The sequence below is a fragment of the Oryx dammah genome, unplaced genomic scaffold (assembly GCF_014754425.2).
Source record: "Oryx dammah isolate SB20612 unplaced genomic scaffold, SCBI_Odam_1.1 HiC_scaffold_28, whole genome shotgun sequence".
Taxonomy (NCBI): domain Eukaryota; kingdom Metazoa; phylum Chordata; class Mammalia; order Artiodactyla; family Bovidae; genus Oryx; species Oryx dammah.
Genome location: NW_024070212.1, coordinates 15531271 through 16099089, shown reverse-complemented (window position 1 = coordinate 16099089; position 567819 = coordinate 15531271). Strand labels below are relative to the sequence as shown.

Genomic DNA, 567819 nt, shown 5'->3' with positions numbered 1-567819 from the left:
GAGGCATTGCATTTTATTTATTTATTGCATTTTAACTGTATTTCATTTTAATTACAATTTAAATAGCCACATGTGACTAGTGGCTCTCATGGTGTTATGTGGCTAGTGGCTATCATAACACAGCTCTGGAATTCTTAGGGCAAGCCCTATGTGGTCAGACACCATGTGGAGTGGGTGGGACTCTGAACTGGGAGGCTTTCAGGACTAAAGGAAGGTAGGGGAGCATCTTTCTAGCCCCACGGCCCCCAGTCTCCTGCTCCCAACTCTTGTATCTCTCGTCTCCCTTCTCCTACCCAGCCCTGAAGATCCACTTATCTTCTGAAACCAAGGCTGTCCTGGAGGAGTTTGGTGGTTTCGAGCTGGAGCTTCGAGGGGATGTAGAAATGAAGGTAGAAAAGAAAGTCCCTGCCCTCACGACCCCTTGAGGTCCCTGCAGGGCTCACCTTCCCCCAGGCCCCTTCTCAAGCAACCATCCCCATTCCCATAATTTGGGAAAGTGGATGTATCACTCCCCACCCCAATGTCCTCTTTTTTCCTCCAGGGCAAAGGCAAAGTTCGGACCTACTGGCTCCTGGGGGAGCGAGGGAGTAGCACCCGAGGCTGATGTGGGTCCCCTCCCGGCCTTCCACTCCCCCCCTTCCCTGGGCTGGAGATGACAGAGAGATGCCAGCATCAGCCCGTCCACAGCAACCCCACATTGCCAAAGGAGTGGCTTGAATAGCTCAAATGTGCTGACCCCAGTGGAGACACCAGATACTACCTCTGAAAGAGGACTGGTATGGGGAGAACTTGGAGCCCACAGGACGGGACCAAAGCTCACAGTCGTGCCCAGGGAACACGCACGCACACACACACGTAGGCACACACACTCACTGTCTGCCCTCTCCCAGGCCAGGCCAGGTTGGGATGTGGATTCCTGAGTCCTCCTGCCCCTCCCTGTGCCCACTGTGACTATTATGGGAGAGGTGGGAGAGCCCCCTGAGTGGGAATAGAAGGGACCAAAGATGAATCTAGGCTGGGGGAAGCCCACATCTGGGCCGAGCCCACATGGGCCACAAACACCCCGAATCTCCCAGGACCCGACACAAGACGTTCAGCACACAGGGGAGAAAGGGAAGTACGGAGGGCTGTGGGCTTGCATGCCTTGCTTCTCCTGTGAGTGGAGACCATTAAAATCTTTATTCCAGTGACGGTGTCTTTTCTCGAGCCAGGGTTGCCAGGAAACACAACCATATTCTCTACTCTCAGCTTTATATAAGACGTTTCTCAAGCTGGCAATTTAATATGTGAGAAAGTTCCCTTCATCTTTGAGGAACCAGTGTAACAGCCTATGAGTGACCCCAGCAGTGCTGACTCTGTTGGTCTCAGGATCTGTTTACACCCTTAAGAACTACTGAGGGCCCCAAAGAGCTTTTATGTGGGTTATATCTATGGATATATTCTGTATTAGAAATTAAAACAAGTCTTTATTAACTCATTTAAAATAACTTTAATAAACCCATCACATTAATTTTTTACTGCTTTATCAAAGATATTTTGAGAGAAACTGGCTTTTTTTTTTTTTTTGAAGATTACAATGACTGCCTTGATTTATGCTAAGACACCAGCCTTATCAGTGCACATAACAACACAGTCAATAAAGTAAATAAAAAACTTCCCTGGAAATCCAGTGGTTAAGACTCCATGCTCTTGATGCAGGGGCACAGGTTTCATCCCTGGTCAGGGAACTAAGATTCTGTGTGCTGCTCAGTGCAGCCAAAAAAGGTAAAATAATATATAATTAGTAGGATTATGGGGAAAAAAACTTTTTTTTTTGGCAATGCTGCACAGTTTGCAGGATCCTACTTCCTCGACTAGGGATTGAACCCAAGCCACAGCAGTGAAAACACCAAGTCCTAACCACTGCACTGTCAGAGAATTCCCATGAAAATCTTTTTGACCTCATCCATCCCCTGAAATGGAGAAGGAAATGGCAACCCATTCCAGTATTCTTGCCTGGAGAATTCCATGGACAGAAGAGCCAAGCAGGCTACAGTCCATGGGGTTGCAAAGAGTTGGACATGACTGAACTGACTGTCTGAGCAACATCCCCGAAAGGATCTTGGGGACTCACAGAATCTGTGGACTACACTTTGAGACCTCTATTTGCTCTATTACCCAATGGCCAGCATACAGTAGGAATATAATGAGTGCAGACTGAATGGGCAGTCCTGGCACCTGCCCCAGGAAGTCTGGGAGCCAAGAAGGAGGGTGGGGTGGGAACATAGGGATCCCCTTTTACCTCAGTTGAAATGTGGGAACCTTTTACCTCAGTTGAAATATGGGAATTGTCTACCTGCCCATCCAGTCCCCTGACAGTGTAGGCAAATGTGAGTGATAGTTTACAACTCTCAGTGGGGCTAAGGGCCCTCCTTTCCCTGCTCCGGCCACCCACCCCACCCCCTTCCTGAGCAGGCAGGCAGGAATGTGAATGCGGGGGAGAGGTGGCTGCAGTTTCACCTCCCCCATGGGGAAAGAAAGTGCCAGACATTTCTTCAGTACCATCCATCAAGTGCAGACAGGCCCCTCCTCCGACCTCGGCAAGCCTCTTCCTGGAGGCCACGCCCAGCGGCACTGGAGGTCAGGATGGTCCAGGGAGAGCTTGGAGGTCTGCTTTGGGGCCAGCGCTCCTTGATACACAAGTCGCTGAAGAAAGGATAAATTGTCCTCCCTTTGTCTAATGAGTCTTCTAGATATCCTGTGCTCCCTGCCCACCCTTTTTGGCCTCAGTCAGATTTGACTTATTGGGAGAGGGACCTAACACAGTCAAGTCCTCACCCTCCACAGCTGGGGACAAATAGCTCTGGGAAGGCCTAACACAGAAGGGTGGTTGCCTTGGTAACAGGCAGCACATCCAACTTCCTGATGGGCCCTCGTGGCCATGTTGACTCCCAAACCCCCATTCCACCTCCCCCAGGGTAGTGACAGTCCCAGAAGAGAGAGGAAACGCTAAAGAGAACTGTGGGCCTAAGAAGTCAGATGAGGGTGGAGGTTGGGATATCCAGGAGGGGAGACTTTGGGGAGGGGAGACTGCAAGAGATGAGGTGGGGAAGGAAGCGGGGAGCTGATAGACTGAGGAGCCCCAGTCAGACAATTGTAGGAAATTGCCGGTCAGATCCTTCCGGGGCAGCCTGGCTCCGCTGCGGGCACTCGGAGGGGAGGGGGCTGGGGGAGTGGGTGTGAAGACAGGCCAAGGGAGTCGATGACTTCAGTAGCTCGAGAACTTTCACTGGAACTGAGGAGATTTCCTTCCGCAGTTAGGCCCCCGAAGCCAGGAAGGACTGGGAAAGCCATTATGAGGGGAGGTGGGGGGCGGGTAGGCCGGTAGGGTCTGAGGGGAGCAGTAGCGCCCCCCGCCTGCTAGCAGGGGAGACGGATTTGCGCCGGGACCTCCGCCCACGTGGGAGGGGCTGTCTAGCCTCGCTTGAGTTTCGCCGGCTGTCCTGCAGAGTAGGTCTGGGAGGGTGGGACGCAACAGGGTTTCCCTGGAGTATGATAAGAATAATAACAACAGTCATCATTGGCATTCGATTGTGCCTTGCAGTTGACCAAGGCTTTCACATACATTAGCTCATCAGCCCACGTGACAACCCTGGAAGGGGAGGGAGTGCAGCTGTGGGTAGGAGGGCCCACTGTAGACAGTGTGCAGAGGGAACCGGCGGTGCCAGAGCCTGGGACCCGAAAAAAAAAAAAGCTGACAGAAAAAGACAAATATCTTCACACACCACGCCCCCCTCCATCCTCTTCTCTAGGTCGAAGAGCTTGGGTAGTTTATTTATTCTAGCAGTACGTTTAGTGATGATGTTTTTAAAATGATCCCCTGGAGAAGGAAATGGCAACCCACTCCAGTATTCTTGCCTGGAGAATCCCATGGACGGAGGAGGTTGGTGGGCTACAGTCCATGGGTCGCAAAGAGTCTGACACGACTGAGCGACTTCCCATACCTTTCAGGACTGATCCATGGAATCTAATCAGCAGCAGAGGCCAGTTTTGCAGCCTGAAAGTAATTTTTTTCTTTTTAATTGCAAGAGTTGTAAAAATACAAAAATAAACTAATCAACCATTAAAAAAATAACTAATGCTGTTCAGGGAAGATTCCAGGCGAGGTGTTTATCATCAAGATGCTGATAAATTTGGATGCTGATGAGGAGGATAAGGCCTTAGAAGAGAGATGGTGTGGGGCAGGAACCCACTTAACTGTAGTGCTAACTGCAGGTGTAGTGAGGGGATAAAACCTTACCCACCCAGTTCCCTATCATAGATTTCACCCGTGAGTGAGTGGTCAGGCTGGTTGCCCTGTAAGAATCTTTCCATAGCGAAGATTCCATAATCAGATGCATCTGAAAATCACTATGACACCTCTTCTGGACTTAATGCATCCCACTGTTTCTATCTGCCTTAGGCTTTCAAATGTGGATAGCACATGGCATACATTGACTATTGATAATGTCCTGTGATCAGGTCAGCTTATCTTATCTCAACCCACCAAACTCCCAGCAGGCCAAGACCAGGCCATCATACAATATAGAACTCAGGATTCAGAACTGGAGCAACCTCAAACCTCTAGTAAGTGAGAGGCATTATGATGCTGATTAAGAGACTAATTCTGGATTCAAATTTCAGCTCCACCTAAAATATATATTTTGGCCTCACTGTGCGGCATGTGGGATCTTAGTTCCCCCACCATGGATTGAACCTGTGCCCCCTGCAAAGGAAGGGTGGAATCTTAACCATGGGACCTCAAGGGACAGCCCTCTGCCACCTATAATCCAAGTAGCTTTGGGCAAACTTCTCAATTTCTCTAAGCTTCAATTTTCTGCTCTAACGTGGTGGTTGTTGTTCAGTCGCCAAATCACGTCCGACTCTTTGTGACTCCAAGCATGCCAGGCTTCCCTGTTCCTCACCATCTTCCGGAGTTTACCCAAGTTCATATCCATTGAATTGGTGATGCCATCCAATCACCTTATCCTCTCTCGCTCTAACATGGGAATAAAGACCCACCCCATAGGGTTGCCTGGAGGATTATGTTTTTTCCCATCATATCCTTAAAACACTGAAGGGCAGGTAATAGGAACTCATTAAGTTTGCTGCTATTATTAAAAGTCTATATTATGCAAACTATAATGCTAAATGTAAGGAATTACTGATACCCAGGAACAGTTGTAAGTGAAATGCAACATGATTAGACCCCCTCAATGAGAGGTAAGATCTAAAAATCTTAGAAGAAAAGCTACAGGTTATGCATTTCAACCACTTATCTGAGACTGAAATCCTTTTAGAAACGTCTGTGTATCTTTCGTGTTCTACTGGAAAACTTTCAGGGACTTGGAACTAAGACCATTCTATTTTTGAACAGCTGTGATTAGAATATTCTCCCTGATATAAGAAGATGGAGATATTTCAATCATAGAATTCCTTTTGAGGAAATAATTTGTGTTTACAGACAAGGAAGCACGCCCATGCTCCTTCAACTGCCTTCTAAGGAAGGCGCATCTTGTTGGATGAAGGGTCCTTTGTTTTTCGGAGCCTCTAGCTGAGTTTTTATATAAATTGTGAGCTCAGGATGAGCTTGTCTAATAAATCCACTTATGTGACAGTTGAGAGAAGAAGCAAGGATAGAGATATTCCAGTAGCTGAATGGTGACTTTGGAGACCAGATATATCTAATAGAGACTTAAAAAAAAAAAAAAAAGAGGTAGTGATTGAAGGTTCCTGGTGGTCCAGTGGTTAGGGCTTGGCACTTTCACCTTCAGAACATAGTTCAATCCCCGGTTGGGGAACTAGGGTCCCACAAGCACTGCCAAAATCAAAAAACAACAACAACAACAAAAAACTTGTGACTTTATTGTTTTCTAAAAATGACACACTTCTCTAAAGAGGTACACAGAAGAAATTAAAACTTGGCCATTGAATAGTTATTGGTAACATTTGATGAACATCATTCCAGTGTGAATTATAAATTGTTTGATGTTGGATATGTAATATAAATTCCCTTTATGTTTATGGAAAGGCCAATCTACCTCTTACCTCTTCCACTGGCCCTAGCACTGAGGTTTATAGCTCTGTAAAAGTCTCCTCTCTCTTCCAAGGACAACCTGCCTCCCTAATCCTAACCCCCTTCCTCACCCTCCATCCTCCCTATTGGAGTCTCAGCAATATAACATCACTAGTTTCTTTAGAGATTTCTCTAAAATCTGACTCTAAACTCTGTACCATTCTGGGTGAGCTCCTATGTGTTCACCCTGGTTCATCAATGTCCCTTTGACAGCCTACCTCCCTGTCTGGAGCAGAATCACTCAGGTGAAGTCTAAAGAGTGCAGAGAGCAGGAAATTATCACCTCCTAGCATCTGTCACATGATGGGCTATTATGGGACTTGTGGCCACACATATCCCTCTCTCCCCTGACCTCCACAGTTTTTCTGATGTTGCTACTGTTCATCAAGTCTCTCCCTCCTTGTTCTTTGTGCAATTTCAAAATAAAAAATACCTATTTTACTAAAGATTTCATATAGATGATGAGGAGGAGAAGGGTTATGTCACTGAGAGCCCAATCAATTCAGTTCAGTTCAATTGTTCAGTCATGTCCAACTCTTTGTGACCCCATGGACTGCAGTAACCCAGGCTTCCCTGTCCATTACCAACTCCCAGAGCATGCTCAAACCCATGTCCATTGAGTCAGTGATGCCATCCAACCATCTCACCCTCTGTTGTCCCCTTCTTCTCTTGCCTTCAATCTTTCCCAGCATCAGGGTCTTTTCCAATGAGTTAGTTCTTTGCATCAGGTGACCAAAATACTGGAGCTTCAGCTTCATCGTCAGCCTTTCCAATGAGTATTCAGGACTGATTTCCCTTAATATTGACTGGTTTGATCTCTTTGCAGTCCAAGGGACTCTCAAGAGTCTTCTCCAACACCATAGTTCAAAAGCATCAGTTCTTCAGCGCTCAGCTTTCTTTATGGTCCAGCTCTCACATTCATACATGACTACTGGAAAAACCATAGCTTTGACTAGATGGACCTTTGTTGGCAAAGTAATATCTCTGCTTTTTATTATGCTATCTAGGCTGGTCATAGCTTTTCTTCCAAGGAGCAAGTATCTTAATTTCATGGCTGCAGTCACCATCTGCAGTGATTTTGAAGCCCAAGAAAATAGTCTCTCACTGTTTCCATTGTTTCCCCATCTGTTGACCATGAAGTGATGGAACTGGATGCCATGATCTTAGTTTTTTAAATGTTGAGTTTTAAGCCAGCTTTTTCACTCTCCTCTTTCACTTTCGTCAAGAGGTTCTTTAGTTCCTCTTTGCTTTCTGCCGTAAGGGTGGGGTCATATCTGAGGTCATTGGTATTTCCCCTGGCAACCTTGATTCCAGCTTGTGCTCATCCAGCCCAGCATTCCATGTGATGTACTCTGCATACAGGTTAAATAAGCAGGGTGACAATATATAGCCTTGATGTACTCGTTTCCCAATTTGGAATCAGTCCATGTTCCATGTCTAGTTCTAACTGTTGCTTCCTGACCTGCAAACATTTCTCAGGAGGCAGGTAAAGTAGTCTGGTGTTCCCATCTCTTGAAGAATTTTCCACAGTTTGTTGTGATCTACACAGTCAAAGGCTTTAGCATAATCAATGAAGCAGATGTTTTTCTGAAATTCTCTTGCTTTTTCTATGATCAAACGGATGTTGATCTCTTATTCCTCTGCCTTTCCTAAATCCAGCTTGGACATCTGAAAGTTCTCGGTTCATGTACTGTTGAAGTCTGGCTTGGAGGATTTTGAGCATTACTTTGCTAGCATGTGAGATGAGTGCAATTATGCAGTAGTTTGAATATTCTTTGGCATTGCCTTTCTTTGGGATTGGAATGAAAACTGACCTTTTCCAGTCCTTTGGGCACTGCTGAGTTTTCCAAATTTGCTGGCACATTGAGTGCCCCACTTTAACAGCATCATCTTTTAGGATTTGAAATAACTCAGCTGGAATTCCATCACCTCCACTAGCTTTCTCTGTAAAGATGCTTCCTAAGGCCCACTTGACTTTGCACTCCAGGCTGTCTGGCTCTAGGTGAGTGATCACACCATCACGGTTATCTGGGTCATGAAGATCTTTGTTGTATAGTTCTTCTGTGTATTCTTGCCACCTCTTCTTAATATTTTCTGCTTCTGTTAGGTCCATACCATTTCTATCTTTTATTGTGTCCATCTTTGCATGAAATGTTCCCTTGGTATCTCTAATTTTCTTGAAGAGGCCTCTGCTGCTGCTGCTAAGTTGCTTCAGTCGTGTCTGACTCTGTGCAACCCCATATATGGCACCCCACCAGCCTCCCCCTTCACTGGGATTCTCCAGGCAAGAACACTGGAGTGGGTTGCTATTTCCTTCTCCAATGCGTGAAAGTGAAAAGTGAAAGTGAAGACGCTCAGTCATGTCTGACTCTTAGTGACCCCATGAACCACAGCCTACCAGGCTCCTCCATCCTTGGAATTGTCCAGGCAAGAGTACTAGAGTAGGTTGCCATTGCCTTCTCTGAAGAGATCCCTAGTCTTTCCCATTCTATTGTTTTCCTCTATTTCTTTGCATTGATCATTAAGGAAGGCTTTCTTATCTCTCCTTGCTATTCTTTGGAACTCTGCATTTAGATGTATATATCTTTCCTCTTCTCCTTTGCCTTTTGCTTCTTTTCCTTTCTCAGCTATTTGTCAGGCCTCCTCAGACAACCATTTTGCCTTTTTGCATTTCTTTTTCTTTAGGATGGTCTTAATCCCTGCCTCCTCTACAGTGTTACAAACTTCCATCCATAGTTCTTCAGGCACTCTATCAGACCTAATCCCTTGAATCTATTTGTCACTTCCACCGTACAATTGCAAGGGATTTGATTTAGCTCATACCTGAATGACCTAATGGTGTTTCCTACTTTCTTCAATTCAAGTCTGAATTTTGCAATAGGGAGCTCATGATCCGAGCCACAGTCAGCTCCTGGTCTTGTTTTTGCTGACTGTACAGAGCTTATCCATCTTCAGCTGCAAAGAATATAATCAGTCCGATTTCAGTATTGACTATCTGGTGATGTCCATGTGTAGAGTCAGCTCTTGTGTTGTTGGGAGAGGGTGTTTGCTATGACCAGTGCATTCCCTTGGCAAAACTCTGTTAGCTTTTGCCCTGCTTCATTTTTTATTCCAAGGCCAAATTTGCCTGTTACTCCAGATATCTCCTGACTTCCTACTTTTGCATTCCAGTCCCCTATGATGAAAAAGTCATCTTTTTTGGTGTTAGTTCTAGAAGGTCTTGTAGGTCTTCAAAGAACTGTTCAACTTCAGCTTCTTTTACATTAGTGGTTGGGCATAGACTTGGATTACTGTGATATTGAATGGTTTGCCTTGGAAACGAACAGAGATCATTCTGTCGTTTTTGAGATTGCACCCAAGTACTACATTTCGGACTCTTGTTGACAGTGAAGGCTACTCCATTTCTTCTAAGGGACTCTTGCCCATAGTAGTAGATATAATAGTCATCTGAATTAAGTTCACCCATCCAGTCCATTTTAGTTCACTGATTCCTAAAATGTCAATGTTCACTCTTGCCATCTCCTGTTCGACCACTTCTAATTTACCTTGATTTAAGGACCTAACATTCCAGGTTCCTGTGCAATATTATTGTTTATAGCATTGGACTTTACTTCCATCACCAGTCACATCCACAACTGAGTATCATTTTTGCTTTGGCTCAGCCTCTTTGTTCTTTCTGGAGGTATTTCTCCACTCTTCTCCAGTAGCATATCGGACATCTACTGACCTGGGGAGTTCATCTTTCAGTGTCCTATCTTTTTGCCTTTTCATACTGTTCATGGGGTTCTCAGGGCAAGAATACTGAGGTGGTTTGCCATTCCCTTCTCTGGTGGACCACTTTTTGTGGAATTATCCACCATGACCTGTCTGTCTTGGGTGGCCCTACCTGGCATGGCTATGGCTCATAGTTTCACTGAGTTAGACAAGGCTGTCAGCCATGTGACAGCACAATATTCCTACCTAAAAACTCATTAGACAGGCTTACTGTCTCCTCAGATTCCCTCCCCAGCCAGCCACCAGCCAGGATGGATCCAGGTTTTGTGGGTCTGGAAGCTTATACAATTTGGTGGATCCTCTTTAAGAAAGACAATACAAAATTAGGGATGAAATATTTAATTAGAATGTGAAGATAAAGTTACAAATCAAAAATTTTACAAATTTTAAATTTCCAAAAGCTGACAAACATACAAACATACCGAAATCTAGAAAAATAGCTATCTTTTTTTCTCTTCCTTTTATTATTCATTTATTTGGCTTCATTGAATCTTAGTTGCATCCTACGGGATCTTCTGTTGTGGCACACACACATGCGCTCTCTAGTTCTGGTGCCCAGGCGCGGTAGTTACAGGGTTTAGTTACAGGTTTAGTTACAGGGCACAGGTTTAGTTGCTCCGCAGGATGTGGGATCTTAGTTCCCCGACCAGGGAGCAAACCACCATCCCCTGAATTGCAAGGTGGATTCTTAACCACAGGACACCCAGGGAAGTCCGTCCATTATTGTTAATTACAAGACATTGACTATGATTCCCTGTGCCACACCATAGAACCGTGTTATTTCACATATAGTAGCTTGTATCTGCTAACCCACACTCCTAACTTATCCCTCCCTCACTCCCTTTTCCCTTTGGTAACCGTAAGTTTGTTTTCTATGTCTGTGAGTCTGTTTCTGTTTCATAGATATGTTCATTTGTGTCATATTTTAGATTCCACATATATACAATATCATATGATATTCGTCTTTTTCTGATTTAGTTCACTTAGTGTATGTTAGATACCTGAATATATTCCTGACGGGAGAGAACTTCTGTCTTGACTAGTTACCAATGAAAGTTGAATTCTCCCTTTACAGTTTTATATATCTGATGATTGGGAGGATTTTCCATAGACTGTTTTCTGGCTCTGTATATTTCAAATCTTGTTTCTCCTCTGCTAACCATGTGCTTCCAGTGCTCAGCATAAAGGATATGGTCACATGCTGTGTTTATACAGCCTCTGGCCCTGTTCCTGTCATCATGTGGGAGGAGCCTGCTTAGACCATGGTAGACTCCTCCTGAAAGCGATTCCTACACGGAAATGACTCTTAATAACTGTGTATGAAAGTGACTGCAAACTATGTCAATATATACAACTGAACTCCAATAAAATGTAGTGCCAACTCAACCTCACCTTAGCCAGATCATCAAAATGCCTATCTATGGCCACTTTCATACTATACAACAGAAGGGGAAGCTTGTAGAGAGGCCAGAGTGAAAGAGTGGTCTTAGCAAATTATAGTTAAAATATCTCCCTTTTGCAAATTTTACAAACACATGTGAGCACATTGCTAGACCCTATTCCAGGGCCTTGGAAGCAATCAGTGAAAGTGAGTAGCTCCGAAGCCTAAGATCCATGTGGACTCTCCCTCTTTGGGCTTCCCTGGTGGTCTAGTGGTTTGGAATCTGCCTGCCAATGCAAGAGACATGGGTTTGATCTCTGATCCAGGAAGATCCCATATGTTTCAGAGCTGTGTACCAAAACTACTGAGCTCGTGTGCCTAGAGCCCATGCTCTGCAACAAGAGAAGCCACTGCAATGCACCACAACGAAGGCCCAGCACAGCCAAATAAATAAATAAATCTAAATAAAAAAGTCTCCCTCTATATCCAGCCTATATCACCTTCCCTACCTCACCTCTGGAGAAAGAAATGGCAACCCACTCCAGTGTTCTTGCCTGGAGAATTCCATGGACAGAGGAGCCAGAGGAGTATGGCAGGCTACCGTCTATTCGGTCACAAAGAGTCAAACTCGACTAAGCAACTAACATACACTCACACATCACCTCTAAAATTTGCCAGGATCCAGTTCCCAGGGGATCACAGAGCCTCTCCACTTCCTAACTGAGATACAATCGACATATTAGCTTCAGGTATAAAACATAAGGATTCAGTATTTGTATACATTGCAAAATAATCACCACAGTAAGTCTAGTTAACATCCATCACCATACAGAGTCACAGTTTTTTTTTTCTTGTGAGAACTTTTAAGATCTACTCTCTCAGCAACTTTCAGATAGACAATACAGTGCAATTTACTATAGTCACCCTGCTATGCATTACATACCCATTACTTATTTATTTTATAACTGTAAGTTTGTACCTTTTGGCCATTTTGCCACTCCACTCCCCCCTCTGGCAACTACCAGTTTGTTCTGTGTATCTATGAGTTAAATTTTTGTAATTATTATTGTTTGTTTTAGAGTTCACATATAAGTGAGATTGTACAGTATTTGTCTTTCTCTGATTTATTTAACTTAGCATAATGTCCTGAAGGTCCATCCATGTTGTCTTTTCTTGTTTTTTGGGGGGCAGCACTGGGTCTTCACTGCTGCATGCAGGCTTTCTCTAGTTGCGGAGGGCAGGCTTATTGTGGTGACTTCTCTTGTTGCAGAGCAGGGGCTCTAGCTGCATGGGCTTCAGCAGTTGCAACACAGAGGCTCATTAGTTGTGGCTCTCGGGCCCTAGAGCATGCAGGGTTTAGTCATTGTGGTCACAGGCTTAGTTGCTCCACACCATGTGGAACCTTCCCAGACTAGGGATCAAGCCTGTGTCCCCTGCATTGATAGGTGGATTCTTATCCACTCTGCCACCAGGGAAGTCCCATGTTGTCTTAAATGGCAAGATTACATTCTTTTTCGTGGCCAAATAATATTCCATTAAATATACATACCACATTTTCTTTATCCATTACACTAACAGAAACTTGGGTTGTTTCCATATCTTGGCAATTTTAAATAGTGCTGCAGTACACATATGTCTTTTCAACTTAATGTTTCCATTTCCTTCATCTCAATATCCAGAAGCAGAGTTGCTAGTGCATACGGTTGTTGTTGTTGTTGTTTAGTCATTAAGTTGTGCCCAACTTTTTGCAACCCCATGGACTGTATATAGCTTGCCAGCCTCCTCTGTCCATGGGATTTCCCAGGCAAGAATACTGGAGTGTGTTGCCATTTCTTTCTCCGGGGGATTTTCCCAACCCAGGGATTGAATTTGCATTTCCTGCACTGGCAGGTGGATTCTTTACCACTGAGTCACCAGGGAAGCCCCTTATAGCCTCTTTTAAGTTAAACTAGTTGAATTTTAAAGTCAGCAATTACACAGTTGAAAAACAAATGTGTATATAAAGATACACTGTGAAAAATTTCTCTTGCATCTGCCCCATTGTCATCTATATCCATGTAAATATAAGTAACCACCTTTATTAACATTTTTTTGTTCTTACCACGTTTCTTTATGTGAGCATGAGTACACACAAGTATGTATTATGTTTTCCCTTTCTTACACAAATGGTAGCATCTTGCTCAGCTCACTTAATAACATATCTTTGAACTCTTTACATCCAACTTGGAAATAGTTTCCTTTTTAAAATTTAATTAGTTTTAAATTGAAGGATAATTGCTTTACAATATTTTGTTGGTTTCTGCCATATATCAACATGAATCAGCCATAGGTATACATATGTCCTCTCCCTCTTGAACCTCCTTCCCACCTCCCACCCCATCCCATCTGGAAATAGCTTCTTTATTCTTTTTGAGCTGCATAGTATTATTTTTTGTGTTTATGTCATAATCTATTAACCTAGTTGGTAAGCATTGACAAGTTTTCAATATTTTGCTCTTTTTTTAAGTCTATTTTGTTTATTTACTTACTTTGGCTGCACTGGGTCTTTGTGGCTGTGTGCCGGCTTTCTCTGGTTGTGGCAATCGGGGGCTACTCGCTAACTGCAGTGCACAGGCTTCTCACCGCAGAGGCTTCTCTTGTTGTGGAGCACCAGCTCTAGAGCATGCAGGCTCCAGTAGCTGTAGTGCACGGGCTCAGTTAGTTGCCCTGTGGCATGTGGAATCTTCCCAGACCAGGGATCAAACTCGTGATCCCTGCATTGACAGGGAGATTCTTAACCACCGGACCACCCTGGCAGTCCAATATTTTGCTGTTTTATGCAATGTCATAATGTTTAATTTGATTCATCTACCAAATGTGTACTCTCATATCTTTGTCATGTTTATCTGCAAGATAAACTCCTAGAAGTGAGATTCCTGAGTCAAAGAGTGTATATGTTTGTAGCTGTTATATCTATTTCAAATTGTCCCCATATAAAGGTTACCAACATGTACATCCAACAATCAAACATGAGTATGCCTAATTCCCTAAAACTTTGACAACTGTTTTCCAAATTTGGGATTTTTGCCAACCTGACAGAGGACAGACTTTGCCAACAAAGGTCCGTCTAGTCAAGGCTATGGTTTCTCCTGTGGTCATGTATGGATGTGAGAATTGGACTATGAAGAAAGCTGAGCGCCGAAGAATTGATGTTTTTGAACTGTGGTGTTGGAGAAGACTCTTGAGAGTCCCCTGGACTGCAAGGAGATCCAACCAGTCCATCCTAAAGGAGATCAGCCCTGGGTGTTCATTGGAAGGACTGATGCTGAAGCTGAAACTCCAGTACTTTGGCCACCTCATGTGAAGAGTTGACTCATTGGAAAAGACCCTGATGCTGGGAGGGATTGGGGGCAGGAGGAGAAGGGGACGACAGAGGATGAGATGGCTGGATGGCATCACCGACTCGATGGACATGAGTTTGAGTGAACTCCGGGAGTTGGTGATGGACAAGGAGGCCTGGCGTGCTGCAATTCATGGGGTCGCAATGAGTCAGACATGACTGAGCGACTGAACTGAACTGACAGGTGAAAAGTGGTGTCTCAATTTTGTTTCATATGCTCCATTAAAAAAAATTGAGGTAAAGCATATATACATAGTAAAATATGCAGTTCAATAAATTTTTACATACGTATGCTATCACCCAGGCTTCCCAGGTGGCTCAGTGATTAAAAAAAAAAAAAAACTTGCCTGTCAATGCAGGAGACGTGATCCGTGGATTAGATCCCTGGATTGGGAAGATCCCCTGGAGGAGAGTGTGGCAACCCACTCCAGTATTCTTGCCTGGATAATCCCATGGACAGAAGAGCCTGGCAGGCTAAGGTCCACAGGGTTGCAAAGAGTCAGTCATGACTGAAGTGACTTAACACATATGCATACAGCTGCATGCTATCACCCAAATAAACCATGTAACCATCACCCAAATAAAGATCTGACTGCTCCTGGTATCTCAGAAGTCTCCTTCATTTCCCTTCCCAACCAATACCTCCTCCAACCCTCGCTTCCTCAGAGTTAGTCATTACTCTTATTTCTACTGGCATAGATAACTAAGTATTCTTGAACTTCATATACATGAAATGGCACAATATATACTTAGAAAGTCTAGATTCTTTCTTATTTTTTGTAGGACTTTATAAAAGGCAATTTAAGGTCCCACCAAAACTGAGGGCCAGGTACAGAGATTTTCCACATACCCTTTGCCCCCACATATGCATAGCCTCCTCCATTATCCACATCCCCCACCAGATCGGTACACTTGTTACAACCAATGAACCTACACTGACACATTATTATCATCCAGACTCACTAGTTTACCTCAAGGTTTACCTTGAAGTGAGGTGAAGTCGCTCAGTCGTGTCTGACTCTTTTCAACCCCGTGGACTATAACCTACTAGGCTTCTCGGTCCATAGGATTCTCCAGGCAAGAATACTGGAGTGGATTGCCATTTCCTTCTCCAGGGGATCTTCCCGACCCAGGGATCGAACCCGGGTCTCCCGCACTGGAGGCAGACTCTTTAACCTCTGAGCCACCAATTAGTCTTTTTAGTGTTTACCTTGGTATTGTACATTCTACAGGTTTGGACAAATGTATAATGACACGTATCCATCATTATCATATCATACAGAGTATTTTCACTGCCCTAAAAATCCTCTGTGCTCTCCTCATTCATCCTTCCACCCATCATCCACCCCCCTGGAAACCAGATCTTTTTGCTTTCCACACAGTTTTGCCTTTTCTGGAATGTCATAAATTTGGAATCATACAGTATATAGCCTTTTTCAGATTGACTTCTCTCACTAAGTAATGTGCATTGAGGGTTCTTCCATGTTTTTTCATGGTTTAATGCATCATTTCTTTTTGGTGCTGGGTTGGGAGTCTTTCAATCAACATTATGTCTGTGAAATGCATCCACTGTTGTGAGAGTTTGTTCTTTTTTACCACTATATATTATTCCATTGTATTAATATATCTATAATTATTTATCCTTTCTATTATTTTTCTTTTTTTAAATTGAAGTATGAGCTTCCCTGATAGCTCAGTTGGTAAAGAATCCGCCTGCAATGCAGGAGACCCTGGTTTGATTCCTGGATCAGGAAGACTCCCTGCAGAAGGGATAGGCTACCCACTCCAGTATTTCTGGGCTTCCCTTGTGGCTATGCTGGTAAAGAATCTGCCTGCAATGCAGGAGACCTGGGTTTGATCCCTGGGTGAGGAAGGTCCCCTGGAGAGGGGAAAAGCTACGCACACCAGTATTCTGGCCTGGAGAATTCCGTGGACTGTTTACTTCAACTAATAGAAGTATAGTTGTTTCACGATGTTGTGTCAGTTTAAAGTATGCTGTGCTGTTCTTGGTCACTCAATCATGTCCAACTATTTATGATCCCATGGACTGTAGCCCACTATCCATGGGATTCTCTAGGTAAGAATACTGGAGTGGGTTGCCATGCCCTCCTACAGGGGATCTTTCCCACCCAGGAATTGAACCCAGGTCTGCCACATTGTAGGTGATTCTTTACCAGCTGAGCTACCAGGGAAGCCCCAGTTTAAAGCATATATAAATATAGAGATATATAGAGATATTCCTTTTTACAGCCTTTTTATTATTGATGGACTTTCGGATTGTTTCTAGTTTTTTAAAGAAGACTATTTTTTTAAGAGTAGTTTTTGGTTCACAATTGTTTCTGGTTGTTTTACTGTAGTAAACAGTGCTACTATGAAAATTCTTATACATGCCGTTTTGTGGACACATGCAGTAATTTCTCATGGTCGTAAATTAGAGTGGAATTAATATGTCCTGGGATGGGCAATTGTTTAACTTTGGTAGATACTATTCAACAGTTTACTAAAGCAGTTAGTCTAATTTCCACACTATCCAGCAGTGTATGATAGTTCTAATCACTTGACATCCTCACCAACACTTGGTATTGTCAGTCTTAATTCTCATAAGTGTTTAGTGGTATCTCATAAGCTCCTTTTTGAAACTTTAAAAATCTGAAGTAATTTTTAATTAGAGAAATGTTGCAAGAAGGATACAAAGAACTTTTATACACCCTTCAACTAGATTTACCAATTAACATTTTACTACATTTTCTTTATCATTCTCTCTCCCTATCTATATATGCTGTATATCTATAACATAAAGGGTTAGGATTATATATATGTATAAATATACATACTAATATATTGTTTTTATGTATGTATAAAATATATATATGACATTTCTTACTATTAATTATTGGTTGAAGTCAGGAAATTTACTGCTATCTAGTCTATAAGCATGTATTCAAATTTTTCCAATTTCCAATTGTCCCAATAATGCATATTATAGAAAACATTTTTCTTCAGTCCAGGATCCAGACCGGGATCACACATTATGTACAGTTCTTGTGTCTCCATGGTATTTTTTTTTTTAATCCATGATATTTTTTTATCTAGAAGAGTTCTTCAGTCTTAGATCTAAGAAGCTTAACATTTTGGACAGACCAGTTATGTTGTAGAATGTCCCTCAATTTGGGTTTCTCATATTCTTGCTTAAATCCTTGTTACAGTGATTTTTGTCAAAGGTTATTTTTTCATTGTGGTTTTTAAAGATTATATTTTTACTGTGGTAACATATATGTAACACAAAATTTATTATTTTAACCATTTTTAAGTGTATAAGTCAGCAGCATTAATTACGACATTATATAACCATCACCATTATTCCCCAAATGTTTTCATCACCTCAAAAAGAGAATCTATAACCATAAAGAATAACTCCCTATTCCCACCTCCCTTATTCCTGGCAACCTCTAATCTACTTTCTACTTTTATGAATTGGTCTATTCTAGATATTTCATATACGTGGAATCATGTAACAGTTACTCTTTCCTATCTGGATTATTTCACGTAGCATATTGTTTTTAAGGTTCATCCATCTTATAACATACATTTGATTTGTATTTCCCTTATTACTAATGACACTGACCAACTGTACATGTGCTTATATTTATATATCTTCTTTAGGAAAATATCTGTTTGAGTCTTCTGCCCATTTTCTAATTGGGTTTTTTGTTGTTGTTTTTGAGTTTTAGGAGTTCATTATGTATTCTGGATATTAAACCTCACATGATTTGCAAATATTTTCTCCCTTTCTATGTGTTATCTTTTAACTTTCTTGATAATATCCTTTGGTGTACAAAGCTTTAAATTTTAGTGATATCTAGTTTATTTCTTTTTCCTTTTGTTGTTCATGCTTTTGGCATCATATCTCAGAATCAATCCATTTTGAAATCCAGTGTCAGGAAGCTTTTGTCCTATGTTTTCTCCTAAGAGAGTTATAGTTTTAGCTCTTCTGTTTAGATTGTAGGTACATTTTGAGATAATTTTTGTAAATGGTGTGAAGTCGGGGTCCAATTTCATTCTTTTGCCTGTGGAAATCCAGTTGTCTCATCATTGTCTGCTGAAGAGACTGTTCTTTCCCCATTGTATGAACTTGGCACCCTTGTCAAAAATTGACTAGCTATTGGGACTTCCCTAGTGGTACAGTAGATAAGAATCCACCTGCCAATGCAGGGACACGGGTTCAATCCCTGGTCTGGGAAGATGCCACACACCTTGGAGCAAAAACCCACGCGCCACAACTACTGAGCCCATGCTCTAGAGCCGATGAGCCACAGCTGCCGAAGTCCGTGTGTCCTAGAGCCTGTGCTCTGCAACAAGGGAGCCACTGCAGAGAGAAACCTGCGCGCCGTAACTAGGGAGCAGCCCCAGCTCTCCACAGCTGGAGAAAGCCTGCTCCCAGCAACGGAGACCCAGCACAACCAAAAACACTGTTTTAATCGACTAGCTATAAATCTATTATTTTATTTCTGGACTCTCTATTCTATTCTCTTGATCTATATGTCTATCTTCATGCCAGCACAACACTGTTTTTATTACTATAGCTTACTGTAGTCATTTTAAAAATGGGAAGTGTGAGTCCTTGACTTTGTTCTTTTTTTTTCTCTCAAGATTATTTTGGCTATTCATAGTCCCTTGCAATTCCATGTGAGTTTGTAGATTGACTTTTCCATTTCTACCAAAAAAATAAAAATCTTTGGAATTTTTATTGAGATTACATCAAATCTGTAGGTCAGTTGTAGTACTTCAGTACTGTCTTCTTACCCACGGACATAGGATAGCCTCCATTTGTTTAGATCTTCTTTAATTTCTTTTAGCAATAATTTGTAGTTTCCAGTGTGCAAGTCTTTTACTCCCTTGTTTACATTTATTCCTAGGTATTTTGTTCTTTTGAAGATATTATAAATGGAATTGCTGCTTTTCTTTTTTCTGGCACACCATGTGGCTTGCAGGACCCGGCAGTGAAAGCTCGGAGTCCTAACGCTGAACAGCCAGGGAATTCTTGGAATTGCCTTTTTAAATTCCCTTCCAGATTATTCACTGCTGTTATACAGAAACACACCTGGGGCTTTTTGTGTTGATCTTGTACCCTACAAGTTCACTGAATTCATTTATTAGTTCTACTGTCTTTCTTGTGGATTCTTTGGGGGTTTCTCTATATGGGGTTATGGATTTCATTTATGCATAGATATAATATTATTTTTTCCTTTTCAATTTGGGTATCTTTTGTTTCTTTTTCTTTTCTAATTGCTGTGGCTAGAATTTCCAGTATCACTTTGTAATTTTAATTAATATTGTCCTAATGACTTGATATTAACAAACTTGTTGTGTGTTTTTAACCATTTGGATGTCCTTCTTTGTGAAATGCCAGCTAACATCTTTTATCCACTTTTCAAATGAGAGTTTCCTGTGTTTTATATATCTCTATCTACCTACCTACCTATTAAGATCATCTTGTGATGACAGTTTTTATCAGGTATGTGCATTACAAATATTTTCTCCCAGTTCATGGCTTGTCTTTTATCCTTTTAATGGTGCCTTTTAACGGACAGTTCTTAATTTTTTTAAATTTTATTATTTATTTTTGGCTGCGCTGGCTCTTTGTTGGCGCGAGTGAGCTTTCTCTAGGTGCGAAGAGCGGAGGCTTCCACAGCTGTGGCCCATGCACTTGAGCGTGGGCTCAGTAGTTTGGTGCACAGGTTTAGTTGCACCAAGTTGCACCATGTTGTGTTGGCCTGCAGTTGGACCAAGAAAGTCCAACAGATCTTAATTTTAATTAAGTCCAGTTCATCCATCCTTCCATTATGATTTTTCTATCTATTAAGAAATCTTTGCAGACTCCCAGGTGGTCCAGTGGTTAAGAAGCCACCTGCCAATACAAGGGATACAGGTTCAATCCCTCGTCTGGGAAGGTTCCACATGCCTTGGGACAACTAAGTCCACATGATGAAACTCACTCTCCACGACTAGAGAAAGCCCACACACAGCAGTGAAGACCCAGCCAAAAAGAAATAAATACTTTAAAAAAGAAATCTTTGCCTATCTCACTTCACTAATTTTTTAATATTAATTTCAGGAACTCACATTTATCCCTGTTTTAAATCCTTTCTAGCCTAGGCCTGAGCATACAAGTAAGCACACTTTCCATTATTAAATAACTTCATGTTCTGTTAGTTCAATCTCTGACCTCATTAATAACATTTTCAGTGCTATATGGTGATCGGGTCTATTAGCTACTAGTCTCAGCTTTGTGTTTTTATAAATTTTATAAGTATGCCTTTTTAGTCTTTACCCAAACCCTGTAATTTTTCATCCTCTCTGAGGTAGGGAGATTCCTTTATTGTCAAACCCAAAAGTCTCTTGGGATTATTAGGCACTGATTTGTTTTTTTCTTTGATGGAGGAACTTTCTGCAGCACTGTCTTTTCATTTTAATTTTTTCTTGATTCTAGGGCCTTATTATTTGATTCTTATTAATGGTAACTATAGCTTCCCCTGCCAAGGGAGGAAAAAAAAAAACCACTTTGCTATTTTTAACCTCAATTGCCTTCAACAGTGGGTGGATTTTGACAAATGGAAGGTCCTTCCTTCTGGAAATCAGCTAGGTGGGGGCAGTATCAGGGAAGAGCTCAATTTCTCCACAAGAGAGGAGGGGAATATTATGAGGTTGTTAGATGGAATGAAGTTAATTTCCATGTTTTGATTTGGGAGAAAAAAATGGTCAGGATAGAAATACTAATTGAGCAAGAAGAAAGAAATCGTAAAACAATTTTATTTTTGTTAAAAAAAAATGAAAACAACCAAAGAATTGTGGATATGTGTTTATGTATTTTTAAAAGTAGAGAAAGATATACAACACATTAGTAACACTGATCACTCAAGAGAAGTGAGACTGGATGGGGTGAAAGGGAAAAAAGAGGGTTCCTCCTACTTTGCATTGTTATGAGTTTTTATTACAGATTTTTAAATTATAATAATTTAAAAAATAAGTCTTGGGAAACTATATTGATTAGGTAGGGTGAGTCACGTAATTTCTACTAAGGATTTGGGAAATTCAGGTTTCTGAGAGGGTAGTATGATTAGAGAAGTGGCATGATGTTGAATGGGCTTGAATCCACTGTAATCCCTAAGGATACACTATATATATGTGTATATACACACACACACACATACATAGGCCAGAGAAGAACAAATTCCAGAAACATTTCTAATAAAAGCCTTTACTGACTGAATTATGGGAGGGAAAACAACGTCAAAAACAAGCTTCCACACTGGATTGCTAGGGGCAAATGCTGACACGAACACAGATAAAGCAGGACAATACAGAGCTTCCAGAAGCCTTTCTAATAATGAATCAGTGCACGATTCTAATGAGCGGTGTGCAAAAGTAGGTCCATGCTTTTATTTTTCCTCAGTGTCTGGCTGATAACTGCAGTTGCATGGACGCTTCCCATAGCTTGTGTGATAGATACTCTTAGCTCCGGGAGCTCCACACCATCCAATGGCATTTGCTCTGACACTGCTTAAGGGTTAGGGTTCTGCTCCTTGGCCCTGCTATGTCAATTCACAACTAGGATTCGGGTTTCTCAAAGCCACCTAGGGACGAACAGTGCCCCGGTTCCAATACCACCCCAGCTTCTGAACGAGGGAGGAGAGGGTGGGACTCAGCGCCGCGCACGCGCGTCAACCCACGCAGGCGCAGCCTCTCTCCTTCCTGATCTCCCACACCCACCTCCGGGAAGTCGTTCCGTCCCGCCCTCCGAGAGCAGAAGAGGAATATGATTGGAGACTCTGGCTGTCCATCAGACTGGTTTCTCTTCTGCTCTATACCATTGGCAGCCGGGGTGAAGGCCTGCGGGCCAACGTCGGCCTACTCCTTCGAGACTGAGAGCCACCGCGGAAGCCGCTATTGGCGGAGGCCAGGGACCGCGACTGCTCACTTCCGGCGCAGGCCTCCACGATTCCTCCCCCTCCCCCGCGGTCGCTCTTGGCCTTCCCACCCCCCGCCCTTCCACCATGGCCGCCTCTGTGTGGTGTAGGGAGAAGCTGGTCGTCCGTGTCCTCCTATAGCGCTTACTGCCTCACCCTCACCCCCTGGGGGCCGGAACCAAAGGAACCTCGCTCCCCAATCCTTGGGGCATCAGCCAGGAGGGATTCCTACCCCCTACTTCATGGCAGGACTCCTTCCCCCCCCCACCTCCTGAGGTAGAAACTTAAGGTTTTCCCAGCTTCTCTTAGGATCAGAAGCCAGAAAGGGCGCCTTTTCCATTTCTTCAGGGACAGAAGCCTCTCCTACACTTGCGTAGGGGCTTAGACCCTTTGCCCTGCATACTTAGGAGCTAACGGCGTTTCCTCAGCACTGCCAGTCCAGAGGCACGACCTAGAGGCCCGCCTGCCTTCGCCTCCTGCACAGGAGCGCCCTTTCGGAGAGGAGGGACGAGCGCAGAGGCCAGGGACCCTCTCCTCCCCTCCCCTTGTCCCTCTTGCCCCCAGTCCTTGTCAGTCCTAGATTCCCCGTCTCTAGGACTTCCTACCCATCCACTCCCGGGCCTTTTCCCGTCTCCCGGCTGTAGCCATGGAGTTACAGAAGGGAAAGGGGGCAGCAGCAGCTGCTGCTTCGGGAGCAGCGGGAGGTGGAGGAGGAGCGGGAGCAGGAGCCCCAGGAGGGGGGAGGCTGCTACTTTCAACCAGTTTGGATGCCAAGGATGAGTTAGAGGAGGTAGGTGTGGGGGGTGGGGAAGGGAGTTAAGAAATGGGGTTGAGGAGGGATACTGGAGCGGATACGGGGTGGGGGTGGGGGAGGAGGCCTTAAAGTTTTTTCTAAGACAACACAAACACTGCTCCTGACTTCCTGCTCCTAAAGGAAGAAGTGTGGGCCAACTTCCTGGACAGGTTGTCATAGCAACAGCAGCCACTACTGTGAAATGGGGGGGGGGGCGTGTTGATGAGGAAGGGATATAGCATCCAGATCTACTGGATTTATTTTTGACATTGCTTTCACATATAGGCCACAGCTGTAATTAATATTTAACCCTGTTTCAGTCGGGTCATAGATTGAGTAATGTATGTGTGTGTAGGTGTTTTGGGGGGTTGGTTTGATAGGAGCTTGCACTAGACCTTGGAGCCTCCTCTTAGATAGCATTGACTTCATTTAGACCCTCAATTGCCGGTGATGTTAACTGGGCATTTAGAATGAGTGAAGACCTAAGGAAAAGTTAGTTGTATTTTGTTATGAGTGAATGGGACCTAGGGGCCTGTCCACAACCAGATGACACACACACAAGGGAGAGAACATACCGATGCTGAGAAAGAGGGTAGGGTGAGGCGATGCCTTGGGCCCGAATAGGGATTTTAGACTACTGAATAATTGACCCCCCAGTTGTTCCTCTTGCCCTGTCCCTGACAATCCAGAGTTGATCATTTATCCCTTTCCTGTGACCGTAAAGCGTCTGTCTGCAATGCAGGAGACCTGGGTTCGATCCCTGGGTTGGGAAAATCCCCTGGAGAAGGAAATGGCAGCCCACTCCAGTATTCCTGCGTGGAAAATCCCATGGACAGCAGAGCCTGGTAGGCTGCTGTCCATGGGGTCTCAGAGTCAGACACGACTGAGCGACTTCACTTCATACATGAAGAGACATCCTTAGGCATATGAGACTGAGAAGTGTGACATGATTGCTGGATTGTTTGTAAGACCTGATACATTCAACTCAGTGGTTATCCAGGGACGGGACGAGTAAATTATTAGGCCCTGTTTCTTCACGGGCAATTTCCCTGCTTCTGACTTTGTCACGGCTCTTGATCAAATGTTAGAGGGTGGTCAAGCAGATAGGTGGAATTCATACTATAAGTTTGAAGGAATGTAGGTTCAGATCCAGGAGGGCAGAACACATGCAGAAATGAGCTTTGTGAATCAAGAAGCACCTGGACAGCAACCTTGTGGGTTATCCATCAGATATGTCTGTTCACAGACACGCTTCCATCATGCCTCTCCCTTGTAATTCTGTATGAGATGAATCAGAGTTTGTCTTCTGTTGTTATCAGCTAACGTAAATCCAATTAGGAACATAAATAATGCTTCTATTTTTTGAGTGCTACCTGTTGCACTAACAAGGCAGATAACAATGCTAAAAGTAATGTATTCCCGAAACAAATACAAATGACTTTGCCAGGATTGCCTGGCATTTTAAATTATCTACATGTTTAGAAATGGCCACTGTCATTGTCAAAGTATTTATTGAGCCCTGGGTTCTAGCACTAGACCTCTAGAATTGTAGCAAGAAAATCATTGATTACCTTTAATCGCTGCACCAGTTGGGTGGAGGGGAAAAGACCCCAAGGGTAGTGAAACCCTTGTTTAATTCTCACCCTGATTGCCGGAAGGGTCATCCTGTTCTAATTTGTACCACAGCATCCTATCCCCTGAGGAGTGACATGTTTGCTAGCAAGTGAAATAATATGGCAAAAGGGGATCTCATAAGAGACGAAGCATTTATTTTCTTGCTCTTTTGGACTGTCTGAGAGTGAACTTTCAGCTGTTTCCAGAGAGAAGGGGGAGGGAGGGTCTCCTTTTTTTCTTGATATCCTTTGTGCTGTCGATGTTTCTCAGCTTGTCTTGGCCTTCCTCCTTTCCTTCTATGCCCTTTGTCCTTTGCATCTGAATTTTCCAATATGCCTTGCCAGTTTCTAACCTCGAGTGTGGCTCCCACTAGATCAGAGTGACTAAGGTTAAGACTTACTGGCTTCTTCCTCTGGGTCTCATCACGCATCTCCACATTCAGAACCTAGTATTGACTGATCTCTGGTTGTTCTGGCTTGGTTGTTTCCAGCATAGTCCCACCTATTGCCCAGGAACACAGTAGGGAGACCCAAGGCCAGCCTTCCAGAGCTTATCATCTAAAGACTGAGTTAAGGCCAGCCTTCCAGAACTTATCATTTAAAGACTGAGTTAACACTCACAAAGAAAGGTAAAAACAAAAACCCAGTGAGGGTTGTGAAGAGACCGGCGTCAGCTGGACGTGATGAGGAAAGGCCCCTCGAGGCCTGGAGTGTGAAGGGCTGGTGAGGAACATCACAGGCAGGGGCTGTGACCCTTCTACCCAAGGGACCATTTGTCGTATCCTTTCTTCTCTTTGGCCCTGTTCTTTTCTTTGAATGGGGAATTCTTGCCCATCCCCGTCCAGATTTGAGGAATGAGATAAAAATAGTGCCAAAGATTGGAGGCATTTAGAACACATAGCTCCTAATCTCACAAGGCTTCAAAGCTCCTGGTCACTCCTCTTTGGAGAAGGACCCTGTCCACTTTGAAGCAAGGCTAAAGGCAGGAGCTATGGCTCAAACAAGTTGGAACTTCCTCTTAAGCTCTGGACAGGTCTTAGTTTTGCATTTGGTTAGAGGTATGTCCCTTCCAGATTTTCTCTCAGGCGCATCTAGTCTGTGAAGATTCTCCAGGGAATGGGCTTTGAGTCATTTCTGACTTTTTTCCTCTTAAATCCTCATTTCACTTACAAGTGACTCTCGGTTGTAGAATACTTGGAACCCAGTTTGTTCAGTTAACTCTTTACTAATGTGAGTCCTTGGGGATTTTGTCGGTCAGATCATATCTTTTCCTTAAGCCTTTGAATTTTAGTCTCCGAAGGCCATTGACTTCCCATAAGGGGACAGTACTTAAGTATTTAGTATTGTTATTGTTTAGTCGCTAAGTCATGTCCAACTCTTTGTGACCCCATAGACTAAACCACTCCAGTGTTCTTGCCTGGAGAATCCCAGGGACGGCTGAGCCTGGTGGGCTGCCGTCTATGGGGTGGCACAGAGTCGGACATGACTGAAGCGACTTAGCAGCAGCAGCAGACTATACCCCTGTTCATGGAATTTCCCAGGCAAGAATAGTGGAGTGGGTTGCCATGTCCTTCTCCAGGGGATCTTCCCAACCCAGGGATCGAACCTGAGTCTCCTGCTTGGCAGGCGGATTCTTTACCATGAACAACCTGGGAAGCCATTAAATAATATATTTTTTGGCAAACTGTATGTTACCTGGAGGAAGGAGGAGACACTGAGAGGTTAGAGCAATCCTCAGACTTTAGTCTCCAGCTTCAGGTATATACTTGCAAACTAGAAGGCCTCCCTGCTTTCCACCCGCTCTCCCTCTACTACTGTCATGGAAACCATGGTAAGGTAGTCTTAGTACTAGAAACATTATCTTAGAAGCTCCTAGAGTGGTAAATATTTACTCAGCTCTCTGAGGTGCTGTCGTGAAAGGCTTACTCTGAATAGCAGTTGTTGGCAACTGCACGTGTGGTTCCGTCTTTACCAAGGGCCTCGGTTGTCTGAGGGGAAGAAGGGGTACTACTACTTGATTGTAGCGATCTGGCTTCCTACAGCCCTCTGAGCTGTGGTCCTCCAGTCACTCTGAATGATTTGTAATTAGTTCGCTCATCTCTGTTTGGGAAAGTAATTTCTGTAGTTCAAGAAAAGCAGTATCCTTTATATATTTCTATTGCCTGGGAAGAACCGACCCTCATATTTCTTTCCTCATTGCTTTTATTCACCCATCCAAATTCTGGACTCTGCCATTTTCTACATCCTTAGTTAGGCCTCCCTGTTGCAAGATGCCAGTTTTCTTTCTTGACTCGGCAGTGACCCATAGAAATGACTCAGACCTCTGAATGGAGCTTAGATACCGAGGAGGGGCCTAGAGAAACGGTTCAGTCCAAGGTCTCTGTGTTACATCACAGGGAGAAACTAGGCCAGCCCTCCAGCTTTTCTCCAGGATCTTGGTGCAGGGTCCATTTGTCAGGCCTTCTCCCCTTTCCTGTACTCTTTCCTCTTCTCTCACAGAAGGCAAAAGTATGAGAGGAAGCTTTTCAGCCTGGTTAGGGATTGTGGTGTCCTGTGTGGTGTTGGAGAAGACTCTTGAGAGTCCCTTGGGCTGCAAGAAGATCAGCCCTGGGATTTCTTTGGAAGGAATGATGCTAAAGCTGAAACTCCAGTACTTTGGCCACCTCATGTGAAGAGTTGACTCATTGGAAAAGACTCTGATGCTGGGAGGGATAGGGGTAGGAGGAAAAGGGGACAACAGAGGATGAGATGGCTGGATGGCATCACCGACTCGATGGACGTGAGTCTGAGTGAACTCTGGGAGATGGTGATGGACAGGGAGGCCTGGCATGCTGTGATTCATGGGGTCAGAAAGTCTGACACGACTGAACTGCGTAGGGCTCAGTTTTCAGGAGTCTCTGAGGACATGCCATTAAAAGTAGTGGCAGGGAGCATTGAAGGGTGGTCTGGTCCTCATGGATTCAGTTGTGTGATCGCTGAGCTTCTTCACAGATGGAATAGAGTCTGATTCAACTGATCTATATGCTAGGTGCTTTCACATATGTTAACCTTGTTTAATCCTCAAAGCAACTTTATGTGGGCTCTGTCTCTAATTTTTTAGGTAAGAAAACCAGAGTATTATAAGTAAAAGGTTAAGTAAGTTTTGGTAATTTAGGTAACTCACCTAAGATTAGCCCAAGGCTTCAAGTGGTGGGGGGATTCTCCTGGTCCTTGCTTGTCCATTGGCTCCACAGCCAGCTGCTCTTTTGACTTCTCTTGCATCTCTGTTGATTCAGCAGAGATTTCTTCCTTCTTATCACAAGTGATGTCTAGGATTTTGTGATGCTGTGTTGCCTGCTCACCATCTTCCTCCACTCTGAAACTGCTTATTAACCTAGGCCGGGTAAGCAGGGCCTCCCAGAGTGCCCAGCAAGAACAGCCTGGATTTAGCAACTGGAGGAACTGATAACTGTCTTAGATGAAGAAGGAGAAGACTTAAAAAGAAAAAATACAACCTGAGGTTATTTTCTTCCCTCCCTTTATCGTATAGGAGCTGGACTAGGTAATGATGGATCTCAGAGTTTGTGGGAGAGGTGGGTTGTGAGATTTACAGCTCAGCTTTTCATGTGATCTCACAGCTCCTTTTCACAAGTACACAGGTGCTGTTGATTAAGGCTAAGCACTCTGATGTGACCTAATTTGGAGGATAGTCAGACCTGATGTTGGACAGTGACGTTGTCAAACCTGAGCAGCTTTGAGCCTAATTTAGGTTGAATTTTTTTGGCTCTGGAAGCTCCTTGCCTTAATACTCAGTTCTTCTCTGCTCTTTGGTACGGATGGTAGACAACTTCAGGAAGATGGTCAAAGGAGAAGGATGATGGTCTAGGTGAAACATGATGGTCTTTCATTCCTAGACCTCTTCCCTTTGTCCTTATTTGTCAGTAGTTCTCAATAAGATGTTTTAAAAGACTTAGGAAGTAGTTTAGGTAGTTAGGAAGAGGCTCACTGACTAATATGAGATACACTTTGTCAATATTTTCTTTATCCTTAGTATTCAATGCTTTGAAACAGGATCTGTGACTTAAAATCTCCTTAGAATATTGAGCACATATCGTGTTATAGAGTTTTCCTTTATAATTAAGAATGGTCCTTGGTGCATGCTGGTGCTAAGTTGCTTCAGTCGTGTCCAACTCTTCGTGACCTCTCTGGACTGTAACCTGCCAGGCTCCTCTATCCATGGGATTCTCCAGCCAAGAATACTGGAGGGGTTTGCCATGCCTTCCTCCAGGGGATCTTCCCGATCTGACCCAGGGATCAAACCCTTCTTTTTTAAAAATAAATTTTTTTTAATTGGAGGCTAATTACTTTACAATATTGTAGTGATTTTTGCCATACATTGACATGAATCAGCTATGGGTGTACATGTGTCCCCCATCCTGAAACCCCCCTCCCACCTCCCTCACCATCCCATCCCTCAGGGTAGTCCCAGTGCACCGGGCCTGAACCCTGTCTCATGCATAGAACCTGGACTGGCGATCTGTTTCACATATGGTAATATACATCTTTCAATTCTATTCTCTCAAATCACCCCACCCTCGCCTTCTCCCACAGAGTCCAAAGTCTGTTCTTTGCATCTTTGTCTCTTTTGCTGTCTCGCATATAGGGTCATCGTTGCCATCTTTCTAAATTCCATATATATGCATTGATATGCTGTATTGGCGTTTTTCTTTCTGACTTACTTCTCTCTGTATAATAAGGCCCCAGTTTCATCCACCTCATTAGAACTAATGCAAGTGCATTCTTTTTAATAGCTGAGTAATATTCCATTGTGTAAATGTACCACAACTTTCTTATCCATTCATCTGCCGATGGACGTCTAGGTTGCTTCCATGTCCTGGCTATTGTAAACGGTGCTGCGATGAACACTGGGGTACATGTGTCTCTTTCAGTTCTGGTTTCCTCGTGAGCCCTTCTGCTTTACGTCTTCTGCATTGGCAAGCGGGTTCTTCACCACTAGCCCCGCCTGGATTTTATTGCCGTGCTCCTCACCTTTGTTTCACTGGAGACCCTGGGAGCTTTAGTTTGGCCTTTTGTTCTCCACTAGTTCTTTTCTTTCTTATGCTCACCTTTTTTTTTTAAGTTTATTTTTTACGTTTTTGGAGGGACATTTCAACCATGAAAAAGTAGGGAGAGTAGTGTAACCTACCTGGAACAATCACTCTGCTTCAGTACTTACCAGTACATGGCGGTCTTGTATCTCCCTTTAGTCTCCTCAGGATTATTTTGAGGCAGACCCAAGGTATATCATTTCATCTGTAGGTATTTCATATATATGTCTGTGAGAGATGGACTTTTTTCTTTTTAACATAACCACAATAGCATGCCTAAAATATTATTAATTCCTCAATGTAATAAAATACTCATTGTTCAAATCGACTGTTTCATAAATCCCTTTTTTTTTTTAAGATTTTTTTTTTTCCCCCTTAAGTCATGTGCTTTACTGGGTTTCTTTTTTGTGGGGAGCTGTGTGGCATGGCTTGTGGGATCTTAGTTCCTGGACCAAGGCTTGTACCTAGGCCCACAAGCATCAAAGCAGAGACTCCCAGCCACTAGACCACCAGGGAATTCCCATAAATTCTTTTTATAAGTGGTTTTTTTCAGATCAGTAATCAAACAAGGAACACACATTTGTTGCATTCAGTTGACATGTCCCTTTAATTTCTTAATAACTGTTTTAAAATAATTTCAAACTTATAGAAAAACTGTTAAGACCTAGAACTTTCATACTCTTCTTCTGGACTCACCAGTTAACATTTGCTGCATTTGCTTTTCATTTTGTATACATATTATTTTAACCTTTTGAGAATCAGCTGCAGCTGCATGCCACTTAAGATTTAAATACTTCCAGGGTATTTCCTAAGAACAAGATTCTCAGTTACATAATCCCTGTTTTATTATCTAAACTGGAACATTTAACATCAGTATGTTAATATTACTTACAGTACATATTCACATTTTACCAGTTGTCCCAATAATGTCCATTATAGCAGCCCAGAATCACACACTGAATTTAGGTGTACTATCTCTTTTATTCTTAGTCCTGTCTCTGTCCTTCACCTTAAACACTTTAACAGGCCAGGTATTTTATAGGATCTCTCAATTTGGGTTGTCTGAAATTTCAGCTGTCAGTTTGTGTTGTTACTTGGGATACTAACTCTGATTGCTTGGTTAGGATGTTATCCTCCAGAATTCCCTTCAGTTATTTTCTCTTTGATTAATAAGTATTTTGAGCCTATGTGACTATATACTTTTGTGAAAGTTTCACCTCTAGTTTTAGCGTTAATGATATTTCCCTGAATCAGTTATTTCTTCCGTCAGTCCTTCTGTGTTTTTAGTTGGCATTCCACTATAAGGAAGAGCTTTCCCTTCTTTGTCATGTATGTATGTTATCTATCAGCATGGATTCGTGGGTCCTTATTCTGTTCAAGGAGTTGTCATTTTAAGTCTTTTTTTTTTTTTGGCCTGCCACATGGATTGTGGGATCTTAGTTCTCCAACCAGGGATCAAACTCAGGCCCTGGTAGTAAAAGCGCCAAGTCCTAACCCGTGGACGCCAGAGAATTCACTTAAGCCTCGTCTAGTACATGAGGTTCCCCTCCCCTGCTTTGCCCCTTGTAATTTAAATGTTAAAGCAACCAGGAAGCCTGTCATGGCTTACACTTTCTGGATTTTGCTGATGATACCCCCATGGTGACTTGACTTGTAAACTGGTAGTTAGGTCTGGAGATGTGTTGTTGTTCAGTCGCTCAGTTGTGTCTGACTCTTTATGATCCCATGGACTGCTGTACGCCAGGCTACCCTGTCCTTCAATATCTCCCGGAGTTTGCACAGACTCACATCCATTGAGTCAGTGATGCCATCCAACCATCTCATCCTCTGTCACCCCTTCTCCCTTTGCCCTCAGTCTTCTCAGCATCAGGGTCTTTTCCAGTGAGTCGGCTCTACACATCAGATGGCCAAAGTATTGGAGCTTCAGCTTCAGCATCAGCCATTCCAATAAATATTCAGGGTTGATTTCCTTTAGGATTGACTGGTTTTATCTCCTTGCTGTCCAAGGGACTCTCAAGAATCTTCTCCAACACCACAGTTCAAAAGCATCAATTCTTCGGCGCTCAGCCATCTTTATGGTCCAACTCTATCTAACATCTGTACATGATTACTGGAAAAACCATAGCTTTGACTATATAGACCTTTGTCAGTAAAGTGATGTCTCTGCTTTTTAATACACTGTCTAGGTTTGTTACAGCTTTCCTTCCAAAGAGCAAGCATCTTTTTAATTTTATGGCTGCAGTCACTGGCCACAACAATTTTGGAGCCCAAGGGAAGGAAATCTGTCTCTGCTTCCACTTTTTCCCCTTCTGTTTGCCATAAAGTAATGGGACCAGAAGCCAGGATCTTGCTTTTTATCATGTTGAGTTTCAAGCAAGCTTTTCATACTCCTTTCACCCTCATTAAGAGGCTCTTTAGTTCCTCTTCACTTTCTGCCATTAGAGTGGTATTATCTGCATATCAGAGGTTGTTGATACTTCTCCTGGCAGTCTTGATTCCACTTGGTGATTCATCCAGCCCAGCATTTCACATAATGTGCTCTGTACCGAAGTTAAATAAGCAGAGTGACAGTATGCACCCTTGTCGTACTCCTTTCACAATTTTGAACCAATCAATTCTTCCCTGTCCAGTTCTAACTTGCTTCTTGACCTCATAAGTTTCTGAGGAGACAGGTAAGGTGGTCTGCTATGCCCATCTCTTGAAGAATTTTCCAGTTTATTGTGATCCACACAGTCAAAGGCTTTAGCATAGTCGGTGAAGCAGAAGTAGGTGTTTTTCTGGAATTCCTTTGCTGTTAATGGATCATTCCATTGCTATGATCCAATGGATGTTGGCAATTTGATCTCTGGTTCCTTTGCCTTTTCTAAATCCAGCTTGTATATCTGAAAGTTCTTGGTTCACGTACTGTTGAAGCCTAGCTTGGAGAATTTTGAGTGTTACCTTGCTGGCCTCTGAAATGAGTGCAGTTGTGCTGTAGTTTGAACATTCTTTGGCATTGCCCTTCCTCTGGATTGGAATGGAAATTGACCTTTTCCAGTCCTGTGGCCGCTGCTGAGTTTTCCAGATTTGCTGGCATATTAACAGCGTCATCTTTTAAGATTTGAAATAGCTCAGCTGGAATTCCATCACCTCCATAGCTTTGTTTGTAGTAATGCTTCCTAAAGCCCACTTGACTTCACACTCCAAGATATCTGGCTCTAGATGAATGATCACACCATTGTGGTTATCCTGGTCATTCAGGCATTTTTTGTATAGTTCTTCTATGTGTTCTTGTCACTTTTTCTTAATCTTTTCTGCTTCTGTTAGGTCCTTACTGTTTCTGCCCTTTTTCATGCCCATCATTGCATGAAATGTTCCCTTGATAGCTCCAGTTTTCTTGAAGAGATCTCTGGTCTTTCCCATTCTATTGTCCTGTTCTGTTTCTTTGCATTGTTCATTGAAGAAGATCTTCTTGTCTCTCCTTGCTATTCTCTGGAACTCTGCATTCAGTTGGGTATATCTTTCCCCTTTTCCCTTGCCTTTTGCTTCTCTTTTCTCAGCTATTTGTAAAGCCTCCTCAGACAACCACTTTTGCCTTCTTGAATTTCTTTTTCTTTGGGATGATTTTGATTACTGCCTCCTGTACAATGTTACGAACCTCTGTCCTTAGTTCTTTAGGCGCTGTTTATCGGATCTAATCCCAATGAATAAATCCATTCATCACCTCCACTGTATAATCATAAGGGATTTGATTTAGGTCATACCTGAATGGCCTAGTGGTTTTCTCTGCTTTGGAGATGTGACGTGATTTAAATTTTTAAAAAGCTTTTTTAGGACCAGAAACATGTCATAGGTGATGGTATGAAAGCTTCTAAATTTTTTTCTCACCCCTTCACAGAGATTGGAAAGATGTATGAGCATTGTGACATCGATGACTGCTGGTGTCTCCGAGAGAGAGGCCAATGATGCCCTCAATGCCTATGTGAGTATAATACTCTCTCTGAACCCATTTCTGCTGCTTTGAAAGCTTTCAGACATGATCAGAAAGATGGAAAGACTTCAGTGTTTAGGAGCTAGGGTTTGAAGCTAATGTCTTGGTTTCCTGAACCAGGCTTCCCAACTCCTCTCTGTCTTTCCTAATCTGGGAGTCCCATCTCATGGAGCCTTGAAAGTGAAGTCGCTCAGTCGTGTCCGACTCTGCGACACCATGGACTGTAGCCTACAAGGTTCCTCCATCCATGGAATTTTCCAGGCAAGAGTACTGGAGTGGGTTGCCTTAGGCATCATTAAATAACAACTTTAAAAAATAACTTACAGTTCTCTGGTGGCTAATTTTCTTTATAAATCATCCTCACATATTTGATCTTTTACATTTCTGAGGTTGAAGGATTTAAAGTAATATATGGAAAGGACTTAGAGTAGTTTCTGGCACACAGTGATGTTCAATAAATATTTATTGTTAATAATTGTTCTTATTATGTCTTCACCTTACCGATACCAGGGGTTCAGTGATTTGCCCAAAGTCTTGAGTATGTTTCTTTGCGGCTCCCTCTCTACTGAAGGGTGTTAAGGTGTGGAGTAGGATTTCCCCCCCATTTCAAACACTTTATTTCCTGCATCCGGCCTTCATCAAGCCTTGGAGAAAGCAGTATGGGTCCACCCTTTCTCTCCACCTCTCTCCTAAAACAGATGTCCATCACTTTTAGCTGATGAGCCTCCTTTGCAGGCTACTCAAGAATCCCAAGTTTTCTGGGAGCAACTGTGCTTAAGAACTTTTCTCTTGAGTGGCAACTAGTTTTTTCTTTCCTCTTATCCCAGGTATGCAAAGGCCCCCCACAACATGAGGAAATCTGCCTGGGCCTCTTCACCCTTGTCCTTACCGAACCAGCCCAAGCCCAGAAGGTAAGAAGACTCCCTACTCTGGCCCCATATTCCCTTCTCAGATACGATCTGAGAGAATGGTGGAACTTTTGGCTTAACTGGTTTAGTATCAGACCCTTGGACCAGGGCTGGATCATCTTGTTCTCCAAATATAGTTACAACTCCCTTTTCACTCAGTAAATGGGTCACTTTCTTACTAAAGTCCTTTCTCTTCAGATCCTGAAGCTAAAAGACAAGAAAATGTAGTTGTGAGAGTGAAAAGGGATTTGAAGAGTTTTAAATTGTAGATTTTTGAGTCAGGGCTAAAAGAGTTGGTATTTAATCCAGAGACTGTGCTGGGTCTTTGTTGCTGCCCACAGGCTTTCTCTAGTTGCAGACAATGGGGGCTACCTTCTAGGTGTGGCACACAGGCTTAGTTGCCCGGAGACATGTGGAATCTTCCTGGACCAAGGATTGAACCTATATTCCCTGCATTGGCAGGCAGATTTTTCACCCCTGGACCACCAGGGAAGTCCTAGAAAGCTTAATATTAGGTGATGCCATAATAATGTAGTGATTAAGAGAAGACTGGAATACATTGGAGTCAGACTTCCTGAGGAATACTATATGTAAACTAGTCTGGAGTTCTTCACAAATGAAGAGTCTTTTTTATGTATTGATACTAATAGAATGGTTTAAGAGAGATCCTTCCTTGAGGTGAAGGACTGAGCAGGATGTTCTCTTTGGACTCCATTCTTTCTGTAATAAAGTAGCAAAATCCTGTTTTTTGCCTCTCTGGATTTCCGCTTTCTGTGTCCTTGAGTCTTGCATGATGGTTTGGAGACACTTGTTGTATCTGGCATTAACTGCGTGACACTAACAAAGAAGAGCTTGGTGTGGGAGAATTCAGTTTTCTCCTTGCTCCCTCCTTGAACAAAGGGAGTGTGAAAGGAAACAATCATGCTGTGTCCAGCATTGTGTTCAGCTCTATCCAGACATTTAATCTTCTCAGAAAGCCCATGTGAAACTGGTGTCTTTGTTCCCTTGCCCCAAACTGCTCTCAGTGCACCTGTAAGAAACCTGGAGGTTGTCTGTTCAAGGAGAACCAAGGGAGCAGCTTTCTCAGGGACAAGGACAGGAAGCCCATGGTCCCCTGGCTTAGCTGCTTGTGGTCATGGCAAAACTGGGGTGAGGGTAGGTGGTAAGGGCAGCAAGTACTGACAAGTCCCTGGTTTCCCAGGCCATTTCTGGGCTGGGACACTGTTGAGTTAAGTTGGTGTTTCATTTTCATAGCAAATTGATCATTGAGAACCTTAAAGACAAATGAATGTCTCCAGTTTGGTGGTGTTAATCAGTAATGTGATCCACCCCAGCCTCACTGTTTAAAAGAAAGTGTTGACAAAGATGGGGGTGAAGGGTTGGGGTTAAGGTTTAGTTTTCTCTCATGTGAGTTTTTACACATGCAATTAAAACCTTATTTAGTCACCTCAGTGCAGATTCATCTAACCTGCTGGTTTTATTTGTATTTCAGATGAGATCTGAATCAGCTAGGGTAAATCAGTAAATCTCAGTGAAGAGGGCGGGGCCCCGTGGTATTTCTACCTCTTTGCCTGACCAGTCAGTGAGAGGTCATAGGGCTATGCATTATAAATGCTTATGATGTCATGAATTCGGCCATCCAGACGTGACAAGGCACTAGAGCACCTTGTCTTCTTTTTGCCCCATGAGCGTGGCCCAGGCCCTCACCTTGGGTCTCGTAGTTGGTTGACATGATTGGTTGCATCAGAGTTATTTTCACAGGCTGCAGGTTTCCAAGCACATCCCCTACCTAGGAGCCTCTTCAGACAAAGCGGGTGGAGACTGGGAATTAGGGGAATACAGTTTTAGGCAAATGAGGAACTATCAGGTATGACTCATTCAGAGGCCTTGAGCCATATCAGAGAATGGTGGAAGAATCTGCCCCATCTCCTAGTACTTTATCCTTCTTCCTAAAAGGGTGATTGTCTTAGAGAATACTCTGTCCTGCAGAAGTTGTGGGTGGGTGTAACTGATAACTGATCCCAATGCATTGTTTTAGGCTTCAGTTTAAACCAAGGGGAGTGTTTCCTAAGGGTTTACTTGGAGTTAATTCTGTCTCTGGAACAGAAACTTAGTTAAGGAAAGAGCTGTCAGGTGTTGGCGGAGAGTGGAATATACGTCGGGTGGATTTTGTTCCAGTTCTACCTTCCTAACTTGCAGCCGTGTGTTTATATTCTCTGGGTTTATTTCCTATTTGATGTCCAAACTGAATCGCTGGGAGCAGGCCGGGCTGGGGGACTGCACTGTGGTGGGAGGCTAAGTTGAAGGCTTTAACTTCTGCTCCAGTTCTATTAGGGGATATAGGTGATAGGAAAGGATTTAACATCAATGTCAAGGTCCTTCATCACCAAAGATACAACACCAGGTCCTGGCAGTTCTTGGTCCAGGTGCTTCTCTCGGCAGATAGCTCTAGAAAGAAAGTTGAGGGCTGTGAGGGCCGAGGCTGGAACATCACTGTTCCCGGCACAGGACAGGTATCCTACCTCAGCACCGTCCTGTCACCTTTCCTTTCTTTTGGGACCCTCTGTTTCCCGCTGAGTTTTTCCACCCATCTACTTATCTTCCAAGCCAGTCAGCGCACTGGCACAGAGTTTGGAGAGGCAACTGGCAGCATCAAGAATATGATATGATGTGATCCTCCTGGTGCCCAGCTGCATACATTACCAGCAGTTGTGGTTAATAAGCTCCCAGATGGAGCATGGAATTAGGCAGCCAGAACCTACTTGCTTCATCTGACCCTGCGTCTCCTGAGGGGCTGTCCTTCCCTGTCAGGGTCTCTTCTGCATTTCTGGGATTTCTGCTCTCCTTTGAACAGAAGGAAACAGCTCCTCTCTTACTAGTTGTGCCTCTGTCTTTGGCCTGACATGGGTCTCCCTTCTGCCTCTGCATCCCTCATCCTCTGCCCATTCTGTGACTCACTCCTCTAGGGAAGGCTCCAGGGGCTGAACCACATTTACTGACAAGTTGGCAGTAGTTCACTGGCTTCTATTACCTCTTATTCCCTTGCTTGTACTTTTGATCTCCCAGCCCTCCCTCTGGCAGATGGAGTCAGAGGATAATCACATTCTCCTTGGAGTATGAAAAGTTTATGGCACATGGGGGAATCTCTTAAGTATTTGTATTTTCATCGGAATGCTTGTTTTGACTTAAGGATAATAGAAGAAGTGGAAGTAGGATAGCTAATCTCTTAGGAGTCCCTAGACACACCAAGTCCAGGGAGCAGCTGGTCTTGAGGATTACTTCTCTCTTTCTCCTTTTTAAAAAAAATGTTTATATATATTTTTTAATTTTTTGGCCATGCCACACAGCATGTAGGATCTTAGTTCCCAGACCAGGGATCGAACCTGCACCCCCTGCATTAGAAGCTCCAAGTCTGAACCACGGGATGGACTGCCAGGGAAGTCCCGGAGTACTTCTCTTTTGAACACTTAGGATGAACGAGTTTAGGAATGTAGTAGTCTCAAAGCCACTGTAAACTCTTAACCTCCGTCCCCAGCAGCCTCTTTTCCTTTTAGTTATTTCTGATGATAGTGTCGGGATGATTAAGAGCTTGGAATCTAGAGTTGGACTGCTAGGATTTGAATCTTCCTCTTATCTCAAATGTAACCTGGCGCAAGTTACTTTAACCTCTCTGTGCCTGTTTTCCTCATCTATAAAAATAGAGATGATAGTAAATAGGGTGACTTTGTGATTCAGATGCAGTAAATAGAATATAAAGTTTTCGCACAATGCCAATGCACGTTCCCTGTTATAATTGCTATTATTATTGATGCTGTCCTTGCCACTGGCCATCCGAGGTTGTGAGATACTGCCTATCTATAATTTTGCCCTTTGTGCTGATAGCATAGAACCCAGCAGGCTGAGGAGGTTGCTAATGAGGTCCCCTAAGGTAGTCCTCCAGGAGTCTGGTCTCTTTAGAGAGACAGAGTGAGAGAAACAGGAGCTCTCAGAGGAAATTGGCATGCATTCCCTTACCTCCCCCAGAGTTAGATGTGCTATAGGACCCCTCCTTCTTCAGTGCTTGGCAGAAGCAAAGGGCAGCCTGGAGAAAAAAAGAAAGATGTTTCATTAAGGAAGTTCGGTTTGGATCTGCCCTTTCTTTCCGGGATCCTGGTCCATGGATCCTCTTTCCTTAATACTCCTAGCCCTTTGTTTCATCTGGCTGTGTCAATACAAGTCTAAAAATCCCTTTGAGATCCTTTCTGGCCTGTTCAACCAAACCCATTCTGCAGTGACCTTTTACTGGCAGATGAAAAGCAGATGGCCTCCACCTGGTTTTGCTCAGCTGGTGGCTTCAAACAGTGACGCTTCCTAAGGAGGGAGGTAAGGGGACAGGGAGCCTTTCTTAGCAGGCTTTTCTGTCTTACTAGAATAACTCAGTTCCTTTCCCCCACCTTGAATGACAGAGCAAGGGATAGATTTGGGATGGTGGAGCCTATGGAAGGTTTGTGGAAAGTCTTTCCAGAGTGGAAAGTCTTGTGTTTTGGTCATTGAATGGTAAGCACGCCTTCTAGAGCAGAAAATTTTTCACTGCCACTTGTATCCCATTGGTAGTATTTACATTGGAGAGGCTAGGGGGCAGGGGGCCCCCTATGAGTGGGGTCAGGAGCCTATCCTAGCTTGCTGGCTGCTCACAAACCTCACTTCTTACAGTGTTACCGGGACTTGGCTCTGGTGAGTCGTGACGGCATGAATATTGTTCTGAATAAAATCAACCAGATACTCATGGAGAAGTACTTGAAGTTGCAAGATACCTGCCGTACTCAGGTAAGGCCGGAAAGAAAAGAGAGATCCAGCTCAGAGACGTAACAAGAGAGTGGATCCTCTCCTGACGGGAAGGGAAGGAGGAGTCAGGGGTAACACACCCCTGTCTTTGTACACCTCACTTATAAAATGACTGGATTAGACCCTTTCTCAAATGTATAGGCCCTTCTCTTCATACATCTTTTTCTCTCTCCTTTAGTTGGTGTGGTTGGTACGGGAACTAGTGAAGAGTGGGGTTCTGGGAGCCGATGGTGTTTGCATGACATTCATGAAGCAGATTGCCGGTGAGTTGGATGGCAAGAGCATAAAGAAGAAGTATGCAGTATGCCTAAGTCCAGGCTGTGGAGGATGATTGAGTCCCTAAGGGACTTGATTCCTGGATTGTTTATATTCTTTCCTTTTGACCCAGGCATCTTCTGGCCACATATGTTCCACAAAGAAATTGAAAAATTACAGGGGGCCTTTTGAAGAGATAAGTCTTGCCTCATTTTCCTTCCTGCCAAACTTGAGGCCTGATATAGAACATTTAGCCTGTTGTTGGCCTATTGTAACCAATCCTCACTCTGGGGTTTCATGGCCTATCGGATCAGGAAGAATCTGGAAGGAATGGGGGAGAAGTAAGGGTAAAATAATTGGTTCTCATCTCACTGTACTTTCAGAGCCCCCGACATCTTCTCTGGCTCCACCTCAATGTCCTAAACACTTAGGGCCAGTTTGAGGGACAAACTGTGTCACAGAACAGACCCTGACATTTAGGCTTCGTTATCTTCTTGGCATCAGAGACATCTGTCTGAACCGCTGATTATCCAAGAGTCCTGCCCCTGCTACTTCTGTTCCAAGATTACATGTGTTTGATCGAAAATGAGCCTGTCTCTCTACCTCACCGTTGCCCCCTGGTTCTTTGCTTCCTCTTCAGGATTTTATGTAACAGTGATGCTCCTGTCGTGATGTGTATAGACCTTCATCTCCGTGATGTGTGACTCTGTAAATTGAATTTTTACATTAGGACCTGGGGCAAGGCATAGCATTGTGCTGGCTATTTTTATCCATTCTCCTGGCACTTTTGTCCCTGTTTGGCGCTCCTAGTCCCCACTTCTGATCCTATGATTTTGATCTGGCATTACTGCTTGTTTAATTCTGCCCCAGGAAGTTTCATAGCAAGCACTTGAGACTGTGATACCTGGAGACCAAAACCCCTTGTTCTTGAGCTGAACACAGGATTTGGGACATCCAGTGGCTGGACTGCAGCTGTTGCTTGCCTCCTGCACTTGTCAGGCCCTATTGGAGATGTCATCTGTTCTTTCCAGCTGTGGGCTTTTCATATCTTCTTCCCGGACATTGCCTTTTAGGGGTCAAAGTAATCCCACTCCAACCGCCTGTCTGTGGGAAGTAGCAGCTCTGATTTCTGGAAAAACCCCAAACTTTCCCTTCCTGTCTCTCTGGAGGCGAAGAGGGAAATTTTAAAGCCTGACAAAACAAAGACAGTTTTTTCAGCCCTCAGAACATCAGTGATGGGATAACAGTTAGGGATGGAGCAGTAAGAGGGAGAAGGAGTGTGCTGGCTGAGCTGAGTCACTTATCAGAGCCATTCTGACTCTCTGTTTTCTCCCCCTTTGATCAGGTGGGGATGTTACAGCAAAAAACATCTGGTTGGCAGAGAGTGTTCTGGATATCCTGATGGAGCAGAGGTAGAGTCTGTCGTGAAGGGGGGGCAAGAGCTGGATGCGGCCACACTGGGTGTGGGTGTGGGACGAAAGGGTGTATGAGGAGCTGTTAGTGGCCCGAGAGCACCGTAGGTTAGCGGGGTTGAGGGTGGGGAGGGAGCGGCCATGTACTGGTGGCAAGAGAAGGAATTAATGCCATGCTGTGGCCCAGGGATGAAGGAGTGGGAAAGAAGGTTTTTACTAAAATATCTTGGAGCCCAGGAAAAACTCATTTCATCTGATAAGGGTTTATTTTTGATCCAGACCTCCATGGAATGTTTATCTTTGGCGGGAGGTAAGGGAGAATGAACTCAGCAGAGTGGGGCCAGCCAACCACCCAGGCCTGGCAGGTACCCCTGTTCTCCCTTCCAAGACTGTCCATCCTACCCATGCCCTCCTCTTGTTGAAGTGGCACAGGGGTTGGTGAGAATGAGGAGGTCACTGACGCCAGTGGTACGGAGGGCATGAGACCAGCTGATTCTTTCCCTTCTCCATCAGAGTAAAGGGCCAGAAAATGTGAGGGCTGTTCCATATTTGAACTTGTTTGGGCGTGAGGCCTACCTCTCGGTCCTGTGGCCTTACTCTTGCCGTGGCGTGATTTCAGAGTCTGTTTCTGGGAGAGGACACTGCAGTAGTCACATGATTGAGACGGCTGATGAGTCTCTGTATGTCCAGTGGTTTAGAAGAATGGACCTCAGCCCTTCTTCACACTTGTGAAAGAGATGGCTGTGTTCTGTGTGCTGCGGAACTGGGGCGCTGTGCCAGCCCTGCCAGGCAGTGCCCCCTAGTGCCCCGGGCCTGGATGTGCAGCTGCAGGCACAGCTGGCAGCAACCCTCCATCACTGGCGCAGCACACGGCATGTGAGCTCCTAGCAGTTTCTTACCAGACCTCTGTCTGAAGTCACTGGGCCTTCCTAACATCCTGGGTCAGAGGGTTTCACTTTGATCTTTCTCTTCATTACCCCATCCCACATCTCAGATACATTTATCATCTCCACTAGCAATCTTCCTAAGAAGTGGTTTTTCTAATTTTGTTCCTGGTGCCAGATACCTTCTATTCCCATATCTTAAAGCAGAATTTTTCTCATTTGGGCAGTCAGAGCACAGTCTTACTGTACAGGTGTCAGATAACTGCCCTGCCTTTTCTCCTGCCCTCCAAAAAACTCACATCTTTTAGTGCACAGTTTAAAACTGTCCTCTTTCACACCTTCTTTCCCACTCCTTCCCAGGTCTTTGTAGGGGTGTGGAATTAAAAGGTAACAGGTGGGGGAGGGGGACCCACTCCAGTGGCCTTGGCTGCTGCTTTTACTCTGTGAAAGGAGAAGGCCAGAGTCTCTTAATTAGGTGGCTTGAGGCCCCCTTTTCCGGAATCAGGATGTTGCCTGGTTGGATTAATTAAACTCCCTATCTTCTTCCTCTGGTTCCCTGTCTTCCAGCAGGGGTGCTAAAACCCTTGCAAACTGCTTGCTTAGAGGAGACAGCTCCCCAGTTTTGGTGATTTGAGCCAGCGTTGGAGTCTTTGAATCTCCCCATAGTTTCTTAGTACTCCTCTTTAAGCAACAGGGAATGCAATTCTTCCGCTACCCCCTTTTCTCCAGGGAATGTCTAAAACTCCTGGGAAAATAGGCTTTGCCATCCAAAATCATGTTCTTCTCTTCAGATTATGATTTAAGACAGGTGACTCATTGACTGGGAGTGGGATCAGTGGCCAGAGAACAAATCAGGGAAACATTTGTGACGTGGTGGGCTGGTAATGACAGGCATACCCAGTGTGTTCTGAAATCTCCACGGTCCTGAAAGGGTCTTGATAGTCCCCAGAGGTCCTTGGGCTGCACTTTAAGAACTGCAGACTGAGGGACACTTGCACTTTCATTCCTAGTCTGAGTCAGGCAGAAGCTCTGGCTTTTCTCTGTCCCTTGTACCTCTTTCAGGGCTTAGCACATGGTAGGCACTAAGGCAATGGCACCCCACTCCAGTACTCTTGCCTGGAAAATCCCATGGATGGAGGAGCCTGGTAGGCTGCAGTCCATGGGGTTGCTAGGAGTTGGACACGACTGAGCAACTTCACTTTTACTTTTCACTTTCATGCATTGGAGAAGGAAATGGCAACCCACTCCAGTGTTCTTGCCTGGAGAATCCCAGGGACGGGGGAGCCTGGTGGGCTGCCGTCTCTGGGGTCGCACAGTCGGACACGATTGAGACGACTTAGCAGCAGCAGCAGCAGGCACTCCATTATGTTTGAATGACTGAGTCAACAAACTTATTTTATTAGAAGTTAAGTACTTATGTGGTAGAGATTGCTTTCATTTAGCACTTATCTTTATTGGACACCTGGTAGAGTGAGAGGAAATTGTCCCCACCTTAGCCGGTTAATAGTCCAAGATAGATAACGACAGCACGAGTGAGCGATTAAGGAACCAGAAACTGACTCCCATGCTAGTCGTCAGACATTTCTGAGGCACTGGAGCCAAGCGTGGGGTGCATTGGGTGGGTCTAGATGGAGCACAGGTGTCCATGTCTTCCGCGTCTTCCCCCCTTGCAGGGAGTGGGTCCTGAAGAGCAGCATCCTCATCGCCATGGCTGTTTACACATACCTCCGCCTCATCGTCGACCACCACGGGACAGCCCAGCTCCAGGCCCTGAGGCAGAAGGAGGTGGACTTCTGCGTCTCACTGCTTCGGGAGCGGGTGAGGACAAAAAGCCCGTAGGAAAGTGAGACCCAGAAAGGGCCACCTCTTGTCAGGTCTCTGGTGACCTGGGGCCAGAGATGTGGTGGAGATATGGCTGTGGTTCAAGGCCTGTTGGTTTTTCATCACTGTGAGACAGATGAGGATAGCAGGGTGGAGAAATCAGTGTGGAGGAGCCCTAGTTCCTATGATAGCAGAAGATGAGCTGGTTGGATGGCATCACTGATTGAATGGACACGCACTTGGGTGAACTGTGGGAAATGGTGAGGGACAGGAAGGCCTGGTTTGTTGCAGTCCGTGGAGTCGCAAAGAGCTGGAGACGACTTAGGGATTAACGACAACAAAACCACAGTTACTGGAGTGCTGTTGGTGACGCTGGCATCCCGGGGCTTCCCTGGTCAGCTTTGTGGGCGCTGTCACACAGCACCTCACAGACAGAAGCTGTCTTGTGTTTCCACTGTTGCGTTATCCCCGCCCACCCCCTGCCTGCTGGGGTAACTGCCATGGTCAGGTGGGATAGTGAGTTGTCTGCTGTCAGATCTCCCAGGAGAGACAGCTCCTAGAGTTAAAGCTGTCTAATGCAGTAGTCACTAGCCACGTGTCACGATATAAGCTAAAATTAATTGATATTAGGGACTTCCCTGGCAGTCCAGTGGTTTGGACTCTGTGCTCCTGGTGCAGGAGTCATGGGTTCAATCCCTGGTTGGGGAACTTGGGCCGCACATGCTGCACAGTGTGGCCAGGAAAAAAAAATAAACACACACATTACAATTAGATAAAAATTATAAATTCAGTTCCTTAGTTGACAGTGGCACCCCACTCCAGTACTCTTGCCTGGAAAATCCCATGGATGGAGGAGCCTGGTAGGGCGCAGTCCATGGGTTGCTAAGAGTTAGACACGACTGAGCGACTTCACTTTTACTTTTCACTTTCATGCTTTGGAGAAGGAAATGGCAGCCCACTCCAGTGTTCTTGCCTGGAGAATCCCAGGGACGGTGGGCTGCCGTCTGTGGGGTCACACAGAGTCAGACACGACTGAAGTGACTTAGCAGCAGCAGCAGTTGAATTAGACACGTTTCAAGCGCTCATTTGCCACATGTGGCAAATGGGTATCCTTTTGGATAGCACAACTAGAGGTCATGTCATTACCACAGAAAGTTCTTTTGGACCAAGCAAGTTCTGGGGTAAGGTGTCTGGGGCTTAACGTACCAGCTCTAGCCTTTTGAAATGTTTGTGTCCCTTGTCCTGGACTGAAACCATTCTGGGAGGAAGGGGCCACAGATTAACGTGGCGGCAGCAGGGCTTCAGCAGTTTTCAGTAACCTCTTCTCCTCGACTTCGGCCCCAACTTCAGCTCTCTTCCCCTTGAACAGCTTGGAGCCAATCCTTTGGTTCCAGAAAAAATTGTGTAATCCATTCGACCCCTTTCCTCCCCTCCCTGGAACATACTGCTCCTTCCTCCCTGCAGCAGGTAGACAGTTCTTGTTTTTATTCTCTTTCCCGTCTCCCACCACCCACCCCATCTAGTTCATGGAATGTTTGATGATTGGCCGAGACCTTGTCAGACTGCTTCAGAATGTTGCCAGGATACCAGAATTTGAACTGCTTTGGAAAGATATTATCCATAACCCTCAGGCCTTGAGTCCTCAGTTCACAGGTAAGTAAGGGTTGGGGCATACTGTCCTTGAGAGGTCAATCGAGAGGGCAGACGTGGTGGATAGGAGAGGCTTTGGCAGTCAGGTTTAAGAAGCTTGGGACTGGGCAAGCTCTCCCGGAGACAGCTGGATGTGGGAACGGCAGGAGTACACAGAACCATTCATGTTCCCAGACAGTCCCTATGTGGCAGGCTCTAGCTGTCTGTCATTTAAGAAAAAGTGAGATAGAGAACTGTGATCCTCCTCCTCCTCCTGTCCCACCAATTCTTGGGCTCAAGAGGTGAGCCGATGACCAGTTTCCAGCTTCACTGAATGTCAGGAGTGTCAGAGGTCAGCTTGTGAGACTGACTCAGCAGAGGCACTGGAATTTGTCCTGTAAGCGAAGACTCCTCCCCAGGAACCGTGATGCCTCTGAATTCCAAGGATCCAGCTTAGCCAAAATCCTCTGTGGGGGAGGGCGTGTGTCTATGTGCCGCCCCCAACGAGGCCCTTCTCATCTCCCTTTTGCCTTCCCAGGATCCTTAAGGTCTAAACAATGACTGTACAGCTTTGTTCCCAACCTGTCCCAACACGTAGATGTGTGTGATATGTGCACATGTGCCCATGTAACATGAGTGTAACAGTCTAGGACTGGGAAGTCAGGAGAGAGGAGAAGCAAGCTCTGGTTCTACGTTACATTGTACTGTTCTTTTATGAAAACATGTACTGAGTTGTTTTAAGTGCCTGCTTTGTGCTAGGCTCGTGTATGTTAACTCATTTAATACTCAGAACTCCCCTGTAAGATGGATATTTTACTTTCCATATTTACAGATAAAGAAAATGAGGTTCAAGGAGATTAAGTAATTTGCCCAAGGCCACACAGCTAGTAAGTGTCAGAGGCAGGATTTGGATCTAGGTTTGTCTGACTCCACAGCTCGTGCTTATGCCACAACACCACACTGGTCCCAGGACCCAGTGGTGGGACCATCAGGAGCAGAAAGGGAGGCTAGGGTGTCCCAAAATTTTCCCTAACTTTTCCTCATGTTGCCAACTGGAATATGTGAGTAGGGGACTGTGGACGGCCAGTAGAAGAAAAGAACGAATACATCTGGGTCCTGGGGATGCTAGTTGGATGGAGCAGATCATTCGGATGCTGGTTAGAGCCCCTCTTGCTCGTGTCTTGGAATGTGCCCAAGAGCAAGACCACTGGCCATCGGAGCCTGGCCCAGGTGGCCCACTGCCTTCTGCTCCTTCTGGTCATCAGTCTTCTCTTTCCTCTTTCCTTCCATACTTGATTCAGGCATCCTACAGCTTCTTCAGTCAAGAACATCTCGAAAATTCCTAGCGTGTCGTCTAACCCCAGACATGGAGACTAAGCTCCTCTTCATGACATCCCGGGTAAGCTAACCCACTTCAGCAGGAAGGGAAGCTGCAGGTGCTAGCTGGACTTCTGCCTTCAGCCTGCAGATGTCTGGTGGAGGGCCGGTCAAGTGTGTGACTGGGCATAGAGCTAAGGATTGGGGATACAGTGTTGAGAAAGATGTAAGAGTTCCAGTTCTTACAAAGCTTTCAGTCTGTCTAAAGCAGTCATTAAACCAATACTTGTATACAAATAATGTAATTTACCATTGTGAAATGTGCTGTAAAAGAGTAGAGTGAGAGTGTTCATTCTGTGAAACTCATGGTTCCTCTGGGTGCACCATGACCTCCCAGGAAGAGAGCTACGGCCTTTTGGTTTCCAAACGTGGCTGAGTTATGACAGCATTGCTTGAGGAGTGTGTTAAAATACACCTTCCCGGACCTTACTCTCCCAGAGAATCTGACTGTGGCATCTGTATTTTTAACCCACTTTCCAGGCAGCAGCTTCTGTGCAGCTAGTCTGGCGTTAAGGAGCCACTGCTCTAGCCAGCTTTCAGTTTCCCAAGTCATCCAGGAGAACTGTCTAGATCTGGGCTGTCCCAGGTGGTAGCCACTAGCCACATGTTGCAATTTAAATTAGTTACAATTAAATAAAATTTAAAGTCCAATACCTCAGTTTGAGCAGCTATGTTTTAGGAGCTCAATAGGCACCACCATTGCTGAATGTTCTGTTGGACTATGTTGATTTAGTTTTAGTTTTTTTTTTTTAAACCTTTCTTGTCTCTATTTTGGTTGAATTGGGAATAGAAGAGGAAATCTAGATCTTCTCTTTAGGAAGGGTTGCTATTTGTACCCACTTAGACTCCACTTAGGGGAAGGACTTGGCTGGAAGAAGGTTTGGAGAATCTCTGTGTTTTAGATAATGATCCTGTTAGGTCATTCAGCCTAGGAAAGTTTTCAGTCAGTGCTGATAGACAGCATTCTTTTTAAATCGAGGAAGAGTTAAATCAGGATGTCTTCCCAAAGGCAGAGAGACTTGAGAGACAATAGGAATTAATGACTAAGTCGTGGGAAGAAATTGAGGTCTAGGTCAAACCTAGAGTTGAATGGTGCTCATTTCCCTCTGTCCAGAGATCCTACCCTCTCTTCCTAGCTCTTCTTTCTAACGTTTCCTTCCCCCAAGGTGCGGTTTGGTCAACAAAAGCGATACCAGGATTGGTTCCAGCGCCAGTACCTGTCAACCCCAGACAGTCAGTCTCTGCGCTGTGACCTCATTCGCTACATCTGTGGAGTTGTCCACCCTTCCAATGAAGTGCTGAGTTCAGATATCTTGCCCCGATGGGCCATCATTGGCTGGCTGCTGACCACGTGCACGGTGAGGGGCTGGGCAAGGGCCAGAGGCTACAGGGTGGTGACCCTCTCTCCCTCGTGTCCCATACCTCCATGCTTCCTCCTAACTCTCTGGGCCACCTGACTCCAAAGGGCCCCTTTTCATTCTCTTCCTCCTGAGTATCTCAGCCTTTGCCCTGCCTCCCTTCATATCTCCAGAAGTTTACTCACACTTTTCATTTCCCATGTGAGTTTAGGGTTGAACAGTTTCATCTGAACCTTGACTGCCAGTCTCCAAGCCTGGGTTTCTCAGGCATCCCTGTCTTTCCTGTTAGCTTCCAGAAACCACGTATGATTATTCCCCTGAAGTGTTCCTGACTCACATTCAGGTCTTGTGTTCCTTACACCCTTACCTCCGGGCCTTTTGGCGTCCACTCTGGATACTTCCCTTCTCCCAACAGGGTGAATCCACAGCAGAGCCATGTCCCTCCCAGCGTTTCCTCTCTGTGCCTGGGGTGGGAAACTGTTCTCTGGCATCTCGCTGCCCTCTGACCTCTCCTGACAGGGTTCCCCCTCCCCTGTCTGACTGGGTCCTTGGAATGTGCTGATTCAGATAGAACAGCAAGCTATGCCTAAGGGTCTTCCCTTCAGGAATGTGCCTGGGGAGCTCAACACAGGCAGCTGAGGGGCTAGTCTGAGTGTCTTAGCTCGGGGGTGATCAGGGGACCCCCAGGCCCAGATGTTCTCCTTGTGGGATCAAGAACCCAGACCGATCCCCAGCCCCTTGGTTGGTGAGACCTTATACACAGGTTTGGGTGCTTCACCCCCGGGGTGGTTCCACCCTGACTCACTAGGAACTTAATTTCGTGGATGGAGCAGTTATGTGGGCCCTAGAATCTGCCTTGGGCTTCTGCAGGGAAGGGAGCTGGTTGATGAAATTAGCCTCTTTTTTTCTCCTTGTTTTTTTTTTCCAGTCAAACGTTGCTGCCTCTAATGCCAAGCTGGCTTTGTTTTATGACTGGCTGTTCTTTAGCCCAGACAAGGATAGCATTATGAACATAGGTATGTGACCAAGCCCAGGCAGCTCCACTCCCCAGCCCCCAGCGCTGCTGCCTCATCTCTGTGGTGGTGGCCGTGAATGTCAGGGCAGCGTGGTGGTGGAGGCAGCTTATCTGCAGCAGTTCCGTTGTTCCTCACCCGTGCTCCCTTGACCTAGAAGGAAAATTGCTTTGATGAGGCTGAGCGACCATTCCACCCCCTTCACCCCATAGCCTGACGTTCGGGCTTTGAGTGGGGAGGGCCAGGCAGAGGAAAAGCCTGTGCTATCTCCTGCCACCTCCCTCCTCCAAGCTGAATGCTGGGACAGGAAGGGAGGTGAGGGCTGTGAGCTGCTGTGGTGGAGTGTCTGCTTTTGGGTCTGCTCAGCAGAACTGGAGGGGGTGGGGAAGACATAGCTTTCCCTGGAGCCATTTGTATATATTGATAGCTTATTTTATGGGGAGTCTCTGATGTGGGGGGACCCTTTAATTCCACACTCTCCAGAACCAGCCATCCTGGTCATGCATCACTCCATGAAGCCCCACCCAGCCATCACTGCCACACTCCTGGACTTCATGTGCCGTGTAAGTGCCACAGCCCTGTTTTCTCCCCATGTCTGCCCAGCAGAGTTAAATGAGTGTCGTTCTAACCTTGGCAGTCAGTGAATAGGTCTTCCCAGTGCCCCTTGACTGTGGGAGCAGAACTGGGTCCTGGTCATGGGTCCTTGTCCCAAGTTGGTGAGGCTTCTCTCCCACATTCCCCCTGTCTCCAGTTGGATCTTCCCATGTTTCCATGGGGTTTCTTAGCCTCAGGGATAATGACGTCAGGTAAAATCCCATCTCCTGGAGGAACACCCAGGTTGAGTAAGAGTTTCCCATTTGAACAGTGCAGGACAATCAGGAATTCCAGTCCTTTCTGCAGCCATACCTCTCAGTGTTTCCCGAATGGAACCAGAGCTGCTTTTTAGATCTAGTTCAGCAGAACAGTCTGGATGGAAGGCCCTGCCCTGTGCTCATTTTCTGCTCCTCTTCCCTTCCAGATCATTCCCAACTTCTATCCCCCGCTGGAGGGCCACGTGCGGCAGGGTGTCTTTTCCTCCCTCAATCACATTGTGGAGAAACGGGTTCTGGCGTAAGCATTTCATGTGTCTGTGGGGCAGGGAAACCGATCTTTTCTCCTTTCGCTTGGTCAGCGTGGCCAGATACTGCTTTCCCACTGCCGACCCTTTCCCTTGAGACGTATAGAACATACTGGCTCTCCCGTGGGCTGCTAGGCATACGTCCTCTTGCCTCTTAGAGGAACTTCTCTCTTGCAGAGGGATTCAGATGCCTTCCCTGGCCCCCAGTGACCCTCCCCAGGGAGTATTGCCCAGTTGTACCGTCGGGCTTAGACTTGTTTATTGTTTAGTTCCACATAGCGTTAGAAGTGAGGAGCTCTGATATTGACCTTCATTCATGTTCCCCATTAGGCATTTGGCTCCCCTCTTTGACAACCCTAAATTGGATAAGGAGCTGCGGGCAATGCTAAGGGAGAAGTTTCCTGAGTTCTGCAGCTCGCCCAGCCCACCTGTGGAAGGTATAGACCCGCCCAGGCCATCCCCGATTTCAGAAGAGGGAGGGAGACATCCAGGGTGCTTGGACTAGAACCCTGGTCTAGGGGGTCACGCACTCCACCTCTGTGACTCTGTCCAGTTCAGTTTCTCTTGCCCAGTCTTTCCTTTATTCATTTTTATGTTGTCTTCCTTATGTTGTCGCCCTTTATGATGTCTTCTCCGTCTTACCTGCTTTTCACTGACATCCCTTGCTCTTTTAACTCCTCTTTTTTTTTTACTGACCTCTCCTCAGTAGGTGGAAGGCTTTCATGGAATGTATGTTTATCTCACTTTAGCTTTGTCCATCTTCTTTCTTCCCAGCCCCAGGCCCTGTCCTCTGATGAGAGGTTGTCATGTTGGGTCTTAAATCTTGCTTCCAATTCCAGGCAGCTCCCCTTCCTTTTTTGTTTTGGGGTAAGGGCTTAAGCTAGGCAGAGCTTTCCAACTTGGTTCTAAGTTAAAGAGCACTTGGGACTGTGCCTGATCTTATCTCCTGGCTGATCCTCAGCTGAGCATAGAGGCGTCAGGGTCTGTGCTGCTCTCATTGCTGGGAAAATCTCCCCCAAAAGCCCTGGACGGTGGAGGGCAAGATGCCTGTCCTTTCAGGGTCCATGTTCCGTTTAGGCCATGAGCTCCTTATCCTCCCGCTTACCCTTTTGTCTCCCCTTCCCAAGAGCATGGGACACAGGAGGCCATCAAATGTCTTGTCTTTCTTTACTTCCAAGTCAAAATTGAGGAGCCAGTTTCCATGGAGATGGACAACCACATGTCAGACAAGGATGAGAGTTGCTATGACAACGCAGAGGCAGCCTTCAGTGATGATGAGGAGGATCTTAACAGCAAAGGTAGTCCAGGGCTGTGTCAGTCCTAGGAGGGCTAGCTGGCAGAAGCAGATTCTCTGCCCTCTCTGTGCCTCTGAGTTAGTTTTGTTATCAGTGTTCCTGGGTGAGACTCCAGAACTTGACACTGAAGCAGGAGGGAAAAAAGGACAAGTGGTCCCTGCCTTTTCTTGCTTCCTGAGGCTAGAACACGCCACACTCAGGGAAGTGCTTCAGGCACTCAGTAGCTCTGAGTGAATGGTGCATACCCAGCTCGGGTCAGGGGGCCCAGACTGTTCAGGGGGCTCTCTGTGCTTCTCATGTCTGGGCCGAGTAACTCCTTTCCTAAATCACTCCCTTCAGGGAAGAAGAGAGAGTTTCGCTTCCACCCGATCAAGGAGACAGTGGTGGAGGAACCAGTTGATATTACCCCTTATCTTGACCAGCTAGATGAGTCCCTGAGGGACAAAGTGCTCCAGCTCCAGAAGGGGAGGTGGGTGCCGGCCCTGGGTGTCTGCCTGGTATTTGGTGGGTGGCAGACTGGTAGGTTTGGAAGGGTTCTGGTGGGGGTGTGTGGAGAGGTGACTGAAGCTGCACAGGAGATGCCTTCTACAATTTAGGTTGCGGGGTCTGGGCTGGGAGGGGGCAGCCTTGTTTCACAGCATGCCAGGTCCTCATTCCAAGGTTCTGAGTAGAAGAACCTCCGGAACCGAAGCAGTACTGTGGGGATCCCCGTCTCCTTGGCCTCTGCCCAGGGGCCCCCTCACCACAGCCCGGATTCCCACAGAGTTCCTGTGTTTTGTCTGTGTGCACGCGAGTGTGCTTGTGCACACATTCCGGGTGTGTGTCCCTCACTCTGCTCTCCTCCGTGTCCCTGAGATCTCCTCTCCCTTCTGCTCTGTAGTGACACAGAGGCCCAGTGTGAGGTCATGCAGGAAATCGTGGACCAGGTCCTGGAGGTGAGGAGGAAGCAGCCCAGCCAGCCCAGCCCAGCCCAGAGCCCCCCAGGCAGCTGACTCCCAGCTTCCCCTCCTCCGGATGGGTCCCTTCTGCTTGGGGCGGGGGCCTGCTGATCCTGGAGCTGGAAGCAGATGAGCTCAGAGGCTCTGGGTAGTGGGGACAGTGAGGCTGGGTCTGGGTAGTGACAGTCTCTCCTCTTCTCACCACCCAGGAAGACTTTGACTCGGAGCAGCTGTCTGTCCTCGCTTCCTGCCTACAGGAGCTCTTCAAGGGCCACTTCCGAGGGGAGGTGCTGCCCGAGGAGATCACTGAGGAGTAAGGCTCATCTTTCCGGGCCCTTCCCACCCCCACCCCCACCCCCACCCCCACCCCAGCCTCATGAAGCTAGAGGTACACTCTTAAGGCCTGAGTCTAAAGAGGCACCCTGCTCGGGGCTTGAGGAAAATCATCTCCTCATTTGTTTTTCTTCTCACATGTACTGATGCACTTAACCGAGGGTTTATTTTGCCTGTTGAACACTGAGCTTCCTGGGTCAGTGGACTCGCAACCCTCCCTGCATGTCCTGCCCTGCTGCTGCACCCAGCAGCCCCAAATCTTTGCTGCTTCAGGTGGGATTGGACCCTTGCCTAGGACTCCCTGAAGGGCAGGAGTCTCACTTACAGTGACAACAACCAGACTGCTTCCATGTTAGGCCCCTGATTTCTCTGTGAGCCAGCCTCTGGGGCAGCAGGAAGTTCCATGCTCGTTAAGAAAGGAGCAGGCTGGCATCTGGCCTCAAGCTGGTCCTCCATACTAGCTGGCTGTAGCTCACCTTTCCTCCCCTATCCTACATGGACTCTCATATATCACCTTCGTCTTGTAGGTCCCTGGAGGAGTCTGTGGGGAAGCCTCTCTACCTAATATTTAGGTAAGCCTCTCTATCTGATGTTTAGGTCTCGCTGTAGGAGATGCTGCCCTCTCCACCGTCCCTGTCAGCACGCTTATGCTTCTATCCTGGGGTAATGAGGCTGCTTCTCCAGAAAGGAGGGGTATGCAGTGGGCTCAGGCAGCCATGCCCTCCAGCAGTGCCACAGGAGAGTCTGCCCCAGGTGAAGCTTTCCTCTGTGCTTCCGTCTCCCACTCCAGGAACCTGTGCCAGATGCAAGAAGACAACAGCAGCTTCTCTCTGCTTCTGGACCTTCTCTCTGAGCTATATCAAAAGCAGCCCAAGATTGGCTACCACCTGCTCTACTACCTAAGGGCCAGGTGGGTGTGGTCCCGTGTAAGGTGTCAGGAAGCATCCTGGAGAGTGTCTCTCCCCTCATACCTGACGCCCCAGCCCCCTTGGTTGTCATCACTCTGTGTGTGTTGGGGGTGTGTGTGTGTGTGTGTAACAGTTTTAAAGTTCAGTGGTCTTAGTATATTCATAAAGACACTTAACTGTTGCTACTGTCTAATTTAGAATGTTTCCATCACCCCAAAAAGAAGCCCCGTCCCTGTTGGCAGCCACTGTCCCATTCTCCCTCTCACCCAGCCCGTGTGACGCTGATCTGCTTTCTGCCTCTTCAGGTTTACTTATTCTGGATAGTTCATATAAATGGAGTCATACAGTGTCTGATTTTTCATGACTGACTGTTTTCACTTAGCCCAGTGTTTTCAGGGTTTATTCCGCTGTAGTGTGTGTATCTGTACTTCATTCTTTCTTATGACCAAATAATCCAGTTTATGGACATCACCACGATTTATGTACCCATTCACCTGCTGATGGTCATTTGGGTCGTTTCCACCTTTTTGTCTGTTGTGACTAGAGCCGCTGTGAACACTCACGTTCAGATTTTTGCACGGACAGATGTTTCCAGTTTTCCCGAGTATATCCCTAGAAGTAGCATTGCTGCATCCAGCGGTAGCTGTTTTTACATCTGTGAGAATTGCCAGACTGCTCTCCAAAGTGACGGGAGCACTTTGTTTCCACCAGCATCGTGTGAGAGTGCTGATTTCTCCACGTGCTCCCCAACAGTTGTTGGCTTTCGAGTACAGCCAGCCTCATGGGCGTGAAGTGGCATCTCATCCTTGCTTTGATTTGCGTCTCTCTGACGGCGAATGATGCTGAGCATTTTTCCATGTGCTTATTGGTCGTTTGCATTTTCTTTGGGAGAAAACTGTTTCAATCTCTATTTTGCAATTGAGTGTTTATCTTTTTCTTGTGGATTTTTAAGAGTTCTTCAGATATTCTGTGTAGATGTTTTCTTATCAAATATATGGTTTGTAAACATTTTTTTCCTGTTCTGTAGGTTTTCTGTTCACTTTCCTGATGGTATCTTTTCAAACACAAAAGTTTTAAATGTTGATCAAGTCCTGTTTTTTTTTGTTTTTTCTTTTGTCATTTGTGATTTACTCCTGTAAGAGTTATATAATTTCAATTCTTTAGTCCTGTGACCCATTTTGAGTTAAGTTTTTTGCATATGGTGTGAGGTAGGTATCTGTGGAGAAGGCGATGGCACTCCACTCCAGTACTCTTGCCTGGAGAATCCCATGGATGGAGGAGCCTGGTAGGCTGCAGTCCATGGGGTCTTGAAGAGTCAGACACGACTGAGCGACTTCACTTTCACTTTTCATGCATTGGAGAAGGAAATGGCAACCCACTCCAGTGTCCTTGCCTGGAGAATCCCAGGGACGGGGGAGCCTGGTGGGCTGCCGTCTATGGGGTCGCACAGAGTCGGACACGACGGAAGTGACTTAGCAGCAGCAGGTATCTGTAGATATTATTGCCCTCGTTGCTTGGAGCCCAAAGAACAAGAGAGAAAGCTTTCTCTAACCTGATATGAGCCCTCTCTCTTTTCATGTTCTTTACTCTTACCAGGTAGTAACTTCACTGACTGTGGTTTGAGCCCTGTCTGGAACATGGGGGAAAGCTGGGGAGAAAGAGGAGTGTCTCCTGATTTCCATAGTCACCAAGTCTCTGGGGAAGGCCAGGGAGGGCCATGAGACACATGAGCCCAGGGCATCCAGGGCAACAAAGGGATTCTAGAGTCGGGGTCTACTTAGGGCTTGTTTGAAGCCGGGGTCAGGCTGCTGGCTGAGGCCCGCCTGGTCTTGCAGCAAAGCCGCCGCCGGGAAGATGAACCTGTACGAGTCATTTGCCCAGGCCACCCAGCTGGGCGACCTGCACACCTGCTTAATGATGGACATGAAGGCCTGCCAGGAGGATGATGTGCGCCTGCTCTGCCACCTCACACCCTCCATCTACACAGAGGTCAGCACCTCCATCTGTGTCCCTGGGACGGCACGGCAGTGCCGGTGGGCTCGGGAGACCACATCATCTCGTTGCACACAGCCCTCACCCTCCTCTCCCCTTCGCTGCTGGCCTCAGTAGGCCCCTTCTCCCACACCACAGCCATCCCCTCCTGCCTCTTTCCATCAAGTTGAAAGATGTCTAAAACCCACAGAATTCTTGTCCTGTGAGCTGGGTCTGGCCTGTCCACTTGTCCCCTCTGCTTTGGCCAGGACAGACAGGGCTCACAACCAGATCCCTGTTCACATATTCAAGCGCTCTGGCCGTCTGATGGCCCTTCCAGTTCTCTCTGATTTTTTTCAAGACCAGGGCCTCTGTAGTGGAGACTCAGCTCTCATTTCCCTTGTTTACTAACAAGTCTCTAGGAATTGGGACATAGGAGGAGATAACAGCTCTTTTTCCTCCGCTTGGTGAGAGTTCCCAGGAACAGGGAAATCAGGGCGCAGGGTGTGGGCATCACAAGAGAAAGTGTGATGCCAGCCAAACACCCGAGGGAGGAAGGGCGCTCATGCCCAGCACCCCTCCCCTCTCCAGAAGGGGCCCTGGGCACCCCACACCCCACACCCTCCCCAAACGCACACTGTCTGTACCTTCTTTGGCAGGGTTCAGCACACACTGGATTTCTTTGCTGCCAGAGATGCAAATGCTAATTCTGTTGTCGCTTCACGCAGAACTAACATCATGTCCAGTCCCATTCAGCTATTGCTTTGTCTCTAGGTGGCTCCCCATTCCTTTCCTTACACACTCGTACTGTGGACGCACACATTTAAAACCTTGGGTTCTTTAAGGATTAAATTCCCAGCCTCAGCTACTGGATCTTTGTTTAGAGATTTATGTCAAGACCCCACATCTGGCCATCCCAGCACATGCCCTGAGCGTGTAGGGAGTGGGGATGGGCTGTGAGGGAAAGCTGAGGGGTACCCTTTGGACTCCTGCCCTTCTTTCCCTCTTTTCCTCCAGTTTCCAGATGAGACCTTGCGGAGTGGGGAGCTGCTCAACATGATCGTGGCTGTTATTGACTCGGCACAGGTGAACACAGAGCTGTCATCCCAAGAGGCCTGGGGACACGGGGCCCTGCCCCCACCTCCTGTCTGCAGAGAGGGAGTCCTGCTCACAGGCACCCTGCTCCTGGCAGCCGCCGTGTGTACCTTCAGCCCCAGGGGCTGGGAAGGAATGTGGAGCCCCAGGGCGGCAGGCTGGGTATAGGCCAGTCCTGCTTGGAGTTCCCCTTATGCTTGGGGCATGCTTTGGGGGCACTCCTGTTCTTCAGGGAAACCCAGGGGACTGTTTTTCAGCTCTCTGTTGGTCTTCCTCTTGGCTCAGAACAAAAATGGTCAGACCACTTCTAGTTGAGCTTTCACGCATACGTCCCTACGAGGCTGTAGCTTGGCTTGTGATCCCTTCTCAGTCCTAAACTGGGGTCCCATTTCTGCTCCGCCCCACAAGAGCCCTCCTACCTGTGCTTCTCTCCTCCCCACACCTGTAATCCAGCTTCCCATGGCCCTTCCCCCCTCAGCACAGGCTGGGATGGATCAGGGGCCCAGGCTACATCCAAGCAGAGAAGTTGCCTCTTCTTACTCTGCCATCAGGACATAAGGGTTGGCTTTTTGTAACAGTTTTTGCTCCGAACAGGGGGGTCTGGTTCCCACTGAAGCCAGTTGCTCCTTTGCCAGTCCCCTCAGTCCTTCAGAGTCCTGGGGTCCATCGTGTGCCTTTTCCTTCCCATTCCTTTATGACTTGGGTTTCACTTCCTCTGATTTTTTTCCTGAATGAGCTCTTCTGCTGCTCCTTCCATACTAGCTTCCTGGCCTCTTCTAAAACCAATGGTTTCTGCCTTCTTTGTCATCCCCTTTAGCTTCAGGAGCTGGTCTGCCACGTGATGATGGGGAACCTGGTCATGTTTCGAAAAGACTCAGTCCTCAATATACTCAGTAAGTGTGCCAACAAGCCCTGAGGTTCCCTGGGAGATGAGAGCGGTGGCAGCCCTGTGTACTTGTTCAGTTTCTCAGTTGTGTCCAGCTCTGCAACCTGATGAACTGCAGCATGCCAAGCTTCCTTGTCCTTCACTGTCTCCCAGAGGTTGTTGTGTACTTTCTAGTAACAGGAAAGCTGGCTCTGCGGCTGAGAATGAGGCAGAAGGTCCTTCCAGCCTGCCATGGGCCTTTGGCAGTATCTGTTTGGATCTGTATTTTGACTCTATAAATAAAGTTCCTTGACCTTCCAGCCTCAGGGTGATGAGAATACAGAAAGTACATGAAGGCTTTGGAAGTGTGCTTTGCAAAGGGAAAGGGAAAGTACCTATGGTCTTAGGATCGCTGTTCCCACCCCTGTAACACCCTTTTGTGAGGTGCCGATAGTCAGTGGGTTGGCCTTCTATGTGTGTGTGTGACAGAATATGAATACGCGTGTCTCTTCTCTACTCAGTCCAGAGCTTGGACTGGGAAACCTTTGAGCAGTACTGTGCCTGGCAGCTCTTCCTGGCCCACAACATCCCCCTGGAGACCATCATCCCCATCCTGCAGCACCTCAAGTACAAGGGTGAGTAGGGTTGTGGGTGGGAAATGTCACTGGGGAGGAGAGGACACTCCTGGGCTTGGGCCTCCGGGCTTCTTTTTAGGTCAGCCCAGATCCACAGCTCCCCTTCCCACCAGAGTGCTAGGTGCGGAAAGGCAGGCCCGCATCAGTCACTTCTGCTCCTTAGGCGTGTCCTGCAGGCCCCTCTGAGCCAGGTGCTGAACTGGGCTCAGGTGGAGTGGGACTGGGGGTCGCTCTTCCTGGTTTCTTGTTGAAGATTATCTTTACTCCCGCTAGTAGCTGCGGTTGGGGGATGGGAGGGATGTCAGTTTCTTTCCGGAGTTTTGCGTCCCTCTGAGCAGCCTCTGCCCTCCCCCATAGAGCACCCAGAGGCCCTGTCCTGTCTGCTGCTTCAGCTCCGAAGAGAGAAGTGAGTTCTGCCCCCGCCCTGGGGGCTCTTTGGTCCCCACTCTGCACACACGGAGAGGTGCTGTCACAAAAGGGCTCTTGTCCTGCCCCTTCGCTGCCTGCCGTGCTTTTCCTGTTGTTGACATCTGCTTATTCCGCCCTTCCCCCAGAGTGATTTACAAATAAGCAGGTCCCCTGGGATCTGGGCTTCCTCTGGACTTTACCCCCCTGCCCACCAGGAGCTGCCCTCAGAGGTGGGGACCGGACATCCCTGCTTCCTGCTGCTGCAGCAGTTCTCATCCCCGTGGCTCCTGCTCCCCTCCCCCTCGCCCCTGAGGCCACCATGAGGCCAGTCCCAGAGGAGGGAGGGCCAGAGTGGAGGAGCCACACACCGTCCCTTCCCTCACCCTGCAGCACAGGCAGCTGAACAGGGGTGGGGCGTAGAGGGAGACTGGGCAGAGGCCCCTCCCTCTGCCACAGGCACTGTTCCAAAACCCCAGGTGACTGGGGCAGCAGCTGTGAACCTTTTCCTTCCCACCTTCTCGCTCTCCTTCCACCTTTTCTCCTCTCTCGGCTGAGAGACTGGAAGTGGCACAGAGCTTCCTACAGGAAGTGGCAAAGTTGGAGGGCTGCATGTCCCTTCCTTGGGCTCGACACCAGAGTGGCCCACTGCTCCAGCTAGGCAGGGCACAGGCAGCATTCACCCCCACAGATGTGTCCTTTTGCCTCCCCGGCCCACTTCTTCACTGTTCTGGGCAGTGTGGGGAGATTTAGTGGGGCTCCTTCCCAGCACACACATGCACCTCTGCTGCCACAGAAACTGGAAAGTCTTGCTTCTTGTCTCCTGGCTTCCACAGAGGATGAAACCAGACAGTCCTTGGCCCAAAGAGAAGAGGGAGAAGGATGTGAGAGTAGAAAGTTACCGCAAGTTTGGGGTGGGACGGGTGGGGAGGCCAGGGTTTTGGGGAAAAGTCCATGAGAGAGCGCCAGGGGTTTCTGTGGTCAGCTGTGTGAGCCGGGGGCCCCTGCCCGCACCCCTCTCTTCCCCCCAGGCCCAGCGAGGAGATGGTGAAGATGGTGCTGAGCCGGCCCTGCCACCCTGACGACCAGTTCACCACCAGCATCCTGAGGCACTGGTGCATGAAGCATGACGAGCTGCTGGCTGAGCATATCAAGTCCCTGCTCATCAAGAACAACAGCCTCCCGCGCAAGAGGCAGAGGTGGGACCCTCCGCACCCCACAGGCCGGCAGTAGGGCGGTCCAGTTTGGTCCCGGCCTGGCTTGCGGGCGACACCTAGTGGTGTGAAGCAGCCTGGCATGCAGGACCACTGTGGCCCCTTCGCCTCTTTTCCTTGTGCCCTGCCTTTGATTCCTGTTCTCAGCGCACCTCCGTTACCCTGCCCGGCCCCTCCCAGTCCTGCCCTCCCTTTCTCTGTAGGGGCTGCCTCTGTCCTAAGGAGGAACCCCAGTGGAGGGGCTGTCCGTGCTTCTGGAGCCCACACCCCAAGCTCAGACTCACTCTCCTGACTTCCCTGCAGCCTGAGGAGTTCCAGCAGCAAGCTGGCCCAGCTGACCCTGGAGCAGATCTTGGAGCACCTGGACAGTCTGCGTCTCAACCTGACCAACACCAAGCAGAGCTGTACGCTCCCCGCCCTCTCCTGCGTGCCTGGCGCTGCCCGACTCAGACCATCTGTGCATCCGGGTGGGCCAGCTCTCAGAAACCTCACTGCTCCCCTTCCCTGCTCTCCTTTCTCCCTCTAGTTTTCAGCCAGACCCCAATTCTGCAGGCTCTGCAGCACGTCCAGGCGAGCTGTGACGAAGCTCACAAGATGAAGTGAGGCTCCTTGCACTTGCGGCCTTGAGAAGGAGTGGGAGAGGGCTTGGGTGAGGGTGGCCTTTTGGGGACACAGACTTAGTCTCCGGCAGGACCAGGTGCTTGAAAACAAATAAGACCCTGGCGCGAGGGCAGAGACAAGGGTGGGAGGATGGCCCTGCGGCCAGGACGCCCACCCTCCGAGCGGTCCTTCTCCCTCTCAGGTTCAGCGATCTCTTCTCTCTGGCGGAGGAATATGAGGACTCTTCCACCAAGCCACCCAAGAGCCGGCGAAAAGCTGCTCTGTCCAGCCCCCGAAGTCGAAAGAATGCCACCCAGCCGCCCAACGCTGAGGAGGAGTCTGGCTCCAGCAGTGCCTCGGTGAGACCCCTGGCCGGGCATGCCACGCACGGGATGCAGGGAGAGGCCGGGTGCGGGCGGACCTGGGCCTGGCTGCTGCCCCTGCTAGTGACTCTTCCTCCTCTCTCCCAGGAAGAAGAAGACACAAAACCGAAGCCCACCAAACGGAAACGGAAAGGGTCCTCTGCTGTGGGATCTGACAGTGACTGAGGCCCTGTTCCCCGTCCACCCCAAGTTGGACTGCCCTCCCCTCCTTGGTGAATCAGAGGTTAACAGAGGCTGGGGAGATCGTAGGGGAAGCAGCCTGTCCCCATCCCAGAGCTCACCCGGGGAGAAGGACGAGCTGCCTCCTGGAGCTCAGCCCTCACGAGAAGCTGCCATGCAGCCCCAGCCCCACCCCCTCCTCTCTGGGGCCCGCAGCCCCGGCAGTGCTGCTCCCCCTGATACTCGGGCTCCCACTGAAGCCAGAGGCTGTGCGAAGCCTGGACTGTGGAGGAAGTCCTCACCCCCTCCCCCAGCCTCCCCAAAAGCTATTTCAATAGAGGAGAGAAATGACCGAGGGGCAGCTGGCCACAGAGGCTAGGATGAGAGTAAAAACTGTGTGCGCACGCCCTTCCCCGCTCCCCTTTCGGGTCTTGATCTGCTCTGAACAGGCATTTTATAGTTGTCCTCTGTACATCGGTGTGAAATGAGCATTTAATCTGTGATGTGCTCACATCGCCTTTTACTCTCTGAGGGCCAGATGCCACAGGTGTTCAGAAAGGAATCTGAGAGGGAGGCCACAGCCCCACCCGGGGTGCCCTGGAGGCTTGTGCTGACCCGAAGTTGGCACCTCGACCCGAAGTTGGCACCTCACGCAGGGCCAGAGCCCTGGGAGCCCCAGAGACATGTTCCACAGAGTTGTCAAATGGCCCCATTTCCTTGGATCTGTCTTGTCTTTTTCTTTTTTTGGCAGAGATAATCGCATTTTAAAAGTTGTTTTTAAATGACAATAAAACAAGCCAGAACCTCTTCTGTGCCAGAGTTGCTGCCCGCACTTACCCTGTGCATGTACCAGTGGTCTTGATTTAATTGGCACCCTTCTTCCCCTTCTGTCTCCCTGCCTGCCCCCTTCTTGTCCAGAGCAGGAGGGAGTTGGCTTTAACCCCCACATCCTTCTTATTGCTGCTGGCTCTGCAGGCCAGGCGCTGACCTGTCCAGGCAGAAATCGATGCTGTATCGTCTCCCAGAAGCCTGTCTGTGCTTATCCATCTCTCATGAAACTAGAGGCTTCCAGAACCAGAATGCTAGTGTTACATTGGTGGTGTAGTGGTGAGCATAGCTGCCTTCTAGAAGCTAGTGTGTCATACTCTAATGCTTACCAGCTATTGCAGGACCACCTGCTTGGGCTGGGGTTGCTAACGTGTGCCTGGTGTAGAGAGTTCAGATACCTGAGAGAAGGAACCCTCTTCCTGTCTAGCCACTTGCCCATCCGTGGTACCATCAGAAGAGCTCCTTGGCTCTGCTTTTGTTCCTCTGCTGTCCTGGGAGCTTGAGTGGCAGGCTGAAGAGAAAGGAATGAAGTTTGGGCTGACTGCAGACAGCTCCTCCTGTTCAGCCGGCAAATTTGTCTTTTACAGAATCCAGGTTTCCCCATCCCTCAAAGCTGCTGCTCCTTCCTTTGAAAGCTTAAATTGCCAGAGGCCTCTTTTCCTTCCCCTCTCGTTCCCGTTTCCTCTGCCCCAATTAAAACCAGGATGGAAAGCATTCGCTGGCTAGCCCCAATTATTGTCCCTTTGCCCAAAGGGAGGGGCCACCGCCTCCGTGGCCCCTCCAGAAATCTGGCTGGCTGGGCCCCCACCCATCTCCTGGGGTTGCTACCGCTGGCGGCTGGAGGGAGGGCATGGGTCTGGCCTCTGGCCGACGTGCCATGCCGCAACTTGCGGCACCATGTGGGCAGGAGGCCGAGTCCTTCAGTCTCCTGGGGGAGTAGTGCCACCCTCCCGTCATCCGGTGACAATGAGAGGAAAAGGGGAACGATGGACTTGGTTCTTAGTGCCCTGGCGCTCTGACCGGGGGTCCAAAGTCCAGCCAGACGTCTAGACTGTCCTAGAGAAAACCTTGAAACAGACCCGACCCTGGGATTTAGAGAAGGCTTGAGCGCCGCCCAGGAGCTGGTAGGGTGCGGGCCGCGAGGTCCGGGAGGGAGCGCGCCTGGGGCGGAGCATAGTTCTGGGAAGGGCCAGGCTGCGGGGCCGCCCCCCACTAGCACTCCTCCTGGGCCTCCGCTCTTTGCCGGTGGGGAGGGGGGCTGGGTGGGAAGGGGCTTATGCCAGAGCGCGCGCTCCCGGGTAGGAGAGATCTGAGCGCGAGACCAGCGGCCCCGGTTTGTCGGAAGGGAGTACCGGGCCTGTCTGCGAGCTGCTGAGGCCAGACCGCGCCGAGCGGAGGAAGCGGGCACCATGGCCTCTCTCCTGTTGCTACCCCTGCTGCTGCTGCTGCCGCTGCTGCTGCTGCCGCTGCGCCTGTGGTCGCAGTTGCGCTGGCTCGCGGCAGACTTGGCCTTCACGATGCGCGCCCTACGCTGCAAACGGGCCCTTCGAGCGCGCGCTCTGGCCGCGGCTGCCGCCGACCCAGAAGGTCCTGAGGGGGGCTGCAGCCTGGCCTGGCGCCTCGCGCAGCTGGCCCGGCAGCGCCCGGCGCACACCTTTCTCATTCACGGCGCGCAGCGCTTTAGCTACGCGGAGGCCGAGCGCCACAGCAACCGGGCTGCGCGCGCCTTTTTGCGCGCGCGAGGCTGGGACGGGGGACTCGGCGACGGCGGCACGGGGGGCGCCGGGGAAGGCGAGCGGGCGGCGCACTGCGCGAGAGACCGGGCGGCCGGAAGCGGCGCGGCGCGGGCCGTGCGGGAAGGGGATGGCGCGGCCCCTCTGGCACCTGGGGCCACCGTGGCGCTGCTGCTCCCCGCCTGCCCAGAGTTTCTGTGGCTCTGGTTCGGGCTGGCCAAGGCCGGCCTGCGCACGGCCTTTGTGCCCACCGCTCTGCGCCGGGGTCCCCTACAGCACTGCCTCCGCAGCTGCGGCGCCCGCGCGCTCGTGCTGGCGCCAGGTAAGGACCGAGCGCCGGACAGGCGGGGGCGGGGCCAGCCACGGAAAGGGGCGTGCCGAGGGCCGAGCCGGAGTGGGCTGGGGAGGAGGCCGCACTCTCTCCAAGGGGTTCGGAAGCGGCGCGGAAAAGAGTTCTCCGGGCTTGTGACGGGCAGGCTGCTGGGCCTCTCTCTGGTTTCCCAAAGATTTCCCAAGACTTGGGCTCCAGGTCCCAGGCCCATGATGGGACGTCGGTTCTGTCCTCTTCAGCCTTCCTTACTCGGGAACTGTGCGAGTAGGGGGTGGGGGCACAAATGGGGTAAAGTGTGGGGAGTCTTCCGGGTCGGGTAGAACTGCGGGGCTGTGCTTTCCCTCCCCGTCCAGAATTCTTGGAGTCCCTGGAGCCTGACCTGCCGGCCCTGAGAGGCATGGGGCTTCACCTGTGGGCTGTGGGCTCTGATACCCGTCCTGCTGGAATCAGCGATTTTCTGGCCGAGGCCTCAGCTGAAGTGGATGGGCCAGTGCCTGGGTACCTGTCTGCCCCCCAGAACATGACGGACACGTGCCTGTATATCTTCACCTCCGGCACCACGGGTGAGGATATTCACCTCCCAGAATCTAAAGCCAAGGAAGGCAGGGGCCTGGGAACAGGAACTATGACCTCCTCAGTTCCTAGGCCCCTCCTCCACAGCCCCCAGAGAGAAGGGCGATCCCAGGGGCCAGTATCCCCTACCTCAGCAGTCCTCCCACGCCTCTTCATTTCTCCACTTCCCTGAACGTCCCTCATTTCTGGGACATCCCGGCCTGCCTTCTCAGTTTCAGCCTTGCCTCTGCCTCTTGCTGTGGGAAACCCAGCAGGGGCAAAGAGGGAGACAAGGCTTGGGTTCAGACCCTTCCCTGATCTCCCCAACTCCCACCCCCAGGCCTCCCCAAGGCTGCTCGGATCAGTCACCTGAAGGTCCTGCAATGCCAGGGATTCTACCAGCTGTGCGGTGCCCACCAGGAGGACGTGATCTACCTCGCCCTCCCACTGTACCACATGTCCGGCTCCCTGCTGGGCATTGTGGGATGCTTGGGCATTGGTCAGTCTCCCCCACCACAACCCCTCATTCAGCCCTCTGGCAAGTGTTTATGCCAGCAAACATCTAAGTACCTACTGTGGTATGCTCACCTGCGGATACTTCCTGAGCCCTTCAGGGTAGAGAATGGAGAGGAAGGAGGCTGGGTCTCCTCTCCAGGAGCTCCTGGTTCAATGGAGAAGCATCACCTGCACAGAACTACAGGCTGAGCAACCAGGGGGGCATGCAGTTCACGGAACTCCAGGCTCCAAAGGCCAGGGGATGGGAGGGCTGTGGAGCCCAGGAAGGGGCAAATGGAGAAGAGGGTTGGGACCTGGGGGCAGGGTTCAGAGAGTGGACTGCGTGAGGATGAAAGTGGGGACAGGGCGCTAACCTCCCTAAATTACAGGTGGAAATGGACGAGGGCCTGTGGCAAGTATGAATGTCACAACCTGGTGTTTCAGGGAATTACACTATAGTGAAGACTAGTGTCTGGGAAGAAGGGAGTCAGGAACCCACGCCCCCTCCAGCTATAAGCTCGCCTCCTTCCTTCCTCCTCTCCCCCCCCGATCCTGGCAGGGGCCACAGTGGTGCTGAAGTCCAAGTTCTCAGCCGGCCAGTTCTGGGAGGACTGCCAGCAGCACAGCGTGACGGTGTTCCAGTACATCGGGGAGTTGTGCCGGTACCTCGTCAACCAGCCCCCGGTGCGTGGGCGCAGGTCCTGGGCAGAGCCACGGCTGCAGGGAGGTGGGCAGTTGGCAGGGGGCACTGAGACCGTTGTCTGAGAGTCAGAGAGAGGAAGCAAAAAGAAGAAAATGGAAGGGGGAGAAGGAGCCTGGGCGGTCGGACCTGGATGCTTAGGGCTCCTGAAGGAGGTCACAGTGAAGGGCGTCGAGGAGAATGGGAAACAGGGCTCCAGCCCGGGGAGCTGGCCGGCATCTGGAGGCTGAAGCTCCTGCTGCTCTCCCCACCTGTCTCAGAACAAGGCAGAACGTGGACATAAGGTCCGGCTGGTGGTGGGAAGTGGGCTGCGGCCAGACACCTGGGAGCGCTTTGTGCGGCGCTTCGGGCCCCTGCAGGTGCTGGAGACGTACGGGCTGACTGAGGGCAATGTGGCCACTTTCAACTACACTGGACAGCAGGGTGCTGTGGGGCGCGCCTCCTGGCTCTACAAGGTGAGTTGCAGGAGGAAGCCAGGAAATCTGGGGGACAGTGGGGGGGTTAGTGGGGAGGGGCTCATGCACCGGAAGTGACCCAGTCCCTGGGTCTCCCTTCCCCCAGCATGTCTTCCCCTTCTCTTTGATTCGCTATGATGTCGCCACAGGGGAGCCAGTTCGGGACACCCGGGGGCACTGTGTGGCCACGTCTCCAGGTGTGTGTCCAGGTGGGGTGGGCGGGGGTGGCGTACGTGGAGAGTGGCGTGGGAGGTGGCCACCCCTGACCCTGGTGGCTCTGCCAGGTGAGCCAGGCCTGCTGGTGGCCCCTGTGAGCCAGCAGTCGCCATTCCTGGGCTACGCTGGGGGGCCAGAGCTGGCCCGGGGAAAGCTGCTGAAGCACGTCTTCCGGCCTGGAGATGTTTTCTTCAACACCGGGGACCTGTTAGTCTGCGACAACCAGGGCTTTCTTCGCTTCCATGATCGTACCGGAGATACTTTCAGGTACCTGCCCCTCACTTTCTGGTTCTTCTCCTGGGCATCTGAATCTCGGACCCAAACCCTCTAAACCTCTACTGTGCACCAACCCAGCTTCTCACCTAATCTCTCCTCTCCAGCCTCCAACTTCTTCCCCGAGACCATCTGGCACCTCGCCCTCATCCCAGCTTCTTTGTCTCCCCACCAAGCTCAGGAGGTCCTGCCCCCTGACTCCCAGTTTCCCATCTCTGGCAGGTGGAAGGGGGAGAATGTGGCCACCACTGAGGTGGCCGAGGCCTTGGAGGCCCTGGACTTTCTTCAGGAGGTGAACGTCTACGGAGTCACTGTGCCAGGTGCCCAGGCAGTGGGGAGGGGCACCAGGCCCACCATGCAGAAGTAGTGTTACGTCGGGTACAGGGAGCAGAGGGCCTCGTTGGGGTCAGCTCCCATGGTTGACCCTGCCCCCCACACCCACCAGGGCATGAAGGCCGGGCTGGGATGGCAGCCCTGGCTCTCCGACCCCCCCACTCTTTGGACCTTGTGCAGCTCTATGCCCATGTTTCTGAGAACTTGCCACCTTATGCCTGGCCTCGATTCCTAAGGCTCCAGGTAAGCAGCCACCCCTGCTCTGACCCTTTACCTCACCCTGTATATCTGCAGCAGTCACTGGCTCCCAAACCCCACCAGAGGACCCCCACGTAACATACTCTGTGAAGAGAAAAAGCAGTTCCTGCCCAGACGCGTGCTTTTCACCCCCTTCGTCCTTCAGGCCTGGCCCCTTCCCTTCCCCGTCACCCCCTCCTCTAAACCTGGGCCTCATCTCCTCTTTCCCCAGACCTACCCCTCCACAAAACTCAGGCGGTTCCCCCGAACCACTGGGGCAGAATTCCCCTTCCTTCAGCCTCCTCTGACCTCCCCTTCCCCAGGAGTCCCTGGCCACCACAGAGACCTTCAAGCAGCAGAAGGTTCGGATGGCAAAAGAGGGCTTTGACCCAAGCGCGCTGTCCGACCCGCTCTACATTCTGGACCAGGCCAGGGGCGCCTACCTGCCGCTCACGCCTGCCCGGTACAGCGCCCTCCTGGCCGGGGACCTTCGCATCTGAGCGCCCCCACGCCAGCGTACCCGACAAGGGGGCCCTGTGGGCTGGGGAACTGCTGATAGGGATCTTTTCTATACCAGATTTGTAATCTTTATTTTGTAATAAACATGACCAGAGCTCCTCTGGCTGTCTTTCTGCTCTACAGTATCCGCTTTCCCGTCTGTTTGTGGAACTGCTTTTCTCACTGACATTTTCTCCCGGTCAGAGCCGCAGGCGCTCCTGCCTGGACTCTGGGCCTGAGCTCAGTGTCTGGACCTCAGTATTTTTCCTCTCGGATGACCCCGGGTGATCCTTGTCCCTGGAAAACCCCTGATGACTGATGTCTGTGCTGTGGGTATTCTGTCCCAGTTTTACTCCCTGAGCGTGGGGCCCCCACTGCTTCCTCTGGGGAGCTCGAGGTCCCAAGGGGTTCGCTCAAATAGCCTAAGTGGACAGAGGTTTGGAAACAGTGCCCCCTGCGGGCAGCCAAACATCTCCACAAACTCACCTGTGGTTGGGGCCTGGGGAAGGGTCTTAAATGGGCAAAAAACAGAGGCTTCATTTTGGGGGAAACGACCCTTCAGACACCCCTCACCCCTCAAAACTGGCTTTGTTATCCATTCCCTGAGGGGGAGGGGTGCGGCCTCTCAGTGCAACTCAGATGTTCCGAATCTTACCCACAGTTAGTCCTGTATTCCCAGAAGTAGCAGTGCAGTTTCTGGGGAGAGTTTGCCTGAAAGCCCTCCTGGGAGCAGGGCTTCAAACACATGTATGCTTGTGGTGGCAGAGGGATGGGGAAATCAAAAGAAAAGGGCCTCTCCTTAGCCCCTGAATGAGGTGTCAAAAAGGCTAATCATCAGGGAGTTCCCTGGTGGTTAGGATTCACGCTTTCACTACTGGGGCCTGGGTTCAGCTCCTAGTTGGGGAACTGATATCTCGCAAGTTGCATTGCATCACCAAAACTTTAAATAAATAAAACTGATTCAAAATAGCTTTAAAAAAGTTAATCACCTTAAAAGCTTGAAATGATGAAATTGCTGCTTATCATAGATCTAAACTCCCCTTCTGTTTTAAGCTGTGGTTCCACAAAAAATTCTATACTTTCTTTTGGATTATCTTTCCCCCTCCAAACCCTCTTCCCAATGTGAGAGGTCAAGGGATACACCCCATCACCTATCCTGGGTCCTTATGGACCCTCACCCTCCTATTCCAAAACATACGCCTTGTCCCACCCTCCACCAACAAACCCAGTTCAGATCACCAACAGACTAGACAGACCAGAGGTGCACCCAATCCTTGTCTCATTTGGTTGAAACCTGTACTGCACGGTATGGTGGCCACCAGCCAGTGTTTAGTGAGTGCTTGACATGTGGCTGGTCTGCAACGAGATGTGTGAACTACACACCAGGTTGCAAAGACTTAGGACCCAAAATAAAGGCAAAAAAAATATTAATAACTGTTCTATATTGCTACATGTCAAAATATTGGGTTAAAATATATCAAATGCATTCCACTTGTTTATTTTTACTTTCATAAAGGGGGTTTCCCTTTTGTAAAGGTGGCTTAGCAGTAAAGAATCTGCCTGCCAATGCAGGAGACATAGGTTTGATCCTTGGTATGGGAAGATCCCCTGGAGAAGAATACCCACTCCAGTATTCTTGCCTGGAGTATCCTATGGACAGAGGAGCCTGGCAGGTACAGTCCATGGGATCTCAAAGAGTCAGGCAAGACTTAGCAACTAAACAACAACAAAAAGAAGGCTACTAGAAAATGTAGAATTACAGACCAGCCACGTTATATCTCCACCAAATAGAGCTGGCCTAAATCCTGTCCCCACGCCTCCCTCTGCAGACCCACAAATACTAAATGAATACATCAGCTGTCCCTGTATGATGCCTGCCTTCGAGCTGCTGCACTTTGGAGAGGACAGCCAGCGGAAGGGCTTCTGTTCCAATGGGCTGAGCCAGGTGGCTGAGGTTGGCATGCTGTCCTCCAGACAGAATCGCAGCTCTCTGAACCAGCTTTGTTGCAGAGGCTATATAACCTCTGAAATTGAGACAGTGGAAGAAGGCACACTCTGGATCCAAAAGAATTAGGTTTTCCATTTACCACAATCAAATATAAAATAAACTTCAAAAGAATTAAGTTTTCCTACCAAAAAAGTCCAAAGGAATAAAATAAAATGGAATTATGAGAAATTTGCTGAGATAGGTTGCTCCTCATGGCCCTTGTCCCTGATACGATGGGCGTTGGAAAGGGAGGGTGGTGGAATCAGAGAACTGTCTAACCTCATCTTCCGTTAGAGCAAGGTTCTCAGCTCTGTGTCAGTGAATTCCCAGGGGCTGCTTAGGCCACGAGTCCTCGACAAATACAGGAACCAGTAAAGGGGCACCAGCCTTGGCAAACTATGCTCTTTCACAGCCAGAGGCTAAGAATGGTTTTTTTTTTTTTTTTTTTTTTTTAGATGTCTGAAGAAAGCAAAAGAATATTTCATGACATATATGGGATTCAGACTTCAGAGTCCACGCGTAGTTTTAATGAAACAGGCCGCTTGCATTCCTTTACATACTATCTATGGCTGCTTCTTTGCTACAAAGAGTAGTTTTGACAGAGACCATATGGCCTGAAAAGCATAAAATATTTACTATGTGGCCCTTGACAGAAAGACTGCCCTGTTCTAGGGCCTCGTCCCTTCCCCGCCGCTGGGCAGCAGTTTTCCCGCGCGCAAGGACAGGGAGTGTCAGGGGGACGGCCCGGCGACGCTTGGCTCCCAGTAGGGCTTGGCAAAAAGCATCCGGGATGCGGCGCCGCCTGAGTCGATTATGTGGGGAAAGGCAGTAACACGCCAGGTCCTGCTCATTGCCGAGCGCCCACGCGCCAGCAAGCTCCAAGGAGCAGCCACGCACACCCGCGGAAACCGAACCTGGGGGGCCAGCGCTGCCACCCACATCCTTGAGCGAGGGAGGCGGGGCAAGCTGGGAGTGGGCGGGGTCACCCCACACGGGCGGGGCGAGCCCCTCCCCTCCGTCCAACAGAGAAAGGCGCCTGCGCACTGCTGCCCCGTCCCCGGGTGTGTGTAAGGGCTGTGAGTGTGTGTGTGTGCGTGTGTGTTCAGTCGTGTCCTTGTCACCGCACGGACTGTAGCCCGCCAGGCTTCTGTGTCCATGGAATTCTCCAGGCAGAATACTGGAGTGAGTTACCGTTTCCTCCTCCAGGGGATCTTCCCAACCCAGAGATCAAGCCCACGTTTCCTGCATTGGCAGGCAGACTTACTACCACTGGGAATTACCTGGGAAGCCTGCAGCTCTGGCTAAAATTAAGAGACAAGTGGGGAAACGGGGTCAAAGTAACGGAAGTTTTCTTCTTTGGGCCTGTAGGGAACAAATGTTGGAAGAAAATTGTTTTTGTTTTTAAATTGAGATGTAATCCAATTCACCCTTTTCAAAAGTTCCGTGTTTCTAGTATATTCATAGATTTGTGCAGCCATAGCCACTACCTAACTTAGAACATTTTCATCCCCCTCAAGGAAGTCCCTACCTATTAGCATTCTTCCTGTCACTCCTGCTTCTGGCAGCCACCGATCTGCATTGTCTCTATGGATTTATTTGTTCTGAACATTGCATATAAATGGGGTCATATGTGTGACATTTTGTGTACCAGTGGCTTTCACCTCGTGTAACATTTTTGAGGTAGATTCATCTCTGTTGTGGCAGGTATCAGTACTTCGTTCCTTCGTATGGCCAAATAATCATTCTGTTGGATGTATATGCCACAATCTGTTTATCCATTCATCAGTTGATAGAATTTGGGCTGTTTCTACTTTTTTACTATTTGAAAAATATTGCCATAAACATTTATGTACAAGTATTTGTGTGGACATAATATTTTCAACTCTTTGGGGTGTATATCTAGAAATGGAATTGCTGGGTGTTAGAGAAACTCTGTGTTTAACTTTGAGAGGAACTGCCACACTGTTCCACAGTGGCTGCACCATTTTACAGCCCCAGCAGCAAGGTATGAGGGTTTCAGTTTCTCTACATTTTCACTAGCACTTGTTGTTGTCTTTTGACTATTGCAATTATAGTGGGGGTGATAGGTATCTTATTGTGGTTTTGATTTGCTGTTCCCTGATGGCTAATAACACTGAACATTTTTTCATGTGCATATTGGCCATTTGAATATTTTCTTCGGAGAAATGTCTACCCAGATTATCTCTTGCTTTTTAATTGAGTTTTTTGCCTTTTTATTGATGAGTTGTGAGATTTCTTTGTTTTGTTAGGGTTTTTATTTTTTAAATTTTTTAAATATATATTCTGGACTCAAGTTCCCTTGTTTTTTTCACTTCCTTGATAGTGTCCTTTAAAACATAAAGATTTTAAATTTTGATGAAGTACACTTTGTCTATTTTTTGATGAAGTACAGTTTGTCTGTTCTTTTAAAATACAGGGAGAATATGGCAGAGTTAGTTTTTCCCCAAGGACAAATAAAGATATGAAGATATATTGCATTTCATTTGATAGTATACATTTTAATAGTAAAATTGGCATTATTTGAAACTTTTATGGCTATTAATATACTATTATTTAATAATAGTATTATCTATTATTTAATTATTATTAACTATTATTATACTATTATTTAATGTAAAATAATAAACATTAGGAATCACTGTTTTCAGAGCAAGAGAAAAAGAGATATAAGTATAAAATAAGTGAAGTAAAAATCTCATAAGGTCACTCAAAAAGCCTAGAAGCAACAGACTATTTGACAACAGTGAGATGTGCTGGTGCACACGTCCTTGGAGGAAAGGTCGGTTCCAGGTCAACAGGAGATACTCAGGATGAGACTTGGGGCATCTTGTGCTGGAAAGCAGAGATATCAAAAAACGGGGGAACAGCAAAAAGCACACAATGCTCCCAGCATTCCCGTCGCCTAAGACAGGGCAATCTAAACTGGGGAAAAGATTAATGAAGGCACTCGAAACATTGAACAGACAAAATGTAGCCATTCAGAGTGATACTGAAAGGAGGCTAAGAGGGTAAAGGGCTAGAGGGTTAGAGAAACAGGTGGGGTAGAGCACCAACACCTTACTCTGAATACTGGCCATTAAAGGAAAGAATTTAGTCCTTTAATTTGCATTTATCCTTTAATAAGCATTTGTCCCTCCTTTACTGTAAGAATTGTATTTCAGGGTTACCAAATTCTCCTAGTTGATGAGGGAAAGTTCTTTGCAAAAGACTTCCAATTAATGAGTGAGAAAAAAATGATAGAATTGGAAAATTACCATTTTGCAACCACTAATAAATTTGAGACAGGAAATTATCATCAATGGATAAAACTATCAGATGAAAGCCTGAAAGGGAATTTTACGAGGGATCGGTCAGGTCATCGCCACCTGAAGCCACCAGTCGACCTTAGAATCACTAAAAGTAGAGCCCCACTCGCGAGGCATTTCTTGCCTCCTGAAGAGACGCAGTGTCGGCACACGCACTGCCTGTAAGCCTTTCTTTCTTAAGAGCAGAGCGTGAAGCTAATGAAGTCTCTAGGGAAACATCCGTTTACAGAGGAACATATTTAATAACACCAAATAAATCAAACAGATCCAGAATGCAGGTACTTCTACTGGAAAATTTATCCAGTATCTTCAATAGCTCAATGATATATGAGAGAGGTATGGTGGAGGAAGGGGGTGGACAAGTCTCGCTTCAATTAGATCCTTAAGATATAACCAAATGTAGTATAGAATATGGACCTTGTTCTGAGTGGTCCAAAGAGTAAAAAGACATTTTTTAAAAACAATCAGGGAAATTTGATTATGAACTAGTTACTAGGTGGTATTAAGAAATTATTGTCACTATGATAGGGAAGAAACTTTGTATTATTCTGAGTGTATGTGCTAAGTTGCTTCAGTTGTGTCCAATTCTTTGCAACCCTATCTCTGGACTGTAGCCCACCAGGCTCCTCTGTCTATGGGATACTCCAGGCAAGAATACTGGAGTGGGTTGCCATTTCCTTCTCCAGGAGATCTTCCTGACGCGGGGATCAAACCCAGATCTCCTGGGGCTCCTGCATTGCAGGCAGATTTTTTACCACTGAGCCACAGGGGAAGCCCCTAGTATTATTCTATTACAAGTTAATTACTAAAGGGATTTGCCTATCAGTTTAGATTATGCATATTGGCCCATCTCTGGGACTCCTGCCTCCCAGGGAATGAGGATTAAGCTAAAATACCTTTGATGAGTTCACAAAAACCCAGCCTCACCAGGCCACCTGGGAATGGTTGCAAGAAGGAAGAAGTTAACACATCCTGGAACCAGGACTTCAGCCCCTCCCCTTTTAGTATAAAAGAAGCCTGCATCCTAGCTTGGGGAAGGTGGTTTCTTGGGAAGTTAGCCTGCTGTCTTCTTGTCTGCTGGCTTTCTGAATAAAGTCGCCATTCCTTGCCGCAACAACCCATCTGTTGATTGGCTGGCCTGTCATTCGGAGAGCAGTATGAGCTTAGACTCTGAAACAAATTTTGATGAAACCATCAAGGACCCTTGCTGCTCATGGCCCTCTGACTTGGTTGGGGAATTTTGGAGTAAGTCCCGAGCAGCTGCCAGGACCTCTTGTCCTGAGGATCTTCCCTTGAAGTTCCCCAAAATGGCACTGGCTACTCCGGCACTTGGTAGTGGGAGCAAAGAGTCAAGATCTGGGAGTTGGCAGGCTCAGCGCAGTTGGGTAAATCGCTCTGGTGTGTACAGTTGATGGGCTCACAACAGTTGGGTAAGCCACTCTGGTGTGTAGAGTTAGAACTTGAAATTTGGTCACTTCTCTTGAGGTTTTTCCTGTGGGATAAGCCAGTTTGCTTTGTACTTGAGTGGAGTACCCAGTTAGAGGAAATAATTGCGAGATACTTTACCTAATTTGTGAACTGGTCGGTTTGTTTCTTTGTAGGCTAGCATGTATGTGCCCCTTACATTTCATTTGTCTTGTATTTCTGTCTTTAAAAATTGGGATATTTTAACTATCCCTAAAAAAAGCCCTCTGGGGCACATTTTGGATAAGCGATCTGTTGACAGCCATGAAGCTGACTGAGAGGCAGACGATGTTGTGTTGTAACAATGTGTAGCCACAGTACCTGTGATGACCCCCACCAGGGGTTTAGGCAGGGTTGCCTTGGGACTCTGTACACTTTGCTGTGGTGGTGTTCAGTCCGACTCTTTGTGACCACATAGACTGCAGCACGCCAGGCTTCCCTGTCCTTCACTATCTCTTTGCTCAAGTTCATGTCCATTGAGTCAGGTGGTGCCATCCAACCATCTCATCCTCTGTCGTCCCCTTCTCCTCCTGTCTTCAATCTTTCCCAGCATCAGGGTCTCTTCTAATGACTTGGCTCTTTGCATCAGCCATTGCGAGCTTCAGTTTCAGCATCAGTCCTTCCAACGAATATTCAGGGTTGATTTCCTTTAGGATGGACTGGTTGGATCTCCTTGCCGTCCAAGGAACTCTCAAGAGTCTTCTCCAGCACCACAGTTCAAAAGCATCAGTTCTTCGGCGCTCAGCCTTCTTTATAGTCCAGCTCTCACATCCCTACGTGACCACTGGAAAAGCCAGAGCTTTGTGGTGCTACATTATTTCTGGTCTCCTGTTTTGATGGTCTGGATCCAACAACTCTCCAAAGAGTCACATTCCATGGGGTTTTAGTTGATGGTTCTTATGACATGTCAAACCCCAAGACCAAACTTGAGAGTAAATTCAGAGTTTTCTGTTCTTTGGTTTTTTATTCCATTTGGTTTTGGTACCATGTCTCCACTTAGACTGTCAGTGGAGGAAAGGACATTCCCAGAGAGAAGAGAAAGGTTTCACTTGGTTCCTAAAATCACCAGAAGCCCCACCCCAGAACCCAGCCTGGTTGGTGGATGCTGAGGCAAAAGGCACCCTTCTGATTGATAGAGACGGTCAGTTACTATTTAATGTTTTATGGTGGCCTTTGAATGAGTCAAACACAATTTAGCAACTAAACAACAAAACAATAGCATAGCTGTCCTGTGAAGAAGTGGGGAAGAAGGATGAAATCCTCTATGCGCAAGCATTTGTGCTGTGACATCAGGGTGAGAAAAAGTCAGACAGTGTCACTTTATGGTAAAAGAAGCCCAAGGAAGTCTATCATACAGGAAGGAAAGAGAAGGGAGAAGGGTGAGGACAGATTGCTCCAACCTGGGGCCAAGCTGGCTGTCCCAGCAGCTCCAGCTGTTATGCCAATTTGTCCACTCCTTCCTTCACCTCCCATTCCTACTCAGCTTCAATTCCCAACCCGGGGCTCAGGAAGTGGTCCGACTAGGTCCCACTCCTTATAGGGATCAATTAGAAAATCCCTGAGGCACAGGGACTGGTGTGGTATCACCATCCAAGACCCAACAAGGCACTCAGTTTGGGCCAGGAGTCACTCCTGGGGCAGGGCAGTTTCCCTTACACAGTTATTGAGGGGACCTAGATGCAAGTGCCGAAGAACTGATGCGTTTGAACTGTGGTGCTGGAGAAGACTCTTGAGAGTTCCTTGGACTGCAAGGAGATCAGCCCCAGGATTTCTTTGGAAGGACTGATGCTAAAGCTGAAACTCCAGTACTTTGGCCACCTCATGCGAAGAGTTGACTCATTGGAAAAGACTCTGATGCTGGGAGGGATTGGGGGCAGGAGGAGAAGGGGACGACAGAGGATGAGATGGCTGGATGGCATCACCGACTCGATGGACATGAGTTTGGGTGAACTCTGGGAGTTGGTGATGGACAGGGAGGCCTGGCGTGCTGTGATTCATGGGGTCGCAAAGAGTCAGGCACGACTGAGCGACTGAACTGATAGACTGATGCAGATCCTGAAGCCTCTGAATATAACAGAATAGTAAAATTGACCTTTTCTGGGCAAAACACCTCATATAGTTTGGGGCAAAAATTAGATGGTGTATTTGGGATGAACCCTTCTCAATTGGTAGCAACAACAGGGAACGATGACAAAAGAAAGAAGATGCAAAATGTTAACACCGCTTTTCTGACCATCGCATTGGATTCCTAAAGGTGAGTAACCCAAAGAGACATAATGCCACTGGGGAAGGAACGATATGCTTCCTGTAAGGAGGAAGGATATTAGAAAAAGATTGCCCTAGGCTAAAACATAAGAAAAACAATAAGAAGACAGGAGCCTCTCGTATTATTAGGGAATCATTGACCAAAACCACATGCCTTGGTCAGGCATGATGATAACAGCTTGCATGAGTTGTCTCACAACAGGAGGTCCCAATCAGGAACACAGTGCTGCCCCCCAAATACTAACATGGGGAAAATTCTAGAGGGGCCAAAAGGAGGGAGGAGATGCTACTCCATAATATTGTCCTGCCAATGTCCCCGGACTTTTCTTGCTGGAATCCATCTTAGGTGAGAGGTACGAGCCCCACCAGGAGGGGCCCTGAGTCAGGCCAAATATGGGCCAAGCAAGATGACTGGCCAGAGACAACCCAGAAAGTTAACCCCATCCCCATGAAGCCTGAGGCTTCAAGCCACGTGGCAGAGCAGCCCTCCTGGCTCTCCCTACCCTGCTGCTCTCCACCTGGGGGTCCCTTCCCAATGAAGTCTCGTGCTTTGCCAGCGCCTATGTCATCTCAAACAACTTCTGAGTGTTAGACAAGAACCCACTCTTACACCCTGGAAGGGGTCCCCTTCCAGCAGCAGCGTGGTAGAAAGGGAGGAACACAATGATTTAACAAAGAAGCCCAGGGGCTCCCTTGGACTTGAGGCACCCAACTCCAATTTCCCCACAGGAGCTCCAGGTAAGATGGGCAGTGGGAGATGAGCAAAGACTTTCTGGTAAACACATCATAGTGCATCAAAGTCTGGTTAACCCCGAGATGGCACCGAAAAGCTCTCGATCCACCCCAGGCGTGGAGTCTCTGGCGAGGTACAAAATCATTGGTTCTTACAACTCTAGAATGCCAAGTAGAGCACCTCTCCTTGATGTCCCTCACCATGTGGGACAGCTGACCAAGCAGCAAAGGAAGGCCATTAGCGAGCCGCGATAGCATCCCTCCTCCCACCGACTGTGTCATCAAAATGCCAGCCAGTGCATTCAGAAAAGGACAAAGAGAGGACCAGAGAGCGGGGTTTCGCGCTGACCACACCGCACCCGGCTGCAAATGTAGGGCCCAGGGAACAGCTGTGATCCCTCAGGCGCTCTTGGACACTGCGGCAGCCCATTTGCAGTGGTACCCATCACGTGAGACAGACCCCTACAGCGGAGTCAGAAGTATACAGTGGGGCCTAGCCTACAAAAGGCCACCCAGCGATCTCTCAGAACTGCACCCTTTGTGCTAAAAATAACCCGAAGACTGCTGCTAGACCTCGCCAGGTGAGGACTCAACACAGCGACCTGTCATACTGGGGACTGGAAAATGGACTTTAATGCCTCGAGCTGCAGGAAACTTCAGGTGATACCTGCCAATGTTTAGACACGTTCTCAGGATCGGCGGAAGCATATCCCATCTGGGCAAAATAAACAAACAAATAAAAGGCCTCCAGGCTTCCCTGGAGAATCTGCCTGCTAATGCAAGAGGCACAGTTTCAATCCCTGAACTGGGAAGATCCCATGTGCTGTGGAGCAACTAAGCCAGCTGAGCGCTGCTAGAGAGACTGCGTGCCACGGTGAGACGCTGCATGCCGCGACGAAAAGCTGACGGCCCAGAAAACATATCCATAGAAGAAGGCACTTCTTTCTGGGTCTTCGCTGCTGCTCAGACTTTGCTCCAGTTGCGGCAAGCGGCGGTTACTCTCTGGTTGTGCTGTGTAGGCTTCTCACTGCCGCGGCTTCTCTTGTTGAGGAACACGGGCTCTGGGGCACGGGCTTCAGCAGTCGTGGTTCCCCAGCTCTAGGGCAAGGGCTCAGTAGCTGTGGTACTTGGGCTTAGTTGCCCCACAGCATGTGGGCTCTTCCAGGACCAAGGATCAAACCCGAGGCCCCAAAATTGGCAGGCAGACTCTTTGCCACCAAGCCATCTGGGAAGCCTTAGGTTCAAATAGTTGTATATAAAAGAGGAAAGACGATCACCAGGCTCCTCTGTCCTTGGGATTTTCCAGGCAAGAATACTGGAGTGGATTGCCATTTCCTTCTCCAAAGACGATTGTACTACTGACTAAAAGACTAAAGAATATTCCCTATCCAGTAATGACCCATTCCTTTCCATAATCACCTCTTCTTAGGCACAGTCCAGTAGGCCTAGAGCAATCTTCATCCCTTTCACAGGGGACTGTGGAACGGATCATTGACACTGGGGAATTATAGGAAAAGACTTGTATTCCAAGTCAGTCACTAAAGGCATGTTGCCTATAAACTTAAGTTACACCTAATGGGAACCTTGCCTCCCAGATGATGAGCATTAAGGTAAAATACCTTTGTTTAGCTCACTTTTCCACCTGGGAATGACTGGCTGGAAGAAGTTAGGGTATCGCCTCGAGTGGATGGCTGGAACCAGGACTTTACTCCCTACCCTTTCAGTATAAAACAAGCCGGAACTCTAACGAGGAAGGTGGTTCTTTGGGATGCTAGCCTGCCACCTTGTCAGCTTCTGGTGGCTTCTAAATGAAGTCACTACTCCTTGTCGCAACAACTCATCAGCTTCTCACTGAACAGATCAATCAGAGCTTGGACTTGGTAGCATTATTTTTGTTAGATATGATGATGACCTTGTGGCTACGGAAATTCTTGCATTTTTAAAAAGATACACAACAAGTATACAGGAGTGGAATGAGATGATGTCCAGGCTTTATTTGAAAATGCTTCAGCAAAGAAAGGGAAGACTGAGGGAAGATGAGCCCAGCAGGGGAAACAGAGAGCCGGAAGGGCCAGTGACTGGCAAAGGCCAAGGCGAGGAGGGAGCTGGTGGGGAGCGGAGACACTGCCTGGGACCGTGTCCTGTGGAGCCCGAACTTCGAGAGAAACATCCCGGGAGGGGGGGACAGTACCTCTGATGGAATGTGAGGAGCCAGGTCGGAGAGGGACTGGTCGGGGCAGGGCGATGTCAGGGCTCGTGTGCACAGGTGGTGGGCTGGAGCCACCTCAACCCGCTTTCTGCCTGGCTCTGCTCATGGACCGTCTATCCGGTGTTCACGAAAGGGAGAGACGGATGCTGCTCAGAGTCGAGGGAGGTCTGGGCATGACTTTGCAAGGCTGGCTGGCTCTCCTTTCATCTTCCCCTTACCCCGTGTTGACAGGGAGTGCCACCTGTTCTGGCTTTGGGCACCCAGAGGGGATCATGCAAAGCTCCTGCCCTGGTGGAACTCACGCTCAGGTTGGGGAGATGCCTGGGAAGCCCGAACTGCGGAGTCAGTGGGAGACAGTGTCGGTGATAGAATGGACAGGGATCTTGAAAAGTTTTCTATCTGCTGCATCAAATGACCCCAAGTCATGGCTTCCAACACCACCGAGTTACCCTCTTAGGCTCTGTAGTCGGGAGTTCAGACACGGGCCCCACGGGCTAGGAGCCAGATGTTCTCAGGGAGGCTTCAGAGGAGACTCCATTCCTGCCTTTTCCAGTTTCTAGAGGTCATCCGCATTCTTTGGCTATCTGATCCCTTTTCTCCAACAACAGCTCGGCCCCCTCTCCCCTCACATGACCCTGACCTTTCCCCCTGACCTTTCCTGACTGACTCCTGCCAGCCTCTTCTACTGCTAAGGACCCTTGTGACTGCGTGTACCCACAGGCTCATCATCCAGGGTTGTCTCCTTCTTTAAAAGTCAGATGACTGGCCATGCAGTGTAGCCAAAAAAAAAGGGGGGGGCCATTTGGACCTTTATTCCTGGGACAGCACCTCCTAACCTGGGGCTCGAGGTGTACGCAAATGTAAGTTTCCTTGGAGGTTGGGGAAAGCTTTCACCAAATCTCAAAAGGGTCTTGGCACCAATAGAAAGTTAACTCCTATCTTGAGGGTTATAAAAAGAAGTGCTTGGAATGTCACTTTGGAAAACAGCTTGACAGTTCCTCAAAACGCAGAGTTACCGTATGACACAGAAATGCCATTTCTAGGTATGGACCTGAGAGGCCTGAAAACACGTCTCTACACAAACTGCACATGAACGTTCATAGCAGCGTTATTCATGATTCCCAGAAAGTGGAAATAGCACAAATGTCCGTCATCTAGTGAATAGCCATACAATGGAAGAGCGTTCAGCCACAAAAAGGAGTGAAGTACTAACACGTGTCTACAACGTGAATGAACCTTGAAAACATCACGCTAAGTGGAATGAGCCATGCACACACACAAACATATGTAGTATGAGCCCACTTATAAGAGGTATCCTGAATAGCAAAGACAGAAGGTAGAGTGGTTGCCTGCAGGGGAGGCATGGGAGAGAGAGGTGGATGGGAGTGAATGTTAATGGGTACAATGTTTCTTTTGGAAGTGATGAAAATGTTCTAAAATATATTGTGGTGATGGTTGTGCAACTCTGTAAGATATACTAAAAGTATTGATTCATATTGAATATACTAAAAGTGTTGATCATGTTGTACATACCAAGATGGATGAACTTTAGGCTCTGTAAATTCTCTCAAACTGCTCTCTTATCTTTATGGTTTTAATGTGTATTATTTATCTGGCTGTGCTGGGTCTTGGTCAGTTGCGGCATGCAAACTTCTATCTGTGGCCTGTGAGATCTAGTTCCCCTAGAGAGGCACGGAGCCTGGTCCTCCTGCCTTGGAAGCACGGAGTCTTAGCCACTGGACCACCAGGGAAGTCCCCAAACTGTTTTTAGAAAGGAGGAGGAGTGGCACTGGGCCCTTAAAGTGCAAAGCCTTTGATCATCGCAGTCCTGACAAGCAGGTCTTCCTCTTCCTCCCACATTACAGGTGGGGTATCTCAGGGCTGAGGGATACCAGCCCAAGGCGAGATGGCGGGTTAAGGACAGAGCTTGTGCTTGATCCCAGGTCTTCCGTACTGATGATGGTTCTTTGTCTTGCGGGCCACGTTGGTGAATTCGGAGGTGACAAGGTAGATGCAGGAGACAGGAGACATCTTGATAGTAGGTACTGGAGTGAGGTCTTGACAGCAGGAAAACCAGATAGAGGGGCCCAGCCAGACACTGCAAACACTGATCTGGGCCACACAGTCCTAAGCCCTGGCCCCACTGAATCCTCCCAGTCATGGGGGGAGGTGGTTTCCATCACATACACCCCCATTTTTATCAATGAAACAGGTTCAAGAGGGAAAGTGAAAGTGTTAGTCACTCAGTCCTATCCGACTGTTTGCGACCCCAGGCTCCTCTGTCCATGGGGTTCCTCCGGCAAGAATACTGGAGTGGATAGCTATTCTCTTCTCCAGGGGATTCCCCAACCCAGGGGTCTCCTGCGTGCAGGCAGATTCTTTACCATCTGAGCCACCAGGTAAAGCTTCCTACAAAGGATACAACTTATCAGTCACTTGAACCACATCTTCTTGACACCTCAGGGCCTGTGATCCCATCCAGGCTGTGCTGACTCAGTAGGCCACTCTGGAGAAAGAGTGAGAACCTGAATTGGAGGCTTCAAGAGAGAGAGATGCAGGGCTGGTGAGGAAGGCCCAGCGGGGAAGCTGCAGACTGTCTTCCCACAGTCTCTTTTAGGGGTAGCTCAGGCTCAATCACCCACTCTGGACTGCTGGTCTCGGAGGAGGAGGTTGAGCCGGTAGAGGCAGTGTTGGGTGAGTTGATCCTGAAAATGCTTTTGCATGAGGTGGGGAGCCAGGGAGGGGGCTGAACATGTCAGAGAGAAGACCAGGGATGGGAGCTTCTGCTGAAGAGATGAGGGGCACAGGCTGAGCTGGGTAAAGCCAAGGAGGAAGAGTAAGGAGAAGGGGACTCAGTCTGGGGCCAGCCTGGCTGGAGCTTCTGGGACCAGAATCCTGGCTGCTTGTGGATTCCCCACTCTTGCTTTTTCTCATCATCGTTTCTCACAGACAACCTCCTTCCCCCTCCCCATACGTCCTCTCATCTTTCCAGAAACTTTGCTTTTGGAGGGCAGAGGATGCAGTTTAGGCGAAGGGGGTCCTACAGAAATAGTTAAGTCTGAAAATTCGGGCCTTCTCCTCTGGTGAAAAGGCATCCCCCTCCCCCTTTTTGCCTGTTTAGACGGTCAGTACGGCAAGAGGAGAGGGCCCAGGTTGCTTTCTCTCTTTCAGATTGGGCAGTGGAGGCTGGGTCCTCACCCCCGCCTGCCAGTGCCTCCCGTCCCCGGGGCCCCAGTCCATTGTCCCAACAAGTGGGGAGAGATCAGCTCTGGAAAGTGACGCTGTGAGCGGTGAGGGGCTGCTGCGGCCTTGACTGAACTATGGGATGTCTCCTTACAGGCCCAGCTCAGCACCTGGGACAGCGACTCCTCTGGGAGGGTGGGGACTCTGCACCCCTCCCCAGGACGCCTGTGTCAGACTCCAGGCCTCCCAGTTCTGGCCCAGGATCCCCAGAGTTGGGCTTAGGGGAAACAGATGCCTCCCCCCACCACTCGAACTTCACTCATTCAATCAGTGTTTGGGAAGGAGTAGGAGGTAGGTCTGAGGCTGGGAAAGGGACAGGTTTGACCCCAAATTTGCCCTCCTCTCATTGGCCTCCACCCCATCCCCTGTGCCTGTTCCAACTGTCTTAGTGTCTGGGTCCTGGCTCTGGGAGGAGGGGACACTGGGGATGGGGGTGGGGAGGGGGCTCAGGCTGAAAGCAGAGAGAGACCCGGCTCCAGGGAAGACAGCAGCCTCCAACCTTTACCTCAGACTTCAGGCCTCTGCACCCTGAGCCCCTATACTGAGCTCCCTCAAGTGCATGCGTGGCGAATGCCCACAGCCCAGGGGACCCCAGGCTGAAGGCAGATCAGAGCTGCCTGGGGAACAACCCAGGACTGAGAGAGCCAAACCTGGGGTACATGGGGCCAGGGCTGCTGCTGCTGCTGCTGCTCCAAGGCTGGGGTGAGGGTCGGGGCCTGCGGGACACGGAGGGAGAAGGAAGAGGAGGGCAGTGGGGGAGGGGGGGAAGGCCGCTAGGTGAGAGAGGCGGGTGGGAGGATAAGGCGGAGGACATTGGGATGGGAGAGCCAGGGGCAAAATGGGGCAGGGAGGTGGGGGACAGCAAGGTGGTGAGAGTGGAGAGCAGGGAGGGAAGTGGGAAGGACGGCACGCACCTGCAGGAAAGAGCTCGGGGGAGGGAGGGTCTGCGAAAGCTGACCCTGCAGGCAGCCGGGCAGATGGGCCAGTAGGGGAGAGGGGGATGACGCCATTGGCCCCTGGGGAGCACAGTGCCCATGCCTGGGCCCCTGACCCCGCCACTGTGCCCGCCCTGCCCCCTCCCTGTTGCCAGGGTCCAGCTGAAAGAGGCCACCGATTGCAGCGGCCCAGCCGGAGAGTGGCGGCCGTGCTCCTTGGACTGGACTGCCAGGCGCTCCTCGTGTGCTTCCCCGAGGTGCCCCAAAGTCAAGTCCTGCCTCCCCACCCCTCACCCAGGCCAAGAGGGGCTCAAAACTGAGGGGAGGCGGTGGGCTACAGGAGGCTGGTGTGCCCAGGCCTCGCTGGCTGTCCCCACAGGTCCCATTGCAGGCTCTGAGCTGGCCTTGGTGCGGGAACGCCTGCTGGTGCTGCCCTGCCAGGCGGAGGGTGAGCCGCCTATGTCCATTTCCTGGCAGTGGGATAGACTGGCCCTGACCAATGCCAGCAGCACCACCCTGATGCCCAACGGCTCCCTGCATCTGGCCGCCCTGCCCTCTCACTGGAGCCTCCCCTCCCATGCCCACGAGTCCCACTGTGTGGCCTAGAACTGCCTGGTGCTGGTGGGCCCAGATGCAACTGGCAAATAAGTGACTGGGCTGCTCCTGTGAGGGTCGGGGGGGACGAGAGTGCACAGGGGTACCCACAGATGGCACCTACAGGGTACAGAATTGCCCAGGGTGGGCTAGGCAGTGTCGACTTGGCCATTAGACAACAGCATGCACCGTGCCTAGGCTGAGGGCCCTTTCAGGGGATCACAAACATGTTTTAACTATGATTTCTTTAAAACCAGAAGAAAAAATGAATAACGAATATATAATAGTGAGTTGTTATTTGATAGTTCTGGATTATATCTGTGTTGATACCAATGCAAATGTAAAACATGACTTTAAATGTCACGAAGGTAAAGTGCTCATGGCCTCTGGAGATGCGAGACTGCAGGGCTGCAAGAAGGCAGTCAGTGGGGAGCGGCAACCGTGGGCACAGAGGGGAGGCTGGGGCTCTGGGACGAGTCGCTGGTGGTGGAGGTGGGGGCCAGCTCTCTGGGTGCTCAGGTGCTTCCTGTGTCCCAGGCCTGTCATGCTTCTATCAACATCCAGAGTCTGTCAAGGAGGAGCCAGGTGGAGTCACCTGCTTCCAGCGCATGACCCGGGGAGTGCCTGAGCCTTCCAGTTCCTGGGAACACAAGGGCGTGGCCTTGAGTACCGCTGACCACAGGTGAGCATAGTAAGGAGTGTGGCGGGGTGACAGGCTGCGGGCCACTGCCCAGCCACGGACCCCTGCTGGCATCCTCCGCATCACTAGCATGAGCCAAGCTGACCCGGGCACATATGGCTGCGTGGCTCACAGTGTGGCCAGTTCTCGCCACAGCCAGGATGCTCGGCTGATGCTGAAAGGTAAGCGAGGACTGGGGGATCAGAGCGGCCACTGGCAGAGGAGGATGTGGGAGCTGGCGCCACACGGAGTGGGTCTGGCTGACGTAGTTGCATGTGGTACAGAAACTCTGAGCCCTGGCTACATATAAGGACTGTGCTGGGTGTGGGAATACAGACGTAAGCAGGTGGAAGAGGCTCAGCCCATCACCAGCTTCCCAGAGCTGGCAACTGAGTGGAGAGGGAAGTGCTGTGGGAACCCAGGGCAGAGGCCTCTAACCCAGCCTTGGGCTATGGGCAAAGCTATACCAAGCTGAGAGCAGAAGGGTGAGTGGAAAGGCAGGCCAAGGTCAGGAAGATGGAGAGGGTGGCATTGCTTCCTGTAAAAGCACAAGGGTTAGAATAGTGCAGCTCATGCAGGCAGTTCCACGTTGCTGGACCAGAGAATGGGGAGAACTCAAGGAAACAGAAAATCGATGTAGGAAAGGGAGGTGAGGCCCATCATGAGAAGGGGTCTGGACTTGATCCAGAGCATGGGAGCCCTTTGGATGGGTTTAGGGGCTCCTGTGACCCAGCTGGGGTGGATGCTGGGGGACATTTGTGTTTGTGGATGGTGTGCTCAGATGTATGTGCATGTGTGTGTGTGCACACGCACACACACATGTGCGTTTCCTCCTTTGGGTGAAAACAGCCTTTTACCTGAAACTCCAAAAATGACCCGAAATACAGGCCACGTGGGGTGGGAGAGTTTTGTGCCCAAAATGAGGGTTGCAGCAGAAACTATGAAGAGATGGTACCTAGCGGGAAACAGGTAAGACTCGTGCCACAGCCTGAAGCCAAGATGCCACTGGAGTGTGAGGGGAAAGCATGCCTGAATTATCCACTAGGGGGCCCCCGCAGTACAGATAACAAGTGAACACTGGGCAAGCATCAAGGCAAAATTCTACCAAAAGATGCTTAATTTTTAAACTGAAAACCGAAAGAGGAAGGGGACATCTGGGGTGTCTCTCATCTGGAGCTGACTTAGAAACTGAAAGCACAGAGCGGGGATCAGGGGCTCCTTCCTGAGAGCAGAGGGAAGCTGGGGTGAGGCTCCTGCGGCTTTCCACTTCCCGTTCCCATCGACCATCCCGGGCATGAGGGCAGGGCAGGATGCCCGGCTTCCATGATGATCAGTGCTCCTGGCCAAGTGACTGGGCAGGCACAGGTCCTCCATCCTGCTGGCCGCAGAGGCAGGGGACTGAATGGCCAGAGAGCTTAGGCAGATGACAAGCAGGTGCTTGTTGGGCGCAGATCAGCCAGTGACTGAGCTACATGGCAGCCTACATTTCACAGAGGCAGCTGGGATCAGTGTAGACGTTTCCCCAGGGACAGGAGACAGGATCTGCGTACCGAGGCCCCAGCCATCCACCCCTAGAGCGCTTCCCTGGGGCAGGCGTTACCCTGGGCAGGCACCAGGGACATGGGTTTCCCGGACTTTGAAGGAGCGCACAGTGCCCGGAGGGAATGCTTTCAGCAGTGCTTCCAAGACCCAGGATTGCGTTCCACTTCTGCCAGGCCCTCTGGGGCTGAACAAGTCACTTGCCCTCTCTGACACTCAGTTTTCTCATCTGTGAACTTGGAGAAGTAAAAGCGCTGGCCTCACAGGCTTGTAGTGAGGATTAAAGGGGCCGGCGCATGGGGGCTCACAGTATAAAGCCTGGCATGTGGAGGCGTTCAGCCAGGGATGGATGTCATATGGACCAGCTCTGCCCACTAGACAGTCTGACCAGGTGGAACATGGCCTCCTCGGCCACCGCCAGGACATTTCAAGACAGTCCACAGCTGGAGCTAGAGCTTTGGGAGGCAAACTGAGGAGGGCTTGGTCCAAAGTAGACCCTCAATATACGGTGGTGGGCCAAGTGGAGAATGAGTGAAATACTGTGCTAGACCTTGAGCCAGGTTTAAAGGTGGGTAAGACTTTACACCAGTCCTTGAGGAGCTTTTTTGCAATCATGTTTGTCTGTGCTGGGTTTCGTTGCTGCATGGGTTCTTCTCCAGTGGTGGCGAGCAGGGGCTGATCTCGAGTGCAGTGCACGGGCTTCTCGTGGTGGAGGGCTCTCTTGCTGTGGAGCAGGCTCTAGAGTACTCAGGTTTCAATAGTTTTGGCATGTGGGCTCAGGAGTTGCAGCTCCTGGGCTCTAGGGCACAGGCTCAGTGGTCATGGAGCATGGGCTTAGTTGCTCTGCAGCATGTGGGATCTTCCTGGACCAGGGGTCAAACCCAAGTCCCCCACATTGGGAGGTGGGTTCTCTGCCGGCTGAGTCTCTGGGGTATGTGTGTGTGTGTGTGTTTGTATGTGGGAGCTCCGTCAGGTCTGACTCTTTGCAACCCCATGGGCTATAGCCTGCCAGGCTCCTCTGTCCATGGAATTTTCCAGGCAAGAATATTGGAGTGGGTTGCCATTTCCTACTCCAGGGGATCTTCCTGACCCAGGGATCAAACCCACATTTTTTGCATCAGGCAGATTTTTTACCACTAGCATCACCAGGGAAGCCCAGAAACTTTGAGAGATGTAACTTTGTGAGAAGTTTTTTTTCTTTTTGTCTTGCTATGGCTTGTGGGCTCCTAGTTCCCCAACCAGGGATCAAATTCAGGGCCCCTTGCAGTGGTAGCACAGAATTCTAACCAAAGGATTGCCAAGGAATTCCTAAATTTTTAATAAAGGACATTTATGAAAAGGTTAAATAAATATGTGTTACAAAATCTCATAAAATAAAAAGTGGCAAAACAAGAATGGGAGTGACGGGATGAAGGAAGACAAAGGCCTGGTCTCTTGCTGTTCACAGCTGTACTCCCAGTGTGGGAACAACACCTCACACAAGGCAGCCCCCCAGTGATGACTCACTGATTCACTTGATAAGATGGGATAGGGCGCCCGAAAATGAAGATGCTGTTAGACCCAAAGAGCAGTATATTTCAGAAAACTTTTGCATCCCTTTTGAGCAGCTGAGACATGCTCACTTGGCAGGGGGCCCTGGCTCTCTTTCTAAGGGAAGGGTCTCCTGGCAGTTTTGTGGTTGACTTAGGGAAGGGGACTATGTCCCTACCTGGTCTACCTGGTCAGTTCACGTTCTGACACTGTTGCAGGCCTTCCAGGGGCACTCTGTGGTGGCGGGGGCCCTGCTTACACCCTTTCCTCTCTCCATCCCTCCAGTTTAACTTGGGGCCTGCTTAGTATACCAAAGCTGCTTAGCTCTGATGCAGGCCGACCTCAGAGGTACTGCAGATTTGGTGCCAGACTACAGTGACTATCACAATAAAGTGAGTCACGTGAATTGTTTGGCTTCCCAGTTCATATCAAAATCATGTTTATACTGTATCCTATTAAATACCATTATGTATAAAACAACGTACATACCTCATATAAAAAAGTTGATTGCTAAAATTGCTAACCATCATCTGATAATGCAGGGTTGCCACAAGTTTTTGATTTGTCTAAAAAACAAAAGAACCACCGCAGTATCTGTGAAGCGCAATAAAATGAAGTATACTTCTATTTGTGGGATTCCCTAGTAAAGAACTCACCTGCCATGCAGGAGCCTCAGGAAGACATGGGTTCGATCCCTGGGTCACGAAGGTCCCCTGGAGGAAGGAACAGCAACCCACTGCAGTACTCTTGCCTGGAGAATCCTATGGACAGAGGAGCCTGGCAGGTATGGTCCATAGGGTTGCAAAAAGTTGAACATGGCTGAAGTGACAGTGTGCACGCATACACACAGACACACACACACTTCTATTTACTGCCATAGGCCCTTGGGCAAGTAATTTTCTTTATATGTAAATCAGGAGTAAAACAGCAACACCTCTGGGGTCTGGTCACTTGAGGATTAGAAGGGGCCTCTGGGAGCAGAAGTGTGTCTTGGATTCAAGGGGAGACTTCTGTTTCCTGATCCCTCAATTTTCTGTTTCCCCCTCTCTGTGGGATCCCCACAGCTGCTGCACGAGCCAGAGATCCTGTCTCGGGCTCAGAACCCAAGCGTGCAGTGCTGGAATGCATTGCCACAGGCCACCCAAGGCCATTGGTCTCCTGGAGCCGCCTGGGTGTGTAGCAGTCCTGCCCTGTCCCGCTTCCCGGAGTCCCCAGCACTTTGCACCTTCCCAGCTCTGACCAGTTGTCTCCCTGCAGGTGGCTGCTCCATCAGTGTAGAGGGCATCCAAGTCCTGGGCCCTGGGAACCTTGTGATCTCCGAAGTGTTGGTCCAACACTCGAGCGCCTGTGTCTGTGCGGTCAATTGGCCCGGAACTGAGTTCCGACGATGGCACAGGGCATCCTGCTTGTACAGGGTGAGCCCCAAGGGCCAGCTAGGGAGGGTCCTGGGCCACCCCACCCGTCACGGGAACCTGGATGAGGAGAGGAGCAGCAGGAGGGTGAGAGGCCAGGCCTCACAGCACCTCCCACCTGCCATCACCTGCCTGGCTCCCTCCGAGTTTGTCCAGTGGCCACAGTCCTTGTCCAAGCCTCCAGGCAGCAGCACCATCTTCATCTGTGTAGCCCAGGGTGTCCCTGAGTCCTGGCTGGTCTCGCTGAAGAATGGGAAGGGGTTGAGTCCTAGGGATAACATTCGGCTGACCTACAACAACAGGTACTCAAGGTGCCCCTGGTTCCACCCCCTCCACCCTGCCTGAGTGCCGAGGTCCCCTCACCTGCCCCAAGCATCTGCCCCCGCCTATATACAACACTCTCTTCCTACATCTACTGTCCACAACCCTTGCAGCTAACTCCGCCCCCAGCAGGCTCTGCCCAGCCTGCTCCACACCAGCGACACCCGCACACGGGTGGTGTGTCCTGCTTCTGCGCTGGTCCAAGGGTCTCGCCACTCCACCAGGGCAGGGGACTCGGAGGAAAGGAGCCCCAGTGGCTGCATTTGCTTTTCCCTGGTGCGGATATCCGCAGAGGACGAGGCCATCTACCAATGCATGGCAGAGAATGGTGCGGGCTCTAACCAGGCCAGTGCCTGCCTGGCTGTCAGGGTATCCAGAGCTATCCCCCGTTCCCATGGGCCCGCAGGTGATGGCTTGCTCCACCTCTGCCATTTGAGTGTTCTGGGGGCCACTGCCCTCCAGCTGAGGACACATCATCAGCTTTGTGTTGCACGTCTGGCCGGTGGGAGGTGGGTGTGGGTGGATGGACAGGAGTCCCTTACTCTTAGTGATGCCCAGACCTGCCTGGACCTCTGGTACTTCCTTTTGCTCTTTAGCCCCCTTCTTATCCTCAGCCTTTCTCATCCTGGCTCCTGCAGCCCCTCTCCCTTCTCTCCTTGGAGACCTAGCTGGGGCTCTGTGCCCACTTTGTGGTGGTGGGGTATGTTTATAGTAAGGCAGAGGGATGCTGGTTGCCAAGTTTCTCTGCTTCTCAAAGCCAGCTGGTCCAGAGCTCCAAGAGGCTGTGGGTAAAGGCAGCTTTTGAGCACGTCTTCTCCAACCTGGAGCCCGCCACGGTCTATTCCATCCATGTGCAGGCCTACTCAGCAGAGGGTGCCAGCCAGGACTCGGCCTCCATCCACGCTTCCACCATGGGCAGCAGTGAGCGACAGCTTCTCCAGGCCTGTAGAGCCCTGGCCTCGGGCAAACAGAGCTGCCAACCAGCTCATCTCGTTTCCTCTGCAGCCCCTGCTGCCCTTGGTTTCTCCACCAAAGCGCTCAATGTCACCTCTGTGCAGGCCTCGTGGGAGCTGCCACTCCAACTGGGGTCTATCCAAGGCTTCAAACTCTTTCACCGTGAGCTGCTTGCTGCCCGTTTTGAAGGGCCCCTGCTTCTGGCTAGCACTGTGAGTTCCTTTCTCTACACAGGTCTGGGTGAGGCCCTGAACCGTCTTGTGCCCCTTCTCAGTGAGGTCTTGCCCCAGGCACTGAGTATCCTAGTCCGGACAGTCTGTTCCCGTCACAATCTCCTGCCCCTTGCAGAGCCAGCCACCCTCTTTGAGATCAAGCTCCAGGCCTTCAGTGGCAATGGGGATGGTAAGCGCAGTTCCCATATTGTCTCTCAGCAAATGTGCCCCTGGACATCCCTGGGGAGTGGGATCCAGTAGCAGGGTAGCAGGCCTGGGGTCCAAGCAGGCCCTTACCCTAGGACCTATGGTCGTCGATCTTCGACGAGGAGGAGGGGCTGAGCTTTGCCTCCATCTTGGTCCTCTGACAGATGGTACATCCACAGAGTCCAAGGCTGGATGCTCCTGCAGCCAGGATGAGAGCAGCTCGCTGCCTGGGGTTGTGGTGGGCATACACGTGGGCCTGGCTGCCCTCATCATCTGCCTCCTCTGTCTCCTCCTGGGCTGGAGACATAGGTAAGGGCCAGGATGGCTAATGTGGAGAACTGTTAGGAAAACAGTCTGCACTATGGCAGCATAGGTCCAAAGAGTGGGGAAGGGCTTTTATCCATGACTATGCTGTGGAAAATTCTAAAAGAGATGGGAATACCAGACCACCTAACCTGCCTCTTGAGAAATCTGTATGCAGGTCAGGAAGCAACAGTTAAACTGGACATGGAACAACAGACTGGTTCCAAATAGGAAAAGGAGTACGTCAAGGCTGTATATTGTCACCCTGCTTATTTAACTTCTATGCAGAGTACATCATGAGAAACGCTGGACTGGAAGAAGCACAAGCTGGAATCAAGATTGCCGGGAGAAATATCAATAACCTCAGATATGCAGATGATACCACCCTTATGGCAGAAAGTGAAGAGGAGCTAAAAAGCCTCTTGATGAAAGTGAAAGAGGAGAGTGAAAAAGTTGGCTTAACGCCCAACATTCAGAAAACAAAGATCATGGCTTCTGGTCCCATCACTTCATGGGAAATAGATGGGGAAACAGTGTCAGACTTTATTTTGGGGGGCTCCAAAATCACTGCAGATGGTGATTGCAGCCATGAAATTGAAAGACGCTTACTCCTTGGAAGAAAAGTTATGACCAATCTAGATAGCATATTCAAAAGCAGAGACATTACTTTGCCAACAAAGGGCTTAGTCAAGGCTATGGTTTTTCCAGTGGTCATGTATGGATGTGAGAGTTGGACTGTGAAGAAAGCTGAGCGCCAAAGAATTGATGCTTTTGAACTGTGGTGTTAGAGAAGACTCCTGAGAGTCCCTTGGACTGCAAGGAGATCCAACCAGTCCATTCTAATGGAGATCAACCCTGGGATTTCTTTGGAGGGAATGATGCTAAAGCTGAAGCTCCAGTACTTTGGCCACCTCATGCGAAGAGTTGACTCATTGGAAAAGACCCTGATGCTAGGAGGGATTGGGGGCAGGAGGAGAAGGGGATGACAGAGGATGAGATGGCTGGATGGCATCACGGACTCTACGGACGTGAGTCTGAGTGAACTCCGGGAGTTGGTGATGGACAGGGAGGCCTGGCGTGCTGCGATTCATGGGGTCGCAACGAGTCGGACACGACTGAGCGACTGAACTGAACTGATACTGTTTTACAAATGAGGAGACTGAGACAGTGAGGGAGGCCCAGCTCTTCTCAGAGTTGTGTGCTACTAGGAGTGGGAAGAGGCCTGGTGGCTGCGTGAAACAGGGCAGAGAGCACTGGGGCTCCCAAGGCAAAGGACAGGCGGCAGAAGCGGGCCAGAGCCGCACGCCTGCTCATCTGTGCACAAGGAAGGGTCTGGCTCCTCCTGTCTCTGGGGAGCACAGAACAGGATGAAAGGCTGGGGCGGATGGATGCTAAGCCAGAGGGAAGTCCAGACAGGCCACGGTGCTCATCCTCTCCATCCGGGCAGCCTCTCCTGCAGACAGGAGTCACAGTGCTGAGCAGGGCCTCCGACAGCCTGGGATGGAGCTGGGGGCTGCAGAAGTCAGCTTCAAGTGGAGGGAAGCTCGGGGGGGGAAGACTGAACTCAAGACATGGGTGAGGGGGATTCTGGTGAGAGGGACTAGGGAAGAAAAAGTGGTGTGCTTGAGGCCCTGCGTCTGGGGCCTGACCACCGCCCCTTTCCCCTCTGGTGACCAAGGAGCAGCCGCCCTTAGCCTAGGGCCCTCCAAGCTGGCTCCCTCCCAGATGTCACTGACTGCAGCCCTACCTAAGAACCTACTTCACCTTTCCCTGCCAGCCTGGAGTCAGGAAGGAACCAAAGGCCCCTCAGGCCCCTCCATGGACAGGGGCAAGCCTGACCGTAGGAAGAGAAAAGAGGACATGATGTCCTCTTCTCCATTCTCCTCAAGAAAGGGGGGAATCTGTGTCCTCCCCAACACACCAGGTAACTTAAAACTAAACCATGCTCAGGTGGGAGTTCTCTCCGTTAATCCCCACTCATAACCCCACTGGACATATCCTCATGATCCAAATATGAACTCCCCCAAGGTAGACAGCTCTCAGGGTTCCCCCCGCAGTGGGGAAGCAGGGCAAGGGGCGCATGCTCCAACCTGAACCTCCTGTCTGTCCTGTGCCCAAGCTGGAGTATGACCCAGGGACAGGCATCCCACGTGTCCTGGTGCTTTAAAAAGGCAGGTGGGCAAAGGGGCTCCGAGCTCCCTGCCACTTTGTTCCGACACCAGAAGCATCTGCAACATCTAAGCTCACGTGCACCGCTTCTCTCAGTAACCAAATGCCCCTCTCCACCTTTCCAGATCCAAAGCGTTGGCCTCTTCTCAGGAGGCACCCCTCATCATTTTTCTGTTTTTGAAAGGAGCTATTAGTTTGCACTGTGGTTTTGGTGGCCTTGAATCCCTTGTAGAATGAGCACAGAGGCTGTGAAGCACCCTACACATCTATTCCCCTCCGTTCTAGGTGTGCAAAGAGCACGTCTTTCCCACTCTGCCCCTGCTGACCTGTGGCAGTGCTGGCCCCTGGCCCTCCTTGTCCAGCCCTACCATGCCCTAAAACCAAAGCCCCAGGCTCTCCCTCGGTCTGCTGGTCTTGGTGGGATCCCAATCACTGTCTCCCCCGTGCTCTTGTAGAATGACGTTAGTACCAACGACCAGACTCCAGCAAGGCTGGGCCTTGCCCCTCCCCAGCCGCCCAAGGAGCAGAAGCAGCTTTGACTAAACAGTGTGGCAGAGGACCAAGAGGTTAAGAACAGCCCCAAACAGCTCCCTGAGGAAATGCCATCCTCTCCTCTGGGTGGGCCAGGTCTAAATGCCTTGCTGGAACTAAACCAAGATGGAAAAAATTAGTTAGGATCTGATTAATGTTCTGGATTGAAAGGAGACCTTCAGGCGGTGGAGCTGAGTGACGTGGAAGGACAGGGCAGCTGCATCTTCCAGGGGATGCTGCACTCCGACTAAGGAAGTACGTATCATGCAGCTTGCTAAGAACAGTGCGGGCCGTTTTAAGGCTCCCCCTGGAGAGACCCGCATGCTACGAAGAACTGTTACTGGAGACTAGAGCAGCGTAACGAGGAGGGCCAAGGACAACTAGGGTACACCTCTCCTTAGGACAGGATGCAGGTCCAGCCTCTGGGTTAAATGCAGCCTCCTTCGGGATACCTTTAGACCTTAAGTCATCAGGTAATTAAAGTGGGATCAGCGGCTTCCAGAACATGGATCTACATATAAGTGAGGGGAACAAGAATACACAAATGGTTAAGGGCTTTAAACCCTCACAACTGAAGAAAGGACACAAACTGTAAAGGTACCCCACTGACTTCAGGGAGTATAAATCATAGCCAATCTCCAAATCGCCCCTAAAATTTCTCCCACCAAACTGCCATCCCCACCCTCCACCATGACTAAAGCACAAGCCACAGGAAAGTTTAGAAACCATTCCTTTCTTTATTAAACATAGCTTGCAAGTGATAAATATTACAAAGTTTTTTTTTCTTTTAATCCTTTCTCCAAAAATTAGCTTATTATTTGAATCTGTCACCGCTGAAATGCTCAGCAGCATCTGAAACAGATGGGAGTGTATTTGCCTTTTTGAAAACCAGTTTCTATTGGTCTTAGTTTTTTCATTTTAATTCCCAAACACAATGCAGAAAATCAGAATGAGTTTTTTTTTTTTTTTTAAAAAAAAGGAAACTTAAAAGAGTTGTGCAAAAGGGTCTTGTTCCCCTCCCACCCACCCCATTCAGAGAAGGCCATTCCCCATCCCACCTCCCTGCTCCCCACCCCCCACCACCAATCTATCCTTCCACCTTCACCAGGGCTTCACCCACCATCCTATATCCTCTCCAGGCTTTACCAGCCAAGAACCTACAGTGGGAGTACTCAGCCCAGGCTGTGGGGAAATTGGGCCCCTGAAGGAAATAGCTGTTGAGAGAGCTGCCTTTAATGGGGTTCAGATGAGATCTGAGGGAAGGAGACAAGATGTGGACTATATCTGAGCTCTCCAACCAAGAAATGGGGGAAAGATCTGCATTCTGTAGCTCACAAAGGGTGTGAGTGACCACCAACCTGGAGTATTCACTGGTCACCCACCCTTGAGGGCAGGTGCTTGTGAGGTGGGGCTTGGGGCCTGGTTCCTGCCCTTGGGTAACGAGAGGCATGAGGGCAAAGATGTCCCAGATCTACCTGAAGCTCTAACCGTCACTCTGCTGCCTTTCCTAAACCAGGAGCAGCAGCAGGGGCCTGGCGGCCCTCCCAGGGCACCATCACACATATGCCCACCTCAGCACTAGCCACTCTGGTTTCCTCCCCTCAAGTAGTTTTGTTTTCAGCTGGGGAAGAAAGCTTTACAAACTTGGTGGCTAGAGGATCTCCCCTGCCTGCCATCACTTCACAAATAAAACTGAGACCCCGAAAATTAGCTCTATCAAAGGTCACATAACAAGTCAGCAGGAAAGCTCGAGACTAAACCCCAGGTCTCCAGACTGTGCCACCATCCCACCTCCTTTGTGCTGTGGTTCTCTTTACTCTCCACAGTCTGGACTAGGAGTCTTAGCTTTTGCAATAACCCAGCCTCACCCCAATTTGCAAAGCCTAAAACTGTGCACAGATGGATATGGTTCTCCCCTAAGGGAGACTTTCTTAGGATGACTTGTTTAAATTATTTCTATCATCCCCTGACAATCCACCCTCAAAGGCCCATGAAACTAGGTTCTTTTTTTGGGGTGGGGAAATCCCTTGCATAAGAAAGCTTGACACTGAATTTTGTTATATAGGTATATTGTATATATGCTGATGCAATCAGAGAAAAAAAACAGTGCAAATACAATTACAATTCATAATAATACTTGGTTTCAATGCCCCCGGGAACTGCCCCATTCCTCGGCTACCTCCCAACCCCCAGCACTTCCCCACAGTCTCAACCTAATGCTGGGGGGCAGGGAGGGTGGGCAGGTTAGGGTAGGGAGTGGGCTCTGCCAAGGCAGTGCTGGTGACCCGGAGGGACTACTCCAGGGTGGGGAGGCAAGGCACAAATTAGGGGTGGGTGGTGGGGGAGGTGGCATCTCTAAGGAGGGATGGGGTTGGAGCAGCTGCCAGTCTCAGTGTGCTGGGCCCGGCCCACTCCCCTCCCCACCCTCCACAGCCCTGCCTCCCTACCCCCTCCCCTTCCCCAGAAACCCTTTTGCACGGATCATACACAAACGGGCACATTACAAAATGACATAACACAGTTTCACAATATCCATGGCTAGGGCTTTTTTTTCTCTTTTTCAGTTTTTTTTTTTTTCTACACAATGTACAATTCCTTTTAAATGGATCAAGAAATAGCTTATATACACGAATGAGTCCTTGTTATAACATCTCGGCAGCAAATATCATAAGCTAATGAAGGTCTTGTTGGAGGGGAAGGGAGCCTAGGACTGGGGTGGGGGTAGGGGGTGTGGAGAGAAGGTTATGCCTTCTGGAGAAGTGGGGAGAAAAGGGAGAGGTTAGGGAAAAGGAACAAAAGTAAAATATCAAGAAGCATCTTTACAAAGCAGTTCTATAGCTAATTCCTTTTAAAGGGGAAAGGAAAGGTAACCAAAGCAGGAAAACATTTATCTCTGTGTCTTAAAAAAAAATTGTCTACCATACATACATCCAAAAAATGTGGAAAAAATACTTATTCCAGGGATGAAAGAAGTCCAGATGCTGTGGTCAAATGACAAAAAGAAAAAGAAAAAGAAAAAAAAAAAAAGACAAATAAGGACCTCTGTCCCTCAGTTTTTACCAAAGCCTTACTGCTCATTCACCCGTATCAGGCTTAGCGAGAGTAAGCCACTGTCCATAAACTACTACTTTTAAAGCCTCTGATGATGGAGGAAGCCAGGCAAAACTGGTGGGATCCTCACTCTAGTATCACCCTGAGCTTCAGGGCTCCAGGGGTGAAGGATAACTCTGTACAGAGGGTCTTTCTCCCTATATTTAGGGCATGAGGTTTAGTGTCTATGGGGCCCAAGGCCTGGGGATGGACAGCAACAATAGACTTGGAGGGACACAAGGCAATCAGTGATGAAAAAGGAGAGAAATGAGGAAGACAAGAGGATGGGGGAGAGGGAGGAAAAGGGAGGAGGTGGAAGGCTAATACTTTACCATGATTAGAGGAACCTCACCCCCATCACTAATCCCTGGGAAGGGTATGAAAATGGGGATAAGAGAGGGTAAGAAATCAAACCTCAGCGATTGAGCAAAGGGTCACGGAGCTATACTAGTCAACAAGCAGCCTCTATGTAACTGACCCTGAGGGGATAAAAACAGGGAAGACTCCACCCTCTTCCCTATCGCCTCAGCACCTTGGCAGGCACGTGACTACAGGCTTTCCTTCCCCATCATCCCCTATCTCTACACATCTTACTTCCAAACCCCATTCAAAGGTGGCCTGGCTCCCAGGGAAGGGATTCAGCTCAGGGCAGGGACAGCCCCCAGCCAGACGGTATTGCACATTCTCTGTTCCTTACTTTTAATCTCAACTGACAAACTTGGGCACCTCGTACCTCTGAGCACCTCTGAGCTGGGGGAGGGGAGACGTAACAGAAATGGCACTTCATCATGGGGGGGGAGGCTAGACAGACATGCCACAAGGCAAGATGACTTGCAGGGAAAATATTTTTTAAAAAGCTTCCAATTTCGTGGAAGAGAGAAAAGCAAAACCGAACGATTTATCCAGTGCTTTCAAAGCACAGAGGGCAAAGGAAAGATGTAAGAATATATCTTTATATATATATATATAATTTTAAAATAATCCCAGACCCAGTTCCACTAACCCCCCTCCCTCTCCCACCACTTAGTCAGGGGTTCCACATTCCCCAGAAAAATACTCGAAACAACCCCATCACTACCTGTTACTAGCGTCTAGCTTCCAGATCATTTCACCACTGGGGAGCCCAGACACAGGCTGCATCTCTGCTCCTTTATTAAGTGCTCAATGAATTGGGGGAAAGGGAGGAAAGAAAAAAAGCCAGGAAGGCCCGTAGGGCCAGTATAATCACCCACAGTGGCTCTGGAGTATGGGGAGTAGAGGCCAGTGTGGGGGGAACTGAGCCTGATTCCAGCTCCTCCTATCCCCTCCCCAAACTTTATGGGGAGGATGTGCAGTTTGTGTGTGTGTTAATTTTAAAAGTGCCTTCTTACTTTAAAAAATTATTTAATTTTAAAAAATAAAAATGGGGGAACCTCTCCAGGTGGCTTTCAAGGGCAAAATGTTACACTCCTCTTCACACTTATCTGCTGAGAGTATCCCTTCCTCAAACTCTGACAGCTTTTATTAGAGCTGGAGAGGCAGGTGGACATCCACTATGAAGTGAGCAGAAGCCCCTACCTTTAATGGGCTTCCCTTACCTCAAAAACAGCCTGGCCCTTTCCCCCATCCCCCAAGGTGTGGGCAAATGGGATGCTCATCTCCCCAATCCCCAGAACAGCAACATTGCACAATTCAATTCATTCTCTACATTAGTAGCACTTAAGAAAAGAATAAAAACAAACAAGAAAGCAAAATTTATAGAATTCTGGGGAGAAAAAAGACAACTACTACTTTTATAGCACAGGTCCAGGATTGGTTTTGACATGAACTGTTCAGCTGTGAGCGGTCAGCTCTGCAGTTAGCGCAGCAGGGCCAGGTAGGGCTCCAACCTGATTAGGTGCCCTCACCCTCACCTCCTGGCACTCAGAAGGTAGAGACAAATGGAAAGTCGCAACTGTTGGGAGGGAAACCCCTCTTTCTTTCTTCCTCTATTTCCTCCCTTTGACATTTCACTCACTCATGCCCATCCAACTTCCAGGACACCCAGCAAAGTCAGGCTGGGAGCAGCCACTCTATATTACAGATGGGGCTGTGGTTACTGAGGGCAGATTAGGATTTTTTAAAAAAGAAAAGAAAGGAGATGGGGATGGGGGAGAACTTTACAAAAAAATAAGATGAAATAATCTGGGGCTAGTTGGCCTGGAATCGTCTTCGCGTCTCCACCGGGGTCAGGAGGCCAATCTCATTAGCCCAGCATCCAGACGGCTAGGGCGTGGTCTCAGTCCTCCTTGGCTCAACTTATGTTCACTGTCATGCCCCTTTCTCTCTCTTCTTATGGGTCACTTTGAGAGTGTTTATGTTTTAAAGCTTCTCCTTCCAGGCTCTTTCCCCTCCTTCTTAGAGCCCAACTTCAATACTCAACACTGCCTTCTGAACTGTCCAGCTCAGAGACACCCCACAACTGGTGTGCTATCCTCCTTGTTTGATGCCACCACCTCCCCCAAACCCTGGGTTAAGTGCATTAAAAACTTTTGCCCCTAACACTCCCAGTCATGTCCTACTTGGCAGCTGGGGACCCTACTGCAATGCTCCTATCACTTAACTGAATGTCATTTGTGTTTACAAAAAAGAAAAAAGACAAAAGAAAAGAGAAAAAAAAAACTGGGTGAAAATAAAAAGGTTTAACCGTCCACTGAACAAAGGGAGGACACACAACATCATTAAAAATGATAATAATAATTAAAGCATAAAAACAAACTTTAGAAACACACATCAAAGGGCTTAGATTTCTCCCCAGGACCTCATTCTGACCTCTATCAGAGGCAGAGATCCACCTCGCTATTAAAACTGAAGAGAGAAAGTGGCAGAACAGATCGCAGCAGTGTAAAATAAAGAGGAGGTGGCGGGGCAGGGCGTGTGTTTTCTTGTTGATTCCTACTTTTTGTCTTCTGTTTTTCTGTTTTGTTTTCCGTGTATGGTAGGCACCAGTACAGGCACTGCATGCGACGGAAGTTGGGGACAATGGGAGAGGAGAGGGGTAAAGGATTCAAGGTTGGGGCAGTATAAGTGGAACAGGCGTTATTTCTGTCCACTGATGGACTGCGATATAGACCGGGGAGGGATCATGTCTAAAAGGTATTCCCGCTGTCGGTCTGCCAGACTGGGGGCTTTGTGTCCTCCGATACCAGTGTTCAAGTATGCAATGTTGACACCTAGACCCAGGAGACAAAAGCGGAGGGCAGGTATTAAAAGAGGAAATGATACCTTCTTCCGCAATACCCAGAGGCTGCAGTCTTGGAGATGCAGAGGGAACATTAGAAGTTGTCTACATCAGTCCAGACTCAGTTAAGCTTTATTTCAGTATCAATTTACCCACCCTGGTCCCAAGCTTTAGGCAGAGGCCTTACCCAAACTTCAAACCTACCAGACTAATCAACATGGTCTTGATGGTATAGAACAGTCAAAGAAAATGGTGGTGAGAGGAAAATAATCAAGACAAAGAGAGGGGAATTATTGAATCAGCTTTGGTTTGGGGGCTGCTGACTTTGAAGAAACTTCCCTAGGTCACTCAACCAGGATCAGGACAGTTAATCCTGCTATTCTGGCCAAAAGAGATAAATAACCACATGCCCACCAAAAGGGCACACTAGAGAGGACTATGTCATTTTCACCACCAAAACCTTAGTGTACTGTGCCTGGCATGTAATATGGATTTAGCAAACATTTGACGAATAACAAGAGTGAAGGGAGGAGAGCCTAAAGAAAGAGCAGAAAACAAGACAGAACAATCACCCAAAGGAACTGCTAAAGAACTGCAAACTAGCTAGTCAATTCCCGAGAAAAGTTCTCAGATCAGCCCTTCTTACCTGGCATACCAAGGAGGCCCCCCGGCACAGACAGCTGGGGTGCCTGTGCAAAGTTGGAAAGCATGGAACGGGCAGATGTGGGTATACCACGCTGGAGGCTGCTTTGGGGCTGCGGAGCCTGCAATGATGAGGAGACGAGCAATCATAACTTTGCCATAATGGAAGGTGTTAAGGGGGTGCAAAGAATAGGAGTACAGAAGAGCAATATGATTTTCCACAGAACAAAGGATGAACTGGAATAAATGACTGACAAAACCTCAAGAGAAATCCTCACCTGCCGAAGCGTATGATGTCTCATTATGGTCTCTTGTTTACTGACACTGGACACAGCTGGAGCCGTAGTGGGGGAGAGGGCTGCCTGCTGCTGTAATCGCTGTTCAATTTCCTGTTGGGAGTCATCAGGTAAGTTGGGCAGGACAGCACCCAATTTCCTAACCAAAAACCTAGAGGTCTTCTTATCTCTAACGCTGCCAGCTAGTTGGAGGGATATGGAAAAGGCAAAAGAGTCTGGTGGGGTAGCTGCACTAGGATCTCTGGGTACAGCAACCTCAATGCTTCAACGCTTAAGGAGTCCCTCTCTCCAGGAAAGCTGGCTCTCAGAAGCTGGCTGGAGATCTAGGTGGTGGTGATGAGCTGACTAATGTAATTAATTAAAGCCAATGAGTTACTGAAGTTTTATTTTTGACTCCTGTCTACCCATTTTCCAGAAGACCCATGATGCTACCCAGAGGGGTCTGATGGGTGGTGGGGCAGAAAATAATCTGAGCTTCCCAATACCTCTTCCCTGCTCCAAGATATTCTCATTCTTTTAATACTATATGAAGAATTCACACACACTAGCAATCACTAATCTTCACTGGGCTACTTTATAATTTACTCTTCCCTTTGTCATTTCTTTGTCAAATATGGACTGCAGATAATTACTTCTCTAAAAGGAAGTTCTAGTACAAATATAAATCCTTTTCACCAAAATCCATTTGTTTGAGGAAATGAAGTCAATAATAGAGGAATTTCCTCAGTGCTATCAGGGAAAGGCAAGATTCTCAGCCTTTTGTCCCTTTCCCTTAACCTCAGACATCATGTGTCATTAAACTCTTACTCAATCAGTAGTCACATGGAAATGGGAGAGGCAGAATGGTAAGAAGGGTATAAAGGGAACTCAGGCCTCTAGGTTCAAGGAACTTCGCTTCAGAAACCTAGATCACCTGGACTGTAATGTTCACACAGACAACCCCTCTAAACCAGAAAGAACTGCCTTTTGGTAAGCTCCATCCTGGACAGGTGGCTGGTGAGAAGGCAGAATTCTTACCTGTTCCTGCTGTAGGGCTTTAACAAAAGCGTTTTTCAGCCGGTTGGTGTGTTCTGCCTTTAGAGCCTTCTTCTGGTTGGAGGTCATACACTGTTCACATAGAATCTTACCATTCTTCTCCTGCTTCCAGTGAGGGGTGAAGTCTGTGCGGCACTGGGCACAAACAAAGGGTTCGACCCGCAGAAGAGAGGCACAGCTTTTCCCTAGATGCCAACAAAAAGAATAATCAGTGGTTTCACATTTCCTCTCCATCTCCTGTTTCTCTTCATCAAATGAATCTTTTTCCAGGAGTTTACTCTGCTGAATTAAAAAAGTGACTCTGAAATTTATAAAATATTTACATTTCATTTGATTACAAAGTATCACTTAAGGGAATTAGATAGTACCATCAGTTCATGGGGTTGTAAGGAGTTGGACACGACTGAGTGACTGAACTGAACTAACTGATCCCTATTTTCAAATGAGGAAACTAAGTCTAAGAAACACAGCTCCAAATGACAAAACTGGGATGATAAAAACTCAAGTTTTCTGATTTCCTATTATGCAATATTGAAAAGAAAATGTGTGTCAGAGTCAAAGCTCTAGCCCACACACTGCAAACAGAGAGCAACCCCTGCTTGCTGCCACTAGACACAATCCCTATGCAGCAATGAAGACCCAGTGTGGCCAAAAATAAATAATTTTTTAAAAGAGCTAAATGATATGCTGAAAAAAAAACCAGACAAGCTATATAAAATACACAATAAAAATATTAGGCCTACGACATACAGACACACAAAAAGCTTTTTGATATGCTGTTTCTAAACAGCCTCTGAATAAAGGATGGGAGTGGTTTGGTAAAAGTCAGAGAGAAGTTATTTAATATTACACAGTACCATGTGATACTCTGTCCATATTAATCAGGTTTGGCAACTTACTGCTTAGATAAAAAGACTGGCCAACAAACAGCCTTACCTTGGCTGTCGATGACACTCTGTACGACTTCCTCCAAGCCTACCATGTAGATGAACTCGCTATTGGCTGCACTAGGCAGGAAGTGAAGCAAGGGAGCAGGTGGTTTAGGGGGTGGAATCTCCAAGAGTGTCTTTTCCAGCTGTTTGCGAAGAGCCAATTTGGCTGCAGCCTGTGAGTTGGCAGCATCTGTCATGGCGCTGGGGCTAGGGAGTGGTGAGGACACTCTGTTCACGGTCCCTGGCTGGATATGGGAGGCAAGATTCATATAGATGGCAGAGGATGTTGTGCGCTGACAGGGAACAGAAGAACTTGACTGCTGAAACAGATTGGGTGTAGGGGTCAGTGATGATATGTGGGAGAAAGCACCAATTTTTACTTTTTGTGGCAGAGAACATTATCTGATCCTAGTCAGCTTCCCCCAAACTCAGAAAATGACATGAGGTGTCCAACTTCTCCACTGAAAAAGGATTTTGGCACACAGGAAAGGAGAATGACAGTGGCTATGAACTAAAACTGCAAAGATTCAGGATTCTTTGTCCTACATCCTTTATGCTTCTTATTCCTTAGCTCCCTCTAGCTTTCTTCTAGACATGTTTTAGCTTATTGTTGCTCATAACCCTTCTTCTCTACTACTATATTGACGTGGGCTTCCCGGGGGCTCAGGGGTCAAGAATCCGCCTGCCAGTGTAGGAGATGGAGGAGACTTGGGTCTGACCCCGGGGCCGGGAAGACCCCCTGGAGGAGGAGATGGCAACCCACTCCAGTATTCTTGCCTGGGAAACTCCATGGACAGAGGAGCCTGGGGGGCTACCGTCCATGGGGTTGCAGAGAGTCAGACACAACTTAGTGACTAAGCATGCACATGCTATATTCATACAATTCCTCATGGTTTAACTTTTGGGACCACTATCAACCCACCAAAATTTCCTTTGTTGTCCTAGTCCAAAAACTTAAAATCTATGACCTTTTCAACAGGGAAAGCAAATAAAAGGTTTTTCTGTTTCCATATTAGGGCTCCCTCTTACCGGTTGGTAATTGATGGTGGGATTCATATTGGGTGTTGTGGTGCGTACAAGGCCAGGCTTAGGTGGGCCCCGCTGACCCTGTAGCTGGGCTGGGTTTGGCGCAATCACACGTTGAGACATTAACATGTGTGGGAGGGTGGTATTGGTCGCTGAACGGATGACACTGTGACCCTGAAGTGTGAAAAGATACAGTCATAGGTGGCAAAATGCCTCACAAGTGCCAAACAGAAAACACTGTCTATAATATGTATCTAAGTAGAAACATAGTCAGACTTGGTAATTCTGTCTAATGATCTATGGGATAAATCTGCCATCACTGTAAAACTTGATTAGTACTTAGGAATTCCCTGGCTTTTTGGTATAAACTATCTTAACCCTCTATGGAAACGGGCTAAGAAGTAGAAAGACTACAGTAGAAAGATCAGTTACTCATCCTTCTACTGCAGATTGAATCATGCCATTAAGGACCAACAGGACTATCGATAATAATGACATGTCTATCAAGGCCAGGTTCTTTCTGTGATCTTCACAAAAGCCCCGGAACCAAGATAGGATAACAGAGTTCCCTGAAACTAAGATCACATTATGGGTAACATACCTGTAATGTCCTCAAATTCTGTTCAACCCCTTGGGCCCCAGGCCGAGAGGGAAGCTTGGACAGGCCTTGCTGTCCCACATGGGCAGGAGATGGCTGAACAATAGATGCTGCATTCTGTACAACTGGAGTCTGGGAGAGAGGAGAAAATGAGACAGTGGAAAAGGCTAGTAATCAGAGGTAGAAATTTGTACACTTCTAGACTTTCAAAACTCCTTGTCAGTCTGAAGCTCCTGTTGACCAGAAGGGAAATGAAAAAACAGAACCACAGTTTTCTTGATTAAGGCCCCAAATAAAAAAATAACACTATTCCTAGAGACTAAAACCCAGGGGACCAGAGAAGAATGAGGTACCCCGCTGAATCTAGCTGGAGTAACCCTTTCTGTTTTTCTTTGCTTTCTGCTAGTCCTTTGTCTCTTGGGCACAGTACCTTCTGGACCACGTTCTCTTTCTGTAGCTGACTCTGTCTCAGTTTCTTTAACAGCACCAGTCGGGCTTCTTCCAATCGCAGCTCATCTCTCAGCTGCTTGATGAGTTGCTGCCGTTCTTCAATGCCTTTCCCCTGAGGAAACATGGAGACTATCAGCTACAGCAGCAGTTACTCAGAGTCCATTCCTGCAAGATGATCTATTGTTTTAGGTTGAAAACCTTTATCTTCCACAAGAAGCACAGGTGCAATGGAATTGTTACCTTTGTGCTCCTAGCACATAGTCTGGCACAGTGCCTGGTATTCGTTAGGTATTCAAAAATAGCTTAGAGAATGAAAGAAGAGATCATATATAAATGCTAACCAGATTCCTGGCAGAAGAATGGCCAAAGGGATATATTGCTTTCCTTGAAAATAATGTTCCTTAATCTTTTAAACCCGTGTTTCCTCCAGAAATACATAAAAACTTAGGAATTCCTCCATGTTCGGAGACCCAGGATACAGTATAGAAGGTATTTCTAGCTAAGAATTGAGTTTACATGATCTGAATTATGAAGTTTTCATTTTCCAAAGATAAACTACACTTTTTCAAACTTTCTTCTCCACTTGTAGTTATTTAGATCCAAAAAGTAAACACTAAAAAAAAAAAAAAAAAACAGAAATGGGACTCTCAGGGAATTAAAAAGAATAGTAGAAGCAAGAAATGATGAAAGGAATCTCTTTTTTTTTACCTTAAACATCTCTAGGTTGGCTGCTTTGAGTCTTTCTTCCATTCGGGAGCTAGAACGGGGGCTGGAAGCCTCATTATCAGACAAAACAATGATGTCTGGGGAGGGAGTTAGTCTTCCTCGGTCTGGTTCACTGGACAAGAAAAGGAAAAATTAAGGTATTTCCAACAAAGTTCATAGAAAAGTTAAGAAAACTTTTCTACACTGAACAAAGAAATCCAAGGAAACTTAAGTCTGTTCTGATTCACCAAGGGAAGACAGAGACATCCAAATCAAAGGATAAAGAAGAAACCAAAATGGAAGTGTTGACAAAACCACAGCAAAAGAACTTTTCCCATCTAAATTCCTTATAGAGGATCCAGACACAAAGACACTGAATAGCTTCAGGAATGAAAGTAAGAGATAAGTGTTTTTATCATACCAATTTTAATAAAAATTTCAAGTGCTTTCCTTATATCTCAGTCTCCTTTTGGCTTGTCTTGAGGTTCAAGAAGGAAATGGTTAGCCTGACAGGGGAAGAAAGGCAAAGGCAGTAGAGCCTACTTGTCCACCCCAGGTACAAAGGACATGTTGCTAAGGGGGCATTATATCAGTATGATGATACTGATAAGAACATGATCCTGGCTATCTGAAGATTTACAAGAAAGGAGGTTATGTGGCAACTCCAGTGAAGTATATCCTGTCACGGGTTTAGGCCAAAAGAAGGTACTGTTGTCAGTGGCTTGAGAGAATGGACAGTGCTAAGTATGATGTCTACAGCCTTCTAGAGGATTGAAACTCCACAATTAAATGCATGGGTCTTGTACCTACCTGCAAGTTCTACTTACCATCTTCCTTCAGAAAAAAAACTGTCTAGAAATGACTCTGAAATCTAAACCTTTCACACTGGCTATGCCCTATGGCCAATTCTAGTTATTAGACAACTCTAGTTTTGATCTTTCTGGGGCTAGTCTTAAAAGCATCTTGTCCCTCTAAAATAAAAAAATGGCACTCACTTTTTAACACCAAGATAACAAGAATCCTGCAAATTCTAACTGCCTGAGGTTCCCAAGTCAATGACCATATCCTATAATTCTCTCTTGATTTCTTAACTCAGATATCTTCACCGACTACTTTTTCGAAATCTACAGTATGGTCAGGAGTATGTAGGTCTAAAACAATGTATTCTTAGGTCTTACTTAAACTTGTAACTCAAACCTTTTATAACTACAGATCTTTAGTCCTGAGAACCTCTTGACCATTTCTCAGGGGTTCTTGTCTCAGATGCCATTGGGACTTGGATGCCTTTTGAACAAGGCACCTTGGATGGTTGGGATAGGCATTCAATTCCTCAACAGGGTAAAACTGAGGTTAATAAAATAGGCAAGCTTAGCTGAGGAAATAAATTAGGAAGACAGTGATAATAATAACTATCTTGGGGATTTAACCACTGGTCACAGACACAAGCTGAAAATGTAGGGTTACAGAAAAAACAAGTCACTAAAGGGAGAAAAGAACATTTTATACTCTAACCTCCAGTTCCTGGAGTAATGGTCAGGCCTAAACATACTGCATTTTTATTTATCGTTTCTATATTCCTTCATGCCCCACCCCCATCCCTAACATAAGTAAACAACTTTGAGGTCTGGTAGATTTCTTTCTTCTACATGATTCCCCAGTGTTTACATCAACAGTCAGAAGCTCTTTCCATCCTGGCCTGGCTGGATACATACCTCACAAATTATTTCTAACCTAAGGAATTCTTCCTTGCTCAAATGAGTGGCACCTATTACTTAAGGACTATCCAGCAACAGAACAAGGAGAGACATTACAGTATGGAGATTTTGGAATTGAGCGACACTTATCAGGAAGCTGTATCTGAGAAAACCCTAAATGATATTTTATTCCCAAATATAACTGACTCATATTACATGGATAGCACAGGTTAAGGAAAAGCCCAAGTCAAGTTTCATTTCTCAATTTTTTTTTTTTTTTTTTACTTTTGACCTGGAACTCTGGCTTTTTATTAAACTTTTCTGGGGATAGAAGTTATTTTGCTACTTTCCCAAACATACATATGATTTACAATACTTGTTCTTCCTAAGTATGCTGCTGCTGCTAAGTCGCTTCAGTCATGTCCGACTCTGTGCGACCCCACAAACGGCAGCCTACCAGGCTCCCCCGTCCCTGGGATTCTCCAGCCAACAACAATGGAGTGGGTTGCCATTTCCTTCTCCAATGCATAAAAGTGAAAAGTGAAAGTGAAGTCGCTCAGTTGTGTCCAACTCTTTGCAACCCCATGGACTGTAGCCTACCAGGCTCCTCCGTCCGTGGGATTTTCCAGGCAAGAGTACTAGAGTGGGGTGCCATCGCCTTCTCCATCTTAAGTATGAAACCCTACCAATTAGATATTATTGAAAGCCAGACGTGCTGCTGCTATCACTTTGTAACTCAGACTGGCAGATTCCCAGAAACTATAAAATTCCTAATCTTTATCCAGGTAATAAAAACAAAACCAGAACTGCCATGTCTCGATAGCATTCCAAAACCTAAGCAGTGCTGGTTTCCTGCATATCTTATTTCATGGATACCATAACTTGCACAACTGATGGCAAAAAAAAAAAAGATATTTAGGCAATTATGATATGGCTATAATTTCAAGAGCCCTTCCTTCTTTCTGCCTTTCAAGTCCCTCCTCCTTTTATTCACATCAAAGAAACCATTGTTCTCCATGCTGAGCAATCTATCAATCTTATTTCTTCTTACAAAAAGCTTGAGGCTAAGTGGAAATAGCTGTCAGTGTATCTAGTCTGGTGAAAGGGAAGAAGAGCGACAGGGTAGACAGGGCCTATTTTTTTCATGCAGAATGGGTTTACATCAAGCCTCTTTTCCTAGAGAACATTAACAACAGTTCCTAGTTTCCGAAGAATCAAGTTTCAAAAGTTCAATCCTCTAATAAAATTAAATGCAAATGAGTTTTCAGGGTACTCTTTCAACAGAATTTATCTCTGATATAGTACAATTCCAACACCACTGAGATCTTACCAAAATGTGTAACAATGTTTTTATGAAAAATACATTTTCAGTTCCAAATTTGGATGTAAGGAATCCACCTAACATTTCTCCTCTTCATTGACCCCAGTGAAGGAGGATTAGTCATTTGCTCCAGAAGGTTAAGGGTGATTACGGGGCAAGTAGATTGCTCAGGTGCATTATCTCATTCATCCACTTTTCTTTTTTTCCTAAAAAGGTCTAAGGATTAGTCTATAATACTCTGCTGATACTACATATTGCTCCAAAAAATTTTTCTCTTCTTCCACAACCTCAACAGAACTTTTCTGACGTTTCTTAAGGGTTTTTAATGCTGTTTACCAAGAATATTGTTCCCCTATTGGATGTGATTTAAAAAAAAATAACTCTGGGACAATACTAAAAGTTAACAAGAAAAGGTAGAGAAAGAAACCTAAGTAAGATTATAACCATTCCTTTTTTCTTCTTTCTTGTTATGTGTATGTGAGAGAGAGAGCACAAGCCTGAGTGTACTTGTGTAAGTGACTGTGAATGTGTGTGCATGTTTGGGGTTTGGGGAATGTGGCACAAATGAAGTAAAAAATGCAATGATTAGCACATGAAGAAGACAGAACACACAAGAAAAGAGAGGCCCATACTCTCTGAGGTAATAAAAGTTGGGTATCCATAATAAACAGATCCCCAAACTCCTGGGGTGATCTGAAGAAATGACTGTTTTTGCCTCCTAAAATGGCCTAAAATTAGACTGAAAGTATACGAACTCACTTCTAGTTGGGGTACCAACTCTTCCTGCCTCCTTGATCCAGCAATGGCTACTTTATCTTAAGGATAATAATTTTTAGAGGCACTTATCTTTATTTGGAAATAAGAGGAATTCATGGTCAAGCTAGATGGCACAGATACACCTTCATTCAAGAAGCTTTAGGAAGAAAAACCCCTTCCTCTCATTGGAATTCATTGCTTTTTCATAGGCTTAGTTTATGAGAAGACCTTAACTATGGAGGCAGTTGAATCAAGCCATACCTCCGTCTGGCACTCATATCTACAGGTTCATCATTGATGTTTTCTTTGCCTGGCCTTCCAGCAGTCCTGTTGTCTCCATGAGGCCTGAGATTCCCATTAAGCTTCTCTTCATAGCCCTTGACTCCACTGCCATCTTGTTTAGTGGGTAACTCATGTGGCACCTCAAGATTTGCCAAATCCTTTCGTTTGAGCAGTGCCAACATTTTCAGACGTTCCATGGCCTCATGCCCTTCCATTTTGAGTCGTTTAGCCAGGACATCATCTCGCTCATCAGCTGGGTCCAAGCTCCGCTTCAACAGATTCAGGCGAAGAGCATCCTCTGTCATCCTATCCATCCTAGGGAAAGAAACATTCGAGTGCAATCAGAATAAAGTCCCTTAAACAGTCCACAAGGAAAGAAGAATCACAGGCATATAAATGGAAGGTCAAAGTTAACTGGGCTAACGTTCTACCTTAAAACTTCCTAGATGATCTGTATTAAAGGAGGTATCATCTCAAGCTCAGCAGTGAAAGTAAACCTCCAAATGCCTTCCAGTCATAGAGGTTCTTACTGTGCAGATGTCTGAAACCAAAGACCATACTCACAGAGATAATCCATTAAGAACCTACATCTCTCAAAAAAGTAAACATCCTTTTGTGACTGGCCTTTTGTATATGCACGCTCAAAGTCAGATGCTTTGGTTTTAACTCTCATGCTAAATTCCTCTCCTAGAAAAGACTCTTTTATGAATGGGAGGTTCCTCAGGTCACCTATGCATATCTTTAACTGGCCTATCTTACTGATAGAGAAATATGAGAAAGATTAATTAGACAAAGGGCATCTCACAGGAATCCTCAGTTGTCTGGATATAGCAAGGGTCAGAGGGAATCAATTCTAAACAGATTCAGTATCTTAAGATACTTTGTTCAGCAAAGAATTCAGGCACATAGGAAGATAAAAGGTACTATGTTCTTTACTCTCACAGCAAAATTACAGGCAAGCTAATTATCATTTTTCCTTCTCATTTTGATTTGCTACACTAACAAAATCTAGCTGCAAAATTTCTCCAGCACTTGCAAATCCAGGGTTACCTTGCTGGTAGGAAACAGCAATGTGTCACTGGAAAGAAAATCTTTTGAGGCCTCAAAACACAGGTTCTAACTGCTGTTGACTTTTACAGGTCGGATATTTGACAAGTGACTTTACCTTCCCAAATCTCAACTTTCATCTGTAAGAGTGGGTACTCAGAAAAGCGTTCAGTAAAATTTAATTTCTATGCCCTCAGGATATAATTTTCACACATAAGATATAAGATTCAAGCTTGATAATTCACAGACTCAAGTAGTAGGACAGAGCAGATTACCAGTGTTAATTGGTGCTCTTACAAAGAAAAGTATGTATGTGCTTGCAGCATCTTCCTTCCTGTAGTGCAGAGTAAAATATAACTCTTCTAATAAGGAAAAAGAGTAACCAACAAAAGAATTTCCAACAAAAGGAGAACAGAGAGAAGTCAGAACTCAGACCTCTGAATTTTCAAGTAATGTTTCTTAACTCTTTTTCAAAGAACAGCCTTGTTGAGATATAATTCACATTTCATACAGTTCACCTATTTAAAGTGTATAATTAAGTAGTTTTTAGTATACCCACAGAGTTGTGCAATGATCACCGTAATCAGTATTAGAATATTTTCATTATCTCCTCCTTAAAAAAAAAAACCCATACCCATTAGCAGTCACTCTCTTCCCCCTTTACCTCTATACCTCACTAATTGAATTTATCTCTAAATTTGCCTATTTTGGACTTTTATATAAATGTAATTATACAATATGTAGTCTAATTGACTTCTTTCACTGACCATTATGTTTTTAAGGTTCATTCATGTAGCACATTTCATTGCTTCATATTTTTTATGGTCTAATGATATTTCATTGTATGGATATATATTTTGTTTATTCATTTATCAATTGATAGACATTTGGGTCTTTCCTCCATGTTTTAATTTTCTCGGCCGCCCTGTGTGGCATGCAGGATCCTAATTCCCTGACCAGAGATAGAACTCATGCCCCCCATGGTGGAAGCACTGTCTTAACCACTGGCTCACTAGGGAAGTCCCCTACTTTTTACTATTATGAATACTGTTATGAACTTCTGCACACACGTTTCTGTACCGACATGTCTTCAATTCTCTTGAATGTATACCAACAAGTAGAATTGCTGGGTCCTATGGTAACTCTCTTTTTAACATTTTGAAGAACTGTTAGGCTGTTTCTCCAAAGTGGCTGCACCATTTCACATTACCACCAGCAGAGTACAAGGGCTCCAATTTCTCCATATCCTCTTAATTTTCTTTAAACAGCTTCAGATATGAAACATATTATAGCATATAGAAACACACTCATTAGCTGCAGGTTCCCCAAAGATTTATTTTGACATGTGTTATTTCTGAAGTGGTTTACCTCTTCAGAAAAATACCCCCAGATGGACTGACTGGAAAGTTGAATGAACACCAAAAAGTTAAGCCCTAATTCCACAGTAACAAAGTCCTGAGTAACTTGATCAACACCTCATAGTGAGAGTATGATTGAGAATACCATGAGGAATTGCAAAAGGTAAAAAATCAACTAATTATATACCTAGGTGAAAAAAGTATTTCAGAAAAGTACACAGCAAAATATACGAATGTGTGTTAATACAGTATACTGTTTTGAGATTAATTATATTTATGAGCACTGAGGGAATGACAAAATGACAAAATTCAACAACCTGGTGCTGGTTGGAAATTGGGATGCCATCATTAGCTTGGCTTCTTCAACTGATGGTTATACAAGTAACTAAATCAGTTCAAATAATTTCCCCCTTGTTATAATGATATAAATGGGTACACTGCAAGTTGTGAGAAACCAGAACCAGATATTTGAATGTCTGAGGTAAGCAATCTTTCCCAACAGATGGCTTGACAACTCTGATTAAATTTTCCTTGCCCACTCTTGACTTTACTGACCCAACTTTATGTACTCACAGCCATACCTGCCTCAAAATCCGATGAGATATGGATGACTCTTTAAAACAACCAGACTAAATGAAGTCAGCCAGATAGAGAAGGACAAGTATTTTACGGTTCCACTTATATGAGTTACGTAAGGCATATTCCCCCTGGAGGAGGGGCATGGCAAACCACTCCAGTATTCTTCCCTGGAGAATCCCATGGATAAGAGGAACCTGGTGGGCTACAGCCCATAGGGTCGAGAAGAGTCAGACATGACTGAAGTGACTTGGCAAGGCATATTCATGGAGATAAAGCAGAGTAGAGTCTATCAGTGACTTGGGGTGGAGAGAAGGTAGTGAGGAGTTACTATTTAATGGGAACAGTGTCTCTGGGATGAAGAAAAAGTTCTTAAATGGACAGTAGTGATGGCTGCACAACACTGTGAAAATAATAAAAACTGAATTCAACATTTAAAAATGGTTAAGGACTTCCCTGAGGTCCAGAGGCTAAGACTCTGTGCTTGCAATGCAGGGGGCTCAGGTCTGATCCCTGGTCAGGGAACTAGATCCCACATGCCACTACTAACACCTGGTGCAGTCAAATAAATAAATTAAATAGATAAAAATAAATATTTTTAAAAAAAGGGTAAAAACAGTAAATTTTATGTTATGTACAGCTTGCCACAACAAGGAAAAAAATCCAATTTAGTAGAAACAGATTAAAAAAGGCCACAAATGATATTTTCAGGGTGATGAAAATGTTCCAAAGCTAGATTGTAGTTATAGCCACAGAACTCTGTACATTTATTTTTTAAAAATTGCTGAATCATACACTTATACGCCAATAAAGCTGTAAAAATAATATTCAATGTAAGCTGAGTTAGTGCTAAGTTGCTTCAGTTGTGTTCTACTCTTTGCAACCCCATGGACTGTAGCCCACCAGGCTCCTTTGTCCATGGGATTCTCCAGGCATGAATAATGGAGTGGGTTGCCATTTCCTGTTCCAATGTTAAGCTGGTCACACATAAATTCCTCTCCAAAAAGAAAAACAAAAATTCTGTAAAATGAAATGTTGTATGTTGTCTTTTAACACCTAATCAAACTTTTCTGCTTTTTCCAGGCTTCAAATAATAACCATATTTCTTAAGTACCTACTTAAAAGCCAAACATGTTACTAAACACTTTATCATGCTTCCTTATTTAAATCTCCTCAGCAAGTTACTAAGTGGTATTATCTCTACTTTAGAGGTGAAAAAGTGTCAAATCAAGTATCCTAAGACTGCAAAGCTTTAGACAGTGAATCTAGAATTACAATGCATGTCTAGCTCACTTCAAAAATCTACTATAGGGCTTCCCTGGTGGCTCAATGGTAAAGAATCTGCCTGCCAATGCAGGAGACATGGGTTTGATCCCTGGTCTGGGAAGATCCCACATGCCACGGGCACTGCAACTAGAGTGTAGCCCCTGCTCTCCACAACTAGAGAAAAGCCCACAGAGCAACAAAGACCTGGCACAGCCAAATACAAATAAGTAAAACTGAAAACAAAATCATCCACACTAAAAAATCCTAAAAAAAAAAAATCTATTATATATTTTACAGCTACTCCTCCCCACCCTGTCAAAAAAAAATCTATTATACAGTACATCTCCCTGCTCAGAGCAAAATAATCTTAAGAAGCGGTGTTGTGGACTCATGCATTTGCACATGCATCCAACCCATCCATCCCCCCAGACATTAAATATATACAATGTGCCAAGTTCTGGGTTAGGTACTAGAAGTAAAGGTGAAAAAAAGACCAGGTTACTGTCCTTAACAACTGCATTCTGACAGGAGACAAGATGTGTATGTAACTAAAGTACTTAGATGTTATAAGAACTCATTATCTCTGCCTTTGCTATATCCTGCTTTTTCTTCCTCATACTGAATTCAATTCATTCAGAGGCAAAAGCTAGAAGCCTGGAAATCATCCTTAACTTTTCCAGACTCTTAAATCTAAGTCACAAAGTTCTATCAATTCTATTACCTTCCTCTCAATGAGAAAATTTAGCCATTCCCTTGTATAAGGGCTGTTCCCAACTCAGGGACTGAACCTGGGTCTGCTGCACTGCAGGCGGATTCTTTACCTTCTGAGCCACCAGGGAAGCCCCAAATGAGAAAATAGGTAGTGCTGGCATGTTGCTACTGGCAGCCGTCTTGGTCATGAGGGAAGGCAGTTTGCAGATAAAGCAGATGCTGTGCACTGTAGAACATTGAGAGGAGAGCTAATTACATAGCTGTGCCACCAAAGCAAACTACTCTGAAGCTAGTCCTGTTACACAGACCAATAAATTCCTTTAATGTTTAAGCCAGTATGAACTGGATTTTCTGATGGACAGGGAGGCCTGGCGTGCTGTGATTCACGGGGTCGCAAAAAGTCGGACAAGACTGAGTGACTGAACTGAACTGAAAACCAAAAATATCCAAATGGATAGATAGCTCTGTCAGAAATGCTGAAATGAAATCAAGGTGGAGATATCCAATAAACAAGTGAATATATGATACACAAACAAGAGCACCAGAGTTCAGGCCAGAGCTGGAGATAAATATTTGAACAGATAAAGAAGATAGCTGAAATAATGTATGGGGATGAATGAAACCGAATATATAGTCGGAGGAAGAGCCAAGGATAGAGCCTTGGGCAATACCTACATTTAAGGATTGGTTGGTCAGAGGAAACTAAGAGAGCTAAGGGAAAACCAGGAAAGCATGACACGTCAACAAATTAAAGGAGAGTACCTTTGTGCAACAATTACAGCAGAAAAACGTCCAGCTTTAAATTCATTGCTAACTGTTGCAAAAACCTAAGAATGGCCAGATGGTGAGACAGCTTTAGAGTGGTGCTTGTCAGGTTTTCAACTCACTGTTACCCCCAAATCAAAACGCAGGTCTGCAGTGAAGACTTTTAGAAGATCCCGAGATGGAAGAGGATGGAGGGATAGAAGTGAGCAAAACGAATTAATATCTACTGAGTCAACTGCTATTTAGTAGGCAATATATAAGGCCCTGTATATGTATTCCCTCATTTAATCACATTAAAGTTATTTTTAGTGAACTAAATATTATAGATTGGGCTTCCCTGATAGCTCAGTTGGTAAAGAACCCACCCGCAATGCAGGAGACCTCGGTTCAATTCCTGGGTCAGGAAGATCCCCTGGAGAAGGGATATGGAGGAGGAAATGGCAACCCACTCCAGTATTCTTGCCTAGGGAATCCCATGGACAGAGGAGGCTAGCAGACTAGAGTCTATGGGGTCAGGAAGAGTCAGACATGACCGCAGTGACTTAGCATGCATGCAAACATTATAGATACAGTTGAAGCACCCTGTGTAACTTTCCCACCAAACCATTCTACCCTCCCTTCCTTCCATCCTCAGAAAGCCATTGTAATGGATGTTATCATTCTATAACATATATGAAAGAAAGTGAAAGTGAAGTCGCTCAGTCGTATCCCGACTCTTCCGAGACCCCATGGACTGCAGACTACCAGGCTTCTCAGTCCATGGGATTTTCCAGGCAAGAGTACTGGAGTGGGCTGCCATTTCCTTCTCCAGGGGATCTTCTTGACCCAGGAATCAAACCCGGGTCTCCCGCACTGTAGGCAGACGCTTTACCCTCTGAGACACCAGGGAAAATATATAGTATACTTTGTATATTTTATTTGTTTAGGATCTTAGTTCCCTCAGGAGGAATCAAATCCAGGTCCTCTTAAGTGGAAGGGTGGGGTCCTAACCACTGGACCACCAGGGAATTCCTTAGTTTGTGTAATTTTAAAAGTAGCTCTTATATGTATCCTTTTTCATTTTTGCCTTTTAATGCTTAATTTTTTAATATTTAAAATTTATCCAAGTAAATATAGGAAGCTCTAGTTCATTTAACTGCTGTGTAGAATTCCACAGCAAAAAATATTTGATTTAGTAATCCTCCTCCAGTTCAGCATTTAGGCATCAATTTGTTGATGTTAAAACCAATGCTGTGATTTCCACTTCTAGTCAAGATGGTGTAACACAGGCTGGATATGCCTGCTCACCTGAAACAAAAAACCTCTATAAAAAACACCTGAAACAAAGTCTTCAAGACACTAGACATGAGGCTACCAAGGACAGTGATCCCAGAGGCACAGGAAACAAATGAAATAAGCTCTATAACTCACTTGTTTACTGCCATAGGAGCATTTCTAGGACACGATGCAGGGATGGGAAATGAGAAGAGCCAGGCAGACTCTCGAGTTGAAGAGATGGAGATGAGGGTGTAAGAGTATAGTGAGACAAAGACAGCTACATTTCAAAAAGGACAAAGTACCACGGAAGTTAAGAGCTGCAGAAAGATGGCGATCATAAAAAAGACAGGTGAAATACTGGGCATGTAGAGAGGGTAGAATCTTCACACACTGCTGAAAGGAATGTAAAATGATACAGTCACTTTGGGAAATGGCTTGGCAGTTCCTCACAAAGTTAAACATAGAGTTACCATATAACACAGCAATTCCACTGCTAGGAGAACCAAAAACATTATCTCTACACAAAAATCTGTACACGAGTGCTCACAGCAGCATTATTCATAATAGCTGAAAAGTGGAAACAACCCAAACGTCCATTAACTGATGAACAGATAAACAAAATGCGGTATATTCATACAATGATATACAGTCATTGTATAAACACTGTATAATAGCCATAAAAAGGAATGAAGTGCTGATACGTGTTACAACATAGATGAACCCTGAAAACACTATCCTAAGTAAAGGATGCCATATCTATGCCAACACTATCCTAAGTAAAGACCCTATATTGTATGATTCCATGTACATTTCGAAAAGGCAGATCTATGGAAACAAAGTAGCCAGTGGTTGCCTAGAGCTGAGGAGAGGGGCAAAATAGAGAATGACTGCTAAGGGGTAGGCGTGTTCTGTTTGGAGTGATGAAAATGTTCTAATCTTAGACTGTGGTAACATTTGCACAACTCTGACTATACCAAAACCATTGAACTGTATATAAATGGGTGAATCTTATGGTATGTGAAATATATCTCAATAAAGATGTCTAAAAATACAAGGGATGATAATAAGAGCAGATTCGATTATTAAAGGAAAAAAAAAGACTAGCGAACCAGAAGACAGCAATAAAAACTACTGAAAATTAAACAAAGAGAAAAAATTAAAAAAATAAAAGTCTCAGGGGACTAGAGGACAACTTGAAGCAGCCAGGTATACAGATAACTGGAGTCTCTCAAAGACTGGAGAGAGATGAAGCGCATAGAAAAAAAAAAAAAATGAAGAAATAATGGCAAATGAATAAATGATGAAAACTATAGGTCTACAAATCCAAGAACCTCAACAAACCCCAAACATGAGAAACATGGGGGGAAAAAAAAAACCCACACCAAGGGACATCATAATCAAATTGCTCAAAACTACTATAGACAGACTTCCCTGGTCAGTGGTTAAGAATTTGCCAATGCAGAGGACACAGGTTCAATTCCTGTTCCAGGAAGATTCCACATACCTTGGGGCAACTAAACCCCCGCATGGCAACAACTAAAACCTGCACAATTAGCGTCTACACGCTGCAATAAGAGAAGCCACAACGAGAAGCCTGCGCACAGAAACGAAGACCCAGTGTAGCCAAAAAACAAAAAGAAAGAACTACTACAAAATCTTGAAAGCAGCCAAAGTGAGAGGGGGAAAAGATATGTTTACATGTAAAGACAAGGATAACATCAGATTTCTTGATGGAAACAATGCAAAAGAGAACACAGCAACATCTTTAAAATACTGAAAGAAAAAGTATCTGACAATCTAAAACACCATACCTGTCAAAAAGTATCTTTTAAAAACAAAGATGAGATAAAGACTTTTTCAGTCTTTTAAAATTTCCTTTATCAATCTTCTCCTTTACAATCTGTATTTATTTGTATCATAAAAGTTCCACTAGGACTTCCCTGGTCATCCAGCAGTAAAGAATCCATCTGCCAATGCAGGGGACATGGGTTCGATCCCTGGTCTAGGGATACTCCACATGCCTTGGGGCAACTAATCCTGTGTGCCACAATTACCAAGTGCCAGCTCTGGAGCCTGCAAACTGCAAACTACTGAGCCTATACACCACAACTAATGAACCCAGGCACTCTAGAGCCTGTGCTCCACAACAAGAGAAGTCACCGCAGTGAGAAGCCCTCACACTGCAACCACAGGGTAGCCCAAGCTCACAGCAAATAGAGAAAGCCCTCGTGTAGCAACAAAGACCCAGTGCAGCCAAAAGTAAGTAAATGCAATTTTTCTTAAAAGTTCTTTTAATTATAGCCTCAAAGCTTATTTTGTCTGAAAACTATATACATAGTTCAGTTATACATAAAATAGGTAAGCAACAAGGATTTACTGTGCAGTACAGGAATTATATTCAATATCATATAAAAAACTATAAAGGAAAATAATCCGAATTACTTTGCATTACATCTGAAACAGTGTTATGAATCAATTATACTTCAATTTTTAGAAAAAGTATTATTAACTACAGTCACCATGCTATATGTCACATCTCCATGACTTATTTTATAATTGGAAGTTTGTAGCTTTTGATCCCCTCCCCTCATTTTTTGTTTCATTCCTCCCACCCCACCGGGCAACCATCAATCTGTCCTCCGCACCCAAGAGTTGGTGTTTTTGTTTTGTTTAGATTCAACATATCAGTGAGATTATACAGTATTTGTCTGTTTCTCTCTGACTTACTTCACTTAGCATAATGCCCGCAAGGTCCATCCATGTTGTCACAAATGGCAAGATTTCCTTTTTACGGCTAATAATTCCATTTTGTGTGTGTGTGTATACATACACATACAACATTTTGTTTACCTATTCATACACTGATGGACACTCAGGTTGCTTTCAAATTAGTATTTTTGTTTCCTTTAGATAAATACCCAGAAGTGGAACTGCTGGATGATACCGTAGCTCTAGTTTCAATTTTTTTTTAAGGAAACTCCATACTGTTTTTCAAAATGACTGCACCAATTTACCACCAACAGTGCACGGGATTCCCATTTCCCATCCTCACCAATATTAATTTCTTGTCTTTTTGATAACAGCCATTATAACAAGTGTGAGATAACATCTCACTGTGGTTTTGTTATTTCCCTGATGATTAGTGATGCTGAACACCTTCTCACATACCTGTTGCCATCTCGATGCCTTTTTCATTTTTGGCCTTGAGGGATCTCAGTTCCCCAGTCAGGGACTGAGCTCATGCCACAGCAGTCAAAGCCTGGAATTCTAACCACTAGGCCGCCCGGGAATTGCACGTTTGCCTTCATGATCATTTCCTCTTGCTCTCCTACACTAGTATCTGTTCATATTCTTAGTTCTAACTCTATGCATGCCCTTGGGTCCAATTGTGTGCCCTTCCTCTATCTGCACTCACTCCCTACCCTACATAATCTCATATATTCCTATAGCTTAAAAAAACACCTATATGCTAATTCTCAAATTTATATTCCTAGACCTTATCCCTCCTCTAAAAATTCTTTTATATATATTCAACTGCCTAAATGATATCTTCATTTGGGTGTCTAACAGGCATTTTATGAACTTATGTCCAAAACTGAATTCATGAAAACTCTCAGGATAAAAACTTTGTCTTCCCCTAGTGTTCCCCTCCTCAGTGAATGACACCACCATTTAACCAACTGCTCATATGAAACTCTATGCAGGCCTTCTTTGTTCCTCTCACACCCTACACGCATTCCATCTGTAAATTCTGTAAGCACTCCTTTTTAGATATATTTCAAATGCAACCCCTTATCACCACTTTCATGTTATTATTCTAGTCCAAGCTATTGTCATCTCCTGCTCAGACTATTGCAATTTTTAAAACTCTGCTTCTGCCCTTCTCAGCCTATGTTCCATAGAGAAATCAGAGTGCTCTTTCTAAAATTTAAGTGGTATCATATCTTTGCTCAAAATGCTTTAATGGCATCTGTGGTGGTTTACAAACACTGTCTCCCCAAATTCTTTGAAAGTCCTCACACCAAGAGGTGGTGGTGATGGGGATCTATGTTCCCTTCTCTTGAATCTAGGTGGGTTCATGACTGTTTCCATCTGTAGAATATAGCAGAAGTGATGCTGGGTGACTTCTGCCACTGGGTCAAAAAGCAATGCAGGTTTTGTCTTATTCTCTGGAATGCTGAAGTCTGGAGATCTGAGCTGCTTTCTGAGAAGTACAGCTTCCCTGAGGCTGCCATGGTGTGAAGAAGCAGAGCCTCAGGGAGAGGTCACATGTAGACACTTCAGTTGGCAGGTCTACTCTTCAAGTCATCTTAGCCCAGGCACCAGACATGTAAGTCAATGAGCCTTCAGGTGATTCCTGCCCCCAACTAATACCTCGTCCCCACTTTTGCAGCTTTTCAGCCGCAGCCCCAGACACTGTAAAGCGGAAACAAGCCATCAGGGCTGTGCCGAATTTGAATGAATTCCTGACCCACAAAATCCAAAAGCATAATAAAACAAGTCTTAGGTTACCAAGTTTAGGGTAACTAATTTGTTATATATACAGCAATAGTAACCAGAAGAGCACTGCAACTCTTTATCATAGCCTATAAGGCCCTACATAACTTGGCCCACTATCTTCTGACTTTACATCTTCAAATACCCTCCCATTGCTCCCTTTCCAGTCTGTTTAGTCTCCCTGTTCTCTCCTGTTAGCCATGTGGCTTGCTCCCTTATTTGCTTCATATCTCAGAAAGATTTTCCCTAATACATGTACTAGGAAAAACAACAACAAAAACAATTATCACCTTTCGTCATTACTCTGTAACCCCTTAAAAAGTTTTATTCTCCTTCTTGGAAATTATGACTACCTGGCATATTAGGCTTATATATGTTAGTCTGTTTCCCACCCACTAAAATATAAGCTCCATGGAACAGTTTTTTCTTCCTATTTTATTCAGTGCCTGGCCCATAGTATGTACTAGATAAATACCTGCTGAATAGAAGACCACAATCTTCACTTCTTAAGATATTCTAGTTAGTTCTTTTTTTTCAAATCTGTCTCTTTCACAGCATTTTTTCTTTTCTTCTCAAATCTCTGTATTTAATAGTTTATATACATTTATTTAATATAGTCAGTGGCTCTATTATCTGAAGTTTTCAGTTCCTGCTGCTGCCTGTTGTATCTGTGACTTTTGTTCATCATAAATGAATTGTTTTCTTGTGCTTTTTGTTATTTTTTAAAGAGCAGCCTGTCTTCACTAGGACTTTATCTGTAAGAATCCTGTATGGTTTGGACTGTGGACCTGTTCCTACAGAGTAGTTTTCATGTGCTTCTGCCAGCTACTGCAAGGATATATAAAGTGTTCTGAATAATTTTTTGTATTTATTTCTCAGCTTAGCGATCTCAGACAAAAATAATTTAAACTCATATGAGTTTGGTTCATACTTAAATTTTCAGGGGAGATTTCCACCCACCTCTAGTCAAAGACTAGGCTGAGACAGAAAATTTTTGTTTCCTTGAACTAGGGGATGGAATTTGTTATGGTCACCTCCTTTCCCTGAACATGCGCCTTTAAGAAACCTGGCTTTCATACGGGATTCTCACCTCTACTTCTGTTCTGTACAGGCCTAAAATGTTGTCTCTTGGACCCCTCATGAGCATTAAGACCAAGTCTTTTAGGGACTTCCCTGGTGGTCCAGTGGTTCAGACTCCACGCTTCCACTGTAGGGGGCCGGGGTTCAATCCCTGGTTGGGGAACTAAGATCCTGCATGCCGCACAGCGCGGCTGGAAAAAAAAAAAAAAGCAAGTCTTTCAGTTACTGAAACTAGAAAAGCGCCCCAGAATTGCCACAGCATTAAGTCACATACACACTGCTCATTTTTAGTTCCCTTTTATTTTTGTGGTCCCTGAGAATTTTCCTTACTTCTTTCAGTTCAGGTTATGTGTTAAAAAAAAAAAAAAAAAAAAGTTTATTCTACCCAGCATCACTAGGTGGTATTTTGTAATGAAATTGCAAACAGTTTTAGTAACATGGTGTGCCGTATTCTGGAGTCAAAAATGATGGTCTGAAAATTTTAAATTTATTTTCATAATAACTAGGCTCAGAGCAGAAAGGCTTCCCAGCTTATAATAAACAAAACAAGACCAAAGACTACTAACTGCAAAGAGAAAAATACAGCTTTACCAACAGAGAGATCTTGCTGTCACCTTAACCCAAGCATCTAAACTGGCAGTGTAAACAGTGAAACAATCAGATATTATGTGCCTCTTAATTTGATGCAGTATGAAGACACAGCATCTCCCATGAAGTATTTTTCCAAAAACATATAAACATTATATTGAAGTCCAGTTTACAGGACATACAAAGAATCAGAGAACAAGCTACATGATACCATACAGAAACAATCTGACAAATCGTAGAACATGCTGCAAATCAGCTAGTCCGGTTTCTTCAAAAGCTAACATTAAAAATGTGGAGGAGAGGGCTGCAAACTATTCTAGATTAAGAGACACTTAAGAGACATACCGAATACAAGGTATGATATTTGATTAGATCTTAGTTTAAAAAGAAAATTTACAAAAGATATTCTAAGGAACAACTGGGGAAACTCCAAGTAGACTGGGCATTAGATAGTATTAGGGAATTACTATTAATCTTGTTAGGTGTGATAACGGTACTATGGTTGAACAGAAAATTGTCCTTGTTTGGAGAAGCAACTATATTAGTTTTCTATGGCTGTTACAGTAAATTACCACAAACTAAGTGACTTAAACTTCACCAGGCTTCCCTGGTGGCTCAGACAGTAAAGCGTTTGTCTACAATGCAGGAGACCCGGGTTCGAGCCCTAGTTTGGGAAGATCCCCTGGAGAAGGGAATGGCAATCCACTCCAGGACTATTGACTGGAAAATCCCATGGACAGAGGAGCCTGGTAGGCTACAGACAGTCAGACACAACTGAGCGACTTCACTTTCACTTTCAAGTGACTTAAACAGTAAATTAATTTTTTGAAATATTTATTTATTTACTTGTCTGTGTTGGGTCTTAGTTGCAGTACACTAAGGGATCTTCGTTGTCTCATGCCGGATCCTTCATTATGGTGTACAGACTCTCTAGTTACGGCATGCAGGTTCAACAGTTGTGGTGCATGGGCTCAGCTGCTCTGTGACACGTGGGATCTTAAGTTACCAGACCAGGGATGGAACCTGCGTCCCCTGCATAGCAAGGCAGATTCTCAATCACTGGATCACCAGGAAGTCCCTGAACAGTACAAATTTATTATCCTACAGTCTGGAAGTCAAAAGTATAAAATGGGTCTCACTGTACCAAATTCAGGTCATCAGCAAGGCTTCTTACATTCCTCCTGGAATTTCTAGAGCAGTATCTATTTTCTTGCCTTTTCTAGCTGACCACCTGCTTTTCTTGGCTCTTGGCCACTTCTCCATCTTCAAAGCCATCAATGTTGGGCCCACTCCTCATGTTGCCATAATTCTGACTTTCTTTTGCCTAAAATTTTCCATTTTTAAGAACCTTTGTGATTACACTGAGCCCACCCGGATAATCCAGAATAATATCCATATTTTAAGATGAGCTTATTAACAACCTTAATTCCATCTGCTGTCTTGACTCCCCTTTGGCAAGAAACTGAAATTCAATCATTCTGGGGATGAGGATGTGGACACCTTGGGGGAGGGGGCATTATTCTAACACTGTAATCTTCAGTATCAGGTGGGCCAAAATGTTCGTTCAGGTTCTTCTTACATCTTACGGAAATATCAATAAAAACTTTTTGGCCAACCCAATATTTAGAGGTAAAGTCTAAAACTTACTTTGAAATGATTCAGCAAAAATATGCATGTTACCTATCAATAAAGCAAATATGGCAAAACATTCACTGTTGACTCAAGATAGTAGTTATAGGACTTCCCTGGTGGTCCAGGGGTTAAGAATCCACCTTGCAATGTAGGGGGACCTAGGTTTGATCCCTTGTCTGGGAATTAAGACCCCCATATGCAGGAGAGCAACTAAGCCCATGCACCACAACTAGAAAGCCCATGTGCCACAACTGCTGTAGCTCGTGCACTGCAACTAGAAAGTCCAAGTGCCACAACAAAAGATCCCACGTGCAACTAACACCGGCGCAGCCAAAAACAGACAGACACATCAGACGAGAAATTTGGACTCCTCACTTCTTGCTTGTATATTTAAAAAAGAATAAACAGTATGTTTTATCAGTTCTGTTCATTTACTCAGTCATGTCCTACTCTTTGCGACTCCATGGACTGCAACATGCCAGGCCTCCCTATCACCAGCTCCCAAAGCTTGCTCAAACTCATGTCCATCGAGTCGGTGATGCCATCCAACTATCTTTTCCTCTGTCGTCCCCTTCTCCTCCTGCCTTCAATCTTTCCCAGCATCAGGGTCTTTTTCAATAATTCAGTTCCTCACATCAGGTGGCCAAAGTATTGGAGCTTCAGCTTCAGCACTGTCCTTCCAGTGAATATTCAGGACTGATTTCCTTTAGAATTGAATGGTTTAATCTCCTTGCAGTCCAAGGAATTCTCAAGAGTCTTCTCCAACACCACAGTTGAAAAGCATCAATTCTTCAACACTCAACCTTCCTTATGGTCCAACTCTCACATCCATAAATGACTACTGGAAAAACAATAGCTTTGACTAGAGGGACCTTTGTTGGCAAAGCAATGTTTCTGCTTTTGAATGTGCTGTCTATGTTGGTCAAAGCTTTTCTTCCAAGGAGCAAGCATCTTTTAATTTCATGGCTGTAGTCACCATCCACAGTGATTTTGGAGCCCAAGAAAATAAAGTTTGTCACTATTTCCATTGTTTCCCCATCTATTTGCCATTAAGTGATGGGGCCAGATGCCATGGTCTCAGTTTTTTGAATGCTGAGTTTTAAGCCAGCTTTTTTACTCTCCTCTTTAACTTTCATCAAGAGGCTCTTCAGTTCCTCTTCGCTTTCAGCCATAAGGGTGGTGTCATCTGCCTACCTGAGGTCACTGATATTTCTCCTGGCAATCTTGATCCCAGCTTGTGCTTCATCCAGCCTGGCATTTATCTGCTTTGTAACTTTTTATAAATAGAACTTAAAAATATATACATAGCTCTGGCTTGCCTTGTCTTTGTGTTCTTTCTTAGAACAAAGATTCCCTTTTCAACTGTACGCACTTAATAAAACGTTGCATATTAATAAAATATGTAAAGACTAGTCATCAAGCCTACTATATTCATCTGTTCAGGTTCAAAAGTGGAGTGGTAAAAAGGAAGAAAAGAGCAATATAGGGAGAGCTCAGACTACAGAATGCTATGGCGTTCAGAATGTGGCATCCTAGTAAACAAGTCCTCATGAAAATTATAAACAGAAAGTGCAGAAACTATCATTTGTTCTTACATTTTAAAGGACTGCAAATCCTGGTTTGCTTTCTACCACTGGGAGACATCGGCCACAGGTCTACCAAGACCTTTTCACCTGCAGATAATGTGTAGCTGTATTGAATCACTCAGTCATGTCTGACTCTTTGTGACCCCATGGACTGTAGCCTGCCAGGCTCCTCTGTCCATGGGATTTTCCAGGCAAGAATACTTGAGTGGGTTGCCATGCTCTCCTCCAGGGGGTCTTCCCAACCCAGGGATCAAACTCAGATCGCCCACACTGCAGGTGGATTCTTCAGGTCTGAGCCTCCAGAGAAGCCCAGATAATATGTTAAATATCTCCAAGTGAGACAATCCAACAACACAGAAAAAAAGTTGAGGAAATGAAAACCTCCAACTCAATGAAGGGATCAAGTGAAGATTCTCTTCAAATCAAACTGTTCTGAAGCATCTAGTATGTACACAGTAGTAAGAAATACAAGCAATTCAAGGATTAATTCAAGGATCATACAGTAATTGAGAAATCTGGAGATGTGTTTACCCTCAGAGAAAAAGTGACCTAGTAATAAGAGTGTTAAAATGTAGATGACTTCAAGGATAGACTCTAGGTTTCAGACTAGATAGCTGGTTTCTTCCCCCTTCTTGCAAGATTCTTCTTGCTTCTGCCACACAAGTTACACAAATGTGAGGAGGAATCCTTTCCTCTATCAACCTTATTCTTTCTCTTTATTCTGTATTTACAATAGATATCATTTTTTAAATTAAGTTAGAAACTCTGAAGTCATGTGAGATGACTCCTTCCTACTTCACTCCTTCAAACAAGTAATTTTTTTCACAGATTCTAATATACATATTTTTTCTCTATTTTAACCTCTGGTATCAGGGTGTATCTTATAACCAACAGCATTTGACAAGTGACAGTATTTCTTCTTTCTTATTGGTTTATAAACTATTGATACATCTTAAAATCAATGGCATCTTCACATCTGCAGCAACGTGGATGGACCTAGAGCTTCTCGTACTAAGTCAGACAGAAAAACACAAATACCGTATGATATCACTTGTATGTCGATTCTAATGAATGGCACAAGTGAACTTCTTTACAAAACAGCAAGACTCCCAGACACAGAAAACAGACATGGTTAACAAAGGGGAAGGGGGCAAGGGAGGGATAGATTAGGAGCTTGGGATTAGCAGATACAAACTATTATATATAAAATAGATAAAGAAGTTACTATTGTATAGCACAGGGAATTATATTCAGTATCCTGTAATAAACTATAATGGAATAGAATATGAAAAAAATGCATTTTTATGTATAACTGAATCACTCTGCTGTATACCAGAATCACAAGAATGTAACTCATCTACACTTCAATTTAAAACCAAATATCAACAGTACCTTAGAGTCCATGAAATACAGTATTTATGAAGTGCCTAACATTTATTAGTAGTATTTTTCTAGGCATCGAGGATACGACACTGAACAAAGTCTCTATCCTCGTGGACTTCAATCCAGTGGAGGGGAAAAACAATAAACAACAACATGAATAGGTAAAGTAGAGATAAGATCCCTGAAAAAAGTTAAGCATGAAAAGGGGATGGAGTGCCAGATGGGAGGAAGAGACTATTCTTAAAAGCAGAATTGGGAAAGTCCTATCTAAAAAGGTAACATTTGCGCTAAATCCTAAGTTAAGTGAAGAAGTGAGCTCTGCATATATCTGGAAGAGAATATAACAGGTAGAGAAAAAAGCAAGAATGCTGCTTGAGACAGAATGGTGCTTAGCATATGGTAGAAACAGTAAAAAGGTAACGATGAAGTGCCATCTCCAAGGAGAGTGGCAGGACATGAGGCAGGAGAAGTAATCCAAGGGCCAAACCAAGGACATATCTTGAAAAAAGAGCCAACAGAAATGCTGGTGTACTGGATGAGAAGGATGAGAAAAAGCAGTAGTCAAGCATTACTCCAACACTGTTATCTCCACAATGAATGATGATGCTTTTTATGAAAATGGTGAATAACAATACGTTTGGAGGAAAAATGAAAAAGTAGTTCTAACATGTTAAGTCTGAAATGCCTATTAGACACAAGTCTAGAGTTAAGATGTTTGGCTGAAGATACAAATTCAGGAGTGATAAACATACAGACAGAATTTAAAGTCATGGGGTAGACAAAATCATTTAAGAAGCGAATGCAGGGACTTCCCTGGTGGTCCAGTGGTTAAAACTCCACGGTCCCAGTGCAAGGGGACAGGGTGCAATTCCTAATCAAGGAACTACGTTTCAAATGCCAGACCGGTGCAGCCAAATGAATAAACAAAAAAACAAAAAGGAGAAGAAGAAGAAGTGAATGCAAAGAAGAGAGAAAGTATCAGGGCTGAACTCTGGGGGTACTCCAATATTTATAATTGAACAGAGTATCTAGCAACTAAGATTGAGGAGTGGTCTGTGAGGCAGGAAGAAAACCAGGAGAACATGGTGTCCTAGAAGCCAAGTGCCTTTTCCCCTACAAATCTAAATCTCTCTAAAAGATCTAAACATCTCTGGAGTCTCTTCACTCTTTCCAACTTTCCTGCCATCCCTTAATTCAGAATATCATCTTTTCTCTCCTAATCTATAGCAAATATTTTAAAAGATCTTATGGTCTCAGTACCTAAGTCCCGCGCCCCCAGCTTTCATTTTCCATATAGCCAGTAAAGTGATCTTTAGGGGGAAAAAAAAAAAAAAGAATTCAGTCTCATTATCCCACCTTTAATATCAAAGACTCCCCATTATCGACAACACTAGCACACAGGTCCCTACATCATCTTGTCCCAATTTACCTTCGCAACCTTATCATCTGCCACTCCTGCTCTTAAGTATTTCACGAGCTAGGCACAACTACATATTCTTTCATTCTTCCGAGCTCTTCTGTATGCTACTTTCTTTCCCTAGTAAATCCTCCAACTCTTACTTTAAGACTACACAGATATTTCTTTTATTAATAGGGTGACAATATGTCTTGGTTGCACAGGACAGTCCCAATTTACACCTGGTGTACCCTCCTGATGGTAACAATGATCCTTTCACCTTTAATAGTGTCATTCTGGAGGGTAAATTAGGTGGTTGTCCGATCTATGAAAACTCCCCTGTTTCCCTAGGCAGTTTTTTCTCCCATTCTGTTCTCAAACCATTTTTGAACATGTCAGTACCTGTCTCATTACTGAATTACTTGTCCTTTTCCCTTTAAAAACTGTGAGCTCCCAGGGGGTCTGGAACCTTATGTATTACTCATTTTCTTATCTCTTGCACCTAATCTGTTCATAAAACACAGTCAAAAATGTCTGGTTTCAAGGAACTCTATCTCCTGTAAATACTCAGAAGAGAAGGTAGTCAGAGGAGAGAAAGAGTATGGTGTTGGGCAGCAAGTCTGAAACTGGGAGCCAGTCGGAAGAAGGGGTACTCTGTTCCAGGATTAACAGCAAAGGATAGATACAAGGAGAGGACAAGAAACTTCAACTCAAAAGAGGGCCTGCCACCAAAATGTTTTCAATCTATTAGAGAAATATGTTATACTTTCAAAAATTCTTATTTCAGGTATTACAAACATTCCAAAGTTACATGTTTAAAAAAATATTAAAAAGCTACTAGAGTTCAGAAAAAGCCTGCACAAGTCTAGGAAAATGTTTGTGAAGCTGGAATTTAATCAGCTCAGGATACTGCCATCCTTATGGGGCAAAGATATAACTGAACAGTAAGCTCCTTTTCATATCTCTATTTCTCTAGTTGCAAACAAAGTTCCTATACAATATTAATATGTTTAATAAATGCTTCTGATGATTAATATAACTTACATTATTAGTTCAGTCTGCAATGTACTCTTACACACATTACGTTTTATATGAGGACAACATCTCTGTAAGACAGGCATAGTAGTAAAACTGTCTCAATTTTATAGATGAAGAAATCAGGCTTCCTGGGATTTGTAGAAGAGACTAGGTTTCTAGCTTGCCAGTTTCAACACAAACTCATCTTCACTTTCTGAAGAGCAATGCTATTCAAACTGTGGTCCACAGACTGGTGCTGGTCCATGAACTGTTTATTACCACTCTGCAACAAGATAAGCATAGAAATTCAGAGTAAGCATTTAGAAATTTTTATTTTTATTTGACAGAGTAATTTTATGCCTGTTGAATCTAACAATAAAAAATACTGGGCTTGAATTTGGATATCTCTTTTCCAGTAATTCATCTCATTATATTTACAAAAGTATTGGTCTATGCTATCTATATTAGAAAACCAAACAAAAAGTTGGTCCTTCATCACAGATGGTTTGGAGAAGTATCACTATAAAGGGCAATGTAGATCAATATGTCATTCATGGATGGAACCCAATAACTTTAACTTTGTCATTTTCCTTTTACTTTATATCCATGTTTTGCTAAGTATCATTTTAGACCCTGTATCAGAATTACTTTAGATATGTGTTTAAAATAAATCCTCCCAAGCCCATTTCAAAGTAATGAACTGGAATTTCTCAGTGAGGAGCCAAGAAATCTACATTTTATCATGTTTTCCTGGTGGTTATTAGGCACTCCATATAGTTTAAGAATTATTGTTCTAAACTTTCATAATAGAAACAGGCAAGTAAGTAACCTAGGGAATATATAATTAAATAAAGGAATAGAATGGGAAATTCTTGAAGAGATGGTAATACCTGTCTCTTGAGAAACCTGTATGCAGGTCAAGAAGCAACAGGTAGAACTGGACATGGAACAGTGGACTCGTTCAAAACTGGGAAAGAAGTATGTCAAGGCTGTATATTGTCACCTTGCTTATTTAACTATATGCAGAGTACATACATCATGTGAAATGCTGGGCTGGACAAATTGCAAGCTGTAACAAAGATTGCTGGGAAAAATATCAATAACCTCAGATATGCAGATGACACTACCCCAACGGCAGAAAGCAAAGAGGAACTAAAGAGCCTCTTAATGAAGGTGAAAGAGGAGCGTGAAACAGCTGGCTTAAAACTCAACATTCAAAAAACTAATATCATGGCATCTGGTCCCATCACTTCATGGCAAACAGATGGGGAAAAATGGCAACAGTGACAGACTTTATCTTTTGGGGTTTCCAAAATCATTGGGGATGATGACTGCTGCCACGCAATTAAAAGATACTTGCTCCTTGGAAGAAAAGCTATGACAAATCTAGACAGTGTATTCAAAAGCAGAGACATCACTTTGCTGGCAAAGGTCTGTATACTTGATGCTATGGTTTTTCCAGTAGTCATGTACGGATGTGAGAGTTGGACCATAATAAGGAAGGTTGAGTGCTAAAGAACTGATGCTTTCAGACTGTGGTGCTGGAGAAGACTCTATTTAGAGTCCCTTGGACAGCAAAGAGAGCAAACCAGCAAGGAAATCAACCCTTAATATTCACTGGAAGGACTGATGCTGAAGCTTAAGCTCCAATACTTTGGCCATTTTATGCGAAGAACCGACTCCTTGCAAAAGACCCTGATGCTTGCAAAGATTGAAGGCAGGAAGAGAAGGGGGTGACAGAGGATGAGATGGCTGGATGGCATCCTCGACTCAATGGACATGAATTTGAGCAAACTCCAGGAGATAGTGAAGAACAGGGAAGCCTGGTATGCTGTGCAGTCCATGGGGTTGCAAAGAGTCAGACACAACTAAGCAACTGAACAACAAGGAGTTAACCACGTTTTTCCAGTCTCCTTCAGAACTTATCTATTACATTCCATTCTTCTTTGAGCAAAGTAGAGAAAATGTAGGCTTTCTTTACGAATGTTATACTTAAAACAATATTTAAATAATAGTTAAAAGAAGAAAACCAAAAAAAAAAAAAATTCCGTTTTATTCAAGGGCACCAATAACAACAGGTGGTAGGAGAGAGGAGTTTTAAATTAAATGGTTGTGACTTTTCACACTATTCTGAAAAACATGATCTCTTAGCTACATTTCATACACATTACTCAGGAGAGCCTTTTCTCAGATAAATGGTTTTTTCAAGTGATATATTCACCACACAAATTTGAAAACAGTTGGGGGAAGTGCACTTCAATAGGAAGCAAAGTAACATGGTGTGTATCAGGGACAAAGGAGCAGGGGAAATAGAAAGGTGAATAACATTTGAGTGAGGCTAAATATTAAAACTGTGGGCCAAGAACCATAGAAACAAGACTTCATTTAACTCTCAAAACACTCCTATGAATTCCATATTATCTCCAGCCTATGAATGAAGTAATTGAGACTTAGGCTAAATATACCTGTCAAGTCATATAATACATAGGAGCGTGTGCGCATGCTCAATCGTGTCTGACTCTGCGACCCCATGGACCATAGCCCGCCAGGCTCCTCTGTCCAAGGAATTTTCCAGGCAAGAATACTGGAGTGGGTTGCCATTTCCTCCTTCAGGGAATCTTCCTGACCCACAGACTGAACCTGCATCTCCTGCATTAGCAGGTGGATTCTTTACCACTGAGCCACCTGGGAAGACCCTACAAATATATAGGCGAGCCATGATTAAAACCTATCACCACACCAAGGAAGTGGGTTTTCAACTCTCATGTCAAATTTTTTTTAATTGATGGTGGTCACCTGTAACATTCTATCAGTAAAGACTTATTCAATTACTGTCTGCCATAGGTGAGTGTGAGTGATAGTCGCTCAGTTGTGTCCAACTCTCTGCAATCCATGGAATTCTCCAGGCAAGAATACTGGGGTGGGTTGTCATTTCCTTCTCCAGGGGATCTTCCCAACCCAGGAACTGAACATGGGTCTCCTGCATTGCAGGCAGATTCTTTACCATCTGAGACACCAGGAAAGCCTACTAGTAAGAAACATTTCTAAGTATAAAGACAGGTCAACTTAAAAAGTATCAGCAGATACATGCTTGACTTTATAATATACAGACGATACATTAGAATATATAATGAATCCATACACCTTTTCCAAAGGAATACATGAGACAGAAGCAGCAATAAATTATAAGTGACAATCATCAATCAGATGAAATAATTTAGATGAAGCTTCTCTCTCTCTCGAAGAGATGGGGACTAGCCAAGTGGTCAGGATGGAACTACAATGTGCTTTTAACTTTGTATGAAGAATAAAATTCAGTTCCATGTTGCTGAACATAGTTCTGTTTTTGCCAAATAAATCTTCTACTTCAATTACTGTCCAAATGCTTTATTAAAACTCCGCCATAGGTACAACATATGAGAACAGCAGTGCACACACACAAGTTATTTACCATATACACACTCCCATAATCAGAGTAGTAAAACCAGAGATATTTTAATTCAGTGGCCTGTGAGGGTAACCACTTTTTTGCACTTTGAGGAAATAAGAGCTGGGGGGTGGTCATGAAAGGGCAATGGCAGTGATCTGTAAGCCCTAGGAGAGTCTCACAAATGTTTCTGGCTTCACAAAAATTTCTCCAGAATATCCCTCAAGGATATTTACAGCTCTGTATACTAAATTAGTCATAACAGAGAAGGGAGAATGTTATAAGTAGTAACCTAGCCAGATATTTATTCCACAAAAAGTAAGTCTAACAAATTTCTCTTAATGAAAATTCTTGTACTTTAAAGGGGCAAACATAACCACACAATTAATTCTACCTCAATGGGGCTTCAGAGATTAATAGGCTCATGCCTACTACTTGCAAATGTGAGCTGAATGAACTGCAATTTGACTTCCACCAAACCGGAAATTGTATTTCTAGGTCCTGCCAAAGATCACAGAGCAATGGTTCTGTACTGCACATCTCCAAACTACCCTGATGCACACCAGATAGCCAAGCTCCTTCCAAGCTATCTAATGCTTCCTACAGCCAATCATTTCCAGAAACTAACTCGACACTTTCCTAGGATGGAAGCTCTCTACCTCAGTTTCCTAAAGGAACTTAAACATATACAAACCAAACTGCAAAACAAATTCCTCAAACAGGGGTAAAACCCCTAAGGAAAGACAAAATGGCTATAGAGTATGTTAGATGCGACAAAGAGTGAAGCTATCTTCTAATGTACCATTTTATTGGATCATCTTAGACACTTCCATACAATCCTGGAGATAACAATCTCTGGTATTCATCATTTGATGGAATAGAAAAGGTTGTGGATGAGGGCTTAAGAAGAGTATGCATCAATGTGAATATCTAAGCCCTATTAACTATTTCTTTTTCTTTAAATATTTATTTTTATTCATTTGTCTGCAGCGGGTCTTAGTTGACCAGGGATTTAACCCAGGCCCCCTGCATTGGGAGCGTAGATTCTAAGCCACTGGACCACCAGGGTAGTCCCCTCTATTAACTATTTCTCATTAAAAGGAGGTTTAGAAAACAGGGAACCAAGAGAGACCACCTGATCTCAGCATAGGACACAGAACACAGCATAGCTTATACTACAGTGTGTCTACAATATATCTAGCAACATTATCAATCATAGGTTAGAAATTAATGTGACCCAACTATAGTGTTCATTTGGGTTTTTCCAGGGACTGTCACAAATATCATTAAAGCTGTTACAAAGCCCCAAGCCTGCAAAGAAAGAAGCTGAGATCCAAAGAAACCATAATTCACTTTTATCAACTTTCTGCTGAGTCAAGACTTACCCTCCAAATGAAAGATGCAAAAATCACATATATGACACAATCATAATCTGTCCTGGGTTTCCCTAGTGGCTCAGTGGTAAAGAATCCACCTGCCAATGCAGGAGACACAGGTTTGATCCCCGGTTCAGGAAGATCCACATGCGTAAGCCCGTGTGCCACAACTATTATTAAGCCTGTGTTCTAGAGCATGGGAACAGCAACTTCTGAACCTGTGTGATGCAACTACTTAAACTCGTGTGTCCCTGAGCCTGTGTTCTGCAACAAGACAAGCCAATGCAATAAGAAACCTGTATTCATTGGGTCGTACTTAAATTGATCTACACTGAAACCAAAGGCACATTAACCCTTTCACCTAAATCTTGATTTATCTTTCTGATACAGCATGTATTTGCTTATTTTTGCTTTTCTCCTTCCTCCATTAACTTATAAACACCATGGAGTGAGGGATCTGTCTACTTTATTCACTGCTATTATCCTCAGTTTTGAGATAACTTCCCGGAATGTAAAAGACAAAACTAAACAAAACCACTCAATGATTATCTGTTAAATGAATAACTGGACCCTTCATTTGCATGATGCTTTGGTAGGGGAAGAGGGAGCAGATGAAACTGAGCAAACGGTATACAGTTCTAACTTAAGCAAAACTGATTCATTTCTACTATTTCAGGATTATTCAGCCTTCTTTCTAGTTGGAAGACTTCTGATGATTATTCTCTGTATAAACATCTTCCCATTTCTAGAGCAAGAAGCCTCAACCCCTGTACAATATCCCACCCACCCTCATTCTAGGTAATCAGTTCAGTTTTGGCTTTGCATTTTTCATTTTCATTCACCTCCTTGGGTCATATTAGACAAAGTTATGGATCAGATACACATATATGGGTAATCAACACCAGGGCACCAAGAGCTCCTAAAGTTATTTTTGTGACTATGATTTTAGAATGGGAAAATATCAACACAGGGCATCTTCAATAAAGAAGAACCTTAAGACCCTTACGGGCTTCCCTTATGGTTCAGCTGGTAAAGAATACGCCTGCAATGCGGGAGACCTGGGTTCGATCCCTGGGTTGGGAAGATCCTCTGGAGAAGGGAAAGGCTACCCACTCCAGTACTCTGGCCTGGAGAATTCCATAGACTATATAGTCCATAGGGTCACAAAGAGTCAGACATGACTGGGTGACTTTCACTTTCACTTTATGACCCTTACAGCAGGAAAGAACAGCTTCTCAGCTGGCTGTTTCAACTTACTTTCTATTAAATCTGATAAGCCTTCTTGAATATAATACTTTCCACTATGACTTACTACCTGGCCCCCTCTACTCTGCCCACCTAACCAAGTTACTCTGCCCCAACCTTCCAAAAGACAGCCTCACTTTTACATATGTATATACTACTCTCCTAGTCCTTCCCCTGACACACTTCTAAGTATAAATTCCTGTTCTCTATCTGATAAAACATATTCCTGAGTTAATTAGTCCTATCCAAGTACTTATTCCTCCAGTGTCTTGACACTGTGGCTCACTGCCCATCAACATTGATTCCTCCTCCTCCTTCCACAGTAATGGAAATACTGGTGACCCTAGATGTTCGGCTTACTACATACATTTCCTAGGTTCCATTGGTGATTGTTAGGCTAAATTCTTGCCAATGGAATACAGAGAAAGTATTATGTGCTACTTTCAGCCTAGTAACTATAAAAAGTAGGCAAACTCGTTCATGTTTTTTCCCATTCCTATTGGCTGCCACATAGTTTCAAGCCTGCAGACAAGGACAATACCCTAGAAATTGATCCTCCTGCTAGTGGTATCAACATTTCTTGGGAATTTGTTGGATATACAAACTCTCGAGCCCCATTCCATATCCATGAATCAGAAATTCTGATGACAGGGACTAGGAACTTTCTTTTATGCTTTAACAAGTCTTCCAGGTAACTCTGATGCACACTACAGTATGAGAATCATTGTTCTAGAGATCAACAGGTAAATCAGTATAAAAGAACCTGAGTTCCTGAATCACCACAGGACCCAATCACTTTGGGCAATTACAAAGTGTTTTACAAAGTGTAATTACAAAATTACAATTTGTTTCAAATTGTAAAAAATACTTTCTATTTTCTTTGAGGTATTGCATTTTTATCTTTGTTGCAACCGTTAGGCATATTCTCCCAGTTTTTTAAACTTTTTGGTCTCAGGATCCCTTTAAGAGGACACTCCTAGGGACTTCCCCGGTAGTCCAGTGGCTATGACTTCCTGCTCCCAATGCCTGGGTTTGACCCCTGGTCAGGGAACTAGATCCCACATGCCATAACTAAAAGAGTCTGCATGTTGCAACTAAAGGCCCCATATGTCACAATGAAGATCCAAGATCCTGTTGCAACAACTAAGCCCTGGCGCAGCCAAATAAATTAATATATATAAAAAAGGACACTCTTAAAAATTAAAACTCCAAAGAGAGTTTGCTTGTAGGCTATAATATCAATAGTTACCATATTAGAAATTGAAACAGAATTTTTAAAGTTATCAATTCATTAAAAAATAAGCCCACATTCCACATTAATATTAATATATCCTTTATTACAAAATAACTATTTCTCCCAAAAAAGAACAATTTAGTGATACTAGTGGCATTATTATACAATTTTGTAAATCTTGTTAATGTCTGGCTTAAAAGACAGCTGGATTCCCATAGCTGTTGCTGCATTCAATCTGCTGTGATATATTGTTTTAGCTGAAGTATATGGAGAAAAACATCTGGTCTTAAACAGATACATAGTTAGAAAAGGAAGGGTATTTTTTTTTAAAGTCTTTAATGAATTCATTATTTAAAAAACTTTTTTAGCTCTGAAATGATTTTATTTATTTTTTTTTAATTAATTTATTTATTTTTAATTTTTACTTTACAATTCTGTATTGGTTTTGGCATAGATTGACATGAAATGATTTTAAACTTAGAGAAAAGTTGCAACAATAGTTTTGGGAAGTCCTATACACTCTTCATTCTGTTCTCCCTAATGTTCATATCTTTAAAAAAATTATTATTAAAATGAAATATTTATAAATTAAATTTTAATTAAAGTATAACTGAAGTGCCAACATCTTTTATAACCACAGTATAACATTCTGAAACCAGGAAATGAACAGTGTTAATACAATACTATTAACTACTCTACAGGCCTTATGCAAATTTCATCAGTTTTCCTACTCATAGCCTTTTCAGATCCAAGATACAATCCACAATCCCACATAGTATTTAGTTGTCATGTCTCTTTGGTCTCCTCCAACCTGTGACAGTTCACTAGTATTTTTTTCTTAAATAATGTTTATTTGTCTCCATCAGGGTCTTAGTTGCAGCACATGGGATCTTTGTTGCGTCATGTGGGATCTTCCACTGTGGTCTATGGACTCTGTTGTGGCACACAGGCTCTCTAGCTGAGGCATGAGGGCTTAGTTGCTCCAAGCCACGTGGGATCTTAGTTTCCTGGCCAGGGATCAAACCCACATCCCCTGCATTACAAGGTGGATTCTTAACCACTGGACCAGGGAAGTCCTTTATTAGTCTTTCTTTACTTTCAAATTTTTGAAGAGCACTAGCCAGTTCTTTTGTAAAATGTCTTTCACTTTGGATTTGTGTGATGTTTTCACATGATTACACTGAGGCTATGCATTTTTGGCAATGTCACAAAAGTGATGGTGTGCCCTTTTCAGTATATCAGGAAATATGTGATGTTGATATATTGAACTATGGGTGTTGCTAACTTTAATCACTTGACTGAGGTGGTGTCTGCCAGGCCTCTCCACTGAAAAGTTATTATGGGAGATACCAGGGGGTTCCATTAAATTCCATTTTGCATCAAATTTCCACCCACTAATTTTAATATCTATAGATAATACTTGCCTGCAACAATTATTAGTACTTGCCAGATGTTTCAAAAATTCTTATATGTTAATCTGAATTTTTACTGTAATAAATAGCTGTCCTCATTTCCCCATTTATTCAAGTATTTATTTACCACAATATGGACTGTGGACATTTATCTTATTCCATGGTTTATAATCCATTATCTTTATTTATTTTATTCTTCAAATTGTCCCCAGATTTAGTCACTGGCAGTTCCTTCATGTTGGCTCCCCATTTTTTTTTTTTTTAAAGCATTTCATTACTTTCTGGTACCACATGATGTTTCAGACTCATGTGAATTTTTTCTCTTCCTTAGTCATTTCTCCAAGGAGTTCTGGTTCCTTTTATTTCAGACTGGCATCTAGAAACCAAGAACTGATGTCAAATGTGTTCACTGCTATGGTGAACAAGGAAATACACACACGCACACAGAAACACACATCTGTATGTGCATAAGTATGTATACAGATTAAAACTCATATGAGTTCACACTGATGTGTGTGTGTTAGTCACTCAGTTGTGTCTGACTCTTTGGGACGCCATGGACTGTAGCCAAACAGGCTCCTCTGTCCAGGGAATTCTCCAGGCAAGAAAACTGGAGTGGGTTGCCATTCCCTTCTCCAGGGGATATTCCTGACCCAGGGGTCGAACCCGGGTCTCCTGCATGGCAGATTCTTTACTGTCTGAGCCACCTCATATTGATGAGGGATACTCTAGTACTCTCTTTTAATTGGTCAGAATTGTGGATATGTTCATTTTTGATAGAGTCAAAGCTCAATACACATGGGCAAAGGACTTGAATAGAGATATATCTAAAAGATACACTAATGATCAAAAAGCACATGAAAAGATGCTCAACATCATCAGTCATTAGAGAAATGAAAACCAAGACCACAATGAGATACCAATTCATACCTACTAGAATGACTATTGGAGAAAGAACGGCCACCCACTCCAGCACTCTTGCCTGGAGAATTTCATGGACAGAGGAGCCTGGCCAGCTACAGTCCATGGAGTCGCAAAGAGTTGGACACTACTGAGCAACTAACATTACATTACATTTGGATGACTATAATCAGAAAATTGAAAGTAAATGTTGATATTGTGTCTTGAAGACACAATAAACTTATTATGGGCTAAAAAAAAAAAAGAAAGAAAGTAAATGTTGGTGAGAATGTGGAGAAAGTGTAATCCTAGTATACTGCTAGCAGGAATATAAAGTGGGATATCTGTTTTGGAAAATGGTTTAGCAGTTCCTCAAAAAGTTAGGATTATCAAAAACAGAATTACATTTGTCCCAGGAATTCCATTCACAGGTAAAGAACTGAAAACAGGTATTCAAACAAAAACTAGTACAAAATGTTCACAACAACATTATTCACAATAGCTAAAAAGGTGGAAATAATCCCAATTGTGAACTGACAAATGGATAAGCAAAATGTGGTATATTTCCAGTGGATATTATTCAGGCATAAAAAGGAATAAAGTACTGATACATGCTACAACATGGATGAATCTCAAAAACATTATACTAATACTAATGGGAAGCAAATGCTTAATGGGCACAAGTTTCCTTTTGGAGTGATGAAATGTTCTGGAATTTGACTTAGGTAGTGGTTGCAAAACTGTGAATGCACTAAACACCACCAAATTATACAACTTAAAATAGTTAATTCAGTTAAGTGAATTTTACTTCAATTAAAAAAAAAAAATCAACCAGTTTCTAAAGGTTAGCTGCAAAGTGAAATCTGAAATTTTATAAATAAACTTTTCATACTGTTATTTTAAAATCCACTGTCTTATACTCTCTGAATGGATCTTTTATCCAACCAGCGTATTTTTACATCATACATTGATCATCTGAAAAATTGTGGTCCACTAGAGATCATTCTGGTCATCTAGAGGTAAATTTCAAATGCCAATACAGTTCATTATTTTATATATATATATATTTTTTAAATCACATTTGTCCATACCACAACCACTCTCATCAGAAAAGTATTTAAGTCCTAGAAGCTGTCAAACTCATGGTTTAATTTTTACTTGAATTTTATCATGAGGCACAAATACAGTTAGGTGCTTTCCTTGAAAAATTTCAAGAATATGTCTGCCAAAAACCTAAATCTAAAGATCATAGTTCACAGATTATTCTTTTCTTTTTTTTAAAACTTTTTTAGGCCATGCCATGTGGTATGGGGAATCTTAATTCCCCAAGCAGAGATTGAACCCGTGCCTCCTGCATTGGGAGACGCTTTCACCACTGGACTACTAGGGAAGTTCTGGATCAATTAACAAGTAAAAACAACGTTCTATGAAGAAAGCAGCTAGGTAGCCTGCAACCTGATTTCACTATTCCTTGAGATAAACACTGTACCTCAATATGTAGCAAAAGTGCTTTATAAGGATTTCTCACTTTATCACACAAAATATTTGAAACCCATGTTCTGAAAAGTCATGATTAAATAAAATTTATTTTTATTGCTTCAAGAACATTCTTAAGTGAAACAAGATTTTGTTTTTTTTAAATCGGCAAATTTAAACTGCATGGCAATGAAGAATGACTACTAGAGTACTGTGTTGATTCATCATACTAAGGCATCAGAGCAGTTTTACTCACCACTGCTTCTGGATCATCAGTGCAAATGTCAACAAAGGGAAAAAGGCAAAATAATGCCTCTGTATTACTGTGAAATAGCTTTCATCACGAGACTCCCTGTAAGGGTCTCAGGGATCTTCAGGAGTCTGTAGACCACACTTTGAAAACTCTTGGCCTACTCTAACTAACCCATTACTTTAATAGGTAACCTATCAATTCATACTATTTTTCAGGTTTAATGCAAACTCCTTGGCAGCAAATCTCTCTTCTTTCTTTGTACTTCCCTTATTACCCACTACTATGAAATGCCCTGACAGACCATGAAAGTACTGTTATTGCTTAATCAACTCCAAATGGTACTTTCCTTCACCTAACTCATATCAACTACGTCAATGGACCTCTTCCCACTATTCCCCCACACTATAAAATCTAATTTCTAAAAACCTAAGATGATTAATTCTTCTAGCTTATTTTAATTACTTCCCTTTTGATTTCCAGAACTTGCTTTCTGGCTCACTTTTCTAGGAAAAAAACAAAAACAACAGACTCTTGATCTAGAAGTCTGCAAACTTTTTCTGTAAAGGGCCAGATAATAAATATTTTAGACTCTGTGGGCTAACTTCTCAACTCTGCTGCTGTAAGCAAAAGTGTGTAACTGTGTTCTAATAAAACCTGATTTATAAAAACAGGCAGTAGCTGTAGTTTCTGACTGACTCCTGATCTAGGCTCTTCCAACATATAGGTTAATCAACCCAGTGTAACACAAAAGATGCCAAAAGTTTAAAAAAGAGATCGTTATTTGCTAAGCACTGTGCTAAGTGCTTTACAATGCATTCTCTCATTTAAATCCTTTAAAGGAGGGCTCTAATAATTTAAGTAATTCTCCTTTTACACAAGAGAAAACAAAAACAGGGAAGTAACTTTTCAAGGTCTTAGTCTGTAAATAGCTAAGCCTTAGTCTGTAAATAGCTAAGACCTATGTTTGAGGTCTCTCTTACTGCAAGGCCCACGTTTCGAATCATCAAACTATGCTATCTTTCCAAACTGTTAAGACAGTAATTCTAAATGAAAGCAGACACACCATCACTGTTTACCTGTTGAGTTTAGTACACAAGCCTTGGCTCACATCCTTGAATGAAGAGCCTATATGACCTTGTCTTAGATGATACACTGTTAGGTCTAACAATATACACCAAAGACCATAAAGACTCCTATGTTTAAATGTGACAGATTAGGATGTCCTGCCTAAAAAAAAAAAACTAACGAATAGGAGGTAAGCAGCCCTCTCCCACTGTCATCTTATAATAAATCAGCCCAAATATATTATTTTATACTAATATATTTTATAAAAATATATTATAAAGAATTATAGTAAATCAGTTTAAAAGTTCTGATACATACCAAAGAGAGGCTGACAGACATTAAAAAAGTTAGAATGAAAGAGACAAGAGGTGGTCAAAAGGCATATTTTACACACTCTTCAAAACTACTCTTCAGTCACTCCTAAATAGTAACTAGGGCCTATGGGAATTAAGAAAAAAAATCTGTCCATTAATAGAATCTGTTAACTTATGTCTCACTGATTATATAACTATCTTAACCATAACATTATCCTTACTAATCTGCTTCCCAGTACAAAGAGAAAAGTTACAAGTTAAAGATTGCAAAAAGATAATCTATGAAACCTATCAGTCTAATAAGCAAGCATCACATAGAATTAAAACAATGTTATATTTACACACCTGTAAAATGGCTGGTTCCCATGGAGAGGATTACAAAATAATAGTGTAAGAGGATAATATCAACTCAAAAACACAATTATTACCTCTAAGAACTAGGGAATCACACAACTCTGAATGAATCTTTATCTAGCCTCTATGTTTGAGCTTCCCTGGTGGCTCAGACGGTAAAGCGTCTACCTGCAATGTGGAAGACCTGGGTTCAATTCCTGGGTCGGGAAGATCCCCTGTAGAAGGAAACAGCAACCTACCCCAGTACTCTTGCCCGGAAAATCCCATGGATGGAAGAGCCTGGTAGGCTACAGCCCATGGGGTCGCAAAGAGTTGGACATGATTGAGCGACTTCACTTTCACATGTTTGAGCTAGGCTGGTCTCTGTTGCTATTTTGTCTTCTAGTATTCAACTAACAGCAGAGGTGGGGGGGTGGGGGAGAGACTCTCTCTTAATTCAAAATAGACATCTGGAAGAGTAGACTTCAACTACTTGGGATGGGGAAATAACTGAGGGCAGACTAGGGAATAAGCAGGCCAGCCACTCTGCTAAGTTCCAACCAGCAACCCTCAAAGTACAACTTCATATGCACCTCCTAACACTTGCACCAAAACTTACAAATCAAAGAGAAAAATATACACAGTATACTAAAATATTGTTGCTTGTGAAAACTTGGCAAGAACACAAATTCATGGGCTATAATACAAAGAATCAAAAAGACTCCAAACTGTCTTGTGGTCCAGAGGTTAAGAATCCACCTGCCAATGCAGGGGACATGGATTCGATCCCTGGTCCAGGAAGATTTCCCATGCCACAGTGCAACTAAACCCGTGGGCTGCAACTAATGAAGCCCGCACACTCTAGAGCCTGAGCTCCATAAGAAGAGAAGTCACTGAAATGAGAAGCCCACAAACTTCAACTAGAGAGCAGCCCCCGCTTGCTGCAACTAGAGAAAGCCCATGCGCAGCAACAATGACGCAGCACAGCCAGAAATAAATAAAGTTAATTTTAAAAAAGACTGAATTAAGCAATTTCCTCTAGACTGCAACAAGATAGACCTTATTGTAGGATGTCGTGTCCAACTCTTTGCGACCCTAAGGACTGTAGCCCCCTAGGCTTTTCTGTACATGGGATTCTCCAGATAAGATTACTGGATACTGGAAGAGGGTTCCCATGCCCTCCTCCAGAAGATCTTCCCCACTCAGGGATTGAATCGCGTCTCCTGCATGGCAGGAGGATTCTTTATCCACTGACCCACCTGGGGAGCCCCTATTCCAGGATAAACTAGTTCAAAAGTTCTCTCACTCCAAACTCTCCTTATCTACTTACTGCACATCAGCACTATCATTCCAAATAGTCAGGCAGGAGCAAAAATAAACTTACATAAAATGACTGGCTGGACCAGGTCTTGACTGCAGCATGCGGAATCTAGTTCCCTGACCGGTGACAGAACCCAGGCCCGCTGCATTGCTAGTGTGGAGCCTGGCTAGCCACTGGACACCACGGAAGTCCCAGAATGACATTCTTTTATTCACTAATATACTTTATTTCACATTTCCATTTAACACAAGAACTTTTCATATGTATGTAACACATCTAAGAAAAACATAAAGAGAAATTAATAAAAAAGGCACCGTGGTAAACTGGTGGTAAATTGAAATACAATTCCTAAATGAGCTCTTAATGACCAATGAAAGATACAATCATGCCAACTGAATTCCAAAACTGTAACACTTGCAATATCTGGAAGCTTAGATCTTTCTTTTTCCCTTTCAAGAACTATTTGACCTTCTCTTTGAACAACCCTAACTGCAGCAGATGGCAGGGGGAGACTACTGCATTTTTATAATATACTAAATAAAACAACAACAAGAAATGAAGAAAATATGGGGGGTGGATTCAAAGGAAAAGCTAATATATAATTTGCTCTGTGACAAGGCCTTTTGCTTCTCCTTAACAGCACCTCCCCCCACCCCATACTCCTGAATGATTTGAAACAGTTTGGAAAAAAGTATCTAACAAATTACAGCTGTTAAATTCAGGAGGCATTTCTCTTCCAGTCATCCCTATTCCTCAAACACACACACCTGCATTGGGACAAGAAGAAGAGTCAGAAAAAACTGCTTCAAGTCCCGAAAGAGTTACACTTCACTAGAACATGGTCACTACCACCTGGACAGAGAAGCTCTCATTGTGCCACAACAAAAGTATCTTTAAAAAAAAATAAGGATGGCTAGGGAAAAAGTGTGTATTTATATCAAAAGGGTATTTTTCTTGCTCTAAGCCTTCCCTTTTCCTGGTCCATTAGCCCAAATAAGCAGAGATGACGCAGACTTCCTTATATAATAGTCTGTGATTTCCTAGACTGCAGGCCTTTCCCTTTGTGTTCTGTATACACTTACACACGCGAGCGCGCGCACATTCTCACTGCTTTGCAGCCCTTGGCATGATGCCAGCACTCAGTCAGCTGGTCGACTCCATTCACAGAGCAGGGTTGGAGCTGACATGGAAAAGGGGGGGTGGTGGGTGGGTAGTGAGGGTAAGGGGGAGCTAGAACCATCACTGCTATAGACAAAAGAAATTTTAAAATAGAAAAAGACCTTAACATAACATTCCTCTCACAGCTTCAGCTCAAAGAAAACTAGAATCCAGAAACCATTACAAAAAGCAAAAAGATGAAGCAGAGGGGTTGAGAATCAAAATCGAAAGGGGGTTTGTATGAGAACAATTATTCCGCAATAATTTTCTTAAAGCAATGGTATTTATTATTTCAATTCCATCAGAAACCTCAGCATATCACCTTCTACATGTAGTGAGGAAAGGGTTGTGAAGAATTCAGTTTCTGCTTTTAGAAAAAGAAAGAAGGGGGCCGGGGCAAGACAGTTAAATGTACTTACAGGTATACATTTTTCTGCTCCCTCCTCTAGCTGCCAGGAAAGCTGGAGACAAGAAAGGGGGGGAAACAGAAAAAGGAGGGAAAAAAGGAATAAGAGATGGGTTTAGGTTTTTGTTTTGTTTTGGGGGGAGGGGGGAGAGGTTCCCTTTCTCTCTTCTATCGTAAGAGAAGCTCTTTCTATAGCACAGGGGCGGCCCCATACATGCCAGCCCCCTTGAGAGACCTGCACAAACCCGGTTTCCAAGCGGGCACTGCCCTGCCAATCACATGGCGTACTGTTATATTAAACAAAAGAAACAGGGGGATGCTTACTTTTACCCATGATGCCTAGCGGGGGCAGGAGCGGGGGGAGAAAAACCAGTTGTAGCCGGTTTGTAACCTCAGGACATGGATTATCTCTTAATTTTTAAAAGTCATTTGTGGTACAAAAGTCAGTCAGTCTCCCCACCCTAACTATCACCCCCATTATTCTGGCCTAGTGCCAAACTTTGCCTTCATTCATGAGAGCTAGTTTCCTCTCAAATCATGATGCTTTAACTGTTTAGTTTCCAAAGCCAACATCCAAGACAGGAAATTAAAGCATCAACACCAAAACATACCCCAAATTACAAAAAACAAAGAAATATTGCCAACGAAGCTCCTTTTCTTTATCCCTTATTGCTAGTGCTAGGGAAAAGACACTGATAAGACTGTAGATGTACTCACTAAAGATTTGTTTCCTGAAGTTGTCTCACAGGTATTTACCCCTATCAATTAACACCACTCAGGACAGCTGAATTCACATTTAACAAAAATCATATAGCAAGGTTTCACAGTGAAGTAGTCATAACAGTATACACAAACTATAAAAAACGGCTTAAGTCCTTGTATTGTATATTTTACAACAGTTTCTCCTAATGAACATTTCTTTTCCTGTTTTAGAACAAATCTCTCCAATCACTTTATAAGGAGTTTTTATTTCCCAAAAGTACTGATTAGGGGTCAGAAAGTGGTAGGGAAGAAATCCAAGCAAACCAAGGAAGAGCTAAGGCAGTGATAATTGTTTTGGAGATCTATTGGCTGAAGGACATTTACTCTAGGATCTTTGTTTCAGGAAATAAATTCTTTATAAACAGTTAACAAGGAATAATGGGAGCAGGGGAGTGATTTTCTTACTTTTCAACTGATATCTATCACCCAAGTACCTGCCTCACTTGGGTCTCTGAAACTCAAATCATAACTGTGCTTATTCCATCAGAATCTCTCACAAACCTTTGCTTTGTCCAAATATTAAAGCTTCTAAAGTCTAGAGAATATAGAGAAAAATAATCAACACTCTACTCAAAGATATTAATTTGTAAATAAAAGTATTCCTGAACAACTTAATATTACCTTCAATTTTCAGAAAAGGAATACTGACTGAGCTAAACCTGAAGTAGGAAATATTGACCACTGGTATAAGGCATTTAATAATCTACAAACTATAAAGGAAAACCCTACATCTAAATCAAGCTAAGCTTCGAGTGGTTGACGCTGTACCATCTCAGTCACAGTAAGTTGTACTTAAATAGGAGTCCATCAGAGGTCTCCAGATCTAAACACTATTATTTTAGGAGATAAAGGAAAATATGATGTCTGTGATAAATAGGGCAACGAATATAATCAATTTTCCTCTTACTCAACACATTTCCACCAGAGACCAACTCTGTATTGCAAACTGAAGTTCACTAGCTCCATGTTTAATCAGGGTAGGAAAGACTGTCTATCTTTTAACAATCACTCAGAGAGCATGCCCATTTAAGCCCACACATTTGATTGCATTTAAACACTGGTCAATTTTTATCAGTCTTTAAGATAATATAAAAGGCTTAAGATACAGTTAAGCTGTCAGGAGTGATTACCACTGCTGCTGTGCTGTGCTGAGTCCTGTCTGGCTGGCTCTTTGTGACTCCATTAGCAAAGAATTAACTCTCCAACATTATACAGGCTAAGACAGTATACTATGCTTACTACAATGCCTGCCTTTATAATAAACTGATTAGTGGTCCAGAGATACCAGAGATGCTCAAACCAACAGGTATTTTTCCTCAAGATCCTCAAAAGTTAAGAACTATATGGTTAAAAAAAAAAAAGAACTACATGGTAGCAACTTCCCTGGTGGACCAGTGGCTAACACTCAGCTCAGTCGCTCAGTCCTGGCTAACACTCAGCTCAGTCACTCAGTCGCTCAGTCGTGTCCAACTCTTTGCGACCCCATGGACTACAGCACGGCAGGCCTCCCTGTCCATCACCAATTCCTGGAGCTTACTTAAACTCATGCCCATCAAGTCGGTGATGCCATCCAACCATCTCATCCTCTGTCGTCCCCTTCTCCTCCCACCTTCAATCTTTCCCCATGAACCCCATGAACAGTATGAAAAGGCTAACACTCTGTGCTCCCAATTCGGGGTGGGGGGTTGGGGGGGATTGGAGGGGGTGGTGCAAGTTCGATCCCTGGTCAGGGAACTTGGTCTCCCATGCCACAATTAACAGCGTGCATGCCACAACTAAAGATCCTTCATGCTGCAACGAAGACTGAAGACTCCACATCCCACAACAAAGATTTAAAACTGGACATACCCAAATAAATATATATATTAAAAAAAAAACTACACGGTAGCTAGTGACTCTGCTCTTTTCAACTAAATCATCATCCAAAACCAAAAGTATTTAATTGTATGAGCTGAAAATTGTAAACTTAGCAATACTGCTTGGCAAATGTTATTTAAGTTGTGATGCTCTGAAGAATATAAAATTCTTTAAGAAAAAGAAAAGATTTAACATTCACTGAGCATTTAATACACTGAATATTTAGTTAATCCACACAATAAACCAGCAAAGTGAGATCCTTTTCCTGTTTTATAGATATGGAAACTAACTTGGTAAAATTAATAAATTTGAATGAAGTCACTCTTTCAGCTAACTCATTCAGTAGATGCTGGCTCCAATGCCCACACTTGGTCCACTATAGCATGATGACTTGGCTATTTCTTGGCCAAAACTCAAGAGCCCAGTTCACTGCGCTTGCTGTGCCAATCTCCATTCTAAGTCTCCATTTATTTAATCCATTCCCTGCACTAAAGGAAGTATCATCAAATACAACTGAAGTAACAAACTCTTTTATAAGCACATATAATTTCTACTCCTAGATTTCATGCAAGACTTCTTGAGAAAGGCTAATAAGCATATACAATCTAGATATGTGAAAGACATCTGATAGATAAATGTCTGAGAGGGTCAAATCATAAAGGGTAATCATTATGAGGAAAGAGGTGATTATCTTTCCAGACTCAGGAAACAGGATTCAAATTAATAATAACTAAAAGTCTGCTTGAAGGTACTCCTAAAATACAAAAATGAACTTCATAGAACCAATATCAGCAACAGATCTAAAAAAACCACACAGTTATCCTGTCTTTGCACTTCACGAATTTTATAAGTAATTTGCTAAATTTTTTGTGCCAGTTTTTAATATATGTCTTTGAGCTCAGAGAACAAGTGGATTAAAGTAGGAACCACTGCTAAAGTTAAAAAATAAAATTTAAAAAACTTTAAAATCTTAACCTATATCTAAGATTATTTTATATAAAATTCACAAGTTATTTATTGGTAACAAAAAGCGAAGCTAAAGTATCCAGCTGTTAGTCCTCTCCTGCAAACTCTGTATAGTTCCATTTCCAGTGAGTCTATTCTATTTGGAAAAATCAGCTCATGACATTTCAAGATCACTATTACAACAACAAACAGATCAAAGAACAAGAGAACCCTATGCATATGATCAATAAGCTCCCATTTTTTAAATTAAGTGTAGAAGAGTTCAACTAATCAAAAGTTAGTTTTGAAGATAGGACTTCTCCACATATTTAGAAATAATACAGCATGCAATCAACAGTACTACAAAGAAAACGATTTTGCTATCCCAAGCTTGATGCACAAATTGGGAATTAATCCCAAAATAATGTACTGAGTCTAAGAACAGATGATTTGCGCCCAGTAGGTAAAACAGAATAATGCCTATTTTAATGGGGGGAAAAAAAATCAGTCTTCAATATTTGGGAGTTACAAATTAGTGACTGATTGATACTGAAGTATCTACCCCTAATTGGGAGAATGTATTTATTAAAAACTTGGCTAAAGTTGAATAAAAACTAAGTACACTGCCTTATAAAGTAGAATATGGACTGGGTCTGACATGGGAACAAAAGGAAATAAGAACAAGGCTTCCTGTTCTGAGATAGGAGTATTGTCTGCTTCCCTCACCCACCCCCGCCGCAAAGTAATATTCCTCAACGTGTTCACTCCTGGACTTATAGGAAATAAAATTATTGTAGAGGGAATTCCCTGGTTGGTTAGGCCTTGGCACTTTCACTGCCAGGGCCTGAATTTAATTCCTGGTCAGGGAACTAAGATCCCACAAACCATGGTGCAGCCAAAAAAAAAGTTTGAGAGACTTTTTTTTTTTTTTTAAGAAGAAAGGCCAAAAGCCTTCTATTGTTCAAGTATTAAAAATAATTTTAAAATTACTGCTATACCCTACTCTCAATGACTTAATCACTATATGCATGCTTATCACTCCATTGGGTCTGACTTTTTACGACCCCAGGGACTGCAGCCCATATGGACAGAGAAGTCCAGGCTCCCCTGTTCATGGAATTTTTCAGGCAAGAATACTGGAGTGGGTTGCCATTTCCTCCTTCAGGGGATCTTCCCAACCCAAGAATCGAACTGGCACCTCCAATGCAGGCAAATTCTTTACCGCTGAGCCACTGTGGAAGCCCTTTTAAATCACCATATAAAAGAAGTAAATTATATCAACCATTTCACCTCTCATGAGACATAAAATGTTCCTAAGCCAGTCTTTTCTATGAGGGTGGTTTAGTTTCCCAAGGGCACTAGGGAATTTCACTATCTATCCAGAGGAAAAAGAAACAGGAAAATCACCTAGAGCATTAAGTATTTAACGCTTACAAAAGAATGTTTTGGAACCTTCTCTTTCAAAAGACAAAGCAGGGATCTACAAAGTAACTACATTCTCGAATCCCTAACTTATTCTAATCCTTCTATCAGCAGCATGCTAGTGATTCCTAGTGACCATGCCTAATACCATCTCAATCCTTAATACTTGACTGCTATTTTCATTCTCTCCTATTTGTTCCTTCCCTGTATCTTTGTTGGGGCACCAAGTTCTTTTCAGACAAATCACTAATGTTCATACATATGAAAATTCAACTAAAGGGACCTCCCTGGTAGTCTAATGGTTAAAATTCCACTGCCGGGGCATGGGTTTGATCCCTGGTCAGGGAAATAAGATTCAGCATGTCACATGGCATGGCCAAAAAAATAAAAAACAAACCAAAATTCAACCCAAACATCCTAATGTGCTAACACCTGTCATCAGCTAAGTGCCGCTGAGGAAAGAGAGGAAAGTCGCCTTTTAGTAGTCAAATCAACATTTTGTCATAGATTTTCTAAGTACTTGGATTCTTTTTCATCTGGCTTTTTCCTGTTACTAGATATCCACTAGTGTCTCTAGCTTTCAATGGGTAAAGCTAGTCTATGAACAATTTTGCTTAGAGTTTCAGATATTTTAACTCTACATTAAGTTTCTCATATTCCATTTCTGTTGCAAAGACTGCTCTTAACTTTATCACTAAGTCACAAACAATGCCCACATATGTGTATGTAGCGCTTCCCTGGTGGCTCAGATGGGCCTGCAATGCGGGAGACCTGGGTTCGATCCCTGGGTTGGGAAGATCCCCTGAAGGGAAGAGCTACCCACTCCAGTATTCTGGCCTGGAGAAGTCCATGGGGTCACAAACAATCGGACAAGACTGAGCAACTTTCACTCACTCACTCACACATGTATATGTACATATACACAACACACACTGAGCTACATTCTGTATGCTCATGTTCTAGTCAATCTCTGACTTTAAGGAGTCTCCAACCAGGAACAATCTAAGGTAAAATAAATTATTGCAGCTACACAATGACTTCCATAAACTTTCAAAATCTATCGTACACTTTAATAATTACCACACTGAATTCCTATGCTCAACAGACTATACTAGAAAACTAGATCTAACTATCCATTTAATTATCAGAGATGGAGAAATCACTTTGGAATCTAGCCTACTGTCCTGGTTGGGCAAGTTCAGAATTCACTTCAATCTGTGACAATCTTGGTACACTTATGAGGCATCAAAATACTAGAATTTCAGGACAACCATCTTGTATTACACTAACCAGAAAAATGGAAGCCAATATAAAAGGAAAGATCTTGAAAGAAAAAAGTGGTAAATGTGTGACTGTCAAATTTAAAATAAACTTTCCTTTTATTAAATTTTATGTTATATGTGTCATGTGTGTTAGTCGCTCAGTCGTGTCTGACTCTTTGCGACCCCACAGACTGTCGCCCTCCAGGCTTCTCTGTCCATGCAATTCTCCAGGCAAGAATACTGGAGTGGATTGCCATTCCCTTCTCCAGAGGAACGTCCCAACACAGGGATCGAACTCTGGTCTCCTGCATCACAGGCAGATTCTTTACCGTTTGAGCTTCAGAGAAGTCTGTTTTATTAAATTTTAAGTATCTTCAAAATATGTTCTCTGTATTTTCAACACTAAAATTAACCACCTCAGTATTACTGGCACTTGGGGCCAGATACTTCTTCATTGTAGGCCCCTGTCCTGTGCACTGCAGGATGCTTACTCTGGCCTCTACAGAGTAGATCCCAGTTTTGAGAAGAAAATGTTCCCATACAGAGCCAAACGTCCTGTAGAGGGCAAAATCCTTCCTAGTTAAGAGCCATTACATTAGAGCGAACACCATCAACATGATTTTACCCTCAAGGAGGTCTGTGGCTATTATTACCAACAATCTTAACCTTGCAATTTAACATAAATACTGACAAAGGAAATAAGAAAAGTTAAGAATTCTATCAAATACCTTTAGGAGAAGGGAAGGATAACTAGGAGGGAGCATGACAAAGGCTCCTGGGTAGAGATAATCTTCTGTATCTCTTATTTAGGTGGTCATCTTATAAAACATATTCTGTATATATACTGTATCTCAGGTTAAAAAACAAAACCAAAAAACACAACAACGTTTACCTAAAACACAACAAAACAAAACTGATAGGCAAGAAGCATGATAGTGTTTCCTTGCTTCAGTGCTACTAGAAATCATGTACAAAGGGTATAGAACCTAGACATTTGAGGTGCAGGGAAAGGAGTCCCTAAATATTTGATGATGCAATGATTTATTCTTGATTTTAAGATATCTGCTGCTGCTGCGTCACTTCAGTTATGTCCGACTCCATGTGACCCCACAGACGGCAGCCCACTAGGCTCCCCCTTCCCCGGGATTCTCCAAGCAAGAACACAGTATTCAAATCCTTCCTTTGGCCACACAGCTCCAATTACTCATTTTTTTTTTTAACCTATAAAGCTTTCTAAGATTGATAATCATATCTGGGATTAGGGTCATATATATCTTTCACTGAGACTTTCATACCTTTGACTCTGGAAGTTAAGAATGGCTCTTCAAAAACTCCTCTAACAAGAAAAATCTCTACATAGTACTAAAAACCTGCATGAGATCAAGTATGAAACAGAATGGCTCCTAATAGCAAGACAATTGCCTATCCCCAAGCAAAAACCCCACTCAAACAAGAACTGGATTCTCTACTCCAACAAGTAGGGCAGATAAAGGGGATAATCTGAAACAAAAAGGAAAGTAGGAGGGATCATAAAAACTAAACAGCTTCTGAGCCTGAGAGTGGATGAGAAAATTTTCAGATCAAGAAAGCAATTCCTAGTACTGACTAAAATACTAACTACAGTTTAAAAGATCTTTCTATATTCTATTTGTACATCCATAAATTTAAGAGAAAAAAATGTCATCAGACTAGATATTTAATGCTTCATTGCTTTTCACAATCCAAGACAATTGTATTACGATCCCTGTTTGAAGGGTCTCTTAGAAAAGAAAAATTCATTAACCAAATATCTCCAGTTAATTAAAAAATACCGTAGTTATGACTTTGAAAACTAAAATAATATATATAGCTTAAAACACTTTTTAAAAGGAAGAAAAGATGAAGAGCACTCAGATCATCTGATTTTGCCCTTTCTGTTTCTTCTAATACAATGAGAGCAGAATAGTTTTACATAACGCCAGGAGAATGCGATGAAACAGTTTGCTCAAATACGATTACTTGATTTTCAGTGCTAAATGTCTCAGACTATCCAATTGAGTACAAAGGAAACATTAGTGTTTCCCAGGGAAATACTGTGAACTACATAAGTGATTGTGGTGGTGGTTTAGTTGCTCAGCTGTGTTCTGACTCTTTGCAACCCTGTGGACTGTAGCTCGCCAGGCTCCTCTGTCCATGGGATTTCCCAGGCAAGAAAATGGGAGTGGGTTGCCATTTCTTCCTCCAGAGGATCTTCCTGACACAGGGATCAAACCCACATCTGCTTGTCACGCAAACTCTTTACCACTGAGCCACTGGGGCAACCCCAAATAAGTCATTCAGTTCAGTTCAGTCGCTCAGTCGTGTCCAACTCTTTGCGACCCCATGAATCACAGCACGCCAGGCCTCCCTGTCCATCACCAACTCCCAGAGTTCACTCAGACTCACATCCATCGAGTCAGTGATGCCATCCAACCATCTCATCCTCCGTCGTCCCCTTCTCCTCCTGCCCCCAATCCCTCCCAGCATCAGGGTCTTTTCCAATGAGTCAACTCTTCGCATGAGGTGGCCAAAGTACTGGAGTTTCAGCTTTAGCATCATTCCTTCCAAAGAAATCCCAGGGCTGATCTCCTTCAGAATGGACTGGTTGGATCTCCCTGCAGTCCAAGGGACTCTCAAGAGTCTTCTCCAACACCACAGTTCAAAAGCATCAATTCTTCGGCGCTCAGCCTTCTTCACAGTCCAACTCTCACATCCATACATGACCACTGGAAAAACCATAGCCTTGACTAGATGGACCTTAGTCGGCAAAGTAATGTCTCTGCTTTTGAATATACTATCTAGGTTGGTCATAACTTTTCTTCCAAGGAGTAAGCGTCTTTTAATTTCATGGCTGCAGTCACCATCTGCAGTGATTTTGGAGCCCCAAAAAATAAAGTCTGACACTGCTTCCACTGTTTCCCCATCCATTTCCCATGAAGTGATGGGACCGGATGCCATGATCTTCATTTTCTGAATGTTGAGGTTTAAGCCAACTTTTTCACTCTCCTCTTTCACTTTCATCAAGAGGCTTTTTAGTTCCTCTTCACTTTCTGCCGTAAGGGTGGTGTCATCTGCATATCTGAGGTTATTGATATTTCTCCCGGCAATCTTGATTCCAACTTGTGTTTCTTCCAGTCCAGCGTTTCTCATGATGTACTTTGCTCCAAATAATCAAAATTGTATCATGTTGCTTTGAAGTGAAAGCATCTGCACAGGAAAAGTTTCTTCTATAGGCACCCAGTACTATGTCTTTAAAAAACACCAACTATGTTGTAATGGATTCAAATCACTACTTCTGCTCTGTACATTAAGGTCCCCAAACTAAATACTTGGCCAAAGTTTAATACACCTAAAAGTAAAAAGGATTACCAAAAAAGATGCCCCTACTTCAGTAACTTTCTATGTCTGCATACTCAAACACCACATTCCTTTAAAATGCTGCTGCTTGAGACTTCCCTGGTGGTACAATAGATAAGAATCTACCTCCCTGGTCCAGGAAGACTCCACATGCCTCAAGGAGCAACTAAAGCCCATGTACCACAACTACTGAGCCCGCATGCCACAACTACTGAATCCTCTCTGCCTAGAGCTTGCTCTCCGCAACAAGAGAAGCCACCACAATGAGAAGCCTGTGTACTTCAATGAAGAGTAGCCCCCACTCACAAACAGAGAAAGCCTGCATACAGCAAGGAAGACCCAGAACAACCAAAAAATAAATAATTTTAAAAAAAGAATCAGACACATTCAAACTTAAAAAAAAAAAGGCTGCTGCTCTGCTGAAAATCGTTGGAAATAAGAAACAATAAACCACCAAAACACCAATCCCAAATCACAGAGCTATTAGTATTTTCTGTCAAATACGGAGAAGGAAATGGCAACTCATTCCAGTATTCTTGCCTGGGAAATCCTATGGATAGAGGAGGTGGTCACAATAGAGTCAGACAGGACTTAGTGACTAAACAACAACGAAGGATTCCCTCCACCAACAACCTGGGCATCTATATCAGATTTAGACTTATTCAACAAGATGAAATTCTATTGGGCAATCACTTTTAAACTTCCATGAAAGTCAGTATCTCTCTGACTTTTGATTAAAATGTTCTTTTAAAAAACACAATCTGGGAAAAACTATGTCCAACATACTACAAGTATTCACCAAATAGCTTCTCATCTGCTCAGTTAAATCACCATTATTCTAGGACCAGAATTCATTTATACTACAGATTAGCCTTCTTCTGTAGAGGCTCAGATAAATATTTTAGGCTTTGAGAGTCTTGTCTTTGTTGTGACAACTACCTTTGATATTATAGCAGTGTGAAAGCAATCACTGACAATATATAAAGAATGAGTGTGGTTATCTCCAATTAAATTATTTATGAATGCTAAAATCAGAATTTTGTATAATTTTCACATGAAACTGAAATATCCTAGAATATCCTTCTTTCGATTTGTTTGACTGCACTGGTCTTCGCCACTGCTCTTCTTAGCCACAGCAAATGGGGCTTCTCTTGCTGCAGGGCACCGGCTCTGGGACTCTAGGGCTTCGGCAGTTGTGGCGCACAGGCTCAGCTGCCCCATGGCATGTAGAATCTTCTGTGACCAGGGATTGAACATGCTGTCCCCTGCTTCGGCAGGAGGATTCTTAACCACTGGACCACCAGGGAAGTCCCTTCTTTTCATTTTTTTCCAATCATTTAAAACTATAAGAAGCAATCATAATTCTTAGCTCATGGGCTGGACAAAACACAAGCAACAAGCAGAATTTGGCCTACTAGCCCTTCGTCTGGTAACTTCTGATCTGTAACCTCTCATGTGACTATTAAACATTTCAACTGTACCAAAAAGTATAGAGAATAATATTTATCAACTATTTTAAGAGATATAATACTATAAATAAAACTGAAGCTCTCTGAGTAACTATTCCAATCCTATTTTTCTCTTCCTTTCCCCAAAGTAATCACCACAATGAGTTTGGTTTATCACTGACCTTTTTTTTTTTTAGTACTTTTGCTTTAAGTGTGCAGCTATATCTATATAAAAAATATTGCATCATTTTTCAAGTTTAAGTTTTATGGTATTATATACATATGTATACCACTTTGCAACTTAACTTTTCCTTTAAAAGTATCTCTGATATTAGCCCAGTTAATACGGGTAACCAGTCTACTCATCTTAGCTGGTGCGAGTCATGCTCGGTCCCCCAGCCTGTCTCCTCCTCTGTGACCCATGACCTGCGGCCCGTCGGGCTCCCCTGCCCACAGACTTCTCCAGGCAAGAACACGCAAGTGGGCTGCCAGTTCCTCCTCCAGGGCAACTTCCCAGCCCAGGGCTCGAACCTGCGTCTCCTGCACTGGCAGGCAGATTCTTTACCACTGAGCCACCTGGGAAGCTGTAACATGTGGGATCTACTTCCTTGACCAGGGATCAAACCTGGGCCCCTGACTGGGAGTGCAGAGTCTTAGCCAGGGAACCAACAGGAAAGTCCTTGACATTTATCCAAGTTGACACATGTAACTAGTTAGTTTATTCATCTTAAATGGTACAAAGAATGCCAACTATGAGGTATCACAATATAGTTATCTACTTCCTGTTCACTCAGCAAATTAATTACATATTATATGGCAGGTACTGTTTTAGGTGCAAGAGCTATAATAGTGAATAAGGCAAAATTCTCCTCTCTACGGAGTTTACTCTAATGCACACTAACACTTTCTCTTTATTGATATTATTTCCAAGTGAAGTCTCAAAAGTGGCTCTAGCCTGATTTTATCCAAAATACAGAAGTGAAGAAAAAGTGATCAATTTTAGTAAATGGAAGAGAGATCCTCTCTCTTTCACAAAAATATTTCTTATAAAGCTAAGAGATAAAAGAAAATTTTAAAAATAAATTTTGCCCCAAATATAAAAACTGTTAAGCTTTCAACATTTTAATATTAGAGACCCATTCATGGTTGTCTTCATTTAGACTTCACTATAAACAGGTAGTACTGATGATAAGACATCTGGAGATCCATTTCTTTTCCTCTTCATTTCTAAAAACCAGAGTGAAGCAATAAGGAAGACAAAGATCAGCAGTGAATCTAAATCTTTGATCAGTCAACAGAAGAAAATATCACAGTAATCCAAAACTTAATAGAACAGATATTAATAGGCCCAGAAGACAATTACTCAGTCCTTGGAAATAAAATGACAGATTTCCTGAGTAGAAATGAAGCAAGATTTCACCATCACCAGTATTAATGGAAACAGTCTCCAATGCTCTTTCCACTTCAAAGGAGATGGTAACTTTGAATGCATCTGGAGAATCCCATGGACACAGGAGCCTGGCAGGCTATAGTCCATAGGGTCGCAAAGAGTCAATCTGAAGCAACTCAGCATGCATGCCATTGAATTAATCAGATCTCCTGTCACCCGCTTAAGGATGTGCATGAACACCAGTCTGTTTCATTTTACTCCTGCCTGTAGGCCCTGAATGTGGGGTATTGGTACCAGCAAAGGTAACACCCTACTCTGGGCAAGTGAAGGCCTACTAATAAGTTCCAAGTTCATTAAACAAAATTTAAATCTAATGAATAAAACAAATCACCTTAACTCTAAAAACAGTGAAATGGGAATGAGGAAGAAGACAAATAACTTACCAATGAGCAGGAAAACTAGTTAGAAAGGAAATCTGAGTTGTATAAAGCATTTGGTCTTATTTGCCTTAACATCCCCGTTCCCTGAAAACAGTGATTTAGCAGTGTTTGGCTCTCTGCCTCTGCCCACTGGGAGTTTAATAGGGACTCCAGTAAGGAGTTTCCATGAAAGCAGTCAACTGGGAACTATACATGTTCATTCTCATTGAGGTTGTCCTGATCTTAAAAGATCATGGTGACAAATCAACTTACCAAAGTTTTAAAAAGGTTTAGACTAACAGTTTTTCTTTTTTTTTTAATGTTTGGCTGTGCTGGGTCTTTGCTGCAGCATATGGGCTGTGGTGTGTGGGCTTCTCATTGCAGTGAAGCTTCTCTTGTTGCAGAGCACAGCTTCAGTAGTTAATGCATGTGAGCTTCGCAGTTGCAGCTCGAGGGTGCTAGAATACCGGCTCAGCAGTTGCCCTGTGGCATATGGAATCTCAGTCTGAGGACCAGGGATCGAATTCCCTGAGGACCAGGGTCTTTTGCATTGGCAGGCAGATTCTTAACCACTGGACTCGAAGGGAAGTCCCATGTTTGACAACTGATTGGTTTGAAGGCCATTTCGAACAAGTAAAATTTTCTGTTAAACTGTGTACTCCTCTTCCCAACAACTGGCTACAGTTAGACGGCCAATAATCGAATCCAGAGATATATGCTTTTAAGAAAAGAAATGCTAACAAGATACAGAGGCACTTGAAGACAGTACTCATCACTATCCAACCACACTGCTTCCCTCAAATTTAGATTTAAACTGAGCTGTTTTAAAACTTTCACAGTCTGCTGGTATGAATGTAAACTAGTACAAATTACAGGAGGATAATTTAATATCTGACAAAATTTTCAATGTGCATGCCCTTTGGTCCAATAATTGTATTTCTAGAAATTTTACCTACAGATACACTAAAATGTATGTAAGATGTTTCACTGGAACCCTGGTTATGACAATACACTCACACACTAGAAACATCCTAAATATTCCTCAGTGGGGATAGACTGGGTACAAACTAAAGTATATCCATACAATGAGATACTGTACAATCACCAAAACAATGATAAACATGTACGTAATACACACATACACATAGTATGGTATAATGCTAAACAATCTGAGCCAAACAGTCAAAACTTCCTGATTCTGTATCCCAGCTCTTTTATTAGGTCTGTGACCTTAGGGAAATCACTTAACCTCTTTGTGCCTCAGTTTTTTTATTGTAAAAATGGAGGTACTGTGAGGATTAAACAAGTTAATGTGAAGTGCTTAAAACAGTATTTGCACATAAAAAAGCCCGGTAATGTTAGTTATTATTAAAAAACTTATCCAAGGTAATTCCCTGGTGGTCCAGCGATTAGGACTTGGCGTTTTCACTGCCATGAGCCTTAGTTCAATCCCTGACTTGGGAACTAAGATGCAGCAAGCCACAAGACGTGGCCAAAAACAAAAGAGACATACCTAAGGTGATATGGGCAAGCAATTACAATGGCTAAAACTAAAACAACTCAAGTTAGGACAGATACAGATAGATGGAATAAAGAGAGGTTTTTGAAAGTAGAATTTTCAGGATTTGGTAAGCTTAAATCACACTCTGAACCAAATTGTAAAAGATGTTGATATGTTGTTTCCTAATATGTTGGTTACTTAATTTATAAACACACTGTATCTAATGTTGTAGTTATTTTAATAAATGTCTTCTCTTCTGGACTATGTATCTTCTTGAGGACTAAAGTTTTATAATTAATCTTTACTTGCTATACAACACTTATGTGTATGTCTTTTACATGGTAGATATACAATAAATACCTAATACCTATGAATGTTCATATGAATATATGAATACCCAGGCTTTTTCAGTTCCCCACAACCAGCAGATTTAAGTGGTTACAAAGTGAACAGAGTGCTGACACATGGGTAAAGAGATCCAAGTTTTCTCTTTTATCAGTCATTTTTTCTAGACCAAACTAGTCGAGGATAGAGAAAAACCACCTGGGGTCTATATACTCTAGGAACTAGAAAAATAACCCTGTATCACTTATTGGAGACTTGGGTTTTCTGATATAATTTGAGACTTAAGACTACAGATGAAAAAACAAAACAGACTTTATAAACTAGGTAATCAGCACTAAGTTTAATAACATAGCAGTACTCAAATTATGTTTATTCAATGCTGACTAAGAGAATAACAGCAATAAAAGTTATTAAAGAGCAAGACTTGTAGACAATAGGAAAGGTACATAGCCATAAACTTGAATATTCTTTCCCAACAAAGTTTTGATATCCATGAAAAGATTTTCACCCTCAAAATTTTCATTTAAAGAATAAGCAAATTCTCTATATATAGATTTGAAAAGAATCTCCTGTATTAAATGAAAAAAAGATGTAGACAGCTATCTTTTGTGTAAAAAGAAAAACTAAAAAGAAATTCACATATGCTTACATATACATAGAAAATTCTGAAATGACAGAAAAGGAATAACGATGATGTTTAAAACTAGGCAGGTGAGAAGTGATGAGAAACTTCTCATTGTGTGTCTTGATTTTTTTTTTTTTTAACTTGAGGACTTCTGTGGTGGTCCAATGGTTAAGAATCCACTTGCCAGTTCATGGGACACGGTTCTATCCCCAGGCTGGAAAAATCCCACATGCTGAGGGGCAATTAAGCACATGTGCCACAACTACTGAGCCCACACCCTAGAGCTGGTGAACTGCAACTACTGAAGCCCAGCCCAAGTGCCCTGGAGAACATGCGCCACAAAAAGAAAAGCCACCGCTGGACTTTGCTGGTAGCAGAGTAGATAGGAAGCCGCCTGCCAATGCAGGGGACATGGATTTGATCCGTGGTCCAGGAAGATGCCACAAGCCGCAGGCAACTAAAGCCATATACCACGACTACTGCAGCCTGTGTGCCCTAGAGGCTGTGCTCTGCCACGAGAGAAACCACCACAATGAGAAATCTGTTCACCTCAATAAAGAATAGCCCCTGCTCACCACAACTAGAGAAAGCCCACATGCAGCAACAAAGATCCAGTGCAGCCAAAAATAAATAAAATAAATTCGAACCAAACTTTTAACAATAAATAAAATGCTCCAACCACAGCAATTCATTTATAAGAGCAAAAGTTATCCAGAGTAACCCTGCTTCTAATACTGTAAAGAAAAATATGTGATCCAAGGAGCTGGGTGAAATTAAAATTTTCTATGACAAGGACCAGCTGCCATATTATAGTAACAGGATCCCAATCAGTTTAGTTTTACATTGTTTGGCCCAATATAAAAAAGGGATATGAAAAGAAAAACACAACCTAAAACTCATATGTCATCTCAAGGGACCCCAAATAGCCAAAACAATCTTGAAAATGAAGACGAGTCAGAGGACTTACACTTACTGACTTCAAAATTTATTACAAAGCCCCAGTTACTGAAACAGTGTGGTATGAGCATACAGACAGACATACAAAGCAATGGAACAGAATACAGACTCCAAAAATAAACCTTTGCACATATGATCAAATGATTATCAACAAAGATCAAGACCATTCAGTGGAGACACAACTGTCTTTTCAACAAATGGTGCTGGAAAAACTGGATATCCACATTCCAAAGAATAAAACTGGACCCTTACCTTGGAGCATATACAAAAATTAACTCAAAATGGATCGCAGACCTAAAAATAAGAACTAAAATTGAAAAACTCTTAGAAGGAAACACAGGAGGAAAGAGCTTCATGACAGAGTTGATAACGATTTCTTAAATATGACACCAAAAACAGCAAATAGTAAACTGGATCTCATCAAAATTTTGTGCACCAAAGGACGTTATCAACTGAGTAAAAAATAACTCACAAAATGGAAGAAAGTATTTGCAAATCATATACCTGATTAAGGATTAATATCCAGTAAAAAGAACTCCTATCACTCAATGACAACAAAACAACCCAATTTAAAAATGAGTACATTGCTGGTGGGAATGAATAGTCACAAAAGAAAAGAGACAGTTCTTGCTATTGTTCAGCTGCTAAGTCGTATGCAAGACTCTGCAACTGCGTGGACTGCAGCATGCCAGGCTCCTCTGTCCTCCACTGTCTCCTGGAGTTCGTTAAAATTCATGTCCACTGAGTCAGTGATGCTCTCTAATCATCTCACCCTCTGCTGCCTCCTCTTCCTTTTGCCTTCAATCTCTCCCAGCATCAAGGTCTTAGGGAATACTATTCAGCCTTAAAAAGGAATGAAATTCTGCACATGCTACAACATAGATGAACCTTGACGGTATTATGCTAAAATTAAATAAGCTGGACACAAAAGGACAAATATTTTATGATTCTACTTATATGAAGACCCTAGAGTACTCAAATTTATAGATAAAGAAAGTAGAATGGAGGTTGCCAGGTGCTAAGCTAAGGAATGATGGGCAATTATTTTTTTAATAGGTACAGAGTTACTATCCGCCGGGCACAGAGAAGTGAAGTTAAGGTCTAACAACTAGTTAAGTGGCAAAGTAGAAATGTGAACCCAAAACTTTCTAACTGTAGAACTATACTTTTTAAAATGACCAAAAGTTATTCCAGTGTAACCACAGAAGGAGATTTCAACTAATTATGTAAAAACACCCCAAGATTAGCACCAATACCAGACTACTTTCTCATATCCAGATACCACAATTATACTTATACACAACACTGAGAATAGTTGACTTGGAAAGATTAAAAAGAGAGAGAGCACAAAGCTTTTCTAGACAACCAGCAAAAACTAATGTGCAGTCTAGGCAACATACAGATGTGGTAAGCAGCCCCCATAACAAAATTAAAATGATTACTCCAGTAAAGCAACTATACTCCAATAATAATGAACTTTAAAAAACGATCACTTCCAAAGGCTTCTTCAGCTAATTCTTAAAGCTACAGAATAATAAGTGAAAATCTCACTGTTCTCCTCTAATACCTCTTTGTACCATAAAAGTGCCCCTTATACAGTACTTTTCACACTCTTAAAACCCAACTGAATCTAGAAGACAGCACAGAAGTGACATAACTACAGACACTGTCGTTTTGCTTTTTTAAAAATATTTACTTATTGGGGACTTGCCTGGTGGTTCAGTGGCTAAGACTCAAGGCTCCCAAGGCCGGGGGCCCGGGTTCGATCCCTGGTCAGGAAACTAGATTCCACATGCTGCAACTAAAGATCCAAAATGCTGTAACTAAGACTTGGTGCAGCCAAATTTATTTATTTATTTGGCTCCACTGGGTCTTAGCTGCGGCAAACGGGATCATCAATCTTCATGGCAACATGCAGATTCTTTAGCTGCAGCATATGAAATCTAGTTCCCTGACCAAGGACTGAACCTGGGCCCCCCTGCCCTGCGAGCATGGACTCTTAGCCACTGGACCACCAAGGAAGTCCCTCTAGTGTACTGTATTTCACTCCTTTCCTGTGAATATTATCAGGTATTCAGTCAGCCAGACTAAAGGTTTAATTTGGAAATAGAAACCGCTCAGATTCCAACCTTGGTTATATTCTTCTTGGACACCTACCACTCTGTCTTTGACAAAACTGGGAACCTACGATTTAATTCCAGAAATACATCAAGGCTTTGGTAGCATCAGTGAAACAATCAGGACTTCCCTAGCGGTCCATCTGCCAATCAGTGCAGGAGACATGGGTTAAATCCCTGGTCAGGGAAGATTCCACATGTCGCAGGGCAACTAAGCCTGTTTGCCGCAACTACTAAGCTCATGCACAGCAACTACTGAACTAACTCTGCGTGCCCTGGAGCCTGTGCTCTGCAACAAGAGAAGCCACAGCAACGAGAAGCCCATGCACCACAACTAGAGAGCTGCCCATGCTCGCCACAACTAGAGAAAGCCTGTGCACAGTAACAAAGACCCAGCGCAGCCAAAAATAATAATTAAATAAATACTTTTAAAAATGCAACAATCAAAACAGTTCATAACAAGTGGTACCCCTTTATGTACAGTAATTCATTAGATCTCGAATTTTTACACCACTATTTAAGCTAGAGACATCTTATTCCTTTGGACCCTCCAGGTTTTTCAAAGCTGCACTTGCTATTTTTAGGATGTTTCTGTCTGGGACTTCACTGTGGGTCCAGTAGTTAAGAGTCCACCTGCCAATGCAGGGGACACAGGTTAGATCCCTGGTCTGGGAAGACTCCGTGTTCTGTGGAGCAACTAAGCCTGTGAACCACAACTACTGAAACCCAGATGCCTAGAGGCCATGCTCCACAACAAGAGTAGCTGCCACTCGCTGCAACTAGAGAAAGACCCAGCACAGTCATAAATAAATGAATAATAAAAAGATGTTTCTGTTCAAGTAAATACAGCTGTAAAAAGATCCTTTTCCAGTCACCCATATTCCTTGAAAGTTTTCAGTGCAATGTTAATGAATTATACAGAATTCAACTGTGAAATAGCTTTCCATGCACAAAGTGAAGAGTTAAAAATGCAGGCTAATGAAAACTTAAGACTGAATCTTAGCGCAATAAGAGACCCATATTCTAGTTTCCATTTACATGGCAGAAAATAATCTGGGTTTCAAATATTCTAAGAAAATAAAACTTTCAAATTCACAATGCACTCAGGTAAAGACTTCAGTGAGCATTCTTTACTAAGTGAATTATAAAATGAGAAAAGAACAGCATTAGAGTAACACAATTTATTCATGGACAGTACTACATGGGAAGAGTATCATGCTATTCACACCAAATTTCCACAGAAATCTAATATAGGGTCTTCCAGGCACACTGTCCCGGGCAGTTGCAATAAATATGACCAACTCCTTCACTCTCTTTGATAGCAACACATCAATCCAGCCAAATATATATTTAAAAGTGGTTAGAAGCTGTCCCTCCCTCCAAAATATGTTATTCTATTGAGGAAATATTTTCAACATCTTTCACTGGTAGTTCAACCTATTTAGTGGTGAACACCATTCAGGTAACCTTTATGCTTTTAAACAACAGAATACAAATCCCCCAAAGTTTTAATTTCAAGACCAGTATGACTGAAAAAAATAAAAGCTATTGTTCCTTCTTGCCTCTGATGCCCATGTCTGTCTGCATGTATCACAGAAGAGAAAGAACAGTGGGCTTTACAGATCTCTTAGTGTGAAACTACCATCCTTACAGAAAGGAAGAGCTTCTTGCTCCTGGCTCAAGGGATTCTGCTCACACACAAAGCTGAAACCTTACTCTCCTGTTTCCTAGCATGCAAGATGAAAGAAGGTGGAGGCAGCAGCTCAGTTAGAGTTATCCTCCTGGGAACTCATTGAAGGTAAGAGCCAAGTTGGATGAGCTGTGCCATTTGCCTTTGAAGATTTCATGGGGGAAAAAACTACAGCCTCCAAACCAGTGAAGTTTCTAAAAAACCATCTAGCATCACACAAAAGCAGTTAATTCCCTCATTCAAGAGTGACAACTCTTTTTAAAAAAAAAAATCAACCCACAGAAGAACTACAAGAAAGCAGATTATCAAGGTGCAGTACTATCTTCTCAAAGAGATGCTCTTCATGGTCAAATAATTTCCAGAAGCTTTGCATCCTTTAGTCATTCTTCTACCACTTCTAATATAAATGTATATTTAGACATGCAAGGCTTTGGGATCTTATGTTGTAAAGAAATCTGCCTTAACTTAACCCAGAATTTTTCAAAACCCTAATTTGATCATGTAACTTTTTTCATATAAGATCTACTAGGAAAACTATCATTTTCTTGTTTGGTTTGTTTTTGCAAAGGCAAAACAAAACTCTAAGAGAAGCGTTAAGAGAACAGTAAGATAACTTTTGGAGTCAGGCAAAATTGTTCAAATACTGGATTCACCACTTTTATTAATTTTTGAGATTTCAGCAAAACGACAACCTTCCTGAAAACTTGAATTTTCTCATCTGTAAAATTATAATACCTCCCTCACAGAGTTACTGTTAGAATTAAAATAGCATAAAGCCTTACACAAAGAAAGTACTCAACAAATGAAATTATATTTACATTTAAAAAATTCCCTTCAAGTTTCAGAAGTTGCAAAAATGCATTAAAAAAAGAAACTGAAGAAAAAATTACAGAATCCATGACTGAGGTACTCCTTGAGAAGAGTAATTTCCAGGACTTTACAACCTCTTTAACCCACTGGACTACTGAGAAAGCCTTTAAACTTGCCCTATTTAAGACAATATATAGGAACACGTCACACCTACTAATGAAAAAGGACATGAACAAAACACAAGTTATAGAAGAGTTATTTATGGTTTCAATGATAAAATGAAAGAGCCTACATCAATATAAACATGAAAAAATGAGTTGTGAGAAAAGCTCAGCTTGTGTCAGCACATAATAACTAACAACTATATACAGTGCTCTACAGTTTATAAAACATTTTTACATGTGTAATCTCATGTGACTGACAAAGAGACATAGTGAATAGATAAAACAGCTACTGATTATTTCTAATTTGAGAAAACTATGGCTTGGGAGACTTCAAGTGACTCAACCAAGGTCACACAGATAAATGGAATGAAGACACCAACTGGGTTCTTCTGTGCCCAGAATATAACAAATGGGGCATCTTCTAAATGTATGCAGCATTTTCTTAATCCATAGAATTATCCATTATTTTAAAACATTTTATAGGTGACAGACACCATGCTAGGCACTGGAGAAACAATAGTAAAAAGACATGGTATCTCTTTATTTCAGAATGTTGTCAGACCACTGGGGGGAGATATGCAATATATACAAATTAGAATGAGATCAAAGAGAAAGTATATCTAAGTCTCTTTGGGCAAGTCAAGGAAGGGTTCCCAGAGAGAGTAGCATTTGAGATGAAATTTGGAAGCTCATCTGCTAACTAAAAGAACTGTATTTGCTCATGTATAAACTGTGAAGGGAGAAAAGTAAAGCTGGAGAGAAAAGACAAAGGTCAAGATTTATAAAGGGCCCTTGATATCATGCAGAGTACCTTTAAATGATTGGAAACTACTGAATACTTCTGAGAAGGGGAAACCGAATAATCAGATCTCCATTAGACTATTTTGAAGAGAGTATGACTGATGGTTTAAAAGGGAGCAAGACTAAAAACAGAGAGAACTACAAGAGATCATGGCAATATTCCAAATAAAAGTTGTTGTAGTCCTGAACAGCAGCAATGGAAATACAGAAAAAAGGTATAGATTCAGAAATATTTGGAAAGTAACGGTTAAGAGAGAGAGAACTGACAATAATGCTCACATCTCTAGCTTCGATGACTCAATGAATCACAAAAGGCGAGTAGGTAGCAATGGAATACAGAGATGGCTACATCTATCATACAGTGGACAGCTGGAAACAAGAGAGCTGGAGTTTAGGAGATGTGATAATATATGTGAATATATATGAAGATTTTTTTCCATAATCAAGTGTTATTTACCATTTCAATGGGAAGGCAATCATTCTATCATCATTATTTGTATAATGAATGCTTCAAAATTCAAAAACATTTTAAGATCCTGTATCATGCTTACCACATTTCATAGCTTTGTTATAAACAAACAGATTTAAAAAGTTATTATTATTCCTATTTGATTAAGAAATAGTTATTGAGGGACTTCCCTGGTAGCCCAGTGGCTAAGACTTCATGCTCCCCAATCCAAGGTGCTCAGGTTCAATCCTTGGTCAGGGAACTAGATCCCACATGCGGCAACTAAGACTGAGGATCCCCTGTGCTGCAACCAAGACCCAGCACAGCCAAATAAATATTTTTTTTAAAAGAAATAGTTACTGAGTATTAACTATATGCCAAATACTGTACTAGGCATTAAACAAAACATCAAAATAAATGCAAGTCTTCACAGACTTTACCTCATACCAGGGGAGTCAATAAGCAATAAATGTAACAATTAAGTATGTCAGAAAGCTGTACACTGAAAAACAGAGAAGGATTAGGAGTGAGGGGTGGAAGTTGAAGGTGCAATTTTAAATATAGGTAGGATAAAATCTCACTCAAAAGGTGACAAGGTGACACTTAAACAAAGATTCGACTGAAGAAAGTAAGAAAATTAGTCATTTGTATTATCTCTGTGGGAAAAACAGATATTTCCCACTAGAAGGAGTAACTAGTGCAAAGGTCCTGAGACAAAGAGTGTGACTGATGTATTAAGGAACAAGCCAATGTGGCTGGGATGGCATGAGCAAAAGAGATGACAGGAGATCAAAAAAGAAAAGGGACTGACGTGACTGAACAGCAGCAGCAGAGAAGGACAGAGCATCTAATACCTTAGAGCCCACTGTAAAACCTGGCTTTTACTGTGCAAGAAATAGGAATTCAAAAATTAGGAGGCTTGGGAATTCCCTGGTGGTCTGGTTAGCTTCCCAGGTGACACCAGAGGTAAAGTACCTTCCTGCCAATGCAGGAGACATAAGAGATGTGGGTTCAATTCCTGGGTCGGGAAGATCCTCTGGAATAGGAAATGGCAACCCAGTCCAATATTCTTGCCTGGAAAATTCCACGGACAGAGGAGCCCATGAAGTCGCAAAGAGTCGGACATGACTGAGTATCAACCTTCCTTCCTGGTGGTTAGCACTCCACATTTTCACTGCTGAGGGCCTGGGTTCTATCCCTGGTTCAGGAACCAAAATCTCACAAGCCTTGCAGCAAAAAAAAAAAACAACAAAACAAACCCCAACTAGAAGGCTTACCCAAAATCATATACCTAAAAAATGGCAAAGCTAGGATTTGACCCAGGATTTCTAGACTCTCTACTTGTGTTCTGCTATTCCAGCTTGCCACTTATTAGTCCACAACTTCCCTCCTGGGAAGTCTGAATTTAAATACTCTCAAAAAACTAACTTTATAAATAAATACCTTCTAGGTTAGAGATGCACAGCCTCTCCAATTAACACATCTAATCCCCCACAGCCACAATGAGAATTCACTAATCTTAAAGTATAATCTAAATCCTAATATTCCAGCCTATATTTGAGGAGATTACAAATTCCAGCTTCCTCCCAAAATGAGACTAGATCAAGAAAGCTTTATCAGGAGACTTACAACATGACTTTCAGATTCAAGTAAAGATAATCTGAATTGCTTTTAAAAATGTAAACTAGCCAGATGTGAAAACAAATAAAATAATGGCTTGTGAATGTCAAAGTATTGTCATGTTCCTTAATAGCTCACTGCTAGTATTAATGACAATCAAGTTCACACACAGTCGAAGCTTCTGCAATTATGACGACTCTTTGAGGTCTGGGATTCACCATTTCATACCTCAAAAGTAACAAAATACTTGTCCTCATTCATCTGTTGCTTTTGGTACTACAACCCCAAACTGTTGATAGTCTCTTGCCAATTGATGGCACCTTCAAGCAAAGACCAGAGGATTTTGAGGGAGACACCAAACATTACTGAGATACTATCCATGCTGGTTAGGCTCATAATGACCCTAGGTCACTCCTTTCCTACTGAATATACTTCATATATCCATAAAAGAGAAGGTAAAAGATGAAACACGAAGGGGGAGCAATTCTACTGTCCAGAGGCTTTCATTACTACTATGCAAATACAGGAGGCTCTCTGCTTCATGAACTCTAGAGCCACCAAACCCCCAACCAGTACCTACAGAAAAAGTATCACAGGAATTACTGAGGACAAAACAAACAAAATGGCTAATATTTTTCCCCTCCAAAGTCAGTCCTTTTCAAAAGAAACTGAAATTCCTTCTATCTCCTTTCCCAGGCTTAGCCAATACAGAAGTGCAACTTTGTGTGGCACTGCCTGATAGGCTGGATCTTCCTGAGCAAAGAGGTGGACAGCTTTATGCCAGGACTAGATTTATAGTCCATCTGACTGACTGGGTTTTCTTTTTCTTCTTCTTTCCCTCTAAACTGTATCAGAGCATGCCTGGCTATTGTGCCTTAATATATAATGATGCAGGGCTTTAAGTACCGCAAAGGGTCCGGAGAAGAAAGTCCTTGAGTTCCAGTTATGGCTGAAATCACGACCTCTCTAGCAATCATTTTACTTGACCAAAGCTGGTTTGGCTTTTCTCAATGAACTAAATAAGCATTCAGAGTTCAGGGACTGCTTGTCAGCAAGACGGTTCTAAGGGGTTGCTTGTCCCAGTGAGGTGGCTAACAAAGAATACGCTCCAGTGCAGAAACCAGGATGTCACAGCTGCTATTCCCCTAAATGCGCACCTCCAGCTTGATGGGTGGAGGAGGCAAGGCAGGAACAATCAGTGAAATTGAAACAGGAGGCCTGGTTTACATAGGACATATAAAACAATGCTTAAAGCAAGAATGAATCCCCCCTCCTAAAAAAAAGAAACAAAAAGATTAAAAAAAAAAAGAACCCCAGCAGTTAGGATACTATTATTGACACATTGACTCTTTTTCTTCCACACTGCTGTTTTCTAACAAAACCCAACCTGGAGGTTTGGCCAGGCCTAGCCAGAAAAACAAAAAAGTTGAGTACAGTTTGTGGTGGGGGTGGGGGGGCAGTAAGGAGAGAAGTTTATCCAAAAAAGGGGAGGGGGACAGCACACAGGCTTTGAATGTACTTTAAGACTGAGATTAAGAACAAAATTCTCACATTTCCTTCCCCCACCACCCTGTGGTATTATGCTTAACACAGCAGTAAAAGTTACTGTCATAACTAAGATCTGAAGTGCTGATCAGGGAACCTGGTTAACGTTGTTCCTAGACAAGTGTTTGAATGCAGCCTCTATTCAGACCCTATTGGGACTGCCTCTAAACAGGAAGTTAACAGACATCACACATAGTCAGGGAAGGCAAACCACAGTGTCATAAAGATGGATGCGGCTGTCAGCTACAAATCACACTCACCTCCTTGAAAGTGTTCTCAAGTAAGGAACAGGCAGGACACAAGTTCCTAAGCCTCACCTCTTCTCAAACTGGGTCACTCAGGCTAAAGATCCAGCCTTCTGATTCCTGCTGATTATTACTCACCTACTTCATTCCTTACCATGGTGACTATCACTGCCACTAGACTAAAATACTATATTCTTCTTAAAAGGGAACACAGTACTACCAGATACATACTCCCATTAACTCCTTATTTATACAGCCTATCTGCTTAAAAAGCCCAAGGAAAGACCATCCTTGACCCAGTCCAGTCCAAAGAATTTCCAGAGAAAATATCAGTCACCAAATAACCAGCACCATTTCCAACAGGTGTGGACCTTCCCTCAAAGTATACTCAGCTCCTGCATAGCACCACCTTTAGCAGCTCCAACAGTACCTCTTTCCCAACCAAGGACCAGCAGAAATGCCTCTCTAGGACAATTCTCTACCAGGACTGCTCCAAGCACCAAAAGTATGAATCCAAGTGGTTATCTCAAGAAAGAGTTTAAGTCAGTGTATCAAAGAAGGAGCAATAAAGTTAGCACTAAACTTCCAAACAGGATAATCTTCAACATATAGACGACAACATACAGACACCATGCTGATGCAAGAAAACAAAAGTCATTTGTATGGGGAGGGGGGCTGGAAGCTGGAGGACACAGAGGAGAGATTTCTTTTCACTTTGGGTCACATTCAAGCACTGTCTACTCAAAAAAGAAACATTTTGAGAGGGGAAAAAACATTTTAAAAACTCAAAAGCATTAGCTCTTTTCTGGACACAGATCTGTTAAACCTGCTTTTACTCCAGCTGCTGCAAGTTCAAATCTCTCTGCTGTAATCTAGCCTGAAAGCATTGCTCTTTTCCTTTGCTGAAATACACTACCTTAAGTATCTCCCAGCTCTCCTCACCTACACAAAAGCCCTCTAAATAACTATTTCTCAGAAATGAGAAAACTGTTCTCAGAGGGCTACCCAATTCTCCAGGTGACAGTGGAAGAAAAAAAGGTTGATGGCAAGCTCAGTTAGCATCTACATGCCACCCAGCCACCATCAAAGCCTCCATCTCCACTTCAGTGCCAGCCCTACGAACTAATAACATCATGTGTTTGGAGGGAAGTTGATGCTGGGGAAGAATCCAAAAAGGCTACCATACCTTTATGAAGGGGGAAAGGTGCCCTGGGCAGGCAAATGGCACCCAAACCTCTGCACTAACAGGAGCAGCTATCGCCTCCGTGTAATTGAAAGCGGAGAGGCCAAAAGTAGTCTAAGTCCGGATCTGCTTTAGGAAAGGGTAAGTTCTAGTTCCCTCGGCCCTCAGGCACTGACTGAACTGGGATACAGATCCAGAGGGACCCAGAAGCCCAGCCGAAGAAAGGGACGGTTTAGTCACTACAGAAGACAAGTATCCACACAGGCTTAGACAATTCCCTTCTACGGGAGGGCGAAGGAACGGTGAACGATGAAATAAAGGGGTAAGGTTCTGCGCTCCTGATCCCTCTGCCTATATAAAGATAATCATCCCATGTTTCCCTCACCCTTAAGGGTCCCCTATTTGTCCCAACCGCCGGCAAAGAGAAGACTGAGAGTAGGGAGCGGCCCCCGCACCCTGAGGGCACCACTGGGGGTGGAGAGAGTTAAGGGGGGCGCGCTAGAGAGGAAAGGAGGGGAGCATGGCGGGCATGAGGCAGTGAGTTAAAGCGGGGAAGGCGGGGGAAACGGGGCGCGAGGGAGGGGAGAAAGAGTAAAAGGAGAAGAAATGAAGGGACACGAGCTGGGGGCGCGCGAGGCCGAAGTGAAAGACCGGGGCGCGCGCGCGGAGCGGGGGAGGGGGGAGGGGATGAGGTGAAGGGGGAGCGCGAGGCGGGGGCGCGCGGTGCCGGGGTGGGGGAGGGGGACGCAAGGCGGGGGCGCGCGGGCGGGCGTCGGCTCGCGGGCGCTTCCCCTCCCCCCGCCCCTCCACCTTTCCCTTCCCCCACCTCCGCCACCACCGCCTCCTCCCAGCCTCCCTCCCTTCCTCGCTCCTCACCGCCCCCGGGCGGGCGGGCGGCCAGGCTGGCCTAGGCCAAAGCTCCTCACCTGGCGGTGGCGGTGTAACTCCCGGCTAGCTCGCCTCCTCAGGCGGCGGCGGCGGCGTCGAAAAAGGAAGAGGCGACGGCACAGTAGGTTCCGGACCCCGCTGACGGGACCGGGGGCGGGGGTGGGGGAGGGGGGCGGGCCGGACCCGGGCGGGCGGGCGGAGCAGACACTGCGGTACAGACGGGGGCAGCGGCGGCGGCGGCGGCTGCACCGGCGGCGGCGGCACCACACAAACAAGGACGCTGATTGGGCAGCTGCCAAGCACCTCGGCTCCGCCTTCCCCACACGCCACGACGCCCATTGGGCGACCTGAGCCGGCCTCCCCGCCCTTCTCTTCTCGGCCATACCAATAGGAGACGGGCTATCGGGGCTACACCCCACCCTTGACGAGTGAGTGGCTGAGGAAGTGATGATTGGCGTACGTAAGACCCAATCCTAAAAGGAGGAGGGGGATGGTCTAGCGGGGGCGCGTTAATGGGTACCTCGGCCAGTCCCAGACACATCCGGGTCTTCAGCAGCCCATTAAGTGTCGGGGGTCAAAAAATCGCTTCAGGCTGCAACTTTACCTTAGAGACGTTTTGGTCCCCAGGCAGCCGCCGTACCCCAGTATCCCCAAACCGGGATTCCCCTTTGGCCTGCTCTCATTCTTCCAATTCTAAAGATGGAGACTGGCGAACGGCGGTGGGGTCTGCGTTGGGTGGTGTTTCATCGCGACAGAATCCAGGAATTTCACGATAGCAATAGCTTGAGGCGCTCGGGCCTTGCAGTCTGTTTGGGGCGTGGCCTGTCTCCGTCTGCCAAAGGCCTTGAGCTTCCTGGTCTTCATTGTACCCCAGCACGGTCCTGTCGTGACTGAACCACAACTGGGGGAAAAAAAGACAGCTAGCCAAATTGCTGAGAAATTACGCCGCGCAGAGCGCTCGCAGCTCCTTCTCTCCGGATCTCTGGTCTGATCAGGTTCACAGTGAGGGAAACAGCCTCCCACTCCACCGACTACACCTAATCAACTCAAGGCCCAACTCCTGCTAGCCTCCCTACTTCCCCAAAGCAGTTAGGAGCGCCTGAACCCAGCGTTTTTCGAACACGTACTATAAGTATTGTTCTTGAGCATCTGAGGTACCAAGTAATAGCTAACGTTTTGGGCAGAGACTGAGGCACTGTGCTGTATGTGCATTCTTATTTTTTTAAGAGCTTTCCATGGATTATTTATTCCTTGTAACTCAGTGAGGTAGATACTGTTAGTCCCATTATACAGATTAAGGAAATGAGCTACAAATCAAATGATTTGCCCAGAGTTACATATAAGTGGTAGAGCTGAAATTTGAAGCCAGTAGATCCAGAAAGGGGTTCAGAGAGGCTGAGGTTCAGAGAGGCTAAGGAGCTTGCAAAGTTCAGGCAGCTAATTAATGACTAATGGCTCAAACTCAGAAATAACTGGCTCCAGAAGCACTAGAATGTGTTTTTCAAGTCATTTAGAGTCACGCTGTGCAATGGAAATGAAACTAATGAAGGACATGGGCACAAAAAGACAGGTGGACCCTGAACAGACACACAAAAATGTACAAAAGCAGGTAAAGCACGTTCTTTTTCATTGTGGTAGTGTCCAGGTAAGAATATAGTCTCTGGAATCTGACTGCCTGGGTTTGGATCTCTCACCAGTTGTGTGATTTGGGTGCAAGTTACTTAACGTCTATTCTCTACGCCCTAGTTTCCCTATCTTTAAAATGGGAATGATTGATGAGTACCTAGTTTATAGGGTAATTGTGAGGATTATTATAAAATAGTACATTTTAAATGCTCAGGACAGTGCCAAGGACTTAGTAAATGCTCCATAAACATAATAGTAACTATTGTGAGAGTTTTCCTCACTTTTCCAACAATTTCACCCTCTTAGTTCAAAATTCAGTTTTGGTCGTTATTCCATCTGTAGTACCTGCCTTATACTACATTGAAAATTATTTCACCACTCTCCCACTCATTTTGATACCTACAATGGTTCGGTTATTTCACACATGATAGAGGACCTGTTATGTGATTAGACATTCTTCTTTGTGCTGGGCATAGAGCAGTACATGGGACGCAGTCACTGCCCTCGTGGAAAGTACTGGCCCTTTTCCCTAACCTGTTGCTTCGTCCATTATCAGTTCAGTCCTTTCTGTGCTGTCTGAAGGGCCATTCTTCAGGGGCTGTGATGATACAAGAGAAACACAGTGGTGGAAGATATAAGACTGAGAAAGATACTAGTGAGGCCCGAGAAAATACCTTTCAACAAAATTAAAATCAGGCCGTGGTGGGGCAACTTTCAATCTAGAGTGATCAATCTCCAAGAAAGACAAGTAAGCAAGGCCGCTGAGTAGCGGGCATGTCCTTTGTCCTATGCAGGCTCTACCTGTTCGTTTTCTTTTTGGAGCTAATGTTTATTGAGTGTGCTTAGCACTTTATCTAGATTTCAAAATTAGTCTTTAATCAACCCCTCCCCAGTTTGCAGATGAGGAAAAACTGAGGCACAAGCAGTTAAGTAACTTGTCTGATGTAATAAAATTAGCAAGTGCCAGAGACAAGATTTAACTAAAATTTGTCATACTGAAGCCTACACACTCTAAAGTGAGGGAAGAGAAATTGGGACCAGGTAATTTGGATATATCCTTCCCCTCATTCAGTTCCCCAAGGCCACAGGTCAGAGATGTCAGATGCTATGGTGAGTACTTGGCTGTTGGAATTCCGAGATACCCTTGTGGTTCAAGAATTCTGTAATTCCACCCATCTGACTATAGGCCTCTTGAGGAAGCCCCAAACTGAGCAGTGTAGGCTGGGAGGCACTCTAGATCAGGAAGACTGCATGCTCTAGTAAGGTAGGGACTGAGCCCTGAAATTCTCTCTGTAATTCCAGACAGTTCAGTGCATGGCTGGGCATGCTACGCTCACCAGAAACTTATGCTTTCAGGAAGGCAGTTGTTCTCTTGCAGGTTGTTAGGGATAATACAGGGAAAGTTTGACCCTAGGTAGTGAGATCTAATCAGAACCTGGGGCGATATGAAGGTTCCCCTTTGAAGAAGTCATCTTCTAGTAGTCTCTGACAAAAACAGATGGCATTTCCTAAGCCCATCCTCCTTTCCTTTGCAGCTCCTTTAGGACAGTGCTCCAGACAGGATGGGAAAGCATCCTCCGGCCTGAGGGTCCCAGAATTCAGTAGTACTGCTGGCTTCATCCACTGATATCCACCCCCAGGAACTTGCACTAGAGGCTCATGTAAGTTATTTCCTCCACTGACACTCCTTCCCCAAGGCATTTTTGTTTTGCTGGTTAATTCCCTTTGGTAATTGATTTTGCAGCTCTGTTAGGAGTTGTTTCCTGTGTTTATTTCATTATATAGGAAAAAAGGGAGAACTCCAAGTGGGGCCAAAAGGATTAGAAAAGTAGTGCCTCGCTGCCTGATGCCCACATGTAGTGAGCTCCTTAATCCTTGCTCTTGTACTCCTAGTGCTGTCCCCAGGCTGAGACCCTGGTTGGAAGAGTACCGCCTGCAGTTAGAGCAGCTCCCAGGATGTGTGAGCGTGGCCAACACCAGTGACTGGGGAGAGGGTTGTCATCCCTGTGGAGGTACTGGAGAAGTTGGGAGGGGGGATATGGGGGAGAGGAAAGAAGGCAGAGATGAGCTCAGGGCCCCCAGAGAATGGAGCCTTTGTGTGGGGTACAGATGAGGGACAAGGAGGTGATTGTGTGGGAGGGCTGGAAGTACCACACAGACTGGCACCACCATAGCCAGCACCGGATTCACCCCTCTCCTGCTCTGAGACTCCCTGTGCCCCAAGGGACCAGCACCAGACCTGGTCAGGGAAAGTAGTGTGTGCCCAAAGGCAGCAAGGGATGAAAAGGTGGAGAGAAGGATGTGCAGCCAGGAGAAAAACAGCGGTATCCCCCACCTTTATCCCAGAGAACAGGAGGCAGAAGAAAAAAGACAGAAGCAGCTTTTACTATATTTACATACAACAAAACTTCACAAGGAACAATCCTTATTGCACAGTCAGGGCCTTGGGTGTGTGAGGCATTCCCCAAGATGGAGTGGACAAGAAGGATTAGGACTAGAGGGGCACCAATTTTTCCTAAGGGGAGCTTGGGACCCCTCTAGCTTCTAACTCCTGACTTTCAAGGAGCTACAAACCCACTGGACCATGGAGCCCCATTTCCCTTCTCTCTCTTACTGTCCATAAGAACCTCCTAAGCAAAGGGGCTGTGGCTCCAGAATAAATAACTTAAAATACAAATACTAAGGTAGAAAGGCATAGAGAGCCTTGGGCTCCTTCGGCAATTCTAGGCGAAAGGGACCATCTCTGGTGGGAAATGACATCCCTCCCTCCCGTTCAGGGCAAAGGCTCAGTAGATGTGTATCTTTTCAGTTGTTTTTTAAAACAAAAACTTATAAAATGGCCAGGGCAGTGGGTACCCTGGAGGGGAGTTCCTGGTATAGGATGGGGTGGAACAGGGATGTGCCAGCTACCCCCAGGCCTCCTCCGACATCAGCATGAGCATAGAGGGCAGGCTGGAGGTGGGAGATTGTGACTTTCGGTAACAGTGGGTCCCAGTGGCCCCACTCAGAGCCTACGGCTGGGCGTGCTTCCTAGCCTATTCCCAACTCCTCTAGGAAAGAAACAGAGAAGCAGGTTCTCTCTAGAATCCTTCCTCCCTCACCTCCTCAGCCCAGACTGGAGAAGGAAGCTTAAGGGTCCCTAGCATTCCAGAGGCGCTCCGAAACATTTCCGGCAATCAATGGCCTTTGGGGTAGGCATCTGTGCCCGCCGCTGCCTCAGCTCCTCCTTGCCCATGCTGCTGGCCAGCTTGTTAAAGGCGGATTTGTACTTCTTGTCGAAGGCCACTAGGGAAGAGGGTGGAGGTAGGTCAGTATGTTAGGTCAATCCCCAGCCTCCCACACCTGGCCCTAGATCTAAACCCCTCAGCCCGCTGCCTCTTCCCTCACCTATATCCATGTGGTCCTTGCCCAGAGCAGCCAATGTCAGGAATAAGATCTCACGGTAGATGCCCCTGGAGTGGAGTCAAAAGGGTGTAAGTGAGCTGAGGCGGGAAGGAGCCCGCGACAGACCCAGGGCCTCTCAGATGGGAAAATGATACCTTTGCAGGTGCAGGCCAGCGGGAGGAGGCCCTAGAGCTTCTAGCATGAGCCCTATAGCCTTGTGCACCTCGTTGAGACCGACATGGCGCAGCACCGACTCCAGCAACGCCAGGCTGAGGGACGCAGGCACTGGACCTGGCCATACCACCCGCTGTGGGATCTGGCCTGGGTGGAAGAAAAGAAGGTAACCAAGATTATTGAGCCCTCTAAGCACGGGACCTACTCCTTCCCATTCTGGGCCAAATATGAGACTCACTGTGGACCCTCCAGAGTACATAGAGAGGTGGGCAGCTATCGGGATCAGGGGTCAGGACATCCCACAGCAGCCGCACCTGCACGGATGCTGGATCAGGCATTATCCAAGGAGCTGGGGCCTGCAGAGGGCCAAGATAAAGGAGACAGGCTCATGGCGTGGGAGGCAGAGGACGGGAAATGGACAGGTGCTATTCCAAGGGACAGGGGCATTACAGGGCACAGCTAAAGAGAAGAGAGAACCTCTTGTTCCCATGGGAATACAAGTTCTCTGAGAGCAAGGACTTTGTTTTGTAATCTGCTACATCACTAGTGCCTAAAACTCTGCCTGGAACCTAAAAAGTGCCCAATAAATATTGGTGCAATGAATAGAGTGATGAATAGACGAACATTAATGAATTAGTACTGGGGTAACAGGCACTACACTAGGTGCCTAACAACGGCCCAGAGAGGGGCCAGTTATGCCATCTTACAGATGAGAAAACTGAAGCTCAGAGAAGTGAAGTGAAATGGCCAGGAGTCAATCAGGTATAAGCGACTCCAAACCTGTGCTCTGCCTATAGCACCAAGGACACAGGGGACTGAGGAACAGAGCTAGGAGACGAAGGGGCAGGGCCTGTGTCTGCGCACCGACCTGGGGGGGCGGGGGCCCATTACAGGAGGCCAGCACCAAGCACGGCAGAATGCTGGGCAGGCGCAGCCGCTGGAAATACCACAGAAGGTTCCAGAAGATGATGGGGTGAGCAGCAGGCAACTCAGGCAATGCTAGCACCTCACTGCCCTCGTTCTCGACCAGTGACTCCAGCTCCTTCCGCAGCACGAGGGGGCTGAGATACGCCCACGCCCCACTCTCAACACGCCGGGAGGCACTCTGTCAGGCACAAAGCCGGGGGGCAGGAGAGGGCATATACCACAGCCCCATCCTCAGAGCCCTGCTTCCCACTGAGCCACCACGTCCGGCAGCTTCTGGGACACCCCTTGCCCTCTGTACCCATCTCTCCTCAGCATCACTGGGGCTACCCACAGGGCAACACACACACACACACACTCAGCTGGGCTCTGGCCCAGCCCTTACCCCCATGTGCCCGTTGCAGAGCTGTGGCTCATCCAGGGCTAGGCAAAGCCTGCGGTCACTGAGCACAGGGCCTGGGCCCCCGGGGACAGGAGCGTCGCTGCTGCCACTGGCACCAGCAGGGGCAGGCTTGGGGCTGGGGGCACTGCAAGGAGATGGCGGGAAGGTCAGCCCTCAGGCCTCTGCCGCCCTGCCGCACCCGCAGCCCCTGCCCGTCTTTGGGCACCTGGGTCGGGAATCAAGGGTCTGGACGCTGAGCAGGGGCACAAAGGGGCAGGCGCAGAACGGACAGGTGGTGTTGAGGTTGGAGTCGTCAGGCGCCCAGCCAGCCATGATCTCCTCATCATACACCAGGGAGTCACAGGCACGGCACAGCGAGCAGCTAGACAGCAGAATCTGCGGGCGAAAGGCCCCAGGAAGCAGGCCCCTTTTGGCCTCAGGGCTCAGGAGCCCCTGCTCCTTACCCAGGCTCGAACCTCCACAGCCCAGCCCCGAACCTCCGCAGCCCAGCCCAGCCTCCTCCCTCCTCCCTCCTCCAGCCTCCCGCCAGCCCCTGCCTCTGACAGGGTGCCTTGGGTGTGGTATATATGTGAGCTCCAGCAGTCTGTGTGGGAGGGGTTATCCTCACTTCCAGGGAAGGTGGCTGGAAGGATCCAGGGGTGTCACTGAGGCGCTCTGAGGAACGGCGAAGGCTCACACTGCTGAGAGAAGATTCTGAGAGGTCCCACTCACTGCCCAGAGAGGCTGAGCTCTGCCATTATGAGAGAAAGCACAGTCAGCCAACCCCATGCTGCTCTTTATCCAGGAAGCTGGCTCAGCCACCCTTCAAGGCCCACTTCTGGGCACTGCAAGTTCGCAGCCCCTCCCCAGGCCTCCAAGTGCTGAAGTGTCTGGAGCCTGCCCTTAGTGGTTACCTCGGATGCAGTGGATCCAGGGCGCTCCCGGGGGCGCAGAAGGCTGTCCATGGGGCTGCGACGGGCTGAGGGAGGCAGGTCAGGGGGCAGCTCAGACGGGGGGGCACGAGAGGTGGGGGAGCGGCGAGAAGGAGTGAGTAGCTGTTGGAGGCGGGCACCCAGCCCTCTTCGGGGGGTACTGGCCTCATCCTGACGCCCACCAGCCTTGGGCACCCGCCCACTTGGCCTTTCCAGGGTTTCAGTGGACTGGGTGCTCAGGGCTGAGCCTGAGTCCCCTGGGCTGCCTCCAGGTGCCGAGTCTTCCCCGGTCAGGCTCAGGTCTGAGAGGCTTCCATCATGCCAGGGTATGGGTGATCCCCGGGGTTCCAGGACCCCCAGGGCCTGTATCACTGCAAGGCGGAAAAGAATCAGGAAAGATGGAGTCCAGGCCCTCCTTGGGACCTGAGTAAACACAATTCCTGGCTATGCAATCTGGCACCACAGCTCCCACCATGATGACAGTCTGGGCAAGATTCCCCCAGAGCCTACAGTACCTGCCACAGAGCACCACCCCTCCACCTGGCAAGTGGTTAGGGAAGCTGATGGGCCAAGGGGTGGGGTGTGGGATGAGGGCACTCACTGTGGGCCACACCAGCTTCCACGGTGGGCTGTGCCCCTCGGGCACTACCCAGGCTGCCGCTCTTCACCAGGCGTCCCATAGGTGAGGCGGGGTCCCGCAGGCTTCGCCCAGCCCAGGTAGTCTGGCGCTGAAGGGGGCGGGTAGGGGAGGGGCGCTCCAAATAGGGCTCTGCAGAAGGCAGGGAGGGGTCAAAAGACAGCCAGCTGGAAACCTGGCCCCCAGCTCCAAAACAGAGCTCCTCACAGGGACCTGGGTCTGCAAGCCTTCTCCCAGGCAGAATCTCTTGTCTTTTGTTGGCTGCCAAGTGTAGTCTACCCATCCTCAGCGCATTGACTGTCAGCCACTGGACCAGCCCAGCTCTCCATGCCTGTCCCCACCCATGTTGCCAGGCCCTACCCACCTGTCTGCGAGCTGCCTGCCTCTTGGGCTGCTGTCTCTACCTCCTCCTGCTTCTGCTGCCGCTGCCGCTGTTCTCGCAAGGGCTGGCGGAACTGAGCAGCCCCCAGGACCACGTTCCGGAGCTTAGCCCAGCGCAGGCGCCCACCCGGTGTGCCAGACGGCCACTTGCTTTCCAGCACAGCCTGCCAAGTACAGTGTTCACCCATGCAGATGGCCTGTCTCCATATCCTGGGCCTCAGCTAGATGCTGACTGCCTGACCTGGGGGCCCAGCGACCACCTTTCCCTCCAGACATCCTGCCTATGTTTGTCCTGCCAAGGGCTCAGCCAGGAACAAGAGCCCAGAACAGAGAGCTGGCGGTGGCCACCCTGGGGGTTCTGGAGGAAGTCAGAAACGGTGGAGACAACCTGCCTGCAGACTGCTGTTTATAAACTGTGGGCTTTGAAGACATCAGTTCATTTGTTTTGGCCATTAGTTTCCTCATCTAAAAAACAGGAAATAGTTTAGTGTCATGGTGAAGGGCCTGCATTCAGGAAACGATATGCCTGTGTGTGTCCTAACTCCCTAACTTACTGTGGTACCTCGGACAAGTTACCCCCTGCAACCTCATGGCCTCATCTGTAAGATGGGGACGATAATTGTTCCACTTCAGGGAGCTGTGGGAAAGGTAAGATGGTTTTACGTGGATGCTGTCTTTGGAGCAGAGCCTGGCATCCTGGCTCCCACGATCAGCTATTCCTGGGAGGTGGCGGTACTTTCCTAACCTGCTTCCCAGGACTGCTGTGGGTGAGACTCAAAGCAGCCCAGGTGCCGAGGCACTAGAGGAGCTCTGTGGGACAGTGGCCGCAGGACCTTGTTGGACTGTATGGGCCCGATCTCCACGGGGAGGGGAAAGCCACAGGTGTCGGGGAACAGTGCCCACCCTATATACCCCTGCCACCATCCCACCGCCCACTCCAAAGGCGAGTGACTGGGCACCTTGTTATAGTAGCCGTAGGTGATGGTGTTGGGCACGATGCCCGCCCGCCGCATGTCCAGCATGACCCGCACGGACAGCACGGGCTGCCCGTAGTGCGAGCACAGCTGCATCAGCACGCGGTAACACACCTGGGCCGGAGACACGCGGGGTGAGAGTGGGCTCGCTCTCAGCCCCGGTCCTCAAGCCTCAGTGAGCGCCCACCTCCAGCCTCCCCAGTCCTCACAGAGCCACCTCCCTTCCTGCGGACCCTGCCACCCCGCAGTCCCCGCTGCGACAACCTGAACACGCTCACTAATTCAGTGAATATGACGGAGCACCTGCCCAGCTCCTGGACTTGGGCCCGTGTTCCCCGTCAGCTGCGGCCCCCAGGACTGCACCAGCCCCTGGTACTGGGCCCGGGCACCCACCTCGTCAGGCAGCACCACCTTGCGGCTCTCCATCTGGCGCAGCACCTGGTAGGCCGTCTGCAGTGCCCGCACCCGGGAGGGTGCCGAGCGCACGTAGGCAGGCAGACACAGGAACCACAGCCCGTAGCAGTGGCCCAGCAGGCACCGGGCCCACAGCTCAGGCACAGCTGCTGACTTCTGTGCCATCCGCTGCGCCACCTTCATCTCCTAAAGAGGGGGCGGGGGACACACCTGGGTGAGAATGATGCCAGGGCAGGTCTTGAAACAGTGTGGGAGAAGCAGCACCCGCCCTGAGAAAGGGTCTGTGTGCTGAGGGGGTGGCAGGGACAGTGCCCACAGCCCTGGATCCCCGAGCACAGATGCTTAGCTTGAGCGTGGGCAGGTGTCCTGGCAGAGGCAGCAAGCCCCTGGATTTCCGGAGTCCTCAGAAAATGAAGATGAGGACAACGACAACGGTAACAACACTGATGGTTCGTGTTTCTTCTTTGTGCCAGACATGTTGAAACCTCCCAACAACTTTATGGGATAAGTACTGTTATACCCATTTTACAGATGAAGAAACTGAAGCAGCAGCCCTGGCCTGAGTCAGATGCCTCTAGGGGGCCCACCTGCTGGTTACCTGTTTGGTACGGCGAGGGGCAGGACTGCTGGGGGCACTGCGGGATGGGCCTGGCACAGGCAGAGCCCCAGCTTGTTCTTGAGGAGACTCGAACAGCTCAGCCTGTAGCTCGGGGAACCCATCATAACTGGAGGGGCAGAGAGAGGCCATATGGAGAGCAGTTGGTACTAAGTCAGCTGATCGGGCCTCAGAGCAAGAGAGGGGGCGGGAGGCACTCACCAGTACTGGGGAGTGGATTCACTGCCCTCTGGCACTGGTGGCTCCTCGGGAGGCGTGATAAACACAGTGAGCTCACTGCCGGACAGCTCCTCCAGCTCCACCAGGGGCGTGGGCTCAGGCTTCTCCTGCTCTGGGTGAACCTGAAGCAGGATGGTAAGAAAGGGGACATCCAGACAGTGGGCACAGAGCAGGGCCAGGGATCCAGCAGACGGCATCTCCCGGGAAAGCACAGCCACGGGGAAGCAGGTAATGGGCCCAGACTCTGTCAGGGCCCTGGAGATACAGCCAGGGGACGAGTGAGGGGCAGGAAGACAGTGTGTCTATGAGGCCAGTTGTGTGCACTGCACGGGAGCACCAGCCTCACCACGTGTGAGACAGTGTTTATATCTGGGGTGACAGAGCCGAGAGTGGAGCAGAGGGCACAAAAAGAAGGGATGATCCCAATACCTTGTCGACACAAGAGTCAAAGAATTCGAGGGCAGCGTGCCGAGCAGAGCCAAAGGAGCACTCCTCGATGAACTGGGAGAACATCTGTGTGTGCAGCAGCTGGGAGTACAGCTTGTGGCTGGAACGCTCTCGGGACTTGAGGAAGCCTGATGGGGGAGAAGGGGCCAAGAGGGTGGGAACTGGGGGCTCTACCACAGCCACCCGCTTCTGAACCCTTGTCTTGGCTCCCCACCAGCTTGGCATCCAAGGCCACAAAAGCCATCCTCTCTGGCCTCTCTGGCCCTACCCGCCAAGCTGACCAGCTCAGCTGCCCCAGCACCACGGTCCCATGGCATCCTTCCCTTTTATCCGTGGGCATTGAGGGCCTCAGACTGGGGAGTCACCAAGAGGAGACTTTTGCCCTTGGGCTGGCCCGCCACAGGCGTCACTGTGTTCCCACCAAGCCCTGGGCTTCCCAGAGGCCGGTGCCACAGCTGATTCATCTTTGTGCCCTTATCCCCTCACCAGGCCCAGAAGAGCACATAGCTCAAAGCTGGTGACCACAAAAATGCCAGCTGACTTTAGAAACAAGTAACTATGATTCCGCATGCCCCCTGACTTCCCCACGGAGCCCAGCCCCTGGTCACCCGTCCCACGATACCTTCCCCAAGCAGGGACAGGTCGCCTTTACCTTGCAGGAAGAAGAGGTTGTCGACATCGCGAGACCCCTCAGAGGGGGCCTGGGTGAGTGGGCGCAGGAAGTCCCGGTAGCCCTTGAGCAGGCAGGCCATGAAGCGGAGGAAGGCTCCCTGGACCTCGCGCTCTAGCCGGGCCCGGCGGCCACACACTGCCTCATAGTCTGTCAGCAGGAATTCCAGGGAGGCCTCCTCCTCGGGGCCAGTATACGCTGGGGACCAGGGCAGCCTGAGCATCAGGGCCAGCACCCATAGGGCTTGCTCAACCCTGTTCTCCACAGAAGTCAGGTTGCAACCCTACCACCTGCTGCCCCCTACCACCTGCTGCCCCCCACCACTGCCGGCTCCTAACAGACCTAGTATCAACAGTAACTAAAAGTTACCTTTAGGTAACAGTTGCAAGCCCCAATGGCAAGCTCAACCTTTCTGACATATTCAGGAATATTAATGTGACATATGCCTTAGCCTCTAATTTGAACTTGAATTCCTCTCACTCCCACCCAATGAAAGCCTAGTTCTTCTAACCTCCCCAAGTAAGGTCCAGCTCTCCACAGGTATCCCCAGACTAGAAGTTAAAGGTCAATAATGGTTTCCGGCCTCCCTCCCAGGCTCCTTACTCTGGTCCAGCTGCTGGTAGAGGTGTGTCAGTGTGGCCAGCAGAACCTTGTAGGGTCTGCGGGGTAGAGTCCGAGGGGAGAGGGGCTTCTTTTCCTCAGTCCTGTGAGATAAACAGAAGGAAGAAAGGGTGATGGGGTTTCTTGTTTTCCCTGAGGCTCCTTTGACCAGCCCTCTTCTGCTCCCATCCTCGAAAATCCCAGAAAAGACCCAGCCCTCTTACTGGAAGAGCGTGTTGGTATCAAGATCCACACAGATGACATCCACAGGTGGGTCATGCAGATCGAAGTAGCTGGAGTGGATACCCACGATGAAGGGCACGGGGGCACTCAGCACATCTGCCAGCACCAGTGGGCACAGCGGAATGTAGGGGCACTGCCAGTGCAGCGGGAAGGTCATCTAAAGCATCGGGGGATGAGGACCAGTGAGCAGGGTGCAGGGAGGCAACAGAAGAGGGGGCAATGACCTTGACCTGCGGTGCTTATGAGAAGCTGTTGAGTTGAGCTCCCAAGAAAAGCTCCTGACCGAAGCCGTACACCCTGTAGGCCATGCCCAAGGATGAGACTGAGGAAGCCTCCCCAAGAAAGGAAAAGTAAGGAGAATCCAGGCAGGGACTAGGGCACAAGAAAGAACACTCTGGGTAAGGCAGGCTGGGCAGAGTGGCACTCACAGAGACAAGGGCCTCGCAGACGCTGGTGAGCAGATCGGGCCGCAGCGAGTGGATTAGCAGCTTGTGCTCTGTGAGCACAGCGAGCAGCAGCGTGATGGCCAGCTCCGGGCCCAGGGTCTGCAGCAGCTGCAGGAAGCTGGCACCACTGGGCAATGCCCAGGTGGGGGAAGAGTCAGCAGGAGGCCCTTCCCTCATCGCTGGGCACAGACACCACCTGGGCCCAGCCTGCACAGCCCTCTACACAGGTGCCCACTTGCCTGGCACCCACCCCGCCCCTGGTCATCACAGCCCTGCCCCCCAACCTGAGCATATACCTGAGGGGCAGGGGTGAGGATACAGGCTGGCAGAGGAGCAGGTTGTCATAGGGAGACATCTGAGAGGCAGAAGAACCACAGGTCAGGATGGTGAAGACTAGCCCCTGCCCATTCTCCCCCTGCAGGGGAGAATTCTCCCCCCAGCCCCAGCCCTCACCTGCACCAGGATGCGGGGTCTCTGTGGGGAAGGGAAGGGAACATTGTGAATGAAGTGGGAGATGTGCCTGGGGGAGAGAGGGACACGGTCAGAGGCAGGCTCCAGGCTGTCCGTTCAGCGCCTTTGCTCTTCTCCTCCGCCTGTCCCCAGGGACCTCGCTCCTCCCTGAGCTCTATATCAAGCCTGCCGTCAGCCACAGGAGCCGCCATCATGCACAGCACTGGTGCACAGCAGAAGAGATTCCCTCTGGGTGTGCACAGGCCCTGGCCAGGACTTGGCTAAGCAAGTGTAGCCTGGGTTTCAGGCCCCACTCGCCCCTTCAGCCAGGGGCACTCCTGCAATGGACCAGCTCTCCAGCCACACCTACAGCCCCGTCCCCGAGTCCTCTGCGTCCCCACCCCCCCAGCTCCATCGTCCTCTCCTCCATTCCTCCTGGCCTCGTAACCCTTCCCAGCATCGGGGAAGCCCAATGCTCACGCTTCCAGGGGTAGACGGTGGGGTCCCGAGACGGAGTAGCGGTAGAGGAAGGTGAGGAAGGCGCGGAAGGCTGGGAAGGCAGGCCAGCGGGACAGCACAGCGATGGCGCGGCGGCTGCGCACAGCCCGGCCCCCCAGTGCCCGGCCCCGCTCCACAGCGCTCAGCAGGCCCAGGGCCCGAGCCTGCCGCTCCGACAGCCTGGCCCTTGGGAACGCCTCGTAGAACTGCAGGGCAGCACCATACACCTGGCAGGGGCAGAGGGGCAGTCAGGTGGGCCCCGCAGAGCCCAGACCCCTGACCACACTCCATACACCCACCTTATCACCAGCTGCACCCGTGAGCACAAAGGTGGAGAAGACGGGCACGGGGTACTTGGTCTGGGCAGGCCAGCACTCGATAGTGGCCCCCATGGGCAGGCAGAAGACGGGCACTGACTCGGGCAGCGGGAACGCCTCATTGTCCTCCTCTGGGTAGCGGCCCAGCAGCTCTGCACCCCCGGCAGAGTGGGGGTTCCCCAAAAGGAGTAGGGTCCATCAGACACCAGGGGAAGGAACCAGGGGATCCCAGAGAAGGGCCATGTGGCAAAGAGGAGGTGAGTTCTGTGGACACTGAAGGTACCCGCCAAGAAGCACCAGGGCAGAGGGACACAGGGGGTCGAGGGACCAGAGACGGGCTACTCACCTGCCTCATACACCAGCGTGTTGGCCTTGGCCAGGCCCACCTTGTAGCACAGGTACACTGCTGGGCCCCACTGCCCCAAAACGGCAAGAGACAAGCAGACACACAGCTAACAAAGGTTCTGGGGGGTTATTTTCTCCACCACCCCTAAGTGGTCTTTGTCTACAACGCCTGTTAATCCCAGTCCCCCAAGACCAGTGTCACACCTCTGGACCCACCCCCACCGCTAGAGGCCTTGGTCCTAGGATGCCCTGTGTGCCCAGTGTCCACCCCTTACACCGAGATGGCATGAGTCTTGGCTCCTGGCCCAGGGCCCCACTCACCATGCCAGGGTTGAGGTTGCGGGCCAATCGGCAGTAAGTATGAGGAGTGCCCTCGCCCTTGCTGGGCAGTACCAGGCAGAGGTCAGTGATGCCCAGGGCATGCAGCCCTGCCCCCTCTGCTGCCCGCCGGTAAGTGAGGTAGGTGCGGGGGTGCCCAGGGCCTGGAGGGGCCAGGTTGGCTGAGTGGCTGTAGGGTGTCGTATCTAGCACTTGGAAGCCAGGCTTGGGACGTTCTTTCCCCTCATACAACACCCTGGGCACAGAGAACAGAGAGAGATGTCAGAAGTCCACAACAGAGGAGAAAGCCCCCAGTCTTGCTAGATCTGCCTTCCTAGTCCTACCTACTCAGCCTAGTCGAACACCGACACCAGGGCCCACTTCTTGCTGAACCCGCCCTCCAAAACCCTGTGCCCCTCTCTGCCCTTGGCTCTATTTTTTTTTTTTTTAATATTTATTTATTCGGCTGCTCCAGGTCTTAGTTGCAGCACTCAGGATCTTTAGTTATGGCATGTGGGATCTAGTGCCCTGACCAGGAATCAAACCCAGGCCCCCAGCACTGGGAGCGCTGAGTCTTAGTCCCTGGACCACCAGAGAAATCCCTAGGCTCTACTTCTTGATCAGTAACAATACCTCAGGCCTTCCATGGCTCTCAGCGCTCATCAATAAATACCAAGAAGAAAAGCTACCATTTACTGACTCGGTGCTAAGTCCCTTATATGGATGATCTCGTTTCATCTCAATTTCATCTCAACTACCCTATGAGGAGGTATTATTTTCCCCAAATTACAGCTGAGGAAATAGACCCAGAGGGGCTCAATAACCTGCCAAAAGTCACAGAGCTAGCAAGTAGCAGCACTAGTACACGCACCCAAATCTGTGTGAGGACTAAGTACACACAGCTGCAGGCTCTTCTCCCTGGCCTCAGGACCACTCTCTTCCCATTCCCACTGAACATCCCTCATCCCATACCCCTACCTCTCCTTGCCTCATCCCAGATCTCCTAGCCTCCCCTGGTGCCAGCAGGGGTAGGTAGGTGCACACACCCCAGCTCAACGAGGGGGGGCTTGTCACGCCCCCTCCGGTAGCAGATGACGGGTTGAGTTCCACCTAGGAGCCCAGCGCTGAGTTCCAAGGGGTGGCCCCCAGCAGAAGCCTGGATGCATGTGTAGCCCTGGGGCACCTCCTCGCCCAGGGCCCTAGCGATGACTGCCACATCTGTAATGGGCTCAGCTGGCCGGGGAGGGCGCAGGGGTCCACTGGGTTCAGGAATCCACGTTTCCTCAGGGATGGGTGCTCCGTTCCCTGCAAGTCCAGCTATCACGAAGTAATCCACCAGCCGGGGGGGCCGCTCCTCCGCCATGGCCCCCCCCTCACTCACTGCATCTGGAATGGTCAAGTGGGAGAGAGATGAAGCAAGGAAGGTTTGTGTTGCCATGGCAACTAGCAACCAGGGAGTCTCCCTTTTGCTTCCCTCCTCTTCCTAGTATTTTCAAGGAAAAGCAGGATCAGTGGCCAGCCAATCCTGAACTCTCCCGCCTGTGACATCACCAGGCCCTAACAGCCCACCACAGCTCCTTAAACAGACCAGGACCCTCCCTCTTGGTGGTACCAGCCCTCTTTCCAAAGAACCGACTGCACACAGCTAACCTAGGCTCTGGGTTCTGACATCACATGGTTTCTGTATCCCTTTTAAAGACCCCAGCCCTCTTCACTCCCTAACATAACAGAGATCACAATCTTTTCTGTAATGGCCTACAATGACATTCATTCTGGCCGTGACATCAGGCCAACATTACAGTCTTTTTATAGATTTCTGGCCTTCTTACTCTAGTTGACATTCTAAGAATCTCATGAGCCAGCTAATATTCTTAAAGAGCCCACCTCTAGGTTTTTGTGAGGAACCCACAAAACCCAGGCTTTAAGTGTCTTTTTCACCAGACTCAAGTGTCCTTTTTCCTAACCTAGCTCCAGTAACCTGACAAAAAAAAAAATCAGTGCCCTCCAACCTCCAGGATCCTTAGGTATCCTCAGTTAGGTTCAAAGAAGCTGTGGGAAACAGTCACCACCATCCCCAAGCCCTCCATGAAGCCCAGAGACGGAAACAGGCCCACAGCGGCTTCTCAGTAACTCTTCTCACCTGCCTCCATGGCCCAACCCCCGGGAGTAGGAGCATCAAGGGTCCCGGGGTGCCCTGAGTGCAGAAGCTGGGAAACAGCTTGGTGGGTGGCTTCAGCAGAGGACTGGAGGCGTGGGGGCTGCTTCAGAGGGGAAGGGAGGTGACTTCCTGAAACAGCGGAGGGGAAGCTGCAGCTCGGCGGAAGTCAGCCTATGGGTGTGTGTGTGGTGCTGGTGGGGGTGTGCGGCCGAGGGGGGGGTATTGTCAGAAGGTGCCAACACAGCATCATTCCAAGTTGGAAGCTTAGCCTAAGGACCCGGAGCAAGGCAGAGGCAGCTCAGATTAGATCCAGGATGTACAGTCCTGCTTAACCTCCCACCCCTGCCCAGAGAAGAGGGGGCAAGGGACTCTCATGGACCCAAACTGGCTCTCCTTAACCTGGCCTCTGGTCACTCACACATACACCAACTCCAGCTAAATTTAGTCTCCACATCCGCGAGGTGAAGCCAGGAGTCAGCGTCAGCCTCCTGATTTAGCTCTGGGACCAAGCCCCGTGCCTCGTCCACTGCAGGCGAATGGGAGCCCTATGTCCTCTGCCCCAAGCAGCAGGCAGGAGCCACGAGGTGAGACCAGCTGAGGGGCGAGCGGCTCCCATCGGCAGGACCTGCGCACCCGGGCCTCTCCTCACCAAGCTAGGGAAGAGCCCTGCAGGAAGGCAGCCCTTTCTCCCTAGGGAACGCAAGGGGCAGGGACACCACTCCGGGTCCCGGCGCCCAGGAGCCGGACAGCGGGAAGTTCGCGTTGGGGCAAAGGGCGCGCCGAGCGGGAGGAGGCTGAGGAAGGAGCAGGAGGGCAGAGAGGAGCGGACGCGCAGGCGGCCGGGGACGTGACGGCAGCAGCGCCGGCCGCCGCGTGACCGGAGCGGGAGGGAGGGGTGCTCAGGCTCGGGACCCGCGGGAGCAGGAGGGGTGCAGGGCGCCGGGCACAGCTAGCTAACTCCAGACTGCGCCCTCCCCTCCACTTTCACTTCCCCAGGAGAGAGGAACCGGAACCAGATGTGCAGCGCCAGAGAACAGCTGGGGAGAGCCCCCGCCCCGCCCGCGCTCCCTCCCTCCCTTCTCCGCCCGCTGCCCCGCCCGGTCCAGCCCCTACCTGCCTGCCCCGCGACTCCCCGGCCGGCCGGCCCGCGGGCGGGTGGCTCGGAAGGCGGGCCGGCGGACGGCGAGGCTACCCGGCCCCGGACATGGCGCACCCGACTCGGGCGCCGCTCCCGCCGGGACGGCGAATGAAGGAGGAAGAGGCGGCCGAGGGCGCCGGGGCGCAGGGCGCCTTGGAGGGAGATCCGAGCGATCCCAGCGTCCCCGCCGCGCTGCGCCACGCGGGGACTGTGCTGCCGCGCCGCTCGCTCGCGCCGCGCGGTCCCCCCGGCTCCTGCCGCGCTGAGGGCCCGGTGCTTCTCCGCGCGCCCCGCTTTCTCCGCTCCCCCCCACCCCCCCTCCGGGACCCCGGGCGCCGCCGCTCCCCCCCCCCCCCCCCCCTTCCCGGCCGGCGGCCGTGACCCTAGCAGCGCCTGCCCAGCGCCCGACCGCCTGCAGCGCGACCCCTGGCGGCTGGGAGGGCCCCTTGCACCCAGGGAGCTTCCCACCACCCAGCCATTGCCGGACACTGACCCTAGGCGGCCCCTGAAGTCTGAGGCGTGCTCTCGTCCCGCCCTCGAGCCTACTCAAATGTGGCTTGCCTGCCTGGGTGAAGGCCCTGAAAGTCTAGTGTGCGGAGACCCAGATGGCTGCTCCTACTTCCAGGTTTAGGGCACACTGCATTCCCTTCCAGCCTAAGCCAGAAGTTCTCAGTTCTCATTTTTGAAAATGACAAGTTTTGGAAAGAGGAAGCGGAGAAGCCAGGACTGTGGGCTGTGGGCAAGTAGCAGAGGCAGAGGTAATGGAGGAGCGGCACTACTCTTCTGTGCTGTGTGAGGGAAAGAGGGCAGAAGCTCAGAGGGTCAGAGGACTAGCAACCCAAGCCAAAAAGAGGAAACCATCAAAACGGGTTAGCTGGCACTCAAGCCTCTGAATGAGTGAGTGAAGAGTGGGAGGGTGAAGTGAATTCATGCACAGTGAGGGGCAGAATGAGAATCAGAAGCGTTGGGTCAGAGGCTGGCCCGGCATATCAAACTTCCAGGTCCTCTAGGCTTACTATCTGGCCTCAATAGTTTTTAAATCCTCTCTCCTTGGAAGCCTTAGCACTGAGGCCAGATACGCCTGGGGAGAGGTGGGGTCATTCTACCAGAAATATCCAGAGCTGAGAGCTCAACCAGCAGTCACCTTCTCACCTCCTGACTCACTGCCAGCGTCTCAAGTTTGAGGAAGAGCAGCAGCAGTCAAAGCCCCTGTCCCCGATACCACAGCAAGGCCCTGGACAGGTGGGAAGGCACCTGTGCTGCCACGGGGCCTGCACCCAGCCTGCAGCCCTATGTCCGGTGCTGAGTACAAATTCTGAGGCTTTGGGGGCCCCTCCACAAACCAGATGGTGTTGAGAAGATGCAAAATGCATAATAGGGGACTTCCCTGGTGTTCCAGTGGGTAAGACTCCATGCTCCCAATGCCCAGGTTTGATCCCTAATCAGGAACTAGATCCCACATGCCCCAAATGCAATGAAGATCCCACATGCTGCAACTAAGACTTGGCACAGCCAAATTAAAAAAAAAAAAAAAGCATAGCAGGCAAAAAGACTCATGTCCCCAAGAACTCCCCTGATCCCCAGCTGTATCCCAAACAGGAGCCAACCACACCAAGGATTTAATAGGATTTTTTTATTAACATATAATATATTTAATAAAAAATAATATCCACTCTGGCTCTCTCCTCCACTGTAAGGGGAAGAGTGGTGAGGAGGGGCTGGCACTGCCCACCCCTAGGCATCCGGACAAGCCCTGCCTCCGGGGCTCCCCTCTACCCCCACTTTCCAACAGGCTCTGACCTCCAGACAGACGATTCAAAGTTACAAGTGCTTTAGGCCCTCCCTTGAGGTCCCCCAGGCCCCCCCACTTGTGCAGAATTCAGGGGCCACCTGGAAAAAAACCCCTTGCCTTTTCTCATTCTTGGGATCCTTCGTTCATGTCAGAAAGAGGATCTGGGGGCAGAGAGTGGCATCTCTACTGGCCAGGGGGAAGGGAGGAAAGGGGCAGTGACGAGGGACAGGGCCGAGAAGAGGGATGGCGCCGAGGTGGGCTCACTGCAGCCGGTCACTGCGGAACGAGTCCTCCACAGCCGGGTCAGGCAGCAGGGCGCACGGGTCGCTCAGCATGCTGAGCCCCTCCAGGCCCAGTGGCTCCATGCGCAGCTCTTCCTCCAGCCCCAGCCCCAGCCCCAGCCCAGCTGCTGACACCTCGAAGCCCGGCACTCCGGCCAGGGCCGCTGCAATCTCCTTGGAGAAGCCTGGGGAGGCATCTCCTGTGTGGACGGAAGAGATGAGTGAGGCCCCCACGCCTCATGAACTCTTCCAAGACCGCCCCCTCAACCCCCCAGTCTCCTGCTGCGCCACCCAATGTATCCCGCCCTCCTCCCATCCTCAGTCACCGTCCACACCTCTCACCTGTGAGGATGATGTTAGGCCCTGAGCCGTGGCGTGAACAGTGGGTTACGTTCTGGTGGTTGAGGGCATGAGGGTCCTGGGGGCCACTCACTGGTCCCTCACCCCCTAAGAAGCCAGGCCCTTCAGGAAAGCCAGGGGGATCCAGCGCCAGGCTGGTCGATGGGTTCTCCATGTTGAACTGCTCCAGCTATGGACACACAGACAAGCCTGGAGTAAGTGGGCTTCAGAGCAGGGTGTTGCTGCCTGGCTTTGCCGAGCACTGCTCACACACCCGCCTTGCCCAGTAGTCTTCATACACCTCTCTTTACCCCACCTCACCTCCCACACTGCGGGAACAAAAGCAGAGATAGAGGGAAACGGCAACAAGCACAGCGACAGAAGAGAAGACAGGCCCAGAGGAAGTGAGGGCCCCATACCTACTGGGACAGGGCATGCAGGTGCCGGGAGGACAATGGGTCAGAGCAGCAGTCACCGAAGAGCAAGCTGCATGGAGTGAGCTGGGGCAGAGGGGCAGGGGTGGGGGCAAACGCAGGGAGAGAGGAGCCCTAAGCTGATGGGACTGTGTTACCTGGGGAGAAGAAAGAAGGCTCTCCCCACCTAGATGTTCCAGTTCAGAGTGCCCCCCTCAGTACCAGTCAGGCTCTTTTGACCCACCTCCATCCCCTCCCCTGCTTCTGAGCTAGGGGCCCAGGTACTCACGTTCCCCAGGCTGAAGTCACTCATCGACCGGTGGTAAGACTGCTGCCCATGCTCACTGGGGCTAGGTGGGTACAGCGTCCCATACTGCAGCTGCCTGCCTGGGGGCTGGCCCCCTGAGGGCTGCACTGAGCAGGCCTGAGAGGGCAGCCCTGGCTGCTGCAGAGGCTTTGGGGTGGGTTGCTGGGTGGGCAGAACCAAACTTGGGGGGCTGTATGGGTATGGAGGCAGCCGCTGGTCGGTGGGCAGCTTACTGGTATCCAGGGGGACGCCCTGAGGAGAGGCAAGCAAAAAGGGAGAAGCTTACCCCTCAGTGTGCCCCTTAAGAGGAACTCTTTGTCAGGGCTTCTCACCCTCTTCAGTTGCAGCCCTCCTCAACACAAAACCAAAAGCGTTCCATTGGGCATCGCTGAGGTACAGCTACTCTCAGAAAAGCATCTTGGAATGCAAGAGACTGAATGGGCTTAACACAAGGATAATTCTGAATCTACTCCAGGAGTCAACGATTCTTAAACCGGGGTACTCTACTATCAGTCATCAGCTACTTGTGAGACACCTCACGAGCTAGTGACCACACGACAATGACCTTGACAACTGTTCTGAAGCCCTGAGGAGGCCAGAGGGACTGTGAGAGGAAGGAGGGTGAAAGGAGCTAGCAGTTAGGCTCCCTCCAAGTCCCAGGAGAGCAGAGCCCTTGCTGGCCTGGCCTTAGCCTTTCCTACAGAGAAGGGGGCCTGTGTAAAGATGGAACACAGAACACACATTCCGGGGAAGAACAACAAAGGAGGAAGGGAAACTAGAATGGAGGAGAGGGAAAAGAGAGCATCAGGGTGAAAGGAGAAGAGGAGCAGAGAGCAGAAAAGGGGGAAAGGGCAGGCAAGGAGGGGAGAGCTAAGAACGCCAGCATCGAGGAAGAAGCCCGAAACCAAGAATGTGGGGTTCTGGTCCCAACTCTTCCCTCACATGCTGTGTAAACTTGGGAAAGTCACTCTCCCTCTGGACCCCAGCGTCGTCGTCTGTAAAATGAAGGGACTGGGATCCATCACCTGACAGTCTCTATGAAATCCAAGAAGGAAAGTGAGGAGATGGGAGAGGGAGTGGGGCAGGATGGAGGCAGGAGAAAAAAGACAGACAAGAAAAGAAGGACAGGAACCAGAAAGAGAGAGAAAAGGGAAAGGATCAGCAGTCCTTTAGTGAGTGTGCAGCTGGGCTGGGCATGGTGCCGAGCGCTTCCCGCATGTGATTGCCTCTGATTCTTACAGTGCTGGCCTGGCTTTACAGGTGAGAATGCTGAGGCTCACAGGGGTTAAGTAAACATCAAAGGAGACTCCTGCTAAGAGGTGGGGCCAGGATTTGAAATTAGAAGGCTGAACCCCAGGGTTTGCATTCTTAAAGGCAAGAGGAAACAAGACGGATCCAAGCAGGACTGGTAGAGGATGGAGGGGATGGGGGGTCGGATAACACCAGGAGTGAAGGAGAAGAGGTACTGGAAGAAAGCAGGGTGGGAGGGAGAGAACTTGGCAGAAGGAAGGAGGGGAAGACAGACATTAGGGAAGGCAGCCACGCATACCTGAGTGATGGAAGACAAGGTGGGTGACATTGTTGGCGAAAACTGTTTGGGCAGCTGCTGTTGGGACCTTCTGGCGTCGGCTGGGCCCGCGGGCAAACTCAGGGGACTGAGGGGCACACGGCGGTGGCGGGGGGGCGCCCCAGGGGCAGACGCTGGGTAAGGGGCGGCCGCCAGAGCCGGAGAGGGAGCGGAAGAGGAGGAAGCAGAGGAGGAGAGGGCCGGGGCACTGAGCGAGGGGTGCCCCAGGGAGGTGCTGGGCAGTGCGTGGCGGGCCAAGGAGGAGGCAGGCAGTGAGGGGTGACTGTGGGAGCCCTGGAGCTGGGGCTGAGGACTGCTCAGGGAAGCCTGGAGGTTGGGATTGCTTAGGGAAGACTGCAAGGATGGGTGGCTGAGAGGTGAATGAAGTCCTGTAGGCACAGACAAAAAACCAGAAATGCCAACATTACTGATGGGAACTGGGCCCCTTTCTGCTTGGAATGGGTAGCAGTGACCAGACTATGAAAGTGGCAACACAATGTCCTCCCTACTCTGTCCCTGACAATCAGACTGGCACTGCCCACTTGGGGGCTGCTCTCCATCTTCTTTTGAGGAACAGCCACACTCACTAGCTCTCATTGGCAGATGACTGCAGTGAGGGAAACTAGGGGGAGACGGATGAAGGGTGGGGTGTGGGCAGCCACAGGAAAATCCTAGGTGCTTGAGCTTCCCACCCCTTTGTCCCTCCAGCTAGACAGCACCCCAGGGACACACAGCCAGGAGGGCCACTCACCTGGAGCATCGTAGCCCGGGCCCAGGGCCAGGCCCCCGCTGATGCCCAGGTGGGTCATGGTGTGGGTCAAATTGGAGGTACTGCTGCCCCCACTCAGGCTGGGATAGGCTGTCTCCTCTGGGTCCAGGGGGGTGGGCAGCGGTGGGGGAAAGTGCAGGTTGGTGAGGTCAGGTAGGGAGCCTCCCGTGTTCATGGCAGGTGGGAGGACAGGCACGGTGGCAGGCTGGTCAGGAGACGGGAAGATGCTGGGAAAGACAAGATGTAAATGGAGGCAGTGGTCAGCAAAGAGCAGAGCCCAGCAGCCCACAGTTCCCTTTACAGCCCTCCCCACCTCAGCTGACCTCAGAGAGTACTTACTTAATTCCAGGGACTTCACAGGACCGAGGTCGGGAGGAGGACGAGGACAGCTGAGGAGGAAGAAGGTGGCAGATGAGGACAGAGCTCAGGGGAGAACCCTGAAGACCTGCTCCATGGAAAGAAGAGGGACAGTGGGCCATGCCTACCTTCTTAGCATCCCACGGTTTCAACAAGTGCTTATCATCTAGCAAGTTCTCCTCAATAGCAGGGACTTGAAAGAGAAAGACTGGTGATGAGAGGGTTGGAGAAGGCAGTAAGGCAGGACAGGAATCAGATGCAGGCAGGAGGGAGACCCCTCCCTGGCTCTGAACGAAACCCCCAACACCAGCCCAGAAATTCTCTGGCATTCAGTACCCCCACATACCGAATGCGGTGAGGAACACATACCTTTGGAGTCCATCTCGCCATCCAGACAACCTGCAAAGGATGGAGTGGCTGTGTGTGGTGGAGTTGACTGTGTGCCCACCGGCCTACCTGCTTCAAACAAAAGTTCCAGGGCTTGACCTCACCCTAGGACATGGCTGCTTACCTCCACGGCGGCTCGGCAGGACGCTGGGGGGTGCAGGGCTTGGATAAGTGTCCTGAGGGCTGGGGTTCATCACACTTGTGTGAAGGGCAGAGTCAGAGCTTGTCCTGTGAGGAGAACAGAGATGAGCTGGCACCCATGACAGTCTTCCTGCTCCTCGTGCCCTGCTCAGTAGGGGAAAACACTAGCTGGGCTGGGAGAGGGTGGGGTGGGGGAACAGGGCCCCAGAAGCTACAGATAAGGAGAGATGTGGCCTAAAGAAGGCAAGGGCCATCACCTGTTAAGTGCAGATGGTAGTCGAAACAACTGCCCCTTCTCTGCAGGGAAATTGCCCCAGGGCATTGTCCTGGGATGGAAAAACAAAGTCATGAGGAGGAAGGCTCATAAGGACCAGAAGACAGGTACTGGAGGAAGAGGGGGAAATGTGGGGCAGCCAAGAGGGCTGGGTACCCAGGATCATGCCTCTTTCTTTCTGATCCTTTTGATACTTGTGATCCGTGAACCCTCTCCACAAACAAACTAAAATCTGGAAATCCTCAACTTCTATCTGCCAGGACAAGCTGAATAGGAATCTTAGAGCCTAGCAAATGTGCTGGGTATGAATATTAGGGATAAGATGGACAAGGGAGAGGTTTAGAATCTGAGTGCACCCACTCTTGATAGGAGGCAGCCACCCTGCCCGTCTCCCCTCCCCCTCACACACACACACCCCAGCTACCATTGGTCCTGCCCTGGCTGGACAGGGAGGCTTGGCCATCCGTGTCAACATGGCCAAGACTGGACTCTGACCCATTACTCCACCTACCCCCACCCCTCCCAGCCCTGCCATTGTGGGAGGAGGCTGAAAGCCTGGCCGAGCAGGCCCAGACCCAACTCTAGCTCCAGCCAGAGACAAGTCAGAGAGTGGGCAGGAGATCCTGCCTGCCCTGGACACTGACCTCCGCCAGCTGGACTCCGGGGGAGGAGATAAATAGGCAGGACTATAGGGAGAGCTGTCAATGTGAAGAGCACCAGTTAAGGGAAAAAGTGAGGAGGGGATGAGTGGAAGAGAGACCAGATAAGACAAAAATAATGGAGGCAGCAGATGAGTTGTTTTAAGAAACAAACACCTTTTTTTTCCTCCTCCTCTACATGGGCAAAAATAAGGGCAAAGAATGGAAGAGAAAAAAGGGAATCGGGCCTAATGGAGTCAGAAAAAATAGACGAATGTCTAAGCAGCCTTTGGGGGAGACAGGTTGTTGTGACGGTCTCTGAGATTGAAAGCCACAAACAAATGTGAGCAGGAGGGAAGCAAAACCCTAGCAAGAGTTGTCAGGGAGCTGTGTATCTAGCAGCAAAGAGCAAGCTGAAGTAAAGAAGGTCAGCGCCAGCCAGAGATGGCGGGCACAACCACAGGAGGGACAGCTCCCTGTCGCAGGAGCCAGCGCTGACACAGGGGCCAAACGTCACTTTTCAGGGAGACTGGGTAAAGAAGCTTCTGCAAAATGGGACTGGACAGCACCTTAAGTCCCTTTTCCCACCATGAGCTCCTGAGGAACCCCACCCCACCGCCTGCCAGACTGCACAGCCCCTCGGTGAAGGATATGTGGCGGGGGTAGCGGCGAAGCGGGGACACCATTCTTCGGGTATCTCGCTGCACCCGTTCCACCAGCCCGTGATGTCGAGTGCTCCGAGATGAATCCAGAGGGGAGTGGAGGGGGCTCTGCCAAAAGAGACAGGCGAGTCAATGGAGGAAGCCCCCTGAGAGCCTGCTCTCCACCCCTGACACCCTGCAAGCCAGCGTCCACTCACCTGGAACTCAGCTAGGCCACAGCCAATCTGGTTCACATTGGGCAGAGAGCCACCATAGTGGGAGCTCCTTGTGTATGCCAGCCGCAGTTTTTGGGCCTGTAACTGAGACATGAAGGACAGATGGGAACGTCAGGGAGGGTCCTGAGCACTGTTCCTGTAGCCACGTTTGCCATCCCTGTCTCCAGGACACGTTACTATTGCTGATGCTTTCAAGAGACCTGCCAGAAGAAAAGCCACCGCTGGGGGGAAGACCCACTGAGACCCAGTACAAACAATCTGCCCTAGCTCTTCTGCAGGCTGCCCCCATCCATGCTATCACTTATGCCTGGCATCACCCTGCCAGGGAGAGCCTAACACTCTACTCAGGGCCTGTCCCAGTTGGCATCAGTCTAAACAGAGTTCCTGAGGGGCTGCCAGGAGCCCCCAGGCTAATCACATGGGTTAATTCCTGGGGCAGAGTGACTATTAGGCAACTCTGCTTTCCCTTCCAGATGCGTACAGGACTAACTGGAAGACAAGAGAAGGGTCACAGGTGGATGCCATAGAGTCATGACTGCCAGTCTCTTTCCTTCTGGCTCTGGAGGGTAGGCACAGGCTTTTGGGCTCTGCCATTTGCCCAGCCTCAGGAAGGCTACACAGAGCCTCCAAAAATAGAACAACTAAATGATGACTCTTCTACCCGGAAAAACAGAGCTGAGACCAATAAGCATTCTTCTACCTAGTCCTAAAGCCCCTAAGTAGGCAGGGGAGCCTGCAGAATGGGGGTGTGTGGCGGGGAGAAGCAGTAGTCTACTGCAGCCTGGCCTAGAGCTACCTCCTTGGCCTCATCCCCACTTCGGGGAGATGTGTCTGGCACTGGAGTAAGACACCACACCCCTCAGCCTGGCATGGATTTAGTCTTCCTAAAGATCTCATGTCCCTCTGTGAGAGATGAGCATCTACTTCTGAGGCTCAGCCTCTGCCACCGGCCAAACAAGGAGACCCAAGGCAGCTGATCAGTGGTAAATTCTAAGAGCTTCCATGGCTCATGCTGTTGTGCATAGTCCAACATCAGAATTGACTCTCCTAAGAGGTCAGTCCAGCGAGTTCAGTGGGCACTATAGTGACCTTTGGTCCACTTTAAGACCACTACTCATATATACGATAACCCCAGCTCCTCAGTAGTATAGGTCCCACAGGCCATATCTTCCTCAGATGAGACTTCCCAGCTGGCCAGATAACAGGCTGAACTCCAAGTCTCTAATCTCTAGTTTTAGGTCTCCGGGCACAGACCATGTATGCCCTAGGTTTTTTATGTGCAGAAGAGAAGTTACCCAACAGGGGTAAGGTGAGTTGAAGGGACAGACTGAAGCACCACAAAGAAAGAAGGTCCAGCTTTTGAGCTTTTGTTTGTACATACTAGCCCTAGATCCCACCATTCCTCCGCTGGAGTCACAGTCCAGAGGGCATGGCCTCAAGCTGTCAGCTGGAGGTCAGCTTCTTGCCCACCTTCCTGTCTCTGCCCCACCTTGATCAAAAGCTCCTAAAGGGGAGCAGTCAACAGTTAGATCATGAGTCTCATAGCAGTTAGAGGGGATTATGTGCACACACACACAATTTACTTCCCCACCTAACTTTCTCTGACTCCCCAAAACTAGGACACATGGTCTCTAGAGACTCAAAAAAAGTAAAAAAGCACAAAAAAGACTAACAGAGGTAAGGGAGACACACAGACAAATACAACCAGAGTCCCAGTCACAGACAGGTTCAATCAAAGGCAGTCAGACCAGCAGAAAGAACTTTGAAATGTGGTATTCATGTTTGGCCATCCATCAAGCTTTACATTCCTTCTAACTCCCAGCCAGGAGGGATCACTGCAATATCCTCACCTGCTGTTTGAGAATAATGTGTCCCTAAATTAGGACTGCATACCAGCTGGGCAAACTCCCACCCCACGTCTCCCTGATATGCAGCCCTGGGAAGCAAGACACCAAGATGGGGGTAGCAGGGGTCTAGGTAGCTTCAGAAGCAATTCTGCCAGGATGCCTTCTTTCTGGAACTGTGTAGGAATGAATATTTCCTCCCCACAGAAGACCCTCCAAGCACCCCATAACTAACCCCCCAAACGTCCATCTCCCTAGAAAGTTCAGCAAAGCATCGGTTCCACATAACTGATAGCTTACTGGTTACCTACCCCCTTTCGAGATCCAAAGCCCTATCTCTCCTCCAAGGCGACCAGGGCAAAATACCAAGCGCCAGTCTGTGAGCAATGGACCTCACCTTCATTCACGTCAGGAAACCACAAGAAGTATTTGAAAAAGGAAGCAAAGGGACGGGACGCAGGAGGGGACTTCCTGCCCCACTATACCCAGTTCAAACCACTCATGGGGCCCTTTCCCGGAGACACTAAGTGCCGAGAGTAGCGCAACAAGGCAGAGAGACCATATAAGAGGAGATCACCAGTTCAGAGAAGCCAGACTAGGGCAAGCAGGCCACCTTCCCCCGCCCGCCCCGTAACCCAATATCGAAGATGCTGAGTCCCTGAGAGAACTCAATCAGAGATGCACAAGGACCACCCACCTCCTAACTCCTCAGGGTTTCGGGGACCATCTCCTCTCCGTGTCCATTCCTGCCTCACTTATTCCGCGTTCCCAAACTCTCCAACCTCTCAGGAGTTTCTACCTCCTCCCGCAAAATCCGTCTTCCTGCCCTCGGACCCTCCACCCGCGCCTCCCAGACGGCGGCGCCCGTGCCCATGCCGCGTTCCGCCTCTTTCGCTACGGCTCCCGCCCCCGCCCCGCCTCTCGGCTCCCCGCTTTGGGACAGCTCTGCTCGGCTCCCGCTTCCCGAGGCGGCCCCTTACCCGGGTGGAGCCGATGTCCATCATCACCTCCTCGAAGGCCGCCGTCTCCTCGGCCTGACGCTGCTTCTGCAGCGCGATCTTCTCACTAAACTTACGCGGATTGGAAGCTGAGGCCGTGGCCGAACCGGGCCCGTTTGCTCCCGACGTCGCCATCTTCCTCCCCCGTCCCTCCCCGCCACCCTCCCAATACAAGCCACGGCCTCCGCCGCGGGCCCCGGCCCGGCTCTTCCAGCCGTAGCCGCCGCCGCCGTCTCAGCAAGCACCACGAACCCGGCCCCAGCCTAGCCCTGACCTGCTGCGCGCGAGGACCGCCGGGAATTGTAGTTTGTTTTCGTGACTCTTTAACAGCCCCAGTCACGCAATACGAGAGAGGAAACGGACACCATTTCCCAGCAGCCCTGTTGACTCCGGGACCCGGGGATTTTGCTCCTCCCTCTCGGTTCCTCCCTGCGTAGGGCAAACTGGGAAATGTAGTTCTATATTGGTCCAGAGCCTACAAATGCGAAGGGCGAGGGTTTAAAGAGAGTAAAGGAAAACGGGAGGAAAAGGAAGGGGTGGAGACAGGGAGGGAAGCAGGAAGAGACAAGAGGAAAATTTTGGTCATTTTCTGGGAAAGGGACTAGAGGGGCCTGAATGAAGACAGTAAGACCAAGCATATTAAAACAGCTCTAAACATCTGAAACTCAGACTCTCTCAGATTTCCACGTGCCCACCCCTTTCCCAAGACAAATGAATCAGATACCGAACATATGTATAGAAAATTGTTTTATTTGGGTAACATTTCCCAAAACAGGTCAATTAGTAAAATAGATTCTAGAGAATATGGCCCTATGCATAGCCCTCCCTCCCCCAAAAATAACCCTGGGGGTGAGCCTTCCCCTTCCCCCTTGGGATCCTCTAGTATAAAAAAAAGTTTTGGCAGCTCAGTGTTTATCATCTAGGCTTGGGGCACCGTGTGCATGTTCAGTATTCCTAGGGTGCAGCACAGTAATGGGGGGGTGGTAACTCTGCCAACATGCCCCCAACCCCAGCTCAGCAAACATTTCTACCACAGCTCACCATCTGGGACTAAAACAAGGAGACCCCTTCCACTGATGTGCTGGCCAGGGCTCAGCACCTTCACTTGTGCTTTGAGAAAGAGGGAGGGGATTTATTTGGCACTTTAAAAAGAGAGTAGTGAGCAGGACTGGAGAAGCCAGAGGAGGTACCAAAACTGGCAGGAAGAGGCCATTTGGCACTAGTCCCCTGGGAGAAGGGAAGAGGAAGATAGATATGAAAGTAGGAACTAAGAAAAGTAGAAGGAGACCACTCCAAGTGAAAGAGGGCTGAAATGGGCTAGAACGAATAGGACTGCCAATTCAGCCTATGCCTTCTCCACGCCTCTATCCCCCCACAGCGGTTGGGTGCTCACTTCCAGCCTTACAAGTATCTGCTTGTCCCTACGTGTAGTGTCTGACCCCTGATACTAGCACTCACTGTCTTCCCTAATCCTGATGTCCCTTAATCATATCTCTAGTGACCTGACCATCTTTTGTCCCTTGGGCCTGGGGGTCAGGCTCTTGTCTGCCCAATTTCCTCTCATTGGACAAACAGTCTCAAAGGCTCCAAGCCTATCTCCCAAAGAACTTTTTAGCCCTCAATACCTCCCTTCCCCACTCCTTCCTTTTCCCCACACACTGGGAGAGGGGGAGGGAGGTCAAGGGCACGTGGTACCCAACCTTCCCTGCCTGTCTTGGAGCTTTCTAGATTTGGATAAAGAGCAGGCCAGTGAGCAGGGCAAAGCCTGCTAGAAGCAGAATGACCTTGAGGATTCTCTGCTCAGAAGTGGCCAACTCCTGGGGCAGGATTTCCAGGAAGGTGATATAGAGAAAGGTGCCAGCCGCCATGCCCTCCAGCACAGACTGGGCGAGCTGGTGTAGTGGCCCAGCTGACTCTGCCAGAGCTGTACCCAGTCCAATGCCCAGGGGTGTCATGCATGAGAAGAGGATCCCACAGCCAGCCACCACCTGTGCTCGCAGGTGGCTCTGCAGCAGCCGCAGGGACAAGCTGACTGCCAGGATACCCTTATGGAGCACCAAAGCCAGGCACAGCTCCATGGCCCGAGCCTGGTCTCGCTGCAGCCCCACCGCCAGCCCTTCAAACACTGAATGCAGGGCCAACGAGAAGACCAATACAGAGGCACGCAGCGCTGAGGGAGCTGATGAGGCTCCGCTTGCCTGTGGGACCCCCAGTCCATCGTGCCAGTGCTGTGGCCCACCATTCACTGTTCCAAGCAGAGCCCTTGTCTCCTCTCGAGGTGGTGGTCCCGACTGTTCCTTGTAAGCCAGCGTGATCTGCTCCATCACCAGGACCAGGAAGAAGCCCATGGCCAGGATGAACTCTTGGAGAGGGAACTGGAGCTGCGGGCAGAGGGGACAGCATGGAGTTCAGGAGACAGGCCAAGAAGGGAGAGGAAGAGTCAGATGCAGGGTTTAGTCCCAGTTACACAGACCTGGGGTCCCACACAAACACAAAGCCACTCTCAGTTATGCAAAAATACAGTCACTTGGTACCACAGACTGAGAATGACACACAGTCGGACAGATTATGGTGTCACTCCCAGTGTTACATGGAAACCACGGTTTCTCAATTTTGGTACTATTAACATTTTGGATCGGACAGTTCTTTGTTGTAGAGGGCTGCCCTGTGCCCTGTTGGATGTTTAGCAGCATCCCTAGCCTATACTTATTAGATGCTAGTAGCAAGGCAAGCCCTCCCTCCCTGAGTTGGGACAACCAAAAATATTTCATTACTGAATGTTTCCTGGGGGGTAGGAGGGGGGTGGATTGGAAAGGTGGCAAAATCACCCCCAGTTGAAAGTCACTGATGTAGAAAAGTGTGACATGTAGGCCACACACTGGCCCTCTTTCCCAAGTGCTCACACACTAAGCCACATACTGTCACAGGGACAATCAGGCTTATACACAGTCACACAAAGACACAGGTCACTCAGTCACAGACATGAACGGTTACAGTCAGTGTTACTTCCTCAGTTCCTCCAACTGTCTCAGTTTTTCCAATAAGACTGTTCTGTGCCTTGGACATGATCTTCCCCATATCCTTCTTCCTTGGGCTATAGAAACACCAGGTCCCTGGAAACTGCCTCCTACCCATCCCAGGCCTGTAGGGTAGGGACCTCTATCTCCAACCCTTCAGGAAAGTGCTGAGAGGGTAAAGATGATTCTTGGAGTGCTATTATCTTCCTGGAAGCTGGAACTAGAGACACCCACAAAGTAGACCATGCACCTGGCAATAAGGTTCCTCACACTGTCTCATAGCGTACACAGAGGTCACATAAGGACTGAGGGCGTAAGAACCCACAGAGCTGTGCTGCTCTGTGACTAAAAATCACAGCTCATGGGGTCACAGGCCAAGAGTCCTCGTATAGTCATAGAGTGACACACAAACAGATCCATACAAACCACCTCTCCTGGAGGTGTGTGACTGAATATCCACATACTCAGGGTCACATGCAGATGGCCAGGGCTCACCGTCACATGCAGGGCTGCCAGGGCCTCATCTATAGCACCCAGGTAGTCAGGCAGCAGGTCCAAGAGACATGTGGCCAGAAAGACACCGCCCGCAAAGCAGCTTACAAGGCTCAGGGCTTTTTGGCGGGAGGCTGGGCAGGAGTGGAACACAGAGGAATCAGTAAATGAACCCCCTTTAGGGCCCACTACCCAATCAAAGCAATAGTCACTCTTGCTGTCCCCCCTTAGGTCTACTTCTTAACCCCAGGGACTTCCCTAAGCCAAGCATCATGGAACAGGGTAAAGGAGAGGCTTACCTGAGGCTTCAGGGTTAGCTCCCGGCCGCCGCAGCACACAGACGGGCACTAGACTACAGATGAGGGTGAGCACCAGCAACAGCACCAGGGCCCCCAACTTCACCTCCAGTCCCATGGGCACTGGGGCCTCTGAGGCTGCTGCCTCGGGGCGCCACACCAGGAGCTCTGGCTCTCCCCAGGGCCCCATGGTGGCTGCGGTAGCTCCAATGACTCTCAGACCTAGGAAGATAGAGTGAGTGGGTCACAAGGGGAATATGGGATCAAAGAAAAGGGAAGGGTGGCCCGCAGAATGCAGCTCCCTCATCCCAGCCACTTTCTGACCTTTCCTATCCCAGGGTGACTCATCCACTCCTGACCTGAGGCTATTCCTCTTTCCCCTATTTTACCCCTTTCAAGTGAATTATTCAGGGACCTAGCAAGGGGGAAACTGAGGTCTGGGGACTGTGTGAATAGCTCATTACTCTTTCACATGAGGCGCCCAGAAAACTAGGGAGCTGGGCTCCTTTAAGCAAAGTAGATGCCAGCCGCCCCCTCCAGGAAGGAATGGATGAAGCGAAAAGGGTTCAAGGAGAGATGTCACGGATAGCTTCGTGGACCACCTGAACAGGGCGAGTTGGGGTGCTTTCCCGCTCCCATTTCCCCAGCGCCGCCATCCCTCTGAAAGTAGAGAGCGACTGTTGCAAGGCACGGGCTGGGATGTCGGGACAGAAGACCAAAGAGGGGCCCTAGGAGTCCGGGGTCCCGGAACGGGCTGACCCAACAACTGAGGGCGGTGTCTGGAAGTCCGGGCTCTGGGAGGCGGGGTCTGAGGCCACCACAGTGCCGGGAAGCTGAAGAAGAATGCGAGAGCTGGGACTCCGGCTCTCAGGCTCGGGGAGGTCTGGGTGGCCGACCCAGATCCCGCTTTCTGGGAGCCAGCACTCACCTCTGGAGGGTCTCACTACAAGGCATCCGCTTGGTTCCGGCCTCGAGTCGGGAATTCCCGCCCCCTCCCCTTCGTTTCCCCCTCCCCTCGCGTCCACCGCGTACCGGCCCCCCAGTGACCAATGACAGCGCCTGGAGGGCGGGGCCAGGCTGGGAGTGACGTGAGCTAGGAGCAATCAGAGGTCGGCAGCCAGAGTCCGGCGGAGGCGTGGACGATCTGGGGGAGTGCGGAGCTGTGGGTGGGGGGGTCGAGCAAGGGAAAGGAATTCAGAGAGCGTCTAGATCTGAGAACCTTGGTCTCAGTGATGGTCAGACCCGCGGACCTGACTGGCCTACAAAGGCTTCGATCCTTTGAAGATTCTAAAAGAGAAAGCTAGATGCTTCTCCGCGGGCAAAGATGATGCTCCATACCCTACCCCCGCATTCCCAAGTCTTCCGCCTTCCACATCTCTGAGGATATCTGCCTGGTCCTGGGCCAAAGTCTTCTTATCTCTTTTAGAAGATTCCAAGATCCCCTTCTGGGCACCAGGGCGCCAAAGGGAAAGCATTCCATTCCTAAGACTGACTTCCTTGCTTGATTTCACTTGCTAGCACCCACAAGGAAGAAAAAAAGACAAGAATCGAAAGGGAGGGCTAGCAAAGTATTTCTTGAAATGCCAATGGTGGGAGCTGATGTGTGCAGCCTTCTGCCTGTTCAAGTGGGTAAAGTGGTGGGACCCCTCTCAGGGGTTGCTGAAACCCCACTTGATGAGGAGCTTCTCTCCGCACACCCCAGTCTATCCTCACCATGCCTCAGGACAGCTGGCCAGTATTCTCTCCAATCTCACCAGGATCTCTCTATCTTCTCTCCCTCCAGCTGCATCAGCCTCTTTTCTGTTTTCTGTTCCTTGAATGAACCAAGTCATTCAAATCTTGGTTCAGCTACTTACAAAGTATAAACGAAAAACGTTGCTTGCCATATGAGTAAACAAAGGATGTTGAAGCCATCTAGCCAGGACAGCTGCGTGGTGAGCCCAGAGGGAACTCAAAATGGAGAGGAATGGGCTGCCCGGCTGCCAAGCCCTTAGTCACTGCAGCCACCTCCCTAAAGTAACCCCTGAGGGGACTCAAGATGGGAAAGAACAGGATAGTGTCCCCACATAGCTAAGGTGCAAATCAAAATAATTTCAATGAGCGCAAACTGTTAATGTCTTTCCATACACAGAGAAGTGCTAAATTCATTAACTTGAGATATCTGGTTTTCTTTAATTAATAGTAATCTTTTGATGTTCTGAACACCTGGTCTTTGTTGCAAAAACTATGTATCCTGATTCCTCCCTTATCTTTTTGGAGTTGTCCCTCAGAGCTATCTGAGAGGCTGCCTCCGGGGCCTGAAGGCCTCAGAAAGACCACCAAATAAAACATAATTCTGAGCTTTTAGATAGAGCAATTTTTTTTAGTCAACAAGAGTAATCTTGAGAAAATTGTTTAACTTCCCTCTGCCAGCTGTGAATTGCTGAGAATTATATGGGTAACATAAAAATGCCTGACCATATATCAGTTACTCAATAATGATTAGACCCTATTCTTCTCTTTACCTTCAACCTATTTAAATTTTCACAGGAAGAATACCCATTTGAATTCTGAATCCACATCCCAAGTTTCTGTGCTTTATTTTTATTTATTTTTAAATTATGATTTAAAATTTTTTATTGGAGTATAGTTGATTTGCAATGTTGTGTTTGTTTCAGGTGCACAGCAAAAAAGTCAATTATACATATACATATATCCACTCTTTTTAGATTTTTTTCCCCATATAGCTTACTATAGAGCATTGAGTAGATTTCCCTGTGCTATACAGTAGGTCCTGATTCGTTATCTATTATTTTATTATTATCTATTATTTGGCCATATCTTGAGGCATGTGGGATCTTAGTTCCCTGACCATGGTGCGAACCTGTGCCCTCTTCATTGGAAAGCAGAGTCTTAACTACTGGACCACCAGGGAAGTTCCAGCTATTTTATACAGAGTAGTATGCATGTGTCAATCCCAATCTTCCAATTTACTCCTCCCTGTCCCTTACACCCTAGAAATGGTGAATTTGTTTTCTACATCTGTAACTCTATTTCTGCTTTGTAGATAAGTTCATTTGTACCTTTTTTTTAGATTCCATATATAAGGGATATTATATGATATTTGTATTTACTTCACTCAGTATGATAACCTCAAAGTCCATCCACGTTCCTGCAAATGGCATTAATTTCCCTTTTTATGGCTAAGTAATATTCCATTGTATATATGTACCACATCTTTATCCTTTCCTCTCTTGATGGGTATTTAGATTGCTTCCATGTCCTGCCTGTAGTAAATACTGCTGCAGTGAACATTTGGGTGCATGTATCTTTTTCAAATTACGGTTTTCTCCAGATATATGCCCCAAATTTGTGTGGTTTATTCACTGAACTAGTCTTTATCTGAAGTACTGTTGGGAGGCAGATGAAAATCATACCTAATCAGAATAGCTCCATTAAAAAAATTGGGGGGGGGGGGAGGGCATGCCCAAATGCATGTTAGACTGTAGCTTCCCAACCAGAGACTGAACCTGCACTGTCTGCATTGGGAGCAGGAAGTCTCAACCACTGGACTGCCAGGGAAGTCCCCATTATTTTATTCAAAGTGAATTCCTGGGCCATCAGTCTCTAGATGACTGCAAAATGTCCCAACTTTTGGTATTATTACATTTGTGTCATGTTATCTGTCTCCTCTTTGGTAAAACTGTAAATTATACAAATGCAGAATACATACTGCATACTATTACTGGTAACTATATGCAAAAAATTAGTCAAACTCCCAAACCACATCCGAGTATTTTAACCTTTTGCAGTTTTCTAGACCTTTGTCCCTCCATTAGTTAACCTGTGAGTATGTATACACAACTGCTGTTCTTTATCAATAGCATAATGCATGGATTATGGATTTGGACAACCCACGATTGCGCGACTTTCCAAAGTCAAAGCGCTGTCTGGTTATTTACTCCCGGCCTAGATTCGGAGTCACGTGGCAAGTGAAACCAAACCAAGCCTCTGCCCACATTCCCGGAACTTCCCCTCACCCCACCCCCTTCCCTACTGTAAATCGTCTGGCTCTTACCCTCCTTCTCATGAACCAAATCCCTGCCAGACAAATAAATGCTCTGGCTGCATTGGCCTCTCTCCCCTTCTCTCTGACAGCCAATTCCCACCAGTTACGGCGGAGCCTGCCTCCAGACGGTAATCCCGTGGGCTCAAGGCACAGCCCCTCTTTAGCTTCCAACCGGATTCAGCTGGGGGAGGAGCGCCATGGAGTGGGGGAGGGATGCCTTGGCCAGTCTTCGGCAGTCCTATGGACACTTCTCTCCCGTTTCCAGCCCCGCTGTAGTCTCCCGTCTGTAACACTGACGGCTAGAGAACAGCACCAAGCGTCGTGTGCTCCATTCACAGACATCTCTAGCCTTCCCTGAGGAGCCGTCAAACCCTCAGGAAGATCTGCTGTCACTAGGAGAAACTGAGGCAGAAGGGGCCAGGCTGATGTCTTAAATCCGGTTTGTGGACACTCAGCCTCTTAATCACTGCTCCAGATACTGCTCCCCTACTGTGGCTCTTGGCTGGGTACAACCCACTTCTGTAGTGTAAAGCTGGGGGCGGGGTTTGGCTAGGCAGGTCCAGGATGCGAGATCCTGGAAGAAAGAAAAGGTGTACTGTTTGGGGCCATCAACGAGCTAGGCTGGCTTGGCAGGGCTGGGCTCTTCGAAACAGGTAATAATACCCAGGGGGGGTGCCTGTGGGTCTGAACCAGAGGGATAAGGCCGAAGGAGAGATTGCTGGAGTGACATTTGAGGGGGCTGCACAGGGGAGAAAGGGGCAAAATGGAAAAGGGAGAGGATCTCAGAAACTGGGGTGGGGCAGGGGGAGAGCCCTCCTTCTCCTGCAACTGCCGCCCCCTCCCCCATGCCTCCCAGCAGAACCATGGATTTCAGTACCCCTGACCTGCTGGACATGTGTCTGGAGCCTCCAGAAGATGTCTTCTCAACAGGATCTTTCCTGGAGCTGGGACTCCATGGTCCACCTTCAGAGGTTCCAGTGACTAGGCTACAGGAACAGGGGCTGCAAGGCTGGGAGTGCAGTGGGGGCCACGGCTGTGTGAGTGTGATGAATGGGAATGGGTATGGGTTGAGACATCTCTTGTGGTAAGAAGTGCAAGAGGCTTCAGTTTCTACTGAAGAGCCCCTAAAACAGACATGAGCTGTAACTACCCTCATGTCCAAGGACAGAAGGGACTGAAACTGATCTAGTTTTGACGTTAGATAGGACTTCCAGAATTCTTCCCTATACACATTCACACCCTCTTCTACTGTAGGGTCTTCAAGAGAGTGAGCCTGAAGATTTCCTGAAACTTTTCATTGACCCCAATCAAGTTTACTGCTCAGAAGCATCTCCCGGCAGTGACAGTGGAATCTCTGAGGATCCCGGCCATCCAGACAGCCCCCCTGCCCCCAAGCCACCCAGTTCCCCTGCCCTCTATGAGGTTGTCTATGAGGCAGGGACCCTGGAGAGGATGCAGGGGGAAGCTGGGCCAGCTGTAGGCCTCATCTCCATCCAACTAGGTCAGTGTTCTTTGTGGGAAGGGGACATTGGCCCTCCAGGTCCAGTCCTAACCCTGGAGTTAAGGGGGTTTCCCCAACCTGTGCCACTGCCCAGAGCCTGTGGCCATCCACATCCTTTCTCCCAGCCACTTACGTCTCCCTCAGATCAGTGGAGCCCACCATTTGCGGTGCCTGACGCCTGCGTGGTCAGTGAGCTGCCTCCTGATGCTCACATCCTGCCCACGGCAGCTACTGTAAACTCAGCGCCTCCTGCAGCCCTGGTGAGTCTCGGGGAATCACTGTACTCAGTACTCTCTGATACACAGAACTGGGGAAAAGGGGTTGAGGGAGGGGAAACCAATGCTGAACACTGTCTTTGCCCCAGTTTTTGTGGCATTGCGCCTGAATGCCAGAGAGATGTGAGCAACTATAAGAGCAGGAATGGACAAGAGAGACAGAAGCCCTTGGGGTTAAGGGGGTAATATCTCAGTTAAGGAGAGGGTAGGGTGAGGGAATCCAAGGATAGGGCTCAGGAGAAAGCCTGGTCCTGCATGCACTGTCTACTCAGTTAGGGCCAGTGTCTCAGCTTTGAGTCAGGACGTGGAAATGGGATAGGCCGCCTGGGAATCCAACTGGTTACTGGGCACAGGGTGTAGAAGCAACTGCAATTACAGTTTTTATTGGAACAATAGTTCAGCAGTCACCCACTGCCCATAGTTACAGCATAGGGGTGTGACACGTCACATACCTTCCCGAGGGGAGCTGGGCTGGTTCCTTGCAGTGAGGATGAAGAAGGGGCCTTGCCCAGGACACTGTTCCTCTCTTTATCCTGAAAAGAACTTGTGTGCAAAAAGGCAGGGAGTAAGTTCTAGCCTCCCTGCAAATCTGTAATTGAAGCTGAGACCAGAAGCCAAGCCAAGCACCTTAGAATCTTGGGCTAAGGAATCTTAAAAAGCCTGAGGCATCTAAACTTGTGTGTGCATCAAAAACACTAGGGCATTTGTAGTGGATTGCCAGGGAAGTCCTAGTGTTTTGTTTTGTTTTTTAAATTTTATTTTTTGTGTGTTAGGTCTTCATTGCTGTGCAGGCTTTTCTCTAGTTGTGAGGAGTGAGGGCCACTCTCTAGTTGTGGTGAGCAGGTTTCTCATTGTGGTAGCTTCTCTTGTGGGACACAGGCTTGGGGGGTATGGACTGTTCCCAGATCAGACACTGAACCCATGTCTCCTGCACTGGCAGGCAGATTCTTTACTACCGAGCCACCAGGGAAGCCCTGGTATTGGTTTTGAAATATATCTTCTAGGGGAATTCCCTGGCAATCCAGTGGTTAGGACTCAGGGGTTCCACTGCAGGGGGTATGGAATTGATCACTGGTTGGGAACTAAGACGCTGCAAGCTACATGGCACAGCCAAGAAAATAATAAATAAATACCCTCTAGGCTTCATTTTCAGAGATTTTGATTAGGTGGATTGGGAGGGACACCCCTCTAATATAGCACCAAACAGTATCAGAAGCAAGAAAGGAACATCAGAAAAAGTCAGAGGTAGAGTGGTTTAGCTAAAAAGTCAAAGATCATCAGAAGGCAAAAAGCAATTTCCTCTTGAGTCACAAAGTGAAGTATAAATCTTTCAAAAAGGAGTATTAGAAAAGTAAGCTACTCAGTTGATGGGCCCACATTAACCAGACACCATCTACCCTTCCCACATACTCTGTTCAGTCTGGTTGCCTTTGGGGCATTCTTTGAGAGGGAATAGAACTTCAGTCTGCAAAGTAGGGCTCGGACTTGAGCATGAGCCACCACCCCAGGGATCTCCTTGTGGCTGACAGGCAACAGTAACACTGCCAAATTGAAGTTAATGGCTGAAGATGAATCATTTGTCTGCTGTAAGATTAAGCAAACTCTACCTTAGTGAGTTACTCCACATCCTCTCCAGATACTCCTAAGGTCTGCAGAAACGTGCATCAGAATAGTTCCTCCCTAGCCTGGTCAGACTGCCAAGGGCCTAAGTCTGTGGACAAAAAATATGACAAAACCACCTCCTCTTTCCCTAGTCAGCCTCAGGAAGTCCCTGTGGCTTAACTGAGAGTCTGTCTGAATTAAGGTCCCTGCCCCTCATTTCATTTCATGGTTTGTTATTCCTCAGAGCAAACAGGAAACACTCCCCAGGAGGCATGAGAGGGGAACAGTCTTGAGAATGGGATGACCCTCTCTCCATTCTCATCTTCTCTCATGCCCCAGCAGCTGCCCTGTCAAACTTTGTTCCTGACAGAAGAGGAGAAGCGGCTGCTGGGACAGGAAGGGGTTTCCCTACCCTCTCACCTGCCCCTCACCAAGGTAACACGCTTCCCCCAAGGGTATCCCAGTACTGCAGCCATATCAAGGCCTCAGGAGTAAGGAGAGCAGGACAAAGTTGAGGAGTTGGGGGAGGCTGAGGGCTCAGGACTGACACATCCTCGGCCTCCAGGCAGAGGAGAGGGTTCTCAAGGAGGTCAGAAGGAAAATCCGTAACAAGCAGTCAGCTCAGGACAGCTGGTGGCATTCCCCTAACCTCTTACCTGCCCCTCACCAAGGTAACACGCTTCCCCAAAGGGTATCCCAATACTGCAGCCCTATCAAGGCCTCTGAGGAGTAAGGAGAGCAGGACAAAGTTGAGGAGTTTGAGGAGGCTGAGGGCCCAGGACTGACACACCCTGGGCCTCCAGGCAGAGGAGAGGGTTCTCAAGAAGGTCAGAAGGAAAATCCGTAACAAGCAGTCAGCTCAGGATAGCCGGCGGCGGAAAAAGGAGTACATTGATGGCCTAGAGAGCAGGTATGTTTGGATTCACATTTCTTTGCCTCAAGCCTGGGCCCCTGTCCTTACCAAGGCTGGTGAGGTCAGGGATGCAAATGATTACCAAACCTCATCCTACCTTTTCGCCCTCCCTAGGGTGGCTGCCTGTGCTGCACAGAACCAGGAACTACAGAGAAAAGTCCAGGAGCTAGAGAGGCACAACATGTGAGTGAAGACAGTCTGCGTGTTGGGGGAAGTGTGCTGCACACATTCTTGGGCCCTGGTTCCCAAGAGATCTGACTCTTCGTTCCTTGTTTCCCAGCTCCCTGGTGACTCAGCTCCGCCAGCTGCAGATGCTTATCGTTCAAACCTCCAACAAAGCTGCCCAGACTAGCACTTGTGTTCTGGTACCATTGGTCTATTTCCCATCTCCCCCGTCACCTCCTCCACCTTCTGCCACATTTCCACCCCTATGCTCCTCACTTCCTAGACAGACCTACTAGCCCATCTTTGATGACCTCAACTGCCCCCTAGTCACTCTGCCCTCTGCTCCCTTCCTTGATGGTCCCCACAACCCAAGTGTCCTCTTGCTTCTTCCCAGATCCTTCTTTTCTCCTTGGCTCTCATCATCTTGCCCAGCTTCAGCCCCTTTCAGGGCCTGCCAGAAGCCGGGCCTGAGGATTACCAGCCTCATGGAGGTGAGAGGCAAGGGCAAGAAGGAACTGTTTTCTGGGTAATCAAGAAGTGGGAGGGAGGCCCTGTCCTGTCTAGGATCCCTGACCAAAGGAGGGAGCATTTTTCTACTGACCTTTTTCCTTCACTCCACAGTGATTTCCAGGAACATTCTGACTCACAGGGACATGACAGAGAATCCTGAAAATGCAGTGGTAGAGTCCAGACTGGAGGGGCCACCTGGGGCCAAGGGTGCAAACAGCTCAACAAGGACACTGCTTGAGAAGGTGGGAGGGAGGGCAAGCCCCAGCAGGCACATCAGAACTGTGTTACATGCAGATGAAATGTGAGCTGTAACACTTCCTGGCTCACTTCCCAATCACAATAAAGAATCCAGGGCTCTGCTACTGTTATGCTTCCTCCTGGGTTCCCACTCAGGGCTCTTTGGCCTCAGGGTTCTGAATCCCATAAGGATGCCCTTGATGTCTGTACCCCATGGCTTAGTTGGCCTATATCAGGGGGAAGCTCAAATACTTTCATTATGTATCTGTGATTTTATTTCTTCAAGGACAGGGTTAAAGGGAAACTGATGTTTTGGCTAAGAAATAAACTTTTTTTTGGTAAAACTATATCCTGACAGTTTTAAGTAAGTAGTGGAAAATCCCATGGATGGAGGAGCCTGGTGGGCTGCAGTCCATGGGGTTGCTAAGAGTCGGGCACGACTGAGCGACTTCACTTTCGCTTTTCACTTTCATGCATTGGAGAAGGAAATGGCAACCCACTCCAGTGTTCTTGCCTGGAGAATCCCAGAGACAGTGGGCCCCCGTCTATGGGGTCACACAGAGTTGGACACGACTGAAGCGACTTAGCAGTAGCAGCAGTGGAAGAGGAAGAAGACAGGTACCTGGTAAACTGGGGCCTAAAATCACTACCCTCTTTCCCTCTCTACCACCCCATGACTTCCTGCCCCAAACCAAATTACAGATAGGGAAGGAAATGATTTTACTCTTTTTATTCTGCTCATTAATTATTTAGATGGGGAAGATGAGAGAAAGGGGGTGCTACCACAAGGTTCCAGAGAACCAGGGGCACAAGTCAGTTTATTCTACCTCCTGTCTGAGGCAGGGTTTCTAAGACCCAGATGAAAGGAGAGAAAGTAGCTATATGGACTCAATTTGCTTCCGGACCTTTTCCAGAGCCTTTCTGTCCAGCTGTCGCTGACGAACGATGACAAGGCAAGCAAAGACCAAGGCCAGACCTATGACAGCCCCTTCAAATTTCCAGAATAAGCGTTGTTCCATCAGAGCTGAGCGGCAGCTGAGGGCAAGAAGAAACAGTTATCCCCAGAAAAGATCAGACAGCCTCCCCCTCTAATCTCTCTTCTGCTTCATCCTAATGAAGGTATCTCCAAAGGGAAGAGAGAAAACCAGAGTCAGCCTTCTAACGTGTTTTACAATATATTAATCCCCCTCAAATATTTAATTTTTAGTGAGATAAACAGAGCTGATACTAACCAATTTTACTGATAAGAAATCATGGGAGGAGAGCTGGGACTTGGGTTCAAATAATTTGGCTCCAAATCTCCTCCCCTTTCCAATATGCCAGCTACCTCCAGAAGAAAAGGAAGAGGCAGGACTGTTTACCTAAAGTCACAGGAGGAAGTGATCCAGAAGGATTCAAGAGAAAAAGCACTTACCTTTTGAACTCACTCCTCTTAGATGAGCTGCATGCTATTTTCTCCACGTATCCTGTGGAACCACACTCAGGGGTGGTTTTCTGCCAGGAGGAAAGCATCACAGCACATGTTAGGAAGGGGCAGCAGGAGAAGCAGCGCACCGTGACCAGCTGCCCGAGGGCTATGGCTGGGGGCTGGTAGGCAACAGAGAACTAATGGGGAGTTCTCCTGGCGCGGGGGTGGGGGGTGTTTACATGACCAGGAGTATGTGTCAGTAAGAACGCTTCAGGCTCAACAGCCTAGGAGAGGCACGGGCAGGTTCTGGAGCCTACTAGATTAAAACTGAGCAGACCACAGTTATTAGCTGAACGTCACCATTAACTTGGATAAGGAACAGGAGGAAGACAAGTTCAGATCTGGACGTACACTGAGACGTCAAGGAAAAAGGCCAAAAGACAATGCAAAGGCACTCCTGAGACAGTCACACCGTCCCAGTCTGATTCAGTGTGAGAAAAAAGGGAGAGAAAACAGATACTCACAGCCTGGAAATTAGAACACGGAGCACACTCTTCGGCCACCACAAACTCTTCCACCAGCCAGCACGGCAAATTTGAGGTGCTCACTAGAGAGGAAGAGAAATGCAAGCCTCAGACTTCCGAAATTTCTGTCCTCAATTCTTCTCCCCTAAAATTCTGCCCATCAACTTCCCAGCACAGTTGTTGAAGGCCCTCGTCCCACGTGGTACTGCCCTTTCCCACCTCATCTCTTGGAATATGGGAAGATGTCAAAACAAAATTATAGGAGTGACGAGTTCCAGACCATCACCCACCTGACAGTTTCTCTTCCCGCACGGGAGCCTCTGCTTGGCTGCAGCGGGTGGGGGGAACGGGCAAAAGTCAGAAACCAGGAAACAGGGAACCCCCACTCCACCTCCGCGGTCCTGGGACGCGGGGAACGGGGACGATACGATCCTCGCATGCCCTCCTTTCCCCTGCCCTCAGCCCCTCCTTACCAGAGCCTTAAAGTGAACGCGCAGAGCAACCAGCAGAGGCGGTGGCCCTGGGGGAGGCCACGCCCCCCCGCGCCCGCCGGCATGGAGTGCTGCGTCGCACCTGTCGGGACAGAGGGACCTGCCTGCCTGTCCTCGTGCCTCGATCGGAACGCAGAGTCCGCGCTTACACGGCAGTCCTCCAAGAGGTTCCAACTCAGGGCTGCGAAATGCTGGAGTTGCCTATCAGATTAAAGGCTCTGTCCGTACGGCCCCATGGCCACGGCGAGAAAAGGCAACACGCATTTGCTGGGTAGGACCGTGAGTTTCCTTCTTCGACCGGTACGGTGCTGACGAAAGGCCGAGGAGGCCTACGGCCTTAGCATTCCCTCGGCTCCGCTTCCGCTCCCGGCGCGGCCATGTTGCGCGCGGAGGATCCTGGGCGCGGGCCCGTCTCCGAAGCTAGGCCAGTGATGGGAGGTGGAGGCCAGTGATGGGAGGCGGGGGCCCGCGGCTGGCCTGATGGGCCTTGTAGTCTTCCGCCCGCTGCTCCCTGGGAGTTGGATCTCCCTGCGGCGCGTTGCGACCCACTGGCTTGGCGCACCGTTGCATTCTGGTCCTGGTAGTCTTTTGCGGGAACGGAGAAAATGGCGGCGGTCAGTCTATCGTTCGTTGCCGTATCTCCCTGGGCTGTCACCTGTTTGCCCCTCTGGGCAACGGCGAGACATGAAAAGGAACGATACTCCGCCCTCTCAGGACTTTCCTCTCTCCATAAAACCCGAGGACTCACAATTAAGCCTCCGATTTTCTGACACTCCTCCCCATTCCCACCTTGAGCGATGATCAAGGGGAGAAGCTGGGTTGGCGTTCCAGAGATGAAGGCAAAACTGTTACTTTCTCCTCCCTCAAGGGGCAGCAATATCCGAAACTCTGTGAATGTGAAGGCTTCCCCTGTCTCTCGGCTCCCACTCAGTTCTACTCAGATGGGACCTTGTTTAGTCGCTAAGTCGTGTCCGACCCTTTGCGATTGAAAGATGCAAAGGAAATATTCATTAAAATACTTTGTTCTCTTCTGTTGCCTCACATTTATATCATACTTTTTGAATTTAAGCTCATTTTGATTCTCTTCTGTAATCCTGAGGAGTCAGTTGGTATTGTCCCTGTTTAATGAATAAGCTCAGTCTGTTACTTGTCCAAGATCATACAGCTAGTAGGGGAGCTGAGACCTAAGTCCAGACTTGCAATTCCCAGGCCACAGATTTGTGCCTGTTTTCCATCCCTGTGGAGTCAAACCTTGGCAGAATGTGGGTCAGGAAGAATCCCTGGGTCAGGAAGATCCCCTGGAGAAGGAAATGGCAACCTATGCCAGTGTTCTTGCTTGGAGAATTCCATGGACAGAGAAGCCTGGCTACAGTCCATGGGGTCACAGAGTCAGACATGACTGTGCAACTAACACTTTCAAATAAATCTAGGCCCTATTAATAATCTGTATCCTGCCTCTCAAGATCAAAGAAATTATTCCCATACTTTTTCCTTGTTAATTCTGCTCCACACTCTCCTCCCTCAAGAAGTCTTTCTAGCCTAAAGGCCACAGCTACTCTCCCCGACATCCGTAAGGGCTAGAGCACTTTTGGCAATTAACATTATGTGTGGTGTGGACTCTTATGATGGTCCAATGAATAAGAATACACCTGCCAATGCAGGGGACACAGGTTCGCTCCCTGATCCTGGAAGATTCCATATGCCTCAGGGCAACTAATCCCATGAGCCACAACTACCAAGACCACACTCTGCAACTACTGAAGCCCAGGTGCTCTAAAGCTTGCGTGCTGCAGCTGCTGAGTCTGTGGGCCTGGACCCTGTGCTCCTCCACAAGAGAAACCACCTCAATGAGAAGCCCGTGCACCGCAACAAAGAGTAGCCTCCACCCGCCACAACTAGAGAAAGCCTGCACACAATGAAGACAGCACAGCCGAAAAAACAAACAGTATATCTGGCGCTATGTCCCATAGATTCTGTCTTCCCATCAGACTGAAATCTGACTGCTCAAGGACAAGAACTAACAGACTGGAAAGATCATTGGGTGGGAGATGAGAAAACAATACCCCGGTGAGGGCTGAGTTTTAATTTTGCTTGTAACTATTAATTTGTTCCTTTAGGTTACTATTTGTCTGTATATTATTTGTCAATAGTTCTATGTGATAGAAAGTAGGGTATGGGGGTTTTTCCCCTCAGTATTTTTTAGCTATGATAAGTTTTGGTCAAAACATAGCATTCTGCTACTCCTTACTCAGTCCCACTAATTGTACCAAGCAACTAAATAGGGTCTCTATGCTGAAACTGGATTTTTAAATATCCACTCTGGGGTACGACAAAGAGGCCCGTCAGTCTTCTTGCCGGGACTCACAAAATGCAAGTCTTTCCTCATCTCTTGAGTGAATTAAACTAGCTGGGCAGTTAAGTACAGAATTCAAACATAAGCCACAGATAATAAGGATTATTACCCCACTGAAGCTTAGATACTTAATTCATGTACCAAATTATTTTCTTAGTCCTTCTCCTGGCACTGTCAGACTCTTTTTTTCTGAGTGTGGTCTTTTACCAGCAGAAACAGCAGCACACAAAAAGACTTTGCTCATGACTCCATGGTTGTGCTATCCACTTCTCCACTACAGGCTTGGGGATGTTTTAAATTCCTTGAACATCGATCATATCCTTGAGTAAAACTTCTAGTGGTACTTTGTCTAAACCAAATCTGATATTTTCATCATCTTGATAAAAGATCAAGTCTGTGAGATAATTTTGCTGTTTAGAAAAATTATCCAGAACTGTGAATTCATTGCAGCACTATTTACAATAGCTAGAACATGGAAGCAACCTAGATGTCCATGGACAGATGAATGGATAAAGAAGCTGTGGTATATACATACAGTGGAATATTACTTAGTCATAAAAGGAACACTTTTGGTCAGTTCTATGAGGTGGATGAACCTAGAGCCTATTTTAAGTCAGCAAGATAAAAATACCGTATACTAACGTATACATATGGAATCTAGAAAGACAGTACTGATGAAATTATTTGCAGGGCAGCAACAGAGACACAGACATAGAAAACAGACATAGACACAGTGGGGTGGGGGTGGGGGGTGGTGCGGGCAGGAAGGTAGGAAAGAGAGGGTGGGATATATGGAGAGAGTACCATGAAAACTTACATGACCATGTGTAAAATAGATAGCCAATGGGAATTTGCTGTATGACTCAGGGAACTCAAACTGCAGCTCTGTAACAACCTAGAGGGGTGGGATGGGGAGGGAGATGGGAGGGAGGTTCAAGGGGGAGGGGACATATGTATACCTATGGCTGATTCATGCTGATGTTTGGCAGAAACCAACACAATTCTGTAAAGCAATTATCCTTCAATTAAAAAAGTAACTTAAAATTTAAAAAGAAATTGCAAATTTACTAATCAAACAGATGCAAATCAAAACATCTTTTCTTTTTCAAAGATTTAAAATATAAAAAAATAGTGCTGGCAAGAGCATATTTATATAATGTTGGTATAAGCATAAATTTATGGAGCATATTTAGAGGACTATAGAAATACTAACTAAAATGCAAATTCTACAAAACTAATTATAAAATCTATTTGTTCAATTTTTTTTTCTGAACAAGCATTTGTACAGTGCAAATGCTATTTAGAAGACAATTATTTTTTTAAAATAGTGGAAACTAAAAAAAATACTGTGAAGAACAAATAGGGTCTATGTATACTTAAGGGAACTCAAGCCTAAGTTTTTTGTTCATGGTTCTTTTGCATGTCAGTAGTTTTGCTTCTTTGTTATTCAGTCGTTAGGAGCTGTTTTTGTTAAATTTTACTTGTCCCTCTTCCTTTAAGTACCACCCAGAGGTTATTTTAACTTGACCACTGTGCTTGGCACAGAGTAGATGCTCAATAAATATTTATGACTAAATGAACCTTTTTTCTGTCTCATTTTCTCCTCCTATCAGAGCAGGTAATAATACTTACTACTTACTTAAAGGGATTTTTGGCAGAACCAAAGATGCTTGCAGAAATCAATGAATAAAAAATACGGGTTCTCCTGTTTCTCTGAGGCTAGGGTTATCACTCTCTTGGGAAGGCCCAGGAAAGAGTCCTTCTCTTTTAGAATCTCCTGGACAAGACTCTGCCTGCAAGGATCCTCTAAATCCCATATTGGAAAGAGGATGTACAGACTTTCAATTTCAGAGAATCTCTGCTCCTTGTCTCCCGCATCAATTAAACAGCTAGGGAAGGTCTGAGACCTGTAGACTAGGCATCACAGGAACACAGCCAGATTCAGGCAGACCAACCACCTCAGAGAGACAAGAATTAGGTTTATGAGTAGAGAGCCATTCAGACAATGACAAAAGTTGCCCAAACCAGGAACATTTGTGCAAACGGTGGCCTTTAATACTGAGAAAGACCATGCAGAGTGACAGCATAGGACCAAAGTTTCAGAGGGTGGTACTGAGCCAGCCTCTCTCAGGACCCTAAAGCCCAATCCAGTAACAATAAATCAACTATTTATTTACATTTATATTTGCCCTGGAAACCCAGAGAAGGTCTAAGGCCTAGGACCATCTATCTTCCTTTCCTCCTCCCTCTCTTCCTACTTCCTTCTCACCTTCCCAGTTCTTTTTCTTGCCTCTCCCTCCCGCTCTATCCTGCTTCCTTTCTTTTCCTCTTTCCTTCTCTCTCCTTCCTTTTTTTCTTCTCCATATTCTCCCCATTCTTCTACCATCTACCCATCTCTACCCCTCCAATTGCTATTTCTCCCCTGCCCAGTCCCTCAGCCCCGCCTTCCTCAGACTCAGTCTCCAGGCTTAGGGTGGAGAGGCAGAAAGGAGTCGTCAGGCCAAGGAGCACTTGTTGGTATTCTTCTTGTCACAAGTTTTCAGGTCAGTGCTGGGGGGCTTATTGTTGTTCTTCTAGAAGGAGAAGGTACAGGGGTCAGGGTGAGAATGGCTGGCTGGGGCCATACACTGAAGGAGATCCACCCTCCCAGGCAGTATTAGCATTGTTCCCCTCATCAGTTTTTACCCCCAACACACACACACTCTCACACACCCAGCTGTACTTAGCCCAGCACAACCAACTCACCAATCTCCGGCCTCCTGACTTGAGTAAGATGTCCCGTGCCAGGGAACTGAAAGCCTAACGGGGAAAGGCGAGATTGGTCAGGATAGGTTGAAGGGGCGCATAAGTCTGTCTTGCAATCCTCTTTGGGGGTGAAGGATGGGGTGTGTCTCACCTCATCTACATTCATACTGGATTTAGCACTTGTCTCGAAAAATCGGATTCCATGCTCCCGAGCCAACTGCATGGGAAGAAGTGGTAAGAAGAGAGTTGGACAGAGGGCAGCGGCCAAGTCCTCTGCAATCCGGCCTTATCTTGGCCCTCCTGGCCCAGTTCTGGAACATTGCCCAACCAGCTCTTACCTTATCAGCCTGCTCCTTCTGCACCTTCCTCTTGGCCTCCATGTCACACTTGTTCCCCAGTAAGAGGCGCTCTACCCCAGCCGAGGCGTTCTGGGAGCAAAGATAAGAGTAGAAGCTGGGTCCTGCTCATTTTCAGAGTCTCCTTCATCCTCTAGGTTCTACCCACTTCCCCCACCTCTCTGGAACTGTCCTCACCTCTTTGATGCTCTTCATCCAGTTCTGAATATTCTCGAAGGATTTCTCATCTGTGATGTCATATACTAGGATAATGCCCTGGGGAATGGCAGAGTTCACAATGGAGGCTTGTACCATATTCCCCTCTTCAGGCTTCCCACTGCCCTCTAAGTGACCCTGTAAATTCTATCCACAAGACCAACTACTAGGCCATATGGGGCCCTCTGCAACCCACACTATGCCCCTCCCCATTTTTCTCTGCTCCAACCTCCTATCCCTCTGTAGTCGTACATTCTATCACATCATCCCTTGTCCAGAAATACGCTTCATACCATTGCTCCACGGTAATAGGCAGTAGTTATTGTCTTGAATCGCTCTTGGCCAGCTGTGTCCCTGAAGGGGTAGAATATTTCATGGGGTGAGATAGAGGGAAGAGGTCTCCAAAGAGAGAACTCCACTCTCATCCCCTAAGAATTTAGCTTTTGCAACAAGGAGTGTTAAACAGAATCAGGAAAACAATAAAGGGAAAAAGGGATAAGAGACTGTTGGGCTGATACTGAGCGAAGGTAAAGGCTGAAGAAACATCTGTTTTATTGTTTACTTTGTGCCAAGCACTGTGTATATATCATTTTATTTATGTCATTTTACCTAATCTTCACTCTATCCTTGTGAGACATGTTTTCCTGGCTCTGTTTTACAAATGAGGAAACAGATTTAGAGAGGAGAAATAACTAATGAAGGTCATTCTGTAACAGAACAGGGTTGAACCACATTCTCCTCTTGTCTATTGTATCATAATGCCTCCTTTAAGCCTCTTATCACTAGACACCTTGAGTCAGGGTCTCCAGCTTCCTCAGGGTAGTCAGGTCAAACCTCTACTCTTGGCTTTAAGGGCTCTCCACTGGACAGAGTCAAGTCTTAATTTTGCTACTTGCTATTTGACTGTTGAGAGCTTGTTTTCACATTATAGCTCAATAGACAGTTGAGCTAACTAGACAGTTGCCAAGTTCAGAGGTGTCTCTGGGTCCAGGACAGGCAACAGAATTACAAAAAAGTTGAAAATAGTTGAGTGAGCAGGGAGAGAGATGAAAGGCCGTCTGAATGAGGTGACAGAAAGGGATTAGAAAACGTACTGGAAGGAGCGATGGGAAAGCGAGAGAAATGAAACTAAAGAGAAACTACAGATTATAGGAAATAAATGAGAAAGTCTGGTTTCGAAGTCCTGGGGGATTCACTCACCAGACTTGCAGTTTGATCTTTTTCCCCTCTATATCCACCGTGCGGATCTTGAAATCAATTCCTAGGGGTGGAGAGGCAACACTGAAGTCCAGACATGTGCGTATGTGCACGTGCCAGTGTGTGGCGAGAGGGACACGAACGGGGCAGTGCAGAGATTCTGCAGGGAAGGCACTTGGGAAGCAGTCTTGCAGGAAGTATAAAACTACGGGGATTTTCTCAAAGCGGTACTTGTACAGCAAGCTTATTGTTTTTACTTAGATCTTATAGACTTTGTGGGAAAGAAGATGTTGAAAACTCTGCAAGGAGGCTAAAGGCCTTTAAGGCACTTCTTGGGTCCACTCAGCCATGCCAGCTGACAACTCTCTCAATTCAATCCATCTCCCCCAAAATATTACTTTCTAATTCCTTCTCCCTTCTGTTGTCTTAGAACCCTCTACTCTCTGTTCTCCCACATAGCCTCCTGACCCTACAGGGTGAAGAGCAAGGAAAAAGGAAGCTGATACCAGTCCATGTGGATTAATAGTATGCCAGGCTCAGAAACAAGAAAACTGGAGTCTAAACAAGATTCCCCTGAGACTGAGATATGAGAGAGGGATATTTTCCCCTCCACTTTCTAACCAGAATTGTCTTGAGACTCTCCTGGTCTTACTACCCAGGCCAGAGGAGGTTAAGAACGATGAGGGGGAGGAGGGGAGACAATGTTCTTAGTGGAAACTTGTGTACCTCCCCTGAGCCAGTGAGGAGCCCTAGGGAGGAGGCTGAGTCACCAGGCTGACTCAGAGACCCCAAAAGTCCCCTCAGTCCCACCTTCCTTACCAGGCTGACTGCATATTCATGATCCCAGTCCTTGGGCTGCTCTCGGGCACACCCAGCCCCTCTGCGCCACCCTCCCCAACCCCCTAATAAGTGGAGGGGCAGAGAGACTGGAAAGTAGATGGTAAGGTGGGAATGCAGTGGGAGAGTCTGTAACTCAGTTGGGACAGAAAGAGGCTGGCAAAATTGGGAGACAGATGATCAGGGAAAGGGGGATACAGGAAATGTGGAGAATGGATCAAGAGTTCTAGGTGGATGAGGGTGGGGAAGAGGAGCTGAGAGGGAAACAGACTCGGGTTCCTGTGAATTTGTGGAGACAAGGGAGACAGGTGGCACCAAGAAAACAGGGGTTGGTGCAGGCACAACTGAGGAGTAATCTGGAGGTCTCAGAGAGGTTAGAGGTTTGGGTACCACCCTGAGACATATAAGGGGGATGGGTCTGAGAGAGAGAGGTTGAGGGACTGGAGTCCAGAAGCCGGACTCTAAAGTGGGCCACTAGTAATCCAAGAGCCTAGGAATGAGGGTATGGGGTAGCTGGGGATCTAGGATATGGCCAGTGGGCTCACCGATGGTGGAGATATAAGTGTTGTTGAAGTTGTCCTCTGCAAAGCGAATGATCAGACAAGTCTTGCCCACCCCTGAGTCCCCGATCAGCAGCAACTTGAAGAGATGGTCGTAGGCTTTGGCCATGGCGGACACTGGGGGTGCCGGGAGAGGGGTGGGGAAGCGAAGGGCACCGGTAGGCGGGACTGGAGGGTTGGCAAAGGGAGCGGGCCCGGAGCCCCAGCCAGGAAGTTTTCCTCCCTCTCCGCCCAGGCTCTGGGAAAGAGGAGAGGCGGCACTCCTCTGGGCCCCACCCCGTGCCCGCCCATCCCTTTCAGCTGGCCTCCTCGGACAGCCCAGCCTCCTGCTCTCTGGCTTTCCCGTCCCAGCCAATGCTGGCCTGTCTCCCTAGCCATTTTGAACAGATTTTGCTCAATATCATCTCCCTCTTTTGACTTCGCTCTTCCAGTCAGAAGCCAGAGAGGCTGGGGTGAAGTGGATGTTTAATCAGAATGACCAAGGGAAGAGGAATTTTAGAGGAATTCGGGGAAAACGAAAGTTTGGGGGAATAAGGGTGAAGGCCAGGATAACACAGGAATTGGCAAAAATTGGAGACTGATTTTTGAAAGGGGTACTCAAGAAAAATAGAATCCTTCTGGGGCAGTTTCTAGAATTCTGGCGTTACTTTTCCAAGCCCTTAGTTTTAGAATCCCAACTCTTTTTGAAAAAAGCGGGATGGCTGGAGTGGGTGGCTATTTGTTGAGTCAGTCTGCCCCCTGGTGGAACAGAGTGAAAATTAAAATTAATTATACTATAGAATCAGCTCCAAAATTAATACTATAGAATCAGCTCCACACACTCTCTCTCCCAGTCTCCAAGCCCATACACCGTTCACCTAGATACGTTCTGGAGCTTCATCTTGAACGGTCTTCCTTCTGGGAACCTGTGTATGAATTCTCTGACAGGCCAGCTCAGGAAGACAGAGATTGAGACTACAAATGTCTGGTGTCATTCTCTTGATGAGATGTGGATCTTTTAACACACTCCGGAGGCAGTACTCCTAACACACTAATGAACAGACTGTGAATGTGTAGCCTTGGCAACCAGAAAGCTGAAATATGGAGACCATGGCTACACAAAACCAAATTTATCTTTGCTTTGGAAAAAATATTCAACATACCTGCTTTTCTAACAGCAGCTCAATAGAATAGTTCGTCTTTAAACATCGTGTACCAGTTATGAAAAGGAATCTTCTGTCACTTCAGTTACCCTTGTCATACTCTGTGCCAATGTTTGTCCCTCTCAAACACAGCTATTCAATTCTCTTTTATCCTTTATCTCACCACTCATTATGTCTTCAAGTTGTATTACAAAACTCGAGTATTCTGTACTTCTCCCTGCTGGTCAAACTCTCTCTCACTAGTGCTTTAAATTATTCTTCAATTTTCATGGATCTGTCTGATAAAAAACTATTAGTTCTTTTTCATTTCATCTTATCTTGTCTGAATCTGGACTTTTCATCCCCAGCAATAGACTATTCTTTCTCATCTCTCTAAATTGTTGTTGTTTTTTAGTTGCTAAGTTGTGTCTGATATTTTCTTTCCATGTTTGACTCTTTTGCAACCCCATGGACGGTAGCCCACCAGGCTCCTCTGTCCATGGGATTTCCCAGGCAAGAATATCAGAGTGAGTTGCTATTTCCTCTTCCAGGAGATCGTCCCGACACAGGGATTGAAACTGCATCCAGTTGCATTGGCAGCTGGATCCTTTACCACTGAGCCATCTGGGAACATGTCACTTCCTCAGAGGTTTTTCTCACCCATCAGTAGTGTGCCGAACCATACAGAAGGCTGAGAGATGAAGAATTGATGCTTTTGAACTGTGGTGCTGGAGAAGACTCTTGAGAGTTGTCCCTTGGATAGCAAGATCAGACCAGTCAATCCTAAAGGAAATCAACCCTGAATATTCATTGGAAGGACTGATGCTGAAGCTCCAATACTTTGGCCACCTGATGCAAAGAGTGGACTCATTGGAAAAGACCCTGATGCTGGGAAAGACTGAAGGCAGGAGGAGAAGGGGCAGGGCCAACAGAGGATGAGATGGTTGGATAGCATCACTGACTCAATGGACATGAGTTTGAGCAAACTCTGGGAGATAGTGAAGGACATGGAAGCCTGGCCTGCTGCAGTCCATGGGGTTGCAAAGAGTTGGACATGACTGAGCAACTGAACAACAGTAGTGTGCTGGAACCAATTATTACTGGCTCATGAAAACAGGCTGTGCCTTCCAAATCCGTGTTTAATGACATTGGTAGTCTGAAACTGGCCAAGGTAAGAGTATTTCCTCCACTGAAATTACCAAAGACAACAAATCAGGGCTCCCCTCTATAAAATCAATGGTTAAACGTTTACCAGCGTATCCTTGACAAGAACTCACATCCCTTGTCCCATTCTATTCCTTTGGAATTAACCAGGTCCCCATATAACATTTGAGTCATTTTTGCTCCTCCTTTATGACAAATGGACATTTTAACCCTTTGATCGTTACTGTAGAAGATAATGATTTGGTCTTTTTTCTTTCTTTTCATTTCTTGTCCAGAGTTTCAGTGCTGCCAAGATTACAAATCTTGGAAAGGTAGTTCTGATGAAAATGTGGCGGAAAGGATGTGAGAATGTAAAGACAGAGTTGTGAAGATTAGCATTCAAAGTAGTCAGAACAATACAGAAGTGAGTGATGTAATAATTATTACAGAGAAAGAAGGAAAGGAGAGAATAAAATTAACAACGGTTAGTCCTAGAAATAGGCTGAAAGTGCGGAAAAGATGAGAACTTGCCTTTTTTATGTTTACATTACTGAATTGTTAAAAATGGGGAAACTAAACCAATTGAAAAATAGTAAAGAAATTTAACAAGTCACAGACACGACTCAGTCTGTTTTCCTAAGCAGTTCCTGTTGTTAAAGTGTAGCGCGAAATTTTAAAAATGTCTATTTACACCTTGACGGAGGCCAGACACTGTCCTTAAGATACCAAGCTCACTCTCTTAACATGGCGACTCATCTGAGTCCTGTCATTTAGAGACCTTCCCCAAATGGCAGCCCCCACCTCGCCCCATCGCCCAAGACCGTGAGAGAAGGACCTTCTCTACATGGCGGCGATAGGCCCTAACGTCATTTCCTGCGGGACGGCGAATTTAAGGATCAGGATTTCCGCTTCCGTCCCTTTCCGGCGGTGACGACCTCCTCACGAGAACATGCCTGTGAGTTCCTTCGGCTAGGTTTCCGTGGAGATCTCGTTCTTCTGTCTGCACGCTGCTCTCACGCTGATTTGGGATCACAGAGGGCCCTCATTTGCCCTCCGCACTTCCCAGGACAAGTTAACTACAGGGGCCGCAGAGGCCAGCTGGGACCCGTGCTTGGACGGGAGCGGAGAGGCAGTAAGATGGCGGCCCAGCTGCGCAGACACCAGGGGCGACAAGGGACGAGCTCTCCCCGTTGTGTGGCAGTGGGGGCTGTTTTCGATCGTCCGTGTTCACCATTGGTTTCTAAATCTCTACATTTCTGCCTCTGTTAGCTCGCAAAGGATCTTCTTCATCCCTCTCCAGAAGAGGAGAAGAGGAAACACAAGAAGAAGCGCCTGGTGCAGAGCCCCAATTCCTATTTCATGGATGTAAAATGCCCAGGTGAGGAGATAACATGTGGTCGTGGGGAAGCACTGAATCTCACGAGTTGAAAAAAGGTATCCGTGAAGCCCTAATTGTATTCAGATTTGAATGTTAGAGATGAGTAAAATTTTGCACTTTAGGGGGAGTGATCCAGAGAGAGTCCCCTTCAAAACTCTGTAGACCGAAACGTTTGTGTTGGGAAACACTGGAATAATAATGTCGGGCTTCTGTGGTAATTTATGTACTTGTTCCTGGCGGCCAAGGGGTGGATATGTTGACCAGGTACTGAGCATCTCTCCTCACCAAGTACAGGATTTTTTTCTTTTTGGCTTTTGAGTAATTTTATGGATGATGATGATTAGATTACTCGGAAAATCCATAGGTTGGAGCACATGGTCGAGGTTGCTTTTGAGTTGACTTTGATGTATATCTAGAGCCAGATAATCAAGTTTAGATAAGGAAAGTAAGTTCCAAGAATTTTCATAGCATACTTGTTTTACAGTTAATGCATGACAGCATATGTTTAAGTGAAGAAAGGTTTGGGGGGAAAAGGGTAACTCCTTGATGTTTCCCCCTGCAGGATGCTATAAAATCACCACCGTCTTTAGCCATGCACAAACAGTAGTTTTGTGTGTTGGCTGCTCTACTGTCCTCTGCCAGCCTACAGGAGGAAAAGCAAGGCTTACAGAAGGTAAATGGTTTAATGTAATTTTTATGCTTTTTTTTCCTTATGTCTACCAAATGCATAATCGGGAAGCATACATCTCAAAATGCTATTGTCTAAAGCTGGGTGGATGGGTGATAAAAGGGCTTCATATGAGCTGAATCTGATGTCTGGTGACTAGGCAGAAGCTAAAAGAGTTGAAGAAAATACAAATGTAGGTTTCATACGGGTCAGATGCATTTTGTCTTGTGGGGTTCAGGCAGGGTAAGTAGGCTGCTATCAGTTAACCTTTGGAACTTTTTTTTTTTTTTTTTGGCAGGATGCTCTTTCAGACGGAAGCAGCACTAAAAGTACCCTGTATCAAGATGAACGGGAAACCATCCCAATAAACACATTTTGGATACATCCTGTTTATTGTCTTGTTTTACTGCTAGGAAGTTCCTACCTCACGTATTCAGGGGCAACCAGAAGAGTGGATTCTAGAGTCATTTGGGGCAAGTAAGTGGCCAAGAACTTAAAAAGTCCATTTGGGACGTTGCTATCCCTAGGTTCATGGAGTAAATCTGCAGAGCTTGATTAAAAACTGGAATAGTATGTAAATGGGGTATTTCATTTCACTGTTATGTTTTCTTAGAATTAAGAACTGAGAGTTGATATTTAAAACGCAATCTAGCACACCACTTTAATATAAAACAGCTTAGGATCCTTTATTTACAGTTCTCAGAAGCCTTGTTTGGAGGTGTGTGAGTGTAGAGGTTGCTGCTGATCTGGGGCTAGAACTCTCTAGTCCCCTATTATGAAAAATTTGTCCAAGCAGAGGTTAGTGTCTTATACTCCACGGCCAGTGCTGTAGCCGATTCTGGGCTGGTGGGGGTTGTGGACTCATGAGCGGAAGGGGAGAACATATGGATGTGTAAGAACCTAGGAGGAAAGGAAATAAAAGGATGAATAGAGGTGAATGAGGGTGGTACCTGAGTTTTTCGGAGATAACAGATAATGGTTCTTTACCTTAGTGTGTACCTAGAGTTGGCACGTAAACAACTGGAACTGTCTGCATCTTGTTTAGGAAGGCATTGTATGCTGGAAAAAGAATAAGAGATGTCAACAAGGAGATCTGTTCTCACTGGAGGAAGGCCTTAAGGGTCAAGTCCGTTCTTAAGTATTGCTATAAAAAAAAGTAATGCTTCAAATTAAATAACACTGTATACTTAACAGGAAGTTTTTATTCAGTGATTTTCAGAGGTATTCCAGCTTATGGCTGAAAAATGGGAAATGCACGTATAGATAATGGTATGTGTTATGTTGTTCATCTATTGCTATGTATTTGAGCAAAACTAGCTATAATCTAAAGTTTAGCAGTGATTTCCACTTGTGAGTGGTAGCTGTTTGCGTTTATTGCTTCTCAGTAAGTTGGGCAAGATCTTTGGTCCACCAGGTGACTAAGGCTAGGGAGGCTAAGTCAGTTTCAATTGCATGTCCCAAATTAGATGTGATATAAACAGCTAATTTTCATCCTCATTTAGTTTGTGAAATAAAATGAAGGCAGTTTCCAAGTCTAAATTCTACAGTGCTGAATATAAGGACTCCTTACCTAGAAAGAGGAAAGCTGTTGATGCCAGCACCGCAAAGAGGGTAAAGAGGAGAATCTGGTAAGAACCTGCGAACTTCTGGAGAACACCTGAACCGTCACATTGATCTACGCATTGGCAGAATAAAAGAAGATAGTTTATTAAATATATACAGGACAGATGTTGCTCCTTTAAAAATTGTATGTTCCTGAGATATCTAGCTGAAGCACTCAAAACTTAGCCCTCTAGGAAATTCTTTTTGTTTCTTACCAGAGAAAAAGGGGTGAACTGTACTTGGTGCCTCTACCTTTTGGGCTTTAATAAACTACAATTCTTGAGCCTTTTCAGCTTCCTAAAGAATGTTTAAATTCTCTGCTACTGTAAAATGCCTGTTATCTCTCCTGTGTATTTTAACTCCAAGTGACATCCTTCAGCTTTTAATCCCTCTAACCTGAAACGACCCAGGAGCCACTTGTCCTTTTTTATTCAGCTATCATTTCTAGGGAACATGATTTGTATATAACTTTGTCCTCAATAAAAGTTAAGACATGTCTTTTGAAGCATATTTTCTCTTGGTTATTTCGAATTCTTCAGTGTCTAGAAATGAACTCTTCCTGCCTCATCAAATTGCCACTCCAGATAAACTCACAAGGCCCTTACACATATTTCCTGTTCTGCAACCCTTGTATAGGCCCTCTACCTCTGGGCTCTTAACTGCTCTTAACGTCTCACTAAACTCTGTTCACAACTGTTTAACAACTTCACGCTTAAACTGCTTTACTCTGAAGAATAATTTGAGGTTGCTTATACTAAAAAAAAAAAAAAAATGGCCTTCACTGGTGGCTCAGATGGTAAAGAATCTTCAATGCCTGCAGACCTGGGCTTGATCCCTGTGTTGGGAAGATCCCCTGGAGGAGGGCATGGCAACCCCCTCCAGTATTCTTGGCTGAGAGATCCCATTGGCAGAGGAGCCTAGCAGGCGACAGTCCATGGGGTGTCCAAAAGAGTTGGACACGACTTAGCAAACAAACAAAACAACATACTAAAATCTCCAATCCCTGATCTGGTCCCAACACTGGAAGTCCAAATAAATCAAGAGGTATATTAACTTACGACACCCCTTTGTTGTGTCTATATTGAACTAATTCCTGTCTTAATTGGGCCCTGTTTTAAATACCTGTTTCTGCAAGTAGGTATCATGCTTGTATGAATGAACTTAAGATTGGGTTGCATATTTGTAGCAAAAATAACAGTGTACTGTTAGTTTGTCCCCTCATCACTTAAGAAGGTGATGATTCTTCAGTTGAGTCGCTCAGTTGTGTCCGACTATTTTCGACCCCATGAATTGCAGCATGCCAGGCCTCCCTGTCCATCACCAACTCCCGGAGTTCACCCAAACTCATGTATATTGAGTCGGTGATGCCATCCAGCCATCTCATCCTCTGTCGTCCCCCTTCTGCTCCCAATCCCTCCCAGCATCAGGGTCGTTTCCAAGGAGTCAACTCATCACATGAGGTGGCCGAAGTGTTGGAGTTTCGGCTTTAGCATCAGTCCTCCAATCAACACCCAGGTGATTCTTAGCTTTTTTTTTTTTGCCATGGGTAACTTTGGCAGTCTGGTGAAGTCAATGTATCCCAACTCAATGTTTTTCAATGCAAAAAATGTAGGAATAAATTAAAGTTTTATAATACACAGCAAAATGTTAAAAGGCCTAATTTGTGATAAGTAGTATGTGTGCTCTAGTAATAAAGATACATTTTTAGGTGTGATAACTACTGTAATTTTGATATAATTTTGTTTTTTCCCATTCAGGGCATGGACACCTTGAATTCTGAGAACCTTTATAGAGATCCATGAACTCAGTGTAAAAACTGCTCTCACAGCACAGATTGGGGTTGAACATTCTCTAGTGGCAGGACCCTGAACATCCCAATTTTAACTCTAAGGGGAAAACATCTCTTAAAAAGTTTTAGGAAACCCTTTAGAATGAGAATTAAAATGCATATAAATATGCTTAGAATATTTACTTACTCATACAAATTGGATACTCACAGAAGCCAAAACCTTTTTCCCATTAGATGTACTAAGGTTCAGCCTAAGTCACTCCTAGATTCTCCAGGCAAGAATACGGTAGTGGGTTGCCATTTCCTCCAGGGGATCTTCCCAACCCAGGGATTAAATCCTCATCTCCTTTACTACTGAGCCACCTGGGAAGAAATTTATAACACCTCTTTCCGAAACTGTTACCATCCCACCCAAACTTGGCATTGTTTCTGAATTGGGTAAAGGTAAAATCAGGATTTGTCAAAGTTAAGTCTTGCTTCTAGGATTACTACCATTTACTGATTGATGCACAAAGATTTGCTAAATACTTTTGGATTAAATCAAACATTTATCAAAGGGTTTAAAACAGGGCAAGAAGTATACTTTTGAAGCTGGTAAACTCATATTAAACTGCATTCATGCTTGGTCACTAAGTTGTGTTTGACTCCGCAACTTCATGGACTGGGGCCCGCCAGGCTCCTCTTGTCCATGGGGTTTTCCAGGCAAGAATAACTAGAGTGGGCTGCCACTTCCTCCAGGGGAATCTTCCTGACCCAGGGATCCAACCTGAGTCTCTTGTTGGCTCAGTGGTAAAAAAAAAATCCACCTGCCAAGCAGAAGACCCCTAGAGGAGATGGCAACCCACTCCAGTATCCTTACCTGGAGAATCCCATGGACAGAGGAGCCTGGGACACTGACTGGGAGCCTGGGACAGCGACTAAACAAGTTCTAAGAAGGCTACCAGCAGGTTATAGTTTATAGGGTAGGCTTCGAGAATAAAGATCCATGTCCCAGCTAGTTTGAATAATCTTGGTCAAGTGGCTGAATATCTCCCATTAATTAAATTCTAAACTAAATTGCAATACATTCTTTTTGCCTCTAGATTAAAAATAGGCAGCCCCATGCTCACCTGCACCAGACTTAGCTTTCATAGCCCTCACTCGTACAGCCTCACTTTGACTGGTGAGCACACAAGAAATGTTGATGAAAACAGGTGATGCCATCTGCTGGAGGGACGTGAAGTTGACTGCTCTCACGGGGTAGATGGCCAGGCCGGGTGTGAGCGAAGAGTGTCTGTGGTCAGAGACCACTACAGCTGGGGAGCTGGGGAGGACCTTGGAGAAAAGAAAATGGGACTTGTCTGAAAGAAGAAAAGTCAGTTTTGTGTCAATACATTCCAATCATAAATATATACAGTAAGACAGCTGGATTTCTAGTTAGCTAGCTGACAAGTCACTTTTTCACACAGATGTGTTCAAGGGTAGGGGAAGAAAACCATCTGTGTGAGAATAATATAGCCTTCAAAAGTTTTTAGCATTCTAAAACTGTCTCAGGATAGCATTGGTGTTGTGTGTGTGTTTATATATATATATATATATATATATATATATATATATATGCATTTGTATTATCTTCCAGACAATGCTCATGACCTAGAATTTGGACTCTGGGAGCCCCCATGGCATTATCAAGTGGACAGATTTTCTGTTTTAGGAATTTCCTGTGGTGAATTTTATCAAGTCGTTCAGTATCTATTCCTTTATCCTGGACTGAGAATGAAAAATCTCATTTTCAAAACCCTGATCTGTTTTGCGTCAGTCCTTAACATACCTCTAGCTTCTCGAGAACTCTATCCACTCCCAGTACTCTTAGCTCCCCGACGTCTTTTTTGTGGCTAAGAACCAATTCTGACTGGTTGATGTAAAAGGCTGGGATGAAAGGAATGAGGATTCTTTGCATTCCATTCTTGCTATGCTCACTGACAAGTGTGGCCCAACCATAGACTGAGGTGTCAGCGGTGCTCAGGACCTGGAGCAGCTCCTCTGACTGGGGTCGAACCTTGATTAGGCAGACATAAACCCCTGAAGAAAAGAGGAAAAGCTGAGCAGGAAGGTTCAGAGGCCCTGTTTAGTCAATTGGATTAGGATAGGAAGGAAAAAATAGTTAACATGCAAATTCAAAAGGAAATTAACTCAGTTTTGAGTATTCACTATTAGACTGTTGGCCTCTATGGAGGAGTTTACCAAAGATGAAACAGTCCATGGGAACCCATAACTGAACTTAAGGTAAGGATGCTATTACTGGTTAGTCACCATGTCAGGGGATATTAAATAACGTAGCACAAGTGGAAATTAAGGGGATATAGGATGAAGTAGTCAGAGTTGGTGAGATCAGTAAAGGGTTTGTGGAAGAAAGGCAAGCTTTGAACATGTTTAATCACTTCTGTATCAAACCACCTCTTGATGGCCTTATTTCTGTTAATAATATTGTTTTTCTAGTTACCCGTCAACATTGGTTGTCTTTTGACACCCTTTCTTTTATTCCTATATCCAAATCTTGCTAACTCATCCTTTGAACTATCTCATATCTGACACCTCTGTTAGTATTTCTGTTACTCTGGCCTAGACACTTGTCAATTCATGCTTGGATCACTGCAATGTAAATTGCATTTGCTAGTCTCCTTACCTTCCATTCTTCTTATCCATTTTGTGTACTGCCAGTATATACTTTAGTTTTGAAAACTTTTCCAGGGCTCTGTATTGCCTGGAATGTCCTGTTCTCTTCACATCTGCCTCAGTCATGGCCATCCTTCTAGAGGTTACTTTTCCTATAAAATCTGACCCTTAACACCCAGGTTTGACACAAATACTCCTTTCTCTTTGCCATCTAGCACCCCATGTGTATAACTAATCAGCCTATGTAGTTCTTAGTTCTGTTCAGTTGCTCCGTCGTGTCCAACTCTGCAACCCCAAGGACTGCAGCATGCCAGGTTCCCTGTCCATCACCAACTCCCGGAGCCTACTCAAACTTCACGTCCATCATGTCGGTGATGCCATCCAACCATCTCATCCTCTGTTGTTCCCTTCTCCCACCTTCAATCTTTCCCAGCATCAGGGTCTTTTCCAATGAGTCGGTTCTTTGCATCAGGTGGCCAAAGTATTGGAGTTTCAGCTTCAGCATCAGTCCTTCCAGTGTATATTCAGGACTGATTTCCTTTAGGATTTTATGGGTAAATCTCCTTGCAGTCCAAGGGACTCTCAAGAGTCTTCTCCAACACCACAGTTCAAAAGCATCAATTCTTTGGCACTCAGCTTTCTCTATGGTCCAACTCTCACATCCATACATGACCACTGGAAAAACCATAGCTTTGACTAGATGGACCTTTGTTGGCAATGTAATGTCTCTGCTTTTTAATATGCTGTCTAGGTTGGTCATAGCTTTTCTTCCAAGGAGCAAGCGTCTTTTAATTTCATGGCTGCAGTCACCATCTGCAGTCATTTTGGAACCCCCCAAAATAAAGACTCAACAGGTGAATCCGTCGGGGGGCCTGCAGGGGCTCAGTCTTCCAGATCAACAGTGGCTGAGAGTGTGAGGAAGTCATTCCTTTTCCGAGTTGCTCTCTTCTAGGCTTGGTCCAGTTGTCATCATGGCCCATGGAAATCAATGAGAACTTGCCCGCCAGAAAACATGAAGAAATCTCAGGAAATTAGTAAGGGAAAAAGAAAAGAGGATAGCCTGACTACCCCTCAGAGGAAGCAGAGGGACTCTGAGATCATGCAACAAAAGCAGAAGGCAGCCAATGAGAAGAAGTCTATGCAAACAAGAGAGAAATTATGACTCTTTGGAAAACCTGGGTGCTACTGCTAACTAAGTGTATCATGAGCTCTATGGTGAAGATTTCATAGTGTGAACAGGCAGTACATATGTTATATCCTTATGAAACTATTTTAAACTTGTCCTTTCACCCTGACTTACTGTGATGTTTCAGAGCCATTCTTCAAAGAATAAAACACTAACCATGCAAAATAAATAAAGTCTCTCACTGTTTCCATTGTTCCCCCATCTATTTGCCATGAAGTGATGGGACCAGATGCCATGATCTTAGTTTTCTGAATGTTGAGTTTTCAGCCAACTTTTTCACTCTCCTCTTTCACTTTCATCAAGAGGCTCTTTACTTCTCCTTTGCTTTCTGCCATAAGGGTGGTGTCATCTGCATGTCTGAGGTTATTGATATTTCTCCCAGCAATCTTGATTCCAGTTTGTGCTTTATCCAGCCTGGCATTTTGTATGATGTACTCTGCATATAAGTTAAATAAGCAGGGTGACAATATACAGCCTTGATGTACTCCTTTCCCAATTTGGAACCAGTCTCTTGTTCTAACTGTTGCTTCTGGACCTGCATACAGATTTCTCAGGAGGCAGATCAGGTGGTCTTTTGAAAAAATTTCCACCATTTGTTGTGATCCACACAGTCAAAGGCTTTGGCGTAGTTGATAAAGCAAAAGTAGATGTTTTTCTGGAACTTTCTTGCTTTTTTGATGATCCAATAGATGTTGGCAATTTGATCTCTGGTTCCTCTGCCTTTTCTAAATCCAGCTTGAACACCTGGAAGTTCATGGTTCACATACTGTTGAAGCCTGGCTTGGAAAATTTTGAGCATTACTTTGCTAGCATGTGAGATGAGTGCAATTGTATGGTAGTCTGAACATTCTTTGGCCTTGCCTTTCTTTGGGATTGGAATGAAAACTGACCTTTTCCAGCAGTGGCCACTGCTGAGTTTTCCAGATTTGCTGGTTTACTGAGTGCAGCACTTTCACAGCATCATCTTTCAGGATTTGAAATAGCTCAACTGGAATTCCATCACCTCCACTAGCTTTGTTTGTAGTGATGCTTCCTAAGGCCCACTTGAACTCATATTCCAGGATGTCTGGCTCTAGGTGAGTGACCACATCGTTGTGATTTTCTGGGTCATGAAGATCTTTTTTGTATAGTTCTGTGTGTTCTTGCCACCTCTTAATATCTTCTGCTTCTGTTAGGTCCCTACCATTTCTGTCCTTTACTGTGCTCATCTTTGCATGAAATGTTCCCTTGGCATCTCTAATTTTCTTGAAGATATCTCTAGTCTTTCCCATTCTATTGTTTCCTCTATTTCTTTCCATTGATCACTGAGGAAGGCTTTCTTATCTCTCCTTGCTCTTCTTTGGAACTCTGCATTCAAATGGGTATATCTTTCCTTTCCTCCTTTGCCTTTAGCTTTTCTTCTTTTCTCAGCTATTTGTAAGGCCTCGTCAGACAACCATTTTGCCTTTTTGCATTTCTTTTTCTTGGGGATGGTCTTGATTACTGCCTCCTGTACAATGTTACGAACCTCTGACCATAGTTCTTCAGGCACTCTATCAGATCTAATCCCTTGAATCTATTTGTCACTTCCACTGTATAATCATAAGGGATTTGATTTAGGTCATACCTGAATGGTCTAGTGGTTTTCCCCCTTCAATTTAAGTCTGAATTTGGCAATAAGGAGTTCATGATCTGAGCCACAGTCAGCTCCTGGTCTTGTTTTTGCTGACTATATAGAGCTTCTCCATCTTTAGCTGCAAAGAATATAATCAATCTGATTTAGGTATTGACCATCTGGTGATGTCCATGTGTAAAGTTTTCTCTTGTATTGTTGGAAGAGGGAGTTTGCTATGACCAGTGGGTTATCTTGGCAAAATTCTGTTAGCCTTTGACCTGCTTTGTTTTGTACTCCAAGGCCAAATTTGCCTGTTACTCCAGGTGTTTCTTGACTTCCTACTTTTGCATTCCAGCCCACTATAATGAAAAGGACATCTTTTTTGGGTGTTAGTTCTAGAAGGTCTCGTAGGTCTTCACAGAACTGTTCAACTTCAGCTTCTTCAGCATTACTGGTTGGGGCACAGACTTGGATTAGTGTGATACTGAATGGTTTGCCTTGGAAACAAACAGAGATCACTCTGTCATTTTTGAGATTGAGACTGTGGTCCTAGTAAGATTTAAAAGCCTTGTCTTGGTCCTCTATCTCCAGTGCCCGTCCTGGTACCAGGCATTCTATTTGGTGTTCAACAGTTTACCAGAATTCACCTTCCTTCAGTGGTTTCTCACTACCATTCAAACTGTCTGACCTTGGAGTAAAAGCTCTCCCATGACATAGCACTACCTACTTATATTTGGCGTGGACTGTCTTATTTTAGATCAGTTGATTTATTTAATGTCCTCCCAAAGTCATGCCTATTTTTTCTTTCTACTTGTTAATGCTGTTCTGCTCAGAATATCCTTCAGTTCAACAGCATTCAAACATTGTGCTACTAGTTGGGAACAAAAGATGTATGAGACATAATCCAAGCCCTCACAAAGATAACAGGCTAACAAAGGAGAAAGTAGTAAGTTATAATAGAAAACCATAGCATATTATAGATATGTGTTAAAAGTTTGTTGAATGGATAGAACAAAAATGCTGACTGAGAAAGATGCCATAGTTACATAGCAGATGAAACTAGAAAGCAGAAATGTAAACCAATAAAGTGACATTTGTACAAATATGAAAACAAGGGGGAAACCAGATTCAACTGGTGGAACCCACCTTTTTCCATGCTGAAATCTGAATGGACATGAAAGACTTTACTCGCTGGGATGTCTAGTAAAGTATTACTGAACTGTACATGACACAGCATAAGGGTCTCTGGAAGAAGTGCTGTAATGGCCAAGGCCTGACTTGGGGTGCAGGATCCTAGAGACCAGAAAAGAGGTAAATAGCTTTGTCACGAAGAGGAATTTGTAAAAGGGGAAACATATATATATTATATAGAGAGGAAGTTTGGAATTTAAAAAATGAGAAAGAAGGGTCAGCTCTGTTTGAATTGCTACAGCTGTCTACTTGCCAGCTCTGTTGGGTCTTACCACAATCAAGGTGAAAGGAGAGTGTAAGACTCTTGCCTCGGCTAGTCTATGACTATAATCGGGTTTCTATTATTAATAATATAGCTGGTGTTCTCTTTCAGAAGTTTTGGGAATTCATTAATGGGAATAAGATTACAGAGAAATCGGGCAGTTATTAGAAATAAAATGCTACACTTGGGAGGTAGCTTTTATAGTCTAGGAAGATTTGTTTTCCATAATTGATTGTAGTATGCGTCAAGTCAAAGATTTCTAGAACTTCATTACAAGGAGCCACACAGCTGGCAAGAAATTGACTGGCACCAAGGTTGGGTCAGCTGCAATTTTAAATTAAATAGAAACCCGTGTCTTGGTAACAAGATTTTCCCTTGTATAGTTTCTTAATGGTCTCGGTTTGCTAAAGCTCTTTCTCAATTGTCAGCAGTCCAGTGATCATTCTCATCTTCTGGAGACTATCACCAATATCAAAGGAACTGTTACATGAAGTTTCATAAGTTGTGGTTTTAGAAAGATTCTGCAAGTGAAAAAATTGTAATCTCTTTGTAAAATTTAATAAGGTAGATAACAATGAGATAATATATTATGAAGAAACATTTACTACTTTGTAAAAGAACTTGGAGAATTTTAAAGATCAAATACTCTTATTTATACATACATGTTTAGATTATATTTATAACATTAAATATCTACTGTGAAAAGAAAATATATTAAGTGCTTAAAAATTGAAGGACAAAACGGGAAATTAGAGGGACTTCACTGGTGGTCCAGTGGCTAGGACTCTGTACTCTGAATGCAGGGGGCCCAGGTTCCATCCCTGGTCAGGGAACTAGATCCTACATGCTGCAACTAAGACACAACACAACCAAGTAAATAAATAAAATATATATTTTTAAAGGTCAATAGAGTTTAAATTATCTTAAGGGTTATAGACCATTATATTCGGTTCTATTCTGGACTTCTCTGGTTGGTTTTGCATGTTTTCTCACCCCCCACTATCCCTCCATCCATCCCCATCCCCCAAATCTGGAATCTGTTCTATAGAAACAAAAAGATGAATGAAAGGATGTACATGGACTTTGGAGTGGAACATATCTACTACTCTTGCCACTAATTCATTTGTTACCTTATACAAAATATTTGCTCTTAGTATTCTCACCTTTTTTTTTTTTTTTTCCCCTGACCAGGGATTGAACCCAGGCCCTCAGCAGTGAGAGCACTGGGCCGCCAAGGAATTCCCAGTACTCTCATCTTTAAAAAAAAATTTTATTCGAGTATAGCTGCTTTACAATGTTGTGTTAGTTTCTGCTGTACAGCAAAGTGAATCAGCTATATGTATACATATATTCCCTCTTTTCTGGATTTCCTTCCCATTTAGATCACCACAGAGCACTGAGTAGAGTTCTCTGTATAGTCAGTTTTCATCAGTTATCTCTTTTATACATAGTAGTATATATATGTCAATCCCAATTTCCCAATCCATTCTCCGCCCCAGTATTCTCATCTTTAAAATGATGATAATTACTACATGATGAGATTGTTAAATGAGATAAAAGGTATAAAAATTCCTAACATAGTATTTGGAATCTATTAGGAGCTTCTTCAGAGAAGGCAATGGCACCCCACTCCAGTACTCTTGCCTGGAAAATCCCATGGATGGAGGAGCCTGGTAGGCTGCAGTCCATGGGGTCTCGAAGAGTCGGACATGACTGAGTGACTTCACTTTCACTTTTCACTCTCATGCATTGGAGAAGGAAATGGCAACCCACTCCGGTGTTCTTGCCTGGAGAATCCCAGGGATGGGGGAGCCTGGTTGGTTGCCGTCTATGGGGTCGCACAGAGTCAGACACGACTGAAGCGACTTAGCAGCAGCAGGAGCTTCTTCTATTTTAGTTGTCTTTCCTCCTCCCCCCACATTAAAAAATAATTTTACTTATTTATTTTTGGTCTTGTCTTCGCTGCCGCATGGTCTTTTCTCTAGTTGCAGCGAGCGGGGCCTACTCTCCGGTTGTGGTGCGCAGGCTTTTCATTTCAGTGGCTTCTCTTATTACAGAGCACTGGCTCTAGGGCATGCAGGCTTCAGTGGTTGCGGTGCATGGCTCAGCAGTTGCGGTTCCTGGGCTCTAGAGCACAGACTCAATGGCCATGGCGCATGGGCTTAGTCGCTCCTTGGCATGTGGGGTCTTCCGGGACCAGGGATCAAACCTGCGGCTCCTACACTGGCACGTGGATTTTTCACCACTGAGCCACCAGGGAAGCCCTCCTCCCCTACTTTTTGACAGTAAATCATGGCCCAATACAAAATGAAAAAAGAAAAACACAAGGCAACTTTGCTGAGCAAATAGCATTTCACGTAATTATCTAGTCCAACAATTCTCAAATCTGGAGAAGCTTTAAAAGAATTGTATCTTATGCTTTATCCCAAACTTACTAAATCTCTGGATGGAGCCTAAGAATTTGTATTTTTAAAAGATTTCTTTGGGTAACCTTGAAAATCATCCATGTTTGGAAATTCTTGGTTTAGGCTACCTCCTGTTCTCCGACAGGGTTACAAGCAGAAAGACAGTAGTGACTAGGTTGAGCCTATCTTAAAACCTTAATCCAGTCATAATTCTGAGATCTCACAGCTCTCAATGATTCCGTTGTAAAAGCAGAATCAATTTTGAAACGAAAGAAAACTTGGATTGCTAATCCAAAGAGGTGAATTAATTGACAGAGGATGGGAAAGGTAGGAATAATCACCCAGAACTATAAAGAGATTCTTGACCTTTAAGATTGATATCATTTCTGCCAGCAGTGATGAACAGCTTGAACACAGTTGAATTGGGGGTATTGGTGAGGTAAGTCTTGAGGTCATAACTGAGTGTTAATCTTGATGATGCATTGACCACCACCTGTTAGCAAACCAAAGGAAAATTAGAACCTAGGTTCTTAGAGAATCTGGTTCCCTTCCTCTCCAACCCTCATAACTTGTTTAGCTGAAAGCATCTGTTTCACATAAGAGCAAATTGCCCTTCTAGTGATCAGGTATTTTGAAAAACCACAAAATCTGTTTACTTTTGAGAAGAAAATAACATTTTTTTTCTAAAAGGAGATCTTTGTCCCTTATTCCTTCTGACATATCTTCCCTGTGTATGATTCCCTATTAATCAATTTTTCCTACTCCCATGTCAAATTTTCCTTCTCTACTAAATGATTCCTAAGCCATTTTTTCCCCATTTTAAAAGTGATCAGTGAAACAAACTCTTGACTCCAACTCCTTGAAGAGGACTATCTCCAAGTTCTCTTTTTCAATTCTCCAGTCAAACTTCCAGTCCCTTTATTCCACTGAAACTACTCATCAAAGTCACCAGCCTCCATACTGCAAAACAAGCAGTCATTTCTCAGTTCTCCCACTTGACCCATCAGTAGTTTTCATATGGTTGACCACTCTTCCTCCTTGAAATACCTTCTTCACTTGGCTGCCTGGACACCAGTATTCCCACTCCCTCCCACTTCCCCAGTCATTCTTATAAATCTTATAAATTTCTATAAATCTCCCTTGTTGGTTCTCATTCTTCTTTCAGGGGTCTTTTTTTTTTTTTTTGGATGTGGACCAGTTTTTAAAAGTCTTTATTGCATGTGTTACAATATTGCTTCCGTTTCATGTTTTGGTCCTTTTTTCTTGTTTTTGGCTACTAGGCATGTGGGATCTTAGCTCCCCTACCAGGAATCGAACTCAAAACCCCTGCATTAGAAGGTGAAGTCTTAACCACTAGACCACCAGGGAAGTGCCCTTTCAGGGGTCTTAATACTGGTGTGTTTCCAGAACTTAGCTCTTGGACCTCTTCTCTATTTACACTCACTCTCTTGGTGATCTTATGGCGTTAAATATCTCTATACCAATGATTCTCAGACTTTTATATGTAGCTACCTCAACACATCCAATTGACATCTAACAGGCATCCAACTTTATGTGTCCAAAAACTGATCTTTTCTCCAAAACTGTTCCACCTACAGTCTTAACCATTTCAAATGATGATAATTCTGTCCTGTACTTTTAGTTATTCAATAAAAAAACCTTAAGTCATTCTTGATGCTTTTGAACTTTACATATAATCTGTCAGGAAACTGTATCAACTATACCTATAAAATATATTTAGAATCTGATCAACCTTTCACCACCTCAATTGTCACTCTGATCCACCATCATATCTCAGCGGGGAACTGCAATAACTGGTCTCTCAGCTTCTACTCCTGTCCCTACAGTCTAGTACCAATCAGTAGCCACAGTGATATTTTACATTATAAATCAGACTAGTCATTCCTTTGATTAAGAACCTTAATCTATGCTTAAATTATCTATGTTTCAATAAAGTTTGTTGTCTGGTTTTGTATCTGATATATGAGTATATTTCTATTAATAGGATGTGCTTCCTATATATATATTCTCATATGTGAAATAGTTACTTTAGACTCTTGTGGAATCTTAGTTCTACAACCAGAGCTGGAACCTACTCCATGGCAGTGAAAACCTGGAATCCTAACCACTAGGCCACCAAGGAACGCCCATGGGCTCTTTTCATATCATTAAGTTTACCTCTCGATATGTTTTCACTAGTCCTGGGATGTCATGAAAGATAGTTGCTATTCCTGGACTCCTGGCCACTCCTACCCCAGTGACAATGTCTGTTTGTAAAATATTGTCAGCAGAAATCATCCACATCCCGGGTTCACCTAGGAAAAGACAAGAGAAAGCAGTTGACTGCAATGTTTGATATAATTTGATGGTCACTCTCACCTTACTCAGAATCCAAGTCAGTAGACCATTTAAGCATACATATATCCCTTCCCAGGAGGAGCACCCAGCTGTGAGGATAACTTTGTTTTCTTTTTCATTTTTGGCCATGCTACGTGGCATGTGGGGATATTAGTTCCTGGACCAGGGATTGAACCCATGCCCCTGGCAATGGAAGCACAAAGTCTTAACCACTGGACTATCAGGGAAGTCCCTAACTTTGTTTTTCTAATATTGGGTTCCCCTTCATATATCATGCCAGCAAAACAAAATAGGAACTGCTGAAGTTAGAATCACAAAAGAAGCTACTTGGAGAATATAATTGTTCTCCTTAGGAAAAAGAAAAACATCTTTTATACATAGGAATAGCACTCCATCTCACACACTAGTAAAGTAATACTCAAAATTCTCCAAGCCAGGCTTCAGCAATACGTGAACCGTGAACTTGCAGATGTTCAAGCTGGTTTTAGAAAGGGCAGAGGAACCAGAGATCAAATTGCCAACATCCACTAGATCATCAAAAAAGCAAGAGAGTTCCAGAAAAACATCTATTTCTGTTTTATTGACTATGCCAAAGCCTTTGACTGTGTGGATCACAATAAACTGTGGAAAATTCTTCAAGAGATGGGAATACCAGACCACCTGACCTGCCTCTTGAGAAACCGATATGCAGGTCAGGAAGCAACAGTTAGAACTGGACATGGAACAACAGACTGGTTCCAAATAGGAAAAGGAGTATGTCAAGGCTGTATATTGTCACCCTTAACTTATATGCTTATTTAACTTCTATGCAGAGTACATCATGAGAAATGCTGGGCTGGAAGAAGCAAGCTGGAATCAAGATTGCCAGGAGAAAAAAAAAAAAAAAGATTGCCAGGAGAAATCTCAATAACCTCAGATATGCAGATGACACCACCCTTATGGCAGAAAGTGAAGAGGAGCTAAAAAGCCTCTTGATGAAAGTGAAAGTGGAGAGTGAAAAAGTTGGCTTAAAGCTCAACATTCAGAAAACGAAGATCATGACATCTGGTCCCATCACTTCATGGGAAATAGATGGGGAAACAGTGGAAAAAGTGTCCGACTTTATTTTTTGGGGCTCCAAAACCACTGCAGATGATGACTGCAGCCATGAAATTAAAAGATGCTTACTCCTTGGAAGGAAAGTTATGACCAACCTAGATAGCATATTAAAAAGCAGAGACATTACTTTGCCAACAAAGGTCCATCTAGTGAAGGCTATGGTTTTTCCAGTGGTCATGTATGGATGTGAGAGTTGGACTGTGAAGAAAGCTGAGCACTGAAGAATTGATGCTGAACTGTGGTGTTGGAGAAGACTCTTGAGAGTCCCTTGGACTGCAAGGAGATCCAACCAGTCCATCCTAAAGGAGATCAGTCCTAGGTGTTCATTGGAAGGACTGATGCTGAAGCTGAAACTCCAGTACTTTGGCCACCTGATGGGAAGAGCTGACTCATTTGAAAAGACCCTGATGCTGGGAGGGCTTGGGGGCAGGAGGAGAAGGGGACGACAGAGGACGAGATGGCTGGATGGCATCACTGACTCGATGGACATGAGCTTGGGTAAACTCCGGGAGGTGGTGATGGACAGGGAGGCCTGGCATACTGCAATTCATGGGGTCGCAAAGAGTTGGACATGACTGAGCGACTGAACTGAACTGAGCTGAATTGAACTGTAACTTTGTATAGACCCTGCTAGGGATGAATCTGCTCTGACCTACTGATTACTATCAGCAAGAAGACTGCAACAAGTATCAGCTGGCAGAAGAGAGGATTAATTTACTTTGGCTTAAGTCCCAAGGTGCCAGAGAAATGTCAAATATTAGATTGGATTACTGATCCTCGAATGTGGCCCTTCTGCTTCCTCATCCAAAGTGGTACTGACTTGAGATGACCCAAAATTCCAGAATGGATGACCATCCTGACAGAACCTAGGAAAAGGAAGTAAAAAAGCCTCTGCTTCATTGACAAAAGATTAATAGTCATGGTATAGTAAGCAGTTAGCTCACTGACCCTGGATTACATGTTAATAAGTAGTGGTTGCTTACAAGTCAGTTGTCAGGATTGGAGGATTTGACTCAGGCTGAATAGAGTTCCCTCTGTATCAAGTCCAAAATATATGGTTAATGTTAAAGTCAGGTCCAGTGTTACATCACTTTACCCAAATAACATGTATCCATAATTCCCCAAAGAGGATGCAAAACCCAAACCACATACCACCCCAGCCAGCCTTACTTGGATGGATTATTTGATTGCATACAACCAGTCAGTGTATACCATTTGGGGATATGCTACCTGTAAGCATAAAGATATAACACATTTCCAAAGCCAAGAGTGATTTTCTGTAACTCAATGGTACTTCTTAGAACAGAAATACTTTGCTGATCATGAGTATACTATAGCCCAGTACAAGGCCAAACCTTCTTTCAGTGATGGTATACGTGGAAGCTAGGCCTTTAAAGTTGCCTCACAAAACAGTGTACACACAATTGGTTCTTAGAACTAAAACCTTATTGTCTTTTCCTTCCTTTCATCTTATCCTTTATTGATGTTCAACTTTGCAATTATCTTCCTTCAGAAGCTGGGAGTGGAGGAGAAGGCATTGGTACTCTACACTGCCTGTGTGTTCAATAGACACTTGATAATATTACTGGCTGACTTCTAGTCAGCTGGCTATGGAGAGAAATGGGCACTAAACTGAGAATTATCAATTAACACGAAAAATAATAAAATACACTAAAGTATTTTCTTTCTCAGAGAGAAATCCTCTAAGGGATGAGTTGCTTTCTAATCCTGTCAGTTGTGAGGTTGAGAAAGGGAAAGAATCCAAACCATTCTGGCTGAGGAGGTAAGTACGGAAGCAGATGACATCTCCGACAAAGGTAAGCTTGGTGTCTGGCTCGATGGCGTGCTCTACAGAAACAGGGATATAATCTGCCATGCCTGGATGTCTCCGGTCCCAGAGCCCCACAAGTGTCACCCCTCTGTTCACAGCCTGGGCCATGTAAGTATAGTTCCTATTCCCTGGTCCAATGAGAAGCAGGTCATCTCTGAAAGTAGACATGAAAGGTAGAAATCTCTGAAAAGAGTCAACAGTTCTGGAGTCAGACCCTATCACAACATTTTCTATTCAATAGCTCAAAAGAATTCAGATGGAATTCTACAGTGGAGAGTAAACAACTGGGGCTATGTACATTTATATACATGGTGCCCAGCTAGGCTATTTTTCTTAAAAAAAATTTTTTTCCAGTTTTGCTTTTTGATAATACTCCAGTTGGCTCCCTATAGGAGTTTTATATGAACTAGGACTTGTCAAATTCAAAACATATTAAAACTCTTCTTCATTGAATAATTAATTCTGGTCTTTCCCCCATTTTTAAAAAAAAGCAGATAGTTTTTTGTTTTGTTGCTTCTTTGGTTATACCACCATGTGTGAGTTTAGTTCCTCAACCAGGGATTGAACCCAGGCCCACAGAAGTGAAAGCATGGAATCCTGACCACTGAACCTCCAGGGAAGTCCCAATATTAAAGTCAACTGTCCCTCCCTATCTTAATAAAAGAAAGATCAGATTCCAAGTGCATAACATGAGAAGAATTTACTAGCGCTGCTATATACCAGGCTAATCTACAAGATTTCTGCCATAGTGTTAACACCATTCCTTTGCCTTCCATACCTGTTTAAAGCCAGATAAAGCTGGGTATTGTGTGTGTGGAATTTCTCTCCGATGCTATTGTAAAACTGAACAATGAAGGTAAGAGACATGCCCAAGGGAAAGGCTGATAGGGTCCTTCCTTGAGCCGTGTATAGCTTGGGGTGGCTGCTCATTCGCAGGTATGTCACTGGTGCTACCTGTGGGAGACAAAACCTATAGGTACAGAGCAGAATGCACTGGAGGGGAGCTATGACCATATTCTGAGACTTATAATCAATGATAAAAATCATGTTCCTCTTTTGTAGGAAGTAGCTAGCTCTTGATTTCAGATGACTTAAATCAGAGTGAAAAAGAAATATGACAGTACAGGAAATGGCTTTTAATTATCGGTGAGTGCTTAGTTGCTCAGTCATATCTGCCTCTTAGTGACTCCATGGACTATAGCCCGTAGTCTGGCTTGATGGCATGGCTCCTCTGCTCATGAAATTTTCCAGGCAAGAATACTGGAGTGGGTTGTCATTTCCTTCTCCAGGGGATCTTCCCAACTGAGGGTTCAAACCCGTGTCTCTTGCATATCTTGCATTGGCAAGTCGATTCTTTACCACTGAGCCACCTGGGAAGCCTCTTTTAATGATTAAAGCAGCAGAAATATGAAGCAAAGCTGGAGGTTTTTAAGAAATGGACTGTATTTCCTCTTTCGTGAAGACTGTCAATATTTATTGTTAAGGAGAAGACTCTTGAGAGTCCCTTGGACTGCAAGGAGATCCAACCAGTCCATTCTGAAGGAGATCAGCCCTGGAATTTCTTTGGAAGGAATGATGCTGAAGCTGAAACTCCAGTACTTTGGCCACCTCATGCGAAGAGTTGACTCATTGGAAAAGACTCTGATGCTGGGAGGGATTGGGGGCAGGAGGAGAAGGGGACGACCCAGGATGAGATGGCTGGATGGCATCAGTAACTCGATGGACGTGAGTCTGAGTGAACTCCGGGAGTTGGTGATGGATAGGGAGGCCTGGCGTGCTGCGATTCATGGGGTCGCAAAGAGTTGGACATGACTGAGCGACTGAACTGAACTGAACTGAATTGATAACTTATCAAGAATACTATAGATTTTGTTTTTGCACTATAACAGATAAAGTAAGGGAAGTAAAATACTGTGATACAGTAAGGGAAGTCCAGCTTTGAAACCTAGCTTTATCATTTCATATCTTCATTTAACCATTCTAGGTTTTATATTTCTTATCAGTTTAATAGGGCTAATGATGCTTGTATAATAAGGTTGTTGTGGTGGGTAAAAAAAATATACATAAAAGGAGCAACACAAGGCTGGAACATACTAGATTTTTAATGCCCCAAACATTTTGTTTTAGACTAACTTACTTCTAAGGTCTCTTCTAATTCTAATTTTTTTAAAAAAAGTCTAAAAACATTTAAAACATATCAAAAAGCCTAATTTTGAGTAACAGTTCTTGCATTTCTCCCATACCAATCCTTTTGCCAAAGTTGCTCAGAAAACAGTCATACCATTTTGAGATTAATCTCTTTTATAACAAGGACTCTAAAGTCCACTTTAATTTGATGGTTCATGTCAAGATTGTCCTCTTATGTTACAGTTCATTTCTGGCTTCCAGAGAAGTTTCTAGTTCTAAACAAAGTAAATCTGCCTCTTAAGGCCATGGTATTCCTTTTATTTTTTTGAGTAAGCCCCTGAACTCACCTGAACCCCAGTTATAGTTGTTTGGTTTACTCCAAAAGGTTCTGTAGAAGTGACTTCTAACACAGCAGTACCTGCAATGGAACCAGCTTTCAGGAGCCCTTCACCATCCTCCTCAATGACAGATGAATTAGGGAAACACTTGAGAACACGGGAACTCACAAAGGCGGCCCCTTCCCTAGGGAATAAATGGGGGCAAGTGGCATCTTTTGGGGGCTCTGACTGATCAGAAAACAAGGAGTAGCAATTGCCTACATCACTGTTAGAGGCTGTACTCAGAAAACTGCTTGATTCTCATTGTTGTGTAGTTATTTGTTCCTCAGGTAAAAGTCAGCCTTTGGATTATGCTTATCTCCTTAAAAATCAAATGCTATTATGTATTTATCATTAAAAAATTATTCGGTGAAAAGAATTAAAAACAGGTAAAGTCAGCTTTTCACATCTGTGGGTTCTGCACCACAGATACAACCAAGAACAGACTGAAAATTTCAAAAAGTTCCAGAAAGCAAAATTTGAACTTGCCTTGGATTGGTGACTATTTACATAACATTTATATTGTATTAGGTATTATAAGCAATTTAGAGATGGTTTAAAGTATACAGGAGGATGAGCATAGGTTATATGCACTATAACCTATAAATTCACTATAAATACTATACCATTTTATATAATGGATCTTTGAGTCTGCAGATTTTGGGGGCAAGGGTGGGTCCTGGAACCAATCCTTGGTGGATGCCAAGGGACAACTATATTCAAACAAATACTTGTACATAAATGTTCATAGCAGCACTATCCACAATAGCTAAAAGGTGAAAACAAACCAAAGGTCCACCAATGGATAATTAGATAAACAAAACGTAGTATATTCATACAATGGAATATTATTCGGTCATAAAAAGGAATGAAGTACCCATACATGCTACAGCTTGGATGAACCTTGAAATTATGTTAACTGCAAGAAGTCAACACAAAAGGTCAGACTGTATGATTTTATTTACATGAAACATACAATATTTAAATCCACAGAGACAGTTGATTAGTGATCGCTAGGGATTGAGAGGAGAGGAGAATGGTGAGTGACTGTTTAATGGGTATGGGTCTCTGGTGATAATGAAAATGTTTTGAAACTAGAGGTGATGGTTGTACAATACTGTGTATGTACTAAACACTGAATCAGACAATTTAATTTTATGTTATGTGAATTTCACTTCAGCTAAAAAATTTATTTGTGGGTTAGAAAAATCACCTAGAAGGCAATAGTTCTTTCCTGTGCAGTGTTTCACTGAGGGTAAAGTTAGATCCTGGCCTATCTTCTTCTCTATTCTCCTTACCTGTTGGTATGGAGTTTGAGCTGAGAATTCATGGGCATCAGAATTTGTTCAGGTTGGCACTCTGGATAGAAAAGTTGAAGTTTTTCAAATACCTGGAATGAGAAAATGATGCTTTCCTCATTTCTGGAAAAGACAAATGATGACCTTTACACACAAATGGACAAACTACAAATCAAGTCTGCCTGACTGTAATTTAGCTCAAGTTCCACAATATTGCTTTCCAAAATGAGCCAGGCATTTAAAATATATTTAGGTAGTCTAGAACATATAACCTAACATAGCCTGTTTCTGACTACAAGGGACTAGGCTTAGTTTGCATTTACCATATCCCCTATATTACTTAGATATTAGTATAAAATGATTTTGAAATTTCTAATTTTAGTTCTAGTAATCTAAAAAGAGATTTGAGAATGAAGAACCTATAGTATTAAATTAGCAAGGGCACTATTTAGGTCTTTTACCTCCCAGTAAAGTGCTTTTTCCTCTACCCCTCACTGAATCAGGGAACCAAAACCAAAACAAAGGATAAAAAGAAAAGAAAAAAATTAATCCCAAATTCAGAGGTAGAGAAACTTACTTCCTCTATACAAAATATATTTTTTCTTTGAATTCTAAAAACAGTAGGGCCATTTAACTTTCAGCTTGAATACATCTATAGAAACTTCATACTCTTACACATTACCAGAAGTTTGGACAGGATTTCATTCTACCTGTGAATATAGTTAAGTGGAATGTATCATAATATCTATGTTAGGTGGAACAAATCAGAAATTAATTCCTCTTTAGTTATTGTGGTGTTTGTATACTATTCATTGTGTTGGGAGTTGAATGCATGTGTTGTAGTTTGTAAGGTCAATACTCATAGACAAACAATTAGCAGAAATAACAAAGATCTAGAAACCCTAAGCCTATTTTAGAGATCCCTCTAGCAATTTCTCTATCTCTATCCAGACAAAGCTCTTCATGGAATATAAGAGAATATAACTTTCTTCTCCTCGATAAACAAAAACAAGATTTAGGTTTGGGACCTTACCAGGATCTGAACTTCATCAGACAGTTCTAACAAATTCCCCTCAAACTGTCCAGATGAACTGTTCATACAGTGGACAGTGACTTTGATATTGGTCCGACCAGCTGCTTTTGTGTGGACAACCATGGCAAAGTTATTCTCTACTGGAAGTTGCAGAAAAACCTAGACAGTAAAGGGATGGATTAATAAACACTGTGCCCTTCCCTCTTTGTTGAAAATAGCTAACCAGAAGAATTAAGAGTTCCAGATTTATTTTCTTTCTTCATTAAAAATTTTTTAAATTATTTATTTATTTATGGCTGTACTAGGTCTTCACTGCTGCACATGGGTTTTCTCTAGTTGCAGATAGTGAGGGCTATTCTCTAGTTGTGGTGTGCAGGCTTCTCTATGTGGTGGTTTCTCTTGTTGAAGATCATGGGCTCTAGGACGCGTGGTTTTCAGTAGTTTTGGTGCAGCAGTTTAGTTGCCCCATGGCATTTAGGATTTTCCTGGACTAGGGATTAAATCTGTGTCCCCTGCATTGGCAGGCAGATTCTTATCCACTGTGTCACCAGGGAAGCCCGTTCTTTTTTTTTTTCTTTTGGTGGCCACACCACACAGCTTGTGGGATCTTAGTTCACAACCAGGGACTGAATCCAGGTCCCCTGCAGTGAAAGCACCAAGTCTTTATCACGGGACCACCAAGGAATTCCCCCAGGGCTTACTTTCATATTTGTTTCTTTTTATATTCCCAGCAACACAGTCACCCCTAAAGTACACTTCTGTGTTCAGTGCTCAACTAATTCTGGAAAGATTCCTATACAAGAATTCTCATCTTGAAGTCAATTAATTGATAGGAGAAGAATGCAAATGAAAAAAGGGGTTTCCTAAATGGGTTGAGACAGTAGAGCCTGAGATGAGAGAGAAGTTAGGCAATCTACTCCTGGAGTTCAGAGTGACAGCAAGGGAGGAAGAGGACAAGAAAGGGAAGCCCCTGTTTAGGACAATGTTAAAACTAGCTGACAATTTCTCTATTTGCTTTACTTCCATTCTAGTCTAGACTAGATGAGGATTAGACCTTGACGGACTTCTGGTGAGAGAGAAGGGAGGTCCAACACTAAGGCAAATGTTGAAATAGGCACTTGCCTACCTTTTTGGCAATTTCATTCCTATCATTCATTTCATGTCCTGTCTCCTCTGCCTTTTTGCTGTCTGGAGCCCTCATCACCTTCCTTTGCTCACTTGACTCAGGAGTTCCAAATTCCAAAATCACCTTTCCCTCCACCCCTACATAAAAATTCTCGTTTCCCTTGTGCAGATTTTGATCAATTGTCTGGAAAAAAGTTTTATGCTAAAGAATAAGTGTTTTATAATTGTTTGATTCAACTGAATTTCTAAATGGTGACACCACAGTGCAGAAAGTCTACCTTGTAGGACATTAGAGACCTTGCTTCCTTTTTTGCTGCAAAAAAGTTTTAATGTTTTCATTTGGTCCAAGGTTTGGGAGAGGGCTCCAGGATAGTTGAAAAGCTGCCTAGTGGTTATAGAGAAGGGCTTCTGGTGTCATGCAAAAGCCCTGACAACAGAGGGGCTCCTCAAAGGCTGTGGGGCTCCCGAGGCTCCAAGTCATGCTTGAGGGTAAGCCTTTAGAAGAGATACCCACCCAGTTCAATCTGAGGACCAACCAGTCTGTGGAGGTTGGTCGGGTGATCACCATTTTCTTGATGAATTTTACCTCTTCATCTAGGATGCAGCTCCCTAAGAAGTCACAGAGATGGGGGTTTGCATGGGCAGAACCCAGGTCATGGAGATCCGAAAGGGCCTGGCTCAGGTTCTTCTCCATGAGTGCAGAGGCTTCCATAGGATTCTGGATTTTACCCACTCACCTTCAGATGCTACTGCAAGTCTTGAAAGAGGGTGTAGCCACTGTGCTGGTTTTGCATTTTCAAGAGATGCCCGTAACCCTCGCCCTGCTCACTAGCCAATTTGTGGAAAAAGTGGCCCATGCCCTCCAGAGCCACACTGTGGAAAAAGTGGCCCATGCCCTCTAGAACTACATCACTGCAGTTGAAATAGAAGCCCACAAAGAGGTAGGTGTAGGAGGCCCACAGATGCTTGTTGACCAGGTGGTTGATAATAGCCTCCATGTCAGTGGAATAATTATGACAAATCTAGGAGTTCATAGTTGATCGGTAATAAGGAGTTAAGCTCAAAAGATGATGTTGGCTGGTCCCTGGTGATCGCGGACAGCTGAGTGACTGATTCCAGTGGTTGCAACTGGAAAAAATGTTGGCAGGTGGTAGGAGGCTGGGGAAAGGGAGTGTCCTTGGGTCTGTTACATCCAAGCACTGTTGAAGCAAGAAACAGATCCACCGAACTGCCAAATGCACTACCCATTACAGACCTTTGTATTTGCCCATATCATCACCCAGTTTGTCTATGTGAGGTCAAAAGCTGGGGAAGAAAATCTTTGTGCAGCTCTCAATCATTTCTTCTGTTAGAGAAAAGAGTGTTTCTTTAGACGAGAAAATTAAAGGAGGGAAAAAGTAGAGCAGGTGCTAATAAGGCTTATGCCATCCCTTCCTTTCACACAATTCCTATTTGCTATCCCTTTTTTTCCTATTTGGAAAAAAAGCCAAATCCTTCTGCAGAACTCTACCAAACTAAGTACAGTTATATCTCTTTTCAGTTCCAAGTATAACCAGGCTCTGTGCAGTCCATGACAGAAGACCCAACCATGAGAGTTTCCTTAGATTATAGGTCTAGGATATTTTCAGAAAATTGGAAACTTTTAAATTTTTCCATACTTTTCTTTGTAACTGGCTCCAGAAATGACTTACTAATTGTAGCTTCTATAACCCCTCTGATCTCTTTTAAGGTCTAACTCTAATTCTTTGTTTTTGTAGGCACTGAATTGTGACCTTCTGGGTATCTTGGCCCCAGGTTTCTTCCAGACCTAGAATCTTCCCTCCAGACCTAGGTGGCTGCCACTGATCCTGGACCATCTTGGGTGGGTTCCATTAAACTGATGATCAGGTAATAGTGTCATGAAGTAGGTAAAATTTGTCTGTAGTATCCACTTCATATTTTTTTTCTTTTCCAGATTTCAGAGTAAGTGCTAAATGCATTAAAGTATAAAGGCTACTTTAAAAAAAAAAAACATAAAGATTCATGTTGCATTGTGGATTTCCTCAGTGGCCATCATTAGGGGCTTTGGGCATTTCAAAAGCAGCAGGTGCTGAATTTGGAGGAGCCAGTACCACCGTGGAAGAACAGTTTAATTAACTGTCCTTAAATTTGCCACTGATATAAGGTGCTCAGTCCAGAATCAGTTGCCAGTTGCTGGCCCACACAAGCCCTATGGCACTCACAGCACCCTACGTGCATGAAAGAAGATTCCAGTTCTTCCCCAGCTCCTAGTAGCATGGGCCCAGAAATGTGCTCAGCATCCAGCTTTCTTAAGTCTTAATGTCAACTGCCCATCATGCAGCACAAACATGATTATTAATATAATTAAGTATGTCTGAGTATGTTGAAAGATTATATCACATATTTAAACTCTATGTATAAATACTTTAATTCATAACATGTTATTCATGTAACACAGTTATTTGTTCACAAATGCAACATTATGCAACAGCAAATGTGTCAAAGGAAGCAATGCTTTCTTAAGCATTGTTTTCTTAAGAGCTCTTTCCAGCAAGTATGTTAAATATTGTGTAGTATTATCTGAATACTCAAATTTGGATTCTTCATATGATTTTCAGTTTTATAGCATTCACAGATCAGAAAAAGAGTAAGTAATAATGTTGTGTAGTTTAGAAGGAAGTCAGTCTAAAACCAAGGATGAAAGAAAATAAGTCCCTAAGGTAATATATTAACAGATATGTTCATACCTCTGAATGCCTGGGCACTAAATCCAGTACATCCCTTTTGCTCATGGACCAATGGAATGTGAGCCCAGGGTTGGCACTGCTGAAGGAGAAAGGGGTCTGGGTACTGGTCACTCCCATGACATAAACTGGCATCTGAAAAGGAAGAGTGGTTTTGTGCTATACCTCCTGTCCAGCTGGCATTATCAACATAATGAACCTGGAACAGAACCATCATACTGACCTCAGTAGCTGTGATGAGTCGAGTTGCAGCTGCAAGGATCCTAACAGCCCTTAGCTGTACAACCTCAATCTGTACTTCATCCTGCTCAACAGGGTGGAGAGCAAGCTTAGGCTAAGAGGGAATGTCTGTGGGGCAGACAGAGATGCTTATGACAACTCATTTGGTTGTTGTTGTCTGGGGCATTCAACAACAATGACAACAAAAATATGCCATATATATGGGCTTTTTGTTGTTGTTGTTCTTGAAATAATTTCTTAAGCATAGAGACTATGTCTCATAACAACGTCAAATACTCAGTGAGTTTTTCACTAAAGATTACATATTTCCCATGGACTACTGACACCCTCCCCATCACTACTTCCTCCTCCACCTCCCAATATGATTCCCAGATGGAAGAGCAGAAGCAGAGCAGAATAAAGAACTGATAACCTGGGAAAACACAATGACTTTTCCAGTATCTTCATTTACTGTCTGAATGGTGCCATGGACCACAGCTCTGCCAACTGCCTTCCCTGTAACTTGGCCCCTCCTATTAACAACAGCCACGGTCTGATTACTGATGGAGAAATGAATGATAGATTGAGGCTGAGGGCCACCTTCAGACATCACCTGAAATTTAAACACACCAGTGAATGCTGGAGTTTGAGGAGAAGTCACATCCCCTTTTCCAACATTCTGTCTGAGCAACTCAACTTCTTTACCTTCCCCCACTTTCCAACAAGCATTTGCCATATCAGCTCAAATGCAGATGAAATAGAAGTGCTATAAATAATCCATGGGATTCCAAGAAGTAGTTCGTACCATGATTATCATAGAACAAAGAAAATACTAATTTTCTTCTTTATCAGATCCTGTTGTACTTGGTTGAGAGTGGACAAGGGAAGGCCAACAGGAAGAGGTGTATATGTGTATTGGGGTGGGGCAGAGGTGGGATGAAGAGAAAGCCTCATTTTTGGCTTTAGGATCACCTGCATCATGTTAGTTGGAATCAGTGTCATTTTCTCTGGAACAAGTCTAAATGGAGGAAACACCTTGAAGGAGAAAACCAAAAGGACAACAGTGGTTAACTAGAGTCAGCTTCACAACAAATGATCATGCAGCTTATTCTAAGGGAAAAAAACTCCTAATTATGTACAATGACGTTGTATACAAAGACAGGTATTTTATTTATAATACAAATTTTCATTTTAATAGCAAAAAATTATAAATTACTTAAGTGAAAATGCTTAAATAAGTTATTATGTATCCACTCACTGGAATAAAAGTGGTCATTAAAATTATGTTTACAATTACTGTTTTTGGCCATACTTCACAACTTGTGGAATCTTAGTTCCCCAACCAGGGATTGAACTCATGATATAAGCAGTGAAAGCACAGAGTCCTAACCACTGGACATTTATAAAACTTATAAATTTATAAACAAGATGAAATATGAATTTTGGGTAAGGTAATTTCCTTACTTCAATTTGCCGAGGGGTTGATGTGAATTTTCTCCCCATCTTGTCCCTGGCAATAGCTACAAGTGTGGTTTGCCCAACAGTGATAGCTCGAAGGATATAATTTTCAGAGTATTCATCTTGTTCCTCCATTAGCCTGAAAAGACCCATGAATTTCTAGGTGAGAAAGATTTGTTTTTAGATTGGCCAGTTATACATCTTTCTAAGATGCTTGTGGGATCTTAGTTCCCCAACCAGGGAATGAACTCAGGAAAGTAGCCCTTAGAATGCAGAATCCTAATCACTGGACTCCCAGGGAATTCCCAATCTTCTGCTTATTTTAACTCAGGTTAAGAGGAACTGCCAGAAAATAACTTTCAGAGTCAAGACAAAGTTCATAGCAATGGCGGGAAGCTCCTGAAGTGCAAATATTTGTTCTAAATCTCCAAAGGAATAAGGGCAATATAAACATAGCCTCGCAAAACTACAAATACTAAATTGCCTCAGAATTTCTGTATTTTTTCTTTTGCAGAGGGGAATACCAGTGCAATACTCTTCTAGATAAGAGTTTTTGAAGGTCCTCAAGTCTGAAGCATCCCCAAAGAATATCATCCAAGAAGTTCCATAAAATAGAAGTGTTAATGAGACACATATTAGTCCCAAAATAAGACATCTGAGGATGTGAAAGGGGTATTTTGTCAAGAGTTGAATATGGGAAGAGAATGTGGGCTGAAATGTACTGTGACAAAAAAGGAAAGAAGAAAATCTGAAATAACCTAAGGGAGAGATAACCAGGCTACCAGGAGGGATATTCTCATGATAATAAATTTACGGAGAAAGAAGTATTGAAATGGTACTCACGCCAGGGTCACAATGGCAGAAGCCAGTTGCAATTTGAGCTCCATGTTTCTGAAGTATTTCTTTCGGAATGGGCGTTTGGAGGAGCCAAGAACCCTCACAGTTACTAACACAGTTTTACCTATTTCAACCTGGTAGTTAAAAAATAAAAGTAAAAAAAAAATTCAAAGTTAATTTAGTAAAGCTGTCTCATTTACGTAGGGCAGTTTAACGCAAAGGTGGCAAGCCCTTCGGTTCATGCTAAATGTTCTTGATCAGCCTTTGAGCAAGTAGGTGTAATCTATGTATATTCTTTTTGGACAAGGTAATGGCACCCCACTCCAGTATTCTTGCCTGGAAAATCCCATGGACAGAGAAGCCTGGTGGGCTGCAGTCCATGGGGTCACTAAGGGTTGGACATGACTGAGCGACTTCACTTTCACTTTTCACTTTCACGCATTGGAGAAGGAAATGGCAACCCACTCCAGTGTTCTTGCCTGAAGAATCCCAGGGATGGGGAAGCCTGGTGGGCTGCCGGCTATGGGGTTGCAGAGAGTCGGACACGACTGAAGCAACTCAGCAGCAGCAGCAGCATGTGTATTCTTTTAAGCTGTTCTTTAACACTCTATCTTCATCATGATTAATGTTGGAATGGTGTTCTTTAAGGGCAGGTATTTCCATTAACATTATCAAAGGGCTTGGCAAATACACACAGTAGCTGAGCACAGACTATATTAAGTGACGCTAGTGAGTGAGAATGACACCTGCTTCCCTTAAGAGATAAAGCAAACCTTTCTTACCTTATCAATCAGATCAAGCTCCAGCTCTTGTATGTCTGACACGGTGAGGTGAGCCATTGCTGGACCCAAGAAAGCCAAACACAGATCATAGACCTCCAAGGTGAGAATTCCTGAATGCAATGGAACTAACTAGAGGGAAGAAGATTGCAGCTGGATAAAGAAGCAAATATGCTCCAAGCATAATCAGAGCAATTATTTCCATCCAAAGTAGAAAATACAATATCTTACTTTCTTTGTGATGGGAACTCTGAGAAGTCACGTTGTAAGTTTCAGGAATAGCATAATATGTCCCCTTAAAGTGATGCTTCAGTTTGTGGCAAAATATGTACCCTTAACAAATATTTATTAACGGATAAACAGCAGAGTTTAAATTGACTGATTTCAAGCAGAATCCAACATGCATATCCAGTTTTTTAATTATGAACAGGGAAAGGATTCAGGAAGAAAATCAGATACGTTTACACTGCAATCTCAAGTAGGGGGGGAGCACAGGGTGGACTGATGCTTTGTTTTTCCTCCTTGTACTACATACAGCTCCTGCGCAGCAGTGTGGTTTTTCACATCCGTTGCTGGCATACAGGGCCTCAGTCTCCCCTTTTAAAAAGCAACATTATGACTACAGTAAGTTAAATTCCTTTGAGCTCTTTGAAGGAAATAAATACATATGTTAATTTAAGGTACACTTTTTATTACTGCAAGTCAACTAAAAGAAAATCCCTTGGCATATTGACTATGGAGTCAGATTAATATTTTGAGTTGCCATATCTGGCTGAAAACACCATATACTCAAGTTATAAAGTCAATAGTATATTTAACTATGCACACAGTTCTGTGCTTTGAAATTTATAAAAATTAACCTTCTTTTTAAATTTTTTATTTATTTTTTAATTGGTGGAAAATCACTTTATAATTTTGTGTCGCTTTCTGCTGTACAACAATATGAATCACCCATAATTATATATATCCCTTCCCTCCTGAGTCTCCCTCCCCTCCCGCAACCCAGCCCTCTAGCTCATCACAGAGTTCCAGGCTGGACTCTTATATGTTATTTAGTGACTTCTTACAAAGTGTCTTTCTCACACATGATTGTGTATATATGACAATGTTACTTTCTCAATTTGTCCCACTGTCCCACTTTCTCAATTTGTCCCACTCAATTTGTCCTCACCTTCCCCGACTGTGTCCACAGAATGGTTCTGTTCATCAGCAATATTTTTCTAAATTCCCATATATATGCGTTAATATATGATACTTGTTTTTCTCTTTCTGAACCTTGTTTTAATGGAAATCTTATAGTTAGATGTCTCCTACACTGTTTCCACTCAATCAGAACCAAACATTTCCCCATATTATATGCTATGCTCAGTCGCTCAGTTGTGTCCGACTCTTTGCGACCCCATGGACTGTAGCCCGTCAGGCTGCTCTGGCCATGGGATTCTCCAGGAAAGAATACTGGAGTGGGTTGCCATTTCCTTCTATAGGTAGTTATAAAAAAAAAAAAAAAACTCATTTTTTTGTTTAAGAATCTATATAGGTTAAAAAAAGAAAAAGACAAATGTTATTCTTTGTAATAAGTTTGAAATGCCCAATAAAATTTTTCCAGTCATTCTCCTAAGAATGAGCTTTGACCTGAGACCATCGATCTGGGGATATTTCTGGAACTCACCTGGACAGAGCTTTCTGCTTCCAGGTAAGTGATGGTGACAATATCTTGCTCACTACTGTTGACTAAAAAATAACCAGATCCTTCCACAAGGCTAAATATTTCCTATGGAAAAATCAAGACAAATAATATTCCATTCCCTTTGGATTGTAAATATTTCAAAGTAATTTCCACTTACCTAAGAAAGAGTATGACATTAAAAGATTAAAATCAAAGACCAAATATAATTATTAAAGTATTAGTGCTAAGGATAATTATTATATATACATTATATATGTATCAGTGATTTTTAACACATAAGTGAGCTTTTTTATATTTATACTGTTAATTTTAATAACCTAGAACTCTCCCCTCCAACATGATTCCATTTAGCCAGAACCATACAGCTCCTACCTTCACATCAGGGTGGTCATAGATGGTGGCATTCTCAGGCAGTACCGTTACGTCATCTACCAGGAGCAGCTCCACAGCCACAGACCTGGGCAGGTTGGAAAGTTCCTAGAAATGTAATAAGAACCATAATGGTAAATATAAACTTTTAATTCCTCATCTCAGTGCATAAAGATTCCAATACTCTTTCAAGTGCCAAAGACAACACAATCCACAAAGGTGCATAATTCTCAGATTTACGTCAGCTGTATTTATACTTACATCAGCTATATTTATAGACTTCTGCTGCTGCTGCTAAGTCACTTCAGTCGTGTCCGACTCTGTGCGACCCCACAGATGGCAGCCCACCAGGCTCCCCTGTCCCTGGGATTCTCCAGGCAAGAACACTGGAGTGGGTTGCAGGAGCCTTAAATTTCAGTTAATTAATATTTTCACATAATAGTCTCCACTTACCTTTGGACTTTTCTTCTCTGAATAGCCCACAAAATTGACTCCAATGAGTACAGTCCCTTTTATCTGATGTACTTTAAGGATCTGATGACCTGGAGACATGCAGAAAAATACCCCGTGAGAAACAATAACACATAAAATACAAAAGGGTCCCCAGAGAACCAAACTCTACCATAATTTTTTCCAAATGGTATTTTATTGGAGGGAGAAAAAAAAAATCACACACACACAGTGATTAGGGAAATATAAAAGAAACAGAAAACTGAGGTTTTGTGCTGACTTTGCTGACCTTGGGCAATGTTTATTTCTCAGTTCCTTTATTAAATGGGAGATTGAGAGGCAAAAATCTAAAATTCTTTCCAGTTCTAATGGCTTGTGAGCCCAAAAATAAGCTGACAATAGTGTATGGGGAAATTTTTGTTTGATTTAAAAATAGAAGTGAGAAATAAAGAGAAAGTCCTTTGGGATTTTTATGCTTCTAAACTGTTATGTGTATGTAAATGTTATGGCAGTCCCTTACTCAAAAATTTTAAATGACTAACTAGTCCTTATTAGAGCAATTCAAACTCCTTAAACTGGTATTTGAAGCCATCTATAATCTGACCTTGCTTTACTCATTTATTCTTTTCAATTTAACTAACATGAATCTGCCACTTTACTGAGGTCAATTCTTATCATATTCTCAACAAATGATGATCATGCATAAATCTGTAGAATATTTTCTCATGATCTTACATTCATTCATTCAAAACAAAGATTTATTAAGGGTCTACTATATGTTAGGTACTATGGCAGTAATTAGGATACAGAGATGAAGACAACACTATTCTTACCTTCAGAGAAACCCACAGCTTAGGAGGGTGGCTGAGAGGTAAACCAACCAATGCAATACAATATAGAAGTATGTACAAAGCACATAATACAGAATATATAAGAGCACAAAGAAGGAACATTCTCCTTAGACTGGGAATATAGAAGAACAGAAAATTCCTAGATTACTAGAGGAAGAGTTTAGCTAAGCAAAGATGCAAAAATCAAAAAAATAAATTAAAAGAGAGAGAAAGAGAAAATACAACTTTTGCAAAGGAAAGAGGAATGACAAGGCTCATCTCGTCATGGTTAAGGATCTAAAGTCATTGAGTTTGAGAAAAGTGTAGAAACGTGGGTGGTAATGAAAGGTGAAGCCAAAGAAGCAGGTATGGGTTGGTATGTTAAGCTGCATGGACGTATCCAGAAAGACACCGTGACAACACTGGTAACAGTACAGTCAATAATTAAGACTATACTATAGGCTATGATATCAGAGAGCTTGCGGCTTCATCTATTTCTTGTTATGATTTCAGGCCCTAAAACTCAGCCTAGAATATAATAAGAACTCACTAAATGTTTAATGAAGGAGTAAACTTAGTAAACAGGGATACTATGTCAGTCTCCCATAACTGCAATGAGGATAACAAGAAAGAATGTATATATCAGACTTCCCTTATGGTACAATGGTTAAGAATCCACCTTCCAATGCAAGTGGATTCAATCCCTCGTCAGAAAACTAAGATCCCACTTGCTGTGGGGCAACTAAGCCCAGGAGCCACAATACTGAGCCTGCCACTCTAGAGCCCATGCTCCACAAGAGAAGCTGCCATCGTGCTGGAACTAGAGAAAGCCCAGCTGCCACAGCTAAGACCCAGTGCAGCAAAAAAAAAAAAAAAAAAATTAAAAGATAAAAATTAAAAAGTATATAAAGTATTTAATGTAGTATCTGGCATGTCATAAGAGCTCAATAAATTACTAGACTTAAACTATTTTAAAAAGAATTTTAAGACAGAGTTTTGTATTTATTCTTTAGAAGGATCATTCTGGACAGTAGTACGCAGGATGGATTAGACGGTAGGAGAGACACACGGAGATCAGTTAGGAGGCTACTACAGTGATATAGGATAGAGGTTATGAGGATATTAGTGATGAAGTTAGAGAGGAAGGGATAAAACAAACAAAAAAAAACATTTAGAAAATAAAATGGATGGTATTTGGTGATTCATCATTACAGGGTATAACAAGCATCTCTTTCTTCCCTACCACTTTTTACATTAACTGTATCATATTATTTCCAGTCCTGGCCACAGGACTGGAAAAGGTCAGTTTTCATTCCAATTCCAAAGAAAGGCAATGCCAAAGAATGCTCAAACTACCGCACAATTGCACTGATCTCACATGCTAGTAAAGTAGTGCTCAAAATTCTCCAAGGCAGACTTCAGCAATATGTGAACCGTGAACTCTCTGATGTTCAAGCTGGTTTTAGAAAAGGCAGAGGAACCAGAGATCAAATTGCCAACATCCGCTGGATCATCGAAAAAGCAAGAGAGTTCCAGAAAAAAACATCTATTTCTGCTTTATTGACTATGCCAAAGCCTTTGACTGTGTGGATCACAATAAACTGTGAAAAATTCTGAAAGAGATGGGAATACCAGACCACTTAACCTGCCTCTTGAGAAATCTGTATGCAGGTCAGGAAGCAACATTTAGAACTGGACATGGAACAACAGACTGGTTCCAAATAGGAAAAGGAGTACGTCAAGGCTGTATATTATCACCCTGCTTATTTAACTTCTATGCAGAGTACATCATGAGAAACTGGAAGAGAATGCTGGACTGGAAGAAACACAAGCTGGAATCAAAATTGCCGGGAGAAATATCAATAACCTCAGATATGCAGATGACACCACCCTTATGGCAGAAAGTGAAGAGGAACTAAAAAGCCTCTTGATGAAAGTGAAAGAGGAGAGTGAAAAACTTGGCTTAAAGCTTAACATTCAGAAAACGAAGATCATGGCATCTGGTCCCATCACTTCATGGGAAATAGATGGGGAAACAGTGGAAACACTGTCAGACTTTATTTTTTTGGGCTCCAAAACCACTGCAGATGGTGACTGCAGCCATGAAATTAAAAGACGCTTACTCCTTGGAAGAAAAGTTATGACCAACCTAGATAGCATATTCAAAAGCAGAGACATTACTTTGCCGACTAAGGTCCGTCTAGTCAAGGCTATGGTTTTTCCTGTGGTCATGTATGGATGTGAGAGTTGGACTGTGAAGAAGGCTGAGCGCCAAAGAATTGATGCGTTTGAACTGTGGTGTTGGAGAAGACTCTTCAGAGTCCCTTGGACTGCAGGGAGATCCAACCAGTCCATTCTGAAGGAGATCGACCCTGGGATTTCTTTGGAAAGAATGATGCTAAAGCTGAAGCTCCAGTACTTCGGACACCTCATGTGAAGAGCTGACTCATTGGAAAAGACTCTGATGCTGGGAGAGATTGGGGGCAGGAGGAGAAGGGGATGACCCAGGATGAGATGGCTGGATGGCATCACGGACTTGATGGACGTGAGTCTGAGTGAACTCCGGGAGATGGCGATGGACAGGGAGGCCTGGCGTGCTGCGATTCATGGGGTCACAAAGAGTTGGACACGACTGAGCGACTGAACTGAACTGAACTGAACTGTATCATATTATTGGTATTTTAATGTTATAGTATCATACACATATTAGTACTATGATATAGCATGTAGTTAAGCCCTTAAATTGGTCCTGAGTATATAAACTCCCTGGTGGAGGGAGCTTCTTCCCTGGTGGCTCAGAGGGTAAAGAGTTTGCCTGCAATGCGAGAGACCCAGGTTATATCCCTGGGTCTGGAAGATCCCCTGGAGAAGGAAATGGCAACCCACTCCAGTACTCTTGCCTGGAAAGTCCCATGGACAGAGAAGCCTGGTAGGCTACAGTCCATGTAGCAAAGAGTCAGACATGACTGAACAACTTCACTTTCACTTATAAACTCCCTGAGGGTAAGGAAAAGGTTAAATCTTATTTCTCTAATGTTTCTTTTTATTTTTGGCTGTGCTGGGTCTTTGTTGCTGTGAACAGGCTTTCTCTAGTTGTGGCGAGTGGAGTCTACTCTTCATTGTGATGTGTGTTGCGGAGCATGGGGTCTAGGCGTGGATTCAGTAGTCATGTCACATGGCTTGGTTGTCCTGTGGCATGTTGGATTTTCCAGGATCAGGGATCAAACTTGTGTCCCCTGTATTGGCAGGTGGATTCTTAACTACCACCAGGGAAGTTCCTCTCTGGTGTTTCTTACTCAACTGAATGGTTACCTAAATGGGAAAAGAATTTGAAAAAGAATAGATACATGTACATGTATAACTGAATCACTTTGTTGTACACCTGAAAACTAACACAACATTGTTAATCAACTATGCTCCAATATAAAATTCAAAGTTAAAAGAATGAATGGTGGGCTTCCTTGGTGGTCCAGTGGTTAAGAACGCACCCCGCAATGCCAGGGATATCAGTTTGATCCCGGGTCCAGGAAGATCCCATATGCTGTGGAGCAACTAAGCCCGTGTGCCACAACTACTGAGCCAGCATTCTAGAGCCCGTGAGCTGCAACTACTGAGTCCATGCACTGCAACCACTTAAGCCCGTGTGCCTAGAGCCTGTGCTTGGCAACAAAAAAGCCACTGCAGTGAGAAGCCCGCACACTTCAATGAAGAAGAGCCCCTGCCGGCTGCAACTAGAGAGAGCCTGTGTGCCGCAACAAAGACTCACCACAGCCAAAAAATAAAACAAATAAATCTTAAAAAAAAAAAATGGTTACCAAATGTTCACACCAGAAACCTAAAATTACCCTTTGAACCATTTTCTTCTTCACTTTTGGGATTAATTTGTGTTAGATTGTTATACTGCGCTTCCTTGGTGGCTCAGTGGTAAAGAATCTGCCTCCAATGCAGGAGAAGTGGGTTTGATCCCTGGGTTAGGAAGATTCCCTAGAGGAAGGCATGGCAACACACTCTAGTATTCTTGCCAGGAGAATCCCATGGACAGAGGCGTCTAGTGGGCTACAGTCCATGGGGTAGCAGAGTCAGGGCTGACTGAAGCAACTGAGCATGCACTCAGATTGTTATATTAATGGCTTGCAGTGGTATCCATGCTCTTGAGTAGTCCTGGCCCACCAAGACTCTTGTTTTGGCCAGGTGACTTGTTTTGGGGAACAGAACCTCAGCAAATGTGATACCAGCAGAGGCTTGATGAGTGACTGCCCATGAGGGCTTTTTGCCCTCTTAGAGTTTCATCTTGTGCCTCTTGCTCTCTCTCTAAGTAAGTCTCACTTGACTTATCTAGTTCATTCTTTCTATTTCTTCTTTCTGCCTTACCAGAGTAAATGTTACTTTCTCAGGGCAGCCTTCTTTGATCTAAACTAGGTTAGGTTCTTCTGTTATAAATGCACCCCACATTTTCACTTCAGAACATCTAACACAATTGTAATGTTTAAAGTCTGGTTTTTCCAACTGGACTGTAAGTCTATGAGGGCAGAGGCTGTGAGTGTCTCATTTACCATTAAACCTCCAAGCAGAGGGCCTTACATGTAGAAGTCACTCAATAAACACGGGCTAACAACTGAATAATATTTCCAAAGTTTTAGGCAAATAATAGGCAACCAGTCCATTTAAAAATTAATTTAGTTTTGTGTTCTTGTGAGGAATGTTGGACTCTAGACCCTAACTTTCCAAACAAGGGAATTTACCTTTATGTTTTCTAAAAAATACAAAGATTGAAGATGAAAGGTGAGATAGGATAAATAAACTCTCACGTACAGGGAAATACTTAGTGCATAACCATTTAGTAGGTATATTAAAAGATTTATAAATGTTTACAATACCATGTAGCCGGGTCTGCCCACTGCCATCATCCTTTGCTACCATCTCCACTGAATTATAATTTTCAAAATGAGCTAGTGTTTCATTTAAGGACTTCCATTCTAGTATTAGTGAACTGAAATTATCAAACTTTCTCCTGTGTTGATCAAACACTGCCAGTTCTAGGACTGTATCTCTCAGGCTTGATACAGGAATCTGTATGAAAATAAAAAGTAAGAAAAGAAAAAAACAAGAGCTCAAGAGGTGGCAAGATATTTCTGAAGCTAGGGATCATGTTTTCTCCCAATATTTTTTGAAAGTTTTCAAAGGTACAGATACGTTAAAAGAATGGTATAATGATACCTATATATACTTCATCGCAATTCACCATTTGTTTTCTCTATCTCTCCCTCTAATTTTACACTCCCTGTGAGTGTATTTGTGTGGGTGTATGTCTTTTTTTTTTTTTTTGCCAAATGATGTAGGTATCATGGCACTTTACCCCTAACTACCTCAGCATGCATTTCTTAAGAATGAGTAGCAAAAACTATGTTATGTATTATGTATTATAATACATAACAATATTAAACTTAATTCAGTGTTATATATTATACAGTCAATATTTCAATTTCCCCAAATGCCCCCCAAATGTCTTTTATACCTGTTTAAATTTTTTTAATCTAAATTTGATTTTGATATTCATATGCTCTTGGACAGGATGACCAGGGTGACTCAACATCATAAAAATTTCAGTTGTTCTGAGTTTATATATGAATTTAACATAATTCCAACAAAAATTTATGGGAATCTATATCCACATAGACCTAGATTTAAGGGAATATATGTCCACAAAGCTAACAAAGAGGACAAAGAATAACACATTACAGAACCACTGCAGGAAAGTCACTAAACAAACAGCCACTGCAAACAACAATGAAAACCAGTATCACAAAACCTAATTAGTAGAAGAATCTGATTTCAGATTCTTCATTTTATTTTAAATGTCAAGTTTTCAATTAAAAATTATTACAAATGCAAAGAAACAAGAAAGTAGGACCCATACATAGGAAAAAAGAAAAAAGCAGTTAACAGAAACTGTCCCTGAGGCTGCCCAGACATTAGACTTACTAGATAAAGGCTTTTAATCAACTGTTTTGTTCAAAGAACGAAAGAAGTCCATGTTTAAATAACTAAAGGAAAGCATAAATATGATGTACCATCATATATAAAATATTAGTAAAGAGATAGAAATTATAAAACAGAACCAAAAAGGAATTCTAAATTGAAAATTATAATAATTGAAATGAAAATTTTACTAGATGAACTCAACAGCAGATAAGAATATGCAGAAGAAAATATCAGAAAACTTGAAGATCAGTTCAGTTCAGTTGCTCAGTCGTGTCCGACTCTGCGACCCCATGGACTGCAGCACAACAGGTATCCCTGTCCATCGCCAACTCCCGGAGTTTACTCAAACTCATGTCCAATGAGTCGGTGATGCCATCTAGCCACCTCATCCTCTGTCATCCCCTTCTCCTCCTGCCTTCAATCTTTCCCAGCATCAGGGTCTTTTCCAATGAGTCAGTTCTTCGCATGAGGTGGCCAAAGTATTCAAATTTCAGCTTCAGCATCAGTCCTTCCAAGAACACCCAGGACTGACTTCCTTTAGGATGGACTGGTTGAATTTCCTTGCAGTCCAAGGGACTCTCAAGAGTCTTCTCCAACACCACAGTTCAAAAGCATCAATTCTTTGGTGCTGAGCTTTCACTGTAGTCCAACTCTCACATCCATATATGACTACTGGAAAACCCATAGTTTTGACTAGGTGGACCTTTGTTGGTAAAGTAATGTCTCTACTTTTTAATATGCTGTCTAGATTGGTCATAACTTTTCTTCCAAGGAGCAAGCATCTTTTAATTTCATGGCCACAGTCACCATCTGCAGTCATTTTGCAGCCCCCCAAAAATAAAGTCTGACATTGCTTCCACTGTTTCTCCATCTATTTGCCATGAAGTGATGGGAGCAGATGCCATGATCTTAGTTTTCTGAATGCTGAGTTTTAAGCCAACATTTTCACTCTTCTCTTTCAATTTCATCAAGAGGCTCTTTAGTTCTTCTTTGCTTTCCGCCATAAGGGTGGTGTCATCTGCATATCTGAAAGTTTGAAAAGTTTAGTTGCTCAGTTGTGTCCAACTCTTTGTGACCCCATGGACTGTAGCCTACTAGGCTCCTCTGTCCATGGGATTTTCCAGGCAAGAGTACTGGAGTGGGTTGCTATTTCCTTCTCCAGAGGATCTTCCCGACCCAGGGATTGAACCCGGGTCTCCCACATTGTAAGCAGACGCTTTACCGTCTGAGCCACCAGGGAAATCCTCTGCATATCTGAGGTTACTGATATTTTTCCCGGCAATCTTGATTCCAGTTTTTGTTTCATCCAGCCCAGCATTTCTCATGATGTACTCTTCATATAAGTTAAATAAGCAGGGTGACAATATACAGCCTTGACGGACTCCTTTCCCTATTTGGAAACAGTCTGTTGTTCCATGTCCAGTTCTAACTGTTGCTTCCTGACCTGCATACAGATTTCTCAAGAGGCAGGTCAGGTGGTCTGGTATTCCCATCTCTTTCAGAATTTTGCACAGTTTGTTGTGGTCACACAATCAAAGGCTTTGGCATAGTCAATAAAGCAGAAATAGAGTTTTTCTGGAACTTTCTTGCTTTTTCCATGATCCAGCAGATGTTGGCAATTTATCTCTGGTTCCTCTGCCTTTTCTAAATCCAGCTTGAACATCTGGAAGTTCATGATTCACATACTGTTGAAGCCTGGCTTGAAGAATTTTTAGCATTACTTTACTAGTGTGTGAGATGAGTGCAATTGTGTGGTAGTTAGAACGTTCTTTGGCATTGCCTTTCTTTGGGATTGGGATGAAAACTGACCTTTTCCAGTCCTGTGGCCACTGCTGAGTTTTCCAAATTTGCTGGCATATTGAGTGCCGCACTTTCACAGCATCATCTTTCAGGATTTGAAATAGCTCAACTGGAATTCCATCACCTCTACTAGCTTTGTTTGTGGTGATGCTGCCTAAAGCCCACTTGACTTCACATTCCAGGATGTTTTGCCCTAGATTGATGATCACACCATCACGATTACTGGGTTATGAAGATCTTTTTTATATAGTTCTTCTGTGTATTCTTGCCACCTCTTCTTAATATCTTCCGCTTTCATTAGGTCTACGCCATTTCTGTCCTTTATTGTGCCCATCTTTGCAGGAAATGGTCCCTTGGTATCTCTAATTTTCTTGAAGAGATCTCTAGTCTTTCCCATTCTGATGTTTTCCTCTATTTCTTTGCATTCATCGCTGAGGAAGGCTTTCTTATCTGTCCTTTCTATTCTTTGGAACTCTGCATTCAAATGGGTGTATCTTTCCTTTTCTCCTTTGCGTTTCACTTCTCTTCCATTCACAGCTATTTGTAAGGCCTCCTCAGACAGCTACTGGGGTCCAGCCCCGGTGGATCCAGGGAATTCAAAGGTGGGGACAGCATCGGCATCTTTGGAAAAATACATATTTAATTACAAATATAGAGAGAGATTAGAAACGGATAGTGTAGTAGGAGAATTAGCGGAGAAAAGAGGCTGAATTCAGCCAGAGAAACGGGAGCAAGAAAGAAGCGACATGGTAGAATCAGTCTTTCCGGAAACTGATCCGATTTCTTTATTTTGGGGTTTGCTTATATACCTTTTGTTACACATAGGGATGAATACAGAGTCACGCGGGGTCTTAGGGATATTACATCATCTTCTGGCCATGAGTAAGACCTGCTGACATTCTAAGATCCTTTCTTTCTGATAACCAAAAACCTTATTTCCTCCAAGCGTGTTTTTTCTTAAACCAGGCACCACCCTCCAGATAAAGTTGCATTCCTATAGGGTGAGGGTGTAGTGAGTTACAATCAAGAAAGGAATTTATTTAACCCAAGGTTAACAGGATTAATCTTAAAGGTTAATACTTATTTCTCCTATATGCTTAAAGGTTAATACTTATTTCTCCTATATGTTAGTTATATTCATTATACGGGCAGGGAATATGGAGATTTAGCAGCAAACATCAGCCCAACAAATGAAAATCCTTTTACCAATGCTCCCCTTAAGATCTATTTAGTCTTAAGATATCGATAAAGTTACATTTTTACATAACAAAGACACAGTGATTTATAACAAAGCACAGTGCTCTATTACAAAAGAGAAAATCCATTAACTCAAAAAGTCTAGTATTGCTAACATCAAAAACTACTATATTTCCTTTTCTATATTCCAAATACATTGATTAATATATTCCCAGGTGCCTAAGGATATGGAGGTCTGGCGGCAATCATTGACTCAAAGAGAAGAAAAAGCCCTATGCTAATTAAGACTCTCAAAACACTCCAAAACTCTCTGTGCTGTTTATGGTTAAGAGGTAGTAAACAATCCTGTGCTAGTGGCAGGAGTATATATAATTCTGTCACACAAGCTAATCTGTCAGTAGAGAGGTTTGATCTGAGCCATCCTTGTCCTACCCAGAGCAGGGAATTAGCAGCAATTATTGACACAACAAATGAAAAATCCTTCACCAATATAATTCCTAACCAACCCACTATACTGATAATTTCTAAGTCCCCAAAATAATTTGCCTTTAGTAAGTCTAAAACATCTCCCTCTCAGATTGGGAGGCTGTAAACAATCACACGTGGCCGGAAGAACCTATATAGGCGGGCTAGATAACCTTCAGAGGAGTCCTAAGCTGAAACACTCTTATCACGCCCAGGAATTTTAATTGCCTTGGAGCTGCAGTTTACTCCTTCTCCAAGAGAAATGGTTATGGGGGAGAGCCTCCCATAAAGTCACAGGTGTAGGCGAGAGCATAAAACAGACTCTGGTTTTGGGGTAGATGCTCGGGAACAGGGGGTTTCCTGAGGCTTGATCACGCCTTTGCCTATGCCAAGCCTCCTTCCTCATGACCTTTGCCATGGGCACAGTTCCTCACGCTGGCCCCCAACAGACAGCCATTTTGCCTTTTTTGCATTTCTTTTTCTTGGGGATGGTCTTGATCCCTGCCTCCTGTACAATGTCATGGACTCCGCCCTAGTTCTTCAGGCATTCTATCAGATCTAATCCCTTCAATCTGTTTGTCACTTCCACATGTAAGGGAATTGATTTAGGTCATACCTGAATGGTCTAATGGTTTTCCCTACTTTCTGCAATTTAAGTCTGAATTTGGCAATAAGGAGTTCATGATCTGAGCCACAGTCAGCTCCTGGTCTTGTTTTTGCTGACTATATAGAACCTCTCCATCTTTGGCTGCAAAGAATATAATCAATCTGATTTAGGTATTGACGATCTGGTGATGTCCATGTGTAGAGTGTTTTCTTGTGTTGTTGGAAGAGGGTGTTTGCTATGACCAGTGGGTTTTCTTGGCAAAACTCTATTAGCCTTTGTCCTGCTTCATTCTGTACTCCAAGGCCAAATTTGCCTGTTACTCCAGGTATTTCTTGACTTCCTACTTTTGCATTCCAGTCCCCTATAATGAAAAGGACATCTTTTTTTCAACTAGGCTGATGAATGGGAAGAAAAAAGAATGAAGAAAATGGAAGCATCAGAGACCCATGGAAAACCACCAAGAGTGTCAATATTTGCAAAATGGAAGTCCTAGAAGAAGAGAGAGGGGTAAGAAAGGAAGGAGGAATATTTGAAAAAATAATGGCTAAGGACTTCCCAAATTTGATGTAAAACACCTACTCTAAACACCCAAGAATCTCAAAGAACCTTGAGCAGGAAAAATCAAAGAGATTTGCATTTAGACATTGCATAATCAGACTGTCCAAAGTCAAAGAGAAAGACAGAATTATTAAACAGAGGAAGGAGCTTATCATTTATAAGGATCTTCCAGGAGATTAACAGCTAATTTCTCATGAGAAATCATAGAAACCAGTGATGAGAGAATAAGACTGCCAATCAAGAATTCTATATGAAAGACAATAATCCTTCAAAATGAAGGAGAAATTAAGACATTCCCGCATGTGTGCTCACGCTTTAGTCGTGTCCAACTCTTTGTGACCCCAGGGCCTGGGACCCGCTAGGCTCCTCTTTGAACCGGGTTCTCCAGGGAAGAATACTGGAGTGGCTTGCCATTTTCTTCTCCAGGGGATCTTTCCAATCCCTTGATCAAACCCACATCTCCTGCATTGCAGGCGGATTCTTTTTTTAAAAAATAATTTTATTTATTTATTTATTTAGACTGTTCTGGGTCTTTGTTGCTGTGCAGGCTTTTCTCTAGTTGTGGCAAGTGGGGGTACTCTCTAGTTGTGGTGCCAGGGCTTCTCACTGCAGGGGCTTCTCTTGTTGCCGAGCATGGGACCCACCTTCAGTTGTTGTGGCTACTAAGCTCTAGAGCACAGGATAAATAGTTGTTGAGCACGGGCTTAGCTGCTCCACGGCGTGTGGGATCTTCCCAGATCAGGGATCAAACCTCTGTTTCCTGCATTGGTAGGCTGTTTCTTTACCATTGGGCCACCAGGGAAGCCCAAGATCTAACACAAATAGAGGGAATTTGTTGCTAGTAGACCTGCCCTACAAGAAATACTAAAATGAGTCCTTCTAGATAAGATGAAAGGTCACTAGACAGTAACTTGAAATCCCGTGAAGAAAGAAGAGTTTAGTAACAATAACTACATAGGTAAATATATAGAACAGTATAAGTATACTTTTGCTTATAATTATTTTTCTATCTTATTTAAAATACAAATGCATAAAGCAATAATTATGACTGATGAGCATACATGTATAAAGATATATGATAATAACAGCTTAAAGAAGGGGAAAGGAAATAGGGCTTTATAGAGATAATAGGTTTCAACCGTTATTGAAATTAAGTTGATATTATTCCAAACTAGTTTGTTAACATGTTAGTTGTAATCCCTAGGGCAATAACTAACAAAATAACTTAAAATAATATAGTAAAAGAAAGGACAAGAGGATTAAAATGATACACTATAAAATATCTACTTAACACAAAAAAGGAAGAAATGGAAGAATAGAAAAAACAAAAAAAAGCGTAAGATAAATGGTAAAATGGTAGCTATAAATCCAACCTTATCGGTAATTATACTAATTGTAAATAGATTACACACTGATCAGAATCCCCTGCATTGGGATCTTGGAGTCTGAGCTACTGGACCACCAGGGAAGTCCAAGTGCTTTTTAAAAAAGTGAATAATTTATAAAGTTCAAATAATAGTATTTAATGTTGAGTTTGGGTCTGAAAAAAAAATGAGTTCCTGAACCTGCAACATCTCATATGTTCTTTTACAATGAAAAGGCAGTGTAGCAAAAAAAGTTAATAATGTGCTTTGGAGTTAGACATAAGATGCTACTTTCTAGCTTTATGACCTTGGGAAAATTACTCAACTTTTAGGATCCTTAGTTTCTTCATCTGTAATAGGGATAATTAATGGATTGTTCTGTTCTGCAAAATCTCAGAAATGACTTATTTTCTCCTATGCTTGAAATCATAGTTAACCTCATTTAGTGTATAGTTTGAGCTTCCCTGGTGGCTCAGACAGTAGAGAATCTGCCCACAATTCGGGAGACCTGGGTTCAATCCCTGAGTCGAAAAGATCCCCTGGAGAAGGAAATGGCAACCCACTCCAGTAATCTTGCCTGGAGAATTCCATGGACAGAGATGCCTGGTAGGCTACAGTCCATGGGGTCACAGAGCATTGGAGAAGGAAATGGCAACCCACTCCAGTGTTCTTGCCTGGAGAATCCCAGGGACAAGGGAGCCTGGTGGGCTGCCATCTATGAGGTCGCATAGAGTCGGACACGACTGAAGTGACTTACCAGCAGCAGCAGCAACACTCACTTTTACTTTCTGATGTTCTAGTTTCTAGGTTAAATAACTCATTTATTCTTCAATACCTGTTGCCTAACTTCTAGCTACATTATTGGTTATCACTAGTTTTCCTATCAGTTTGGAGTAGAGGTGAATTCGATATATTACTGATAATGCTAATGAAAAGGTTTAGTAGGGAAGGATACTAGCAAAACAGTTTGGTAGTTATTTATTTATCATTTTGTTTTGTTTTGTTTGTTTGTTTGTTTTTGGTAGTTATTTATAGAGTTCTCAATCGTCTGTTGTCATAAGGTGGCGCTAGTGGTAAAGAACCTGACTACCAATGCAGGAGACAGAAGAGATGCGGGTTCCATCCCTGGTCAGGAAGATGCCCTGGAGGAGGGCAGGGCAACCCACCCCGGTATTCTTGCCTGGAAAATCCCATGGACAGAAGTGCCTGGCGGGCTACAGTCCATAGGATCACAAAGAGTCAGACAAGACTGAGGTGACTTAGTTCACATGCATGCACCTAAGTAACAACAAGCAAAGTCACTGTCACTAAGCATAGCCAACTATAACCACTTCTCAGACACTATCAGAGACTGGATAACACATAAAAGAGTTTCCTTAAATTCAATAAGACAAAAGCTGTGTTTCCAACCATTTATCTCAAAGCATGGGAGACAAAGGACAAGTTGGTTGAAAACACCATACTTACCAGTTGTTTGTTGTGCTGTGGCAGAGGACATGGCTGGGCACCAGCTGGCACCTTATATACTGGAGTTATAGACATGCTGGCAGGGTGGGCACATAGGAAGCGTACCTGCACAACCTCTACAGCTGGACTAGGGTTCAGGACACCTGGATGATTTCCAATCTGAAATGTCAGGATCTTTAAGAAAACACAAGCGCAAGAGGTAGACACCTGATATCATAGAAACAAAGGGAACATTAAAAAAAATCTAACTGACCAATTACTTCAGTCTTTTCCTTCACCAAACCTTTGTTACCAGTTGGTAAAAACTGATTTGTGTTTCAACTCATTTCTGATGTAAATACTAATGAATAACAGGATGTAAAAACAAAAAGAGAGCTTCAAAAGGGGGTAACTAGGCTTGAAATCACTAGTAGCTAGTCATACTATACAGTAGAGTTCACTAGAGATATTAAAATGAACCTCAGTTGAATATAACACAATCCTTACTAAGTTAAAATCCCATGTGGATTCCCTGAGGATTGGTTAGCTGGGCTATGTGTCATAGTCATACATTACAGTCTCAGTCTTGGTCAGTCTGAAAACCTTTGTTATTGGCCTTAGTCTACCAAGGTATAGCTATGGTTAAAGCCATCACTACTTCTAAAAATAATCAAAATGAATTCAACCGATAAAGGGAAGTATATTAATTACTCATATCAGCAAAGATGCAACTGGTTCTTCAAAATTGATAAACATAGATGACACTTAAAATTTCCCTTCCTCACATTCTTTGGAGATGAAAAACTATATATCCTCTAGTCTATACAACAAGGAGTTGAATTACAGCGATAAAATGATTGAAATAAACTCCCTGCTACAAAAAGATCTTGAACTATTTGGTTAGTGAACTGTTAGAATTCTCAAATGAGCAAACCAAAACCTTAGGGTATATTTAAAGGATAGTAAGGTTTAAAAAAACAGATCTCTTAGTCAACAATTAGAATTTTCCTATCTAGTCCATAAACTAAATCCATTAGCAGCTGAAAAGGGATGGCTAGAAGGACGAAAGACTTAGCGTGCTGTTGCTGAAAGAAATGTTAGAGAAGATCATTTTCCTACTTGTTCCCCTAAATCCAGGCACAGGACCCGATAGATGTACTGATTCTGTTTTCTTTTAGCTGGCAGTCGGACTTGTGTTATTCTAATTTTCTCTGTCTTCTCCATGCTCAGCTCCAGAAAGAATCGTGAAGGCTCCAGGATCCATGGCTGAGGGCCCCCTTCAAATATCATTTCCTTTACAGAGTGCCATGTCACCAATGCCACTTCCACAGGGTTTAGAGCCTGATGACATTTAAAGAAATTAGTCCCTAATTGGTTAGAGAATTCAACAGTTTTCTAAAGTGAAAAACTGGTTATAATATAAAAGACAGTAGACTTAATTCCCAAATTAGGAGACATGTGTGTCATGCCTCTTATTTGGAATGGTTCTCAATCTCTGCTCTAATTTGGATCCCACCTATCATTCAACCAAATTCATGTGTCACCTTATCCATTAATTTGTCTAATGATTCCAGACCACAACTACTTCTATATCCTCTAAGCTCCTATAGTATTTTTCTCTACCATTCATCTGTATACTTATTTATTCCCTTATGCTATTTAAATGTGTCAAATCCTCATAAATATACATCTGATAATTCTTCTTAACTCTCTAGTTACATAAACTTAAGAGAAAAGATTATTTTATACCTCAAATTTTTAAAAGAATCTCTCTTCCTCAGTGGAATTTAGTATGATGTTGGACACATAAGAGGCATTTGAATAAATAACTGAATAAACACTTTAAAAAAAAAAAACTTGAAGTATAGTTGGCATATAACATTATACTTGTTTCAGGTGTGCAACATAATGATTTGATATTTGTATACACTGTAAAATAATCACAGTGTCTAGGTACCATCTGTCATATTGCATAAGAATTTTATTTATTTTTTATTTTTGGCTGCAGTGTGCAGGCTTCTTGTTGCAATGGCCTCTCTTGCTGCGGAGCATGGGCTCAGTAGTTGCAGCACACAGGCTTAACTGCCCAGCAGCGTATGGGATGTTCCCAGACTAGGGACTGAACTCATGTTCCCTACATTGGCAGGCGCATTCTCAACCCACTGGACCACCAGAGAAGACTCTGTATGAGAATTTTAAGTGGATATTTTACTGAAGTATCAAAGAATTCTCACCATAAAAATCTGAATATAATACACCTATACAGTTCATCTATTTCTCAAAGAACTCTCACCTAAGAGGTAGTCAAGACAGGTATTATTCACTCCAGTATACAGAGGAGTTGTATTCTACTTATAGATGAGGAAACTGGTTTTAGGGGAATGGAGTATTCTCAAAGTATAGGTTAGTTTTGTATGGCACACAGTATCTATAACAGTGACTAAGTTGCAAAATGAAATATATAGTTGAAGCAATCATTTCAAAAATGTAAGCAAACTATGTTTTAGTATTTCTTCTCAGTCAGTCATATACATATATGATTCATATATACTAAATATTCACATATTCATATATACTGAATACTATTAACATTAAAATTCCTCTAATGGCAGTATTCTCTTGAAAATGTATATGTAATTCAATTAAATAAGTATTCATTGATGGCCTACTGGTGATATAGTAATACCAACAGAAAGCCAAAATAAAGCCCTGCCTCACAGTGAAGTTAATAGTCTGGAAAAGGCAGATCTGAAGTAGGCAAAGAGTATGAGTGTTACAAAAAGGCACAGCAGAGAGTGCCAAACAAACCTCAAATAGAAGAAATTAAACTAGTCAGAGGCTTCATGGAAAGTTTCCCTGAGAAAGCAAAACTGGAGTTATTCCTTGTTCCTAGATGTATATAGCCTAAAACTAATCAGATCCACTGAATTGGACTGATACATAAGGACAAACTGAGAGCTATATCATGTACTAAAACATAATATTGATAACAAAAGTAAATCATACATATATTTTTCGGTAGCTAAAAAAAAAAAAAAGATATATGACCAAAGCACTAGGTAGAAGTAGAAAATTATCTTACTTCTTTTAAGGAGAGTTTTCATTTAGGGGAGATCTGATTTGTGAGACATTCAGTAAAAATAAAGTAGGGTAAGGATAATGATAAAACTAAGACAAAACCTCATGAAATGACAATGAGGTTGCGGCCAAGCACTCTCAATTAGGCAAGAAGGATAATTCACCCACTAAGAGGATGAATAAAATATGCTCAGACTGTATGTTCAATACAGACTGGGGAATTCCCTGGTGGTCCAGTGGTTAAGAATCCACCTGCCAGTGCAGAGAACACAGGTTCAATCCCTGGTCCAGGAAGATCCCACGTGCTGTGGGGCAACTAAGGCCGTGTGCCGCAACTACTGAGCTCATGTGCAGCGACCACTGAATCCCGAGGGCCTAGAGCCTGTGCTCTGCAGCAAGAGAAGCCACCACAATGAGAAGCCTGTGTACCATAACAAACAGAAGCCCTGAGAAAGCTTGCATGCAACAACAAAGACTCAGTACAGCCAAAAATAAATAAATAAATAGGCTGTACAATGTACAAAGAGGCCAACTCAAAAACACAAATTTTAATGAACAAGTTACCTTTTCAATGTAACAACTTATCTTGCTTCTTTCGCCAATGTTAACATTTCCTCTATGGATGCCTCCTCATTGCAAGAGGCATTGAGTCAGGTTTGCCAGTATGTATCAGCAGGAACTTGCAGACATCAATTTTAGTTCCTGAAGAATTCAAATATGTAGAAAGCATGCCAGGCTCTATCTACTTTTATTTTGAACTGCCATCTGTCATAATCTCCCAATTTTAATGGCCAGGCTTTGGGGTCCAAAATAATGACGGTTGTGCTGAGAATTCATAAGCATAAAGGGTAAAAAGATAATTGACCTCTCTCCCTGGTATGGAACGCTTTCTTTCTGAGTTCTTCAAAAGAGAATATACTAATCAGTTCTTCAGTTGCTAAGTCGTGTCCAACTCTTTGTGACCCCATGGACTGCAGCACAACAGGATTCCCTGTTTTTCACCAGCTCCTGGAGCTTACTCAAACTCATGTCCAGTCAGTGATGCCATTCAACCATCTAATCCTCTGTTGTCCCCTTCTCCTCCTGCCTTCAATCTTTCCTAGCATCAGGGTCTTTTCCAATGAGTCAATTCTTCGCATCAGGTAGCCAAAGTATTGGAGTTTCAGCTTCAGCATCAGTCCTTTCATTGAATATTCAGGACTGATTTCCTTTAGGATTTACTGGTTTGATCTCCTTGCAGTCCAAAGGACTCTGAAGAGTCTTCTCCAACATTGAAGTTCAAAAAATAGAGCATACTAATATTCTATATCTTAGACAGGGTAATATTACAAAGATAACGTACATATGTGAAAATTCAAATAGTACCTTAAGATCACTGTACTTTACTATAATTTTTTATACCTCAGTAAAAAAAGAGGAAAGAAAGGGGAATATCTAAAATTTGCTGATACATCTTATAAATATTTCTGTGGCACAAACATAAGAGCATAACCTTTGTGATACTGAAATTTGATGAGGGTGCTGTAGATCTAGAAACAAGAGAGTGTTGAGTAAGGAAGAACACAAATATCACTGATCTTTAATAGAGATCCCAGATAGCTAGGAAGTCCCCAAGTAGACATAGTAGGGTCCATGAAAAGATATGCCAATTCCTTAGAATGAACTATCTCACCTTTAGGGGTTCATAAGCAGCAAATGTGGCACTGCTTTCCAAGTACTCTTCATAATCAGTCACACTAACGGTTACCAAAGTATGGCCAAGAGATTTGGCTGCTATATGTGTACTAGAACAGTGTGTTGGTCCTGGTCTTTGAATACCTGCAAATCAAAAAATGACTTCAGTAGGGTAATAAGCAATCAATCTTCAAGGAAATCAGTCTATAGAAATATAAGAATTTTAATATATCAAAAAATTCTTAATCTTATACACTATTTTACACCAATTATTTATATTAAGTTGATATATAAAAGTATGTTCTTTCTATTAACAGATTTATATCATGTAACACACAATTCTATGTAAGGTAAGGATACAAATATGAACAAGAATCCTGACCTCAAGGCACATATAGTTTAAAAGGGGTGTGAATGTTTAAATAAACTATTAGTAGAAAATGATAAGCATTACAAAAGTTTAGAAAACAGAATAATTATTTTTAGCTGGAAAGATCAAGAAAGGTTTATATATGTGCATGCATGCTCAGTCTCTCAGTCATGTCTGACTCTTTGCAACCCCATGGCTTCTCTGTCCATGGGATTCTCCAGGCAAGAATACTGGAGTGGGCTGCTATTTCCTCCTCCAGGGGGTCTTCCCAGCCCAGGGACTGAACTCATGTCCCCTGTATTGGCAGGTGGATTCCTTACCACTGAGCCACCTGGGAAGCCCCCTTAGATATATAGAAGAGGGTATCTTAAGCTGACAAATAAATGAACAAAGATAGAAATATAAATAAGATACAAAAGCGTATATGAAAGAAATACATGGGAAATTTTAACTATAGTTAGTTTAGCCAGAGCTTTATATGAGGCCAAAGCTTCATATAAAGTTCCAAATGAAGTTCCAAAAAGTAGGCTGGGTTATATTGTAGAGGGCCTTGAATACTAAACTGAAAGGATTTGGGCTGTTGTCCAGTAGCAGTGAAAAGCTTCTCAAAATTTTTGAGCAGGAAAATTAATATTGAAATTGAGTTTCATGAAGATCTACCTTGTAGCCATGATTATCAAAGGCAAGAAGAATTAGGAGGATATTGTTACAGTCTCAGTGAGAAATAATGAAGGCCTAAAAATGGGGAGCCTACGAACTGAGGTGAGCTGAGAGATATTATACAGCATAATTAGCAAGGGTAAAAGAGATGTCCAAGTTGATATCAGCCTTATGGATGTATAGGGCTTCCCTCGTACCCTTGTAACTCAGTCGGTAAAGAATCTGCCTGCAATGCAGGAGACCTGGCTTCAATTTCTGGGTCAAGAAGATCCCCTGGAGAAGGAAATGGCAACCCACTCCAGTATTCTTGCCTGGAAAATCCCATGGACAGGGGAGCCTGGCAGGCTACAGTCTATGGGATCGCAAGAGTCAGAGATGATGTATTGTGAGAATTAAATGAGTTAAAATGTGAAAAGTATTCATACTAGAGCCTGGCAAATAGTAAATGCCAAATAAATGTTAGATGCTACTACTGTAACATCTATTAGTAACTATCTAATAGTTACTATCTACTATTATTACTGAAAAAACGATGGTGATCAGGATCAAGTATGAAGTTCCATAACAGTAAATGATACTGATCTTTATGAATAGCTTATTCATTTTCTTTTCTTATTAAAAAGATATTTTCTTTTTTAGAATAAATTTAATATATGCATACATTAAATGGCACTAAATTCCTCTTAGAAAGAGGCATAGTACATAATTAAAGAAAGAAAGAAGAAAAGAGCTTGCAGCTGGAAAGAGAAGGCCTTGATATGACTAAAAACTGATATTGTCTGGCCACAATGAACTCTGGACATTTTATTCTATTTCTGTGCCTTTGTTTCTAACATTACATTATAATACCTAAGGCAGTTGACAGAATAAATAAAAGTATTACGAAGAAAGGTAATATGTGAATTTAACTTTTAAATTTTTTGGCTGCACCTTGAGGCTTGTGGGATCTTAGTTCCCCAAAAGAAAGAAAGTGAAGTCGTTCAGTCGTGTCTGACTCTTTGTAACCCCATGGACTGGAGCCTACCAGGTTCCTCCGTCCATGGAATTTTCCAGGCAAGAGTACTGGACGGGGTTGCCGTTTCCTTCTCCAGGGGATCTTCCTGACCCAGGGATTGAAGCCCGGTCTCCCGCATTGTAGGCAATGCTTTACCATCTGAGCCACCAGGGAAGCCCACCAGGGACTAAAACCAGGCCCTTGGCCAGTGAAAGCCCAGAGTCCCAATCACTAGACCACTATGGAATCCCCAATATGTGAATTTAGACTATAATTCATAGTTTCTGAATCATTGATTGGTCCTTTAATTCAAAGACAAAGAAAGGAAAAAATAAAAAGCCTACTCTTACCTTCTTTGAGAAGAGTAAAGACTCCTTGCTTATCCATGTTCAAATCCAAGGATAAATGAGAGCAGTCTGTGAATGCGATGGCCTCTTTGGTTTCCTTATTTACATGATACATTGCAATGGGGATTTCTATAATCTGGCCAATCTCTACATCAGCATGAAATGGTAACAGTTCCAGCTTGTTCAGTCTCAGAACATGTATCTGAGGGGAAAAAAATTAGTCTTTCAAGAAAGTTTCATTAAGAAAATCTTAGACAAAAGCAGTCCTTAAATATTTAAATATACATATATATAACATATATATATATACACATATGTTTTACATATAAAAACAGAAACTATGTATCATTTATATGCATATATGGGTGTTTGTGTGTGTGTGTTAGGTGCTGAACCTGTCACTCACTTCATTCCTTAATCAATCAACTTCTCTAAGGCATGTAATACCTCTCAGTGGGAGTCTGGCAAAATATGAGCACTGCACAATTTTCTTGACTTTTGCAAACTAAGAATGGTCTTTTAAAGGGTTGTAAAATAAAAAGCAACAATGACAAACGACTATGAGATAAAGACTGTATGTGTCCTATAAATACTAACACATTTACTATCTGATCTTTTTTATATAAAAAGTTTTCTGACCTCTGATATAAAACACTCTTTCTTGATATCTTAAAAAAAATCTTTTTTTTTTCTTTTTTGCTATAGATTGAAGGTCTCCCTCCAAATTCATATGTAGAAATTCTAACCCCCAAAGTGATGGTATTAGGAGATGGGGCCTTTGGGAGGTGGTTAGGTCCTAAGAGTGGAGTTCCCACAAATGGAATTAATGCCCTTAAACAAGGAACCCCTGGGGATCCCTAGTCCCTTCTGCCATATGCAGTTAAGGCAAAAAATATAGTCTTCTATGAAACAGAATGCTTTTCCTCACCAGACACTGAATCTATTGGTGCCTTGATTCTGGACTTTTCAGCCTCTAAAACCATTGAAAAATCAATTTCTGTTGTTTATAAACCACCCAATCTATGGTATTTTGTTATAGCAGCCTGAATGGACTTTTTAAAGGGGAGTGAACATTTAAATAAAATAAACTATTAGTAGAAAATGATAAGCATTACAAGAGTTTAGAAAACAGAATAATTTTGTTTTCTAATATTATTTTTAGAAATAAATATTTCTAAAATATTTGTTTTCTCTTCTGAAAAAGAATAGAGTCTTTTTTTGGTCACTGTTATATGTGTCTTTAGTTGCAACATAAAGGCTCTAGTTCCCTGAACAGGGATAGAACCTGGGCCCCTTGCTTTGAGCGCATGGAGTCTTAGCCACTGAACCACCAGGGAAGTCCTTGGCTTCCCACTGTTGACAGCAGAGGTCACCAATGCTCTCTAAAGGGCCAGAGAGCAAATATTTTTGGCTTTGGGGATCACATGGACTTGTAAACTACCCAAATCTGTACTTATTGCCTGAAAGTGGCTATAGAGAATACATAAATGAATGACTGTGTTCTGATAAAACTTTATTTACTAGAAAGGCAGCAAGTTGAGTCTGACCCTCAGGCCTTAGGTTGGCTCCATCCTACAAAGTCTTATTCAAGTTCCCACCTCTCCATGATAGCCTCGAATAGTCATATCCACAAGGATTTTCTTTTATTAACTAATAGTACTTTTGCTCTATAATTCAAGTAGCTTTAAATCATATACTGCTTTAAAATACCTTAAATATCACTTCCTAAAAATGTTATTTAACTTTTCACATTAATATATCTTTTAGCTAGATTCAGATTCTTTAAAATAGGGATGACATGTTATTTCTTTTAAAGTCCTATGATACCTAGTATGGTGTTAACTACCTCCTTAGTGTTCAATAAATATTCACTGAATGATAACACACATGCTAAGTAGTCTGCAGGGAAAGACAACAGAAATTAATGTTTATTACAAGTGGGAAAAAATAGTAAATGGTTATATAACATAGTAAAAAGTAGTTCAATCTTATAGAAACAAGACAGACAACAAAAAATGAGACTAAAGTATCTATAAAGTTCATATACATGATAAATACATGATAATAATAACAAAATACAGTAACAAAATAGATAACATTAAGTAGTGAATATATTCCCAGCATAGGTGTAAACACCATCTCATTTAATTCTGACAATAACCCTTTGAGGCAGATACTATAATCCCCATTTTAAAGATGAAGAAACAAATAAAGACATTAAATAATTGGTTATTAAGTAAAGCAGGACTCAACCCAGGCCCAGGAATATTTAAGAAATATGCACTGTAAGACTGAATTTGAGTGTTATTTTACTTATTTATTTTTGGCCGCACCACTGTGGCCAGAGATCAAACCTGCGTCGCCTGCAGTGGGAGTGCAAAGTCTTAACCACTGGACAACTAAGGAACTCCTGAGGATCACTTTAAAATCATCAACTTGAAAAGGAAAAAAACTTTAATGTGTTACTATAATTAAATTTAGACAACAATGTCTCAGAGGAGATATGAAGAGCGTTTGGAAAGTTGCTCACCTTAATTTCCCCATAACGAAAGGGATTTTGCACATCTCGGGCCAAGACAGTGCTGTTCCCCCTCACCTGGCCCGCTGTCACCACTCCTTTAGTGGTTACCATGGCCACTGTTTCATTAGAAGAGTTCCAGGTAAAGTTGCCACTGCCACCTTCTACCTAGGAAAAAAATACAACCTTACATTTAATTAGTATAAGGGGGAAAATGGAATTTAAGTGAAGATGTAAAATCTGGTGGAATAAAGTTTAGGAAATAATATAACTACACAATAATTTATTTCTGGAACATTAAGAAAACTGTGATGCCATACGAAAGTAGCTAAATGGGAGAGGGAAACACTAAACAGCGATTATGTGGGCAACGGAAATACTAAAGGGAGATTATGTAATGGCAATATCACAAAATGTAAAAAAGAAAGAGCACAAGAGAGCTTGACAAAACTATAAAACTCACAAGCAAAGGATATATGGAAGAGAGACAGAAAGTACACCAAGTCTTGTTAGGCTGACAGTTTTCAAGATTTGGTTGTCACCCAAAACTGAGTTATACACTAGGATTCGGGGGAAATAAAATTTAACATTAACTAAGTTTCAATTAATTAAGCTATCAGAGAAACTGACTTATTTGTGAATTCTCATTCTAGTATATCATACCTGTACTTTATAACGATACAACATTCCCATGGGATGATGAGGAAATGCCAGAAAGTTAGGTGTAAGCTTGATAGGAAAATAAATCTTCACTTCTTGCTGATGTTTAATTGGAAATTTTATAGGCTGAATATTTTTATTCTATAGGAACAGAAAAAAAGGAGCAAAACAAGATTTTATAAGGACTGTTATTATGGTCCACATTCACATCTAAAGCATCAGCAAAATGGTATGTTAATAGACTACTCAACCAATTTCTATCAATAAAGGAAATAAATACATGTTCTTGTTCATTAGAGAGACACAGCTACTACAGTTCAATAATGAAAGAGATTTTGATAGACCTAAAGTAAGTATCACAGTCATGGAAAGCAGTTAAAATTTCTTGAAAGATGAGTTATATTAACATAGAGAGGGAAGTCATAGCTTCAAAGATCCTTGGCCATTCATCATTTAAATATATAAATTGTAAAGGCAAATGAATATTATAAGCTATTCAGAAGAAAATAAAGAGAACAGTCATAGATGCTGAGGTAAGACATTCCCTCCTGCTTAAAAACAAGAGCAGGGTTTGGGGGGGTATTCATACAGGTAAAACAGAGTCCTCACATTCAACTATGTTGGCATTTTTCTTTCTGAAGGCAAGTTATTTTTCAAAGAGGCTCTGAAGTATTTATAAACTATATCACATTTGCAGTAATGGCTCTGATTTTCTCTCTTTCTTAATTTTAATTAATTTATTTTTGGCTGCACTCGGTCTTTGTTGCTACATGTGGGCTTTCTCTATTTGGGGTGAGCAGCGGCTACTATCTGCTTGTGGTACACGGGCTTCTTACTGTCGTGGCTTCTCTTGTTGTGAGCACAGGCTCTATGTGCAGGCTTCAGTAATTTCAGCACAGGGGCCCAGTAGTCGTGGTATGTCGGCTCAAGAGCATAGGTTAAATAGTTGTGGCATACGGGCTTAGCTGGCCCATGGCACGTGGGATCTTCCCAGACCAGAGATCAAACCCTAGTCCCCTCCATTTGCAGGCAGATTCTTAACCACTGGACCACCAGGGAACACCAATGGCTCTGATTTTCTCTTCGTTTCCTTGAGGTGTCTAGCTCGATCATAAACTGAAAATAAGTCTTTCCATTTAAAGAGCATCATTCCATTTTAGCCTACTGAGACTGATTTTGGACTTTTGACACTCACAAGTGTAAGATAATTATTTAATAATAATAATAGTTTAATAATAAATTGTGTTGTCTTGCGCTGAAAAGAGAGAAAGATTCAGAATATCATTCTGATGGTATTTAGGTGATCACTGAGGGAAACAAGAAATTTTCAGAAGTAGGAAGCATATGCTAGGAATGGTTAGATCTCTAATTCAAGCATAAGGTAATATTAGTACAAAAAGGATTGGTCCAAGGAAGACATTTTATAACATATAGGAAAAAGAACATAGTATTTAAAAAGGCACTATGCCCTTTTAAGAGTGACATGCTCTTCAAAAATACTGACTGCAGCAAAGAGCAGTTTTCAACAGTGTCTGCTTTAGCACATAAGAAAATACAGATAGGAAATAAGAGATAAAAGCAGAGATAAGACAACAAACTGGGATAAAGAGGGACACAGATAAGTACAGGGTGAAATTCAAAGTGAGCTAGACAAAATAAGAAAAAAGGTAATAAAACTTTTAAATGTCATAGAATTTAAAAAAATATGTATTTGGTGGCATCAGGTCTTAGTTGCACACGCAGGATTTTGTCTCATCACGCAGCAAGCTCTGTTGTGGTGTGCAGGCTCAGTAGTAGCGAGCGGTGTGTGGGCTCAGTTGCCCTGGGGCATATACAATCTTAATTCCCTGATCAGGGATGGAACTTGTGTCCCCTACACTGAAAGTCAAATTCTTAACCACTGGACCACTGGGGAAGTCCCTTGTCTGATACAGACAGCAGTGGGTTGGCACTGGTGGGGACCCAATTTAGGAATAACATCCAGGAAATCCTTCCCTTGAATTCCCAACATACAGGTTGCGGCACCAAATGTGATCTCAGATGGCCTTGGTCTGCAGTGGCTGGAAGCAAAGCTCCTGAACCTGGGTGACTGAAGTAAGGTCTCAGTGGTGAGAGCATCATAGCCTAACCACTAGTGGCAAGGCCCTGACTCTTTGGCTTTGCAGAAAAGAATTCCTGCAAAGATGGAAAGTAGTGAAATAAGATAAGAGTTTACTAGGAGGAAAGAGAGTACAGTATGTGTGGATAGGGGGATCGGCCTACAGTGCAGGAGACACTGATTTGATCCTTGGGTCAGGAAGATCCCCTGGAGGAGGGCATGACAACCCACTCCAGTATTCTTGCCTGGAGAATCCAATGGTCAGAGGAGCCTGGTGGGCTATGGGCCATAGGGTCACAAAGAGTCAGACACGACTGAAGCAGCTTAGCACACAAGCATTGGAATACATTCTTAAATAAATGTGGTTATATTATACATCATTTTAACATGCATTTCTTGCTTTATTTTTCTTGCTAATGACTTATTACTTGCTGTTTATTTTATATTTATTTTAGACTACAGAAATGATGTTAGCAAACTCTAGCAATTTTTTTATTCCCATTCAAAATGGATCATAGCAGCAGAGACAACTTGCAACATCAACAACACATTTGGCCTAGGAACTGCTAACGAATGTATGGTACAGTGGTGTTTCAAGGAGTTTTGCAAAGGAGATGAGAGCCTTGAATATGAGGAGCATAGTGGCTAGCCATCTGAAGTTGACAACAACAAATTAAGAGTTATCATCAAGGCTGATTCTCTCACAACTACAGAAGTTGCCCAAGAACTCAACGTTGACTATTCTATGATCATTCTGCATTTGAAGCAAATTGGGAAGGTAAAAAATTTCGATAAGTGGATACCTCATGAGCTGACTAAAAATCAAAAAAATCGTCATTCTGAAGTGTTGTCTTCTCTTTTTTTTTTCTTTTTACAGTTAAATTTATTTGTATTTAAATAAATTTTATAAAACTGGTAAAGGCCAGCTCAGTGGTTGGACTGAGAAGAAGTTCCAAAGCCAAACTTGCACCAAAAAAAGGTCATGGTCATTGTTTGATGGTCTGCTGCCCACCTGATCCACTACAGCCTTCTGAATCCCAGCAAAACCATTACATCTGAGAAGTATGCTCAGATGATTGATGAGATGCACCAAAAACTGCAATGCCTGCCGCTGACACTGGTCAATGGAATGAGCCCAATACTTCTCCATAACAACTCCTGATTGCATGTCACACAACCAGTGCTTCAAAAGTCAAATGAACTGGACGACGAAGTTTTGCCTCATCCACCATATTCACCAGACTCTCGCCAACTGACTACTACTTCTTCAAGCATCTTGACAACTTTTTTTTTAAATTAATTTATTTACTTTAATTGGAGGCTAATTACTTTATAATATTGTAGTGGGTTTTGCCATACATTGACATGAATGAGTCATGGGTGTACATGTGCTCCCCATTCGACAACTTTTTGCATGGAAAACATTCCCACAACCAGCAGGAGGCAGAAAATGCTTTCCAAGAGTTCATCAAATCCCAAAGCATGGATTTTTATGCTACTTGCTTTTTTTACGCTACTTTATGCTACTTATGAATAAATAAACTTATTTATTGTTGGCAAAAAATATATTGATTAAAACGGTTCCTATTTTGATTAAAAAAGATGTGTTTAAGCCTAGTTATAATAATTTAAAATTCACGGTGTAAAACCAAAATTACCTTTTCATCAACCTAATAGATTCCTTAGGTGGATCTTGACTTGAGAATTCAAAGTCCTGATCTAACCATTTTCTTTCCCAACATTGTCCAGCATACTTAGAAACAACAATCAATAAACCGTATTATATCCCAGACTCACTAACATGTTTTATGGCAGCAACTACCTGGTTACCAAAAGGCTTGTCTTCTATATGCATTTAACTGTAGTGTCTACAGGTAATACTTCTAAGTAGCTGTTTTGCTAATGCACACCATAGACTATTAGTGCTCATATTTTATCACAAGAAACAGGATCAGTAATGACATTAAACCTAATAATAGAGAAGTCAGAATCAAGTTGGAGAACCCAGACTCCAAGATGGCCTCCACAGATCCCGCCCTGTGGTATTTACACCCTTGTGTAGTTCCTTCTGCGTTGTATTAAGAATGGTTTCAATGACCAATAGAGTGTAGTAGACGTGCTTATATTAGAAAAGAGATGAAAACCAGTGATCTACCATAAGATTCTTCAATAATAAGGAACTTAAAAAAGAAAAGCAAATGTGATCCAAAGTAAGGAGAAGAAATAGAATAACAAAGAAAAAAGCATGTATCAATAAAAGAAAAAATAGGTAAAGAACTAAAACAATAGAAACAGAAATGATCAATATCTGGGGGGCTTCCCAGGTGGCGTGAGCGGTAAAGAACCTGTCAATGCAGGAGATATGAGACACTGGTTCGATCCCTGGCTTGGGAAGATCCCATGGAGAAGGCAATGACAACCCACTCCAATATTCTTGCCTGGAGAATCCCACGGACAGAGAAACCTGGCGGGCTACAGTTCATAGAGTCATGAAGAGTTAGACACAACTGAAGCAACTTAGTGCACACATACACATACACACCAATATCTGGAATGAAAGAGACAACATCACTACAGATACTACAGACACAAATTAATAAGGCAATGTTGGCAACAACTTTATGTGATAAATTCAACAATTTAGACTAAACAGAAGTTTCTTCACATACAAATTACCAAGTTTCACTCAAGAAGAAATAAATAGGGGCTTCCCTGATGGTACGGTGGTTGAGAACACACCTGCCAATGCAGGGGACATGAGTTCAATCCCTGCTCTGGAAAGATCCTGCATGCTATGTGGCAACTAAGCCTGTGTGTCATAACTACTGAGCCAGCACTCTGTACCCTCAAGGCACACCTAATCAGCCCATGCACTACAGCTACAGAGGCCTGTGCAGTTGGAGCCTGTGCTCTGTAATAAGAGAAGCCACCACGGTGGAGAAACCTGCACACCACAAGCAAGAGTACCCCCTCTCTCTGCAACTAGAGAAAGCCCACATGCAGCCAGGAAAACCCAGAGCAGCCAAAAATAAATAAAAGAAGAAGTAAATAACCTGAATAGCTGTATATACATTTAAAAACTTGAATTTATAGTTTTAAAACCTCTCATATACCAATTGTTAGAGAAATGGAAATTAAGATCACAGTGAGATAGCACTTCATACCCATTAGAATGGCAATTATCAAAAATAGAAAATAATAAGTGTTGGTTAGGATGTGGAGACATCAGAATCCTTGTGCATTGCTGCTGGAATGTAAAATGACAGTCACTGTGGAAAACAGTATGACAGTTCCTCAAAAAGTTAAACATAGAATTGCCATATAATCCAGCAATTTGAATTTTGGGTATATACATAAAAGAACCGAAAGTAAAGATTTGACAAAGTACTTGTATACCCATGTTCATAGCAGCATTATTTACAATAGACAAAAGGCAGAAACAACTCAAGTGTCTGTCAATGGATAAATAACAAACAAAATGCAGTATATCCATTCAATAGAATATTATTCAGCCTTAAAAAGAAATGAAATTATGTCAGGGTACAACATGGATTAACCCTAAAGACATGCTAAGTGAAATAAGTAAAAAAAAACAAAAAGGACAAATATATGATTCCACTTTTTTTTTTTGGCCATGCCGCAGGGCTTGTGGGATCTTAGTTCCCTGACCAGAGATTGAACCCACATGCTCAGCAGTGAAGGCATGGAGTAATAACCAGTGGACTGCCAGGGAATTCCTTGTATGATGCCATTTATATGACATAACTAGATTAATCAAATTAACAGAGACAGGAAATAGAATGTGGTTACCAGGGAATAGAAGATAGGAGGAACAGGGGTGGGTATTTTTTAAGGGAAGAGAGAATCAGTCTGGAAAGATTATAAAGTTCTATACATAGATGGTGGTATTGGTACACACCATCAATACACTTAATGTCACTGAACTGTATGCTTAAAAATGGTTAAAATGGTAAAATTTATGTTATGTATATTTTAGCACCATAATAATAAAAGACTTACCATTTTAAAAAGTTCCAAGCTCAAATAGTTTCACTGTGAATTCTACCAAATATTTGAGGAAGAAGTAACACTAGTTCTACAGAACTCTTCCAGAAAATAGAAAAGAATACTTTCCAGCTCATTTTATAAAGCCAATATTATCCTCACATCAAAACCTGACAAAGACATTACAACTAAAACCGAAGAAGGAAAAAAAAGTTATAGGCCCTCAAAAACATACATACAAAAGTCATTAACAGAATTTTAGCAAATTAAATCCTGCAATGTGTGAAGATAACAAATCATAATCAAGTGAGGTTTATCCTGAGAATGCAAGATTTGTTTAATACTAGAAAATCAATCAATGTGACTAATTCATCATATTTAAAAGACTAAAAAAGAAAAACTATATTCATTTCATCAATAGATGTAGAAGAGCATTGATAAAATGCAGCACCAATTCACGATGAAAATTCTCAATAAACTAGGAATAAAAAGGAACTTGTTCAACCTAAGGATGAGCATCTACACAAAATCTATAATCAACATCATACTCAATGGTGAAAGGGTGAATATTTTCCACTTTAAGGTCAGAAATAAGGCAAATATATCCACTTTACACTTCTATTCAATATTGTAGTAGAGGTCCTAGTCAGTGCAATGAGGCAAGAGAAAGAAAAGGCGCATTTATTATAATGAAAACAGTTAACTCTTTATTCACATATAACCTAATTATATATGTAGCACTTCCTAAGGAATCTACAAGAAGTAATAGAAAAGTCAACTCAGCAAGCTTTCAAGATTCAAGGTAACATACAAAAACCACTGTATTTATGGGCTTTCCTGGTGGCTCAGCAGTAAAGAATCTGCCCACCAATGCAGGAGACTCCAGTTCGATCCCTGATCCAGGAAGATCCCACATGCCGGGGAGCAACCTAACCCGTTGGCCACAACTATTGAGCCTGTGGTCTAGAGCCCAGGAACTGCAACTGTTGAGCCCATGTGCCACAACTAGTGAAGCTCAGTGCCCTGGAGCCTGTGCTCCACAACAAAAGAAGCCACTGAAATAAGAAGCCTGCACAATTCAATGAAAAGTAGCCCCCAACTCGCTGCAACTACAGAAAAGCCCCCACAGCAACAAAGACTCAGAACAGCCAAAAATCAATACATTTTTAAAATGATTTTAAAAAACCCACTGTATTTATATATACTAGCATGATGAATTAGAAGGAGAAAATTTAAATATATATACATGGCTTAAAACATAAAATACGTACAAATGTAATAAAATATCTTCAAGACCTGTATGATGAAAACTATAAGACATTGCTGAAAGAAAAATTCAGAGTCCTAAATAAGTGGGAAAAGTTTCATGTTCATAAATCCTAATAAAAAATATCAGCAGGGAGGAGATGTCTGAAACAGTGGCAAAGCAAGAAACTCCAAGAACCTGTCCCTCCATGCTGCTGCTGCTGCTAAGGCGCCTCAGTCGTGTCCGATTCTGTGCGACCCCATAGACAGAAGCCCACCAGACTCCCCTGTCCCTGGGATTCTCAAGGCAAAAACACTGGAGTGGGTTGCCATTTCCTTCTCCGATGCATGAAAGTGAAAAGTGACAGTGAAGTCGCTCAGTTGTGTCCGACTCTTAGCTACCCCATGGTCGAATATAAATACAAAACTCCTTAAGAGAACACTGGCAAACCAAATCCAGCAGCATATTAATAGGATTATACACCATGATCAAGTGGGAATTTTCTAGTAATTCAAAGGCAGTACAATATATAAAAGTCAGTTACTGTAATATACATATTAGTATAATGAAAGAAAAAAATTCTTAAAAATATTTGAGAAAAATCCAAAGCCTTTTCACAGTAAAACCACTCAACAATTAGGGGTAAAAAAAAACCGTCTTCAATATGATAACGGCCACATATGGAAACTCCACAGCTAACATCTTACTCAGTGGTGAAAGAATGAAAGTTTTTGCTCTAACATCAAAAACAAGATAAGGAGGCCCACTATTGCCACTTCTATTCAATATTGTACTATAAGTTCTAGCCAGAGAAATTAGGCAAGAAAATGAAATAAAAGGTACCAAAATGGGAAATGGAGGACAAAATTACCACTATTCACAGGTTCAGTTCAGTTCAGTCGCTCAGTTGTGTCTGACTCCTTGAGACCCCATGGACTGCAGCATGCCAGGCCTCCCTGTCCATCACCAACTCTTGGATATATTATATATGAAATATCCTGTAAAATCTAGAAGAACTACTAGAGCCAATAAAATAATTCAGCAAATTTGCAGCATACCAGATCCACAGAAAAATATCAGTTGTACTTATATACATTGGCAATAAACAAACTAGAAAGATAAATTAAGGGAAAAAATTCATTACAATAGTATCAAAAAAGAATAAACTACTCAAAATAAACTCAGCCTTGGAGGTGCAGTACTTGTACATTGAAAACTACAAAATACTGCTTGAATAAATTAAAGACAGCCTGAATAAATGGAAAAACATCCCATGTTCATGAATTGGAAGACCTAACATTGCAAAGATGGGCTCGATAAAGGACAGAAATGGTCTGGACCTGACAGAAGCAGAAGATATTAAGACGAGGTGGCAAGAATACACAGGAGAACTGTACAAAAGAGATCTTCATGACCAAGATAACCACGATGGTATAATCACTCACTTAGAGCCAGACATCCTGGAATGTGAAGTCAAGTGGGCCTTAGAAAGCATCACTATGAACAAAGCTAGTGGAGGTGATGGAATTCCAGTCGAGCTGTTTCAAATCCTGAAAGATGATGCTGTGAAAGTGCGGCACTCAATATGCCAGCAAATTTGGAAAACTCAGCAGTGGCCACAAGACTGGAAAAGGTCAGTTTTCATTCCAATCCCAAAGAAAGGCAATGCCAAAGAATGCTCAAACTACCACACAATTGCACTCATCTTACACACTAGTAAAGTAATGCTCAAAATTCTCCAAGCCAGGCTTCAGCAGTACATGAACCATGAGCTTCCAGATGTTCAAGCTGGTTTTAGAAAAGGCAGAGGAACCAGAGATCAAATTGCCAACATCTGCTGGATCACAGAAAAAGCAAGAGAGTTCCAGAAAAACATCTATTTCTGCTTTATTGACTATGCCAAAGCCTTTGACTGTGTGGATCACAATAAACTGTGAAAAATTCTGAAAGAGGTGGGAATACCAGAGCACCCAACCTGCCTCTTGAGAAACCTATATGGAGGTCAGGAAGCAACAGTTAGAACTGGACATGGAACAACAGATTGGTTCCAAATAGGAAAAGGAGTACATCAAGGCTGTATACTGTCACCCTGCTTATTTAACTTATATGCAGAGTACATCATGAGAAACGCTGGGCTGGAAGAAGTACAAGCTGGAATCAAGATTGCCGGGAGAAATATCAATAACCTCAGATATGCAGATGACACCACCCTTATGGCAGAAAGTGAAGAGGAACTAAAGAGCCTCTTGATGAAAGTGAAAGTGGAGAGTGAAAAAGTTGGCTTAAAGCTCAACATTCAGAAAACGAAGATCATGGCATCTGGTCCCATCACTTCATGGCAAATAGATGGGGAAACAGTGGAAACACTGTCAGACTTTATTTTGGGGGGCTCCAAAATCACTGCAGATGGTGACTGCAGCCATGAAATTAAAAGACACTTACTCCTTGGAAGGAAAGTTATGACCAACCTAGATAGCATATTGAAAAGCAGAGACATTACTTTGCCAACAAAGGTCCGTCTAGTCAAGGCTATGGTTTTTCCCGTGGTCATGTATGGATGTGAGAGTTGGACTGTGAAGAAAGCTGAGTGCCAAAGAATTGATGCTTTTGAACTGTGGTGTTGGAGAAGACTCCTGAGAGTCCCTTGGACTGCAAGGAGATCCAACCAGTCCATTCTAAAGGAGATCAGTCCTGGGTGTGCTTTGGAAGGAATGATGCTGAAGCTGAAACTCCAATACTTTGGCCACCTCATGTGAAGAGCTGACTCATTGGAAAAGACTCTGATGCTGGGAGGGATTGGGGGCAGGAGGAGAAGGGGATGACAGAGGATGAGATGGCTGGATGGCATCATGGACTCGATGGATGTTAGTTTGAGTGAACTCCGGGAGTTGGTGATGGACAGGGAGGCCTGGTGTGCTGTGATTCCTGGGGTTGCAAAGAGTTGGACACAACTGAGCGACTGAACTGAACTGAACTGAACACTGTTAAGATGACAACAATCTCCAAAGTGATTTACTAATTCAATGTAATTGCTATCCAAATCCCAAGGGCCTTTTAGGAAAAAATGGAAAAGCCCATCCTAAAATTGATATGGAATTCTAAGAGATCATGAGTGGCCAAAACAATCTTGAAAAAGAACAGTTAGAAGACTTTATATTTCCCATTTCAAAACACAATTCAAAGCTACAGTGATCAAAGCAGTGTGGTACTGCAAAAGGACAGACACACAGACCAATGGAATAAAATTGAGAGTACAGAAATAAGGTGACATCTATAGTTAACTGGATTTGACAAGGATGGCAAGAGCATATAATAAGTGGGATGAGTCTCTCTGACAAATAGCGCTTGCACAATACAAAACCCCAAAGTCCCCATCAAAACACTATTAGATTTATTAAATGCATTTGGTCAAGTTGCAGGATACAAGATTTATATACAGAAATTTGTTGCTTTTCTATACACTAATAATGAACTATCAGAGAGAGAAAACAAGAAAATAACCCCATTTACAATTGCATCAAAAAGAATAAAATAAACAATTCCAAAGAGGTGAAAGACTTATACTCTGAAAATACCATAACACTGGTGAAAACAACTGAAGGCAATACAAAGAAATGGAAAGATATCCCAGGTTCATGGATTGGAACAATTATTAAAATGTCAATACTACCAAAAGCAATGTATAGTTTTAATGCAATCCCTATCAAAACACCCATGATATTTTCCAAGAGACTAGAATAAACAATCCTAAAATTTATATGGAACCACAAACTACCCCTAATAACCAAAGTATGTTGAGAATAAAGAACAAAGCTAGAGGTATCACACTCCCTGTTGTCAGACTATACTACAAAACTACAGTAAACAAAACAATATGGTCCTAAGACTTCCCTGGTAGCCCAGCAGTTAAGATTCCATGCTTCCACTGCAGGGGACATGGGTTTGATACCAAGTCACAGAACTAAGATCCCACAAGCCATGTGGTGCAGCCCCGCTTCCCTGCCAAAATATTATATAATAACTAAATAGAGAACTTGATCACCAGATGGTCAATAACAAAATTAGACTGATTATATTATTTGCAGCCAAAGATGGAGAAGTGCTATATAGTCAGCAAAAACAAGACCGGGAGCTAACTGTGGCTCAGATCATGAACTCCTTACTGCCAAATTCAGACTTAAATTACAGAAAGTAGGGAAAACCACTAGACCATTCATTATAACTTGAATCAAATCCCTTACGATTATACAGTGGAAGTGACAAACCGATTCAAGGGATTAGATCTGATAGACAGAATGCCTGATGAACTATGGACAGAGGTTCGTGATATTGTACAGGAGGCAGTAATCAAGACCACCACCAAGAAAAAGAAATGCAAGAAGGCAAAATGGTTGTCTGAGGAGGCCTTACAAACAGCTGTGAAAAAGAAGAGAAGTGAAAGGCAAAGGAGGAAAGGAAAGATATACCCATTTGAATGCAGGGTTCCAAAGAATAACAAGGAGAGATAAGAAAGCCTTCTTCAGTGATCAGTGCAAAGAAATAGAGGAAAACATCAGAATGGGAAAGACTAGAGATCTCTTCAAGAAAATCTGAGATACCAAGGGAACATTTCATGCAAAGATGGGCACAATAAAGGACAGAAATGGTATGGACTTAACAGAAGCAGAAGATATTAAGAAGAGGTGGCAAGAATACACAAAAGAACTATACGAAAAAGATCTTCACGATCCAGATAATCACGATGGTGTGATCACTCATCTAGAGCCAGAATTCTGGAATGTGAAGTCAAGTGGAACTTAGGCAGCATCACTACAAACAAAACTAGTGGAGGTGATAGAATTCCAGTTGAGCTATTTCAAATCCTAAAAGATGATGCAGTGAAAGTGCTGCACTCAATATACCAGCAAATTTGGAAAACTCAGCAGTGGCCACAAGACTGGAAAAGGTCAATTTTCATTCCAGTCCCAAAGAAAGGCAATGCCAAAGAATGCTCAAACTACTGCACAATTGCACTCATCTCACACACTAGTAAAGTAATGCTCAAAATTCTCCAAGCCAGGCTTCAGCAGTACGTGAACCATGAACTTCCAGATGTTCAAGCTGGATTTAGAAAAGGCAGAGGAACCAGAGATCAAATTGCCAACATCTGCTGGATCATGGAAAAAGCAAGAGAGTTCCAGAAAAACATCTATTTCTGCTTTATTGACTATGCCAAAGCCTTTGATTGTGTGACCACAACAAACTCTGGAAAATTCTTAAAGAGATGGGAATACCAGACCACCTGACTTGCCTCTTGAGAAATCTGTATGCAGGTCAGGAAGCAACAGTTAGAACTGGACATGGAACAACAGACTGGTTCCAAATAGCGAAAGGAGTACGTCAAGGCTGTATATTGTCACCCTGCTTTTTAACTTATATGCAGAATACGTCATGAGAAATCCTGGGCTGGATGAAGCACAGACTGGAATCAAGATTGCCGGGAGAAATATCAATAACCTCAGGTATGCAGATGACACCACCCTTATGGCAGAAAGCAAAGAAGAACTAAAGAGCCTCTTGATGAAAGTGAAAGAGGAGAGTGAAAAAGTTGGCTTAAAGCTCAACATTCAGAAAACGAGGATCATGGCATCTAGTCCCATCACTTCATGGCAAATAGATGGGGAAACAATGGAAACAGTGAGAGACTTTATATTTTTGAGCTCCAAAATGACTGCAGATGGTAACTGCGGCCATGAAATTAAAAGACTCTTGCTCCTTGGAAGAAAAGTTATGACCAACCTAGACAGCATATTAAAAAGCAGAGACATTACTTTGCTAACAAAGGTCCGTCAAGGCTATGGTTTTTCCAGTGGTCATGTATGGATGTAAGAGTTGGACTATAAAGAAAGTGGAGCACTGAAGAATTGATGCTTTTAACTGTGGTGTGGGAGAAGACTCTTGAGAATCCCTTGGACTGCAAGGAGATCCAAGCAGTCCATCCTAAAGGAAATCAGTCCTGAATATTCATTGGAAGGACTGATGAAGCTGAAACTCCAATACTTTGGCCACCTGTTGCAAAGAACTAACTCACTGGAAAAGACCCTGATGCGGGGAATGATTGCAGGTGGGAATAGAAGGGGACAACAGTGGATGAGATGGTTGGATGGCATCACCGACTCAACAGGCATGAGTTTGAGTAAGCTCAGGGAATTGTTGATAGACAGGGAAGCCTGATGTGCTGCCGTCCATGGGGTTGCAGAGTCGGACACGACTGAGCCACTGAATTGAACTGAACTGAAATAGAGAACTTGAAATGACTACGAGTAAAAAGAAGAAACATTAAAAATTATTAATGGTATCTCATAGATCATTGGTGGGGATATAAAATAAAATAATATAGCCATTTTAGAAAAATGGTTTGTCAGTTTCTTATAAAACTTAACATGTAGCTACTATATGACCCAAGAATTGCACTCAAGCATTTTTTCTTTATTAATTAATTTTATTTTTTTTTGGCTGTGCTGGATCTTCATTACTGCATGTAGGCTTTCTCTAGTTGGGGTGAGCAGGAGCTACTCTCTAATTGTTTAATTGTGTGCAGACTTCTCCTTGCAGTGGCTTCTTTTGTTTTGGAGCACAGGCTTTAGGCTTGTGGGCTTCAGGATTTGCAGGTTGTGAGCTCTAGAGCATGGGCTCAGTAGTTGTGGCACACGGGCTTAGTCACTCTGCAGCATATGGAATCTTCCTAGACCAGGGGTTGAAACCGTGTTCCCTGCACTGGCAGGCAGATTCTTCTCCACTGTACCACAGGGAAGTCTCCACTCTTAAGCATTTTATCCCAGAGACATTAAAACATATTCACAGCAAAATCTATACAACAATGTTGTTGTTTTAGTTGCTAAGTTGTATCTGACTCTTTTGCAATCCCATGGATTGTAGCCCTCCCAGGCTCCTCTGTCCATGGGATTTTCCAGGCAAGAATACTGTAGTGGGATGCCATTTCCTTCTCCAGGGGATCTTCTCAACCCAGGGATTGAACCCTCATCTCTTGCACTTCAAGCAGATTCTTTACCACTGAGCCACCTGGGAAGCCCACAAGAATCTTTACAGCAGCTTTATTTATAATTGCCAAATAATAGCAACAACCCAAATCACCCTTAGTAGGTGAATAGTTAAAATCCAGTACATCTATACAATGGGATATTATTCACCAATTATTTTTATTCAGTAATTCTTAAAATGATATAGTGATACACTCAACAATTTGGATTGATCTTAAGGGCATTTTTCCTTTCTTTTAAAAAAATTATTTACTTTTGGCTGTGCTGGGTCTTCACTGCTGTGCACAATCTTTCTCTAGTTAGAACTGGCAGGAGGTACTCTTCATTGCAGTGCATGGGTTTCTCATTGCAATGGCTTCTCTTGTTGTGGAGCATGGGCTCTAGAGAATTCAGGCTTCAGTACTTACAGCTCATGGGCTCAGTAGGTGTGGAGCACAGGCTTAGTTGCTCCACAACATGTGGGATCTTCCCAGACCAGGGATCAAACCCGTGTCCCTTGCACTGGCACGTGGATTCTTAACCACTGAACCACCAGGGAAGTAGTTTTATTTTAAACTTCCAGATTTTATTTTAAATTTCCCAATCAAAAGGAAACTTACACACCTAAATAAAAAACAAGACTACAAATCAAGATAGTCTGCAGGCCACCAGATTGTGATCTCTGTCATACAGGCTTCTATAAAACTATGGCAAGAAGGCTTCCCTGATGGCTCAGTTGGTAAAGAGTCTGCCTGCAATGTGCGAGACTTGGGTTAAGAAGTTAAGAAGTGAAGGGACTTCCCTGGAGGTCCACCCCTTCATGGATCATAGCCTTATCATGGCAAAGGGGCTTGCATAACCCAGTGAAGGCACGAGCCATGCCATGTAGGGCCACCCAAGACGAGCGGGTTTTGGTGAAGACTTCTGACGAAACGTGGTCCACTGGAGGAGGGAATAGCAAACCACTCCAGTATTCTTGCCATGAGAACCCCCTGAACAGTATGAAAAGGCAAAAGATATGACACCAGACAATGAGCCCCCAACCCCAGGTCAGAAGGTGTCCAATGTGCTACTGGAGAAAAACTGAGGGCAATTTCTAACAGCTCTGGAAAGAATGAAGTAACTGAGCCAAAGCAGAAATGATGCTCAGTTGTGGATGTATCTGGTGGTGAAAGTAAATCTGATGCCGTGAAGAACAATATTGCATAGGAACCTGGAATGTTAAGTCCATGAATCAAGGTAAATTGGACATAATCAAGTAGAAGACGGCAAGACTGAACATCAACATCTTAAGAATCAGTGAACTAAAATGGATGGGAATGAGTGAATTTAAACCAGATGACCATTATAGCTACTACTGCGGGCAAGAGTCCCTTAGAAGAAATGGAGCAGCCCTCATAGTCAATGAAAGAGTCCAAAATGCAGTACTTGGATGCAAATGTAAAAATGATAGAATGATCTTAGTTCATTTCCAAGGCAAACCATTCATCATCACAGTAATCCAAGTCTACACCCCAACCACTGATGCCAAAGAAGTTGAAGTTGACTGGTTCTCTGAAGATCTACAAGACTTTCTAGAACTAACACCAAAAAAAATTGCCCTCTCAATCATAGGGGACTGGAATGCAAAAGTAGAAAGTCGAGAGATACCTGGCAAGTTTGACCTGAAGAACTATGGACAGATGTTCATAACATTTGTATAGGAGGCAGTGACCAAAACCATTCCAAAGGGAAAAAAATGCAAGAAGACAATGTCTGAGGAGGCTTTACAAATAGCTGAGGAAAGAAGAGAAGCAAAAAGCAAAGGAGAAAGGGAAGGATACACCCAACTGAATGGAGTGTTCCAGAGAACAGTAAGGAGAGATAAGAAGGCCTCCTTAAATGAACAAAGCAAACAAGTAAAGGAAAACAATAGAATGGGAAAGACTAGAGGTCTCTTCAAGAAAATTGGAGGTATCAAGAGAATATTTCATGCAAGGATGGGCACAATAAATGGCAGAAATGGTAGGAACCTAACAGAGGCAGAAGAGATTAAGAAGAGGTGGCAAGAATACACAGAAGAACTATACAAAAAAGGTCTTAATGACTGGGATAACCACAACGGTGTGATCTCTTAATTAGAGCCAGACATCCTAAAGTGTGAAGTGGGCCTTAGGAAGCATTACTACAAACAAAGATAGTGGAGGGGATGGAATTCCAGCTGAGCTATTTCAAATCCTAAAAGATGATGCTGTGAAAGTGCTGCACTCAATATGCCAGCAAATTTGGAAAACTCAGCAGTGGCCACAGGACTGGAAAAGGTCAATTTTCCTTCCAATCCCAAAGAAGGGCAGTGCCAAAGATTGTTCAAACTATTGAACAACTGCACTCATTTCGCATACTAGTAGGTTATCCTTAAAATCCTTCAAGCTAGGCTTTAGCAGTACATGAACTGAGAACTTCCAGATATACAAGTTTGGTTTAGAAAAGGCAGAGGAATCAAAGATCAAATTGCCAACATTTGCTGAATCACAGAGAAAGCAAGACAATTCCAGAAAAACATCTGCTTCATTGACTATGTGAAAGCCTTTGACTATGTGGAAAATTCTTCAAGAGATGGGAATATCAGATCACCTCATCTGTCTCCTGAGAAACCTGTATACAGGTCAAGAAGCAACAGTTAGAACTGGACATGAACTACAGACTGGTTCAAAATCGGGAAAGGAATACAAGGCTGTATATTGTCATCTTGTTTATTTAACTTATATGCAGATTACATCACATGAAATGCTGGGCTGGATTAATCACAAGCTGGAATCAAGATTGCTGGGAGAATTATCAATAACCTCAGATACGCAGATGATACCACTCTAATGGCAGAAAATGAAGAGGAACTAAAAAGTTTCTTGATGAGGGTGAAAGAGGAGAGTGAAAAAGCTGACTTAAAACTCAACATCCAAAAAAAGATCATGGCATCCAGTCCCATCACTTCATGGCAAATAGAAAGGGAAAAAGTGGAAGCAGTGACAAATTTCCTTTTCTTGGGCTCCAAAATCACTGCAGAGGGTAACTGTAGCCACAAAATTAAAAGACACTTGCTCCTTTAAAGGAAAGCTTTACAAACCTAAACAGTGTATTAAAAAGCAGAGACATCACTTTACTGACAAAGGTTCCTATAGTCAAAGTTATGGTTTTTCTAGTAGTCATGTACAGATGTGATAGTTGGATCATAAAGAATGCTGAGTGCTGAATAACTGATGTTTTCTAATTGTGGTGCTAGAGAAGACTCTTGAGAGTCCCTTGGACTGCAAGGAGATCAAACCAGTCAATCCTAAAGGAAATCAACCCTGCATATTCATTGGAAGGACTGATGCTGAAGCTGAAGTTCCAATACTTTGGCCGTCTGATGTAAAGAGCTGACTCACTGGAAGAGACTTTGATGCTGAGAAAGATTGAAAGTAAAAGGAGAAGAGGATGGTAGAGGATGAGATGGTTAGATAGCATCATCAACTAAATGGCTATGAATCTGAGCAAATTCCAGGAGATAGTGAAGGCCAGGGAAGCCTGGCAGGCTGCAGTCCATGGGGTCACAGAGTTGGACATGACTTAGCAATTGAACAACTGGTGGTCCAGTGGTTAAGAGTCCACCTGTCAATGCAGGTGACTCAGGTTTGATCTCTGGATCAGGAAGATTCCACTTAGTTGCTGTGGAGCAACTAATCCTGTGCGCCACAACTACTGAGCCCACATGCTTCAACTACTGAAGCCTGCGCACCTAGGTCTGGTGCTCTGAAACAAGAGAAGCCATTGAGATGAGAATCCTATGAACCGCAAAGTTTAAACTTTACGGGAAGCCACCAAAGGAATTTAAACAGTAAATACATAATAATTTTTCCAGTTTTTGTAATATCATTCTAGCTACAGACAATATTGAAGGTAGGAGTATCAGTTTAGAAGCTACTGTGAAAGTCTAGGTGAAAGATAGCAGTGTCTCCTTCACCTAGTAAGAAATGGATTTGAGAGATTTTGAGAAGAACTGACTTAGCATTCAATGATGTACTGAATGAAGGAGGAGAGGGAGAAGGCAGAGTCAAGGGTGACTCTTGGGATTTCGCCTCAAACAGCTGGGGAAGGATCACTGGAGAAAAAGTAGCTTTACAGAGGGAAACAAATCTGACAGACTGTTACAAGTCGGATATCTGCATGTTTTTAGAGGCATTGCTAAGTCGCTTCAGTTGTGTCTGACTCTGTGCGACCCTAGAGACGGCAGCCCACCAGGCTCCCCCATCCCTGGGATTCTCCAGGCAAGAACACTGGAGTGGGTTGCCATTTCCTTCTCCAATGCAGAGAAGTGAAAAGTGAAAGTGAAGTCGCTCAGTCGTGTCTGACTCTTCACGACCTCATGGACTGCAGCCCACCAGGTTCCTCTGCCCATGGGATTTTCCAGGCAAGAGTACTGGAGTGGGGTGCCATTGCCTTCTCCTTAGAGGCATTAGAAACAGATAAATTCCTTATCCTTTCACCCAGTAACTCCATTTCTGGTATTACACCATATAAAAATTAACCAAAAGGAATAACAATTGCCTGAAGATACTCAGTTATGCCATTTACAAAGTAAAGAACTGCTACAAGTGCAAAGTTGGTGGCATGGTTAAACAACTGGCATATTAACCCTATGTATTTTTAGTACAAAATACTCTTATGTGGATCTGATGACACAAGGAAACATGCATATGGAATAATTTTTAAAGGAACCTCAAAGGACACATACACAAAATGACCACAAATGCAGATACAGGCAATAACAGAGACTGAAATGGAAAATCTGCAGAGGTATAAACTACTGAGTGTACTGCTTGTTAGTTTATTTTGTGAAAGATAATGGTGAGATATGCTATATATGTGCTAGCACATCAACAAATCAAGCAAATCTTGTCAGTATTCTCAGGATTCAAAAAATGTCCTTTTAATTCCTACCTGGTAAACGATAGAAGTCAAAGACGCATTTATCACGACCATACCATCTTTTAGAGCTTTTACAACATGGTAAGATCCATTCACAGTAGTTAGCTGTTCTTCAAAGTACTCCCTCAGGAACTGGTACATAATCCTGAGATTCTGAAAATCAGCCCAGAAGTAGCACAAATATGAAGAGATGTGTTTTTTTTCCCTAATGCTATTTTAAACTCAAATCATTAAAAAAAAAAAAAAAGTGTGACTATGCATTCTGGGGCTTAAAGAAATAAAAATAAAAATCTTTGCTCACCCTCATCAAATTCTAAGTTGGAAAGATGTCATTTTAAAATAGTTTTTGAAAGATCCATTAATGATAAGCAATTAGAAATAGTAAGCATCAAAGCTTACGTCAATTTTAGTGTGATTTGTGCCATTCCAGAAATTGACAGTTGGAGGTAGAATGGGGAATGGATGCTGGAGAATGACTACAACATTTTATATCTAATGATCACACTATAAAACTCTGGTAACTTCTCTGAAATGAAGTTTTATAATAAGGATCCCATCCAAAGTGTTACCCTTGGTGCCAACCTCATCTCTTTCCTATAATTCTAACCAAGTTGTATCTTTTACTTCTGGTTTAGTATTCCTCAAGGATAGAACTACTTAATAATAATAATGATAAAGTAGTAACTTGCATTTTCTGAAGGCAAAATCTGGAAGCAAAAAAAAAGTCTTCCTAGCAAAAAGACTGCCCACTGAAGGAGTTACCCTTAAGGGGGCTAGAAAAATTCAAAAGATAGACTCACGTCTGAAATATAGACCTTTGTGCTGCTTTTATCAAATACTTCTACTGTAATAACATAGACCTGTCCCACCTCTAGACTCCATCGGTCTCCAGGTTGGACTGTGAAACCTGTACACAAATCAATAAAGAAAAATATCAGAAGAGGCCATTTTTCTATAATGAATTTTATAAATACAAACTTTAAAAAGCCATTTAAAGAGCAAAAGTCACCAATAGATGGAGATGGTTTCCAAAGTAGATCCTTTAGTTCCCTCTGTAAAACTGTATAATAATTTGGGGTTCCAAACATCCTAGTTTAACTTAGTTCATCTCAGGTATAAAAGAAGCATTCTCACTTACATCTGTATACAAATACCATCCACCCTAAACCCACAATTTTGCTCATTTCTGATATGTCAGGCAAGACTTCAGCTGCTTCAGTCAGATTCATTGCTTCATGTGGCTTAAGGACATAGGTTTCTTCTTTCTTTGTATGAAGTCTCTTTTCCTAGTCCAACATTGTATTACATGGAATTTCATACCTTTTCAGTCTATTTCAAGATGCTTTACTCTTGCAAATAGCATTTAACTAGAACAATGTGAGAAAACACGTCAAAGTAAGGTTGAATTTGAAATTAGCTAAGTCTTAAAATGAAGCACTCTAGTCTTTAATGCACTCATTTCAGTGGCATACTTTAAGTTATTTGGCTTTATGAAAATCATTATCTAAAAATACCTAAAAAGCCAGGCTCTACAACATATATGGTGCAATTTGGGAGTCCAGACACAGATCGCATATGGACATCTTAATTTTTGTTTAAGGAAATTTTATGAGCTAGATTTGGGTGAAAAGAAAAATATAAGCTACCAAAATAAATAGATAAATAAGCCCACAAACAAAAGCAAGTAAAAATTCTATCTTTCATTATCTCTTAGAAAGCAAAACTTAAATGCATACATTCTGAGAAAAATATGAGGGTTCAGTAATCACAGGTATCAGGTATTCTTGAATTTCAAATATCAGGAAGATGAAATGAGAGAAAAAAAGATCATGCTCCACATTTTTAATATTCATAGCTGCAGAATCCTTTTCCCCTGTAAAAGTGTTTCATAGGAGCCCATTAGGGAAAGTAGGACAAAGTGGAATTGCTCTGGCTGAAGAAATGGACTGTGGTGGATGGAAAGGGAACGGCATGACTTGTCATCCAGCCCAGTAACTTGCCTCGGGCTCCACAGACAGTTTTAAAAATCACTAATTGATTTTCTATTATCTGTGGCAATTCTTTAATATCAAAATGTTTTTTCTTCCACCAAAGATACTTCTTTGTCATACATCACACTACACATTATTTATTGTGTTAGCCTAGACACAATCTGGGGCTTCTCAGGTGGTGCTAGTGGTAAAGAACCCTCCTGCCAATGCAGGAGATCTAAAGAGATGCAGGTTCGATCTCTGGATTGGGAAGATCGCTTGGAGAAAGGCATGGCAACCCACTCCAGTATTCTTGCCTAGAGAATCCCATGGATAGAGGAGCCTGGTGGGCTCTTGTCCACAGGGTCACAAAGAGTCAGACACTACTGAAGCAACTTAGCATGCCTACACAATCTAATTAGTAATGTAATTCCTTCTCAGAAATATACTGTGTCCAAAAGCTAAGAAATTATTTCTGCTCTGAGAAATGTATTACTGAAATGACTGGACAGAAAACTCTTATTATTTCTAAGTACACTAATCTAGAAGTGCTGTTAATTCAGTCATGTACTAGGCTATAATTAGGCACTACAGTATCTATAGTGACAATGAAAGCAAAATATTTAATCTATTTCAGGGATCAAACTTTTAAAGCTGCCCAAGTACTTCAAAAGAACTATTAATATACATACAATTGATATGCTAATTAAAATTACTTTTTTAGTGAATGTCAAAGTTGCTCAGTCGTGTCAACTCTTGGCAACCCCATGGACTATACAGTCCATGGAATTCTCCAGGCCAGAATACTGGAGTGGGTAGCTTTTCCCTTCTCCAGGGTATCTTCCCAACCCAGGGATTGACCCAGGTCTCCCACATTGCAGGAGGATTCTTTACCAGCTGAGCCACAAGTAAAAACCATTTGGTTTTACTATTCATTAAAGCAAATCTTTTAAACACTGTGTCAGTCTAAGTTTGGTTTTAGTATGTACTACATTCATAAACTATAAGAGCTAAAAGGAAATTCCCTCGTAGCTAAGTTGATAAAGAATCCACTGCAGTGCAGAAGTCTACCTGCAATGCAGGAGACCCGGGCTAGATTCCTGGGCTGGGAAAATCCCCTGGAGAAGGAAATGGCAACCCACTCCAGTATTCTTGCCTGGGAAATTCCATGAACAGAGGAGCCTGGTGGGCCACAGTCCATGGGGTCACAAAAGAGTTGGACACAACTGAGCGACTGAACACGCATGCAGAAGGAAATTCAGGAGTATATCATTCCTTTCATTTTACAGATGAGGACACAGATCTCAACAGGTCTCTAAACGAGTTCATCCCTCCATAATCAGAATAAGACATCTACCTTTTATCTAATCCTTCCCTGTTTGGAATTTCATTTTATCTTGCTCCTCCGAAATCTTACTCCTCAGAAATCTTACTCCTCAGAAATCTTACTCCTCAGAAATCTAGCTCCATCAACTGACCTTTTCATCCATATCTCTGTCATCTCTCTGTTTAACTTATAGACATATTCAAGTTTCTCTTAACTTAAAAAAATTTTGTCTTCTTCAAACTTCTGCTTTGTTTTCCTCCTTCTTTTTAAAGCCAAGCTGTTTTATTGGAAAAGTGATCCAAGACTTCCTTTATTTCTGCTGATTTCACCTGAAGAACATTCTCATTGCAAATTCCTCACTTGGTTACCATGAAATTTTTCTCTCCTGATTTTCCTACTATTTCCTACTCTCCTAATTTCCTATTAAACATTCTTTCTGAGCATCCCTAAAGTTCCTCCTCTTCCAAATGAACCTTAGAAGCTGGCAGTCCACAGTTATGTCTTTGGTCCTCTTCTCCTCTCACTCTGTATATTCTCCCTAGGTTCACTTTCTCTACAGCAGCTTCAACTATAACCTGGGTATACATGCGCCTTCTTTTATATCACCCATCTCTATGAGTACCACCAGCCACCTAAGGCAGGCGCTGGAATAAATTATGAATCGTCACCTTCCATGTCAAGAGGTAAATATATTTTAATATTTAATAACAGTAAATAGCAATATGGAATAAATAACAATATGAACTGAGAAAAAAATGAAAAAAACTATGAAAAAAATCATGGTAAGGATGCCTGGGGAAGGCAGTTCAGGTAAGTGCCTGACACACAGCTGGAACTAAATAAATATCAAATATCTTAGTTTACTTTGTAGTTACTATTGTATTTGTTCACAAATGTCCTAGGCACCTTGAAATGACTAGAGAACAAACAACTCTGAACCAAAACCTCTCCTAAATGTTTTAGACAAATAATGTAACAGAATATAACAGCTAATTAACAAATACTATTCTACAAGAAATACTATACCCTTTAAGACTGATAGGCTCTTACTCAGAGTAAGCCTGCTAAGCCCTACATAGTTACTCCCTCTCCTACTCTATCTGTTCTACTACTTTCCCGATTCTCTGCACTCAGCCGCAGTGTCTTCCTTGCTCGTCTGTAAACATGCCAAACGTGCTTCTGCCTCAGAACCTTTGAAATTGCTATTTCCTCTTTCTGGAGAGCCTTCACCCAGATATCTGTATGGTTCATTGCTCAAATGCAGCCTTATCAGAGAGGACTTCCCTAACTACCCAGAGTAAAATAGTCTGTATCCTCAGCACTTAGAGCAATGTTGAGCACATAGGAGAAATATAATAGGTATTTGCTGAATAAATTAAACAAATTAATTTAAATATTTGAGATTCAAAGATTCAAAAATAGGAAATATTTCGAAATCAATGCTGAGTATTTTATGAATTCTCTGAAAATTTCAATTCTCTGAGAATTTTAATCTTTATACTGTTTTGTTTTCATTGACTATATTAGAGCTCTAAGTAACTCTCTTTGTTCAGTCTTTACAGAGCAGGTTTAGTGAAGTTTTTAAAATTACTCTTAGACACAGATGTAAGGAACAGACTTTTGGACCCTGTGGGAGAAGGTGAGGGTGGGATGATTTGAGAGAATAGCATTGAATCATGTATATTACCATATGTAGAATAGATGATCAGTGCAACTTGAATGCACGAAGCAGGGCACCCAAAGCCAGTGTTCTGGGATAGCCCAGAGGGATGGGGTGGGGAGGGAGGTGGGAGGGAGATTCAGGTTGGGAAGACACATGTACACCCGGGGGTAATTCATGTTGATGTATGACAAAAACCACCGTAATATTGTAAAGTAATTATCCTCCAATTAAAATAAATTAATTAAAAAATTACTCTTGCCTCAATTTAACAAATATTAAGTAGCCACTGCAGACAATATCATCTTTTCTCAATTATTCATGTAAAAACAAGAACAAATTAAATAACATTTACACAAGTTCCTCCAAAGTTTTCCCTGCTCCTATTTACAATTTTTTAATATAACCTTATTGATTTATTTATATTTGGCTGTGCTGGGTCTTCGCTGCTGCTTGAGCTTTTCTCTAGTTGTGGTGCACGGGCTCTAGAGTGTGTGGCCTTCAGCAGTTGCAGCTCCCAGGTTCTAGAGCATAGGTTCAATAGTGGTGGTGCACAGACCTAGTTGCTCAGCTGCATGTGGGATCTTCCCAGACCAGGTATTGAACTGTTTCTTCTACATTGGCAGGCAGATTCTTTAGTACTGGGCCACTAAGGAACCCCGCCTATTTACAATTTATATTATGTTGCACATATGTTCAACAGATTACAAATAACAACGACTCTTCTGTACCTACCCTTTGTTAGAAATTATGACAATAATAATTTATAGTGCTTTTTAAAAGATAGAACCTATGGAAAATAAATGTAGTAGTGTTATAATCATGCTTAACCAGTTATTTTACCAAGGAACATGTCTAGCTTGCTCAAGGAAATATAGATTGGCAGCGAAAACTTGAACAAAAGGATACTTTTGTGGACGAAGATAAGGTTAGTGTGGCCCAGCTGGACAGCAGTCACCACGGCTGTTTTCTCATCCAGTAAAGCCACTTTCCCAGAAAGAGAAATATTATATGAAACTCTGTGGTCTTGCAATTCTAGTGTATAATGTTCCAGGGGAAATTTCACCTCTGTAAGACATGAAAGATACATAACCATAATGAAAACAATAGAACATAGTATATTGTTGGATTATAAGAAGAAGCAGGTCAAAGTAAGAGCAAAATCTGCTTTTCCCTTTATTTTCTCCCAACTATAATGAATCTCTACATATATAGAAATTGAGGGGGACTACTATGTGAGTTTACTGTTGCTTATATTCTTAAAACTCAGTAAACTGAGAGTAGGAGGAGGGATTTCCACTAGGCAAGTAAATAAAGGACTAATGTTAATGGAGCAAACGTGCACTTTTCTTCCCTTGTCCTAAGTTAGGAAATTTTGGTTGTTTTAATAGACAATTCAGATCTTTATGGGCACTGAAGCTAAGTAGTAGTTGAACTATAGCATTAGTCTGTTTAAGATATGTGGGCTACCTCAGTCCAGTATTAGCTCAAGTACAGCAATAAAAGAATACAGTTAATCTTTGAACAGTGCAGGGATTAGAGGCACTGACACTCCCCCATTGACCTCCCCATGCAGTTGAAAATCCACGTATTAAGTCAACCCTCTATAACCCCAGTTCTGCATGCATGCTTTCAGCCAACCAAACATCGTATAGTACTGTAGTGTTTATTTTTTAAAAATCTGCATAAAAATGGAACTGCACAGTTCAGACCCATGTTGTTTGAGGGTCAACTGTACTTTTACCACAAAAATCTAATCTTCCACAGAAAGAACAAAAAGTATTTTGCATATATAATGTGAAGCTGCTTCTCTTGTCAGCAGAAAAGATTTAGGAAATGTTAGTCTTAGGAAAAGCTAAATCAACTTACCTGTCATTCTTCCCTGAACCATTTTTGCAACTCGGTATTTAATATATGCACCTACTAAGAGATAAATATCTTGGGATGGTATAAGAAATATATTCTCCAAAACAAGCAGACGTATCAATGCTGCTGCCACTTTCTAAAAGAAGGAAAAAAAAAACAAACCAGAAAGTTTCCACAGGCAAAATCCTCAAGGTTACCCTCCTTATTAAAGTTTACTTTTATAAATTTCTTCTAAAATATTTTGCCAGGATTAAAACAATGCTTTCCTAAGCACAGATCATAATTTCAGTTAGCCTTAAAAAGTGATCATGAATATTAATACAGTGTCAGCTTTCTAAGTCACTTATTAACTAAGTCACTCAAACAAAGAATAGAAAACAACAAGCTTTCTTAAAGGAGAAAGGTAGGTAAATAAAAAGGCAAGTGTGTAAAATGGGAAAAAGTAAGACCTAACTGTATTCCACTGAAATTCTTTTAACCAACCTCTGGTGAACTGATTTTCCAGATTAAGTTACTCTGTATCCCTTGTTGAACATATCAATTCTTGTGAAGGCTTACCCAATACAAGGTTAACAGGCTGCTCTCTAGGATATCCACATACATGTTACTGCCACTTGAAATGAATGCTTGCCAAAAGACATTTGCTTTCTCAACTTTAATAATAATTAATTTAAAAAAAAAACATTATATGAAAAGAGTTGTTTTCTATAAAAAATTTAAATGTTTTGAAAAGTTATAGTCAGGACGTTCCTGGTGGTCCAATGGTTAAGAGTCTGCCTGCCAATGCAGGGGACACAGGTTCAATCTGTGGTTGAGGAAGATCCCACATGCTGCAGAGCAACTAAGCCTGTGCATCACAACTACTGAACCCATGCCCTAGAGCTTGTGCTCTGCAACAAAAGAAGCCACCACAATGAGAAGCCTGTGCACCTCAACTATAGAGTAGCTCCCACTCGCCACAACTAGAGAAAGCCCCAGTACAGCCAAAACACAACAATCTGACTGTGGGTCAGATCATGAACTCCTTACTGCCAAATTCAGACTTAAATTGAAGAAAGTAGGGAAAACCACCAGGCCATTCAGGTATGATCTAAATTAAATCCGTTAGGATTATACAGTGGAAGTGACAAATAGATTCAAGGAATTAGATCTGATAGACAGAGTGCCTGAGGAACTATGGATGGAGGTTTGTGACATTGTACCGGAGGCGGTGATCAAAACCATCCCCAAGGAAAAGAAATTCAAAAAGGGAAAACAGTTGTCTGAGGAGCCCTTACAAATAGCTGAAAAAAGAAGAGAAGCAAAAGGCAAAGGAGAAGAGAAAAGATATACCCATCTAATGCAGAGTTCCAAAGAATAGCAAGGAGAGATAAGAAAGCCTTCCTAAGTGAACAATGCAAAGAAATAGAGGAAAACAACAGAAAGACTAGAGATCGCTTCAAGAAAATTAGAGATACCATGGGAACATTTCATGCAAAGATGGACATAATAAAGGACAGAAATGGTAAGGACTTAACAGAAACAGAAGATATTAAGAAGAGGTGGCAAGAATACACAGAACTATACAAAACAGATCTTCATGTCCCAGATAACCACGATGGTGTGGTCACTCACCTAGAGCCAGAATTCTGGAATGCAAAGTCAAGTGGACCTTAGGAAACATCACTACAAATAAAGCTATCGGAGGTGATGGAATTCCAGCTGAGCTATTTCAAATCCTAAAAGATGATGCTGTGAAAGTGCTGCACTCAATATGCTAGCAAATTTGGAAAAGTCAGCAGTGGCCACAGGACAGGGAAAGGTCAGCTTTCCTTCCAATCCCAAAGAGAGGCAATGCCAAAGAATGTACAAACTACCACACAAATAAATAAATTAATTTTTTAAAATTAATTTTAAAAAATAGTTAAAGGCAAGCTAAGGATAAATTTTAAAAAAATTTTTTATTAAGAAAAAATTTAAAAAAGAAATTAAAGGATAGCTAAGATGTACTGCTATCAAATTAGGTGTAGGTGAGAAATGTAAAAGACTAGGGGAAAATCCTTGAAAAATATACTAGAATTCTGCACTCAAATTGCTTCACACATGTATAATCTTTCACTCAACCATAAGATAAAATGAAAAATGAAAAAGAAACTAGAAACTAATTTGTGCAAGAATGAGTATATATATTTTTAACCAGTGAATCATAGACAAAGAAAAGTCTCGGACCTACATCAAAGGATTGGTGAATAAAATGCAGTTATATGTTTTAAGAGAAAATGCCAGTAACATTTGTAATTGTATGTGGGTAATAACATGTTTAAGGAAGACAGGTTTTCAAACAATGTTTATCTGTTTCAAATAACTTTTTCAATTGGCCTAAATCAATCAGGTTAGAGGATTTCTATTATAGATAAACATAAGAAACTATTCCATAGGCAAGACTTAATGTCTATAGCAGTAAATTTTTACCTTATAGAATGGTTCAGAAATTCGAACTTTTACGATAGCAGCACCAGTTTTAATGCCAGACACCAAAATCATATCTCCCTGTTTCTCTTCTTTTTCCATCTCAGCTATATATGCAGGGGGAGAATATTCTGCTTCAGAGTATCTCAAAATCCTAAAGAGATAAACTTTGTTTCTAGTAGATTATTCTTCTTCCAAAAGGCTCTGAGAGACTTTAAACATAGTCTCTTCAATGTCTGTATAGTGTCAAAAGTTTAAAATTTCCACAATGACTAGATAGAAGAAAAGTACTTAATATGCTTCTGGCTAAACCTGTTGTAAGACTAAAACCCGGATTATCTGAGAGCTATTGCTTGGTACTGAAGAGAAAATTTCATACTAATATCCACTCACTGTATTTCAGTGAGTGTTGATAGCTTGAAAAACCAAAGTGTCAGAAGATACAACAAATAATTGTACAGTTCTGATTTCATGAACTCCTCTGCAGTGACTCAAATTAAACCATCAAGGTACCTTGCCATATTTTCCCATGATAAATTTATTTGTTCCAAATAGTTCCAGATAGAAAAATGATCAAAACCCACACAAATGATTGCTGTTCAGTGTGCTACCCAAAGGCAGATGTCTTCTTCAAAATCAGATAGTTAGGTTTGGTTTCAAGGTTACCTAATTTTGCTAGACAGTTCTTCTACTGCTGATTCATTATCCCGGGCAATGCTCCACTCAAACACCATCCCTGCCAAACTACTAAAAGTATTTCCTGTAAAGCAAGGCAAAAGCAGACAAGACAAAATCACATATTCAAAAATATTCAGGTATCTTTAATAAGCAAGGGAAATTTAACTAGAAAATTATTTTTAAGCCTCTTTCATTAACAAATAGATACACTATCATTAATGACTTAAAACACATCTACCAGGAAGACTCCCTACACAGAATAAGTACGGTTGCTGTATAAGCTTTCTGAAAGTGAAAATGACTCAAGCTGGTTAACTGCTGGTTGACAAAATTATGGCACTATTTCTGTTCCTTTCAACATAAAAAGGCCACCTTATAATCTATCTCAGGGTTCACAGGCATCCCTAAATCCTGGTCCCTCTAATAAAAATTTTTATAAAAGCTAGGTTTGAATATTACTAATATGTTCATTTCTCATATTTTTAAAATCGCTCTTCACTAGTTTACAAAGAAAGAAGCAATGCATTAAAATGTTGTTGTTTTTTTTTTTTTACATATTACATTAGTGTAGTATATGAAAGGCAATGGCACCCCACTCCAGTACTCTTGCCTGGAAAATCCCATGGACAGAGGAGCCTGGTAGGCTGCAGTCCATGGGGTCACCAAGAGTCGGACACAACTGAGTGACTTCACTTTCACTTTTCACTTTCATACATTGGAAAAGGAAATGGCAGCCCACTCCAGTGTTCTTGCCTGGAGAATCCCAGGGACGGGGGAGCCTGGTGGACTGCTGTCTATGGGGTCGCACAGAGTCGGAAATGACTGAAGTGATTTAGCAGCAGTAGCAGTATATGAAAAACAATGTAAAATCAGTCTTAAGAAAGATAAAATTATAAAATTTTCACAGGTTTACATTTAATTCTCTTGGCCTACAGAAAGTAGACTGATCAAAACAGAGCTAATAATAAATTCCAAAATGTACTTTTCTTTTTTTCTCCAAAAATGTTCTTAATTGTTGGGACCATTAGCAGAAGCTCAGTAGCAGAATTTGGATTCTGAACTAGAAAATTTTAATGAAAGTCTGTAGTTAATACATCAAACCACACTCAGAATTGTTAATTCTTCTTGCACATGAACTTCATATGAGAAAATAAACATTATTTCCAACCTACTTTTATCTCTCAAATTTCTGTTTCCAAAAACTAAACACAAAAGTGTTCATTTTAGGTAATTTTGTTGAATCCTCTGACATTCTTTACCTGCAGCATCCAATGCCCTCACCATCAGTTCCAGTGGTGAATCATCTACATAGAGTTCCCGTGTTCGAGATATAATTTCAATGTTGTTTATCACATCAACCTTAACATCACACCGCAGTTCATGGTCAGTCACTAAAACGAACCCAAAAACTGAGAATTTAATTCAACGGGTCATGAATCTATTAAATATTTCATATACTGAGGAGCTTATTCTAAATATTAAGAAAAAGAAAGGCATAACAGTTCCTTTCAACCTGTGGAAGAAAACAGCATTGCAACAAAATATATAAGAGCATCTGTTTACAAGAAGAGACACTAGAGCAGTGATTCCCAGACACTGATCTATAACAATGTTTTTATTCACCCATCAAAAAATGAGAATTTTAAAACATTAATAAAATTAAATATATTCACTTTAAAGGAATATATGTTCAGTATTACTTTTGAAGTGTTAGAATGCTTTTCCTTTTATGAAATTATAAGAGTACATTTTAAAAAATGTGTTTATTTAGGAAAGTAAGAGGGTGGCAACCATATGCCATTCCTGTCTGCCAATAAATTTCTCTCTCACTTCACTTCTTTCCATTTTTTTTCCTGGACCATGAGATTAAAAAGCCTGAGAATCATGTATTAGACCCAACTAGAGTTCCACTCAGTATGTTTGTCACTCAGTTGTGGCCAACTCTTTGCGACACTGTAGACTGCAGCCTGCCAGGCTCCTCTGTCCATTGAATTCTCCAGGCAAGAATACTGGAGTGGGTTGCCATTCCCTTTGTCCATTGAATTCTCCAGGCAAGAATACTGGAGTGGGTTGCCATTCCCTTCTCCGGGGGTCTTCCTGACCCAGGAATCAAACCCAGTTCTCCTGCATTGCAGGCAGATTCTATACCATCTGACCCACCAGAGAAGCCCAATATAGTCATGATTAACTTCAGAAACACAAATTGAAACAGTACAGAAAGTAGATTTATTTTCATAACGATGAAATAAGGGTGAAATAAAAATTATTTTGGGGATTTCCTTGGTGGCACAGTGAATAGGAATCTGTCTGCCAACACAGGGGACATGGTTTCAATCCCTGGTCCAGGAAGATTCCACATGCCTCGAAGAAACTAAGTCTGCGTGCCACAACTACTGAAACCCACTCACCTAGAGCCTGTGCTCCACAACAAGAGAAGCCACTGCAATGAGAGGCCCACGTACTGCAACAAGGAGCAGCCCCAGCTCACTACAACTAGAGGAAGCCTGTGAGCAGCAACGAAGACCCAATGCGACCAAAAAATAAATTAAATTTTCAAAAATTATTTTAAAATATTTTGGGACTTCCCTGGTGGTACAGTAGGTAAGAATCTGCTGGCCAATGCAGGGGACAGGGGTTCGATCCCTGGTCCAGGAAGATTCCACATGCCAAGAAGCAACTAAGACCACAGACTACAACTACTGAAGTCCATGTGCCTAAAGTCTCTGCTCTGCAACAAGAGAAGCCACCACAATGAGAAACGTTCACTACAGCAAAGAGTAGCCCCTGCTTGCCACAACTAGAGAAAGTCTGTGCACAGAAACAATGATTCAGTGCAGCTGAAATATAAATAAATTAATTTAAAAAATTTTTTAAGTATTTGCTGAATAACCACATGCTAAGCACAGTGCAAAATGTACTGATCATTCCATTCTATTCTTTCCACCAAAATCATTCAGCTGTCTAAATCCTTTCTTAATCCTTCACTTGAACTTTTATACCTAAAATTTATGCCTTCATCTCCAAACTCCTCTACCTGTCCTGTACCTAAAGTTGAAAATCTAGATATCCCACTACAAAAAGGCATTTTCATATATTCATAGACTACATCTGGAATGATACAGAAAAGTGGTTCTCTCTTGGAGAAATGAGATTAGAGATTTACTTTTCATTATATAACCTTTTGGGGTTTCCCTGGTGGCTCAGACCATAAAGAATCTGCCAGTAATGCAGGAGATTACCCCTGGTTTGGTCCCTGAGAAGAAAGATCCCCTGGAGAAGGGAATGGCTGCCCACTCCAGTATTCTTGCCTGGAGAATTCCATGGACAGAAGAGCCTGATAGGTTACAGTCCATGAGGTCACAAAGTGTAGGACATGATTGAACGACTAACACTTTCACTACTTTCACATATAACCTTTCATATTCTTTAAATATTTTATCAAAGGGAGGTAACATCTAGTCAGAACAAAACAAAACAAAAAATCAAAATAAATCTAACACTCTTACCAAATAGAATATGCCCACCTCGTCTCTCACCATTATCCATCTCTGTCACAGTTGAGTAGTACTGAAAGTCACTTGGTCATGTCCAACTCTTTTCGACCCCATGTAGCCCACCAGGCTCCTCTGTCTATGGAATTCTCCAGGCAAGAATACTGGAGTGGGTTGCCATGCCCTTCTTCAGGGATCTTCCCAATCCAGGGATTGAATCCAGGTCTCCCACATTGCAGGCAGAATTCCCTAGTAGCTAGTGGCTAATCTCTGCCATAGCCACTCATTTTCTCTATTAGACTATTACCAAAAACATCATAAACAAAATCCCAAGCACCTAAACACTAATGGAGTACTTAAACCTTTTAACCTTTACAGATACCTTATAGTTAGTAGGTAATTCAATGTTTGTCAAACAAACGAAGAGTTTCTCTTAAGGCATGCTCTTCCCTTTCAAAATGTCCCTTCCCATTTCAGAGTGCCAGTTCCCATGAAGATAAGAAAGCATCTTGTAGAACACTAAGACGGCCATTCATTACTGGGAATCTCCATCATCTATGTACACAATTGTTTTAATAGCAAAATTGTGAAAGCCGATTTGAAAGATACTTTTGGAATATTCACAAGTCAGATGAAACTAAGCTGAGAGCCAGATTTGACATTTCTCCAAGCAACTGTGTGGTCTTTCAACATCAGAATGAATTCATGTAGTTAAGAGTAATTACATGACTTCCCTGATGGTACAGATAAGAATCTGCCTGCTGCAGGGGACAGGGGTTCTATCTCTGGTTCAAGAATATTCCATATGTGGAGGAGCAATTAAACCTGTGAGCCACAACTGCTGAGCCCACACTCTAGAGCTTGTGAGCCCCAACTACTGAGCCCATGCACCTAGAGCCTGTGGTCTGCAACAAGAGAAGCTATAGCAATGAGAAGCCTGTGCACCACAATAAAGAGTAGCCCCTCTCTCGCCACAACTGGAGAAAGCCCACTCACAGCAACAAAGACCCAGTGCAACCAAAAATAAATAAAATTTGAAAAGAGTAATTACATTAAAAACAGCATATGTGACCAAAGCAACACTTCTTTTCTCATCTTTGTATCCTTCTCTATCCACTGTAGCTGCCCTGCATGACACGGTCCTCAAAGATTCTCATCTTTGAAATCTCATATGTCATTGACTCCAAGACTCATTTTTCTGACATTTCAACATCTCTGAAATTAGGGTTTTATCTTATGACTGATGACATCTTAGAACTGTCAACCACCAGCAGTCATAGCATAGTTATCATTTACTGCATTCATGAGAACTTTAAAAGGGCCAACATCAAACTTGCAGAATGGGTATTAGTAGATGGAAGGAAACATGAACAATGGTGGAGTCCTCTTTCCCCTTGGAACCAAACACTTAAGGACACAGAGTGGGAAAGATGGCGACTCAGATGTGCTAGAAACCTTTTCAAAGCTGGAGACAAAATAGGTCAGCTTTATAAATTGTAAAGCCAACTAATGAGTCCAATACTAATACCTTGTAGGTGGTTTTGGTTTAATTCTTTTAAGAAATGCAAGAACACTAACAGTCTCAATGGTACAAAGGAAGATGTTGTGGGGATAAACACAGACATTGATGATTCCCAATCAAAAAGTGATTCAGGACTTCCCTGGTGGTCCAGTGGTTAAGAATCTGCCTTCCAATTCAGGAGACGCAAGTTTGATCCCTGGCTGGGGAACTAAGATTCCCACATGCCATGGGGCATCAAAGTCCATGTGCTGCAACGAAGAGCTAACGCAGCCAATAAATAAATAAATAAAAATTTTTTTTTAAGTGATTCAGATGAAGCAAAAATGTTAAATTTGTCTTAGGAATATTTTAACCAGTTAATTTTATTTCCTTTTTATTAGGCTTGAGAGTGATACACAATAAAAATAACCATCTAAGTCAAAAAAAGCCCTTCAATAGGTATAAAGTAAAAATTCTAAGTGAAGAAAAGCAGTTTAGTTGGCAATGTTGCTCTTGCTGCTGCTGCTAAGTCACTTCAGTCGTGTCCGACTCTGTGCGACGCTATAGGCAGCAGCCCACCAGGCTCCCCCATCCCTGGGATTCTCCAGGCAAGAATACTGGAATGGGTTGCCATTCCCTTCTCCAATGCATGAAAGTGAAAAGTGAAAGTGAAGTTCCTCAGTTGTGTCCGACCCTCAGCGACCCCATGGACTGCAGCCTTCCAGGCACCTCCGTCCATGGGATTTTCCAGGCAAGAGTACTGGAGTGGGGTGCCACTGCCTTCTCCAAATGTTGTTCTTAGTAGTACATTAAAAATAGTTACAATAGATGGCATCTTCAATTATATGAAATATGGTATACCAAACATCTTAAATTTATCTTTAATAATACAGTATAGATATATAATTTATCAAAATATTTAAGAGCCACACAGATGTTTCTGACCTATCAATATGAAAATACCAAGTGCCAGAAACTCAAGGACACAAATAGTGTTTCTTAAGCTGCTCTGGTCTAAAACAGACTACCATGTGCTTCCCAAATTTCAGTATGTATGAGAATCATCTGGAGAGCTTGTTAAAAACACAGATCCCTGGGACTTCCTTGGTGACTCAGTGGCTAAGAATCTGCCTGCCAAGACAGGGAACACAGGTTCAGTTCTTGGTCCAGGAAGATCCCATATGCCATGGAGCAGCTAAGCCTGTGTACTACAGCTACTACTGAGATGGAGTGCTGCGATTACTGAAGCCTGCGCACCTTAGAACCCATGGTCCCAGAGGAGAAGCCACTCCAATGGCAAGCCTGAGCACCACAACAAATAGCAGCCCCCACTCACCCCAACTAGAGAATGCCCTGGCACAGCAATGAAGACCCACTGAAGCCATAAATTAAAACCACAGATCCCTTGGCTCATTCCAGAAATTCTGATAAAGCAGATCTAAGGTGGGGCCTGAGAATTTACACTTCTAACAAGCTCCCAGGTGATGCTGAAGATGCAGATTCTTAGATGACACTAGTACTTGAGAAGTACTAGTTTTTTATTTTATTTATTTATTTATTGGCTTCACTTGGTCTCTTACTGCACACAAACTTTGTTTGTCTAGTTGCAGTGAGCGGGGACTACTCTTGAGTTGTGGTGCTCAGGCTTCTCCTTGTGGTGGCTTCTCTTGTTGCAAAGCATGAGGTCTAGAGTGTTCAGACTTCAGTAGTTATGTCATGTGGGCTTAGCTGCCTGTGGCACATGGGATCTTCCCTGACCATTGAACCCATCTCCTGCATTGGCAGGCAGATTCTTAACCACTGGACCACCAGGGAAGCCTGAGAAGTACTAGTCTTTATTCTGCCTTTTGCCTCACTCAAGACCAACCTCCGAACCTAACAACCAAGCTAGTTCTGATAAATAGGTCCTTCCCTTCTCCACTGATTCAAACAACCAGAGTTTCTGCTCTGTATCAGGCCTATTGCCAAGGGCTGGATGTTCAAAAATAAAAAAAGTTACAGGCTAGAATGCCACAATTAAGGTTTATATTGCAGGAATCCTTTTTTCTACCTTAAGGGGCATTTGAAGCCAACACTGTCTGTGTTAACTATCTATAAAAGATATCAGATTTTTCTACTCCAGGGGAACAGTTACATAGTGTGTTTTGTCTCAACATACCTATCTCTCGAGCAAGAATAACACTGCTGAGGCGTATTGGTTGGGTAGATTCAGCAATGAGTACTGCTTTTTGAGAACATAAGGTGCCATTTTCATATAAAGGTTCAACAGTTACTGCATCATGATGGGTGGAATGCCTGCCAGGATGAAATATGAATGTGGGTTAAAATTAACTTTTGGTGGAACATAGGTTCCTATAGTTTTTCCATGTTACATACTACCAGATATATTTAAAGGTTTTTCTTTAAAGTAGAAACATTGCTTAAAGAGGTAAGATTTAAGTGGAAGAGACTGATTAGAACATTTTCCAGTGATCCCTTGTGCCAAGTTATATTCCTTCCTCAATATTTAAACTAAGATTGTTAACAATCTTCCCTCAGTATGTAAAAATAGGATTGATGCTGTTTCCAACAATGAGACCTGGCTTCTCAAACTCTGAGGAATGAATTTCCTCCAATCCTAGAAATTGGACTGTTGCTATCTAAGGTGGAAATCTTGCTAAAATTATGAGGCATGAGTCCCACTCAAAATACAGTTTAAACAATCATTAATATTTTTGGATGGATGGAAGGAATGGCTATCAATGCTAGACTGATGCCTTCCATCATCCTCAGTCAGGAGATATGTCACGCTGGATCACTGTGTAAGCCTGATTTCCTTATACAGCCTCATAAAATGGGAGATGAACTTCTTACACTATGGAGAAAACTTAGTGCTTCTCTTCAGTGATGGTAAAAGGAAATCTCCAATTAGGATGAGCCCTCTGATACCTTGGAGCCCACTTCAGCTAGGTTCCCTTACAGTTAGGAAACCATACAACCTATGGTTGGGTTCTCTCACACCAGAAAATCATGTCTTTTCATCCTCAGTCAGAAAGTCATTCCCCCCAGGGTTGATTACCCCAAACTTGAGTGTGCACTTCAAGAGAGTACTCTCATATGAGGGAGGAGACATATTAATATGTGACAGGCAAGTCTTATCTCCACCTAAAATACACCTTCTCATACAAGTTTATACTTCATATTATCTATGCCTCAATTCACTCTCTTGTAAAATGGAAAAAATAGCGCTTACTCAATAAGACTGTAAAAACGCAATGAGTTAACACATGCAAAGTACTTAGTTAAGTATGCAATAGTTAAGTGTTTTTACACTGAAAACCTCACTTTAGTTTGCAGAGAACTCGCACATCCTAAGCCTCTATAGCCCCTCAATAAATTTCCTCAAAAATAAATAAATAAATAAATAAATAAATTTCCTCAGACTTTGGGAATCCCTCATCCTAGCTCTTAACACTGAAAGTTCTTTGCGGTGGGTAGCCACGGTTGTCTGAGGCCACCAACACAGGGTTTCCTTGTACCCTGACAGCTGTTCACATAGTGACTACCCTTCCCAACACATACCATGAGAAAGCCAATCTCACACATTAACTGCTCATAAAAGGACCCACACATAGGCTGAAAACATCCCACACAATGAGGGTAGGCCATCAGAAGGGCTGGCCCTCCATTCCTGCTGACACCCCACCACTGATCCCTACAGGCAAGGCTCTTCAGGATGAGTGACCACAAAGTATTCCGGTGGCGTCGTCTTCCGTTCAATGAACCCTTCCCATTCTTCCTGGGCGGCGTGGGGGTGCATACTCTCGTGATCCCGCCACCCCTCACCAAGTGTAGCAGCCCCGCTGAGCCTCTAGCAGGAAAGGAACCCGGCCTGGCTCCTGGCCAAAGGGTAGCAACACCTGTGGTACGTTAAGTTTGTTGGCCAAGGTTCCAACCAAAAAGAGAAGCAGAAACAGGAGGCGCTGTAGAGTCACGCAGAACAGCCCGAAGCCTCGGGGATTTGGTGACCCAACAGCGGTCATGGCGCCCAGCAACTGCTGTCTCCTCGCTTAACTACAGCCGTGCCCTCAGCACAAACATCAGCCAATCCGCAGGGGTGACGTCAGCAGGCGGCCGTACCGCTTGGAATTACGGGAATGTTTTTAGGAAGGGCTCCAACAAGCCGTTATGGAAACTTTTAAGGCAGAAACCCGGCTAGCTACCCACTTAAAGGGCTACTTTCTTAAATATTAGGTGGCAGGCCTTAAGAATAGGCAAAAAAATCTTTAAAACAAAAACAAAAAAACCTCCCCGTTAATTTCTCCTCTGTTGCCTACTGTGTGTTTGACTCCTAGGGCAACCCCCCACCAACTTTTTTGGGGGGCAGTAATTTCCAGTCAGCATTGACCCGTGCATATAAATGGAAAAAAATGTTCCAGTCTCTGGTATAAACAGCTGGACTTTGTCAAGGAAGCTGTGTCATTTTTACTAGTAAGTCAGATTCATGTCCAGTCTCAATGCCAGAGTGCAGGAAATGCCAGGCACTGGCGTCTCAAAGACAGCTTTGAAAGCTATCCACTCACACAACCTGTCTGTAAGCAAATACTTTGAGAGCACCTCTTGTTAAATTAACTTGTTTTCTCCAAATATCTAACAAAGTATTAGCTCAAAGGCTGTCTCAGGACAGTTTATTAAAACCACACATATATAGGAGTACGTAATCGGCGTCATATTATTGAAATTGTTTAGTGAGCGGAGTCCAATAAATCTGGGATTTACGAGAAAGAATAAGCATGATTGTAAAGGAAATGCACAGCTGACCCTGATGATGCCAGTGTCAGATTAATATTAATACTAAACGTCTGACACTAAATGTTATTTCTAATCTTTACATTTACCTAAAAATACATATTATCTTTATTTTACAGATAATGAATGAAACTAAATGATTGACAAAAGAACATACAACTAGGGATCTGAGAGCTTTGTTTTGACCCCAGTTTGGACAACTTCCAAAGCGTATGCGCTGTGTCAAATCCTACTGCTGCCACCCACAAAGATCTGATCTTTATCCAAACTTAGCTCCTGTGGAGAAAGCCCATTTGGACTGGGAAATAAAAGCAAGTACTTCTGAAGGTTGGAGGGACTGGTTCTTTATTTCAAAAAGACATTTATCAATTTTCAGTATCAAAACAGTTACATTATTGTTTTTTTTTTCTCCTAGTTGGTCCCCAAAGAGACCACACCAAAGGAGAGAACATTTTAAGCCAATTAAGCTGCAGGATGCACGCCTAACAGACCTCACTGAAACCTCATCAAAAAAGGGGGACTGAGTAGGGAAAGAAACTTGAAAAGATCAGCACACTGCTAGCCCACAGACTGTACAGAACTCTAATAGGCAGAGGGGTGACCAGTGTGCCTCAACCCCAAAGAAGCAAAGTTCCAAAATAATAGAAAATTTTTAAAGTTTTGTACATACGCTTTTCAAGATTTCTCCAGCACTAACCGATACAAAGCACAATGAGATGGCACTTTTTAGAGACAGCAGCTTCAGACCCAGAAAAGAGTAATGAGATGAGTTTCATATGGCTAAATCAGTGGCAAAACATAATTTTCTTTCCTTTCTTTCAAGGAGGCAGAAGAGCAAATAAGTGGTCACTTCAACATAAGGGGCACATGGTCCATTCTGCGAGCAGCTGGGAACAGGGTAGAGCTGGGACAAGGATTTGGTCTCAGAGGTTTCACCATCTTAATTGTTTGGTCACTTCTGATGAAAAAAAAAAAAAAAAAAAAGGTTGTCCAAAGATACCGTAAAGCTGAAAACCTGAACAGCACTTTTTTTTTTTTGGCTAACTCCTCCTGGAATCATCTTTCTGGTTTGGCAGGTGCTTTTTACAGAGCAATGAGGTTTCCCCAAATGGAGCCTTTCTCTGGGCTGCTAGGCTCTCAGTAAGGCAGGCCCAAACCTTTTCCCTTTCTCTCTGGAGAAGGCAATATGTATTAAGCTGAAATGTTACCTTCCAAAAGTGAGAAAGGGATTAGACTGCTGCTTCAGAACTACAGAATTATCTGGAATGTTTTTTACAAATGGTTGTTACATCAACAACAAAAAAGGTAATTACAAAATGTGTACATCACAACATGCTTTTAAAGACACTTTGCATTGTGCTCACATTCCCTTAATCGTTGTTCCCAAAGGTGCTCAGCCTCTAGCCCAACTGGAATCTCTGGGGAGAGGCAGAGACAGTTTGGCGAAAAGGACACAGGAGTAGGGGGGTGGGAGAGGTGGCGAAAGGAGAAAGCAGCCTTCCAGTTAAAGATCAGCCCTCAGTTTAAAGGTCAGCTTCGGGCAGGCTGGCCTCAGCGGAGTCAGGGTGAGAGGGAGGAGCAGCGGCAGGGCGGGACTGGGGTGCTCTACATCTCATTCAGGTCAAGCAGAGTCTGGTCCAGCATCCTTTGTGTACAGAGGTGCTCCTCTTTGGTGCATTTCAGTTTATCTAATGGGGGTAAAGGAGAGATGTTATAAAAGAAGTAAATTTCAAGGTCTACCCGTTCTGAGAATTGCTCCTATTGCAGGGAAGCTGCAGACTAATAAAGCAGCTGCCGTCTCAGCCACAGAAGTGAGCTATTGCATCACTTGGTTTTTCAGGGCCTCAGACTTGCCTACGGAAGTTACAGGTGTTGCTGGACTTCAAGGGGAGGGAGCTGGGGACCTTATCATTTCCTCTCCTCCCCACACCCCAACCAAGGCTTTCAGTTTTCAGTCACTGAAGGAGGTGGCCTTAAGTTAAGCATCAGCCATCCACTCCCCTAAGTCTTTGTCCACAGGATAATACCTACTCCAAATAGCCTGCTGGAGTCTGACACATTGAGAACAAGGATGGGCATGTTTCTACCAGTAGAAACAGCAGAATCTCAACTTGAAAGTTTGAGTACAATAGGATCCCCATGCACTACAGGTTTTCCTCAACAAGTAGAGAGGAGAGAAATGACTAGTGGGGTAAATAAAAGAACCCCCATAGCTAAGTCAGAGAATCTAGAAAGAAAACAAAGTCATGAATACAACAAAACAGGGACTTCCCTGGCGGTCTAATGGCTAAGACTCTGAGCTCCCAATGCAGGGAAGGGAGCCCAGGTTTGCTTCCTGGTCAGGGCACTAAATCCTGCATGATGCAACTAAGGTTGAAGATTCCACATGCCACAACTAAGATTTGATGCACCCAAAAAAAAAAAAAAAGAATACTGCAAAACATTTCCTTGTAAGCAAAACATCAATTGAGACTTTCACAGAGTTATTCTTCAGGAATTAGCCTGTGACACAGTTACTTGCAATTAAACATTATACCAGGAAAAAGAAGCACAAGGAAAAATCGGGAAAACGTCACGAAGAAAACCAGCAGCTGAACATCAAGGAGAATCAAAGCTGCGCAGCAAGCAAACCACTCTCTGTTCTAGGGAGGTAAGGAAAATGGTCTTCAACTCAAGGAAGCAAATGGCAACACTGACCTATCCCACATCCCTTTTCTTTCCCTTGTCTTTTTTTCTACCCAGTCAGAAGGGCCCATCCCCGGGCCTGCAGATGAAGCAGTTACAACATCTTGTTAAGTCAGTCCTTTTATTGTTAGAAAACATTCATGCAAGCAACATATCCTACAGTCAGTGCACAAGTGAAAGAGCAGCAAATACGGGTGGAAAACAGAAAACTCTCCCAGATTTCCTCATTATAATCTCTCAGGTCCCTCCCTTCATCACCCACAATCTCTTGAAAAGCGTAGAAAGGCAGTATTAATTTTAACTGTTCCCCCTTTACAGTGCAGTTAGGAAGACAACACTATTCTAACTGTTCCAATCAAAAAGTAATTTGCTTAGGGCAAAATAATAACTTTAAAAAGACAATCAGCTTTTTGCTGGGGTCCAGGTCAGTGGTGTGAGCCGTAAGCTCTGTCTAATGGGCATCAGTGAGCCCCGCCCATCAGTCACATAGATCATGCAGCGTTAGCTTCAGCTCATTAGAAAGCAGGCGGTTTCGCTCAAGTTGGCTGTAGAGACGCTCTGCAGCAGCAATGGAGAGGAGAGAAAACAAGAGAAGGAGAGGAAAAAGAGGAGGAGAAAGAGAAAAAGGGAAAGTTAGTAGAGTACCAGAAGTAAATCTTGAGACTTTCAACTACCTGGTATATATAACATGCATCTTAAGGCTGGATGGATGCAAGGAGGATTCAGTCAGTTGGTGAAAAGACCAACAGAGGAATAAAATAAAAAATGCAGGCTAACAAGCTGAAAGGATGACATTTTGAGGGAGAAAAATATCCCCTTCACAGTATTTATTAAGAAACTGAGATAAGTGAAATAGCAAAAGAAGGAATACAGTTGGCTTATAAGAAATACATTTACAAAAATTAGAGTCTGTAAGGAACCGATGCGAATAGTTGAATTTTTTCTATAAAAGCATTCAATACAGCATTATGAACGGGAGACTGGGATACATAGCCCATACTCACTCAACCCTACACTTTGTAATGCTTTTTTGTGGTAGGTGTTGAGTGAAAGACCTATCATAGTGGCAAATCCAATCAAAACCCAACTTCACCGAACCTGTTAGTGGCCACAGTCGCCAGCCCCAGGGAAGGTGGATTACTAATGCAAGCCAATCAAGACCATCCTGTTTCTCCAGCCTCACTAGCAGCTTACGGTGGTCACGTGATCCAGTTCTGGCCAATGATGTAGGAGGTAGCGTGTGTCTGGGGGCTTCTGGAAAAACTAGCCTTCTTTCTTGCCTTGGACATGGATATGATGACTCAAGTAGCAAATTTCGACTAAGAAAAAAGGGCCGTAAGAATCACAGAAACCCCAACCACATCAAACCAAAGCTACTCAAATCAAGACTTTTTATTATGAGAGAAAAATAACCCCATATTTATTTAAGCTGCTATTAAGATGTGTCTTAACTAAAAGCGTTCCTGATACAAGTAAGTGCTCACATCCCCTGGCTTTATCTGGATTTTCCACTTGGAGCACATCTTAAAGAGGTAGAGAGTGGTGATTGTCTTGTAATGTATAGAAATATCAAATCACAGATCACTATGTTGTGCATCAGTATAATATAAACTTAGTGTTATAAGTCAATTATACTTCAACAGTCTCACAGAAAGAGATCATATTTGTGGTTACCAGAGGGGGAGAGTGTGTGTATGGGGGTATTGGATGAAGGCAGTCAAAAGGTATAAACTTCCAGTTATAAAATAAATAAGCGACTTAGCAGCAGCAGCAGCAGCAGAGATGTAATATACAATATAATATAGTCAGTGCTGCTCTGTATGTTTTATAGATGATAGGTGTTTTTAAAAAGTCATCCTAGAAGTTCTCATCACAAGAAAAAAAATTTTTTTAATAAATAAAAAAAAGGGGCTACAGTGACTCCCAATCCATGTGACCAACACAAGGGTAATGGTCTCCTAGTCTACTCCTAATGTCAGCCTCTGCTGTTCATAAACGAGTTTCTTCCTATGGTTTACAGTCTGTTTCAAAATGGTCTCAGAAACTCAGTATGAAAAAGACTTCTCTGTCTTACATCTGTGGACTCACTGTGGGCACTGCCCAGTTACCTTGCCTTCTGGACTGAGGTTTTCCCAGTTCTACCCAGAAGCTGGGGACTAAGGGGCAGAATTGGAGAGAATTTTAAAAATTGCACTTCCTACTAAACCAGTGTCACAATAGGAGGAATACTCTCCTTCTCCTCCCCCTAGAGGGGAATTGAGAAATGACTGAGGGCAGGTTTTAATTGTCACAATAACTGGAGAGTCTGACATATTGATTGGGCAGGGGACAGCAATAAATAGCATTGTTCTATACATCCCAGAATTATCCTGACCTAAAGGGCTAAAGTCCACCATTGAGAAACACTGTACTAGTCTATACTAGTCCATCAGGTCTGGGATTGGACCTGTCTTATTCACTCTGGCAATCCTGACAAACAGTAGGGGTTCAAATTGTGTTAAAATCTCATTCCTTGAACTTTTTGGTGTTTTATTACATCCAGAGACCATTTGCAACCTGGCTGTTCCATAACATCTATATCTAAGTTAGTCTTAGTGTGACTCCCACTATCTTAGGAAGAATAGGTGTTATTAGGATCCTAACTCTAAAAAGTCTGGTCAGGGAGAGTTTTGTTCCACTTAGGGAAGAAATAAAGAGGCAGAGAAGAAGTGGAAGCATTTTATTGCCTGATTAAATCCTAGAACTTCTAGTTCCTTTAGAATTGCATAAGGTCAGAAAGATAAATGTGATTGTTTTCTAACCTTTAACTTTGTAATAAGTAAGGTTTCTAACTCTGTTATTTCTATTAACTAAAAATTCAGGACCAGATACTAGTTCATTAAATTTCTTGGTTCCCTGTAAGAGCAAATAAAATGAACAAACAAAAAGCAAGTCAGAAAATCCCCCTTTGGTCTGATTTTCCTTTCAAGGAATAATCCCAGGGATGCTACACATTCTTAGGCTTCACTAGTCTGAATCAGGTCAATTTCATTCTGTAACAGGAAAAGGATGGGAGTACCTGGAATAAGGGAAACTCTATCAGTGCTAAAGACTCACATTCAAGGAATGATGTAGAACAGATTTTGCTTTGTTTTTTAAACTCCTCTCTCATGTTAAGGCTAAGGAATATTCAACCAATATGTGAATGGACGAGTTTGGGTGTGGCTAAGACAAGGCTGCCTAACATAACAGGTCAGTTCCACCCATCAGGTAACTTGGGATCCAGTCACACATTTTGTTTTATTCCTTGTCCCAACAATGGTAACGAGGAAGGGAAGAATGGATCCCAACACATCAGCCTGTGGTTTTTTCCTTAGAAATTAAGATGTGGAAAATTAAGGGGTGAAGCACTTTGCTCTGAGATTACCAATGCTGATGCTTCACCCTATTCCCATAGCAAGTCTTGGCTCAAGTAACCTAAGATGGTTTCTACATCTCACTCTTCTTTTTTCTCCAGTCTTAGTTCTTTCCTTTGTTAGAAGCCTTCCTCTGTGCCAAAGTCAATTCCTTCTGCCCACATATTAAAACAGCTGGTACTATACAATGAACGGAGCAGCCACTAGCCACATGTGGTTAATTAAACTCAGAACTAAAAGTAAGCAGAATTAGAATTTAGTTCCTGGGTCACACTAACCACACTGAGTATTCAACAGCCCCATATGGCCGGTGGCTGCAATACTGGAAATCACTGTCAAAGGTTCGGACAGACATCATTGTTCTAGACTATACTCCAAGCCGCTTTTTTCCTTTCCATCAATTTGCTTCTGCTCCTTGAAGTATGGGTCCTCTCCTTGTCCTTAATGCTCAAAATATTCCCTTAGATTAATAAAGCATCAATGACAATTAAGTTTTCATAATTTTGAATTATCATCCTTCTCTACCTGTTAAAGTTGAGAATCACCAGAAATCACCCAATGACTCAAATTTTTTAAAAAGTTACTCATTTCTACTATCCTTCCAACCAGTTCCATTTGGCTTCCACCTCTACACAGATTTTCCTCTGGTTAGTTTTTCATTTTACATTTACAATTGTCTTTAGGATTCGAATTTACTTCCATGGCCTAAACTGCCTGCCAACATCATGGGACTCCTAAATCTCTTTTGTATCAAACTCTCCCCCTCCAGTGCTAGGATTTGTTTTCATCTTGGATACCAGCTAGCTTTACAGACTTATTCCCTTGCCTTCCCAAACCAGAACCATATGACTTCCCTACACCTTTAATACCACCATTTTCCTACGTTCAAAACCAGTCATCCTTGATGCTTCCTTCTTGCATTTAGTGACCATCCTTCATAATGCCCATGGTCAGCACCATCCCCTAATACCACTATCTAGGTCAGATTTTTCTCCCTGGGAAACTGCAATAACATAACCCAGTATTTCCTAAACTGTGGTACAGTCACTGTTAGTTATATGTGAGAAGACTGCAGACAGCATACTTTTGTGAACTTAATTAGCTATATGACTTTAATGTTCATTAGGAAAAAAACACTAGCACGTGTCAAAACTTGATTTCAAGTTAGAATTGTGTAGTGTAAGAATTTTTTTTTTAGCATGAAAAGTTTTTAAATGAGTAAATTTTAAAAAATAATGTAGGCTGCATGTAAATATGGAAAAAGTAGTCAAAAGCATTATGCAAATGAATGAAATCTGGGAATCACTGCCTTAATGGATCACTTTGATAATCTGCTCCCTTTCCAATACGTTCTTAACTTAGCTGCCAAATTAACTCTTCTTTCTACTCAGAACACATCCTTGTTCAAAATCTCTAGTGGTAGCCCCATCACCTACAAAATAAAATTAAAACTCCCCAGCCTGATTACAGCACATACCTGTTCCCTAGTTTATCTAAATGGACCCTTAAACCTCTGGTGTCCTTCCCAATTCTATGCTTTTGTTCTTTTGGTTCTCTTTGATGAAAATGGTGAAGATCCACTTTCCTTCAACCAGACTGTCAAAAATCCAATCTTTTGAAATCCAATAAAAATGAAGAGGAAAGTTTTAACATGTTTATTAAGTAACTTGTATGTGCCTCCTATTGTGACACTTTTCTTATCATCAGCACTGCAATCAACCTCTTCCTCCCTGAGGTATTTGATTATTTGGGGTACTCATCACACATCTTTAGTTTTATACATATGTTTTCTCTATTAGATTCTGAGCAACCTGAGAGTAAGGAAGATGCCTCTGCCTTAATACCCTGTGCCTCAACTAGTAATAACCTGTACCTTAATCACAAAGGCTGTATGGCAAAAAGAAATGGTATGGACAGAAAGAAAACTGAATTCAATGGGACCTAAAGTTTTAAATTAGAGAGAACCTCTATACCTGGCTGTATCTGTTTAAAAGAAAGCCAAATTTTAAATATATACTATGCTGAGAAACTGAAGTACTAAGTGAATTATACTTAGGTACTGAGGTAAGTATAATCGATTACACTACTGAGATTAAACTATCTCTGCTATGTAAATCAGCATAGGAATTTCCGGAAGGTTGATATTTAATTCCACAACATGAACTTACCATATTTATGCATGTACTAAAAAAAGTGGTACCTGTGTATAACATTTGAAATATGCATTACTGATTGTTTTCATTTTTCCAGTAACAATCATTTATCACTTATATTCCACTAGCATATACTAGCAGGCAAACTACTTAGTGAGCCTCAAATATGTAAGAAAGGTTTATAACTGCTGGAAATTCTACCTATGATGTATTTTCTCTGACTTGGGGCAATATACTTAGTCAATTTCAGCAGTCACATATTTGGGTCCACCGGGTATTCTGAGGATGAGCCACTGGTAAAAGGGTAGAGAGGATATATTGAGAGGTACTTCAGTGGTCTCTAAAAGAAGAATCTAAGGAGAAGACAAACATTCCAGACAGGATGACTTAAGAACCTGGAAGTAAAGGACCTGGATAATTTCATTCAGCTTGAGTGTCAAACTAGAGCTCCTATTCTAAGGAATCTCTCCTAGTCCACCACTCTGATAGATCAGTTGAATTTAAATGTCAAGAAAAAATAGACACACACAAAAGTGGCTTTGATTATATAAGTCAGAGGAGGGCGAGCCTACAATAGCTGCGCCCCACATCACACCCCCAAGGCTCCTTTTTAGGGACAGCAGCAGCTTTGTCAATGACACAAATGCAGGGTAGCATGAGGCTTCCGGCAGCTTAACATTTTAATTTGGGGTGAGGGGTGGAAGAGAATACATAAGTTGTTTTGTGGCCACCTCCCCCCCGCCCATCTTAATGCCTTGGGGATCAGCCAGGCTGACCCAAATGGAATCCAGAGCGAGAGTGGGGCGTTGGGTTCCCCGAGGAAAGGGGGTAGATCCAGAACAGAGCAGAAACGGTGATAATTATCTGTGTGAAAAAGTAAGGAGACTCTAGGTGAGAAGGACAAGCATCAATCTAGACAGCAATTCGGGAGAGAGGAAGAGGAGAAAAAGGTCGGTGGCAGTAGGAATGATAAAAAGACAGCCAGATACTACAGCCTGAGTAATTTGGCTTCTTTTCAGTTAGTAGGGAAAAGGCAGATTAGCGTCAAGGATCAGGGATCCACAGCAAACAGATGAAGGCCCCCACAACTCTTTTTGGTGCTTTTTACTACCTGGCTTGCTCTGGGACTTGGCTCAACCTTTTAGGTGAATTTGGTATTTCCAATCATGGGTGTTTCACCTGAACTTCAGTATCAGGGTACAAACCATACACACCAGGAAGTCTGGGTGCTATGGCCCAAGTCACTGGCTCTCTGGGCCCTAGTTCTTTAATTGTATGACAACACGATTATCTTAAGCAGTAACTCGTCTGAGATGAGACTTAAGAAACAAACGGGAAAATCCCGGTGTCATAATGAAGGGACTATGAATAAAAAGTACAAAAATTACACGTAGATCAGGGTTCTACCGCTGATCCAGGATTACATGCCTCCGCAGCTTTTGCCAACAAGTAACCAGCACCAATGTTTTAAAGGTAAGAGTGGAGATTCTAGTTTCCAGAAGACAAAAGCAGAGCACAGTATGCAGAGACTGTACCCCCACCCACCCACAAGCCAAGGTCCCAGCCCCACTCTGCTGTCAGATAGTTACATAGAGGTCATGTCATTGAGGGCGTGGTCCAGCTCCTCGCTAATGGCCTTGTACTTCAGTTTCTGGGCATAGAGCTCATCTGGACAGGCACAGGAACCACAGGGAGGAATGAGGACACAGAGTAAAAGGTATCAGAAGCAGATGAAGAGAGGGAATCGTTAGAAATGAGGGAAAGCGTGACCATGGGTCTAATCCCACCTTGAGGAGAATATCTATCCTGATAGCCATGACTGGCCATTTTCAGATCCACTGTCCCCAAGACCAACCAGACTTGATACCTCTGATACTTCTAATCAATTGCAGCAAAGGTTGAGAACCTGGGCATAGTCATGACTAGAAATTCCAATTACCAAAGGCACTCAAGAGGATACCACTCCCACCCAGCGAACCTAATTCCTAGTAGTGATAACACTGAATTTAACAAAAATAGAAAAAGGAGAAAATACAGTTTAATACTCAGACACTTAATATTCAGACCTACCAAGCATGACCAATATTCTTGGCCCCTTTGCTCTACAGGTTGCCTGCCCCAAACTCTTCCAAAGAATATTCTGCTACCCAGAGTGTACCAAATCAGCATATCTGAGACTTCTTAGAGAAAAGTACAAACTTTCCCTTGTTAGGGTAGATGCAGCTACCAAATTGCAGGGGCAGGAAGCATTCAGAAAGCCCCTGGTATTGGTCAGCTCTGAGCAGTGGTCATTCCACTGCTGCGTCCCTTGGTGCAGTCCCCCCTTCAACTTGAGTGGTGAACAACATTGCCCAAAGTAGCCATGGGGTGACATGGGGGTACATGCCATGACCAATCTCCTCCAAGGGGAGGATACAAACTCCAGCATATTAGGTTAAGTCTTTTTAAAGGAAAAGAGTAAGTATAAAAATCCAGTTCCAAGATCTGGCCCACTTCACCTGGCTGTGGCACAGGACAGAGCACAGCATGCATGCCCGGTCACCACCAAACCCTTTTGGTGTGAGGGGAAGAGGGTCAAAGGGCAAGGTCTTCCTCTCTATTCATTTTAATCCCTCACCAGGCTCCATACCTTCCAAATCATCAATTGTCTTTTCCAGCTTGGCTACCGATCTCTCAGCAAACTCAGCACGGGTCTCTGCCTAGGGGAACATGAAATGAGCCAGAATCAGAGATAAATAAGACAGTTCGAGAAGGGCCTCTATTTTTTCCACCTTCTGCTTCTATAACTTTCAGAACCAAAGCCAGGTAGCCTAAGTTAACAAAATGCCTTATATGCCTCTCAATGCCTTGGGGCCCCCCTCCTCATACATAATCCCCCCAACTCACCTCCTTGAGTTTATCGGTAAGAATCTTTATCTCTTCCTCATATTTGTCTTCTTTTTGAGAGTACTGTAAGAGAAGTAGAATAAACATCTCAGAATACATATTACTCACAAAGATGACACCCCACTCCCGACATTTACATTCAACATCCTATTAGATTGAATGTGTTGAATGATCCATGAGAGAGAACAAGGCTGTTTCAGAACAAACAGTCCTTAAAACCCACCAATCAATGTCCTTGGAGCCACGATAACCTCAGACTCCACCAGGACCGTTATTCACAGGAAGGCATTCTTCCTGCCTCCAGGCTAATGAGTTAATGTGGCAACACCTGGAGGCCATGTGGCTGAAACAGTCCCACAAGAAGCTAAAGACAAGCCATCTTTCTTCATGCCCATCAGGTTTCAGATCTGATACTACTTGTTGCCCCCAAACATCAGCATAGCAGTATCAGCCTGAGGAGAACATCAATCACCCCGGGGAACGTGAGACCAAGAAGTTACTTTAACTACAGCAATCAAAGTGCGCGGGAATTGGCATTAAACCCGAATCTGGAGAGAACAGGTGGATACTTCTCACTGGATTATATAAGGAATGAGTTTCTCCCATTTTTCATCAAGGGCAGGGCTGGGCCCAGGCCCCAAAGCCTGTCACTTTTACAAACCAGCCCCTACCTTCTCCGCCTGAGCCTCAAGAGACTTGAGGTTGTTGGTGACATTCTTCAGCTCCTCCTCCAGCTCAGAACACTTACTGTGAATATTTTAAATACCGCAGGAGAGGAAAGGGGAAGAAGAGAATAAAAAAAGGGAGAGAGACACACAGACATGAATTGAACCTATATGTAGAGAGAGTTGGAAGGCATACTGGGGAAAAGAGAAGTTCCCAGGTTATCTGAGCAAGCATCAACCCTCCTCCCTCTACCAGAGAACACATCAGGAGCTGGGTCCTCCTGGGCTGGGACTCAGAGTGTTCAGACACTAGTAAAGAAAACACCTGAGAAATCACTACCAGGAACAAATCAGAACAGCTACCTGGGGTGGAAGTGGGAACGGATGCCCAACCCAAAGAGTCCCCCAAATCACCCAAGGGAAGGCGAGACCCTGTGGAGAGGCAGTGAAGTAATTAGGAAAGGAGAGATGAAAGATGCCAAGTAAGTGGAGAGGAATGGAGCATTCCATGAAGAGATGAGAAAGCACTCAACAAACCAACCAGTGGAGGGGAGGCAGCTGCAAAACAGAACAAAAACAAAACCAAACAAAATCACACCATACACAGAACCGCTCTGTGGGTTTAATGGTTAGTACCTTTTCTTCAGCAGCACTCAGACACTTCAGGTTCTGGTCCATCAGTCTGATTTGCTCATCCATCTCTCGGCAACGGCTGTTAGTGATAGTCACAGGGATCGCACAAGCCAGGTGGTGGGGAGGGAGAAAGGTCAAAAAGGAACACAGCAAGGAAACAAGCAGCAAAATGGGAAAAAATAAAAATTAAAAAAAAAAAAAATGGAAAGAAAAACATCACCATGGTCATGATATGTCATGTCTAGGAGAGGGAAATGCAAGGGAAGCACAAATAAATCTGTATCAGCACGGACTTTGTTAAACAAGGCCCAGAAGGTGCCATCAGGGGAACAGGTCATGTCTGCCTTTGCCCGAAAGTTTCCCAGCAGCTTAGAGAAGTAGTAAAAACAGAGACAGATCTTATGTCAGCACAGCCACTTCGATGCCTCAAGGAGAAGCAGAACCCAGTTGGAAGGACCCAGTAGGCCTGCCGGCCAACAGTTCACCATTTTCAGATTTCATCTTCCCCTCAGTTTATAAACCTTCCCAACAAGAAATCAGGAAGCCTCATTTGTCACTTGGTGTGAGTTAAGACAGTTAAGAAAAGCCCAAAGCCATTCTTGGGGCTAAAAGTAAAAAAGCATTCTAGATGACTCCCACTCTCTAGGTCCTGTTTAACAAGGCTGAAGAAATGCTAGTTTATTCACATTAGCGCCCAAGCCAAAAGGGAAGGAGCAGAACGGTGCAGCAAGATTTGAGGGGCAAGATACTCACGACTCTGCCAGCTCGGCTCGCTCCTCTGTGCGCTCCAAGTCTCCCTCAATAATCACCAACTTGCGAGCCACCTAAGGGAAAAGACAGGGGTTCAGTTCAGTGGAGCAAAGAGAAGGGGCCGATATCACTGGAGAGAGGGACAAGCGAAGAGTGCCATACCTCTTCGTACTTCCTGTCTGCCTCTTCTGCAATGTGCTTAGCTTCTTTGAGTTGGATTTCCTGGAGTTCCATTTTTTCTTCATCTTTTAAGGCTCGGTTTTCAATAACCTTCATACCTCTGCCAGAAACAACAGGGACAGATGCAGCGCTGACAGCCTGGGGAGCCTGTCATCAGCTCAACTCTAAGGGACCCAGGATTGTACCATGTAAAGCCCATGCCTCTCTGCCTGTGTCACTCAAAAACAATTCTCATAGCACCTTCTCACCTTAGTTAAATTATTCTGCTTAAAACCTTTTCTTATAAATACATGCTTATTTAAAAATTAAACATTTAAACAAACAGTCTAAAGGTCTAATGCAAAAAGTCTCCCTAATTCTAGTCCTGCTCATCAAAAGTAATCGAATACCTGATAATCCTTCCAGAAATGTTTTACATACCAAAAATCTCATCACCTTTCCTCACGCCCCAAAGGAACCATACTACACTGCTCTGCAATTTGTTTTCCTCACTTTCTATTATTTGGCCACTATTCTATAATAGTATACACATAGCTGTCTTATTTATTTTCATGGCTGCACTGTGTTAATGTACTCCCAACAAGGAATTTTTTTAATTCTGAAAAGTCTTAGTTTGTGCAAGTCATCACACACTTTTGTTCTCATTTTAAGTCACATGTGGCAAGAAGCCAATTGGCTACTTTCAACAAAGATGAGCTGGTTCAAGGACTGTGGTTCTAACCCTGGGTACACATTAGAATTATCGATGGAGGGGGGAGTTCTCTGGTTGCCTAGTGGTTAGAGCTCTGGGCTTTCATTGCTGGGTCCTGGGTTTAATTCTTGGTTGGGGAACTGAGATCCTGCAAGTGAGGCCATGCAGTACTCCCCCAAAATTTACTGGAGAGCTTTAAAAATAGCCAGGCCCCTTTCACAATGGGTTCTAACTGATTTGAGATGGGACCCAGGCATTCTGATGTATTTTTTAAACTCCCCAAAGATCCCTACCACGCACTCTCATGATTCTAACAGTGCAGCCAGGGACGAGAGAGCTTATTAAATCAGTGATTACTGGGCTCCACCTCTGATATACCGATAAACGACAGAGGCTGCTGATGGGACTTTCTCCCAAATTCCTGGTGTAGCTGGTCTGGAACCTCACTTTGAGAACCACTTTGAGTGGGTGCTAAATGGAGGCCACTACAGTGATACTATTACTAGGTGAATTTATAGAGAAACACCAGTTACACAAGGGTCATGGATCCAGGTAACCCTTACTCTGTCAGTTTTCATATGTAGAGAATATGAGGCACAGAAGGAAAGAAGATCCTGGGTAAAGACAGGTTACTGTTTTTTTTAAAAAATAGGTTTTTAAGAAACCTGTTTGATTAGAGCCATTATGAACAACTTTTGAAATCCACATTTCATCAGGCCCCGCTACATACCTCTCGCTCTCATCAGCAGCTTTCTCAGCTTCCTCCAGCTTTTGCAGGGCAGTGGCCAGGCGCTCTTGAGCTCGGTCCAGCTCCTCTTCAACCAGCTGGATCCTACGGTTCAAGGAGGCCACCTCAGCCTCAGCCTGTGTTTAAGTGAAAGAATGGGAAAAGGAAGCAGAGGCATGGTGAAAAGAAACTGAACTTTGACACTAAGAGGGGTTGAATACCACCACGAGGAAGCCAGAGTCTTGCAGGGTAGAACTTGTCTTAACTCAGATGCACGTAAGGCCAAGCAGACATGCTTATATACTCTGTGTTATGACAGGTATTTTCCTCCCTTTCCCATCAATGAATTCCCATATGTTCCACAGGAAAAGTGTTTCAAAACTCAGTTCCTTGCCCAGCCCAATGTCAGTTAGTACCACCCCCTTTTTGGACTCAGTTCAAATTCCTAAACGCACTACTGTCAGAAAAGGTAAACCAGTGAAGGGGTCTGCCTGAGTTCTGGCTTAGAGACATGTCTTATTCTGCAGCAGCTTTCTCCTAAGTGTCACATAAAATGGAAAAATTTTAAAAGGTTTCTCAAAGAGGGAATCTTGGATTATCTGTTAATCTGCTGCTTAACTCAAGTTGTTAACCCTCTGATAACCTTACTCTAACACACCCAACAAAAGAGGATGACTAGCCAAGAGAATGTTTTCCAGAAGGACCTTCCAGACCAGAAAACAAAAGGATGGAATATTGGGATACCGACTTTCCACCCTTTCAACTGGCCCCCACCTCCCGCCTTTTAAAAGCTGACTACAAGGAGTTTCTTTGGGCTAAAATTATCTGCTTTGATGGCATTACCAAAAAAACTGGGGGCAGAAGAGAATGTTCCCTCCAGGCCTTCCACCACCCATCCGAATTTCTGAATTGTGACCCTATCTATTCCTCAAGTCACTCCCTTAGCCTCACCCTCCACTACAGTGTAGGACAATCTTCTCCCTGGCTCCCACCCCACAATAAAAAGCACAGGTTGGAGTCCAAGTAATCCCATGCCTCTTCCTGGGCCATGAATAAGAAGCAAGGAAAGAAGGAGGCAGCCGCATAAGCAAGAATTCTACTGGTAGAGAAGCCTCTCTCTTATGATTGCCCTTCCCCTCCCCACACCTTTGCTGGTGGCAAGTACTGTCACAACTGCACAAGAATTTAATCTGCCCTGCACACTACCCAGTTCAGATGCTTATCCAAATGCTTGGTAAACACGATCTCTCTTCTACAGCCCAGATTGTGCCTGAATTCTATTACCCTGATTTCCTCCTGGCAGTCAGGGGTGGGGGTAGCTATAGAAATAATCTGGGCCACCAGCCCCTATGGGAAGGGATATAGCCCAAAAGACTCCTGTTAAGAACTGGGTTACGTAGCACACAAAAATTTCCAAATACAAACATGGGCGATTCAAGGAACTGCAGGGGCTGGGGCTATATAACCACTGCCCTACAGGAAAAGAAAATCAAGATGTCTACATAAGCTGAAATTACTAAGAAACTGTTTGCATCTCTATTCAAAATAGCACAGAGACGAGTATTTTCTGGTCCTGTCTCAGGAAACCTAGGAAAACACAGTTTCACCTCACAAGCTCAGAAAGGCTAACAGGTCAAAGTTATTATGAATCTGGCAATCAGGCAACAACTGTGAAAGAAGAACTGAGAACTGACGGTTCAATCATTTATTTACCCCACCCCACTACCTTCAGTTGCCTAGAACTTAAAAAAAAGAAGACAGAACCCAGATTTGAAGGAAGCTCATGAAATCTAAGTCCCCACCCAGCTCACCAGCAGTTACCCAAATGAAGTAAAGATAACAGGCTTTGGGGGCGGGGGTGTATAGTTTCCATGACAACAAGCTGGCTCGGGCAGTTTCTCCCACAAATCAGCATTTACAATAGAATTCTTCGCAAGGCTGAAAAGGGAGGAGGAGAAAACACATCTTGGTGCCCTGATCAGAGCATGCACACACTGAACAAGCCCATACCAAAAACAGAACGCAGGATGGGAGTCCCACAGCAAAAGCTTTGGAGACCCCCGTGGGGAGCAGAGGGAGAGCAAGGTAGTCACTGTTCTATTTTTTTCTCTTCCTACAGAGGATCAGTTCTCTTTACAGTGAAACAGGAGCTTGCAGAATCAAGATCTGTTTAATATTTAAAGGAATAAGGGAAGACACCTACCTGACTTTTCCTTCCAGCCAGAACCTATGCACAATGCCTGTCCCTTTCAGGTCAATTAAGTGGTACCCAGAGACTGACTGGGACTAAGTTCTGCAGGTGACAATGGGAAACATAGCCCTGGGAAACATTAACGTCATGCTGTCTATCATCCTAGGTTTAGCATGTGGTTTCAATCTTTCAGCCCGCTCACCCCTACCTAGGTTGGAGGTACACTGTGAGGTCCTTCCTTCAGGTAATAATAGGATTCTCCACTACCCAGTAAGCAAAGATCCCAAGGCCAGAGAGGAGAACAAAGCAGCGACTGACTCACTTCAGAAGATGGCTGACAACAGCTTCAGCTAGTAAATGAGTTTAAGTGCTACCATCCTTCACACTAAAGAGACTGCCAAAGAGCACCATACCCATCAAGGCAGGAAAGACAGGAGACGTGTTCAGAGGCAGATCAGGGCCAAGGACAGAGGGGATTAGCCTAAATCTGGTATTCTGCCACTTCAGGGCTTCTCTTTTTAGACAAAAGCCAGAGATGAAATTCAAAGGAAAAGAGTAATGGAAAAGTTGAGCGCTGTGAGTAAAGGACTGCTCTGGTTTACAGTGTTCACAAATGTATCTACCCAGGGAGATACTGTGTCCTTGGGGACTTTAAATTTCATCAAGGGGGAGGCAAGTTGGAAGGAAGGGAGCAGTTATCTGTTCCAGAGTAAACAAAGGTGGAGACCAAGCGGAGGTACTCAGAGCAAAGGGCTATTTGCCTCTCCCCTATGAGTACGTGCTCTTAGTATGAAGAAAAAAAAAAGCAAACCTAAACCAAGGAAAGGTGATAAAGTCAGTGGCTTATCCCACCAGACCCTACAAACAGAAGAAAGCTACACAATGGCCAGACAGTCTAACCACCACCACCACCCACCCCCTGCAGACTAGGAATTTGGGAATAAGGCCACAATCAAACTGCTATTCAAAGCCCACTCACTCCCTCAATAGTATTCCTAAATTTTTTAGACCAGGAAAAAAAAAAAAAGAGGGAGAAATACCAGAAGTTAGGAGACAAGTATTAAAAACAGATAAGGTGAATTGTACACTTAAAAATGGTTAAAACAGTAAGCATTTACCACTGTATCTTTACCACCACCACAACACACACACAGATGAGAGAAAAGACTGCACTGAAATGTTATGTTGCCATCTGTTTCAGTTTTGCAAAAAAGTACAAAGGAGATTCAAAATGGGAAGTGGATTTGACAAGGTGCTACATTATAATTATATATAGGCTTCCCTGGTGGCTCAGAGGTTAAAGCATCTGCCTCCAATGCGGGACACCTGGGTTCAATCCCTGGGTCGGGAAGATCCCCTGGAGATTAAGGAAATGGTAACCCACTCCAGTATTCTTGCCTGGAGAATCCCACGGATGGAGAAGCCTGGTAGGCTACAGTCTATGGGGTCGCAAAGAGTCGGACACGACTGAGCGACTTCACCTTCACCTTACATTATAAAAGATACATCTCTAGGTCAAGAGCAGTAGAGATGGTTTCCAGAACCACTCAGTTGGCTCTGGACTCCTCCAGCTTCCCCACAAGGGTTGGATGGTAACACAAAGCAACCAGAAAAGTAATTACGTGACAATCCCACTAACAGCATGCAATAACATAAGGGAGGGCAGAGCTTCCAGCTCCAGGCGGGAAGAGCCTGCAAAATCCACATTCCAGAATGCCCTAAGAGGATAACAGGTAGTTCAGGCACTCCCCCTCTCCCTTCCCACAGGTGTTTCCTCAGGAGGAATTCAAAGTTCACTAGAGCAGAAAGTCAAAAGATTAGGCACTTTTCAAGCTGGGGGGTAGAAAATACTGGTTTCATAAATATTTAACTATCACTCTACTTCCCTATCTGAATGAGGGCTTCCTCACTAGAACTCACTCAGCTCAGTAAGCAAATCTGGCAGGCTCTGAGTAAGGGAGAAGCTTAAGAAAAACCTGAAGCTGCTCACTCTGCTCTCTCACCTATCAGCCTAGGTTGGGAAAAAAAAAAAGGAGTGAAATTTCCCTGCAAGGAAAATTACCGAGTCCTGAGTGGAGTGAATGTCCAGGACATCCTACAGGGGAAACCAAGTCCTGGGGGCTACTGAGGGTGGGGGTAATGACATCATCTACCCTAGATTCATTCCTAGCATGCCCTTACTTCAAGCCTGGCTCTAGGTCAACACATGGCCAGTTCCTTAGAGCCACCCTGTCTCCCCTGTTAAGGGGATTTGGTCTCCAGAACAAAGGAGATGAGAAAGTGTCACTAGTCATAAAGAGTCACGCAGCCAGTTCATCTCACTAGAATGATAATTAGAAGTTACAAGCATAATGAACAGAGGAAAAATCCACTGAGAAATGAGTGACTGAGGAAACCAAGCTCCCAGCATTTCCATGTCCAGTTGTAAAAAGAAATGACTATTCTAACAATCTTTAAGTATTAACCTGGAGGGCAGCTGCTTCTCTCATTTCCCCAAAACATTAATTCTCAGCCACTCCCCAAAAGAGCAGCCAAAAGTGGGGAGGGGAGAACAAGGAATACCAATAAACCACAAGAGTTCTTTCATTAGGTCTTCAAATTTTAGCAACAGTTACTTTCCCCTCCAGGCTCAGGATCCTCCAAAATCAAAGCCTCAACTCAGGAAATCAGTTCCACCCACTAGACTGCACCTTAGATCGTGGAAAACCTATGGCTTACTAAAACTAGCCCACCATTTCTCAACAGAAAGCAGTTTCAAGAATCACTGTTCAATCTATGAGCATATTATGTCTCAACTTTTAGTTGAACAAATATTTATTGAACGTTAAAAAAAAAAAAAAGACACTAAAGTGGGTACTTGGGAACGTAGCAGAGTAGTAACATCACTTAAGAGACCCCTCGAAACTCCATCAGCCACACTGCCTAGGGCAACCAGAAACCTTGACAGAAATTGGCACTCTATCAGATTCTCTACCACATACTCTCGCTTATCAGCTCTGTTTGGAAGAAGTGTTCTTAAACGGTTCAGCTTGCACTCTTCACACTTCAGCAATAAAGGCCTCAATCTGGCAGAAGATCCCGCCTTCCAGGTAGTCATGGAAGCTAGGCAGGTTTTGTCGGTTCCTATATTTGCACTCACAGAGGCAGTGAGGTACTACCTCCTCCCCTCCAGTTTCACGTCGACAGAGTGGGTTTAGCAGCTGCAAGTGTTCCCCCTAAGAGGAAAGGGCCCCAGACCGGAGGATGGGAGGCGGTGCTGTGGCCTCAACCTCCTCCAGGGAGGGCACCGCGCTTCCTCAGTCGACTGCTGCCTCATTTCCTGAGCAGGAGGAGGGAGCGGAAAAGCTGCCAGCAGGCCAGGCCGGGGGCTTTCCGGCTGTTCCCACCCTCTACCCCCCACCCTTCCACGGTAAATTCGGTTCTGCTCCCCTCTAGATCAGAGAAGCACCCACCTACTCTCACCCTTTGGGCCGGAAACCCCAAAGGAGAGCAAAGTACCCCACCCCACCGGGGAAGTGGGGGAGGGAGAGGCCGCTGAGCCCCTCCCTTGACCGCGCCCGACTCGGAGGGATTGAATGAATGAGCCGGGAGAAAAGAGGAAGAAAGCCACGCCTCAGACCCCGGGAGGCTCAATTCCTTCAAAAGTCAAGTCCGCTTGCTCCAGCAGCCAGTGTCCCCCTCACCTACTTGAGGTCCAAGGGAAGCTAAGCCCCACCCATCCTCCGGACTTCAACTTCATCTCGGATTATGCTGGCCCCCTAAGGACCGTGCTCCACCGCAAAAATCCGGCCCCACTTCGGGGTCCCATCTGCTCCAGCGCCTGCCTCTCCCTCACGCGCCTCGTCCTCTCCGTACCTGTTCTCGGGCCCGTCTTTCTCCCTCCACTTCCCGCTGGAGGCGCTCGGCCCTCTCCTCTGCATCATCGGCCTGCTGCTGCAGAACCTGGATCTTGCGCTTCACCGCCTCTATGGTGGTGATCCCGGCCATGGTCCCCACCCAGCTCCTGCTTGCCTTCGGGTTCCTGCCTCCTCCACTCGGCGTTGCAGCCGCTTCTCACCCCTACTTCCGCCTGCTCCGCCCTGAAATACCGGAACTCACCCACCCGCCCGGATGTGACGCTACGACCGCCGCGCCCTCCCACCGCCAGGCGGGCGGGAATGCAGTCAGCTAGAGGGAAGCCTGCGGCCGAAAGCGAGGGGCGGGCCCGCCCAGTACCCCTGGGCGAGCGCTTCCAGACTCTCCCTCAGGCCAGCAAAGGAGGGCGGGGTTGGGAAGAGGGAGGGCTACCATGGTAACCAGAAGGCGCGTAGTGGTTAAGCCTCTCCAGCCCTGGGCAGGCTGCCCACAGTGGTTGACCCCTCACTCCTGGCACCCTGAGTCCTCTCTAGAACATAAACACCCCACAAGCCTCTACTTCACCCACGCCACAAATGCTCTAAACCCAAGTGATAAGAAAAGCCTAGACTTTCTGGGCCTCATCTTTAAGAGTGCTGCTCTCCAGCCTCCTTTCAAAGTCAGGTCAGGTAGGTGCTCTCCCGTCTCCTGAAACTCAGTGAAGGGAATTAATGGGGGTGAAAATATGGGCAGTGGGTGAAGAGATGGGCAGTTTGGCAAAATTCTTGTTCTGTTTGACACCAGTTATGAACGTGTTCTATTCAGAATACTGGTCTTTTCCCCTGTTACTTTTGAGAATCAGTATACACCAGTGATTTACCAGCCTCTCCAAACCTTGAATGATTCAGGACTTTGTAATTAATCATTGCTTACAATTCCTTTTGTAGGTGAGGAATGTGTCTTAAGCCTCCATTTTATCAGAAGGAGTCCTCTATTACAGACTAGTGTCACCAGATCCTTTGTGCAACAGCACTGATAGGAGCATCTGAAAAACATACACAGTATTGTGAATCTCAGCCTTCCCTCTGTGTTAGAATTTTCACCAATTGCACACTACTTCTGCTTCCAGGTACCCCAGGAGCTATTTATCAGTTAGAAACCACCCCTACAGGCATTGCCATGCAGGATTTTTAGAAGCACAGTAATAAAGAGCCTGGAGGATTTTACTCTCCCCTCTTATTTCTTTGTATTCCTCCCACCTTCTCAGTAAGTAATAGTAATAAGCCTCTCCTGTGGTGCAGATCTCTTTTTCTCTAGAGAATTAGGATGTCAACCAGGATTTAAAATTAAGAATCCTGACCCCCAAGAAGATTGATAAGTAAGACATTGGTGTTACGCTCAATGCCTTGTTCTGAAGACACTCCCACCAGAGGCTGTCTTCAGCTATCTGCATTTAGAAATACTGAGCATTTAGACTAATCAGAGGAAACAGAAACAACTCAGACAATAAATAATGAGCTTGATAGAGTAACCTATACACTGATTTACCACCACCATTCCCCCGCTACCCCCAGGAAATGGAAAGAAAAGAGCAGGGTTTGAAGTTTCAGTAAACTCTGCTCTGATGGCCTAAGAACTTTCCCAGCTCTCTTTGGAGAAATCTAATGAGAAGGATTTTTGAGAAACCTATATGCAGGTCAGGAAGCAACAGTTAGAACTGGACATGGAACAACAGACTGGTTCCAAATAGGAAAAGGTGTACGTCAAGGCTGTATATTGTCACCCTGCTTGTTTAACTTATATGCAGAGTACATCATGAGAAACGCTGGGCTGGAAGAAGCACAAGCTGGAATCAAGATTGCCGGGAGAAATATCAATAACCTCAGATATGCAGATGACACCACCCTTATGGCAGAAAGTGAAGAGGAACTAAAAAGCCTCTTGATGAAAGTGAAAGTGGAGAGTGAAAAAGTTGGCTTACACCTCAACATTCAGAAAACGAAGATCATGGCATCTGGTCCCATCACTTCAGGGCAGATAGATGGGGAAAAAGTGGAAACAGTGTCAGACTTTATTTTGGGGGGCTCCAAAATTACTGCAGATGGTGACTGCAGCCATGAAATTAAAAGACGCATACTCCTTGGAAGAAAAGTTATGACCAACCTAGATAGCATGTTGAAAAGCAGAGATATTACTTTGCCAACAAAGGTCCATCTAGTCAAGGCTATGGTTTTTCCAGTGGTCATGTATGGATGTTAGAGTTGGACTGTGAAGAAAGCTGTGCACCAAAGAATTGATGCTTTTGAACTGTGTTGTTGGAGAAGACTCTTGAGAGTCCCTTGGACTGCAAGGAGATCCAACCAGTCCGTTCTGAAGGAGACTAGTCCTGAGTGTTCATTGGAAGGAATGATGCTGAAGCTGAAACTCCAATACTTTGGCCACCTCAGGCGAAGAGTTGACTCATTGGAAAAGACTCTGATGCTGGGAGGGATTGGGGGCAGGAGGAGAAGGGGACGACAGAGGATGAGATGGCTGGATGGCATCATGGACTCGATGGATGTGAGTTTGAGTGAACTCCGGGAGTTGGTGGTGGACAGGGAGGCCTGGCGTGCTGCGATTCATCGTGTCGCAAAGAGTTGGACACGACTGAGAGACTGAACTGAACTGAATATGCTCTCTTTACTTGTTTATTCATCTCAAGGGCAGAAGCTGAGCTGTGAACTCCCTTCCTATTAGAAAGAGCGCCCTCCCTTCAAAGATGCATGTATTCTGTGCTGCTGACTCTGACTCTTGCTCTGTACTTGAAACCTGTTGCCTCCTCGTTATTTAGTGCTTTCCTCAATTCCCATAGACATCTTCCTTTCCTTCTTTGACCCTTTGAGGCAGCAGTCAACAAACTTCTGTAAAGGGCCAGATAGTAAATATTTCTGATTTTGTGGGCCATAGTGTGTGGCTGCTACTCTCTTGTAGGGGGAAAGTCAGTAGCTGCTGCTGCTACTAAGTGGCTTCAGTCTTGTCCAACTCTGTGCGACCCCATAGATGGCAGCCCACCAGGCTCCCCCGTCCCTGCGATTCTCCAGGCAAGAACACTGGAGTGGGTTGCCATTTCCTTCTCCAGTGCATGAAAGTGAAAAGTGAAGGTGAAGTCGCTCATTCGTGTCCAGCTCTTCGAGACCCCATGGACTGCAGCCTACTAGGCTTCTCCATCCATGGGATTTTCCAGGCAAGAGTACTGGAGTGGGGTGCCGTCGCCTTCTCCGAAAGTCAGTAGGGCAATGTGTAAATGAATGGGCATGGGAATGTTCCAACAAAACTTTGTAGGAAACCAGGCCGAAGCATCATTTATCCCACAGGTGATAGTTTGCTGACCCCAGCTTTGAGAAAAGAAACCTTCCTTCCAGTTGCCATCTTCAGTTCAGTTTAGTTGCTCAGTCGTGTCTGACTCTTCGTGACCCCATGGACTGCAGCACAACAGGCTTCCCAGTCCATCACCAACTCCTGGAGCTTACTCAAACTCATGTCCATTGAGTTGGTGATGCCATCCAACCATGTCATCCTCTGTCGTCCCCTTCTCCTCCTGCCTTCAATATTTCCCAGCATCAGGGTATTTTCAAATGAGTCAGTTCTTCACATCAGGTGACCAAAGTATTGGAGCTTCAACTTCAGCATCAGTCCTTCAATATTCAGGACTGATTTCCTTTAGGATAGACTGGTTGGATCACCTTGCAGTCCAAGGGACTCTGAAGAGTCTTCTCCAACACCACAGTTCAAAAGATGGGTTTCCATCTTAACTCCAAGTTTGTTTGCCTCTTGCCTACAAGCTTCTCCTCCTATTTCTTGTTCTCTTACATATCTCTGAGGGGACTTAATGACTTTTGGGGAAAGCTAGCAAGAGGGAGAGAAGTTAAATGAGGTTTTTTTAACCCATACTTTACATATTTAAATGGTTTTGGTAGCTTCCTATATGCCTATGAGAAGTTTCTTTCAAATGAATATACTGAGTAGACCCTGTCTAGGTGGGGGCTGACGTGTGCTTACGTGTGTATGTGTAAGGACAAATAGAATTCATCTCCAACAGATTCCTTTATCTTTCCAATGGTATCAGTATATTGTCTAGAGCCTCTATGTCATTCTTTCTCTCCCCAAATCTTGGGTTAATCTTGTTTGTTCTTTTCATTGTTCCTGGAAATACCTCCTCAAACCCATATGCTAGCTATACCAGCCTAAGGACTTTCCGAGAGTTGTTACAGTTTTGTTACATCTCACAAAACTGTTATCAACCTGACATTGTGTCCATTTGTGAAAACCTACTCCTATGCCTCTTTATTTGAACCAGAGAGATATAATCATCTATCATTGTAACCTAAGTTAGGCAAGTCCAGCAGGCCATCAAGCTCTGGCCCAAAGTCCTGGAGTAACCTGTGTTGTTCACAATTTTCCAAGAAGGGAGAATGAGTAGTTTGCAGTGGTGTAAACTTTTGGAAACCATGAACATGTATCATGTATATAATACGTTCTCCGTCTGTGACCTCTGGCATGATATATTCAACAACCCTCACCACTTCCCCAGGTCACTGAAAGTGGCAGAAAGCCAGCGGGGAGATCAGAAACCTAAGAGTAAAGAAGTGAATGAGAGGATCCGAAAACATTTCTGAACCTCCTACTCTGTTTCTAGCTGTTTTCTGAAACCAAATGTGATTTTAAAAATACTTTCTGACTAACTCAGTGCTGAAAATTGACTGTATTTCCATCACTACCAGAACATTCTTTTGTTGCTATTAAGATTCCTGTGTTACTTTTCTTCCACAAATCTTTTCTTGTAGTCTCTCATTTATCTTTGTGGTTAACTTCAAGGTTGACGATAAAGGGAAATGGGTGACTATGAGATCACGTGAAGTGGAAAAGAAAGTTTATTTCATTTTCAAGTGGGAAAACTCAGCCCTAGAGAAGCTGAATAATTTAGTCAAGGTCACAGAGTGAGGTCTGGTGGTAACAACTTTACTCCCTGGTCCTTCTTATTTCTGATGTATCATTCTAAGATTCTCTCAGCTGCCCTATAAGCAATGCTTTCTATGGCATCTCTGTGGCATAAGGTCAGATGCCCACATTGGCCAAGATAAATAAATCCATATAGGGCCAGGGTCAGTGTGACCTCCTTTGTCCCATTGTGAAATCTGAGCTAGCTCTGCTGGGCAGTTGAGAGATGAGAGGTTCCCTATTAATACACATATCTACGTGCCAGTCCTTGGACACAAAAGCTAAGAATGTGGCATGGGGGAGGAGGTGGGGTAAGTGATAGCACTGTGGACTTGGAGTTCCCTCTCTTTGTCCAGGTCCTGGGAAAGATAATTAAATTCCTGGATTGAGGGTAAGAAAAATGAGACTTCTGCATGTTTTAAAGAATGAAATATATGCCAATAAGGGTATACCAGCATGTGGGGGAAATGTATGTGGGTATCTACGCCTATGTTCTGAGAATCCACAAGTGTATATATGTCCAAATATGTTTAGAATTCAGTTATTAACATGAAGATCTATTTGCACAGGTTGAACCCACCCCCCAGTTTCCCTATACTCACATCGGCTGCTTTCTTCTCTGCCAGCTCCAGCTTCTCCTGAGCATCCTTCAAAGCTTCAGAATACTTGTCCAGCTCATCCTCTGTCCCTTTCAGCTTCTTCTGCATGGCTGCCAGCTCATCTTCCAGCTATGGAAGCCCCAAGAGTCACACACAAGACATACATACACAGCAATGCAGACTCAGACCCTAGGCTCTTGAGCCTGACAGACCCCTGAGCTCACCCTCTATATTACCATTCTCAGAGAGACAACACACTTTCTTCTTCATCAGTTTCAGCCAAGTGCTCCAGGAATTATGCTATGGCCTTGGCCTGTGACCTTGTAATCTCTGACCCTAAAATGACCAGGCCATGCTGAGTTTTCATTAAGACACTGGGATGGTAAATATCTTCAGATGTCAATGTCTGTGACCCCATTTAAGGGAAAAGAGATGCTGCATGCCAAGCTCCCACCTTTTCCTCTAGAAGTCAGGAGTTATTCCAAAACATGATCCACTCCCACTTAAATTCAGCAGACAGACTGTGGTTCAGAAGGGGCCACTGACTTTCACAAGGTCACACAGTCAGTCTAAGGCAAATACCCTAGATGCCCTCTTCGTGTGCTGTGAGGCTGGGGAAGAAGAGGAGTCCCTCCTGCCCAAAGGATGAGCTGGCACCAATGGTCACTGCCTTTCCCACCAAAACTCTTCCATTTCAGTTTCGTTCACCAGCTGGTAAGAGAGACCAAGGCTAAGGCCTACCTGCTTACTTCTTTCTTCTGCCTGCTTCTGCTCAGCTTCCGCTTGCTCTGCCCGATCCAGAGCGTTCTCCTTGTCCAGCTTCAGCATCTGCATCTTTTTCTTGATGGCCTCCATCCTGAACAGTGGCCGTTGGGGAGCTCCCCTGTGGATACTGGAGGACTGGAGACTAGGGGAAGAAAGGAGGGGCTGCTGGCTGAGTGACTAGCTCCCCAGACCTGGGCCTTTATTTCTGCCCATGGCTCCACCTCTTGTTCCTAATATGGTCTTCCCAGCTCCCTCTGCCCCATCGTTGTTCTCAGGGCAACACAGGGTGAGACACTTTGATGGACTGACATCACCAGCAAAGAAAAATTAGGGAACAGCTGAGGCTGATTTTAGACAATGGAAAGTGGGGGAGGGAAAGGTTCTCCCTGACCCTGGAACTTTCCACTCACACTGGGCAGCTCCATGCATATTTTAAAAGAGCAAGGAAGGGGGAGGGGTAGGATACTGAAATAGAGAAGGGTACTTTGGCAATTCTAGAATGGTAGTTTTCACCCAAAGCATGACTAGTTTTCCTAGTTTGCCCTTCAGCTTTCCCCTGACTCTCACCCAGACTGTGTTGGATGCTAATCAAATTCCATTGGTTGAGTTTTACGTTTTGATTCCTGGTATTTAGGGATCTTGAGCAACAGTGAAGAGGGGAGATCACCCATGATCCTTGACAATTCCCCAGATCCCCAGATCAAATTACTGTGCTATTTTGAGAGTCTCTAATGGGCAGGGAGACATTATTCCTCCCTGCTTAAGAACCAGGGGGATGGAGTAAGAGCATAGGGTTGGGGTTTGGATGGCCATCCCAGAGTTTCAGGCCAGTGGGCAGGGAAAGAAAAGTGGGAGACACAGTAAACCAGATAGGATCATGTCCTCTGTTTCCCCATAGAGATCTTTAAATAGAACTTTCATACCCACATAGACCAAGGTCTTGTTGCTCTCTACTTTTCTCACCCTCTGCTCCCTTCTTCACAGCTGCCCCCAGCCATCATCATCATCGTCATTACCAGCTCTGTTCTCCCTGGCTTAGCTCCAGGCTCTGTTCATTCCACTTGGAACTTTGCTACTGACAGGTGGTAGTTGATCCCTGACACGGGCACCATACAATCTGAGAATATGCCAGAGAGAGGTGGGCACTGTTCAAGGTGACCCGGACTACCAGGGAAAAATATAAATGGTGCTCATTAGTCATTATGTCAAGGGTAGATGGGTGGTGTTAATACTAGGCTCCAACAATGGGGTGACTGAAACACCTACTTCTAATCACTAGAGGTGAATACACAGAACCATCAGCTGAACCATCTTGAAAGAAAACAGAAAAACCAAAGACCCCTACTATTGGCCTTAGGGAACAGGAGTCCCAGGGACAGGAAGCATTGGATAATAAGGTGGGGAGATTGAATAAGGAGGAGAAAAACACAAGGACGGGAAAAGATCAGAGCCATTTCCCTTCTAGTACAAGGAAAAGAAGCTTCACAGGTGGCACTAGTAGTAAAGAACCCACTTTCCAATCCAGGGGAAGTAAGAGATGCGAGTTCGATCCCTGGGTCAGGAAGATCCCCTGGAGGAGGGCATGGTGACCCACTCCAGTATTCTTGCCTGGAGAATCCCATGACAGAGGAGCCTGGTGGGCTATAGTCTGGGAGGTTGCAAAGAGTGGGACATGACTGAAATGACTTAGCATGCACACACAAGGGAAAGATAGAGGAAGATTTGATACCCAGACTCCAGTTCTCCCCTGCTCCCACACTAGCCCTTCAGGTTAAGATTCAAATCCACATGGGTTGCAGCCACTAGTCTTCCAAAGGGGTCCTGGAGAAAATAGGTTCAGTAAAAAAAAACCAGGAACCCCAGAGCCCCAGAAGTTGGGGTAAGAAAGAGTATGATGCCAAATTGCCTACTGCTGTAAGAATATGTTTGACATTTAGTTGGTTCCTAATTAAACAACCCAATATCAAACATATCACACAGAAGCAGGCAGAAGAGCTTTCATGGCCCTCTGCCTTCCTCCCCACTGCAAAGAAAGGGCAGAGCAGACATGTCAGGCACCAACCCCTGAGAGCCATCTGTCTGGGGAAAGGGCACCAACCCCTGCTCTTCACCTCCTAAGACGGCCGGCTCTTACTCATCGGCTCTTCGTGCCATCCCTGTCTTGGCTCCTTTGCTACCAGTGCCTGGCCTTTGCTTGATCACGTTAGCCTAAACCAGGAAGAATATCTGGCAGCCCTCTGCATCCGGGCACCTATCCTTTCCAAAAGCTCCAACACAGTTTCTTCCTCTGGTGTCACGGCCTCAGCGCTCAGAGGATCAACGGTGTCAGCAGCTCCTTGTCAACCTTGCCACCTGCTCCCCTCAGTTCCCCTCCAGCTGCCCCCAAGGCTTTCCGGGAGAGCGGGTGGGGGCTTGCACATCCTGCTTTACCTTTCCAAAGCCCCCACAAGGCTGCTGAGGGCCTTTCAGCGGACCCTTTCCTGGAACCTGCCTGCTCTTGCGAACTAGAGATGAGTAGCCATGAGAAACTTCCAGAAGGCTTGGTTGCTTTTCCCCACCATATTGTTGTCCCTTCTCACCTTCTCCCCATGCCCTCCAGGCATCCTCCTCCTCGAAGTCACCCTTGGCTGTCCGGAAGAGAAGCGTGACCTGTCTTACTAGCAGGCTCCAGCCCACGCTCCAGAGAAGACTTAAGGACAGCCTCTCCTGCCTGGCAGACTTGAAACCAGGATTTTAGAAGGACAAGGTGAGGGAGGAAAAGGCCTCTGCCAGGAAACAGCCTGCAGTCCTTGGGACTCTCCTCTTCTGGGGCTTCTTACAACACGAGCTCCTGAGTTGGCTTCTTTAAGGGTCTTTCCTCACAGGGGCCTGCTTTTCTGGGAGGTTTCTCTGCTGAAGAGAATCAGGTCTGTTGAATGTCCTGTGGCAGGCAGATGCTTCTCTCTACTGTGGCAGAAAGGAGCCCGAGTTATAGCTGCACTGGTGGGGTGGGGGGCTTGGATGGAAGCGTGGGGTGGGAGGAGGAGGCTCTGCTTCAGCCCCCAGGCCTGTTCCATGTGTCCTTGTTCCCATTAGTCCGGACACCCCCACCCCGCTCAACGTGCACACACAAACAATCTGCCAACTTGACAGTGCCCTTGATCTAGATCGATAGTTTGTCCCAAGCTCCAGTCAATTCATATTGCGTGGCTCTTGCCTTCCAGGGGAGACTAACAAATGGGCCTACAAGCCCCAAGGTAGACACCTGTGGTGTTGTCTTATGGCTTTCAGTCTGTATGTAATTTTTTACTTTGACCTTCCTTTTTTACCCTTAACACCCACACCTGCCCCAAATTCTAGTTCCCTTTTCTGGAAACCTTGACTGCCTTGGAGAACCACAGGCTGGAGGGCAAGAGGCTGGGAAAGGGATTTTAGCAGGAATTGAAAGGACTTTAGTGGATGGCACCCCACTCCAGTACTCTTGCCTGGAAAATCCCATGGACGGAGGAGCCTGGTAGGCTGCAGTCCATTGGGTCACTAGGAGTTGGACATGACTGAGTGACTTCACTTTCACTTTTCACTTTCATGCACTGGAGAAGGAAATGGCAACCCACTCCAGTGTTCTTGCCTGGAGAATCCCAGGGACGGGGGAGCCTGGTGGGCTGCCGGCTATGGGGTCGCACAGAGTCGGAGATGACTGAAGCGACTTAGTAGCAGCAGCTGCAGCAGTGTTTGGCAAACTCGGGAAACAGAGGCAGAGACAGGAAATATTGATGTAGGAGAGGAGCAGCTCTCCCAGGAAGAGACTGCCAGGGTGGCATGTCCAGGCGGAAACCTCAGATGGCCTCTGATGAACGCTTTCCAGCTCTCCTGGAAGTACCTTCTGTGTAGCCATTTCAAACCAGACCGGGTCCTTTTGAGCCGGAGAAGCTGGGTAAGGCACTGGCCACAGAGGGAAAAGGGGCTGGGGAGGCATGAAGGGGTGAGTTACTCAGCTGATATGATGAGAGCAGACAGGGCAGGCAGAGAGGATCAGAGGCGATGGGCTCCGTAGGGGGCCGGACTGCCAATACTGGAGCTAGCCTGGCACTGACAAGCCCTGGGGAGAGAGGCCAAGGTCAGGGATCATGGCAGAGAGGTGGGGCATTCTCTGGGCCCAAATGAACAGAAAAGAAATAAAAGGGGTTGATGAGGGAATGTGGCGGGAGTGAGGGGCAACCAGGTAATGGAGTTGAAATAAAAATAGAAAAACTATCAAAGGACAGGGAAACATCATTATGGGTTATCATCTCTGCTAAGTGCTTTATTTAATCCCTACGGTAATCTAGTGAGGTAGGCATTATCTCCATTTTACATATAAAGCCCTGTAACCCAGAAAGTTAAAATTACTTGCTCAAGAACACACAGGCAGTAAATGACAGCCAGAATTCAAACCCAAATCCGTCATATGGAAGCCTGCTCTCCTAACACCAGGCTATGCTGCCTTGTATGAGGCAGCGGGTGGCTGGGAGACAGATACAAAGAGGAGAGAAGGGAGGTGAGACAGACCTATAGGGAACAGAGTGGAGGAATAGGCAGAAGGAATGGCCTAGGCAGTCTCAGCTTAATGGGTCAAACCCAGGACACAGGTGTGTGGTTTTGTCTTCTATAAAACTCCCACCATACTCGTCATGACTTGTTCACTGCCTGCCTCCTCCACCAGCCTGGAGCTCCATGTACTGTTTGGTGTCACAACTCAAGAGCAGTTATTGACTAAAGATTAGAGGGCTTGGAAAGCAGGGCTGATGGAGACTGGAGGATGAATGGACATTTAGGACAGAAAGAAAAAGACAGGGCTGGGATGGAGAATGATATTTGAGCTGCCTAAGGGCCAAGCAGGACATCTGTGAAGGGCTTGGGTCATAGGAAATCTCCTAAGAGGGAAGTGGGAGGATACCTACTGGATGCCAAGGGCTGCGCTTGCTGTCTACACACATTTATCTTATTTAATCCTCATAATGTTTGTATGAGATGGGTATTATATTCACTTTCAGAAGAGAAAACTGAGGCTCAGAGAAATAACCTATACATACACAAGAAGTGAAGCCAGACTTTGAACCCAAACCTGACTCCAAAGTGTGTGCTTTTCTCTTTATACCTTGCTACCCCTTTGTGCTCATCAGTGTGGTGAGAGGAGGAAGGAGAAGTTCTGACAGCTTAAGATGAAAACGGCGCATCAAAGGACAGAGGCAGACTTGGGGCACAGGGGAAAGAAAAGGTGTGAGTTTTGCAGTGTGGACAGAGCCACAGTGTTGAGAGCAGGAAATCATCAGCATGGGAAGGATGAGTCACCAGTGAGAATGCAGATGGCAAGGTGAGGAATGAGGGGAAAAGAAATATGATGGCAGTTAATCAGTGATGGTGTGTTTCTGCTCCTGTGACTGGCTGCAAAGTGGGAGTCTCTCTGGCTTGAGTATCATTTGTATGTAAAGTGGATCTTTATGAGTAAGGTTCTCTGTGGCCTATAGATGCGTATGATTAATTAGTACTTTTCAGAATTTTGAATAGATTAAGATGTCACATGCTCTTTCTAGTCCCCCATAAATCCCACCATTTCTTTCCCCCTCATAACTGTTATATTACTTGCCTAACCCCTGAAGGCATTTGAGTTTGGAACCCTGTCATTTCGAACAGGTGAGCATTCAGACAGAAATTCAGAGGAAAGAGACTTTTCCAAGGTCTCACAATAATTGGCAAAGTCAAAACATAAAATCCAGTCCTACTGACATCAAGCCCCATAGTGCCTGTGGATTAACAGGCAGATTCAGAGCTATTGTCCAAGTATACAGAAGAGATCTGTGGAAGTGAGATCAGAGAGGTGGTGAGCAAATCCAGAAAGCTGTATTAAGATACTGGCAGCTGTGAATAAACGCTTTGAAGTGGGCTGAAAGAATACGCCAGTGGTTCGAGTCTGAACTTTTAAGAACTAGCTTTATTTACTGAACCAGATCAGGATGCTCTGCTCACGTTGCTCATCTACCCACCTCCCCTCCACTCATGTCAATACTGCATACCTCACTTTGACCACAAGGCGTCACTCTTGTTTTTACCATTGTTTCATAGATCATTTTCCAGATAGCACCAGGGGTTGACAAGAACAGGAGATGTGAGAGTGGGAACATTGTCTTAAGCTCTGGGCAGATAACTATATCCAGGTGCGTTTAGGAAGGGACGTTGAAGGTAGTGGGACTCAAGAAGGCTAGGTTAGCAGATGCGGTGAGAATGGAAGGACAATGTTTCGAATGCCATCAGAGTCTCTCCACGTAAAAAGCTTTGCCCTTCTCATTTAGTTCTCGCTGGTACTGCTGATGCTCCTTTTCAAACAGCTGGTGCAGGGCAGCTTGACGGACCTGGTGGGGTGGGTAGAAGAGTGTGATATTTGCCCTCTGTTTACTTGTCTTCCTCATTTTTTCTCCCTGGTTGCTTTCCCATCCCGTTTTCTCTTGGATCTGGAATTAGCTATGGCTTAAAATTAAGCAGGAGCACAAAGACTAAACTTTAGAGGGGAAGCCAACCCATTTTTTTCTCTGTGGGTGTGCAGACCCACGTCTTTTCTGAGAACACACCAAAAACCACAAACTTTTCTAGGCACCTGGGATACAAAGATGGTGACATGGCAGCAACAGGGGCCTCCAAGGAGAGAGGTTCCCAGAGGCAGACGCTAGGCACTAAGGCACAGTTTTACCAAGGTGAGAGGAGCAAAGACTAGACAGCTTTGGCACTCTGCAGCTGGATACAAAGGATCGGTGAAAAGGAGCTTTGGTCTCAGGGTTAAGAGTTGCTGCTCTGGTGTAATGGCAGAGCTTGGGAATCCCAGTGGGAAGAGGAATAGTGCGGTGGAGGATGAACCTTCACGCCATGAACTCACCATCAGCAACTGCTTGTTGGCCAGTGCCAACTCCTGTACCATGGTGTCCTGCATCCTTAGGACAGCATATGGGTTTCTCCTCTGGCTTAATGTTATCTGCCACAGACAGTGAGTGTGTGAATTTCGCCACCTGTCCCAGGCACAAAGGTAGGGGTTGAATAGGTTAGAGTTAGGAGAGACAAACCCCTGTCAGGGAGGCTCTTCTTCATCAGAGCTTTTGTACCATTGTCAGAGAAGACTTCAAACTCCTTGAAAAGGTGACTAGTACTGGCTTAGCTTCTCCAGGAAAGAACACTGGAATGGGTTGCCATTCCCTTCTCCAGGGGATCTTCCCAACCCAGGGATCCAACCTGGGTCTCCTGTATTGTAGGCAGATTCTTTACCATCTGAGCCACCAGGGAAACCTTGATTTAGAACCTAGCATATATTAATAGGAAGTATATCATTCAATCACCATAATGACCATGTGTCATAGGTATCAATTTTTGCATTATACAAACAAGGAAACTTAGTTCAGGTGAGTTACCCAAGGTCACCTAATGGCAGACCTGGGTATCAAGTCCAATCTGAGGATTGATTCCTTCCATCATCCAGTGATACTGTCTTGGCTAGACACACTCTGGAATCATTTAAGGTTTTCTAATACACAGCAGGATTATACACATGTGATATACACACATATCCTCTGTTCAGATAATCTTGTTGACATTTCTTTAAAAAAATCAAGTATTTTTTACAGATGACTGAAAAATATATACAGGGATATATAGTAAATGAAAGCTGGAAGCATCATTCTTCTGCCCCAGTTCATCTCAACAAAGTTATCAGTTTCTTGTGCATCTTTATAGAAAAATTTTCTATCATGTATTAGCAAGTATAACTTTTATTTTTAACATGAAATCGTACATTTACATAAGCAGTATTACGTAACAATTTGGACTTTTCATATCAGCACTTAGAGATTTGCTTCATTCTGTTTAAAGGCTGCCAAGTACTTTTATAACATAATTTCACCAGCTACATGTTATTTTTAGCTTTTTTACTTGTATAAACAATACTGTCATGAATACTCATGTGTGTACCTTCTATTGCTTTTGTAGGTATGTGTATAAGGTATTCCTAGAAGTTGAGTAGCCAGTTCAAAGGATCTGTGAATTTAAAATTCTGACACATTTTATAAAAAAGGCTGCATCAATCTTGACTCCCATGAAAACTATATGCATTCTTTTTATGTCACATCCTTGCTATCTCTGGGTATAACCTATGAAACCTTAAAAAACAGGCTTATCCTATCTAATCTTAGGCCATTTTAGTCAGAATCTTCTTCTGGGTTCAGGCCTTTTTTTTTTTAATCTTTTGCCACATCACGCAGCACATGGTATCTTAGCTCCTCACCCACTCCCGCACCCGCTGCATTGGCAGCGAGCAATCTCAACCACTGGACCACTGGGGAAGGCCTAAGACCTCTGTTTTTTAAAAAAAACTCCCCAGGTGATAAGAGATACACAGCTTAATCTTTTGAGTTGTCTTATTCATTCATTCAATAAACACCTACCGCATACCTACCACATGGTTGGTGAGTGTGATACCAGAGAACAAATATTTGAATTTTCCTTAAAAAGTAAAACAACAACAAAAACTTGCTCCAATTTTCCTTCAGAGAATGGGAAGCAAGGAAACAAAGGCTGCTGCTTGCCTGCTTCACACCTATTTGCCTTTTTGAGGAGCCTCTAACAAGATGAAGTGGATATCAGGGGAGGGCAGGAGAGTGAAAATGTCAAGCTGACGCATAAGGGAAAGGACAGAAGCAGAGATTACCTGTCCACCATCTTCTTAAGTCCCAGGGCCCTTTGAAAATGCTGCAAGAAAAGGGAGTTCTGTTATCTGCCTCGATCTCCAGTACCTCACCCTCAGTGCCCTAACATAGTGGGAGACAAAGACCTTTCTTTGCGGAGAGAGGGGAGTAGCCAACTTCTGAGGGCAGTTGTGGAGAAAGTCCTATTCATGCAGGGGTTAGTAAGCAGCAAATATTTGAATATCTACCATGTGCCAGTCTCCCCCTACCCCCCGCCTCGCTGCTACCCTTCAGTTACAAGGGCCTCTCAAGAACTGTCAATTTCTGAAAAATTCATCTGGACCTTATCCAGGGGAAACTCATCCAAAGCAGCCTTTCCAACTCTGCATACCTCTTCTACTTTTCCCATCTTTTCCATGGACATGTCTACAGACTTGCTTGATGTAGTCTTAGGAGACTGAGCAAGCTCTCATTTCTGTTTAGTCACCAAGGATTCAGTAGTCATAGCAACATTTACACCTCCAACAATAAGCCTAGTCCTACGAGAGTTCATTGGTCACCTGGCCCGTTGCCCCAGAGACCTGAAGGGAATCCTGGTTCTCCAGCCTTCTATTAGTGACACAGGCACTTTTATGAGCAAGGACCCCAGTTGCAACTTTAGGATTTCTTCTTTTGAGACCCCACATGACCCAACTAAGAGTTTGCATACCACAACTCAAGAGTTCCATCAAAGATCCCACATTCTGCAACTAAGACCCGGTGCAGCCAAATATAAATAAAAATAAACATTTTTTTTAAAACTAGGCTGCACCGGGTCTTAGTTGCAGAATGTGGGATCTTTGATCAAGCTTTTGATCGAACTCTAGTTCCCCAACTAGTGGTGGAACCAGTACTCACTGCATTGGGAGCATGAAGTCTTAGCCACTGGACCACCAGAGAAGTCCTCACATGCCTGTTTTATTAAAAGACAACTAGAGAGGAATGAATCATATGCTCTATTTTTTAATTGTTCATTAAATGGTTTATAAAGTCAGATCAAGATATTGGTCTATTCCTTCACAGTATCCCACAAATAAGGAGTGATGGGATTATATTAGATGTTAAAACATTCCTTTTTCAATTTACTCATGACAGTATACAATGAAAGTGGAAGGCAGATCCTCGCATGTTAGAGAAGTTGTGTTAATGTTCCCGTTAACATCCTGGTTTAAGTGGAGCACCAGGGTAAGTTGTTCTAGGTAGCACTCATGGCCTCCACCAGTTTCCCCAGCATTCTGTATACCATTTCCACCAATCAACTCTTAAATGTCTCAAACCAAATGGCTCCCATTCAACTGTGTACAGAAGACAAGACACCAAGTCCGGTCACCCTTGGGATAATTTATAGTCTGGAAAATGACAGATGAACCATGATCAAAAAACCAAGTGAGGATTTTTAAGGAAGCTTTGACAGAAATATTGAGAAAAACATCTAATTCAACTCCAGAGAAAAGTGATACCAAGGGAAAATAAAGTCTTAACTGATGTTCTGAAACTGGCCCTAAGAACGGGTGGGAGAATGATCCTCTAGGCATGAAATCTTAAGAGCTCTGAATACAACCAGGGCTTCAGCTGATCCAGAGCTGGGCTGACCCAGATGACCTGAGTGAGGCCACCCGGCAAGCACACTGCAGTCTGTGTGGCTCCTTCAACAGTGAGAGGCCTTCAGCTCCATCACAGAGTACTCTCCAGTGTGTTATAGTTGTCCTTAAAGCTCTTCAATTCGAGGAAGTGCTTGGCACGTTTACTCTTCTGACTGGAGGGGAGGTATGTCACCTGGATGGTTGTTGGGGAGACTTCAGGAGACTGGGTTAGGTCTTTGGCTGCTGACTGGTGTTGTCGCTGAGAGCTCCCACTTCGTGCTTTGACCCTGAAGAACACAAAGAGGGCTGGTCATGGACAGACAGAGGACTAATGGAAGAAAACAATTCAAGGCTTCTATATCCTATACATGCAATTGTAGCCACAAATGGTCTCTGTCCTATCTTACAAACTAGTTACTAAAATCCCATGTGGTAGCTTACCACTGAGTCCCTGCCTCTGACTCAACCTCGTGTTCATTCCACTGTGCTTAAAGAAAACTTTTAATTCTGATTCACCTAATGTGTGCATGCCACTAATATACTCCCAGTCCAAAGAGTCCTTTGAAACAACTGACCTCCAAAAAATAATATTGAAATTAACTATTGAATTATCTTAAGTTAGGACACTAAATCTGGTTCTTTTACCAACATGTAATTTACTCACATCCCATTATCCCTTTATGGTGGTATCACCCCTTTTGCAGATTAGGAAACTGAGGGTCCATCAAGGAAGGTGCCTGAGGTCACAAAGCTAGTAAGTGACAGAGAGCTGGGATTAAAATCTAAGTTTGTCAGATTTTAGAGCCTATACTCTTCAATATACCTATTGCAACTTTCTAGAAACTAGAGATCTAAGAGATTAAATTTTTTAAAATGTGGTAAAATACACATAAAATTTACCATTTTAACAATTTTAAATGTTTACAGTTCAGTAGTGTTAGGTACATTCACACTGTTGTGCAACCAATGTCCAGAATTCTTTTCATCTTGGAAAACAAACTCTCTGCCTATTAAATAACTCCCTATTCCTCCTTCCCTCCAGCTACTACCAACCACCATTCTGCTTTCTGTCTCTAAGAATATGACCACTCTAGGCATCTCACATAAGTGGAGTCATACAGTATTTTACTTTCAAAGAAACTGAATTTGAACAGGCCTTTTCCACCCTTTCCAAGGGTTTTCATTAGTTTTCTAAGTAGTTTTTATAGGACCTTTTGTCTTTAGAACAAAGTAGTTTATAAGGATATACAGAAAACAGGACAGACATACCTCTCATCTTTTGAGAAAGAGTCATAATCAACACAGCAGAAAGCAGATGTAATATTTTCGTGGCTGATTGGCTTTCCCCCTTTACTCTTATATTTACATACATGCATAAACAACATATTGAAGCTCTGTTAGTAGGTATTTAAAATGTTCCTAGCAAAAAGTCATGAAGTCTCTTCTATAAAACACAGCTAGCTCTTTAGTGATACCTTTTGTTTCAGTCAGGGTTATTAATACTTTAAGTGGTAATAAAGTTGGCTGACAATTAATTGTTACTTTTATCAGACCAAGATACAAAGGAAGACATTTTTGTTTGCTGAAAAACTATTTTATTCCTTTTACTGGTGTAACAGATTACACCAATTCTGACATTTTACTGAGTTGGACAAAAAAATCAAAATAAGAAAAGAGATACAAAAAAGTAGGAGAAACTTCTCTTATTAGCTTGCATCTACTTTCCACCGTAAGAAAGAAACAGCTCTAGGACCTGATTTTGTTCACAGTGCTTTTGAAAGTAATCTAACTGTGAAAACAACCTAGGATTACTGTATTCTCTAACCAGCTTCCTTTGACATGTTCCCCTCCAAACTCACACTGTGGCCAGCTCACTCAGGGCCTCCTGATAGCGCAGGTACTCACTCAGGCCAAAGACCTGAAGAAAGAGGAAGGAAGAATGAGATCTCTCAGTCTGGGGCATCCCTTTAGTTCCCTGAAGGAAAAAGTGGCCCTTCACTGTGGCTTACCCCTGTCCCATAGCGGGCTGTCTCATACCCATCCAGCAGGGTATCAATGAGGGCCTTGCGCACACCCTTGAAAGGAGTACTAGTGTTTCGAAGATCTAGCAGGTAGGAGCGGAAATTCTTGCCCATTAAAGAATGGGGATGCCGGCCTTCAGCATGAAATGGGATCTCTGTGGAGATAACAGAACAATGATATCCCCTTTCCCATTTGTTAATTTCCTAATTAATTTCCCAAACTTAGAAACAGGTACAATGAGTGAGTTGGGGGAAAATTTTAAGAGAATTAAGAAGGCTAGAGATCTAGAGCTATGTCTGAGTGGTCATACAGTGGTGGCAATATAACTTAAATTATACCAATGGTATATAACAGTGTCATTTTCCTATTTACCCTCCTATCTACCCACAGTTTAAGATATAAACTATGTTTTGGTAGAGATAGAGCATTTCTGACAAGTCATATGAAAAAACGGAAAAAAAATTCAAGAGCATTTTTGACAATGGTCAAATGGAAAAAAAAAAATCAAGAACCATCTATGTAGGCTTGGTGAAAAAGCAGATGTTGCCTGTCTCCTGTGGAAAAACAAGCAAATTACCACTAGTTCGTGAAACTAAAGGTATAGAAAGAACAAAACAAATCCACACTCTCTGGAGAAAAATAACTTACCTACACCATTTCCTTAAGGCAAAACAGTAACCCAGTACTCTCAAAATTAGCAAACTCCTACCAGTTGGGTAGGTGTAGAAAGGACAAATTCTAACATAAATTAGGTTCCTCCCTCTCTTTCCTGGGTGAGCTCTCAGAATACAGAACAGCTGCTGAGCAGCCCTTACCAGAGGCACGGATAGCATCCAGAGCTTTCATCCTGTACAGGTAGTTGTAGCAATCTGTTGAGAAAGAGACTGGTGTCAGGAATAACCCTCAAAAGAGTCTCCAAACTCCAGCAAGCTTAGTGCTTCCCAATCTAACATATGCCCAGTAACAAGGAACCATAGCTGTTGAGTTTGACAGCAGCTATGTTTACAACTGAGAAAAGGAATTCAGAATTTGTGAGACCCCTCACTGAAGTACTGTCCAAGAACATGCTACATACTTTGATTTCCCTGGGTTTCCAGCTGTAGCAGTCTTGCATCATCATCTGCGAGAAGCTGAGGTTCATACTTGATATCCTGAACCTTGGACAGTCGGATATCAATCTCCTCTTTTAAGTCCTGTTCATATGGAGAAAAGAATACACGGCCATTTAGCCTGTACTTTGCTTCCCATCAATCTGGAAATGGGGCAAAGTGGGGAACAACTAAGACAACAGAAGCAAAGAAAATGCTCATTTGGCTAATGAAAGCACCAGGTTAAGACTCAAGAATTTAAGAAAGAATTTAAGAGAGAATGGGACTGGACTTGCTAAGAACCTCTCCAAAACACGTATCTCTAAGCTAGATCTTTTAATCTGCCAGAATTCCTTCAAGTTTTATTATTTCTGACTTTCTGAAAAAAATTTTTTTTTCTGCTCCAGGGAGCTGCATGAAGGCTTTTAGATTCCCCATCAGGGACTGAACCCACATCCTCTGCAGTGGAAGTGTAGTCTTAACCACTGGACTGCCAGGGAGGTCCCCTCAATTGGATTTAGAAGAGTCCTGGTTAGCTGTTTTTTCCTGAGCTGGGAAAAAACGGACATCAACTGTAGGTCATAATCTATTCTAAAACCCTATAAGGAGATCTGTATGTGGTTTAGAAGTTTGGGAACTATCTCTACCTGGTGGACCACAGGATTTCTAGAGGTTTTCTTCTAAGAGCATATTTAATTTTTTAAGTAGGTAATTCAAAAAGAAACTAGGGACTTCCCTGGTGGTCCAGTGGGCTAAAACTCCAAGCTCCCAATCCAGGGGGCCCAGGTTTGATTTCTGGTCAGGGAACTAGATCCCACATGCTACAGCAAAATTTGCTGCAGTCAAATTACTATATATATACACACACACACACACCACTGTTAACAGTTTCATATTCATTTTCTAACTTAACAGGGATGCCAGAGTCCCAAGAAGTATTCTCTTGTAACTGTTTAGAAACTTCCATTGTGAAGTATGTCATACATAGAATACATTTCACATATATGTACACCTTAAATAATTATAAAATTCATTAATATGAACACCTGTATGCACTACTCACTTTAAGAACTGGGACATGACCAATGACTTCAAAGCCTTGTGTCCACCCCTGGTCAAATGCAACCTCCAATCCAAATTTCTCAAGTTTTATTTTTCTTTGCTGTTTTATCATGTTACCCTGAAGATGTTTAGCTTTGCCTGGCTTTGAACTTCATACAAATGGAAAAATATTTTGAATTTCTCTGCAATCTTTTAAAATTTTAAATAAACTTTATTGAGGTTTAATTCAAATGCAATAAAATACATCCATTTTACGTGTTGTTTGATGAATCGTGACAAATGCTTTCATTCAACTACCATTCCAATCAAGATACAGAACATTTCCATCATCCCAAAATGTTTTTCATCCTCATCTGCAGTTAAACTCTCCCTCCATGACCCAGGGAACACTGATGTTTTATGTTTTCAAATTCTCTACAAATGGAATGGAATCATATGGTATGTACTCTTTTGTGAATGGTTTTCTGGCATTTTTTTCACTCGGCATGTTTTTGAGATTCATTCATGTTTGTAATTTATTGTTTCCATTCAAAAATATTTTGGGGATTCATTTGTGTTCACATTCTTATCTTCAGTTTCTTTTCATTTCTCATAGTGTTCCAGAACACAAATATGTTTTCAAGTGGAAATTTAGCGTACCATATTTTTTAAAAATTACAATGCTTTATTCTTGTACATGTCTTCTGGTACACATGCAAAAATTAATTTCTGTATGGTAGGAATGGAATTGCTGGGCTGTGGATTAGGTACGTTTGCAATCTTACTAGACAATACCCCAGTATTTTCCAAAGCAGTTTTACTAACTTACACTTCTCACCAGCAACGGCTAAGAATTTAGACAGAATGTTTTAGAGCAAAAGGTATCTTGATCTTATCTAGTCTATGGTTGCCGGGAGGGGGGTGGCAGTGGTGGGGTGTTTCTAAATAGTCAAAGTTTTGACTAACTCATGATATAGTGTAGACTAACCCTGTATGACTGACTCATGATATAGTGTAAACTAACTCTATGTCCTTCTTATGGGAGGCAGTTGGCATTTGGAGAACTGAGAGAATGTGGAAGCACTGCTGAGGTTTCAGGCCACATTTTTGAGGCTTTCCATGAAATATATCATCAAAGAAAAATGAGAAGAGTTACAACACTATTTAATGAAAGAACACTGATCTAGGAGTTGACATAATTGTATACTAGCTCTAGCCCTCCCACTAACCTGCTTTTCACTCAACAATGAATTATTAACTGTCTACTATATGTAGGCCGTGGCTCTATAGCAGTGAACAAAACTAGCATGGTGCCTACATTATTAGAGCTTAGGGAAGAGACGGGCATTAAACAAATACACATAAAAGACAATTTGTAGTAAAATGCTATCTGAAAAAAAAAAAAGACCTAGTTTATAATGAGTCATAAGCATTCCTCTTTCTAGGAAATAGTACTTGAGATAAGCTCTAAAGATCAAATGAACTAGCTACATGAAAACCAGAGGTTGATCATTCTGCCCCAGCGACAGCACACATAAAGATAAGAAACTCAATCAGCGCAGCTGGATCCCAGTGATCAATGGAGAGCCATACAAAAGGAGGTTGGTAGGGGCAGCAGGCACCTTTTACCCAGAAGTGGAAGAGAGCAGCAGCAGGGTGGGGGTAGCAGGAAGGGTATAAGAGTTCTGATTTTGACATGTTGGGTTTGAGATGCCTATTATCAGACATCTAACTGGAAATGTTAGGTAGGCATCTGGATACACACAAGTAGGGAAATCAGGAAGGACTGGGATATAAATAAAATTTCAGTAGATTGTTTAAAGTGAGGAAAGGAAGGCAGTTATCTTCAGGAGACAGTAGAGACAGAGACTACTTGGTTATTCACTTCCTGTATGTCCTCAGTAAGTTGCTTCCTTTTCTTAGGTTTCAGTTTGTAACACGAATGATGGAACTAGATGATTTGTGCTGCCCTCATAAATCTAAATGGATTTCCTGGTGGCTCAGACGGTAGAGTCTGCCTGCAATGCAGGATATCTGGGTTCGATTCCTGGGTCAGGAAGATCTCCTGGGGAAGGAAATGGCAACCCACTCCAGTATTCTTGCCTGGAAAATCCTATGGACAGAGGAGCCTGGCCAGCTACAGTCCATAGGGTCGCAAAGAGTCAGACATGACTGAGTGACTTCACTTCATAAATCTAAAGTTTTGCAGTTTGCCTCCTCACTGATGTGGGGCTAATTCTAATCAAATAACTCCATCCCAAATCAAAAACAAAACAAAATCCTCAAACAGAAAACACTGGGTAGCTTAAGTTTAACAGGGAAATATCTTACCACAGAAAGTTTGGAATTTTAATTCAAGTCCTTCATTCTGCAGATGCAGAAACTGAAGTCCTTGGATAAGTTACTAGCTGTTCCACAGCAGTGAGCAGGTAAGCCAGGACTCAAGATGACCTTTATCGCTCAGTGTACTAAAGCAAGCACGTGGGTAACTGGACAAAGAATACGGGAATTGAGTCATTTTGAAAGGCAAACTGCTAAGTCGCTTCAGTCGTGTCCGACTCTGTGCGGCCCCATGGACAGCAGCCCACCAGGCTCTCCCGTCCCTGGGATTCTCCAGGCAAGAACACTGGAGTGGGTTGCCATTTCCTTCTCCAATGCAGGAAAGTGAAAAGGGAAAGTGAAGTCGCTCAGTCGTGTCCGACCCTTAGCTACCCCATGGACTGCAGCCCACCAGGCTCCTCCGTCCATGGGACTTTTCAGGCAAGAGTACTAAGTGGGGTGCCACCGCCTTCTCCCGAAAGGCAAAGGAAATCTCATTCTGAGCCCTAATAGATCTGGAGAACCACGCCTATCTCATGTTTTAAGGACCTACCTTGGGGGCATTGTGTCCCACAGGGACATGAGGTCCCCTTCGGGATTTCATTGCAAAGCGCATAATTTGCCTCTTCACAAAAATAAATAGCAGTACAAACACCTGTCCAAAAGGCAGAGAACCTTGAATTAAAAAATTAAACAAATAAAAGGCATGCCTTCAATTCAAATACCAACTGGGGTTCTCAGGAGTACTTTGGGATATAAGTTGGGGCAAAGCAAGGCCACTACCGATAGGGTGGGTACCGGTGAACCCGTGGCGGATATGCGTGGGGGGTCTGCGTCCCAGGGTTTAGAGGGAGGGTTCTCAGCTGGGGGCGGGGCGGTGCGAGCCGGTGACTTACGCTCCCAGGTACTCCTGGGATAGGAGTCAAAGCCCAGAAAAAAGTGCAGGTGAGTGGGTGGAGAATGAGGACGCGGGGGACTGCTCAAGAGGAGGGTCTCTACTGGGTCAGACGCGACCGCAGGAATGGGGTGGGGGAATCTCCTCACCAGGCTCCCGTAGGCCATCACCAGCACGACATTCACGCCAGACAGCCAGTTACTGCCGGACGCCATGGCCTCCCCACCCCGCGCGGAACTGCTCCGGTTTAACCCGCTGCCCTGCCTCGTCAGCCCGGGCTCCGCTGAGGCAACGGCGCCTGGGTTTCCTGTAACTCCCCGGCCATTTCCTTACGGGGATAGACCAAGGCTGACCGGGCCTGAAAACATGGCGGATGGGGGGGGGCTAGGAAAGAAGAACGACGCCTTCCCGCTTCCCCCAAGCACGTGACTCAGGCACGCAAAGACAACCGGGACCGGCGAGTGCTGAGACGCGGAACTACGCCAGTAAGAGGAAGCAGAAGCCCTCTGCTCGTCACGTGGCGGAGGCGGGGCCGCCGCGGAGGAGGCGGGGCACACGCGCGCAGCCGGAATGAGGTGTCTCGTGGCGAGGCGGCACGCGCACGCTTACGTGCGCGTCCCTTTTCGCGTCACGTGCTGGGGGACGCAGGAAGGCAAGTGGGAGGGAGAAGGCGCGAGAGCGAGCGCGAGAGCGAGCGCGAGAGGGAAAAGGGGAGGGGGGAGGAGGGAACCTTATATCACGTGACAGGGGCGGCGCGGCCCGGGGTGTCAGTGTGGAGGAGACTGAGGTAAAGTTGGGAGCGCAGCGGCGTTGGCGGCGGCGGCGGCGGCAGCGGCAGCGCGGCGGGGCCGGGTATTGTCCGCGGCCCCTTTAAATCCGCGTTCCCCCTTTTACCCTCCCTCCTTTCTCCCTTACCCCCGCCGTATACCCCTCCCTCGGTAGGCCCCCCCGCACCGTGTTCCCCACTGTACACCCCCCACCTAGTCGTGCGAGCCCTGGCGCCCCCCCCTCGAGTCGGCCGCTGGAGGTTTTGTTTATGGTTGGGTTCGCGGCCTAGTGGGCCGCGCCAGAGCCGGGGCCTCGATTTGGGAGCGTGGCCGGGGCGGGGCTTGGGGCAGTCGGCGGCGGGGGGGGGCCATGCGGCTAGAGCCTGAGACGGGGGAGAGCGAGAAAGAGCGCGAGTGAGCGAGGCCTGGGCCCCGCCTGAGGTAGGGCCCTCTCTTTACCCTGGCCGGTTCCTGTGGAGAAGACGAGAAGGCCTCCTCCCTTTCCAACCCTCTGCGGGCCCCCTCTGATCCGGATCCGGCCTGGTTTAGGGGTGGCGGGGCGGGGGGGGAGACGATGGGGTGGAGCTGCCCCAAACTCCCCCATGTGGCCCTCAGTTTGGAGTGCGGAGGATTAATTTGTTCCGGGTGGGAGGTAAGGAGGCGATTGGCCCTGTGAGCTCCCGATGTGGTGCTGAGCGGGGTGAGCCTCCCATCCTCCACGCGTGGGCTTGCGTCCCCTCTCCGTTTCCAGCCTCTTTGTCAGCTCCTCTTATTACCCTTCTTTCTTTCTCACCGCCCCAGCTCTTGGAATATATTTTTTTGCTGCTGTCTTTAGCTTCCTGTTGTCCATACTGTTGTTTTGGGTACCCCAAACAATTATGATGTTATCTGGGAAGCTGGGCATGGGAGGCCCCCGTAGGGTATATTACGCCTAAGGGACGTCACTAGAGCAGTGGGGTTTTGATCACTCTTCTCATAATGGAACAGGAATCCCAAATTTCTTCAGACCCTTCACCTTGTGGGCAGTCCTTAAATTGCTTTGCAAACTGATGTCACAAATAGGCTGCTCCTTTTCCACTGTTCTTGAAATGTAGCCATCTCTGGTGTAGGATATTGTGAAAGAAAAACACCACAGTAACAGGCCTTTTTTGTTGGTGTTATTGTTATCCTTTTTGCCTTTGACTGTCCCTGATTATTAGATGGTGAAATCGTGTTTTGTTTTGTTTTTTTTTTTTTGTCTCCTCTCCATTCACTTCCACCGCCCACCTTCTGCTTTGGGGATGGATATCTGATGTGACTTGCTGGGATGTGATGAGGGTCATTGACAACCCGAATTGCTGGAGAACTAAAACGTTTTGGCCGTGTATGGGTTGATAAAACTGCTTTTGAGATCCTGCAACCATTGTCCTTAAAAAGATTAGGCTCTCCCGGTGATTATTTCCGTTGTGAACGGGAAGTCGGAAAGTGTTGCTGGCATGAAAACTGATGATGAAAGACCTTAAAATGTACTGTTTTGATTATGATTTTTAAAGCCCCTTCTTGCCAAAATGTGTCCTCACTGGGAAGTACTCTTTTTTAAATTAGGTTCAAGTTGATGGGGAAGGAGTTGCAGGGATAATTTCCACAGAGCATCTAGGGGAATTAATTGCTCTTTTAGAAGTAGCAAGCCTCACCCATCCCCGTCCAGCTTCAGAGTTTCTGAATTGTTTCTCAAATTAGATTGTAAGCTCCCTGAGGGCAGCAACCAAGTCTATTGCTTTTGTATTTACTAAAATATTGGACACATAGTAGATACTCAATAAATACTTGTTATTTATTTTTTTCTGTAAAATTTCTCTGGCTATTTTTTTAAGTAGCTGGTTTTCAAAAAATGGTCAAGGGCACTCCTGTGTTGAAACCTGTATTTGTTCCTGCACTATTCCCTTGTCTCCAATACTTCTCACCTACTTTCATTAAATATTTTTATGCTATATGAAAGAGTACTTAATGAGATTCCTCACCTCTACTGTGATAACTTTGGGTATGTGTCTCTTTACTACTAAAAGGCTACTAATTCTGTGCCCTCCAGTGATCCACCCAGATCACTTATTTTTGACCTGTTGCTCAGTGTTGCTACTACATAGGTGGTAAAATTTTGTTAGTCACACATTTCAAAGCACTTATAAGAGAGAAATGGAAGTTAATAGAATGATCAGGAGGTTCCCCCCCCCCTTTCCTAAGTAATTAATGTTGGTTTTGAAATGACTAATGTATTTATGCTGACAGGTACTGTACATGCAATTGTCTTTACAGGTCATGAAATTCTCCTTAACAACTCCTGCTCACAAATGGAAACACACGTGGAGTAGAACACAATCTATATTTTTTAAGTTCTAGGACAGGCTACTCCCATGGTTAGAATCTCATCTTTGAGCCAATTACAGTAATGCCTAATAGTTTTTCTCTAGGTATTTTCTTTTTCTTTTTTTTCTGTTTGATTTGAATCTAGGTACTTGGTTGAACAACACTTGATTTTTTGTAAGTTAAGTTTTGAAACTTGACAATAATGGCAGCCTGGGAAAATGGACTTCTGTATATCAAATAATCCTGTACTATCTAGGCAAATTTACAGGGCTTTTTGTGCACATGTGTAGGGAGAAGACTTAATGGTTAAAAATTAGCCCCAAAGTTTCCTTAAAAATCTTTCTTGGTGATAGGGAATGTAGAATTCTTAATTCTTAATGACTGCATCAAACAATAAAGACCTATGTGACACGTTGACCCAGTTGGGTGAAAGATTTATCCACAGGGAAGTTAGCTTACTTTGTGACCCAAGAAATAGATGAAATTCACTCTCAATAGTTCATGCTTGCATATTTCCTTAGAAACCCAACCTACCTGTCCCTCAAATCCGGCAGTGTCTTCTGGGCAGCCTAGAATTACCCTATGCGAAGTTTTATTAATGAAAAATAATGTAGAGCAGGAAAGTATAAACTTGTCCTCTTTGGAATGGAATAAAACATGCAGAGTAACCTCCTTTTGAGCACTCCATAATATGAATGTTTTCTTTGTTTGCTAAATACAGCAACCGAGATTGCATTTAGAATCTTTGCTTGTTAGAAGTGTTGTAACATAAACTGATCTGGTTTTGGGAAGGCCCTGTGTGTTCCTTGTCTCTTTAAAGACTCAACAAAGTCATCTTGCTGGCAATAATGTCTCAAGTTTAAAATGATTTCCCAGAAGGACTTTCTTCCAAATAAAACTTTGTGCCAAATAATTTTGATTTGGGACAAATTTGGGATTCTCTGTATATTAAGGTGAGTGGTGGAGGGTAATTGCCATTCTGGTGTCTTGGAACTTTGGACTTAGGGAACCAACATAAGCAGCCACAAAAGCAGGATGCTGGAATTATTATCCAAGGAACTGAGATTCTGAGCAGTCACTGGGGCTAATTCATGCCTTGTGGAAAGTTGTGGGATCCCCTGCACCATACTGAGGGACAGAAACTTGAGGGAGAAAAGCTAGACTTGAGCTTGTCCTTTCCCAAATGATGGAGGACACATGCAGCATATGTTTAAAAGGTTGTAAGGCAGGTAAAGCTGTTTTCAAAGGTAGGTTGAGTACAGCATTTTTAATTGTTTTTATTTGAAGTATAGGCTAATGACATTCCTGGAAGGCTTTTGTTTCCAGGCTTTGCTGATTATCTTTTCTTCTGTCAGAGGGACTTTGGATATTTTCGCTTATGGGATGACTTGATTATTAACATTGTTTTGCTAACTATTAAGATAGCAAAACTTAACAAAGCCTGCTTATAAGGTACTGTAACCAGATTGTGCCCATAACTTTAACATGTTTTATACGTTTATTGTTCTGCAAAAATGGATTAGTACCCTAAAGAATTCATCAGACTATAAATGTCTCAAGAATAGGTGCATGTTGGTTTCTTTGAAGAAATGATAGTCGTGAAGGTGCTGATGAAAAAGGTTGAAAACATTTTACCTGCATTTAACATCTAAACTTTTTTTTTCTTCCTTTTTTTTTTTTTAATCTTTCAGTATTCTACCTTGTAAATACTGTTGTTTGTATATACTGTAAATGATGACATCGGTGGGCACTAACCGAGCCCGGGGAAACTGGGAACCACCTCAAAACCAAAACCAGACACAGCACAAGCAGCGGCCCCAGGTAAAGAACCCAAGGGATATGGATCCATGGGGTAGCCTTGCAAAGTTCTATGCTTTGGGTTATTAGTTTGGGTTCTTTATTCTTATTTTCTTATCCTTTCCTCTCTTCACTTGGGGCCTAATAACTGTTAATGACACGCTGTGATGCAATGTGCTTATTTTTACTGTTAATTTTTTTTATTGTTAATTTACTGCATTATGAGGCTTGGAAAGAATGGGTCTGTGCTTTGTGTCTCTAAGATAGTTTCCTTTATTCATCTGGGTTGTTTCAGCAATATATTTCTTATTTCCTAGAATTTCCACTTTGACATCTCTTTAGCCAATCTTTGTCTTGCCACCTTTTCCTTTCCTTTGCTCTTGTTTTCCCTAACTTGTCTTTTATTTTCCTCTCTTGTCTCATTGAGGCCTAATCTGATTTTTCCTTTCCCATGAGGAGTTAGCGTCTTTACTATGTTCCTTTAAGATTAACAAATGAGACACTCTATAGAGCATTGCTCAGTTTTTTTTTTTAATATTTCAAGATTTTATTTTTTTAATATTTTTATTGTTATTATTATTATTTTTTTACTTTACAATATTGTATTGGTTTTGCCACACATCAACATGAATCCGCCATGGGTGTACACGTGTTCCCAATCCCGAACCCCCCTCTCACCTCCCCTGCCTGCTCAGTTTTAAAGAGTAAATTAACCTGGGCAGTGAGGTTTATGAGGTTTTGTGGGGTTTTTTTAAGTTGAATTTAGATATATTTTTTTAATAACCAGTTTGATATTTGTTGGCACCTAATATGAATGAGTCAGTTATATTTGGTTATGGTCAGATAAATTAAATATGTCCGATTAGAACTTTCCTCTTATTCATTTTTCTTTTACTTCTCTTTCCAGGTGAATTTCTAGCAGAATTCTAGTATTTATCTCAGCTGGGGCTAAAATTTCTGACATCTTACAAGCCTATGTTGGATACTTAGAGGATATGCTCAGTGTATCCTCAGACTAAACCTTATGCTATTCTCATCCCTAGGGAATAAGGGAGTGACAGTGATCTTTGCAGAAACAGAAACAGGGTTTTCACATGATTTTGCAGATACATGAAATTGAATTAAGGCACAGATGTTTCAAAGTGATGTTTGATCCCAAAATGAGTCTCTTTAACTGTGAACATAAGAGAAAAGCTCCATGCTTTTTTGGAGAAGGCAGTTTGAAATAATGACAGCTTAACTCTGTGTTGTTGTTTTGCTCATTTAAGCATCTTACGTGGTGGAAAGAGCCTAGCAGCTATATAGACCAAGGGGTCGCAAAGAGTTGGACACGACTGAGCAACTGAAGTGAAGTAGTGGAAATGTTTTATTACTTGGTCATGTGTAACAGGGAGAAGGAAATTGGGGTGGGAGATGATGAATATTGATTGTCGTTCAGTTGCTAAGTTGTGTCAGACTCGTTTGCAACCCCATGGACTGTAGCCCGCCAGGCTCCTCTGTCCATGGGATTTCCCAGGCAAGAATACTGGAGTGGGTTGCCATTTCCTTCCCAGGGGATCTTCCCAACTCAGGAATCGAACCCACATCTCCTGCTTGGCAGGTGGATTCTTTGCCACTGAGCCACCTGGGAAGCCCAGTTGACTGTCAGTCCCTGTCATTTCTCTAAACTGTTGTCTCTTGATCTTGCTTTTTTAGGCCACTGCAGAACAAATTCGACTTGCACAGATGATTTCGGACCATAATGATGCTGACTTTGAGGAAAAGGTGAAACAAGTGAGTGTATTTTTGATTTGTCATAAGTTGTGGGAAAAAAACATGAAGATTAAAGCGCAGTTAATAGGATTGATGCCTACCAGGATACTTTCCACTTTAGGTATTAAAAGAATTTTGACCTGAAATATGATAGGTTAAGCCAATACATGAGTGCTTTTATTGTCTGATTTACTGTGCCCCTTTGGACAGATACTTGTTCAAAGAGATTTTATCTTAATTTTAACCTCTTTCTTGAATGACTCTGTTAGTACTGTTGTACAGCAACATTGAGCATTTGTGGTATCTAGGAAATATGGAGAGTCATGGTATACTGAAGCCTGTGTGTTTCTGCATTTAATTCTCTATTAGATACTTTATTGTTCGATTGTTCTATAAATATTTTGCCCCATCCTTAATCACAGATGTTAGCATTTTGCTTTTGGAGCTAGAATGTCAAAATTCTGCATGTTTTGCTTTTTTAAACCTAATTCTTTCAAACTTAGCTCTGTCTTCTCCCTTTCCTTCATCTATTTTCCTTTTTGGGAGAGGGCAAGCTTGTTCATAATGGTTGTTGATCTTTCTCTTTCAGTTGATTGATATCACAGGCAAGAACCAGGATGAATGTGTCATTGCTTTGCATGACTGCAATGGAGATGTCAACAGAGCCATCAATGTACTGCTGGAAGGAAACCCAGATACGGTAGAGTGCTAATAAAGTGTTCTAAAAGTGGGTCCCTGGTTGAGTGGCTAGTAAATTCCAAAAATAGCAAGTGGGGCCAACTTAAAGCATACACTCTTATTCTCCAAATAAAGCAAGGAAGTCTTTATATTTGCTGGAGGTTGCAAACACTTAACATTTATGTGCAATAAATAGGAGAAACAGATAAAATCAGTTTCTTTTAATTGGCCTGGAATAATTGTTGATTCTAGGCTAATGACTACTTTCAAGACTTGGTTAGTCTGAGTAAAGAGTTGCTGCTAAATAGCCTTAGTTACTAATAGCAGATTTATTGCTGTTGAACAAAGCCACAGCCCTTACTGGATTCTGATTTCAGAACAGTCCCACCAATATTGGCTTTACATTTCACAATACCTTTTTTTTTTTTTTCACAATACCTTTTTATCATGTGAACTTATTTTTGTTGAAGTAGCAGAGAAAGAAACCTTTTTAAAAAATAATTAATTTTGTTCATGAATTTTTGGCTGCACTGGGTCTTTTTTACTGTTCTCAGCCTTTCTCTAGTTGCGGTGAGGGGCTGTTCTTCATTGAGATGCACAGGCTTCTCACTGTGGTGGCTTCTCGTTGCAGAGCACAGGCTCTAGGCACACGGGCTTTAGTAGTTGCAGCATTCGGGCTCAGTAGTTGTGGCTCGAGGGCTTAATTGCTCCGATGCATTTGGGATCTTTCCAGACCAGGGATCCAACTTATGTCCCCTGCATTGACATATGGGTTCCTAACCACTGGATGACCAGGGAATCCTGAGAAACAAACTTTACAGCTTGTTGACCATTCCTGGAGATGGTAGGGGATATTGGAGGAACTCTCGCCCTGGAATTTAGAGTTGATTTCACTTCTTCCTTTCCTTTCCACTTAATGAAAATGCTGTGTTTTGTTACTGTCTTACTATTGTATCAGATTGTTATGTCCCTTAAGAATAGGATTGTGCCTTACTAAATAATCTTTGGGATGTTCTGCAGTGTTGAGTAGAGATCTTTATTATTAGTTTTTTAAATGAGCAGTGTATCATTTGAAGTCATTTTCATTTACTTGATCTTACTCAAGATTTTTGGTTGCGATTGATAACCAGATTTCATCCTTAGATTAACTGATTGATGTTACAGTGTTACTTTAGCTGAATATTGGAGGTTTGTCAGTTTGAGACAATGGGAAATAATAGTGAAAACTGTTTTTAGTCATTGAGTTTAGATTTGTAGATTTTTTTCTTCAGAAATGTGGTCCTAGATTAGGTTTTACAACTGCTTTTGTTTGAAAATTACTACCTGAATACTCAGATAGCAGTTTGGGTTCATTTTGAGTTTACTCTGGAGGAAGTGCCTCAAGATTTTTCAGGGAGTAGGATGGAGATGGAAGTGGGACTACCTATGCTTTCTAAAAGTGTATTTTTTTTTTTGAGACGTCGTTGGAAGTTCAGTTGTTAAGACTCCAAGCTCCCAATGCGCTGGCCGTGGGTTTGATCCCTAGTCGGGGGATAAGGTCCTGCATACTGTGTAGTGAGGCAGAAAAAAAGTGTGAAAAAATTTTATTTTGCATGTCACATTTTGTTTCACCTTCTAGTACTAGAAGTCTGACCTTCTTCCACAGTATTAAAAAAATAAGCTAGAGAATGTAGGTTTATGCCCCAAATAAACCAGCAACTAGTGAAACCAATGGGAATCAGTCGGCTGCCAAGAATGTTGCATGTATTTGGGTGGATGAGATCATATCAGAAAACTGGCAGTGCCTTTGGGCAAAGCATAGTAATTCTTTTTATGTATAGAACCCATCTGGTGCCGGCAGTTGATAAATAACCATAGAGAAGCCAAAAGGTGACAGGTTTCTGAAACCTTGCAGGTTTTGATACAGATTAGCACAAACTCTTAAGGACTAACTGTTTTGAGTCTCATTTCCAGAGTTCCTGATGGCAGGTTTAGGTATGAGGTTACTATAATTTATGAATCAAAGCTACTATGAGCATAAAGTGACTTACAACTTAATGTGGAATCAGGGTGGGTTGGAAGAATAGGCAACACGCTACTGCTAGGTCCTAGGTAGATGCTTAATACTTTCTTTGGCCAAGCTGTATGGCTTGCAAGATCTTAGTTTCCTGACCAGGGATTGAACCTGTGTCCCCTGTATTTTAAGGCGAATTGTTAACCACTGGACCACCAAGGAAGTTCCTTTAGTATAGTTATTTATTAGTTATTTGGTCGTGCTGGGTCTTCAGTGCTGCTTGAGGGTGTTTCTCTAGGTGGGGCAAATGGGGACAGCTCTTTCGGTGCATGGGCTTCTTATTGCGGTGGCTTCTCTTGTTGCAGAGCACAGGCTCTAGGCACATAGACTTCAGTAGTTGCAGTGTGTTGGCTTAGTTGCTCTGTGGCATCTTTTAGTGTAGTTTTAAATTTACTTGTTTTGAACTTAAAAATGTTTAAATTGTGGTAAAATACGCTAGAGGAAATTGACCAATTTAACCATTTTAAGTAAACAATTCTTTGTCACTAAGGACATTCATGGTGCTGGACAGCCGTTCTTGTTGTATAGTCACCAAGTCATGTCTGACTCTTTTGCAATCCCATGGACCGTAGCCCGCCAGCCTCCTCTGTCCATGGGATTTCCCAGGCAAGAATACTGCAGTGAGCTGCCTTGACCTCCTCCAGGGGGTCTTCCTGATCCAAGGATCCAAACTGTGTCTGCTGCTGAGCAGGTGGACTCTTTGCCACTGAGCCGCCTGGGAGGCCCTGGGCAACCATTCCCACTACCGTTTCCAGAACTTTTCCATTTCCCAGTTAGAAACCGTATCCATAAAACAATTAACTCTCCATGCCTCACTCCCAGCTTGGGTAAAATCTTCTGTTTGTGGTATCTCATATAGGGTATTGCCTATTCTTGGTACCTCATAAAAGTGGAACCAAATATTTTTCCTTTTGTGTTTAATTTAGCAAAATATTTTTAAGGTGTATCTGTATTGTGACTTGGGTTAGAATTTCAGTCCTTCGGAAGACTGAGTAACATTGTGTTGTGCATTTATAGCACATTGTGTATCTCCACTCGCCATTGGCGAACACTTTGGATTATTTGGAAATAAATTGTAGACATCAGAGCACTTTGATTTCCTAAATTCCTCAGCATGTTTTCCTAAAAGGATACTGTTTTATATGACAAAATTATTGTTAGCCCTGAGAAAGTTAATAGTAATTTCATATTACTATTCCATATTTTTAAAGTTATTTGATAGCTGTTACTGAGCAAACCTTCCTCAGCGATCAATGCAAAGAAATAGAGGAAAACAACAGAATGGGAAAGACTAGAGATCTCTTCAAGAAAATTAGAGATACCAAGGGAACATTTCATGCAAAGATGGGCTCCATAAAGGACAGAAATGGTATGGACCTAACAGAAGCAGAAGATATTAAGAAGAGGTGGCAAGAATACACAGAAGAACTGTACAAAAAAGATCTTCACGACTAAGATAATCAGGATGATGTGATCACTCACCTAGAGACTGACAACCTGGAATGTGAAGTCAAGTGGGCCTTAGAAAGCATCACTACGAACAAAGCTAGTGGAAGTGATGGAATTCCAGTTGAGCTATTTTAAATCCTGGAAGATGATGCTGTGAAAGTGCTGCACTCAATATGCCAGCACATTTGGAAAACTCAGCAGTGGCCACAGGACTGGAAAAGGTCAGTTTTCATTCCAGTCCCAAAGAAAGGCAATGCCAAAGAATGTTCAAACTACCGCACAATTGCACTCATCTCACACGCTAGTAAAATAATGCTCAAAATTCTCCAAGACAGGCTTCAGCGATATGTGAACCGTGAACTTCCAGATGTTCAAACTGGTTTTAGAAAAGGCAGAGGAGCCAGAAATCAAATTGCCGACATCCTCTGGATCATGGAAAAAGTAAGAGAGTTCTAGAAAAACATTTATCTCTGCTTTATTGACTATGCCAAAGCCTTTGACTGTGTGGATCACAATAGACTGTGGAAAATCCTGAGAGAGATGGGAATACCAGACCACCTGACCTGCCTCTTGAGAAACCTATATGCAGGTCAGGAAGCAACAGTTAGAACTGGACATGGAACAACAGACTGGTTCCAAACAGGAAAAGGAGTATGTCAAGGCTGTGTATTGTTACCCTGCTTATTTAACTTATGTGCAGAGTACATCATGAGAAGAAGCTGGGCTGGAAGAAGCACAAGCTGGAATCAAGATTGCTGGGAGAAATATCAATAACCTCAGATATGCAGATGACACCACCCTTATGGCAAAAAGTGAAGAGGAACTAAAAAGCCTCTTGATAAAATGAAAGAGGAGAGTGAAAAACTTGGCTTACAGCTCAACATTCAGAAAATGAAGATCATGGCGTCTGGTCCCATCACTTCATGGAAAATAGATGGGGAAACAGTATCAGGCTTTATTTTTGGGGGCTCCAAAATCACTGTAGATGGTGACTGCAGCCATGAAATTAAAAGACACTCCTTAGAAGGAAAGTTATGACCAACCTAGATAGCATATTGAAAAGCAGAGACATTACTTTGCCAACAAAAGTCCGTCTAGTCAAGGCTATGGTTTTTCCAGTGGTCATGTATGGATGTGAGAGTTGGACTGTGAAGAAAGCTGCGCGCTGAAGAATTGATGCTTTTGAACTGTGGTGTTGGAGAAGACTCCTGAGTCCCTGGGACTGCAAGGAGATCCAACCAGTCCATTCTAAAGGAGATCAGTCCTGGGTGTTCTTTGGAAGGACTGATGCTGAAGCTGAAACTCCAATACTTTGGCTACCTCATGCGAAGAGTTGACTCATTGGAAAAGACTGATGCTGGGAGGGATTGGGGGCAGGAGGGGAAGGGGATGACAGAGGATGAGATGGCTGGATGGCATCACCTACTCAATGGACATGAGTTTAGGTAAACTCTGGGAGTTGGTGATGGACAGGGAGGCCTGGTGTGCTGTGATTCATGGGGTCGCAAAGAGTCGGAAACAACTAAACTGAACTGAGCGCACAGGGGCATCGTAATTTGGTATTTGGAATCCTGGTATCCAGGATGGTAAACATGATAGTCTCAGCATTTGAACTGAAACTTACTTGTACATGTTTGAACTTATTTGTACATATTTTCTGCAAAATTTATAAATCAGTATATGTGTATGTTTAAAACTTGAAATTTATAAGGAATTCTCTGGAAGTCCAGTGGTTAAGACTCTGCTCTTTGACTGCTGAGCACCTGGGTTCAGTCCCTGGTCAAGGAACTGAGAACCTGCAAGCCACAGGGCAAGGCAAATAAAAAAAGAACTTTAAGTTTATAAAATTCATTTTCCTAAGGAATGAGTTTTTGCACGACTGTTTAGCTTATTTTCCTTGCTATAAGTATTTGTTCCTGATCTGCTTTGAGGAAGGTTGAATTGTATTATAGCAATTTCAGATGCATAAGGAGAACACAGTGAGTAAAATGAGACATGCTTCCTATAGTCAGCACGTCTCAGGGCCAGGGCTGTGCTTTCCTGACTGCTGTTTGGTCTTCATTTAAAGAAAGGAAATTGGTGTATGGAAGGGGTCGGTTAGGGAGCAGGTGTAGTTGTTTTCCTCCTAAATTCTAGGTTGCTTAATTTGAGACTCTACTCAAGAGTCAAATGTGCTATTCATTCACTCTGAATTCAAAGTTAACTTTTAGAAACTTTGAGTTTTCAGCTTTATTTGACATGGATAAGGCTATAAAAAATTGGAAATTACTGAATGCATAGGGAATTAAGTGTTTTCAGCCCAGGAAACACACTTGAAAGAAAGGACCAGTGAGTAACTAGGCCCTTTGACTAAGGCGACACCGAGTGACTGAACTGGATGGAGATCTTGGTGGCCCTTTTGGGAATGATTCCTGCAGTCCATTTGCTCATAAGCACCTCCTCCACAGAAAGGGCTTCAATTTTCCAGTGATAGGTTCAGAATTTGTTTTGAGGTCCTGTCTATGCCCTCAACTTAAGCAGAAGTAAACTTACAGAAGTATCTTAGATATGGATACTGAGAGAATGGTTAACAGTTGTCCCAACTTTTATCTCTGGTTTCCTGGTAGCAGCCTATACTGATCTGACATGAATGCTCTTCCCTTCTTTAGCATTCCTGGGAGATGGTCGGGAAGAAGAAGGGAGTCTCAGGACAGAAGGATGGTGGCCAAACGGAATCCAACGAGGAAGGCAAAGAAAATCGAGACCGGGACAGAGACTATAGTCGGCGACGTGGTGGGCCACCAAGACGGGGAAGAGGTGCCAGCCGTGGACGAGAGTGTATGCATGGGGCTTTAACAAAACCAGCTGTGGGTTAGTAATGTCTAGACTTGAGGGGTGTCAGGGCCTTGTGAGGCTAGAGCTAGTAACCATTATCGTTTTTCTTACGATCATCTGTTCTGAGATCTTGGCATTTTTTACATATAGTTTTTTTTTTAGCAACAGCCACCAGTTAGCATGAAATTACCTTGTTAGCTGTTTGTAAGACTTTTTGACTGGGAACCATGTTCTGTCCTTCCAGCTCATTTTCTCTTTTTTGTTTTTGTCTTCCCCCCATCATGTATGCATACCGTTTATGTATATTTTTTCTGTTCACTTTACTCTGGCCATTTGTACTGTTCTGTTTTTAAATTTCAGTTCGAGGTCAGGAAAATGGATTAGATGGCACCAAGAGTGGAGGGCCTTCTGGAAGAGGCACAGAAAGAGGCAGACGAGGTCGTGGCCGAGGCAGAGGTGATCAGTTTGTTGGGGGAATGGATGTTGGGGACGTGATACTCTTATTAGTTTAGTAGGGGTCTGCTTTATTTAAAAAAAAAAAATTCAAATGGATGCTGGATACCTTAATTGTTGAGATGTAGTGCAAATTCTAGAGATTACTGTGAGGGCAGTGGGGATGAAGGCAGATGTCATTTCCTCTAGTATTTATTATTACTGTATTTGCTTAAGGATCTGGCAGTTCAGTCAGCAAAGAAACAATCTTGTCAATAATAAGGATTGTCCTCTTGTATTAAGTGATATGCTGCAGAGTGAGAGAAGGAACATCTAATGATGTCAACCACTTACTTTCCAAAGTCGCCTCAGTTGGCATGGTGGTTTTATATCAACTTTTAAAATGTTTCCCTCTCCCTCTTTAGGTGGCTCTGGTAGGCGCGGAGGAAGGTTTTCTGCTCAAGGAATGGGGTGAGTTTCATTGATCCAATGTCAAAGTCTTTGATTTTTTTTTTCATAAGTGTTACCATAGTAGCTTGATGTGGTTAATATTCTGATATCCTGAGGATAATAGGCAGCTAAGTAACCAAATGTGATCAGATAGACTGCTACAGTATTTCATCAGATGTGTGAAGACATTGGGCTTATTTTAGTGAGATAAGCATTTACCACCTAGATTACTTTATCTCATAACTTTATATGAATACATATACCTGTTGTTTTTCCAAAATCTTCATGTGGATTTTATCGGTGGCCTATTGCAAGGGGAATGATAGATATATATAAGATTATATCATGAAATTTTAGGTAAGCTGATAAAATGAGGAAAAGTGAACAGACAAGATTCTAATTGCCCTCCTTTTAATTTCAACTGATGTTGCTTAGCGCTCAGAGGCTCTTAAGCTTTTTATTTTTTTCTCCCAGAACCTTTAACCCAGCTGATTATGCAGAGCCAGCCAATACTGATGATAACTATGGCAATAATAGCGGCAATACATGGAACAACACTGGCCACTTTGAACCAGATGATGGGACGAGTGAGTGACTGTTTTATTCATTTTTTGTCTCTAGGAACCTAAGGAAGTAATTTTTTTGAGGTTATACTAACATAAAAAAGTGGAGGTATAGTTTTTGAGTGCTGAGACAGGGAGAGAAAGGGATAACGGTTATATTACTGTGTACTCTGTATTTATTGTGTGCCTACAGGCACATTATACATGCTGTTTCACCTGATCTGTCACTATTTTATAAAACAAACATTTATGGTCACTTTTCTGATGACAAGATTTAGATTGCAGGAGTGATTATGAAATTTGCTAGTATTTGAACTTAGAATTTTTCGACTCTGTAAGGCCGTGTGCTCTTTCCATTATACCGTCAGCTCCCAGTTGTATTTCCTAGTGTTTCTGTTTGGCTTTGCCTTTTGACAAGATATCCAGGATTACTCAAACCACTACTTGTAGAGGTGAACAGGGCCCAGAATCAAAGCCCACTGTTAATTTGTTTTTGCATACAGAGATAGGAATGTCTTTTTCCTTTAATTTTTGGGAAATGTCAGTATCTGGGCAAGAAGAAAATCTGGAGACTTTCAGCCTCTCATTGCTGGATAGTGTTCTGGCTGTGGTAGGGTATTACGGGATTTGCTTTTTTTTGTTAGCTGACTTTGGTGCATATCTGGGTAGCATAGATGTTTGTGGATATGTTAGGTTTGTGGGACACACCAAGATGTATTTGGAAGTAAAAGTTACTTTTATTACTTTAAATGAGAGCAGCCTCTGGGTTCCAGAGTATTTTCTTCTGAGGAGATCAACTATCTCCTTCTGGCTGAGTCAGCACATGGAAAGAAAAGCCTGAGACTTTTGTCTTATAAAGAGGGGATGGGTTAATAGAGGAGCATGAAATAGGCTCTCTTGACTCCTTATCCACTTAAATTTGCCTTACCCCCTTTTCAGAGATCTGTTGCCTTAATCTTGCATCTTTAGGAAGGTCTTTGGCACAAACTTCTTCTCACCTACTGCCCACAGTATGCTATACCTCAGGTCCTGAGTATTACATGCTTTTTGTTCATCGGGGTGTCTTAAAAGCTCATTTTGAATACAAATTTTTCAGGGGTGGAAGCTAAAGTTATTGTCAAGCTAGATAACTTTTTGAGCTTCCTTATTGGCTGTGAAATATCCTTTTCTGTTTTACCTTTGGAGGCATTAGAACTGCTCTTCATTCATCTCTTGATGGCTTTTTAGAGTATTGGTAGCAGTCTGAATAACAAAAGTTGAGGGATTTGTTTTTAGTTGTGGACAGAAAATGAGGTATTGAGTCCCAGTCCTAGGCTGGTTGGAAAAAGAGAGGAAGAGGTGTGTGTTTGCTTATACCATGTAGAGAAGAGCAAATTTGGGAGGCTAGAATCAGAACTTTCGATTTGTGGCTGAATGAAAGATTTCGTGCTGCTACTATCATCTTATTAGTGTTGGGTTAGCTCCATGCATTCATCCTTGTTAGTTTGATGATTTGAACTTTCATGCATGATCTCTTTTTATGTTTTCATGATAGCAAACTTCAAATTCCCTTTTTATTTTAAAGAGACTGAAATCTACCCTTAAAATATCCACAGGTACAGTGGGAGTTGTGTATTGGGGGCAGTCATTCTCATTCACAAGCAAAATTTCACTGGTTGTTTTTTCTTTTCTTTTCTTTTTTGTTTCAGGACTTGATTTCATTGGGGTTGAGGGGTCAAATTATCCCCGAAAATTTGAGACTGCTCCTGGTATGATACATCCAGGCGCCTAACTGCCCCGGATATTTAATAATAGATTTTTATGAACTGAAATATCTGTGGATATGTCATCTTTATGTCTTCCTGCTTTTTATTTTTCTGCTTTTTCCTTCCATTCTGTGCCTGTTTTTCTTACTTAGAAAATTGCTTAATGAACACTTAATATTTACTTTGTGCTTTTTGCTGATGGAGTGGAAGCCCTAATCTGTTAGAATATTTGAACACTTTCTGCATCTTAATGCTTCCTCAGTGTGTAGTCTTTTCCTTAGCCGTGACCGTATGTCCTGTACAGGAAGGTGTCAAGTAGCTGTTTACCATCTTCCTTTCCATTCCAAATACAGTCACCAGAGTGCAGGGGGGAAAATTTTCTTGCATGAGAGATAGCTTCTAAGTAGTATGTAACTTCTTAGATGACTTCTAATTCTAGGATTGTATGTGTTAACCCACATTTTGGATTCCAGTTAATGACGGTGGGATGAATGTCAATGGGGAGGAAGAATGGTATCATCAGAGAGGGAGAGAAAAATGTGGTTTGTAGCTTGTCTAAATTGAGATTGGACTTTAATTTGATTTGGAGAACATTGTCATTGTTAAGTGCCTTGAAATTTCTGTGGTACAATTTTAACACTGTCCTGGGAAAGGCATTGCACTGACATATATTTCTCTAGGAAATAGGATTTTTCATTACTAAATATTTAGAAGAATTTCAGGCGGGTTTTGTAGGTGTTAGAATGTCTCTTTTCAGTGATGAAATCTGAATGCCAGACCTTCATTCTTTGATTCTTGTAAGAAGTTTTCTCCATTTGGAGAGAATGCTGTAAGAATTATTAAATATATGCTGTTATTCCAGAGAAGAAAACCAGGAGTTTTCTTGTCTTTTCTACAGATAAGTGCCTATTTCTTAGTGTGGTCCTTTGCTTGAAGGGAAGAATTTTAGGTCTCAGAAACTCACCCATATTCCTTAAGAAAAGTCAGGTTCCTTTTCTGAGGAGGACATGTGTATATGTGAAGCAGAACAAGGGGAATGTGGAAGATAGTTTGATTATTTATGGACCTCTTCTATAGAAAGTGTATCTGTACTACATTACTACCAACAGGAGGAGAGTGTATAACTCTATTGTCTGTGCCATGAGCTCAGCAGGTCAGATTTCATGTCTCGTATAGTTAGGATTAGGACGGTATTTATCACACATACTTGATTTTTCCAGTTTCATCTTGTGTCTTTTGAAAATAACAGCCAGCAGGGTTTTTTAATTCAGTTCCCATAGCAGATAGGTATCAGTGCTCTGTTTGGATTTCAGGCCTTTCCTTCTTCATTGCCCTTCAACTTATCTTGTCAAGACCATTTGTGTTCCTCTGCCACGTCTCTTCAGACTGCTGGCAGTATTGTCTTATACTCAATAGATAAGAGTTTGCATGTTTTGGCTTGAATTGTCTGCTGCCTTTTCACTGAACAGACCACTGAGTCAGGCCTGAAGGTCTATAAGAGATTGCTTGGAGTGCTGGATCTATTGGAATCTTGCTCTCTCTTGCATTTTGTTTCTCTCTTGCTGTCTCGCACTTTCCTATTACAGCTGTGTGACAAAAACTAAAAGTTGCTGTGAAATTTAATCTAATTAGAACCGTGGTGTTCTGAGGTATTCTGAAAAGTCTTCTCCCTCTGAAGCCCAAGAATCCTTTCTGATTACTAAATGCTGGTTACACTTTTGGCTGCCAAAAAATTTAATGCATTGTATTTTCTGTACATGCTTCGTACTGGCATTTAAAGTTCCTTTACCATGTTTTCCTTTATTCCCAGGCGCATGGAGGACTGCAACAGAGGAGTGGGGAACTGAAGATTGGAATGAAGATGTGAGTGTTCCCATGTTATTCTTCATTAGTACCTTCTATCCCTAAGTGATGTTTTAGGGATAGAAAATGGGTATGATTCTACCCCTCAAAATTCACCCTTAAGATTCTGACCCAAAACTTTTACATCCAAAATAGTGTTCTGAGCCAGAACATTTCACATATGTTATATGAAGGAGACTGGGCATGAACAGGACTCTCTGGAACCAGACTATGGAAAGGGCAAGTGCACTTGTGTAAGTCCAATATCTGATTGTCGGATTTATCCCAGGAAGCGATGGTGGTTGGGTAGGGCACCAGAGATGGAGTCAGGCAGGTAGTGCATTGAGTAGCAGCTTCTGGTAGCACATGACACTCCTTGGAGCAGTGCAGTTATTTGGTTCACATTCAGGCTTTGGTGTACGGTCCTGTAATTAGTTTAGAGGTGGGTACATGGTGAAAGTTTGGTTGACTCTGAAACCCATTTTGTTATTGTACTCAGAGCCCAACTTGGGTGATTTTAATTGAGATGAATGTGTAGGTTTGGCTGTTCTCCAGTGACTAAACTTGGAAACCTCATAGATGGGTGGCACATAAACAGCTATGTGAATTCACTAGAGTAGTACCTGAATTAAAGGATTTTGCTGATCACTGGTCACAGACAAGTTTTGCTGTGAATTATAGTGATCATGGATGAACTTTCTGTGTTTTTTATTTACTCAAACAAGACAGAATATGGTAAGAGGAAACGGTGTGTCAAGCTGTTTTGGTTTTCAGGGCTGAGTTTTAAAATTCCAGATGTATCAGCATCAGAGTGTACATCAGCTACATTTCTGTTGTAGCTGAGCTAGACTGCTTTGTGAATACTTCGTAAGATTTGGCTTGTCTGCTTAACCACCTTTCAGAGAATGATATATTGGGGGGAGTGGATTTCCTGTCTTTAGAGGGTAGGTTTCAATCAGAAAGTTTTTAAAAAAAACTTATTTTTAAAGTTGGGTGGGAATTGCTTGGTGGTCCAGTGGTTAGGACACTTTGACTGCTGAGGTCCAGGGTTCAATTCCTGCTTGGGGAACTCTGAGCTCCCACAAACTGGGCAGCATGACTAAAAAAATTAAATCAACTTTGACTAGTAGGAATATTTATTCCCTGCAATTGCTTACTTGATTTTAGTGTCTTACAGGGGAGAGACTAGATATAATAAAGTCAGTTTGAAGGCAAAACACGTTAAAATTATTCCTGCAAACTTTAGCACATCAGAACTTGGGCCCTTACTGCTCAAAAGCAAAGAATTCTTTTTATTTCTGTCTTCATTTTGGCTGGGGTCTTCCTTTCTTTTGAGAGGATTAGTGGAAGATAAAGTATGGTTTGGATTGAGGTAGGAGATGGGAGGCAAAGTGGGAAAATATAAAGGGGCTTTCTCTCTTTTCCTGTCTAGCATATTCACTTTCTTGTAAGTTCAGGGTGCATATTATGTGACTCCACTAGATTTTATTGGGTTCATGGATTCTACTCTTTTGATAAGATCTATAGAAGATAGAAGGGGCTTGAAAGTCAGTCCATTCAGGATTCCTTAGGGTAAATAGTTCTCTCTTCTAAGAGTTTTTCCTCTTTTCTTATGTTGCATTCCCCTTATCTCTGCCAGGTTTCTGGACTGTAACTAGCCTAACACTAGGAGTGACTAATGCCTCTGTTTTCCAGCTTTCTGAGACCAAGATCTTCACTGCCTCTAATGTGTCTTCAGTGCCTCTGCCTGCGGAGAATGTGACAATCACTGCTGGTCAGAGGCAAGTGTGTGGTGTGAACTGTCAGTATCTTTTCTCAGAGGGATATGTCAAGTGAGCTGTAAGGAAGGCGTGGTACTGGGCCTTCATAAACTGCCATGGTGTTGCTAATACTAAGAATCAAATCACATTACAGTCCTATTTAGTTTATAGGTAGATTTTTGTAAGAGTTGATAGTAGTTAATCTACTGAATGGATATCTGTATAATTTTAAAGTTAACTCTCTTCCAGATAGTCCTTTATTAATACATACATTAGAAAAAAAAATACTTATATATACATTAGCTTTGTCAGCATCCCGGATATTGATTAAAACTTAGAATAGTATAAACTTATAGTAAGTCAGGTAAAGAAAAGCTAAAAGTGGAAAGATTTTATTTATTTTGAAATTTGCAGAACTGTTCAATAGCTTGTTCTCTTGCTTTATAATTATGTCTTTGCTTTAGCCAACTGGGTATGATGATCATTTTTTCCCTTAGCATCTATCTTATGAATTTTTTAGGACTTGAACATAAGTATTGGGGTCAACAGAGGGAGATAACACTTGTCAGGGAATATTTTATCCCTTGAAAAACTCTTGGATTATTTCTGGACCTGGATATGATAGCTGTAGGTCTTGCCTGATAGCTCAATTGGTAAAGAATCTGTCTGCAATGCAGGAGACCCCGGTTCAGTTCCTAGGTTGGGAAGATCCACTAGAGAATGGGTAGGCTACCCCACTAGTATTCTTGGGATTCCCTTGAGGCTCAGCTGGTAAAGAATCTGCCTGCAATGTGGGAGACCTGTGTTGTATCCTTGGGTTGGGAAGATCTCCTGAAGAAGGGAAAGGCTACCCACTCCAGTATTCTGGCCTGGAGAATTCCCTGGACTGTTTAGTCCTTGGGGTTGCAAAGAGTCGGACATGACTGAGTGACTTCAACTTTCACTTCATGATAGTTATTGACTCAGAATCCAGCTTGAAGGCAGAGGAACCAGAGATCAAATTGCCAACATCATTGGATTATAGAAAAATCTGGAGAGTTCAAGAAAAACATCATTTGCTTTACTGACTATGCCAAAGCCTTTGACTGTGTGGATCACAAAAAACTGGAAAATTCTTAAAGAGATGGGAATACCAGACCACCTTACCTGACTCCTGAGAAATCTGTATGCAGGTTAAGAAGCAACATTTAGAACCGGACACAGAACAACAGACTGGTTCCAAATTGGGAAAGGAGTACATCAAGACTGTATACTGTCACCCTGCTTATTTAAATTATATGTAGAGTACATCATGCAAAATGCCAGGCTGATTGAACACAAGCTGGAATCAAGATTGCTGGGAGAAATATCAGTAACGTCAGATACACAGATGACACCATTCTTATGGCAAAAAGTGAAGAAGAACTAAAGAGCCTCTTGACGAAAGTGAAAGAGGAGAGAGAAAAAGCTGGCTTAAAACTCAACATTCAGAAAAACTAAAATCATGGCATCTGGTCCTATCACTTCATGGCAAATAGATGAGGAAACAGTGACAGACTTTATTTTCTTGGGCTCCAACATCACTGTGGATGGTGACTGCAGCCATGAAATTAAAAGACACCTGCTTCTTGAAGGTTGCAGCATGGAGCTTTTAAGCCCTCTCTGGGTGTTCTGCCCTCCTTGTGGGTCACATGTGGTCACCAGCCCAGAAGCTCACTGAATCTCACTGTTCAAGAGGTTTTAATCAAAGTTTCAGTACATATGCATGATTGATGAAGTCATTGGTAATTGAATTCAATCTCTAATTCCTCTTCCTTTCCTAGAGGTGGGTGGAGTGTAGTGGGGTTGAAAGTTCCAACTCTCATTCACTTTCTTGGTGTTTTTGGTGACCAGCCACCTTCTCAAAACTATGTGTGTGGGGGTCCCCCTCCCCAAGTAACTATTATCTTAAGCTGTGGTTGAAAGGGGCCAATTATGAAAAAGAAAATATACCCCTCTTACGAAGGAAATTTGCCAAGCCCCTGGTATATACTTTTTTTATACCACAGGTGACTTTTGGAATTTTTTAAAAACTGGGGGAAAAATTGCCTAAATCCTTCTTGTTCTAAAGCAACTTGAGGATGCCAGCATTCTGTTTGTGGTCTTAGATGTTGGTCATGACAGGTATTCAGTATTTAAATCATGGGTAAAAGGAAATTTGGGGGCAGTTATGGAGCTGCTGTATTAAAACTAACATTTGATATTTCATTAAGTTAAATTTTACTAAAATTAAAATTTTAAACAACATTAAGGATGTCAGCTTCATTGGAATACATCTGGATACTATTGTTATTTTTGATGAGTTCAGCATTTTAGAGCTTTGTGTTTCTGGTTTGATCTATCCTTAATCTGAGTTGGGTATTGGAGACAAGAATGTTCCGTCATTATGCATCAAACTTTCTCTCTCCACTAGAATTGACCTTGCTGTTCTGTTGGGAAAGACACCATCTTCCATGGAGAATGATTCATCTAATCTGGATCCCTCTCAGGCTCCTTCTCTTGCCCAGCCTCTGGTGTTCAGTAACTCGAAGCAGAGTGCCATATCACAGCCTGCTTCAGGAAACACGTTTTCTCATCACAGTATGGTAAGTAGGAAACAAGGTGTATCTTAAAGTTTTCTGCAATCCCAGCTCATCCGTACAAATACAGTAATTCCTTTCAGTGACACCTGAAAGGTTTGGGGCAAGGTAGAAAGCATCTTTTGTCTTACTAAGCAGACTTGAGTGTAGAAATGTTGATTTGGGTAATAGGGGATAGCTCTAGAAGAGGATTTAGTTGTGGACAGACAGAATCATCTTATAAAAATGAATAAACATTTTATTTGTGGTCAGTTTCTCAGTGTGTCTGACTCTTTGTAACCCCATGGACCCCACCAGGCTCCTCTGACCAGGGAATTTTCTAGATAAGAATACTGAAGTGGGTTGCCATTTCCTACTCCAGGGGCTCTTCCTGACCCAGAGATGAAACCCATATCGCCTGCATTGGCAGGTGGACTCTTTACCGCTGTGCCACCTGGGAAGCCCTGGCACCATTTCCTGAGTGCTTACGGTGCCGAACAATGTATTTTGGGGGGGGGAATAATAATTTTTTTGGGGAAAAAATTATTTGGCCGTGCTGGGTCTTAGTTGTGGCATGTGGGATCTTAGATCTTTGTTGTGGCATGCAGGATCTTTAATCGTGGCATCCAGGGCCAGTTTGCTGACCAGAGGTCAAACCCAGTCCTCTCTCCCGGCCTCCCACATTAGAAATGTGGGGTCTTAGCCACTGGGCCACCAGGGAAGTCCTTATTTTCTGTTACTCTTGAAGAGAGAAAATCAGTGACAATTTTAACGCTAATACTAATTAGTAATTAAATGTTGATGAGAGGTGGTAGCACTTCCGGGTTTCTTGATAGAGCACAATTACCATATGTATTTATTTAAATCGTACATTTCTGAGCTAGGCTTCTAAAAACTTGGGGTTTTCCTGAATCTGCCCATATAATAACTTTCTCCCTTTCTCCCTAAGTGGGGATAAGGGTGCTTCTGTGCCTGTCTTACAGGGCTTCAGGAAGATAGATAAGATCATGAATAAAAGTTATACAAATGTGGTGGCAGTAGTGGTATTAGTTGTTACCAACCTGGAGCACTTAACAACAAATGACTTCTTGGTTCAGAATTATTGTTTAAAAATTCAAGGTCATCAGTTATGAGAAAGGCTAAATGAACAAAGATGATACAAGGACCAACTTTCTTATGGTCAATAAATCCTAAAAGTACTGCTTTTTCTTTCTTTTACTTTCCTGTCTACTTTTTGGTGGTTGTCAAGAGGTAAGAGACAATGTATATGCATATACTTTGATTTTTCTAGTAGTAAGATTATATTAATAGTAATTGCTTCAACTAGAAAATTGCTGAGTCAGCCTCTAATCCAGAAGTTTTTTAGTTTTTAACCATTATCCTAAAATAATTTTCTTTGTTAATGGTAATTTGGTGGTTAATATTCTGCCATATATGAATGGTGACAAGTGAGAAAAGGTGGAAGAGAAGAGAAGGAGAGAGAAGGGTTGGGACCAAAAAGAAAGAAAATGGGACAAAAATGATCAGAAAATAACTGCCAACCCCTAAGATAGATGACTTGAAAAGGGTTAAGTGCTTTGTGTCACTTTTAAGTTACCTTTAAAGCCTGGAATTTAGGATTTATACCCAAATCCAAATTCTCATCAAAAATAAAAATTTCAATATATTTCCACTTTACCCTTACATTCTATTTAATGTGTGTCATGTGATATGTTAAACTAAACATAAATTCTTGCTTATTACCTGTGTTAATTATGGTGCTATTTAATGTAGTTCTTTTCCTTTCAGGATAAATTACAGGATTAATTTCCCTAAAAATTTAATAGATGTAAGTAATATAGGAGCCCTTATTATCATAATATGTGGATATTAAGTAATTTTCTATGTCTTTAATGTTTCATGCTTGCAGAGTATTTGGTAATCATTACTGTGTGGGATCATTTCTCTCCCTACAGTCCTGTACTTTCAACTAGGTTTTGGCTGTTTTTGTTTTTATTTGTATAATCTTGAAATACAGACTGAAGTGGAAAGAAAAAGTCTTACCTTGAGTTGGATAGATTGATTTTTGTATGAGTGCTGCTTAATGATGAAAATCATGATGTGGTTAAGTAAGAACCTAAGAAAGACTAGACTAAATCTCCTTAGAGTTTCTTTAGAATGGTTAATTTTCTGGTCTAGGGTGGTAGTCTTACTTGGTATTAGGGATCCCCCAGAAGCAACGAGAGTGAATTTTTTTTATCATCATGATTGTCTAGTGCAGCAGCTGGGCTGGCACCTAATCTTGCCTCTTTTGTCTCTGCTAGTTACTAGAAGCATTGAGATGAAGCTCCAGTTAGTTGTTTTTGTTCCCTTTGAGCTTTTCAGTGGAAGGGGCAAAGACATTAATGACTGAAGTGAAAGTTTATGTCATATTCATATTATCTTAATAATCAGTTTTCAGTTGATTTAAAAATTCAAAAGGAGGGGAGACCCCTCCTCCAGTCATTAAAGAAATTCCTGGGGACTCCCGTGGTGGCCCAGTGGCTGACTCCATGCTCCCAGTGCAGGGATCCTGGGTTTAATCCCTGTTCAGAGAATAAGATCCTATATGCCACAACTAAAGATCCCTTGTTAGGTAGCTAAGACCTGGCATGGCCAAAAAAGAAAAGTCCCAGAGAAGGAGGGAGGGAAGGGTGATGGCAATGGTATAAATTTTAATGGCTCTTAAATTTTTTTGAGTGCTTTCTATGTATCATGCACATACTAAATGCTTTTTATATATTAGTTTGTTTAATCCTCTTACACCTTTATGAGATACTACTTATTTTCAGATGAGGGAAATGAGGTACAGATGATCTACAGGTCATTTTTCCACAATTACTTAACCAGGATTTAAGTCTAGACAGTCTCAGTCCAGACTTTACGCTGTAATAGACTCTTCCATTTAGTGACATTCTTTATATCTGTACTGACTCTTAACCGAGATGAGTGTCTTTTTGAGTAGCTGAACAAGGTTATTTGGCTGTGGATTTCTCTAATCTCTGTGTTGATCTACAGGTGAGCATGTTAGGGAAAGGATTTGGTGATGTTGGTGAAGCTAAAGGCGGCAGCACCACAGGCTCCCAGTTCTTGGAGCAATTCAAGACTGCTCAGGCCCTGGCTCAGTTGGCAGCTCAGCATTCTCAATCTGGAACCACCACCACCTCCTCTTGGGACATGGGCTCTACCACACAATCCCCTTCGCTGGTGCAGTATGGTGAGAAAGATGGAAAGTGACTGAATTCTTTAAGCGTTGGAGGATTACTGCCAAGAGGCTGGCAGGAGTAGTTCCCACACTGATTTCCCCTTGTCAGAGAGGCTCAGTTCAGAAAGCTGAGGAATAATAAATAAATATATAAGTTGAGGCTGTATATCTCTTTCATCAAATTTGACCCTGTACACATTTGTAGTCTTCTGTTGATGTGAGGATGTTTTGGATTTTTCCTAGATTTATCTTCAGTACTTGAAAACAGTGTGTTGCCTTTGGAAGAGTTTATGAACTTTGCCATTTTAGGACCTTATACTCTGAATATGGGCCATTTCTAGATTGCTTTCTTACAAAGGCAGTGTAATAGTGTTGATTTGATATAATCCAATGGTTGTCACAGAATAATAGTATTTTCTTGAGGTTAATGAGGACCTCTGGCCTCATACATATTGGATCTCCTCATGCAGATTTGAAGAACCCAAATGATTCAACAGTGCACAGCCCCTTTACAAAGCGCCAGGCTTTCACCCCATCTTCAACCATGATGGAGGTGTTCCTTCAGGAGAAGCCACCTGCTGTGGCTACCTCCACAGCCGCACCTCCACCCCCGTCTTCTCCTCTGCCAAGCAAATCCACCTCGGCTCCACAAATGTCTCCTGGGTCTTCAGACAACCAATCCTCCAGCCCTCAGCCGGCTCAGCAAAAACTGAAACAGCAGAAGAAAAAAGCCTCCTTGACTTCTAAGGTATTTGGACTTTTAGGTAGATATTATTTTAGGGCAAAGGGCTGTGAGATTTGAGAATTGAGATTGTAAGGATGTAGTTTGGAAGTCTGATGTGGAAGTTTGCTATCAGTCTTTCAATAAGGTTATAGTAAACCATTTCTTTATCTTCTCTACAGATTCCTGCTCTGGCTGTGGAGATGCCTGGCTCAGCAGATATCTCAGGGCTAAACCTGCAGTTTGGGGCATTGCAGTTTGGGTCAGAGCCTGTCCTTTCTGATTATGAGTCCACCCCCACCACGAGCGCCTCTTCAAGCCAGGCTCCAAGTAGCCTCTATACCAGCACGGCCAGGTAGAGGAAACAGCTGTCATAGACTTCTTTTAGACTTTTACCACTTTTTGTAAGTCTCTTGTTGATTCCTAGAACTCTGGACACGCCAAGGCTCTGATTGAAGGAAAAGCAGCCACTTGTAGCAGTTTGTTGAGCACTTTTGTTACTAGGTTTTTTTCATAACTCTAAACAGATAGAAATATATCCTTTGGGTACTTACAGGATGTCCAAGCACAGTTCCTAGAGATGTGTACCCCACCTTTAAAGTACCTTGGCATCTGCCACAATGAACAGTGCTTTTGACACTTTGAGACCTTATGTGTGGATTTAAAGCCTATGAAAGTTGTAACTTTGAACTCCTAGGAAGGAGGTAAAATTAAAATTAGTATGACAGAATTAAACCTTTCCTGTAGAACCTTTCCTATTTCCTATGAATAGATATCAGGGAAGTCTATCTTAGGCAATAGAAAATCCTGGAATTTCGGAGTAATAGGTCGGTTTAGGTTTTTTTTTTTTTTTCCAATCCCTAGAATTTAAAAGTAGAGATGTCTTGCCCCAGCCTAGCTCTATTGAATCATAATTGTTGTTAATGCATGTGAATATTTTTAAAGGTCTTCCCAAGAGAATTTTATTCTTGGGTTTTTGAGAGAGCCAGGAACTCAGAATTCCTTAAAATGAGCAAAAGGTGATTTTTCCTGTGCTTAGGATTCTTGTTACAATTGTATGAAAGGGACCAAGTGTAATGTATCCTTTCTATTGACTTTTAGCCTCTTTTTCTAATAACAGCAGAATGTAGGGACAGAAGAAAATTTTCTCTTCCTTTAAGAGTTGAAAATGTTTTTAAGCTCGATTCTTAGCTTAGATACCTGGCTTTATAGGATGTGGAAATTCCTACTGTTGCCAGGAGAAAATTGTTGCACTATCTTTTATTTGTTCTTGAAGTTTGTTTTTTTGATTACAATCAGTATGATTATAAGTTGATTGTAATCAACTCTAGTAAGTTACTAGAGTAACTCACTTTTCTAGTATCAGTGGATCTGTTCTATTCGTTTCTCTTGAGATTTTCCTTCTCCATTCCCCACAGTGAATCTTCATCCACAATTTCATCTAACCAGAGTCAGGAGTCCGGTTATCAGAGTGGCCCAATTCAGTCGACAACCTATACCTCCCAAAATAATGCTCAGGGCCCTCTATATGAACAGAGATCCACACAGACTCGGCGGTACCCCAGCTCCATCTCTTCATCACCCCAAAAGGACTTGACTCAGGCAAAGGTATTGGCTTCACCAACCCCTGGGCATTGGTTGGGAGAATAGCAGACAAAGTGTCTTAAATAATAGTGTTTTACTTCTTGACAAATGGTGCTAAGATATCTCTAAAATGCTGATTATGAAGCTTAACCTCATTTTTGTGGTTGGTGAAATAAAAGTTCTATGCACTAATCCTGGAGACTCAGAGCTAGATCATGCTCTTCGCACTAAAAAGATTCATTCTCTCTAGTAGAATCAGTCTCCAGTACTTGTTTTCTTGGAGGATCTGGTTGCTAGACTTCTGAGTGCATATCAGTAGACCTCACCTTGCTATGTCTTGGCTTGGTGAGGGGGACAGCATATGCCAGAGGAAATGTGGAGAATGTGGAGTGACTGTCAGATGCAGCCAGCAGAATAAGTGGTTTGGCTGAACTGTCTTACTCCCACATCCTCCCCTAGGGATCATTGGATTTGAACCTCTCCTTTATCTGTTTGGGGTTCGGCATCTCTTCAGCAGTTTGGGCATTGCCTCTTAACTGCCCTGGGTCACACAGGGTCGGTGTATCTTTTGTTGTTTTAAAATTTTTGTTGTTTTTCCTTTGGGTTGTGTATATTATGTTAATCCTTCTGTTAACTTGCAGAATTTCTCTGAAAGAAATTGGTTGGCAGAAATTAAACTGAGTCAGTGTACTAACTTAATCTGTTCTTTTGTTTGTTTCTTACCAGAATGGCTTCAGTTCTGTGCAGGCCACGCAGTTACAGACCACGCAATCTGTTGAAGGTGAGGGTCCCCAGGCTTTTTCCTCTAAATTACAGTGTTTTTACTCCCTTTTCAAAATATTTTTGCATGTCGTAGATGATCATCGAAGCAGAGGTCTTTTCATGATAAAAACTATTGGTTTTATTCTTAGCTTGATTTTTTTCTACCTTGCTGTTTAATCTCAAACCTTCCTAAATTTCAGGTTCTCGGTCTTGTAACAGTGATAATCCTTTTGGTTTCCTTTATTGGACAAATGAGATTGGTGCTGTGAAATGTTTGGAATTAAAAAAAAAAAAAGATTGCACCTAAATGCTACCAGTCCATTACTAAATAACTTATACACTCACACTCTTGTCTTCAGGACAGCCCAGGACTGTCGTCACCTCTTAACTTCCTCTGATGATGTGAATTCCTGCCTTTATTTCCAGGTGCTACAGGCTCTGCAGTGAAATCTGACTCACCTTCCACTTCTGGCATCCCCCCTCTCAATGAAACGGTATCTGCAGCTTCCTTACTGACGACAACCAATCAGCACTCATCCTCCTTGGGTGGCTTGAGCCACAATGAGGAGATTCCAAATACTACCACCACACAACACAGCAGGTGATTTGGGGTGAGGATGGAGGTTTAGGTTAGTGAATAGTAATAATAGAGCTCTCTGGTTCTATCTTAGTCTCTCTGCCTAGCAGAGACCACATTATCTAAGTGGATGACCTAGAAGCTATGGGAAGTAAAGACAGAGGAGGCTTTTTTCCCTTTTTCAAAACCCATTCTTGTTTTGGGTTCTGCTCACTACCCCTCGCTGACTACTGTGTTGACCTTACGATCTCAGATCTGTTTGGTCCCATATTCTGCCTTCTTTGCCTAGGTTGTTTTTTTTATTTAATTGAATTATAGTTAATTTATGATGTGTTAATTTCTGATGTACAGAAAATGATTCAGTTATACATATACACACATTCTTTTTTTTTTTTTTGCATTGTTTACCACAGGGTATTGAATATAGTTCTCTGTGCTGTACAGTAAAACCTTATTGTTTGTTCAGTCTATGTATATACTAGTTTGCATCTGATAAGCCAAAACTCCAATTCTATCCCTTTCTCTTCAGCAACCACAAATTAGTTCTCTGTGTCTGGCTTCTGTTAATTTTTATGGCTGCACTGGGTCTTCATTGCAGTGCATGAGTTCTTTGTAGCTGCACATGGGGTTTCTCTAGTTGCAGGGAGTAGGGATTACTGTCTAGTTGTGGTGTGTGGGCTTCTCATTGCAGTAGCTTTTTTTGTTGCAGAGCACAGGCTCTAGGGCATGCGAGCTTCAGTAGTTGGAGTGTATGAGCTTTAGTTGCCCTGAGGTATGAGGGGTCTTAGTTCCCAGTCCAGGGATTGAACCTGTGTCCCCTGCATTGGCAGGTGGGTTGTTAACCACTGGACCACTAGGGAAGTCCGTAGCCTAGTCCCCAGTTCTTGACTGAAGCTCCACGTCAGGCAATAACCATAGCACTATGGCTGATGGCAACCACTTTATCCTTACAGCACGTTATCTACTCAGCAGAATACCCTTTCGTCATCAACATCTTCTGGGCGCACTTCAACATCCACTCTTTTGGTAAGTGTGAGTGCGGTAAAAGGAAATGTCTTATTACATTCAAACAATTATCCAGCCATAAGATTTTCCCAAGAAGCAACTCTTGAAAATTTCTTCATGAGGTGGCAAAATGACAACAGATCTAAGGTTGGAGAAAAAGGGATAAAAGTATTCTTGAAGCCAAGAAAGGCAGAAGAATCCAGAAATATTGCAGAGCTGTGGGCCAATTCTTAAAGCCCTGGAAACGGCTTTCCTGAGTATATGACTTTTTAAATTTTTTTAAACTTTTTGAAACTAGGTGGGGCTTTGTATGCTACGATAAATTCTGTAAGAATATTTTTTCTAACTTATACAGCCATTCTCACTCTGGGATTTGCCAAACCTGAGTCTTGAAAATAAGCAGTTTGAGTCTAGGCATCCTATGCAAGTAAAGGCCAGATGAGCACTTTTGGCTAAAGAATTAATTTCACTGTTGTGATTTTGTGACAACTATATTTGTGGAATTAAGCTGAGATGGTAAGGAAGAAAACTCACTTCAAAAGGACCTGTTTCAGGGAAAGCATATCTGTTTTGTCAAAAGCCTGGACAAGGTAATGAGGGCTAAGGCTTTCTTAGGATTAAATGGCAATCCACTCCAGTACTATTGCCTGGAAAATCCCATGGACAGAGGAGCCTGGTAGGCTATAGTCCATGGGTTCGCAAAGAGTCGGACACGACTGAGCGATGTTCCTTCCTTCCTTCCTTTCCTCCAGTATGCTATTTCAGGTTTAAATGCATTAGAACTTGTACTTTTTTCTAGCCTGTGAACTTGTCTGTTGTGTTAGCCTAGTGAAGAAGAGTGGGCGAGGAGGGTATGATGTATTTTTCAGACATAACTTTTCTTTTGTCTCCTTATTGGGCAGTCAGTATTGATTTCTGGGGAGTTTGTCCCTACTCGCTCTGCTGCTTTTTGAACAGGGTGATAATGTGCAGTGGGTCCGTTGCTAACCATCTTTACCAGATAAATCTTGGTGAATGTGTAGCTGGAGAGTATTTAATCATTTATTCTAGTTTCTGGTTGGCAGAGGATGCGCAATACCCTTCCTCAGCCTCTTTAATCGGGAAGTTGCTGTGCTAAAATCAACAGAAGGGATTGTCTTTCCTGACCTGTCACACTAATCACTGTTTCCTCCTCCTCTTTTCCACTGCACTGCCTCTTTGAAGCACACGAGCGTGGAGAGTGAGGCGAATCTCCATTCTTCCTCCAGCACTTTCTCCACCACATCCAGCACAGTCTCTGCTCCCCCCCCAGTGGTCAGTGTCTCCTCCAGTCTCAACAGTGGCAGTAGCTTGGGCCTCAGCCTAGGCAGCAACTCTACCGTCACAGCCTCCACTCGAAGCTCAGTTGCTACGACTTCAGGTAACCCTGTGTGGAAGTTGAATTGCCTTCCTTTGGGATGGAGGAGCAAAGTAATGGTGTGACGGGATAAAAATATAATTTCTCTTTTAGGAAAAGCTCCTCCCAACCTCCCTCCTGGGGTCCCGCCATTGTTGCCTAATCCATATATTATGGCTCCAGGGCTGTTACATGCCTACCCGGTAAGTGAGGCTGAATGATCTTTTCCAAAAGAGGAAGGTGGTATACCTAGTCTTTATTGCTGTGACTTCAGGTGGAAGACTGTACATAATAAATGAGTGGTTATCATGTGTAGTCTTTAATCTTTGTAGTTTTGGGGGGGGGGGGATAATTTTTTTTTAAGAGGAAAGACTCAACCTAGGCTAGGTCCTCTGTTGTGTATTTTCTCTGTGTGAAACAATTACTGGGCCTCAGAAGCTGAAGGCAAATGTCTAACTGGAATCCCTCACAGTTTCCTAGAAAATTATTTCTCTAGTTGGATTGATTCCTAACCCTGGGGGTCTGTGCTGGCTCTGACCTGATGAGAGTAGAGTTCCCTGAGTTAGTCTGTGGTTCTCTGAGAATAGGTGAATAACAGGAGTAGCCTTTTGTCTTGCTGTGTTTTGTGTCAGGTTCATGTATTCAGTGCTTATTAAGATGAAGGATATTTATTTAAAAACATTTTTTTTAAAATACCTTTTTTTTCAAACTTATGATTACCAGGGGATACAGGAGGGGAGAGATAAATGGGAAGGGAGTGGATATATGAGAACCTACTCACCTGAAACTCACACAGCATTGTAAATATTCCCCCCAAAAAACCCAAAACACCTGTTTTTGCCTTCAGAGAGTTTAGATTATCATACAAATGAAATACCCAGTAGCACTTTTTAAATAGTTAAAACACTACCTTAGCACCTAGTAGAGTAAAATGTGAATCCTTTCTGAGAGAGATAAATTTTAAGCCATATTTTGAAGGCTAAAGGAGAAAAAGACTGGTAAAATAAAGTCAACTATTCATGTGTGACTTATGTACCCCACTGCTAACCCAGAGGACAGCCTAGTTGAATCAGTATGTAGCTCAAGGAAAACTTTAAGGCTGTTCATGAATCATGCAATCTCTTTGCATTTCATTTCTTAAAGAAAATGAAGGAAATAATCTATGTCCTCTTTTTTCTCATGAATGAGGATAAAAGTTCTGTTGCTTTATCTTGTCTCTTAGTTCCTTGGTTTGCTACCATCATGACCAGTTCCCATTGTTAACATGTTTGTATCTTTCAGCCACAGGTATATGGTTATGATGACTTGCAGATGCTTCAGACAAGATTTCCATTGGTGAGTATATGGTTCTAGAGCTTAGAGAAAGAAAGTGATCTTAAATTAATGTTTGAATTATTCCAGATGTTTACTTGATAAGTCACAGACATGGCTTTTTCTCAACCCATACCTCCATATGCATACTTTAAGATATATTAGAATGTACTTAAAGAGTGATTCTAACAGAAAGTCACTAAAAAAAAAAAAAAGAGTTGTGGCATCTTTGAATTAAACATATTTTAAGCTTCCTTTATGTCTCAAACACTTTAATGAATTCTAGAAGGAAGATGTATTTTCTCAGTAGCAATAGACTATTAGGAGTTATATCTAGAGGTTTAGAATTTATCTAGATGATTGGTACTGATGGGCTTGAAGCGTTTCCCTGGTGGGCATACTTGTAGACCTTGCCTGACTATCCTCATGGCCAGGCAGGGGGGACAGTGTATGCAAGAGTAATATGGAGTTTGTGCTAGCTCTTGCCAGTTCATTAATGGCTGGATAAACTGCAGTTCTCCAACATTCTCTTGCTTCTCACCTATGATGTGTCATGCCAATAATGAGTGGCACTGAGTCTCTTCTCTTTTATTTCTCTTTTATTTCTGTCTTTCAGGATTACTACAGCATCCCATTTCCCACACCCACCACTCCGCTGACTGGGAGGGATGGTAGCCTGGCCAGCAACCCTTATTCTGGTAGGATTGGGATAGGGCTGAATAAAGGGAAGCTGTGTTGGTATTGGTGGCAGAAACCTGATTAGTAGATCCAGTTTTCACCTTAATTAAGATCTTTGACAGAAATATTATACAAAATGGATGTCATGAATCAGGGTTGGTAGAGGGTCGGTAGATTCAGAATAAGTATAGTGGTTGAACTGGCCTTCCTTTGCTCATCTCTACTCCTGTTCCCTACTTACATGGCAGTCTTATTGCCTTGCCAGGCTATAGGCCTGATCTGTTGTCCTTATTGACTATGATTGTTTTTCAGGTCCAATATGGAGTTTTCCCCATGGAGGAGAAGCAGAGAGAGGAAGTAGGGGGTGGTGTAGGGAAGAGATGAAAGAACACAGGTGGGCAGAGAAACCATATAGGAGCTTTATTCTGGAAGTTTGTCTCTGCCACAGCATTGCACAGCCATGCATTATTAGTCCTTGACTGGCACTGTGCAGAGTGTGTCCTGAGCAATGCTAAATGGAGCCTCAAAAAAATAAAATTCACAGAATTGAACTTTAACCAAGGCTGTCCTGGATCATGTGAAACCAGAAGAGGTAATTCTACATTGATGTGGGGAGTAAAAGAGGCAGATATATTGAGCCTCTCCTTTCACAGGTGACCTCACAAAGTTCGGCCGCGGGGATGCCTCCTCCCCCGCCCCAGCCACAACCTTGGCCCAACCCCAACAGAACCAGACGCAGACTCACCACACCACGCAGCAGACATTCCTGAACCCGGCGCTGCCTCCTGGCTACAGTTACACCAGCCTGCCATACTACACAGGGGTTCCTGGCCTCCCCAGCACCTTCCAGTATGGGCCTGCTGTGTTCCCTGTAAGTGCTTGGACTTGGTCTTTACTTGTAGTGAAGAATGCTTGGCACTATCCTAGCTACTTTCAAAGCTAGATGACTTTTTAATAATGAAAAGGAGGAACAATTTCCACTTCTGGACTGGGAGGGGGATTGGGGCTGGATAGGTGGTATTGGGATAAGGGACTACCTTACCTGTTGTTAGAAATAGCTGAAGGGGGAATGTATAGCTTTGCTTCCCTCAGACTGTCATTCATTCCCTGAGCCATTTTGCTAAACAAACTGGACAGCCTGCATCAGGATGGGTAGCCATCTTGAATGCCCAGTCTCTGGAGTGGGTTAAAATGGTACTTTGCCGCCATTTCACTGTAGTGCTGGCCTTTTGTTCTTCAGGTGGCTCCTACCTCTTCCAAGCAGCATGGTGTGAATGTCAGTGTGAATGCATCAGCCACCCCTTTCCAACAGCCAAGTGGTTATGGGTCTCATGGATACAACACTGGTAAGCTCACCTTGACCCTGGCTGTCATTGGGATGTTATTAAATGAGTTTCAGGGAGGAAGATTTGAAGCTTGAGAACGTAGGGCTGTAAGGGTGTGCTGCTGCTCCAGGCATGATTGTTCATGTTTGTCTGACTTGGGTTTCTGTCTGAGCAGCACCAACAGAGGAGCTTAATAGTAGAACGTGTATTCATTACTCATGACGAGAATGTCCTGGGGCGCAAATTGGCTATTAGAATATGTTGGCTGGCCTAAACTTTGGGTGGGAAGCAAGGGGCCCACCCAAATCTAAGCAAGATTTTACTGAGATTTTTCAGTCGGGGGCAGGTGTTAACATTTAAGGTACTGGTAAGTACAGTAGGTGATATATTCATTCACTGAATAGAAGAGTTCAATGGATTCTTAGCTAGCACGCTGTGGTAGGTTTGGCTGAAATCTCTTTATAGTACAACTTTCCTCATGTGGCCCCTCATTTTACTCCCTATCTAGAGGGACTAAGATGTGGAAAGAAAGGAGTAGGGCACAAATGCTCAATAGAGGGACAGTTGGACTTTTGGGTTCCTTCATTTGTGTGGCTGGTTTTTTCGCAGAGTCCATTGTACAGCTCAAGGCAGGGAGGGAGATACAGGGATCCTCTGAATGGAAGCTGACCTAAAGATATTTATCCTATCCTTTGCTCCCATACCTGACACCTACTGTCTGTTTTGGGGGGAAAGGAAGTAAGAGTTTTTGAATAAAACAATTTCTGTCTACTTTTCTCAGTGCCTTGTAGTTGTGTATGGAGAGTAGGTGGTTGCCATTGCTTGGGGTTGAGGTTGAGGGTTGTTCTTTAAAATTCTTAGCTCAGTTATGGTTTCACGGTGGTTTGGATGGAGCTTCATCTGTGTTCTTCACCCTTGTATGGGCTCCAGATGGTTAAACTTGTCCAAGGGTTTTTCAATAACTGGGAAGCTGAGCTGAGAAAGAGCGCAGTAGGTCTGGAAACTATCAGTCAGGTGGAGCTTTGAACTCTGTTGTATGACTTACAGTGGGTTGAGCTTTAAAGAAATCCTGAGATAAGTCACTGAGATTAAATCGTTAATACCCAGACTCCTTGTGGCTAGGGCCCCTCTCTCTGAGCAGGTCAGCCCCAGTCCTTGGTAGGGAGATTTACAAGCTCTTGTCTTGGAGTGGCCCTATTACAGGAATTTAGATTTAGGTCTTAGCTGGACCAGAGTCAAGAATTTTAAGAGGTAGATGTTTGGTAATATAAGAAGGTGGCATTACCGGATTTTGGAAACCCCAGCTTTTTCCCTAAGATTTCAGAAACCTATACCCTTTGAGAACCCCCAGTTCCCAACCCCACAAAGGGCTCTTGTCATCCCATTCCTCATCAAGCTCTAAATTCATTTATTTTTATGTATTTGATTCCTTTTAGGAAGAAAATATCCACCCCCTTACAAGCATTTCTGGACGGCAGAGAGCTAATTTGGCCCAAGGCTGGGGGCTGTGTTTTGTGTGTGTGTATAAATTTGCACTGAAGTCTTGTTTCAGAAACCAGACCACTGAGGAGAGCCTGCTGAGCTGTGGCCATGGCCCGCGTGGCTTGGGGGAATGAGTTGGTGGATACCTTCTGGGCTTTTGAACTTGCCCTTGCCTCATTTCCCTCTCCCCCATGTGTCTGACCCTGTCTTACCCGTTTCGAATTCAAGCGGTGCAGCACCTCCTCCGAAGCATCAATACACACACCTCCTGTTGCTTTTGATTTCTGGAAGGCATGTAGTTTCAACTTGTAACAAAATATTTGTAGTCTTCAATAAACTGTGGTATTTCTTTAGCTAACTCTGGCGTTCTTTCCGTGCATGTCTTTCTGGACACTAGGAGCCAATGTTGTGCTATGGGTGGAGGGTGGCCTTTTCAGTCAAACCCCAGCATAGTCAAAGAACCATTAACTTTTCAGTATGGTGAATCTATTAAGGTGGGGGAGGGGAAGTGGCCTCAGTCCTCAGCTTGTTGCTTAGTTGGTAAAGAAAGCTATTTGTAGAAAATTCCCCATTCTCCATGCTGCTTATAGCTCTTCACTTTACAGTTTAGATCTTCCCCTTGTCTCTGACATAAGCAGAGAGGAAAGGACAGAAAAGTTAGTGTCATGTCATTGTGAAAGGCTAAAGAGATGGTGTTCAGAACTGTTGTTACGAAAGTATCTTCCAGGTTTAGTACTCATATCTGCTTCCCAGAGGCCACATGGCTGGCTGAGATCTGATGAAGTCTTGCGTGACCAGCTAGTTGATGACTCGGGCTATGGAAACTCTTCTAGCCTGGAACATTGTTCGTAGAGTCCCTTGATGGCTTTTTAGGGATTGTGGATTATTAGTCAATTCGCACTTGTTGGGTTATGGAAATTCTCATCCCCTCTTAATGCCCTTCATTCATAGTTAACTTGGACAGTGAGAACTCCGTCCTTGGTTAATTGGAAACCCAGATATTTGACCACCTTTGTATTTGTTCCCAGCCCTCGGAAGTAATTTTGTCTTTCGAGTGTGCCCAGCTTTTCAGGGGTTGCCAGGCTGGGAGAGATCTCTTGTTGTTTCTCTTCCCCGCCATCCACATTGTGTTTGGTATGATCATCACTGCTTAGGAGTGTGGATTAACCAGGGGATGTTGACTGTTGGAAGGAAAGCAAAACTCTGTAGTCTGAGATTTCTAATTGATGAACAGTAGGTAGGGAAATGAATGCCTATTTTCTAGGGTCTCAAATGCTTACACTGAGGCCATTTAGGGCTACTACACTCTTATTTTTTTCTGCATCTCCAGTTGTTTGAACCAGTAGCCCAATCAAGGCTCCTAGACTAGAAGCTGTTTTTGAGCCAGTCCATCCTCTAGAAAGAATGTGACCAGTTAAGTGCACATTGGAACTAAATTCCTTCCTACTAGGCTTGAGAACAGCCATTTCTCCCATTCTGTATGGGATGACCAAGGGGTGTTGGCAAGCTGTTTGAAGCTTCACTGTAAAGGTCATTGTCTCTTCTGGTTTCCTGTCCATTACACCTTACTCTGAACCCTTCCACACAGACCTCCTTGTTAGCTTAGCTTTTTCCATAAATGAGCTCCTGTTCTTAAAGTTATGCCTGTTAGCAGTGATTTGCCAAATGGGCACCTGAGAGCTGAAAAAGGAAGGGAAAAAAACTACCTGATTAGTTCCTGCTTTGTCCCCTTTTACTCCAGTGCCATTAAACTGTAGAGTTGATACTTTGAAGATGGGAAAGTATTTTCTCATGCTTGGTTTCTGTTGCTGTTTAGTTGCTAAGTCGTGTCTGACTCTTTTGCGCCCCACGGACTGTAGCCCGTCAGGCTCCTTTGTCCGTGGGATTTCCGTGGACAGAATACTGGAGTGGGTTGCCATTTCCTCTTCCTGGGTATCTTCCCGACCCAGGGACCAAACCGGCATCTCCTGCATTGGCAGGCAGGATCTTTATCACTGAGCCATTAGTATCTCCAATTCGTTTCTTTTCCTAGTTTATGTTTGTTCCTCCCTGAAACTGTCTGGACTTACGGGAGGGTTTTCCAGGGTAAACGCCACTTCTATTGGGAAGATTCTAAAGTGGCTGTCCAAGGTGGGCTTAGCTTTTGAAGGCTGCCTTGGTCTAGGGAGGATTTGGATTTCGGAGTTTAAATGGCGATTGCTATTGAATTGTGGGTAAATGGAGGATTCCTCACTTGTGACTCCATCAGTGTGTGTGTGTGTGTGTGTGGGCGTGACTCCGTCAGTTTAGTTCTAAAAAACTCATCAAAGTACTCCTAACAGCAGAGGAAAATCCAAAGACCCAGTGTGAAGCACAATGTTTTTCTGAAGTCTCGTTTTATCTCACTTTATGAGATTTAACATGTTTAGAAAACAAGCTTTAAATTCCTAGTAAAATTTCAGTTACTTTTTTCTTCAATATTTGCATATAGTTTCACTAGTAAGATGCTGGGTTATTTTACCTGATGGCTTTTTTTTCCCTATTCTTAACTGCCACCATACCCTGGGAGGTACAGTATGTGTATTTCAGTTTAAGGAGTACAGATTAAAATGGGGAATTGTACTGTTGTGGTTTCCATAAAATCATAATGGTGGTAGGGAGTTTCTCAATAGGAAACAAAAGTTGCTGGAGTATGGATTAGAGCTTTTACCCCATGGAAAAGCTGAAATTGTAAACTAGAATGACAGTTGGATTTTGTGTTCCACCTAGGCTATAAGAGCCTAACCCTGTCTGCCCTCTCTCCTCTCCACACTTAGGCTTAAATTGAGTAAATGGAAATTTGCTCTTTAAGTCATAAGTATGTAGCCTAGTAGTACCAAGACAATAGGGAAGCTGGACCAAGTAAACTGAGGCTCTGAGAATGAAAGTGCTCTTGGGGGTTGAACTGAACTGCTCCTGTAGTACCTTCCTTATGCTGTGGAGGCATGAATTTTGAGCCCCCTTAGCAGCAAGACTGCAGAACTGAGTGGAGTTTGGGCTGACCGATTTGAAAAGGACATGAAAAGTTTAATACAGTCCTGTTGGGCTTTGGCACAGAGTTTTGAAAGCCATAGGCTAGTGAAGTTCGGCTATATTCCCTGGTGCTCCCCAAAACACAATATACATCGGGAAAGGGCAAGAGAACCCCTTAGGGAACCTTTTTGTGTCATGAGCTCTTATTCCTCAGGACTGACATGAAGTTGGAAAAACAGACCAAAATTCCCTTGCAGTGCTATCGCTAGAAAAGCCACATGCATCATCATTTCCCAGGAGTGGGGCCAGGCAGTTAGCTGAGCTAATCCTCCTGTCTGTTTCCTCCTCCCCCAGGTGTGTCAGTCACCTCCAGTAATACAGGCGTGCCAGATATCTCGGGTTCTGTGTACTCCAAAACCCAGGTAGGTGCCTGGCTCTGGATAGAACTGGAAAGAGAGATGGACATCGAGGAGGTGGAGTTGCAGGGAATTCCCTGGCTGTCTGGTGGTTAGGACTTGGCACTTTCCTTGCCATGGGCCTGGGTTCAATCCCTGGTAGAGGAACTAAGATCCCGCAAGCCATATGGCCAAAGGGCAGGAAAATACAGTGAACAAGAACAGTCCTCTTAAGAGAGGTATCAGGAAACCCATTCTACTAGAAAGTGAGTGAGTTCTGGAAGTTTTAAATTTAGCCCTCTTGGAAAAAAAGAAAAATGTTACAGGAAGGTGAAGTGTGGTAAATTGTTGTGATGTCATGTCATTCACTGTGCAAGTTTTCCTGGCCCTTTGCTTACTCCCAACCTTTTCATAAGTTTCCCGGAGACTAGATACAGAATGAAAGGAGACTAGATACAGAATGAAAGGAAACTAGTCTTGCCATTCTTTGTAAGTCTATAACAGAGTGGGAAAGGATACAACACAGCCCAGTAATTAAAGCGAGGCATCCAGATTATGCACAGATTCGTATTGTGTTGCTCCCACACACACACACACCATAAATAATTAAAAGTTCCAGGTAAAGTGTTAGGAGTTGTGGTGGAGTGCTTCATACCAAAGACCATTAACACTCAAGATACCTCAGTGTGTATTTTTCTTTTTAATATCCAACAAGTTCTAATTTTTACCCAACTCCAAAGGTTGTGCTAATAATAGTCAACATATTTCACTGTGTTCATTAATGATGTTAGATTTCACAAAGTGATCTTACATCTGTCCTCTTATTTGGTCCTTACAACTGGGGGGTTAATAGCATCCCTGATTCATGTAAGAGAAAACAGGCTGAGAGACTTGAGTAGCTTTTCAGGATCGCACAGCTATTAAAGACCGAGCTGAGGCCGAGACCTGACTATCTGACTTCAGGTGCAGCTTTCCTCTATGACACCATGCTGCTCTCAGGGTGGGGGATCTTAGATTCAGAAATTCCAAGGAATAGTTTGCTGATGCTTTTACTCTCTCTCCTCCTATTCTCCTGGATAGCAGTCCTTTGAGAAACAAGGTTTTCATTCCGGTACTCCTGCTGCCTCCTTCAACTTGCCTTCAGCCCTAGGAAGTGGGGGGCCCATCAATCCGGCCACAGCTGCTGCCTACCCACCTGCCCCCTTTATGCACATCCTGACTCCCCATCAGCAGCCGCACTCCCAGATCCTTCACCATCACCTGCAGCAGGATGGCCAGGTAATAGCCCTTCCCCCTCTTTCCTTTCCCTTCCTCTTCCTTCCTGTCCCTAAAACTACCTCCCCTTTCCTTTTCTTACCCTTCCTCACCACCACCTTCACCCCGCCCTCCCCAGCGCCAGCCATGGGCACACAGCACATACAGACACAGCGCACATAACACGAGTGGCCGGCAAAGGGTGCGTCAGAGGAGGGCCAGACGGCAGCCTCACCCCCGATGCCGTTGGCGCCTCTCTCCTCCACCTCCTCCCATAGCACAGTTGTCCTCATCCCATCAGGCCTGGCTCACGCCTTCCTCTTAACCTCCCCAGCCTTCCCCCTTCCCTGACAGTATAGCTTTCCCTTCTAATGGTGGAGTTCTATTGTCAAAGTTTGTCCCTTTATTTTCCATATATCCTGGTTCTGCCTCAGCTACCATATTTGCAGATGATTCTCTGTTGCCAGCGCCAGCAGGAGGAGCAGGTAATGAAACTGAATGATGATATGCTTGAACCCACTCCTTTTCAGTCCCCATTTCACCTCCACAGTCTCAGGGAACTTGAAGAGAAGAGATTGCACAGTCACAAGTCGGGATACACAAACACAAAACACCTTGCTGAGCTCTCTGGCCTCCCATTCCTCTCTTGTCCTCCCCTCCTCGATGTTCTCTTTTTCTTTCTACCCTTCCCTGACTTTTGAAACACTTGGTTACTGGAATGGAAAGGATTCTTGGAACAGCATCTGGAGCCTGGGGCCTCAGACTCTCTTATCCTCCCTGAAATAGGCTCGCAGATGTGAAGGGTGATAGGGCTGGGGAGCCCTGGGGTGGTGCAAGTGACCTCTCCCCCTTCCTCATAGGTGGTTTGAGAAGCTAGAGTAAGGACTTCCTTGCCTTCAACTACAGATACCCAAATTGAGGCATTTATAGGGATCAGTGAAAGTGAAATCACCTTGTGATTACCCATCTCCAAGAGGCCATAATTCTCTCTAGAGAGTAGCCTTCTGGAACAGGAGAGGATGGGTTTGAGGGTGGGGGGAGGTGGAATTGAAAATGAGTAGAACTGATTCACTATCTTGCCTCCAAAAGTATCCTGCACTCTTTTCATCTTTCCCTTATTTAAAGTTTATAGCTGCTTTTTTATTTGTCAGAGGTGCTCTTAACTGCCGTATAAACCAAATTTCTGACGGTTGAGAAGCAAGCTTCAGAGTAGTTTCTAAGCCAGGGGAATGGGAGAGTAAAACAATTTCTAAATCTCCACTTGAAGATGTCATAAGTTTGTCCCACTAACTCGACATCTTTTTCCTCCCCATTCACCCTCCCATTCCCCTGCAGACGGGCAGCGGGCAACGTAGCCAGACCAGCTCCATCCCGCAGAAGCCCCAGACCAACAAGTCTGCCTACAACAGCTACAGCTGGGGGGCCAACTGAGGCCCCGATCCTCTTCTCCCGGTCCCATCTTCTGAGAGGGCTTCTCAGCCTGGCAACTATGGAAACAGCATCAAAGAGAGAAAAAGAATGTGGGGGGCTTCCGCTACCCCCCACCCCCAGCGGCCCACCCCATGCCTCAGCTTCATGTCTGTCCCATTCCCATACCATCCCCACTCTGTTGTATGTATTATAGGATTTGTATTTTCTCCTTTTTTTTTTTCTTCCTTTCCTCTCTTCCTCCTCCCTTGCATTCAAGATTATGAAACTTTGCTGTGGGCCCTGCCCTCTCTTCTCCTCCTGTTCACCCTGGTGGTGTGTGGGTGAGGTGGGGAGGGGGGACCCCCAAATATATATCAGCCCAACAGCCCTAAGTCTCCTCCTTTATTATTAGGAAACAAAACAACAACAAAAAATGGCGTCATGAATATGAACAGCATTGTCAGATGAATTAGTTGAAGTGGTTTTTTTTTTTGTACTGTGTCCTCAAATTTAATGGATTTAATGTGTCTTGTATATATAAAAAGAAAACCTCTACCTTCAGCCTCTGCCCATTCTTGCTCCGTCTAGGATGTCCTCAGTCTCGTCGATGACCAGCTTGGTGAATAAATATTACTGTACCAACTGGGCCTTCTCTAGCAGGCCCCGAAGGCGGTGGAATAAAAACGAAATCTTCGCCCTTTAAGAACTCCTCTGACCTTAATGTGCTGCCCTTGAGGGGATTCCCTCGCCCTCCCTCAAAAATTTCACAGTGGTGCCTGTAAAAAATCATTGCAAATCTTCATTTCCGTCATCTGTAGCAGATTGTAGGCAGTGAAGGGAGTGGGATAGCTGATACTGGGTGGAAAGGGAGAGGATTAACCAAGAACTGAAAGAAATCACTTTGCATCAATAGAATAGAAAGGAAGAAAAAGTTTAATTTAGATGGGTCCGTGCAAATGAACTGGAAAGAAATGAGTGCAAAATATGCACTGTTGGCTAGCAAAACTGAAGCAGTAGATCTTGCTGCTTGAGTGTTTTCATTTCACATAGCTAATATCCACACCCTTGAAGAGGAGGAGGCTGGAGCAAGGCCAGGTTTGGGAAAGAGGTGGGGGCACAGAGAGGGGGAGAGGCTTTGAAAGTCACTGATAGGCAAAAGGGGACACTTATACCTCCAAATTCTTCCTTCCCAAAACTTGACTAGATTTCCCTTGCTCTCTTACAAAGTCTATTCTGATGGTTGCAGAGCCTACCTTGGCAAACTACTTAATAGCTGGAGAGATGAAGTTAAATCCATGCATTCCTGTGTCTTTTACTCTGGGGATGTCATTATTAAAGTAGAAGGAGCTTGATACATTTCGTCCATTCCTCTAATACTAGACTTAAGTCAGGCGAGAAACAAACTGGATGAAAGAAGGGAGCGGGTGGGTTTAAGGCAGAACACTGGTCCATGGGTATGGTGAGTCTGCAATGAGGAAGGGTCTGGGTCCGGTTCATTTGTGTGGGTGGAGTGCCCTCTGGCGGCTGTCTCCAGTGCCATCAAGCGTCAAACCCTCGAAACCCTATTGGAGTGGGTTGGTCGGCCAAAAGAATTGGCTTAGAGGGCAAGTGTTCGTTGGGAAATAAAAATTCAGTACGCCCGCTCCCTTCACAGGAAGCAGGTGGGGGCAAAAGTGAAAGCCTTTAGAATTTGATAGGATCGCCCGCCCCGCCCCTCAGCGACGTCCGGCTTACGGTTGTTTTACGACAGTGTGCGATCGCATGCTTGCTTTCCGGCAGCGTGGTCTGACGCTTCGCTCAGTTTCCGACAGCGTAGCTCTGGCTGCTACCCGCTGTGGGCTTCAAAGGTTCGAGTCCCACTACGGGAATGAGCCTTTTTGACCTCTTTCGGGGCTTTTTCGGCTTTTCTGGACCTCGGAGGTGAGAGCGGGTTCCGGCCAGACACGGAGGGGTGGGAGTACTCTGAGGGGAGCTTGACCCTGGACACCCTGTTTTTGGAAAAACATCGTTTTCTACCCTCCTACAACTCCTGCGGAAAAGAAGGTCAACATTGAACACTCAACCCCCGACAGTAACCAGGGCGGTCGCTAAGAGAAGGAACAGCCGCTTAAGCCTTTCTCCAGTCTAGGGTGATGCAACAGGGGACCGGGTGGGGAAGACAATGGGCTCTGGAGTCGAGGACAAGTGAGCAAGACCTTGGGGGAGGGGAGGGGCTGGGAAACACTTAGGCCGCAGGGAAGCGTTGGGGGCGGGGCGGGGCACCAGGTGAGGACTGACGATGAAGCAAAACAAACCCGATGGCCAGTCCTCTACCCTCACTCCAGGCTCTCAGATCCCAACTCTTGTCCTACTCGTCGAGTCTTAGCTGATGTTATGGTTTAAGTGCTGAAATTTTGGTGGCTAATCTGCCTCCACCCCTAGCCACAGAGATCCCTTTTTTGGAGGAATGACTCGCGATGAAGACGAAGATGATGAGGAAGAGGAAGAAGAAGGAGTCACGTGGGGCCGTGGGAACTCGAGGTTTGAGGGTCCCCAGCCTCCTGAGGAATTTAGCTTTGGCTTCAGCTTCAGCCCAGGAGGAGGAATGCGTTTCCACGATAACTTCGGCTTTGATGACCTAGTACGGGATTTCAACAACATCTTCAGCGAGATGGGGGCCTGGACCTTGCCTTCCCGCCCTCCTGGTGTGTGGATGCTCTACTGGGTTGGTGGGTGAAAAAAAAAGACTTGCAGAGAGTAGTTGGGGGTGTTGGGAATTTGAGAAAGCTGATGATTTCAAGGAGATTTAAAAGAGCCCAAGTCCTTTCCCACTCCCAGCATCCACCTGCCACCTTTCTGCAGAACTTCCAGGTCCTGAGTCAGAGACACCTGGTGAGAGACGGCAGGAAGGACAGACGCTTCGGGACTCAATGCTTAAATATCCAGATAGTCACCAGCCCAAGATCTTTGGTGGGGGCTTGGAGAGTGATGCAAGATCTGAATCCGCCAAACCAGCACCAGACTGGGCCCCCCAGAGACCTTTTCATAGGGTGAGTACATCTGGGCCTGAAGTGGGAGCTGTGGAGAAGACTGCAAAGACTGGAAACCTTTCTGGAATCTAACAGACTTGGGTTGTATTTGTCTGTTTTCTATATTAAGCTTTGTGTAGGATTTTCTTTGGGAGGAAATGGGAGTTCTGCTTTTTGTTAAAAATTACTGTAGACGATGCTTGGAGAAAGCAAAAATGTTTGAAGGAGGACAGAAAAGTGTCAGTTCAGGAATGCTTTTTTGGTAGAGAAATACATGAATCAGGTAGGAAGGAGGAGGAGTGAGTAAAGAAAGCCATCCTGCTGGGATCATTTCTTCTGAAAAGTAGTTTTGGAACTTGGAAATAGTTTGGGTTCTGGGGCCCCTCAAATTTCAGATTGAAAGGTGTCATTTGACCTACTTTGGCTTCTTCTACAGTTTGATGATACGTGGTCTGTGACCCCCGACTCTAGAGCCAGAGAAGACAATGGTAAGTCTGGAGGGACAGGACATTTACCAGCCCTTTGGTCTCCCTCCCTGAAATTTCTGTGTGCCACATTTGTCCCCTTCTTTGCTTTGGACTCTCTTGTTTTCCTTTCTATGCCCTTCTAGATCTTGATTCCCAGGTTTCTCAGGAGGGTCTTGGCCCAGTTCTGCAGCCCCAACCCAAATCCTATTTCAAGAGTGTCTCTGTGACCAAGATCACTAAGCCAGATGGGGTGAGTTGGGAGAGATGGGTAAAGGCAACTGTGACCAGAGAATGTTCTGGAAAGGGGGACTATGTAAAGAAACAAGTGGACTCACCTTTAGTGATGTTAGGGATATGGTGGGGGGGACTTCTCCTTGTAGACTATAGAGGAGCGCCGGACTGTGGTGGACAGTGAGGGCCGGAAAGAGACCACAGTAACCCATCAAGAGGCGGGTGGCAGTCCTAGAGATGGTAAGTGAAGAGTATGAATCAAAGGGATCCATCTCTTAATTCCATGGGAAAGGGAAACCGTTGCTCTCCTACCATTAAACATTGCTGCCCTCCTTTGCCTCTTTCCAATCTCTTTCATTTAGCCTGTGTGTATCACTTTTTCCCTTAGGTCCAGAATCACCAACACCTCCATCCTTGGATGATTCCTCTTCCATCCTGGATTTGTTCCTAGGACGTTGGTTCCGGTCCCGGTAGCCTTGTTAATTAATCACAGAGGCCTTTAGATTCTTTCCACCTCCCACCCTTTGCTTGGTATTAATGGGCTTAGTTGTCTTCCTGCCACCTCAGGACCTTGGGTGTGTGGAACAGTGAATTGAAGGTCTGTCAGTGTGTCAGTCACCCAAACTGACCAATAAAACCTTTATTTATGCTAATTCTTTGGTCTTGGTTTTGTCATGCCTATTCCACTTTCTCACACTATCCAGGGCTTCCCAAATTAACTTGGCCCACAAAAAATTATCTCTTTACTTTACTTGCAAAACTGATTTTGATAAGTAAGGACCAGGTACCTTTAGGAAATGATTTTCTTATGAATAGATAACTGGTGATAGTTCCAGGGAAATTTCCACATGCAGATGCATCAGTTTTTAAAAAATGATGTATGTAAGTGTAGGGGAAAAAATGCTTCCCTGTGTGTGAAATTACTGTGATTGGATAATTCAGAGAAAATACAACTAGCAAAGCATTATTAGTCATTTTAACAAGTGGTACTGGAAAAGCTGGACAGCTGCATACAAAACAAGTAGATTAGAACTTTCCATTATACCAGATAGAAAAATAAAAAGATATAAGTGTAAGACATGGAGCCATAAGACTTCTAGAAGAGAACATAGGCAAAACATTCTCTGACATAAATTGTAGCAATATTTTCTTGGATTAGTTTCCCAAGGCAAAAAAGCAAAAATAAATGGAGCCTAATTAAACTTAAAAGCTTTTGCACAGCAAAAGAAACCAATAGAACAAGAAGACAACCTATGGAATGAGAGAAAATACTTGCAGGTGATATGACTGACAAGGGGTTAGTAACTAAAATATATGAAGAGCTCATACAACTCATAAAAAAATCCAGTCAGGACTTCCCTGGTGGTCCAGTGGTTAAGACTTCATGCTCCTGATGCATGGGGCATTGGTTTGACCCCTAGTTGGGGAACTAAGATTCTACATGCTGTGTGCCCCATCCTCCTGCAAAAAAAAAAAAAATCCCATCAAAAATGGACAGAAGACATGAACAGATATTTTTCCAAAGAGAACATGTGGATGGCTAACAGACACATGAAAAGATGCTTAACATTGCTAATTATTAGGGGCTTTCCTGGTAGCTCAGCTGGTAAAGAATCCGCCTGCAATATGGGAGACCCCACTTTAATTCCTTGGTCGGGAAGATCTGATGCAGAAGGGATAGGCTACCAACTCCAGTATCTTGGCCTGGAGAATTCAATGGACTATAGCCAGTGGGGTCACAAAGAGTCAGACATTATTAGACTCTTTAGCTAATGATTATAGAAATGAAAATCAAAATCACAATGAGGTATCACTTCACATCTGTCCGAATGACTCATCACGAAGTCTACAAATAACAAGTGTTTGAGAGGATGGTTTTGGAGAAGACTCTTGAGAGTCCCTTGGACTGCAAGGAGATCCAACCAGTCCATCTTAAAGGAGATCAGTCCTGGGTGTTCATTGGAAGCACTGATGTTGAAGCTGAAACTCCAATACTTTGGCCACCTCATGCGAAGAGCTGACTCATTGGAAAAGACCCTGATGCTGGGAAAGATTGAGGGCCAGAGAAGGGGACGACAGAGGATGAGATAGTTGGATGGCATTACCAACACAATGGAAGTGGGTTTGGGTGAACTCCAGGAGTTAGTGATGGACAGGGAGGCCTGGCGTTCTGCGGTTCATGGGGTCGCAAAGAGTAGGACATGACTGAGCGAGTGAACTGAACTGAGAGGATGTGGGAAAAAGGGAACTCACATTGTTGATGGGGATGTAAATTGATGAACCCACTATGGAAAACTATATGAAAATTCCTTAAAAATAGAGCTACCATATGATTTAGCAATTCCATTCCTGTGTATATATCAGGAAAGAAAACGATATTTGAAAAGGTACGTGCACCCCAGTGTTTATAGCGGAAGCATTTACAATAACTAAGACATGGAGGCAACCTAAATGTCCACTGACAATTGGACTAAAATGATGTGTGTGTGTGTGTATTTATATATATGCATATGCTAGGTCACTTCAGTTGTGACCCATTCTTTGTAATGCTATGGACTGTGGCCCTCCAGGATCCTCTGTCCATGGGATTCTCATATATAATGGAATATTACTTGGGCATAAAAAAAGAATGAAATAATGTCATTTGCAGCAACATGGATGGTCGTAGTGATTATCATACTAAGTGAAGTATGCCAGGCAGAAGAAGACAAATACCATATGATATTGCTTATGTTTGAAATCCAAAAAAAAGATACAAATGAATTTATATACAAAACAAAAATAAACCCACAGACATAGAAATCACTTATGATTACCAAAGGGGGGATGTGGGGGAGGGATAAATTAGGAGTTTGAGATTAACACATATATACACTACTGTATAAAAAGTAGATAACCAAGCACCTACTGTTTAGCACAGGGAACCATACTTTATTTTGTAAAAACCTATAAGGGAAAAGAATCTGAAGAAGATTATACATACCTAACTGAACCATTTTGCTGTATACCTGAACTAATACAACATCGTAAATAACTATACTTCAATAAAAAATTTTTTGTAATATGTGATTTCTGCAAGGAAGTAAAAAAATCTGTACAAATCTTTCTTTTGATGACATTTTAAATTTAATAAGTGACATTTGATAGTTTTAAAATGGTATATATATATGGAATGGAATATTACTCAGCCTTTAAAAAGTAAAATATTAATACTGCTATTTACAGCAATGTGGATATACCTAGAGAATATTATGTTTAGTGAAATAAGTCAGTGAAAGACAAATACTATATATTAGTTATATGTGGAATCTAAAAAATAACACAAAAGAATGTACATAAAAGAGAGACAGACTCACAGACTTAAAAAACAAACTTATGGTTATCAAAGGGCAGAGGGATGGAAGGAGGACAAATTAGGAGTAAAGGATTAACAGATACAAACTACTTGTATAATACAGATAAAGTAACAAAGATTTTTGCTGTATAGTACAGGGAATTATACCCATTATCTTATAATAACCTATAATGGAATATAATCTGCAAAACGAATTACTTTTCTGTATACCTGAAACTAATATAAGTCAACTATACTTAAACTTTTAAAAAATTACTGGATATTTTTCTCATTTAAAAAGTTTTTAGTATTATGGTTTAGAATGGCAGAGCTTACAAATTTACCTTTGTTCCTTCTGGAAACCCCAATAAAATGATAATAAAGGGATTTGGGGGGGGCACAGCTTGTGGAATCTTAGTTTCCTGACCAGGAATTGAAGCCAGGCCCCCCAGTAGTGAGCAGATGTAGTCCTAGCCACTGAACTGTCAGGGAATTCCCTAACGAGGTTTTTCTAAAGGCATACATATCACAAGAACACATATCTCAAAACACAAGAGACAGTCCCCAAATACAAATTTTCAGTTTCATGGTGGTGCAAAAGTGACATGTGTTCAGTAGAAACTGTACTTAAAATTTTGAGTTCTGGTCTTTTCCAGGCTAGTGATACGTGGTATAGTACACTCTCATGATGCTAGGTAGCGATAGCATCACAGGGGTAAACGTGCTGTTTTTCATTTTCAGTATGGTATCCAATAACATGAGATATTCAACATTTTATTATAAAATAGGCTTTGTGTTAGATGACTGTGGCCAACTGTAGTGTTCTGAGCATGTATAAGTTCGGCTAGATTAAGCTGTGATTTTCACTAGGTTAAATATATTACTGAGTGACTGAACTGAACTGAAACTGAAATATATTAAAGGCATGTTCAACTTATGAGTTTATAGCAACAAAACCCCATGGTAAGTTGAGAAAGATCAGTAATTTTGCTTTAATATTTAAGCTTTTTAAAATTTTTATCTTTTTAAAGAATAAAATCAGGACTTCCCTGGTGGTCCAGTGGCTAAGACCCCACACTCCCAAGGCAGGGGGCCTGGGTTCGATTCTTGGTCGGGGAACTCTATCCCACATGCTGCAACCAAGAGTTTGCATGTTGCAACAAAGGATTCCATGTGCCACAACTAAGACCCAGCACCGCAAAATAAATAAATATTTTTTAAAAAATAAAATCCACTCAATTTATCTCCTATATGGGATGAATCAGGGGACCAACTTCATTTTTTTACCTTTGGAAAAATATATACAAATATATGTACAAACATTACAATTTCCAGTCTTTTCTATTAATCTATTTGCCTATCTTTGTGCCCATATCACAGTTTTAAATACTATAGTTGTATCTGGTAGAATATGTCCTCTCACTTTTTTCCCCCTCACTTTTCTAGTGTATAAGAATGCAATTGATTTTTCCAATCAGCTTTTTAGAGTGCCACTGTAAACACAAACGGAGCTAGAAGTTACCAGACATCTGTGGACAGCTTTTATGATGAAAGATGTAGAATCACAAACAGAAGAAGCAACTTGGAAGAAACAAGAGACTATGCAGAAAGATAAAAATTTAGCAAGGACACAAAACTTTACTATATTGGAAATATGAGATGATATACCCAGAAACCAGAACAAGAAGCTACAAAAGAGGAATATACAAAATAAGAGGACATTTGGGGAGTTTTAAAAAAAAATGACAGAAATGAAAAAAAAATGACAGAAATGAAAAACTATTAACAAAAGATTTTGATGATAAAGTTGACCAAGACAGTAGACCAAATAACAGAGATAGAAAATTGGAGGAAACAGGCAAACTAGAATGGTATAACTTATCAATAACTTGAGAAAATATCCCAGAAGGGAAGGATATTACTTTCTAACATAAAAGGACTCACCACATGCTAGATACCAAGGATGAAAATAAACCCACTCCAAGGCACATCACATGAAATTTCAGAACACTCGAGTTGAAGGAGAATCCAAATAATTTGAGACAGAGAAAAAAATCAGAGGATGAGAAATCACAATATTCTCAAACTTTAACAGCAATACTGGACTTAAAAGACAAGATAAGTTAAAATACTGAAGGGAAATTGTTTCCAATCTAAAATTGTATATCCAGTTAAGCTATGAATTAAATATGGCAATATAATAGTCATATTTAGACATGAAAAGAAGTTTAAAAGAGAGGTAGCTCTAAAAAGATATTTAATAGTAAAAAACTGATGCTTTCTCACTAACATTAGGAACAAAGCCAGGCTATGTGCTCTTACTACTACTGAACATCATACTAGATGTTCCAGCTAGGATAATAGGGCCAGAAAATGAAATGAAAGACTTGGAATGGAAAGGAAGAAGTAAAACTATATTTAAAGATACCATGATTTTATATGTAGAAAAAGAATCCTAAGGAATAAACAACAACAAAAAATTACTAATAGTAATAAATGGCATCACCAATTCAGTGGACATGAACTTGGGCAAACTCTGGGAGATGGTGAGGGACAGGAAAGCCTGGTGTGCTGCAGTCCATGGGGTCGCGGAGAGTCGGACATGACTTGGAGACTGAATAATAACAACAATAAGTGAGTATCACAAGGTTTCAGGATATAAGAACAATATACCAAAAAATGTATTTCTATATTTTGGCAACAATTTGAAAATGAATTAAGTCATTCACAATAGCATAAGTAATAGTAAAATATTTAAGAATAATTTTAGAAGATTAAGTGCAAAAGCTTAGCATTGAAAACTACAAAAATTGCTGAGATAAAATCTAAAGAAAAGGAGAGCAATACCACGCCCACAGTGTGTGCTACGTCACTTCAGTCGTGTCTGACTCTGTGTGACCCTATGGACTGTAGCCTACTAGGCTCCTCTGTCCATGCGGATTTTCCAGGCAAGAACACTGGAATGGGTTGCCATGCCCTCCTTCAAGGGATCTTCCCAACCTAGGGATTGAACTCACGCCTCTTGAATTTCCTGCATTGGCAGGCAGGTTCTTTACCGCTAGAGCCACCTGGGCAGCCTCCTTGGAACACAAACAATATTAAGATAGCAATTCTGCCCAAAATTACCTATAAATAGAATACAATTTATTTGTATACAAATTTATTTATATACAATAAATTTAATGCAACTTTTTAACATGTAAATTAACAAGCACAGCTGTTTCTTGTTTTTTGTTTGCTTCTTTCTCTTTTTCTTTTTTTGGCCTTCCCACACAGCTTATGACATCTCAGTTCCCCAACCAGTGTTCAAACCCATGCACCCTGCAGTGGAAGTGTGGAGTCTTCACCATTGGACCACCAAGGACGTCCCATCAGTTTCTGCTTAATGTGGGGTCCTATTTTGGAAGGGAGACTAGGTGAGTTAGTTTTAAAAAGTCATAGGGAACTGACTGCTATATCCCTTTCAGATCATTTTCTATAGGCTTCTTGAAATCACCCACTGTGGGAGGAGAAATTACAAAAATAAAACTTACCTTTCTTCTTTAAAATGATAGAAGAGAGAGAGAGCGCGGGGAACTTTTGGTGAGTTTTGATATTCTTCAGCCTGAAAGGCTCAAGGAGGGTGGCCCTTAGGAGGCACTGTGTAGGGCTGAGAGAACTATTATGTCTTAGATTGGGTCCCCCTAGAAATAGACTCTGATATGGAGAGTTTAATGCAGAAGGTTTGTTTAGGAGTGCTCTTGAGAGAAATACCGGTAGGAAAGTGAAGAAATAAAGATTCCGCAAAGGGAGTGGCTGACACAGTGTGGTTGCAATTGAATCCTCAACTGATCCTAGCATTTTACAGGGAGTTCTGGATGGCTCAGTGGTAAAAGAATCCACCTGCCAATTCAAGAGACACAGGAGACATGGGTTTGATCCCTGTGTCGGGAAGATCCCCTGGAGAAGGAAATGGCTATCCACTGCAGTACTCTTGCCTGGAGAATCCCATGGACAAAGAGGAGCCTGTTGTCTACAGTCCATAGGATCCCAAGAGTCAGACACGACTGAGTGACTGAAAAGCAACTGGAATGCAGATAATTCTTCTGAATTGTCCCAAATTAAAAGGCAAAGGAAAAATATGCAGAGTTCTAAAGAACAGCAAGGAGAAGTAAGAAAGCCTCTCTCAGTGACCAGTGCAGAGAAATAGAGGAAAACAACAGAATGGGGAAGACGGGCTTCCCTGGGGGCTCAGACGGTAAAGCATCTGCCTGCAATGTGGGAGACCTGGGTTCGATTCCTGGGTCGGGAAGATCCCCTGGAGAAGGAAATGGCAATCCACTCCAGCACTCTTGCCTCGAAAATCCCATGGACAGAGGAGCCTGATAGGCTACAGTCCATGGGGTCGCAAAGAGTCGGACACGACTGAGAACTTCATTTTCACTTTCAACTTCACTTTCAGAGATCTCTTCAAGAAAATTAGAGATACCATGGGAACATTTCCTGCAAAGATGGGCACAATAAAGGACAGAAATGGTACAGACCTAACAGAAGCAGATATTAAGAAGAGGTGGCAAGAATACACAGAAGAACTAAACAAAAAAGATCTTCATGACCCAGGTAACCAAGATGGTGTGATCACTCAACTAGACCCAGACATCCTGGAATGTGAAGTCAAGTGGGCCTTAGAAAGCATTACTGAACAAAGCTAGTGGAAGTGATGGAATTCCAGTTGAGATATTTCAAATCCTAAAAGATGATGCTGTGAAAGTGTTGCACTCAATATGCCAGCACATTTGGAAAACTCAGCAGTGGCCACAGGACTGGTCAGTTTTCATTCCAATCCCAAAGAAAAGCAATGCCAAAGAATGCTCAAACTACTGCATAATTGCATTCACCTCACAAGGTAGCAAAATAATGCTCGAAATTCTCCAAGCCAGACTTCAACAGTATGTGAACCATGAACTTCCAGATGTTCAAGCTGGATTTAGAAAAGGCAGAGGAACCAGAGATCAAATTGCCAACATCCACTAGATCATTGAAAATGCAAGAGAGTTCCAGAAAAACATCTACTTCTGCTTTACTGACTATGCCAAAGCCTTTGACTGTGTGGATCACAACAAACTGTGGAAAATTCTGAAAGAGATGGGAATACCAGACCACCTGACCTGCCTCCTGAGAAACCTGTATACAGGTCAGGAAGCAACATTTAGAACTGGACATGGAACCACAGACTGGTTCCAAATTGGGAAAGGAGTACGTCAAGGCTGTATATTGGCACCCTGCTTATTTAACTTATATACAGAGTACATCATGCGAAATGCTGGGCTGGATGAAGCACAAACTGGACACGAGATTACCGGGAGAAATATCAATAACCTCAGATATGCAGATTACACCACCCTTATGGCAGAAAGCAAAGAAGAACTAAAGAGCCTCTTGATGAAAATGAAATAGGAGAATGAAAAAGTTGGCTTAAAACTCAACATTCAGAAAATGAAGATCATGGCATCTGGTCCCATCACTTCATGGGAAATAGATGGGGAAACGGTGGAAAAAATGACAGACTTTATTTTGGGGGCTCCAACATCACTGCAGATGGTGACTGCAGCTATTAAATTAAAAGACACTTGCTCCTTGGAAGAAAAGTTATAACCAACTTAGACAGCATACTCAAAAGCAGAGACATTACTTTGCCAACAAAGGTCCGTCTAGTCAAAGCTATGGTTTTTCCAGTGGTCATGTATGGATGTGAGAGTTGAACTATAATGAAAGCTCAGTGCTGAAGAATTGATGTTTTGAACTGTGTTGTCGGAGAAGACTCTTGAAAGTCCCTTGGACTGCAAGGAGATCCAGCCAGTTCATCCTAAAGGAAATCAGTCCTGAAAATTCATTGGAAGGACTGATGCTGAAGCTGAAACTCCAATACTTTGGCCACCTGATGCGAAGAACTGACTCATTTGAAAAAACCCTGATGATAGGAAAGATTGAAGGTGGGAGGAAAAGGGGATGACAGAAGATGAGATGGTCAGATGGTATCACCGACTCAATGGACATGAGTTTGAGTAAACTCTGGGAGTTGGCAATGGACAGGGAGGCCTGGCGTGCTGCAGTTCATGGGGTCGCAAATAGCTGGACACGACTGAAAGACTGAACTGAACTGAAAAGGCAAAGGGGCCTGGACTTTGTGTCCCTGAATCAGCCCATTTTTTACTTCAGGAAACCTTCTGGGATAGGATGAGACAGCTCAATGTGTCTGAGCTAATTTCCAGTTGGGAGGCAGCTAAGAGCCATCAGCAACTGATCTTCCCAGCAGCTGGGACATAGGCTCACGATCTCAAAGAGAGGATCTGTGTGAAGCACTGTGGTGTCTACTACCGTTTACCACTACCACTGCTTGGACTCATACTTATGGTTAGTTTACCCAGTTGAGGGGAAAGTTTCTATAGGACTCTGATTGGTTTTATTTCTTGGAGGAAATTTAAGAGAATGTTTAGTGGAAAAGTCTACAGCCTTAACTACTGCAATTGGTTTTGAGGCTCTAATGGATTCTTATCATCCCTGCTTCTGCACCCCTATCTCTAGATTTTCCTTATCTTTGGCACGTGCCTCTGCTGGTCTAGGCAGCTGGATAGTGGGATGACCCCGGCCTTCACCCGAGAGTGCCCTTGGTTACCATGCCCTTCCCAGGCTGTGGCTGCTATCTTTTTCTATTTACTGTTAAAACTGAGCATGGGAACAGCAAGAGTGGATGACCTGAACGCCAGCATTTTCTTCCTGGCTCCCTCATGTAGCTGCAGTTGTCCGTCCTTCATCATAGCCAATTACTCCAGCCAGTATGAAGACTTCTTTTCTTGCCTGCTGGTCTCTTGCTACCAAGACCCCAAAGTTCTAAAGGGATTCTTACTGTGAGCCCTGTAGGAAGCATTTCATCTCTGGTTTTCAGCACTTCTGGACCTCAAAATCAAATTCCCCACATGTTCACTGTGAGTGAGGATAAGTGGAGGCTACTTGATTTCTATCCTACATTTATGCAATCAATTCCCAGATCCATGTAGTCTTCCTACTGGGGATACAGAATCATACAGTTGCCATTGATTTAGGGTATATGTATTATATTCCGGAGGATGGTACCTCATCCTCTTGGGATTTCATCTTGAAGCTGTGTCTTTAAGAGGTCAGCAAACTGATCTATCAGACTGGTGGCCTCTGGGTGGGGCAGTGTAGGATCAGTGGATCTCTGGGTCATGTTCCCACTGCCACATCCCCTTTACTGTTACGTGGATCCCTTTGTCTAAAATTATATAATATGGATTCCATATCAATAGATCAAGTACTCTATAAGTCCTTATAGAGTGGTATTAGCCCAGATCCTGTGGGCAGGAAAGGCAAGTCTATACTCAGAATATGTGTCAATTCCAGTCAAAAGGGATGGGAAACCTAGTGTCCCCAACTTATCCCTAATTATCTACTTCTTCTCCTCAAGAGACTGTGCCATATTAAGGGCTCAGTGCTAGTATTTTTAATATATATATATATATATATATATATATATATTTATTTATTTATTTATTTATTTGGCTGCACCAAGTTTTAGTTGCAGTATGCAAATTCTTAGCTGGGGCATGGGGGACCTAGCTCCCTGACCAGGGATGGAACCCAGGCCCCCTGCACTGGCAGCTTGGAGTCTTAACCACTGGACTACCATGAAGTCCCGTTAGTGCTGGTATTTTTAATGGTCGTTGCATGTTGGCAGCAGCAGTAGCTAACTGAGCCTTGGTGAGTCGGAGCTCACGCTGCCGGGCCCGTGGATAACCTCTGCTCCACCACCAGCTACTCTACTCAGTGTGTCCACCATACGGAACTGGGTGGTTGATGATGGACAGTGGCTAATTCTTCCTGCCTTCTTTGTTGTTCAGTATCTCATCTGTGATGAATGCTTTCTTTCTTTCTCTTTTTTCCTTTTTTGGTTGAGCATTGAGGCATGTGGGATCTTAGTTCCCCAACCAGACATCAAACAGGTGCCCCCTCCTCCAGAGGAAGCAAGAGTCTTAACCACTGGACTGCCAGGGACGTCCTGATGGATGCTTTCTTGATGGGTGTTAACGTGTGATAGAAAGACCTTTACGCTTCAAGACTACACCTGTATGTCCATCCACATCTCATCCTTAGACCTTCGTGTCCCTAATCTTTCATTCTTTGTCTTTTCAAGCCCCTGACCAGACTACCAGGCTAGTTGTGACTATGTATATTCTCACCTTCTCGTTCCACCGAAAGTGGATGATCAGATGTACTGTCTAATCTCTGTCCCTTGGAAGGATCTCTCCTCACCACTCTCTTTTAGGGCCACTCCTGATAGGTTGCAATGCAGCAGCAGTCAATTTTTGGCTTTTACCCACATACCATGCCAACTCATGTCTGAACAAGCTTCAGTTCAGTTCAGTCGCTCAGTCGTGTCCGACTGTTTGCGACCCCATGAATTGCAGCATGCCTGTCCATCACCAACTCCCGGAGTTCACCCAAACCCACGTCCATCGGGTTGGTGATACTATCCAGCCATCTCATCCTCTGTCGTCCCCTTCTCTTCCTGCCCCCAATCCCTCCCAGCATGAGAGTCTTTTCCAATGAGCCAACTCTTTGCATGAGGTGGCCAAAGTTTTGCAGTTTCAGTATCAGCATCAGTCCTTCCAATGAACACCCAGGACTGATCCCCTTCAGAATGGACTGGTTGGATCTCCTTGCAGACCAAGGGACTCTCAAGAGTCTTCTCTAACACCACAGTTCAAAAGCATCAGTTCTTCGGTGCTCTGCTTTCTTCACAGTCCAACTCTCACATCCATACATGACCACTGGAAAAAACATAGCCTTGATTAGACGGACCTTTGTTGGCAAAGTAATGTCTCTGCTTTTGAATATGCTATCTAGGTTGGTCATAACTTTCCTTCCAAGGAGTAAGCATCTTTTAATTTCATGGCTGCAATCACCATCTGCAGTGATTTTGGAGCCCCCAAAATAAAGTCTGACACTGTTTCCACTGTTTCCCCATCTATCTGCCCTGAAGTGATGGGACCAGATGCCATGATCTTCGTTTTCTGAATGTTGAGCTTTAAGCTAACTTTTTCACTCTCCTCTTTCACTTTCATCAAGAGGCTCTTTAGTTCTTCTTCACTTTCTGCCTTAAGGGTGGTGTCATCTGCATATCTGAGGTTATTGATATTTCTCCCAGCAATCTTGATTCCAGTTTGTGCTTCTTCCAGCCCAGCGTTTCTCATGATGTACTCTACATATAAGTTAAATAAGCATATAAGTTAAGGGTGACAATATACAGTCTTGACATACTCCTTTTCCTATTTGGGACCAGTCTGTGGTTCCATGTCCAGTTCTAACTGTTGCTTCCTGACTTGCATATAGGTTTCTCAAGAGGCACTTCAGGTGGTCTGGTATTCCCATCTCTTTCCGAATTTTCCACAGTTGATTGTAATCCACACAGTCAAAGGCTTTGGCGTAGTTAATAAAGCAGAAAGATGTTTTCCTGGAACTCTCTTGCTTTTTCGATGATCCAGCAGATGTTGGCAATTTGATCTCTGGTTCCTCTGCCTTTTCTAAAACCAGCTTGAACATCAGGAAGTTCACAGTTCATGTACTGCTGAAGCCTGGCTTGGAGAATTTTGATCGTTACAGAAGTCCAAATGGATGAAGATGATTCTCAATAGGGTCATGTGAGCTGAGGTAGAGAGAGGCTTGTTGAATGACATGAGAGTCTGGGTCACTTATTTTCTGCTAGCTTATGCTCTCTGACGCTACTTATGCCTGAACCCAAAGATGTCACTTCCATTTTACAATGTATTCTTGCTGGGCCCACCCTAATGACACAGAGGATCAGGTAGAGGCCAGCTTGTGATGGGCCGTTCTGGCTACTGGGTCACTTGGTGAACTGTAAGAGCTTCTCTTCAGACGGTATGTGTTTCTCTGCTGCAGATGGCATGGCTTTGCTCCATAGCCCTGTGGATCTACATTATGATTCTCCTATTAGAGCTTGCCAAACCACACACACTACAGATATTCTAGTCTCATTAGGTCTGCTGGGTCATATGATTGCAGAAGCCTTTTTTGCTTTGGCCCCACTCAAAGTTGACAGCCTTCACTGTCAGCTACGGGGGAGCCTGGTGGGCTGCAGTCCATGGGGTCGCAAAGAGTCGGACACAGCTGAAGCGACTTAGCAGCAGCAGCAGTAAATTTTTCAGAGTTGTATTCTCAAGTATGAAATATATTTCTCCTAAATCCTGAGTAAATAGGTAACGTGTTTTTTCTTAGTGATGGAAGATATGAGGTGCAACAATCAGTCCTTTGCCTCAGAGAGGATATCTAACATGTCCCAGACCTCTAGCCCTCTGAAAACTTCACCAATATGGCAGTTTCCTGGACCTTTACAGGAATGTTTCCCACCCTCTGATCATGTATCTTTCCAGGACCTCCAATATACTTTCATTTTGTCCTCTTCTGATCTGGTTAGCATGACATTATATATACAGTTGACTCTTGAAGAATGCAGAGGTTAGGGGTTCTGACCATCTGCACAGTCAAAAGTCCAAGTATAATTTCATAGTTAGCCCTCTGCGTATATGGTTCTGTGTCCACGGATTCAACCAACTGCAGATAATGTAGTACTATAATATATATTTAATGAAAAAAAATCCATATATAAGTGGACCCACAGAGTTCAAACCTGTGTTGTTCAAAGGTCCATTGTATAATGGACCAATATGATGTTTTTCAAAATGTCCAAATAGTCAAGCTCCCGTCAGCTTCTATTACAACAGAGGACCAGAGAGTTAACACAGTCCTGGGGTAAGACTGTACGTGTGTATTGCTAGACTTCCCATGTGGATGGAACTGCTTGTGGACCTCCTTTCTGATCTGTCCGGAATGGAAAATAACATATTCACCAGATTAATGACTACATACTCCCAACTGGAGGCAGTATTAAACTGCCCTGTAAAGTTACCATTTGGGAACACAACAATTCCAATTGGAATTACTGTTTAAGTAAGTTTATGGTAGACCATTGTCATCTGTCATGATCTATCCAGTTTTTAAGAGCCAAACTGGTGGCATGAAAGGGGCCACCTCTCTTTTATTCTTTGTGTCTTGGAGGGTGGCACTAACCTCTTCGATTTGCCCTAGGATATGGTATTGTTTTTATTTATTCTCTTGATGTTGGGTAGTCTCAGGCATCTAGTTGGCCTTCATCACTTACTCTACAGGTCAAAAACCACTATGAGTGTTCTGCAACGCCAAAGGATGTCCACTGCTATTATATGTTAGGGTATTGGGGAAGTGACCACCTGGCAGATCCCTGGTCTCAGTGAATATCCTTTGAATCAGACCTTAGCCCAGGACTCCATTTATTATCTGGGCCCCATGTGCTACTTCTCTAACAAGGGGCCATGGCACAAATTTGGGTTGTCAACTGTCAATGTTAATTCAGATCCTTTGTCCAAAAATCCTCAGAAGGTCTGAGTATTCTCCTTTTTTTCAATAATGGTCATCAACGTAAATGAGTTGTTTAGACATTTTTACTTTTCTTAGCATGAGCTATCATTTTCCCCAAGCCTTGGAGAAGAGTATTCATCGCACATTCCAGGGAGATCTTGTCAGGATTTAAATCCTAAGTCCCAGGAGAGTGCTCCCTTATCAATAAATTCTTCCACATCTAACTTTATGTTCCACTTCGTTTGATCCAGCACTCTTGGCATCCAGCTCTCTGTGCAACACTACCAAATTCTGCTTGGTCTTTGAATCCCTGCATCAACCATGCATTCATTGGGCCCTATAGGAGGGCACATGACCTTGGCTGAAGCAGTTTCCTGCCACAGAAGTCACTGCCATGAGGGCAGAAGCTACGTGCTCTCAGTGTCTGTTGTTCCCAGAAGCTGGGGAATGGGTGTATTGGCTCCTAACAGGGGACCTGGGTGGAGTACTATAATATCCACTAAACCTAGGAAGGAAGTATTATTTCACAGACATGTGCCCAGGACTGTGTTAGAGCCCTCACCCCCACCCCTGCCCCTGGGGTTATATAGTCCAGCTCTCAAGAACCTCATAAATGATATATATATTTAAAAATCTGTATATTGGACTTTCCTGGAGGCCCAGTGGTTAAGGAGGCACGGGTTCAATCCCTGATTGGGGAACTAAGATCCCACATGCGGCATGGTGCAAAGGAAAAAAAAAAGCCTATGTATTGTCTACTTCCACCTACTAGGGCATCAGCTCTAGGAGGGCAGAAACTGTTTCCCTAGGGGCTAGAGCTTGATTCATCATTGAATGAATCTTAATTAGAGGCTTGAAATATGAAGAAGTAGGAAGTGGCTATGTGTAAAGCAGAATAAGGGTGGCAAGCATCTAGAGAAAGGGAAGTGGAGCTCAGTGAGGGCATGAAGGCCTCATCTGGAGCCAAGGCAAGAGACACAAGGTAGAGCATTCTCTAGTTAAGGTGAGACTACAAGCGCTCCTGATGTGGGTTTTACTCCTGCAGCCTACGGTCTTCAGTCCAGTCTCCCTGGATGCACGTTAAATTTTCCAAGCATCCAAATGGCTGGGGGAAAGAAAGACTTCACATTCCACAGGAGAGGCACTGTGGAATATCAGACGGAGAGTCAGAAGACCTGGCCTAGCTATTAACTAGCCGTGTGGCCTGGGGAAGTCTAAGGCTCTCTCAGGACAGTGCGTGCCCATCCTCAGTACAGTAGTAGAGTGGGAGCACCCTACTACCACTTTCCACAGCTGGTTTGAGGACCAAGAGAACTAACGCCCACGAAGCAGGCTACTCCCGGCAGTCTGTCAGCACAAGGGCAGGGGCTGCTGACTCCTGGGAGGCCTGGGGCTGAGACAGGAGACAAAGACTGAGCAAACGCCAGACTCTGGCTGTGCACAGTCTGCCCACATCCTCCTCCGGAGCTTCCACTCACGCACAGACAGACATCAGCTGCTGGTCAGTAACTGAGCTAATTGGTTTAAAGTCTTTTCCTTATCTTTGCCCCTGACAGGCAGGAGCTGTGTAGCAACAGTGTGTCTACGCAGATGGAGAGTGGTGACCAGGGACAGGGTGTCCCCACTGCGGTCTCCATTCAGTCTCCGGTTGAAGTCAAGGACCGGCTCCGGGTCGGCAGCCTCCCGGCCTGGCAGTGCCTGACGGAGTTTCTGGCTGTGTCTGTGCTCATGGTAGGCGGTCTAATTGAGGCGGAGAAAAGAGGGAGCTGGGCTCCTCCTAGGATCCTTACCTCTTCCTCTGGGTGCACTAGGAAGACAACGCCTCCAGCAGCCTCTTTTTCCTGCTCTTTTGCCCCTCTATGCCTCTCCTACCTTCTCATTTTTATTCCTGTCACTTTCCATCTCTTACCCTCCTTCACTTCCCTTACTCTCCCTCTGTTTCTCCCCTCTTTTCTCTTTCCCCTTTCTATTTTCTCTTGCTGATCCCTCAAGTCCGTTCATCAATCTTGGCCATCCCCTCTCTTCCCAGTCTCTCTCTCCTATGGGTCTCCCAGGCTCCCTATCCTTGGTTCCCTCTTCCTCATCTTTCTTTTCTCCACCAGCTCCTCATACAGGGGTCTTCGGCCCAGGCTGTCACCAGTGGAGGAACCAAAGGAAACTTCTTCACCGTGTTTCTAGCTGGCTCTCCGGGTGTTATGCTAGCCACCTATGTGAGTGGTAATGTCTCAGGTGAGGAGGGTGAGGTCTGGTCATCAGACAGGGTAGGATGTGCACTTGAGTTTGGTAATAGTGCAAAGGATCCCTTGGTGACTCACAGACATTATCTCCTTGAGCTTGACCAGTGCCCTGGACTGAGATATGCCTCTGGCCCAGTCCAGTCCCTTCTCTTTCTATATCTCACTCTCCCACTTCACATTAATCCTCCGCTCAGGTAGACAGAGCTCTATGGCAAGGCATCACGAGTAAATGTACTCATCTTGTGTCTCCTACCTAAGCCCTCTGGGGTTCATCTTTGCTTGAGACCTCACCAGCTTGTTCCTCAGACTCACATTGCATCAAGTACTGGAATAGAAAGAGCAGACAGACTCAGGTTTGAACTTGGCTTCACTGCATGACCTTAACAAGTCGCTTAACCTCCTTCAGCCTCAACTTCCTAACGCATGTGATGAGAATAGCAACATTTGACCTAAGAGTTGTGGGGAGGAATAGCAGTGTTACTGGTGACAGTGCCGGATAGACACTTAATGGATATTGGTTTTCTTTTCTTGATCCTTGAAGGGGCCCACCTGAATCCAGCCTTCTCCCTGCCCATGTGCCTCTGGGGACACCTCCCCTGGGCCAGGTTTCTCATTTACTCCTTGGTGCAGTTGCTGTCTGTGTTCTGTGCCCCTGGAGTCCCCTACGCTCTCTATGACGGTAACAGAGAACAAGGTTGGGGGCACCTGTGTGTGGTTAACGACGCCTTAGAGCAGTTTTGAATGAGCAAAGATGGAAATCCTGGGTGTGCCCTACCCTACAGATGGCCTACAGAACTACACAGGTGGGAGCCTGACAGTGACTGGTCCCAAGGAGATGGCTTCCATCTTTGCCACCTACCCTGCCCCATCTGTCTCTGAGCAATGGCTTCCTGGATCAGGTAGGTATAAGAGGGTGACCCAGGAAGCCACAACCTTTGCCCCTTTCCCCCTGGAAGCTCGGCCTGCTGTTTAGGCTCTGGGTGGGTTGTGCGGCTGGCTTTATCTTTGCATCTCGCCTTCCCCAGCTGCCTGAGTTGGACAAAGTCAGATGCCATGGGGTGGCAGCCTGGAGTGTTTGGGTGAGATAGGGCAGGTGGCGCACCTGGCAGCTGATGGGAGCCCCCCTGCCTCTGTCGACTCCAAGGTTCTGGGCACCTGGATGCTGATGGTGGGGAAGGCGATCCTGGACACACGGAACAAGGGAGTGCCTGCAGGTCTGGAGCCTGTGGTAGTGGGGTTACTGATCCTAGCCATCACGCTATCCATGGGTGCCAACTGTGGGCTCCCAATCAACCTGCCCAGGACCTTGGCCCATGGCTTTTCGCCTACATAGCTGGCTGGGGCCCTGAAGTCTTCAGGTAGCCTCCCCTGGTGCTGTCCTTCCACTCCCATCCCCCTGCTAAGGGCTCTGACCCTGGCTCTCCAGCTCTCTCCTTTTAAATAGTTCTCTTGGCATTTCTGGACAGTTTGAGCCTCCTCTAAGCCCCAGGTCTCCCTTTATGTCTTGTCCCCTTTCTCCCCTTCTACCCTTTTCATTGAAACAGTAAGATTTAGAGGTTGTGTTAGACAAAATGCATGTATGAGATAATCCCTAAAGATCAAGCTCTCCTGGGGTCTCCTCCTCTCTGGGTGCTATGCTTTGGTGCCACAACGCTCTTTCTGGTGTCTCTCACCCCAGGAACTGCTTCAGGGAGTTTTCTGAATACCCTCCGTTCTTCAGAGGGAAGGCTAAGGGACTCACCCTGATATCTCCCTTCTGTTCTTATCTGGCAGTGCTGGCAATGGTTGGTGGTGGGTTCCTGCGGTGGGCCCTCTAGTGGGGGGCATGCTTGGCACAGCCACACCCCAGCTGCTGGTGGCACAAAACCATCCTGAGGACTCAGAGCCATCTCAGGATCTAGAGTGTGCCCAATAGGAAGCCTCAGGCTCGGGAAGTCCGGCCGCAACTCAGCTGCAGGAGAGTAAGCTGCGGCTCTGACAGGACAGTCTTCACCTGCCTCGTGGACACTGAAGAGGGACAAGATGTTCTTTCTCTTTATTAATACGCCAGGCCCTGGGCAGCTTCTCCGTGTACTCATCTAGGCACCTCCTCTTCCTAAACTGGGGAGGATGCCTGGACAGGAAGAACGAGGAGGCTCAGGTACCAGACTCAGGCTGCTCATCCCCCTCCTCGCCCACGCGGGTTTTCGGACCCCGGACTTCCAAGAACGTAGTTCCTCCAAGTAGCCGCCAGAGGGTGCGCACCATGGAAACCGGATTGGGAAGGCTTCGGGAATCTGCAGGATGGTGGGAGCCGACCATCCTGTGCAGGGCTTACTCCAGGGGACTTCTTCCAAAGCTTGGCGCCCACTGCCTGACTCCCAGCTCTCGTAGCCTCAGCGCCGTCCGCCTTTACGCTGACTGGGGCGCCTCGCCCAGATTCAGCCACCCCGCAGATAGTAATTAGGGGTGGTGGTAGGGAAACCGCCTCCACCAAGGAGGCGTCGGGGAGGGGGGGGACGGGAAAGGGAGGGCCGCTAGAAGAACACAACCAGTCAAGTGGCTGGAGACTGCGAGAGCAAGATGGAGAAACTGAGGCACGACCCCATACCTAGACATTCCGGGCTGTGTCATTCAAGGAGAGGGCGAACTACAGTGAGAAGAGGCGAGCCAGGGCGAGGAGAGAAGGCGAAGGGGCAGAGGGCCCCGAGCGGAAAGAGTAGGAGTAAAGGCCAGCTGGCGCGGAGGAAAATTCTCGTCGTTCAGCGCTTCCTCAAGTCTCACACACCTCCCCGACGAAGAGAGGTCTCTTTTAGCAGAGAAGCAGCGTTCTTCTGTTTCCCTTTTTTCAAATTAAAAATAAAAAATCTCAGAGCGATCTTGCCTCCAGACTTTTTTTTTTTTTTTGGACCGGGGATGGATGCGGCTGGGAGTGGGTGGGGCGGGGATCGCGGCCTCGCAGTGCTGAGCATCCCCGGGGTTAAGACCCTCCCCCTGCCCCGCACAAAAATGGCGGCTCCCGCCTTCCCCCTTCCTCACCCCTCCCCAAAACCCCCTCCCGCCCCCCGCCCTCTCCTGCCACCTCCGTCACTTCCGCCCCGCCGTGGCCGAAACTGACACAAAGTAGCGGGCCGAGGCCCCGGGGGAGAGGGGCTGCCGCTGGGGGGGGCGGGAGCCCGCGGGGAGGTGAGCCGAGCGCCCCCCGCCGCAGCCCCCGGCATGGGCAGGACGGGGCCGCCGGGGCGGGCGCCGAGCGCCGAGCGCTGAGGTGAGGCGGGGGCAGCAGCCCGGGAGCGCGGGGCCGGGAGGGCCGGCGGAGATGCGGCTGCGGACTCGGGGTTGGAGTGGCCGGGGAGGATCGGGAGGGGATGGGGAGTCGGAGCTGCCGTGAGACGGAGGTGAGGGACTGGATGGCTGGAGGGAAGGTGGTGGTGGGTGCCTGAGAATGGGGGAGATTCGGGAGGCCGTCCGCAGGACGGGAGGGTGGGGTGCTGGCGGGGCGCGGGACACCATCGAAGGGGCGCGGGAGTGCCGAGGAGGAGCTCAGCACCGCCCAGAGAGTCTTGGGGGTGAGGAGCGTACTCGGGGTCCGAAGGTTTGGGCGCCTGCAGAAGGGAGTTAGGGAATAGCAGGCTTTGTCTCTGTAAGGTGGAGGTCTCTGTGAGTGAGGAAACCTCTGTGAGGTTCAAGGAGAGGTGGTAGCGCTGGGAGTTCGGAGCTGGGAGTGAGTCCCGGGTTCTGTCCTTGACGATGGAAAGCGGCCAGGTGTCGGTGGCAAGTGAGCTGGGGGTCCTGGATTCCCTTCCCTTCTGTTTGCCTAACCTGCCCATAAATATCCCTTGCCAGTTTCCTCTGAAACAAGGGGTCAGACCTCCTGGGTTTCGGCTGGAGGGGAGCAGGGGCCAGGCCTAAAGGAGGAGCCGGTTTTCCTCCATGGAGCACTGCCTTCTTCCCAGAGCTGGCTATTTTTATCCCAAATGTGGCTGCAGAGGGGGCTGGGGCAGGGTGACGGGGCAGAGCGACGTGGCTAATGGGCCTGGGTTCAGAAAACCCAGGCTGTGTGAGACTGGGAAGGAGAAGTGAGAGAGGGTCCCTGTTCCCAGGTCTCCCTCCTCCCTTTCCTTCCTATTATGGGCCCCCAGAGGGGGTGAAGTCTAGGGCCAAGCCAGCTTTCAGTCTCCCCAGGGTCTCAGAGGTAAAACAACTTTCCTGGTTGGTGTCCAGGCTTCTGACTCCTGAGAGCCTTGCCGCTCCTTCATTAACTCTTTCTTAGGATTCAGACCCAGATCTTGGGGCTGACAGTGCTTCTAGATGAGGGTGGGGCTGGCTATGGAACTTGTGATGCCCACCCTTGCATCCTCTCTTTTAACCTCTCCCTTCTTGCCCCACCTTCTATGACTCATACAGTAGACTGGGTGGAGACCCTGGCTGGGGGCCCTGTAGGAGGGCTTGGCATCTTGGAAGAGGTTTTTCTTCCTGAGCCAGGCACCCTTGGTTGCCAGAGTTGGGGAGAGTCAGAGAAGTATTACCTGATTGAGGTTCAGGAAGGGAGTCCAGCTTAGTGAAAGAAGAACTGGTATGGATGACAGCCTTGCCCAGAGTGTGTAATTATAGAGGTTGGGCAGACAGACAATTAGTATCTCTTGGGTCTGACAGGCTGGAGGAGTGTTCCCAGGAGGCTGGAGACAGGGGAACCAAAGGGGAGGAAGGCTCTCCACCCAGACAAAGAAAGAGGAGGTGACTAGAGGACCCAGGACCTGGCTGGCAGTTTCCTTTGGGTCAGGCTAGGATGAGGCTCTGTGACTGTGTCTTACAGGCCAGGCCTTTTACCTTTTTTAGGTGAAAGGAAGAACATGGGGAGATAGAAGCAGAAATCCATCTGATGTTCCCTGAGTTTGCAACCCAGTGCCATACTGACTATAGACTAGGCTTGGGGTGGAAGAGAGAGAGAGGGATGCCTCTCCATCAGGGTTGAGAAGACCCCTTTGTTGGTCCAGAAGGGCAGCTGTCCCAGACTGAGAGGAAGTGGTTTGGGGACTGTGTGTGCAGGAAGTGAAGGCCATGCCTCTACAGTGAACTCCCCTAGAGGAGGTGATAATGGAAGCCTTAGTAATGGGGAGGGGGGGAGTGGGAAGATCATAAGCTTTTTGAGAAGGGTGGTGCCTGCCCACCGTTTCCTGATGCTCTGCCAGGTGTTTCCTGGCTCATGTTCCCTCAGCCCCACCCCTTGGTGGAAATTCTGCTTTCCAGTAAACACAGGCACCCACTCATTGCCACCAGGAGAGCACCCAGGGCATCCATGGTCCCTGGGGTGGCTACTTTTGGAGCTGTGCCCCTCCTGTCCATATCTGGCCTCTTCTCTTTGTGCCCTTCCTTTCCCTGCAGGTCTTGGTTTTTATAAAGTGTGTGTGCCCCCATGTTATCCAAGGCAGAGGCATTGGGGGAGGTGGTGGGGAAGTCCCCTCTTTTTCAGGGACCTGTTGGGGCAGTGAGAGCAGAGAGCTGGTGTGGAGTTAGTGGGAAAGGCTGGAGAGGGGCAGGATAGGAACTGGGGAGGAGTCTGAAAAGGGGAATGAAGGGTTACCCTCAGCTTCCTGACCTCACGCACTTGTCACCTTCTGCAGGGTCTCCCATGGGATTGCTGGGACCTTGCTGGGTGAGATGGCACTGTGTGCAAAAAAGCGCCCCCCAGGTAAGACAATCAGAAGGTGGGGGTCAGGGGGAATCCCTGGGACCATCTGGAGTGGGTGTTTTTATGGCTCAGGGAGCACAGGGACGACAGGTAATGGGTCTGAAGGAGAGTAGATTGCAGCCCCTATCCATCCTAGGGGAAGCCTTAGGAAACTATACTTCTTCCCCTTGATTCTCTAAGCTGGTTTTTCCCCCAGGAGCGTGCTGAGGACTTGCCCTTCACCCCCAAACACATAGACTTTTATCTCGGGGCACCTGGAGCGCCTGTTCTCTGTTTTGGGGAGTCCAGGGTGCTGTGTTCCCGCCGTCACCCCTCTGTCCTCACACTTCATCTCCTCCCCTCATTTTCCCAACCATCCCGGTCCTTCTTGTTTTCCTGCGGGCGGGGGTGGGGATGGGAGGCAGTGGGATGAAAACGGTTGCCCTGGACAACGCTGGCAGTCCCCTCACGCGCATTGGCCGGGCGGAGGGAGGCGGGGCTCGGTGCTGGCTTTCGCCTACGCGGCGCGCTGGCAGGCGGCTGCCCCTGCAGTCGGGGGAGCGGGTGGGGGCGGAGCCTGGGGCGTGCGCGCAGAGTCCCGGGCCACTCAGCGCGCGCCTGCGTCCGCGGGGGGCGTCGGGGGCGGCGGCGGCGCATCTGAGCGCGCGGCGTCGCCGGGTGCGGGCGGCCGCGGGGATGGCCGGGGCTGCAGGTGGGGCACGCGCCCGACGGCCGGGGCTCCCCTCTGAGCGGCCGCAGCTCCTCTGCCTCCCCGGGGGGCCGCCCCGTCGGAGCCGCTGAGGCCGAGGACAGACCGACAGACAGCCCGCCCTTCCCCCCGCTCAAACTGGGGTCATGACGGTCCCCAAGGAGATGCCCGAGAAGTGGGCCCGGGCCGGGGCGCCCCCGTCCTGGAGCAGAAAGAAGCCCTCCTGGGGGACAGGTAACGGGAGGCAGCTACTGGCAACTCTCCTGAGCCCTTCCTTAGTTTCCGCCCCCCCCCCCCATTCGCTTGTCACCGGCCTCCCCACAGCGTTCCCATATCCTCTGCAGACCCAGAGATCCTGGCTCCGAAGGGTCTGGTGTCTACCTCTCCCTTTGCATGCTCGTCGTTGACTGCGCAGGCGACTCAGCCTGACGGTCCCCTTTGGGGAAGTTTTGGGAGTAAAGTGACCAGGCGGGGAGGGAGCACTCTGGGCAGGCAGAGGATGCTGTGGTCTGAGGTTTTGCTGCTGCAGTGCGCTCTGCAGGCTGCTGGGGAGAGGGAGGGAAGGCGTCCGGAATGCTGCTTGATAGTTCAGGTCAGGTTTGTCATGATGTTTATTGCCTAACCAGGGTACCCCGTTTTTCAGCCTGTGGTCACGACCACCGGAGTTGGGCTGGAGAACCCATCTAGGACCCTTCCTAGGACACCTCTATGTTCTGGGACCTGAACTTGGTGCCTGCAGTCCCAGATCTGTGGGTGTTCAGAATAGGTGTAGTTCGTTAGTCACTTGGTTAGTGACAGATGTGTTGTTTTAGGGGAAATACGTGCAGACAGCACAAGAAAGGTTACAGTGAGAGAGCGACTGCTTCAACTACATCCCATTCGTCCCTCTTTCATCTCTGTCTCAGTCTGCATGACCCATATCCCTGACCACCCCCTCTCCTACTTGAAGACGAGCTTTGAAATAAGATGATGTCATCGTGGGCCAGTCAGAAGCTGCTGCTGGTGACACGTGACGAGCAGAGGCGTCTGTAGGGGGGACTGCACGTGGGGCTGGGATGCTGCCTGCCGCAAAGCAGTTCCAGGGCACCGTGACCCTCTATCTTGCCACCCACCCTACCCACTGGGTTAGGAGGAGGGCAGTACCAGGGCTGGAGCTGTGGGGGGAAGCTTAGTGTCTTCAGCTGCTATTCTGGAGATTCCCAGGACCGTTAACTCCTACAGAGTTAATTAAAGGGATGGGGGCGAGAAACCGGTGCCCCCAGTGGGAGACCTTGATGGTTGTTGGTGAGGAAAGGAGAAAGGCATCCTGTCCTGTGAGTGTCACACCTGCAGAGCCTAGTGGTCAGGCCGGTGGTGAGAGGTGGACTAGAGGGAAGAATTCAGTGACACCTCAGGTGTGCCACTCAACTCCTTAAAACTGTGTGCCATGGAAGGAACCAGGGGCCCTCAGTGGAAAACCCACAGAGTGGGGTGGGCCTGACAAGGTGCTGGGCTGGGCCTCAGTCTGCTCCTGACTGCGGCATCATTCTCTTGCAGAAGAAGAAAGGAGGGCGCGGGCCAATGACCGAGAATACAATGAGAAATTCCAGTATGCGGTGAGAGGCCCCAGACCACCTGTGCCCTCTTCCTGGGTCGGGAAGGAAGGACAGGTGCATCCTGTCCGTCCTGGGTGGGGGTGGAGGGCTGACTGCTGGGAGGGTGCTTGGGGGAGGGGAAGGCAGCCTCCTTGCCACTTGTCATCTGCTGCTCTGCTGAATTTTTCATGCCCTGACCTGTCAGTGAAGCGGGATCCCATGAGACCATTGACCCCATGAGACTCTCTTCTCTCCTCCTTTTTCCCCCTCTTATACCTCCTGGCTTTTAGGGACAGAGGTTTGGAAAGAGTAGGTGGAGAGGGCAGCCTCAGTCTGGTTCTGGGTTGGCATTGGAGGGCGCCTCACAATCTTCTCTTCCCCCCGCCACAGAGTAACTGCATCAAGACCTCCAAGTACAATATTCTCACCTTCCTGCCTGTCAACCTCTTTGAGCAGTTCCAGGAAGTGGCCAATACCTACTTCCTGTTCCTTCTCATTCTGCAGGTAAGCGACCTCTGGTAAAATCAAACCCTTTGCAATTAATTCACAAAGCCGACTAAAGTCAAGGAGGAGAAAAGTCTGGGGCAACCGAGGACAGGACCTCAGAGGCATGCGTTCTCGGTCCTTTTTTTCCAGTTGATCCCGCAGATCTCTTCCCTGTCCTGGTTCACCACCATTGTGCCTTTGGTTCTTGTCCTCACCATCACAGCTGTTAAAGATGCCACTGATGACTATGTGAGCTGCTTTCCTTCTTACACTGTTCCCCCACCCTCCATCCCCACCCCACCCCGGCCCCGCAACTTGCCCTCCTCCACTTAGCAGAGTTCCTCAGCGACCTTACCCTCCCTAACCTGGTCCACTAGGTCTGTGGAATCTTGGCCGAGAGTAGGGTGGGGGAGCCAGGGAGGGAGTAGACCCATGAACAGGTGTATACACGGTGGCACCCAGCATGTTCTGCTTCCTGCTGATCAGCTGAGTCCCTTGGTGCAGGAGAAGGTGGCTTACCTTGCTTTCCTCTCTTCAGTTCCGCCACAAGAGTGATAACCAAGTGAATAACCGCCAGTCTCAGGTGCTGATCAACGGAATGTGAGTGCTTGTTGAAGACGGAGGGCCTTGGGAGGGAAAAGGGTCCCCTGGGAACTTCTCTAACTGCTGACGGCCTTTGCTCTTTCTTCTCCTTGCCTCAGCCTCCAGCAGGAGCAGTGGATGAACGTCTGTGTTGGTGATATTATCAAGCTAGAAAACAACCAGTTTGTGGCGGTAAGGGGCAGGTGCCCCTCTAGGCCTACAGGGCTCTCCCCCCACTTTTTTTTGGGGGGGGGAGCAGAAAGGAATGATTCTTGCCTGTTGACAATTGCGTCTTAAACACTCATGGGAGGAAACTTTCTTGAGTGGGAAGCTTCTGTGTCATAGTAATATGCCTCCTTTCTAGCCGTTCATGTCCTCGGGACTAAGCAGACCAAGAATGCTTAGTGGAAGGAGGGATCATCAGAGAGTCCATCGGGGTGGAGGTTTGGGTCTTCGGCCTTCTCATTAGGTTTTCTTTCTAGGCGGATCTCCTCCTCCTTTCCAGCAGCGAGCCCCATGGGCTGTGTTACATAGAGACAGCAGAACTTGACGGGTGAGTTGCATGCTCAGTGTGTCCTCCTTCCTCCTGTGGGCTAGCGGGCTTGTTTCTGAAAGTGGTCCCCAGGTCTGGAGTCTGTACCTTTTGGAACATCTCTGGGTAAGAAAGGCTTTGGGTGTGTAGAAGTGTTACCTACCCAGTAATGCCTGGGGGTGGTGATGCTCCTTGGTCAGGTGTCCCCAGGTAGAATCTAAAGGAAAGGAACGGAATCAGGACTCAGGGACACTCTCCTTCCAGAGAGACCAACATGAAAGTGCGGCAGGCGATTCCAGTCACCTCGGAATTGGGAGACATCAGTAAGCTTGCCAAGTTTGATGGTAAGTAGTATTGGAGAAGCAGCTTTCAGGCAGAGGAGATGTCTTGGGTTTGGGGATCTAAATTGTGCCTTCTCTTTTTGGCTTCTTTTTGCTGTGACTGTGCAGCTCCCTGGACTCTTTTGGGTGGTTGGGGAGGTGCCGAGGGATTCAGGAATGCTGAGGGGCTATCACTTAACTTTTGAATTGATGGTCATTTCAAGAGCTCATGGCTGCCAGCTGCCTCTTTGCTGTACATGTTGAGAGAAATTCAGCTTATTTCTTATACATGCTTCTTCTAACAAGACAAACTATGTAGCATATAAAAGAGAAAGCTCTCCTGCCCTCCAGCTCTAGCCTCCTCAGGGTTGTCGGGTTAACTGGCAGTGTAGTGCGTATTCATCCACACTTTTCCCTCTGTTTATGTGAGCGTAAATCAGTGGCATGATACTGTACTGAAATCTCTTCAACCAGCATTTCTGTACTTAAATTCATCATAAGTATCTTATCACATCTCTATGTAAAGAAATTTATACCATTCTTTTTCATAACTATATAATGTTTCATAGAATTGAGGCTTTGTAATTTATTCAGCTCCCCCGACTGTTCAGTTGTTTCAGTCTTTCGCTGTTCAAATAATGCTTCAATAAAATTCTTGCAAGCTATGTTATTACCTCTGTAGAACGAGTCCCCAAACTGGGATTACTGGGTCCGAGGGTATGTGTGCTTTTAACAGGAATTCGTGCCGCCTCCTTCCTTCCCCAGAAAGTTGCACCAGCGGTGTGAGGATGGGCCCGCATCCTAACGCCCTCTCACCGCAGCTGGTTTTTCTGTGCTGTTGTCTCATGGTCAAGCTACAGACCACACCTCAAGCAGGTGCACTCCTATCTTCCCTTTAGGTGAAGTGATTTGCGAACCTCCCAACAACAAGCTAGACAAATTCAGCGGAACCCTCTACTGGAAAGAGAACAAGTTCCCCCTGAGCAACCAGAACATGCTGCTGCGGGGCTGTGTGCTGCGAAACACCGAGTGGTGTTTCGGGCTGGTCATCTTTGCAGGTGAGCCTCCTCGGGCCCAAAGAGAGAAGGGCAGGAGTGGTGCCTCTGCTGGCCTTCAGGAACGTGGGAAGAGACTGGAGTGGGTCCTGGAGCCGAGCCTCTCATCCAGCCAGTGACTCTCTTCCACCCTGACGTCCTATAGACTGGATGCCTGGGCAGAAGCCTAGAGGCAGATTCGTTGCTTGGCTTTCCCAGCCCTTCCCATGCCTTTCTAGGTCCTGACACTAAGCTGATGCAGAACAGTGGCAGGACAAAATTCAAGAGAACAAGTATTGATCGCCTAATGAACACACTGGTGCTCTGGGTAAGGCTTCCCACAAACGGTTCCTGCCTCTGCCCTTCTGGTTGTCCTTGGGCGGGTCCTGTTACTCCCATCTCTCCTCCCTGGTCAGTAGTCAGTCTTCAGGTTTTAGCTTTAAAGCCACTGGCAGGTCAGCCACTCAAAGGCAGTGTTTATTTCAGGCTCCTTTTGGATTTGGAAGATGTTATTTAAAAAACCTTTGGAACATGTATGAATGAACAACTTAAAGTTAAAACAAATCTTCCGTTCTCTGGATTCCAGTTATGATGGTGACTTAGTCTAGCATGTGACTTTCTGTTTGCTTTTGCCAGGGACAAGGCAGCCTTCATGGGGATGGAGAGGGAATTAAAAGAAAAATTTCCATTTGGATGATGGAGAACAGGGTCTTTTCCCCTGACTTCCAAGAGCAAAGGATCCCAAGGGAAAAGTTTCTGTTTTAGTTGTTGGCAGTTCCTGAATCCTTCTCTTGTTTTGCTAGAAACCTGAGCTCCTTGTCGAGCTCCGCTCCCCTTCTTGCGCCCCCACTGCCTGCTGCCTGCCCCCCACATGCCAGCTTGCAAAGGCTGGGGCCAGCCTCCTGTGAGACAGTTTCCTCCCTTAAAGGGTTTGCAGAAACCCAGTTTGAGAGGCTATCAGGCCAAGACTCTTATCGCCCCCTGGTGGTCCTTGGGCATCAGGATGGTTTCTGCTTTGCTTCAAAGCATCTGGAGTGGAGGCAGCTTGGAAGGTAGATGTCTGAAATCACGCAGTGGTCTCAATTTTTTTGTTTTGAAAGCTTTCTTATGATTCTTCTTCAAGCTTTGTAGGGTTTTTGACTATTAAGAAGTCTACATTTATGAAGACACAATTTGTGTCCCCGGTTAAAAATTTTTTTTGGTTGGGAAATCCCTGGTGATCCAGTGGTCAGGACTCCACAGTTCCACTGCTGGGGGCAGGAAACTAAGGTCCCATTGGCTGTGTGGTATGGCCAAAAAAAATTTTTTTAAAAATTTTTGGCAACCTGTATGAGATAATGAACATTACAGAAACATGTTATTTTTGTTGGCTTGTAGAGACTTAGCTCTGGTAAATGGGTGATTTCCAGTAGGCCTCTTTGGTATGTTGAAAGTAACTTATCTCGACCCTTACCACCTTTGATGTCTCCTGAGGGTTCTAGAATATCAGAATGGATACTACACAACCTTTTCAGCTTCCTCAGAATACAGTTGAGAAAAGCATTGCAAGAGAAGGCCACGTGCCGGTTGATCACCAGTTCTGGGTGCTTCCCACTAGAGCATGTGACCATTTTAAAGATTCCTGAGCCTTTGAGGGCTCTGGGTACTGATGGTAACCTTTAGGGCTCTGGGTACTGATGGTAACCTTCAGGGATTCACTTGGTTTTGAGGACTTCCTCAGGGCTTCTTGGTTTTGCAGCTTAGCCTCCACTTTTCATTCCTCTGCAGATTTTTGGATTCCTGGTCTGCATGGGGGTGATCCTGGCCATTGGCAATGCCATCTGGGAACATGAGGTGGGGACGCGCTTCCAGGTCTACCTGCCCTGGGACGAGGCGGTGGACAGTGCCTTCTTCTCTGGCTTCCTCTCCTTCTGGTCCTACATCATCATCCTCAACACCGTCGTGCCCATATCACTCTATGTCAGGTATGCTGTCTCTCTGCCCTGGGGCCTCTCCAGGGAGCTCAGGTGGTCTCTGGGCAGAGTCTTCTCCGCCGTGAAGGTGAAATCCTCGAGAGGGAACTTGGGGTCCTCTCCTTCCTGTGCTGTGAACATTTTATGTTACCTGTTCATCTTCACGGGCAAAGCAGACTTCACTGCAGTTTTCTTGGCACTTTGGATTGTATTAGAACAAAAATCATGTTGATTTATATAGCACATACTTATCGCATGCTGACTGTGCAAAGAAGCAGGCTAGGTGCGGTGGCACAAAGATGTCCTAAGAATGGATTTCCTTCCCTCCAGGAGCTTCAGTCTGGTAGAGGGAGCTAAATCTAAATACATTATGAAACAAAATGGGAACTAGTGCTGTTAACAGTCATCCTACCTTCAGTGTTATGCTCATGTGTGAAGCGAGGGGACACAGTTGATGCATAACATAGCCTCTGCCTTCAAAAGCAGCAGACTGGTGCAGGAGGAGAGGTGCAGACAGTGTAAGACACCTATGCATCCCACTGAGATACCCCAGAGGCACAGAGTGCCATGAAGATGGGAAGCGCATTACTCTCCATGCAGTTAATCAGGGAGGACATCTCTGAAGAGGTGGCTGTTGAACGGGACTTTGCGTGGTGGCGGGGAGGGGTGAAGGTGAGCCTGGAGGAGAGGGCTGGACACAAAGGCACGGAGATAGGGACCTCAGAATGGTTCGTCCTGGGACAGTTCGGCAGGAGCATGGACCCTGAGTGGGGGCCTATGAGACAGAGAGCTGGGAACATAAGCATGTTCCCTGTTGTGAAGGAGCTTGAATCTTTACCAGTGGACATTCACTCAGGAAACCATTAAAAGATTCTTTTTAAAAAAAATCTAAAGAATGCTCTAGGAAATGTTGGCTGGCAGTGGCATATAGCATAACTAGGAGTAAGAGGACGTCTAGGGTTTTTTTGGGAAAGAAACTGTTAACAGGGAGTAAAGCGAGGAAGGGGGAATGCTGGAGGAAGAACAAATGGCAAGAAGAGATCTCTTTGTATTTAGTGCCTTGCACTTGAGACAAGAGAACCTGTGCCTTTTTTAAAATTTATCACATTGTAGACTTTATTGTTGTTATTTTTTTGCCTGTGCGGCTTGTGGCATTTTAGTTCCCCGTCCGGCCCCGGCCCTCAACGGTGAAAGCTCAGAGTCCTAACCACTGAAACACGAGGATCCCAACCTGTGACACTGTTGAGGACATTAGAGGGATGCTCAGAACTCTTCCCTGATGGTTTCTCTTGTTCACAGCTTCCCCAGATAGTCTCCTTGGATCTCCCACTTGCACCCGAGTCCTAGTGCTGCTGACAGTGGGCAGGAGATAAGGAATCTCTGTGCTGAGGGTGGACAGTGGGGTTTCTGTGAAGTATTAGGAGGAGACTCAGAAGGCTTGGGGTTTAGTCCTGCCCCCTCAATAGCCACCTGACCTCAGGCAAATCCATAGTCACTTAGGGCCTCGGTTTTCTCACGTAAAATGGGACAAGTTCCAGCCTCTTCATAGGAACATCTTGGTATAATAGATTGGAAAATACATTTTTAAAATTAAAGTGTAATTTCATTTTTAATGGGACTTCCCTGGAGGTCCAGTGGTTAAGACCCAGTGCTTCCAGTCCAGGGGGTATAGGTTTGATCTCTGGTCAGTTGGGAAAACTAAGATCCCACATGCTGAGTGACATGGTCAAAAAACTATTAAAAAAAATTTAAATTACTGTACAAATAGCAGGTGGTAACATGTCTATCATTATCCGCGACTCTGGTTCTTTGTTGCTATTTAAATCTTTTCTTGTTTCCAATCTGAATCTTTTTTTCCATCTTTGGACTTTGCTGTCTGTGTTTTGTATTCAAGTTCACGTGAAGCCCATGGTAGCTGCCTGAGAAAGTTTCTAAGTCTCCTCAGGTTACAGTGTGTGTATTTGGGGAGGAGGGCAGGGAGGGGACGCTTGATCAGCTGAGTGGGGCATAGGCCACGAAGGCATTTCCAGCTGGCTCAGTTTTGGCCTGGTAAGGGGATCCTGACAGCAGCCCCAGTCAGGTGGGAAGCAGGGTTCCGGATGTGGCCTCATTGCTTGGCTGGCAGGACCCAGACGTGGGGCCGTTTCTGAGATGCTGACGGTCCAGATCCCGGAAGGCATTGCCTTGTAAAGAGGATGACATGAACCGACCTTAGGAGAGCCCCACGCTGGTGTAGATTGGGGTTGTTCCCCGGACTCTTGAGGCCCCATCCCCTCCTGGAGTCAGCATCTCAGTCTGCCCCGCGTGCTCCTGAGCGCCCCAAGTTGGCTTGTGCAGCCCAGAGCCGGGCAGCTTTGGCTCGGGCAGCGAGGCGGGGGCTCCAGGGCTGCCTCGGTTTCCTCTCCCTGCAGGGCGTGTGTGATGCTGTGGCCCGCGCAGCACCCTCATTATTTCTCTCTTTTTTTTTCTCCTTCTTCCCTTTTGCACTTTCTCTTGTTTTCTCTGCATGGTTTCTGTATTATTAGCCCAGAGGTAAGAACTGGTCGAGTGCCTTGTCCGCAGTCCCTCCTCCTCTGCCTGTGCCGTCTGTCCCGCCTGCCCAGGCCCTTTGTACCTTTTTGTCTGGAGGGCATCGGAGGGTCGGGGTCGGGGACCCCCTTTGCCGGCCGGGCGTAGCAGGCTCCACCTTCAGTCTCTCCTTGCCACCCTCCCCCGCCCAGGTGTCCGCTCCGTTCTCGTCTCTCCCCAGGTGGAGGGCCTGCAGCGAAGGCCCATGGGGGTGGGGCCCTGCTCCCCTCCCCGCCCTCAGCCTCACCTCCTGTCCCCTGTGCAGTGTGGAGGTCATCCGCCTGGGCCACAGCTACTTCATCAACTGGGACAAGAAAATGTTCTGCATGAAGAAGCGGACGCCTGCCGAGGCCCGCACCACCACCCTGAACGAGGAGCTGGGCCAGGTGGAGTACATCTTCTCCGACAAGACGGGCACCCTCACCCAGAACATCATGGTCTTCAACAAGTGCTCCATCAACGGCCGCAGCTATGGTATGGCCACACCACTGGGGACGAGGGCTGGAAGGACCGTGCTGCCGGGGCTCCCACACTGGTCTCGACATCTGGGCTTTACTTTTTTCCTCCTGGGGTCCGTGGGGCCTTGAGAGGGTCTGCTCTGCACCCAGATCAGGAGGCAGATCCTGACGGTGCTCCCCCCTCTCCTCTGCTGGTGCCTGCACCGCCTCTCAGCTCCAGGCAGTGGGGCCGCTCCTTGGTTGTTTGAACAGAAGCCCAGGACGCTGGCCGCTGGGCACCCCAGGCCAGGTGGGACCTTGTCAGCCCTGGCGGAGTGCTAGCCTCTCCCCGTGTTGCTGCCCAGGGCCCCTGTGAGTCTCTGGAATGTGACTGTGGCCTTCCCAGTGTGGCCCCACTGCAGTGGCCTAGTGGCTGAGCTGCTGGGATGGCTTGGGGACAGGGTGCGTGGGGTCTTTTATGCCAAGTGAGCCCCTCTCCTAACTGCTTTCTGTACTAACCCAGGCTTGGAGGCCAGCGTGTGAGGCTTTGTCTGTTGCACAGGCCTAAGAGCCGAGGGGCCTGGAGCCCCAGGGGCATGGGTGTGGCATTGGAGCTGACCTCTGGGGAGAGCCGGAAGGGGGTGGGGATGGGGAGCCGAGAGAGTGCCGCGGCTTTTGAGTCCTGGTGTTCTGAAGACCCAGGGTGCCTGTGCCTCCTGTCTTTGTAGTCAGCCGTGTTGAATCTGGGTGACGTTCACTCAGCCACAAGGGTCGCGGGTCCCAGGTGCCCACGGGTTCTGTGCTGGCGGCTCCTCCCCCTGCTCTGACACTGCTCCTCCTTCTGTCCTGGCCATGTGTAGGTGACGTGTTCGATGTCCTGGGACACAAAGCTGAATTGGGAGAGGTAAGGTCCAGCCTCCATACTGGTTCTCGGTGCTAGTTAACACAGGGTGCCTGGCCAGGGTTGGCATAGTCAGGGGTGACGTGTTGCCTGGCTAGGGCGTGGAAGCTGCTCGGAGGAGATGGATGTGGTAAGGAAGACTCGGTGGCACAGGTGGGAATCTCGAGGTTAGCAGTGGACAGGATCCTGGTGGGGACCGCCCCACCCCTCCCCAGGAAGCAGCCTGGGGACCCACCCTTTCCTGATCGTCCTCTTACCTGCTGCAGAGGCCTGAGCCCGTCGACTTCTCCTTCAATCCTCTGGCTGACAAGAAGTTCTTATTTTGGGACCCCACTCTCCTGGAGGCTGTCAAGACGGGGGACCCCCACACCCACGAGTTCTTCCGCCTCCTCTCCCTGTGCCACACCGTCATGTCAGAAGAGAAGAGCGAAGGTGAGCCGAGGTGCTGGCCTGTGCCTCCCCTGCCCGACTTGGACTCTCAAGCCTATGGCCTGGCCACCTGGGGTTTCCTGGGCAGGAACGCGGCTGGTGGCTGAGAGTGGGGCCACTGACACCACGTGTGTCCCTCCTCTGCCCCCAGGGGAGCTCTACTACAAAGCCCAGTCTCCGGACGAGGGGGCCTTGGTCACCGCAGCCAGGAACTTTGGCTTCGTATTCCGCTCTCGTACCCCCAAAACCATCACTGTCCATGAGATGGGCACCGCCATCACCTACCAGCTGCTGGCCATCCTGGACTTCAACAATATCCGCAAACGGATGTCAGTCATAGGTGAGGCCAGGATCAGGCTGCCGGGGCCATTTGGGGGCAGCATGCAGGCCTGGGATGAGTGAGGTGTACTGGGTGACCTTGGTGTGTTGCAATTCAGAGGCTTTACCTATCTGAATATCCCATTCTTTCCTGGGACATTTTCCCCCTGCTCCACTGACAGTGCGGAATCCAGAGGGGAAGATAAGACTCTACTGCAAAGGGGCTGACACCATCTTGCTGGACAGACTGCATCATTCTACCCAAGAGCTGCTCACCACCACCACCGACCATCTGAACGTAGGCATGAGGAAGGGGGCCCTGTGGTTCTCCTGCTCTCGGTGAGGTGGTGGGAGACTGGGGCCGACTCTGGCTTCTTTCTCCTTCAGGAGTATGCGGGCGAAGGGCTGAGAACCCTGGTCCTGGCCTACAAGGATCTGGATGAAGAATACTACGAGGAGTGGGCCGGGAGACGGCTCCAAGCCAGCCTGGCCCAAGACAGCCGGGACGACCGGCTGGCCAGCATCTATGAGGAGGTCGAGAGTGACATGATGGTATGGTCTGCAGAGTGGGCCGAGGGTGGGTGAGGAGGGCCTGGGCCTGCACTCTTGTGCTAGGAGCGCTTGTGGTTATTTTCAGCTGCTGGGTGCCACAGCCATTGAGGACAAGCTTCAGCAAGGGGTTCCGGAGACCATTGCCCTCCTGACGCTGGCCAACATTAAGATCTGGGTGCTGACTGGAGACAAGCAAGGTGAGAGGCCTGTAGGGCAGAGGAGACTGCACCTGCATACAGCACCATGGGGTCCTGGCAAGCCTAGAACACTGGGCTGGCAAAGTGCACCGGCTTTGTCGGGCCCGTCCAGAGCGCCTCACTTTCCCTCGGTAGAGACGGCCGTGAACATTGGCTATTCCTGCAAGATGCTGACGGACGACATGACAGAGGTGTTCATCGTCACTGGCCACACGGTCCTGGAAGTGCGGGAGGAGCTCAGGTAAGCAGACCTGGATGCTCTGTACCATACCTGGGGGTCACGCACGGGTTTGCTGATTGGGCTTGAATCCTGCTCCTGTCTTGGCCGACCATGGTCTCATTTCCCCTTCACAGGAAAGCCCGGGAGAAGATGATGGATTCGTCCCGTGCTGTGGGCAATGGCTTCACCTACCAGGAGAAACTTTCTTCCAGGCTCACTTCTGTCCTGGAAGCTGTGGCTGGGGAGTACGCCCTGGTTATCAACGGGCACAGCCTGGTGAGTGTTGCCACCCTTAGCTTGGGCAGGATCTTTTCAGAGGGCGGCTGTTATATCTTACCTTGTTCCCATTCCCTGGACTTCACTGGGGCTGTGGTCTTAAAGGAGTTGATCCCCAGGTCTCTCCTGGAGCACGTGGAGTTCGCTCAGTGCTGTCTGTGTTCCAGGCACACGCGTTAGAGGCAGACATGGAGCTGGAGTTTCTGGAGACAGCCTGTGCCTGCAAAGCTGTCATCTGCTGCCGGGTGACTCCCTTGCAGAAGGCACAGGTGGTGGAACTGGTTAAGAAGTACAAGAAGGCTGTGACCCTGGCCATCGGGGATGGAGCCAACGACGTCAGCATGATCAAAAGTGAGTGTGGACTGTGCACCTGTGGCGGCTGGGCCCTTGGGCAGGGAGAGAGACCCAGGGAGGAGTGATGACGGAAGGGGCGGGCCAGAACGTTGTGGGAATCTGCAGTGTGCGACCGTCTTCATCTTCCTGTTGTCTCTTGTCCCTGCAGCAGCTCACATTGGTGTGGGCATCAGCGGGCAGGAAGGGATCCAGGCGGTGCTGGCCTCCGACTACTCCTTCTCCCAGTTCAAGTTCCTGCAGCGCCTTCTGCTGGTGCATGGACGCTGGTCTTACCTGCGCATGTGCAAGTTCCTCTGCTATTTCTTCTACAAGAACTTTGCTTTCACCATGGTCCACTTCTGGTTTGGCTTCTTCTGCGGCTTCTCAGCCCAGGTAACGAGTTTCCCAGTCCCCTGGCGTGCCTGTCCTTAAGCTCCTTAAGGACGGAGATTGTCCTGTTCCTTGCTTGGTCCCCTTAGGATCTAGCTATTGTCTGATGCATGCATTAAAAAGAAAAAAAAAGACTTGTTGAAGGAGTGGAGAGCAAGTTCCAGAAAATTCCTCAGGCCTCCACTTGTGCCACGTTGGCTGTCTTCCTCCACCTCATTTGTAGTGAAGAGAGACTCTGCATGTTCACCTTTTTCTTGCTCCCTGTTCTCTTTGCAGACAGTCTACGACCAGTATTTCATCACCCTTTATAATATCGTGTACACCTCCCTTCCAGTCCTGGCTATGGGGGTCTTTGATCAGGTATGGGGGAGTTGGGTGCCCGAGTGGGTTGGGAAGAGGGACATTGCTGCGAAGGAGCCACCCAGTAGCGGTGGGCATGTGGCACTTGTGCTCACTGCCTGTGGTCCCTGGGAAGGCAGTTCCGTGAGCTGGGCAGCTGACTGGGCCTCCCTCTCAGCCACTGCCGACCTTAACTTCCCTGGGTTGCTGAACAAACATTGACTTGGGGCAGTTGGCTTGAGGTTGAGTCTAGCTGCCAAAGAATTTAGAAAAAGGAGGCAGGGACAAAGTCTGCCCTTGTCCCCCGCTGAGTTGGGCAGCTTCTGAGCCTCCTGTGCCACTGGCCTTCTGCACACAGGATGTACCAGAGCAGCGGAGCATGGAGTACCCTAAGTTATACGAGCCAGGCCAGCTGAATCTCCTCTTCAACAAGCGGGAGTTCTTCATCTGCATCGCCCAGGGCATCTACACGTCCGTGCTCATGTTCTTCATCCCCTACGGGGTGTTTGCTGAGGCCACCCGGGATGATGGCACCCAGCTAGCTGACTACCAGTCCTTTGCAGTCACCGTGGCCACTTCACTGGTCATCGTGGTCAGTGTGCAGGTAGGAGGTGGTCCGGCAGCTGCCCCCACTCCCAGAGTGAGTGAGCCTCCTGTCACTACAGTTCTGTTCCTGGGAGGGGGACAGGGTTTGGGGGGGATGCTCCTTCTGCCTGTGACGACTGCTTTTTGCAGATTGGACTGGATACTGGCTACTGGACAGCCATCAACCACTTCTTCATCTGGGGCAGCCTGGCAGTTTACTTTGCCATCCTCTTTGCCATGCACAGCAACGGGCTCTTCGACATGTTTCCAAACCAATTCCGGTTTGTGGGTGAGTCCCTCTGGCTTTCCCTTGAGTCAGTGGAGGATCACAGTCATTCTGGGACTAACAGGGAAGGTACGCATTTATTCAACACTCCTTATATGTCACGTATTCTGGATGGTGCCATGGGGCTCTAGGTGTATCTGACCCAGCCCCTGGCCTCTCTGGGAAGGACTGGTACAAGAAATGATACAGAAATCTTATTTGAGGGATTGCAGAGAGGTCATGAGTGGCAGAGGGGCTGGAGGAGTGGAGCAGATGAGGTTGGAAGGTAGGGCTGAGGCAGAGGGTTAGGGATGAAAATCAGTCCAGATATTTTATAGGTCAAGGCTAAGAACTTAGGGGTTTTTTTCACTTGTAATTTTTATTTATTTTTGGTTGTGCTGGGTCTTCGTTGCTGCTCATGGGCTTTCTCTAGTTGTAGAGAGTGGAGGCTGCTGTCCAGTTGCAGTGCACCGGCTTCTCATTGTGGTGACCCCTCGTGTTGAAGAGCACAGGCTCCCAGTCTCTAGAGCATAGGGCACATGGGCTCAGTTGCTCCGAGGCATGTGGGATCTTCCTGGAGCAGGGATCAAACCCATATCTCCTGCACTGGCAAGCAGATTCTTTACCACTGAGCCACCAGGGAAGCCCAGAACTTTGGATTTTAGAGGGTTTTGAGCAGGGAAATGTCATAAACTGCTTTATGTTTCTAAAGGCTCACTCTTACTGTTTTGTGGATGATAAAAGGTGGAGCACAGAGACTTCCCTGGTGGTCTAGTGACTTCCCTGGTGGTCTAGTGGCTAAGACTCTGAGCTCCCAATGTGGGGGGCTCAGGTTCTATCCCTGATCAGGGAACTAGATGCTGCATGCCCCAACTAAGATTCGGCACAGCCAAATAAATTTTCAAAAGAGGAGAAAGGTGGAAACCTGGGGAGACTAGCCAGGAGGCTGTAGCAGCAATGTAGCAGGTGAGAATGATGGTGGCTTGGAGTAGAGTAAAAATGGTGGAATCCCATAGGTATTTTGGAAATGGAGCTGACAGATTGGATGGGGCCCTGAGATGGCTGGGGTAGGAACCAGGTTGACTTCAGAGCTTTTACTTGGAGCAGCTTAGTGGGTGGTAGCATCTCCTGAGGCAGGGAAGATGTGGAGCAAATTGGGAACAGAGGAAACAGTAGTTCACTTTCAGCTGTGTGAAACTGAGATGAACAGAGATGTCAGGTTAAGGCAGTTTAAAGAAAACAGGTCTGGGGACATCGCTGATGGTCCAGTGGTTAAGACCCTGAACTTCCACTGCAGGGGGTATGGATTCCATCCCTGGTTGGGGGACTAAGATCCTGTATGCTGTGCAGCACAGCCAGAAAACCCCCACAAAAACAAAAGCAGATCTGAAGTCTTGGGTAGAGTTTGGAGCTGGAATCCAATTTGGAGATAAACATTTGGGGAGCAGAGAGGCCAGAGATGACTTAAGTTTTGAGACTGGGAACGTGGGGCTGCCAGAAAAAGAAATGGGGAGCTCTGAGGGGCTGCCCTTACGCCTGCTCTGTGCCTCCTGAAGCACCTGGCTCCTCCTCTCCCAGGTAACGCCCAGAACACCCTGGCCCAGCCGACTGTGTGGCTGACCATCGTGCTCACCACGGTCGTCTGCATCATGCCTGTGGTCGCCTTTCGGTTTCTCAGGCTGAACCTGAAGCCGGATCTCTCAGACACGGTGAGAGGGCGGGCTGTCTGCTGTGGGGATCGGAGGAGGCGTGTGCAAACACTGCTGCAGTTTCCGTTAAGTGTGTGGGTGGTGGTCCCTGTGCCTGCCCAGTCCCCGGTGCTCTGGGTCCCTTCTCCGAGGTAGTGTCTGATGCTCGCGCGCTGACAAAGGCTCCTTCCCTCATGCTGCCCCGCTCCTGCCAGGTCCGCTACACCCAGCTGGTGAGGAAGAAGCAGAAGGCCCAGCACCGCTGCATGAGGCGGGTGGGCCGCACGGGGTCCCGGCGCTCTGGCTACGCCTTCTCCCACCAGGAGGGCTTCGGGGAACTCATCATGTCTGGCAAGAACATGCGGCTCAGCTCCCTGGCGCTCTCCAGCTTTACCACCCGCTCCAGCTCCAGCTGGATTGAGAGCCTCCGCAGGAAGAAGAGTGACAGCGCCAGCAGCCCCAGCGGTGGGGCCGACAAGCCCCTCAAGGGCTGAAGGCCAGAAGGCGGACGCTCCGTGCCGGTGATCAGTCAGCTCACGTGGGGCTGGCCGGCCGCCGAGAGGACAGCATCTGTCTCAGAGCTGCGGGTCCTCATTCCTTACCTAGGTCCTCATCCCTTCTCTCCTGGTAGACTCTGTCCTGCTGGGCCTGCTAGGAGTGGCTGGGGCATCCCCAGCCCAGGGCCCTCCGAGCAGCTGGGAGGGTGGAGGGGGAGGGCCCCAAGGTTAGAGTGGGGCTGGGGCATTGGCCACCAACCCCCACTGGGGGCTCAAATGTGGACCCAAAAGCAGTAGAAAACCTGTGAGAGATTGTGTCTGCCCCTGTCCTGCCTGGGAGCCCACAGGGAGACCATAATCTCTGTATTTTTTTACTCCCGCTCCCCAGAGGGGCCCTAGAGCTCCTGTTCCTGAATTACACAAGAATGTATCATGCCGGGAAGCCAGAGACCTGCTGGGGCCCTGGGCCCCTCACAGTGTGTGTGTCTCTCTTTGATTTGTGTCTGTCCAGTTTGGTTCTGTTTTTTTTTTTTTTTTGGCAAGTGGAGGCGGCCTTTATGTGACTTGTATGTTGTGTTGGTGTCTTAACTCTCTGGGGGAAGGGGAGGCCGGCACAGCCGGGTGCCCTGGCCTGGCTGGGAGGGGAGCGGCTTGGGAGGAGCCCTCCAGCAGCTGGTGCCCTTGCGGGACCAAGAGGCCGACCTGGGAGGGAGCTGCCCATCAGCCAGAGGCTGTTGGGAGGATATACGGGGGGCATCAGGTCCTGTCTCCTTCCTCACCTTGAGAGTGAAGCGCTGCCCCCTCCCCTACTCCCCCCGCCCCACACAACTAACTCCTGGGTTCCGTAAGTCCTGCTGGTACCGGACTGGAGCCTGGGAGAATGGCCCGTCCTCAGTGACCGAAAGCTGGGTGTGATAAGTAATCCTGAAAACATTTTCTTTAATGTCAAATTTAGACCCACGTTCATGGGCAGAGTCCATTCTGACTCTCCTCCCTCCTCGTCGGTGTTTCCGGCACCTGAGGCGGCGCCCGGAATGGGAAGCTGAGCCCTGCGAGCTGAGGCTGCAGGGAAGCCAAGCTCTGCTGCTCCTGGCAACAGCGGTCCCACCCGCTCCAGGCCCGGCTTCCGGCAGGGGGTGCTCAATGACAGCGGAGCCGAGGCTCGTCAGTCTTTCCATGATCCACACCTACGAAGCTCTTCCCCAAGTTAGGTGTCGCCCAAGTTAGTTGCCACCAAATCAACCTTGGGCAGAACTTTTTCCATGTGGAGGGGGTTACTCAGGAATGGTGTGGAGCTGGGAGTGAGGGATGTGGTCGTCCCATGGGAACTGGAGGTGTTCCGGTGAGGCGGGTGGGGTGGGCAGGGGCTGGAGGTGGGGAAAGCTTGACAGGGAAATTCCTTTTGGCCACACGGTTTACAAATTCAACATCATGTCTGTCTGTGTGTCTCTCAAGGTGAGAGTCTGATTTTTATACCAAAGAGGAAATGATTTTTTTTCATATTTGGTTTGTCTATATTATATAAATATAAATATATATATATATATACAGTTATATATATTATTTTTTTGGTTCTCTCTCGTTTTTTAGGGAGGGAGGAAAGTACCAGGTTGCATTGAGCTGTAATTAAGGAACATTCTGTATAATTTATGACACATTTCTATACTTGCAAAAATTATATCATTTTATGGATATAAGAGAAAAATGCCTTTTTATAAAATCTTGATTTCTGAAAAGTGTGTGGTTTGTCTCTTTTCTGATGCCTTACCAAGATTGGTGGTAAAAGTAAAGACAGAAAACTTTTCTTACAGAATTGGCTGGGTAGATGTGGACCTAAGTGAAGAAAACCAAATCTGACTGGCAGGGTAGAGCCTCTCCATTTGCACACCTCAGCTGGAAGATGGGGCAATGGGCGGGACTGAGGCAGGTCACAGGGACTTTGTGTTCAGCTGATGGCTGGTTACTTAGGACCTTGACTGTTTGCTTTTCCAAACAGAAGCCAAACTCTCATTCCTAACACACCAGAAGGCGGGTACACATAAGGAAAAGTACTGAGTAAATTTTTTTTTTTTTTATTCCCACCCCGTGCCATTCCCGTTGGCACAGGCTTCATAGCCTCCCATCTTCCTGGCTTTTCACAGAAGTAAAGATTAATGAGCCTAAGTATTAGAGACGAAGACTGCAGGAATTTAAGGTTAGCAGATAAGGTGAGCTTTCTTCCAGTGAGGGAGATGGGTGAGGAACCCGGGGAGCTCGAAGCCAGTGCTGGATTCTGATGCCCATCGACACGCCTGCCCCAACCTTTCCTCTTCTAACCAGGCTTCTCTGTTGTGACAGTCTTCTTCCTCCCCTTCTTCCTTCTCAAAAACAGATTTCTAGGAATTCCCTGGCAGTCCAGTGGTTAGGGCTCAGCACTTCCACTGCAGGGGGCCTGGGTTCCATCCCTGATGGGGAGATAAGACCAAACCATGGCACGGCTGGCTGAGAAAAATAGAGATTTACAAGTAGGTGCTCAAGCTTGGAGCAAAGACGTGGAGATAAAATCAGTTTTCCTCTTAAAGAGGAATAGTCCAGCGGGGAATAGCACATGACCCCCCAGAGATACAAGCTGGTGCCTGCCTCCACACAGGAAGAGCCTGTCTAGGTACCAGTCAGCCTCTCACCAGGGTCTTTCTGGACCCCTGAGCCTCAGGCAGCAAGTAGTGGCATCTGGCCTCAATCCCCAACCCCCAGGACACAGAAACCAGCCTTAATCCTTTGAGGCTGGCTAGGCGCCCAACTTTCCTGTTCTGCCACCTTTCACCCCAACCAGAGGGCTGATGCCCCCTCCCGCGGTGACCAATCCTCAGTGTCTCCACCCCCACCTCCACTGCTGATCTTTAGGAGAGGTTTCAAAGTGCTATTCAAGAATGTTCTCCCCTGCAAATGAGGTCTCCCCTCTCCCAAGATCCCATTATGCATATGTGAGAGGCCGGGTCTGCTTCCAGACATCTTTTCTCCCATCCACTCAGATAATCCATCTGTTCTCCTGGATTTCCTGTTTTCCTTCCCTGCACTCACTGAGGACTTGGGTGCCTGGCCTACTATCTTCTCCCTTCTCCCACCATCGCCCCAGTGTCTGAGAAATCTGATGCCCTGGCTTTCTCCTCCCGTGGCTTGCTCACTTCTGAGGGTGTTAACCTCCTCTCCACAAACCGGCACACTCCCTTGGGTGCCCCACTGTCATTGGGAGGGTCGCTTCTGAAAGGTCACAATCCAGCATTTGACTGCCTGTACCCTTCAGCTCCTCCACTTTCACCCTCTACTCTCAATGCATATTACAAACTCCTCCATCTCTCCTGCTCGCACAGCTCCTTTGTTACTTCTTAGCCCAGCCCAGAGCCTGTGGTCTGCTATTAAATCGCTCTGCCTAGGGTGGGAGGTGGGAGGGGGGCTCAGGATTGGGAACTCATGTACACCCGTGGCGGATTCATGTCAATGTATGGCAAAACCAATACAGTATTGTAAAGCAAAATAAAGTAAAAATAAAAAATTTTAAAAAAAAGATTAATGAAAAAATAAATCGCTCTGCCCAGCAATACTCTGATGCTCGGTAAACCTGCCCTGTCATGTGGTAAACTGTCCATGAAGAAGGAGAAAGCCTCATGACCATGTTGCATAGTGTGTGTGTGTGTGTGTGTGTGTGTGTATGTGTTAGTTGCTTAGTCATGCCTCTTTGTGACAACATGGACTGCAGCCCACCAGGCTTCTCTGTCCTTGGGATTCTCCAGGCAAGAATACTGGAGTGGGTTGCCATGCCCTTCTCCAGGGAATCTTCCTGACCCAGGGATCGAATCCAGGTCTCCCACATTTGAGGCATATTCTTTAAGGTCTGAGCCACAGGGAAGCCCCCATGTTGCATAGAGGAGCTGGGAATTCATGGTCTCCCACCTCAGCAGGACTGTCACACTTTGAGGCAATGCTGTGAATCTGCTCACTTTCCTTCCACTTCTTTTCAATGACATTCCTAACTTTCACCTCTTTCCTCAACTCCTTCCCACCACCTCCCACTCTACCCTATGCAGATGTCTCTACCTCCTACTTCACAGAGGAAAATAACTTCTTCCGCTTTCTTCATCACCTACAAGTCTCCACAGAGGCGGGGCACTCAGCCCCCATCCTCTCATCTTCCATGATCCTTTGTCCTCTTTATTTTACCTTCTCCGCCCTCACCCATGGTTCTTCTTTTTACCAAATAAGGATGCTCAGCTTTTCCCGCCCCTCCCCCATCATCAGCCCTGTGAACTACACAGTGATCTGTGTCCTTGTGCTTGTCCTCCTTCTGTACTCCCTGCCATCTAGCTCCTCCTTGACCCACTCCTGAAATGCTCTCCCCAAAATCACCTTTGATCTTCATGTAGCCAAGTCCAGTGGACAGTCCTAAGTTTGATCTTACTTGCAATCCTTAGTATTTCACTTTGTTGACTTCTTTCTTGGAAATTCTGCACTCCATTTGTTTAAAAAAAGAAAAAACAATTCTTGGTTTCACTTCTGCTTCCCTGGCTGTTCCTTCTCAGCCTCTTTTCCTGGAGCTCTTCCTTCCTCTGTTCTTCTTTCCCAGGGCGCCATCTTGGCTCCGAGCTCTTCTGGTCTGTGCAAGGTCCTTGAATAGCCACATCCAAAGCCCATGGTTTACAGATTTGGGAGCATCACCCTCGGTCACCTCCAGATCTGACTTCTCCCTCCTCAGCCCCAAGAATGACCCTGTATTCAACTATTCACTGGACCTTTCTACTTGGATGATCCACCACACCTCACATTCCACCAGCCTCCAAATGAACATTGCTCCCCACAGTACCTGCTCCTCCTCCTGCATCCTCCATTTCAGTGAATGACGGAACGACACACTATGTCCCCAGTTACCAAAGTCAGACTCACAAGTCCTGGAGAAAACCCTTCATGTCTGGTCTGGTGCCGCCACATTCCATGTTGTGTATCTCATCTTCCTTGATGTTCAGCATGAAATGAATTAAACTGCAATGTCCTGAACCACTATTTCCCTCTGACTGTAACCAGCCAGCTTTCTGCCCTCAAGGAGCCGTATAGATTGAGAGTCAAAACACACAGACAAGTCTCTGCTAGAAAGGCTGGCTTCTACTACATTCCTAGGTGCTGCAGGAGATAATGGGAAGAGACCAGAGGGCTCAGGTCAGACAGGCTAGTGGCTGCAGTGTCCCATGATCACCACCCCTTCGAGCACAAAGGAGGAAGTCGTTGGTGAGGACCCAGGACTCTGGACTGTGGTCTCCACTGAGGAGGGATAAGGTATTAGGAGATTCCCTGCACCAGCAGCTGGAGCTCTGGAGCTGAAAGGAGGAGCTGAATTCTCCCTCTTATCTCATTTCTCAGAACAAAGTCAGGAAGCCTGAACCCAAGCTTTTACATTGCGTGGGGGAGAGTTTGGGTTTGGAGCACTACCTCCTAAGCTTAGGGATTGGGGAGGTGAGGGTGGCTCTGACTGTGTCCTATGAAAGAAAATGTGGTCTGTTCTAGGCTTAATGCAGACTCTCCTCGGGGGCTCCATCCTCCTTTCTTGAAAGACTGTGTCCTGACCCTGGTAAGAGACACTGACCTCCTGTCTGACTCTGCCGATCCTTCTGGAAGCTTTCCAGTCCTCAGCAAGTTGCTAGGAGCTGCCTTGCAGAGGCAGCTGCCAAGCCAGCCAGGGAGGGTGTAGCCTTGATCTGGCTGAGCTGAGACAGGGAGGTCTTTCCCAAACATTTCCTCAGGCCTAGAATCTATTAAAAAAAAAAAGTTATGAGGTGTTTCCCCTTAAGAAATGAGACTTTCTGACAAGAGCACAAGAGATTGAGGTCTGTCTGGGCATAAGATTCTGCAGAAATTTTCCATCTGCCCATGACTGCAGGAACTGGAGGTCTCAGCCATCCTGGGAAAGGTCAGCTCTCTGTCCCCCAGTGCCCAGCAGGGACTTGTGTGGGTTCAAGTACCAGGAAGAGGTGGAGAGGGTGCCCAGGTCTACTCAGGGCTTGCAGGAGGTCAGGAAGAGGTACAGATGGAAAAAAAGACTGTTCTGCCCCACTCCCTCCACAAGCCACTGTCTCGGCAATGCTCACCATCTGGAGCAAGCCTGGGTCCCTCTCTTCCCAGCCACCCTCCAGCTTGGGGCAAGTTTTTGCACTGAATGCCTGGGTGCAGGGCAGCTGTGCCACAGCTCCAGGTTAGGCACTTGCTCCCAGCTGGGGACAGCTGCTGGAGGCCGTTCATCCTTCTGTTTCTCATAGTGGCCCGGGGCTCCCCACCTGTAGGGCAGGAGGAAGGCCAGTGGTTGACTGTGCAAAGAAAGTGGTTTCTGCAGTGCCTGGCAAACCTCAGGCCTGAAGAGAAAACATAAGAGCTTGGGTCCGGGGGTTGGGTCTCTACTGGAGAGGAAGGGACACTCCTAGAAAAGCAGCAAGTCTGATCTGTGGGAGGGTTAACACAAATGTTAGAAACAGAGGACTGATTGAAATAAAAACTTGGGACTTCCCTGGTGATCCACTTGCCAATGCAGCAGACATGGGTTCGACCCCTAGTCTGGGAAGATCCCACATGCTTCAGGGCAACTAAGTCCCTGGGCCTCAACAAAAGAAGCCACCACAAGAAGAACCCTGTGTACCGAAATTAGAGAGTAGCCCTTGTTGCTGCAACTAGAGAAAGCCCACACATAGCAATGAAGACCCAACGCAGCCAAAAAAAAAAGAAATCAAAAAGTGTTTATTTGGGTCTTGTTAGGACTGCAGCCCCGGAGAGGGCAATGGCATCCCACTCCAGTACTCTTGACTGGAAAATCCCATGGACAGAGGAGCCTGGTAGGCTGCAGTCCATGGGGTCGCAAAGAGTTGGACACGACTGAGCGACTTCACTTTCACTTCTCATTTTCATGCATTGGAGAAGGAAATGGCAACCCACTCCAGTGTTCTTGCCTGGAGAATCCCGGAGATGGGGGAGCCTGGTGGGCTGCGGTCTATGGGGTCGCACAGAGTCGGACACAACTGAAGCGACTTAGCAGCAGCAGCAGCAGCCGCAGGACTGCAGCCCGGGAGACACAGATTCAAGAAGCACTTGAATTGTGTCCTGCTGGACTACAAAGTGTGAGAGGTTTGTAAAGGTAGTAACTACAAGGTTACAGTTAGTTACACGAGTTATCAAGAATTATAATAGAAGCTGGCAAGACACAGGGTGCTGGTTAAGTAAGGACTGGTTGGGATCTGAATGGTTGTATAGTTACAAGGGGAGACCTTGAGTCTATAAGTTTGCAGCTGACAAGTGTTCTGTGTGTCCTGGTGGTGTCCTTGGGTCTGATACAGTTCAAAGAAAGTTCAGATTCTCAGTGGTACAGAGACATATCTAAGACCAGATCCTCTATGGCCTTCTGACTCCATTTTTGAATGCTTGAACTGTGATTACTCTTGTTGTCACACACAAATATTTTGCCTGCTGTTTCAGTGAACAAGGAATGTTGTCCACTATCAAGCCATCAGCTCCTGCAGTAAAGCCCCAGTGCTATATACCCTAAATGGAATTCGGGATGGGAAAAACAAAAAACAGGAAACTAGCCCTAGATAGTTAAGAAATATCAAAGAAATAATTTCAGTGACCCCAGACTCTTTCATCTTCCCATACATAGAAAAGTAAGAATATCATTAACTCGAGATGTCTGTCTTTTGTGATTAGCAATAATCTTTTGATGTTTGACTGCTGTTTGTTTTTCTAGCAAAAACTCCTGCATACGCTAGCTCCTCTCTTGTCTCAGAGCTATGCAAGAGCCTGTCTCCCAGTCTATGGCCTTCAGTGTGCGTGCTCAGCTGCTTCAGTCATGTCTGACGCTTGGTGACCCCACGGACTGTAGCCCACCAGACTCCTCTGTTTATGGGATTTCCCGGGCAAGAATACTGGACTGGTTTGCCATTTCCTTCTCCAGGGGGTCTTCCCGACCCAAGAATGGAACCAGTCTCTCTTGTGTCTCCTGCATTGGCAAGTGAATTCTTTACCACTGAGCCATCCGGGAAACCCCGTCTTTACAGAGTGCACACAGCTTAATGAACTCCTTAGCTGTCCATCCAGGGATGCCTAAGGCAGGCCTGCGGGGGTCTATGTATGGGCCTCAGGACAAGTAACAAATGGAGGCTCACATACCCACTTGTCCACTGAGGCCTTGAGAGGTCAGGCTAACAGACTGTTAAAGTGTGTTCTAGCCTTCATAACAACTTGGAAGGCCAACTTTGGATTTACAGGTTGTCACGCATGGTTCCCAGCCCTCAGCCTGCCCCCTTTCTCTTCCCATTCCTCTTGCCTCCCTCCGTTCTGCTCCTTGAGGGGCCTTGCACGCACACAGTGGATAGCCCAGCTCACCAGCCCAAGGTCCATCTGTACCCCTGTGAACAATGGTTCCCGGCCACCTGTTGAGGTCAGTTGTGGCCACTTGTAGAAGGGCCTGCCCCCCGTGAAGACACCCCAGACAGAGGACTGCAGAGGCCTCGGAGGAAATGGCCTCAGGGCTATCTGGGCAGAAAATGCCGCAGTCTAAAATAGTGTTTCTGGTGAATGGCTAGTTTTTTAAGTTTCTAATCCCGGATGAACTGATGCTTTTGTAAAAAATACAATGTATTTTTACTAGCATGACGCTAGCAATACAATGTATTATACTCGCACTAGGGGAAAATGGAGGACCATCAGCAGCTAGGAAATTGTAGCAAAGTCAAACTGTGGTAAAAGTTTTGAAATGCTTGCTTTCAATTTCTATACTTGTAGAAGTGGAAGCCTAGTGCCATGATACAGCATAATTTGGACTTCTGGATAAATTATGCTAGAAATCCGCACAGTTCAACGACCTATATCCCCAAAGTAGGTTTTACTTTTATATGACTCTTAGAGACAGGCAAGAAAGGCTACTATTCTGGGCTCATCTAGAATACCCCCCTCACTACCACCACTCTGAGCCTTCCTCCAGCCTAGGAGTCAGCATGGGCTCCAGATAAGCCACTGCCTTGGGTGGGGAGGCTGGAGGAGGGCCCAGGTGCTGGTGGTGAGTGGATATTCTAGATAAGTCCAGAACAGTAACCCTTCTATCCTGAGTCTAAGAGTGATATAAGGATAATACCTGCTTTGGGAACATAGACTCTTAAACTGTGTGGAATTTTAGCATAATTTACCCAGAAATCCAAAACTGCTTATGCTGTATCATGACATTAGATTTTACTTGGCCAGTGGCCAATGAGACTCAAAGACTGATTATATATTCATAAATAAGAAAATTAGTTCTATAAGAAAAGAGCCTGACTCTTAACCAGCTATCCATGTAATAAATACTATGAAGGTATGAAAGGGTTGCTTACCTTTTTCTTTTTTCACCTTGTCTTAGCTGGAGTTGCTATGGTGTCACCTGCCAGCCACAGCTGATTACTCATTCTGTATCCATCAATCTGTCATTTCTTTCTCTTTCTTTTTGTATCCATCATTTCTTGACTCTTTGGTTGTGCGAATATGGGCTCTAATCACTGTGCACAAGATTTTCTTTATTGTTTCTTCCTAGCATTACTGTCTTCTATAAGAAAATTTTTACTTGAAATCATCACACAGTGACATAAGAAGAACTCAGAAAGAAGAGAGGAGGGCAACAAAGGCTGGTGGGATGACATATGAGGTGGAATGGCCACAATCATGAATGACTGGGATTTTCCCACTGATGGACCAGAGCAATGACCTAGGCTCTGCAGGGCCTCTGGAAGCATTAAGGGGAATGCTGAAAAGAAGGTTCCTGCAGCTGCAGCTTGGCCTTCGCCCACAGAGTCTGCATTGTCACCACCTAGGTCACCTAGGGAGAGGAACTGCTGCACGCATTGCAGAGTAAGGGATAAAAATAACCTCATCCCGGGCAGATCAAGATTCTTCATTGGTAGACATGCCCACTGGGAAGAAAAAGGGGATGGAGATGGGCTTGCAGATCCAAAGGGCTATTTTCCTTTGGAACAAACAGCCGCTTCTGCCTGGAGTTCTGGCACATGAGCAAAGTATGTTTCTCAAAAGAAGCTTCTATATTGACTACTGTATAGAAACTAGTAAGTATTGTACTTCTATAAATCTAAAAGTGATGGCAAACCAGTGGTTAGTCCTTCTGATCTTTGCTGCAGGGGCCCCAGTTCCATTCTTGCTCAGGGAACTAATTCCACAAGCCTAAGCCATGTGGTGTGACCAAAGCAAGCAAGCAAACAAACAAAAACACATAAAAATAATGGAGCTCAAGAATTCCTATAGAAGGAATAAATTGTGCTTTAAATGTGCTGTCCCTTTAAGAAAATTTTAGACATTTGATGAAGGTAAAACTGAAGGGGAAACTGCTCAGCTTTGAATTAAATAAATGGCTGGTTGTTAAAATTATAAGGTAAGAAGCAGAGAATTCAAATTGACATCAGGTTAGCACATAAAAAAGAGAGAGAGAGAAAGGGCTGAAATAGATAAAATTATAAGTGAAAGAAGTATTACAACTGATACCACAGAAATGCAAAAGATCATAAGAGACTACTCTGAACAAATATACATCAACAAATTGGGCAACCTAGAGGCAATGGATACATTCCTAGAAATACACAAACTATCAAAACTGAACCATAAAAAAACTGGAAGTTTGAACAGACTAATCACAAATAAGGAGATTGAATCAGTAATGAAAAACCTCCCAACAATAAATGATCAGATGGTTTCACTGGTGAATTCTATCAAACATTTGAAGAAGTAATAATGTCAATCCTTCTCAAACTTCAAAAGAATTAAAGATGAGGAAACACTTCCAAACTCATTAGTTGAGGCCAGCATTACTCTCATGTCAAAGCCAGATAAGGATATGACAAGAAAAGAAAACTATGGGCCAGGATTCCTGATGAATATAGATGCAAAAATTCACAACAAAATACTGGTTGACCGAATTTCATAGCACACTAAGAGTCGCATGCACCAGGACGAATGCACAGTGTTCTAAAACTTGCATGATTAAAAGCCTGTTTAACGTGCAAGAGGGGGGCTACCCTGGTGGCTCAGTGGTGAACAATCTGCCTGCTGGTGCAGGAGACGTGGGTTCGATCCCTGGTCCAGGAAGATCCCGCAGAGCAACTAAGCCCAAGAGCCGCAACTACAGAGCCTGTGCTCTGCAACAAGAGAAGCCATGGCAATGAGAACCCTGTGTACTACAACTAGAGGGTAGCTCCCTGCTCACCACAGCTAGAGAAAAAAGCCCACACAGCAAGGAAGACTCAGCAGAGCCAAAAATAAGTAAACAAAAATTATTTAAAAAAGAAAAAGGTGCAGCGGGGACTTCCCTGGTGGTCCAGTGGTTAAGAATCCATGCTTCCACTGCAGGGGGCAAGGATTCAATCCCCAGTTGGGGAACTAATATCTTGCATGCTGCCTGGGATGCAGCCAGAAAAAAAAAGTGCAAGATTTAAAAAAAAAAAGAGAACATTAAGCAAATTTTAAAACATTCATTTTAAAGAAAGACCAATGTATTTTAATATACAAAAAGAATATGAAAACTTTATTAATATGATTTCATATTCCACTTTGCAACTAGACTTTAAGAAGCTATCATTTGTTGAATTTTATATAAAACAGAATATCCACAGTTATCTGAAAAGGCTATGAAACAATCCCCCATTTTCCAATTGCATATCTGCAAATGCCAAACTTTCCTTTTCACAGGCATACTTTGTTTTATTGTGCTTAACTTTATTTGATTCACAGATATTACACTTTTTTGTTAATTGAAGGTTTGTGGGAACTCTCAGCTGTCAGATAGTGATTAACATATTTTTTAGCAATAAAATATTTTTAGACTAAGATATGTACATTTTTTTAGACATCATGTTAGCTTCGCACTTAATGGACTACAGTATAATGTAAACACATAACTTTTTATGTGCTCTGGGAAACCGAAAAAATGTGTGTGACTGGCTTTACTGCGATGTTCACTGTATTGCCATCTGGAACCAAATCCACAGTATCTCCAACCTCTTAAATCACAGTGTCCCATTTCCCTCTGCTTCTGGCCCCTGGCAAACCACCATTCTACTTTCTGCTTCTATGAATTCACTGCTTTAGATACCTCAGGTAAACAGAATTATACCATATTTGTCTTTTTCATGACTGACACTTCACTTAGCATAACGTCCTCAAGGTTTATTCATGCTGTGGCTTGTGTCAGGATTTCCTTCTATTTAAAAGCCAAATAATATTCTATTGTATGTATACGACACGCTTGGTTTATCCAGTCATCCATCCATGAACATATGGGCTGTTTCCACTTCTTGTCTATTATCAATAGTGCTACAAGGAACATGGGTGTGCAAATAGTTCTTCAATATCCTGCTTCAAGTTGTTTTGGATTTACACCTAGAGGCAGGATTGCTGGATCATATGGTGGTTCTATTTTTAATTTTTCAGAGACGTTTATACTGTTTCCCATAGTGGCTGCACCATTTTACATTCTTGCCCAGAGTGTACAAGGGCTCCAATTCTCTATATTTGCAAGAAAACTTATTTTCTGAGGTTCCGTTTTTTCTTAGGGGGTGGGTAGCAGCCATCAGCGACTTAGCAGCAGCAGCAGCAACCATCCAATGGGTGTGCAAACATTTTTTTTTTTTTGGCCACATCTCTCTGGCTTGCAGGATCTTACTTCCCCAGCAGAGACTGAAGCCAGGCTGTGGCAGTGAAAGGGCCCTGTCTTAACCAATGGACTGGCAGGGAAATTCCAAACGAGGCCACTCATATTTCTGTGTGTGTGTGTTTTTTTTTTTAAACAAATGAACAAACATAACCCCCAAATAAAATACATCATTTGGAATGATCTAATGTATTATTATTTTAGAGTGAATTAAAGTATGTACCATGCTGAGTTGCTTCAGTCATGTCTGACTCTGTGACCCTATGGACTGTAGTTTGCCAGGCTTCTCTGTCCATGGGATTCTCCCAGCAAGAAGAGTGGAGTGGGTTGTCATGCCCTCCTTCAGGGGACTGTCTTGACCCAGGGATCGAACCTGCATCTGTTAAGTCTTCTGCATTGACATGCGGGTTCTTAGTTTTAAATTCTGATTTTCTTTTTTTTTTAATTTTCTTTTTAATGATTTCCTCTTTTTTTTAACTAAAAAATATTTATTTATTTTTGTTCCGCTGGGCCTTGGTTGCTGCGTGGGCATTCTCTAGATGCAGTGCATGGCCTTCTCACTGCGGTGGTCTCACTTGCTTCAGAGCATGGGCTCTAGGGTACCTGGCCTTCAGCAGTCGCAGCTCACGGGCTCGGTAGCCCCGTGGCATGTGGAATCCTTCCCGACCAGGAATCGAACCTCTGCCCCCACTCCAAGCAGGCAGATTCTTAACCACTGGACCACTAGGGAAGTCCTTAATTTTATTTTCTAATAAGATAAATATTGTTAGATATAATCCGCATAAAGAAAAGCTCTTATGATGTCCTCAGTAACTTTTAAAATTATGGTAAAATAGATTAATATAAAACTGAACATTGTAGCCACTTAAAAACGTACAATTCAAATTAAGAAGCAAGAAAAAAAATCAAATTAAGAACAATTCAGTGGTGTTACAATTGTACCTTCCCTGGTGGCTCAGATGGTAAAGCGTCTGCCTACAATGTGGGAGACCTGGGTTCTATCCCTGGGTCGGGAAGATCCTCTGGAGAAGGAAATGGCGACCCACTCCAGTACTATTGCCTGGAAAATCCCATGGACGGAGGAGTGTGGTAGACTACAGTCCATGGGGTCGCAAAGAGTCGGACATGACTGAGAGACTTCACTTCACTTAGTGGTGTTACAAATTAATTAAAAATGAATCATCAGTCACTCAGTTGTGTCCAACTCTTTGTGACCCCCTGGACTGCAGCATGCCAGGCTTCCCTGTCCATTGCCAACTCCCGGAGTTTACTCAAACTCATGTCCATTGAGTCGGTGATGCCATCCAGACATCTCTTCTCCTTCCTTCTCCTGCCTTCAGTCTTTCCCAGCATCAGGGTCTTTTCAAATGAGTCAGTTCTTCACATCAGGTGGCCAAAGTATTGGAGTTTCAGCTTCAGCATCAGTCCTTCCAATGAACACTCAGGACTGATTTCCTTTAGGATGGACCGGTTGGATCTCCTTGCAGTCCAAGGGACTCTTAAGAGTCTTCTCCCACACCACAGTTCAAAAGCGTCGATTCTTCAGTGCTCAGCTTTCTTTATAGTCCAACTCTCATATTCATACATGCTGCTGCTGCTGCTAAGTTGCTTCACTCGTGTTCGACTCTGCGTGACCCCATGGATGGCAGCCCACCAGGCTCCCCCATCCCTGGGATTCTCCAGGCAAGAACACTGGAGTGGGTTGCCATTGCCTTTTCCAGTGCATGAAAGTGAAAAGTGAAAGTGAAGCCTCTCAGTAGTGTCCAACTGTTCGCGACCCCATGGACTGCAGCCTACCAGGCTCCTCCATCCATGGGATTGTGCAGGCAAGAATACTGGATTGGGGTGCCATTGCCTTCTCCATCCATACATGACTACCAGAAAAACCATAGCTTTGACTAGAAGGACCTTTGCTGGCAAAGTAATGGCTCTGCTTTTAAATATACTAAGGTGGTCATAACTTTTCTTCCAAGGAGCAAGTGTCTTTTAATTTCATGGCTGCAGTCACCATCTGCAGTCATGTTGGAGCCCCTCAAAATAAAGTCTGTCACTGTTTCCACTGTTTCCCCATCTATTTGCCGTGAAGTGATGGGACCAGATGCCATGAACTTAGTTTTCTGAATGTTGAGTTTTAAGCCAACTTTTTCACTCTCCTTTTTCACTTTCATCAAGAGGCTTTTGAGTTCCTCTTCACTTTCTGCCATAAGGGTGGTGTCATCTGCATATCTGAGGTTATTGATATTTCTCCCGGCAATCTTGATTCCAGCTTGTGCTTCATCCAGCCCAGTGTTTCTCATGATGTACTCTGTTTATAAGTTAAATAAGCAGGGTGACAATATACAGCCTTGACATACTCCTTTCCCTATTTGGAACCAGTTTGTTGTTTCATGTCCAGTTCTAACTGTTACTTCCTGACCTTCATACAGATTTCTCAAGAGGCGGGTCAGGTGGTCTGGTATTCCCATCTCTTGAAGAATTTTCCACAGTTTGTTGTGATCCACACAGTCAAAGGCTTTGGCATAGTCAATAAAGCAGAAACAGATGTTTTTCTGGAACTCTCTTGCTTTTTCAATGATCCAGTGGATGTTGGCAATTTGATCTCTGGTTCTTCTGCCTTTTTTAAATCCAACTTGAACATCTGGAAGTTCATGGTTCATGTATTGTTGAAGCCTGGCTTGGAGAATTTTGAGCATTATTTTACTAGCGTGTGAGATGAGTACAATTGTGTGGTAGTTTGAGCATTCTTTGGCATTGCCTTTCTTTGGGATTGGAATGAAAAGTGACCTTTTCAGTCCTATGGCCACTGCTGAATTTTCCAAATTTGCTGGCATATTGAGTGCAGCACTTTGACAGCATCATCTTTCAGGATTTGAAATAGTTCAATTGGAATTCCATCACCTACACTAGCTTTGTTCGTAGTATTGCTTCCTAAGGCCCACTTAACTTCGTATTCCAGGATGTCTTGCCAAAATAACATAGGCCAAAGTATAAAAGGTAAGGCAATAAAGCATCTAGAAGAGAATAAAGTGGCTATTTTTATGGCTTTGTAGTAGAGAGAGATTTAGTACAGAAAACTTACTAACTTAATACTTAACTGCTTAAGTATTTGTTGTTGTTTAGTTGCTAAGTTGTGTCAGTGTCTGACACTTTGCAATCCCATGGACTGTATGTAGCCTGCCAGTCTCCTCTGTCCATGGGAATTCCCACGTAAGAATACTGGAGTGGGTTGCCATTTCTTTCTCCAGGGCATCTTTTCCACTCAGGGACTGAATCTTCCCCAACCAGGGAATCTGAGGCTTCTGCATTGCAGGCGGAATCTTTTCTGCTGAGCCAGCAGGGAAGCCCCACTAAAGTATGCCTACTCTGTGAATAGAAAATTCACTTCTAGGAGAGAGGAAAATGTGCATATATCTATCAAAAGACATGTACAAGAATGCCCAAAGCAACTGTATTCACAATAGCCGAAAAGTCAAAGCAGTCTAAGTGTCTATTAACAGAACGGGTAAACAAATTGCACATCCACACAATGAGATACGTCATGCAACAGAAAGAATGAACTATTGGGTGCACGGAACAATGTGAATTAATCTCAGAGACAGTTTGTTGAACAAACTAAGCCAGACGCAAAGAATAACAATATGTATGACTTCATTTATGCCCAAATCCAGAAGAAGCAGAACTGGGACTTCGCCCGTGGTCCACACTTCCACTGCAGGGGAAAAAAAAGAAGCAGAACCCAAAATAGTCATTTTCACAATGGTGGTTACTTTGTGGTGCTGGGGATGGAGAAAAACATTCTGGGATGCTAGGAGTACTCTATATCTTGGTCTGGGTGGAGCTATTATGAATATATGAAAGAAAGTGAGAGTGTTAGTTGCTCAGTCAGATGCTTTGCGACCCCATGGACTGTAGCCCGCCAGGCTCCTCTGTCCATTGGATTTCCCAGGCAAGAATACTGGGGTGGGTTGTCATTTTCTTCTCCAGGGGATCTTCTGACCCAGGGATGGAACCCGCATCTCAAGTCTTCTGCACTGGCAGTTGGGTTCTTTACCACTAGTGTGACCTGGAAAGCTGCCATGAATGTATACATATGCAAAAATTCATTGAACTATACACTTAAGGTATACGCTTAGTGTACCTCATGGCCATGAATAATGTTTCCATTTTGAAAGTATTTAAAAACATTTTTTATAGTTACAGTATTTAATTTATTTATTATTTTTGGTTGCACTGGGTCTCTGTTGCTGTGCATGGGCTTTCTCTAGTGGCAGTGACCAGGAGCCGCTCTTCACTGCAGCCTTCTCTTGTTGCAGAGCACAGGCTCTAGGTGCATGGGATTTAATAGCTGGGCACACAGGTTTAGTTGCTCCACTGCACGTAGAATCTTCTCAGACCAGGGGTTGAACCCATGTTCTCTGCTTTGGCAAGTGGATTTTTATCCATTGTGCCACCAGGAAAGTCCTAAAATGTATTTTAAAAAAGAAAAATACCATTTATAATAAGCTTCTGAAACAAATATCTAGAAACAACTGCAATGAGTGAGCCATCCAGGTAATCACATCTGAAACCTCCTTTGTGCCCTGCTCCAGACGCTTGCCCCCACTCCCCAAAGGTAACCTCTATCCTGACCTCCAACACCATTGATCAGTTGGGTCAGCTTTACATGTTATATAAATTGAATCAGATGGTCTATGATATTTTGTATCCAGCCCTTTTATAGTCATGAGATTTATCTATCCCATGCTGTATAAAAATAGATCAGGGGCCTGATGTGGCCCAAAGGCTAGGGTTTGCTGACCCTGAGTTGGAGTATCAGAAAAGTCCAAGTGGTGGTGAATGAACTTCAGCCCCTCTGTCCTCCTGTTCTCTGGGTGATGGTGTTGCCAGGGGGCAATGCTCCAAGAAAGGCTCTGGCTCTGGCTTTTCCTAGGCCTCACATCTCTCTCAGCACCATCCAAAGCAAGAGGGAGGAGATGTCTCCTGTGGGAGACATGAGGGAGATGCCATCCCTCCTGTCTGTCCTCCCGCTGCACGAGGGACTTGCTGTGCCCTGGGGGGCTGTGTGTGTGTTTAAGGAGGGGTGTTCTATGTGTGGGGCCCAGGGCAGGAGCTTCACTTACTTATGCCAAACCAATGTTCTTGAACGCAACAACACTGTTTATTGTGGCTGTAGCCCAGACTACAAGGAGAAAGTAGCCAGAGATAAGGCAAGAGATAAAAGCAGGGTTGGTTTCTGCAGCACCCTTTCCTTTGCCAAGGCATTTCAGCCTGCTCCTGGGAATAAGCCAGAGCCTCTGAAGGGCGTAAACTGGAGGAGAGCCTGCCACACCCCAACTCAGTTGCTTTTGGGTCACCCTACCCTTTCCTATGGTTCTTCTCACCCTGCTCTTTCCTATGGTTCAAGGACAGCAATAGGACTAACTTCCACTGTATTCATTTCTTGTGTTCCTCCTCTCTAATCCCCTCCTATCTATCACCTTGGGCAGGGCGGAGCTCCAGGAAAGGGATGGGGTGTAGTGCCTGGAGGCAAAAGTGTGCGTCTTGATTGTTTAACTTGGAGACCCTGAGGGCAGAGGGCTGGAGGGTGGGGAGAGGAAAGGAAGGCATTGGAAAGTCCCCTGAGCCTGGCAGGTCACAAACCACAGCTGAGCCCATCTAGAGGTGAGAGGCTGATTCTGAAAGCAAGGGAGAAGCAACTGGCAGCTCCTCACCGGGTTGTCTGAGGCAGCAGAACTGCAGGCCTTTCTGTACAGGGAGAGGTGTTGGTCTGTGCTTCCTGATGGAGCCGCCGTCGGCTGAGCCATGCTCAGGTGGCCTCAGAGGCTCTGCTGCTGTAATCTTCCTCCTACGAATCCCACAGGCCTGTTCTGTTATTGGCCACATTTCTGTGAGGCACTCCAAATGCTCATAAGTTTATTTTTATATATGTATTTATTTTTAATATATTTATTTGGCTGTGCTGGGCAGGCAGAACCCTCAGGGCCCAGGTGAGCCACAGCTGGTAGAGGGTGGGGGCACTGGGCCTGCAGGGCCCAGAGTCCAAGTGTGAAGTCTTGTTGCATGGCTGGGGCAGAGTGTCTCAGGATGTCTTTCCCCATCTCTGAACAATGGTGCGGCTTCTGAAACCAGCAAGAAAAGTCCTTTCCTCTTCCAGTGTCCCTCCAACGTGCTTGCTGTCAAGAAGAGGTGCTTAAAAGAATCCCAGCCATCATTACTGAGCAGGTTCTTGCAAAGTGGATTTGGAGCCAAGAAGCACTACCTTGGTAACTGGCACATGGATTCTTTGTGGTAATTATTTTTTCTCTCTTGCTGAAAGTCTGACTTCCTTTGTCTTCAGGGCTTCCTCTGTATGGGTCTAGTTTCATTCCTTGTTTTAGGCACTCACCTGGCTCTTTCAGTCCAGAAACTCATGTCTTTTAGTTCTGAGAAATCTTGAATTATTTAAACTTTTTTTTTTTTTTTTCTCTCTCTCTCTCTATTTTCTCTTTTTCTCTCTTACTATTCAAATAGTGAACTTCTTGGATGGTTTCATTTTCTTATCTTGTCCTTTAATACTCTGTTCCTTTGGGGTTTGTTGGCTCTAATTTCTGAAACATTTCTTTGTCTTTCAACTATTCTACTGAGTTTTTAATTTCTTCTGTCATGTTTTTAATTTTCAAAGACCTCTTTTTTCATCCTTAAATGTCCCTCCTTTTTTTAAATAATATTTCATTTTTGTTTCATGAACTCGATATCTTTAGTGTCTCTCTGAGAATATTAGTGAAACTTTTCTTTTTAAAACTCTCTTTCCTGCACAGATTGTTTCTACAACGGCTTTTCTTTTGTTTTTCTCTTCTGTTGTTTGCTTGTATCTTGTGTGTTGAAGACTTTTTACCCAGTTGCCTGGTAATCCTTGACTGGTCAGGTCCCAACAGTAAACACAGGTACACACAAATCAGGATAATTACAGGAGGGTTTGTTTCCACAGTGGCTGTTTACAAAGGCAGAATGCAGTAGCTGGGTCTGGTCAGGGAGCCTGAGGCGACCTCACCCACCTCTGCCGCTCCTGTTTTCTTCCCGACTTCCACTTTGACCCAGTCAACCAGAAGCTGGAGGGTATAGGAGGCCCTAACCCTAACCCTAACCCACCCATCCACACCTGGGAGCTTCCCCAAGCAAAGGGCAGGACAGAGGAGGGGTGTGGAGGAACTGATGAGAAATATTTGACACAGGAACCAAAATGCTGACTGGAAGGAAGCTCTGTGTGGTGGGTAGCTGAGTGGGCTGTTTACTGGGAGAATTCCCAAATATTTGAATCTCTGGCTTTTCCTCCTTGGGCTCGTCAGATTTCCCGGAGAAGAATCTAGCAGTCCGCTTCCAGGGGGAGTACTGGTCTGGCCCTTCATGATCTGGTTGGTGAAAGGAGCGGGGAGCGGCAGACCTCAGTGGGCAGCATTCAGCACACACACAGTCAGTCTTAGAAGCCACGCTTGTGCTCTCAAACGCGCCTGGTGCCCTCCAGTTCAGAAGCCCTGCTTTAGCTTATTGAGAGAATAGACCTGCAGGCTTTTCTGGAGTGAAAGGAGAGCAGTTACCCCATAATAGAAGGTAGAAGGGGGAGATGAGAGCGCTGCCTCTTAGACAGCTTTCAACCTACCCCTCCCTTGGTCTTCCCAGGTAGCTCAGTGGTAAAGAATCTGCCTGCCAGTGCAGGAGATGTTAGAGATGTGGGTTCGATCCCTGAGTTGGGAAGATACCCTGGAGGAGGAAAAGGCAACCCACTCTAGTATTCTTGCTGGAAAAATCCCATGGGCAGAGGAGTTTGGCAGGCTGTAGTCTATGGGGTCTCAAAGAGTTGGGCATGACTAAGCACACACCCCTTCCCTATTTCTATCTCTCTCTCTCTCACACACACAAACAGACACACACAAACAGACACACACACACTTGTTTCAGAAGTGAAAAAGTGAAGTCGCTCAGTCGTGTCCAACTCTTTGCGACCCCATGGACTGTAGCCTACCAGGCTCCTCCTTCCATGGGATTCTCCAGGTAAGAGTACTGGACTGGGTTGCCATTTCCTTCTCCAGGGCATCTTCCCGACGCAGGGATCGAACCCGGGTATCCCTCATTCCAGGCAGATGCTTTAACCTCTGAGCCTCCAGGGAAGCCCTTGGAACTGACAACTGATGAGCTTTTTGAGGATTTTGTGAGCTAAACTGACTTTCCCTGCTGGCAGTTTAGGATCTGGCTTTCTCAAGTTGGCCAAGTCATCTACACACAGGTGACTTTCTGGTTCCTTGTTCCTCAAGCCTTCTTTGCCTGAAACATAGTATGTATATATATATATGTATGGGAAAGAGGGAGAAAAGGCATCCTGTGCCAGAGTGTGAAGTGTTCTGAGGAGGTTGTATTCCGCTCCAGAGGCTGTGAGTTTGGGGAAGGGAGCTAGCAACTTGGATCTAGCTGTGTGGGCCCTTTGGCAGGTATATCAGGGTACCGATTTTGAATTGGCTCCTGTGTGCTGACTCAGTAGGGTGTGTGGCAGCAAGCAATGAACTATAAAGTGCAATGTTGTATGTGTTATTTTTCAAACACAGCCAGAAGTTTCCTGTCTTTATGCTTTATGCTTGTACTGTTGCTTCTGCTGAAATATTTTCTATCTTCTCCCTCAGTTCTCCATTTCTCATCTCTATCTTTAAGGTCCATCTCAATGTCAACTCCACTATGAAACTGATGCCTTCATACTGAATAGGAACTCCCAAACCCTTAATGATGTTCACTTTTTTCTCAACTCCATTTCTGCCTGTGTTAGCCAGAGAAACGGAGCTATTAGGGTCTGTGACTTACATTGCTATCTACATATGGATAGATGCATATATCTGCTGTGTGTATGTATTATCTCTCTTTATATCCCATAAGAATCTCTTTTAATAAAGTGATTTATTATATGCAGTTGGCTCATGTGATTTGAAGGCTGACAGGTCCTAAGATCTGCACAGTGAGCTGAAATAAGCTGGAGCTCCAAGAGAGATGATGTGTGTGTGTGTGTGTATGTGACTCAGTTGTGTCTGACTCTTTGCAACCCCATGGACTGCAGCCCACCAGGCTTCTCTGTCCATGGAATTCTCCAAGCAAGAATACTGGAATGGGTTGCCATTCCCTTCTCCAGGGGAGCTTTCTGACCCAGGGATCGAATCCAGGTTTCCTGCACTGCAGATAGATTCTTTACCATCTGAGCTTTAAGTACATTGACAGTATTGTGTAAACATTACCACTGTCTATTTCTAGAACTTTTTCATCCTCCCAAATGGAAACTCTTCATCCATTAAACATCAACTCTTCACTCCGCCTTTCCCCTAGACCCTGCTAACCTCTATTCTATTTTCTGTCTCCATGAATTTGCTTATTTTAGGTACTTCATGTAAGTCAATGGCACCCCACTCCAGTACTCTTGCCTGGAAAATCCCATGGACGGAGGAGCCTGGTAGGCTGCAGTCCATGGGGTCGTTAAGAGTCAGACATGACTGAGCGACTTCCCTTTCACTTTTCACTTTCATGCGTTGGAGAAGGAAATGGCAACCCACTCCAGTGTTCTTGCCTGGAGAATCCCAGGGACAGGGGAGCCTGGTGGGCTTCCGTCTATGGGATCGCACAGAGTCGGACACGACTGAAGCGACTTAGCAGTAGCAGCATGCAAGTGGAATTGTAATGTTTATCCTTTTGTGTCTGGCTTTTTTCACTTAGCATAATGTGGTCCAGTTCATTTATGTTGTAACATTTTGTTTATCCATTTATCAATTATGAACATTTGGGTTGCTTCCACCTTTTGACTATTGTAAAACACTCATATACGAACATGAGTGTATATATATATATCTGTTCTAGTTCCTGATTTCCGTTCTTCTCGATATATAATGAGTGAAATTGCTAGATCATATGGTAACTGTACACATGGACATCACCAGATGGTCAACACCGAAATCAGATTGATTATATTCTTTGCAGCCAAAGATGGAGAAGCTGTATACAGTCAACAAAAACAAGACCAGGAGCTGACTGTGGCTCAGATCATGAGCTCCTTATTACCAAATTCAGACTGAAATTGAAGAAAGTAGGGAAAACCGCTAGACAATTCAAGTATGACCTAAATCAAATCCCTTATGATTATACAGTGGAAGTAAGAAATAGATTTAAGGGCCTAGATCTGATAGATAGAGTGCCTGATGAACTATGGAATGAGGTTCGTGACACTGTACAGGAGACAGGGATGAAGACCATCCCCGTGGAAAAGAAATGCAAAAAAGCAAAATGGCTGTCTGGGAAGGACTTACAAATAGCTGTGAAAGGAAGAGAGATGAAAAGCAAAGGAGAAAAGGAAAGATATAAGCATCTGAATGCAGAGTTCCAAAGAATAGCAAGAAGAGAGAAGAAAGCCTTCTTCAGCAATCAGTGCAAAGAAATAGAGGAAAACAACAGAATGGGAAAGACTAGAGATCTTTTCAAGAAAATTAGAGATACCAAGGGAACATTTCATGCAAAGATGGGCTCCATAAAGGACAGAAATGGTATGGACCTAACAGAAGCAGAAGATATTAAGAAGAGGTGGCAAGAATACACAGAAGAACTGTACAAAAAAGATCTTAATGACCCAGATAATCATGATGATGTGATCACTCATCTAGAGCCAGATATCTTGGAATGTGAAGTCAAGTGGGCCTTAGAAAGCATCACTACGAACAAAGCTAGTGGAGGTGATGGAATTCCAGTTGAGCTGTTTCAAATCCTGAAAGATGATGCTGTGAAAGTGCTGCACTCAATATACCAGCAAACTTGGAAAACTCAGCAGTGGCCACAGGACTGGAAAAGGTCAGTTTTCATTCCAATTCCAAAGAAAGGCAATGCCAAAGAATGCTCAAACTACTGCACAATTGCACTCATCTCAGGTGCTAGTAAAGTAATGCCCAAAATTCTCCAAGCCAGGCTTCAGCAATACGTGAACCGTGAATTCCCTGATGTTCAAGCTGGTTTTAGAAAAGGCAGAGGAACCAGAGATCAAATTGCCAACATCCACTGGATCATGGAAAAAGCAACAGAGTTCCAGAAAAACATCTGCTTTATTGACTATGCCAAAGCCTTTGACTGTGTGGATCACAATAAACTGTGGAAAATTCTGAAAGAGATGGGAATACCAGACCACTTAACCTGCCTCTTGAGAAATCTGTATGCAGGTCAGGAAGCAACAGTTAGAACTGGACATGGAACAACAGACTGGTTCCAAATAGGAAAAGGAGTACGTCAAGGCTGTATATTGTCACCCTGTTTATTTAACTTCTATGCAGAGTACATCATGAGAAATGCTGGACTGGAAGAAACATAACCTGGAATCAAGATTGCCAGGAGAAATATCAATAACCTCAGATATGCAGATGACACCACCCTTATGGCAGAAAGTGAAGAGGAGCTAAAAAGCCTCTTGATGAAAGTCAAAGAGGAGAGCGAAAAAGTTGGCTTAAAGCTCAACATTCAGAAAACGAAGATCATGGCATCTGGTCCCATCACTTCATGGGAAATAGTGTCAGACTTTATTTTTTGGGGCTCCAAAATCACTGCAGATGGTGACTGCAGTCATGAAATTAGAAGATGCTTACTCCTTGGAAGAAAAGTTATGACCAACCTAGATAGTATATTCAAACGCAGAGACATTACTTTGCCAACAAAGTTCCGTCTAGTCAAGGCTATGGTTTTTCCTGTGGTCATGTATGGATGTGAGAGTTGGACTGTGAAGAAGACTGAGCGCCGAAGAATTGATGCTTTTGAACTGTGGTGTTGGAGAAGACTCTTGAGAGTCCCTTGGACTGCAAGGAGATCCAACCAGTCCATTCTGAAGGAGATCCAACCAGTCCATTCTGAAGGAGATCAGCCCTGGGATTTCTTTGGAAGGAATGATGCTAAAGCTGAAACTCCAGTACTTTGGCCACCTCATGAGAAGAGTTGACTCATTGGAAAAGACTCTGATGCTGGGAGGGATTGGGGGCAGGAGGAGAAGGGGACGACAGAGGATGAGATGGCTGGATGGCATCAAGGACTCGATGGATGTGAGTCTGACTGAACTCCGGGAGATGGTGATGGACAGGGAGGCCTGGCGTGCTGCGATTTATGGGGTCGCAAAGAGTTGGACACGACTAAGCGACTGAACTGAACTGATGGTAACTCTTTGTTTAGTTTTTGAGGACCTGTCAAACTTTTCCACAAAGGCTGCATCATTTTCTGTTTCCACTAGTAATGCTCAACGTTAGTTTCTCTGCATCCTCACCAGTTCTTGTTATTTTCTATTTTTGATAGTAGCCATTTTAATGGGTGTGAGGTTGTATCTCACTGTGCTTTTGATTTCCATTTCCCTTATGATCAATGGTGTTGAGTATCTTTCCTTGTGCTTGTTGGAGAAATGTATATATAAGCCCTTTGCCCATTTTTGAATTGGATTATTTCTTTTTGTTGTTGAGTTGTAACAGTTTCTATATCTATTCTGAATATTAATCCCTTATAAAATATATGATATGCAAATATTTTCCCCCATTCTGTGGGCTCTCTTTTCATTCTTTTGATAGTGCCGTTTGATACACAAAGGTTTTTAATTTTGATGAAGTCTAATTTACCTATTTTTTTCCTTTCGTTTGCTTATTTTTTTTTAATGTTGTATCCAAAACCAATATCATGAAGATTTTTCTGTGTTTTCTTTGGCTACACTGTGAGTCATGTGGGATCTTAGTACCCTGACCAGGGATTGAACCCATGACTCCTGCAGTGAGAGTTCAGACTCTTAACCACTGAACCTCCAGGGAAGTCCTTTCTGTATGTTTTCTTAATTTTGAGTTAATTTTTTGTATATAGTGTTAGGTAAGAGTCCTTCTTTCTTCTTTTCTTTTTGTCCACACCTCGAGGCTTGCAGGATCTTAGTTCCTGCACTAGGGACGGAACCCAGGCCATGGCAGTGAAAGTGCCGAGTCCTAGCCACTGGACCACCAGGGAATTCCTCCTGACTTCTTCTTGTTTACTGATTGATTTTTGGCTGCCTTGGGTCTTCGTTGCTTTCTGTAGCTGTGGCGTTGGGTTCTTCTGTTTCAGAGCATGGGCTCTAGGGTGCACGGGTGTTGGTGGTTGCAGCACGTGGGCTTAGTTTCCCCACAGCCTGTGCAATCTTCCCTGACTAGGGATTGAATCTGTGATCCCTGCACTGGGAGTGTGGAGTCTTAACTACTGAACCACCAGAGAAGTCCTTTTTGTACATTTTCTTCATATTGAATTAATTTTGTATGTGGTGTTAGGTAAGAGCCTTTTTTTTTTTTTCTTACTGTGAGGTTTGAGGGATCTTCCCCACTAGAGGACTGAACCTGGGCCATGGCAGTGAATGGGCTGAGTCCTAACCACTGGACCACTGTGGAATTCCCCTGACTTCTTTCTTTTACATGTGGATATCCAGTATTCCCAGTACCACGTGTTGAAAAGACAGTCCTTTCCCTGTTGAATGGTCTTGGCCCCCTTGTCAGAAAATCAGTTGGCCATATCAATTATATATTTTTCAGTAACACTGAAGAAAATAAGTTGACCATGGATATAAAGATTTATTTGGGGGCTCTCTAGTCTATCTCATTGATCTGTATGTCTGACATTCTGCCAGTACCACACTGTTTTGATTGCTGTAGCTTTGTAGTAGTTTTGAAATTAAAAAGTGTAAGTTTTTCAATGTTTTTTTGTTTTTTTCAAGACTGTTTTGAGTATTTAGATCATTTGAGATTTCATATATATTTTACGATGGGTTTTTCTATTGCTTCAAAAAGTGATGTTGGAATTTTGATAAGAATTGCATCAAAACTGTAGATCACTTTGGGTAGTACTGTCATCTTAACAGTATTAAATCTTCAAATCCATGAACACAGGCTGTATTTCCATTTTTTTAGGTCTCAATTTCTTCCAGCAATGCTTTGTAGTTTTCAGTATACAAGCCTTTTCCTTGTTGGTAAAATATTTTACTTTTGTTCTTGTTATTGCCAATAAACTTGTTTTTTTAAGAATTTCTTTTTCTAATTGTTCATTGCTGGTATATAGAAATCCAACTGATTCGTGCGTGTAAAGTTTGAATCTTACAACTTTGCTGAATGTATTTATTAGCTCTAATAAGTGTGTGTGTGTGAGAGACAGAGAGAAATCTTTAGAATTTTCTTAACAAATAGGACATATAGTCTGTGAGCAGAGGTAAATTTACTTACTCCTTTCCAATTTGGATGTCTTTAATTCCGTTTCTTTGCATAATTGCTCTGACCAGCACTTATTATAGTACTAAGCTGAATAGAAGTGGCAAAAGTGAGCACCCTCATTTTGTTCTTGATTTCAGGGAAAACCAATGTCAACCCACTCCAGTACTCTTGCCTTGGAGAATCCCATGGACGGAGGAGCCTGGTAGGCTACAGTCCACGGGGTTGCAAAGAGTCAGACATGACTGAGCAACTTCACTTTCTTTCTTTCTTTCAACATTGAATATGATATTAGCTGTGGGTTCTTCATATATGGCCTTCATTCTCTCTTCCACTTTGATTAAAATAAAGAGTCCTTGAATAAGGTCATGAACATTCATCTGTTTATTCATGTAATAAATATTTGTTGAGTGTCTACTCTGTACCAGGAACTTGTTTTATGCCCTGAGGATACAGTGATGACTCAATAGACACGGTGTCTATGAGAAGGCAATAAGTGTTCCAAGCAAAAAAAGAGAGGTGTGATGGATGTGGACTAGTGTGATGAATGTAGAGAGAGGCAGATGGATTTGACATCTGGACTGCAGTGGTGTCAGGAACTGGATGACAGAGAAGAGAAGGAGGAGTTGAGATGGGTGGGAAAGGTCCTCGAGGTAGGGAAGACAGGAGGGGGGTGAAGTAGTGAGAGGAAGAGGATGGTTCAGTTTTGAACACATTGAATTTGAGCTGCACATGAGACCTCAAAGGTGAGATGTCAGGTAAACAGTTGTATGTGCTGATAGGGAGAGAATGTTTGGGAGAAATATGTGGCCAAGGGAGCAATTTCAACATTGAAATACCATATTGAGGAGGAAGAACTTACAGAAGAGACCGAGAAGGAGAGACCAGGAAGCTGGGAGGAAAGTGTGACACTGTGGAAGCCGAAAGAGTGAATTAAGAAGGAAGGAAGGGTGAGTTTGTCCAAGGAAGCTCAAAGGTCGAACATAGTAACCCTACAGTATGGTTTTGCATTTCTTAATCCAGATGGCAGGACACGGATATCAATTGTATGATTCTTTCCAGCTTTATATGTAAACAATATGTGTGTGCTCAGTCATGTTCGACTCTGCCACCCCATACTGTAGCCCGCCAGGCTCCTCTGTCTATGGAATTTTCCAGGCAAGAATACTGGAGTGGGTTGCTATTTCCTCCTCCAGGGGATCTTCCCAACTTAGGGATCAAACCCAACTCTCTTGCGTCTCCTGCATTGGCAGGCGATTCTTTACCACTGTGCCACCTAAGAGAGTGGCTATGTTGCTTGAAATTTAATAAAATTATATTCAGCATGATCCAGAAAAATGTATAATATCTGTAGCAAAGAGACTCATGAAAATGGCCAGTATCAATAATGTTTTTTTTCCTTGGAGGAAAGTTTCAGTTAGTAAAAAAAAAGAAAAGATATGACATCTTTCTTTCCTAAGTGACACTCATCTCCATGGGATGCGCAAGGTGTCACACATGCTGCTTGTTATCATTATCAGACTAACAGCCCCTGAGCACTTTCTGGGTATCAGGACTGAGATAAGTAACCTCAGAAAGTTTTCTCAGTTAATTCTCACAATAACCTTGTGCAGTAGAAAGTCTTCCTATTCCCATTTTACAGATAAGGAAAAATGAGGTTGGAGAAATGGGGTTTAGAAATTGTTCAAGGTCCTCAGCTAGTCCGTGGCAGAAGTGGAGTTGAATTTGGGCAATTTGGCTCAAGAGTCTGCTTACACATATGTCTACACGAATGTGTACTGCAACCCATAGAGGAATGACTGCTAAAGAGTTAGCTAATGGACACAAACGGAGAAAACGATCAGCGACGTGAAGGGTAATTATTACTCAACCCTTATTCTGTGAAAATCCAGAGTGTAACACAGCCTCTGCTGGGAAGGACAAGAACAAACAGCTCACACGTACCTGTGAAATCCAAGTTTAACTATCTTCCAGGAAAGGTGAACCGGCAAACAGAGGCCCCAGGCCTGAGAGACTCCTGCTGATGGCAGAGGCAAACCAAGCTGGAACTGTGAAGTCTGCTGGTTAATTGTTCTCTAATCCAGAACACTGTTTAACCCATGAAGCTAGAAGGGCCCTCAGTTCAGTTCAGTTCAGTTCAGTCGCTCAGTCGTGTCCAACTCTGCGACCCCATGAATCGCAGCACGCCGGGCCTCCCTGTCCATCACCAACTCCCGGAATTCAGTCAGAGAATGTCTAATAACGAAATTCTATTGCAACCTGTTCATTTTATGGGTCATGCAATGAGATATAATTTTAAAAATACATTCAGATGGACTCTTCAGTCTAGAAAAAAATGTGGGGAAAATTTACTTTTTGTCTAGAAAAAAATGTGCTTGAAGAAAATTTATGTTTTTTAAACAAACACTCATATAGGACCTACCATGTGTGAGGCATTGTTATAAACATTTTACATGTGTTATTAACAACTCTCATAAACATCCTAGGAGGGTGGACTTCCCTGGTGGTCTAGTGGTCGAGAATCTGCCTGCTAATGCAGGGCATATGTGTTCAATCCCTGGAAGGGGAAGAGCCCACATGCCAGGGAGCAACCAAGCACACGGCAGCAACTACTGAAGCCAAGCACCGGAGCCTGTGCTCCGCAAGAGAAACCACCACAATGAGAAGCCCGCGCGTTGAGGGCAAGAGTAGCCTCTGCTCTCTGCAAATCAGAGACAGCCCGCATGCAGCAATGAAGACCCAGCGCAGTCAAAAATAAAAAAAATAAAAAAATAAAGAAAAATTCCTATGAGGGTTTTTATTTCTATTTTACAGATGGAGACACTGAAACACAGTGATGTTAAGTAATAAATCTAAGGACTCACAGCTAATAAATGACAGAACTGGAAGCTGAACCTAGGCAGTCTGTTCCAGAGTCTACATACATAGAATTATATTGTATATTGCATTTTCTCTTTACCAGAGAATTTTTTTCTTAATTTGTTTATCTTTAGTTGAAGGACAATTACAATATTGTGTTGGTTTCTGAAGTACATCAACATGGGCCAGTCATAGGTATACACATGTCCCCTCTCTCCCGAGCGTCTCTTCCACTCTGTCCTACTCCTCTAGGTTGCACAGAGGCTCAGTTTGAGTTTCCTGAGTGTTATATTGCATTTTAAAAAATCCACACTCTAAAAGAGTTTCAAGCTAAATCCTTTTTAATAGCATGGGTCATCTCCCTTTCTCATGTACGCAATAATGCATCTATTTAATATATCTGCATTTTCAAGCCGCTAGTTTGTTTAATTTTATCATTGCGATGCTCTTTTAAAAATACAGTAAAATTAACACGATATAAAAATTTACCATTTTAACCATAATTAAGTCTTCAGTTCAGTGGCAGTAAGTACATTCACCTCCACAACTCTTCATTGTGAAAAACTGAAGCTCCATATGTCGTGAACAATACAGTCCATTTCGGTTTCTCTTCAGCCCCTGGCAACTGCCATTCGACTTTCTGCCTCTGTGAATCTGAGTACTCTGGGCTCCCCATGTAAGTGGAGTCATACAGTTTTTGTCCTTTTGTGTCTGGTTTATTTTACTGGACACAGTGTCTTCAAGGTTCGTTCATATAGTAGCATGTGTCAGAAGCGCTCTTCTTAAGACTGAATATTTCATTTAGAGATACCACATTTTGCTTGCCCATCCACACATAGATGGACACTTGAGTTGTTCCCACCTTCTGGCTATTATGAATGATGCTTCCGCGAACACGGGCACATAAATATCTGCGTCCCCGCTTACATTCTTTTGTATATATGCCCAGAAATGGCGTTGCTAAATTATATTTGATTTTAATTGTGCTGCTTCTTAGTGGCTTCCCTGGGGGCTCAGCGGTAAAGAATCTGCCTGCCAATGCAGGAGATGCAAGAGAATTGGGTTTGATCCCTGAGCTGGGAAGATCCCCTGGAGAAGGAGATGGCAACCCACACCAGTACTCTTGTCTGGGAAATTCCGTGAACAGAAGAGCCTGGCGGGCTATACAGTCCATGGGGTCACAAAGAGTCAGACACGACTTAGCGACTGAGCATGAGCACCTGCTTTTTAGCAGATACAAAATTATAACACTCCATAAATATTACCAAAAAAGGGAGATTTTATAACCCCTTTCTGAGAACGCTGCTAAAAGAATCCCTTCTCAAAGATGTGAGATACACACTCACATAGACACATACAAAGTGGATACAGTAGAATATACTCAGCCATAAAAATGAAAGAAATTTTGCCGTTTGCAACAGCATGGATGGACCTAGAGGGTATTATGCTAAGTGAAATAAGTCAGAGAAAGACAGACACTGTAGACTGTCACTTGTGGTGGAACCTAAAAAATGAACAAATGCGAGTAATAAAGCAGAAACAGAGTCACAGATAAAGAGAACAGACTAGTGGTCACCAGTGGACGGAGGGGTAGGGGAGAGGAAAGACAGGTAGGGGGCCAAGAGGCACAAACTACCATCTATAAGATAAATAAGCTACAAGGATATATTGCACAACACAGGGAATATAGCCAATATTTTATAATGACCTTAAATGGAGTATAATATATAAAAATACTGAATCATTGTGCTGTAAATCTGAAACTATAGTAAATCTCCTACATACTAATGAATTCTGTTCTGAGGACACTTTCATAGATCCAAGAAAGTTAGCCTAGGTCCCCAACTAACACAGTAAACTGTACACTACATACTATCAGTTCAGTTCAGTCGCTCAGTCGTGTCTGACTCTTTGCGACCCCATGAATCGCAGCACGCCAGGCCTCCCTGTCCATCACCATCTCCCGGAGTTCACTCAGACTCATGTCCATCGAGTCCGTGATGCCATCCAGCCATCTCATCCTCTGTCGTCCCCTTCTCCTCCTGCCCCCAATCCCTCCCAGCATCAGAGTCTTTTCCAGTGAGTCAACTCTTCTCATGAGGTGGCCAAAAATACTGGAGCTTCAGCTTTAGCATCATTCCTTCCAAAGAAATCCCAGGGCTGATCTCCTTCAGAATGGACTGGTTGGATCTCCTTGCAGTCCAAGGGACTCTCAAGAGTCTTCTCCAACACCACAGTTCAAAAGCATCAATTCTTCGGCGCTCAGCCTTCTTCACAGTCCAACTCTCACATCCATACATGACCACAGGAAAAACCATTGCCTTGACTAGACGGACCTTAGTCGGAAAAGTAATGTCTCTGCTTTTGAATATACTATCTAGGTTGGTCATAACTTTTCTTCCAAGGAGTAAGCGTCTTTTAATTTCATGGCTGCAGTCAGCATCTGCAGTGATTTTGGAGCGGCGGCTGCACAGGCACAGGAGGGCCTAGAGGAGCTATCCCCCGGTGAAGGTCAGGAACGGCGGTGGTAAGGAGATACCCCTCGTCCAAGGTAAGGAGCAGCGGCTGTGCTTTGCTGGAGCAGCCGTGAAGAGATACCCCACGCCCAAGGTAAGAGAAACCCAAGTAAGATGGTATGTGTTGCAAGAGGGCATCAGAGGGCAGACACACTGAAACCATACTCACAGAAAACTAGTCAATCTTATCACACTAGGACCACAGCCTTGTCTAACTCAATGAAACCAAGCCATGCCTGTGGGGCAACCCAAGACGGTGGGTCATGGTGGAAAGGTCTGACAGAATGTGGTCCACTGGAGAAGGGAATGGCAAGCCACTTCAGTATTCTTGCCTTGAGAACTCCATGAACAGTATGAAAAGGGAAAATGATAGGATACCAAAAGAGGAACTCCCCAGGTCATTAGGTGCCCAATATGCTACTGGAGATCAGTGGAGAAATAACTCCAGAAAGAATGAAGGGATGGAGCCAAAGCAAAACCAATACCCAGTTGTGGATGTGACTGGTGATAGAAGCAAGATCCGATGCTGTAAAGAGCAATATGGCATAGGAACCTGGAATGTCAGGTCCATGAATCAAGGCAAATTGGAAGTGGTCAAACAAGAGATGGCAAGGGTGAACGTCGACATTCTAGGAATCAGCAAACTAAAATGGACTGGAATGGGTGAATTTAACTCAGATGACCATTATATCTACTACTGCAGGCAGGAATCCCTCAGAAGAAATGGAATAGCCATCATGGTCAACAAAAGAGTCTGAAATGCAGTACTTGGATGCAATCTCAAAAATGACAGAATGATCTCTGTTTGTCTCCAAGGCAAACCATTCAACATCACAGTTATCCAAGTCTATGCCCCAACTAGTAACGCTGAAGAAACTGAAGCTGAACGGTTTTATGAAGACCTACAAGACCTTTTAGAACTAACACCCAAAAAAGATGTCCTTTTCATTATAGGGGACTGGAATGCAAAAGTAAGAAGTTAAGAAACACCTGGAGTAACAGGCAAATTTGGCCTTGGAATGCAGAATGAAGCAGGGCAAAGACTAATAGAGTTTTGCCAAGAAAATGCACTGGTCATAGCAAACACCCTCTTCCAACAACACAAGAGAAGACTCTACACATGGACATCACCAGATGGTCAATACCGAAATCAGATTGATTATATTCTTTGCAGCCAAAGATGGAGAAGCTCTATACAGTCAACAAAAACAAGACCAGGAGCTGACTGTGGCTCAGATCATGAGCTCCTTATTACCAAATTCAGACTGAAATTGAAGAAAGTAGGGAAAACTGCTAGACAATTCAAGTATGACCTAAATCAAATCCCTTATGATTATACAGTGGAAGTAAGAAATAGATTTAAGGGCCTAGATCTGATAGATAGAGTGCCTGATGAACTATGGAATGAGGTTCGTGACACTGTACAGGAGACAGGGATCAAGACCATCCCCATGGAAAAGAAATGCAAAAAAGCAAAATGGCTGTCTGGGGAGGACTTACAAATAGCTGTGAAAAGAAGAGAGGTGAAAAGCAAAGGAGAAAAGAAAAGATATAAGCATCTGAATGCAGAGTTCCAAAGAATAGCAAGAAGAGAGAAGAAAGCTTTCTTCAGCGATCAATACAAAGAAATAGAGGAAAAAACAGAATGGGAAAGACTAGAGATCTCTTCAAGAGATAGATACCAAGGGAACATTTCATGCAAAGATGGGCTCCATAAAGGACAGAAATGGTATGGACCTAACAGAAGCAGAAGATATTAAGAAGAGGTGGCAAGAATACACAGAAGAACTGTACAAAAGAGATCTTAATGACCCAGATAATCATGATGATGTGATCACTCATCTAGAGCCAGATATCTTGGAATGTGAAGTCAAGTGGGCCTTAGAAAGCATCACTACGAACAAAGCTAGTGGAGGTGATGGAATTCCAGTTGAGCTGTTTCAAATCCTGAAAGATGATGCTGTGAAAGTGCTGCACTCAATATGCCAGCACATTTGGAAAACTCAGCAGTGGCCACAGGACTGGAAAAGGTCAGTTTTCATTCCAATTCCAAAGAAAGGCAATGCCAAAGAATGCTCAAACTACTGCACAATTGCACTCGTCTCACATGCTAGTAAAGTAATGCCCAAAATTCTCCAAGCCAGGCTTCAGCAATATGTGAACCATGAACTCCCTGATGTTCAAGCTGGTTTTAGAAAAGGCAGAGGAACCAGAGATCAAATTGCCAACATCCACTGGATCATGGAAAAAGCAACAGAGTTCCAGAAAAACATCTATTTCTGCTTTATTGACTATGCCAAATCCTTTGTGTGGATCACAATAAACTGTGGAAAATTCTGAAAGAGATGGGAATACCAGACCACCTGACCTGCCTCTTGAGAAATCTGTAGGCAGGTCAGGAAGCAACAGTTAGAACTGGACATGAAACAACAGACTGGTTCCAAATAGGAAAAGGAGTACGTCAAGGCTGTATATTGTCACCCTGCTTATTTAACTTCTATACAGAGTACATCATGAGAAACGCTGGACTGGAAGAAGCACAAGCTGGAATCAAGATTGCCGGGAGAAATATCAATAACCTCAGATATGCAGATGACACCACCCTTATGGCAGAAAGTGAAGAGGAACTCAAAAGCCTCTTGATGAAAGTGAAAGAGGAGAGTGAAAAAGTTGGCTTAAAGCTCAACATTCATAAAACGAAGATCATGGCATCTGGTCCCATCACTTCATGGGAAATAGATGGGGAAACAGTAGAAACAGTGTCAGACTTTATTTTTGGGGGCTCCAAAATCACTGCAGATGGTGACTGCAGCCATGAAATTAAAAGACTCACTCCTTGGAAGAAAAAAGTACATACTATAATAGATTTCTAATACTTTTCATACACACATGTGTGTTAGTCACTCAGTTGTGTCCAACTCTTTGCAACCTATGGACTGTAGCCCACCAGGCTCCTCTGCCCATGGGACTCTCCAGTTAAGAATCCTGGAGGGGGTTGCCATCCCCTTCTCCAGGGGATCCTCTGACCCAGGGTTCGAACTCGGGTCTCCTGCATGGCAGCAGAGTCTTTACTGTCTGAGCCACCAGGGAAGCCTTTCACACAAGTAATACATTAAAAAACAGACACGAAAAATGAAATATTTTTAATCCTACAGTACAGGACCTTGAAAAGTACAGTAGTACATACAGTACAACAGCTAGCGTACAGGGGGTGGCATCGAGTGAACAGGCCAAAGGAGTTACTGACTGGAGGAGAGAGAGGAGGTGGGAGATGGTGGAGCTGAAGGGTCGTCAACCATAGGAGACAGAGGGCAAGCTGCAAGGTCACTCACATGTGATAGCGATGGCGCAGGTTCCGGTTCCTCACTGGATTCATTTGTCTACCCTTTTGCTTCTGGAGCCCCTGGGCTTGAAATAAACATACTGTGGTACCCTGTACAGTATTGCGCAGGAAAGTACACAAAAGCACAACCACTTGTAGAGGATGAACTTTCGTGATAACGTTTGCAAGACACGAGAACTAACTTACGTGACTGGACATGGGAACGGACGTTCGAATCTTTGAAAGTTCAAAACTTGAAGGTTCGTATATAGGCGACTTACTGTAATATAATACTATAAATCTACTATACTTTAGTTTAAAAAAATCCCTGGGGGCTTCCCTGGGGGCTCAGTAGTAAAGAATCCATCTGCCACCGCAGGAGCCGTGGGTTCGTCCCTGATCTGGGAAGGTCCCACATGCCAACCACAGCTATTGAGCCTGCTCTGGGGCCTGGGAGCCACAACTACTGAGGCCCACAAGCCCTAGAGCCTGTGTTTTGCAACAGGAGAGGCCACTACAGTGAGAAGCCTGCGTATTGTAACTGGAGAGTCGTCCCAGCTCACTGCAACTAGGGAAAAGCAATGAAGCAATGAAGGCCCAGCACTATCAAAAAAAGAAAAAAAAAAAATTCCTGGGAATTCCCTGGAGGTCCAATGGTTAGGACTCTGTGCATTCTCTGCTGAGGGCCTGGGTTCAATCCCTTGTTGGAGAACTAAGATCCTACAAGCTGTGTGGCATGGCCAAAAGTAATAAACAAAATTCCTTTTCTAAACATAAACTCAGCTGGTGATGTGATGAAAAATGGTGATAGCGACTAGAGAGAGCTGGACTGTTTTGTTAGAGCTGGAGATTCGCATTCCTCTGCTCTGAAAGTAGAGACTATCCAGGCAGGAAAAGACTGCTGGGCCCTGGTTGGGGCTTGATCCTGGAGTGGGGGTTGCTGCTGGTCTAAGACCATGTTCTGCTAACATGGGGAGAGGTCCCCATGTTAAACCTCGGCTGGCCACCTCCCAGCTGAGAAGAAAGGGAGTGGAAAGTTTCAGGGAATAAAGAGCACTTTCTGGTAATTATTGGTTAATGCAGGGCCAGAGGCCGGGGGAGGGGTCTGCAGGTCAGCCCAACCCCACTCTCCACCCTTGTCCTTCTTAGGATCATCATTGCCCCAGAAGGTGAATAGACAATAGAGGATATTGTTTTTAACTCTCTCCATTGAGAATACCCTAACACATCAGCCCAAGCCTGATGGGATGGGGGCAGGGTGAGGATTTTAAAAAGACAAAAAAGAAAAAACATTTCTTGATATATGTATACCTATGGCTGATTCATGTTGAGGTTTAACAGAAAAAAAAAAAATTCTGTAAAGCAATTATGCTTCAATAAAAAATAAATTAAAAAAAAAGATTGTTTCAAGACTTGAGATATCTGGGGTCCTGACCAGGGATCACTGCTTGTGTCACCTTTGGCAAACCATTTTACCTCAGGACATTGCAGGGAGGAGGAACAGATGATGAATAAGTACCTTTTGGATTCAAAACAATCTGTGAGTTTATCCTATGGGGCCTCCAACAGATGTCTGCCTGTGACAAAGTATCAGTTCAGTTCAGTTCAGTTCAGTCGCTCAGTCGTGTCCGACTCTTTGCGACCCCATGAATCGCAGCACGCCAGGCCTCCCTGTCCATCACCAACTCCCAGAGTTCACTCAGACTCACGTCCGTAGAGTCAGTGATGCCATCCAGCCATCTCATCCTCTGTCGTCCCCTTCTCCTCCTGCCCCCAATCCCTCCCAGTATCAGAGTCTTTTCCAATGAGTCAACTCTTCTCATGAGGTGGCCAAAGTACTGGAGTTTCAGCTTTAGCATCATTCCTTCCAAAGAAATCCCAGGGCTGATCTCCTTCAGAATGGACTGGTTGGATCTCCTTGCAGTCCAAGGGACTCTCAAGAGTCTTCTCCAACACCACAGTTCAAACGCATCAATTCTTCGGCGCTCAGCCTTCTTCACAGTCCAACTCTCACATCCATGCATGACCACAGGAAAAACCATAGCCTTGACTAGACGGACCTTTGTTGGCAAAGTAATGTCTCTGCGTTTGAATATACTATCTAGGTTGGTCATAACTTTTCTTCCAAGGAGTAAGCGTCTTTTAATTTCATGGCTGCAGTCACCATCTGCAGTGATTCTGGAGCCCCAAAAAATAAAGTCTGACACTGTTTCCCCATCTATTTCCCATGAAGTGATGGGACCAGATGCCATGATCTTCGTTTTCTGAATGTTGAGCTTTAAGCCAACTTTTTCGCTCTCCTCTTTCACTTTCAAGAGGCTTTTTAGCTCCTCTTCACTTTTTGCCATAAGGGTGGTGTCATCTGCATATCTGAGGTTATTGATATTTCTCCCGGCAATCTTGATTCCAGCTTATGTTTCTTCCAGTCCAGCGTTTCTCATGATGTACTCTGCATAGAAGTTAAATAAGCAGGGTGACAATATACAGCCTTGACGTACTCCTTTTCCTATTTGGAACCAGTCTGTTGTTCCATGTCCAGTTCTAACTGTTGCTTCCTGACCTGCATACAGATTTCTCAAGAGGCAGGTTAGGTGGTCTGTTATTCCCATCTATTTCAGAATTTTCCACAGAGGCCTAATCTCTTCTGTCAAAGGTGAGAGAGGACTTGCTTCTTGAGAAACAGTCTGATAAAACTCACATGAAAAGGAGAAGTCTTTTAAAAGATAAAAGTCTGATAAAAGGACCTACTGTATAGCACAGGGAACTACACTCAATATTTTGTATAAGGAGATAGAATCTGAAAAATATATATATAGATATGTAACTGAATCACTTTGCTGTACACCTGAAACTAATACAACATTGTAAATTAACTATGGAATCCTAGTGTTAGTCGCTCAGCTACATCTAACTCTTTGAAACTCCATGGACTGTAACCCGCCAGGCTCCTCTGTCTATGGAATTCTCCAGGCAAGAATACTGGAGTGGATTGCCATTTCCTCCTCCAGAGGATCTTCCCAATCCAGGGATGAAAACTGAGTCTCCTGCCCTGGAGGCAGATTCTTTACCGTCTGAGCCACCAGGGTATACAAAAAATGGTGCCAGTCCAGAGCTTCCCTCTCTAGGGGAACCAGGGTAACTGCAGGGACTCACACTGGGTAGGGGGAGAGGGTCTGGGAGGCCCAAGGAACGGGGTGTACCAAATGCCAGGGACCGTCCGCCTACTCTTCCCTCCTAATCTACCTACCATCGAGTGCCTACCGTGATGGGGTCCACGGATGTGCTGCAGCGCCCTTGGTCCTGTGCCCACTGCGTCCTCCCTTCAGGGAGAGTTCTGGGTCAAGAGCCAGACTTCAGAGCTGCCAGGTACCAGCTGCACAGTCCTGAACAAGTCACCTCACTTCTCTGAGCCTCAGGGTACTCTTCTGAATTTGGGGGACAATGTATATCACCTAGTTGTCAGGGTTAAGAAATTCAAAAGAGGTCAAGTTGTGAAAGAACTTTGTAAGCAGCGCGGTTCCCTAAGAGAGGAGCCCGGGTTAAAGTCCTTGCTGTGCTTCTACTGCACGATGCCTGCAGTGTGTCTAACAACCCCGGGACCCACAGCCGTCAGCCCTGTCTGGTCCTCACTTCTGATTTCCAGTGACTTGCTATCCCCGTCCCCACTCCTCAGTTCACCTTGGAGCTCTTGCCAAGTATGTGTCCCTTGCAGGCCTGAGTCTTCGCCTTTTCCTGGGGGCAAGAAGCTGGGCCTGAGACCAGGTGACTCCCATGGGTGCTGGTTATCAGGAATCAGGTCTGGGAGAAGGCAAGTCAGGCTGAACCAAGCACGTATGTTCCCTTCTCTTTCTTATCAGTATTTTTCATCATAAAGCCTGGAACGTTGGCCCATGATTTTTGAACCTATATTTAGTGCAGAGTTCAGTTCAGTTCAGTTCAGTCACTCAGTCGTGTCTGACTCTTTGCCACCCCATGAACTACAGCACGCCAGGCCTCCCTGTCCATCACCAGTTCCTGGAGTCCACCCAAACCCATGTCCATTGAGTCGGTGACGCTATCCAACCATCTCATCCTCTGTCGTCCCCTTCTCCTCCTGCCCTCAATCTTTCCCAGCATCAGGGTCTTTTCCAGTAAGTCAGTTCTTCGCACCAGGTGGCCAAAGTATTGGAGTTTCACCTTCAGCATCAGTCCTTCCAAAGAATACCCAGGACTGATCTCCTTTCGGATGGACTGGTTGGATCTCCTTGCAGTCTAAGGGACTCTTAAGAGTCTTCTCCAACACCACAATGAGTTCAGGTGGGGCTTGATGGAGGTCAGAGAGCTTGCTCAACTGTGTTTCAGGGGAGGCCGTATCTCCCCAACAAAGGGCCTCCATATGCCATGCCCTGCTCAGCAGTGTGGATGGAGATGAGTTTTAGGTGTGGCAGGAAAGACGGGGTGGTGGAGTTATTTTGTCGTTGCTGTCGTTTTTTTTGATTGATTTCATTTGTTTATGGCTGTGCTGGGCCTTCATTGCTGTGTGAGCTTTTCTCTGGTTTTACTCTGTGGGTTTCTCAATGGGGGGGCTTCTTGTGTGGAGGAGCATGGGCTCTAGGGCACACAGGCTTCGGTGGGTGGGGCACAGGGGCTCGGTAGTTGCAGTTCTCAGGCTCTAGAGCACAGGCTCAACTGTTGAGATGCACTGGCTTTGTTGCTCTGCAGCATGTGGGATCTTCTGGATCAGGGATAGTCTCCTGCATTGGCAGGTGGATTCTTTACCACTGAGCCACCAGGGAAGGCCAGCACGGAGTTCTGAGACAGCACAGAGACAAACCACCTAATCCGACCTCCTGGATGATAGGATTCCAGGGAAGAAGTCACCTTCCTGGAGAAGACATCCCAGCTAAGTCTTTTTATTTTTTAAATTTAACTTTTTTGGGGGGCTGTGCTAGGTCTTTGTTGTTGTGCTTGGCGCAAGTGGGGGCTACACTTTGCTGCCTTGTGGTGGCTTCTCTTGTGGGGGAACAAAGACTCTAGGCACGCAGGGTGCAGTACTTGAAGGAGGGCTCAGTAGCTACATCTGAAGGGTGAGTAGGGTGTAGAACAAAGGAGGGTGTTGACTAAAAAAAAAAGCACAACCTAAAAGTTGAGAGTCGTATTTTATTCGATGGACATTCTTAGGACTTCAAGACAGCATCTCACATAACTCTGAGACTGCTCCAAAGAAGCAAGAGGGAAACCAGTATATACAGGCGTTTTTGCAACAAAAGACTGGGTAGTCAGAACACCAAAAGATTACTGTTAAAAGAAACCAGATACCTCAAGTTAAGGGAAGATATAAGAGTCGGATCTCACTGCAATCGTTCCTTTGTTATATGCCTCAACTACCCGGGCCAGTATCCTGTGCTTTCTCATCCTGAGGCTCCTCAGGGAGTACCAGTTGAGGGGTGGCTGCATCTAGCTGGCTGTTGTATGGAGTTGGCAGTGGACAACCCATTTGTCTCCATCCTGAGTTTCCTCAGCGTTCATCATCCGGTTGGCAGGGTGACTCTTGATGGCTGTAACATCCTTTGTTTACTGATATGGCAGGCGATATTTCAGTTCTCCAGGGGAATTTCTGGCAGAAAGTACAGCTTGAACAAAGGTGTGGAGATGAGAAAGCATATAGAACACTGTAGAGACAGAATTATATTCAAGCTTGGAGATGCAGAAAATGAGGCTGAGAAGATAGAGATAGGCCCGATCTTTATTTTATTGTTGCTTTCATCATACAAATCAGGAAACGGAGGCTCTGAGAGATTAAGTAGCTTGCCCTTGGTCACACAGTCAGCAAATGGCAGAACTGAGATGGGAGCTTGATCCGACCCCAGAACCGAGGCTCCAGCTGGTGAATTAGACAGGGCAGCCCACTTTGATGCAGGATCTAGGTGGGGTCTGACACACCCATTCTTGAGCTTTAACACAGAGGGCTTTCTGAAGCCTTCTGGTTTCAGTCCCCTTTGATTTTTTTTTCAGGTCTGCCACAAAGAGGGGGGGAAGGGGGCAACCATAGTGGGAACTGCTCCCTGCAACCCTATTTTAAATATCAGGAGAGGGGACTTCCCTGGTGGTCCAGTGGCTAAGACTCTGCATTCTCAATGCAGGGGGCCTGGGGGGTTCATCCCTGGTCAGGGAACTGGATCCCCATGCTGCAACCAAGACTTGACACAATCAAATAAATTTAAAAAGAGAAGTATTTTTTTTTAATAAGTAAATATCAGGAGAGAGAGCTTGTGGTAAAAAAAATTTAGCTTCTAACATGCTTCCCCCCCCCCCCCCCGTGGGTGGGGCCAAAGCAAGCCCTCTGAACTAGCCTCTATCAGGTCAGGGGGGCAGTCAGGGCACGTGTCTGGTCCTTCCAGGCACTGCTGATGGGTGGTTCCCAAAGAGGAACACAGAGGCCCCTGGGTCTGAGCGCTACGTTTCAGAAGCTGTGTTTCTTCAGTCCAGGTCCCATCCACCCGGGCTTCCATCGGGCCACACCCATAATGTTATCCCAGGAACCTGGATCCTGGTTCGGATCTGCCTAAAGCCCAAATGGAAAGTGAAAGTGAAGTAGCTCAGTCGTGTCCGACTCTTTGCGACCCCGTGAACTGTAGCCCACCAGGCTCCTCTGTCCATGGGATTCTCCAGGCAAGAATACTGGAGTGGGTTGCCATTTCCTTCTCCAGGGATCTTCCCGACCCAGGGATCGAACCCAGGTCTCCCACATTGTGGGCAGATGCGTTAGTTTCTGACTCACCAGGGAAGCCCCAGTGGAAAAGCACATTTTAATTAGCAGTTGCCCTGCCAGAAACTTCTCAGCTTAGACCTTGTTTCAGCACTTTTCATTCCCTCCAAACTCGGCCATGAGGCCACCCCGTCAGCTTCAGGCTCCTTGGGGAACCTTGGTGGGCTCTTTCAAGAGGTGTTTGTGGTTGCTTCTGAAAAGCTGAGTACCAGTTTCTGTCTGTCAGATGGGAGGGCGGATGCGCAGGTTTTGACACCTTCCGCCTGGACCCTGCATCAGGTGCATAGATCGCAACCACAACCACAGTGTCTTCATAACTATCCTGACAGACTTATATCTGACAGGTGATGAAACAGAAACTCAAGGGAATTGCAGTCACAGACACAGTAGGTGGAGGTCTGGATGGGAACCCAGGTCTCAATCCCCTTCCAAAGCCCAGACCTCTTCCTTGCCAGTACTGCGGGGGACAGACAGGCACGGGGAAAGAATGTACCTTTACTGCAGTGAGTCTCCCGATGCCTCAGCCCAGATCCATTAAATCAGAATCTTTGGGTGTGGGAACCAGACACTGATGGTTTTAAGGGCGCCCAGGTGGTTCAGAGGGGCAGAAAGGGCTGCCAAGCCCTGCTTTACTGTAACTGTAAGAGGCACATCGCCTCCTCCAGCGCTCTCCAGGTGCTCCTTTCACAGAGTAATCCTGGTCACGAAACCAAAAATCAAAACCGAGCCAGTGGTGTCTAATTCCCCTGCTCTGATCAACACAAGTAGGGGGAGGGTCGCCGGCCGAGCTCGCCTCCGCGGGGTTCAGGTGCGGCGCTGCGGCAGGAAGCCACCCCCTCCGCTCGGCCGGTGCGCGGGGCTGTTGCGCCATCCTCCTCGACTTTCGTAACAGCACCCTGGGACAGCCGAGAGACAGCTCCAGGGCGAGTTCCTCAAATGTTTTCCTGCGTTGTCGGGACCGTCCGCGGTTCTGAGTCATGTGCAAGTGGGAAGTCGCACTGACACTGAGCTCGGCCAGAGGGAGCCGAGCCGAGAGCGGCGCAGGGCTCGGGGACTCGCAGTGCGTGCGGAGCGCGGGCCCCTCGGGGATGGGGGCTGCCCTCCGCCCGCCCGCCCGCCCGCTGCCCCGCCCCAGCCGTCGGCTCCCGGCCAGCCCGCCCGCCCGCCCGCCCGCCTCTCTGGGAACATGGGGCATTAGCCGAGGAGGAAGCATGCTGGCCGTCCGCTGCGCGCTGCTGACCGCCCTCCTCGCCGCGTCTGGGACGGCGCTGGCCTTGGAGGGCTGCCCCGCGCTGGGTAAGGGCTTCGGGCGCTTCCGGAGGGCTGGGGCAGCTGGCGGGTGGGGGAACCGAGGTGGCTGCGGTAGACGCTGGGCGGCGGAGGGAGGCAGGGGGCGGTGACGGCTCCCCCTGTCCCGGGCCAGCTGGGGTCCCCGCGGCACAAGGTGCGGCCCCGGGCTCCCCGAGCTGTCCCCCCGCGGGCGCTCGCTCGCGCGCCCCCTTGCTGCGTCCTGCCGCTTCGGCCCGGCGCGCTCTCCCCGTGACTTCTCTGCCTCCGGTAAGCTCTCTGCGATCCTCGTACAGGACGTGGTGTATTCTCAGCAACCCGATCCTCGGGTCTCCTTCCCAGTGCCCCCAGGAGTCCTTACACAACTGCGTCCTGGGTTACTTTAAAAGGAGATGCCCTAGCGGAGTGGAATTCCTGCCCCGGGCGTCCTTTATGCCAGCGCCGCCTTTGCCCCTCAGCTTTTGGAGAAGGCATCCCGCCTGGTTCTCCCCTCGGAGCCCGGGTGGATGACAGTGCCCTGACCGTGAAGGGAGTGACATCATGGGCGCTGAATCACGGACCTTCCTGCCGTTCGCTGCCTGCACTTGCTTAGGCAGACACCGGCTCTAGCAAGCCCTGTGCCTCAGATCTGGGAATTTAAGCCAAGTAGGAGGTTTGGCCAGGGGACTGAGACGTCTCGAGACTGGCACACACTGGACTCCACTTTCAGACGAGAGAAGGAGGGGTGAGGCAGAGGGCACAGGGCACTTGTTGCTCCTGTGGACTGTAACATGCCGCTGGCTGAGTCCTCTGGCCTCTGGCGGCATGCCCTGCAGCGCGTCTAAGGCTCTCTTCTGGAGGACCCTTTCTCCAGAGGTCTATTTTAGGGTCTGAAGGCTTCTTTGAGGCCACAGTGGAAAACCAAGGGGGCAGCCGGCAGGCTTCTGGGAATAGATGGCTGGGGGCCGGTGACTCTGGCTTTCACTGCTAGATCGCACTGTGCCCCTTCCCTGGGTGAACACCTTCAATCATTCTTCCCTGCTGGAGAGAACCAGGGGCTGGTGTGCCTGCAGCTCCTTTTGCCTTCTGAATGGTTGTGATCTTTGTGCTTCAAGGAGGAAAGAAAAGGGATTCCTTTTCACAGCACATGTTTATAACCCCAACCGGTAACAGGGGCTGTGGAAGGCCTCCTGTGCTTTACACACATTCTCTGCTCGATCTGAGTGATTCTTTGTTCCAGAGAGGAGGCCAGCATTTAGAGAGGTTGGGTCGGGAAGTTTTCAGGCCGGCTTGGTGGAGGCGCTGTGCTCCGATGTGGTAGATCCCCAAGACCTCCAAATGGAGAACTAGCCCGGCAAGCAGAGCTGGGGGTGTCTCGAGGACAACTTGGCCATCACCCCTGGCTGACCAAGTGCTGGTCAGAGGAGGCCAAGGGAAGGGGAGGCCTGGGTTTGCCCAGTGCTCTATCAGAGAGAGGCAAGGCAGGGTTGAGGCCTGGGGCACCCAGCAGGGAGCAAGCCTTCCCTGCCTGCCTCTGTTGCTACTCACACCACCCCCCAGGGCACCTGCCCCAGGGAGGTTACTGCTGTAGCTGTTGCTTCCTTTTTCTCCTAAGTGGCTATAAAGCACTGCAAGGGCGGTTGCAGTCAGTTCTCCGTTTTCCTGGTGCTCAGGTTGGTTGGGCGAGGTGGTCTCAAGGCCTGGACAGCCTTGTGAAAAAGGCAGAACTGAGAGTTTGGGGAGGAAGTGAAAGCCCTCCCAGTTCAGAAGGAACATGCAGAGAGGTAGAAAATACCCAGCTCCCCTCCCACACCCACACAGAACTCAACCCACAAACTTGAGAGCAAAAATAAAGACATTGTACAGGAAGCATGGAGCAAATGACTGTGAGATATCTTGCTTTGGAGAAGTGAGGGGCCGAGCTGAGTAGCAGAGGCTGGAGTTGGTTTAGAGGGGAAATCCGCTGGCTCTCCTGGCTGTGGGCCCTTATAGCCAGGAGGCATGTTTTCCTTGGGATCAGCCGCTGCCCACACATCCGAGAGCTGGCAGGGCTGCGCAAGTGAACTGCTGTCTAGGGGCCTGGACTAGCTGGGACGTAGGTGTCAGGTGTGGAAGGCCTGGACATCTGTGACTGAGGTTCCTCTCGCCTTCTGTATTGCAAGACGGTGCACAAAACAAACACCTACACCTTGAAATCTCAAAGTCCTATCTTAACCTCTAAACTTCCCTTCAGGGCAGCCTCTTTCAGTTCCAGTGCCTACCTGCATTCCTCAGTCAGTTCAGTTCAACCACTCAGTCGTGCCCGACTCTTTGTGACCCCATGGTCTGCAGCACTCCAGGCTTCCCTGTCCGTCACCAACTCTCGGAGCTTACTCAAACTCATCTCCATCGAGTTGGTGACACCATCCAACCCTTCTCCTGCCTTCAATCTTTCCCAGCATCAGGGTCTTTTCCAGTGAGTCAGTTCTTTGCATCAGGTGGCCAAAGTATTGGAGTTTCAGCTTCACCATCAGTCCTTTCAATGAATATTCAGGACTGATTTCCTTTAGGATGGACCGGTTGGATCTCCTTGCAGTCCAAGGGACTCTCAAGAGTCTTCTCCAACACCACAGTTCAAAAGCATCAATTCTTCAGCACTGAGCTTTCTTTATACTCCACCTCTCATATCCATACATGACTACTGGAAAAACCATAGCTTTGGCTAGACAGACCTTTGTTGGCAAAGTAATGTCTCTACTTTTTAATATGCTGTCTAGGTGGGTCATAACTTTTCTTCCAAGGAGCAAGCGTCTTTTAATTTCATGGCTGCATCCTCATCTGCAGTGATTTTGGAGCCCCCCAAAATAAAGTCTGTCACTGTTTCCATTGTTACCCCATCTATTTGCCATGAAGTGATGGGACCGGATGCCATGATCTTAGTTTTCTGTATGTTGGGTTTTAAGCCAACTTTTTCACTCTCCTCTTTCACTTTCATCAAGAGGCTCTTTAGTTCCTAGTCCCACCCTAAATCAATATTTCTCAAAAGGCTCTTTCTGGGTCTATTTGAATATAAATTGGTGTGTGTGTCTGTGTGTACCTGCCTGGGTGCCCTCGGAGTGGGGAGTGGGTACTTGACAAGAATGCTGATCCTTGGCCCCTGCCCCAGATTTACTGAAGAGAAATATTTGGAAGTAAGGCTCAGGAAATGTCCTTTTCAACAAATACCACTTGTGATTAACAAATTTGAGGATGGCTGGCTAAACGGTGCGACGAAGAACTGGAGGAAGGCCTTCCGCGCTTCTAGCTTCCAGTTGCCGGAAATCCCTCCTGCTTTAGCTCTACCTCCTGTTGTGCTGTGCGCGCTTAGTCGCTCAGTTGTGTCTGGCTCTTTGCGACCCCATGGACTGCATGCAGCCTGCCAGGCTCCTCTGGTCCACGGGGATTCTCCAGGCAAGAATACTGGAGTGGGTTGCCATGCCCTCGTCCAGGGGATCTTCCCAACCCAGGGATCAAACCTGTGTCTCTCACATTGCAGGTGGATTCTTTACTGGCAGAGCCACCAGGGAAGCCCGCCTCTTGTTGACTCTGGCCCAGATGGTAAAGAATCTGCCTGCAATGCAGGAGATCCAAATTTGATTCTGGGTTGAGAAGATCCCCTGGAGAAGGGAATGGCTAACCAATCCTGTATTCTTGCCTGGAGAATCACATGGACAGAGGAGTCTGGCGGACTACAGTCCATGGGATCTCAAAAAGTCGGACACAACTGAGCAATGAACACTTTCACTTGTTTTCACTTGTTTACTCACTGCTGAAAACGGTTATGAATCCTGTGAAGCCCTGGAATCAGCCACTCAGTGTAATGAAGTGAAAGTTGCTCAGTCATGTCCGACTCTTTATGACCCCATGGACTATACAGTCACCACCTAAAGACTGCCTAAAAGGAGTTTAAAAATGGTCAGGACTGAGGAAACCCTCTGTCCTGTCCTGCTTGGTGCCCGCTACTCAAGGACCAAGTTGTTGGGGGAGCGGGGTGGACCAAGATCCCGAGGCAGCAGGCCTGTGGATCCTTGCTGCCCATCACATCTCCGACCCTCTGCGTCTTGGCCTGTGGACTGGGTTAACAAATCCTCCCCTTACAGGGTGTTTGGAAGGATTACACAAAGCTGGTCCAGTTGCTTCACTTCCCCTCTGGTTCTCCTAACCCACCAGCCTTGCCTGCTACCAGCCCACCCAGTGAGCCAGAGCATTCCTATCACTGAATCTGGGCTTTTCCAGGTGAGGCTTAAAGATCTACATTTGTTCTCTCTGATATGGTAGCCACTTACTAAGTAGGGCTGCTTGAATTTGAATTAATTAGAATGAAATTAAATTTAAACTGTAGTTCTTTCGTTGCACTGGTCACACTTGGCTACCATATTGGACAGCAAAAGTACAGAGCATTTTGATAATTGCAGAAAGTTCTACTGGACAGTGCTTGGTCTTGAGTGCTAAGCAGTTTCTTCCAGAGATTTTCTGTTGCTTTTTATCCCTCTCTGGACCTTCTTTCCACATGAACACAGCTCATCTTGAACAGTTAATGGTTAAGGTTTTGGAGCCAGACTGATCTCTGCCCAGCTCTGCCATGGAGAATAATGTGAGCTTCAGCAAGGGATTTTTACCATCTCAGAGACTTGCTGTCCTCATCTGGAAAATAGAAATAATATACTACCTCATAGGGTGGTTATGAAGATGAAATGTGCTAAGTAAGGTACTACTCAGAGCACATAATGAGATCTCTAACACAGAGTGAGTGCTTAAATACATGTAGCCAATAATGAATTCATCTGAAAAAAAATTTTGAGCTCCTCTGATGTTCCAGGCACTATTCTAAGAGCTGTGGATACAGCAGTGAGCCAAACAGACAAAATTCCCGGGCTCACTGGGGCTTCATTCTATTAGGGATGTAAATTGAATATATAGTATGATACTAGTGCTAAGGAGGAAAGGGCTTCCCTGGTGGCTCAGATGGTAAAGAATATGCCTGCAATGCAAGAGAAACACAGATTTGATTCCTTGGTCAGAAAGATCCCCTGCAGGAGGGCATGGCAACCCACTCTAGTATTCAACCCACTCCTCCTCCATGGAGAATCCCATGGACAGAGGAGCCTGGTGGGCCACACACAATCCATGGGTGGCAAAGGGTCAGACACACTGAGCAACTAAGCGTGCGCGCACACACAGACACACACAGACACAGACACACACACAAGGAGGAAAAACAAAGCAGGGGATGGAGATAGGAACCATGTGTACAAATCAAGAAGGATGTGGAACTGATCTTTTTGAGGGGAAGCTGGGGAAGTTCTCACCACGAAGATGATGTTGGAATGAAAGTCTGAGGAAATCAAAAAATATTGAGGGATTCTTTATACTTCCAACTTGTGCAGGCAAATTCCTGCCTCTTTAACAATCTGGTCCTACCTGAGGGCCTGTCGAGTTCTGGAGCAGAGGGCTCTGTCGGGACACTTGGATGCCCCCTGCCCTGGTGAAGTTTGGGTTTGTCTCTGGGGAAGCCAAGCCTTGGTCATCAGCTCTTTAGACTCCAGGTGGACGGGGAGGTTCTAGATGTCCTGTCCTTAACTGTCACTGAGGTGTTACGTCTTTGGAAGAGAGTCCTTGAGGACCAGAGTTGTAAGATAGCAAAAAAAGAGGCTTTTAACTCTCAGACTCTGTTTGGTGAAGCCCTGGGGAGTTTCTTTGGGGTCATCTGTGTGCTTTACTCTCTTGTGCACTTGAGATCCAAAAAGGTCCAAAATCTCTGGTAGAGTCGGGGACTTTTCTGGCACGGTCCTGAGTTTGGCCTGACTTCCAGCCAGTCTGTCTCCCAATGCCTTCGTTCAGCTTCCCTCCAGCTTCCCTGCCTCCTCTAGTCTTGCCTCTCTACCCTGTGGTTAACAGCAACTGCCACCATCCTGGATGCTGACTGTACACCGAACTGTGCTCAGCTCTCTGCATCTATGATCTCACTTACTCTTCACAGCAACTGTGTGTGAGAGGGGTCTTGGTGCCTGGCATAGAGAGGGTGGGCTGTCGGGCTGCGGGTTTTGTCGGGGGGTGGGGAGGAGATCAGAAAGTTGGTTTTAGACATGTTGAAACTGAACTGTCTTTTAGACAATGGAGAGAAGATGCTGAGGAGCTGGGTATGAGTCCAGAGTTTGGGGACGCAGACTGAGTTTGAGGTATGAATTTGGGAATTGGCTGACGACAGAGGTTATGTCAAGTCTTGAGCATGGCTGAGATCACAGAGGGTGAGAATGTAGATGGAGAAGCGAAGAGGTCCTGGGCTGAGCCCTGGGCCACTCTGGCCTGGAAGAGGGAGGAGGAGACAGACGATGAGGCCAGGGAAGCAGGAGGGGAACCAGGAGAGTTGTCCTGAAAACGCAGCGAGGACAGAGCGTCAAGAGCTGGGAACAGTTTAGTGGTGTCGGACGCTGAGAGAGCAAGAAGACAGCCTGACCAGGGGACGTAGCCACCCTCAGGCCCTTGGTGACCTTGCCTTGATGTGAGGCATTTGGGCAAAGTGGTGGAGGCCTAAGGCGGACGGGAGTGGACTAGAAGGAGAACAGGAGGAGAGAAACAGGAGCCAAGTGGAGGCCACTCTCCTGAGGATTTTACCTGTAAAGAGGAGGAAAGAAATGGAGTGTTCGTTGGCTGGAGACGTGGGGTCATGAAAAGAATTTTTAAAAAGATGACTGAAATCTCATCCTGTTTGTATGCTGATGAAAATAATCTAGTAGAGACCAAACATAGACAGAGAATTGCTGAGGCAGTGTCCTTGAGTAGGCGAAAGGAAACTGAGGCTCAGAGAGGTTAAGAAACTCACTCAAGATGGCACAGCAAGGAAATGACAGACTGCGCTGAACCTTGCTCTTTCCACCGGATCGCGGGTCGCCCACAGCTCCCACCCTTCTCAAAGCTCGGAGACATCAAGGGCATCGTTTCTTTTCTCAATATTCTCAGAGACTTACCAACTCCATACACACTGATGTGGCAGAGACAGCTCTGATTTCGCCCCAGCAGTGTCCTTCATCAGTGCTTTTAAGAAGAACACTTAAGGCCCTGTGTATGTTTAAGCCGTTGCACTATAACCCCCTCCTCCCTGGTATACATTCATACCACTTTGGGTCAGGGAAATGTTTTATAACCCCATATCCCTGCAAATGAGCTTTCTGTATCTCTAAGCAAGGCAGCTGGGAGAGCAGAGAGAGAGAAAACATCTCAGGGGGCAGACAGTTCAGGCCTGTCTCTAGACTGCCCACTTACTAAATCAGCCAACCTTAAGCCAAGTCACTCTAAGCTCAGACAGATAGAGCAACACTTCTTGAGGCTGAAACAAACAAAATCAGGTGCTTGATTGCTGTTACTGATCTGAAGAGCCTATTTTGATGGGAGAGGCTGTAGTATGAAGACTTTCTCATAGAAAAGGGGAAAGACCCACCATTGCAGTGGGAATAATAATTATAATTGTTCATGTTTTTTGAGAGATTAGGTATGTTCTGAGAATAGTGCTAAGTTTTAACAGTTATCTAATACAACTCTCACAACAACCTTTAGAAATAATTATTATTGGGCTTCTCTAGTGGCTCAGACAATAAAGAATCTGCTTGCAATGCAGGAGACTGGGTTTGGTGTCTGGGTAGGGAAGATCCCTTGGAGAAGGGAATGGCTACCCTCTCCAGTATTCCTACCTGGAGAATTCCATGGACAGAGGAGCTTGGCAGGCTACAGTCCATCGGGTCGCAAAGAATCAGATGCGACTGAGTGACTAACAGATACACACACATCATTATTATTTCCATTTTTGGGATGGGAAAAGTGAGGCCTAAGGAGGTTGAGAAACTAGCCCAAGGTCACACAAGTAGTAAGTGGCTATCCAAGGGTTGGAACTTGGGTGTGTCTGAATCCTCTTAACTACTTTAGACAATGGACTAGGAAAAAGTTCATTTATTTTTATAAATAAAGAACTTCCTCTTTATTTTAATATTTTTTAAAAATTTATTTTTATTTATTTATTTGGCTGCACCAGATCTTTAGTTATGGCACACAGGATCTTTGATCTTCCTTGTGGTATGAGGAATCTCTAGTTGCAGAATGGATTATCTGCCGCATATGGGATGTAGTCACCTCACTAGGGATCAAACCCAGGCCCCCTGTGTTGGGAGCACGGAGTCTTAGCCACTGGACTACTAGGGGAGTCCCTAAAGAGCTTCCTCTTTAATTTTTGTTTGTATTTCATTATATGGACACACTGAATTTCTTTAGCCAGTTTCCTTTTGATGGACATCGTCTCTGGGCTTGTTTCCTGGCTTAGCCATTACGGATAGTGCTTCCCGGAGTAGGTTTGCATGTCCACTGTGTTGCCTAAGTGAAGGCACACGGGGAGCATAAATTCCTCGAAGGTGAATCTGTGGGTTGAAGGCCATGTGTGTTTGTGCTTTTGAGTGAGAGTGGGAGCTTCACCAATTCATACTCCCAGTAGCAATGAGAGAATGCCTGTCTCCACACCTCTGATGAAAACTTGTAATCAACCTGAGATGGTGTCTATGTGGAATTAATTTTCATTTATCTTATCTGAGTGCGGTTATACAGGTTCTTGCTTATTTAAGAGATATTTGCATAGCCTGTTTCTATGAGCTTCCTGTTCATATTCATTGCTCATTAAAAAAAAGAATTGGGTTGTTGGTCTTTTTCTTGTTTACAGGAGCTCTTAATATATTAAAGAATTTAGTCCTCTATGATATGAGTTTTGAAGACTTTTCTCTAGTTTGTCATTTGTCTTTTGACTTTTTGGTGGGGGTTAGTTTTTGCCATGCATATTTTAAAAAAATTGTAGTTGAGTTTATCAATTTATTTTATGACTTTTAAATGTTGTATCATGCTTAATAAGATCTTCCCTATGCCAAAACTGTTTTAAAAGATTCTTTTGGGGGGGCGGTGTGTAAAAAAAAGATTCTTTTTTTTCTGGTACTTTTAATAATTTTAATATTTAAATGTTTGATCCATTTAAATTTATCATGTAGTGAGGTATGGCTCTAACTTTTTGACTCCTGGTTGTTACCTGATGTCCTTTTTTGTAGTTTGTTGAATAATCCATCTTTCCCTCATTGATTTTAAAAAGTCACCTTTAAAATCTACCAAATTACTGTATATTCTTGGGTTTATACTGCCTGATGGAGACTGAGTATTTCAAAAATTCTGAGGCCTAATCGCCTGGGTTTGTGTCTAGGCTGACTCCGAATTAGTTATGTAACCAGCCTCCTGTAAGATAGGCTGTTGAGAAGATCAAAGTAGGTCATCCATGTGCATACTTAGAATAGCACCTGTATATAGCCAACACTCAAATTAAGCTATTTTAAAATAATTGTGGTAGATACACATTGCGTAACATTTAACATCTGAGCCATTTTAAGGGCACAGTTCAGTAATGCAGGCTAAGCTCTTTGTGGTTCCTGTTATTTCTGAACTTTCTCGTCTCTGTAGTTTTGTCCATCTGCTCAAGCGCCTGTGCCACGCTGTTCTCATCACTATAGCTTTATAATATGCTTTAGAGTTTTGTAGGGCTAATCCTTCTCTTAGTTCTCTGCTTTTTCAAAATTGTCCAGGCTATCTTTGCTTGTTTGCTTTTCAGTTTGAACTCTAGAATCAGCTTCCCTAGTTCCAAGAAAAAAAAAAAAAAAAGTCCTGTTGGTTATTAGGATCAAGTAAAATTTAGAGATAACTTAGGGAGCATTGACATATTTATAATGCTGAGTCTCCCTAGCTCAAAACCTGGTGGGCCTGGTGAGGTTTATTTGTGAGAGGAACAGGCTGGGGGCAGAAAAGCTGGAATCTGGGTTTCACAGTTTCACTAAGGGTAGACGTGCCTGTTCTTCCATTCTAGCGGCTTGCTTCATGTCACCATGGACCAGAGTGTGCTTGTGTGTGTGTCTGCTCACGGCAGTGGGGGTGAGGGGAAGAATGGCAGGAGGACTTTGGGGCTTTATAAAATGAGTACCACAGTATAGATGCATGCAGAAAAGTGTACCCAGCATAAGTCTAACAGTCCAGTGAATTTGCACAAATTGAGCATAGCCACATAACCACCAGCCAGCTGTATGGCCAGCCCCAGCAGGCCCTCCTGTGTCCCTTCTAGTCACTCCCTACCACACCTCCACTTGGTGACTTCTCAAATCTTTAGCTTTGCTTCCTCATATCTAAAGGGGTGGAGGAGTGGAAGCTGGGGCAGGTGGTGGGAGGGGTGGTGATGGACGTGGCCTGGGATGGGGGTGGGGGAATAGGTATCAGGTGTGTGCTGCACCCCATCCACCCTCTGCTTCAACAAACACTTAATAAAAAGGCTCCTGATTAGACTCCCAGGCCAAGTTCAGAGGCAAGATGACAGGACCCTTGCTGCTGTACTCCTGGGAAGGACGTGGGGCAATAATGAGCCAGGCTTCCAGTTCTGGCTACACCACACACTGGCTGTGTGACTTCTGGGCCCTGGTTGCCCTCATCTATAAAAATGGGCAGGTTGACTAAATCACCTTTAATGGTCTTTACAGCCCTAGAAGGGTGACCCTCTGCTCAGCAACCCCTCTGTGGCTGTAGCCCCAGCCCAGCCCCTTTCTGGACCCAAGTCCACCTGCAGCCACGTGCCCTTCTTCATGGCTTACTGAGTCTTGCCTTTATTCTTTTTTCAATCTGCTTCTTGGGGTTTGGTGGGGGAGGAAAGTTAGATTGTTTGCTCTCCTTTGATATCTTTTCCTCTAATTAGCTTATAATCTCTGAGAAGTGACCCAGGTCAGGCCTTCTGGGCCTGGGGCCAGCTTGTTGTTTGTGATGCTGCCAGGGGAGAATTGAATGTTTTTCTCCTGCGGAGCTGGTCACACGCGCTGGTCTCTGAGTCAGCAGCCATCGTTACCTTCTTATGGTCCAGAGGAGCCTCCCAGGCTCCCTCTCCAATCAGTAGATGTAGGGTCCGTGGTGCGGATAGAGGGCAAGACCGGGCCAAGGTAAATACTGACTCTGCCAAATACAAGACAAATACAGGCAGGTACAGAAGTACAAACACATTAGAGGGGGAGGAGGGCAGGAGTCAGCAATCTGAGGAGGGGTCTGTGGGAAAGGGGTGGCTGGGACCACATGGCCCTACGTGGCAGGGGAGGGCATTCTGGGGAGTTTTAGAAAGTCAGTGGGTAATCTGGTAAGAGCGTGAGATTAGGGGTCTGGGGGATACTTTTAAACTATAAATCGTCACAGGCGTGCTGCTGCTTGGGCCCTGGCTTCCAGTGAGAGACCCCCCAGGGGCTACTAATGTGGCAGGGCTGTGTGGGGGCAGGCTCACTCCCCTCCCAACCACCCTCCCCCCAAGACCTCTCAACCCCAGGGCTCAACCCCAGGGCTGTCTTCCTGGAACCTCGGTGATGGTCAGAAACACCTGGGGAAGGCAGAGAGGAGGAGAAATTGGGAAGGGGAGATGCAGGGTGGTGGGCAGCCCAGAGAAGAGGGGCAGGGCTGGAGCACAGGGAGGCCCCTGGACCCCCAGGGAGTGGGGGTGGGGTGACTGCGGTCAGACCCACCTGGAACCAATTGCAGACTCCCTCCCTCGCTAGTTGTGTGCATTCGGGTCAGTTCCTCAACTTCTCTGAACTTCCACGGAAGTAGGGACCAGCCTTCTCCTCAGCAAGGTATGTTAGGAGGGGAGGGCTCTTAGGTAAAGCGCCTGGCAGCTTGGCACGTGCTAAGCGCTGTAGGTGGTGCTGAGTGTTACAGTTATTATTACTCGGGAAGTCAGGACATGGGTTTCAGTCCGTAACTGGGAGGGGGTGGGGGGTGCAGGCACAGGGGATACAGCACATCGGGGACTTGTTCTAGGCCCCGTGGGACCAGATCCTCCTTCCGTTTCTCTTTGGACATTAGGTGCCCATGGTTTTTTTCCTCCTGGAGACTTCTCAGCAGGCACCTCCTTCCAGATCAGGGTCTTGCCTGCTAACAGGGTCCCCATGGTTCCTCTGTGACCCCTTCTGAAATCCTGTGTCCCTGAAGCCCCAGAGGCTGGAGGCCGTTCTATGCTGCCAGCTGGCTGGCTGACAGCTGGGAGAACTGTCCCTGCTCAGAAACCGGGGCGGTGGGATTAGCAGGAGTGAGCTAAATTGTGTCGGCGGCGGTGGCACTGGCAGCGGCTCCACGGCTTACATAAATGGGGCCAGGAAGCTGAACTTGTTTTTGCTGGCAGGAGCAACAACAAGCTGCAAAGGAGTTGAGAAATATGTGTCTCCATGTGCGTGTTTTTCTCTGGTTATTGACATTTGTGAGTTTACTTGAAGAAGGGTAGAAGTAGAAAAACAACAAAGCTGTCTGGGTTTCTGGCATCCGACCTCAGGTCCTGGATGGGGAAGAGCCCCACTTCCCAGGGCTGTACTGCGAAGTTCCCAGGCTTGAGAGCTGTCGGCCGTGGTGGGGGGCCCCAGGGAGTGGGGTTGCATGAGCACTGGTCCAGGGGAGGTGTGGCTTTGGTTGTCAGAGGTTACCAGGACCTAAACTCTCTTCCCCTTAGGGAATGAGAGGTGAAGGAGGTTGAGGGAATTTTCCTCCCCGGGGCTCTTGAGGGATAAGGGAGGTGCATTTGTCTGACACCATTAGGATGCTCTGGCCATCCTCCTCCTCCAAACGTCATTGACTCTTAGAGTCATAAATCCACAGATTAATTGTATTTTCAAGCTGGGCTATTGTCTTCCTGCCCTTTGTGAGCTAGTGATTCAGAGTGATAAGATGCTAGATGGCAGGAACAGGGAGGGTGGGACAGCAAGGAGCTCCAGATTGTGGTCTGAATCCTCATCTCACAGAGACGGTGAGTAGGGCTCCACCAGGGGCTGTGACAGGCCCAAGGCTCATTGCAAGTCCAGGTGGCAAGACCAGGAATAGCACTTGCTCTTCTGATTACATAGGGCTGCTTCTCCTATGCCAGGCGGCACTGTTGGCTTCAGTCCTGGAGGCTGGGGTTGGAGGTGGTGGGCAGGGAGCCTGCACATAGCTCTGTCTGCAGAGTCAGCTCTGATCCCCTTGGAGGACATCAGATACCTGCTCTCCCTAAGGTCTTACTTCTCAACGCCTTTCCATGCTGTTCCCTCTGTATAGAATGCCATTCCCTGTAGCCAGTCAATCCTAAAGGAAATCAGCGCTGAATATTCATTGGAAGGACTGATGCTGAAGCTTCAGTACTTTGGAGTCAACTCATTAGACAGGGACCCTGATGCTGGGAAAGATTGAGGACAGGAGAAGCGGGTGACAGAGGATGAGATGGTGAGATAGCATCGCTGACCAGTGGACATGAATTTGAGTGAACTCCAGGAGCTAGTGGAGGACAGAAGAGCCTGGCATGCTGCAGTCCACGGTGTGGCAAAGAGTCAGACATGACTTAGTGACTGAATAACAATAAATTCCCCGTAGCTCCATTTATCAAACTCCCGCTTGTGTCTCAAAACTCTCTTCCTTTGGTCCCTCCCTTTAAGAATGGTTTAACACCCGCTCTTGGCTCTCTCAATATGTTGGGGACATTTACCTTAGGGTGGTCTGCGTTATAGGCTGTTTTGAGTTCTCCATGGGGTTTTGTGGAGAAGAATGTCAGCGCATAGTAAGTGTTCACTAACTGTCAGTTCTGTCTCTGGGATTAGGATTTCTGGCCTTTCACTTGATGGGACACAGAAAAAAAAAAAAATTCTTGAATTCTTAAGGAGGGGACAGGCATCAGCTTGCAACCCTGGCTCAAATGTCTGAGCAGTTGCTCAAGGGCAGATGTTAAATTGCGTGCTGTGCTGAATGTTAGAGTGTGCAGGGCCAAGCCCTCCCACCCCACCCTCCTAACCCGGCCCTCACCGCCCAGAGTGAGAGCGTGAGGGTGTCTGGGACACATCTCTGGGGAGCAGGAAGGGATGCTCTCGGGCGCTCCGCCTTACCTGGGGCTCCCTCCTCACTGTTCCCCCACTGTGTCTCTTCCTCTGGCTCTTCCCCCTCAGGGAGGGGCCCTGGCAGACTCCAGGGAGCAGGCAAACAGGGCACGTGGGTAGGGATAGTGACCTTGTGTCCACTAGGGGATGAGGCCAGCACAGCTGAGGGCTTAGCATGTAGCGTGCGGCAAAAGTGACAAAACACAGAGCTGCAAGGGTGGGGTGTGTACACTCTGGCCTGGATCGAGCTCTCAGAAGCTGCTTGTCCTGAAAATCCCACTCTCACCCCACCCCTGTTCCCTGCACTCTGCTCCACTTCCACCCTCTTTAGGTATAATATCTTGGACAGATCCAGGCTATGTAGCTTCTTTGTTTTACATATATATATATATGTTCATTATAAGAGTAATACGAATAACTTATAGAAAATTGAAAAAATGCAGAAAGATGAAAGAGAGAGGAAGAAATTGCCTCTCATCCCATCCTTTGGGGGGGTGAGTGAAAGTACCAGGAGGGCATTCTGTGATTATCACCTCTTCCTTTTCAAAGAGATGCTCAGGAGGGGGTTTCCTGGTGGCCTAGTGGTTAGGATTCCGGGCTTTCACTGCCTTGGCCCGGGTTCAATCCCTGGTTGAGGAACTGAGATCCTACAAGCCTTGAAGTGTGGCCAAAAAAACAAAAAGAGAGAGAGAGATGCCCAGGGGCTCCCACGCAGCCCTGCAAGTGTCACAGGCACTGACTCAGAGATTTGGGTCAGGAGGCAGAGGGGTGGGAGGGTGGGGAGGGGCGGCATTGCCCACTCTGACAGTAGCAAGTATATTTTCTCGTGGTCTTTGCTCTCTGAGTATTTGATTGTGATGATCAAACACAGAATGCTTTCAAAAGCATAGTTAACACAGTGCTGTTCACAGGTTCGAGAAGAAATATGTATTTTTTGAAGAAGGGCAGGGACAGGCAATACTTGCCAATGGGTGTTTATAATTAATCATTCCCCATTATAAAAGAATAGTGACTCAGTTTTAAAGATTCAGAAAACCATTACTCAAGTTCCTTGGCAGAGGAAGTGACCATTATGTCGCTCCGCAAGCTCTGCTTTAGTAGAAGAGGAAAAAAAAGTCTTTTTATTTGTGATTTCTCTGAGCTGCCCAGATACTCTGGCCATTGTTCGTGAATTCAGGAACAGAACAGCCCCTGCTATTGTTCAAGCTGGTCACTGACCGTGTTAAGAGCTTCCATCTGAACTGGGGGTAAAGGAAATGACCGGAGAAATGTATTTCCTGGAACTGGCAAAGGCAGAAGCAGGAAAGAGAGCCCCTTCTGGCTCTAGGTTCCTACTTGCCTTCCTCAGCATCTCCTGGTTGTGACCAGCTGGCACTTCGGTCTGTGTATAAGGCCTGCCCACTGCACAACATGAGGAATACCACGTGGACCCCTGTGTCCTGTGTGACAGGGCCTCTTGAGAGTTTTCACTGTGGAGAACCTGACCCTGTGAGGCCCTCTTTGGCACCCTATATTGAACATTTATTAAGCATGTACTGAGTTCTCTGATGAGTGTTACCTAGAGTTCACAGTCTCGTATTCATGATTGGGGATGGAGACCTACATACAGTTAAAGACAGTACCATGTGGAAAGCACCAGGGCAAGCTCACCCTGCCATGGTCCTTGACCCTTGCTTGGACTTCCGAGCACTTTTGAAAGTCTATTGTGTGTTGGTTCCTTGTGAATTTCAATTTCTGCTCATCAGCTGATGGAGGGATGTTGTAAGCACTGCACCGCGGGGCTACCCACCAGAAGACTGTTCTATTTTGACAGGGTCTCCATCTATTTTTGTTTGTTTTTGGCTTCACCAAGAGGCTTGTGGGATCTGAGTTCCTGGAGCAGGGATTGAACCTGTGCCCCGTGTGGTGGAAGTGCAAAGTCCTAACCACTGACCCACCAGGGGAATTCCTGACAGCGTTTCCATCGTTGTTCCTACAGTGTTGGTACTTTTTTCATGAACTTGACATCCATGTTAGGTGATGTCCTTTAGCTGCTTTATCAAGTAGAAAATGGAGAAGTGAAAGTATTGATGTAGTGATTCAAAGTGTTGATGGGTCTTGTAGACCTCGTTCAGGCACAGATGGAGTTCAGTATGTGGACTGGACGTGGCTGGCCATAACCTCCATCAGGTGCACACCAGATTCAAGCGCTTTGGACTGTGTGTCAGTCGTGAAGGGAAAGGACATGTGTGACATAGACACACACACTGGGACCAGCAGTTTTACTCAGGGAAATTCTTGGGCAAATGCGCCAAGAGCCACATTGCAGAAATTTGATAGCACACTCTTTAGTACACAGTAGGACACTGGAAATGACCTAAAACCTCCCTCGGCAGGAGAATGAGATCGTTGTCCAATGGAACATTAGACAGCAGTGAAAACAAATAACTGTAGCTGCATGAATCATAAAAACGTAATGAGTGACAGAAGCATGTCACAGAAGACCATCTACAATCTGTATAAATTTCAGATATCACACAAAGTTGAGAACAACTTAGGGATCTGTGAATAGCGAATCTGAACCTATATTTTAAAAGAGAGGGAGTGGACTTCCCTGCTGGTGGGAAGTGGATAAGAACCCACCTGCCAGTGCAGGGGATGGGGGTTTGATCGCTGCTCTGGGAAGATTCCACCTGCTGAGGAGCAACTAAGCCCGCGAGCCACCACCACTAAGCCTGCGCTCTGGAGCCTGTGCTCTGCGACAAGCGAAGCCGCTGTAATGAGAAGCCAGTTCACCGAAATGAAGAGTTGCCCCCACTCCCTGCAACAGGAGAAAGCCCTCACAAAGCAGCGAAGAGCCAGTGTAGCCAAAAATAAATAAAAATGCATTTTAAAAAGTAAAAGTGAGAGAACGATAGGCCCCAAATGTAACACTGGATGAGCAGGGAGACTGGGGAATTCAGAAGCACAGGAGGAACTTCAGAGCCAATGATTGCTAGTGGTTTGGTTGGCAGGAAATCAGGGGTGTTTCATGCTTCGTAACTTTCTTGTACATTACACATATAAATTTGCATGTGTTCAATATCATAGACCACATTTAAAAATGATGTTTGAAATGCTAAAAATATACTGCTAAAGATTACGTGTGAAAAGTGTGCTTAGGGCTTCTTATACCTTTTTTAAGCCCTGTGGGCATGGAGGTACCCTCAGTCACTGGACTTGGAATTCTAGGGACTGGGATGGTCAGGGGAGCCCTGGATTCTCTGTCCCAGTTCTCCAGGAGTGAATTCATCTTATGTGTCTTATCCTTGAGGGCAAGGTCTCTCTGCTGCCCAGCTGCATCCTCTTCACTGGTGCCTGGCTCTGGGGGCCTCTTCAAATGTTCGTTGGATGTAGGTCATTTGGCCTGTAGTGGGGGAAGGTGAGGCAGAGGGTATAAGGAACCTGCCCACACTTGCTCGGCTGCATGCTGAGATGCAACCATTTTTCTCACCCAAAGTCCAAGGCTCTGGTGGTGGAGAGAAAGAAACCATAGGTGATAGGCTGCTATCCTGTCCCTGGATGTGTCCCTTACCTGCCAGTCTTGGGGCAGAGGGTACCTCTGTCGGGAACTCGGGCTCCAACTGATAAGGTGAGAAGGAAGCTTGAAGGGAGTCTGTATAGCTGGAGAGAAGCTGTTGCTGTCCCCTCCACCTTCCCCCACATTTGTTTATTCATTTGACTGTGCCAGGTCTTAGTTGTGGCACACAGGATCTTCAGTTGTGGCTTGCAAACTCTTGTAGGATCTAGTTCCTTGACCAGGGATTAAGCTCGGTTTCCCTCCACTGGGTGTGCCGTCTTAGCCACTAGACCACCAGGGAAGTCCCCAGTCACTGTCCCCTTTGTGGCCGTGTCCCTGGCTGCTGGGCTGTGCCCGGGGTCTGTCTAGACAGCCAGCCCAGCTGGCTTTGGGAGTGTCGTCCTCTTGGAAGTCAGTTATCCTTAGTCCCTCCTCTCTGACAGCTGCCTTGGCGGGAGGAAGGAGAGAGATTAAGAGTGCCTCCTAAGCAAGAAAGCTTTGCAGGTTGCGGGGACACTGTTTCTGGGCCTTTTGGAAATCTTTGACCAGAAATTGCTTCTGTTTGCTAATACATGACCACACGTTTGGTTAGAAGGACCAAGTGTGCTTAATATGAAAACTTGCTGTTTTCCCTGGCTTCAATTTCCTTAGCTGGTTAGACTAATTTAAATCTTAGATGCTGTGAATCTATTTAACCTATGAAAGTGTTAGTCACTCAGTCGTGTCTGACTCTTTGTGATCCCATGGACTGTAACCCACCAGGCTCCTCTGTCCATGGGATTCCTCAGGCAAGAATACTGGAGTGGGTTGCCATTCCCTTGGGTTGCCAGGGGATCTTCCCAACCCAGGGACTGAAGCAGGGTCTCCTGCATTGTAAGTGGATTCTTTACTGTCTGAGCAACAGAGAAACCCCTTAACCTATACTTTAAAAAAAAAGTTTGGTTGTTCCTTTAATCTTTAATATCCTTGCCTTGAATAGCACTCATGATATTTTTCAAGGGAGTGAATTTCTTTTCTTTTACCTTCCAATGTTGTCTCTAGAATAAAAATAGCATTGCCCTAAATGGTCTGATAGATAGGTGGAGGTGGAGGTCGAGGGAGCCCCGAACAGAGCTGGAAAACCTGGCTTGCATCTCAGCTGTGTCGCTGTTATTGGTGATCTTGGACTAGTCTCCCGATTCCTTGGTGCCTTGGATACTATCTGTAAAATGGGCCACTTACCACGGAGACCCCGGGATTCTGAGGCTTCATGTGTACTCATGCATCCCACTGGGTTCCTGGCCTTCATTCTTAACGTTCATTTATACATGCATCAAGTGCTCAGTGGGCCACTGCTGGGTCCCAGGCAACCATCTAGGCACTAAAATATAGCAGAGAACAAGACAGGGTACCTACTCTTGTGGCACTTGGAGTCCTGAAGTGAAGATGGATATAAAATTGGTAATTGAAAGGCAGCGTGTGAGAGGTCATGTGGTGAGGGAGGTAGAATGGGGGCCCAAAGCAGCTGAGGGAAGGCCTGTGGGGAAGCGACAGATAGGCTGAGATGGGCAACAGGAGGAGGTAGCATGGGGGTCGGGGTGGGAGGGCGGTGGGTGTGAGCAAAGCTCGAGAGCCTGTGGGGAGGGGCTCCATCCCTTCTAAGGCTGAGTGGACTAGGTGAGGGTTCAGAGGTCAGCAGGGGGCAGGTGGTGGAAAGCCCTGTGGGCCGGCCCCTAAACTTGGACTTCCTGCTGTGGACAATGGCAGGCCCTTGAAGGGGCTGCCAATCAAAGGAGCGGGGTGACCAGATAGTCTCTTTGGAAGGCTCAGTGGAGCGACTGGGTGGAGACGGCCAAGGTTGGGGCTGGGAGGCCGTTCCTATAACCCAGGACGGGGTGATGGTGGCCTGGGCCAGATGTTTAGCACTGGAAGCTTCTGTGGCTCCCCAAATTGGAAATGAGGTCCCTTGCTCGGGTTGCTGCAGTCTCACCCAGTGTCTTCTCCCCTGGCAGAGGTGGCGAGCGATGTGGTGACCAGCGTGCTAGGGGCCAATGTCACCCTGACCTGCCCAGGTGGGGGACCAGAGGACAATGCCACAGTTCACTGGGTGCTCAGGAATCAGATGACAGGCTTGCACCACGGCAGACCGGCTGGCGTGGGAAGGTGGCTGCTTTTGCAGTCCGTGCAGCTCAGCGACTCCGGAAACTATTCATGCTACCAGGAAGGCCACCCAGCTGGGAGAGTGCGCTTGGTGGTGGATGGTGAGTGGCGTCCTCAGAGCTCCCAGCATGGCTCTGCGTGTTCCAGGGAGAGATTCCCCACTTGACCCTTTAAATTCCTGTCATTTCCTTGGCCCAAGCATTTCGGGGAAAGGCCCAGTGACGCCTGCCAGTGAGGCTGGCCAAGCTTCCAGCTGGGTGGGGGTAGCTGACTGAAGGAGATGCCATCTCTCCGGTCTTGCTGGGTGCTTAGGGGTTGAAGGTCCAGAGACAGGGGCCTGGGTTTGAATCCTCCTCCTTCACGGCTTAACTTCTCTGCTCCTCAGTTCTCTTGTTAATAAAATAAGGTTCATTTTATTAACTTAGTTCAGGTTTATTGTAAAGATTAAATGAGTGTGTATGCGTGCACACATAATGGTGTTAAAAACTCTGGCACATAGTAAGCTCTCGAATGAACTATTCTTATTGTTAGAATTAGCTGGTTCCTAGCTCCCTCGTATCTCATAAGACACCCTAGAGTCAGACGCCCAGTATGCCAGGCCCTGTGCTGAGGGACTTTCTTTCTTGGTGTCTTGCATCATCCTCCCAATGTCCCAGTGAGAGAAAGCAGTATTATTATGGTCATTTTTCAATGATTTAATTTCATAGTAGAAAACTGAAGGGAGATTGGGACTTGCCCATACAACCAGTGTAACTCCAAAGCCCCCAACTTTTTTTCTGTCAGTCGTGTTCCTCTTTAGGCAAGTTAGCCTCCCAGGTTTCTCCCCTCACTTGCCCACCTCCTAGCCTGACATGAGGACTTTGGTGTCCTTCAATTTCCCAGCCCAGTAAGATCTGTTCGTGGCTGTTGGCTGTAGTGAAGGCTGGCACCAGGGCAGGGTGGGGTGGCAGGGCTGAACTGAGAGCTCCCTCAGAAGGGAGGTGAGCCCAGAAAGGAGGTGAAGTGTGCTGCCTCGCCTGCCTCTGTTCTCTCCTTCCAGTCCCCCCGGAGAAGCCCCAGATCTCCTGCTTCCAGAAGAGCCCCCTCAGTAGCGTGAATTGTGAGTGGAGTCCCCGGAGCCCCCCATCCCTGACCACCAAGGCCGTGTTACTGGTGAAAAAGCTGTAAGTATCTTGGCTGGGCAGTGTGTCTGTCTCCTCCATCCTTCCTGAAGCTCCAGGAGTGATGGGGAGTGGGGGAGCTCTCAGAGGAACTGGCTGACCAGTGATTCCAAAATGTTACTGGAAAGTAATACTTTGGCTACCTGACGGGAAGAGCTGACTCAATGGAAAAGACCCTGATGCTGGGAAAGATTGAAGGCAGGAAGAGAAGGGGACGATAGAGGATGAGATGGTTGAATGGCATCACCGAGTCAATGGACATGGGTTTCAGCAAGCTCCAGGAGATGTAAAGGACAGGGAACCCTGGTGTGCTGCAGTCCATGGGGTCGCAAAGAGTCAGACACGACTGAGCGACTGAACAAGTACTTTAAGCTGAGGAGAAGGGAATGAGGGGGACTTCACCAGGAGAACACACCCTGTACTGGTCAGGGTGCTACCCTATTTGCACTGTCTACACAGTAGCCAGGGTGGAGGGGTGGGAGTTGTTATTTTTCTCCTTAACAGATGGAGAAACTGTGAACCACAGAGACTAATCAGTTTGTTTAAGGTCATCTAGCTAGTAAGTAGCAGCTGCCAGGAATCAAACCCCAGTCTATCTCATTTCATTCAAAATACAAAGGTTTTGGGTGTTGCTCTTAAGAAGACACAGATGCCCTTGGGTGGGGAAGGGCAACTCCTGATCAGTCCTGACTGTGAGCTTATCAGGATTTTCCCATCATCATGGCGGGTGAGAGGAAGTGGTGATAGAGTGGGGAGAAGGAGCTGCGGGCAGTGGGGCAGGAAGTCACACTTGGTCCGTGATCCCTGTGGCACCAGAAGATGGCCCTGGCAGGTGTGGTGCCGTGCTTGGTCCTTTGTCTTGTCGTAGAGTTAAACGAGACTAGAAAGCTCACTCAGGCAGGATTTATTAAACAAGGGGCATGACAAAGTGCACTCCCAAGATGTGAGAGTGGGCTGACCCCATAGGGGTGGAGCCGCCCTGTTTTAAGTTTTTCTTTTATGTGCTTGTTCCCTCCTCAAAGCAGTCCTCCGTGTCTGATTTGTTTTGCCTGTGTCAAACAGGGCTTGTATCCGAGACCAACTAGGGAAGTGAGCGTGTTGGGCACGTTTTTCCTGCTGAAGCTCCTGGCTGTAGGTTTTCCCTTTGCTCTGTTTTTCATGGGCTTTTAAACTTCTTTGTCTGCCTTTTAACTGCTGCCTTTTAACTGCCACTCTGGACACTTTACCTAACAGCACATTGACAGATGAATGGATACAGAAATTGTGGTACACATTTACAGTGGAATATTACTCAGCTCTAACAGCGCAAAGTGGGACGAGTTCAGGCATGGATGTGGAGCAGGTGGATGATCACACCTCTGCAGTTTTCTCTGTTTCCATCTCAGAGCCCAGGTCCCGTTGAGTGCTTACTCTGTCGGGTCTGACTCTGTGTGACCCTTTGGACGGTAGCCCACCAGGTTCCTCTGTCCATGGGATTCTCCAGGCAAGAATACTGGAGGGGGTTGCCATGCCCTTCTCCAAGGGATCTTCCTCACCCAGGGATCGAACCAGCGTCTCCTGCATCTCCAGCACTGGCAGGCAGATTCTTTATCACTGTGACACCTGGGAAGTCCATCTAGACTGAGGGGTTAGTCTAGATGTTTATCCCTGAGTTTGAGCTGACAATCATCAGAGTATCAAAAAATTCAAGCAGTGATGTCGTCAGGGAGTTTTGGTCTGCACTTGTGCCTGTCTCCAGAGAGTCACCTGGTGGTGACGTTTGCGTTTTGGTCTCTGCACAGATGTGTACAGATTGCCCGTCTGCACAAGACGCAGCTGCCGTTAGGACTGACGGCTCACACTCCAAGTCGGGGAGGGTCAGAAGTCTCCACAACCTGAAGCTGAGCTAGGATATAAATGGTCTGGGACCTGGAAGGCATTTCTGCTTAGATGAGATGTTCCGTACTGTGGCCGACAGCTGCCCAGACCAGCCCAGGGAAAGCTTATTCAATTGACTGGAAGACTTGGTGTGTTGACATAGTGCGAGCGGACAGGGCATTTTCGTCCACAGCCCGCTCCTGACAGCAGCCTCAGGCACATCTACTTGCCTCTCCTGGGCTGTCTTCACTGGTGTGAGGAAGGGGGAATGGGGAGCCCTTGCGAGAGCCTCAGGTGCCCCCAGAACCCACTCAGGCCCATCCTGGAACTGTGAGGGTGAAATGCAAAGAGGTTTTGTGTGCTCTGCCCTTTCTGCTCACGTGTGTGCCTGCAGTCACACCCTTGCCCCACTGCACTAGCTTGCTCACTCTCTCCATGTTTGTCAAGCTCAGCGTCCGCGGTGGGTTGGGTGCTCTACCAGGCTGAAGGAGAGACAGGGGGCAAACAAGGCTGGGCCCCTGGACTGCCCTGGCAGCCCAGTGGTTAAGAATCCACGGTTCCAATGCAAGGGGGTGCAGGTTAGATCCCTGGTTGGGGAACTGAGATCCCACATGCTGTGCTGCGTGAGCCAAAAAATAAAAAAATAAAAAGACTGGCCCTTGCTCTTAGGGCTTCCCTTGTGGCTCAGATAATAAAGAAAACGCCTGCAGTGCAGGAGACCTGGGTTCAATCCCTGGGCTGGGAAGATCCCCTGGAGAAGAGAGTGGCAACCCTTTGCAGTATTCTTGCTTGGAGAATTCCATGAACAGAGGAGTCTGGAGGGCTGTAGTCCGTGGGGTCGCAGAGTCAGACATGATTGAGCGATTAACATGCACTGCTCTTAGGGCCCACAGATTGTAGGAGACACGCCACAGGCCTGTGGGATGGATGGCTGGGTGATGGTGGAAGGAGGGGAGGGAGGCCCTAACTCAGACTGGGAAGGTGGGGGCGGGCTTCCAAGTAGAAAAGAGTTTGTCCTGGGCCTGGGGTTCAGACTCAAAACAGAGGTTGATGGTTGATTTGGCCTGTGGCAGTGAGGTGGTTGGCTGCCCTGGCCTCACAGGCCTATACATGTCATACGTGGGTGAAGTCTCAGGCTTCCAGACTAGGTGGGAGAGTGTCTGACTCAACTGCAATATCTCTATCACCCAGAAATCCTTTCTGGGCTCACCTGCCAGAAACACTCCCATCTCCTTGCAAACCCCTCCAGCACTTTGAGCTTCTGGAATGGCATTCCACTGGCTGTCCCAGTCCTCTGAGGGCAGGTCTCTTTTGTTAGTATCTTGGGGCCAGGGTGGGGCCTCTTGGTTCCTTTCTGCATCCCCTGCAGAGGCCAAAGCACAGGGCCTGGCAGAGAGCCTGAATGCATGGCCTCCGTGATGCCACAGCGATTGAGTTCGCCCTCTAGTTCAGCCCCTTTGACAGTGGTGCCAGGGGCTAAGCTAGATGTCTTACACTCATTTTTCAACTAATCCTAAGAAAGCCCTGTGAGGTGGGTACTATCAACATTACCATTTTTGAGTGAGGAAACAGAGGCTTGGAGAGGTTGGAGAATTTACTCAAGACCCCAAGTGTTACTCAGTGTGTGGAGCGGAGATGAACACCCCCGGGGTGAGACCCCAGAGCCTCAGCATCTTAGCACGGCCCCCTGCTCACCCCAGTCCTGGGTAAGTGCCGCAGCTGATAGTGAGCCCCGCCCTTGTTTTGTCTCCACAGTCCGGCGCAAGGCTTCCAGAAGCCGTGCCAGTACTCCCCCGAGACCCAGCGCTTCTCCTGCCAGTTGGCTGTCCCTGAGGGAGATAGCTCTTTCTACGTAGTGTCCCTGTGTGTCGCCAACAGTGCCGGGAACAAGTCCAGCAGCCCCCTAGGATTTGAAGGCTTCAAACTCCGTAAGTGAGCTCTTCAGGCCTCCCTCTGCCCTTTAGCTGTTTTTTTTTTTTTTTTTTTTAATTTAATGTTCCTCATGCGCCTTTTGGAGTGGCCTGGTGAAGGGTTTGGTGAGCTGGTGCCTTTTGTGCTTTACTTGCCAGGGGTCTGACTGTGGCAGGGATGTGTGTGCAGAAGTGGGCGGGGGTTGGAGGCAGGGTCTTGCCTGCTGGGGGCTTGCCATCTTCCCAGGTCTCTCCTTTGCACCGTGCTTGCTGCCACACAGGAGCTGTGCTCCCTTTCCCCACAGTGCAGCCCGACCCACCTGGCAACATCACGGTCAGCGCAGTGGACAGAAACCCCCGCTGGCTCAGGGTCACCTGGCAAGACCCCCCCTCCTGGAACTCACATTACTACAGGCTACAGTTTGAGCTCCGATACCGGACCGAACAGTCAAAGACATTCACAACACTGACGGTAAATTTTTCTTTTATTCTTGGACAGTAAAGAGTCCTTAGATACTCAGGGGATGGTAGAATGGGTTCAGTTCAGTCGCTCAGTCATGCCCGACTCTTTGTGACCCCATGAATTGCAGCACGACAGGCCTCCCTGTCCATCACCAACTCCTGGAGTTCACTCAAACTCATGTCCATCGAGTCGGTGATGCCATCCAGCCATCTCATCCTCTGTCGTTCCCTTCTCCTCCTGCCCCAAATCCCTCCCAGCATCAGTCTTTTCCAATGAGTCAACTCTTTGCATGAGGTGGCCAAAGTATTGGAGTTTCAGCTTCAGCATCACTCCTTAAAATGAACACCCAGGACTGATCTCCTTTAGAATGGACTAGTTGGATCTCCTTGCAGTCCAAGGGACTCTCAAGAGTCTTCTCCAGCACCACAGTTCAAAAGCATTAATTCTTCGGCGCTCAGCTTTCTTTACAGTCCAACTCTCACGTCCATACATGGCCACTGGAAAAACCATAGCCTTGACTAGACAGACCTTTGTTGGCAAAGTAATATCTCTGTTTTTCAATATACTATCTAGGTTGGTCATAACTTTTCTTCCAAGGAGTAAGTGTCTTTTAATTTCATGGCTGCAGTCACCATCTGCAGTGATTTTGGAGCCCCCCAAAATAAAGTCTGACACTGTTTCCACTGTTTCCCCATCTATTTCCCATGAAGTGATGGGACCAGGTGCCATGATCTTAGTTTTCTGAATGTTGAGCTTTAAGCCAACTTTTTCACTCTCCTCTTTCACTTTCATCAAGAGGCTTTTTAGTTCCTCTTCACTTTTTGCCATGAGGGTGGTGTCATCTGCATATCTGAGGTTATTGATATTTCTCCCGGCAATCTTGATTCCAGCTTGTGCTTCTTCCAGTCCAGCGTTTCTCATGATGTACTCTGCATAGAAGTTAAATAAGCAGGATGACAATATACAGCCTTGACGTACTCCTTTTCCTATTTGGAACCAGTCTGTTGTCCCATGTCCAGTTCTAACTGTTGCTTCCTGACCTGCATATAGGTTTCTCAAGAGGCAGGTCAGGTGGTCTGGTATGCCCATCTCTTTCAGAATTTTCCACAGTTGATTGTGATCCACACAGTCAAAGGCTTTGGCATAGTCAATAAAACAGAAATAGATGTTTTTCTGGAACTCTGTTGCTTTTTCGATGATCCAGCGGATGTTGACAATTTGATCTCTGGTTCCTCTGCCTTTTCCAAAACCAGCTTGAACATCTGGAATTTCACGGTTCACGTACTGCTGAAGTCTGGCTTGGAGAATTTTGAGCATGACTTTACTAGCATGTGAGATGAGTGCAATTGTGCGGTAGTTTGAGCATTCTTTGGCATTGCCTTTCTTTGGGATTGGAATGAAAACTGACCTTTTCCAGTCCTGTGGCCACTGCTGAGTTTTCCAAATGTGCTGGCATATTGAGTGCAGCACTTTCACAGCAATGGGTACTAGAAGGAAAAAAATGAGTTTTGGGTCCTGGTCAGCCGCTCACTACCTGCATGGCCTTTCCAAAGTCCCTGGACCTTTCTGAGCCTTGGCTGCTTCACTTATAAAGTGGGAATAATAATGCCAGGCCAGTTTCCTCCTTACAGGCCCATTTGTGAGGGCGAGAGTGTGACCTGGGGGGCGAAATGGGCTGCCTACGAGTCAAGGGTGTGCTGGCAAGTTTCTGTGGTGCCTGGGGGCGGGGGCAGTGACTTAGCTTCTGCTCCTGCTGGTCCTGAGGGCAACTTCACCTCTTGGGAGCCTCCTGCCCAGCGGAGTGGCCCACTGGACTGGAAAGAGGGAGCGCCTGAAGGACGGGGGTGTCTGAGGACTCCAGGGGCTCTGGGGATCTACCAGGTCCTGCTGATGCTCCACCCCAGAGTCCATGTGCCTCTCACCCACAGATGAAGGATCTCTCGTATCACTGCATCATCCGTGATGCCTGGAGTGGCATGAGGCATGTGGTGCAGCTTCGGGCCCAGGAGGAATTTGGGAATGGGTTGTGGAGCGAGTGGAGCCCCGAGGTCACCGGCATCCCTTGGACAGGTATGTGATAATTGAGCGTTTCAGCTTTCTTATTATATCAATTATCTGTTGCTGTGTAACAAGTCTTCCCAAGTGGTGCTAGTGGTAAAGAAGCTGCCTGTCAGTGCAGGCGACGTAAGAGACACAAGTTCGATCCCTGGGTTAGAAAGATCCCCTGGAAGACAGCATGGCACCCATTCCTGTATTCTTGCCTGGAGAATCCCATGGACAGAGGAGCCTGGCGGGCTACCGTCCATAGGGTTGCAGATAAGTTAGACAGGACTGAAGTGACTTAGGATGGATGTACCAAGTCCGACTTCCCTCGTGGCACAGTGGTAAAGAATCTGCCTACAATGCAGGAGATTCAGGTTTGATCCCTGGGTTGAGAAGATCCCCTGGAGAAGGAAATGGCAACCCACTCCAGTGTTCTTGCCTGGAGAATCCCATGGCGAGAGGACAGGCTATAGGCTTGCAAAAGATTTGGGCATGACTTAGCAGCTAAACAACACCACCAACCATTTATCTGCTCAAGATTTTGAAAAATGGTCGGCTGGGCAGCTCTTGTGCCGGTCTGGCCTGCACTGTCCTAGATGGTCTCCGTTCACCATGTCTGACGGTCGACGCTGGCTAGTGGAGGGGGCCCTCGGGTCTCCCTGAGGTCTGCCATCTTCCAGCAGACCAGCCTAGACTCAAGAGGGAAGATCCGCTCCACAACTTGATAGGAAGAACTTGTAGCTATATTTAATCTACCACAGTTACTAATGCTTTTTACTTGAAAAAAAATTGTTAAAGGTAGTAATGATCATTTGCGAGTAATTACTGTGATTAGTGAAAAATTCCAGGAAAATACAAAGAATAATTATTCCCGGTATTCTGACCACCTAGAGAAAACCAGTGAGAACATTTTACTATACTTCTTTCTTCTTCTAGGTATATTTATATGTGTTTATGTATTCATATGTCAAACTTCGTGGGTATTCCCATGTAATTAATTATTTTGGGGAAATGTATTGTTTAGCAACTGTATGACTAATGTGTTTTTTTTTAACCCATGGGAATTATTTTTTTAACTTTTAAAACTTTTATCAAATTAATACATACTCATGGCAAAGCAGCAGAGAAGGGCTTATAATAATAACCAGTGTCTCTTGTCCCACCCCTTCCCATTTTCAGCCCTGCTCGCTAGACAAAGCTGTTTTTAGTTCTTCTGTCCCCTCCTCTCCAAACAAGAAACTAACATGGCTCGATTTTTTTCCCCAAGAAAATAATATGAGATGTTATCTTTTCACTCCTTCCTATGAAATATTAGGATTTAATTGACCTACATCCAGTGCAGGAATCTCCCTGATTACAAACCAAAGAGTGATAGCCCAGCCTCTGCTTAAATGCTTCCAGAGATGGAGAGCTTACTACTCTCGGGGTAGAGGAAAGGCCGTCTCATCACAGCATCCGTTCTGGGGGAAGAATGCCAGGTTACATACAAGTCTCCCGGAAGCCGGAGACAGAAGGAAGTGGCAGAGGTGGGGCTGGGTCTGGACAACTTATATCGTTTCTGTCCTTTCTTTTTTACCCATTCTTACTGTAGAATAGTTTCCAGGTTTGCTTCTGTGTCAGATCTCTTTAGCCCTGCAGCATAACTGGACCAAATTAGTTGTTCTTAAATACTAGGCAATTAAAAAATAATAGGGGCTTCCCTGGGGGTCCAGTGGTTAAGACGCCACACTTTGAGTACAGGAGACCCAGATTTGATCCCCGGTTAGGGAACTAAGATCCCACTTGCCACATGACACAGCAAAGAAGAAAAAAAATTTTATTGAGTATGTATGGATAAAAAAGAAAGGACAGAAACAATATAAGTTGTCCAGACCCAGCCCCACCTCTGCCACTTCCTTCTGTCTCCGGCTTCCAGGAGACGGATATGTAGGCTGGCATTCTTCCCCCAGAACGGATGCTGTGATGAGACGGCCTTTCCTCTATGCTGGCTTTGCAGTATGTAGTCCTCGTCCTTCCTGTCCTGGAGAGCCGGCGGAGTGGGCAGTGTTGAGTGCAGATTCACGCAGGGCCAGGCGCTGCCGTCCCCTCTTCTGTCCATCGAGAGCAGGAGGCAGCTTTCTGTTGGGACCCTATCCTCAAAAGCTTGTTTCCTGATAAGACCTGGACAAGAAGGGAAGCCTAACTACTCTATCCTCCTTAGAAAGGTCATTTAAATAAATCAGAACATCCTTCAGGCTAGATTGTGTTGACCTGTCCATAGCTGTCTTTGGTTTGTACAAGGACTTTGAGCCAAAACATGCTGAATACCAAACATTAACATGGCCTTAGGAGCCTTTGGGAGGGGAGTGAATCATTTATAACATTGTGTGGTGGAAATGGTCTGGATACAGGCTGACACCTGTTTACCTTTTATCCCAAGCACTTAATTTGAATGGTCACAAACAGCTTTAGAAAATCTTGTTTTGTTAGAAAATTCTTTCTTTTCTTTTTTGTTTTAAAGGTGTGGTAAAACACAAATAACTTACAACTTACCATTTTTAAAGCGTGTGGTTCAGTGGCCTTAAACACTTTCATATCGTGATGCTACCTTGACCACCATCCAGCTCCAGAACTTTTTCCATCTTGCAGAACTGAAACTCTATACTAGTTAAATAGTAACTTCCTATTCATCCCTACCTCCAGTGTCTGGCAACCACTGCTTTACTTTCGTCTCTATGAGTGTGACTGCTGTAAGTACTTCATGTAAGTGGAATCATACTGTATTTGTCTTTTTGTGACTAGCTTGTATTACTTAGAATAACTTCCTCAAGATTCATCCATGTTGTAACTTGTGTCAGAATCTCCCTCCCTTTTAAGGCTGAATAATATTCCGTTTATCTGTTCATCTGTAGATGGACATGGCTTGCTTCCACTTTTTGACCGTCCTGAATAATGCTCCCATGAACGTGGCTGTACACATATGTTTTGATCTCTGCTTTCAGTTCTTTGGAATATATACCCAGATGCATAGTCGCTACACCATATGGTAATTCTATTTGTAATTTTTTTAAGGACTGCCATAGTGTTTTCCGCAGTGGCTGCACCTTTGTACGTTCCTGCATTCCTATCAGCAATGTGCGGGGTTTTCTTTTTTTCATATCCTTGTCAGCACTTAGTATTTTCTTCCTTTCTTCTTCCCTTCTGTCTCTTTTCTTCTTTCTTTCTTACTACCTCTCCTTATGGGTGTGGTATTGTGGAGTGATTTCTTAATTGGAGGAGAATTGCTTTACAGTGTTGTGTTAGTTTTTGCTGTACAACAACGCGAATCAGCTATAAGTATACATATATTCTGTCCCTCTTGAGCCTCCTTCCCACCCCCAGCCCTCTCTCACCCCTTTAGGTCCTCACAGAGCACTGAGCTGAGCTCCTCTGCTTCACAGCTGCTTCCCGCTGGCTAGCTATTTTGCAGTGGCAGTCTCTATACATCAGTGCTACTCTCTGTTTGTCCCTCCCTCTCCTTCCCCCACTGGATCCACAATGGTATTGTGGCTTAGGTTTGCATTTCCATAGTAAGTAGTGGTGTTGAAGGTCTTTTCATGTGTTTACTGGCTATTTGTATATCTTTTTTGGAGAACTATCTATTCAAGTAGAAAATTCTTTCTCATGTGAACCCAGCTCTGGTCTCACTGGGCCTTGGTCTCCAGGGTAACCCCTGATAAGTCTGCTAGTCTGCTCTCTCTGAATGCTTCTGGAATTCCCAGGGGACTTGCATCTGCTTGTGCTTCTGTTCCCAGGCTGTTGAATGGGATGGCTTGTGGATTCCTTACCTGTCTGGGGACCTTCCCTCAAAGCTGGTCTCATCTGTGGATGTCCCTCTTTAAATTGTTGTAGTCTCCTGCCAGTGGAGGACGGTGTGGTAGGCACACGTCCTTGACTGTTCGACCTCAGGTCCTGTGTTTCCGTGACTTGCTACAGTGATCACGTAAGCTCAGACAGAACTCTTTTGACCACTTCTCACATAAGCAGCTGAAGGGTTTGAGCTCCTATTCTGTACCTGTGTGGGTTTTGAGGGGAGGGTCTTCAAAACCCCAGTGGTGAATATAGCCAAGGGAGAAACCAGCTGCTCCCCTCTCCACTAAGGGCAGAGCAAGAGGAGCCTGGATTATTCCCATGCAACAGGGATTTAGGTTGGAAACTGAGGAGTGCTTCTGGAAAATGAGAGGGAGGTTATGTACGTTTTACTGAGGTTACATACGTTTTAGAGTTATTTGACTGTTTGCGACATGTCAGTGCACTAGATACTATATTGATGGGCTTTCTAGCCCCAAAGACCTGCCTCCATCCCTAAAGCCCAGACAGGTAGGATGCCCCTGCCTAGGTGTGGAGGTCCTGACACAGAGGCCAAGAGAAGTACACTGGAAATCAGGTTGTGTGACCTTGGTAACGTTAGTTTACCTCTCAGAGCCTCAGTCTTGTCATCTGTAAAATGGAGATGACATGACTTAGCTTGTCCCCTTTGGAGAGTTTTTATGAATTTAGAGAAAAAAACATTTCTTAGAGATGATAACTAGTCCTGCAAGTGTAGGAGGAGTAGTAATTTGAGTGCTGTGTTGATTGGTTCTTGGTCCGGGAGGATCCACAACTGTTGAGCCCATAGCTCTTGGGATAAAGAGAGCGGGGCTGTGGACATCCTAGAATTGCCGCCCTGGATACAGTCCTGGACTCGCTGAGTTCGAATGTAGAGGGGAATGTGAAGTGGGGAATGTGTGGGGGTGGGGTGGGGCAGGGGCTGGTGTAGCATCCCACTGTAATTGATAAGGCTGTGGAGCAGACCACACTCCGGGCAGTTTAGAAAGAGCACGAGAGGCTTCACGGAGGAGGTGACATTTGCTTTATGTCTTGGAGGGTGTTGTAGGGGTTTGCCTACAAGTAGAGAATGGGGATTATATGCCGCGGGAACAGCACGTGCAAGGACATGGACTGAACCAACGCAGGGCTGTTTGGCCCGGGGGGAGCACAGGTGTGTGGGTGGGAGGCCCGAGTGGGGGCCCCGGGAAGGCCTGAAGGGAGAGGGGGTGCGGGGTCGAGGTGTGGGGGAGGGGAGTCAGGCGCCTGGGCTGCAGCGAGCGCTGCCGCCTTGAGGCCGAGACCTGGCTGCACGCAGTCTTGAGGAGGCAGCAAGGTTCCCAGCCTGAGGGCGGGGCACTGAGTCACACAGTTCTGGGGGCCCTGCTCTGGCCAGGAAGGCCAGGTGACTGCCAGCAGCACCTGCCACAGTGACTCACAGAGTCCCTGCCTGTCAGGGCTGATGTCACTCTGATGTCAGGCCGGGAAGGAGAGGTTGCACGCTGACAGGTGGCTGGTCAGCCGCTCTTTGCAGGCTGGGAGTTCCTCACGTTTGTCGTCTCCGACAGCACTGGAAGGGCTGGCATCCAGCAAGCCTGTGGGCCCTTTGCACAGCGAGCTGGTGCAGAATGTTCGGGAAAAGCCCGTTAGGCATAAGAGGGTTGTTTCTTGCTTTCATGAATCCCTTTGACTCCCTCTCACACCCTGCTCACGGACACCTGGGAAATATTAACAACCCCCTGTGACAGGTAGTGAGCAGCGGGGACCCATTCTTGGGAGTCAGACTGCTGAGGAGGTGCTAGAGGTTTGCGTCCACGTGGCCTTTGGGGGACCCAGAGGCTGGGCTGCACGCTGTCCGGGCAGGTGGGCCTCCCTGGCCCAATCCCTTCAGCCACATACTATCACCTCAAACCCTGCAGTCGTCCCATTCTGGGGGACTTCACTGTGTTCCTCCCCTTGGCACAGCCCGAGGGGAAGTTGTGCAGGTTAAAGGGTACTTAGGGACACGTTTCTGAAGAGACCGTGCCCCTTCACCCCTCCCTGGGCATCGCCTGACTCTGCCGTGGTGCCGCTTCCACGGGGCGGCCTTGTTGCGTCCCCTGGGTGCAGTGTTGTCTCGGGGCAGACTGGGCTGTGGTTGCTGGCACTGCCCCTTCCCGCAGGACCTTAGGGAAGTGCCCAGGTTTGCTTGGTTTCCAGATGGGAATGATAAGCCTGCTTCAGAACTTCCAAACCAAACACCTGCCTCACTGGGCTGAGAGGACTAACCAAGCTTAGGCAGCAGTTCACACCCAGCCTGGCACATGTGAGTATACACCAGATGCTAGCAACTCACCTGTGTTTCAGGCCACACCTGTCCCTTGAGCTCTGGATTCTTGTCTCCACTTTGCCCAGAGCATGGACCACAAGCCTCCCTGTGTTCTTTGTCTGGCGATGGACACTACCATCCAGCCCGCTCTCTGAGCCAGGACATGCCCAGGATAGCAGGGCAGACCACCCTCTCCCTTGGCTCAGGTTCTTGTCCCATGTTGGCAGGATTCTTTTTGTTATTTATTTAGCTGTGCCTGGGTCTTAGTTGCAGCCTGTGGGCCCCTTGCATTGGGAGTGCAGAGTCTTAGCCACTGGACCGAGGGATGTCCCTCAACAGAATTCCTACGAGGATCCCTGAAACTGATTTCTGTCTCTAGTGGGAGAGCACCGGGTGTCCTCTACGCCACTGCTATGGGCCTCTTTCTAGATCACAAACCTGAATGTTGCTCCCTGGTCTACAGCCATGACTCCCCTTAACTTCCAGGTGAAGCTCAAACTCCTGAGCTTGGAGCAGAGGGCCTTCTCCGGCTGCCTGCCCACCATCCCTCATGCCTGGCCCTCACTCGCCTCTTCCCCTCCAGGGGGACCAGCAGTTTGGCACTCTTGTCTGCCTCTTCATCCACCTTCTTTCTGGGCCCACCACTGCATCACTTCCTTCCACACCCTCCCTATCTGCTCCATTTCTGTGCATAGCTGACAGTTTCCTGGGATTTCTATAAAATTTCGAAAAGAATTTTGGGTACCCAAGAAGGTCACCAGCTTTTCAGTTTGCTAAGTAAGGACCTAAAGTTAAACGGTTAAGTAAAAAGGGCTCTGCTGTGCTTAGTCGCTCAGTCATGTTCAACTGCCAGGCTCCTCTGTCCATGGAATTCTCCAGGCAAGAACACTGGAGTGGGTTTTCATTCCCTTCTCCAGGGGACTCTTCCCGACCCAGACATCCAACCCAGGTTTTCTGCACTGCAGGCAGATTCTTTACTGTCTGAGCATCAGGGAAGCCCAAGTAAAAAGAAGCTATTGCCATTGACCGTCACTCATTTCATAAGAGGATGAAACAAGGGCTTAATCTCAGAAGGAAGACACTTAAGCTATGTAGCTATCCACTGTGTTTTTTCTCATTTGGCCTCAGACTAGTAGACTTCTCCACAGACTGTCCTGGGTGGTGCTGGGGCCCAGGTAGAGTTGATTTCTTTCTCCTCAGGAGATTGTCAGCTCCTCAGTGTGAGGTTTTGGGCTTTTTCGTTTTTCTGAACGAATGGAAAAAAGTGAAAGTGAAGTTGCTCAGTTGTGTCAGACTCTTTTCAACCTCGTGGACTGTAGCCTACCAGGTTCCTCCGTCCATGGGATTTTCCAGGCAAGAGTGGAGTAGGTTGCCATTTCCTTCTCCAGGAGACCTTCCCGACCCAGGGATTGAACCCGGGTCTCCCGCATTGCAGGCAGACACTTTACCGTCTGAGCCAGCAGGGAAGTCCTGGACAAATGGGGGAACAGTGATCAACTTTCTGGTCGTTGGTTTATACGGTGTGAGGGAAGGCATGCCGTTCAGAGTGGGGGCGCTGCCTGGCGCGCCGCTCAGCTTGTGGGTCCCTGTGTCTCCACCCTACCCCCTCTCTGTGAATGTCTGGCTTTGTGGTTCGTCCCTTTCCCCTTGTTCCTTCATCTTTCTGTCACCCTCTGGCTTCCTTTTTCTTTCTTTTGCCTCTCCTCATTCCCAGCCCACTCCTTTGTTCCCTCTCTGTACCCCAACCCTGGAGCCTAGCAGCCCGTATTTTAACTGGTCATAATATACAGCTGGGGCTTCCCTGCTGGCTCAGAGGTTAAAGCGTCTGCCCGCAATGCGGGAGACCTGAGTTCGATCCCTGGGTTTCTGTTAATTTTCAAATTAACAGAAATATGTCTTTTGTTTTAAAAACTCGTGGAAAAAACTCACAGGTAGTTTCTCTCAGCCTCACTTACTGGATATGGTCATTTATTCATTCACTTTATTATGAATATAAACGTACATCATCTGATCTGGAAATATTATTATGGGGACATACTCTGTGTTGGATGTTAATATATCAGTCTTTTTTTTTTTTTTTTTGTCCCCAGGTGATTTTCCATAATTGAAATTTTACTAATTCCACAGATTTTCAGCAAGATGCAGGCTCGTGTTACGTAGTGAGTTCACAAAGATGAATAAGATACAGTCCTTGAATTTGAGAAATGTTTGATCTAGAGATGATTTTTTTTTTAATAAAGTGGAAAAAAGTTTATTCTTGCAGTCAGAAAGCTTTAACACTTATTTCTTGCAAAACTTCAGGCGAGCTATTTAACCTCCCTGTGTCTCATTTTCCCCATCTGTAAAGTGAGGGTGATATTATTGCCGATCTCGATACTCAGAGTACTGTTGTGAGAGTTAAATTAATTAGTTCGTGTCAAGTATTACAGGAAAGATGGTGCCTGGCACGTAGTAAAGTCTCAGTAAATGTCAGGCGTTGTCATAGTTGTTGCTGTTGTGGTCTCGTGACCGCCGCCACCGTCCTTACGCCTGTTACTTCCTGGCACACAGGGGCCTATGGGAGCCAGTGAATGCCGGTTCCTTCCCCTCTTTCATTCCACATGCTAGCTGCAGTGAAACACTAGGAAATATAAAATACTTTGGTCTAAACGGAAAAAATGTGTTCTCTGTTGTTGCTAATGTTTTATAGCCTTCCTGAGCCTCTGCGTCTGTAAACCTGTGATAATAGTACCTGCCTTGTGAGATATTATGAACATCACGTAGGCAAAGAACCACTTGGAACTGGAGTAGAGTGAGCGTCCACCAAGGTCAATGGTAGAAGTACTAGCAAGATTTTATTAGTATGCAGTTAGTATTAGTAATACTATTATTAAACTCATTTTCCCCTGAGCTGTAGTTTCTTCTGTAAAATGGAAATGTTTATTAGTAATAGCAATACACCTTCCATCTCAGGGGACAAATGGTCTGAGTCAGGGGTTCCTGTTGTCATCTCTCCTGAAGTAGAAAACGGCAGCTCACTCCAGCATTCTTACCTGAGAATCCCATGAAGAGAGGAGGCTGGGAGGTTCCAGTCCATAGCGTCGCAGAGTTGGACACGGCTGAGAGACTAACATTATTGTCATCTAGGGAGGTTTTTAAAAAGTCTTGTTATGTAAGACAATCTTAACTACGTGTTGGAAAAATTTTGTTCAGTCTGGTAGCATTCCTGGGTTATTTGAGAGAAAATTCCTAATTTATCTCTGGAAATCTGAGCCACCAAATGTTACACATCCTTTTCTGGACCTCATATCATGTTGGGAGTCAGAGCTGAGGGTCAAAAGTATACTGGTCTCCTTTTCTTCCTGAAATATCTTTCTGGGTTTGAGGGATCTTTTAAAGACCCTGATGGCTGAAACTTAGCATGGAGATTCTGAGGCTATAGGTCAGGGATTGGACCTGAAAGACCACTGATGAATCTGAACATGTCTGGGTTTAAGAACCACCATCCATGGTCAACCATATGTAGAGTTGTCCCTGTCTCCTGGTTTTAGCTTTCATTCTAGCGTCCCCACACCCTCCTCTAATCCTTCAGTCATCCCCTGCTATGAGTCTAATTGTTCCCTGTTAGGTTGGGCTGGGAAGAACACAAAAGAATAAGAGACTGTGTCCCTCCCATTTATCCAAGGTTGATCTGGGGCTAAGTTGCTCTGTGACCTTGGACAAGTTGCTTTCCCTCTCTGGGCTCTCCATACAGTGCGGAGGGTGAACACGCTCTTGTGTCCCTTCCAGTGCTGCTGGTGTGTGGTGTTTTTCCCCTCCTGGGGAAGGCATGCCCCTTCTGGAAATTTCTTTCCTGAGCAGGAGGGTCACCCTCTCCTCCAATCCCTTGCTAGTCTTTCTACTCCTGACTCAGGGAGGCTCGACATCTTTGTATAAACTGGTTCTGTGGTATTTTTAATTTCTTGATGGAAAAATGATGAACTGAAAAGAAAATATTTTAAACTCCAGAGCATTCAGTGCCTGGTCCCTCGGGCCCACGTTTGCGGCTGAGTCAGGCCTCGTGTCAGCGTTCTTGCTTTGATACTTGCCCTTCTGCAGGCTTGGGGGTTTCTGCAGCAACGTGGTTCCCATGGAGGGGGAGGGGCCCAGGAGGGTGCCCAGTCCACCTCCCTTTTCGGGCACAGTATATTAAATCCATCCAGGCTGTAAGAGCCTGTTGTTACATAATTTAAAAACATGTATTTATTTATTTGGCTGAGCCGGGTCTTAGTTGCAGCATGTGGGATCTTAAGTTGCAGCATAGGAGATCTAGTTCCCTGACCAGGGATCTAACCTGAGCCCCCTGCATTGGGAGTGTGGAGTTTTAGCTACTGGACCACCAGCAAAGTCCTAGAAAATCTATTGTTTAGATAAATATTTTTATTGCAAAAAGGGGCATGCTGCTGCTAAGTCACTTCAGTCGTGTCCAACTCTGTGCGACCCCAGAGATGGCAGCCCACCAGGCTCCCCTGTCCCTGGGATTCTCCAGGCAAGAACACTGGAGTGGGTTGCCATTTCCTTCTCCAATGCATGAAAGTGAAGTTGCTCAGTCATATCCGACTCTTAGCGATCCCATGGACTGCAGCCCACCAGGCTCCTCCGTCCATGGGATTTTCCAGGCAAGAGTACTGGAGTGGGGTGCCATTGCCTTCTCTGAAAAAGGGGCATAAAGGAGATTAAAATGTTAATGGTGCTTCTATCTGGCGCTGTATATCCTTCCTTTTGTTTATTTCTGTGTATGAATACATATTTGTTGTTGTTGTTCTGTTGCCAAGTCAAGTCTAACTCTTTGCGACCCCATGGACTGCAGCACGACAGACTTTCCTGTCCCTCACCATCTCTCGGAGTTTGCCCAAGATTATGTCCATTGCATTGGTGATGCCATTCAACCATCTCATTCTCTGTCACCCTCTTCTCCTTCTGCCCCCAATCTTTCCCAGCATCACAGTCTTTTGCAATGAGTTGGCTGTTTGCAACAGGTGGCCAAATTATTGGAGCTTCAGCTTCAGCCTTAGTCCTTCCAATGAGTATTCAGAATATATATTAAGGCATATCATATAACATGGGCTTCCCAGGTGTCTCTGTGGTGAAGAGTCTGCCTGCAATGCAGGAGTTGCGGGAGACATGGGTTTGATCCCTGGGTCAGGAAGATCCCCGTGGAGAAGGAAATGGCAGCTCACTCCAGTATTCTTGCCTGGATAATCCCATGGTCAGAGGAACCTGGGAGGCTGGCAGGCTACAGTCCATGGGGTTGCAAAGAGTCAGACACGACTAAAGCAACTTAGCATACCTCATGGAAACCTTTGGATCACACTATATGGACTTTTCCTTGTCTTACATTTTTTATTTAACATTATATCCTATTCTTAGTTATTTTCTGAGATATTTTCAAAGACTATTGCAATGTATGATTATATCAGAATTTATACGGCTAGTCCTGTAGGGTTAGATAGCTGCTCGTTTTCCCCGTAAGATTCATTATGATTAATTTTATTCTATCAGTCGGGACTTCAGGGTTCATGAATCATTAATAATGACTTTTCTATCCACAGAGCCAAGAAGTTCTACTACGACCAAGCTGCCCACCTCCACACAGGTGAGCTCATGTTCTTATAAAAGGGTCATGGCAACAGCACCTAGAGTTAAGGGTTGTGGGCTGGCGTCAGGCAGAAGCTGACTCCAATTGCTCCTTTGCCACTTACCAGAAATGTGGATGTGAGCAACTAGCCTGAACACAGGGGCTCTGTAAAGCACACCTCTGTAAAGCAGGGGAAGAGCGGTTCTCTCGTCCCAGTGATGTAGGCCACGTAAAGTGTGGATTGGTTCTGGCCCGGCTCACTGAGCAGCTGTGTGTCTGGGGGCTGCTGTCTCATCTCTGAACCTCTGGGCATCCCAATAGCTTAGCTTGTGTATCTGTGCTCTTCCCCTGTGGACTCCTGGTGTCATAATTTTCTGAAAAGAGGATTACCTCTGAAGCTGCTTAACAAATCCTTGTGTAATCCAATTTCCCATTCAACTACATCTCCTCTCCTGGTCCTTAATTCCCTCAATGCTAAGCGGGGAGACTCAGCCACGCCTGGAGCTGGGCAGCATGGGGAAGGAGCCAGGGTCTTGCATCTTGGCCATATTGGATGCGGGACTGTCCAGGCACCAGTGGAAACAGCTCCAGGGTGAAGCCCACACTCACGGGTCTGGAGGGTGACGGGAACTGACGCTGAGAACTTGCCATGCCTCATTAGGCTCTCAGCCTGGCATCTCCTTCCTCATTTGACCCTTATGGTCACCAAGATTTGGGTGCCCGAATGATCATGGCTGTACTGATCAGTCATGTCCGACTCTTTGCGGCCCCAAGGACTATAGCCCACCAGGCTCCTCTGTCCATGGGATTTTCCAGGCAAGAATACTGGAGTGAGTTGCCATGCCCTCCTCCAGGAGCTCCTCCCAATCCAGGAATCAAACCCATATCTCTTATGTGTCCTGCATTGGCAGGCGGGTTCTTTATCACTAGCACCACCTGGGAAGCCCGTGGTCGTGCCTACAAGGGAGGAAAACTGATGCCCACGTGGATTAAGAAATTTCCCCTGCCTTCCATAACTAGTAAGTGGTGGATCCAAGATTCTAGCTTGAGCTTTTCCCAGTAAGTGGTAGTACCCACGCCCTGGCACCAGATCCATAATACATCTGTTTCAGGTTATTTATTGAGTATCTCCTCTGTGGAAGGGGTGTGCCCTTAAGCTCCTGGTGGAGAGACATGTGGGAAGAAATCCCCACCCTGAGTAGGTGAGCTATAGATACAAGTAAGTTGAGAGTGAGGGTCAAACAAGGAGAGGTCCGTGAGCTAGAGAAAGGATTGCCATGGGTGGGTCAGGCAGGAGGTAAAGGAGGAGATAGTGCCTGAGCTGGGTCCTGAATGATGGTGGGATCTGCAGAAAGAGGCTCACAGTGAGGAATGTTTCTTTTAGGCACCTACTACTACTGAAGATAATGAAAATTTTTTCTCCAAAGATTCTGCAAAAACAACCAGTTTCCCAGGTAAGGACTGGATATTTTTGTGTTTCTGTTGCTTATGGGGCATAAAATAACTTGTCTCAGCAGAAAGTCCTTTCTTTTTGGAAGTGTTGGCAGAGGACTGGTCTGCTTGATGAAAAGGATCAATGGCAGAAATACTCTTTTATTACTTTATTCTTCCAAGTTTGATATTGTTAGCTAAGATATAGTGAAGGGACTGTAAGAAGAGTAAGATAAATCAGTAAACTACGTCACATTTGGCCCAGAATACAAATGAACGTGCTACAAACAAAATTACTAGCGTCTGTAATGAAATACACCTTTGAGGAATGAAATAAATCTTTGGGAAGGCCTTCATTCCAATGCTTCTGATTCCCTATACCTGCAAGACTAGGGAACCTTAGCAACGTTTTCATTGAGAAAGATCCCGACCAGGGCTTCCCTTGTGGCTCAGTGGTAAAGAGTCCCCCCGCCAATCAACTGGGGAGACATGAGTTTGATCCCTGATCCTAGAGGAACCCCCATGCTGCAGAGAAACTGAACCTGGACACCGCAACTATCGAGTCTGTGCTTGAGTGTCTGGGAGCCACAGCTCCTGAGCCCGCATGCTGCAACTCCTGAAGCCAGGTGTCCTGGAACCCGTGCTCCACAGCAGGAGAAGCTACTGCCGCGAGAGGCCTGCACACCGCAGCTAGAGAGTAGCCCCCACTTGCCACAACTGCAGAAGAGCTCACACAGCAACCAAGACTTAGCACAGCCAAAAAAAAAGGAAAGGAAAAGATCCCAGCTCCTGTGTTTGCTTTACTGTTAATATATGGATGGGACTCATGGAGTCCAGACTCTGGAGGCCCAGTAGCTGAACGCATTCACCTGATGGCTCTTGGGCTTTCTGAGGGAGTCCTTGGCCTCCATACCTTTAACTGGGCAGATTCCTGCCATATCTGGCTGCCCATGCCCTGCCATTCTATTGCAAAGCCCTACCTGGTGCAGTGCACTTAGGGGGACCTGCCAAACACCTGAGGCTGAGCTCTGCTTGCGCAGCTGGGAACTTGGAGTCGAACCCATCCCTGCTCTCCCAGAGTCTACCACCCAGGGGGCAGGCTCTGGGAAAGAGTAAAGCAGTAACTAGAAGAGAGTGGAATGTGGCCAAAAGGGAGCCGTAGGTAAAGCAAAGTGGGATTTAGAGTCCTGAGGGAATCACAGAAAGTTCACAGAGGAGGTGCCATTTGAATGAATCTTGAATGATGTGGGTGGGACAGCAGGAGGTTGGGGCAACAGGCAGTTCAGGGGATACTGTGGAGGAAGGACCCTTGAGTCTTCTCTAGCCACTCTCACCAAGGATCTGTCTAATCCAGCCCTGTGTCTTTAAAGACCGTCTATGGGCTGATGACTCCCAAATGTACAGCCCCGTCTCTGACCTTCCCACGAAGATCCAGCCAGACTGGTGCATCCAACTACCTAGGTGACGTGTCCACCTGATACCTGCTAAAACTCTCAGACCTAACATGTCTAAAAGAGAATGCTTGATGCCTCCCCACCTCTTCAGCCCAAATCTGTTCTCATCCTTCTTCCTCATTTCAGTAAAGACAACACATCCTCTGGGTTGCTGAGGCTGGGAGGTAAGACAGGCTTCCTCTTCTATGCCTCATCCCATGCCCAGTCCTTCAGCAGGTCCTGCCAGTTTGTATCCTGAGGTTTGTCGAGGAGCTGACCACTTCTCACCCCCTCCACTGCCAACACCTGGCCCAGCCATTGCTATCTTTTCTCCAGTACGACTTTAGGGTCTGCCTGCTGGTCTGTTGGCTTTTCGTCTTTTGTTTTAATATTTATTTTTATTTTTTAATTTATTTATCTGGCTATTCTGGGCCTTAGCTGTGGCACCTGGATTCTTTTTAGTTGTGGCATGTAGAATTTAGTTCCCTGACCAGGGCTTGAACTTGGACTCCCTGTACTGGGGGCGTGGAGTCAGCCTCTAAACCACTGGATGTCCCTCCTGGCTTTTGTCTTAACCCCTAACTGACTCTTTTCCAGCCAAAAGCCAGAATGACTCTTAAAACACAAATTTAAGCTCTTCTTGGCTCAACACCATCTTGTCTCCCAGAGTAAAAGCCAAAGGCCTAACAAAGGCCCTAGTCTCCCTGAAGTCAGGCCCTTGATCTTTAGGTCTCAGCCCCTCCTTTCTCTCGCTCATCTGCTCTGCCTTCCTCACTTCCACACGTGCTCACCTCATGGCCTTTGCACCCACTGCTTGCTCTGCCTGGATGCTCTTCCCCCAACCTCCCCTTGGACAGCCCTTTCATACATCCAGGCCTCTGCTCAAATGCCCCCCAGCCCAGGGAGGCCGTTCCCAATCACCCAATTTGACAGAACCCTCTGCTGCCACGCTCCCCTTTCTACGCTTTATTTTCCATCATTGCCTTTGTCAGTGCTGACATCTTATTAGATACGTATTTGTTTGTCTGTCTCCCTTGATCAGACTGTAAGATCCAGGAAGCCAGGAAACTTTCTGTCATTCAACTATCTGTATCCCTGAGGCTTAGAACAAAGCCTGGCACGTGACAGACACTCCATAAATATTTGTCGAATGAATGAAGGGACAAATACAAAAGATGATGAAGTGTTAGTGAAAGAGTAAGCCAAGCATACACGAAGCGGCTGTCTCTGCCAAGAGACGTGGGACGCACTGGGTGGCAGCTGTCCTTGTGGTCAGTGCCTACCACCAGTTTGGGCTCAAGGCAAAGCCTGCATCTACGAGACACCTGGAGTGATGACTGGCATCGTGTTTTTATCAGCAGTGGGTTCCATTTAGGGTGGAAGAGCCTGAAGCCGAAGTCCATGAGACTGTAAGTATCTGCCTTTTCAGCAGAAGGGAAGGATGATTTTGCTTAGACTACTCTCTGTCTACTCCAGAGTCTGTCTCTGGCAGCCTTGGGAAGGAGTTTTCTCTGGAAAGGACATGGTTGTTTGTGAAGCTAGTGTGTTTTCACATTCATTCAATGAAACATTTTGGTGGGCCTGCTTTGTGCAAGGCACCACGTGAGGAGTTGGAATGTTAAAAGTGAAAAAGACACTCATGGTCCCTGCTTTCAGGGAGTTTAGGCTGGAGGTGCAGCTGGGGGAGTAAGCAAGGCGGGCCAGCGTGGAGCAGGATCACTTCTCAAAGGGAGTGCCATCATCTCATGTGAGATTCAAAGGCCAAGCAGGGGGACTGGCCAGCAAAGGGAAAGAGGTGCAGCAAGGATGGACGAGCATTCTGGGGGAGAAGAGAATGCGTGTACAGGAGAGGGGATATGGGGGAGAAAGAGGGACTGAAATTCAGATGGCTGGGGCTTGCGTACCAACTGGGGAGACAGGTGAGAAGTGATGGTCCAGTGGGAGCAGCCACACCCAAACGCTTGATGTAAAGCATCTGTGCCTCCAGGAGCTGCTGTCTGTGAGGTCCCCTAGGCTCTGCTTCTTGTACTGCCCTGTGCCTTGTGGGGCCAGCTGAGTGCCACTAGAAGAGCTGCTCTGAAAGTGAGTGGGAGTCTGTGGCTGGCCGCAGGCACTCAGAAGCTCCCAGCTGGAGGTGTGTCTCTTGCCAAGTGGTGGCATCTTGGGGTCTGTCAGACTGTGCTGGGGGAGACCTTCTGGGGTTGGCTTTGGCCAGAACACTCGCAAGTTTGTCAGGCAGGGCTGTTTCCTCCTCTAGGGGTGAGGTTCTTTTGAGGTTTTGACAGCACCTGCTGAGTGGTTTGTTTTTTTTCCCCCTTCTTTCCTCTGTTCCTCCTCCTCCTCTTCTTTCTTTCCCTTTCACTTTTTTTTTTTTTTCCCCCCTAGTGCCAGATTCTACTTTGGTGCCACTGCCTGCGTTCCTGGTGGCTGGAGGAAGCCTGGCCTTCGGGACCCTGCTCTGTATCTGCATCATCCTGAGGTGAGAAGGGCCCCGCGGCGATCTCAGGCCTCACATCCAGCCTTGCCAGTGCTAGGACAGTGGCCTTGGGCTGGAGAGCCCCAAGTGGAATCCAGATATATTTGAGAGGCAGAATGGACAAGATCTGAGGACAGCTTAGATGGGGAGGATGAAGGAGAAGGAATCAAGTCGGACCCTCAAGTTTCTGGCTTAAGCAGAACAACCAAGTAGAAAAACAAGGCTTACATGTTGGTACCACTGGGGAAACCCCAAGTGGACAAGTTTGGGAGGCCATTCAGATCATTGCCACCAGGCAGGTGGAAGTTGGGGCATAGGAGAAGACGGGGCCAAAAATGTCATCTGTGGAGTACAACTGGGGTATTGTGAAGAGGAGGAGCTGAGAAAGGGACTGAGAAGGAGTGGCCTGAGGGAGCAGAAGAGGCAGGAAAGCCTGATTGTGAAAGTGTGTGTTAGACACTGAAGAAACACCTTAGGCTCTGGGACTGCAATATGAACATACCCTTCCTCTCCTAAGAGCCACAGGCTACAATGAGTAAAGTACCACTTGAGAAGCACTGCAGCAGAAGTGCACAGGTAACTCTGAAGTGCCTGGCTAGACTACCTCCTTGGGGATATTCTGTGTTTTAAAATAAGCAGACCTAGTGGGTCACCTTTAAATGTCCTATCCTGGTGCCCCTCTCCAGTCGTGGGGAGGGCTTGGTTGGCACTCTGGGCACTGTAGTGCCATGCCTAATCATCCCAGTCTCTCTCCACTCATTCCCAAGCTTGCAGAGAAGTCACCTAACAGTGCTCCCAATGAATGGGCAATAAAGAAAATTCCAGTGTTCACGATTTTACTGCAGGAACTGGCACTTTTGCATATGCTGAAGCCCTAAAGGAAATGAGGCTGGGCTCTGGCTTCGGATGGTGGTAAACTCCAATGATAATAGAAGGAGAGAAGAAATTCCATCCTATTTCTTTCTGTTTTTCCTGTCTTTTCCCTTATTTGTAACTTGCAAGGATTCTACCCCATGATTATGAGAGGTGGTCTTTGAGGTGTTTGGGAAAGAGGGGTAAGACTGGCAGACAGCTTTCCACGTGCTAGCTCATTGGAGTCTCACAGTGACCCCGGAATAGCTCAGCCTCCAAGGTGGTCTGGGTTGGAAGATGAGGAAGATAACAACTCAAACTGTGTTTGGGGTTGTTTTTGCTTTGATTTTTCAATGAAGTAGCAAGCAAGCTGTTCCAAGGGTGTGCAGAAGATAAGGTTCTTAAAGAGTAACTCTCTGGAGGAGCCAAGAACTCACTGTCTTTTATACCTCTGGGCCAGAGAGGGGCCCTGCCAGCTTTCAGAGGTCTTCCTACTCCCTTCTAAGGGATTCTTTGCCTCACCTCAGAAACCTCTTCTTTCTGTATCTATATCATCTGGGTTTCAAATGGACTTTCTCATAATCCACCAGAGACCCTATGGAGCAGTGGTCCCCCACATTTCTGGCACCAGGGACCAGTTTTGTGGAAGACAGTCATGGACCAGAGGGTGGGGGGTGGTTTCAGGATGACTCAAGTGCATTACATTTTTGTGCCCTCTGTTTCTATTACTATTACATCAGCTTGACCTCAGACCATCAGGCGTTAGATCACGGAGGTTGGAGACCCCTGTTCTGAGGGATTCCTTGCCTTACCTCAGACACGTACTTCTGTGTTCTCTTTTTATTTCTTTATCATTAGGGCTTCAAAAGGTCTTTATCATAACCCACCACAGGCCCTGTAGAGTAAATATCATGATTTTGATTTCCCCTTGACAGGTGAGGAAATTAAAGCTGAAAGAAAGAAGAGTGATTATAGCTAGTAAGGGTGAGGAGGCTAAGGTTCAAACTCACAGCTTACACTTCTTGGATAGGGCCTTAGGGGTCATTTAGTCAAACTCTTGAATTTTACAAATGACACAACAGCAATGAGCTGACTTGCCCAGGAACACATACTTTGTGAATAGCAGAGAAAGGACAAGGACTCGTGTCCCAAGAGTGTCTGCCCACTGCACCAGCCTGCAGTCAGCTCAGAGGTGGGCCTAGTCCTATACGTCCACTGTTGGCCAGTGGCCCCCCTAACAAGTGGTGCTCTCTTGCTGTGCTATTAACCACTAGGAGAGAAGTGTTAGGCTGGGTATTGGCCAGAGTGCTCATCACCTGTTTGCTCATCAGACCTAGTTTGCTAATGTGCTGATGGTGCTTGTACACTGGCTGGTTGCTACACAACCAGAGGCCCTGAAGGCACAGTGCCCTGTGCAGAGAACATAGCAGTTATTTATTTCCTAGCCTGATGAGTTTCCATCCTCCCGTATAAGGCTAATTTATTTGGAAAGAGGCCAGTTAATTTCAAACAATGAAAAATCACACATCACTTCTCGGCCTTTTGGCTAAGATCATGTGTAGAAAAATTACATTATTTCCAAAGTCCCCCATGTCAAGAAAAGAGAATCAGTAGGGGTTTCCCTGGTGGCTCAGTGGTAAAGAACCCCCCTGCCAATGCAGAAGATATGGGTTCGATCCCTGGTCCGGGAAGACCTTACATGCCACAGAGCAACTAAGCCTGTGTACCACAACCGATGAGCCCGTGCTCTAGAGCTCAGGAACCGCAACTGTTGAGCCCCAGCTCCACAACTGTTGAATCCTGTGAGCCCTAGATCCTGTACTCTGCAACAAGAGAAGCCGCCGCAATAAGAAGCCTGTGCACGGCAATAAAGAGTAGCCCCTGCTCCCTGCAACTAGAGAAAAGCCCACACACAGCAACAAAGACCCAGTGCAGCTAAAGAAAAATGAGTATCAAGAGATGCTGTGGGAGCCGGGGTGCCAAAATGGTTGGGCCACCATGACCACTGGGGCGGCCAGATTATTACAGTGGATAGAATGAGAGGCAGATTGGAGAAAGTGAAGCCCACCAACCTGTGACCCCATCTTTTTATTTTTAGTACACTTATTTTGTGTCTCAAGCAAAGCACAGTATTTTCCTAAGTATTTTTCCATCAATATTGGTGACAATTTTTAAAAATTTAAGTGTGCTGTTGAAAAAGGTGTACTATCTTTTTAAATGGATGTTGTAACTTAAAAGGGCCATTCTCCCCACTGTACTTCCTGTGCTGCAGTGTGCCCCCCATTTATATCTCTCTACTTTATGCCATCAGGCACTGGGAAAATAGGATTTTCATAGCAGAGAGTTACTTTTCTGCACATTTATTTAGAATGGCTAACACCATTAGATGAGGACTTCCTATGTATATGCCTATGATTTAAATCATTTTGTATTGAATGTATTGTCTCATTTCAATATTCTAAAATCACACTCTCCCATCCCCATGGCTAGTTATAAGTGTTTTTTAAAAATTTCGTTTAGTTGCAGAATCTTTTCTTAAAATATTGCTGCGTACATGTTCAGTTACTTCAGTTGTGTTTGATCCTTTGTGACCCCATGGACTGTAGCCTGCCAGGTTCCTCTGTCCATGAAATTTTCCAGGCAGTGCTCAGACACCTGCCAAGGGCAGGTTTGGACGGACCACGGGCCCAGAGGTTTCTAAGTCCCCTTTGAGCTTAGTGATTTGCTGAAAAAGTCTCATTCACTCCTCAAAATAGTTCAAAAGAAGAAAAGCTCATCTTTCTCAGTTACCCATCCAGTTGTTGAAAAAATCTGAGGAGAGAGACTGCTTTCCATATGGGTTAAGTAACATCATTAGAAACTTAACAAAAATTGTGACACAGGATTATTTCCTAAATATCGGCAGTTTGCTGAATACTGACAAATAGCAAAGAAGAACTAATGTGGAAGCTGAAGCTCCAATACTTTGGCCACCTGATGCGAAGAGCTGACTCATTCAAAAAGACCCTGATCCTGGGAAAGATTGAGGGCAGTAGAAGAGGGTGACAGAGGATGAGATGGTTGGATGGCATCCCTGATTCAATGGACATGAACTGGAGCAAATTCCAGGAGATGGAGAGGGACAGGGAAGCCTGGTGTGTTGCAGTCCATGGGGTTGCAGAGTCGGACACAACCTGGGGACTGAACAACAAAGCAAGAAGGGAGAAAAATCACACATTAAGCAAAGACAGCCACTGTTAAATTTTTAAAATGTAAAAGTCTGACAAACATACAGGAAAGTGCAGATGTCATACGTGTACAGCCCATGCATTTCCACAAAGACACCCATGCAGTTGACACCCAGATCAAGAGCACTTGGCATTTAGATGAATTTTCTCCAAGTCTTTTTCCTCTGCATAGTCTCTTGTTTGTTTGTGTGTTTGTTTGGCTATGTGACATGATGGTTACCCATTCAGGGGTTGAACCCGTACCCCCTGCATAAGAAGCAAGGAGTCTTAACTACTGGACCACCAGGGTTTGTTTTTCAGAACCATGATTATTCGGTATCCATAACTCTGAATCCTGCCTTTTAAATGTAGCATTAGTTATATAACATAAGCACTTATTAAAATTTTTTGTAAACCTCACTTTCATCACTTCTCCATTAGATGGATATACCCAAGATGACTTAACCAACCTCCTATTATTGGGTAGTTGGACTGTTGCTTTGCTTTTATAAACAAGACTGTGTTGAACATGTTTGTGCATAAAGCTTTCTCCATAGCTATGTGCTTTCCTGAGGATATATATATTCCCAGAAGTGGAAATCTCGGATCAGAGGGTCTGAATATTTTGAAATCCAGAGTGTAATGACTCTGTCTTCAGTTCCCTCATGAGAGAGGAGGATTCCATCCAAGAACCCAGCATAGCTCCAGTAAGCGCCCCTGCTGTGTTCTCTTCCTGTGCAGTGCCTGAATGGCGAAGCCCAAGTCACATTCTGCAGATTGTTTGTTCCATTTGGATAACAGGCTAAGAGCCAATGGCATATTTGGAGCCAGCTATCAATTATTTATCATAACAAGGACAGGAATAGCCTGTCGATATAAAAAGAAACCTAAGGAAAATCCCCAAACCTTGTTTTTGATGTTGGTTTCCCCTTCCCCCTCCCAGCCCTTCCTGAAGTAGCTGACATTTGGTAGAATTGAGAGAGACCACCTTGCTCCCGCTTTGGGGTCAGTGGGCAGTAAGTTAGTAGGTGACAAAGTGGGAAGCGGGGGGAAGATGGGCTGCCCCAGTCAACGCAGGGAGGAGACCTGACTGTACCTTTGAAGATTGCTATCACCATCTCATCTTTCTTTGAGCTGTCAAGTGACTTTTCTCGGTTACTGAGCCCTGGCTTTGGGCCCAGAGTGGAGCAGGGTGAACGAAGCTGTGATCAGAGAGATGTCTATCTCCTTCCTGTTTAACATCGACTTTCCTGTCAAATGAGTCACTCGTGCCCAAGTGGTGCCCATGGCTGAGGCTGTGTGCATGTGCCAGTGTGGTGGGAGGGGACCCAGGGGTGTAGGGAGAACTGGGGGCTATGAGCATATTGGAAGCCAGAAGCGAAGGAGGGCTGTTGAGGGAGCAGGACAGTCCTTTTCCTTCTCCACTGAAAGAATACTGTCCCTCTCTTTTTTGCGTAAATGGATTTGAGACTGAGAACGTGTCCCTCTGGGCTGCCTCTATGCTTGTGTTAGTCTTTCAGTCATGTCCGTGTCTGACTCTGGGACCCCATGGGCTGTATAGCCCGCCAGGCTGCTCTGTTCATGGGATTCTCCAGGCAAGAGTACTGGAGTGGGTTGCCATTCCCTTCTTCAGGGGAGTCTTACGTACCCAGGAATCGAATCCAGGTCTCCTGCATTGTAGATGGATTCTTTACCATCTGAGTGGAGCAGAACAAAGAACAAATTAGGTTTCTCAGGTGCTATAAAGAGGCACTCAAAACCTCAGTTTCCCCATTGGTAAATTGGACCCACTATGCGTACCTGTTCCCTTGGGGTATTTTTGATAGCTCTTCAGAGGATTATGTAGTTCCTGGTGAGGAAAGCAGCAAATGAATAAGTAGTTAGCAGTCCTTGGAGCTGAGACCCAGGAGTGCTAGGGCAGCCAGCTGTTGGTGTTTTTCTCTTGGGTTTACCACAGCAGGAACTCAGCATTTGCGTGGTTTGTCTTTGTGTGTCTCTGTGAAGGTTCAACAAGACGGGGAAACTGCAGGCTCTGAAAGAAGGCAAGACGAGTGCACACCCGCCGTATTCTTTGGGCCAGCTGGTCCCTGAGAGGCCCAAGCCCACCCCAGCGCTTGTCCCCCTCATCTCCCCACCGGTGTCCCCCAGCAGCCTTGAATCTGACAACACATCGAGGAACAGCCGACCGGATGCTAAGGGCCTTGGGAGCCCTTATGACGTCAGCAACAGAGGCTACTTCTTCCCCAGATAATGGGTAGGCCTAGCAGCCTGGGGTGTCAGGCCCCTGGACTGTGTGGATGCTTAGCATAAGTCGCTCCTCACTGCCATGCCAGCTTATCTCAGGTACTTGGGGCCTCTGGCTTCACCTTTACAGAAGCGCCTCACAGAAAATTCTACGCTGGGTGAAAAAAAAGATTTGCTGTGTTTGTTTAGTTTTGAATCACCCTGACCCCAATGCCCTGATTACAGGGTGAGAGTGAACTCAGGCCCCCGTGAAGAGACGGGTGTCAAGACTCTACTGGCCACTCAGGTGGGCAGAGCTGGGTGACTGGGGAGGTTTGGGACTGCCCCCAGCTTTGGTGTGGATGAGCCGCTGGCCACCCGCGCACTCCCACCCACCACCAGGAGCTGCAACCTCAGACGGGTGGGATGGATTTCCAGCCAGACTCCCCGAGTCGCTTATGTCTTGACCCACCGAAAACTCTAGAAACCCAAGTGCCTTCGAAATTCCTTTTTTTCTAGGCCTAAGTATGGGGGAAGGTCTCTTGTGCTTTTCTTTCCCCGCAGCGGAGGTGGGGGCAGATAGTTTCTCAGGGCCTGATGGTTTGAAATGGAATTATAATTAGTTCCTCATCAGCATTTTCTGAATGTGAATGGTCGTTCCAGGCGCTTGCTGAATCCTGAAGCAAGTGCACTGGCTCGATTTCCCTTTTTGGATCCCAGGACTTCAGGAGAGGAAGGAGGGGAGTGGGGCAGGGTCTCCAAGCTTATCTGTAGTAGCATTGCTGAGGGGGGTGGAGGCCTCTGCACACCGTTCCCCGACTTCCCCAGCTCCCCAAAAGGAGAACTGGCCTCAGGAAGGCATCTGCCAGTTTTGAAATCAACATTGCCTTGCTCCAGCTTTGTTTATTTTGTTTTCAACTGAGCCTGAGCAACCAGGGAAGATAATATTTATGCAAAAAGACAAAAGAACCTGGCAAGAATGGATTTTAATTTGGTTTTTAAAAAACTGCTGACTCTTTTATCTTCAGAGGGTAGAGCATCCAGTATTAGTTGAGAGTCAGTATATACATAACAGGGGAAAGGCACAATGACTTTGTTTAGCACAAAACTGAATCAAGTGACCAAGGACGAGAAAAGATGTTCCCCTATAAGAGAAGAGACTCTTTTCTAAATTTTGTTTTTGCCTTAAAAAGTGAAAAAAAAGAGAGAGAAAAAACAACTCTGCTTCTCTTCTAATTTAGCGGAAAAGGCAGCTTGTTACTACTCCCCCAGGCGGTTGAGAAGGAAATGGTGTCCAGCTCCCAGGTCACAGTGCTGGGAAGCCAGCCTCCCACGATTACTCAGCAGGTCAGCTGAAAATCCCCACCACTGAAAGCCACGAATCCTCCGGTATCAGACGAGGTTCCTTAAAAAAAAAAAATCCTAACCTTGATGCCTTCCTCTTTTTAGTTAGTTCCTTGAATGTGATAGAGTTCCCCTAGCATTGGAGCACCGACTGAATACCTAGGCGTGACGCTGCACTAACCGCTGCATGTACTTTTCTGTCTAGGCTTTGAAAATTCAGTGAAGTTAGTGGTTACCCAGACAAGCACCCTCAAGTATCCTGGGAAGTCCCAGAAACAAGCTGTGATTAAAATCTGTCGTGTAACCCACCACTAAAAATGTACCAGACCACAACACTTTTCTAGTAGTCTCCCGTTTTAGAAGAACCACCACCAGCACCAGACAGGTGGGAAAAGGACAGAAATTATCATGTTTTGTTTACTGTTTGCCAGGCTCAAACTGTTATGACGTTGGGCTACGTGGTGACTTTCATTGCTGGATTTGGCTATAAATTTCAGACTCTGTTGCTGCCTTTGGCAACTAATCTGAAGTTGACAAAAGTGAGGCAGGTGGTTTTGTTTTGTTTTTCTCTCAAGTTTTCGTGACCGAGACCAGCAAAAATGCTGTTAAAGGGAAACATAGAAAATGAGAATCTGCATGAGACAGGATGATTCTCTGCCCACAGTTAACTCTTGACAAAGTTTTACCCACGTGTAATATTAGCAGAGCCAGGCAGCGGTGCTGGTGGAAGATGTGAAATCCAGATAGCTCATGATTGCTGAGAGCTAGGCAGCTTTGATCTCCAAATTGTTATTGCTTTCATTATTATTTGAACGGAACTGCCTCCCCACCTCCTTTATTTTTTTATAAGCTAGTATAGATGAAGGAAAAATATTTGTCTTCTCTTGCTCGGTGTACATAGGTATACACCCCACGCTCTCTCTGTCCTTGAATCTATGGTCAGTGAATGTGTGTTTCAATTCACAGGTCATTCTTACCTGTGTTTCTGCAGCACGCGTGTGATGCTACTCACCTAATACCTGTAGCAGTCTGCTACAAGCCAGAAGGAAATGTTAGCCCAGCGACAATTTTTTATTGCAGATGGACAGCTTATCCTGCTGGGTGGGAAACATTGAAAATATGCTAGTTCAGGGTTTCAGTTAAAGTGGTCATTAATTCTTGTAGCATTAATGAAAAAAAAAATTTTGTTTTTAAGTGTCGAGGAAGTAGCATTGACTGTTTTTCTGCAAAGCCCTTTGCCCTGATGGAACCTTGCCCTTGGCAGTTTGTTTGCCAGGCTCTGGGCTCACCCCAGTCTCTGTCATCTGTCTGCTGTCCCCGAGGGAAGGAAACACCATTACAAGGGGTGGAATCTGCTCCTGGAACGGATTGGGAGCCCACCTGGTGGGGAGCAGAGCTCGGCTCAGCAGAGCTCAGTGGGACAGACTGGGGGTGATCATGGTTTGTGGGTTTCCTGTAGAATGTTCAGGAATGTCTTGCCTGGCTGCTTTGGTCCTGGGCTATATCGCTTCATCAAAGGCACTTAAGATTGCCCCAGTTGGGGAGGAGTCTGACACCCAGCTCCAGATTGAGTTGGTAAGAATTTATCTTAATTTGGTGGTCCCTGGGAGCATGAGCCTGGATCCCAGCCTCCCATACAGCAGTTGGCAGCGGGGCTTTTGCCAAGCTGGCTCCACTTCTGTGCCAGACACTCCCGAGCATCCCCGAAAGGTCCTTCTAGCATCGCGTCCTCCGTGTGCGCCAGCAAGTTTCTATGGCAACCTTAATGATGATTAAGGAACATTGTCAGATGTATGAACATATGCTCAAATGCAGATCTACTTCAGAAGGAAAGGATTGGAACAGCGTGTAGCAAGGCTATTAATTAATAGAGAAACCGTATTTGGATAGAGAGCACACATCTGTTAAATAGAATACCTCAACTTTATTTTTTTCTGGAGAGAAATAATAGTTTTAAGTTTGTTTTTTTTTTAACCTAATTATCTGAAAGCAAATACCAAAGGCTGGTGATGTCTGTATATGGGGCAAAGGGTCAGTATAATTTTTTTCAGTGTTTTTTCTTTTTATCAGCTATTTTGCATTTAAAATGAAAATTGTAAATGTTTGAAATAAATAAGTTCTAAAAAATATGCCTGGGAGATAATGATGCTTTGGCGCCTGGGTCCTTTCAAGGAAAGACTTGCATGGTTACTCAGGGAAAGGGGTGAAGAAACATGGGTTTAAAGTCAAGGAGAACCATTTGGGGGGTGAACTTTTCCTTAATGCAGGATTAAATTACCTCTGGAAAAAAATCAGGTGAGTTTAAGAAACAAGTTGCAATTTCTCAAAGACTTTCATTTTGAAAGTTATTTCCCCAAAGGAGCCCTGGGCTTTCTGTAAAGGGCGTAGGTGCTTCGGCCTTTTTTACATCATTATCAGGTGATGGAGCTGGGGGGAAGGAAAAGGAAGGGCCATTATTCATCAGAAGACTGTTTATTGAACAGGGGTTGTTAACAGAATCACAAGTCAACCCTGAACCTCTCCATCATCAGGCTGCATCTGTCCCCTGTTGAAAAGGATCTTCCATAAACCTTGGGACACTGCCATCCCAAATCTTCCAAACAGAGGAAAGCCTTCATGTGGATGCTCTGTGGATAAGAGTTGCTGTGTAAACAGTTCAGGGCTGGGGAGGAGGAAACTGCATGGAAACCTGGAAATTGTGTAACTCAGTCCGAAAGCTGAAGTGCCAGGCCCCGCTGCGCGGTCCCCCAACATCCGGGGAATCAAAAGAAAGCCACACGACCGACCACACCTCTGGGGCCCATCCTTGAGGATGCCACGGTTTCTTGTGAGGTTGGTCCCTGTCTTGCAGAAAGTGACACAGAAAACAGATGTCCCATGGCGGCTTGGCTGTGTGGGCCCCACAGAGGGTGTGGGAGTGAGTGTAAGGAGCAGGAAATGGAAGAGGGTGGCCCTCCTCTTCACCGCGTCGCTGTTTGTTGGTAAGACTATGATGCTCTTTCCAGAAGAGAGAAATGAGAGAGCAGATGGGGGATCCTGTAGAGGATGGCAAGGAACACTCAGTTACTGGAACGACCACAAGGAAACCACTTTCCTTATTTTTTTGATGCAGAAGGACACCAAACCTTCCCCCATGTCTGTGAGAAGCACAGGCCAGAGGCAGGAAATATGGTGACTTCCTGCATGGCAGAAGTGTGCTGTTGCAAGGCCTGAAGCTGGTCCGAGCAGCCAAGGGCCGGGCTGGGCCTGGCAGCTTCTCAGGCAGGGTGGCGGCCAGGTGGGCTGGCTGGGTGAGCTGACCAAGTGGTCATGTCATGTAAACAGTTCCGAGCAGGGGAGCCAGCCCTACACGACCCTTCAAATACTGACAACCCCCTGGTCCCTCTGCGAAACTTCTGGTCTTCTTGCTGATGAGTGTTACTTAAACAACCTTAGAACAACCTCAGCCACATCTTATTTCACACCAGCAATTTCCCGTGACTATCCAAACATGAGTACAGTGAGATTTTTCAGTAAGATCCCGAAACACACTATGGGAATATGCAGTATTCAGTTAGGTTGTTTCTTTTTCTCAGGTAACTTCAAAATCCTTAGTGAGGCTGCCAAATGTCCACAAAGAAAATAGCTTATCGTGTGATGAGAAGCTGCGTTTTATTTTTTTTTTTGAAAAATTTATTTTATTGAAGTATAGTTGATTTGCAATGATGTATTAATTTTTACTGTACAGCAAAGTGATTCAGTTATATATATACACATACTTTTTCATTTTCTTTTCCATTATGGTTTATACAGAATATTGAATATAGTTCCCTGTGCTGTACAGGAGGACCTTGTTGTTTATCCATTCTATATATATATATTAATAATAGTTTGCTTCTGGGAATTCCCTGATGGTCCCGTGGTTAGAACTCTGATTTCACTGTGGAGGACCCAGGTTGGGGAACTAAGATGCTTATTCCAAACTCCCAATCCTCCCTTCCTCTGCAACCTTCCCCTTTGGCAACCACAAGTCCATTTTGGTAAAGCGTCTGCCTACAATGTGGGAGACCTGGGTTCGATCCCTGGGTCGGGAAGATCCCTTGGAGAAGGAAATGGCAACCTACTCCAGTACTCTTGCCTGGAGAATCCCATGGATGGAGGAGCCTGGTGGGCTACAGTCCATGGGGTTGCAAGGAGTCGGACACGACTGAGTGACTTCACTTCTTCATGATTTTTTGAAAGAATGAAATTTATCGGGAGGACAGTTGAATTCTATTTTGTTTTTTATTTAATTAATTTGGGGGGCCATGCTGAGCGACATGTAAGATCTTAGGGCTCTGACAGGGATTGAGCCCTCCATTGGCAGTAACACACAGTCTTAACCGCAAGGGTAACAGGGGAGTCCCCTATTTTGGTTTTTAAAAGCATGTGCTGAACAATGAGGGTTCTGAAATGATAAAATGTCCCATTCAGCGTAACTGGGACATTCTAGGGTCTGTCCCCAGTGACTGATGAAGGGAGGGAGGGGGGAAGGTGGAGGAGGACTGTGTCGGCAGCACCAGTTCGTGTGGACAGCATGCCCATTACCCTGCAGGGCACAGGTGCACGTGGTGTACACTGGAGTCACCACAACCAGCAGGGGTTCCAGATCGGTCTGGAGAAGGTGGTGACGGACCCTGAGGGTGACTGTGGACCCTGATTGTTTCTATGAGGAGGTGGGTGCTCTGGGGCCCCAGATTTCAGTCGACCATGTCTGTGGATGGGTCCAGGAATTACAAGACGCCCAGACTTCAACCCCAGACCCTCCAGATCACAAAAGTGGGCGTCTGTTTACATGGGTGTAAGGCGCTCAGTTTCTCCTGCCGTGCCGCCAGCTCCGAGGGTCTCTGTGAGGGAGACTGCAGCGTGGGAGGCGAGGTTCTATAGCAACATGTTACTGGGGGCCTAAGCAGGGGACAAAACCTGTGGACAGCAAAGAGCTACACCACTGGCCTGCTGGTTATCCAGAAGGTCACCATCCCTTTTTGGTCGAGATGGCATATTAAGATTAGCTAATAATAATGACAGCTGTTTATGGACCCTCCCCATCTGCTTCACAAATAAGATATTCTTTCTCATCCTAATGAGAGCTAAGTGTTTTCACCAGTTTACAGATGCAACCACAGAGGCTCATATTGGCGAAGATAGTGGTCTAAGACTCCTGAGCTGGGTAATAGGCTGAACTAGACCCTAAACCTGGGTCTGCTTGACCCCAAGCCAGTGCTCTTTCCCTTGCTGTGTGGCCCCTCAGCCCCTGGTGACCACCAGGATGGGCCTACCTTTCCACCCCCTTTCCCAGGCTAGGTGCTCTGCCCCTGTGCTGGGTGGGGGCCCGGCCCACTCACCCTCATGGGGAGATGGCCCTGGAGTCTTCACCTGTTTTATCACATGTATCAGCACGGAAGCCGAGACCCTGCGAGTCTGAGCTGTGAAGGTATGTCCCTGAGGCCACCAGACCTCAGCGATGTTCACAAAATAGGAGCCGCAGAGGAGATGGGCCGCAAAGGCGGGGGCAGCAAATAGCTCCTTACGGTTAATGATCCTTCATCAGAAACCAAACCACTTCCCCTCCTTCTGTATCAGTCCCGTATCTATTCCTCTGAACTCTGAGTGATTGATCTGGTGTTCTGTTGCTTCCTTGGTGTATATTTTAATGTTGTTTGTTGTTTAGTAGCTAAATCCTGGCTAAGTCTTTAAGATTCCTGGACTCTAGCCCACCAGGCTCCTCTTCCATAGGATTTCCCAGGCAAGAATACTAGAATGGGTTGCCATTTGCTTCTCCAGGGAATCTTCGGATCTAGGGATCAAACCCTCTTCTCTTGCATCTCCTGCATTGGCTGGCAGATTCTTTACTACTGTGCCACCAATACTTGAATGAACTACCTTGAAATCCCCGAACTGTGCTTTATTTATGGCATGAGAACTTTCTTATGTCCACTGTGTCTGAAAGGGTGAATGATCACCATGCTGGAAGAGGTGGTTCTCTCTGGGCTGAGTCCTTCAGGGGATGTTTACTCCATCACCATGCCAGGATGTAAGAGGAACCAATCCCTTCCCAAAGATGCTGTCAGTTCACTCACTGAGCCAGGCAATTAGGAAGCAAATGCTTTTGCTGTCTCCAGGAGCCAAGTGACTAATCTAGTCTAGGGAGTCAGGGAAGGAAGGGACAGGGAAAGTGAAAACAGGAGGGTTCCAGAGGGAAGGGGTGGCCTAGGGAGGCTAACGGTGCAGGGCCTGAGGTGAGACCTGCCTTGGACATGCAATGTGCAGAGCAATTTTTCGACATTCTAAAAGCATTTGGAAGCTGCTGAAGACCAGATTTGCTCTTTCTTTTTCTTTTATGCATATTAATTTTTTTTTCATGAACCTGTATGTTTTTTACAGTTAGAAAGCTTTTCATTAAACCGTTATAATCCCTCTATTTTGGAATAGTGCAGCCAGGTTGGACTGCCTATAAAAAATTGTTAATTAAAGATGCAAGAAGTAGGTGGGGATCATAGATAAAGCAAAACTGACTATGAGACAGTAACTGTTGAAGTTGAGTAAACCTTTTAAAAGCATTGACATTCTCCATTTTAAATGTGCAAGGACTTTAGGGGGAATGCTTCACTTGCAAACGTACCATTTAAAATAATGCAAATAGGGACTTCCCTGCTGGTGCAGTGAATAAGAGTCCACCTGCCAATGCAGGGGACATGGGTTTGATCTCTGGTCAGGGAAGATGCCACATGCCTCAGAGCAACTAAGCCTGTGTGCCACAACTACTGAGCCCCCATTCCAGAGTGAGCAAGCCGAAACGTATGAGGCCCCCACGCTCCACAGCTTCTGAAGCCGCTATGCCTAGAGCCTGTGCTCAGCAGTAAGAGAAGCCCCACCGCACCACAATTAGAGAAAACCCTCGTGCATGCAACAACAAAGACCCAGAGCAACAACAACAAAAAATCAAAAATGAATACGAACACATCTTCCTCAACTATCTTTTAATGTAAACCACAGTTCTCACTTGTTCACAGTACACTGCTTGATACTTTGACTAACTACTTGGCTTGGCTTTTTTTTTTTAATTGAAGTATAGTTGATTTACAATGTTGTGTTAGTTTCAGATATTCAGCAAAGTGACTCAGTTTTATATATATTTTTTCTTTTCCATTATAGATTATTATAAGGTACTGAATATAATGTGCTATATAGTAAGTCCTTATTGTTTATCTCTTTTATATAAGCAGTGTGTATGACTATTATATATAAGATAGATATTAACATCCTAAACTCTTAATTTACCCCTCTACTCACCCCGTTGGCTTTTATGTGCACAGGTAATATCTCTTTCCTTCAGTTCATGCAAACTGGTAATCTTGTTTATTTATACACACAAATCAGAAAGCAGTAGGAACAAGGTAAATCAGTGAAGTTAGAACACACCTTCACACCATACACAAAAATAAACTCAGAATGGCTTAAAGAAGCCAATAGGAATCATTGAAAAAATGTCATGTAGGAAGTGCTCTAAGTTTGAATTGAGATGATAACCGTGACTCACAACAAATGATTCACAATATGAGGGAAGTCATCCTGGTGTTACTTGTGGATTCTGGGAATGATGATCTCCATGCTCAGAGTCTCCTTAATTTATAATTGCATGTTCATTATCAGAGCTTAAATTGTCCTGAAGGACTTCAGGCTACCAGATCCATATATGGAGCCTCTCTTAAGCAGGCAAAGAATGCCCAAGCCCAGGACATGACCCGTCAGACCCAGCACAGGGTGGTCCAGGAGGTGGACCTAATTCCCATTTGCCCCGCCTGTGTCCATGTGGCTCACCTGTGGGGAGAGAACGCACTGATCACCCATGACCACCTGGATGGCCAGTCTGCTAGGTGCATTTTCACTGTAAGATAATACAGACTGGAATTTTTTTTTTTTTAAACTGAGGTAAAAGACATAAAGAGGAGGGCATGCAACCCACCCCAGTATTCTTGCCTAGAGAATCCCATGGACAGAGGAGCTGGATGGGCTAGAGTCCATGAGGTCAGAAAGAGTCAGACAGGACTGCATGCAAAAGACATAAAATCTGCTGCCTTAACCGTTGCTAACTATAGAGTTCAGTAGTGTTAAGTACATTCATATTATTGTGTAAACAACCTCCAGAATGTTTTCATCTTGCAAAACTGAGACTTTATACCAGTAAACAACAGCTTCCACATCTCCCCTCCCCCCAGGCCTTGGCAATCACCATTCTATTTTTTGTCTCCATGAATTTGACTACTTTCAGTTCAGTTCAGTTCAGTTCAATCATTTTGTCGTATCTGACTCTTTTCGGCCCCATGGACTGCAGCACTCCAGACCTCCCTGTTCATCACCAACTCCTGGAGTTCACTCAAACTCATGTCCATTGGGTCGGGGATGCCATCCAACCATCTCATCCTTTGTCATGCCCTTCTCCTCCTGCCTTCAATCTTTCCCAGCATCAGGGTCTTTTCCAATGAGTCAGCTCTTCTCATCAGGTGGCCAAAGTACTGGAGTTTCAGCTTCAACATCAGTCCTTCCAATGAATACCCAGGACTGATCTCCTTTAGGATGGACTGGTTGGATCTCCTTGCAGTCCAAGGGACTCACTCTCAAGAGTCTTCTGCTGCACCACAGTTCAAAAGCATCAATTCTTCGGTCCCAGGTACCTCATATAATTGGAGTCACACTGTATTTGTTTTCTTGTGTCTAGCTTAGCATAATGTCCTCTGGGTTCATTTATATTGTAGCATGTGTTGACATTTCCTTCCTTTTTAAGGCTCAGTAATATTTCAGTAATATATGTATATATATACATATATACACTGCATTTTGTTTATCTACTCATCCACCCGTGGACATTTGTGTTGCTTCCTCTTCTAGGCTTTTGTGACCATTTTTTTTAAACTGTATTTTTTACTTGCTAAGTAACATCGGTTGGCTAGTTTGTTACTCTTTGCCTCGTTAGTCAAAGGTGAAGAATTCCAGGTATAATCTCTGAAAGGGAAGGGAAGTACACACATACCTTGGGGATATTGCAGGTTTGGATCTAGACCACTGCAATAAAACAAATATCACAGTAAAGCAAGTCATGTATTTTTTGGTTGACCAACGCATATAAAACTTATGCGTGACTATACTGTAGTCTTTTAAGTGTGCAATAGCATTATGTCTAAAAATGTACCTACATTAATTTAAAAACTTTATTGCTGAAAAATGCTAACCATTATCTGAGCCTTCAGTGAGTTGTACAGTCTTTGCGAGTGGAGGGTCTTGGCTTGATGTTGATGGTGCTACCTGATTAGGGTGGTGGTTGCTGAAGGTTGGAGTGGTTGTGGCAATTTCCTAAAATGAGACAACAATGAAGTTTGCCACATTGATTGACTCATCCTTTTGTGAAAGATTTCTCTGTAGCATGCAGGGTTGTTTGATAGCTTTTTACCCACAGCAGACCTTCTTTCAAAATTGGAGTCAGTCCTTTCAAATCCTGCCATTGGCTTATTAACTAAGTTTATGTAATATTATAAATTTTTTACTGTCATTTCAACAATCATTGCAGCTTCCTTGCCAGGAGTAGAAGAAACATTTATACCTGAAGAAACTAACTTCTCTGCTCATTCTTAAGAAGCATCTCCTCATCCACCAAAGTTTAAAAAAAAAAAGTTTTATCAAAGTTTTATAACATTGTAGCAATTCAGTCATACATTCAGACCCCACTTCTAATTCTAGTTCTCTTGCTATTTCTACCACATCTGCAGTTAGTTTCTCCCCTGAAGTCTTGAGCCCTTCAAAGTCATCCTTGAGGGTTTGAATTCACTTCTTCCAAACTCCTGTTAATGTTGATATTTTGACCTCTTCCCCACAAACCACGAATGTTCTTAACTGGCAACAAGACTGATGAATCCTTTTCAAAAGGTTTCCAATTTCCTTTGCCCAGATCCATCAGAGGAATCACTATCCAGGATAGCTAGAGTCTTATGAAATGTATTTCTTAAAGACAAGGACTTGAAAGTTGGAATCACTCCTTGAACCATGGGCTGCAGAACAGGTGTTGTGCTCTCAGGAGTAAAAACAACACTAATCTCACTGCACATCTCCATCAGAGCTCTTAGGTGACCGGGTACATTGTCAATGGGCCGTAATATTTTGAAAGGTATCTTTTTTCCTGAGCAGGTCTCAACAGTGTGTTCAAAATATTCAGCAAACAATGTTGTAAACAGATATACTGTCATCCAGGCTTTGTTGTTCCATTTATAGAGGAGAGGCGGAGTGGATTTAGCATAATTCTTAAGGCCCTTAGGGTTTTTGGAATTGCAAATGAGCATCAGCTTCAAGTTAACAGCTGTGTTAGCCCCCAACAAGAGTCAGCCTGTCCTTCAAAGATCTTAATCGAGGTATTGACTTCTCCTCTCTAGCTATGAACTTTCTAGATGGCATTTTCTTCTAATGGAAGGCTGTTTTATCTACACTGAAAATCTGTTGTTTAGTGTACCCAGCTTCATTAGATCTTAGCTAGATCTTCTGGATAACTTTCTGTAGCTTCTACATCAGTACTCGCTGCTTCATCTTTTACTTTGATGTGCTAGAGATAGCTTCTCTTCTTAAACCCCACAAGCCAATCTCTGCTAGCTTCAGTTTTTTCTTCTGCGTTCTGCAGCTTCAGCACTTCTCTCAGCCTTCACAGAACTGAAGACAGCTCTGGATGAGGCTTTGACTTAAGAGGATGTGGTGGCTGGTTTGGTCTTTTATCCAGACCACTCAAACTTTCTCTGTATCAACGATGGGACTGTTTAACTTCATCATTTGTTTGCTCACTGGAGTGACACTTGCTTTCAAGAACTTTTCCTTTGCATTCACAGCTTGGCTGACTGGTGCAAGAGGTCTAGCTTTTGGCCTATCTCAGCTTTAGGGGTGCCTTCCTCACGAAGCTTAATCATTTCTAGCTTTTGACTTAAAGTGAGAGACTCTTCCTTTCACTTCAATTCTTAAGAGTTCATTGTAAGTTTACTATTAGGCCTAATTTCAATATTGCTGTATTTAGGGGAAATGTGAGGTCTGAGCTGGTGATGGGGGAATGGCCAGCCAGTGGAGCAGTCAGAACACACAATGAAGTCAAAGTGTTAGTTGCTCAGTCATGTCTGACTCTTTGGGACCCTATGGACTATAGCATGCTAAGCTCCTCTGTCCATGGAATTCTCCAGGCAAGAATACTGGAATGGGTAGCCATTCCCTTCTCCAGGGGATCTTCCCAACCCAGGGACTGAGCCCAGGTCTCCCACATTGCAGGCAGATTCTTTGCCATCTCAGCCACTAGGGAAGCCCCAGAACACACCATATTTATTTTAAAAAATATTAAAAAAAAATCATTGGCAGCACTGGGTCTTGGTTGCTGCATGAAGGCTTCTGCTAGTTTCGGCGAGCAGGGGCTTCTCTCTGTGCGCAGGCTTCTCACCGTAGCGGCTTCTCTTGTTGCAGAGCATGGGCTCTAGGAGATCAGGCTTCAGTAATTGTGGTTCATGGGCTCAGCTGACCTATGGCATATGGAATTTTCCGGGACCAGGGGTCAAACCCGTGTCCCCTGCTTTGGCAGGCAGATTCTTAACCACTTCTCACCAGGAAAGTCCAACACTTATTAAGTTCACCGTCTTAGATAGGCATGGTTCATAGCACCGGCAAACAATCACAATTGTAATGTCAAACATTACCGATCATCATAACAAATATAATGAACAGCTTTGAAGTATTGTGAGAATCACCAAAATGTGACACAGAGACAGGCATTGAGAGGATGCTGTTGGAAAAATAGCACTAAGATTGCCATAAACCTTCGGCTTGTAAAGATCGCAGTATTTGTGAAGCGCAGTAATATGTCTGTCTGCTGCTGCTACTGCTGCTGCTAAGTCGCGTCAGTCGTGTCCGACCGTGTGACCCGATAGACGGCAGCCCACCAGGCTCCTTCGTCCCTGGGATTCTCCAGGCAAGGATACTGGAGTGGGTTGCCATTTCTGTCTAGGTAGACTGCAAGGAGATCCAACCAGTCCATTCTGAAGATCAACCCTGGGATTTCTTTGGAAGGAATGATGCTAAAGCTGAAACTCCAGTACTTTGGCCACCTCATGAGAAGAGTTGACTCATTGGAAAAGACTCTGATGCTGGGAGGGATTGGGGGCAGGAGGAGAAGGGGACGACCGAGGATGAGATGGCTGGATGGCATCACCGACTCGATGGACGTGAGTTTGAGTGAACTCCGGGAGTTGGTGATGGACAGGGAGGCCTAGCGTGCTGCGATTCATGGGGTCACAAAGAGTTGGACACGACTGAGCGACTGAACTGAACTGAACTGAAGACCAATTAAGAGCCACTCCAGAATTAGACCTGGACTGCACTGTCAGTTCAGTTCAGTTGCTCAGTCGTATCCGACTCTTTGCGACCCCATGAACCTCAGCACGCCAGGCCTCCCTGTCCATCACCAATTCCCAGAGTCCACCCAAACCCATGTCCATTGAGTTGGTGATGCCATCCAGCCATCTGATTCTCTGTCGTCCCCTTCTCCTGCTTCCCCCAATCCCTCCCAGCATCAGGGTCTTTTCCAATGAGTCAGCTCTTCGCATCAGCTGGCCAAAGTATTGGAGTTTCAGCGTCAACATCAGTCCTTCCAATGAACACCCAGGACTGATCTCCTGTTGGATCTCCTTGCAGTCCAAGGGACTCTCAAGAGTCTTCTCCAACACCACGGTTCAAAAGCATCAATTCTTCGGGATATTAAGTGATAGTATGGGCTATCACTTACTACGTGACTGATTCAGTGTTTATCTGAAAAACGAGGCTACCATCTGGTTCACTGCCTTGTGGAGGATTAAAGTGGAATAATATAGCATGGAAAGCATTTGTTCAGGAGCACG

General features: G+C 45.2%; 20 protein-coding genes, 2 non-coding genes and 3 pseudogenes across 97 annotated transcripts in view; 13 read left to right on the top strand and 12 right to left on the bottom strand.

The window, feature by feature from the left end:
- Window positions 1-1669, top strand: part of NPR1 (natriuretic peptide receptor 1) — a 14006-nt gene extending 12337 nt beyond the window's left edge. The window contains exons 21-22 of the mRNA XM_040230507.1: window positions 298-389; window positions 542-1669. Of these exons, the coding sequence (XP_040086441.1) occupies window positions 298-389; window positions 542-604 (155 nt within the window). The 3' untranslated portion in view covers window positions 605-1669. The remainder of the gene's footprint in view (window positions 1-297; window positions 390-541) is intronic.
- A 20986-nt stretch (window positions 1670-22655) lies between these two features.
- Window positions 22656-62293, top strand: INTS3 (integrator complex subunit 3). The gene is made up of 30 exons (XM_040230508.1): window positions 22656-23385; window positions 33966-34049; window positions 34886-34969; window positions 39659-39772; window positions 39969-40053; window positions 41391-41457; window positions 44015-44159; window positions 45686-45815; window positions 47093-47190; window positions 48335-48526; window positions 49455-49542; window positions 50023-50102; window positions 50558-50649; window positions 50987-51093; window positions 51835-51954; window positions 52291-52420; window positions 52832-52886; window positions 53099-53202; window positions 53750-53794; window positions 54013-54132; window positions 55966-56119; window positions 57119-57187; window positions 58014-58089; window positions 58583-58696; window positions 59054-59102; window positions 60133-60300; window positions 60619-60719; window positions 60842-60914; window positions 61118-61274; window positions 61386-62293. Exons 1-30 carry the CDS (start codon window positions 23242-23244, stop codon window positions 61461-61463), a joined length of 3123 nt encoding a protein of 1040 aa, XP_040086442.1. The 5' UTR covers window positions 22656-23241; the 3' UTR covers window positions 61464-62293.
- A 1223-nt stretch (window positions 62294-63516) lies between these two features.
- On the top strand, window positions 63517-68254 carry SLC27A3 (solute carrier family 27 member 3). The gene is made up of 10 exons (XM_040230512.1): window positions 63517-64340; window positions 64703-64912; window positions 65242-65400; window positions 65956-66080; window positions 66357-66551; window positions 66658-66748; window positions 66836-67034; window positions 67263-67360; window positions 67486-67616; window positions 67934-68254. The coding sequence occupies exons 1-10, from the start codon at window positions 63695-63697 to the stop codon at window positions 68108-68110; spliced, it is 2031 nt and encodes a 676-aa protein (XP_040086446.1). The 5' UTR covers window positions 63517-63694; the 3' UTR covers window positions 68111-68254.
- Window positions 68255-95437: 27183 nt separating this feature from the next.
- GATAD2B (GATA zinc finger domain containing 2B) lies at window positions 95438-174903 on the bottom strand. 4 transcript variants are annotated; one of them, XM_040230515.1, is made up of 11 exons: window positions 130933-131223; window positions 110726-111061; window positions 106697-106826; window positions 105969-106100; window positions 105542-105670; window positions 104944-105114; window positions 103919-104231; window positions 102965-103167; window positions 101930-102040; window positions 101656-101773; window positions 95438-101001 (listed from the first exon to the last, which is right to left on the bottom strand). In XM_040230515.1, the coding sequence occupies exons 1-11, from the start codon at window positions 131007-131009 to the stop codon at window positions 100868-100870; spliced, it is 1854 nt and encodes a 617-aa protein (XP_040086449.1). In that variant the 5' UTR covers window positions 131010-131223; the 3' UTR covers window positions 95438-100867. The 4 variants fall into 4 exon arrangements, with proteins under 4 accessions (XP_040086449.1, XP_040086447.1, XP_040086450.1 ...); XM_040230513.1 differs by having other exon boundaries at window positions 103919-104234; window positions 130933-131222; XM_040230516.1 differs by lacking the exon at window positions 130933-131223 and adding an exon at window positions 174683-174903 and having other exon boundaries at window positions 99160-101001; window positions 103919-104234.
- A 3114-nt stretch (window positions 174904-178017) lies between these two features.
- DENND4B (DENN domain containing 4B) lies at window positions 178018-193240 on the bottom strand. Of its 4 annotated transcripts, none has more exons than XM_040230504.1 (28): window positions 190688-192583; window positions 189645-189897; window positions 189325-189394; window positions 188961-189130; window positions 188644-188888; window positions 188167-188233; window positions 188010-188068; window positions 187696-187840; window positions 187249-187424; window positions 187028-187128; window positions 186407-186622; window positions 185737-185882; window positions 185290-185429; window positions 185071-185197; window positions 184452-184658; window positions 184044-184172; window positions 183068-183248; window positions 182668-182835; window positions 182049-182437; window positions 181763-181885; window positions 181361-181530; window positions 181138-181279; window positions 180697-180933; window positions 180067-180184; window positions 179810-179975; window positions 179658-179722; window positions 179372-179555; window positions 178018-178285 (listed from the first exon to the last, which is right to left on the bottom strand). In XM_040230504.1, exons 1-27 carry the CDS (start codon window positions 191077-191079, stop codon window positions 179410-179412), a joined length of 4548 nt encoding a protein of 1515 aa, XP_040086438.1. In that variant the 5' UTR covers window positions 191080-192583; the 3' UTR covers window positions 178018-178285; window positions 179372-179409. The 4 variants fall into 4 exon arrangements, with proteins under 4 accessions (XP_040086438.1, XP_040086440.1, XP_040086439.1 ...); XM_040230506.1 differs by lacking the exon at window positions 178018-178285 and adding an exon at window positions 192913-193240 and having other exon boundaries at window positions 178634-179555; window positions 190688-191027; XM_040230505.1 differs by lacking the exon at window positions 178018-178285 and having other exon boundaries at window positions 178634-179555; window positions 190688-191027; window positions 191782-192579.
- Window positions 193241-194553: 1313 nt separating this feature from the next.
- Window positions 194554-204181, bottom strand: CRTC2 (CREB regulated transcription coactivator 2). 3 transcript variants are annotated; one of them, XM_040230509.1, is made up of 14 exons: window positions 203904-204181; window positions 201062-201163; window positions 200856-200972; window positions 200209-200270; window positions 199548-199616; window positions 199274-199377; window positions 199132-199161; window positions 198891-198955; window positions 198745-198794; window positions 198388-198632; window positions 197619-198025; window positions 196052-196321; window positions 195353-195539; window positions 194554-195210 (listed from the first exon to the last, which is right to left on the bottom strand). In XM_040230509.1, the coding sequence occupies exons 1-14, from the start codon at window positions 204054-204056 to the stop codon at window positions 194990-194992; spliced, it is 2082 nt and encodes a 693-aa protein (XP_040086443.1). In that variant the 5' UTR covers window positions 204057-204181; the 3' UTR covers window positions 194554-194989. The 3 variants fall into 3 exon arrangements, with proteins under 3 accessions (XP_040086443.1, XP_040086445.1, XP_040086444.1); XM_040230511.1 differs by lacking the exon at window positions 203904-204181 and adding an exon at window positions 203621-203774; XM_040230510.1 differs by lacking the exon at window positions 199548-199616.
- A 472-nt stretch (window positions 204182-204653) lies between these two features.
- SLC39A1 (solute carrier family 39 member 1) lies at window positions 204654-216920 on the bottom strand. 3 transcript variants are annotated; one of them, XM_040230532.1, is made up of 5 exons: window positions 216832-216920; window positions 214003-214083; window positions 207730-207948; window positions 207434-207564; window positions 204654-206302 (listed from the first exon to the last, which is right to left on the bottom strand). In XM_040230532.1, exons 3-5 carry the CDS (start codon window positions 207914-207916, stop codon window positions 205646-205648), a joined length of 975 nt encoding a protein of 324 aa, XP_040086466.1. In that variant the 5' UTR covers window positions 207917-207948; window positions 214003-214083; window positions 216832-216920; the 3' UTR covers window positions 204654-205645. The 3 variants fall into 3 exon arrangements, with proteins under 3 accessions (XP_040086466.1, XP_040086465.1, XP_040086464.1); XM_040230531.1 differs by lacking the exons at window positions 214003-214083; window positions 216832-216920 and adding an exon at window positions 208655-209289; XM_040230530.1 differs by lacking the exons at window positions 214003-214083; window positions 216832-216920 and adding an exon at window positions 208329-208616.
- On the top strand, window positions 211950-217326 carry CREB3L4 (cAMP responsive element binding protein 3 like 4). 9 transcript variants are annotated; one of them, XM_040230525.1, is made up of 10 exons: window positions 211971-212427; window positions 212631-212811; window positions 213029-213275; window positions 213420-213535; window positions 215495-215587; window positions 215956-216062; window positions 216180-216248; window positions 216346-216430; window positions 216625-216721; window positions 216852-217326. In XM_040230525.1, the coding sequence occupies exons 1-10, from the start codon at window positions 212339-212341 to the stop codon at window positions 217043-217045; spliced, it is 1278 nt and encodes a 425-aa protein (XP_040086459.1). In that variant the 5' UTR covers window positions 211971-212338; the 3' UTR covers window positions 217046-217326. The 9 variants fall into 9 exon arrangements, with proteins under 9 accessions (XP_040086460.1, XP_040086455.1, XP_040086454.1 ...); XM_040230523.1 differs by having other exon boundaries at window positions 211967-212427; window positions 213029-213535; XM_040230522.1 differs by having other exon boundaries at window positions 211967-212427; window positions 213029-213535; window positions 215492-215587.
- A 366-nt stretch (window positions 217327-217692) lies between these two features.
- JTB (jumping translocation breakpoint) lies at window positions 217693-220157 on the bottom strand. The gene is made up of 5 exons (XM_040230540.1): window positions 219383-220157; window positions 219200-219237; window positions 218910-218992; window positions 218392-218471; window positions 217693-218012 (listed from the first exon to the last, which is right to left on the bottom strand). Exons 1-5 carry the CDS (start codon window positions 219463-219465, stop codon window positions 217856-217858), a joined length of 441 nt encoding a protein of 146 aa, XP_040086474.1. The 5' UTR covers window positions 219466-220157; the 3' UTR covers window positions 217693-217855.
- Window positions 220158-223786: 3629 nt separating this feature from the next.
- RAB13 (RAB13, member RAS oncogene family) lies at window positions 223787-227904 on the bottom strand. The gene is made up of 8 exons (XM_040230558.1): window positions 227629-227904; window positions 226250-226310; window positions 225343-225403; window positions 225032-225109; window positions 224837-224926; window positions 224650-224715; window positions 224499-224552; window positions 223787-224326 (listed from the first exon to the last, which is right to left on the bottom strand). Exons 1-8 carry the CDS (start codon window positions 227750-227752, stop codon window positions 224249-224251), a joined length of 612 nt encoding a protein of 203 aa, XP_040086492.1. The 5' UTR covers window positions 227753-227904; the 3' UTR covers window positions 223787-224248.
- A 2885-nt stretch (window positions 227905-230789) lies between these two features.
- Window positions 230790-232341, top strand: RPS27 (ribosomal protein S27). The gene is made up of 4 exons (XM_040230560.1): window positions 230790-230862; window positions 231177-231285; window positions 231848-231958; window positions 232251-232341. The coding sequence occupies exons 1-4, from the start codon at window positions 230857-230859 to the stop codon at window positions 232277-232279; spliced, it is 255 nt and encodes an 84-aa protein (XP_040086494.1). The 5' UTR covers window positions 230790-230856; the 3' UTR covers window positions 232280-232341.
- Window positions 232342-232612: 271 nt separating this feature from the next.
- NUP210L (nucleoporin 210 like) lies at window positions 232613-327284 on the bottom strand. The gene is given in 40 exon segments (XM_040230561.1): window positions 232613-232852; window positions 232940-233011; window positions 233523-233627; window positions 236453-236657; window positions 237154-237404; window positions 241925-242071; window positions 245003-245129; window positions 246815-246951; window positions 249860-250077; window positions 250702-250877; window positions 252398-252572; window positions 253726-253817; window positions 254759-254917; window positions 258631-258762; window positions 258851-258931; window positions 259280-259459; window positions 259819-259881; window positions 260311-260443; window positions 261148-261275; window positions 261924-262052; window positions 263590-263691; window positions 263980-264084; window positions 264430-264518; window positions 270134-270326; window positions 278697-278870; window positions 279795-280016; window positions 283426-283571; window positions 285802-286000; window positions 288329-288484; window positions 288980-289117; window positions 308301-308441; window positions 309089-309195; window positions 309803-309871; window positions 314155-314313; window positions 315115-315247; window positions 317563-317713; window positions 318226-318319; window positions 319497-319628; window positions 325388-325524; window positions 327055-327284. Coding segments are annotated over 40 exon segments (5655 nt in total). The 5' UTR covers window positions 327252-327284; the 3' UTR covers window positions 232613-232751.
- Window positions 238970-239305, top strand: LOC120855801 (annotated as a pseudogene).
- On the top strand, window positions 242992-243064 carry TRNAQ-CUG. The gene has a single exon. It is a non-coding gene; the product is annotated as a tRNA-Gln (tRNA).
- On the bottom strand, window positions 256281-257037 carry LOC120855789 (annotated as a pseudogene).
- Window positions 258016-258183, bottom strand: LOC120855802 (annotated as a pseudogene).
- A 1055-nt stretch (window positions 327285-328339) lies between the features above and the next one.
- Window positions 328340-355414, bottom strand: TPM3 (tropomyosin 3). 14 transcript variants are annotated; one of them, XM_040230492.1, is made up of 10 exons: window positions 355125-355350; window positions 354387-354512; window positions 342786-342919; window positions 341347-341464; window positions 341188-341258; window positions 340438-340513; window positions 339137-339199; window positions 338880-338949; window positions 337840-337918; window positions 328340-329705 (listed from the first exon to the last, which is right to left on the bottom strand). In XM_040230492.1, exons 1-10 carry the CDS (start codon window positions 355236-355238, stop codon window positions 329702-329704), a joined length of 855 nt encoding a protein of 284 aa, XP_040086426.1. In that variant the 5' UTR covers window positions 355239-355350; the 3' UTR covers window positions 328340-329701. The 14 variants fall into 14 exon arrangements, with proteins under 14 accessions (XP_040086426.1, XP_040086423.1, XP_040086428.1 ...); XM_040230489.1 differs by lacking the exon at window positions 340438-340513 and adding an exon at window positions 339808-339883; XM_040230488.1 differs by lacking the exons at window positions 328340-329705; window positions 340438-340513 and adding exons at window positions 336785-337114; window positions 339808-339883 and having other exon boundaries at window positions 355125-355414.
- Window positions 355415-361078: 5664 nt separating this feature from the next.
- CUNH1orf189 (chromosome unknown C1orf189 homolog) lies at window positions 361079-364550 on the bottom strand. The gene is made up of 4 exons (XM_040230487.1): window positions 364221-364550; window positions 363853-363893; window positions 362035-362164; window positions 361079-361516 (listed from the first exon to the last, which is right to left on the bottom strand). Exons 1-4 carry the CDS (start codon window positions 364251-364253, stop codon window positions 361415-361417), a joined length of 306 nt encoding a protein of 101 aa, XP_040086421.1. The 5' UTR covers window positions 364254-364550; the 3' UTR covers window positions 361079-361414.
- A 255-nt stretch (window positions 364551-364805) lies between these two features.
- Window positions 364806-373314, bottom strand: CUNH1orf43 (chromosome unknown C1orf43 homolog). Of its 3 annotated transcripts, none has more exons than XM_040230483.1 (7): window positions 372966-373314; window positions 372475-372576; window positions 368549-368666; window positions 368289-368342; window positions 367461-367627; window positions 367311-367369; window positions 364806-365738 (listed from the first exon to the last, which is right to left on the bottom strand). In XM_040230483.1, exons 1-7 carry the CDS (start codon window positions 373029-373031, stop codon window positions 365543-365545), a joined length of 762 nt encoding a protein of 253 aa, XP_040086417.1. In that variant the 5' UTR covers window positions 373032-373314; the 3' UTR covers window positions 364806-365542. The 3 variants fall into 3 exon arrangements, with proteins under 3 accessions (XP_040086417.1, XP_040086418.1, XP_040086419.1); XM_040230485.1 differs by having other exon boundaries at window positions 365652-365738; window positions 367277-367369; XM_040230484.1 differs by lacking the exon at window positions 372475-372576 and having other exon boundaries at window positions 372966-373313.
- UBAP2L (ubiquitin associated protein 2 like) lies at window positions 372787-420289 on the top strand. Of its 39 annotated transcripts, none has more exons than XR_005719309.1 (33): window positions 373504-373603; window positions 377618-377747; window positions 379419-379496; window positions 380065-380175; window positions 386304-386472; window positions 386830-386925; window positions 387327-387372; window positions 387826-387938; window positions 391470-391522; window positions 393197-393282; window positions 395693-395864; window positions 398874-399072; window positions 399531-399808; window positions 399964-400136; window positions 401200-401389; window positions 402092-402146; window positions 402554-402728; window positions 403658-403730; window positions 404913-405108; window positions 405199-405287; window positions 406366-406419; window positions 407012-407093; window positions 407727-407944; window positions 408314-408419; window positions 413226-413293; window positions 414350-414544; window positions 414955-415005; window positions 416519-417850; window positions 418352-418614; window positions 418772-419426; window positions 419549-419655; window positions 419786-419876; window positions 420025-420289. XR_005719309.1 is itself a non-coding variant. In XM_040230457.1 (29 exons), exons 2-29 carry the CDS (start codon window positions 377658-377660, stop codon window positions 415949-415951), a joined length of 3375 nt encoding a protein of 1124 aa, XP_040086391.1. In that variant the 5' UTR covers window positions 372787-372866; window positions 377618-377657; the 3' UTR covers window positions 415952-416491. The 39 variants fall into 39 exon arrangements, 31 of the variants coding, with proteins under 31 accessions (XP_040086391.1, XP_040086385.1, XP_040086400.1 ...); XR_005719308.1 differs by having other exon boundaries at window positions 414347-414544; XR_005719313.1 differs by lacking the exon at window positions 414955-415005.
- LOC120857135 lies at window positions 406789-406923 on the top strand. Its single transcript, XR_005719605.1, has one exon. It is a non-coding gene; the product is annotated as a small nucleolar RNA SNORA58 (small nucleolar RNA).
- HAX1 (HCLS1 associated protein X-1) lies at window positions 417684-420289 on the top strand. The gene is made up of 7 exons (XM_040230482.1): window positions 417684-417850; window positions 418352-418614; window positions 418772-418959; window positions 419375-419426; window positions 419549-419655; window positions 419786-419876; window positions 420025-420289. The coding sequence occupies exons 1-7, from the start codon at window positions 417798-417800 to the stop codon at window positions 420108-420110; spliced, it is 840 nt and encodes a 279-aa protein (XP_040086416.1). The 5' UTR covers window positions 417684-417797; the 3' UTR covers window positions 420111-420289.
- Window positions 420290-436032: 15743 nt separating this feature from the next.
- Window positions 436033-438657, top strand: AQP10 (aquaporin 10). Its single transcript, XM_040229914.1, is given in 8 exon segments — window positions 436033-436173; window positions 436545-436671; window positions 437221-437358; window positions 437462-437546; window positions 437548-437578; window positions 437824-437968; window positions 437971-438037; window positions 438453-438657. Coding segments are annotated over 8 exon segments (939 nt in total).
- Window positions 438658-439764: 1107 nt separating this feature from the next.
- On the top strand, window positions 439765-461249 carry ATP8B2 (ATPase phospholipid transporting 8B2). 5 transcript variants are annotated; one of them, XM_040230443.1, is made up of 28 exons: window positions 439765-439926; window positions 442283-442350; window positions 444575-444633; window positions 445003-445116; window positions 445249-445347; window positions 445637-445698; window positions 445800-445872; window positions 446163-446233; window positions 446477-446556; window positions 447432-447590; window positions 447806-447894; window positions 449334-449530; window positions 452352-452560; window positions 453384-453427; window positions 453691-453856; window positions 454005-454193; window positions 454354-454469; window positions 454559-454723; window positions 454809-454920; window positions 455056-455161; window positions 455275-455416; window positions 455584-455767; window positions 455919-456142; window positions 456416-456499; window positions 456837-457082; window positions 457214-457352; window positions 458907-459037; window positions 459232-459604. In XM_040230443.1, the coding sequence occupies exons 2-28, from the start codon at window positions 442320-442322 to the stop codon at window positions 459508-459510; spliced, it is 3570 nt and encodes a 1189-aa protein (XP_040086377.1). In that variant the 5' UTR covers window positions 439765-439926; window positions 442283-442319; the 3' UTR covers window positions 459511-459604. The 5 variants fall into 5 exon arrangements, with proteins under 5 accessions (XP_040086377.1, XP_040086378.1, XP_040086379.1 ...); XM_040230444.1 differs by lacking the exon at window positions 439765-439926 and adding an exon at window positions 439973-440056; XM_040230445.1 differs by lacking the exon at window positions 439765-439926 and adding an exon at window positions 440141-440436.
- Window positions 461250-503046: 41797 nt separating this feature from the next.
- IL6R (interleukin 6 receptor) lies at window positions 503047-556980 on the top strand. The gene is made up of 10 exons (XM_040230441.1): window positions 503047-503176; window positions 522619-522867; window positions 523806-523929; window positions 527539-527711; window positions 527999-528165; window positions 530085-530226; window positions 541903-541946; window positions 543313-543382; window positions 547178-547271; window positions 553331-556980. The coding sequence occupies exons 1-10, from the start codon at window positions 503092-503094 to the stop codon at window positions 553575-553577; spliced, it is 1395 nt and encodes a 464-aa protein (XP_040086375.1). The 5' UTR covers window positions 503047-503091; the 3' UTR covers window positions 553578-556980.
- The last annotated feature ends 10839 nt before the right edge of the window (window positions 556981-567819 follow it).

Excerpts from the sequence above, each read along its gene's own strand:
- INTS3 (XM_040230508.1), top strand. The coding sequence starts at position 23,242 with ATGGAGTTACAGAAGGGAAAGGGGGCAGCAGCAGCTGCTGCTTCGGGA. Across the intron at positions 45,816-47,092 it reads CTTGAGTCCTCAGTTCACAG|GCATCCTACAGCTTCTTCAG; the intron begins GTAAGTAAGGGT and ends TACTTGATTCAG. Across the intron at positions 49,543-50,022 it reads GGATAGCATTATGAACATAG|AACCAGCCATCCTGGTCATG; the intron begins GTATGTGACCAA and ends CACACTCTCCAG.
- SLC27A3 (XM_040230512.1), top strand. The coding sequence starts at position 63,695 with ATGGCCTCTCTCCTGTTGCTACCCCTGCTGCTGCTGCTGCCGCTGCTG. Across the intron at positions 65,401-65,955 it reads TGTGGGATGCTTGGGCATTG|GGGCCACAGTGGTGCTGAAG; the intron begins GTCAGTCTCCCC and ends CGATCCTGGCAG. Across the intron at positions 67,617-67,933 it reads CTCGATTCCTAAGGCTCCAG|GAGTCCCTGGCCACCACAGA; the intron begins GTAAGCAGCCAC and ends CCCCTTCCCCAG.
- GATAD2B (XM_040230513.1), bottom strand. The coding sequence starts at position 131,009 with ATGCCTGTCTTACAGAGATGTTGTCCTCATATAAAACGTAATGTGTGT. Across the intron at positions 106,827-110,725 it reads GATATGAGTGCCAGACGGAG|TGAACCAGACCGAGGAAGAC; the intron begins GTATGGCTTGAT and ends TTTCTTGTCCAG. Across the intron at positions 103,168-103,918 it reads GAGTGTCATCGACAGCCAAG|GGAAAAGCTGTGCCTCTCTT; the intron begins GTAAGGCTGTTT and ends GTTGGCATCTAG.
- DENND4B (XM_040230504.1), bottom strand. The coding sequence starts at position 191,079 with ATGGCAACACAAACCTTCCTTGCTTCATCTCTCTCCCACTTGACCATT. Across the intron at positions 185,430-185,736 it reads TTGACTCTTGTGTCGACAAG|GTTCACCCAGAGCAGGAGAA; the intron begins GTATTGGGATCA and ends ATCCTGCTTCAG. Across the intron at positions 181,531-181,762 it reads TCCAGCCACCTTCCCTGGAA|ATTCTGCTGTCTAGCTGCTC; the intron begins GTGAGGATAACC and ends TTTCGCCCGCAG.
- CRTC2 (XM_040230509.1), bottom strand. The coding sequence starts at position 204,056 with ATGGCGACGTCGGGAGCAAACGGGCCCGGTTCGGCCACGGCCTCAGCT. Across the intron at positions 198,633-198,744 it reads TGTGAAGTCCCTGGAATTAA|CATCTTCCCGTCTCCTGACC; the intron begins GTAAGTACTCTC and ends TGTCTTTCCCAG. Across the intron at positions 195,211-195,352 it reads GCCTAACATCATCCTCACAG|GAGATGCCTCCCCAGGCTTC; the intron begins GTGAGAGGTGTG and ends CCGTCCACACAG.
- SLC39A1 (XM_040230530.1), bottom strand. The coding sequence starts at position 208,365 with ATGGGAGCGGGAAAGCACCCCAACTCGCCCTGTTCAG. Across the intron at positions 207,949-208,328 it reads CCCCAACTCGCCCTGTTCAG|GTCTGAGAGTCATTGGAGCT; the intron begins GTGGTCCACGAA and ends CTATCTTCCTAG. Across the intron at positions 206,303-207,433 it reads TGGCAGCCCTGCATGTGACG|CTCCAGTTCCCTCTCCAAGA; the intron begins GTGAGCCCTGGC and ends CTCTGCCCGCAG.
- CREB3L4 (XM_040230518.1), top strand. The coding sequence starts at position 212,339 with ATGCGAGATCCTGGAAGAAAGAAAAGGTGTACTGTTTGGGGCCATCAA. Across the intron at positions 216,431-216,624 it reads AGACTAGCACTTGTGTTCTG|ATCCTTCTTTTCTCCTTGGC; the intron begins GTACCATTGGTC and ends GCTTCTTCCCAG. Across the intron at positions 216,722-216,851 it reads GGATTACCAGCCTCATGGAG|TGATTTCCAGGAACATTCTG; the intron begins GTGAGAGGCAAG and ends TTCACTCCACAG.
- JTB (XM_040230540.1), bottom strand. The coding sequence starts at position 219,465 with ATGCCGGCGGGCGCGGGGGGGCGTGGCCTCCCCCAGGGCCACCGCCTC. Across the intron at positions 218,993-219,199 it reads GCGGGAAGAGAAACTGTCAG|TGAGCACCTCAAATTTGCCG; the intron begins GTGGGTGATGGT and ends CTTCCTCTCTAG. Across the intron at positions 218,472-218,909 it reads CGTGTTCTAATTTCCAGGCT|AAAACCACCCCTGAGTGTGG; the intron begins GTGAGTATCTGT and ends TCCTCCTGGCAG.
- RAB13 (XM_040230558.1), bottom strand. The coding sequence starts at position 227,752 with ATGGCCAAAGCCTACGACCATCTCTTCAAGTTGCTGCTGATCGGGGAC. Across the intron at positions 226,311-227,628 it reads CACTTATATCTCCACCATCG|GAATTGATTTCAAGATCCGC; the intron begins GTGAGCCCACTG and ends CTCCACCCCTAG. Across the intron at positions 225,110-225,342 it reads CCTATTACCGTGGAGCAATG|GGCATTATCCTAGTATATGA; the intron begins GTATGAAGCGTA and ends GCCATTCCCCAG.
- RPS27 (XM_040230560.1), top strand. Across the intron at positions 231,286-231,847 it reads CATGGATGTAAAATGCCCAG|GATGCTATAAAATCACCACC; the intron begins GTGAGGAGATAA and ends TTCCCCCTGCAG. Across the intron at positions 231,959-232,250 it reads AAAAGCAAGGCTTACAGAAG|GATGCTCTTTCAGACGGAAG; the intron begins GTAAATGGTTTA and ends TTTTTTTGGCAG.
- TPM3 (XM_040230488.1), bottom strand. The coding sequence starts at position 355,238 with ATGGAGGCCATCAAGAAAAAGATGCAGATGCTGAAGCTGGACAAGGAG. Across the intron at positions 342,920-354,386 it reads CAGAGAAGAAAGCAGCCGAT|GCTGAGGCTGAGGTGGCCTC; the intron begins GTGAGTATAGGG and ends ACTTAAACACAG. Across the intron at positions 341,465-342,785 it reads GCTGCTGATGAGAGCGAGAG|AGGTATGAAGGTTATTGAAA; the intron begins GTATGTAGCGGG and ends TGTTTCTGGCAG.
- CUNH1orf189 (XM_040230487.1), bottom strand. The coding sequence starts at position 364,253 with ATGTCCATGGAAAAGATGGGAAAAGTAGAAGAG. Across the intron at positions 362,165-363,852 it reads CTTAAGAAGATGGTGGACAG|GTGGCGAAATTCACACACTC; the intron begins GTAATCTCTGCT and ends TGCCTGGGACAG. Across the intron at positions 361,517-362,034 it reads CCAACAAGCAGTTGCTGATG|GTCCGTCAAGCTGCCCTGCA; the intron begins GTGAGTTCATGG and ends CCACCCCACCAG.
- CUNH1orf43 (XM_040230483.1), bottom strand. The coding sequence starts at position 373,031 with ATGGCGTCCGGCAGTAACTGGCTGTCTGGCGTGAATGTCGTGCTGGTG. Across the intron at positions 368,667-372,474 it reads TGGGACACAATGCCCCCAAG|GACTTAAAAGAGGAGATTGA; the intron begins GTAGGTCCTTAA and ends CCATATGAACAG. Across the intron at positions 368,343-368,548 it reads GGAAACCCAGGGAAATCAAA|ATTGCTACAACTACCTGTAC; the intron begins GTATGTAGCATG and ends CTTTCTCAACAG.
- UBAP2L (XM_040230451.1), top strand. The coding sequence starts at position 377,658 with ATGATGACATCGGTGGGCACTAACCGAGCCCGGGGAAACTGGGAACCA. Across the intron at positions 407,945-408,313 it reads ATGGGCCTGCTGTGTTCCCT|GTGGCTCCTACCTCTTCCAA; the intron begins GTAAGTGCTTGG and ends TTTGTTCTTCAG. Across the intron at positions 415,006-415,855 it reads AGCGCCAGCAGGAGGAGCAG|ACGGGCAGCGGGCAACGTAG; the intron begins GTAATGAAACTG and ends ATTCCCCTGCAG.
- HAX1 (XM_040230482.1), top strand. The coding sequence starts at position 417,798 with ATGAGCCTTTTTGACCTCTTTCGGGGCTTTTTCGGCTTTTCTGGACCT. Across the intron at positions 418,960-419,374 it reads CCCAGAGACCTTTTCATAGG|TTTGATGATACGTGGTCTGT; the intron begins GTGAGTACATCT and ends CTTCTTCTACAG. Across the intron at positions 419,656-419,785 it reads AGATCACTAAGCCAGATGGG|ACTATAGAGGAGCGCCGGAC; the intron begins GTGAGTTGGGAG and ends TTCTCCTTGTAG.
- ATP8B2 (XM_040230442.1), top strand. The coding sequence starts at position 443,185 with ATGACGGTCCCCAAGGAGATGCCCGAGAAGTGGGCCCGGGCCGGGGCG. Across the intron at positions 444,634-445,002 it reads ATGAGAAATTCCAGTATGCG|AGTAACTGCATCAAGACCTC; the intron begins GTGAGAGGCCCC and ends CCCCCGCCACAG. Across the intron at positions 449,531-452,351 it reads CCCATATCACTCTATGTCAG|TGTGGAGGTCATCCGCCTGG; the intron begins GTATGCTGTCTC and ends TCCCCTGTGCAG.
- IL6R (XM_040230441.1), top strand. The coding sequence starts at position 503,092 with ATGCTGGCCGTCCGCTGCGCGCTGCTGACCGCCCTCCTCGCCGCGTCT. Across the intron at positions 503,177-522,618 it reads GGAGGGCTGCCCCGCGCTGG|AGGTGGCGAGCGATGTGGTG; the intron begins GTAAGGGCTTCG and ends CTCCCCTGGCAG. Across the intron at positions 528,166-530,084 it reads AGACATTCACAACACTGACG|ATGAAGGATCTCTCGTATCA; the intron begins GTAAATTTTTCT and ends TCTCACCCACAG.